Source organism: Drosophila gunungcola, unplaced genomic scaffold, assembly GCF_025200985.1.
Source record: "Drosophila gunungcola strain Sukarami unplaced genomic scaffold, Dgunungcola_SK_2 000051F, whole genome shotgun sequence".
In the NCBI taxonomy this organism is placed as follows: Eukaryota; Metazoa; Arthropoda; class Insecta; order Diptera; family Drosophilidae; genus Drosophila; species Drosophila gunungcola.
Genome location: NW_026453216.1, coordinates 130519 through 647325, shown reverse-complemented (window position 1 = coordinate 647325; position 516807 = coordinate 130519). Strand labels below are relative to the sequence as shown.

The 516807-nt window shown below is 39.1% G+C and overlaps 3 protein-coding genes and 2 long non-coding RNA genes across 6 annotated transcripts; 3 read left to right on the top strand and 2 right to left on the bottom strand.

Annotated features, from left to right (window-relative positions):
* Positions 1-38716: 38716 nt before the first annotated feature.
* LOC128264029 (synaptosomal-associated protein 25) lies at positions 38717-514413 on the bottom strand. 2 transcript variants are annotated; one of them, XM_052999312.1, is made up of 8 exons: positions 514255-514413; positions 472585-472681; positions 442690-442731; positions 388534-388582; positions 226981-227098; positions 146653-146781; positions 107407-107551; positions 38717-38979 (listed from the first exon to the last, which is right to left on the bottom strand). In XM_052999312.1, exons 2-8 carry the CDS (start codon positions 472678-472680, stop codon positions 38917-38919), a joined length of 642 nt encoding a protein of 213 aa, XP_052855272.1. In that variant the 5' UTR covers position 472681; positions 514255-514413; the 3' UTR covers positions 38717-38916. The 2 variants fall into 2 exon arrangements, with proteins under 2 accessions (XP_052855272.1, XP_052855273.1); XM_052999313.1 differs by lacking the exon at positions 388534-388582 and adding an exon at positions 329412-329460.
* LOC128264032 (uncharacterized) lies at positions 70350-71582 on the top strand. Its single transcript, XR_008268640.1, has 3 exons — positions 70350-70651; positions 70930-71001; positions 71143-71582. It is a non-coding gene; the product is annotated as an uncharacterized LOC128264032 (long non-coding RNA).
* Positions 72078-73546, top strand: LOC128264031 (uncharacterized). The gene is made up of 3 exons (XR_008268639.1): positions 72078-72349; positions 72628-72699; positions 72841-73546. It is a non-coding gene; the product is annotated as an uncharacterized LOC128264031 (long non-coding RNA).
* Positions 126416-135671, bottom strand: LOC128264030 (uncharacterized). The gene is made up of 2 exons (XM_052999315.1): positions 135262-135671; positions 126416-126915 (listed from the first exon to the last, which is right to left on the bottom strand). Exons 1-2 carry the CDS (start codon positions 135590-135592, stop codon positions 126710-126712), a joined length of 537 nt encoding a protein of 178 aa, XP_052855275.1. The 5' UTR covers positions 135593-135671; the 3' UTR covers positions 126416-126709.
* On the top strand, positions 165578-166748 carry LOC128264028 (uncharacterized). The gene is made up of 2 exons (XM_052999311.1): positions 165578-165702; positions 165818-166748. The coding sequence occupies exon 2, from the start codon at positions 165894-165896 to the stop codon at positions 166554-166556; it is 663 nt and encodes a 220-aa protein (XP_052855271.1). The 5' UTR covers positions 165578-165702; positions 165818-165893; the 3' UTR covers positions 166557-166748.
* Positions 514414-516807: the final 2394 nt, after the last annotated feature.

Below are 516807 nucleotides of genomic sequence, written 5' to 3'. Positions count from 1 at the left end.
TTGATAATGCACCAGCCACTCAATCCAATTGTTTAGTCTAGAATCTTGGGGTTTTGCTCGCATGGTAATTTTCCATTGGGATCCGAAAGTGTGGGAACGAACTGATAAGTAATTTGATTCGTTCTGGTGTTTAGTCTAAGTTTTTGGTACATTTGCAATTAGTTTCGGCTGATTCGTTTTGGATTTTAGTCTAAGGCTTGGGTACATTTGCAATTAGATATCGGCTGATTCGTTTTGGGGTTTAGTCTAAGGCTTGGGTACATTTGTTAGTATCGGCTGATTTGTGTACTAAGGGTGTATGTGTGGAGGTGTGATAGACATGTGCATAAGGTTATATGGGATATGTCACTCCCCCATACTTTGAATTTGGCCTGTCCTCAGGTGGAAAGGGTGGATAAACATTATATTTTCTTCTATCTTAACTGAGTTTGGTAGATCGTTACAATTTCTGTAACTTTTAGTGTCTCTTCCTTTGGTTTTACATATTTTACAATTAATTTTCTTGGTATGTTCTTAAACTTATAGAATAGATACAATAATATGCTTATGATTGTAATTACAAAAGTAGGTGCTGTTATTATTTGAAATACATTTTATATTTTGTATGTGCTTTTATATTTCTTTTGTTTGGATATATGACAGCGGTTCTAATTTTGTTACATTATTGTTTATATAAATGCTTTGTGTATATTCTAAATGGTATTTGAAAGTATGAATTCATCAAGCTGTACTGAACATTAAGAATTTTAATAAAATTATTACCAAATATAAATTTCTTTATTAATGCAATTTTGATTTAAAAATGTTTTAGGGATATTCCATGTCAATAAAATATTTGGTTCAACAAATAATTTGGAAATTTTTATGTTTTTGGTATATTTACAGCTTGTGGATTCTTGTTTGATTATTCCATTTATACATTCATCGAATACTACTTTTCCTGTTTCTTTATTAAATACTTTTTCTTCATGAAGGTAATACTTATCAAATATATTTTCTGTTAGAATGGTATTATTATCATCTGGATACGGAATTATTTCAAAATTGGTGCTTTTATGATTTCTGTAGGAATGTGGGAAATTATCAAAATTTCATTGTGTCTGTTTTTTAGCCAAGTGGAAGTTTTAATTTTCAACAATTTCTCAGAACTTATTCTTGTTAAATCATCATGTTTTAATAATTTTGGATTAAATATACCAAGTCTCGTCAACTGCATTCCCAACTCAATATCCTCTATGTATTCCGTAAATGTTTGAAATCCCCTTTTTGGTATGCTATCTTCTGATAATTACTTATTTTTCTGCTCTAACTCTTCTTATCATCTTGATCTAATAATATTAATCACAATAATATTAATAATCCTCGTTTGTTACGTTTGGCTAGTTTAATTCCATTTATTTCTCTTTGAGTTTTGCTGCTAAATAACGAATTTGTAAAATGTCATTAAATTCATTTGCTTCTTTTAAAAGACTTTCAAATATTTGCTCAGTTTTGGTATGTTTATGCTTAGATAATGATATTCAATTGGTTGGAATATCTATTGACCCGGTTTTGAATACAAGGTATCCATTTGGGCTTTAATCGGATTTATCTCAATGTTTTGTCCCATTGCCATTTTAGTTATAGTCAATAAATTATCGAGAGAGTGATAATCTTAAACAGATTGTTGTGCACTTTGGTTTCCTTCTGCTTCCCTGGAATTATCGTATTTACTTTTATTAATTTTCTTTTTCTTTTTAAACTTTGATTTATAATGAGTTATTTTCTACCTCTATTAGTTTCTTCAAAATGTTTATCGTCTATTTTCCTCAAACTTCCTGTTTTTTTAATGGGTTGTAGTTTTTCGACTTTACTAATGGTGATTGTCTAAATCTTGTATCTATTTCAAAATCAATGTCGTTTCTCATTTAGCCTGTCAATCCTTTTCGTTTTTCTTTCTTGTGTATTATATCTGGACTTCCTGCATACATGAATATGTCAGCTGGTATTCTATTCGTCGCATTATGTTTAAGTTTGTGATTATAAATGTAAGAATAATTCGAACTTAGTATACTTTGTTTTCTTTGTCTGTTTCGTTTACTATTATTCCTTAATTTTTCGTTTACTGTTTTTATGGAACCTTTCTATATCAGATATACCGTTTATTGCTCGTAGTTACTTGAATTGGTACTCCTTCTGAATTTAAACCAATGTGTAAGGCTACACACATAAATGCTGAATCTTTATCTGCTTTAATTCTTGTGATTTTCCCATTTCATTAAATACCTTATTATAGCTCTTTTAGCTTCTAACCAATCCTTACTTGTGACTTCTATGAGAGTGGCGAACTTGGAGTAAATTCGATACAGGACAAGAATTGTTGTTTTCCTACTATTTAGAAATCTATGACAAATTTTTCTCTTATATTTTGTATTTTTGGTGTAGTTTCGAAAGATAATTCGTGTTCCTATGTTCTGTTTTTGCGATGTTACAGATTTCACATTCATTAATTATGTTTTGTATTAATTTTTGATAGTCAGGGAAATAATATTCGTCTCTAAACCAATTAACTGTTTTTTCTCAGTTCCCGGATGTAATAAGTCTTTATGTCTTTTTTAATATTTTTTCTTTGAATTCTGCATAAGTGAGGATATCTTCTAACTTTTGGGTGCATCTTACTACTTTTGTTAAATGATTTGGATTGATTATTTCTAGATATGCTTGTTGGAATATGAAGAAAATCTGAATCATCATGAAAGTATAATGCACTCTTTTTGTGCACAAATATTCCTTGATGATATCTTTTGCGAAAGGTGTTTGACATGTTTATGTAAGTTATTTTGATTTTTAGTTTATGAAAATAATGTTGTATATCTCTAATTTCTTCATTTCCCTTAATAAATTCGATCTGTCGAGAATAATAGTTGATTGGTCTTTCTGTGATTGCAATGTAATTCTGATTATCTTCATTTGCGCTATGCACCGTTGCATCTATGCTATTTGCAGCTTCTCCTAATAAATTTTCTTCGGGGATGTCTTCGAACATATTTTCTTCTATTTTAACCCTTGATAGTGCGTCGGCAACATAATTTTCTTTTCCTGGTAAATATTTTATCTGATAATCGAATTCATTTAATTTAATCTTCCATCTTGTAGTTTCATATTTGGTTCTTTGATATTGTTTAACCAAACTAAAGGTTTATGATCACTTAGATTTCAAAAGGTCTGCCGTAAAGATATGATCTGAAATATTTCGTGGCCCATACAATTGCTAAAAGTTCCTTTTCTATGTTGAATAATTAATTTCATGTTCATTTAATGTTCGGCTAGCATACATATTGGTTTATGTTTTGTGATAGAACTGCTCCATAGCTATGTTGCTAGCGTCTGTAGTTAAAGAAATGTTTTATCAAAGTCGGGATAAATTAATATGGGGTCAGATGTGATTAAAACTATCATTTTTTCAAATGCATCAATGTATGATTTTTGTTTAGTGTTTATTGTGGCACCTTTTTTCAATTTCATGGTCATGGGTTTAACTACGTTTGCAAAGTTTGGTATAAATTTCCTATAGAATCCACATAGTCCTAAAAATGATTTTATTTCTTTTGGCGTTTTTGGTATAGGAAAATTTATAATTGCACTAATCTTTTTGGGATTTGGTTTTATGCCTGTTGTGGTGACTACATGACCTAGGAATTCTGTTTCTTTTCTCATAAATTCGCATTTATCTAGTTGTAATTTAAATTTGCATTTCGAAGTCTTCCAAATACTTTTCTCAATGATAAAATATATTCTTCCAATGAAGTGGAAAAAATTGTTATATCATCTAAGTAAACTAAACAACCCCTATAAATTAAGTCATCTAGTAAACTGTTCATTCATCTTTGGAAGGTGGCGGGCGCGTTTTTAAGTCTGAATGGCATACGTGTATATTCGTAATGACCATTCTTTGTGGAGAATGCTGTTTTGGCAATTGATTCGGGGTCCATTTGAATTTGATGGAATCCTTTAGCTAAATCAATTGTAGTGAAATATTGACATCTTCCCAATTTATCTAATATTTCATCCATTCTGGGTATTGGGAATTTGTCATTAATTGTTATTTCATTTAAACTTCTGTAGTCTATTACTACTCTGAACTTGGTTTCCCTGAAGCGTCAGCTTTCTTAGGACCATCAGATGGGTGAACAGTAAGGAGATTTCGATTTACGAATTATTCCCTGATCTATCATTTCGTTCATTTGTTTATTGACTTCATCATCGAATGATTGAGGGTACTTATAAGGTTTCTTATAAATAGGGTCTTCATGTTTGGTTTGGATAGAATGTTTGATCGTACTTGTGAAAGTCAGATTTTCACCTTCTTTGTACTGAATGTCATTATATTCAAATAAGACTTTTTTCAAACATTCTTTTTCCTCTTCGTTTAAATGCTCTAATCTAAATTCATTGCATTCCCGAAGTTCGTTTTCAATGGCGAAAGTAAAAGATTGATCCTCAGATGAGGGTGGATTGAGGCATTTTACTGCGGTCTCATCCTCTTCAATCTTTTTCCTTCTTTGGTGATTTGAGATTAAGGCGTTTTACCAGCGGTCTTATCTTTTTCACCTTTCTTTTCTGATGATATAGGATTAAGGCATTTTATTGCGGTCTTATCCTTTTTATCATCGTCACCATACATGACTGTTAATTTATCTTCACCTTAAGTTACTGTTCCATCGTCAAAATTAATTTTAGCTTTACAACCTTTAAGATAATCCCTTCCCATTAGAACATCATAATTGTCTGAGAATTTATGTAAATAGAATTTTTGTTCTACTGGGCAAACTTTACTTGGTTTTATCATAACGACTTTTATTAATTCCATCGATCCGTTTATAGTATAAACTTTAAATTTTCATCGTTACTTCGAGGTTCCCAAAATTTTCCCTCATTATATTAATGGATGAACCCGTGTCAACCATGGCTTTAAGAATTTTGCCCTTTATGATTACTCTAACATAAGGGTGGTATTTTCGGGTTCCGAGGCTGTTTGCTGAAAATTTACATCCATTCTATTTTTTGTACTCTAACTTTCTCTTTGTCTTTTTATCGGGAGCATTCGGATAATGGTTTGATGTTGAAGCTTGGTAATTTAATGAATTTTGGGCTCTACCTTGGGCTAGAGAATTTCTAAATCTTGTTGAATGCGATTTTGGTTTGACGAAGACTGAGCATTGATTGAATTTGTATTGAATTTGAATTTGTATTTGAATTTGAATTTGAATTGAATTTGAGTTTAAATTGAAATGATTATAATTGTTACTGTGTCTTGGTAGAAATTGGCGTTGTGTTTTTGATAGTAGTAATTTTGGTGAGAATTTCCGGAATTCCTACGACTATCATGACGCACAGGTCTATAGCTTTCAAAAGGATCCGCATCCCATGTCCTAACACCATTGCTGTTTCTTTCAAATTATTAATGGTGGAAATATCCCTTTTTGATAAAGCATTATATAATCTGTCGGGAGATTCCTTTCTATGCAATTTCTAATAGTTTTATTCAATCTGCAGTGTAAATTGTTTTGTCTGTGGGGTCTGTTTCTAATTCTAACTTATTAATTATATTTGCAGATTTTTTCTTTAGTTCGTCTACGAACTTACTGATGCTTCCTTTGTAGGTCGTCTGATGGATGATAGCTACGAGGTCTTCATAAGGTCTGTGATCCTTGAATGCTCGGATTAGGGCTGCTTTTGTGGACAACCAATTCATAGTTTTTTCTTCGGAAATGACGGCTTTGGCGGTGTCCACGATGGTCCGTTCGATGGCTCCATAAATTATGTGAACTTGTCGGGCATCCTGAGTTGGATGTAGCTGTAGTAGGTATTCGACACGTCCAATGTAACCACCTAGGTCGGCGGGATTGCCATCAAAGTAGGGCAACTCTTTAATTTGACCAATTAGTTGGTTCAAATGGATCTCCGATAATTGGATTGGGTTTGCCATTCTGGTTTTGTTAAAGTTTCAATATTTCACTTTAAATTATTTATTTAAGCGAGATTGACCGATTTGGATTTTATGTTTTTATGAAGTTTTTCAATATTTCACTTTAAATTTTAGTGGTATTGACCGAATTGGATTTTTCACTGGCTTACGCGACGATTTGCACGTAGAGTCTTTTGCGGATTTCACTTGTGTTTTAAACGATTTCTGATTTATTCGTACTGGTCAGGATATACTAGTTGTGTAGTATAATCCCTAAGACTAGTTTAAACCGACGTTTTAACTTTTTCACTTGAAATCCTACCGACTGCGCCAATTAAATATTCGTACTATAAGTTTTACATAAAAAAAACTTTATTTAATTTTATTTATCAACTAGTACAATTATTATTATTTGGAAGAACACGTCCTAATTGTTTTAGGTCTCAAACTGAACTCGCTTCTTAACTTAAACTTCTTTGACGATCATACCTCGGTTTTGAGCTTTAGAGCTTTCTAAGAGTGGAGTTGGCGTTAATTGAGTGAGTTTTCTAATTGCCCTTTGGATTGTTGAATGATAATGCACCAGCCACTCAATCCAATTGTTTAGTCTAGAATCTTGGGGTTTTGCTCGCATGGTAATTTTCCATTGGGATCCGAAAGTGTGGGAACGAACTGATAACGTAATTTAATTCGTTCTGGATGTTTAGTCTAAGGCTTGGGTACATTTGCAATTAGATATCGGCTGATTCGTTTTGGATGTTTAGTCTAAGGCTTGGGTACATTTGCAATTAGATATCGGCTGATTCGTTTTGGATGTTTAGTCTAAGGCTTGGGTACATTTGCAATTAGATATCGGCTGATTTGGGTACTAAGGGTGTATGTGTGTGTAGGTGTGTGGACATGTGCATAAGAGTTATATGGGACTATGGATATGTCACTATTTCATATATATATATATATATATATTATATATATATATCCCAAATATATCCCAAAAATCTAATTTAAGGAAAGTGCAATGTTAAAATATACATTTAAAATTTAAAATCTTTTCGTTCAGCTCAATTATTTTTAATAATCTTTTTTTATAATTTTTTTTCAGCTTTTATAATTTTTATTAAATAACTAAATATATTTATTTCATTTTATTATTTCAGTCTTATTAAATGTATAGTTTTATTTCAGTTTTTTACTTTATAACATAGCGTAATAACATTTAATAAAAAGTAAACATAATACATTTATAGTGCATTATTACTGTGAGGAATTTCTGTACCACAAAAATAAACGAAACAGTATAAAATTGTTACTACGTCTCAAGGGAAAAAAGTATATATGTAATACAAAATAGTATGAAATTTATACTACGTAGTTTAATATGTACGCTACATAACAGTTACATGGGATGTAATGTAAACTAAAGAGTATGATAAGTAAACTAGGAGTTTTGGTATAAATACATCGAGTGAGTTTAAATATAATAGTCTTGAGTTTAGAATTGATATCCTCGAATGTTTTAGTTCAATACTTTCCAACTCATTAAATTATTACTCATCTGGTTGGGAAATTTTTGGTACCAATAATTTTAAATTCATGTAACAATAGTTGAGTTTCTATGAAATCAATGAAATCAACATCATCAATGAAACAATTGCATACAAATAGGCCACTTCACACAAAGCTCGCATTATTGATCGCTGAAACATTGATGATGGGTTTTTTTAATCAAATGGCATGGCTAGGAACTCGTGTTGGCCATCTGTCGTGACGAATGCCGTGCGTTCAGTCGAGTCTGGAAGTATAGGAACCATATAAAACCCGTTGGTTATATCAAGACTCGTGAAATACTTGCTTCCGCGCAGTCTATCAATTTGGTCTGCAATTAGGGGAAATGCGTATTTTTCTGAGACCGTATTTGCATTCAACTCCCTTAAATCAATGCACAAACGGTCACTTCCATCCATCTTCTTTACCAAGGACTTTGGGCTCGCAAAGGGGGAGCAACTTGGTCGTATGACTGGAAATTCCTGTATCGGCGAGCCTTCTTACAGAACTTCACTCATTTGCTGCCAGATTTGAAGAATTTTTAAGGCACCTCTCGCAAAACTCATCGAATGGTTGCATACATATTGTATGTTGAATTCCAACGAGTCGCAACATCTTACATTGGCTGTGGCAATAACTCCTCGGTTATTAAATACCTGCATCTAGAAAATAATATAATTGCAATGCAACATTTTGTATACTCTTGCCCGCTTTAAAAAAAAATTACTTAAAACGATAATATATTTGCTTTTAATATTTTAAGTGTATATATGTTAAAAACAATGAAGCTCCGAGAATTTTCCGACAAACTCTTCGATTGCTTTTATGGCAGCCATATGATATGGTTGTCCGATTTTTAAAAACTTAAAACGCAAATTACAATATCTTCTTCGGGGTTATAATGTTTTTTACACAAGATACGAAACAAATATTAGATTTCAACATATTAATAGTTAAAAGGATCAATAAAAAATAGAAGTATATGTATCAACTTCTTAAAAGTTTTTAAATTATTAAAATTCCCAATAGCTAACCTGAAAGCGAACGAAATTTAAATTAAATACAAAATAAATAAATAAATTTACTACGTTTTTTTTACCAGTTTAATTAAAATAAATAAATAAAATTTCCTGTATGCTGGCATTCTTAAAAGCTTAACAATTCGTCGAGCTTTATCAATGTAATAGCAGATTATAGATTGAAAAAAATCCTTCACTGCAAGTTGAAGGGTGTGTGATGCTCACCTCAATGACTTTATCGAGTGAATTTGGATATTGGTCAGCAGTCCTTCATCATCGAGATCCTCACCAGCAACTTCTTCGTTGTCTGCATCCACATCTTCGCAGCTGCTGAGAAGTTCTACTGCTTTGACCATGTTCCTTCCCTTGCCCCTCGGAACCTTTGCAGGCGTTTTTAACTTCTTTTTGGCCTATTATCACAAATTCAACACTTTCAAGCATTGGTTTCCACGTGGAATGTTAAAAATTGCGAAGAATATAATTACGCTTTCGGCCCATCTCGTTATGCGATTCACAATGAAAAAATAGTATTAACCGGCGCGGCTTAAGACAAGCGATTGTAAAAAGATAAGAAAAATGCATGAGCGTTAAACACAGCCGAATTCCCGATCTACGTAATCCGGGCTCGGCTTCGGCTCCGGTTCCGAGTAAGTTTTCTTATCTTTAACTTGTCATTGATAAACAAGTCTAATTTACGGGTCAGACCCATTATTTTGTTTTGAGAAAACACATAAATACTAACTTTTTTATTCAGTAAATATCGCAAAAAAGTTTTAAGTATACTTTGATCAATAGTAATAAAAAATTAAAAAAAAAACTTAAATTATTTTTAAAATACATACTGGGAGTAGTTTACGTATCTTTTACAAAAATGTATAAAAAACAAACAAAACAATAGAAATCATTAAAATATTAATTATTTTCAGTGCAGAAAATAAAACTAATAGTCCTCAAGTGTGGTTTTCTGATTCCTAAACCCGGATATGAAACAATTTTGGCGAAAAATCGAACACAGTCGCCGTGACCAACAATTGAGTTTTATTCTGTACGGACATAAAAATCAATGAATTAACCAATTTTCAGTGCAGAAAAAAAATCAATGGTTCTCAGGAGTAGCTTTGTGATGGTTTTACAAGGATTTGAAACAATTTTGTCGAAAAGTTTTAATACAGACGCCGTGACTTAAAATTGAAGTTTATTTTGAGTAATAAATATAAAAATCTTTAATAATCATTATATTTGAGTTATATTTTTTTTATCAAAAATAATAATTATTTTTGAGTTTTATATATATTTTTTTTTATAAAAAATAATAATTGTGCCATAAGTTTTTTAAATTACACAAAAATAATGAGTTTCATTGAAGAAATTAGTAAAAATTTATATATAAACATTACCAAGGGATAAATACACCGAGTGAGGTTAAATTTTATACTCGTGAGTTTAGAATTGCTAAACTCGAAAGATTTGTTTTAATACTATCGAACTTATTAAATTAATACGCATCTTATTGAGAAATTTTTGATATCCAATAGTTTAAAATTCATGTAACAATAGTTCACTGTCTAAAACAATTTTTTTGGGTGTAGTTAACATAAACTTCGTACAACTCTTAATCTCTAGATCAGACGTTGCTGTGATCAACTGGTGACCCGAACGTGAGAAATGCTTAACATTGCAGTGCTTCAGCGGTTTAATACAGTTAACATATGTTTGTGCGTGCTCATGTTTGAACACTGGCTTTACATTCAGGATTTTACTTAAAAAATTAGAGGGAAAGTATGGCTAGTTTTTGGTTACATCTACGAATGCGTATAATTGGTCATAATTAAATCATCAATTTGAAGCCTACGAAAAACTGGTGGAACTTGGTCATTATAATGCAGGCAACCCTCGAGCCTAATGCAAATGCTCTCCGATAGTTTGTTCAAGATCATAAAGTTCAAAAGCATCTTGACATGACTATATAATGCATACCTTAACCGCCTTAAAACAAAGTCCATTCCATGGTCGGTTTTTTTGATGACATCAGCTGCTTAAAGTGGCTTTAGCTGTTTTTAATAGCAGCATAGTAATCAACAAGTCATAGGCTTTTGAAATTATACTACGTTCTAGTGAATCCCAGTGAGTCGGGAGCACTGCTTACGACAATTACATGACGAATTTTGCGATAGTAAAAATAATTAATAATAATTAATAAACAAATTAACTTACTATCGGAACAAAGTATTTTAGTCCACCAATGTGCTACTTGTGGAACCAATTATTTATTAACCCTATCGTTAAGTCCGGAACCGCTTTTAAAACAGCAAAAGTTTTGAGTTTGTTGCTAATATACCTACTTTCGGCATCTATACAGTACCTACAAAATTGGCACACGAGTCGCCAATAATTTTTTTGTTTTAGATTGTTAAGTCCGGAACCGCTTTTAAAACAGCAAAAGTTTTATGTTTGTTGCTAGGATACCTACTCTCGGCAGATGTACAGTACCTACAAAATTGGAACACGAGTCGCCAATAATTTTTTTGTTTTAGATTGTGAACAAAACTTAGCATGTCCTATTGCGAAAACATCTGAAATTTATTGTGTGCCTAAAAAAGCCTGTCACTGATCATATAACCAATAAACACTGACTTGTTCTGCCTTACACACAAGTCAATAGAAACAATCATTGGCACAAATTTTTGATGGAACTCGGTAAGACCCAAATAATAGTCATTAAACAGTGCAGTGCGCCGTTCCTATCCATACGGTCCGATGGTTTAAATTCCGGGATCAAGTTGACAATTCCACTGACCTGATTTTTCGAAGGATTGACGTTTTCGGTGATAGGTTATCAACATAAATAGCCACCAGACATAAACGGAGTACACTTATTTTCATTATACACCGCATTATGTCGTTAAAAGGCATTTTGCTGATTTATACTATTTCCGGTATAAAAAATTAGCATTTAAAGGGTGTCATATGGGGTTGCTTACGTTTTGTGGTGAGTAAGCAAAATCTGCAAATTTCTTTGATGCTGTAAAGAGAACGTTTGTGGTAGGGTTGTTAACTTTTTGCTGTGCCGTAATAAAGTTCAAGTTAACATGTAGCGAATTAACGTGTGATGCAGTGCCATGTTTGACACATAAGTTACGTTTTGCAGGTACATTAGTTTTTTTTTTCATTTATTTTTCTTATATTTTATTGATTGTTAAGACATGAACACGTAAAAATATAAGTATATGAGCAGCCATTTGAGTCAAGCAAAATATTTATACACATATCATGTAAAATGACCTCCTGCGAGCGGTCATAGAATGTCTTTGACTATAACTGATATCAGGCGATTTCTGTTCTGTTTCTCAAGTTAGGGATAAACAAGGCACTTTGCGGGATATATAAAATAAGATAATAATCCCGATTATAAGATTTTATTAGCTCTGTGCATATCAGTTTGTCAATCGATCCAGAGCCATAATTAACGATCTGTTAAATAATCCAAGGGAACAGTTGTTAGCACTGTGAGTGCAGGCTACTTGAGCCTCCTAGTATTATCCCTTAAAATATTTCCCACACTGCACAAAGGACTTGTGCGGGGGTCAAAATATAGCTCTCCCACCCATAGATAAGAATAGAACACGAATCACACTAATGTTATTATTTGGGCGTTCTTTTCATCAGTTAACAAATTTCTGTCGACACTAAAAACCCTTATTAAAATCTGTCCGGGAGAGAATTTTTTTTACTTATGGTCCATATCGATAGTAACAGATGATTTATAAGATAGAACGGTAGAGGTCGTTATAATCCGAACAATGAATTCGAAACGGATCGTGAAAGCCAAAATTAGACTTGCATATTAAAAGGAATATAGGGCGGAATTGTCTAGTAATTCTAAAAGGAACACAAAATTAGACATTACTTAGTAAGGAACTACAGTCAACTTGGTTATTAAAAAGTTTAAATATAAACATAATATTATTGAATGCTCTCCGGTCCTGCAAGCTAGATGCAATTAAGATCATTACAGGCGCACCAGGATTGTAGTTATGCCTATCATCAGCATACATCAGAGTAGTAGACTCAAGTAATGCAGGTGAATCAATAAGAGGAAGAGAAGTGGACCCAGGAAACTACCTTGCGACACTCCGGAGGTTATGAGGACATTTTTGGAGATACAACTGGTAAATTAGACTTTTTGTGTGCGATTGGACAAGTACGTTTCAATTCATTTAAAAAGAGGAATAGAGGTAGCTTTTTTAATAGCAGAAGATGATTAACTGAGTAAAAACCTTTACTAAAATTCTTTAAGACGAAGACGTTAGTTCATGAAAATTTGTTGCTGTGAACCAAGCTGAGATGGGGACATTAATAAGTACCATTGATGATGTAACTGAGAAGTTAATATCAGCTCAAACAAATTAGGTATGGCTCAGAGCTTGGCTATTTTACGAAGTGGCAAAAAAAAGATTCCTTCCATATAAAAGGTAAATAATTTGGTTGGAGAGATAGATAAAACATTTTGGCCAATGGTTTTGACAGAGCTTTTGTGCAGTTTTTTAGAACGCAACTTGGAAATTGATCAAGACCAGCAGAATTTGAAGGTTTTATTAACTTAACGTTTTCATATACCATTTCTTCATTAATGATAAGCATAAAAATAGTTTCTGAGTGCGGCAGAGAAGAAAAGTTGGTTTGAAAAATTACTGAAAATATATTTGCGATATCAGCGTCATTACTTTCTCTATATATATATTTTAAAATCACCTTAAACAACTAGAGGATCTTTAACCCAAAGATAACACTGACTAATAGCTGATAAATGTTGCTTATAAACATAAATGTCAGATCGTGGTGGTATGTTTGAGCAAGAAATGTAAACAAAGGAAATGGTCGGAGACAAACTCAATGTTATTGGCGACGTGAATAGCGATGAGATCGAAGGGAAAAGTAGAATGGACCGCGATAAGGACACCGGCAGCAAGGCGTTTTGACCGGTCACACCGAAATATAAAAGAATTCTTTGTTACGAATTTAACCAAGTATCAGTAAAAGCGGTTGGCGCTCGCATTAAAGCTGCGTACATTTTGATAGTGCATGGTGAACGCCGAAATGAAGTTTTTTGAGCGTGTGAAGGCGGCAATTGGAACTAGTATTTCAGGATTGTTATAATATGGTCAGACCAAATGGAAGGGTGTCAGAAAAGAAGAGATATCTCTCTTTTGCTTAACGTTGAACTTGGTGACAACAAAATTTGATTTTGCAGCATTTAAAGTGTTGCGCAAGTGGGATTTAGCATCATCTGAAGTAGCACCCGGAGTCAAGCGTAAGTTGAAAAAGGTTTCGAGGTGCAACGCCCGTGATGGGCATTGTTGGTACTTAAACTTGTACATTACTGGAAGGTGAAGGTTGGGAATTCATGGACCTTTTGTTCCCGGCTACGGCTATACCAGCAATGGCAATGCAATGACTAGGCGCAGAGTTCAGTTTTTCCTCCAGATACTACTACTACTACTACTTCTTCTTACGTTTAGGTGATACTGATAGAAGTTTAAGGCTTTTAAACCGGGTTTCCATAGCTTTAAACTGAGCTAGAATACCCATAAAGTTTGTATGCAGATCCTGAAACTTTAGATGTGTTTGGCGCATAAATGCTGACATCTCTGCTACCAAAAGTCTGCTCCATGGTAGGGCCTAGAGTAGACCAATGGTATGTTTTAATCGGTCACAAATTTGGGGCCTGATGTGGGCTTTGCATAGAGCCTGGATGAGCGACTTAATCGTAAGGACAGCAAAAAGGGAATGTAATTTTATTATTGACGGTGTATTTGTTGGCACGCAGGAGTACGTAGTAAATGTAATAGAAGGTTGGCAATCTGAAGTTAAGTAAAACAAAATTTAATTTATGTCCCGTAATTGACGTCTAGAGAGACGGCGGGTGACGAGATAGAAATTTACATTTTTAAAACATAGAAAGATACATTTTTATACCTTGCAGAGGGTATTATAATTTCAGTCAGAAGTTTGCAACGCAGTGAAGGAGACATTTCCGACCCTATAAGTATATATATTCTTGATCAGTATCACTAGGCGAGTCGATCTAGCCATGTCCGTCTGTCTGTCTGTCCGTCTGTCCGTCCGTTTCTACGCAAACTAGTCTCTCAGTTTTAAAGCTATCTGAATGAAACTTTCCCAAAAGTTTTCTTTCTATTGCAGGTAGTATATAAGTCGGAACGAGCCAGATCGGACGACTATAGCATATAGCTCCCATAGGAACAATCGAAAAAAAAAATAAAAAAAAAAATTATAACTTTGCTGTTTTTTAATATTTTCTTAGTTATTCGACATATAGTAATGGTTAAATATTTTAGAATAACGGTTTAAATTTCATCAAAATCGGCTATATCATATAGCTCCCATAGAAATAATCAAAATATATAAAATAATTGAGCTTGAAATCATCATAGCTTCAATGTTTTTAAACATATACGCAGGTAAATCATAATTTTAATGTTTTCAAAAAAATTTAATTCTTGCAATAGCTGCAAGGGTATATGAACTTCGGCTTGCCGAAGTTTGCTTCCTTTCTTGTTTTTCATTTAAATATTTTAGTATTTCGGTTGTTCCCATTGGAGCTATATGATATAGTCGTCTTATTTTAATCAAATATAAACCGTAATTCTTAAATAAATTAGGAAACAACAAAGTTATAATTTGTTTCCCCATTTTTGTCCCGTTTTGTTATAAACGTCCGATCCGGCTTGTTCCGACATGTTTCGTGCAGATAGCTTAAAAATTGAGAGACTAGTCTGCATAGAAACGGACAGACAGACGGACACGACTAGGTCCACTCTCCTAGCGATGGTGATCAAGAATGTATATACTATAAATTGTCTGCAAGACCTAAAGCATTTGAGCGCATTATTACTTCTCATTTGCAACATTTGTGCTCCTCACAAATATCACCTTATCAACATAGTTTTGATAATACGGGTGTGACATTACATTGTTCGTCTCATTCATTGAAGCTCAGAGACAAAGACAACTATATGGATACTGCTTGAGATTTTTTTGGTAATAAGTTCACGGTCACACTGCCTTTTTAACGTTAAATTTAAAGTTTATTGTTTTGTTTATTATATTGTGTTTATCCGGATAATTTTAACGCTTAGCAGGTTTCAGTTGTTACCTTTAAATGGTAAACATTTTTTCGTATACATTTAAGACTCGCTTCTTCATTCCGTTTTGTCGTCAACTCCAATCAATGAGCAAATCTGTACTTTTTAGATACAATTTTTCACCTTGATGTATCGGCCCCGGTGGTATTTCATCGACTGGTATTTTTATACCAAAATCCGGTAACTGTTCTGGCAATTTTCTTCATTCATTGCTCATTGGAATCGTCATAGGTTGTCGTGCTCGCACTTACGAAAATTAGCTATGAATGAGGCAAAAAATGTAGTGTCATAGCCCCATAAGCGAAAATCTACTACCACGAACCTACATGAAGTTAAAGGATTTAATAATAAAATTCAGACTTATGTTATATTTACAGTTTTAGTAGGGCTTTTGATTCTGTTAACCATACCTTCTTTTATTTAAATTAGATTAGCTCGGGTTTTCCAGAAATCTTTTAACTTTGATTTCAAGTTATTTGATTGGAAGAACTTTGAGGATTATTTTTAAAAACGCTGTTTCCCTTATGATTGACGTAACATCTGGAGTGCCCCAGGGTAGTCATTTGTGCCCATTGCTATTTACTTTATTCATCAATGATCTTTCTTCTGTCATAACACATTCTCGAGTATTCGAGTATTAATGTATGCTGATAATGTTAAACTTTGTTTGTCCTATAATAATTTGCAATCGGGTTTCGGTTTTCAGTCGGAAATTTGTTTCAGTGATGTCAATCTAAATTTGCCTTAAATGTAACGTAATGCCTTTTTATAGGAGTACGCCTTCATTAATAAGCTATTCTCTTCATAATATGCCACTGGACCGTATATATTTAGGATTTGGGAGTTTTTCTTGACCCAAAATTTAAATTCGACTGTCACATAAAGTACTGTTAGCAAATCTATGAGTGTTCTTGGGTTTATTAAGCGGTGGTCAAAAGAATTTGACGATCCTTATACAACTAAATTATTATTTACTTCCCTTGTCCGTTTTAATTTAGAATATTGAGCTCCCGTTTGGAGTCCCCAAAATCAAGTACACATTGATCGTATTGAGTTGTTAAAAAAATTTTTTTTTTTCGCCCTTCGTGGTTTGAAATGTCTCTACATTATGTTATTTGTGTTTTCCTCGCGAGCTCGATAACTGTCCACGAAGCTAATAGTACTTGGTTTCGTTTGGCGACTTGTTTGTACTGCTTATAGTGCATCAATGTTGAACAATATAATTATTCGAAACAGTCATTAAGAATTCAGATCACGACCGGAAAAAAAGACCGATAATCAGAATCCAATTATAGGATAATTATGCGAGATAATTCCGATACTATATGTACGTAAGAGCGGTCAGAAAACACGTCTGACCGTCAAATCAATCAAATCTCTGGATTGTTAGTCGATTGGAAAAGTTTTGCCCATATGTGCACCGGATTGTTGTTAGCGGGGTATTTTTTTCATGATAGTTGAAATCACACCGTCCTATGGCTGAATGTCGTCTACTATTTTACCTTATAAGTTTCTAATAACATTCCCGCGATTGAATTGTGATAATTTTGTTTTGATTAATAAACTCATTTTCAGCATTTAGTTTTGTGCTTGATATTGCCATGCTTCTTCCTTTATTCTCAGTCCTCCGTCGCCGTTAGAACGGTGAAAGCGGTATTATCGATCTGCCTCTCTCTCTTTCTCTCCAATATTCACTCTGAGGAGTTAAGTAGATGTTGAAACGGTAAAACTTTAACGTAGTTACGTCCCCATAACCTCATATGGACTCAAAATCCAGATTTTCGTTCGACACTGGTAGTGCAGATATAAATTCTGCAGTGCCAATAACGGTCTCATGCGTCGTACTGTGTTTTGAGGCTCGCCCGTGAACTTTTATCACTGGATAATATGGCTCAAGTCAATTTATTATTATTATTTTCTTTTGCTGGGGAAGTATCATGATCTAAGACGGGTATTTTTTGTGAGCCTTTAAGAACTCTGTGCGCCACCAGTCCCTATCTTGGGGTCATATTCATAATGTTGTTGCAGCCAAAAAAAAATAATGAAATACAGACAACCCCGTATTTCAAAGGTGTAGCATGACGATGATGCGGCTGCGGGACTTATTAAACGGAAGCTCATTGCGGGTGGGGCTTTTGCGGTTACCTAAAGACAACACTACCCACTTAACATTATAGAGTCCCTCAATCCATTTAAGCCTTCTCTCAGGCGAAAACGGTAAGGCTCAGTCAAATAATTTACTCTATAGATCTTCAAAAAAAAGCCAGGTGGCGATGATTTTAATGGCCACTTCTTTTCTTAACCCAACTAACCATGTTTCTTGTTACTGTTTTTTTTTGGAAATCCTTCGGAATCAATGCTAAAGAATCTGGACGATCTAGTGGAATTATTTGCTCAAGCAAACCTAACTCTTTGTGTAAGCGATAGTCAGAGCCATGTTTTATCATATTAACACCAAGTAAAGCCTTGTATGGTGAACATCCAATAGATTGGTGTACCGCAGACAGTAAGGCACAGCTTATATGAGTCGGATATCTGTCCCATTTTCCTTGGTATTCACTTGTGTAGACTTCAGATAACCATAACAACGCTATAATCACTTGAGTCACATTGTAAGAAAAATGTATTGTCAAAGTATGGGTTTTGTAAGACTTGGGCAGCAGTCAAGAGTTTTCTTCTAAGACTCCAGGGCTTGATGAGTCCCAGTTCACTTAAAGTTTTTTTACATTTTAAATAGTTAGAAATAAACCTGCGATACCATCCCCAGACTTCTAAGAATCCTCGTACTTACTTTTATTTTTTTGACTGAGCCAGCTTAAAATGCACGATAGTTCAGAGCACGGTCAATGCTGTTACGAATGTTGCTTCTGGAGTTAAGCCAATTTGCCGAAAAGCGTCTTTTAAATCCAATTTGGATACGATATTCGCTTCTGGTAGCCGAGCAAAAATTCCTTCTATACTTTGTTACTGATAGGCATCCTTTTTGGTAACATTGCACAATCTTTCAGAGACAGAGACAAACTTTATTAAGTTTTACTACCAACCTCATACACGAACACCTTTCACTTTCTGCGGGCTCTATAACTCCTTAACGTAACATGCGATCTACTTCATCAAACATTAGATTCTCTACGGCTGGGCATACAAGGTAATATCGTTGCTTAACAACTTTAGCCTCTCCAATATCCATGGTTCGGTTCGGCCAAAAAATTAAATTCAACAATATTTCGTCGCTGGAAATTTTCTGCCGTTTCTTGAGTAGCCCCAGACGTTTCTGCAAATTTAATTGCTTAATTTGCTGCTGCCGCCAAAAGGAAGTAAAAAAGGAAGTTGCAATTATCAAGTCGGCCATCCAGGTATAGAGTGCTAAAAGTTGAAAGTTAATCTGTGGCGTTTTGTCAATTGTGTTTTGGCCCATCTTTCGGTAGATAGTGAGCATTCTTACCAAGAAAAAAAAAATTTGCATGTACAACAACCAAAATTCTGCAATAAAAATAATATATTTTGAACTATGGATTTATAGATGAATCGCTTTGGCCCATAAACAAGCAATTATAATACTCGTCGTCGACCCAATTAGTGCAAACTTAATTCCCCCAATTTTCGTCATAGTGAGCACCAATCTAAGGTATAAATAAAACAGCTGGAAAAAAGTGCAAATTGTGGAAAGTGTAGTTCTCAAAAATAAGCTGCAATAATTTTCGCCGCAGCTTGTCTAAACATTTTCTTGCGATTTTCAGAATTTTCCCGTGCATTTCAGAATTTTCCCGTGCTTTTCAGAATTTTCCCGCGCTTTTCCAATTTTCCCGCGCATTTTATAATTTTTGCGCGCCTTTCGGCATCAGGCTTATATATTCGTTGCCCTTAGTTATCGGTCAGTGTATCATTCTCCGTTAGCATTTGCCTAGAAAGCGCCGCTAGCCGCTGCCGCTATTTCGAGTTATCTTTGGTCGTTTTTGTTCTCGATCGCTGCAGCAGTGCAATTTTCGGTATGCCCAAACGTTTGTTCGTTTTTTCGGTACGCTTAAGCTTGAGCGTTAGCCCCCCTACAGTGCGTGCGTGCGGCATACTACTGTCGCAGGGTTTATATAAAAAATGTAAAAACCCTATTTAGATATTTTTCGCTGTACTACTCTCGGCAATTACCTCCCCTACTGTGTGCGATCGGTAGATTATAATTTAATAAAAATAAATATTTAACACCTCTTCGATACCAACAAAATAAATACAAATAAACGCAATGACAACTAATGATAGCGAAGAGCTAAAGCTAAATTATCAGTAAATCCGGTCGAGCTTGCGTGTCGACTAGAGATTCTAAATACGCACATTGAAAATGCTTCACTTTTGCAAAACCAAATAGAAGTGAAAGATACAAAAGATGTATACCGCGAAGAGTTGGAAGAGAGGGTCGTTATGACAAAGTCATTGCTGATTTCGATTTTAAATAAGTGCAAACAAAATAATATCGAGAAATCCGCGCCGCCAGCAAATCGCCCGCCTCAATGCCGTCTCCCGAGCGGTGCTCTCCCAACTTTTAGCGGAAAACACTGGAGTCAATTAACACAACCCTGCAGAAATTTTGGTCTGTGGAGGACTTGCCGCCCAAGGCTAAGGTCCATACTCCTGAGCAACAACTCTGTCAACAACACTTTGAGAAAAAATACTCAAAGATTGTTCAAATCTGACCCAAATACTCTTGGTTCGGCATACGAAGTTGCGAAACGTAGATTTTTGTCGCTAGAAAGGAAATTGTCAAAGGACCCTTCACTGAAGAAGATGTATCTTGAATTCATTGGGGGAATATGTTTCAATGGGCCACATGTCCACCCATGACAAAATTCCGAATATTCCGCACTATTTCACTAGAGCCACACAGTACTTCAACTAAGTTGAGAGTAGTTTTCGATGCATCGAGCCGTACTTCCGCGCAGGTAGCGTTGAATGACATCCTGATGGTAGGCCCAACTATCCAAAAGGAGCTGTACTCGACTCTGCTTCGGTTTAGATTGCATAAGTTTGCCCTTGCGGTCGACGTCAAAAAGATGTATCGCCAAGTGATGGTGAACGAAGCTGATCGAAACTTCCAGCTCATAGTATGGAGACGAGATCCTTCTGGGTCCCTGAAAATCTTTAAGTTAAACACCGTTACATATGGAACTTCGCCAGCACCCTTACTGGCGATTCGGTGTGCGGCTTGGAGAGATGGCGCAAGAAACTCATCCAAAAGCCGCAAAGGTTATTCAGAATGATTTTTATGTTGACGATTTGTTGACTGGCGCCGGATGCGTTGAGGACCTGCAAAGCCTTCCAGACGAAGTTTCTCAGGTCTTGCAAGAGGCAGGCTTTGAATTCGCAAAGTGTTTTTCAAACTGCCCAGAGTTATCCGCATCTGATAGCGCTGTAATGCCACTTATGGCAGACTCAGATGTAACTAAGACCCTTGGCGTGATTTGGTTACCGGTTAAAGATTACTTTCAATTTCGGTTGGATGACTCTTTCCTGGATCTTCGCGCGACAAAGCGAAATATTTTGTCGGTGACAGCTCGATTTTTCGATCCACTTGGCCTCTTGTGTCCTTTGGTCACAAAGGCAAAGATGTTGTTGCAGGAACTGTGGCTTCGAAAATTGGATTGGGACGAGTCGCTACCGATGCAGTTGCTTACATCGTGGGAGACGTTTAAAGCGACGCTTCTGCAGCTGCCTAAAATTAAGGTATCGCGATTCGTTAACACAGATCCACAAGTCCCGATTCAAATACATGGTTTCGCTGACGCTTCCATGTGAGCGTATGGGGCGTGCATCTACGTTCGGACTCAAACTGCTAAAGGCTTGAAAGTGTCTTTATTGACCGCCAAATCGAAAGTAGCTCCCCTCAAGACGAAAACTTTGCCTCGCCTTGAGCTGTGTGCAGCTCACCTTTTAGCAGATCTCTATAATCGTGTCAGGACGTTGCTAAATTGTCCCATTGAGAATGTTTTTCTGTGGACAGACTCCGAGATCACTTTACACTGGATCAAAACCCATCGCTCGTCGTTGTCGGTTTTTGTTTCGAACCGGGAATCAGAAATTCAGGAGTGGCCGGAGAAAGCAATTTGGAGACATGTTCCCACGAAAGTCAACCCAGCAGATATAGTGTCCCGAGGATGTGACGTAGAGGAGCTTACATCGTCCAATTGGTTCGGTGGGCCTTCGTTCTTGCTTGACTCAGAAAATAACTGACCTGTAAATAAACATTTCGAACTGCAGGCTGATGAATGTCGATGGAGCTACGCAAATCGGCAATAGCTCTCGTAGGCAGCCCAGAGCGAAATTATGTGCTTCAGAAAATAGAGTCGTTTTCGTCGCACCTGAAGCTTCTGAGGGTGTTCGTATAGGTTTTTCGTTTTATTCAAAGATGCAGAAAGGTTTCGAAGCCCTTTGAAAAACGTATGTCGCCAAGAGAACTGGATTTCGCTTTTGAGAAAATTGTCGAAGCTATACAATTTCATGAATTCAGGGACGACATAAGAAAAATTCGGAAAATAAACCGGTGGAAACGAATATTCAAAAGTTAAACCATTTTCTTCAGGAAAATAAATTAGATTGGTGCTCCTCGACATTGCTACGAGTTGGGGGTCGGTTATTGAATGCTCATATCCCGTACGAAGCCAAATTTCCGTTGTTGCTGTCTAAAAGCTCACAGTTCGTTAGATCCTATGTGTCATACCTGCACGTTACGAACTGTCTCGCTGGCCCACGAGCTCTCGTAAGTCGACGAACAGTTCGGTCGTGCATGCGCTGCTTTCGCTTCAAACCGCAACTCTTGACGCAGATTATGGGGAACTTGCCAGCAGATAGACTTCGAGCTCTTCGCCCGTTCAATATTTGTGGCATTGATTTTTTTGGTCCCTTCAACACAACGTATCGTATCCGTGGCAAGCCAAGTCGTACGCGGCCTTGTTCGTCTGTTTTGCGTCCAAAGCGGTTCACATAGAATTAGTGTCTGACCTAACCACTGATGCGTTCTTGTTGGCATTTCAAAGGTTCGTGAGTCGTCGCGGAATTCCGGAAAAGGTGTGGTGCGACAACGCCACCAACTTCGTCGGCGCAGATCGCCACATGAGAGAGTTCCGAGCCCGTCTGGAGGTGCAAGGGGGCTGTATCGAAACATTCGCATCAAAAAAGGGATGCGAGTTTGCGTTCATACCGCCCAGAGCACCGCACTTCGGCGGGCTTTGGGAGGCAGATGTGAAGTCTGCAAAGCACCTGTTCCTTCGGACGTTAGGCCAAGGCCTCTTGACCGCGGCGGAGCTCGGAACTCTGCTCACCAGCGTGGCGGCGAGCTGGCCACCGACTGGCCCTGTTGACAGTTCTGGGCTGAAGGACGTCGTCCCTTCAGAGGGGGCGGTGTTTGCGCACTTGGCGCTTGCATTTGAAATCACTAGTTGTAAGCGAGAGCGGGAGCCAATAAAGCTTTCGTCCGTTCGCTCTTGCGAATTCGCCCCGTCTCTCGCCACCGTAGCATAAGTTAGGTTCTAAGAGAAATTATTGAAATATTAAAGTTTGTGACCAATCGAACGTCATTGTAACCACTCCTTTTCGTCGTCGCTTTCGAAATAGTTTCTTCACAAATAACGCAAAATAAATCGTCTCGAACTACTGCGGTCACAAGTTTTCGCGTTGTTATTACAAAACAGTATTACATTTTCACAGTCAATTTAATATTCCAATAATTTCTCCAAGAACCTAACTTATGCTAAGGTGGCGAGAGACGGGGCGAACGGAAAAAAGCTTTATTGGCTCCCGCTCTCGCCCTACAACTAGTGACTTCAATTTAAATAAAAGCGCCAAGTGCGCAAACACCGCCCCCTCTGAAGCGGCGACGTCCTTCAGCACAGAACGGGCAACAGGGCCAGGGCAACAGGACTGCTCGCCGATACTCCCCGTCCTGCGTCCTGACGCCCGCCACGCGAACCTTGCTATCGGCGTCGGCGTGCACCGCTACCACACGGCCTATTCTCACTGCTGGGGCGGAAGGTTGTCTTCTTCGAGCGCTCCCACGACGATGTTGGGCTCTCCCTGGTGCCACTTGGACAGCTACTGGAGGCTGGAGATGTACTCCCGGGACCATCGCTGCCAAAAACTGTGCCTGAGAAACGAGACACCTCGCCATCGTCGCAAGCAGGTCAGGCTGATCTGGTCCGGGAGCGTCGCTGATGGTGGGGCCAGAAGAGGGCCGCCGATGAGCAGATGACCAGGGGTCGGGTCGCTGCCTGGAGTTGAGCACGGCCTCCACGCTGGTCTTTGCCTATCGTCCGAAAGAACAGGTGCTTTGCAGACTTCACACCTGTCTCCCATAGTCCTCCGAAGTGCGGTGCCCTGGGCGGTATGAACGCAAACTCGCTTCTTTTTTTTAATGCGAATGTTTCGATACCGCCCCCCTGCTCCTCCAGACGGGCTCGGAACTCTCTCATGTGCCGATATGCGCCGACAAAGTTGGTGTCGTTGTCGCACCACCCCTTCTCCGGAATCCCGCGACGATTCACGAACCTTTGAAATGCCAACAAGAACGCATCAGTGGTTAGGTCAGACACTAATTCTATGTGAACCGCTTTGGACGCTAAACAGACGAACAAGGCCACGTACGACTTGTATGTTGGCTTACCACGGATACGATACGTTGTGCTGAAGGGACCACAAAAATCAACGCCTCAAACATTGAACGGGCGGAGAGCTCGAAGTCTATCTGCTGGCAAGTTTCCCATAATCTACGTCACGACCAAACTGTTGGTCGGCAGACTTCTTGAGCATTAACTAGCCATATTTTCTGACGCAGACGACTTACGAAAGCTCGTGGGGCAGCGTGACAATTCGTAACGTGCAGCTGTGATACAGGATCTGACGAACTGTGAGCTTTTAGACAGCAACAACGGGATTTTGGCTTCGTACGGAATAGAAGCATTCAATAACCGACCAATGTCGAGGAACACCAATCTCATTTATTTTCCTGCAGAAAAGGATTTAGCTTTTAAATATTCGTTGCTACCGGTTTATTTTTCCGAGTTTAACCTATGTCGTCCCTGAATTCGTGAAATTGGATACTTTTTTCAAAGGGCTTCGACACCTTTGAATAAAACGGAAAGCCTACATAACACTCTCAGAAGCTTCAGGTGCGACGAAAGGGACTCTATTTTCTGAATCAAATAATTTGGTTCTGGGCTGACAACTAGAGCTAGTGCCGATTTGCGTAGCTCCATCGACACTACATCAGCCGGCAGTTCGAAATATCTATTTACAGGCCAATTATTATCTGAGACTAGCAAGAACGAAGGCCCACCGAACCAAATGGACGTTGTAAGCTCCCCTACGTCACATCTTCGGGACACTCTGTCTGCTGGGTTGACTTTCGTGGGAACGTGTCTCCAAATGGCTTTCTTCGACCACTCTTGAATTTCAGTAAGCCGGTTCGAAACAAAAACCGACAACGATGGGTTTTAATCCAGTATAAAGTGATCTCGGAGTCTGTCCACAGGAAAACATTCTCAATGGGACAATTTAGTAATGGCCTGACACGATTATAGGGATCTGCTAAAAGGTGAGCAGCACACAGCTCAAGGCGAGGCAAAGTTTTCTTCTTGAGGGGAGCTACTTTCGATTTGCCAGTCAATAAAGATATTTGCAAACATTCAGCAGTTTGAGGACGAACGTAGATGCACGCTCCATACGCTCGCATAGAAGCGTCAGCGAAACCTTGTATTTGAATCGGGACTTGCGGATCTGTGTTGACGAGTCGCAATACCTTAAATTTCAGCAGCTGCAGAAGCGTCGCTTTAAACGTCTCCCACGATTTAAGCAACTGCATCGATAGCGACTCGTCCCAATCTAATTTTCGAAGCAACAGTTCCTGTAACAACATCTTTAGCGTTGTAACCAAAGGAAGCAAGTGGCCAAGTGGGTCAAAAAATCGAGCAGTCACCGACAAAATATTTCGCTTTGTCGCGCGAAGATCCAGGAAAGAGTCATCCAACCAAAATTGAAAGTAATCTTTAACCGGTAACCAAACCACGCCAAAGGACTTAATTACGTCTGAGTCTGCCATAAGTGCATACAGCGCTATCAGATGCGGATAACTCTGGGCAGTTTGAAAACCACTTTGCCAATTCAAAACCTGCCTCTTGCAAGACCAGAGAAATTTCGTCTCGAAGACTTTGCAGGTCCTCAACGAATCCGGCGCCAGTCAACAAATCGTCAACATAAAAATCATTCTGACAAACTTTTGCGGCTTTTGGATGAGTTGCTTGTGCCATCTTTCCTAGCAGCATTAAACACCGAATCGCCAAAAAGGGTGCTGGCGAAGTTCCATATGTAACGGTGTTCAACTTAAAGATTTTCAGGGACTCGGAAGGATCTTGACTCCATACTGTGAGCTGGAAGTTTCGGTCAGCTTCGTCCACCATCACTTGGCGATACATCTTTTTGACGTCGGCCACATGAGCAAACTTATGCATTCTAAACCGAAGCAGAGTCGAGTACAGCTCGTCTTGGATAGTTAGGCTGCCATCAAGATGTCATTCTACGCTACCTGCGTAGAAGTACGGCTCGATGCATCGAAAACTACACTCAACTCAGTAAAAGTACTTTGTGGCCGTAGAACGCATCGGTGCGGAATGAAATAGTGCGGAGTAATCGGAATGATGTCGTTGGTGAAGGACATGTGGCCCATTGAAATATATTCCTCCATGAATTCAAGACACATCTTCTTCAGCGAAGGGTCCTTTGACAATTTCCTTTCTAGCAACAAAAATCTACGTTTCGCAACTTCTTATGATGAACCAAGAGTATTTGGGTCAGATTTGAACGGCAAACGAACCGAAAATCTACCGGACGACAATCTTTGAGTATTTTTTTCAAAGTGTTGCTGACAGAGTTGTTTCTCAGGAGTATGGATTTTAGCCTTGGGTGGCAAGTCCTCCACAGACCAAAGTTTCTGGCAGCTGAGATGTAGCATTTTTTCAGCCTTTAAAATGTAAAAAAAAAATGTAAAATATTTTTTGAGCCTTTACATCTCCCTGACACTATCCAGCCGAGAACTGTCTTCTGTAATATGGGGAGTTCAGGCCCCTGCTTTATCTGGCCAATAGATAAAAGTTCAAAGCACGCATCAGCTTATCGGCGCTGATTATCTATTTTTTGGGGCTTGAAGAAGAATGGATCTGCCAACTGAATATTTTCAGGCACCCTCCACCCGCTGGTGTTCACCGCTTGATCCGGATGATAACTGGCTGTTCCCTACTCGCGACTTCACAATCGTGTGTATTTTTTTTGTGGCTTGAGCCTCTGAGCGACCTCAACGGTCACAAAATTTATTTGTGAACCAGAGACGAGCAACGCTCGAGCTAATACAAACTCTAACGCTCACAACAGCAATTGCAAGAATGACTCGATCCGATACAGTCGCATGCAGAACATGCGAAGTGGATGGTGTCTCCTGCATGAGCGTGGACTGAGAAGGGGGTGGCAACGCGAGAATTGTGTTTTGGCCCATCTTTCAACTTTTTGCATTCGTGTAAAAATCGGTAGAAAGTGAGCATTCTAACCCAGAAATAAAAACTTGCATGCACTAACAACCAAAATTCTGCAATAAACATAATATATTTTGAATTATGGATTTATATGTGTGAGCACCAATTTAGGGTATAAGTAAAACACCTGGAAAAAAGTGCACATTGTGAAAAGTGTAGTTCTCAAAAATTAGTTGCAAAAACTTTCGCAGCAGTTTGTCTGAACATTTTCTCGCGCTTTTCAGAATTTTCCTGCGCTTTTTACAATTTTCCCGCGTTTTTCATAATTTTTGCGCGCCTTTCGGCATCAGCTTAGATATTCATTTCCTTTAGATATCGGTCAGTGTATCGTTCTCCGTTAGAATTTCCTAGGAAGAGTAGGATTCGAGATAATTTATTTGCGATTAATAAAACTTGTGCGAAAATGCTACGACAAAAGGGAGTGGATTCCATGGAGTTCAAATGATCACTATCTACCGATTTTTACACGAATGCAAAAAGTTGAAAGATGGCCAAAGCACAATTAACAAAACGCCACAGACTAACTTTCAACTTTTAGCACTCTTTACATGGTTGGCCGACTCGACAATTGCAACTTTCTTTTTTACATCCATGTTCCAGCGGCAGCAGCAAATTAAACAATTAAAGTTGCAGCGGCGGAAGACACGACTTGGGCAACAACCAAAGGAACAGCAGAAAATTTCCAGCGACGAAATTACTTCGGAAGATTACTTGTTAATTTTTTTAGCCGAACCGACACGAATAATTGGCTTTTATGTGTTTGTTGGTAATTGTTATAGTTTTTCACCGAAAAATATTGGTAAACAAATCGCGAACTCTACTGCGATGACGTAGGGTCACCATTAAAAAATTAATTCTAGTTTGTATTAACGAACGCGAAACATGTGTGACTGAAGTAGGATTCGAGATAATTTATTTGCGACAATAGCTTGTGTTACGACGAAAGGGAGTGGTTTCGATGAAGTTGAAATGAACATTAAATTTAATATTCCAATAATTTCTCTAAGAACCTAACTTCTGCTAAGGTGGCGACAGACGGGGCGAATTTGCAAGAGCGAACGGACGAAAGCTTTATTGGCTCCCGCTCTCGCCCTACAACTAGTGACTTCAATTTAAATGAAAGCGCCAAGTGCGCAAACAACAGTTTTCCCACAAATGCCCTTTTTTGTGTATGGCTGCTATCTCTTCTTCACTTAAGGATTCGTATAAACTTTATAAACTTTGTAGGGGGCTGGCTCTCTAAGCATTTAAGGTATAGAACGAGATTCTCCTAATTTTTTAAGAAACTTTTCCCTTCCTTGTACTAACTTTCTCAGATGAGCTATAGGCGACATACCTTCGGAAACTATTTGGTCTTTAACATCTGTAAGTAAGTTAAACTATTTCAACAATCTCACTTTCCTCGAGGTTTACTGTCAGTCTATCTATTAATTTACAAATTGCTTCATAATATACCTAGAACAATCTTGGCTTTTCCAATCAACAATGCATGAATGAATGAATGAATTTTATTTTTCGCTGATGTAACGACCTGATTTCTCAAATATCTCGCTCGCTACGTAAACGTGCGGCTAGCTCAGAGAGGTTGTGGAATCGTTCCACCAAATTTATATTGGGTGATTGCCTTTGACCAAAGATAACGCCAGGGTTGTGTTGGGATCGTTTAGGTTTTATTCGTCTCCTTAAAAATAGCCTTGCGGCTCCTCCGCTACTGCTACTGCTGCTCCTCGTTGCTGTCTTCTGCGGCGTCGCTTCTGACTGACTGGTGACGGCTCCTCCGAGCCTTTGGATCTGTTTTGCCTAGCAGGTAGAACTAGGTTTTGACTCTTTGCCCAGCCATTCTTATCGCAGGCTCCTTAAGATCGGTTTGGATTGTTTTGGTAAGGTGTATCGCCTAGCAGGTAGAACTAGGTTCTGCCTCTTCGCCCAGCCACCTTTATCGCAGACTCTTCGCAAGGACACCCTGAGCTCGACTTAACCACGACCTGGCACCCGTTGGATATTAGCGTTGAAGTCTCAGCCTTGTAGACTTACAGTCGTTCGGCGTCTCGACTTTGCGATTTTGATCCTGGCACTTGATTAGCTTGCTACTGGTCTCGCGTACACGCACTCGCTTTGGTACTTCGGGCTGAGCTGCTGTGATGAAAGTGGTGATTTCCCAGCCCCTGATGTTCGCTCATTCAAATTCCCCGCCAAACTCTTACTCCTCGTGATCCCCATACAGTTCCCCAAATAACTTGACCTTTTCCAAGACTACATACATCACCAGACAGTTCCCCGCTTGGAATATAAAATTCCCGCCCAGACAGTTCCCCGTATTTAAAATCACCATTCCGATTCCCGACGTCTTGCCATTTTACAGAACACGTCTCTGGCGGCGTCTCTGGCGGCGTCTCTGGCGGCGTCGGTGCGCTTCCCCCAAGGGGAACGTCAGTAGCTGGAGAACGGAACCAGAGTCCCGCCTCCACTTCGCTCCTGGCTGTTCCCTGGCGAGCTCCTCCCTCACCTCGCGCTCCACTTGCTCGTTACTGCTGATGTATGTGGCCATCTCGACGATCTTTTTGAAAAAACCTAGGTTTTCGCGCATCCCCGGTTCCGTTACTTACGGCGGCGTGTATCGGTAACGGGACTCGCTCTCCGTGTACACGACTCCCAGGCAATCTGTGCAAGTGCGCGTTAGCCGGTTACGGTGTCTACGGCTTTTTGAACCCTTCCTGTCCCGCTCTCGCTCTTCTGCCCATGTGTGTCTGGAAGTGTGCGCCAACTGTTAATTTCTATACCGCGTATCGGTACCGGTAACGGTGTCTTCGGCGTCTACCTCGGTTTTCGGTTCCGTTACTCGCGGCGGCGTGTACCGGTAACAGGACTCGCTCTCCGTGTAGGCGCCTCCCACGCAATCTGAGCAAGTGCGCGTTAGCCGGTAACGGTCTCTACGGGTTTTTGAACCCTCCCTTTCCCGCTCTTGCTCTCCTGCTTGTGTGTGTCTTAAAGTGTGCGCCAACTGTTAATTTCTATACCGCGTATCGTCCTCCCCCTTTCTTTGGTTAGGGTACAGTGCTCCTCCGATACGACGGACTTGTTGAAACTGCTCCTCCTTGCTTTGCGGTTTTAACTGGCTTATATGTTGTTTTCCTCTCCTTGTCCGAGTTTTCGTGCCGCAGGTTGCAAATAACCGGGGAGTCGAAATTAATTATCATAAACGGACCTTCGTATCTGGGGACCAGTTTCTAGGTGGTGCTCCTTGGCCCAGACCGTGTCTCCGATCTGCGGTCTCCAAGGGCACCTCCGGAGATGGTAGTGGCGCGCCTGATCCTCCGCTGCTTTTTCCATGTTCTGTCTGACCAGCTTGATGATTTCGTTTAGCTTTTTCGCGTTTCCCGACGGGGTCTGAGTTTCCCTTCATGTGCCGGTGGTTTCTCGACAACCTGGGCTCTCTACCCTTCGTGACGAAGGCCGGGGAATACCGTGTAGACTCTGCTGGCCATTTCTCATACCAAGTCCGCTGGTCCTGTCCTGCGAACTGGGCGACCATTGTTTTCACCGCTCTATTGGCGCTCCCTGTAGGATTTTCTTGTGGCGTGTACGGGCTGTAAACTGGTGCCGCACAACCAACTCTGCCAAGAACCGCTTGAACGGCCTGCTTGTGAATTGGACCCCGTTATCGATGATCAAAACCTTTGGCACGCCCTACCATGAGATGATCATTTCCCGGATTGCCTCTTCCAGCGTCTCGGTGGTAGCCCTACGCAGCGGCACTATTTCCGTCCTCTTCGAGAACCGATCTACGAGTTCCCGTGCTTCGACCGAGGAAGCGGCCCAACGAAATCGACGCATACTGTGGCTTAGGGCTCTTCTAGGATCTGGGTGAGTATTTTTCCGGCCGCCTGAAGCTGACTGGGCTAATACCTGAGGCAGCTCTCACAGTTCCGCACATACTTCCTGATGTCGCGGTGCATGCCCGGCCAATGGTACATCGAAGCCACTCTCGCGATTGTCTTTCAGCTGCCCATGTGACCGGCCGTCGGCATATCTTGTTTCTCAGCAATGACTCGCTGCCTTGATCCAATTGGTACGCATAGCTTCAATGCAATCACATCCTCGTTGCCCGCTCTGTGAGGAATGTGCCGGTACAGTCGGTCGGGCTCCACGAAGCAGTGCGGATATTTTTGGGGGGTTCTGGGCTATCTCTCCCCTCATGCTATTCAACCACTTCAGGGCCATGTGATCTATAGCATAACATTCCTCTGATGGATATCGGCCTTTGATGTGGCTTGGGCTGGCGCATCTTTCTTGCTCCATGATCTTTTTCGTTGGACATTATTGTAAATAACCCACTTTTCGTCGCCAGTAATGATCCGCTTCAAAAAAGGATCGTGTTTAATCCGTTGCAGCAGAGAATAGCAGATGCTGATACGCTTAGTTAGGTGAATTTCCTTTAAGTTATGCGGAACCCAAACATCGAGCTTGCTTACTTAGCCAAGTTTCTTCAAATGGTTTTCAACCGTTGTATGCGACACAATGAGCTTCACTGACATCTCCCGCGTTGAATAACGCCGGTTTTCATCCAGCAAAGCCTGAATTTGTTCGTCAAAAACAGCCGATGGTCGACCAGAACGTGGGGCGTCTTTAACTCAAAAGTCTCCAAGCCTGAATTTGGCAAACTAGCGCTGACATTGGCGATCACTCATGGCATCTTTACCATACACTTCGCACAATTTTTCGCGAGCTTCGACCGCTTTTTTCCTTTTCGGAAGTAATAAAGCAAAATATGTCGAAAATGCTCACTTTGGTCCTCTATGTTTAATTTGCTATAGCTTCCACAAATGTTATCGAATAATTACCAAATTTTTGTCGTTAGTACCTAAGACAATACGCTTTAAAACGATACTAAAAAGTGTGACCCTGGTGCTCTATTAGTCGCAAATAAATTAGATTAAAAACGATTACTAAAAAAAACGACATGACTTTCTTGCCAACCCAATATTATCACTTTGAAATGGTATCCCATCAGATACGGCTTTAAATTCTTTATGGCCCACACAATTGCTAAACATTCATTTTCAGTGGCCGAGGTTTCTTTTCGACCCGTTCAGTGTTCGGCTGAAATAGGAGATCACCCGCTAGCCCTGGTCGGAATTTTGAGTGAGAATGGCACCCAACCCATAATCGGTGGCATCGGTCTGCAGCACAAACGGTTTTGTGAAATCCGGGCTTGCCAAAATTGGGTCGGCGACCACCACAGCTGGTGGTCGTCGGTCCATTCCCATTTGACACCCTTTCGGAGAAGGTCCTTCAGCGGATGCACTAGCGTGGCAAAATCTGGCACAAAACGCCGTACCACGATGCCACTCCCAAGTACTGCCGCAGCTCCTTAACAGTTGCCGGTGGTTTTAGCAACGCTATCACCGATACTTTCTCCGGATCAGTCCCCATGCCCTGGTCTGTAATGCGTTGCCGTAAGTATTGAAGTTTCTACCTGAAGAATTTACACTTATCAGCGTTATACCGTTAGGTTACGCATGTGCTCTTCTAGCGTCCACCCTTTAACGATGATATCGTCCTGATACGCGAAGGCGTGCGGCATCATTTCGGGTCCCCTAACCTGGTCCAACACCCGCTGGAATGTTGCTGATGCCGAATGCAAACCAAAACTTTCCATTGGAACAGGTCTTTCCATGACACTGCAAATGCGGTGTACTACCTGCTGACTGCCTCCAACGGTATCTGGCAGTACCCGTCCTTTAAGTCTATGGCTATGTATCCTTCACGGACTTTGCGTTAATTTGCCAGAAATCCACACACATCCCTTATTTCCCGGTCTTCTTCCTTACCATGACTATTGGTGAGCTGTACGGACTTCTTGACGGCTCGATGCGTGGATCGTCTACTTTGGCGTTGATCTCGCCCTCCATTTTTAGATTTTTCGGATAATACCACGGTTTGACCGGCAGATCGTTCTTCATGGTGGTCGTTGCGCGTTTCCCAAACAGCACTCCACCGTTCGGACACCTATTTTCCTGCATCGCCAGCAAAACGTGAGTCGATGATTCCGGCACTTCTTCGCCCAATGGTCTGCGCCCCCGCATCTGCGGCAAATTTTGGCTGGATTCTGAATGAATCCACTGCCATCTGCTGGTGGTCCGTGTCCCTGCGGCGTATGCCTCCGTGGCGCGTCCGTGTCCTCCTTGCACCGACACACCGCACCCTGCTCTGCCCTTGGCCTTGACACTGGGTGGTTTTGCGTTCTTTGCTTTTGGGAATTGTTCTCCAGTTCGAACTTCTTCCGTTGCCCGTCCAGCTCCTCGAACTCATCTGCCAGCGCCATCAGGATGTCCAGGTGCCGACACTCATAGGCCCGGATAAATATTCGGAGGGCCAGCGCGCTGTTCTCCTTGATCCTGTTCAGGACTTCCTTGGCAGACATACCCAGGGGCCGCATCAGCGTCTGCATGTCCGCCATTCCAGCGCTTTTGTGTTGATTTCCCTTGACTTGAAGATGGTTTTGCCAATTGTTCGAAATCCGGTATATGTTAAAGGTTTAAAAGAGCGTTTACGCAAGTATCATTGCTTTAATCAAACAAACTTCCTGAATTACAAATTGTTTTATCATTATAGGATTCACAAGGTTTAATTATTGCAAATAATTGTCTCTCACATTCTAAAAAATTTTCATATTTTATATCATTGATTATTTGGGCTTTTTTTATTGCTTTAATTTTTAAGGTTCTACAATTATCTGATTTAATGATTCTTGATTCGAGAAAATTCCAATAATTCTTCTATGTTAAAAAATAGGTTATTTTCTTTTTTAAAAATTTCATCCACAATTTTGGTTTTTGTGTTCGTATTACGCCCATGTAATTGCGTATATTATGTTGGTTATTTCTTCTTTTATTAATTAAATTTTATATTTTTAAATATTTGCTTTCTGTTTTACGATTTCTTTCGAGCTCTGTGTAATTTTCGACATTGCATTAGTAGCATTAGTAAGTTGGTTTATTTTTCTAACTTCGCCAGAGTTTCTTCATAGCTTTGTAGGTTAAAGATGTGGATGACTTTAAATTTTGCGTCTTGAATAGTTGCTAATCCGGTTTCAAGTGAGATGATTTGTGAATTGGAATAGTCGAGGACTGTAGTTATCCCCAATCATATTTACCAACATGATAATCTGAAAAATATGTTCTATTTTTTTTTTGTATGACTTTTCCGGTTTGTGTTTTAATGGTGGTCGTTTTATTTTCCGCTACTTTCTCGGCTTTGTATCTAGGTGTAAGTTAAGTTCCCAACCTTTTATTTATTTTTACGTGTACAGTTCATCTTCTAACATAATCTTTATGGATGAGTAATTGGGGGTTTTCCGGATTGGTTTGGGTTATGGTAGAAATGCAGATGGAAATTTTGTTTGAAGGCTGATATGGTTGTTGGGGTTTGGGTGGTAGCATGGGTGCCATCCCTAAATACGGAGTTTTTGGTGTCTGGTTATTCCAAGCATTTTGGTTCTCTAGCAGACTGCATAAATGTAGAGCGTGTACTAAGTCATGTGGTTCTTTAATGGCCAGCAATTGTGCCAGGTTTCCATTAGGGCCTCTGACAAAAGTGTCTAAGACTTTTTCCCTGTACATGGCTGTCAGAGATTGTATAGTTTCTTGTGAGGCATCTAAGTTGCCAATTTGGTTCAGAATAAGTGATAGTTGTTGATAAACTGTGTGATAATATTCATCTATAGTATTGTTACCTTGGTTAAGAGCATAGAGTTGATAATCTAAGGTCTTTAGGTCGCGCTAGCTGCCCAATCTAAGGGGGTATTATATGATTCTAGTACTGCGTCCGCTTGACCAGTAATTTTGTTACGGATTGCTAAAAGAATTCCATAATATTTTGGTGAACCAATTCTGTTTTCATAGATTTTGAACACCCTCTCGACACTTTTCCTCCATAACGAATATTCACTTTTGTTTCCTGAAAAGTCTTTATGTGCTCGAACAAAATCTGGTTATTTATCTAACTCACTTTGATTGTGCGTTAATTCTGTTTTAATTGTTTGATCTGTATATTTGGAAAAAATCTTTGTTTGGATTAAGTATTTCCTTTACTAGACTACTGAGATTTGTCCCTAAGACTGCTTTTATTTTTTCCTCAATGTCCCTCTCGGTCATGATTCGGGGGTTTATTTGTGTGGTACTGGCTGATGAGGGTCCGGCAAGACTCGCGAGTCTGTCTGCCAAACCTTGTTCGTTCATTTTGGGTATGGATATATGAGCAGCGAAAGATTAATTTAATTATTTAATTTAGCTTTTTAGAATTCTGAAGTTGTTTTCTAAGAATTAGGGTGTGGGATTTTTTTATTATGGGATTTTTGTAATTATGGTGTGGGGATTTTTATTTTCCCTATATTTAGAGTCTTTTTTACTTCTTAAAATGTGTCTTCTACATTTTATATTTGTGTGAAACTTTTTTGTTTTTTAAATATTTTCCAATTTTATAATTTTTATGTTTTTGTTTTTAATATATCGCTTAAAACTATTCTTAGAGTGGTAACATCATCTCGTGATGACAGGTTCGGCGGACTACGTTTTATCCCACGCTGCAACGATCTCTCCTGAGTTTGAGTTTACTAAGTGGCCTTCTGTGTACCTTAATTCACGTTCGATTGGGCGGAGGTTCGAAACGAAACGTCAGAGTTTGTTTACTTTCTGAACTTCGCGAGACGCGGAACTTGTTATCCTTTCGCGCTTTTAATTAGGTCCCTGTTCGGGCGCCAGTTAAAAGATTGATTATGTTTTTGATATAAAAATAAATCAAACTTCTCTTTATTGAGTTGGATTACAAACTAATTGTTTTTATAGCTACTTAATTGTAATTGGCCAGTGCACTTTAATTATTGTTTTTATTACTTGCACTTAGTTGAGTTCGATCAACTTTGGAAATTGGCTGTTTTGCATTCCCACGATCGCTGACCAAAAGGTGCAAGCTCAGCACACGTGGCTAAGTTTGTTTGAACTTTATTGTGCATTGCCTTGCTGTTAGCTGTGCAATAAATGTTCTCTTCTTCGGTTTAAAAAATTGTATTATTGAGGACATTGCTTTGCTGTTCGTTGTGCAATCGATGCTTACTCTTTTCTTCTGTCTGGGTGTTAATTTCTATATTTCCAGCACGGGAACAATGCTTTAAGCCAATGCCATCAGAAAAAGTATTGCCTCGTAGCTGAAATAAACAATTGAAGCGAAAAGCTCATTGCAAAAAGATAAAGCAGCAAAGTCTCTAGAAAAACTACAAAGAAAAATAATTTTTCGAAAACTGAACTAAAAAAAGGTGCAAAAATATTTCGAAATCTAGACGATGCATCGGGTTTAGTCAATGGAGCTAAGGCCAAGGGCTTTTATGATAGTATATTACGATAGTATATTCGCAAATGGTCAAACAGATGTCGCATTACCTCGCTTAAAAGACCTTTCTGTAAACAAAATCGTTAAGGCCGCTTTTTAAAAAATTTGACAACAAGTGTAAACAAATTAAATGTAATTCTAAGACTATTGTGTTTAGACCAACTATGTATAAAAGTGTGATTAGCATTGAATTTATTTTTAACGACATATTGCGCTTATGTGTAACTTTACTAGCTAGTTATGGGGGTGCAAGCTTTAGCTATTTCTAGCCGACTAACCGCAAAATAAGCTAGATTTTCAAAAATTCGTAGAACAAACTTTTGTAACGACCTGACCTGACAAACAGACACCGAAAAATTTTGATTTTGAGATATTCCAAAACAAAGTATTTATACAAATTAGTCGTAGAGTAAAAAAGTATTGTATTCTTTGAAAATTGTGTAAAAGGTAGAAGGAAGCGTTTCCGACCCTATAAAGTATATATATTCTTGATCAGGATCAACCGAGTCGATCTAGCCATGTCCGTCTGTTTGTCTGTCTTCCTGTCCATCTGTATGAACGTCGAGAACTCGGAAATTATTAAAGCAAGAGATTTGAGATTTGGCATGCAGATTCTATTAATTCCCACGCATCGCAAGTTTATATCAAAACGGAGCCACGCCGACTCTTACGTCCACAATTGGTAAAAGTATATACTATCATTCTGAGACATGTAAGACCGTGGATATTGGACTCTGTATGTGCGATCCGGTCACATTTATCAGTAGACACAAACATTTAAAAATCGAGCTGTTGCTTTCGAAGTTATAGGGCTATTTAACCCTCTGGCGCCGCTCAGCCGCTCCTCTACCGCTGTTTGGCCGCTGCTTAGCCGGTATTCACTGCAGTAAAGAGACATAACGAAAAAATTATTAGCGTTCGTTGGGGGTGCTGTACGCTCTTACCTTCTAGTGTTGGCTGAGCAGTTTGACAGGTGGTGCCACCTGAACTTTGATTGTTTTGTAAGGGGAGTATTTAGTTTGAGTTTCTTATAGTCGGTAAATTCGACTATAGCGTTCTTTCTTTTTTTTTAATAACTTTTGAACGGAGCATCGGAGCATTCAAGCAAATTGGGGGGTTCTATCGCATATTTTCAGCAAAATTCAAACTATGGTAAAAAAATTGAGTATTCTGTCACTTTTCACCGCCTTTGGAATGCAATCCATTTTCTTTTAGTGATCCAAAAAGTTACCACACAGGCATTTAGTGTGTAAGGAAAATTGGGAAGGATAAGGCGAATTGCTAACGAGAACATAGCAATTCTCTTGGATTAATAGTCTACTGTCAGCAAGGGAACCAACGGTTAAAGAACACAACAAATATAGACATTTTATAAGCCGATTATTTATTTCAGTTCACATTATTAATATTTCAACTCAAAATTTGTGTTAAGACTAATTAAAAGGCATTAATAACATTTTCAAGTGAGCAAAAAATGTTAATAAAACCTCATGTTATTATATATATATATATATATATATCTTTTTTACTTTGAAGTTATAGTTTTAATATATTATACAGTTTTGTGCTTCTTATCAATAATAAAAGTTGATATTACATGAATTATGTTCGTACAATTATGTAGCGTATTAGCATTACAATTTTTTATTAAATTTAAATATCTTGTTAATTTAATGTTTAGCTATAAGTTTGTAGCCAAATACTTTTATTGATTATAAAGAATTAATTTTAAATTCAAATTTCATATCATTAATAAGCTACTCAAAGTAATTTTACCACAGTTTCAAATATTCAGAAAATTCGAAACAAGATATTTTCTAACACTTATTATTAATTGGATAAAAATTTGTAGACTAACTAATAACAAATATTACTAACATAAAAACAATGAAAATAAATGTAGTAATAAGCTTTTCCAAAATCAAGTAACAGATAATTCTTCTAAACACTTTTTTGAAAATAAAGTGATAGGTGTTCATCGCTCCATAAATATAAGCTACTCACCAAGGGCAGCTCGGTTGACCAAAATTAAAGAGCAAGCATAAGAAAAACTTTTAAAATTTGGTAAAACCCAAATAAAAAAAATATATAAAAGTGTTCAAAGAAAAGTGTTATTCTTTTAGCAAAAGTTTGTTATCTTATATTTGCACAGCATGAGACAACTGTTTTAACTATAAGAGCACAAAGAGAGTTGAAAACATGAAAAAATATTTTGTTTCGCAGCATACGCTCAAATCAGAATGTTTTTTTTTTCAAATGTTGATGAATATTTTTGTCGTCTTTTAATCTCATTATTTTAGTAGTTGATGGGCTCTTTGATTAGCAACAGCTATTCTCGCTTCATTGGATTCCCCCTGAAAAGAAATGCAAAAGACAATTATTGAAATGCATATACAATTTGCCATGGGTAGACATTTTGTCCACCTTACGTATTGTTGTAATGAAACAGGATTACATTTTTTCATTTTGCAAAATAGATAAACAATTTTATTTATTTTTCGTATACATTTTTTTGGTAGAAATTCTTGCTTGGAAACTTAAAGAAATTTCTTGTATTCCATAGGTACTTCGAATTTACGCGCCACGTTATATCGTCAGTACGGAATGTCAGCTATCATTTAAGCAAATTTTATTTTATAGTTTGTCCCTCATAGTACTTTACTAAGATTAAATTAAGGTTAAGTCAGTGGAAAAGATTACGACTCTCCGCTCCGGGATTGTTACCAATTTTCAATTGTAATCAATGAAATGAGGATGCATAATAACCTCAATTGCTAGTTTGTTTGTTTACTTAAATTTAGAATACAATTAATGATCCCCATAGTCAGATAATATTGTTGTTTATTGAACAATTCAGGAACTATCGAAAGTAAAATAAGTGATCTATTAATAAATGTGTTCATCCATCGAATAGTCAAGTACAATCTATGTGACCAAGTAAGCCAGAAATTGGTCAACGTCCAATCACTTACTCGTTGAATTGTTTGTAACAGGTAAAAAGAAGCGTTTATGACTTTATTAAGTGTATATATCGTTGATCATGATCTATAACCGAGTCGATCTTGAGATGTCCCCCTGACCGTCCTGATTTCGGATATTATAAAAGTTAGGGGTTCGTCATTTGACCTGCAGATTCTGTAACGCCTTTTATTTTTTTGATTTAAAATAAAACTCGAACTCCAATATTTTCGAATAACTAGTTATAAAAAAAATGCATGGAATCCTGATTAAAGTTAAGCTTTCTCTGTCACAACTTGAACATTTTTCAATTGCGATTCAGTGTACGTTTGGAGCTCGCGAATTTAAAAAATATCGGAGTGCAAAATTTGCACAAATAAACAAACATCAGCTTTTTAAGTTAATATCTGGCTTGTCTTTATAAGCCTACAGTTCGAGTTTTATTATAAATCAAAGAAATAAAACTCAAAGAATAAGTTATTTTTTTAGTGCTGAAAATATAACTCAACAAATAATCGTTATTTTTTCAGATTATCCTTCAAGTTTTAAATTATAATTGAAAAATATAAAAATGAAGTCGGCATTTGAAACTTTAATTCATAAGTATTATTCTGGTATAGTTGGATTATTCCGTGATTATGATTTCTTTGTTTAAGAAACAATGGTTGTTCTCGGTCCCTGTTAATTATTTCGCCGTTCTGTAGCTGTTCTGCCGCCAGAAAACTCAATAGATAGGGCCGTGGTGATCGCTGATGTAGAGTGACAGAACAAAAGAATATTTACTGGGGTAGGGGTGCTGCATGGTTTTACATATGCCACAGCATGACTTAGTTGTCGGCTTGCTTTTAGAATAAGAAAAGTCCACATATCGATTACATTGTTTGGATTAACTTATATAATCCTATAATATGAACTTTATCAAAAAACTCTTTAACAAAGAGTTCGAGATCTAGGTAAAATACACAGTTCATGTTTAGTGACTTTTTTGAGTAAGGCTGATAGTTTACGAGAATAATTAACACAATTAACATTGGTTTACAAATTTAAATCGATGAAATTTTTCGGACGTGAAACCTTGATTTTCCGGTACAGATGGAATCCCTAATTTAAAAAATTACTCTCAAAATTTTATGTAGATATGGACAATGGGTATAGAATTCCCGCTGGCAAAAATGTTGTTAAACAAAAATCGCGCAACAGCAGCAAACCGATCAAAAGATTTATTTTCGTATTCCCTAAAGTTATTTGATTCCTTGCACATAATGTTTATAAAATAGAATATAGGGATATGAAAAAAACAGACTGTCTTTATATTTTTGCTTTCTCTGACAAAGTTTTGGCTGTTCACTGGAATAGCAGTTTTTAAATTTCTTCGTCGAAAATATATATATATAGTTTAATTAAGTTGATTATTTTAATTTAAATGGCAATACTCTAAAACGATAGTTAAATTTAAATTTTAATTGGTATAGTATCTCGTTGTTATCTTACTATTTTATGATTTTTTATGCATTTTGTTTTTGCTTTATTGGCCAAGTGTGTACACACCAAAAATTTGTCAATCTTAATTGTTACTTTACTATGTAATACATTTTAAAGTATTTTGTTGTTGGTATTTAATAGCAACGTTACTATTAAAATAGTAAGAAAAACATTTTTATAATCCTTACGAATTTTGTAATTGTTTCTATAGTTTTCTATAGTTTGACAATTTTATACCCTGCGGCAAATTTAAAGGTCTTGAGAGTTATCCGAAATTTTATTACGCAATTAAGTGATCGAGTTTAAAGTAATACTAAATAAAATGTCTGAATGCTTACGATAATATTTCTTATGAAACAAACAGTGAAGAAAAAAAAGAGTAAATTTGTAATATTAAATTTAAATATATATTATTATTCTTTTGTTACTGTAATTGAGATCGCACGATATATGAAGTTATGAAAATTTAAAGTTTTATTAAGGATTATGCATGCTAGTTTTAAACAATACCTGTGTACAAAAATATCTAATTTTAAATGAAGTTCATATCTTTCCCTCTTATATGTAGTAAATAAACAATGATTAAAAGTAAACAATCATATTTTTTAACTCCATGCTGACCCGAGAGCCGTCGTAGAATCAATTATTTAAAGGGGCCTGATGCAGTATTTTATTGGAAGAGCATTGGCCAAGGTAGGGTGGGCTGATAACACCCCATTTACATCTAGGGGCGTGTAATGTGTATCTGTCTGTCTGTTTGTTATGCTATCTCTTTTCCGGCCGATATTGGCTCGTTGCCTGTTTGCACGCGCAACATTTTAATTGTTAAAGATATTCAAGAGCACCCGTAAGCTGCAGCCTCTCAAGAACACCACGACATTCGCTGACGAGTTAGAGCCGGATTTAAACGCGTGCAGGGCTAACAGTTTGCAATACCATCAGGTAACGTTGTTTGTTACATTACAAAGAAGATGAAAAGAGAAATTGCAATTATATATATTATTATTATTTTACTATAGACAAAATGCATTGTTAGCACAAGCTATTGTCCAATATATGAAATCGTGGTGTCATATAAACGTATTGTTTTGATTGTGTGATGGTTGATGGCTGACCTTCTGTCTGTTTTGATGACTAACTTGGCTGTAATTCTTTTCATATTTAATACTCGGTCCACTTTCGTGAGTGCGATAATAATTTAAATATGAAGTCCTGTGTGTCTTAACATAACTGAAACATTTTTTCTTAAAGTAATGATATTGATAAAAATCCATGGAAATTTGTGGCATATATTTTGATTGTTTACACTTTGCTTAAAATGACTGGTTATAAAAAAGTCTTTAATTTAGACTTGCCTAACATAATTGCCAGCATAGCGTAGTGTTACGCTGCTCAACTCTCACGCGGAAGTCTTTGGTTCGAATCTCGCCCACGGCGAGTTAGAGTTAATAGAATTTCCTAATTATCAGCGATTTACTGAATATGAATTATAAAAATAATCGACATTTTCTTCCCTCCTAGCGTTCCAGAGACACCTCCACTTCAAGAACGAAGGGCAAGAACAGTGGTCGACTCACAAGCTATTGACAGCCTCTGTTGCTGCTACTCTGTTTACAATTTAATGGTAATGAAATAATTTTAGAGTCAATATAACATCTTTTGGCGGTCCCAAAATGCAACTTTTTTTTTGTGCAGTTAACTATTTTGTGGAAAAATTACCATTTCATGAAAAAATAGCATTTTTCCTAGGTTTGGACGGTCTTAACCAGGGATTAAGACCAAATTAAATTCCGGTTTCGGTTACAGTTACAACCAATATGACTATTTCGATTTTGGTTTTGGTAAATATTTTTTGTTTCATATAGTTGGTTTTGGCGACCTTTCAAAAGTATATTAATTGTTAGCCGGCTCGAGGTCAGGATGTTGAAAAAAAAAACACAAAATTATTTCAATTTTGGTAATTTTGTCAATATGTTTCGGTTGCACTTCGGCAACCGTCTTCAGGACAACTATAAAATAATTACAACGATTTTAATATTTTTAACAAACAGAAAACAATTTACATTTGACATACATTTAATTTACACGTCTGTTCATCCGTATGTCTGTAGGTGTTTTTATGATATGTAGCATTTCTATGGTGAATCGTTTTTGTTTCGTTTACAATGACGGTACCGTAACCAAAAAAAATCGGTTACCGGTATTCTACCAGTTCAAATAAACTAATTGTTTTTATTTCAAACATTTGTACTTTGTAATTTATGTGTAAAATAATTACATTTGTACATATTTAGTACCTATACGAACTTTATTTTATATGTATTGGAGGGCATGACCGTCACCGTGCAGGAAAATGTAAGCACACGATAATGATGTGATTAGCTTGAGAGTTTATTAGCGACTGACTCGCATCTGAAGTTTTGTCCCTGATACAATACGAGTCTTATTGTAGAGTTACGAGCATGCATTGCTTCGGATGACTAACATTTTCAACACATATCCTCAAAGCAAGCACGTTACAATATTGCTAGTACAAATTCAACAATTTTACAAATTCCTGGTGTTTCTTCTTTGCCAAATTCTTAGTCAATACATCTGCAATCATTGCCTCATTACAAGCATATTTCAAAACAAAACTTAATCTTATCTTATATCTACATGCTTCGTCCTTGCATTATGTACCGTATTCTTTGCTAGCTGCTGAGCGCTTAAGTTATCTCCATACACGACCGTTGGAATATTCGGGTCGCCACAACCAAGTTCGACAATAAGCCGTCTCAAAGCAACTGCCCCTTTACACGCAGTCGACAATGCCATATACTCAGCTTCGGTGCTGCTTAGAGCCACGCTGTGATGCTTTCTCCGATTTCCATGAGATCGCACCGCCGGCCAGGAAGAATCCTGTCACAGCCCCAATCGGCGTCGACATAGCCAACGAACGCTTGTCCTGTCTTTTTATAGTGCAACTTGAAGTTCATCGTAGCCGCTAGGTACCGCATGACATGCATGACTGTGTAGATCCTTGTTTCGCTGAGCTAGTTTTGCAACGGAATGCAAAATATCGGGTCTGGCCGTGAGTGCCAGCCACATCAGCTCACCATCTGCTGATTGATACGCCGTTTCGTCTACTTTAGCACACTTTTCATCTCACGCAACCTGGTATCCTGCGTCCAAAGGAGTAGACGCAGGTCTGCAGCACTGTAGATCATGTCGACGCAACCAATCCCGAATGAATTATGCACAAGAGTGATCTCTCACAGTTCACCCTCCCGTTCCACCTTCATGCCGAGAAGCAGTCGTATTGCGCCTTTGTCAACACATTCGAAAGCCGTCGAAATCGATGTCTTGATATCAACCAAGTCTGATTTGGTTTTGCACGCTATAATGGGATCATCAACGTAAACCAGGATTAAAGCAATATTACCTTCGCCAACTCGCTTATACAAGCACGGCTCATTTTCCAATGGTTGGAAGCCTATGCTTTTCAGAACGCCATCCAGTTTGATGTTCCATTGTCTTCCAGCCTGCTTTAAACCGTGTATAGCCTTTTTCAGCAAGAGCACCTTTTCCGTCTTGCTGCCGTGTTCATAGCGAATACCCGACCATGCAGTACTCCGTGCCCTTAGGTTGGAACTTCCTTTTCTGCACATCTTTGTCTAACGCCACTGCAGTGGAGCCAAAAACTTTGAGTTGAATGACAGATGGCTTCTTACCAGTCCACGTTTCCATTGGCGTCATGTTGGTCAGTGCACTCGTAGGTGACCGATTGCATAGGGACATTTCCACCAACGTCCGGTTTAAGCGATCGGCAACACCGTTTTGCTGCGGAGTGTAGGGGACTGTAAGCGTCCGTACTATCCCATTTGATCTCTGGAAATTATCAAACGCCCGATTCACGTACTCGCGGCCGTAGTCGCTCCGGATGCACACTAGTTTCTTTTCTGTTTGTCGCTCGACCATATTTTTAATCTCCACGAATTTGTTAAATATTTCGTCTTAGCGCATCAAGAAATATATGAACATGTGCCTCGACTTGTCGTCAACAAATGCAAGAAAATATCTCGACCCACCAAGCGATCTTGTTCCAAAGGCCTCTGATCTTTTTTCCGTATCTTGCTCACCATGGCGGTCTGCGTGAAAAATCAGCCTTCTCCAATCCATTCACAAACTTGGTTTTGCTTGGTCCGAACATTTTGTGCCTTAAAAATTCGTCACGTACAAGCGCAGTATGACATTTATTTTGCGATTCGGAAAATAAGTACATGCTGCCGACTTTGTTGACATTTATATGAGAGTAACTGTTTTCCTGCACAACTTTGGCACCGCTTTTACCGAATGTAACTACATAACCATTGGTTGCTACTTGGCTCCCGGACATAAACTTTCTTTTCAATTTTGGGCCATATAGAACATTTCTCAACCTTAATTCACACTCTCCAATTTGCAAGTTCACTTCGCCTTTTCCTTACGCTCTTAACAGGCCATCATCAGCGAGTCCAATCATTTCGGTGTGGTCTACAAACTTCTTAAAAATGTTTCTCTTACGTCACATGTGGCTAGTAGCGCCACTGTCGAGACACCAAGTCTCTTGATCATGAGAACCGCTGTTCAGTGCGCCTAATAGAGAACAGTTCATAGATTTTGTTCGCCCATTACTCTCCACTGCTGGTCGATTACATGTACAGTTTCTCTGTATGTGATCGCGCCACATTTGTAGCACTTTACCGTTGGTTTGCTTTTTCTCGGTCGTTGCCTAGCGACAAACGCTCACTCATTCCGATCTCACTGTGTCTTCTTTCTCCTCCTTCCTATAACTTTATGCACAGATTTTCAAACGCCGGTAAATCGTCACGCGTTTCTATGTCAACAACTAAATTTTCATAGTCTTTTAGGAGACTGGAAAGTAAAATAATTGCTCTCAGCTCTTTATTTAGATCGATATTCACCCTTGCAAGTTGATCTAAGATTTCGACAAACACACTTATGTCGCCGGTCACTGTCTGTCCATCTGCCATCTTGAGATTTAAGAGCTTCTTGTAAAGCGATACCTTGCGGACGGGACCGCTTATCTGATGCACTTCTCTTAGTCTTGACCAGGCCTCAGCGGCTTGTAAACAATGCTTGACATACCCCAACTGTGAGGGCTTTACACTTAAAATAAGCGTCGCCAAGGCCTTTTGATCCATGCCTAGCCAGTTCACGCCTTCTGGAGCAGCTTCTTGTTTTAAACTGCCCTGATGCGACTTCCCACAGTTCAGAGTCCACCAATACACTCCGCACCTGGACGCACCACGAGTCGTAATTCTTCTCGTTCAGTTTCTCAATTCTGTACATTGCACTCATTTTTCCGTTTCGATCTGGGCAGTAAAAACAAAAACGAGCCACCACTCAAACTATAATTTATTTCATGTGCACGTTGGGTTACCTGGCCCATAACCTATTGGAGGGGACGACCGTCACCTTGCAGGAAAAAAAAAGCACTCGATAATGGTGTGATTAACTTGAGAGTTTATAAGCGACTAACTCGCATCTGAAGTTTTGTCCCTGTTACAATACGAGTCTTATTGTACAGTCTTATTGTAATATTACGGCCACTTCGTTTTAAATCTGCGTAAATTCTCAGCGACAACATTACGCTCAAGTGGCCACATGAAGACGACACCAACTCAAGTGGCTGCAATAACCCGGCCGCTGGGCCACAAGAGCTACAGCGGCAGCACCAGCAATAGCGACGGCGGCAGAACCTGCAATAGCGACGGCGGCAGCAGCAGCTAAACAGCGGCAGAGATGCAACAGCAGCGATGCAGCGGCAGCGACGCGACGATGGAGACAGAGCGACAGCGGCAGCGCCAGAACGTCAGCGGCAGAAGAGCAACGGCAGCAACAAGCAAGCGAAAGACGGTTGACCGCCCGCTAGCTGCCTCAGCTCAACAGCCGCCGCCCCTACCACTGCGCTAGATAAAGTGCAGCGCTCACATCCGGAGCGCAACAAGCAGACCAACCAAAACCGCTGCCGTCGGCTACGGTTCTTCCGCGTCTGCCAACGGCATGCTGACGCCGGAGGACCGGAGTTGGTTAATAGGCCAACCCACTAGTATTTATGAGCTCACTTCTGTAACCACAGTAGTACTTTGCGGACCTAATATTAGATGATAAAAATAAACTTATAACGTAATCCGAAAGAAAAGTTGTTGCCCTCTTTAAGAACCAGAAAGAACAAGTGAGCAAGATGCAGCTGATAAACACCACCATGAGATAATATAGGGGAGCTTCGTACCCCCCCGGCCATGACTGGCCTTAACTTATATAAAATTCAACTTTCTCATTAAAACTTAAAAAAGAACATTCCAAATACTGGCCTTTTATTATTAAAACGCGCGCCCAAAGCCAACAACACCTGGTCACATTTATTCGACGAAGTTATCGATTGCCGATAATAAACCGATAAAACCCGATTATCCAAAGCGGGATTATCATCATCGTCCGATCTGGTCACACTAAGCAGCGCCTATATAAGCGGAGACACCGCCCCAGACCAGTCACTTGCGTTCCGACGACTCTCGCGGAAACAACAACTAGGAGGAATACCCGGGTAAGTGTTCTGGTAGTTAGTCTTGGTAGTGGTGGTGGATCCGTAAGAGTTCGGTTTGAAATTCGGCTCTACGACCTGGTGAGAATCACCGACGCCCGGTGTGGTTTAGGAATACGCACCCAGGCCCGGTCGAGATCGCTAAGCCCGGCACGGTTTTCGTAACTCCGGCCCATCTCAGTGAGTTCCTCCCAGAAGTCACATTTCTGGCTTCCGACCCGGAAACGATACGGAATAAAATGGCAGCTCGAAACTAACGATGCCCGGCAGCTCGAAACTAACGATGCCCTACATTCCCACATCCCACGAGAAAATCCAAGTAGTTTATTCCTCTAAAACGACCTAAAACACTAAGAACCCGACGCACTCGAACGACGAGACACGACGACGCCAAGCAGTGCACAATCGGCCCTTCCGAAGCGCCGACACCAAGCAGAGCACCCAGCCACAGCGCACCGTCGACATCAAGCAGTGTATAATCGACCATCCCAACGCGTCAACACCAAGCAGTGTACCCAGCTACCGCGCAACGTCGACAACAAGCAGTACATTCGGCCATCGCACTTCGGCGACGCCAAGCAGTTCCTTGAATCATTGCACAGTGCCAGTAGCAAGCAGTGCAACATACGGCCCTTCCGTAGCGCCAATCCCGCACACCAATCAGTACGATACTCAACGAGGTGCGATATACTCGGCCCTTCCGCAGCGTCGATATCAAGAAGCAGTACCACATTCGGCCCTTCAGCAGCGCCGACTTATCAAGCAGTATCACTCTCGTTATAATTATAGTTAGAAAACGTAGTCTTAATCAATCGTACTATTAAAATATAACCATACACTGTAGCGTTCGATTTCTGTTATTCTTTGGGGAAAGGGAGGTAAACCGATCAAAAGAGGAAATAAATTTCTGTCTCGAACCCTGGCCACGACGAGCTAAACAGGGTCGTTAAATTGGCGCCCGAGCAAATTGAACACAAAAAGACAGTATCCTCAAATAGAAACACAAAAGATCGTTTACCCTCTTCCTCAACACAACACAAAGTAATACAATGGCAGACAAATTAACTCGAGGCTGGATAAGCAATGCCAATAAAGCCCAACTGGAAGCCTATCTAATAGAATTCGAGGTCAAACCAGAAACACTGTGCGAGGACATGCGAAGACAAATGTCAGATTTTATAAAGAACGGCAACCACGGCGAAGAAACTATCAAACGCCTTTTAGAACTGGCTCAGAAACACGCAAGAAGCCCATCACCAGCACCTAACGGAACAGGAAACCAACCGAAAGGCATAAATGGGACAACCGACACAGAGGAACACATCGAGGAAAAACATAAATATCTGCAAGTGCCCAACCCGACGGAGTTTGTCGAAGGAAAACCTGGACCTAAGCCCACAAGGACAGAAGGAAATAAAGTGGCCACGATGGGAGTAATACGAAGTTGGGAAGAATAATACGACGGAACTGGAAACCCGGAAGAGTTCATTAGTAGAACAGAGGAATTAGCAGAGGCATACGGCATAGATATAGATCATGAAGCAGGAGCAATGGTAATACTTCTCAAAGGCTGTGCCTTGGATTGGTATCACACCCACCCAAACCCGATGCCGTCATGGAGCACTTTTCGGAAAGAATTCCTAGAGTATTACAGGCCAACGGATCATGAGGAGAAAGCTATGGAAAGCATAACACATAGACACCAGGGCGAGAACGAGCAAGCGAAGGAATATGCGCTAGAACTCACAGATAAAAACAAAAACTGGAGTGGGTGTACCGAAACAGTCGAGTGGAGTTCAAGCGATATGCTAAACGTGGAGAATGCCAAACCCTAGCGGAATACCTCCGACTAGCCGAGGAATTCGAGGCACAACAACCACATGGGCACACAGCACAGCAGACAACGCAACAAAGACCGGAAACTCGCTTGGGACATCAACCACCAGGAAGTTAATGGAGACCACCAAGGAACCAGTGGAGACCCCAAGAAACACAAACAATACTTAACAGAGGCGTCACAAGATCTTGGGACATGAGCAATAGATGCGGGCGGTGCAAAGCAGTGGGACACACAGCACGCGAATGCAATAACCAACCAAGACTGTTCTGCTGGGTATGCGGACAGGATGGAATACGAACAATTCATTGCTGCCGCAGGAATGAAGCGACGGGAAACGGAAGATGCCCATGGGATCAGAGCGGGCACCCAGGGCACACACCACACCCGCAACATCAATAAAATTCAACGGTCGACGTCTACTAGCACAAGTCATCATAGGCAGCACAAGAATTCGTGGTGCAATTGACACAGGAGCCACACGGAGTTTTATCGGCCAAGAACTAGCCAGCAGAATAGCTAGACATGGAAAAAGAAAACAAGTAATCGAAGCCATAAGACTGGCAGACGGAACAAACAGAACGGTCACAGAGGCACTAGAAGTACCAATACAACTCGGGACACAAACAAAAACAACAACACTATTAGTCCTCGACGAAGTGATCGGAGACCTACTCTTGGGAATAGACTTCTTAGAACAATGCAACGCTACACTAGAATGCGGCGGCATCACAGCGAAAAATAAAAAGAAGAAGAGGAGTCAACGCAGAAGCAAGAAACACAAGAGACACGGCATCGGATCACTAGAAACAGGGGATTTAACAGACGCACAAATCCAAGAGACCCTCAAAAGATAGCTAGAGATGATGAGCCAAATCAAAGGAGTAAGTCACATTGCAAGCCACAAATCTTCATGAAGCACGACCGCCCAATTAAACAGAGGTACTACCCTCGAAACCCAGCAATGCAGTCAATAATATACAAGCAAGTCGACGAACTTATAGCACAGAACCTCATAGAACCCTCACACTTCGCCTACAGTTCGCCAGTGGTAATCGTGGAGAAGAAAAACAAGGAATGGAGGCTTTGCATAGACTATAGGCAACTGAACGAGCACTCTGAGCGAGACGCATACCCAGTACCACGAATGGATCACATTCTCAACCAACTCCGCGAGGCAAAATACATAAGCACACTGGATCTGAAAAGTGGCTACTGGCAGATACCGATGGACGAAGACAGTAAACAGTACACTGCCTTTACGGTACGAGGACGCAGACTGTTTCAGTGGAAAGTAATGCCTTTCGGATTACACACAGCACCAGCGACGTTCCAAAGAGCGCTAGACTCAGTAATCGGACCAGAGATGGAACCATTCGCGTTCGCATACCTGGATGACATAGTGGTAATCGGACGCACGAAATGGGAACACCTCGAGAAGCTACAGGAGGTAATGAGGCGACTTCGCAAGGCAAATCTTAAGATCAACACAGAGAAATGCCACTTCTTTACGGAAGAACTTAAATACCTAGGACACGTAATCAGCGCAAGAGGTATACACACCGATCCAGAAAAGATAGCCGCGATCCTCAACATGCCAAGCCCACAGACAACGAAGCAAGTACACAGCTTCATAGGGGTGGCCTCCTGGTACAGAAGATTCATCCCGAACTTCACTGAACTAGCGCAACCGCTGTACAACCTGGTCAAGAAGGGGACAAAGTTTAAATGGACCGAGGAGACAGAAGAGGCGACCAAAAACCTAAAGAAAGCCCTACGCGAAGCACCGGTCCTGGCTTGTCCGGACTTTGGAAAAACCTTTATTCTTCAGAGGGACGCCAGTAATTACGGACTAGGAGCAGTACTGACCCAAGAGTACGAAAACGGAGAACACGTTATTTCATATGCCAGTCGGAAGCTTACAAAAATAAAACAAAACTACTCGGCTACCGAAAAAGAGTGCCTGGAAATACACTGGGGAATCCAGAAAATGAGGATGTACCTGGAAGGGTACCACTTCGTCGTTATCACGGACCACCAAGCACTTAAATGGCTTAACTCGATCGAGAGCCCTTCAGGACGGATTGCCAGATGGGCATTGGCACTGCAGCCATACTCATTCGAGGTACGCTATCGCAAAGGCAAGCTTAACGTCGTGGCAGACGCATTATCCCGAATGCTCGAGGAAGAAATACACGGAGCTGAAGTAGAAGAGGACGAGTGGATGAAAAAGAAACTTCTTGCAATAGAAAAAGAACCAGAAACATGGCCAGATTATGCATTAATAGAAGGAAAACTATACAGAAATCTACCGTCATGGGCCGCAGACGAGGATACACAACCGTGGAAGCTATGCGTGGCAAAGAACCAAAGAGAACGAGTGCTACGAGAAGACCACAGCGAAACTACAGCAGGCCACCTAGGGGTTAGGAAAACGAAGCATCGGGTCATGGCATCGTACTACTGGCAAGGGATGCACAGAGACATACAACAGTACGTACGTCGCTGTGAAACATGCCAAAGGTACAAGACCTCACAGCAGCAGGCAGCAGGGAAAATGCTAACAGAAATAGCAAAAGCACCCTGGAAACACTCTGCATAGACTTCGTTGGTCCATTACCGATTCTAGTCACGGCAATAACAGTGCTTCTAGAGATGTTCGACAAGTTGTCCAAGTGGGTGGAGCTAGCAGCTGTCAGAAAGGCAACAACAGAAAGTGTATTAAATTTTTTACGGGAACAGATCCTCACACGACATGCTACACCGAAAAAACTCATCTCGGACAACGGGGTACAGTTTACGAGTAATAAGTTTAAGGCACAGTTACAGAAATGGGGAATCGTCCACCAGTTAACAGCGCCATACACCCCGCAGGAGAACCCAGCCGAGAGGGCAAATAGGACAATAAAAACTATGATAGCTCAATTTTTCGGAACCAAACACACACGGTGGGCAATGGCAATGGCCATCAATAGCATCAGGTCAGAATCAACAGGATACAGCCCGGCGTACCCACTATACGGACGGGAAATACGACTACCGGGGAGCCTGTATAACGAAACCACACCTGGATCCGGAATGTTAAAGGAAACGATAGAGGCAAGGTTGAAACGCATGATAGAAACGAGCAAACTAGCACATCGGAACATGGGAAAAGCAGCACAAGACCAAGCCAGATCATACAACCTACGGAGAAGCGGCTGGAGACCCAAAGTAGGAGATCTCGTATGGGAACGACAACACCGTCACAAAAATATATAATTCAACTTCCTCATTAAAACTTACAAAGAACATTCCAAATACTGGCCTTTTATTATTCAAACGCGCGCCCAAAGCCAACAGCACCCGGTCACATTTATTCGACGAAGTTATCGATTGCCGATAATCATCGCCCAATAAAACCCGATTACCCAAAGCGGGATTATCATCATCGTCCGATCTGGTCACACTAAGCAGCGCCTATATAAGCGGAGACACCGCCCCAGACCAGTTACTTGCGTTCCGACGACTCTCGCGGAAACAACAACTAGGAGGAATACCCGGGTAAGTGTTCTGGTAGTTAGTCTTGGTAGTGTTGGTGGATCCGTAAGAGTTCGGTTTGAAATTCGGCTCTACGACCTGGTGAGGATCACCGACGCCCGGTGTGGTTTAGGAATACGCACACAGGCCCGGTCGAGATCGCTGATTCCGGCACGGTTTTCGTAACTCCGGTTTTCGTAACTCTCAGTGAGTTCCTCCCAGAAGTCACATTTCCGGCTTCCGACCCGGAAACGATACGGAATAAAATGGCAGCTCGAAACTAACGATGCCCGGCAGCTCGAAACTAACGATGCCCTACATTCCCACATCCCACGAGAAAATCCAAGTAGTTTATTCCTCTAAAACGACCTAGAACACTAAGAACCCGACGTACTCGAACGACGAGACACGACGACGCCAAGCAGTGCACAATCGGCCCTTCCGAAGCGCCGACACCAAGCAGAGCACCCAGCCACAGCGCATCGTCGACATCAAGCAGTGTATAATCGACCATCCCAACGCGTCAACACCAAGCAGTGTACCCAGCTACCGCGCAACGTCGACAACAAGCAGTACATTCGGCCATCGCACTTCGGCGACGCCAAGCAGTTCCTCGAACCATTGCACAGTGGCAGTAGCAAGCAGTACAACATACGGCTCTTCCGTAGCGCCGATCCCGCACACCAAGCAGTGCGATACTCAACGAGCTGCGATATACTCGGACCTTCCGCAGCGTCGATATCAACAAGCAGTACCACATTCGGCCCTTTAGCAGCACCGACACCACTTAGCAAGCAGTATCACGCTCGATATAATTATAGTTAGAAAACGTAGTCTTAATCAATCGTGCTATTAAAATATAACCATACTCTATAGCGTTCGATTTGTATTATTCTTTGGGGTAAGGGAGGTAAACTGATCAAAAGAGGAAATAAATTTCTGTCTCGAACCCTGGCCACGGCGAGCTATGCCGCCTCCCAAAACAGGGTCGTTACAGTATATTGAACTTTTGCACAATACATATCTACATATGCAATGAAGATCAACATCAACAAGAAATTTTGTCGCGCCAAACTAACACACTCAATATATGTACACAAACTTTAACGCCAAAAATGTGCGTACTCAATATACATACATACATAAGTTATCACACAAAATAATACAATTCCCCAGACAGAAGAAAAGAGTAAGCATCGATTGCACAACAAACAGCATAGCAAGGCCTCAATAATACAATTTTTTTAAACCGAAGAAGAGAACATTTATTGCACAACTAGCACCAAGGCAATGCACAATAAAGTTCAAACGAACTTAGCCACGTGTGCTGAGCTTGCACCTTTTGGTCAGCGAACGTGGGAATGCAGAACAGCCAATTTCCAAAGTTGATCGAACTCAACTAAGTGCAAGCAATAAAAACAATAATTAAAATGCACTGGCCAATTACAATTAAGTCTGGCCAACGGCGACGGCGACCAAGAGCAGCAACCAACAATATAAAAGAAACATCAACAGCGGCAGAGACGGCGGCAGCGATGGAGCGACGCGTAGCTATAAAAAACAAAACAAAACAATAAAGAGAAGTTTGATTTATTTTTATATCAAAATCATAATCAATCTTTTAACTGGCGCCCGAACAGGGACCTAATTAAAAGCGCGATAACAAGTTCCGCGTCTCGCGAAGTTCAGAAAGTAAGCAAGCTCTGACGTTTCGTTTCGAACCTCCGCCAAATCAGTGAGAAGTGAAAAACAAAAATTCCGAGACCCGGAAGTGCAAAAGTACCGTTTAAAAAAAGCCACAAATTGTCACTCCTGAAAAAAAACAGGACTTGTACACGGTGGAATAATCATGCCAAATTTTATCGCAGTGATCCCTTTAGTATCCGTTCCAAGCGAACGTGAATTAAGGTACAGAGAAGGCCACTTAGTAAACTCACACTCAGGAGAGTGTAACGAACCGATTTTCTTTATTATCTGCTCGCTACGAATGTCGTGCGGCTAGCTCAGAAGATGTAAGTGTTCGTCCCACCAAATTTATATGTACGTGACCGCCCCTTTGACCAGTGAAAACACACAGAAAGATTGGGAGTATGCAGTGATCCTTTATTCGCCGACTTGACCCTCGGCCGGGGTGGTGTACTGGTTGTGTAGAATTACGTCCTGCCGTCGTCTCCTTCCTACGTTGAACGCCTCTCTGGATCGTGCCGGCTGCGAAGTGGTGTCTTCCTCGCCGGTTTTGCTTGCGATGTCTTCTGCCACCCTTGGCTCGGCGGGTTTACAGGGACGAGGGATGCGTCACCGTTCCCAGACTAGGGTGAACAGGCACTGTGCTCTCAAGGCGTACGCCTTTCGCAGCCGCAGCCTCCTGTCCCTTGCTCTGTCCCGGCCGGTCGCACCGGACGTCGGCTCAGTTTCTACCTGACGGTTCAGGCGTACGCCGGAAGCCGCCAACGCAGTCCCTGGGTCAAACGCCAGGTTCTAGACGAACGCTTCCGCCCTAACCTCTCTGCCGCAGGCTTAAGAATTCGAAGTGTGGGCTGCTCGCTCGACGCTCGTTTTCGTCGTCCTGGGGTCCTCGTTGTCCTTGTCCGCCTCCAGCTATCTCGACCAGCTCCGCTCCTTGTTGGCGACTCGGTAAGCTGCCGTTCTGGGACTCTAGCGGTGGACCGCTGTGCTCTCAACGCATACGCCTTTCGAGACACCAGCTGAACAAACGCGCGTCCTTCCGGGCTAGTCGCACCAGGACCTTGTACAGTTCCTGCAGGACGATCAGGCATACGCCGGAGTTCGCCAATGCAGTCCTTGTAGGCAGGTAGCTAGTTCTGGACACTTTGCTTCTGAGCCCACGGTTCTTCGTCGAAGGACTCTATTTGTTCACTTTGTCGGACACGCCGGGTGGGATGCCCAGCTCAAATCGCGACAGAAGTTGTAACAAAGCGCCTGGACTTAGCCGTGTGATGCCGTAAGGACCTCAGCTACCTGTGTCTCAATTCGGAGACTTTAGCTCTAAGTCCCGAACGTCTCGACGTAGCGATCTTGTTTCCTTGATGACTCCGCACGGCTTTACTTGCTCCTTCACGATGTTTCACTGGTTACTTGTTCACTTGATGACTGTTACTTGTTGACTTGATAGAAATCGACTGATCCAGCTTCCTGCGCTCGGCCGGTTTATATAGGCCTCCATTTACCGCTAGTTATCGGCGTCTCCTTGCCTCCTGGTCCAAAGTCCACGGTTTTACCGTTCGACCTTTCGTCCTCTGTGCCCGGCACTAATATCAGGGTCCAAAGTCCGGTGCCGTCCCGTTACTTCCTTCTACCCACGGCCCTTCGCCGCTCTCTTGTATTGCTGTCCCTCTCGGACTCTCCTTGGCCTTGTCTGGTGCTCAGTTCACCACTCTCTCTCTCCGCACTACCGTTACTACGGGCGAATTCGCCGCGTAACTGGTAACTGGTAGGCCACTGCTTGCATGCGCTCACTCTGCTTGCTTCTTAACTTGTGGGGAGTTATTCAACTCCTCACATTCTCCCCTTACTTCGGGAATGAAAAAGAGACTCGCTGTTCTCTCTGCCTTGGTACACTCCACATTCTGACATTCTTCCCTCGACGTGTCTTCTCGTACTTGTCCTCGTTCGCCTGTAGTCTTCTAGTCGACTTGCTCCTCCCGACGGTTCCCACGACGCTCACAGCTCCTTCTTGAGTTCCACAGCGCCGATCCTCCTTCCAGATTTTGAATTTCCCGCCCCAGACGTTTCCCCCGTAGACTTTTGAATTCCCGCCCAGACGTTTCCCCCGTAGACTTTTGAATTCCCGCCCAGACGTTTCCCCGATGATTTTTGAATTCCCGATATGTCTTCTCCGTCGGATGGCCACTCTACATCGTGCCGATCGGTCTTCAGTCGTTATCGGTGTTATCGATAGTCTCTCGTGTGACTCTCTGTTGTATGGTCACTCTCCGCCAAATCGATCGGTCTCCAGTTGCTATCGGTTCCGTGACCCAACGGGGTGTTACCACTTAATATATCGATGTTCCACGGTGTGACTCCCTGTGCCGATATTTCCAGTATTTTGTGCCCACCGATCGACACTATCGTCTAGTGCCGATCGGCCGCCATGAATCGAAGTGCCCCCATCCCCTTGTTTATAGTGACTTCGCACAATGCTTTGGTAAGCGCAATTTCCTGTCTATTTCATTTTTACTTATTTTCTTTTTCCCCCAAAGCTTGGCCCAGGATTGCAGAGTTGACCTTTCCTGCCCTTGGGGTGGGGGTCGACGACCCTGCTCGGCTCATCGCTTTCTTGCGTCGTTCTGCATTTAGTTGGCAAGTGGTTTGTTTCCCTGCGACCCCGGTTTTCATGTATATCTCTCATTTCAGATTGCCGGATCATCCGTAGTGCATTTCATGTGTGTGTATTTTACTTCTTTTTTTTTTTTTAATCGTGGCCGTTTATGTGTGTGCGCGTTATTTTCGTGTTTTTCCGGCTTGGCATGCTACGGTAAAGCTCTCGAGCTGTACCGTCTCCCCTCTTTCCTCGGGAAACAAAGATCTGGTCGTGGTCTTCCTCGATTCGTACAGAGTCTGCCGACGCTACGGATTGTTGTTGGCCTGCGGTCTTTTCGGTTTCTTGTCCTGTGCATCACCTTCGCGGCGTATTAACGGATGACTCTGGCTTCATGCCCGACGCAGAATCTGTTTGCCTCGTTGTCTGGGTCACTGTGCCTCCCTGTTTCCTGCGTTCTATATAGACTCTGGTACTTGTGCCCGACGATATAGTCCGCACTTTTTGTCGTCGAATGTTTGTGTGTTCCAGGGGTCTATATAGACTCTGGCTTATGCCTGACGCTATAGGCTGTGCCTTTTGTCGTTGCATGCTTGTGCTACCCTGCGGTCTATATAGACTCTGGCTTATGCCCGACGCTATAGTCCGCACCTTTTGTCGTTGCATGCTCGTGTTATCCTTGCTTGTCTGTACCGAGTCCTTGTGTTTGTTGTTTAAGCTCACTGACGTGGACTGTTCGTTCTTTTTGCGTATCCTTGTGGCGGATTTTACAAATGACTGGTGAGACGAAGTCTATTACCGTGTACGGTCCGTCGTATCTCGGCGCTAGCTTTGCCGCGAAACCCTCGGCTGCCTTTGACAGATGGTGCTCCTTCGCCCAGACTGTGTCCCCTATCGTTGGATTCCATTGCCTCCTTCGTAGATTGTAATGCCTGGCTTGGTCCTGAGCAGCCTTCTCCATGTTCCGGCGCACAATTTCGAAGATCTCCTTCATCTTATTGGCCTTATCTTCAGGCGTTTCCGTCTGCTTTCCCGTGCCGATGGTTTCCCTGTCGTACAGGGCGCTGGGCAGTCGAGGCTCCCGAGCCTGCGTGAGGAAACACGGGGAGTACCCTGTTGACTCCGACGTACTTGAATTTACCGCTAGCATAATCTCCGGCCACTTCTCGTCCCAATTCCTCTGGTTCTGTCCTGCAAACTGCGCTATCATGGTTTTAACTGTCCGGTTTGCTCTTTCCGTCGGATTCTCCTGCGGTGTATATGGTGCCGTGAATTGTTGCTTAATGCCCATTTCGTTGAGGAATTTTTTGAATGCACGGCTGGCAAACTGAACTCCATTGTCCGTTATTACCACCTTCGGAACTCCGAACCTAGCGATGACTCTTTCTCGGAACCCCTTTTGAAGTGATTCTGCCGTTGCTGCTCGCAGTGGCACCAATTCTGTCCATTTTGAGAACCTATCTATCAGAACTAGCAGCATCTGGTTGCCATGCTTCGACCTGGGCAATGGTCCGACAAAGTCTGCACATACCGTTGCCCATGGTTCTTCGGGTATTTGCGTCAGCATTTTCCCGGCTGCCTGCATCTGGTTGGGCTTGTACCTGAGGCACGTCTCGCATTTCCGTACGTGTGCTCGGGCGTCCCTATGCATTCCTGGCCAGTAATATCGAGCCGCCAGCCTTGCGATCGTTTTCCGACTTCCCACGTGTCCAGCAGCTGGTGAGTCGTGATTCTCCTTCAGGACTGTTTCCCTCAGCCCCCGTGGGACACAGAGCTTCCATGCTGCCACGTCTTCGCTGCCTGCTCTGTGCGGGATATGCCTGTACAATGCGCCTCCCTCCATGATGTAGTCCGGAAACTTCTGTGGCTGTTTGTTAATCTTCTCACACATATCCTTGATCCAACTGCATGTTCCCTGCGTGTCCTCCGGAGTTTCTTTAGCTAGCCTAAAGGCTTCTGGTAGAGGCTGTCTTGACAGTGCATCAGCGACCACGTTAAGCTGCCCCTTCCTGTATGATATTTCAAAATCATACTGCTGCAGCTCCAGGGCCCACCTCGCTATTCTTCCTGAGGGACTTTCGATGCTGTTCAACCATTTAAGCGCCATATGGTCCGTCACCACCTTGAAGTGGTATCCTTCCAAGTATGGTTTGAGCTTCCGGATTGCCCACACGATTGCCAGGCATTCCTTTTCGCTGGTTGAGTAGTTCTTTTCCGCGTCATTCAGGGTCCGGCTTCAATATGAAATGACCTTTTCGCCGCTTTCAGTTTCCTGCGTCAGGACTGCCCCTATTCCATAATCGCTTGCGTCCGTCTGCAGTACGAATGGTTTATCGTAATCCGGGCATGCCAGCACAGGATCGGCCACTAGCCTTGCTTCACCTCCTCGAACGCCTGCTGGTGCTCTGGAGTCCATGTCCATTTCGTGCCTTTCCGCAATAGATCGTTTAGTGGTTTTACTATTCGCGCAAAGTCGGGCACGAATCGCCTGTACCACGATGCTACGCCCAAGTATTGGCGCAACTCCCGGATGGTTGTGGGTGGTTCCAGCTCGGCTATGGCTGCTACTTTTTCGGGATCGGTGCCGATTCCTTGGTCCGTAACGCGGTGTCCCAGGTAAAGCAGTTCGCTTTTGAAGAAATGACATTTTTCTGGATTTATCCTCAGGTTGGCCTGTTTAAGGCGTCGGAACACTTCCCTCAGGTTCCTTCTGTGTTCTTCCAGTGTCCGTCCGATCACGATGATGTCGTCTTGGTATGCAAACGCGTGTGGTGACATCTCCGGTCCAATAACCTGATCCAGTGCTCTCTGGAAAGTCGCCGAGGCGGAGTGTAACCCAAATGGCATTACTTTCCACTGGAAAAGCCCCTTTCCTGGCACTGTGAACGCCGTGAATTGCCTGCTATTTTCTTCCAGAGGAATTTGCCAGTATCCGTCTTTCAAATCCAGACTGCTTATGTATCTTGCCTCCCTCAACTGGTCCAATATGTAATTTATCCTTGGCGTCTGATAAGCATCTTTGATGGATTTGGCATTGATCTGTCTAAAGTCGACACAAAGCCTCCACTGACCTGTCTTTTTCTTCACCATGACTATCGGGGAGCTGTACGGGCTTCTCGAGTGTTCTATGCATCCCTTCTCCAGCAACTCGTCGACTTTCGCATTGATTTCCCCTTGAACCTTTGGATTTTTTGGGTAGTATCTCTGTTTGATTGGTTTGTCGTCCTTCATGGTGATTCGGTGTTCGGCTATGTTGGATGTTCCACTCATTGTTCGAAACTCCGCGAGCTCCTGCTCTAGGAATTTTTCAACGTCGCATTCCTCTGAGTTGGTTTGCACCACTGCCACGGACAATTTTTCCTCTAACCACCCGTTGTGCCTTCTTCTTTCTGGGATCACCACTGTATGTCCGGCACACCTTATTTCGGCGCCGACTCCTGTGAGGAAATTCCATCCCAGCACCAGCGAGTCTACCACTCCTGGTAAGATCAACAGGCTCATGGGCAATCGCTTATTGCCGAATTCGATTTCCACCTCGAGCTGCGTGTTTATCCCGCTGCACCTGCCATCTGCCAACCTAACTTGCCTTCTCGTCCTTGTAATCTTTCCATAAGCAGCCAGTGTATCCGCCAGCTCCTCGCTTATAAAGCTCGCTGTTGCTCCGGTGTCGATTGTGGCTTTGTGTGAGGTTCTGCCAATCTGTACCGCTGCGGATAACTGCTGTTCTTCTTCGATTAAATCGCCAGTTAGTTTGGAGAGACAACACCTTGCGACCCCTGCTCGCCTCTCTGTGGCTGGGATCGCAGGCCATTTCCCGATCTCTGGCAGCACTCTACACTCCTCACCCCCACCTTGCCGCAAGTCCAGCAGAAAAGCAGCCTCTGATTTTGGCATCCTCTTGCCCAATGTCCGTGACCGCCACACCGTCTACAGGCTTCGTGTGGGTTCACGATGTGTGTCTGTGACCTGTGGGCTCTTGGAGCTGCGCTGGGTGGTCTCTGATTGGTATTGGGTGGCCTCCATAACGTGCTCTGGTGGTTGTAGCTGTTCGGAGTCCATTGTCTTGGACCGTCAATAGGTGCTTGGTGTCCGCCTTCTTCTTCGCACCTTTTACACGTGACTTGTGGTGCTGTTGTTTTGCTTCGCGAGAATTTGTTTTCTTGAATAAATGCTTCTCGCTCTTTCTCGAGTTCTTCATACTCGTCAGCCAGCACCATTAGAGACTCTAGATCGTCTATCTTATATGTCCTCAGGGAAATCCTCAGGTCAGGCGTGCAGTTTTCCTTTATCTGCTCGAGTGTTTCCTTTGGGGAGTAGCCAAGTGGTCTCATCATGGTCTGCATGTCAACCATATAGTCCTTGAACGACTCTCTAAAGCCCTGTTTCCTTTGTTTGACCTGATCTGCGAGCTTTGTGAAGAAACCCCTTGGCAGGAAATACGTTTGAAAACTGTCGCTGAACTCTCCCCATGTCCTCCAGTGTTTATTGTTTGATATGAACCATTTTAGGGCCTTGCCTTGCAGCAATTCAGGCATGGCTCGGGGAATGAGGTTCAGGTTCAAACCGTATGTGTTTGCTGACCATTCCACTTGTTCCAAAAACTCCAGTGGTTTCTCCGTGCCGTCAAACTTGAACGACCATTCCCTGACTTGCTTCGCGACTTTTGCATAGTCTGGTGCGCTGGGCCTTTGCTGTTCTGTTCTTCTTTCTTGGCTTGGGCCCCTGGATCTTCCTGCCTCCTTCATGCTCTCAACGCCCAGGCTGGCTATGAGCTGTTCAGCGTCTGGGACTTGTAACTTGCCGCTCGAGCTTGGTTTGTCGTACAATTCCTCCAGCTCAGCCCAAATTTCCGCCATTCCTGGGTCGTTTTGTGTCTTCGTAACATACTCTGAAAGGGCCTTTCGCATGTCGTCCGACTTGCCCTCCAGGATAATGCCAAGCTTGGCTGCCACCTTTGGGAAATCCTCTTTCTTGAGGAGATAGATCCAATTTTTCCCCATTTCTGTTTATTGCTGTATTTTCATTGTCAGGACAATCACGTTGGGCGCCAGATGTAACGAACCGATTTTCTTTATTATCTGCTCGCTACGAATGTCGTGCGGCTAGCTCAGAAGATGTAAGTGTTCGTCCCACCAAATTTATATGTACGTGACCGCCCCTTTGACCAGTGAAAACACACAGAAAGATTGGGAGTATGCAGTGATCCTTTATTCGCCGACTTGACCCTCGGCCGGGGTGGTGTACTGGTTGTGTAGAATTACGTCCTGCCGTCGTCTCCTTCCTACGTTGAACGCCTCTCTGGATCGTGCCGGCTGCGAAGTGGTGTCTTCCTCGCCGGTTTTGCTTGCGATGTCTTCTGCCACCCTTGGCTCGGCGGGTTTACAGGGACGAGGGATGCGTCACCGTTCCCAGACTAGGGTGAACAGGCACTGTGCTCTCAAGGCGTACGCCTTTCGCAGCCGCAGCCTCCTGTCCCTTGCTCTGTCCCGGCCGGTCGCACCGGACGTCGGCTCAGTTTCTACCTGACGGTTCAGGCGTACGCCGGAAGCCGCCAACGCAGTCCCTGGGTCAAACGCCAGGTTCTAGACGAACGCTTCCGCCCTAACCTCTCTGCCGCAGGCTTAAGAATTCGAAGTGTGGGCTGCTCGCTCGACGCTCGTTTTCGTCGTCCTGGGGTCCTCGTTGTCCTTGTCCGCCTCCAGCTATCTCGACCAGCTCCGCTCCTTGTTGGCGACTCGGTAAGCTGCCGTTCTGGGACTCTAGCGGTGGACCGCTGTGCTCTCAACGCATACGCCTTTCGAGACACCAGCTGAACAAACGCGCGTCCTTCCGGGCTAGTCGCACCAGGACCTTGTACAGTTCCTGCAGGACGATCAGGCATACGCCGGAGTTCGCCAATGCAGTCCTTGTAGGCAGGTAGCTAGTTCTGGACACTTTGCTTCTGAGCCCACGGTTCTTCGTCGAAGGACTCTATTTGTTCACTTTGTCGGACACGCCGGGTGGGATGCCCAGCTCAAATCGCGACAGAAGTTGTAACAAAGCGCCTGGACTTAGCCGTGTGATGCCGTAAGGACCTCAGCTACCTGTGTCTCAATTCGGAGACTTTAGCTCTAAGTCCCGAACGTCTCGACGTAGCGATCTTGTTTCCTTGATGACTCCGCACGGCTTTACTTGCTCCTTCACGATGTTTCACTGGTTACTTGTTCACTTGATGACTGTTACTTGTTGACTTGATAGAAATCGACTGATCCAGCTTCCTGCGCTCGGCCGGTTTATATAGGCCTCCATTTACCGCTAGTTATCGACGTCTCCTTGCCTCCTGGTCCAAAGTCCACGGTTTTACCGTTCGACCTTTCGTCCTCTGTGCCCGGCACTAATATCAGGGTCCAAAGTCCGGTGCCGTCCCGTTACTTCCTTCTACCCACGGCCCTTCGCCGCTCTCTTGTATTGCTGTCCCTCTCGGACTCTCCTTGGCCTTGTCTGGTGCTCAGTTCACCACTCTCTCTCTCCGCACTACCGTTACTACGGGCGAATTCGCCGCGTAACTGGTAACTGGTAGGCCACTGCTTGCATGCGCTCACTCTGCTTGCTTCTTAACTTGTGGGGAGTTATTCAACTCCTCACAAGAGATATTTGCAGCGTGGGATAAGACTGAATCTGCCGAAAATCCACCCCATAATAAAAAAATCCCACACCCTAATTCTTAGAAAACAGCTTCAGAATTCTGAATAACTAAAATTATAAAATTAAATTAATCTTTCGCTGCTCATATATCCATACCCAAAATGACCGAACAAGGTTTGGCAGACAGACTCGCGAGCCTTGCCGGACCCTCATCAGCCAGTACCACACAAATAAACCCACGTATCATGACCGAGAGGGACATTGAGGAAAAAATAAAAGCAGTCTTAGAGACAAATCTCAGTAGCCTAGTAAAGGAAATAGATTTTTCCAAATATACAGATCAAACAATTAAAAGAGAATTAACGCACAATCTAAGTGAGTTAGATAAATAACCAGACATTGTTCGAACACTTAGAGACTGTTCAGGAAACAAAAGTGAATATTCGTCATGGAGGAAAAGTGTCGAGAGGGTGTTAAAAATCTATGAAAAATAATACCAAAATAGTATGGAATTCTTTTAGCAATCCGTAACAAAATTACTGGTCAAGCGGACGCAGTACTAGAATCATATAATACCCCCTTAGATTGGGCAGCTAGCGCGACCTAAGGACCTTAGATTATCAACTCTATGCTCTTCATTAAGGTAAAAATACTATAGATGAATATTATCAGACAGTTTATCAACAACTATCACTAATTCTGAACCAAATTGGCAGCTTAGATGCCTCACAAGAAACTATACAATATCTGACAGCCATGTACAGGGAAAAAGCCTTAGACACTTTTGTTAGAGGCCTTAATGGAAACCTGACACAATTGCTGGCCATTAAAGAACCACATGACTAAGGACACGCTCTACATTTATGCAGTCTGCTAGCGAACCAAAATGCTAGGAATAACCAGACACCAAAAACTCCGTATTTAGGGATGGCACCCATGCTACCACCCAAACCCCAACAACCATATAAGATGGTTCAAAAAAAATTTCCATCTGCCTCTCTACCATAACCCAAACCAATCTGGAAAACCCCCAATTACTCAAACTAACCAATTAAAATCTTATAGTCAACCTTATGCAAACGAATCCGGTGCAGTAGCGCCCTTATAGCACACCAAAACCTCCGCCACGACCACAACCGAAACCGGTTTCTATGGACGTCGATCAGTCAGTTCGATTGCGCCATATAAATTATATGAACAAACCAGCAAATAATGATTATGCAGGGAAAAGACCTCTCAGCACCGCTAATGTCCCCAATAATAACAAGATGCCAAGACAGTTCCATATTCAACCAGAGACAGAAAGTACCGCGCAGCAAAATTCAGATGAAGCTACATCAAGTTCAGAGTAGTATCTGTTGGTGGAAGAAAATAACGTAAACGAACTTCAGGAGGAATATGTATGGCAAAGCAATACCAAACATAATATGTCAGAACTTTATTTTTTAGAATAAATCGATAAAACCTCACTACCTTACTTTAAAGTAACCACGGGGAACGGCAAAATTCGAAAATTCTTAATCGGCACGGGCTCTAATCAAAATTATATTCAAAATCAATTAGTACCAAATCCAAAGCCAAATGAGAACACTTTTTCAGTTAGTTCAGTCGGTGGTAACAATAAAATAACACAACACGCAATACTTAAGCTCGCTAATATTTCGGATACACCCATTAAATTATTTTTGCTAGACTGAAAACCTTTCATGGTGTTTTGGGCAATGACACAATGAAAAGCCTAGGAGCAATAATAGATGTAAAAAATGATATATTAATTCTCGAAAATAAACGCAAAAATTAAAATTCAACAAATAGCGACACAAGCAGTAAATACAATTGAACCGCAAGTCAGCCATATGACCGAGTCACATAAATCAATAATAAAACTCCTCGTACAAAGTCACAAAATCCTCTTCGCAGATCCCGATTTAAAGTAAGCATAGACAACTAAAGTAGTAGGTGAGATCAGAACTTCATCAGATTCTCCAGTTTACGGAAAACATTACCCATACCCAATATCACCCAAACAGGAGGTAGAAAAACAAATAGCTGAGATGCTAAGAGATCAAGATCACAATATATTGCACCAGTCTGGGTAGTTCCGAAAAAGTCCGGTCAGTCCGTAGAGAAAAAGTACAGATTAGTAATTGATTATAGGAAACTTAATGAAGTTACTATCTCAGATCGGTGTCCCATTCCCGAAATTGGAGAAATTATTGCACAGCTTAGGGACAACAAGTATTTTTTGGTATTAGATCTTAAGAGTGGTTTTCACCAAATACCATTGAAAGATACAGACATAGAAAAACAGCATTCGCGGTAAATGGCGGAAAACACGAATTTACGAAACTCCCATACGGTTTGAAAAATTCCCCATACATAGGGAAAATTTGCTAAGTGTACGTTGATGATATAATAGTCTTTAGCAAAAACGAAGCGGAGCACGGGAAAAATTTGGAAAGAGTATTTTCAACGCTACAAAACAAATATGAGGGTTCAAATAGAGAAATGCCATTTTTCAAAAACGAAGTAGACTTCTTGGGGTACACAATATCAGAAAATGGAGGTAAACGACATAGATAAAATAAAAGCGATTACAAAATTTCCAGTTCCTAACCATTCTTCTAAGAGGCGAAGAAGGCCGCATATCTAAGACCAATTCAAGCAGAACTGCTATTAACTTGAGCAAAGACGCGATTACAGTATGCGAGAAATTAAAAAAATACTCTCGTCTCCAGAGAGCTTACCAATACTTATCCTACCTATTTCGGAAAAGAATTCCAATTGACTTCTGACGTTTCAAATTACGCAAAAGGCGCAGTATTGGTACAAAATCATAGGCCAATAATGTTCATTTCGCACACCCAGTCAAAAACTGGAGAGAACTACGCAACTAACGAAAGAGAGATGCTCGCTATCGTTTGGGCGCTTAAGACATTATCTTTACGGGTATTCAAATGTAATAATATACACGGATCACCAACCCTTAAGTTTTTCGAATTGGGTAAATAACCATAATGCTAAGCTTAAACGCTGGAGAGACCTCATTGGCGAGTATAACTACGAGATCAGGTACAAGCCCGGAGTAGCTAATGTGGTAGCGGACGCGTTGTCCCGGGCCCCCGCGGAAAAAATTTAATCAGCTCCTCAGCATCAGTCCATAGCAGCGAAAGCTCGTCACACAACCTCATATTTTCGGTAGAAGCTCCAATTAACATATTTTAAAACCAATTATTTTGACTGACAGCCGACACAGATTCATATAGTTTCGAAATCCCATTTCCAACATACCACAGACACATAATCAAACAAAAATCTTACGCAGAAGTAAAACTTATAGCAATTTTAACTAGTAGACTTGGCGCTTAGCTTATAAACGGAATCATTACATCCGAAGAGGTAATGGGAAAAATTCAAAACATTTACCCTACCTATTTTAAATCATACAAGTTACAAATGTCCAAGAACAAATTTTAGAGTCAAGAGCATCTGAAGATATTAAAAATCCGTTGAGGGAAATGTTAATTGCTTTCGGTATGCCGAAATGGATAATAATGGACAACGAACGATCATTTGGCTCAGCAGCAATAAAGTTTATGTTAGAAGATGAACTCAAAATATCGCTACTCACCACTGCTCCGTACGCATCGACAAGTAACGGACAAATAGAAAGGTTTCATTCAACCCTATCTGAAATCATGCATTGTGTCAAAAAAGACATCGGGAGCATATCATTTAAGGATTTAATCTTTAAAGCAGTTCAGGAATATAACAAATCGATACATTCTGTAACAAAAGAAAGACCGATAGACATATTTTTCAGAAGCACAGTCTTTAGTTCAACTGAAGACATAGAAAAAAACGAGAAGAAAAAAAAAGAAAATTAAAAATAAACAAACAGCCGAACTCGAATACCACAAGTAAGGAAAAATACTACCAAAACTTTTTAGGCCAGGCGAAACTGTACACTGTAAAAATAGATAAAATGTTAGGAACTAAACTTACACCTAGATACAAAGCCGAGAAAGTAGCGGAAATTAAAAGGACCACCATTAAAACACAAACCGGAAAAATCATACAAAAAAATAATATAAGAACATAATTTTTCAGATTATTTTTACCAACATGCTTGGGGATAACTACAGTCCTCGACTCCAATTCAGAAATAATCTCACTCGAAACCGGATTAGCGGCTAAAACAAGACGGAACATTTAAAATCATCCACACCTTTAACCTGCAAAGCTATGAAGAAACTCTAGCGAAGTTAGAAGAATCATTTTATTCACTCACTTCATCTTATCCATTACACCCATATGAACTAAAACAGATCCAAACGGATTAACTCATACTCCAAACTCAAAAAAGACAAAAAGGGGCAATAGAAGCAATAGGTACTGCATGGAAATGGCTGGCGGGATCACCAGATCACCACGACTATCAGATCTTAGAAGATAAGATAAATGAGCAGCTAGAAACAACAATAGACAAGTAGTAATTAACAGATTAATTAATCAAAAAAATAAACCAACTTACTATTGGTACTAATGCAATGTTGAAAATTAGCCAGAGCTCGGAAGAAATCGTAAATCAGAAAGCAAATATTTTAATGTATAAAATTCAATAAATAAAAGAATAAATAACCAACATAGTATACGCAATAACATGGGCCAAACCTAATACAATAAATCATTTTTAATTACGAACACAGAAACCAAATAGTGGAGGAGATTTTTAAAAAGAAAATAACCTTATTTTTAGCATAGAAGAATTATTGGAATTTGCTCGAATCAATTTAGCCACAAATGGCAAAGACCTTACTTACATTATTAGCCTCCCGACCATTGAATCAGATAATTGTAGAACTTTAAAAATTAAAGCAATAAAAAAAGCCCAAATAATCAATGATAAAAAATATGACAATTTTTTAGAATGTAAGAGACAATTATTTGCAATAATTAAACTTGTAAGTCCTATAATGATAAGACAATTGTAAATCAGAAAATTTGTTAGATTTAAGCAATACTAAGAAATACTACCAGGCAGCATGCTGCTAAACAACTTCAATGGACCAGTCTCACTAGATGAAAAACTTCTACAACTGCATAATACAATATCGTAATTCAACGGTAACAATTGGCGAAACCATCTTCAAGTCAAAGGAAATCAACATAATCGAACCAGAACCTCCGCTATTCCAACTACTGGGAGAAAAAAACTAAGTTAGAGGAAGTTCTCTCACTAAATATGGTCAAGGAACTCAACATTAACAACACAAAAGCGCTGGAAAAATTATGAAGCAAGGCAACCATAGAATCTTCCGTTAGCTACGGATCCGCCATTATCCTACTACTAATTATAATAGGATCAATCACGGAACTCCTACGAAGACGTAGGTCAACGGAAAGTACACAGCTTCCGTGCCAGAAACGCAAGAAAAGCCCACGCATTCCCGACCTGTACTCTACTATGTTGCGACCGAGGACAGTTGCGTTTTAGGAGGAAAGAGTTAACACGCAAATAATACAATTTCCCAGACAGAAGAAAGATTGCACAACAAACAGCAAAGCAATGCCCTCAATAAAGTTCAAACGAACTTAGCAACGTACGCTGAGCTTGCACCTTTTGGTCAGCGATCGTGGGAATCCAGAACAGCCAAATTTCCAAGTTGATCGAACTCAACTAATGCATACAATAAAATTAAGTATGGCCAACGTCGACGGCGACCAACAGTAGCAACAAATTATATGAAAGAACGTCAGCAGAAACATCATCAGCGGCAGACACGGAGGCAGCGTTGGAGCGACGCATAGCTATAAAAAACAATTGTGTACCTAAGTAAATTAGTTCTTAATCCAACTCAATAAAGAGAAGTTTGATTTATTTTTATATCAAAATCATAATCAATCTTTTAACTCATACATACATACATACAGATGAACACCCCAGTCGGAAGTTAGAGAACGCATTCCAATAAAAAGAATGTAAGAAGCTATAAATAAGCATTGTTTATGCATTCTAAAGAGTTTTTGTGAAATCGTCCCTTCTACTATAAGGCATAAAAAAAGCCTTCTTTTGCTTTGTAAACAAAAAGCTGAAACCCGAACTCTGCCGATCGTCCGATATTTTTGAAATCGTGTTTTCCACCGAAAACCTCGCTTACGAAAGAACGCAAAAAAAAGTCTTGTTCGGAATGGACAAAAAAAATAGGGAAACCAATTTAATCTATTTTTCTTAATGAACAGCAGCGGCGTAAGTAAATTCACTTTTTATCTTTAAAAACAATATCTAAACGCTTTGTTATGTTGGTGGTATATGACTTGTTAAACTTTTCCTAAAATTAATTCTGTAAAAAATATTAATATTTAATTTTATTAATAATAATATTTAATTTTTTTTATATTGTATTAGAAAATTATTAATTTGAATCAGTTTTTTATATATTTTAATTTTAGGTAATAATATATACACGATTACATGATTTCTTTTCAAAGCGTGATTTTGTTTTGAATTATTATTTTACATTGCCGGCGCTATAGTTTCCTCCGCCACTGTATTCACAAGGAGTAACCGAACAAAACGGTACTCTAAAAATCAAACGACAAGAAAAAAAGGGAAAATGCAAGAATGCGCGAGGTCTTTTTCGTTTTCTCGCCACTTTCATTTTGATTTTCAATTGAAATATCTGGTGCCTCTGTGATTTGTGAAATTAATATATTCTTTGCGGTTTTAATTTTTAAGTAAGTATAGTGTTGATATAAACAAACTAAATAGGAGTTCCAATACTGTTAATAAAATAACATGAACCAAACAATGGATTAGTTAAAACAATAAGTATGTACCTGTGCCAAAAAAATATCAAATTTATAAACACTTATTAACAGTCTTAAAAACAGTGTACGGTCAAAACAAATGTAAATAAATTTTTCCTTAAACTGTGTGTGGCTGTTAATCAAACAAATAAAAATAATTATTTTTTTCTTTTTCTTTTTTCTTTCTTTCTTTTACTTCTACCTAGGGTGGACTTACATCTACATACAAGTTGTGTTTTTAGGGTGGACCTAAGAACACAAATTAAGTGAACAAAAATGTAAGAAAAATAAACATAATTTTAAACAATTAGACATTACATATTTAAAAACTTTAATAATTTAAATGAAAAAAGATATTTTTCAAAATAAACGAAACTAATATAATTTAAAATAAGGGGAATGTCTACTAATTATAATAGGATCAATCACGGAACTCCTACGAAGACGTAGGTCAACGGAAAGTACACCAGCTTCCGTGCCAGAAACGCAAGAAAAGCCCACGCATTCCCGACCTGTACTCTACTATGTTGCGACCGAGGACAGTTGCGTTTTAGGAGGAAAGAGTTAACACGCAAAATAATACAATTTCCCAGACAGAAGAAAAGATTGCACAACAAACAGCAAAGCAATGCCCTCAATAAAGTTCAAACGAACTTAGCAACGTACGCTGAGCTTGCACCTTTTGGTCAGCGATCGTGGGAATCCAGAACAGCCAATTTCCAAGTTGATCGAACTCAACTAATGCATACAATAAAAATTAAGTATGGCCAACGGCGACGGCGACCAACAGTAGCAACAAATTATATGAAAGAACGTCAGCAGAAACATCATCAGCGGCAGACACGGAGGCAGCGTTGGAGCGACGCATAGCTATAAAAACAATTGTGTAACCTAAGTAAATTAGTTCTTAATCCAACTCAATAAAGAGAAGTTTGTTTTATTTTATATCAAAATCATAATCAATCTTTTAACTCATACATACATACATACAGATGAACACCCCAGTCGGAAGTTAGAGAACGCATTCCAATAAAAATAATGTAAGAAGCTATAAATAAGCATTGTTTATGCATTCTAAAGAGTTTTTGTGAAATCGTCCCTTCTACTATAAGGCATAAAAAAAGCCTTCTTTTGCTTTGTAAACAAAAAGCTGAAACCCGAACGCTGCCGATCGTCCGATATTTTTGAAATCGTGTTTTCCACCGAAAACCTCGCTTACGAAAGAACGCAAAAAAAAGTCTTGTTTCGGAATTAATATTATTAATAATAATATTTAATATATTTTATATTGTATTAGAAAATTATTAATTTGAATCAGTTTTTTATATATTTTAATTTTAGGTAATAATATATACACGATTACATGATTTCTTTTCAAAGCGTGATTTTGTTTTGAATTGTTATTTTACATTGCCGGCGCTATAGTTTCCTCCGCCACTGTATTCACAAGGAGTAACCGAACAAAACGGTACTCTAAAAATCAAACGACAAGAAAAAAAGGGAAAATGCAAGAATGCGCGAGGTCTTTTTCGTTTTCTCGCCACTTGCATTTTGATTTTCAATTGAAATATCTGGTGCCTCTGTGATTTGTGAAATTAATATATTCTTTGCGGTTTTAATTTTTAAGTAAGTATAGTGTTGATATAAGCAAACTAAATAGGAGTTCCAATACTGTTAATAAAATAACATGAACCAAACAATGGATTAGTTAAAACAATAAGTATGTACCTGTGCCAAAAAAATATCAAATTTATAAACACTTATTAACACTCTTAAAAACAGTGTACGGTCAAAACAAATGTAAATAAATTTTTCCTAAAACTGTGTGTGGCTGTTAATCAAACAAATAAAAATAATTATTTTTTTATTTTTCTTTTTTCTCTCTTTCTTTTACTTCTACCTAGGGTGGACTTACATCTACATACAAGTTGTGTTTTTAGGGTGGACCTAAGAACACAAATTAAGTGAACAAAAATGTAAGAAAAATAAACATAATTTTAAACAATTAGACATTACATATTTAAAAACTTTAATAATTTAAATGAAAAAAGATATTTTTCAAAATAAACAAAACTAATATAATTTAAAATAAGGGGAATGTCTACTAATTATAATAGGATCAATCACGGAACTCCTACGAAGACGTAGGTCAACGGAAAGTACACCAGCTTCCGTGCCAGAAACGCAAGAAAAGCCCACGCATTCCCGACCTGTACTCTACTATGTTGCGACCGAGGACAGTTGCGTTTTAGGAAGGAAGAGTTAACACGCAAAATAATACAATTTCCCAGACAGAAGAAAAGATTGCACAACAAACAGCAAAGCAATGCCCTCAATAAAGTTCAAACGAACTTAGCAACGTACGCTGAGCTTGCACCTTTTGGTCAGCGATCGTGGGAATCCAGAACAGCCAAATTTCCAAGTTGATCGAACTCAACTAATGCATACAATAAAAATTAAGTATGGCCAACGGCGACGGCGACCAACAGTAGCAACAAATTATATGAAAGAACGTCAGCAGAAACATCATCAGCGGCAGACACGGAGGCAGCGTTGGAGCGACGCATAGCTATAAAAAACAATTGTGTAACCTAAGTAAATTAGTTCTTAATCCAACTCAATAAAGAGAAGTTTGATTTATTTTTATATCAAAATCATAATCAATCTTTTAACTCATACATACATACAGATGAACACCCCAGTCGGAAGTTAGAGAACGCATTTCAATAAAAATAATGTAAGAAGCTATAAATAAGCATTGTTTATGCATTCTAAAGAGTTTTTGTGAAATCGTCCCTTCTACTATAAGGCATTAAAAAAGCCTTCTTTTGCTTTGTAAACAAAAAGCTGAAACCCGAACGCTGCCGATCGTCCGATATTTTTGAAATCGTGTTTTCCACCGAAAACCTCGCTTACGAAAGAACGCAAAAAAAAGTCTTGTTTCGGAATTAATATTATTAACAATAATATTTAATATATTTTATATTGTATTAGAAAATTATTAATTTGAATCAGTTTTTTATATATTTTAATTTTAGGTAATAATATATACACGATTACATGATTTCTTTTCAAAGCGTGATTTTGTTTTGAATTATTATTTTACATTGCCGGCGCTATAGTTTCCTCCGCCACTGTATTCACAAGGAGTAACCGAACAAAACGGTACTCTAAAAATCAAACGACAAGAAAAAAAGGGAAAATGCAAGAATGCGCGAGGTCTTTTTCGTTTTCTCGCCACTTGCATTTTGATTTTCAATTGAAATATCTGGTGCCTCTGTGATTTGTGAAATTAATATATTCTTTGCGGTTTAATTTTTAAGTAAGTATAGTGTTGATATAAACAAACTAAATAGGAGTTCCAATACTGTTAATAAAATAACATGAACCAAACAATGGATTAGTTAAAACAATAAGTATGTACCTGTGCCAAAAAAATATCAAATTTATATACACTTATTAACAGTCTTAAAAACAGTGTACGGTCAAAACAAATGTAAATAAATTTTTCCTAAAACTGTGTGTGGCTGTTAATCAAACAAATAAAATAATTATTTTTTTCTTTTTTCTCTCTTTCTTTTACTTCTACCTAGGGTGGACTTACATCTACATACAAGTTGTGTTTTTAGGGTGGACCTAAGAACACAAATTAAGTGAACAAAAATGTAAGAAAAATAAACATAATTTTAAACAATTAGACATTACTTATTTAAAAACTTTAATAATTTAAATGAAAAAAGATATTTTTCAAAATAAACAAAACTAATATAATTTAAAATAAGGGGAATGTCGCGGTCGAATATTCACCGTTTAACGAAAAAACAAAAGGAAGAGCTTCATCAATCGGCTGCTCTACTTTTGATACAGAAAATAATTCTGGAAATGAATGCCCAAATTTATGTGAACCCGAATCGGATAAAAGTGCATCAAACTATTCTTTTGAATATGATACCTATGAATCTCCGTGAAAAATGATTAGAATGGTACCATAATAATAATGTTACTAGAGATCAACTTGATGCACTTTTAAATATTTTTGAATTCGGAAAATCTAGATCTTCAGTAGGATATTAAGTCCAAGTTTGATAATGGAGCTTAATAATGACGGTACTAGGGACAGGGAAGGTTTTGCGTCCTACATTCATTTAAATGAAACATTATTCGGTAAGTGTTTTACAAACTTACAATCATATTTTTAAAAAATTACATATTTCCATCTCATTATTATATTTTATATTATATTTTCTCATTATTATATTTTTAGAGTCACAAAGGAGGGACTGCTACCGCTTCACCGACCACATAAAAGACCTTTGACTGGCCTTCACTAGGGCTAAGAACAAAACTTACAAGGCTAAAAGTATAGCAGAAAGGATGAGAGAGGAAAAAAACGACTCGGAGTAATTATAGTAATTATAATTAATTACAATAAATTATAAATTAAACGTTTATAAAAAAAAATTAAATAAATAAAAATTGGAATTGAAAAAAGAAACGGTTCCCAATAGCATTTTTGGGAACGATAATATTTGCATTCTTGGGTAAGACTATTAAAAGGCATGTTTTGGAATCATACTAAATGTGTTCTTGTGGGAGGGATCAATATTTATTCTTTAGATGTGTTACGCAATGCTTGCTTTGGAAGCTATACAGGAAGGTTTTTGAGGAACGTTTCTAAGTTCATTCTAACAGTGCGCTGTAGAATGCTTCCTTCGTAAAGCACAAATGGAAGGGAAAGCCGAGCGTTTCCGAAGTTGAAACTACCTTCCGATGGAACGCATTAAGATTCGTTCTTAGATCGGTTCTAAAAGAAGGCTTGCTTCTTGTCCCGTCTCGAACAAAAAGGAAAGGGAGCTTTCAGGGATCTGGAATGCGTTTTTCGCATGCAAGGAAGCGAAAAAAACACATCCTGGAAGCGTGTTTTTTCCCACTGGGACACATGCATAATAAACGGATTTTTGTACATATGTATGTTTATTTTCCTCGCGTGGTATACTAAAATTCTGATAAGTCTTACGACTTATATTAAAAAAACAACATTTTGTATAACCGGTAAAAATGTTTGGGCTTTGGTAACGGGTATTTGGGTTGCTATTTCTTTCGGTTATTGTTTCGGTTAGGCAAAAACAAATTATTTCGGTTCGGGTTTCGGTTTTGGTTAAAGTTTTAATGCGGTTATACCGGTTGGAAACCCTGGTCTTAACAATTAAATTGTTGGTTTTACATAGTTTTTTTCTGTGCACAAAATCCTTAAAAATGTTCCGCCAAAATGGTAATGTTGAAAATAATCATTTATTTATAAATACAAATTTTTTTTTATAAAAATACATTTTTCCAAAATGTTGTTTTGTTGTTGCATTACATATATGCTCATACTTAAACTTCTGCAAAGTAAACATAAAGTAAAATGGTATTAGGGCCTGTTTTCTCATCTTGATTATTAACTAAAAGTCGATTTTAAACTTGAAACCTTCAACTTTTATAGTGTGTAAGTGAAAATTCCGGCCGGCATAAATAATGCATTAGTGACCGTATATGTGAGTGTGTCTATGCCAAAAGAACCAGTGCGTTCCATAAATTACTTGTTTTGCTAGCAAAAATGAATGTAAGAAGCTATAAAGTAGCTTTGTTGATGTATTTTAAAAATGTTTGGTGAAATGGTCCTTTTATTATAAGGCTTAAATAAGTATTCTTTTGGCAATGTAGCAAAAAATAACTGAAACCTGAACATTGCCGAACGTCCGTTTCTTTTACGATAAATAAATATATACATATACACGAAGCGTGATTTTGTTTTGACTTATTTCTCATTTCGCTGTACTTTACTTTGCACGGCTTCTGTTATCACAAGCAGTAACCGAAAGAACTGTACTCTTAAAAAACAAATGACAAGAACAAAAGCGAAACTGAAAAGAAGCGCGCGATCATTTTCGTTTCCTTGGCATTTCTCTCCACTTGCGTTTTGATTTTCTAGGAGACAATCTTGTGTGCTGTGTGTTATACATTTAGTAATAATCGCTGCCGTTGAAATATTCAAGTAAGTATAGTGTTGTTATGAGGGTTGACCTAAACTGAAAAAATTAAGTTTAATTATTAGACTTTATATTAAAGTTCATATACCCTTAATCAAAAAGAATTTCTAAAAAAATTACAAATTAAAAATGTTAAATTTTTATTAATTTTGTTTTTAAATATTTTTATTGATCCCATGGGACCTATAGGCTATAGTCTTCCGATTTTGATGAAATTTAAACCATAATTCTGAAATATTTAGCCATTACTATATGTCGAAGAACTAATAAAAAAAATTAAGAAACAGCAAAGTTATAATTTTTTTCATTTATATTTCCGATTGTTCTTATGGGAGCTATATTCTATAGTCGTCTGATCCGGCTCGTTCCGACTTATATACTACCTGCAATAGAAAGACAGATTCATGCAGATAGCTTTAGAACTGAGGGACTGGTTTGCGTATAAACTGACGGATCGATCCTTGTGATGATTAAGAATATATACTTTATAGGGTCGGATACGTCTCCTTCACTGCGTTGCAAAATTCTGAATAAAATTATAATACCCTCTGCAAGGGTATACAAAAACAATTAAAACAGAAAAGAAATCAAAATAAATTAATCGATTTTAAAAATAAAATAAATGTTTATTAAAACAAAAATACTAATTTTTTGTCGCACTGTCGTTATTCAAAACTCACCTGGGTGACAATATGCGGAAAAATATTTTCAGGGTGCAATGTCCCATCTTTATAATGGAGCTGTACTTTGGCGGTTCTAGAGACCGAGAAGGTTTTGCCTCGTACTAACACCTAAATGATTCGGTAAGTGTTTAGCAAACTTACAATTATATTTTATTAAAACTACATAATTCCTCCTTTGGGATGTTTTTTTAATCTTCGCTCAAGGAGGTGATCACTTTTCCGATTTTTTAATTTTTTTTTAAGCAAAAATTTTTTAACAAGTTTCTAATTCTTATATTTTCAGAGTCACAAAGATGGTACGGCTGTCGTTTTACCGACAATATAAGGGAGCTTAGGCTGGCATTTACAAGGGAGAAGAACAAGAAGTACAAGGCAAAATTTATGGCAAGGATGTAAACGAAGAAGGCCCGGAATATTAAAATATATATCATAAAATAAATTTGTTAATTAAAATGAATACAAAATTTTGTAACGGTTCCCGATTCTTTTCTTTGGAAACATTCTTTTTACAATCTTGGGTAAGGTTATTAGAAGCCATGTTTTGGAAACACAAAAGAACAAAAGATGACTTGAGAAAGAATGCTTGCTTTTGTGTCCCGTCCAGTGTAAAACGGAAAGCAAACTTTCACTGAAATAGAAGCATTTTTTATATGCAAAAAAAGCGTAAGCGAACTCATTCTAGAATGTGTCCATTTCCGACTGGTTATTCAAACACACATACGGTGAAATTTTTGCCGGCCAGCATAGACACTCACACACACAACAAAAAGAAATTTGAAATTTAAAATACTAAAACATTAACTTGTTTAACTTGCTACTTACAATCATAACATATCATCCACTAACATTTTACTTATTTATAAAGTTTAAAAAACACTATTCACCTTTTCTTGCACTCCACAAAAAACAAGCAATGCGAAAGCCATGTATTCGGGAGTTTGAATTTCGTAACTGTCCTTCACCCTCTTATTGAATTTTTGTCGCCATCTTGCTTGATTCTCTCTTCTCCGACTTGAGAGAACATTCAAAGAGAGAGAGAACTCAGCTGAATGGTAAAAATTAAAATCTTTTGTAAATATCAAATGGACCAGTCGTTATCGAACTTAACTTCACGAATAGTTTTTTGTGTGTAGTCCTTTTTGTCTCCTTTCGCGATGTAATAGCACGGTTGGAGCTTGCCAAAATTTATTTAAACTGGTCAATATCAAAATGGCGTTATGTCCTTTGAATCAGACCAGTCCAAAATGTTCCTGTTTGATAAAACAGGTTCAAAACGTATTTCCGCCGGCCACCAGGCTCTGTGTGCTATCATACGGTCAAGACTGTTAAAAAGTGGCTTTAAAATATATACATAAATATATTGAAAAACGGTATGTTGCCATATGACAGTTTGAATACGCCCTTAAAATGGACAGTTCAATGCATAACATAACATAACATAACATATACAAATGCGATAGTATACAGCGATTGTCTTCAGCTTCTGCTGGTAAAAAAAGCAGTTGCGAAAACAAATGTACACTGTTAGCAGCGGACTGAATAATAAAGAATGCGATTTTCGCGCACTTCGTTATTCCGTATTTCAAATCAATTTAATATCCGAAAGACTCGTTCAGCGGTTATCGTTGCAATTAGTACCAAACAGAACACAATTTCATCATCATAAGACCAGAGCAAGGAAAATAGTATCAAGACCTACCGACTTTCCAGAACACCGAATTATCATTGCTCAAAAATTCCACAAAATTGCCCGATAGTTTCCTCTGCCGAAAAAGCCAAACGTCGCTGGAAAAATTCAAGAAACTGGACAACTTGGAACCAACAAGGAAATAGAGTAAGCCAGAGGAAAGACATTGTGAGAAACATTTTGGGAAAATCTTCAGCATGCACAAGATGGAAGGTTAATAGTCAGATTAACCTTTTGAGAAATCCTTTAGTATGGCAAGTAGGTAAAAATCCAAAGGACCAATTCAATCAAATGATTAAGTTACAACTGAAGAAATAAAATGTTACCGTCCGAAAACTGTGACTTCCACAACGTCAGCCCCATTTATTGCCTTAAAATGCTTAGAACACTTGGTCAATAAAAATTTGAGCATGATAATTTAAAAACCTTGAGAACTATTTGGAGGATGACAATTTGTTTGCAGAGCTCACAAGCATAGCACTCAAACAATAACAAAAAAAAAGTCATGATCAGAGCAAAGATCTTTTTACCGTAAATCTTGATTGGGATACAGAGATTTCAAATTTGGGAGGCCCTCAGACATGACTTGCAATGTTTAAACAAAATCACAATTCCGCGACACGTTTATGATTATAAAAAATATCTCAAAAACAGGAGCAACACATACTTTTGGATGCTTCTGAAAAGTCATTTGAGGCTGTTGCTTATATAACATATATATAACAAGAAAGGAAGCAAACTTCGGCAAGCCGAAGTTTATATACCCTTGCAACTATTGCAAGAATTAAATATTTTTGAAAACATTAAAATTATGATTTACTTGCGTATATGTCTAAAAACATTGAAGCAATGATGATTTGCAGCTCATTATTAGGTAGTTATTTTATATAATTTTATTATTTCTATTGGAGCTATATGATATAGTCGTCCTATTTTGATGAAATTTTAACCGTACTTCTGAAATATTTATCCATTACTATATGTCGAAGAACTTATAGAAAAATTTAAAAACACCAAAGTTATAATTTTTTTTTATTTACTTTTATGATTGTTCCTATGGGAGCTATATGCTATAGTCGTCCGATTTTGATGAAATTTAAACCGTAATTCTGAAATATTTATCCATTACTATATCTCGAAGAACTAAAAAAAAATTAATAAACAGAAAAGCTATAATTTTTTTTCATTTATTTTTATGATTGTTCCTATGGGAGCTATATGCTATAGTCGTCCGATTTTGATGAAATTTAAACCGTAATTCTGAAATATTTAACCATTACTATATCTCGAAGAACTAAAAAAAAAAAATAAAAAACAGAAAAGTTATAATTTTTTTTCATTTATTTTATCCGATTGTTCCTATGGGAGCTATATGCTATAGTCGTCCGATTTTGATAAAATTTAAATCATAATTCTGAAATATTAAACCATAACTAAATGTCGAAGAACTAAAAAAAAAATTAAAAAACAGCAAATTTATAATTTTTTTCATTTATTTTTCCGATTGTTCCTATGGGAGCTATATGCTATAGTCGTCCGATCCGGCTCGCTCCGACTTATATACTACCTGCAATAGAAAGACAACTTTTGGGAAAATTTCATGCAGATAGCTTAAAAACTGAGAGACTAGTTTGCATATAAACGGACGGACAGACGGACAGACGGTAGACGGACGGACAGACGGACATGGCTAGATCGACTCTACTAGTGATGCTGATCAAGAATATATATACTTTATAGGGTCGGAAACGTCTCCTTCACTGCGTTGCAAACTTCTGACTGAAATTATAATACCCTCTGCAAGGGTATAAAAACAGACAAACGACGGTAAGCCTATCGAAAATAGCTTCATTAGAACAAATAAGCCCTTCCACGACTAGAGTTATGTAAGGCTGTGCTAGGTGCAGAGCTTGCTGAAAAGGTAAAAAAGCATCGAATTTCTAAAAAAAAGATATAACATGTTGGCACACGCCAAGTCTGAACGGCGCAGATATACTCTCTAGAACTATACCTATCCTTATACGGACCACTGTTTGTTCATTAATTTGAGGAGCAATGGACAGCTCCAAGGAATATTACTAATTCTTTGAAATTATAATTCACGAGTGTTGAGAAGACTTCGCACTAGCAGGCCCTTTGCCCCTTTTGTCTGCGGCCACCCAGAGACTGGCGAAGTGTGCACCTAGGTAAAATGAAACGTTATTTCTTCGGTGGAACAATATGTTTGAATGGCATCTTGAGTGCTTGGGTCAAACATGAAGGCGACTCTGTTTGCGACAAATGTAGAACATTCTGCGAATCAGAGCAGAAGAATACCTTGTACGATTTTAGCAGTGCTAAACAACCTGCTTTATATGTAGCGATTGCTATTTAACTGGTGCCACTCACGATTTGGCAGTGAGAAGCTGGACATTGCGATTTTCAGACAAGTCGATGGATTGCACATAAATGCAGTCGCCACATCCGTGAATTGAGGCATCGCAAAATGTGTGCAGCTCCATGGTTTACAAATTAGGTTGTAGGCAAAGTCAAGGTAATGACATTGTTGACAATGATTTGAGCGATTCTAAGCACTTAATCCATGCTTATTGAAGAGACTGGGGTACCGATTAATCCCAGGCTAATTTTAGCAGTTAAAGCTCTTGCATGATGTCTAAAAACATTGAAGCAATGATGATTTGCAGCTCATTATTAGGTAGTTATTTTATATAATTTTATTATTTCTATTGGAGCTATATGATATAGTCGTCCTATTTTGATGAAATTTTAACCGTACTTCTGAAATATTTATCCATTACTATATGTCGAAGAACTTATAGAAAAATTTAAAAACACCAAAGTTATAATTTTTTTTTATTTACTTTTATGATTGTTCCTATGGGAGCTATATGCTATAGTCGTCCGATTTTGATGAAATTTAAACCGTAATTCTGAAATATTTATCCATTACTATATCTCGAAGAACTAAAAAAAAATTAATAAACAGAAAAGCTATAATTTTTTTTCATTTATTTTTATGATTGTTCCTATGGGAGCTATATGCTATAGTCGTCCGATTTTGATGAAATTTAAACCGTAATTCTGAAATATTTAACCATTACTATATCTCGAAGAACTAAAAAAAAAAAATAAAAAACAGAAAAGTTATAATTTTTTTTCATTTATTTTATCCGATTGTTCCTATGGGAGCTATATGCTATAGTCGTCCGATTTTGATAAAATTTAAATCATAATTCTGAAATATTAAACCATAACTAAATGTCGAAGAACTAAAAAAAAAATTAAAAAACAGCAAATTTATAATTTTTTTTCATTTATTTTTCCGATTGTTCCTATGGGAGCTATATGCTATAGTCGTCCGATCCGGCTCGCTCCGACTTATATACTACCTGCAATAGAAAGACAACTTTTGGGAAAATTTCATGCAGATAGCTTAAAAACTGAGAGACTAGTTTGCATATAAACGGACGGACAGACGGACAGACGGCAGACGGACGGACAGACGGACATGGCTAGATCGACTCTACTAGTGATGCTGATCAAGAATATATATACTTTATAGGGTCGGAAACGTCTCCTTCACTGCGTTGCAAACTTCTGACTGAAATTATAATACCCTCTGCAAGGGTATAAAAACAGACAAACGACGGTAAGCCTATCGAAAATAGCTTCATTAGAACAAATAAGCCCTTCCACGACTAGAGTTATGTAAGGCTGTGCTAGGTGCAGAGCTTGCTGAAAAGGTAAAAAAGCATCGAATTTCTAAAAAAAAGATATAACATGTTGGCACACGCCAAGTCTGAACGTCGCAGATATACTCTCTAGAACTATACCTATCCTTATACGGACCACTGTTTGTTCATTAATTTGAGGAGCAATGGACAGCTCCAAGGAATATTACTAATTCTTTGAAATTATAATTCACGAGTGTTGAGAAGACTTCGCACTAGCAGGCCCTTTGCCCCTTTTGTCTGCGGCCACCCAGAGACTGGCGAAGTGTGCACCTAGGTAAAATGAAACGTTATTTCTTCGGTGGAACAATATGTTTGAATGGCATCTTGAGTGCTTGGGTCAAACATGAAGGCGACTCTGTTTGCGACAAATGTAGAACATTCTGCGAATCAGAGCAGAAGAATACCTTGTACGATTTTAGCAGTGCTAAACAACCTGCTTTATATGTAGCGATTGCTATTTAACTGGTGCCACTCACGATTTGGCAGTGAGAAGCTGGACATTGCGATTTTCAGACAAGTCGATGGATTGCACATAAATGCAGTCGCCACATCCGTGAATTGAGGCATCGCAAAATGTGTGCAGCTCCATGGTTTACAAATTAGGTTGTAGGCAAAGTCAAGGTAATGACATTGTTGACAATGATTTGAGCGATTCTAAGCACTTAATCCATGCTTATTGAAGAGACTGGGGTACCGATTAATCCCAGGCTAATTTTAGCAGTTAAAGCTCTTGCATGATGTCTAAAAACATTGAAGCAATGATGATTTGCAGCTCATTATTAGGTAGTTATTTTATATAATTTTATTATTTCTATTGGAGCTATATGATATAGTCGTCCTATTTTGATGAAATTTTAACCGTACTTCTGAAATATTTATCCATTACTATATGTCGAAGAACTTATAGAAAAATTTAAAAACACCAAAGTTATAATTTTTTTTTATTTACTTTTATGATTGTTCCTATGGGAGCTATATGCTATAGTCGTCCGATTTTGATGAAATTTAAACCGTAATTCTGAAATATTTATCCATTACTATATCTCGAAGAACTAAAAAAAAAATTAATAAACAGAAAAGCTATAATTTTTTTTCATTTATTTTTATGATTGTTCCTATGGGAGCTATATGCTATAGTCGTCCGATTTTGATGAAATTTAAACCGTAATTCTGAAATATTTAACCATTACTATATCTCGAAGAACTAAAAAAAAAAATAAAAAACAGAAAAGTTATAATTTTTTTTCATTTATTTTATCCGATTGTTCCTATGGGAGCTATATGCTATAGTCGTCCGATTTTGATAAAATTTAAATCATAATTCTGAAATATTAAACCATAACTAAATGTCGAAGAACTAAAAAAAAAATTAAAAAACAGCAAATTTATAATTTTTTTTCATTTATTTTTCCGATTGTTCCTATGGGAGCTATATGCTATAGTCGTCCGATCCGGCTCGCTCCGACTTATATACTACCTGCAATAGAAAGACAACTTTTGGGAAAATTTCATGCAGATAGCTTAAAAACTGAGAGACTAGTTTGCATATAAACGGACGGACAGACGGACAGACGGCAGACGGACGGACAGACGGACATGGCTAGATCGACTCTACTAGTGATGCTGATCAAGAATATATATACTTTATAGGGTCGGAAACGTCTCCTTCACTGCGTTGCAAACTTCTGACTGAAATTATAAATACCCTCTGCAAGGGTATAAAAACAGACAAACGACGGTAAGCCTATCGAAAATAGCTTCATTAGAACAAATAAGCCCTTCCACGACTAGAGTTATGTAAGGCTGTGCTAGGTGCAGAGCTTGCTGAAAAGGTAAAAAAGCATCGAATTTCTAAAAAAAAGATATAACATGTTGGCACACGCCAAGTCTGAACGTCGCAGATATACTCTCTAGAACTATACCTATCCTTATACGGACCACTGTTTGTTCATTAATTTGAGGAGCAATGGACAGCTCCAAGGAATATTACTAATTCTTTGAAATTATAATTCACGAGTGTTGAGAAGACTTCGCACTAGCAGGCCCTTTGCCCCTTTTGTCTGCGGCCACCCAGAGACTGGCGAAGTGTGCACCTAGGTAAAATGAAACGTTATTTCTTCGGTGGAACAATATGTTTGAATGGCATCTTGAGTGCTTGGGTCAAACATGAAGGCGACTCTGTTTGCGACAAATGTAGAACATTCTGCGAATCAGAGCAGAAGAATACCTTGTACGATTTTAGCAGTGCTAAACAACCTGCTTTATATGTAGCGATTGCTATTTAACTGGTGCCACTCACGATTTGGCAGTGAGAAGCTGGACATTGCGATTTTCAGACAAGTCGATGGATTGCACATAAATGCAGTCGCCACATCCGTGAATTGAGGCATCGCAAAATGTGTGCAGCTCCATGGTTTACAAATTAGGTTGTAGGCAAAGTCAGGGTAATGACATTGTTGACAATGATTTGAGCGATTCTAAGCACTTAATCCATGCTTATTGAAGAGACTGGGGTACCGATTAATCCCAGGCTAATTTTAGCAGTTAAAGCTCTTGCATGATGTCTAAAAACATTGAAGCAATGATGATTTGCAGCTCATTATTAGGTAGTTATTTTATATAATTTTATTATTTCTATTGGAGCTATATGATATAGTCGTCCTATTTTGATGAAATTTTAACCGTACTTCTGAAATATTTATCCATTACTATATGTCGAAGAACTTATAGAAAAATTTAAAAACACCAAAGTTATAATTTTTTTTTATTTACTTTTATGATTGTTCCTATGGGAGCTATATGCTATAGTCGTCCGATTTTGATGAAATTTAAACCGTAATTCTGAAATATTTATCCATTACTATATCTCGAAGAACTAAAAAAAAATTAATAAACAGAAAAGCTATAATTTTTTTTCATTTATTTTTATGATTGTTCCTATGGGAGCTATATGCTATAGTCGTCCGATTTTGATGAAATTTAAACCGTAATTCTGAAATATTTAACCATTACTATATCTCGAAGAACTAAAAAAAAAAAATAAAAAACAGAAAAGTTATAATTTTTTTTCATTTATTTTATCCGATTGTTCCTATGGGAGCTACATGCTATAGTCGTCCGATTTTGATAAAATTTAAATCATAATTCTGAAATATTAAACCATAACTAAATGTCGAAGAACTAAAAAAAAAATTAAAAAACAGCAAATTTATAATTTTTTTTCATTTATTTTTCCGATTGTTCCTATGGGAGCTATATGCTATAGTCGTCCGATCCGGCTCGCTCCGACTTATATACTACCTGCAATAGAAAGACAACTTTTGGGAAAATTTCATGCAGATAGCTTAAAAACTGAGAGACTAGTTTGCATATAAACGGACGGACAGACGGACAGACGGCAGAACTACGGACAGACGGACATGGCTAGATCGACTCTACTAGTGATGCTGATCAAGAATATATATACTTTATAGGGTCGGAAACGTCTCCTTCACTGCGTTGCAAACTTCTGACTGAAATTATAATACCCTCTGCAAGGGTATAAAAACAGACAAACGACGGTAAGCCTATCGAAAATAGCTTCATTAGAACAAATAAGCCCTTCCACGACTAGAGTTATGTAAGGCTGTGCTAGGTGCAGAGCTTGCTGAAAAGGTAAAAAAGCATCGAATTTCTAAAAAAAAGATATAACATGTTGGCACACGCCAAGTCTGAACGTCGCAGATATACTCTCTAGAACTATACCTATCCTTATACGGACCACTGTTTGTTCATTAATTTGAGGAGCAATGGACAGCTCCAAGGAATATTACTAATTCTTTGAAATTATAATTCACGAGTGTTGAGAAGACTTCGCACTAGCAGGCCCTTTGCCCCTTTTGTCTGCGGCCACCCAGAGACTGGCGAAGTGTGCACCTAGGTAAAATGAAACGTTATTTCTTCGGTGGAACAATATGTTTGAATGGCATCTTGAGTGCTTGGGTCAAACATGAAGGCGACTCTGTTTGCGACAAATGTAGAACATTCTGCGAATCAGAGCAGAAGAATTCCTTGTACGATTTTAGCAGTGCTAAACAACCTGCTTTATATGTAGCGATTGCTATTTAACTGGTGCCACTCACGATTTGGCAGTGAGAAGCTGGACATTGCGATTTTCAGACAAGTCGATGGATTGCACATAAATGCAGTCGCCACATCCGTGAATTGAGGCATCGCAAAATGTGTGCAGCTCCATGGTTTACAAATTAGGTTGTAGGCAAAGTCAAGGTAATGACATTGTTGACAATGATTTGAGCGATTCTAAGCACTTAATCCATGCTTATTGAAGAGACTGGGGTACCGATTAATCCCAGGCTAATTTTAGCAGTTAAAGCTCTTGCATGATGATTTTCGAAACAATGATGAGAGGGGACAACAATCCTAAGGAATCCAACAAGGATAACGCGGTCGAAAATATGGTCGTTTTAGTTATTGTAAACAGTAACCGTTTGTTGAGGCGCTTGTAATGGCGTCTTCTTTGAGCTTCAAGTTATTGACCGACTCGTCATCCTTTGCGTCGTGTTGCTTGGAATGCCGTTTAACCAAGGGATAATGTCCAAGGCAGAGTATCGCGGGAAATTCTTGCTATATGCTTCACAGATCTGTCAAATTGTTTGCTTCGCAAAGAAAATCATCCACATAAAATGAAGACTTGATTGTTGAGGCACAGGAATCTCCTTAGAATATTAGTCTGCCAATGTTGCAAGCAATGAATTGCCAAGAATGGCGACGAAGCTGTTCGGTATGTCACGGTGTTTAATTCGTAAGTCTGCAACTCTTCGCTGTGTGTACAGATCCTCTTGCACCGTAAGTCCCACAAGCAGTCAATCATTTAGCGAGTTTTGCGATGAAGAAGGCACGAGGTGAGAGCTTAAAGAAGTTAGGTCGACTAAAATCGAATTCTTGAAATTTGATAACCGGAATCGTTTGCCCATTTTTTGCCCGCTTTTGCCTACCAATTAGAAATTTTTCGAAAACCTAAAAGTGGACTTTTTTAATTTTTTTTTTTAATTCACAGGGGAATTGTTTAAATAAAAAAATCGTTTGCCCACTTCTTAAAAATATGTGTCAATTTCCGGCTGACTATATGTGATAAAATGCAAAATTGTAGAGCAAGTTATAATGAAGACAATAGAGACTTAATTAGAGTAGTTGCACATGCTGTGATATTTGTAGTTGATTGCCCAATAATGTCCAATAAATACTTTAATGTGATGCTTGTTTCGACGAATCGAGAAGTGCTCTGCCCGGGAAATAGGTCCCTGAGGCTTCTCGAACTAAAACTCTTACTGTGGCAAGAATGATTTGTTCTTCATGCGAACTTTTAACATGCGAATTAGTTGCAGCAAATTTTGATGCTGGTAATGATGGTAAAAACGATCCCTTTTACATACGTCCGCTTTCAAATTCTCCGCACAGTTTTTCAAGGGCTCATGATAAATCGTGATTTTCAATATATGAAATACATTCGTTTATTTATTCTGAAAAATTCCAACTATCTAGTCAAGTAAGATAGAGGTCAAAAATTCGATCATTGCATCAGTGTGACCATATATACTGTTTAGTTCCCCATTAATTTATTAATTAATTATTTTTGTCCGTATTATTATGAGAAATTTTTCTAGACAACTTATCCATCCTCAATTCGAAGTATGATCAAACATAGTCTGTGTACGAAAAGTTTGCCGCTCAGCTCAGTGAAGAAATCGGACAAGGCTCCTCCCAATCATTTCGTCTGGCTGTTGGCTCCCTTCTATCGATACGGAGGTTTCACAGGCGATTTTCTTCGCTGGTCGACTTTCCGAGACCTTTTCACGGCGATATACCTAGACAAAGTCCCCCTCTTGAAATCTGTTTCACTTAAATGCCAAAACTAGAGGCGAAGTTCAGGCCATACATTTAAATTCACCACTTACGAACGACGGATCCGTTCAACTTGTGATAACCTAACTGAGTATTTCGAAAACAAGAATGTTCACACCAAGTACGCGTTTGTATTTTCTACTAGTGTAGAGCGACCGCTCCAACTCTCTACCCAAGTCTCCGCTCCGCTCTGGAGAGCGCTGGTTAAGTTAAGTACTGGGGTTCACGTCAAGTAGGCGTTTGTATATTCTGACAGTGTAGAGCGACTAGTCTTCATCCGCTGCCCCTACGCTCTTTCGCTCCAACTCTCCTCTCCTACGTTTGAATCTGCTTGATCCTACTGATCCAGTCTAAAGAAGCAACCCTCACCTCAGCAGGTGCTCAAAAACCCTCCAACACTTATTCCAACTTGGTAAGGTTTTCAAATCCAGAGCCTCGTTCTACTTGGTTCGCGATTGATGGTTACATTTTCCGATGACAATGTATATCAGCATTGCTTGAGCCTATAAACAAAAACGATGCATATAAAGCTGGTCTGGGCCAGCAAACGGCGAAGTTGGTTTCCGTCTGGTTTTTCAATTGGGCTCAAATTAAACAACGACTTGATGGCATCTAGAAACGTGAGAGTCAGGTTGTTTTAGCGTTCACTTAGTCGAGCTCGTACGGCATCCAGAGCAGCCCCCTTTAGACAATTCCAAAGATGGTTGAACTTTTCAATGTTCGACAACGCTTACTCACGACCAACGTTTTGATTGAATGACGATATGAAGTTCTTAAAAACTGAACTTTTTCCATCACTCACTGGCAAGACCAACCATGGTAAACTCGAAGACGGTATGCGAAATTGTAGAGCTGGCGATATGAGAGTACTGTTTAACATATCACCGATTTGAGATTGAATGTTTAGTTTAATATTCACAAACGTATCCTCGAATCCGGCCCTCTCACAATCCTGAGTATCTTCGGCTTCGTCTTCTGTCTGCGCACTCAAAACTTCCTTGTAAAAACTTTCTAACATCTCCAATAGCACGATCAGTTCGGCGTTTCCCATCGGTATCCAGGTGTACCGAAATAATCTACTCGATACGTGCAAATGCATATTTTATATTATCACGCCTCCGTTTGTTTGCTGTAACAAGCAATTTGCACGAAACATCAAATTGCGTGTTTTTCACTGCCTCGCATGCAAGCTCAATTCATTGGGTGCCAAAATTTTAGATCAAAGGCCTTTCCTTCATTTAAGATTCTCTAGACTCGGGTGGGCGTATGTCGATTCTTGAAACATGCGAAAGCTAGCGCCGAAAAATGGGCGAAACGACTGGTATGCTAAATTCCACTGTTTATTTTTGATAGAAACATCAAAAGAGCAATGATATTAACAGAGCAAGGAAGTAATTACATTTTGGAATAACATGTTTATGATAGCTTAAATTCAAATAATAGCTGTTGACCGAACGGAAACCTCGTTAAATTCCTGAATCACCAAAGTCGAGACAGTGCTCAACTCTGAACAGTCCCAAATTTAATAAAATGCATGTATTATTGTCAAAAAAGAAAAGTGCCTTTACTATGGCCTATTGGACGGATAATAAAGATCTATCTAGGTCAAGAACTGCAACAGGAATATTTAAAAAACAGTTCGTAAGCTTGCTATGTTATTCCGCCAAGAAGATCCAGGAGAGAAACGCAAGGGGATAATTGAAAAGTTGATCAAAAACCAAAAAGGCAATAAATTGCAAATGAAAGTTAAAAGTAAAATTAAAATCAACGACTCACGCGATCCAGTGCAATAAGTGCAAGTGAACATATAATTACAAGTGCGGTCAAGAACTGGCACTAGAAAAATTCAAAAATCAAACCATAATATTTCCTAAAACGTTTAACAAAGTGAAGGAAAACTGAAAAAAAAATCCTCTTAACAAGTGGAAGAAACCCAAAGAAATCCAAAATCTGCAACCCAAAATCTAAGTGGAAGAAATTCTAAACAAGTGGAAGAAATCCAAAATCTGCAACCCAAAATCTAAAAACTCCTCTTAGCAAGTGGAAGAAACCCAAAAAAATTCCTCCCTTAGAAGACAGTAGCAGCGGCAGCGATAACGGCAGCAGCGGCGACAACAGCAGCGGCAGCCATAGCGAGGAAAAGATATTTAGGCCGAGCAATCAGCGACAAACAGGGTGGAAAAACTATGAACAGAACCAAAGCCAGGGGCGATAAAAAAGAACCCTCAGTTTGTCAGGACCCAAAAGGGATCAACTAATCAGGGCGGTTCTTTTAAACAAAGACCATATAATAGCGCAGGTCCAAACCAACCAGCGCCAGAACCAATGGAGGTCGACACCTCCTCCAAAGGGGGTCGACACGATCCCAACAAAAAATAAACTTCATGCCTGAAGAAAAAACCGACGATGAGGAATATGACTTCGTTGCGCAAGCAAGCACCACGGAGATGGAAGACGAGTTAGCTGTAGAAGACTCCTGCAATTTTTTAGAATAAAATCCCTGCTTCCTTATATTACACGTACGGTAGCAGGAAAAGAAATAAAACTATTAATCGACACAGGCACCTCTAAAAATTACATTACTCCACTGCCGGGGCTGAAAGGCATCGTGGCAGCGGATAAACCCTTCACAGTAAAGTCGATCCATGGCTTTACTAAAATAGATAAAAAATGTCTAGTTTCAGGGTTCAACGTAAAAACACCCTTTTTCATTCTTAACGACCTTAAAGATTTTAACGGCATTATCGGACTCGACATACTTAAACAAGTAAATGCGAAGCTCGATTTTACCAGAAATGTTCTACACATTAGCAAAGGAACTGAAAAGATCCAGTTTGCTAAAGCGGAAAACGTTAACTTCATAAAAATCGATGACGAGGACGTTCCTCTGGCAATTAAAGCCACCTTCGATAAAATGATTGTAAAAAATCATAAAGCTCTCGCTGATCCGGACGAAGCGCTACCTTTCAACATAAACACATTGGCAACGATTAAAGCGGATGGGGAACCGGTATACTCTAAGTCATACTCGCACCCCATGGGTGTAACCGAATTCGTCAATGCAGAGGTTAAACAACTTCTTGCGGACGGCGTAATAAGGCCATCCAAGTCCCCATATAATAACCCTACCTGGGTTGGGGATAAAAAAGGAACTGACCAAAACGGGGTTAAAAAGAGATTGGTTATCGACTTTAGGAAACTAAACCAAAAAAGCGTAGACGATAGATACCCTATCCCTACCATCTCGACAATACTGTCGAATATGGGCGAGTCGAAACTTTTTACGACACTCGACCTCATGTCAGGCTTTTATCAGATAGAGCTGGCAGAAAAGGACAGGGAAAAGACAGCCTTTTCAATAAACAACGGCAAATACGAATTCTGTAGACTGCCAATTGGACTTAAGAATACTTAAGAATGTCCTTCGGGAAGGAATTTCAAAGATATGCTATGTGTATGTCGATGACGTTATAATATTTTCCAAAACAAAAGAGGACCATGTTAGGTACGTGGATTGGGCCTTAACGAAACTCTTAGAGGCGGGCATGAGAGTGTCCCAAGAAAAGTCAAAGTTCTTTAAAAAAAGCGTCGAATACTTGGTATTCATAGTGCCTCAAACATGGCTACGAACTTCACCTGAGAAGATCAAAGCAATAAAACAATTCCCCCCGCCTAGAACGTTATACGAACTCAGATCTTTCCTGGGACTAGCAAGCTATTATAGGTGCTTCATAAAAAACTTCGCGACTATCGCAAGACCATTAACGAATATCCTAAAGGGAGAAAATGGTAAAACTAGCAAATATCAGTCGAGAAAAGTTGACAAAGATATGACCAAGGAACAGAGAGAAAAGTTTGACAGACTGAGAGAGATCTTGGCATCAGAAGACGTTCTGCTTTCCTACCCGGATTTCGAAAAGCCATTTGACTTGACGACTGATGCGTCAGGCTCTGGATTGGGAGCAGTACTAACGCAAGATGGCCGACCCTTCACTATGATATCACGTGCGCTGCGGGACAACGAAAAAAATTATGCAACCAACGAGCGAGAGCTCCTCGCTATAGTTTGGGCACTGAAAAACCTCCGGAATTACTTGTACGGAGTGAAAGGCTTGCAGATCTTTACCGACCACCAGCCACTTACCTTTGCCGTCTCGGACAAAAACCCTAACGCGAAACTAAAACGCTGAAAGGGGATTATCGACAATCACGGCGCAAAATTAGTTTATAAACCTGGCAAAGAAAACCTTGTGGCAGACGCGCTGTCTCGCCAGAACATAATCGTCTTAGAAGACGATATAGAATCAGATGTAGCAACTATACACAGCGAACAGTCAATGACATACACCATAGACACGACGGGCAACCCAGTAAACTGTTTCCGGAAGAAAACAGCTCCTCTGTTGACACATTCATCTTGTTTAAAAGCAAGGTGCGACACGTAATAAAAATTTCTAACCGAGAAAATCAGCTTAACACTTTACAAGATTTAGTTAATGCTGAGGTGGTAAACGCAATATATTGCTCCCTACCGATCTTGGCATTTCTTCAACTTCGACTAGTTGAATTGTTCCCCAGCACGTCATTCAAATATACGAAAAGCTTCGTGCAGGACATAACGGATACAACCGAGCAAAGAGAAATTGTTATAGCAGAACACAACAGGGGTCACCGAGCAGCACAAGAAAATGTAAAGCAAATCTTGAGGGACTATTTTTTCCCTAAAATGCTTCGGTTAGCAACAGAAACAACCTTGAATTGCAAGACCTGTTCAATGGCAAAATACAAACGCGTTCCATCTAAGCAAGTGGTAGCAGAAACACCGATACCTTCTTTTCTGGGAAAATTCTCCACGTCGACATTTTTTCAACAGATAGAACCCTTTTTCTAACTTGCATCGATAAATTTTCAAAATTCGCCACGGTGCAGGCTATCGCATCGAGGGCCATAGTGGACGTAAAATCCCCTATATTACACATAATAAATTTCTTCCCAAAAATCAAAACAATTTATTGTGATAACGAAAGATCGTTCAACTCCGAAAAAATTAAATCAATACTCATGAATCATTTCAATATCACTATTGCCAACGCCCCGCCTCTACATAGCACCTCAAACGATCAAGTAGAAAGGTTTCATAGCACCCTGGCTGAAATAGCCAGATGCTTGAAAATAGAGGGCAACTTAAGCGATACGACCGAACTAATTCTTTTGGCAACCAACAAATACAACAATTCTATCCACTCGGTAACCAACAAAAAACCCATAGAGATTGTTCTCTCAAAGCCCGCGGATTTTGAAAGCAGAATTAGTAAGGGCTCAAGAAAAATCCCTTGACCAGGTAAACAAAGATAGGACCCAAAAGAGCTATCAAGATGGTGAAATTTTTCTTAAAGGCAAACAAACGCACAGGAAACATGCTCGGAAAAAATCATTGGAGCAGACCTGGGGACCACGATCCAAATTGAGGGGAGGGTGGTCCACAAGGATAATCTACGCTAACCATCTTCGCGAGATTACTGAACTCCTTTTTCTATTATTTTTATATTTTTCTAGGTTAGGAAAATTCGTCTTAGTTTTTGTACTTACGACTGTCAAGACGGACGCGACAGTTAAACTTAATGTCTACACGAACGCAGACTACATCCCGATAGAAGACATCGAAATTGTCATCTGGGAGTCCTACGGATAGCTACAACACTCAACGAACGTGACGACTTATGAAGACTACGCCGACCAGACGGAAACAATGACGAAGACGTTTACAGACGATTACAGGACACCTGTCATAATGACGGATCTTACAAATATTCGCGAGTTGGTGACTACCTTAAACATCCACCATAGAGCCGCTAGGACTATTAACTTAATCGGGATAACACTAAAAGTTATTGCCGGCACACCCGACTTTAACGATTGGGAGCAAATAAAATTTAATCAAGAACAATTAATGAGAACAGAAGAAGGACAAACAGAATTAAATATCAAATTTCAGAAACGTCTAAATGAACTCACAAACTCAATGAATCAAATCCATTATTTCGAAACAGATAAAGAAACCCACCTTTTGGAAATTATTCTAGCAAAAAATAGAATTGTAATCACGGATCTAGAAAACATTTTAATGGGCTTAACCCTAGCAAAATTAAACATCGTAAGTCCAGCAATTTTGGATAGTTCCGATATTGGCGAATTCGAGGACAGGCAGCTTATTGACGTTAGTTTGATAGAATTATTAGAGGTATCTAGTATTAGCGTTTTTCAATATTCTGAAATTCTACATTTTCTCATTAAACTCCCTAGCCCTAAATTTATATGTAAGAATATAAAAGTCTATCCAGTTCAGCACCAGAAAAAAATCCTGGACTTTGAAGATGGGAACCTTGTCGCCGAATGCCCAGCGCGAAACCTTAACATCGGTTATTGCAAAACGACTGTCGGCGCCACCTTCTGCAGGGAGCTACAAAATTGCGCACTGCTCCACGCTCCCAGGTCACCTGGATCCAGTTACCATTGTGGATCATGGCACCCTCATCGTGAACAATGCCAACGTGACCATAACCGACAACCAAGGGCGAGAGCAAAAAATATCTAAAAACCTACCTGGTAACCTATTCTGACAAGGTAGCCCTCAACGGAACTTGGTTCGTAAATCAATTGGGAAGTTCAATGAGAAAACCTGCTGTGTCGGCCATGGCCATAGGCCATCTCGGCCCACCAGAACCGGCTGAGTCTCCCATTTCTTCACGAGCTGAGTCTGAGCAATCTCCACCACATCGGGACCCTCAGAGAAGAACATACACTGGGGTCCTTCCTCAGCAACTCCTTTTCCCTACTTGCTACATTCTTTCTGTAATCCACCATTTGGCTCGGCTATCGCTATCTAAGGGCCAGAAGTCACACCAAACCAAGAACTGACAACGATGTGGAACGAGCGGGTCCCCGGGACGTCGACCACTTGAAGGGGGGAGAAGTTAACACAGGCAGTTTCCAAGAGAAGAAATTGCCGAGTTGCAGACCATATCCGTTGGCCTGCACGCGCAGCAAAGAAACCGCTGACCGCGCGTTCCGGGTGCAAATACCCGGAGTCAGACCAGAGCACTCGCGGACCGAGTGATTGCCACGGGCAGGGACAAAACGCTGACCCGGCACCTTGGCGACAGCGATGCAGCCAGGCAAAGGCCTCAAGCTGCAGTTGGATAGGTTCTTTAGTTTAGTCAAAAATTGTACTCCAGAGAATTAACTCTGCATAAAAATACCTATGCCCTTACGGGCTGGGAAATAAATAAAAATATAAAATAAATACTTAACGGTTTTATAATTTATATAAACAGCGTAAAAAGAAATGAGGGATCTATCGACAAATGGATCAAAATAATGACTCAGCAATCTGGTCTTTCTCAAACCTTTTCAATGGAATATCAAATTGACAAATCAATTGTCCATATTGGCGACAAATCTTCAAAGAGCTCAGACAGAGATTTCACACGATCGGTAAAAATTTTCATAATCGGTTTAAGTCCATGGGACACCACGTATTTCGAAAAATTAGATGTCTTTAACGTCCTTTTGAACTTTTTTTAATTGTTTGTTTTAAATTTTTAAGTCTTTGAAGCTCTTGTGTTTTTGAGAAAGACTGTCAGGAACATACTCATTGAAAGACGTGATTTTACGCTATACAAAGTTTCAGTGGCACTTTCCATTTCTATGCAATTGTATACCTTTTTCCAATTGTATTCGGAAATCAAGTAGCTTAGCAAGTCACATGTACGGAAGCATCTCGTTTTAGTTTGAGAAACTTAATGGAAATAGGTATCAGGGCGGCGCATACAATTTATCAACTCCATTGTGGGATGATGTTAGTTGGCGATTATAAACGTTGAAAACAAAGGATCGATCTTCCTGGAAGATTACTGTGGAAGACGAAAATGTCTACCGTGTCGTCCAGAAGCAGTTTAAGAATAATTAAATCCCTGTAGCACCTTTCAATTTAAAAAGGGACTTCATGAGTATACCTAGACTGCCGAAATTACTGCTAGACTTTAAGCCTTGGGGCACAATGCTCGGAATGTATAAAACCCCCCTGGTGTGAATGGCAAGGCGAGCCTAAGTTTATTCTTTGTTGTATCAGAACCATCTGTAAACAGCAAAGACGTTTATGTTATTCGCACAGTTGTTTATCAGGTGGTGACAGTGGAATCACAGCTTCAGAGATAGGGTCCTTTAAGGTGTTTTCAATGTCGAGAATTTGGGCATTCTAAAAATGTTTGCCGACTTTTGCCAAAGGTAGCCAGATGTGCTGGTGGCCATGAAACATTGGACAAGAAGAAGTGCCTGGTCACGAAAGAAGAGAAAATGCGTTTATTGTGGTTCTAACCATAGTGCTTTCTCACGCTGATGTCCTGCCTATTTAGAGACGATTGAGAGAGGGTTCATAACGCTTTGCTTACCTCGTGGCTTCATCTATCCTCAAGACAGCTCTTACCATCGAGTGATTCACCTCTAAATGAATTGTACTTACTAGGCCAGCTGGAACTAGTAACAAGACCTTATTGATTGAGCAGGGCAGGCTGAATATTCAATTGACGAACTGTTGGTATGCCTTGATCAAGTTATGAAGTCGGTGATTGAAAACATTGACATGCTACTTATCTGAGATACACATTTTACCAGCCGTTCTCTTTTTAGCATTTATGGTTATGCTGTGCACTCTGCCAACATTCCTGAAGACCAGCGGATGGTGGTGCTACTGTTATCGCTAAGTCCTGTCTGAGCCCCACAATATCGGAGCCTCCCCTGCTAGCAGTTTCCATTAATTTTGTCATTGGGTTTGGCAGAATTTTTTTGGTGTTGTCTACTAGAGCCTTGCAATAGTGGAATCATAGGGTCCTTTGACTCACATTTAAATAAAAGTTCGAGCTAATCTAGTCAATAATATATAAGGATCGGATGGCATTCGAACCTTATGGTCATGCTGTGCATTCTGCCAACATTCCTGAAGACCAGCGGATGGTGTTGCTGCTGTTATCGCTAAGTCCTGCCTGAGCGCCACAATATCGGAGCCTCGAGTTAATCAAGTCAAAATATTTAAGGTTCGAATAGCTCAGCTCATGTTAAGTTAACATGATCCACTTAATCTGATCTAAAACGAAAAAGCTCATGGGGCTCATGACTCCTATGACTTATGACTCCTGTGGCTCATGACTCCTTTGAGTCCTATGGCTCATGACTTCATTGACTCACAGAACAGATCAGCATTACAGAAGCACATTGAACACGGTTCTCAAAAAAGAAGTGCCCAAAATGTCCGGTTGTGATTAATGACTTCTCCGAAGCACAAACCGCGAATTTTTGGAGCAGGAGGATAATTTTATTTCGCTCCTATAGCAGAAATATTAGTATTTTCTCTTAAGTCGTACCAAAAATCGCGAATTCTTAAGAACAAGAGGATTACTTTGTTTTTTTTTTTTTGCGATGTCCAGCAACGTTGCCATAACAATTATGGGATCGTCTTCGTCCAGAAGAGCTAGAATTCAACACAGCTTTTAGGTTTGCATCTTTAAGTAGTGGTTTTTAAAATAAATACTATACAAAACGTTTAGCAAATTGATTTTTAACTGTCGAAGATAATCCTTTCATTGATTCTATTTACAAAAGCCTGTTAACAGGCTTTCCCTTTAAAGCATAGTGAATGGTCACGGAAACATATCCACCATGTACTACACGTCATGATTATAGCAAGCTCATTTTTGACCTTTGTAAACACTTCTGCATACCCCTGACTTACATTCCTGGATACCGTAGTATGATGTGGAATGGTAGACCTTTCCCTAAGATTAGGTCCGAAACTGGCTCCTAGTTGTATCATGGTATCTGCAAATTTTTCCAGTTCAGTATTTTCAACCACTTCAAAAGGACGACAATTTTCAACTGTCTATTGCGTCACAACTTTAACTAAAAACTCTTTAGTTTCTGACTCAATTTGTACGATATCATTTCTCTTTGAAATGTTTTTACAATTTTGAAAGCTCTTGTGGCGAGTCAAATTAGAAGTGCTTTTGTGAAATTTGAAGCATTCCCCGCAGCTCACAATGTTATCCATGTCATTCCCTTGACTATCCTTTATTATAGCAAAAATTTCCCAATCTTTACTACTTCCGCGATTGTTGGAAAATTCATATTCTCCAGACTGAAGCTTTAACTTGATTGCCTCTTAAACTGCGTCCATGTCGAAAAATTTAAAAAACAAAGGTTTTTCTTAAATAAAATATATATTTTAATCATGCAGGGCTCTACTGTCTACTGTCCTTCTAGGCACCTTCATTCTTGATCAGCTCATGAATATCTGCGCCTGTTTGGCTCTGTAGGTAGTCGCTTAATTATTGGAGGGGATAGCCACCATTGTTTCTTAAGAAGCAGGCGTTCGAGCCCACGGGGAAACAGTCCGATAACAGTTGTTTTCAATTCAAATATGCGTTTAACTTAACCTTTTTTCAAATTTAAGTAAAAACTCCGTTTTTTGATCTGTAAAGGATTAAACCAGTCTACTCACCGGGTATTGATGGTGTTTCAGGCTGTGTGCTTAGATACTGCGCTGAGACACTGTGCAGACCACTAAATAACTCTATTCCTAAAAACTTTTGACTTCCCACCTTCTTGGAAGGAGTCATTTGTTATTTCCCTTTATCAAAAGGGAAATAAATCAAATAAAAGCAATAACAGAGGTTACTCTAAGTTATCCGCTATCTCCACGCTTTTTGTAAACGTTGTTACCCCCCACAGGCAACACAAGTCGATTATGTCCCCAACACGGATTTATAAGTCGCAGGTCTACGGCGACAAAGCTCTTGGAACTTACGTCTTTCGTTATAAATTCAGACTGACGTTGTTTACTCTGATTTTAGTAAAGGGTTTGGTTCCGAAAATCTCTCTCTTCTTGTACGGAATTTAGCTGTTTTAGAGTTTTTAAACGATCGTCTAACATGGATTTTGAGTTATCTGAGTGGTAGGACTCAAGGGGTACTCTTTAAAAGCTCTGGGTATAAAGTATAGTGTTCTTTGTTTTGATTTAATTTAATTATCTTTTATTCAGCTTTTCTTTCGATCGCACCGGCCTTGCTTTTTCTTCGTTCGTGCGTTTTTTTAGAGATGCAAAACACATCGATACTTTTAAAAACCAGAAATAGCACACACAAAATATATATCCAGGGTAACACACACATTAAAATATAACTTAACTATATAGCTTAAAGCTACTTTTCCATGTTAATATTAAGAGTAATTGCTTACTTAGTTTTTATTACTACAATTCGGCCGTCCTGACTATGAGGAACTCCCGAAACTCGTTGACTTATTTCTAGTAACAATGCTACTTTGGCCATATTTATTTATTTTATTAATTTCTTTTTTTTTCTGGCATATATCAGCTTGTACTTTGTCTAAAACTTTGTTTTCATTGGACCTGAATCTCTATTGACTCTTTCTACTTGCCCGTTAGCTTGTGGCGAAGCTGTTGCTATTTTAACATGACTTACATTGTTTTGTTCAACAAACTCCTCAAATTCCTTTGACGTAAAACAGCTGCCTCGATCCGATATTATGTTTTTAGGTCTACTGTACGATCTGAAATAGTTTTGTAACGCTTCTATTGCTTCCTTGGTGTTGTTGGTTGGATATAATCTGGTGAATTTTGTACATGCGTCAATTATTACTAGTATGTGCTTTTTATTCGTTTCCTTGCTATTTATCGGACCATAGTGATCAATATGAATGACTTCAAACGGACTTGTACTTTTCGGAATAGGATGTAAAAAACCCTCAGTTTTACCTGTTTTATTAGAAAATGCTATACACTTTAGGCAGTTCTTTATGTGAATCTCAACTTTCTTTCTTATACCTGGAAACCAATAACTTTTACTAATGAGGTCCGTTACTTTGTCAATTCCTACATGCCCCATTTCGTTATGGTATTTTTACAGAACATTTTATTCCATTGACTGTGGAACACAAAACAGAAGCCTATAGTTACTTTTCTTATACACATACACGACACTATTTCGTAGTTCATAGTGCCCATCGTCTTGATTTAATAAAATTTCTTTAACTCAATTTATATTTTCATCTTTTCCTTGACATATAATTAGATTTTCTTCGAAAGTATTTGTTTCAATTACAAGAAAACTATTACTTCTCTGGCTTAGCAATAATAGAAAAATCTTTAATAAATCTTCTGAAATAAGAGCGTAATCCAATAAAGTTTGAGACCTCGCTGACTTTTGAGGGCACTGGAAAAGACCTAATTGCTTCTAAACCCGTTTCGTTCGCTTTTATCCCATCTCCATTGACTGTATATCCCAAGTAATCAATGGATGATTGCAAGAATTCACATTTATCAAGTCTAAGTTTTAATTTGTTTTCAACTATACGTTTCAGAACATCTTTTAAAATTTCGAAATGCTCATACAAACTCTTCGTCGCTATCATAATGTCATCAAGATAGATCACAACTTTTCCCGGTCGTACCATATCGGCAAATATCTTGTTAATTAATCTTTGGAATGTTGGTGGTGCATTCGTCAAGCCAAACGGCATTCTTAGAAATTCCATGAACACATGATGAAATCCGTTTTTCAAATCAAGTTTCGAAAAGAATTTTTTATTCGCTAACCTTTCCAACAAGTCATCAATTAACGGAATCGGGTAATTATCTTTAAGAGTGACCTTATTAAGGTGACGGTAATCGACTCACATTCTAAGTTCTCCTTTCTTTTTCTTTACAAGAACAATTGACGACACATATTCAGATTCACTGGCTAAATTCTCGTCTAATATTTTTTGAACTTCGGACTTTTCTGCGTAAGACAATCTTCGAGGGGGACACCGAAATGGTTTATCACTTCCAATTGTGATCTTCATAATACACTATATTTAAGGTTCAATCGGGCGATCAGCGTCTTCATAAAAAGTTTTAAACAAACATTTAAACTTATTTCTACTTTCTTGACTCACCTCCTTTCCTATCGTGTAAGTCGCTTTGCCATCGCAAATAACATTTATATTAAGCATGTCTCTATCGAATGAATCCACATTGTCTGGTGTCAGCTTTGTCATCTATATCGGCCTCAACATTAATATTCGTTATAATTTCTAAACATTTCGCTACCTCGGGCTTGTTCGATTTCTCTACTCTTTTCTCTATATCTACCTGTTTCTCTACATTGAAATCTACTTTGTAATTGTTTCTAAGATTGCTCTTTACTTTAGTCTCTACATCTACCTTTGTTTGATAAATCACTTTCGCACTTTTTCACTAAATGTATACCGATTGGATTAAAAGATAATTGGTTAGCATCGTTAACTATTTGTACGAGCTTAAAATTACTTAGATTTAAAAAATCGCGTCCTACTACCATTGAGTACCTTACAGATTCATCAGTTACAACCAGTAGTTCAATCAATACGTTTTTATTTGAACTTTTAATTAGACAAACTGTTTTTCCAATTACATTTAGTTTACTTTCGTTTATTCCGAAGAAGTTATTATTCATCTTGTTCTTATTAATGATTACGTTACTGGAATTTACTGACTTCTTTAGAAATGAGCCGGGGCTTCCCGAATCTATGAGGCACTCTATGGAATAAAATTTATTAGAATTATGTATCGTATTTTTAAAATGAACTCTAAAATGTCTTGCATATTCGTTGCCAGTTTCTTTCTTCTTATACAATAAACACTCTCTAGCCAAGTGTCCAACTTCTCCACAGGCATAGCAAGCTCCATAAGCCCGTACTGGCTTGCGGCATTCCTTAGCAAGATGGCCAAGACTATGGCAGTTAAAGCATTTGATGACCCTCTGTTCCGGGGTCGCAGCGTTTGATGAAGACTTTCCTTGCATCCTATTTTGATGTAGCGGAGCTCTGGGTTTCTCTACATCTTGAAAGGCTTCCAATACATCAGCAGGCACTGCAAAACGTAGTAGTTTCGCTTGGTTTTTAAGTTGTACATTTTGTATGCCATTTATCAAGTACTGCACTAGTTCGTGAACGCTCATAGCGATGTCTTGTGCCAGAGTAAGTTCGTCAAAGTAGTAGATGGCAAACTTCTCACCGAATTGCCACTGGCGGTTTTCAAACTTGCGTCGCATTTCCAGGACGTTATCCTTGGTTCCAAAAATAATTTTTAGTTGTGCCAGAATCAAGTCGATACTCCCAGACAACAGTGAGGTAACAGCCAAAAATTAGCCTTGCCCTTTAAGCGTGTGCATATTAATGGACGCATAACGTCATCACTGACTTTGAACACATCACGAACATTTTTTACCACCAGCAACCATTCGTTTATGTTGCCATCGCCGTTGAATTCTAAGAGTAGCTCTTTCACGGTGTTCAAGTTCATTTCTGGCTTGGAAAGACGGTCCACATTTTCGAAACGTACATTTTGCATCGCCTGTTCCATTCCCGCAGCGTTTCCACCTAATTCGGATAGTATGTTGCTAGCTGGTCTACGTTGAACGCCAAAGGTTAAAGTACTCGATTGAACGCCGACGGTTGAAGCACTTGGTTGAACGCCGAAGGTTGAAGCACTTGGTTGAACGCCGACGGTTGAAGTACTTGGTTGAACGCCGAAGGTTGAAGTACTTGATTGAACGCCGACGGTTGAAGCACTTGGCTGAACGCCGAAGGTTGAAGTACTCGGTTGAACGCCGGTTCCTGGAAGTTGAACGCCGTTTCCTGAACGTTGAACGCCACCACGATTAACTGTCTCGACAAGATCGTTGACGAAAACGTCTTCAACTTCTTCTTCGCTTTGTTCTTCGTTGTTGTTGTTGGCTGCAATAGCGAAAGTCATCTCGCCGTCTTGTTCTTCGTTGTTGTTGTTGGCTGCATTGGCGACATCCATCTCAACACCAATTTCGCCTCCACCTATCGTAGACTCCACCCTTTCGTAGTACAACTCCGGAGCAATTTCAGACGGTAGTACAGCACTTAACTTCGTAATTAGTGCGGCTTTGTTTCCCTTTGTGGACAAGCCAAGTTTTTCACAGAAACTTTTGATTTCCATTAATTTTAGTTCGCCGAGATTAATGCGTGAAGCCATGTTAACAGATATTTTCCTATTCCAATATAACTTGGTTAGGTTCAGTTACCACTTCTGAATTATAGTGTTCTTTGTTCTGCTTTAATTTAATTATCTTTTATTCAGCTTTTCTTTCGATCGCACCGGGCACGCTTTTTCGAATGCCTCGATCTTCTTCGTTCGTGCGTTTTTTAGGGATGCAAAACACATCGATACTTTTACAAACCAGGGATAGCACATACAAAATATATCCAGGGTTACACACACATTAAAATATAACTTAACTATATAACTTAAAACTACCTTTGCCATGTTTATATTAAGAGTAATTGCTTACTTAGTTCCTATTACTACAAAAGTGACCTAAGTTACATAATGAAAAGTATGCTATGCTTGCAACGAAGCGAAATTTCCCTCTGTTTAGAATTACAAACGGATCTTATTGCACGCTGCACCTCCTGCTAGAAGTATTCCTATTCCACCACCAGTACACCAAGACTTCGAAACCAGAAATGACTGCCTTTGCCAGGAAGGGTCATGCACTCCCCTGCGTCTGGAAGAGAGCGAGGCTTACCATTGACATTACAAGATTGAAGGTTGCTGTGTCAGAGCTAAGAAAAGTCCTTAGTCCAGCCAAGTCTGAATTCTTTATGCACAAACTCAGAGCCATTGATCCTATTCAGAATCACGAATTTGCGCTGTGGAAACACACCCGCAAACTAAAAGGTTTTCCCTTAAACGTAAGGATGGCCCAAAGAAATTCCGAGATTGCTAAAGTATTTGGAGATGATCTGGAGAACCGCTTTTCTCCATAGCAACAAGCCAAGAAGTCAAAGCAACGATTTCTAGATAAGGAGTTGGCCGACCTAATGCTGTGCGTGCAAATACTAGACGTCTAGTAAAGCTACCATGGACGCAATTGAGGGCAAGGTAGCAAAGGCTCTGCCAAACTCAGTCATTACGCAGATCTGTCATCTATTTAATGCCTCCTTAAACCTTGGTCTTTTCGTCTGTACCCGATGTGTCCATTCTTCTTTTAAATGAATTTGATTGTTGGGTTTTTCGGTGGAAGATTGCACTGAACATCGACCAAACGCAGCATGCCACACAAGCTCTCCGCAAATGATGGGGCGGACAAGCATTAAGAGACAAGTTAACCTATCTTGTTGTTAACCTAGACCGTCGCCCTTGTTGGAAGGGACAAATTGAACTAAGAACCGTCTGGCTAGACGTCTTGCAACACCATTGAATGACGGAGTCTCCGCAGATGGCACCCGGCGAACCTGTTGATTTTTGGCCGTGATACACTCAGGTGACTTCTATAAAACCAACTGGTGATTGACAAAATATAAAAAAACTATGAACTGCACCAGAAACAGAGTACCTTCTACCCGAATTCTTGGGATCTCTGGCTCACCCGTTCATAACAAACATGAAATCAAGGACCATCCTTGTGAGGCGTGTTTAATATATATGTGCCTTCTGGGCTTATTATAAAAATAAACTCTGTGCATGGTTAGCATAGCACTTGTCCTTTTGGCTGGTTATTCGATTTTCGAACGTACCGCCCAGAAGTTAGACTCAAACGTAACCTGTGTGACACGAAGTGCCCTCCTGCTAGAAAATATTTATTCAATGTAGTCATGTTCCATTCGCGGAAAGGAAAGTGCGCCAACCATTGACGGTTACGGCGGCATATTTTTCGGGCCAATAACCACATACCGCATCAAACAGCCACTCGTTGTGAATGCATTGGCTTCCCCAAAACCACTTGTGTGTTTTCGGAGGCCCAAGTGCGGCAAGTGCTTATTGACGTAACCACCGAGGTGAAAATGAGCTTCATCTAACAACATCTTTTTTTCATAAAAATTCTGATCATTCTCCAAACGATCTTCGGCACATTTCTTTAAACCGCAAACCTTTAATAAATATTTGCCATATTGGCAATGCTGTCAAAGTCGAAACGAATGGGCAACCCTGTAGGTGTACGTAACATGTGTAGGAGGTGGTAGAAGTAGTATGATTCTTTATTTATACAAAACATTGAGGAAGTTTCATTACAAATGTAGAATTAAAATATTTTAAATATATATTTATAGACATTGGAATTAGGATATTAAAAAGGTCTCATCAAAATGTTGTTTTGGTACTCGAGTGCCTGGCTGATGTGGTTGTAGAGTTTCGACTAACATTGCCCGTCTAGCGCGTTGCATACTTCCTGCGCTTTTAACTGAGCCTTTCCAAAATGCAGCATAAGGATCACTCGTATGAAGATTAAAAATTTTCCTGCTTCCTCAAATTGTAATCGGTCACACAGTGTTGCTGGCTGACACATTTGCCATGAAGCTGAGTGGAAGGATATTTCCTCCGGCCATGAAAATGGTGCGGATTTTCTCCTCACTGAAAACGTCGCTGAAGTAATTACTAGCGCCTAGGTCATATTCAAGGTCCGTTTAAGTCAACCGAGTCGCGTTTTTCCTTGATTCCGTTTTGAACTGACTCCTATAGATTTCGTCCATCTTTAAGAGGATAGTTGTCATCTATTGAGGCCATTGTGATCGGTCGCCTAATTGTAATCTTTCTCTATAGGTCTGCGCAAGCGTGTCCGATTTTACGACCCGTTGCTCTCGTTCGTCATGGCATGGAACATGACAGCCTTTGCTCGGTTATGCTAAAAACTTTTTGAATATAACTGTAGTGTAATTCAGCTGTAAGGTATCGCATTCAAGGTATAACATTCTATTCGGGGTAAATCTGGATAGACGATGCCCCAGACCTTTCCGCTGTAGCAAAACATAGACCGCTTTGATGCTCTAAGGAACTTGTACTTGCTATTCGTTGGAACCTCATTTTTAATCAACAGCAATTTCCATGAGCAATTTATAGCCAGTTTTGCGTCTCTTAGTTCTTCCTATAAATAGTGATTGAATCGAGACTCCCAGATATTTATAGGACCTGGCAATTTCTAGCTCACTCGTTTTCTGATAGCCCCAACCAGTGCTTTTTGAAAATCAGAACTTGCTGTCCCTACAACAGTCAGTATTTGTGCAGAGCGCTAATCGTTGTTTCCAGTTCGGGGGGTGAATCCGCTAGTATCACAATATCATCTGCGTGTAACAGCGCCTTAATCGCGAACCCGCCTTTTTGAATGCCGCAAGGAAAAGATTAGAGGGGTAGGTAGACATTCTTGTTTAAAACTAGATTCAGTGGTAGTCCAATAACTGATTCTCGGCCGAATTCACTAGTAGATTTTTGCTCCAAGTTCTGAAAGTTGTGTAGGCCAGATCAACATCTGATCTTGCTCCCGATTGAAACTTTTACATAAAAAAAATGGTTTTCCTGTTTAAGTTGTATTTTTAACTGACTGTTATGTGAGCAGAATAATCCGTCGGTAGAGAAAAAGAGCGTTGCACTAAAACTGAACTTACGACTCCCAGCTGTGTGGGAAAGGTTTAGATAAATCTACATTACAATGCGAAAAAACCAAAACTCCTAGAACTATCAGCAAGCCTTTTTAATATTAATAAGGTATAAATCTCTTTACATTTTTGTTATTAGTTGTTAGCTTACCTTTCGATTAATTCTGTCAATTTGACGGTTTTGGTTTTCCAATTCAGAGCCCATATCCAATGCCATGTTACGGAGATTGCCAATCATTGTGTTTACTTGACCCATATTTTCCTCCATTTCATCCTCTCTAGCATCATTTGTTATTCTAAAAAGATAAATATTTGATAATTAATAATAAATGTTTATATACACCTTTGATTGCATTAATTACAAAAGCGTACTAAAATTGCATGAAACTGTTATCTTTGGGCCGCACAGGCAGTAAGACATTTTCAGTGTTTATATTTAGTTAGGCTCAAGTGAATGCAAATCCGCTACAAGTGCTAAAACTGGTTCCTTGTAGGGTTTTGATTTACATGAAAATGGTGCGGATCTTCTCCTCACTGAAAACTTCGCTGAAGTAATTACTAACGCCTAAGTCATATTCAAGGTCCGTATAAGTCAACCGAGTCGCGTTTTTCCTTAATTCTGTTTTGAACTGACTCCTATAGATTTCGTCCATCTTTAAGAGGACACTTGTCGTCTATTGAGGCCTTTGTGATCGGTCGCCTAACTGTAATCTTTATCTATAGATGTGTAAAGATGTGTTTTAATTACATTATTGATTTCATTTATTTCAAAATTATTGCAATACAAAATTAGTGGGTTCTATTCGGGCAATATATGTATTGTATTTGAAGATTAAAAAATTTAAATCTTAAATTTATTTTTTTTTTATTGAAACATTTTTATTATAAATATGAATTATATTTATATATTTTTTAATTGTTGAGCAACCCGTTAGTCATGGCTATGGCTGATAATTGCCTTCGTATGCATAATTAATGTCTTATTCCTTTAATTCTAACTTGTGGATTTTTAAATATCTAATATATTTTGATAATCGATTTCATGCATATGGCTAAATAATGTCGAGTCGATTTGGTTGCAAACAATCTTTGGGATTTCGTTAACTTCTCCAATGAATGACAAAGCTTCACCGAACTTCTAGCTAAATACTGCTGTAATTCTGGCGTTGCTATGTGTATAAAACCGCATCGATCTGACCAAATTTATATCCTTAGATCCGATGCGTCCCTGTCCGGAATATTAAGTTTTATTTCCTGTTTGTTTTTTTATAGCAATTACATTAAATTTAATTACCTCAATAATACATACGCTTCGTCTCTTTCTACGCTTTTTCTTGAATGTCCGAAAGTAGGCATCGATTACATTCAGTGTGACCGTACGATTTGCAAAATACTAAATACTATTTAAATCGAAAACTATCGACTACTTAAACAAACTATTCAACGTTATTTTTCAAAATTAACTTATTCTCTACAACATCCCCCAGCCGTGAATCTAATGCTTCTAAGATGCACTGGAATTTAGTTTCGCCAGCATACAAGTCGGGCGGCGAAAAGATCCAGAAGCGGTGTGTACAGTAGCTGAGCGAACCTGGCCGTTGCTGCTCTTTATAGTTGAGCTGATCCTTAAAGTTTTCCACTGCGAGCGATGAACGGCACCATCGCATATGATAAAAACGTATCCTACTTCAAGAGGCGGCACGGGCTAAGCCATTTCGTTCGCTTGCATAAATCTGCGAGGTACTCATTGAGCCTTTTACGACAGAATGAGAACACCAGCTGTTGTACGACAGCGCAATCCTTTTTGGTGGGCTGAAAACCTTCATACTGTGGGCTTGGCTTTTGGGTGTAATTAGCAGTACCTAAATGAAACTGATTATACGTAATTGGGTCGTCTGTTGGGCTGTTCAGAGCAATATGCGTGAGTGGTCGAGCATTTACTATATTTCCAGCATTGCACATAAGTCTGTACAACACGTCATCCCTTAGGCTCCTTTATCACAACACGTCTTAATCTTTTTCACCAAGCCTTCCCATCATCATCCTTGGTGTGGGCTAAAAATGACAATTGAACAACCATTCATCGGCAATCTTACAATGATTACTTACAATGATAAGGTTACGAATCGGAGCTAACACCAAAATTAATCGCTGTTTATGCATCATCCCGTCGCCGAATATACCATTAAGACGACGAGCTGTGGACTTCAATTATATCTCGTGATCCTTACAGCTTTATTCTGAGGAGAAACCGTTGATTATTATGGCGTTGTCTGCTTCCCTTAAAGATGTATCATACTCAAGAAAATTGATATTATATATTTATTATATTCTTTTTTCTCCAAAGAATACATTGTGCTGGTCAATCTTGCTTTCGTTCATAGCTTGATGAAACATTTCAGGTTTGTCTGCGCATACACCTATCTTTCTCTGTCAAATTTAATTAGAACTGCGCCTAGAGATTGACATTCATCGGGTCCACTCATAAGATTCGAATTTAAGGATACTCTGCAGACGCGTCGAACACAATCCTTAACTTCCCTGGATTGTTTGGATGAGGAACTCAGAAGTGGGGAAGTACCATTCATTTTTTTTTTTTTTAACATAGCCCTTGTTTTCGTATACTTCCACTAGACTACAATATTTTCCGTAGAACTCTGGATCCAATTTAAATTTTCTTTCCAATGCTAAAAATCGTTGTAAAGCCATTTTCTTACTATCAGGCAGAATAACCTTGTCTGTCTTCCAAAGTAATCCAGTTTCCTATCTTTGTTTTCCTTAATAACGGCTGCCTGCATCTCTTCGTTTCTCGACGCTCAATATGTTGCTTGACAGGGCGTGCGTCCAACTCTGAATTTTTTATATAGTCTTGCACCAGTTTCTCTAATTAATCATCTTCATATATTACAAATAGATTTACTTCTTTTGTAGTAGATTAGTCTGATTCTTCAGAGCCCAACCCAACTTCGTTTTGGCTACTTCGTGTCCAGTCCATCCTGATGATCCTAATTCCTTGGGCACTATCAGGTATACGTTGTCTAGGCCACTTAGTAATTTTGTTTTTATTTTACCTCGACTGGAATTTTTTCATTTTTTCACGCAGCTTGGAAACGTTTACAGTCTGCATGGGTTACGGTTGGTACTCCGATTGTATTATTAATCATTTCACCGCTGCTTCCAGATAATACAACGTTGACCCGGCTTGACAATTCTGTTGTTCTTCTTTCTCCGAACCATTGCAATGTTAAACATTGCCTTGGTTCATGTAATTCTAACGCTTCGGTTAAATTTTCGCTCACAAGCAATACGGCGGAACCTTTGTTCCAAAAAGCGTGGCAGCTCACTACTCTGCCATTGACAGGATTTTTGCGCTCGTTATCTGAGCTGCTAAAAATACTGTGTTTTCCTTGTCATCTGTGGTTTTAACAACATCGTGAAGGAGTTTGTGAAAGCGGTTCTTGCATCCTTCCGAATCGCATTGATGAGGTGTTCTGCAACTTACGCTGCGTTCTCCTTGTCTCCGGCAGTTAAAGCAGAGTCGGGCATCTCTCACGAGCTGCCATTTATGCCATTTCCATCTGGGCAAAAGAGTCACATGAGTCACATCCATGAGTTCCCTTACAGGCGAGGCATTCCTTCCGTGTCCGACTTCGTTAGTGTAAAAGAATCTGCTCCTTGGCTTAAAGGCTGCGTGATCGCCGACCAAGCCAACATCTTGAACATCTTCGGCTAGTCCTTTCGGCCAAAGACTCAAATGTTGGATTGATCTTTCATCTCCTAACGACTTGGATAAACGTGCCCATTCTAATCCATGCTGAACAGGCAACTTGAGAACTAGTTCTTCCATTAAAGTTGGATTTCTCGTTTGTTGTTGAGCGCCAATCGCTTGTAAAAACGCTGCCAAATTTTGCACTTTAATTTTGAAATTAACTAAGACACATTAAACTGAAGGTTTGATTTTCATGAAACTTTGTGGATTTTTGGGTTTACAACAAAAAAAAAAAATTGGTCCGGTTTTGAACATTTTTATTAGCTTCTGATGATTTATTCAGCAATTACTGCTTAAAAATATTTCCTTGTTATAAAAAAAACATATTTTAGGTGACATTTTTTTGTTTTGTTTTTAATTGATGTTGTGAAAGTGTTTTGAACCAGCTACAGATTATTCATAATAAAAGGAACATTGGTTCATTTTAAACGTGATAAAATAAAAGTGACAACATTAAAAAAGATTTGAGTAACACGTGTTTTTCGGAGCGCGCACAGTGATTTCCAATAAAAAAAAATTCCACATCGGATTGGCGACCTCAGTCTGATTTTTGTTGACAGAATTTTTAACCATAGTTGGTGCATCCTTCTTGTTTTCATTTTTGTCTTCGCGCTCCTCAAGAAGGTCCTTAATTACTGAATTATTTGGAATTTCGTTCCAGAAAGTTCGACTTGCTAGAGCGAAACGACAGTACATACATCGCATGCTGAAATGACCTGCAAATTGCCCAATAGTTACAAAATTACTGCACGCAATTACTCAGATATCCAAACAATATTTATAATTTCTTTGGTGCGATCCGCACTTTAGAAGTGTAGTGTTAACGACTGCCTCAATGAGGGCCAGAATGCTCTCCGTTCTCAGCAACGCTCGCAGTGTCAGGCTACCACATCCCTCCAATATTTTTCAGCTTCAAGTTCTTCTGCGCATCTGAAATCGATTCGGCTTGAGGTAGTGGTGGTGGCTGTGTTCCAACTGTTAAGAAGTTTCGATGTCCAAACTATAACCCCCTGAGATCTTTTTAACATGACTTATATTTCTGTAATACGTTTTACCTTCTCCCGATATCTTTTCTACGCTTCCATCTATCTGAATTTCCCCATTACCGGTTTTATCAAAATTTGGAGTTAACTTGTTAGGAAAAAACCCGTTCTTTAGAACTACTTTATCTCCCAGTTGTACATATTTTAATTCCGTGGCTCTTCTAGTTTTGTCTGCCACCTCTTTTCCCTTTTCCTTATTAATAAAATCCCTGTCTCTCTCTTCAGATTCTCCCACTTTCCCTACTATCTCCTGAATATAAGCTCGGAAGGTGGCGAGCCCGTAGTATCATGGGGAGTTACATTGTATATTAATATAAATTTTTGAATCTCATTTTTATAATTTTTATCATTCACATGTGCTATTTTCAACCGCTTTACTAATGACCTGTTCATATTTTCTATCTCGCCATTTGCTTGAGGCCAATGTGGAGGGTTTGTAATGAGGTCAATTCCTTTCGTCGCACAATATTTTTTAAACTCTACACATACATATTGTCTGCCATTGTCTGTTCTTAACTTTTTTGGATACCCCAATCTACTAAACATTTCGGACATCTCTTCAATTTGATCCTATTGATTGTAAAAAATTTTACTTCCATGTATCTAGAAAAGTATTCCATGAGAACTAGCAATTGCTCATTATTTGGCAACGGTCCTAACAAATCAGTGACTACCCATACCCATGGCCTACTCGGAAATGCATGACGTCATATCGGGACTGGATTATCTGGTAAAGATACCAATCACGACAATCCTTGACAAACTTTTCTACATCTCTGTTCATGCTTTCGATCTCAGTCGCAGTAATGAGTTTCTCCACGGTGTCCCTCATGAGCCAGTGTTGCGGGATGATCAAACGGCTTCCTCTTAATAGAATACTACCAATTGTCGACAGCTTTAGGCGAAACGGATAATATGGGCTAGTTGTTGCAAAATTCCAGCAGTCATTGTCCGGGCATGTCATGGCATCTAGTTCTTCCTCGTCTCTTGTACTCATTTCGGAAATCTCGGATATCTTTAAGGATGTAAGAGTAGAAATAGAAATGATATGGAATATGTTTTCCTCTCCACCCCAATCAAATGACTTAGTACTTTAAATGTCACATATTTTCCTTCCCAGACTTATATATCAGCTGGAAACGGTATGCCTGTAGATATAATAACCACCTCTCAATTCTAGCTGGAGGCTTAGAAGTTGGTTTAAAAATCGCTTCCAATGGCTTATGGTCAGTTAGCAACTCGAATTCCAGACCAGATACATAGTATTGAAAGTTTTCCAAGCTCCATACCAATGCCAAACTCTCCTTTTCGGTTTTCGAATATCGTTTCTCAACATCAGAAAAGCTCTTACTTGCAAACGATATCATAAATGGATTATTTTCGACATCAAACTGTATTAAGACAGCTCCAAGCGCTACTGGACTGGCATCAGCTTCCGTTTTTTTCGCTTGACAAAGAAAACTATTTGAATCATGATTATTTCGACCACATCTGCGCACTCTACTTTGGTGTTGTTCCATTTAGCCGTGCGACATGCATCTTATTGACCATAGAGCCTGAGCATCCATTTGATGACATTGATTTCGTCTGCTTGCTCACCTGTTCCTCAATCAGACAAGCAGAAATGACTCCATCCAAGGACTGTTCAGTTGACAGCAACTTTTTCTTCAGCTCAGCCGGTGCCCAAAGACTCAAATGTTGGATTGATCTTTCATCTCCTAACGACTTGGATAAACGTGCCCATTCTAATCCATGCTGAACAGGCAACTTGAGAACTAGTTCTTCCATTAAAGTTGGATTTCTCATTTGTTGTTGAGCGCCAATCGCTTGTAAAAACGCTGCCAAATTTTGCACTTTAATTTTGAAATTAACTAAGACACATTAAACTGAAGGTTTGATTTTCATGAAACTTTGTGGATTTTTGGGTTTACAACAAAAAAAAAAATTGGTCCGGTTTTGAACATTTTTATTAGCTTCTGATGATTTACTCAGCAATTACTGCTTAAAAATATTTCCTTGTTATAAAAAAAACTTAACATATTTTCGGTGACATTTTTTTGTTTTGTTTTTAATTGATGTTGTGAAAGTGTTTTGAACCAGCTACAGATTATTCATAATAAAAGGAACATTGGTTCATTTTAAACGTGATAAAATAAAAGTGACAACATTAAAAAAGATTTGAGTAACACGTGCTTTTCGGAGCGCGCACAGTGATTTCCAATAAAAAAAAATTCCACATCGGATTGGCGACCTCAGTCTGATTTTTGTTGACAGAATTTTTAACCATAGTTGGTGCATCCTCCTTGTTTTCATTTTTGTCTTCGCGCTCCTCAAGAAGGTCCTTAATTACTGAATTATTTGGAATTTCGTTCCAGAAAGTTCGACTTGCTAGAGCGAAACGACAGTACATACATCGCATGCTGAAATGACCTGCAAATTGCCCAATAGTTACAAAATTACTGCACGCAATTACTCAGATATCCAAACAATATTTATAATTTCTTTGGTGCGATCCGCACTTTAGAAGTGTATGTTAACGACTGCCTCAATGAGGGCCAGAATGCTCTCCGTTCTCAGCAACGCTCGCAGTGTCAGGCTACCACATCCCTCCAATATTTTTCAGCTTCAAGTTCTTCTGCGCATCTGAAATCGATTCGGCTTGAGGTAGTGGTGGTGGCTGTGTTCCAACTGTTAAGAAGTTTCGATGTCCAAACTATAACCCCCTGAGATCTTTTTAACATGACTTATATTTCTGTAATACGTTTTACCTTCTCCCGATATCTTTTCTACGCTTCCATCTATCTGAATTTCCCCATTACCGGTTTTATCAAAATTTGGAGTTAACTTGTTAGGAAAAAACACGTTCTTTAGAACTACTTTATCTCCCAGTTGTACATATTTTAATTCCGTGGCTCTTCTAGTTTTGTCTGCCACCTCTTTTCCCTTTTCCTTATTAATAAAATCCCTGTCTCTCTCTTCAGATTCTCCCACTTTCCCTACTATCTCCTGAATATAAGCTCGGAAGGTGGCGATCCCGTAGTATCATGGGGAGTTACATTGTATATTAATATAAATTTTTGAATCTCATTTTTATAATTTTTATCATTCACATGTGCTATTTTCAACCGCTTTACTAATGACCTGTTCATATTTTCTATCTCGCCATTTGCTTGAAGCCAATGTGGAGGGTTTGTAATGAGGTCAATTCCTTTCGTCTCACAATATTTTTTAAACTCTACACATACATATTGTCTGCCATTGTCTGTTCTTAACTTTTTTGGATACCCCAATCTACTAAACATTTCGGACATCTCTTCAATTTGATCCTATTGATTGTAAAAAATTTTACTTCCATGTATCTAGAAAAGTATTCCATGAGAACTAGCAATTGCTCATTATTTGGCAACGGTCCTAACAAATCAGTGACTACCCATACCCATGGCCTACTCGGAAATGCATGACGTCATATCGGGACTGGATTATCTGGTAAAGATACCAATCACGACAATCCTTGACAAACTTTTCTACATCTCTGTTCATGCTTTCGATCTCAGTCGCAGTAATGAGTTTCTCCACGGTGTCCCTCATGAGCCAGTGTTGCGGGATGATCAAACGGCTTCCTCTTAATAGAATACTACCAATTGTCGACAGCTACAGGCGAAACGGATAATATGGGCTAGTTGTTGCAAAATTCCAGCAGTCATTGTCCGGGCATGTCATGGCATCTAGTTCTTCCTCGTCTCTTGTACTCATTTCGATCTCGGATATCTTTAAGGATGTAAGAGTAGAAATAGAAATGATATGGAATATGTTTTCCTCTCCACCCCAATCAAATGACTTAGTACTTTAAATGTCACATATTTTCCTTCCCAGACTTATATATCAGCTGGAAACGGTATGCCTGTAGATATAATAACCACCTCTCAATTCTAGCTGGAGGCTTAGAAGTTGGTTTAAAAATCGCTTCCAATGGCTTATGGTCAGTTAGCAACTCGAATTCCAGACCAGATACATAGTATTGAAATTTTTCCAAGCTCCATACCAATGCCAAACTCTCCTTTTCGGTTTTCGAATATCGTTTCTCAACATCAGAAAAGCTCTTACTTGCAAACGATATCATAAATGGATTATTTTCGACATCAAACTGTATTAAGACAGCTCCAAGCGCTACAGGACTGGCATCAGCTATTTTAATTTCACGTTAAAATATGCCAACTCCGAAACTCGTGAAACTCCAATTTTTAATTTGTTGGTTTTGTTTGTTCTACAGAAGTAGTGGGGACTTACGGGAGCGGCGGTCGGGAGCGGCGGTCGGCAGCGGCGGTCGGCAGCGGCCGTCAGGAGCGGCGGTTAGCTAAGACACCCTGAACCCGTGGTGCTTGTCTAGGATAAGGCGGATTCGCTGCTCCCGTAAGTCCCCACTACTACCCCAAAAACAGAGGAAAACCGAAAAAATTATATGCACCCCTCACCAAAGATAAAAAAAAAAAAAAAAAAAAGTTTGGTATCATTCGAAAGCATTTTTCAAGACCTTTCCAATGGTATACTTGTCACGATTCTTAATTAAAAATTACTCTTTTTGATCAAAACTATCAAAATTATAATTTCACACCTTCGCGCACAAGCAGTCGTGAGGACACACAAGTGGGTGGGGGTTGAGATTAGAGCTCGTGGGTATGCGGGTTCACTTTCTCGTACCCTTTCTTACTTTCACACCTTCGCGCACAAGCAGTCATCAGGACGCACAAGAGGGTTGGGGTTGAGATTAGGGTTCGTGGGTATGCGGGTTCACTTGCTCGTACATTTTCTCAAACGATAAGGATCGGTCCGAACATTTGGCGAGAATATTTAGAAACCAAATAAAACGAGTGAGTTCCATCGGATGTCATGTACACTGATTATGAAATTTGTATGTGAATGCATTTGGAAAAAATTCAACTGATTATAAAACCGTTAAAAACCCCCCGCTCCCGCATATTCCAGCTACTTTCAGCTTAAGGCTTTGGGAAATGTCCATGGTTGCAATGCAACATCTTAAGCAAATGTTGACCCTAACCTAAGGACAAGGTTGATACACCATCAATATTTACCTACAACCTGAACCCTCCTACACCACGTTCACCACCCGATAGCTTGTTATATCCTTATATTGATTTGACCTCTGATATCCATTAGACAGGTGTCTGGGCGGGTTTCTATATTCAAGAACCAATCGGATTGGTTCTAGGAGTAAAACATAGCTGTATGCACTCCCTGTATATGTCAAACTGTTAAGTGAACATTCTAGACTATAAAAATGACACCACTCAAATTGCTCAGGATCAGTTCTTCAAATGCCTCAGTACTGCATACCAATGGATGTAACTGTGCAATTCATTGACTCCGAGGACGAGGTGGAAGTACCCCCTACCCAAGACTCGGATGTAATTATTATTGAAAACACAGATCAGGAGCCTCTGGATGCTTCCGACTCTCAGGATGCGGTTGAGCTGGTCCTACGAGGCGTGTTTGCGCCTGCTACAGTGTCAACCCAAACGGAGCCTATTGGAGCTGACTATGGCTCCCTTGAGTGGAGCGATTTTCCATTGGGGAGGACCACTGAAGAAGTTTTGAATCAACTAATACGGGACGATGAAGACGATGATCAATTTCAATGTGGACAGAGATTTGAATTGGACGAAGTTTTCTCAAACTCTCAAGGCAATACGTTTCCAGATGATGATCACATCTTTGATCAGATCATCGAGTCCAACCCCTCGAACGAATATTTAAAAATGATGGATGACGACGAAGATCACAACCTACTAGACGTTTTATTTGATCTGGGATTGTAATTTCCATGTTGAAAAAAAAATTATAATAAATAAAAAAACTTTTACAAAAATGCAGTTGTTAAAATTGTTTTTTCTTTATTTGATAATTTTCTTGTGCCTTGCGAATGCTTTTTAAGACTGCATCGTGCTTCAACAGGAGATGAGCGTTATAATCATATCGCAACCAGAATGTTTGTACTTTTGGACAGAAATAACAGCAATAATATGACGTTCTTGATTTTTGATAATTAAAGTTATGTAACTTTAAGATATGATTTTTGAGGCCTATGCGTCTAGTAAACGATTTTGTTTCTGGACACATTTTAATTTAAAGAAATATAAACTGAGTTTTCTTTAAAAATGTTGTCTTATATAGGGTCATGGGTACATTTTTTTTGTAACTATTTACTTATTTAAAAAAGAGATAGATATAATAATGTAAACATGAAAGCATTACATAGTTTGAACTATGTTTCGTATATGTTTTCTTATAAAGAGACATAGATATATTTTTTTGTAACTATTTCTTAAAAATAGAGATAGCTATAATAAAGTATATATGAAAATATAGCATAGTTATGTGTTTTAGTTTTATTGTGTTTGTGTATATATGTATGTATAAAAGAGAAAAAAGATATCGGTATATTTTGCATGTTCTGGATAGTATAAAAGACCAAGTAATCTTAGGTAAATCAATTAGTACACAACTGTTAGGTACTAGAGCACATCGAATCAAAACTAGCGCTGTTCAAAAATGGTATGCATATATTGACGATAAATAAATCATAAAGTAATTTTTGTTGATTTCTTAGGACTTCTTAGAGACATTAAACGAATTGAAGCCTGTGATTGGTTATACAAAAATTGAAAATCTATGTATTGGATTCGAGTATAAGATCACTGGATGCAAGTTGAAAAAGACACCATATGGAACCAAAGTAGCTCTTTATTTAACAGACAAGGACAACAAAGATGTTTGGATATTTTTACCTAAAAGTTATGTAAACAAATTTTGTACTAAGACACCTTATAGGAAATTAAATGAGAACGGAATTACTCATATAATATATAAAGGAAAAGATGTAAATAGATATAGTTGTGCGCAAATAGAATTTTTGTCAGTAAATAAGAAAGAGAAATAAATGCATTTTTCCAATATAAAGCCCTGGGTTTCTAAATCCAACATCAGTCTTAAAGCAATCGAAAGAAACGACCACTTCTCCCTTAAAATGTACGCTCAACAAATTGAAGTCTTCTTGATGCAATTTGAAGACATGCTTTTCGAACAACACTTGGAGAGGCTTAAATACCTAAAGGCTACTCTGGAGGATTTGGAGGAAAAGGAGCTAATTCATTCTAAATTTGGATTCCATTACAAACTTTGTCCCTGGAGCGATGATGATGCCACGTCTGGCCCTGACACATGCCAGTGTCATATGCTGCCTGTATTAGAAAAAGAAGCCCTTAGTCTTATGCTTAGATATTATAAGTTAAGCCGACGATTGTATCGAACTGAAACATTTAATAAACTAAATTAATTATCTTTTAAAAACTCGAATTTAATTTTTTAAAATTGGACTTAAACATTTTAAGTATTATTTTGTCATTGTATGAGAAGTCATTTTTCTTGAAATATTTTAAGAAATTTTTAAGTGATTTGTTTTTACTTTTAAAAAGGCCATACAGCATGCAATAGTGACCGCAGGTATTAGAAAAATATCCCTGTAGTTGTTGCTTATTACAAAAGTATTTATAAGCGTTTGATCTTAAAAATGTTACGAATTCTTTTTTCTGGGGATATTGTCCATATGAATCGAAAAATTCTGCTGATCTGCGACTATTAAAATAAAATGCAATCCAATGAGTTCCGGGCTGATCTGAAGTGTCGGTGTTCGCAATAATTAGATCAGGATATTTAAAAATGGTTTTGGGTAGCTGGTCCGACGGAAAAACTCCTTTAAAAATTGATTGTGCCTTGGCATGTTTGGAAAGCAATTGCTGAATTTGTAAAGTATTCATTTTAAAAAAGCGTTCGAATATTTCTATGTTTATCAATATCAATCATGGAATCATATTCACAGTATACCAGACAAGTAACTGCTTCACTTAGGGGTTCTGAAAATCTTCCTTCGATTCGTATAGTGCCTTGTGACATCAAATTTGAGCATACAGTGGAATTTGAATGATCAGTAGTTAGGTCAAAGGCTAATATGAAACTGTTAGTATCAAACATTTCCTTGGTTATTTGTAGACCACGATCATAATGCTTTATTCCAGTCGATCTGAATAGCATATTATAACTTCTAGAGCTTTGAACATTTTCAGCGTTCGAGTAATCAAATTCTAAGGCCTGGGAGGGAACTTGAACTCCGTTAACCATTAGGTTAAAGCGTTGCATTTTAAAATGTTCAAAATGAAATGGATCTAAGCCTCGGTTTCCTGAGTATGAGCGGTTTTTAACCATACTAAAAGCCAAGAAATTGGGTAGTTGCCCAATAACTGCGTTATCTATCGATAGTGTATTGTTGCCTGGATATATTGTAAAAGATTTGACTTCTACTTTACTGAATGGGTATAAAGCATTTTTTGTTTGTAAAACATGATGATGAGCCAATAAAATGCTTGGGTTAACTGTTATATGATTCATAAAGAGTTGTGCTTCTAGTATCTTTAAATTTGATTCAGTTTCATTTTCCATTAAATAAAATGCTGTTTTTTCAATGTTAAAATTAATTCTTAGATCTACATTATTAAGAAGCAGTTTGCTTTGGTTAAAAATATCACCATGAACTTTTCCGAATAATTCGACCTTATTACTATTTTGGAAAATATTTTTCAGAGTTTCATTAGTGGCTGGATAAACGTATTTTCCTGCTGTTAATCTTCCAAAATTCGGGAAATAGCCTTGGGAAGCCAAGTGGCTTTCTGATGCATCACTTCCATACTTTAAAATTGTTTGCAAATAAGCTCTATAATGATAATTATTATCACTCTGCGATACTAATATGTTATTTAAATAAACTGAGGAACTTCTAAATATTGAATGTAAAATATTGTTTACTACACCGACAGCGTTTCCTTCAATGACGTTATTATCATTTTTTTTGAGTTGCACCACAAGCCGTAAATAAACACTTGATAAGTCTCGATATGTTTCACCATTTCCCAAGCAAACAAATTCAATTGAGGAGGCGCCGTCCAAGGATGCAATAGGATTGTATGAGACTTCTTCAGTTCTTAGAATAGAACTTTGCGTAGGGTGTGGTGTAAACAAATCTAGTTCGCTTTTCATACATTCAATATGGTTACTCATTTTACTTTAGAAAAAATATCACTAATATTCAATTTCCTTGATTTTTTTTTTCCTTTTTGATGGTGGTGGGTATGTTTACCTTGTCGTTTAGAAGTTAAATGAGAACGATTTTTTCTCGACCCGCGCTTTTTATTCCTTTTTCCGCTACCATTTTGAGAGCGTGTCATTTTATTTATTGCTTTATTTGAGAGATTTGTTAACGCAATCTTGCTCTGTTCTTGAATAATATTTCTTAAGGGCTTTCGGCCAAATTCATTTATTACTGCTTTACCAGTCTCTGCAGCCTGATTTTTTATAGCAGTTATACCCGAAAGGAAAAGAGGTTTTATATAATTAAAAAGACCGCTAAAAAAATTTCCAATTCCTCGTCCTTGCTGAATAATTCGTGGAGACACATACAGACTGCCAATATTATTTAGTCCGGCACCGCACTGATTCACATAATATTCGTGATAAGATTTCACCATGATGACTATTCTTGTTCTAATTAAACATCATTGGGGTATGTATTATTTATAGGCTTAACCTTCTTTTTTTTCTAAAGTGTAGAGTTACAAAAATCGGAACAGCTGAAGCTTCAAAAGGAACCTTATATCCATTTGAATCAGTAATTAGTATTGAGATTTCGTTTGGAGACCATATATCTAAAGGATAATATTCAATATTTTTAAATTGAATATTTCTTTCTTTTCCATTATAATGCATTACACGAAGACATCGAGGTCTTTTACAACCTACAGACCTTGGTTTGATTATGTCAGTATAAATAAAAATCAATCCATTTTCAGGTATTTTAGATTCAACAGGAACATTTGAGTATCTAAATGTTTCAGCATTTACTAAGCTAACAAATTCAGTTTCTTCAGCTATATTTCTTTCTTTAGTAGTTGTTTTGTAAATGTAATTATTCAGATATATGTCCGTAATGCCTACCTCCCAGTATTCATTCATGTCTTGTGGCATATTTACAATATTTGTAAATGCACATTTTACATTATCAGGAAATACATTCATTGAATCATTACTAAGCAATGTGATCAACAACGCAAATTGAGAGTTAAGCTAAGAAAAATTAAAGCGGTTTCATTACCATTTCAAGATTTAAAATATATAACAGGACGAGAAAAGTTGTCTAGATCGGTTCGAACTAAGCCGGTGCAAATAGGGAAAAACAAAATTAATTGGATATCTTATCAATAACAGAAATTTCAATATAAAGATGTGTTATTCAAATGAGTTGTTTGTCACATTGCTTAGTAATGATTCAATGAATGTATTTCCTGATAATGTAAAATGTGCATTTACAAATATTGTAAATATGCCACAAGACATGAATGAATACTGGGAGGTAGGCATTACGGACATATATCTGAATAATTACATTTACAAAACAACTACTAAAGAAAGAAATATAGCTGAAGAAACTGAATTTGTTAGCTTAGTAAATGCTGAAACATTTAGATACTCAAATGTTCCTGTTGAATCTAAAATACCTGAAAATGGATTGATTTTTATTTATACTGACATAATCAAACCAAGGTCTGTAGGTTGTAAAAGACCTCGATGTCTTCGTGTAATGCATTATAATGGAAAAGAAAGAAATATTCAATTTAAAAATATTGAATATTATCCTTTAGATATATGGTCTCCAAACGAAATCTCAATACTAATTACTGATTCAAATGGATATAAGGTTCCTTTTGAAGCTTCAGCTGTTCCGATTTTTGTAACTCTACACTTTAGAAAAAAAAGAAGGTTAAGCCTATAAATAATACATACCCCAATGATGTTTAATTAGAACAAGAATAGTCATCATGGTGAAATCTTATCACGAATATTATGTGAATCAGTGCGGTGCCGGACTAAATAATATTGGCAGTCTGTATGTGTCTCCACGAATTATTCAGCAAGGACGAGGAATTGGAAATTTTTTTAGCGGTCTTTTTAATTATATAAAACCTCTTTTCCTTTCGGGTATAACTGCTATAAAAATCAGGCTGCAGAGACTGGTAAAGCAGTAATAAATGAATTTGGCCGAAAGCCCTTAAGAAATATTATTCAAGAACAGAGCAAGATTGCGTTAACAAATCTCTCAAATAAAGCAATAAATAAAATGACACGCTCTCAAAATGGTAGCGGAAAAAGGAATAAAAAGCGCGGGTCGAGAAAAAATCGTTCTCATTTAACTTCTAAACGACAAGGTAAACATACCCACCACCATCAAAAAGGAAAAAAAAAATCAAGGAAATTGAATATTAGTGATATTTTTTCTAAAGTAAAATGAGTAACCATATTGAATGTATGAAAAGCGAACTAGATTTGTTTACACCAAAGTTCTATTCTAAGAACTGAAGAAGTCTCATACAATCCTATTGCATCCTTGGACGGCGCCTCCTCAATTGAATTTGTTTGCTTGGGAAATGGTGAAACATATCCGGACTTATCAAGTGTTTATTTACGGCTTGTGGTGCAACTCAAAAAAAATGATAATAACGTCATTGAAGGAAACGCTGTCGGTGTAGTAAACAATATTTTACATTCAATATTTAGAAGTTCCTCAGTTTATTTAAATAACATATTAGTATCGCAGAGTGATAATAATTATCATTATAGAGCTTATTTGCAAACAATTTTAAACTATGGAAGTGATGCATCAGAAAGCCACTTGGCTTCCCAAGGCTATTTCCCGAATTTTGGAAGATTAACAGCAGGAAAATACGTTTATCCAGCCACTAATGAAACTCTGAAAAATATTTTCCAAAATAGTAATAAGGTCGAATTATTCGGAAAAGTTCATGGTGATATTTTTAACCAAAGCAAACTGCTTCTTAATAATGTAGATCTAAGAATTAATTTTAACATTGAAAAAACAGCATTTTATTTAATGGAAAATGAAACTGAATCAAATTTAAAGATACTAGAAGCACAACTCTTTATGAATCATATAACAGTTAACCCAAGCATTTTATTGGCTCATCATCATGTTTTACAAACAAAAAATGCTTTATACCCATTCAGTAAAGTAGAAGTCAAATCTTTTACAATATATCCAGGCAACAATACACTATCGATAGATAACGCAGTTATTGGGCAACTACCCAATTTCTTGGCTTTTAGTATGGTTAAAAACCGCTCATACTCAGGAAACCGAGGCTTAGATCCATTTCATTTTGAACATTTTAAAATGCAACGCTTTAACCTAATGGTTAACGGAGTTCAAGTTCCCTCCCAGGCCTTAGAATTTGATTACTCGAACGCTGAAAATGTTCAAAGCTCTAGAAGTTATAATATGCTATTCAGATCGACTGGAATAAAGCATTATGATCGTGGTCTACAAATAACCAAGGAAATGTTTGATACTAACAGTTTCATATTAGCCTTTGACCTAACTACTGATCATTCAAATTCCACTGTATGCTCAAATTTGATGTCACAAGGCACTATACGAATCGAAGGAAGATTTTCAGAACCCCTAAGTGAAGCAGTTACTTGTCTGGTATACTGTGAATATGATTCCATGATTGATATTGATAAACATAGAAATATTCGAACGCTTTTTTAAAATGAATACTTTACAAATTCAGCAATTGCTTTCCAAACATGCCAAGACACAATCAATTTTTAAAGGAGTTTTTCCGTCGGACCAGCTACCCAAAACCATTTTTAAATATCCTGATCTAATTATTGCGAACACCGACACTTCAGATCAGCCCGGAACTCATTGGATTGCATTTTATTTTAATAGTCGCAGATCAGCAGAATTTTTCGATTCATATGGACAATATCCCCAGAAAAAAGAATTCGTAACATTTTTAAGATCAAACGCTTATAAATACTTTTGTAATAAGCAACAACTACAGGGATATTTTTCTAATACCTGCGGTCACTATTGCATGCTGTATGGCCTTTTTAAAAGTAAAAACAAATCACTTAAAAATTTCTTAAAATATTTCAAGAAAAATGACTTCTCATACAATGACAAAATAATACTTAAAATGTTTAAGTCCAATTTTAAAAAATAAATTCGAGTTTTTAAAAGATAATTAATTTAGTTTATTAAATGTTTCAGTTCGATACAATCGTCGGCTTAACTTATAATATCTAAGCATAAGACTAAGGGCTTCTTTTTCTAATACAGGCAGCATATGACACTGGCATGTGTCAGGGCCAGACGTGGCATCATCATCGCTCCAGGGACAAAGTTTGTAATGGAATCCAAATTTAGAATGAATTAGCTCCTTTTCCTCCAAATCCTCCAGAGTAGCCTTTAGGTATTTAAGCCTCTCCAAGTGTTGTTCGAAAAGCATGTCTTCAAATTGCATCAAGAAGACTTCAATTTGTTGAGCGTACATTTTAAGGGAGAAGTGGTCGTTTCTTTCGATTGCTTTAAGACTGATGTTGGATTTAGAAACCCAGGGCTTTATATTGGAAAAATGCATTTATTTCTCTTTCTTATTTACTGACAAAAATTCTATTTGCGCACAACTATATCTATTTACATCTTTTCCTTTATATATTATATGAGTAATTCCGTTCTCATTTAATTTCCTATAAGGTGTCTTAGTACAAAATTTGTTTACATAACTTTTAGGTAAAATATCCAAACATCTTTGTTGTCCTTGTCTGTTAAATAAAGAGCTACTTTGGTTCCATATGGTGTCTTTTTCAACTTGCATCCAGTGATCTTATACTCGAATCCAATACATAGATTTTCAATTTTTGTATAACCAATCACAGGCTTCAATTCGTTTAATGTCTCTAAGAAGTCCTAAGAAATCAACAAAAATTACTTTATGATTTATTTATCGTCAATATATATGCATACCATTTTTGAACAGCGCTAGTTTTGATTCGATGTGCTCTAGTACCTAACAGTTGTGTACTAATTGATTTACCTAAGATTACTTGGTCTTTTATACTATCCAGAACATGCAAAATATACCGATATCTTTTTTCTCTTTTATACATACATATATACACAAACACAATAAAACTAAAACACATAACTATGCTATATTTTCATATATACTTTATTATAGCTATCTCTATTTTTAAGAAATAGTTACAAAAAAATATAATAATCTATGTCTTTTTATAAGAAACATATACAAAACATAGTTCAAACTACGTAATGCTTTCATGTTTACATTATTATATCTATCTCTTTTTTAAATAAGTAAATAGTTAAATTAAAATGAGGAAGTTCCTTTGTGAGTTGTGTCCAGAAACAAAATCGTTTACTAGACGCATAGGCCTCAAAAATCATATCTTAAAGTTACATAACTTTAATTATCAAAAATCAAGAACGTCATATTATTGCTGTTATTTCTGTCCAAAAGTACAAACATTCTGGTTGCGATATGATTATAACGCTCATCTCCTGTTGAAGCACGATGCAGTCTTAAAAAGCATTCGCAAGGCACAAGAAAATTATCAAATAAAGAAAAAACAATTTTAACAACTGCATTTTTGTAAAAGTTTTTTTATTTATTATAATTTTTTTTTCAACATGGAAATTACAATCCCAGATCAAATAAAACGTCTAGTAGGTTGTGATCTTCGTCGTCATCCATCATTTTTAAATATTCGTTCGAGGGGTTGGACTCGATGATCTGATCAAAGATGTGATCATCATCTGGAAACGTATTGCCTTGAGAGTTTGAGAAAACTTCGTCCAATTCAAATCTCTGTCCACATTGAAATTGATCATCGTCTTCATCGTCTTCATCGTCCCGTATTAGTTGATTCAAAACTTCTTCAGTGGTCCTCCCCAATGGAAAATCGCTCCACTCAAGGGAGCCATAGTCAGCTCCAATAGGCTCCGTTTGGGTTGACACTGTAGCAGGCGCAAACACGCCTCGTAGGACCAGCTCAACCGCATCCTGAGAGTCGGAAGCATCCAGAGGCTCCTGATCTGTGTTTTCAATAATAATTACATCCGAGTCTTGGGTAGGGGGTACTTCCACCTCGTCCTCGGAGTCAATGAATTGCACAGTTACATCCATTGGTATGCAGTACTGAGGCATTTGAAGAACTGATCCTGAGCAATTTGAGTGGTGTCATTTTTATAGTCTAGAATGTTCACTTAACAGTTTGACATATACAGGGAGTGCATACAGCTATGTTTTACTCCTAGAACCAATCCGATTGGTTCTTGAATATAGAAACCCGCCCAGACACCTGTCTAATGGATATCAGAGGTCAAATCAATATAAGGATATAACAAGCTATCGGGTGGTGAACGTGGTGTAGGAGGGTTCAGGTTGTAGGTAAATATTGATGGTGTATCAACCTTGTCCTTAGGTTAGGGTCAACATTTGCTTAAGATGTTGCATTGCAACCATGGACATTTCCCAAAGCCTTAAGCTGAAAGTAGCTGGAATATGCGGGAGCGGGGGGTTTTTAACGGTTTTATAATCAGTTGAATTTTTTCCAAATGCATTCACATACAAATTTCATAATCAGTGTACATGACATCCGATGGAACTCACTCGTTTTATTTGGTTTCTAAATATTCTCGCCAAATGTTCGGACCGATCCTTATCGTTTGAGAAAATGTACGAGCAAGTGAACCCGCATACCCACGAACCCTAATCTCAACCCCAACCCTCTTGTGCGTCCTGATGACTGCTTGTGCGCGAAGGTGTGAAAGTAAGAAAGGGTACGAGAAAGTGAACCCGCATACCCACGAGCTCTAATCTCAACCCCCACCCACTTGTGTGTCCTCACGACTGCTTGTGCGCGAAGGTGTGAAATTATAATTTTGATAGTTTTGATCAAAAAGAGTAATTTTTAATTAATCGTAACAAGTATACCATTGGAAAGGTCTTGAAAAATGCTTTCGAATGATACCAAACTTTTTTTTTTTTTTTTTTTTTTTTTTCTTTGGTGAAAGGTGCATATAATTTTTTTCGGTTTTCCTCTGTTTTTGGGGTAGTAGTGGGGACTTACGGGAGCAGCGAATCCGCCTTATCCTAGACAAGCACCACGGGTTCGGGGTGTCTTAGCTAACCGCCGCTCCTGACGGCCGCTGCCGACCGCCGCTCCCGACCGCCGCTCCCGTAAGTCCCCACTACTTACAGAAATTTCTCATCCGTTTTAAGTAACTTTCTCGACGGTTCTGTTGTATCTGCCAATTCTGGCAAGAACCTTCCCACGTACGTGACAATTACGTCATCTATATAATTTAATGCATTCGGGCATTCCAGCAGTTTTTGAAATATCTCAGGTGCTGAGTTAACACCGCAGAGAAGAAGCTTTTATCTACACAGTCCTTGTGGTGTTATGAACATAGTAATTTCTCATCTATTTGGATGCAATCCCCATTGTTGATACGCACTCTTCAAATCCTTCCGAGAAAAATACTTAGCGTCCTTAAGCTTCGTTAAAACGACTCCAATGCTGGTAATGATTAATTTTCCCGTTAAAATTCTTTATTCGCTTGACGCATATCAATGCACAGCTTTATATTCCCATCACCTTTGAATGCGATAATTATTGCAGAATTCACTTGGTCCGTGTACGGGCTCTTTTATATCTTGAAATAAAGCCGATTCTAGCTCTTATTTTACCTTGTCCTCAATGGCGGCTGGGATGCGTCGCATTGGTTGCTCGAGGACCTCACATGTGGATCAACGACAGACAAATTAGATACTTTATTCCATTTTGGAAAATGTTCCAACTTTTCGACTTTATTTATAGCTATGCCCGACCAAGCAACGATTGCCTACTTTGTAATATCTTTTACATTCCGCTTTTTTCGCTTGACAAAGAAAACTATTTGAATCATGATTATTTCGACCACATCTGCGCACTCTACTTTGGTGTTGTTCCATTTAGCCGTGCGACATGCATCTTATTGACCATAGAGCCTGAGCATCCATTTGATGACATTGATTTCGTCTGCTTGCTCACCTGTTCCTCAATCAGACAAGCAGAAATGACTCCATCCAAGGACTGTTCAGTTGACAGCAACTTTTTCTTCAGCTCAGCCGGTGCCCAAGAATCAATTAGTTTATCCTTAAGACAGATCTCTTCAATTTCTGTTTTGGAAGTACCAAAATTACACTTCCTCACCTGCTGACGCAATCGCATAAGCAACTCGGTGAAACATTCTCATATGTGTTGAATGCGCGCAACCAGACCTTCCATTCGGAGCGCAGAGTGGTTTGTCTATGCTATTGCATAGGAATGGCTCAAGTTCGGCCATTACTTTGTTTATTTTTATTCGATTCTCAATGTAACTTTGCGACCACGCTACTTTGAAAAATAACTTTAGTGTTACAAACTATTACAAAGGCCTCTATAACGCGCCTTTTTTTTGTATTTTCCTTGGCTGTATCGAAACGGCCTCCATTAGGCTGCATTTAAGTGCCCACTCTTTTTATTTTTATACCCTTGCAGAGGGTATTATAATTTCAGTCGGAAGTTTGCAACGCAGTGAAGGAGACGTTTCCGACCCTATAAAGTATATATATTCTTGATCAGCATCACTAGTTGAGTCGATCTAGCCATGTCCGTCTGTCCGTCCGTCTGTCCGTCTGTCTGTCTGTCCGTCCGTTTATATGCAAACTAGTCTCTCAGTTTTAAAGCTATCTGCATGAAACTTTCCCAAAGTTGTCTTTCTATTGCAGGTAGTATATAAGTCGGAACGAGCCGGATCGGACGACTATAGCATATAGCTCCCATAGGAACAATCGGAAAAATAAATGATACAAAATTATAACTTTGCTGTTTTTTAATTTTTTGTTTAGTTCTTCGACATATAGTAATGGTTAAATATTTCAGACTTACAATTTAAATTTCATCAAAATCGGACTTTGCTGTTTTTAATTTTTCTATTAGTTCTTGGACATATAGTAAATTTCCAATTCCTCGTCCTTGCTGAATAATTCGTGGAGACACATACAGACTGCCAATATTATTTAGTCCGGCACCGCACTGATTCACATAATATTCGTGATAAGATTTCACCATGATGACTATTCTTGTTCTAATTAAACATCATTGGGGTATGTATTATTTATAGGCTTAACCTTCTTTTTTTTCTAAAGTGTAGAGTTACAAAAATCGGAACAGCTGAAGCTTCAAAAGGAACCTTATATCCATTTGAATCAGTAATTAGTATTGAGATTTCGTTTGGAGACCATATATCTAAAGGATAATATTCAATATTTTTAAATTGAATATTTCTTTCTTTTCCATTATAATGCATTACACGAAGACATCGAGGTCTTTTACAACCTACAGACCTTGGTTTGATTATGTCAGTATAAATAAAAATCAATCCATAAATGCACATTTTACATTATCAGGAAATACATTCATTGAATCATTACTAAGCAATGTGATCAACAACGCAAATTGAGAGTTAAGCTAAGAAAAATTAAAGCGGTTTCATTACCATTTCAAGATTTAAAATATATAACAGGACGAGAAAAGTTGTCTAGATCGGTTCGAACTAAGCCGGTGCAAATAGGGAAAAACAAAATTAATTGGATATCTTATCAATAACAGAAATTTCAATATAATGATGTGTTATTCAAATGAGTTGTTTGTCACATTGCTTAGTAATGATTCAATGAATGTATTTCCTGATAATGTAAAATGTGCATTTACAAATATTGTAAATATGCCACAAGACATGAATGAATACTGGGAGGTAGGCATTACGGACATATATCTGAATAATTACATTTACAAAACAACTACTAAAGAAAGAAATATAGCTGAAGAAACTGAATTTGTTAGCTTAGTAAATGCTGAAACATTTAGATACTCAAATGTTCCTGTTGAATCTAAAATACCTGAAAGTGGATTGATTTTTATTTATACTGACATAATCAAACCAAGGTCTGTAGGTTGTAAAAGACCTCGATGTCTTCGTGTAATGCATTATAATGGAAAAGAAAGAAATATTCAATTTAAAAATATTGAAATTATCCTTTAGATATATGGTCTCCAAACGAAATCTCAATACTAATTACTGATTCAAATGGATATAAGGTTCCTTTTGAAGCTTCAGCTGTTCCGATTTTTGTAACTCTACACTTTAGAAAAAAAAGAAGGTTAAGCCTATAAATAATACATACCCCAATGATGTTTAATTAGAACAAGAATAGTCATCATGGTGAAATCTTATCACGAATATTATGTGAATCAGTGGCAGTCTGTATGTGTCTCCACGAATTATTCAGCAAGGACGAGGAATTGGAAATTTTTTTAGCGGTCTTTTTAATTATATAAAACCTCTTTTCCTTTCGGGTATAACTGCTATAAAAAATCAGGCTGCAGAGACTGGTAAAGCAGTAATAAATGAATTTGGCCGAAAGCCCTTAAGAAATATTATTCAAGAACAGAGCAAGATTGCGTTAACAAATCTCTCAAATAAAGCAATAAATAAAATGACACGCTCTCAAAATGGTAGCGGAAAAAGGAATAAAAAGCGCGGGTCGAGAAAAAATCGTTCTCATTTAACTTCTAAACGACAAGGTAAACATACCCACCACCATCAAAAAGGAAAAAAAAAATCAAGGAAATTGAATATTAGTGATATTTTTTCTAAAGTAAAATGAGTAACCATATTGAATGTATGAAAAGCGAACTAGATTTGTTTACACCACACCCTACGCAAAGTTCTATTCTAAGAACTGAAGAAGTCTCATACAATCCTATTGCATCCTTGGACGGCGCCTCCTCAATTGAATTTGTTTGCTTGGGAAATGGTGAAACATATCCGGACTTATCAAGTGTTTATTTACGGCTTGTGGTGCAACTCAAAAAAAATGATAATAACGTCATTGAAGGAAACGCTGTCGGTGTAGTAAACAATATTTTACATTCAATATTTAGAAGTTCCTCAGTTTATTTAAATAACATATTAGTATCGCAGAGTGATAATAATTATCATTATAGAGCTTATTTGCAAACAATTTTAAACTATGGAAGTGATGCATCAGAAAGCCACTTGGCTTCCCAAGGCTATTTCCCGAATTTTGGAAGATTAACAGCAGGAAAATACGTTTATCCAGCCACTAATGAAACTCTGAAAAATATTTTCCAAAATAGTAATAAGGTCGAATTATTCGGAAAAGTTCATGGTGATATTTTTAACCAAAGCAAACTGCTTCTTAATAATGTAGATCTAAGAATTAATTTTAACATTGAAAAAAACAGCATTTTATTTAATGGAAAATGAAACTGAATCAAATTTAAAGATACTAGAAGCACAACTCTTTATGAATCATATAACAGTTAACCCAAGCATTTTATTGGCTCATCATCATGTTTTACAAACAAAAAATGCTTTATACCCATTCAGTAAAGTAGAAGTCAAATCTTTTACAATATATCCAGGCAACAATACACTATCGATAGATAACGCAGTTATTGGGCAACTACCCAATTTCTTGGCTTTTAGTATGGTTAAAAACCGCTCATACTCAGGAAACCGAGGCTTAGATCCATTTCATTTTGAACATTTTAAAATGCAACGCTTTAACCTAATGGTTAACGGAGTTCAAGTTCCCTCCCAGGCCTTAGAATTTGATTACTCGAACGCTGAAAATGTTCAAAGCTCTAGAAGTTATAATATGCTATTCAGATCGACTGGAATAAAGCATTATGATCGTGGTCTACAAATAACCAAGGAAATGTTTGATACTAACAGTTTCATATTAGCCTTTGACCTAACTACTGATCATTCAAATTCCACTGTATGCTCAAATTTGATGTCACAAGGCACTATACGAATCGAAGGAAGATTTTCAGAACCCCTAAGTGAAGCAGTTACTTGTCTGGTATACTGTGAATATGATTCCATGATTGATATTGATAAACATAGAAATATTCGAACGCTTTTTTAAAATGAATACTTTACAAATTCAGCAATTGCTTTCCAAACATGCCAAGACACAATCAATTTTTAAAGGAGTTTTTCCGTCGGACCAGCTACCCAAAACCATTTTTAAATATCCTGATCTAATTATTGCGAACACCGACACTTCAGATCAGCCCGGAACTCATTGGATTGCATTTTATTTTAATAGTCGCAGATCAGCAGAATTTTTCGATTCATATGGACAATATCCCCAGAAAAAAGAATTCGTAACATTTTTAAGATCAAACGCTTATAAATACTTTTGTAATAAGCAACAACTACAGGGATATTTTTCTAATACCTGCGGTCACTATTGCATGCTGTATGGCCTTTTTAAAAGTAAAAACAAATCACTTAAAAATTTCTTAAAATATTTCAAGAAAAATGACTTCTCATACAATGACAAAATAATACTTAAAATGTTTAAGTCCAATTTTAAAAAATAAAATTCGAGTTTTTAAAAGATAATTAATTTAGTTTATTAAATGTTTCAGTTCGATACAATCGTCGGCTTAACTTATAATATCTAAGCATAAGACTAAGGGCTTCTTTTTCTAATACAGGCAGCATATGACACTGGCATGTGTCAGGGCCAGACGTGGCATCATCATCGCTCCAGGGACAAAGTTTGTAATGGAATCCAAATTTAGAATGAATTAGCTCCTTTTCCTCCAAATCCTCCAGAGTAGCCTTTAGGTATTTAAGCCTCTCCAAGTGTTGTTCGAAAAGCATGTCTTCAAATTGCATCAAGAAGACTTCACTTTGTTGAGCGTACATTTTAAGGGAGAAGTGGTCGTTTCTTTCGATTGCTTTAAGACTGATGTTGGATTTAGAAACCCAGGGCTTTATATTGGAAAAATGCATTTATTTCTCTTTCTTATTTACTGACAAAAATTCTATTTGCGCACAACTATATCTATTTACATCTTTTCCTTTATATATTATATGAGTAATTCCGTTCTCATTTAATTTCCTATAAGGTGTCTTAGTACAAAATTTGTTTACATAACTTTTAGGTAAAAATATCCAAACATCTTTGTTGTCCTTGTCTGTTAAATAAAGAGCTACTTTGGTTCCATATGGTGTCTTTTTCAACTTGCATCCAGTGATCTTATACTCGAATCCAATACATAGATTTTCAATTTTTGTATAACCAATCACAGGCTTCAATTCGTTTAATGTCTCTAAGAAGTCCTAAGAAATCAACAAAAATTACTTTATGATTTATTTATCGTCAATATATATGCATACCATTTTTGAACAGCGCTAGTTTTGATTCGATGTGCTCTAGTACCTAACAGTTGTGTACTAATTGATTTACCTAAGATTACTTGGTCTTTTATACTATCCAGAACATGCAAAATATACCGATATCTTTTTTCTCTTTTATACATACATATATACACAAACACAATAAAACTAAAACACATAACTATGCTATATTTTCATATATACTTTATTATAGCTATCTCTATTTTTAAGAAATAGTTACAAAAAAATATATAATCTATGTCTCTTTATAAGAAAACATATACAAAACATAGTTCAAACTACGTAATGCTTTCATGTTTACATTATTATATCTATCTCTTTTTTAAATAAGTAAATAGTTACAAAAAAAATGTACCCATGACCCTATATAAGACAACATTTTTAAAGAAAACTCAGTTTATATTTCTTTAAATTAAAATGAGGAAGTTCCTTTGTGAGTTGTGTCCAGAAACAAAATCGTTTACTAGACGCATAGGCCTCAAAAATCATATCTTAAAGTTACATAACTTTAATTATCAAAAATCAAGAACGTCATATTATTGCTGTTATTTCTGTCCAAAAGTACAAACATTCTGGTTGCGATATGATTATAACGCTCATCTCCTGTTGAAGCACGATGCAGTCTTAAAAAGCATTCGCAAGGCACAAGAAAATTATCAAATAAAGAAAAAACAATTTTAACAACTGCATTTTTGTAAAAGTTTTTTTATTTATTATAATTTTTTTTTCAACATGGAAATTACAATCCCAGATCAAATAAAACGTCTAGTAGGTTGTGATCTTCGTCGTCATCCATCATTTTTAAATATTCGTTCGAGGGGTTGGACTCGATGATCTGATCAAAGATGTGATCATCATCTGGAAACGTATTGCCTTGAGAGTTTGAGAAAACTTCGTCCAATTCAAATCTCTGTCCACATTGAAATTGATCATCGTCTTCATCGTCTTCATCGTCCCGTATTAGTTGATTCAAAACTTCTTCAGTGGTCCTCCCCAATGGAAAATCGCTCCACTCAAGGGAGCCATAGTCAGCTCCAATAGGCTCCGTTTGGGTTGACACTGTAGCAGGCGCAAACACGCCTCGTAGGACCAGCTCAACCGCATCCTGAGAGTCGGAAGCATCCAGAGGCTCCTGATCTGTGTTTTCAATAATAATTACATCCGAGTCTTGGGTAGGGGGTACTTCCACCTCGTCCTCGGAGTCAATGAATTGCACAGTTACATCCATTGGTATGCAGTACTGAGGCATTTGAAGAACTGATCCTGAGCAATTTGAGTGGTGTCATTTTTATAGTCTAGAATGTTCACTTAACAGTTTGACATATACAGGGAGTGCATACAGCTATGTTTTACTCCTAGAACCAATCCGATTGGTTCTTGAATATAGAAACCCGCCCAGACACCTGTCTAATGGATATCAGAGGTCAAATCAATATAAGGATATAACAAGCTATCGGGTGGTGAACGTGGTGTAGGAGGGTTCAGGTTGTAGGTAAATATTGATGGTGTATCAACCTTGTCCTTAGGTTAGGGTCAACATTTGCTTAAGATGTTGCATTGCAACCATGGACATTTCCCAAAGCCTTAAGCTGAAAGTAGCTGGAATATGCGGGAGCGGGGGGTTTTTAACGGTTTTATAATCAGTTGAATTTTTTCCAAATGCATTCACATACAAATTTCATAATCAGTGTACATGATATCCGATGGAACTCACTCGTTTTATTTGGTTTCTAAATATTCTCGCCAAATGTTCGGACCGATCCTTATCGTTTGAGAAAATGTACGAGCAAGTGAACCCGCATACCCACGAACCCTAATCTCAACCCCAACCCTCTTGTGCGTCCTGATGACTGCTTGTGCGCGAAGGTGTGAAAGTAAGAAAGGGTACGAGAAAGTGAACCCGCATACCCACGAGCTCTAATCTCAACCCCCACCCACTTGTGTGTCCTCACGACTGCTTGTGCGCGAAGGTGTGAAATTATAATTTTGATAGTTTTGATCAAAAAGAGTAATTTTTAATTAATCGTAACAAGTATACCATTGGAAAGGTCTTGAAAAATGCTTTCGAATGATACCAAACTTTTTTTTTTTTTTTTTTTTTTTTCTTTGGTGAAAGGTGCATATAATTTTTTCGGTTTTCCTCTGTTTTTGGGGTAGTAGTGGGGACTTACGGGAGCAGCGAATCCGCCTTATCCTAGACAAGCACCACGGGTTCGGGGTGTCTTAGCTAACCGCCGCTCCTGACGGCCGCTGCCGACCGCCGCTCCCGACCGCCGCTCCCGTAAGTCCCCACTACTTACAGAAATTTCTCATCCGTTTTAAGTAACTTTCTCGACGGTTCTGTTGTATCTGCCAATTCTGGCAAGAACCTTCCCACGTACGTGACAATTACGTCATCTATATAATTTAATGCATTCGGGCATTCCAGCAGTTTTTGAAATATCTCAGGTGCTGAGTTAACACCGCAGAGAAGAAGCTTTTATCTACACAGTCCTTGTGGTGTTATGAACATAGTAATTTCTCATCTATTTGGATGCAATCCCCATTGTTGATACGCACTCTTCAAATCCTGCCGAGAAAAATACTTAGCGTCCTTAAGCTTCGTTAAAAACGACTCCAATGCTGGTAATGATTAATTTTCCCGTTAAAATTCTTTATTCGCTTGACGCATATCAATGCACAGCTTTATATTCCCATCACCTTTGAATGCGATAATTATTGAGAATTCACTTGGTCCGTGTACGGGCTCTTTTATATCTTGAAATAAAGCCGATTCTAGCTCTTATTTTACCTTGTCCTCAATGGCGGCTGGGATGCGTCGCATTGGTTGCTCGAGGACCTCACATGTGGATCAACGACAGACAAATTAGATACTTTATTCCATTTTGGAAAATGTTCCAACTTTTCGACTTTATTTATAGCTATGCCCGACCAAGCAACGATTGCCTACTTTGTAATATCTTTTACATTCCGCTTTTTTCGCTTGACAAAGAAAACTATTTGAATCATGATTATTTCGACCACATCTGCGCACTCTACTTTGGTGTTGTTCCATTTAGCCGTGCGACATGCATCTTATTGACCATAGAGCCTGAGCATCCATTTGATGACATTGATTTCGTCTGCTTGCTCACCTGTTCCTCAATCAGACAAGCAGAAATGACTCCATCCAAGGACTGTTCAGTTGACAGCAACTTTTTCTTCAGCTCAGCCGGTGCCCAAGAATCAATTAGTTTATCCTTAAGACAGATCTCTTCAATTTCTGTTTTGGAAGTACCAAAATTACACTTCCTCACCTGCTGACGCAATCGCATAAGCAACTCGGTGAAACATTCTCATATGTGTTGAATGCGCGCAACCAGACCTTCCATTCGGAGCGCAGAGTGGTTTGTCTATGCTATTGCATAGGAATGGCTCAAGTTCGGCCATTACTTTGTTTATTTTTATTCGATTCTCAATGTAACTTTGCGACCACGCTACTTTGAAAAATAACTTTAGTGTTACAAACTATTACAAAGGCCTCTATAACGCGCCTTTTTTTTGTATTTTCCTTGGCTGTATCGAAACGGCCTCCATTAGGCTGCATTTAAGTGCCCACTCTTTTTATTTTTATACCCTTGCAGAGGGTATTATAATTTCAGTCGGAAGTTTGCAACGCAGTGAAGGAGACGTTTCCGACCCTATAAAGTATATATATTCTTGATCAGCATCACTAGTTGAGTCGATCTAGCCATGTCCGTCTGTCCGTCCGTCTGTCCGTCTGTCTGTCTGTCCGTCCGTTTATATGCAAACTAGTCTCTCAGTTTTAAAGCTATCTGCATGAAACTTTCCCAAAAGTTGTCTTTCTATTGCAGGTAGTATATAAGTCGGAGCGAGCCGGATCGGACGACTATAGCATATAGCTCCCATAGGAACAATCGGAAAAATAAATGATACAAAATTATAACTTTGCTGTTTTTTAATTTTTGTTTAGTTCTTCGACATATAGTAATGGTTAAATATTTCAGACTTACAATTTAAATTTCATCAAAATCGGACTTTGCTGTTTTTTAATTTTTCTATTAGTTCTTGGACATATAGTAATGGTTAAATATTTCAGAATTACGTTTTAAATTTCATCAAAATCGGACGTCTATATCATATAGCTCCCATAGGAACAATCGAAAAAAAAAATACAAAAAAAATTATAACTTAGCTGTTTTTAAATTTTTCTATTAGTTCTTCGACATATAGTAATGGTTAAATATTTCAGAATTACGGTTTAAATTTCATCAAAATCGGACGACTATATCATATAGCTCCCATAGAAATAATAAAAATATATAAAATAACTATCTAATAATTGAGCTGAAAATCATCATAGCTTCAATGTTTTTAAACATATACGCAAGTAAATCATAATTTAATGTTTTCAAAATTTAATTCTAGCAATAGCTGCAAGGGTATGTGAACTTCGGCCTGCCGAAGTTTGCTTCCTTGCTTGTTTTTTTTATATTCTTTTATATTAATTGTTAGACGGCTCGAGGTCAGGATGTTGAGAAAACACCACAATTTTTTTAATTTTGGTTATTTGTCAATATATTTCGGATGCTCTTCGGCAACCGTCTTCCGGACAACTATAAAATAACAACAACGATTTTAATATTCTTAACAAACAGAAAAAAAATTAAATTTGACATACATTTAATTTACACGTCTGGGTCCGGTGACGTGGGGTTGTTAACTAATTTTTCTTTCCTTAGTAAGTGTCTATATAAATGAGCGCAATAGTCAGTGTTCGTTTTGTAGTTCATCTGTATGTCTGTAGGTGTTCTTATGATATGTAGCATTTCTATGGTGAATCGTTTGGCATAGTGTTGTTCTTGTGAGAAGATACTCGCCTCTTCGAAGTTCAAAGAGTGATTATTCTTGGCACAGTGGGACATGAGTGCTGTTTTTTGCGCGTTCGTATGGTGTGTAGCTTTGAAGTCCGATTTGTGCTGTGCTAGTCTAGTTTTGAGTTTCGATTTTGTTGTTCCTATACATATCATGTTGCATATTTCGTTGTTGTTGCCGTTGAATGGTATTTTATATATCCTCTTTCCGTCCTCTTTGTGGGTTCCGTTCTTCCACGCTCTCTTGGTGGCTTCCGTTCTTCCAAGAACCGTTCTTCCATAGATCCGATGCGACCCCGTTCGCAGTATTATGTTTTATTTCCTGTGTGGGTTTTTATAGCAATTACAGTAAATTCAATGCTCTGTCTCTTTCCACGCTTTTTCTTGAATGATCGAAAGTAAGCAACGATTACATTTAGTGTGACCGTACGAGTCACAAAATACTAAATACTATTGAGATCGAGAACTATAGGCAACTTTTAGCCTGATTCTATTTCCTTAAAGGAATTTTTTAAATATGCCTGATTCCATTGGCGCATTAGCATTATTAGCTAATGCTACTCCGACATGTGAGTGGCACGAACAGCTGATCTGGGTTTGTTTACTTTTGGATTTTGGCAAATCCAAAATAAATTAATTAAAATTAATGAACATGAGTGAGTTTACTAAACTCTGTAATGCTCAGCAGGACATCTATAATGCGACCGAAGCATTTGCCAACTTGGACGACAAGGAAGAGAAGCGTTGTTATGGCGGGTTTGCAATGGAGACCACTACAGTTTCTAAAAAGGGCAAGGATCCCCGTATATGTGGGAGTTATTTTATGCCAGAGATCCAGCAGTAATGCATTGTGGTGCTGCGAGAAGAGTTTGCAGCGTGCGCCCTAGGTATCAGTCATTTTTATAAAAAATAGAATTTATATTCAAAAGACATCAAAAATTGCGCCAACCTTGCATATAGAAAGCAGCTGTTGTAGTGATGGCACGAACAAAATATCGTTAAACATCGGTATTTTCCGGTATTTTTTCTAAAAACGTTCGGGCGAACGCATTTAATAATCGCATATATTTTAAATGCGGCATTTAGCCTTTTGAAATTTACTGTGTAAATAAATGCGCATTAGGCTAAATGCGTTTTAATGCGCCAATGGAATCAGGCTATAATACACACTATTCAATTTTATTTTTTGAAATTACCTTATTCTCTACAACAAGTCTTAGAGAGGTACAATCTAACCTTACTTTGATATTCCTCGTTCAGGTTAATGCTTTATTTATATTTTTGAGTGGCTGCATTGAACTCTAGCATTAGACTGCTTCTGAGTCTTAAAAACCCAACTACTTTTCCTTTCCAGTTCTTGCGTTCAACAATCGAGTTATACCTACAGTTTGATGCCTTTTTTGGTTAGAGAGGCTTAAGCTTACAACTATCATCGTTAGCACTAATCCAAGGTCAACTTCTATCACAAACCCTTTTATTAGATTACCATTATTAAGAGTAAATTCTACCATTTGGTGATATTCATCAATCTCAAAATTATAAACTAAGTTCTGTGAATCTACTTGCACTGTAATCATCCGTTCAGCCAATTTGACTAAAACTGGAATAATTTTATAAAGCACTGAAGCATGGCTACCAAACAAAAGTATCTCGCATATTATTTTTTTATTTACAAACAGTCCTCTACCAGTAAGTTAAGCTTAAACTTTAAAGAACTAAATTCCCTGATTACATACATGTCATTTCTTGAGATTTCAAAGATTTTAATTGATTTTTTTCACAGAATTTTATAATAAAGTAATTGTTATATATATGTTGTCATATGTTTTATTTGACACCTTTTTAAAGATTGTTTTATATTAGTTTTACCCAAGCTTTCCATATACCTAAGATTTTTTTTTAATTTTCTAATTATATTATGTGCAAGGTATAATATATTTTAATAAACCGCATTGGATAACTGTGAATTTCATTTGATCATGTGAATTGACTCAATTTATTGTGTCAATAAGAATCTTTAATAGCCGTGTTGAATCAACATTTAGAAGAAGACGGTAGAATTTTTCGGAAAATATTTGCCTTTTTTACTATTAAAGCTAGATGTTTGTGATTTGAAATGCAGATTCTTATTATTCACAGCGTAAGAATATTTCAAAACGGGCCACGCTCACTCTAACGCCCACAATCTCGTAAGTCTGTCACATCACTCTGAATCCGGGTTGACCTTAGCTTTTGACCTGTGTGTGTGTTTCAGTCATATCTGTCGGTAAACACAAAAATAGAGCTCTTATTTAAATAGTTCTCGAGTTATTAAGACCTCTGATTCCCGGATGCTGTTCGTACGCTGCTCTACCGGGCCTTGGTAATCGCTAATGTAGAGAGCCAGAACGATAGAGCTAATGAAATAATAATAATAAGCCAATACTATATCTGAAAAAAGAAATTCATATGTTTTTCCGATTTTTTCAATGGGAGCTTTATGCTAAAAAAGTCGTGACGATCTCACCTTCAAAATAAAAAAGATCGGTTTTAACAATTTTACAAAATGTACAAAAAAGTAATAAACTAAATAAATAAAAACTAAATAATTTTATAACTATTTTATTGAAACCAATTAGGTTAAGGCGGAGTGGTTTGCAGTTTTAATGACATATATCACTTTTCTGTAGCTTCACTAGCTAAGAATTTAAAGCCGTGCTAAAGTTTCGCTATTTTTAGCGATTTCCCGCTAAATAAGCTTTTTTTTAAATTCGTAGATCAAACATTTTGGTTACTATCTGCCCAACACAATAAAATTTATTGCAGAATTGTAAAACAAGTCCACAAAATATTTTTTTAAAATTGATATACATACTCGAACAGATTTTCATTTTGGGATATATTAAAATAGGGTGTCATTCGACGCGTATTTCCAACAAAATGCTTAAAAAATTGAGTGTTTTATCAAACCGGGCCCAAGAGCTACACTGACAAATATTTTTAGTATGTGACTTTCACAGCCCTTTCTCTTGAACCAATTAATTTTTCTTGGTATGCAATATCCATTCTTTTAGCGATACCTTTCGATTGGTGTATTACTTCTTAGGATCGGACCATCACAGCAGATTTTCAATTCTGCGGCTATATAAAGTGGTCTCCAGTGCACACGCTCTTGTTGCGCATCGTCACTACATGTACTGCCGTCAATAGTGAAAGTCGTCCAATCCGAAAGGTATCGCTAAAAGAATAGGAATTGTATACCAACACTTTAGGATAATTAGTTGGTTCATGAGTAAAGGGCGGCGAAAGTGACATACGTAAAATTTTTTTAAGTGCTGTTGAGCCCGTGTTGGTCATATATTTCAACTTTTTTAACTCAATTGAATTTTTGTTTGAAACCGATCCGATGCTCCGGTCAAAAGATATTAAAAATAAATCTCAAAATGAACATTTTTTAATGTCTCTTTGTCAGTTTCAAAAAATGTTAAGAAGTTTTAAAGTTTTGGAAAAATTCTTTATGTGTTGGACAGGTCGTACAAAAAAAGTTTGTTCCACGACTTTATGAACAGCTAGCTTTTTTTTGGCGGGAAATTGTTAAAAACAGCTAAACTAAATGTTTTTGCATATAAATTGAAATTTAATATTTTTTGAGAACATTTAATTTTTGCTGCAAGGGTGTCTAAACAACGGTCTGCCGAAGTTTGCTTTTTTTTTGTATTTTTTTTTAATTTTTATTTTTTATTTTGCAACGTTGATCCCGAAAGGGTTATTTTATTTAGTTGTGTTATATCTATAAAATAAATAACGCTATTAGCAATTAAAAATTATTACCAGTCTTCTATATAATTATCTTTGGTTGAGCTTTCCTAGCTTAAGCAGATGCGAGTATAAGCCCATTTTAATTTTTAAAATCACGGCACCACGTAAATTCTTCAAGGATTGGGTCGAGAAGGACGTCAGGATCGTTTACAAGAGCAATTCTATCCAAAGAGCAGTCACTTGGAGTATAAGTCACGTATTTCGGGTTGAAACGATTAAAGTAATACCCCTACACTTTGAGCCGTTTAAATTTAGTAGATTATCCCGGCCACAAAGATCTAAGTCACTTTTTAAGATGTGGGTCGGATTCTAATACTTTCTGGCAGAAAATGTTTTTATGCTGCAGACATAATTTAACCTCATCTGAGCACATTAGTACGCGAGAATGTCTTATAACTAAGAGGAAGTGGGCCCTGGCGAATAAACTGGCTTAACACGTTGAAGATCTAATACCAGAGAACTTTCGTTCAAGGTGGGACAGAAAATTAGGTTCATTGAATGAGCTGAGGTAGAGGTAATGAGCTGAGGTAGAATAAGTCGTTTGAAAAAATTGTCGTCTGATCTGTATTTACTGTCGTGTTTTCAAAGGATAGCGAAGATGGATTAGTATTAGATTTACGCTAAGTGCCAACAAATTTATAAAACTGCTCAGGGTCCTGCCAGAACTGCACTCACAACGTCTTAAATAATTTTTAAGACACTGAGCATTAAGAACGGTAAGTCCTGACCGAGCACTTCAAAATCAAGAAACAAAAAATGTTACTAGATAAGCCGGAAACAGCAAAAATGGTTATTTGCTTTATTGCTGGTATTTGCTATTGGTAAGCCCATTTTAATTTTGCTTAAGTTCGGTTCGGGGCTCGGACCTTAACGATTGATATTGTTGCGGCTTAGGACCCGGTTTTTCGATATGCCGGAAAAAATATATTTTTAAAATTAAATAACAAAGCCATTTTTGTTTTCATTGATTTTCGTTAGAATGTCTACCTTTACATTAAGTCTTATAAAATAAATAGATATTTAAACTAGTTTTTTTTACTTTACGTTCACATGGACACATTCCGTATGCAAAAAAAAATCTTTCCAAATCAAAAACACTCTTGTTAGATTAAATCAAAAGAAAGAAGTAAGAGATAAAATATCGTGACCATCGTACTTATATAATTTTGTAACGAAAATTGTTAAGCATTTGAGTAAATACATAAACAATTTAAATGTTCGTCCCGGTTTATAAAAAAATTTAAGCATTCTGTCTACGCTGGTAATTTCTTATGATTTGAACAAACAATTCAAAAAAAAAATAACATATGACAATAGAAAAAAAAATGTAAAAAAGTTAATTTTTAACCGAATCCGGTTCCAGTTTGTTTTCGAAATAAATCGTGGTTCGGTTCGTTAGTTAGTTTTAAAAAAATATCCCCAGACCAAAAACAATCTTGTAAGATTAAATCTATAAATAATCCTAAAAAAATTGTTTTTAAATAAATAATAAATTTCTGCAGCAAATGTTTATGTTTCCTTGCGCATAGCGACTAGCCTATATTTTAAGAAAATTATTTTTGTAATATTTTATAAGGAAGTCCTTTTCAAAAAACATAACATATTTTTCTAAAATGTATGGCAAACAACCATAAAATGAAGTAAAATATTTCGTGCATTTAAAAAAATCTTAGGCACAAGTGCGTTTAAATTAAATTAAATTAAATATTCTCGAAAACATTAAAATTATGATTTGCTTGCGTTTATGCTTAAAAACATTGAAGCTATGACGATTTGCAGCTCAGTTATTCGATAGTTTCTATATAATATCGTTTTCCGATTTTAATAAAATTGAATCCGTAATTCTGAACTGTCAAATTATTAATAAGTCAAAAAAATTTAAAAAAAACATAAAATAAAAAAGTTAAATTAAAAAAATTTTTTTTTAAATTTTTATTGTTCCAATGGGATTTTTATGTATAGTCTTCCGATTTTGATGAAATTTAAATCGTTATTCTGAAATATTTAACCATTTCTTATGTCGAAGAACTAAAAAAAAAATTTAGAAATCAGCAAAGTTATAATTTTATTTTATTTATAATTCCGAAAGTTCCATAGGGAGCTTTATGCTATAGTCGTCCGATCCGGCTCGTTATGACTTATATACTACCTACAATAGAACGACAACTTTTGGGAAAGTTTCATGCAGATAGCTTTAAAACTGAGAGACTAGTGTGCGTAGAAATGGGCGGACAGACGGACGGACAGACGGACATGGTTAGATCGACTCTCCTAGTGATGTTGATCAAGAATATACATACTTTATAGGGTCGGAAAAGTCTCCTTCACTGCACGGCAAACTTCTGACTGAAATTATAATACCCTTGGAAACAAGGGTATAAAAACACAAACTTTAAAAAATAAATAAAACAAGAATGAACTCTATAGTCGAGTTTTCCGAATATTAGATACCCGTTACTCAGCTAAAAAATTTCAAACAAAATATTTCCCCCAAATATATAAAATATTAATCTGTTTACACACACTAGATAAGAGCGTGTAAAGAGCACTGCTTAAGATTGACCAAATCCCAAATCTCTAGTTTTAATTATTTCCGAGATCTCGACGTTCATACGGACGGACCTACGGACAGACAGACGAACATGGCTAGATTGAATTCTCCGTTGATTCTGGTCAAGAACATAAAGACTTTATTGGGTTAGAAACGCTTCTTTCTACCTGTTACACACTTTTCAACGATTGAATTATTCCCTTTTACTCTCCGAGTAACTTTTATAAAACAAGTTTTATTTTGGAAGTCACCACGTCGATGATTTGAACTCTGGGCCTCCAACACTAAAGTTTAGTGTCCGGACGCTTTTACTAGTTAGACCAAATTTACCACATGCACAATTTTGTCAATATAGGATTTTATATAACCTAAGTCGTATTCGCCCCATATTCTAGAAACAAATTTCAACGCTGTTTTTCAAAAGTCAAGGCTGAACATTTTTTGAGTGTGTCCGCTAACGAATACCAAAATGTTCGAAACATAAGTGGTTCAATTATGGAGAAAACGACGTGGTTTGTAGATAATACAGAAAAATAACAATAGAAATTAAAAATAATGGAAAAATATTTACTGAAACCTAATAGTGTATTTTGATCAGGATTATTAGCCGGGCCGATTTAGCCATGTCTGTATGTTTCCCCATATGAAAGTCAAGATGTATTTCATGTCATGTATGTATGTTTGTTGGCTGAGTAATCTTATTATCAGAACTCTTGACTATAGCGTTTTTTCTTATTTTCTCTTACTTTAGTCTTTGCTGGTCTCGTTTTTCTTTTGTTTTCCTTTCTTTCGTCAAAGAAATAGCCATTTTTTGCCGAGGCTAGCCCTCCTTTAAAATTCTTGAAATTTTAAATTTCTTTTTTTCTAAATTTCAGCAAGAAATAAATTAAACTTATTGCGGCTATTCTTCTATATTTTAACTTTATCATACAGAGTACAACTTTTAAAGACTGTTGGGACTTGATGATCGAATTACTGGCACGGAGGAAGGTTCAAAGGGAAAAGATCGCAGCAAAGTGCCTTGCTAGTTATGCGAAAGGTGTTAAACGCGCTGTACCTGGATGTATAAAAGTCTAATAACGTTACCTGCCAATATATCCTGCTTGCGCCATCATTCCATTTCTATCATCCATGACTCTTTGCGGCTGATTATTTACAACTTTTCCATCATCATTACCTTTCCAGGTCCCATCATCTTCTTTGAATGATTGGCTTCTGCAAGGATATAGACATATAATAAGCAAGACATTTAATTTTAAAATCCGGTAAATAGCATGGAAGCAATAAAAAACAAAAATCAATGACATTATAGGTGACAGGGATGCCAACTAATTGAAACAACCTTCTACTTTGAGTTCTGAACTAAAAAACTGTTTTATTGTTTCAAATATTGTTTCATACATTCTTATTCTAGTTTTATCTATGACCTACGCAGAGACCGCATCTGCTTGCCTGAGCGGGAGACTTATCTTTTGTCCCCCGCACAGGAGGTTCACGGTGTGAGACACATCTTATATTAGGCATCTCAAGTGGCCTGCACTTACATATTACTCGTGCTTAGAACTGCACCCATGTCTTGTTTTTAACAGATCGTAAATTATGGCTCTAGAACGATTAACATGACATACCCAGAGCTCATAAAATTGTATACTTTAAGAATATTTGTGTTCTTCTGAACATTCTGCCAAGGGCCGGCAAGATTAGGTGTATTAAACATACAAGGTCAAGTAAAACGTCATCCAATATTTGAACAATAGATGGGTTTAGTAATCTGTATCTCGATATGTATATGTTTGCGCACTTGGCGCGTTTATTGAAGTCACTAGCTGTAGGGCGAGAGCGGGAGCCAATAAAGCTTCCGTCCGTTCGCTCTTGCGAATTCGCCCCGTCTTTCGCCACCTTAGCATAAGTTAGGTTCTAAGAGAAACTATTGGAACATTAAATTAAGTGATCATTAGAACTTCATCGAAACCACTCCCTTCGACGTCGCATTTTCGCACAAGTTTTACACAAGTTATTATCGCAAATAAATTATCCGAATCCCACTGCAGTCACACAAGTTTCGCGTTCGTTAATACAAACTAGTATTAAATTTTCATGGTGACCCCGACCTGATCGCAGTAGAGTTCGCTATTTGTTTACCAATTTTTTTCGGTGAAAAACTATAAAAATTACCAACAAATATACACAAGCAAATTATTCGTGTCGGTTCGGCTAAAAAATTAACAAGTTTAATTTTCCAAAATAAATTTCGTCGCTGGAACTTTTCTACCGTTCCTTTGGTTGTTACCCAAGCCGTTCTTCATCGCCGCTGCAACTTTAATTTTTTAACTTGCTGCTTCAGCAGGAACATGGATTTAAAAAGGAAGTTGCAATTGTCGAGTCGGCCAACCAGGCTTAGGGTGCTAAAAGGTGAAAGTTAATCTGTGGCGTTTCGTAAATTGTGTTTTGGCCCATCTTTCAACTTTTTGCATTCGTGTAAAAATCGGTAGATAGTAAGCATTCTAACCAAGAAATAAAAATTTGCATGTACTAAGAACCAAAATTCAGCAATAAACATAATATATTACGAATTATTTGTGAATCCCTTAGTGAGCACCAATTTAGGGTATAAGTAAAACAGCTGGAAAAAAGTGCGAATTGTGAAAAGTCTAGTTCTCAAAAATTAGCGGCAAAAACTTTCGTCGCAGTTTGTCTGAACATTTTCCCGCGCTTTTCAGAATTTTCCCGCGCTTATTGCAATTTTCCTGCACTCTCCAGAATTTTTCCGGGTCTTTCGGCATCAGGCTTATATATTCGTTACCCTTCGTTATCGGTCAGTGTATTATTATCCGTTAGCATTTGCCTAGGAATAGCCGCTAGCCGCGTACACATACACAAGCACACCGACACCGCGGCCGTTATTTCGAGTTATCTTTGGTTCTTTTCGTTCTCGATCGCTGCAGCAGTGCAATTTTCGGTCTGCTTAAACGTTTGTTCGTTTTTTCGGTATGCTTGGGCTTGAGCGTAAGCTAACCTACACTGCGTGCGTGCGGTATGTTACTGTCGCAGGGTTTATATAAAAAAATATAAAAACCCTATTTAGATATTTTTTGATGTACTTCTCTCTGCACTTAGCTCCCCTACAGTGCGTGCGATCGGAATATTACTCGTTGGGGTTTTTAGATTATTTAACAAATAAATAATATTAATAAAAATAAATATTTAACACATCTTCGATACCAAGAAAATAAATACAAACAAACGTAATGGCAACCAAGGATATTGAAAAGCTTAAACACCAACGAGATTTTTGCATGAAAAGTAATAACCGAACGTATCGCCAGTTCAAAGAAGCTAAATTATCTGTGAATCTGGTTGAGCCTGTCGATTAGAGATTCTAGATACGCACATTGAAAATGCTTCACTTTTGCAAACTAAATAGAAATGAAATTTATAAACGAGGAGAGTGTGAAGTGAAATAGTTGGAAGAGAGGGCCGTATTGACAAAGTCATTGCTGATTTCGATTTTAAATAAGTGCAAACAAAATAATATCGAGAAATCCGCGCCGCCAGCAAATCGCCCGCCTCAATGCCGTCTGCCGAGCGTTGCTCTCCCAACTTTTAGCGGAAAACACTCCGAATTTAAAAATTTATAAGCCTTTTCGAAACTTTCGTTGACAAAGATGACACTTTACACGATATTGAAAAATTCAATCATTTAATTTCGTGTTTAGCTGGAGACGCTTTAGGAACAGTTAGGGCCTTCCAAGTCACTGCGGAAAATTATCCCAAAGCCCTTGCTAGCCTGAAGCGGGTGTACGATAATGATTGTCTTATTTTTTTTGACAACATTTCGACACTTATTAATTTGCAAAAAATTTCCCAGCCTTCAGCTACAGCCTTGAGAACCCTCCTCGACACGGTCACAGCCTTGTATGACTCCTTGCTGTCTATTGAGGATGATAGACGCATTACTAATGCTATTTTAATACATCTGGTAATGAGCAAGGTCGATGCAGGAACTAAAAGAAAATGGGAAGAACAGTTAGATTATACTTCGCTTCCACTTTGGAGCGAATGTGAGGCGGCCCTCAACAGGCGATACCAACACATGGTAGCGGAAGAGGCTTCCAAGCCTAAAACTGTTCAGCAGACCCAATCTAACCCTAAGAAGAATAAAAATAGGAGATTTTCGTTTGTCGCCGCCAGGAACGACTCTGTTCAATACGTATTGCAACTCAGCTGAACATCAGATTGGAAACTGCGCTTCCTTCGCAGACCTGTAATGAGTGGCGAGTTTGTATTAGCTCGAGCGTTGCTCTTCCAACTTTTAGCGGAAAACACTCCGAGTTTAAAAATTTTATAAGCCTTTTCGAAACTTTCGTTGACAAAGATGACACTTTACGCGATATTGAAAAAATCAATCATTTAATTTCGTGTTTAGCTGGAGACGCTTAGGAACAGTTAAGCCTTTCAAGTCACTGCGGAAAATTATCCCAAAGCCCTTGCTAGCCTGAAGCGGGTGTACGATAATGATTGTCTTATTTTTTTTGACAACATTTCGACACTTATTAATTTGCAAAAAATTTCCCAGCCTTCAGCTACAGCCTTGAGAACCCTCATCGACACGGTCACAGCCTTGTATGACTCCTTGCTCGACTCTGTTTCACAAATAAATTTTGTGACCGATGAGCTCGCTCAGAAGCTCAAAACTACAAGAGAGGACGTGTGCAAGCCACAAAAAAACTACACACGATTGTGAAGTGACGAGTAAGGAACAGCCAGCTGTCGTCCGACTTTTGGATCATGAAAAATATTTCTGGTTATCATCCGTATCAAGCGTTAAACACCAACGGGTGGAGGGTGCCTGAAAATATTCAGTTGGCAGAATAATAGATATGCTTATCGGCGCTGATACATTCTTTGAACTTTTATCTATTGACCAGATAAAGCAGTGGCCTGAACTCCCCTTCTTACAAAAGACAGTTCTCGGCTGGATATCGTCAGGGAGGTGTGCCTCTGAAAATAATGTAAAGGCTGGTACATCTCAGCTGTCAAGAAGAAGCATTGGAGTCAATTGACACAGCCCTGCAGAAATTTTGGTCTGTGGAGGAATTGCCGTCCAAGGCTAAAGTCCATTCAAATCTGACCCAAATACTCTTGGTTCATCATACGAAGTTGCGAAACGTAGATTTTTGTCGCTGGAAAGGAAATTTTCAAAGGACCCTTAGCTGAAGAAGATAAGCTTTCCCTTGAGGCCGACGTCAAAAAGATGTATCGCCAAGTGATGGTGGACGAAGCTGACCGAAACTTCCAGCTCATAGTATGGAAACGTGACGCTTCCGAGTCCCTGAAAATCTATATGTTAAACACCGTTATATATGGAACTAACCCAGCACCCTTTTTGGCGATTCGGTGTTTAATGCGGCTAGGAAAGATGGCGCAAGCAACTCATCATCTCAGCAACTGTGGCTTCGAAAATTAGATTGGGACGAGACGTTTAAAGCAACGCTTCTGCAGCTGCCGAAAACTAGAGTAACGCGATTTTTCAACACAGATCCACAAGTTCCGATTCAAATACATGGTTTCGCTGTTGTTTCCATGCGAGCGTATGGAGCGTGCATCTACGTTCGTACTCAAACTGCTGAAGGTTTGAAAGTGTCTTTATTGACCGCCAAATCGAAAGTAACTCCCCCCAAGACGAAAACTTTGCCTCGCCTTGAGCTGTGTGCAGCTAACCTTTTAGCAGATCGTGTCGGCCATTGCTAGATTGTCCCATTGAGAATGTTTTCCTGTGGACAGACTCCGAGATCACTTTACACTGGATCAAAACCCATCCCTCGTCGTTATCGGTTTTTGTTTCGAAACCGGGTTGCAACAATTCAGGAGTGGTCGGAGAAAGCACGTTCCCACGAAAGTCAACCCAGCAGACATAGTATGCCGAGGATGTGACGTAGAGGAGCTTACAACGCCCATTTGGTTCGGTGGGCCTTCGTTCTTGCTAGACTCAGAAAATAATTGGCCTGTAAATAGACATTTCAAACTGCCGGCTGATGTAGTGTCGATGGAGCTGCGCAAATCGGCACTAGCTCTGTAGTCAGCCCAGAGCCAAATTATTTGCTTCAGAAAATAGAGTCCTTTTCGTCGCACCTGAAGCTTCTGAGAGGGTTCGTGTGGGTTTTCCGTTTTATTTAAAGGTGCAGAAAGGTGTCGAAGACCTTTGAAAATCGGCAAGAGAACTGGATTTCGCTTTTGAAAAACTGTTGAAGCAATCCAATTTCACGAATTCAGGGACGAAATAAGTAAAATTCGGAAAAATAAACCGGTAGCAACGAAGATTCAAAACCTAAACCCTATTCTTCAGGAAAAAGTTAGACCCGAACGACTTCACATCATTTATGGAGAGCGAGCAGAACATTACCAAAAAACTAACAAAAACAACCAAAATGAGACAAATAAGGAAACTAGAAAGACTGCAGATGGAACGGAGCAAAGTTCTAACAGACAACAAAAAAACAGCTAATTGGTTTGTAAACAAAACGGACACCGAATTCCCGCCAGCAATAAAATCACTTTTGGCGAAGGGTCCAAAGTTCGCGCTCCAAATGAGAAGAAGAAATTTCCTCTCTTAAAATACATTGCGGACGGAGAGGAAATCCTCAAAACTATTATTGACAAAGAGAAACAAGAAGAGGCGCGAACCCAATACTCTTTGCTTATCAGAGACCACAAAACATCAAACAAAGAAAGTGCATTTGATCGTGCAATACTAGATACAGTGGGACAAACAAGGAGATTTCTTAACGAAAATGACGACATTTTAATATTGACCTCAGACAAAGGTAACAAGACGGTAGCTATGAACAAAGATGACTGCAACCAAAAAATGAAGGACATATTAAAGGATATGAACACATACAGGACATTAAGGAAAGACCCCACCTCTAGACAACAAACAAAAAATAACGAAATAGTGGACAAACTATTAAAAATGGAACTTGTCTCAAGGATCGAAAGAAATAAGTTGACAACCACCACAGCTTTACCACCACGAATATATGGACTACCCAAAATTCATAAAGAAGGAACCCCTCTACGACCAATCTGCTCCTCCATCGGATCACCATCCTATGCACTATGCAAATACATAATTGACATATTAAAAACATAACAATAGACTCCAAATACAACATAAAAAATTCAGAAGAATTCAACGAAAATATCAACAACACATATATTGGCGACGATGAAAGATTAATTTCATTTGACGTAATTTCATTATTTCCGAGTATACCGACAGATCTAGCCCTGGATATAATTAAAAACAAAAGGACAATAATACAAAAACACAGTAAAATACCGCAAACAATATTTATGGACATAATAAAATTTTGTATTCAAGAAATCAGATATTTCAAATTTGAAAACAATTTGTACACACAATTAAAAGGAATGCCTATGGGATCGCCAGCCTCGCCGGTCATTGCAGATATTGTAATGGAAACTCTCCTGGACAACACGTTAGAAAAATTAAGACGACCTCCAAGATTACTGACAAAATACGTAGATGACCTGTTCACAATCATTCAAGAGGATGACAAAAAAACTACACTGACCATGCTCAACTCTTTCACCAATAATATAAAATTTACAATGGAACTAGAAGAAAACGACCAATTACCTTATTTGGACTCAGTGATAATTAGACGTGGAAATTGATTAAAATTAAAATGGTACAAGAAACCAATTGCGTCCGGACGAATCATCAATTTCAACTTCAAACACCCAAAACAAATGATAATAAATACAGCTAGAAGCTGTATACATAGAATGCTCAAAATTTCAGACACGGATTACCACGAAGAGACGACCCAGGAGATAAAATCAATTTTGACAGACAATGATTTCCCAAAACACATAATAAAAACATTATTATCGGAACACAAAACAACAAAACAAAATAGCGTTAAAAACAATAAAAACAAAAAATATATGTCAATTACATACGCGTAGCGAAATCGGAATGCTACGACAAAGAAAACATAAGTATCGCACATAAACCGGACCACACATTAAAATCTATATACAACAGAACAGAATCAAAGATAAATGAAATTGACAAAAAATACGTAATATATAAAATACCGTGCAACGGCAAAAACAACGAAATATGAAACATGATATATATAGGAACAACAAAATCTAAATTCAAAACTAGACTAGCACAACATAAATCGGACTTCAAAGCTAGACATCATACGAGCGCACAAAAAACAGCACTCATGTCCCACTGTGCCAAGAGTAATCACTCACCGAACTTCGAAGAGTCGAGTCCTTTATCACAAGAACAACACTATGCCAAACGATTCACCATAGAAATGCTACATATCATAAAAACACCTACAGACATACGGATGAACTACAAAACGGAAACTATCAAAGACCACAAAACATCAAACAAAGAAAGTGCATTTGATCGTGCAATACTAGAAACAGTGAGACAAACAAGGAGATTTCTTAAAGAAAATGACGACATTTTAATATTGACCTCAGACAAAGGTAACAAGACGGTAGCTATAAACAAAGATGACTACAACCAAAAAATGAAGGACATATTAAAGGATATGAACACATACAAGACATTAAGGAAAGACCCCACCTCTAGACAACAAACAAAAAATAACGAAATAGTGGACAAACTATTAAAAATGGAACTTATCTCAAGGATCGAAAGAAATAAGTTGACAGCCACCACAGCTTTACCACCACGAATATATTGTATTGTTGGGTGTATGTATGTTAGACCTTGTTTTATAACCACAAGAAAAAAATGTACTGTAATGTTATAAGATATATTGTTCTTTATTATATCGTCCGTTTAGATCGGGACTCATTTCTCGAATGCTCACTTAAGACTACCGTTGGCTTGGCTTACAATTCATATAGCTGCACGAGCAGCGCCGCGGCCAACGCTTATGTATCTCAATATATATGTTAATGTATACGTAAGTGTATTTAGGCGGCGCAAGCAGCGGCCGCGCATGAGAGGGAGAGTGTTATGCTCACATGGTAACCGAATGGTCGGCCGCGCATGCAGACATGCCGACTCAGCATTTAGGATGTGCATAACATTGTTGTGTGGGTCGAATTGCTTTGCACTTGAAGTGCTGGGAATATTCGGACATAAACAAATGCTACAATGTTATAGTGATATAAGCGGTACAGTGTGTACCCAATATATGAGCATACTACATCTCCCTCCTTTTGAAAAATAACGTAATCTATGGAGTTATTTTGTTAGTTATTGTGTTAGGTATATATATATATATATGTTTATAAAAATTAGCAAATTAATAAAACTCTTTTTTTTTTGTTATTATTATTATTATTTTTTTTTGTTTAATATAGTAAATATTGGAAAACTTAGTGAAGTTGAAACTTTGAAAATTTATGCGACTATTTCTTATTATTTATTATAAAATGTATTGTATATTTGTATTCCTATATTTTTATTATAGTAAGGTAATAAATTTTTTTTTTTTTTTTTTTTTTTGAAGAGAAAATTTTTGTTATTTTATTTTTTTTTTTTTTTTTTCTTATGAATGGCCATCCTACAAAATCTATTCTATAAAAATTTTTAATCTATCTTTATGAACTGTCTGTGTTTTATTTTTCGCATTTAAAATAGTTATATTATTATTGGATTCTATCTTCTTTACTATATATGGTCCTGAATATTTAAAGTCTAGCTTATGGCCAGTTTCATTTTTTAATAAAACCTGGTCTCCTATTTTTAATTCAAAGTCTAAACTATTTTTGTCGTATCTATCTTTTTGTTTTTGTTTATTAGTTTCTAGCATTATTCTGGCTCTTTTATATGCCTGTTCTAATCTAAATTTAGATTCCTTAGCATAATCTTCTATATTATATAATGGTTCTATTCTATCTATGCTATTGAAATGTTTTGATAAGTTTGGAGTTTTCCCAAAAACTAGTTCATATGGACAATAATTATGTGCCATAGAGGGTGTTGTGTTAAAGCAGTATACGAAGTATTGTAGCCATACATCCCAATCTGTTTTATCAACTGAGATGTATGAGCGTATGAACTCGTTAAGTGTTCTGTGGCTTCGCTCCACTGTTCCGACAGTCTGGTGATGGTGTGCAGTAGAATTTATGTTTTTGATATTTAAATTTTTACATAAATCTTCAATTATTGAATTTTTATATTCCGTTCCCATGTCCGTAATGAACGTCTTCATTGGACCGTACTTCAGAATAAAATCTTCGAATATAGCTTTTGCTATTGTTTTTGCACTTTTATTTTGAATTGGTATTGCTACAAGGTATTTTGTTAAATCGCAGATTAAAGTAACTGCGTATTCATTCCCTTGTTCAGACTTAGGTAGTGGACCGATCGTGTCCACGATTACCCTGTCAAAAGCTGTTTGCGGTGTTTCCGTAATTGTTAATGGGGTCTTCGTATGCGTGATTATTTTCGCTTTTTGACATTTTAGACATTTTCGTACGTACTCTGTAATATATCGAGTCATTCCTTTCCAAAAGTAATGTCTTTTGACCTTGGCCAAGGTTTTAGAAATGCCAGTATGACCTCCTTGAATTGGTTCATCATGGTATGTAGACATAATTGCTTCTTTTTCTTTTTCAGAATTTATTAGGGTCACCGGGCCGAGTAGCGCTACTCTCAATGATTTTAATGTTTTATTGCCCATTTCCTTAAATTATCTATTGAAACGTATTCAAAGATATTTTCCCACGGTGCCACTTTGAGTTGGCTGATTTGATGTATTCCGGCTTGCTTCTCAAGCCTTTGGAAAAACTGACCTAAGTCAAGGACTCCATTGGTATATAAATCGCTAACATCATATCTTGCAGTAACTTTTTTTCCATGTTTTAATAAACATAGCATATTTTTTACATGCAAGGTCACTACTTTACGTACTTCGTCATTGTTTATGACTCCGTATACGTTGGGCTTTGAAGCTTTTTCTATAGATTGCCTAGGCAAGTCTATTTCTTTTTCTCCTGCGCAGGATATCTGTCTACTTTGATTTCTTGTAGTGACTTTATGTATATTTCCGGTTATACTTTGTAGTTCTTTTATGGTTATTCTTGATAACGCATCAGCTACGTAATTGTCTTTTCCCTTTAAATATTCAACTGTGAAGTTATATTCTTCTAATTCTAGCCTCATACGTGTCAGTTTGGAACTTGGGTTAGTCATTGAGAACAAGTATGTTAACGGTCTGTGATCGGTTTTGATAATGAAATGTTTGCCATAAATGTATGGTCGAAAATGTAATATTGCCCAATGTATTGCAGCTAGTTCCTGCTCGGTAGTACACTTATTACTTTCTTCCTTGGTAAAAGCTCTTGATGCATATGCAATGGGGAGTTGGAGTCCGTTATGGTTTTGAGTTAAAACCGCTCCACATGCTTGCTTACTTGCATCAGTAATTATACAAAATTCTTTACTAAAATCTGGATATTGTAGCAAAGTAGGTTCCATAAGTTTTGTTTTTAAATGTTCGAATGCGTTTTGGCATTCAGATGTCCATTCAAAAGGAACATTCTTTTTACATAATCGTGTTATGTGCCGTGAATAATCGGCGAAATTTTTTATGAATCTTCTGTAGTAATTGCAGAATGCTACAAAACGTCTTGCGCTGAGTGGGGCTGGATAATTCAGTATGACGTCATATTTCTTGTCGTTTGGAAGTGTTCCTTTATCTGTGCACTTATGACCTAGAAAAGTCACCTCGTGCATAAAGAATGAAAATTTTTGTGGATGTAACTTTAGGTTGTATTTCCTACATTTCTCAAAAACGTCTGTTAAGTTTTTAAGCATATGTTTTTCGGAGCAACCTATAACTATTAAGTCATCCATATAAAGGAATGCTTGTGAAGGTTCAAGTCCAGAGAATGCAATAGTCATCATTCTCTGAAATGAATTTGGCGCTATTTTTAAGCCAAAGGTAATCGTGTGAATCGATACGAGCCATTGCTCGTTGAAAAGGAAGTTATGTCCCTTGAGCTTTTTTCAAGTTCTATTTGATGAAATCCTGACATTAAATCAAGACATGAAAAGTATTTTGCTCGACCTAGTTGGTCTAAAATATCATCAATTCTAGGGAGTGGAAATTTATCGGACAATAATTTTTTATTAATCTGACGATAGTCAATTACTAATCGCCACTTTTTTTCTTCGGAACCTGGAGCTGATTTTTTAGGGACAAGCAATAATGGGCTATTGTATTCCGATACTGATGGTTCGACTATCCCGTCGGTGATTAGTTTTCCGACTTGCTTTTGAATTTCGTTCACCTGACCATGTGGGCTTCTATAGTTTTTTATGTAAACGGGTTCATCATCTTTCAATCTCAGTTTTTGTAGAAATTATTTGTGCTAATTGGTTCGGATTCTAATCCGAATATGTCATTATATTTTTACATAAATTTGTGAGTTGGGATTTGAATTGTGGGGGAAAATTTTCTGACAATTGGGATAATACAGACTTTTCTCTATTTTCTTTGTTTCCTTCAACTACTTCATAGTTCAATAGTGATTCGAATTTTAAATTGTTTGCACTGACCACTTTATCTTCGCTTGTTGTATTCAGTAGTCTTATGAAGGCATTTTGTGTTGTAGCTATTGTACTTGCTATATAAATTCCTTGCTCAATTTCTTGAGTTGGAATTAATACACTGTCTTCTTTTGAATTTAATTTTATTTTTCTAATGACTTGTGATCTTGCTGGCAGAAGAATTGAGTTATTGCCAGAACTGTATTCTATTGGAACATAAATTGGAAATTTTAAATTGTTTGGTCTTATTATAAGCCAATCTTCAGATGGCTGAAAATCTAATTGACAGTTGTATTTTTTAATAAAATCAATTCCTAAAATGCCATCACAAGGGACGGCTAAGTGTAAGTCTACGATATGAAAATCGTGTGGAATTATGTACTTGGTAGTCTGTATTTCAATTGATGTTAAGCCTTTGGATTTTGTAATTTCCTGGCTTATTCCCCGTATATCTATTATTTTATTATTTTGTACGTTTTGAAATATATCTGAATTTTCTTTTACTATAGAGATTTCGGCACCTGTGTCTACCAAAAAGACAAGTTCTTTTCCAGTAGTCACATGGGTGAATGAGACGAATATATTCTGACTGAGATTAATAGTATGGACCGTTACTTTTTCTACTGTTGAACATTTAAAGGGGTTTCGGAGTTTCCCGAGGTTTCATTGGCTACTCTTACATTGCCTGTATTGTTGTTATTGTAGCCTCCGTTCGAGTTGCCACGGCCCCTTGAGTTTCCTCTGTAGTTGCCGCGAACATTGTTTTGGTTGATATTGTTGTAGTAACCATAATTGTTACCACGACCACGAAAATTTCCTCTATAACTTCCACGTCCGCGGTTTCCGCCGCGCTGTGTATAATTGTTGTAGTAGAGGACCGAATTTGGTTGTCCAGTTGCTTCTGTGCAACTGTTTACGAATTTTGAAACTGCTTCGTTCATTGTGTTGAAGTTGCCGGCTTGCATGATAAGTTTTACCTTATCAATTGTGCAGTTTTTAGTCATTGCTTTTACTGCGTGCTGTGTGGAATAACTTCTTGCTAGTTCTAGTGTTAAGCCGTCTGTTATGTATGCACTTTCTAAAGCCTTCGTCATCTGCTCAATTTCTGATGTATATTGATTAGCAGTTTTATTTCGTTGCTGTAGGTTCATTAGCTTTGCTGACAATACCTCTACAGTTTCGCCTTTGACGTTGCTTTTTAACTTGGCAATGACTTCACCTACCGTTGTTTCGTTTCCAATTAGATTTCTTGCTACGCCCTTTCGTTTTGTCTTTATTATAGAGACGGCTAGACTTTCGTGTTCGCCTTTTATTGACTCTATAATATGCAATGCATCAATGAAACTGGTTAAGTTTTCTGCTTTACCATCGAAAACTGGTATAAGCTTTGATGCAGTGTTAATGAAGTCGATATTAGTTTGCGCCATTTCGAAATTATTGTTCTTAGTTATGTTTGCGCTTGAGTCTGATTCTGAATCTGTTTTATTATCTGCGTTTGATAATAAAACGGCTGGGATAGTAAGATTATTTAAATCTTCTTCCTTAATTTCCGCGTTAAAATTTTCTTGCTCCGTTTGATCTAAACCAGTTCACTCTTCCAATGTTGATTCTTCATCGGTTTCAACTGTTATTGCGGTATTAAGAATGGTAGGTACAGAGATATCCAAATTGAATTTTTCTTTTATCAATATTAGGTTTTCTCTGAGCCTTTGCAAAAATCTTGATACCCTTGACCAATGGTCGTCATTTAATTTTCCACGTTGCCCATGTATTAATATGCGCGCCTCGTTAAAACAATTTACTAGTATTTCTGCGTGTTTTTTTATTGTGCTCCCTTGAATCGGTCTGTTTTGATTAAGGGATTTGTAAGATTTATCGAACTCTGTTTTTATTTTGTTCAATTTCGCATACAAATCGTTCCATTCCATGGCAATATTATCTATGTAATTTTACCATAAGGACCGTGGTTTCACCGAGTATAGAATGGTAATCCACGATCTCTTTTACTGAGACGTATGGCAAAGTATTTAGGATTTGTTTTTTTATTGTAAGCAATTAAAAGGCTAAATTCCAAATTGTACTTTTCCATATAAATATATTCGAACTCAGTGATTGTAATGAAGTTTTTATGGCAATGGAGAATATTTAATGCACGCATTCTAAATTCTGGATCTTTAGTAGTTATTTCCTCAAGACATCTATCCAATTCTATCGTGTTAAATGCCATAATTTAAGCAAAAATAATTAAAAAATTTTTTTTTTTTTTTATATATATAAGGGTATTAAATTGAACACTCTAATCTTTTGAAAAGGAAAATTTTCTTCTCTTTTTTTTTTATATCTTATCTAGATAGTGTGCTCTACTTAAATATTTCTTCTTTAAACATTTATAGTGCAATTTGTATATTTTGGTAATAAAACTTGCACTCAAGATGACAATGATTATTATTAAGAGTAAATGTACCCAATATAGGTCAATATTGTTTGATTCTACTTTATTAATAACGTTAGCAGTGGAGTCCACTGACTTAACGTCTACGATTCCCATTTTGGGTAGATTCACTTCTAATATATCGGTATTATTATAATTAATATGAGAGAATTTATCTATTCTATTGTTATTCATTCATATGAAAAGATTTTATGTGAATATACGTAAATATTTCTGTCTAGCTTTTAAAGTCTGAGGAGCACGCAGAGCAAAAAAAAAAGTGTCATAAAACAAAAATGTAGGAATTTAGTTATTCAAATCTGGTTGATTAAATCTTGTGGCATAATCGCATAAATTTTATTTTATTAATATTGAAAATTGGAAGAAAAAAAATTTGTGTTAATATTCATATAACTGATTTACAATATTTTGCTCTATATAAACCAATATCAGTTATATGTTGTTAGTATATAGCCTAACAGTGGTTAGTATTTTTCGAGCAGCGCTTTCGCGCATCGGCTCGGGTTTAGAAGTTTATAATTAAAGGCAACTTAGGCATTGGCATAAATGCAGCCCTTGTTGCGTTACTTTGCTCGGTTACAAAGTATTCTGTCCAGTTCTTTGATGTTTAGGTCATGCGTTTCCTTCTCCTGTGGAGTTGTTGCTATTTTCTTGTAGTCCTTCAATAATCGTCGCTGTTGCAGGAGTTTTACCCTTTTTCCACTCCTTTTTCTTTTGTGGATGGGTTTGCTGGACTCCTGTCGTGCCCTGTACTCAGCTATTGTGAGGGGGCGAGGTCCATCGTTGGGACACAATTCGAGGGCCTCTTGTAATGTTGGTGCGTCCCTTTGCTCAGCAGGAGCAGGTGCCTCCCACGACGGTGCAGAGGGCGGGCTGCCTTCCGCACTCATATGCTTCCTTCGTTGGTGTAGTCGGCGGTATGCCTACCACACTTCAGTTTCCATCGTTGGTGCAGAAGGATTTGCCATTCCTTCCACACATGTCCTGGTCAATTTCCCTTTTTTTATTTTGTTGATTTTGTTGTTTGTTGTTTGTTGTTGTTTTTTTTTTTTTTTTTTTTTTTTGTAGTTTAGCCCTTTTGGGCTCAGGCGGCGCCGGTGCTGGTCATCGCACAGACTAATTACTGTTTTTATTTTTTATCTGGCTGGAGATTTCGATTGACGATTTTCGAGGGCGGCTCTGAAGAGCCTAATTTTGGACAGCCGAGGATTAGGGATCGGCTTGCATCGTCCACATTGGACGGCCACACTTGTTAAGCACTGGCCCTAATTAGCCAAATTCGCCGATTTACGCATTATGGGGCCAAAATAACGAAAATTACACAGCGCGCAGAGACAAAAATTAAACAGTCTCACTTCCTTCTCGCGCACATGTCACGGTCGCCATGTAATGTTGGGTGTATGTATGTTAGACTTTGTTTTATAACCACAAGAAAAGAATGTACTGTAATGTTATAAGATATATTGTTCTTTATTATATCGTCCGTTTAGATCGGGACTCATTTCTCGAATGCTCACTTAAGACTACCGTTGGCTTGGCTTACAATTCATATAGCTGCACGAGCAGCGCCGCGGCCAACGCTTATGTATCTCAATATATATGTTAATGTATACGTAAGTGTATTTAGGCGGCGCAAGCAGCGGCCGCGCATGAGAGGGAGAGTGTTATGCTCACATGGTAACCGAATGGTCGGCCGCGCATGCAGACATGCCGACTCAGCATTTAGGATGTGCATAACATTGTTGTGTGGGTCGAATTGCTTTGCACTTGAAGTGCTGGGAATATTCGGACATAAACAAATGCTACAATGTTATAGTGATATAAGCGGTACAGTGTGTACCCAATATATGAGCATACTACAATATGGACTACCCAAAATTCATAAAGAAGGAACCCCTCTACGACCAATCTGCTCCTCAATCGGATCACCATCCTATGCACTATGCAAATACATAATTGACATATTAAAAAACATAACAATAGACTCCAAATACAACTTAAACAAGAAAGGAAGCAAACTTCGGCAAGCCGAAGTTCATATACCCTTGCAGCTATTGCTAGAATTAAATTTTTGAAAACATTAAAATTATGATTTACTTGCGTATATGTTTAAAAACATTGAAGCTATGATGATTTTCAGCTCAATTATTAGATAGTTATTTTATATATTTTTATTATTTCTATGGGAGCTATATGATATAGTCGTCCGATTTTGATGAAATTTAAACCGTAATTCTGCAATATTTAACCATTACTATATGTCGAAGAACTAATAGAAAAATTTAAAAACAGCTAAATTATAATTTTTTTTGTATTTTTTTTTTTCGATTGTTCCTATGATATAAACGTCCGATTTTGATGAAATTTAAAACGTAATTCTGAAATATTTAACCATTACTATATGTCGAAGAACTAATAGAAAAATTAAAAAACAGCAAAGTTACAATTTTTTTTTGTATTTTTTTTTCCGATTGTTCCTATGGGAGCTACATGATATAGCCGTCCGATTTTGATAAAGTTTAAATTGTAAGTCTGAAATATTAAACCATTACTATATATCGAAGAACTAAACAAAAAATTAAAAAACAGCAAAGTTATAATTTTTTTTCATTTATTTTTCCGATTGTTCCTATGGGAGCTATATGCTATAGTCGTCCGATTTTAATGAAATTTAAACCGTAAATCGGAATAATTTTATCATTACTATATGTCGAAGAACTAAACAAAAAACTAAAAAACAGCAAAGTTACAATTTTTTTTCATTTATTTTTCCGATTGCTCCTATGGGAGCTATATGCTATAGTCGTCCGATTTTGATGAAATTTAAATTGTAAGTCTGAAATATTTAACCATTACTATATGTCGAAGAACTAAACAAAAAATTAAAAAACAGCAAAGTTATAATTTTTTTCATTTATTTTTCCGATTGTTCCTATTGGAGCTATATGCTATAGTCGTCCGATCCGGCTCGTTCCGACTTATATACTACCTGCAATGAAAGACTTTTGGAAAGTTTCATGCAGATAGCTTTAAAACTGAGAGACTAGTTTGCATATAAACGGACGGACTGACGGACGGACAGACGGACATGGCTAGATCGACTCTACTAGTGATGCTGAACAATAATATATATACTTTATAGAGTCGGAAACGTCTCCTTCACTGCGTTGCAAACTTCTGACTGAAATTATAATACCCTCTGCAAGGGTAAAAAAATTCAGAAGAATTCAAAGAAAATATCAACAACACAAATATTGGCGACGATGAAAGATTAATTTCATTTGACGTAATTTTATTATTTCCGAGTATACCCACAGATCTAGCCCTGGATATAATTAAAAACAAATGGACAATAATACAAAAACACAATATTTATGGACATAATAAAATTTTGTATTCAAGAGAACAGATATTTCAAATTTGAAAACAATTTGTACACACAATTAAAAGGAATGCCTATGGGATCGCCAGCCTCGCCGGTCATTGCAGATATTGAAATGGAAACTCTCCTGGACAACACGTTAGACGACCTCCAAGATTACTGACAAAATACGTAGATGACCTGTTCGCAATCATTCAAGAGGATGACATTAAAACTACACTGACCATGCTCAACTCTTTCACCAATAATATAAAATTTACAATGGAACTAGAAGAAAACGACCAATTACCTTATTTGGACTCAGTGATAATTAGACGTGGAAATCGATTAAAATTAAAATGGTACAAGAAACCAATTGCATCCGGACGAATCATCAATTTCAACTCCAAACACCCAAAACAAATGATAATAAATACAGCTAGAAGCTGTATACATAGAATGCTCAAAATTTCAGACACGGATTACCACGAAGAGACGACCCAGGAGATAAAATCAATGTTGACAGACAATGATTTCCCAAAACACATAATAAAAACATTATTATCGGAACACAAAACAACAAAACAAAATAGCGTTAAAAACAATAAAAACAAAAAATATATGTCAATTACATACGTCCCGGCATTATCCGAACGTGTAGCGAAATCGGAATGCTACGACAAAGAAAACATAAGTATCGCACATAAACCGGACCACACATTAAAATCTATATACAACAGAACAAAATCAAAGATAAATGAAATTGACAAAAAATACGTAATATATAAAATACCGTGCAACGGCAACAACAACGAAATATGCAACATGATACATATATATCATGTATAGGAACAACAAAATCTAAATTAAAAACTAGACTAGCACAACATAAATCGGACTTCAAAGCTAGACATCATACGAGCGCACAAAAACAGCACTCATGTCCCACTGTGCCAAGAGTAATCACTCACCGAACTTCGAAGAGGCGAGTATTTTATCACAAGAACAACACTATGCCAAACGATTCACCATAGAAATGCTACATATCGTAAAAACACCTACAGACATACGGATGAACTACAAAACGGACACTGACAATTGCGCTCATTTATATAGACACTTACTAGGGAAAGAAAAAATTAGTTAACAACTCCACGTCACCGGACGCAGACGTTTAAATTAAATGTATGTCAAATGTAAATTGTTTTCTGTTTGTTAAAATATTAAAATCGTTGTAATTATTTTATAGTTGTCCTGAAGACGGTTGCCGAAGTGCAACCAAAATATATTGACAAAATTACCAAAATTGAAATAATTTTGTGCTTTTTTTCAACATCCTGACCTCGAGCCGGCTAACAATTAATAGAAAATAAATTAGATTGGTGTTACTCGACATTGGGGGTCGGTTATTGAATGCTCCTATCCCGTACAAAGTCAAATTCCTATTAATGCTGTCTAAGAGCTCACAGTTCGTCAGATCTTATGTGTCATACCTGCACGATACGAATTGTCACGCTGGCCCACGAACACTCGTAAGTCGTCTGCACGAGAAAATATGGCCACTTAATGCTCAAGAAGTCTGCCGACGAACAGTTTGGTCGTGCATGCGCTGCAAACCGCAACTCTTGACGCAGATTATTGGGAACTTGCCAGCAGATAGACTTCGAGCTCTCCGCTCGTTCAATATTTGTGGCATTGATTTTTGTGGTCCCTTCAGCACAACGTATCGTATCCGTGGTAAGCCACCGTACAAGTCGTACGTGGCCTTGTTCGTCTGTTTTGCGTCCAAAGCGGTCCACTTAGAATTAGTGTCTGACCTAACCACTGATGCGTTCTTGTTGGCATTTCAAAGGTTCGTGAGTCGTCGCGGGATTCCGGAGAAGGTGTGGTGCGACAACGCCACCAATTGCGTCGGCGCAGATCGCCACATGAGAGAGTTCCGAGCCCGTCTGGAGGAGCAGGGGGGCGGTATCGAAACATTCGCATCAAAAAAAAGATGCGAGTTTGCGTTCATACCGCCCAGAGCACCGCACTTCGGCGGACTATGGGAGGCAGGTGTGAAGTCTGCAAAGCACCTGTTCCTTCGGACGGTAGGCCAAGACCTCTTGACCGCGGAGGAGCTCGGAACTCTGCTCACCACCGTGGAGGCCGTGCTCAACTCCAGGCCCCTCGGCGCTCTAAGCAGCGACCCAAACGACGGCGAGGCCCTGACCCCCGGGCATCTGCTCATCGGCGGCCCTCTTCTGGCCCCACCATCAGCGGCGCTCCCGGACCAGATCAGCCTGACCTGCTTGCGACGATGGCGAGGTGTCTCGTCTCTCAGGCACAGGTTCTGGCAGCGATGGTCCCGGGAGTACATCTCCAGCCTCCAGCAGCGGTCCAAGTGGCACCAGGGGGAGCCCAACCTCGTCGTGGGAGCGCTCGTCGTCGTCGCAGAAGACAATCTTCCGCCCCAGCAGTGGAGGATCGGACGAGTGGTAGCGGTGCACGCCGGCGCCGATAGCAAGGTTCGCGTGGCGGACGTCAGGACGCAGGACGGCGAATATCGGCGAGCTGTCCACCGACTGGCCCTGTTGCCCGTTCTGGGCTGAAGGACGTCGTCCCTTCAGAGGGGGCGGTGTTTGCGCACTCAGCGCTTGTATTTAAATCACTAGTTGTAGGGCGAGAGCGGGAGCCAATAAAGCTTTCGTCTGTTCGCTCTTGCGAATTCGCCCCGTCTCTCGCCACCGTAGCATAAGTTAGGTTCTAAGAGAAATTATTGAAATATAATTGTTAGTGATCCATCGAACATCATCGTAGCCACTCCTTTTCGTCGCGCTTTCGACATAGTTTCACAATTTTTCGCAAATTAAAATCGTCTCGAACTACTGCGTTCACAAAGTTTTCGCGTTGTTAATACAAAATAGTATTAAATTTTTCAGCATGGTTTGCAAAATTCGTATGCCTCACAACTAAGGCTCTCCATATCAAAGCTGTAAGCGATCTAACCACCAAGGCGTTTATCAGCCATCTGATCCTTACTCAGACAACTGCACCACATTCATGGCAGCAGACGCGTACTCGATGAAATGATGATACTGGCTGTGAAACAAAGCAAGAAAACTAGCTAATTTCTTTGTCAACAAATAAATAATGTGGCACTTCATACCGCCTTCTGCGCCACACTTCGGAGGAATATGGGAAACCAGAGTTTGATCTATTAAGTTACACATGAAGCGAATCATGGGATCGACAGCCTTCAAGCAACTGTCAACAGTGTTGATCCAGATTGAAGCTCTACTGAACTCCCGTCCTCTCTGCTCAGCGGGGGACAACACTTTGAATCCGCTTACTCCTGCCCATTTTTTGACTGGGGCTCCCTACACTGCTCTACCGCTTAGAACGACGGACTCAACTGCAAGCAATGCTTCAAGGCTTTTGGCAACGTTGGTATACGGAAGGAGAAGGAGAACTTGAAAGTCAACACCCTGGTCGTAATTAAGGAACCAATTTAACGCCATCAAAATGGATTCTAGGACGTTTAACGCGTGCACACCGGCCAAGACGACAAGGTCCGGGTTGTAACAATTAAAATCGCTCAAGAAATCTTCAAACGTCCAATAAATAAAATGGCAGTCTTGCCCCTTTGGTGAACAACTGTTCAGGGGGGCCGGTATGTTTAGGAACCAGTCACCCTATACGTTTACTTTGTTTATCTTATCTTAAAGGCGCAGTTATCTATTATTGTATTATATCCACACTCACACGAGCATGAAGCGCTGCTTAATTCACATGTATATGTGCTTTGACCAACTGCATTTGCTTAGGCAGAACTTTTCCATTCATCTCAAAACGGTAACACGTTTACGAACTAATTCAGACTATTCTTCTATGACTCTGCCTATTTTTCAATTGATTTTTTCGTGTTTTTAAGGGTTTAACAGCCCAAAATTTTAAAAAAATGTTGTCGAGCTCTTGCAGATAAATGACTTATCCAACCCAATTACTCAGTATGACAATGTTAAAGATGGTAGTACAATTTTTTAAAATGCACCAAGATCGATTGGCCACAACTCGAAATAAAAAATAAAACTTTAAAAGACAGCTGACAAAAAATTTAAAAAAAATCTTATAAAGTCGTATAGAAGTCGTACTCTACCAGAAATTTGTTTTTTTGGCTTGGGATATAAGTTAAGTATATAAACCTTTTTTAATTATGTACCTGTTCATTTTCCTGGCAGGACTAAATTCTCAGACAAACTGTCTTTTATTTTGGAAATTTCACTTTTTAACTAATTAGATTTTAATATGTTAGTATTAAGCCGTGATTGATGTCTATTAATAGGCGCATCACACCCGGCTAAATCTTTTCGCATTTAGTTATAAATATTCAATAGTTTGTTTAATAGACTTCTTGTTTTTAAAATACTATTCTAAAGTCATATTTTCATATGTTAAATTAAACACCTACAAACGTATAACCTATCGGGGAAATAAAAAAATTGCTGAATTTTACCTCCCGAAACAATCCACCCAAAACCGGTTTTTTGACCGAGGAGACCATCTATTTTAACCACTCCACTTTGCAGAATGTGAGCATATAAATTTGTCCCAATACTCAGTTCTGTAATCCCCGGCTTATTAAAGTCGGGGTCAGCTTAATTATAATTCTTCCACCTTGATTTGTCAACATTAACTGTGTGGACTAGAAGATTCCCCATTAACTTTGAAAATACTAGTGCTTCCATTTTTAAAACTTTCTTTTATTGTGCCTTAATTTGCATTTTCCTGTGGAAGACACTACATTGATATCCGTTTGGGATCGAATTTTCGGTAATCTTAAAATTTGCTCAGATTTTTCCGAAATTATTATTGTCAATTAAAGCTCTTAATGTTTTAAAATCTCCATTTAAGGATTTCAATTGAACGCGAGTTGTAGCAAGCAAAGCTTGTTTCGACATCACGCAGGTATAAACCTTTTTCTTTTTTTTTAAATTTTATTATAATTTATGTGAAGCATGCAATGATCGTTATAAACTTTTAAATCACAATTGTGCTCTCTTAACTTTTTCCATTTTTTCTATTGGACTTAAAGCCTTAAATTGACAATTGACAATTGTTAGTACACAATGTTCTTACATTGCATTTTTTTTTTTGCAGGCATTTTATCATGAATTGAGCGAGTCGTTCATAAACGTTGCTCCAAAAATTCAATAACGTCGAATAACGTTTGAATTTCTTTTGATTTTTTAACATGGCTCTATAGTTGCAGAGCTTCTTTAATAAGTTTTCTGATTATTATGTGTCCAAAAACTATATCAACCTCATCGGACAATTGTGCCTTTAATTTTATCATGTGAATTGACTCATTTATTGTGTCAATAAACATTCTTAGTTGCCTAACTAAGTCAACATGTAAAACTTGAAGCTCATGAAGGCGATTCAATTGACCAGAAAAAATTTCCTTTTATTTTCATTCCGCTAAGGTAATTACATATTAAGGAACGACTTAGGTCCACTCTTAAATAAATGAGTTTATTAAATAACTCGTAAAACAGGTGCCAACTTTTGGAATCTCCAAGAATCAATTTTGTGATTTTTATCCCCTACCTTACTTTGCACAATTTCCTTGAGTTTTTTCTTCATATTTTGTCACTGTCGAACTGTCAAACTGATGATTCATTGAACTCTTCGTCATAATTCATATTAGTTACATCAATTTGGTCGATTTTTTTAAGCTCAACTACCTTTTCCCTATAAAATTAGTTAATTGTAGTTAATTGCCGCTCTTGTTGATGTCAAGTTGTTAATTGTTGCCAAAAATGCCGCTTTGGATACGTCCTGATTATTTTCCGATGGCGACGATTTTTATTGACTATAAGCTTAAATTTATTTTTTATAATTTTTTTTTTTGTAATTTCAAAAAATTGATTATAATTTATTTATTTATTTTAATTTTTGAAAGCACTTTTTTGATGTTTCTGGCCTCGAAAACTCCAAAATAGAATTGCATGATGGCAAAATTAATTTTTGTTTGAAACTTGTCGGTTTCTCGACCACCGTTTAACAAAAAATGTTGTATTATTTTTTAAGTTTTTAAAAACAGAATAGATTCTTTTTTATCCAATTTTGAATTTATACTCTGTTTTTTTTTTACCACTGGTGGGAGAAAACAAGAGTTAATTATTTTAAGCAACTTTAAACAAGCGCTTTTACTTTTCAATACTTAGGTCTGACTCTCTTACCAATGGTGGGGGGAAACTGCAGAGTTGTAGAAGAACCGATATGTCGGGGATGCCAACTAAATGAAAAACCTTCTACTTAGAGTTTTTAATTAAAAAGCTGTTATATTGTTTCAAATATTGTTTCCAAGATTCTTATTCTAGTCTTTCCTATGGCTTACGCAGAGACCGCATCTGTTTGCCTGAGCGGGAGAATTATCTTTTGTCCCCCGCACAGGTGTGAGACAGATCTTTAGCGATAATATTAGCCATCTCAAGTGTCCTGCACTAAGAACTGCACCCATGTCTTGTTTTGAGTAACAGATCGTAAATTATGTCTCTAGATCAATTAATATCGGCTAACAAAATCTTATACTTTTTCGTCCGAACAATAGGGTTATATATAGTAATATTTAAAATAGTTTCGTGCAAAGTAATATGCCATTTCCAATCCAAGCCTCAGAAGGCTTACAATCCTTGAGGAATATACCTTTAAACCTAGAAAACTCCTTCGTCTGAAGGGTGACAAAATGTCTCATTAAATCAACACTTAAGTGCTCAGGAACATCAAAGATAATAATAATATTACAAGCCTTTTGAGATGCCAAAAGGTATAAATAATTTCATTAAGAACTGACAACATTTTTTCATACTCTTTTTAAAAAAAATATCTTGCGAAGTTATTGTTAGGAAATATAATTATCCTAAAACTAGTAGCAACTACCAGAAACTTAAATTTCTTGTAATAATAAATGTAATAACGTCGATTTCGTCAGAAATCCTTAATTTCTATTACTTTGACATTACTAATTACTATTTGACATATAATTAAAAAAAAAAATTTGAATTTGAAAAATATCAAAAGAAGTTTAGAACAGTATATTGTCAAATTGAGAAAAGGTATTTTGCACAGACTCGATCCGGTCTATATGTACAGTTTTCAAAAAGTTGAACAATACTATACGATTGAATAGACAAACGAAAGTAGTCTTGTCGGAAAAAAATCTGGTACCTCCACAATCATAACAACAAGTACGAGTGAAAGGGGCTCAGCTTAGAAAAATCGAGCGATTAACCTAAAATGGTGCGAGGGGCTTAAATTTGCCTATTATAATAAAGGAGTTAAAGTTTTTTATCATATTGTTACTTTTAATAACTTTGAGTTTTAAATGAGGAGTTGATTTTTTATGGTTGACAGTCCTTTGTTTATTTCTCAATCCTGAGATATGTATATATTAAACTTAAAATATAACTGTTTGCGCACTTGGCGCTTGTTTATGAAATCACAAGTTGTAAGGCAAGAGCGGGAGCCAATAAAGCTTTCGTCCGTTTGCTTTTGCGAATTCGCCCCGTCTCTCGCCACCGTAGCATAAGTTAGGTTCTAAGAGAAATTATTGAAATATTAAAGTTAATGATCAATCGAACGTCATCGAAGCCACTCCTTTTCGTCGTCGTGCTTTCGAAATAGATTCTTTACAAGTTTCGCAAATTAAAATCGTCTCGAACTACTGCAGTCACAAGTTTTCGCGTTATTAATACAAAATAGTATTAAATTTTCAATAACTTTTTTATAGATAAATTTGCGAGAATCTTCAAAAATTGTATCTGCCATAAGGGCTGTATCGTATATTTCCACAATCTAAAAAAGAATTTCGGTGTCAAGCGAATAGTCGGTTTCCTTATTGAATGATCCGTCCCCCACACACACCGCCGATTTATTTTGATCTGTTTTGGATAGTTCGCTTATCGTGGACTGCGTGCACGGAAGAAACCACCTTCCCCTGTCTATTCTTTTGTCTATATATCTCAATTGAAATTCTACTCTAATCCTACTAAAATATAAAATAAGCGTAGCACCGTTTACAAAGTTAATAGCGATTAAACAAATGTTAACTGGAAGACATGTTGTCAAAATCACCAAGTCGCACAAATGACCTTGAGGGTTACTGATATACAGTTAGAATTTATAAAATTTATTTTATTTATTATTATTATTATTTTATGCACAAGTTAAAAAGCAAGCAGAATAAACGCATGCAAGCAGTCGCCTATCAGTAACCAGTTACGCGGCGAATTGGCCCGTAGTAACGGTAGTGCGGCGAGAGAGAGTTGTACCCTGAGCACCAGACAAGGCCAGAGAGACTGTGAAACAGAGACGGCAATATAAAGGAGCAGCCAAGAGCAGTGTGCATAAGGAAGTAACGGGACGGCACCGGACTTCGGACCCTGATATTGGTGCCGTGCGCAGAGGGCGAAAGGTCGAACGATATAACCGTGGACTTTGGACCTGGAGGCAAGGAGACACCGAGAATAAACGGTAAACAGAAGCCTATATAAGCAGGCCGGACGCTGGAAGCGGGATCAGTCTGTCATCAATCAATCATCGAGCAGTTATCATCAGTGAAAGCTAATACGAGTACCGGCGCGAGTAAAGAACACAGCGAATCAACGTCAGCAAGAAGCAGAGCCGTGCGGAGTCATCAAGAAGCAAGATCGCTACGTCGAGACCTTCGGGACTTAGAGCTGAAGACTCCGAATTGAGACACAGGTAGCTGAGGTCCTTACGGCATCACACGGCTAAGTCCAGGGGCTTTGTCACAACTTCTGTCGCGATTCGAGCTTGGTATCCCACCCGGCGTGTTCAACGGAGTTGAACAAATAGAGTCCTTCGACAAGGAACCGTGGGCTCGGAAGGAAAGTTGTCTAAAACTGGCGAATGCCTGATCGTCATGCAGGAATTGTACAAGGTCCTGGTGCGACTAGCCCGGAAGGACGCGCGTTTGTTCAGCTAGCATCTTGAAAGGCGTATGCGTTAAGAGCACAGCAGTTCACAGAACGAAAGATTTCCAAATCTCCGACAACAAGGAGCGGAGCCGGTCAAAGCAAGGACAACGAGGACACCGAGGACGACGAACGACAAGCGCCGTGCGAGCAGCAGATACGTCGAATTCTAAAGTCTGCGCCAGAGAGGGTAGGGTGGAATCGTTTGTCTAGAACATGGCGTTTGACCCAGGGACTGCGTTGGCTTCCGGCGTACGCTTGAATCATCAGGTAGAAATTGAGCCGACGTCTGGTGCGACCATCCGGGTCAGAGCAAGGGAGAGGTGGCTGTGGCTGCAAAAGGCGTACGCCTTGAGAGCACAGTGCCTTTTCACCCTGGGAACGGTGACGCATCCCTAAGACCTGTTATACCACCGAGCCAAAGGCAGCAAAAGATAGCACGAGCATAGCAGGTGACGGCGACATCACTTCGCAGCAGTCATAACGCAGCGAGCCGTTTAACGTGGGAAGGAACTGACGGCGAAGCATATTACTACACTGTCAATACAAGACCTAAGCCGAAGGTCAAGTCGGCGAATAAAAATCCTTATATACCCTAATCTTTCTGTCTGTTTTCACCGATCAATGGGTGGTCACGTTTAAATAAATTTGGTGGGACGAACACATACATTTTCTGAGCTTAGCGAGCAAATAATCAAGAAAATCAGTTCGTTACAACACACTGAAAATTCTTCCGGTGAATATTTTTGAGTTGCACCCAAATTTAAAAAGGCGTTTTAGAGTTCTTGCACGAACAAGTACAAACTGTAAAGGCCTTTTACTCAAAATGGTGTTTTCAAAGTCGATAACCAACACAAGTCGAAAACGGCTTAACCGATTAGTCTACAAATTTAACATACATAGATAATTTATTTTTTACTAATTAATCCAACATTTTTTTTCGGTTAATTTTTTTTCAATTTTTTTGTTGATTTCTGAAATTTGGAGGATCCAGTCCAAAGATTTAGTGGAAACCGCAAAACGCCTTTTTTGAGAGGAGCTTCCGGAGATAAGCTGTAGATCCTTTCCAAAAAAATATTGTTTCCAATGCTTTGTCTTTAAATAAAGTAAAATATAACATTATATGTGTACAAAATATCAGACAATTTAATTTAACCTCAGAAAAAAAATTTTCATAACTTCGTTTTTTTTCACTTTTTAACTGTATATAACCCCTTACACAGGGTACAAAGAGACAATTTTCATAAAACTAAGTCTGAAAATTGGTATGCTTCTCATAGATGTTGAAAAACTGAACCAAACATTTTCGGAAATTGATGTTCTTGAAGTGATATACAATTCTTGTCAAAAGCCTTTGAATGGTCAAAAAATTGTTTAACAACAACTCACTGTTGTACAAAAAACAATATGTTTTTCGGAAAAACTTAGGTTTTATAAGTGACAACAATTGTGTTATGTTTTTAAGGGGTTATACCAGTGTAACCCACGAAAAATATGCAATTTTTGGATTTATGAAAGTACATAATAATAATGTTTTGAAATTTTTGACACATAATAAGGTACGTTTTAAATTTTAATTTAAGGTTTTTGTTTTACGAAAATATTGAGAAACAACTGACTGCCGAGTCTCCAAAAAAATAGTACCCCAACTAGCTGCTTAAATATATTTTTTTGTCAAAAAACTTTATTTAGCTTATTCCTTTGAAATTACTAGTTATGAAAATACTTTAACGACGTCTCTTTGATTTTTTTAATTTCGAAGTATCCAGTCCAAAGCTATAGTGTTTGCCGAGAAACGCCTTTTTTCGAAGAGCTCCCCGAGACTAGCTGTGGCTCCTTCTCAAACAAATATTTTTTCCATTTCTTAGTCTTACAATACAGTTAAGATATAACATAGTATGTGTACAAATTACAGTTATTATCTATTTTCTCAAAAATTCGCTTTTTTCGGCCTTTTACTGTATATAACCCCTTAAGCCATTAGGGCTTCCGCTTAATGCAGTATACTTTAAACCAAACGAGTCGCGCATAAATAAGTAGTTCCTTTGTGGAATTAAATTTTTCAATAATTTAGAATTGAAAAGCAAAACAAATTGTAACGGTTTTGGTCTTAGATTTCGAAACAAAACTTTTTTCAATGAACAAAGTGTTTATTAAAGAAAAGAAATGGAAATCATTTACTCTGAAACGACGCCCCAAAAATATTAGTTTCGACCCTCGTAAAAGTACAGAAAGTATACAGAATAAAAGCCTCATGAATTTTGCTTTAAATCTAATCGTATCTCTGAATGCATCTCGCGTTTTCAAGTAGCGCTTAAAACAGCCACAAAAGTTAGTTTTTTTATGTCTGAAAGTGTAACAAAGCTCTACGACACGTTTAAGTATTTCGATTGGAGAGAAAGATTTAATTTCTATTATTTTTTTTCTGTCAACAAAATAGAGTATGTCTTTAATTTAAGCAAAATATTGCGGAAATCGTTCGAACACGTTGTGTTATCACCAGGGCTGTGCTCCGGAGTTGGTTCAATCTGAACCGGAGTTATTTAGATTTTGTTTTTAAATCAAACTGAACCAATATCCGGAGCTACGATTTTCTTTCGAAAATGAACCGGAACCTTTTTTTTCTAAATCAATTTTAAAAACATATTGGTCGTTTTACACCGGTTCGGACCTTAACCTGGTTCCAGCATATCGACAAACTTGGAGAGAAACTAATCCTCGTTTCGAATTTTTACCTTGGGCTTGCAACTTCATTCAATACTTTAGCGAAAATTGCGACGACGAAAGGAAGTGGTTTCGATAAAATTCAAATGATCACTAATTTTAATGTTCCAACAATTTCTCTTAAAAGGTGGCGAGAGACGGGGCGAATTCGCAAGAGCGAACGAACGAAAGCATTATTGGCTCCCGCTCTCGCTGTACAACTAATAACTTCAGTTTAAATTCAAATAATAGCGCTAAGTGCGCAAACATCCTGTTCAATTCGTTGGCTCTGCCAATATAACTCCTATTATTTATTTTATTATGTTAAAAGTAAAATGTGAGCAAGAATTGAGCAACACTGCTAACTGTCAGGATCAGAAGTAGTATCCACAATGCCTCAATAGCATCCGTGTGGTTAACTATTTTAACATTAATTCCAACTTTTGCTCTGAGTCGAACCAACCCATTCTGATTTTCATATCATATCAATTTGGGCATGAGTACATAACATTATTAAATGTGTATTTTTGAAATACATTATTACACTTATTTAAACACTTATATTAACTATTCGAGCCCTGATGCTCTTTAAAGTAGATTACAACCTTCCTCTTTAAGATGGTGTTCAAAATCCCTAAACGCATCCATATTAGCCTAGTCTGGCCTACCGAGCACTCGCAGAGAAGAAATATTCATGCAGCTCGTATAAAAAATACATTCATAATCTAATACGAAAAAAAATACCACCAGATCGGAGTTCCTGACTCACTTTCTATCGTTACAAAAAAAAGCTTGGCACAAAATCTATACAGACGGCCAACGACACAACAGCGTTTGCTGTTGTCGACAGCGATTTTAAGACCATTTCTGGAGGAATGCTACCTTCTGACAACTCCCTCTTGACTGCTGAAGCCTTCGCCATATTTCGAGCCTGTCACTTCGCCACCAAACACACTTTACGTTTGGACTTCCTCTATCTGAGCCAATGACCACATCCGACCTCCTAGCATATTGGACCAATCTTAATACCACCAGATCGGAGTTCCTAACTCACTTTTTATCGTTACCAAAAAAAAGGTTGGCACAAATTCATCTCTCTATACAGACGGCCAATGACACAACAGCGTTTGCTGTTGTCGACAGCGGTGGTAAGACATTTTCTGGAGGAATGATACCTTCTGACAACTCCTCTTTACTGTCTTCACCATATTACATGGCTGTCACTTCACCACCAAACACACTGGACACTTTGTTATCTGCTTTGTTAGCTTTTCTTCTATATCTTCGTTATGGAACTGGGGTCACAACGATCCAGAGTCCACCATGTAAGAAATCTGCCTAATGTCTGTCCAATAAAACCTGCTCAAAAAATACCATCTTCTTAGCTGCTGTCTCTTGGAGTGCAGAACCCCTTCAGAATAAAAAAAAACTAAGTTAAAAAATATTTTACCTTCCAAATCTCGAGTCGTTGGCCCTAGAAATTTTGATTGTAATGTACGGAATATATTTAATTGATATTGGGGACTCCAAACGGAAAAGCAATATTAAAAACTACCACGGATAATTAATTATTAATTAATTTAAATACCGCTTTATCTCGAGAGCACTAATGGTCTTGTTATCAGTAGGTGCTATGTAAAATTTTAATTTTGTGTAAGGAGAAACTCCCAAATCGGTAACTTTAGTCCCTATTAAAAAGTCATTGCGTTACATCTAAGTCAATTCAGCTATAAAGTTTAGACTGGCACCATCTTTGCAAACAATCAATATCAGATTGTAAGTCCTTTTTTTCAGTGTTAGGACGAGCTATAGATATAACATTTCTGAGCGTATTATTCAACAGAAGGTCAGTCTTTAGAGATAATAACATTATCTGTTATATTGGGATTTATATATATATAACTTCTATACGTGTGTGGACACTGAACTCCGCCTAAACGGCTAAGCCGATTTGTTTTTTGGGTGTTCAAGTGGATTCGAGGATTGATTATATTTACAAAAAAGCCCGGAAGATGGAGTAGCAGTCGGTATTTAGGTTATTTATCTATACAAAATGTAAATTGCTGAATCGAATTGATTATATTTCATTGAGTTCACTGTCAACACACGTACAGAAGAATTTTTTTATTCGTCGTGAACGATTTGAAAATATTTGTCGACGGACTCGGAACTCACTATTACTCCAGAACTGTTGGTTAAATAGATCGGCAGAAGCCAATGAAAATGTACCAAACCAGGCTGTAATCACACGTGTTAATTAATGTCAAAAGCATCGCAACAAAGACCGGCTTGTCATATCTGGACCTGCAGGAGCAAGTTAGGAGCGCAACCAAGGCATCGTATCCGTGAGCAGAGCGAGAAATAAGATATGCTTATTAAGCAAAGGATGTAAAGGGACTCCGCAACGAGGCAAACGGTATCAGCGTCGGGCCCAGGTCAGAGTCAACCGCTGAAACTACACTTTGCACAATCCGAAGCGCCGGATAACTTTTTACGAAGTGCGCTAGTAACAATAGAAGACGGTATAGCTCGAGAGCTTAACCGTATCAGGCTAGGGCGGAATACACAGAAATGACGCTCATATACATAAACAGTCCCAAGGTAAAAAAATTTAAAACACATTGCAGATTAGAGCAGAGCTTTTATTTAAAAGCGGTCGATGAAATGGGAAAACAGAAGTGAGCGCGAACGGAACGCAAAAGTCTATATGAAATTCAAAGCCTAGAAGGTGAAACTCAACGAGCAACGCTAATCGTCCAAGGAGGATTATGGAGGATACAAGCTGGCTAAGATTCAGAGGCTATCGGGGGAAACATCTTGGGCGAGAACTAAGCAAGAGAAATAGATTCGTCGAGGAAAAGTTGACTTAGAGCAGGAGGAACACAAGGATAACCAGCCAGAAAAAAGGAATTAGTCTTTTTTCGTACTCGATGTAAGGGGAGAAGAGAGCTTCGTATTGCCGTTTACAAACAGAAAATAACGGGATTGCACCTAACTTAGCACTCTGAACAGAGACTACAAAAGTGGAATCATGCCAGAGCACCCAAAGCGAGGTAGATAAACGTCAGGATCATCAACGAGGGAAAGAAAGTGCTCATCCGGAATCAGCCCCAGGCCGATGGTCAAGACGGCAATTAAAGATCCGTACCGTATTCGTACCGTATGCGTAGTGTTGTAGTTGCCGTTGCTGTTTGTTGCTCTCTTGTATGTGCTGCTGTTGCGTCGTTACTGCCGCTGCTATTGTCACAATAAAACAAAACAAAAGCGACAAAAAGAAAAATCATCCAACAGTCGAACGCATTAACTTACCCGACTGCGACTACCGTCAACTTCCGAAAATAGATACCTGACGCAGCCCCGACTTACGCTCATAACTGTAAGCAAAGCAGCAAGAAAAGAAACGAAAAACAGCGACTGTTTCTGCTTTCTTGCATTTTGCATTTGCTTCGACTGCGACTTCTGCTTTTCTGAGACCAGAAGCAGAATCATATTGATCAAACTAAAAATGCCTGGCCAATTTGTATGGTTTTTTCGTCGTGTTTTGTGCTTTATTTCGATATTGTGTGCGCAGGCTCACAATTCGTGTAAACAAAATTTAGTTAAAAAAAAGTCCTTAATGGCAATTTTGTGGTCTGCAATTAGGGGCAATGGGTATTTTTCTGAGACCGTATTTGCATTCAACTCCCTAAAATCAATGCACAAACGGTCACTTCCATCCATCTTCTTTACCAATGACTTTGGGCTCGCAAAGGGGGAGCAACTTGGTCGTATGACTGGAAATTCCTGTATTTTGTCCCTCAGTAGCAATTTTTCAAATTACCCTTAAACAATTGGGTACTTTATAGCTTCTCAGTGGCAATATACGCCGGTTTGAGGGTATCGGCGAGCCTTCTTACAGAACTTTACTCATTTGCTGCCAGATTTGAAGAATTTTTAAGGCACCTCTCGCAAAACTCATCGAATGGTTGCACACATTATATGTTGAATTCCAACGAGTCGCAACATCTTACATTGGCTGTGGCAATAACTCCTCGGTTATTAAATACCTGCATCCAGAAAATAATATAATTGCAATGCAACATTTTGTATACTCTTGACGCTTTAAAAAAAAATTACTTAAAACGATGATATATTTACTTTTAATATTTTAAGTGTATATATGTTAAAAACAATGAAGCTCCGAGAATTTTCCACAAACTCTTCGATTGCTTTTATGGCAGCCATATGATATGGTTGTCCGATTTTTTAAAACGCAAATTACAATATCTTCTTCGGGGTTATAATGTTTTTTACTCAAGATACGAAACAAATATTAGATTTCAACATATTAATAATAAAAAGGATCAATAAAAAAATAAGTATATGTCTCAACTTCTTAAAAGTTTTTAAATTACTAAAAACCCCAATAGCTAACCTCAAAGCGAACGAAATTTAAATTAAATACAAAATAAATAAATAAATTTACTACGTTTTTTTTACCAGTTTAATTAAAATAAATAAATAAAATTTCCTGTATGCTGGCATTCTTAAAAGCCTAACAATTCGTCGAGCTTTATCAATGTAATAGCAGATTACAGATTGAAAAAAATCCTTCACGGCAAGTTTAAGGGTGTGTGATGCTCACCTCAATGACTTTATCGAGTGAATTTGGATATTGGTCAGCAGTCCTTCATCATCGAGATCCTCACCAGCAACTTCTTCGTTGTCTGCATCCTCATCTTCGCAGCTGCTGAGAAGTTCTACTGCTTTGACCATGTTTCTTCCCTTGCCCCTCGGAACCTTTGCAGCGGTCACCAGGTCAATGCAGGCGTTTTTAACTTCTTTTTGGCCTATTATCACAAATTCAACACTTTCAAGCATTGGTTTCCACGTGGAATGTTAAAAATTGCGAAGAATATAATTACGCTTTCGGCCCATCTCGTAATGCGATTCACAATGAAAAAATAGTTTTAACCGGCGCGGCTTAAGACAAGCGATTGTAAAAAGATAAGAAAAATGCATGAGCGTAAAACACAGCCGAATTCCCGATCTTCGTAATCCGGGCTCGGCTTCGGCTCCGGTTCCGAGTAAGTTTTCTTATCTTTAATTTGTCATTGATAAACAAGTCTAATTTACGGGTCAGACCCATTATTTTGTTGTGAGAAAACACATAAATACTAACGTTTTTATTCAGTAAATATCGCAAAATAGTTTTAAGTATTAATAAAAATTAAAAAAAAAAACTTAAATTATTTTTAAAATACATACTGGGAGTAGCTTACGTATCTTTTACAAAAATATATAAAAAACAAACAAAACAATAGAAATCATTAAAATATTAATTATTTTCAGTGCAGAAAATAAAACTAACAGTCCTCAAGTGTGGTTTTCTGATTCCTAAACCCGGATATGAAACAATTTTGGCGAAAAATCGAACACAGTCGCCGTGACCAACAATTGAGTTTTATTCTGTACGGACAAAATATAAATCAATGAATTAAACAATTTTCAGTGCAGTAAAAAAATCAAAGGTTCTCAGGAGTAGCTTTGTGATGGTTTTACAAGGATTTGAAACAATTTTGTCGAAAAATTTTAATACAGACGCCGTGACTTAAAATTGAAGTTTATTTTGAGTAATAAATATAAAAATCTTTAATAATCATTATATTTGAGTTATATTTTTTTTATCAAAAATAATAATTATTTTTGAGTTTTATATATATTTTTTTTTTATAAAAAATAATAATTGTGCCATAAGTTTTTTAAATTACACAAAAATAATGAGTTTCATTGAAGGAATTAGTAAAAATTTATATATAAACATTACCAAGGGATAAATACACCGAGTGAGGTTAAATTTTATACTCGTGAGTTTAGAATTGCTAAACTCGAAAGATTTGTTTTAAAACTACCGAACTTATTAAATTAATACGCATCTTATTGAGAAATTTTTGATATCCAATAGTTTAAAATTCATGTAACAATAGTTCACTGTCTAAAACAATTTTTTTGGGTGTAGTTAACATAAACTTCGTACAACTCTTAATCTCTAGATCAGACGTTGCTGTGATCAACTGGTGACCCGAACGTGAGAAATGCTTAACATTGCAGTGCTTCAGCGGTTTAATACAGTTAACATATGTTTGTGCGTGCTCATGTTTGAACACTGGCTTTACATTCAGGATTTTACTTAAAAAATTAGAGGGCAAGTATGGCTAGTTTTTGGTTACATCTACGAATGCGTATAATTGGTCATAATTAAATCATCAATTTGAAGCCTACGAAAAACTGGTGGAACCTGGTCATTATAATGCAGGCAACCCTCGAGCCTAATGCAAATGCTCTCCGATAGTTTGTTCAAGATCATAAAGTTCAAAAGCATCTTGACATGACTATATAATGCATCACTTAACCGCCTTAAAACAAGGTCCATTCCATGGTCGGTTTTTTTGATGACATCATCTGCTTAAAGTGGCTTTAGCTGCTTTTAATAGCAGCATAGTAATCAACAAGTCATAGGCTTCCGAAATTATACTGCGTTCTAGTGAATCCCAGTGAGTCGGGAGCACTGCTTACGACAATAACATGACGAATTTTGCGATAGTAAAAATAATTAATAATAATTAATAAACAAATTAACTTACTATCGGAACAAAGTATTTTAGTCCACCAATATGCTACTTGTGGAACCAATTATTTATTAACCCTATCGTTAAGTTTAAAACAGCAAAAGTTTTGAGTTTGTTGCTAATATACCTACTTTCGGCATCTGTACAGTACCTACAAAATTGGCACACGAGTCGCCAAAAATTTTTTTTGTTTTAGATTGTGAAGTCCGGAACCGCTTTTAAAACTGCAAAAGTTTTATGTTTGTTGCTAGGATACCTACTCTCGGCAGATGTACAGTACCTACAAAATTGGAACACGAGTCGCCAATAATTTTTTTGTTTTAGATTGTGAACAAAACTTAGCATGCCCTATTGCGAAAACATCTGAAATTTATTGTGTGCCTAAAAAAGCCTGTCACTGATCATATAACCAATCAACACTGACTTGTTCTGCCTTACACACAAGTCAATAGAAACAATCATTGGCACAAATTTTCGATGGAACTCGGTAAGACCCAAATAATAGTCATTAAACAGGGCAGTGCGCCGTTCCTATCCATACGGTCCGATGGTTTAAATTCCGGGATCAAGTTGATATTTCCACTGACCTGATTTTTCGAAGGATTGACGTTTTCGGTGATAGGTTATCTACATAAATTGCCACCAGACATAAACGGAGTACACTGATTTTCATTATACACCGCATTATGTCGTTAAAAGGCATTTTGCTGAATTATACTATTTCCGGTATAAAAAATTAGCATTTTAAGGGTGTCATATGGGGTTGATTTCGTTTTGTGGTGAGTAAGCAAAATCTGCAAATTTCTTTGATGCTGTAAAGAGAACGTTTGTGGTAGGGTTGTTAACTTTTTGCTGTGCCGTAATAAAGTTCAAGTTAACATGTAGCGAATTAACGTGTGATGCAGTGCCATGTTTGACACATAAGTTACGTTTTGCAGGTACTTTAGTTTTTTTTCATTTATTTTTCTTATATTTTATTGATTGTTAAGACATGAACACGTAAAAATATAAGTATATGAGCAGCCATTTGAGTCAAGCAAAATATTTATACATTTAACATGTAAAATGACCTCCTGCGAGCGGTTATAGAATGTCTTTGACTATAACTGATATCAGGCGATTTCTGTTCTGTTTCTCAAGTTAGGCATAAACAAGGCACTTTGCGGGATATATGAAATAAGATAATAATCCCGATTATAAGATTTTATTAGCTCTGTGCATATCAGTTTGTCAATCGATCCAGAGCCATAATTAACGATCTGTTAAATAATCCAAGGGAACAGTTGTTAGCACTGTGAGTGCAGGCTACTTGAGCCTCCTAGTATTATCCCTTAAAATGTTTCCCACACTGCACAAAGGACTTGTGCGGGGTTAAAATATAGCTCTCCCACCCATAGATAAGAATAGAACACTAATCACACTAATGTTATTATTTGGGCGTTCTTTTCATCAGTTAACAAATTTCTGTCGACACTAAAAACCCTTATTAAAATCTGTCCCCCGGGCCGGGAAGGAATTTTTTTTACTTATGGTCCATATCGATAGTAAAAGATGATGAAAAATTAAATACTATTTTGTATTAACAACGCGAAAACTTTGTGAACGCAGTAGTTCGAGACGATTTTAATTTGCGAAAAATTGTGAAACTATGTCGAAAGCGCGACGAAAAGGAGTGGCTACGATGATGTTCGATGGATCACTAACAATTATATTTCAATAATTTCTCTTAGAACCTAGCTTATGCTACGGTGGCGAGAGACGGGGCGAATTCGCAAGAGCGAACAGACGAAAGCTTTATTGGCTCCCGCTCTCGCCCTACAACTAGTGATTTAAATACAAGCGCTGAGTGCGCAAACACCGCCCCCTCTGAAGGGACGACGTCCTTCAGCCCAGAACGGGCAACAGGGCCAGTCGGTGGACAGCTCGCCGATATTCGCCAGTCCTGCGTCCTGACGTCCTCCACGCGAACCTTGCTTTCGGCGCCGGCGTGCACCGCTACCACTCGTCCGATCCTCCACTGCTGGGGCGGAAGATTGTCTTCTGCGACGACGACGAGCGCTCCCACGACGAGGTTGGGCTCCCCCTGGTGCCACTTGGACCGCTGCTGGAGGCTGGAGATGTACTCCCGGGACCATCGCTGCCAGAACCTGTGCCTGAGAGACGAGACACCTCGCCATCGTCGCAAGCAGGTCAGGCTGATCTGGTCCGGGAGCGCCGCTGATGGTGGGGCCAGAAGAGGGCCGCCGATGAGCAGATGCCCGGGGGTCAGGGCCTCGCCGTCGTTCGGGTCGCTGCTTAGAGCGCCGAGGGGCCTGGAGATTGAGCACGGCCTCCACGCTGGTGAGCAGAGTTCCGAGCTCCTCCGCGGTCAAGAGGTCTTGGCCTACCGTCCGAAGGAACAGGTGCTTTGCAGACTTCACACCTGCCTCCCATAGTCCGCCGAAGTGCGGTGCTCTGGGCGGTATGAACGCAAACTCGCGTCCTTTTTTTGATGCGAATGTTTCGATACCGCCCCCCTGCTCCTCCAGACGGGCTCGGAACTCTCTCATGTGGCGATCTGCGCCGACGAAATTGGTGGCGTTGTCGCACCACACCTTTTCCGGAATCCTGCGACGACTCACGAACCTTTGAAATGCCAACAAGAACGCATCAGTGGTTAGGTCAGACACTAATTCTAAGTGGACCGCTTTGGACGCAAAACAGACGAACAAGGCCACGTACGACTTGTACGGTGGCTTACCACGGATACGATACGTTGTGCTGAAGGGACCACAAAAATCAACGCCACAAATATTGAACGGGCGGAGAGCTCGAAGTCTATCTGCTGGCAAGTTTCCCATAATTTGCGTCAAAAGTTGCGGCTTACAGCGAAAGCAGCGCATGCACGACCGAACTGTTCGTCGGCAGACTTCTTGAGCATTAACTAGCCATATTTCCTCGCGCAGACGACTTACGAGAGCTCGTGGGCCAGCGTGACAGTTCGTAACGTGCAGGTATGACACATAGGATCTGACGAACTGTGAGCTTTTAGACAGCAACAACGGGAATTTGGCTTCGTACGGGATAGGAGCATTCAATAACCGACCCCCAACTCGTAGCAATGTCGAGGAGCACCAATCCGATTTATTTTCCTGAAGAAAAGGGTTTAACTTTTGAATATTCGTTGCTACCGGTTTATTCTTCCGAATTTTACTTATGTCGTCCCTGAACTCGTGAAATTGGACAGCTTCGACAATTTTATCAAAAGCGAAATCCAGTTCTCTTGGCGAAATACTTTTTTCAAAGGGCTTCGACACCTTTCTGCACCTTTGAATAAAACGAAAAACCCACACGAAAACTCTCAGAAGCTTCAGGTGCGACGAAAAAGACTCTATTTTCTGAAGCACATAATTTGGCTCTGGGCTGACTACGAGAGCTATTGCCGATTTGCGTAGCTCCATCGACATTACATCAGCCGGCAGTTCGAAATGTTTATTTACAGGCCAATTATTTTCTGAGTCTAGCAAGAACGAAGGCCCACCGAACCAAATGGACGTTGTAAGCTCCTCTACGTCACATCCTCGGGACACTATATCTGCTGGGTTGACTTTCGTGGGAACGTGTCTCCAAATTGCTTTCTCCGACCACTCCTGAATTTCTGCAACCCGGTTCGAAACAAAAACCGACAACGACGAGGGATGGGTTTTAATCCAGTGTAAAGTGATCTCGGAGTCTGTCCACAGGAAAACATTCTCAATGGGAGAATTTAGCAATGGCCTGACACGATTATAGAGATCTGCTAAAAGGTGAGCTGCACACAGCTCAAGGCGAGGCAAAGTTTTCGTCTTGAGGGGAGCTACTTTCGATTTGGCGGTCAATAAAGACACTTTAAAATCTCAGCAGTTTGAGTACGAACGTAGATGATGGAAGTGTCAGCGAAACCATATATTTGAATCGGGACCTGTGGATCTGTGTTGACGAATAGCGATACTTTAATTTTCGGCAGCTGCAGAAGCGTCGCTTTGAACGTCTCCCACGACGTAAGCAACTGCATCGTTAGCGACTCGAAGCCACAGTTCCAGCAAAAAAATCTTTGCATTTGTGACCAAAGGACACAAGAGGCCAAGTGGTTCGAAAAGTCGAGCAGTCAACGACAAAATATTTCGCTTTGTACACGCATTGAACAGAGTCGATCCTGGCAGCGACAAACGAAAAACTCCTATTTCCATTCTTTTAGGGTTAGATTGGGATTGCTGAACAGTTTTGGGCTTGGAAGCCTCTTCCGCTACCATGTGTTGGTATCGCCTGTTGATGGCCGCCTCGCATTCGCTCCAAAGTGGTACCGAAGTTTAATCTAACTGTTCCTCCCATTTTCGTTTAGTTCCTGCATCGACCTTGCTCATTACCAGATGTATTAAAATGGCATTGGTAATGCGTCTATCATCCCCAATAGACAGCAAGGAGTCATACAAGGCTGTGACCGTGTCGATGAGGGTTCTCAAGGCTGTAGCTGAAGGCTGGGAAATTTTTTGCAAATTAAAAAGTGTCGATATGTTGTCAAAAAAAATAAGACAATCATTATCGTACACCCGCTTCAGGCTAGCAAGGGCTTTGGGATAATTTTCCGCAGTGACTTGGAAGGCCCTAACTGTTCCTAAAGCGTCTCCAGCTAAACACGAAATTAAATGATTGAATTTTTCAATATCGTGTAAAGTGTCATCTTTGTCAACGAAAGTTTCGAAAAGGCTTATTAAATTTTTAAATTCGGAGTGTTTTCCGCTAAAAGTTGGGAGAGCAACGCTCGGCAGACGGCATTGAGGCGGGCGATTTGCTGGCGGAGCGGATTTCTCGATATTATTTTGTTTGGACTTATTTAAAATTGGGATCAGCAATGACTTTGTCATTACGGCCCTCTTTTCCAACTCTTCGCGGTATACATCTTTTGTATCTTTCACTTCTATTTGGTTTTGCAAAAGTGAAGCATTTTCAATGTGCGTATTTAGAATCTCTAATCGACACTCAAGCTCGACCGGATTTATAGATAATTTAGCTTCTTTTAAGTGGCGATAAGTTCGGTTAATACTTTTCATGCAAACATCTCGTTGGTGTTTAAGCTCTTCGATATCCTTAGTTGCCATTGCGTTTATTTGTATTTATTTGGTTGGTATCGAAGAGGTGTTAAATATTTATTTTTAATAAATTATTAATTTGTTAAATAAAAAATAAAAAATCAACGAGTAATATACCGATCGCACACGGTGTAAGGGAGCTAAGTGCCGAGAGAATTACAGCGAAAAATCTAAATAGGGTTTTTATATTTTTTATATAAACCCTGCGACAGTATATGCCGCACGCACGCACTTTAGGGGAGTTACCGCTCAAGCTCAAGCGTACCGAAAAAACGAACAAACGTTTAGGCAGACCGAAAATTGCACTGCTGCAGCGATCGAGAACGAAAACGACAAAAGATAACTCGAAATAGCGGCAGCGGTGTCGGTGTGCGTGTGTATGTGTACGCGGCTAGCGGCTCTTCCTATGCAGATGCTAACGGAGAATGATACACTGACCGATAACTAAGGGCAACGAATATATAAGCCTGATGCCAAAATGCGCGCAAAATTATGAAAAGCGCGGAAAATTGGAAAAGCGCGGGAAAATTCTGAAAAGCGCGGGAAATGTTCGGACAAACTGCAGCGAAAGTTATTGCCGCTAATTTTCTGAGAGCTTCAATTTTCACAATTTGCACTTTTTTTCCAGCTATTTTTATTTATACCCTAAACTGGTGCTCACTACGACGAAAGTTGGGGGAATTAAGTTCGCACTAATTGGATCGACGACGAGTATTTTATTACTTGTTCTTTGGCCAAAGCGATTCACATATAATTCGAAATAGATTATGTTTATTGTAGAATTTTGATTGTTAGTACATGCAAATTTTTATTTCTTGGTTAGAATGCTCACTATCTACCTATTTTTACACGAATGCAAAAAGTTGAAAGATGGGCCAAAACACAATTGACAAAACGCCACAGATTAACTTTCAACTTTTGGCACTCTATACCTGGATGGCCGACTTGATAATTGCAACTTCCTTTTTGTCTTCCATTTGGCGGCAGCAGCATTTCTCTTAGAACCTAGCTTATGCTACGGTGGCGAGAGACGGGGCGAATTCGCAAGAGCGAACAGACGAAAGCTATATTTGCTCCCGCTCTCGCCCTACAACAAGTGATTTAAATACAAGCGCTGAGTGCGCAAACAGATGATTTAGAAGATAGAACGGTAGCGGTCGTTATAATCCGAACAATGAATTCGAAACGGATCGTGAGAGCCAAAATTAGACTTGCATATTAAAAGGAATATAGGGCGGAATTGTCTAGTAATTCTAAAAGGAACACAAAATTAGACATTACTTAGTAAGGAACTACAGTCAACTTGGTTATTAAAAATTTTAAATATAAACATAATATTATTGAATGCTCTCCGGTCCTGCAAGCTAGATGCAATTAAGATCATTACAGGCGCACCAGGATTATAGTTATTTGCGAATCCGTACTTTTAATGTGCCTATCATCAGCATACATCAGAGTAGTAGACTCAAGTAATGCAGGTTTATCAATAAGAGGAAGAGAAGTGGACCCAGGTAACTACCTTGCGACACTCCGGAGGTTATGAGGACATATTTGGAGATACAACTGGTAATTAGACTTTTTGTGTGCGATTGGACAAGTACGTTTCAATTCATTTGAAAAGAGGAATAGAGGTAGCTTTTTTATAGCAGAAGATGATTAACTGAGTTAAAAGCATTACTAAAATTATTCAAGACGAAGACGTTAGTTCATGAAAATTTCTTGCTGTGAACCAAGCTGAGATGGGGACATTAATAAGTACCATTGATAATGTAACTGAGAAGTTAATATCAGCTCAAACAAATTAGGTATGGCTCAGAGCTTGGCTATTTTACGAAGTGGCAAAAAAAATATTCCTTCCATATAAAAGGTAAATAATTTAGTTGGAGAGATAGATAAAATATTTTGGCCAATGGTTTTGACAGAGCTTTTGTGCAGTTTTTTAGAACGCAACTTGGAAATTGATCAAGACCAGCAGAATGTGAAGGTTTATTAACTTAACGTTATCAAATACCATTTCTTCATTAATGATAAGCATAAAAATAGTTTCTGAGTGCGGCAGAGAAGAAAAGTTGGTTTAAAAATTACTGAAAATATATTTGCGATATCAGCGTCATTACTTTCTCTATATATATATTTTAAAATCACCTTAAACAACTAGAGGATCTTTAACCCAAAGATAACACTGACTAATTGCTGATAAATGTTGCTTATAAACATAAATGTCAGATCGTGGTGGTATGTTTGAGCAAGAAATGTAAACAAAGGAAATGGTCGGAGACAAACTCAATGTTATTGGCGACGTGAATAGCGATGAGATCGATGGGAAGGGTAGAATGGACCGCGATAAGGACACTGCCAGCAAGGCGTTTAGACTGGTCACACCGATATATAAAAGAATTCTTTGTAACGAATTTAACCAAGTATCAGTAAAAGCGGTTGGCGAAGGCATTAAAGCTGCGTACATTTTGATGGTGTATGGTGAACGCCGAAATTAAGTTTTTTGAGCGTGTGAAGGCGGCAATTGGAACTAGTATTTCAGGATTGTTATAATATGGTCAGACCAAATGGAATGGTGTCAGAAAAGAAGAGATATCTCTCTTTTGCTTAACGTTAAACTTGGTGACAACAAAATTTGATTTTGCAGCATTTAAAGTGTTGCGCAAGTGGGATTTAGCATCATCTGAAGTAGCACCCGGAGTCAAGCGTAAGTTGAAAAAGGTTTCGAGGTGCAACGCCCGTGATGGGCATTGTTGGTACTTAAACTTGTACATTACTGGAAGGTGAAGGTTGGGAATTCATGGACCTTTTGTTCCCGGCTACGGCTATACCAGCAATGGCAATGCAATGACTAGGCGCAGAGTTCAGTTTTTCCTCCAGATACTACTACTACTACTACTTCTTCTTACGTTTAGGTGATACTGATATAAGTTTAAGGCTTTTAAACCGGGTTTCCATAGCTTTAAACTGAGCTAGAATATCCATAAAGTTTGTATGCAGATCCTGAAACTTTAGATGTGTTTGGCGCATAAATGCTGACATCTCTGCTACCAAAAGTCTGCTCCATGGTCAGGCCTAGAGTAGACCAATGATATGTTTTAATCTGTCACAAATTTGGGGCCTGATATGGGCTGTGCATAGAGTCTGGATGAGCGATTTTATCGTAAGGGCAGCAAAAGGGGAATGTAATTTTATTATTGACGGTGCATTTGTTGGCACGCAGGAGTACGTAGTAAATATACTAGAAGGTTGGCAATCTGGAGTTAAGTAAAACAAAATTTAATTTTAGTTCTTCGACATATAGTAATAGTTAAATATTTTAGAATTATGTTTTAAATTTTATCAAAATCGGGCGACTATATCATATAGCTCCCATAGAAATAATAAAAATATATAAAATAACTATCAAATAATTGAGCTTCAAATCATCATAGCTTCAATGTTTTTAAACATATACGCATGTAAATCATATTTTTAATGTTTTCAAAAATATTTAATTCTTGCAATAGCTGCAAGGGTATATCTCGAAGAAAAATAAGGAAACAACAAAGTTATAATTTGTTTCCCCATTTTTGTCCCGTTTTGTCATAAACGTCCGATCCGGCTTGTTCCGACATGTTTCGTGCAGATAGCTTAAAAATTGAGAGACTAGTCTGCATAGAAACGGACAGACAGACGGACACGACTAGGTCCACTCTCCTAGCGATGGTGATCAAGAATGTATATACTATAAATTGTCTGCAAGACCTAAAGCATTTGAGCGCATTATTACTTCTCATTTGCAACATTTGTGCTCCTCACAAATATCACCTTATCAACATAGTTTTGATAATACGGGTGTGACATTACATTGTTCGTCTCATTCATTGAAGCTCAGAGACAGAGACAACTATATGGATACTGCTTGAGATTTTTTTGGTAATAAGTTCACTGTCACACTGCCTTTTTAACGTTAAATTTAAAGTTTATTGTTTTGTTTATTATATTGTGTTTATCCGGCTAATTTTAACGCTTAGAAGGTTTCAGTTGTTACCTTTAAATGGTAAACATTTTTTCGTATACATTTAAGACTCGCTTCTTCATTCCGTTTTGTCGTCAACTCCAATCAATGAGCAAATCTGTACTTTTTAGATACAATTTTTCACCTTGATGTATCGGCCCCGGAGGTATTTCATCGACTGGTATTTTTATACCAAAATCCGGTTCATATTTTTACTATCGGGTAACTGTTCTGACAATTTTCTTCATTCATTGCTCATTGGAGTCGTCATAGGTTGTCGTGCTCGCACTTACGAAAATCTTATAGTTAAAAACAAAAAATTAGCTATGAATGAGGCAAAAAATGTAGTGTCATAGCCCCATAAGCGAAAATCTACTACCACAAACCTACATGTAGTTAAAGGATTTAATAATAAAATGCAGACTTATGTTATATTTACAGTTTTAGTAGGGCTTTGGATTCTGTTAACCATTCTTTTCTTTTATTTAAATTAGATCAGCTCGGGATTTCAAGAAATCTTTTAACTTTGATTTCAAATTATTTGAATGGAAGAACTTTGAGGATTATTTTTAAAAGCGCTGTTTCCCTTATGATTAACGTAACAACTGGAGTGCCCCAAGGTAGTCATTTGTGCCCATTGCTATTTACTTTATTCATCAATGATCTTCCTTCTGTCATAACACATTCTTGAGTATTCGAGAATTAGTGTATGCTGATGATGTTAAACTTTGTTTGTCCTATAATAATTTGCAATCGGGTTTCGGTTTTCAGTCGGAAATTTGTTTCAGTGATGTTGTCAATCTAAATTTGCCTTAAATGTAACGTAATGCCTTTTTATAGGAGTACGCCTTCATTAATAAGCTATTCTCTTCATAATATGCCACTGGACCGTATATATTTAGGATTTAGGAGTTTTTCTTGACCCAAAATTTAAATTCGACTGTCACATAAAGTACTGTTAACAAGTCTATGAGTGTTCTTGGGTTTATTAAGCGGTGGTCAAAAGAATTTGACGATCCTTATACAACTAAATTATTATTTACTTCCCCTGTCCGTTTTAATTTAGAATATTGAGCTCCCGTTTGGAGTCCCCAATATCAAGTACACATTGATCGTATTGAGTTGTTACAAAATTTTTTTTTTTTCGCCCTTCGTGGTTTGAAATGTCTCTACATTATGTTATTTGTGTTTTCCTCGCGAGCTCGATAACTGTCCACTAAGCTAATAGTACTACGTTTCGTTTGGCGACTTGTTTGTACTGCTTATAGTGCATCAATGTTGAACAATATAATTATTCGAAACAATTCAGATCACGACCGGAAAAAAATACCGATAATCAGAATCCAATGATAGGATAATTATGCGAGATAATTCCGATACTATATGTACGTAAGGGCGGTCAGAAAACACGTCTGACCGTCAAATCAATCAAATCTCTGGATTGTTAGTCGATTGGAAAAGTTTTGCCCATATGTGCACCGGATTGTTGTTAGCGGGGTATTTTTTTCATGATAGTTGAAATCACACCGTCCTATGGCTGAACGTCGTCTTCTATTTTACCTTATAAGTTTCTAATAACATTCCCGCGATTCCCCATAACCTCATGTGGACTCAAAATCCAGATTTTCGTTCGACACTGGTAGTGCAGATATAAATTCTGCAGTGCCAATAACGGTCTCATGAGTCGTACTGTGTTTTGAGGCTCGCCCGTGAACTTTTATCACTGGATAATATGGCTCAAGTCAATTTATTATTATTATTTTCTTTTGCTGGGGAAGTATCATGATCTAAGACAGGTATTTTTTGTGAGCCTTTAAGAACTCTGTGCGCCACCAGTGCCTATCTTGGGGTCATATTCATAAATGATGTTGCAGCCAAAAAAAAAATACGGAAATACAGACAGCCCCGTATTTCAAAGGTGTAGCATGACGATGATGCAAGACAACTGTTTGGTAGTTTAGGTACACTCAGCGGCTGCTCATTCCGGGTGGTTGCCTAAAGACAACAATACCCACTTAACATTATAGAGTCCCTCAATCCATTTAAGCCTTCTCTCAGGCGAAAACGGTAAGGCTCAGTCAAATAATTTACTCTATAGATTTAAAAAAAATAAATGCCAGATGGCGATGATTTTAATGGCCACTTCTTTTCTTAACCCACCTAATCATGTTTCTTGTTACTGTTTTTTTTTTTGGAAATCCTTCGGAATCAATGCTAAAGAATCTGGACGATCTAGTGGAATTATTTGCTCAAGCAAACCTAACTCTTTGTGTAAGCGATAGTCAAGCCATGTTTTATCATATTAACACCAGGTAAAGCCTTGTATGGTGAACATCCAATAGATTGGTGCACCGCAGACAGTAAAGCACAGGTCATATGAGTCGGATATCTGTCCCATTTTCCTTGGTATTCACTTGGGTAGACTTCAGATAACCATAACAACGCTATAATCACTTGAGTCACATTGTAAGAAAAATATATTCTCAAAGTGTGGGTTTTGTAAGACTTGGGCAGCAGTCAAGAGTTTTCTTCTAAGACTCCAGGGCTTGATGAGTCCCAGTTCACTTAAAGTTTTTTTACATTTTAAATAGTTAGAAATAAACCTGCGAAACCATCCCCAGACTTCTAAGAATCCTCGTACTTACTTTTATTTTTTTGACTGAGTCAGCTTAAAATGCACGATAGTTCAGAGCACGGTCAATGCTGTTACGAATGTTGCTTCTGGAGTTAAGCCAATTTGCCGAAAAGCGTCTTTTAAATCCAATTTGGATACGATATTCGCTTCTGGTAGCCGAGCAAAAATTCCTTCTATACTTTGTTACTGATAGGCATCCTTTTTGGTAACATTGCACAATCTTTCAGAGACAGAGACAAACTTTATTAAGTTTTACTACCAACCTCATACACGAACACCTTTCACTTTCTGCGGGCTCTATAACTCCTTAACGTAACATGCGATCTACTTCATCAAACATTAGATTCTCTACGGCTGGGCATACAAGGTAATATCGTTGCTTAACAACTTTAGCCTCTCCAATATCCATGGTTCGGTTCGGCCAAAAAATTAAATTCAACAATATTTCGTCGCTGGAAATTTTCTGCCGTTTCTTGAGTAGCCCCAGACGTTTCTGCAAATTTAATTGCTTAATTTGCTGCTGCCGCCAAAAGGAAGTAAAAAAGGAAGTTGCAATTATCAAGTCGGCCATCCAGGTATAGAGTGCTAAAAGTTGAAAGTTAATCTGTGGCGTTTTGTCAATTGTGTTTTGGCCCATCTTTCGGTAGATAGTGAGCATTCTTACCAAGAAAAAAAAAATTTGCATGTACAACAACCAAAATTCTGCAATAAACATAATATATTTTGAACTATGGATTTATAGATGAATCGCTTTGGCCCATAAACAAGCAATTAAAATACTCGTCGTCGACCCAATTAGTGCAAACTTAATTCCCCCAATTTTCGTCGTAGCGAGCACCAATCTAAGGTATAAATAAAACAGCTGGAAAAAAGTGCAAATTGTGGAAAGTGTAGTTCTCAAAAATAAGCTGCAATAATTTTCGCCGCAGCTTGTCTAAACAATTTCTTGCGATTTTCAGTATTTTCCCGTGCATTTCAGAATTTTCCCGTGCTTTTCAGAATTTTCCCGCGCTTTTCCAATTTTCCCGCGCATTTTATAATTTTTGCGCGCCTTTCGGCATCAGGCTTATATATTCGTTGCCCTTAGTTATCGGTCAGTGTATCATTCTCCGTTAGCATTTGCCTAGAAAGCGCCGCTAGCCGCTGCCGCTATTTCGAGTTATCTTTGGTCGTTTTTGTTCTCGATCGCTGCAGCAGTGCAATTTTCGGTCTGCCCAAACGTTTGTTCGTTTTTTCGGTACGCTTAAGCTTGAGCGTTAGCCCCCCTACAGTGCGTGCGTGCGGCATACTACTGTCGCAGGGTTTATATAAAAAATGTAAAAACCCTATTTAGATATTTTTCGCTGTACTACTCTCGGCAATTACCTCCCCTACACTGTGTGCGATCGGTAGATTATAATTTATAAAAATAAATATTTAACACCTCTTCGATACTAACAAAATAAATACAAATAAACGCAATGACAACTAATGATAGCGAAGAGCTAAAGCTAAATTATCAGTAAATCCGGTCGAGCTTGCGTGTCGACTAGAGATTCTAAATACGCACATTGAAAATGCTTCACTTTTGCAAAACCAAATAGAAGTGAAAGATACAAAAGATGTATACCGCGAAGAGTTGGAAAAGAGGGTCGTTATGACAAAGTCATTGCTGATTTCGATTTTAAATAAGTGCAAACAAAATAATATCGAGAAATCCGCGCCGCCAGCAAATCGCCCGCCTCAATGCCGTCTCCCGAGCGGTGCTCTCCCAACTTTTAGCGGAAAACACTGGAGTCAATTAACACAACCCTGCAGAAATTTTGGTCCGTGGAGGACTTGCCGCCCAAGGCTAAGGTCCATACTCCTGAGCAACAACTCTGTCAACAACACTTTGAGAAAAAATACTCAAAGATTGTTCAAATCTGACCCAAATACTCTTGGTTCGGCATACGAAGTTGCGAAACGTAGATTTTTGTCGCTAGAAAGGAAATTGTCAAAGGACCCTTCACTGAAGAAGATGTATCTTGAATTCATTGGGGGAATATGTTTCAATGGGCCACATGTCCACCAATGACAAAATTCCGAATATTCCGCACTATTTCACTACAGCCACACAGTACTTCAACTAAGTTGAGAGTAGTTTTCGATGCATCGAGCCGTACTTCCGCGCAGGTAGCGTTGAATGACATCCTGATGGTAGGCCCAACTATCCAAAAGGAGCTGTACTCGACTCTGCTTCGGTTTAGATTGCATAAGTTTGCCCTTGCGGCCGACGTCAAAAAGATGTATCGCCAAGTGATGGTGAACGAAGCTGATCGAAACTTCCAGCTCATAGTATGGAGACGAGATCCTTCTGAGTCCCTGAAAATCTTTAAGTTAAACACCGTTACATATGGAACTTCGCCAGCACCCTTACTGGCGATTCGGTGTGCGGCTTGGAGAGATGGCGCAAGAAACTCATCCAAAAGCCGCAAAGGTTATTCAGAATGATTTTTATGTTGACGATTTGTTGACTGGCGCCGGATGCGTTGAGGACCTGAAAAGCCTTCCAGACGAAGTTTCTCAGGTCTTGCAAGAGGCAGGCTTTGAATTGGCAAAGTGTTTTTCAAACTGCCCAGAGTTATCCGCATCTGATAGCGCTGTAATGCCACTTATGGCAGACTCAGATGTAACTAAGACCCTTGGCGTGGTTTGGTTACCGGTTAAAGATTACTTTCAATTTCGGTTGGATGACTCTTTCCTGGATCTTCGCGCGACAAAGCGAAATATTTTGTCGGTGACAGCTCGATTTTTCGATCCACTTGGCCTCTTGTTTCCTTTGGTCACAAAGGCAAAGATGTTGTTGCAGGAACTGTGGCTTCGAAAATTGGATTGGGACGAGTCGCTACCGATGCAGTTGCTTACATCGTGGGAGACGTTTAAAGCGACGCTTCTGCAGCTGCCTAAAATTAAGGTATCGCGATTCGTTAAAACAGATCCACAAGTCCCGATTCAAATACATGGTTTCGCTGACGCTTCCATGTGAGCGTATGGGGCGTGCATCTACGTTCGGACTCAAACTGCTAAAGGCTTGAAAGTGTCTTTATTGACCGCCAAATCGAAAGTAGCTCCCCTCAAGAAGAAAACTTTGCCTCGCCTCTAGCTGTATGCAGCTCACCTTTTAGCAGATCTCTATAATCGTGTCAGGACATTGCTAAATTGTCCCATTGAGAATGTTTTTCTGTGGACAGACTCCGAGATCACTTTACACTGTATCAAAACCCATCCCTCGTCGTTGTCGGTTTTTGTTTCGAACCGGGAATCAGAAATTCAGGAGTGGCCGGAGAAAGCAATTTGGAGACATGTTCCCACGAAAGTCAACCCAGCAGATATAGTGTCCCGAGGATGTGACGTAGAGGAGCTTACATCGTCCAATTGGTTCGGTGGGCCTTCGTTCTTGCTTGACTCAGAAAATAACTGACCTGTAAATAAACATTTCGAACTGCAGGCTGATGCAATAGCTCTCGTAGGCAGCCCAGAGCGAAATTATGTGCTTCAGAAAATAGAGTCGTTTTCGTCGCACCTGAAGCTTCTGAGGGTGTTCGTATAGGTTTTTCGTTTTATTCAAAGATGCAGAAAGGTTTCGAAGCCCTTTGAAAAACGTATGTCGCCAAGAGAACTGGATTTCGCTTTTGAGAAAATTGTCGAAGCTATACAATTTCATGAATTCAGGGACGACATAAGAAAAATTCGGAAAATAAACCGGTGGAAACGAATATTCAAAAGTTAAACCATTTTCTTCAGGAAAATAAATTAGATTGGTGCTCCTCGACATTGCTACGAGTTAAGCCAATTTGCCGAAAAGCGTCTTTTAAATCCAATTTGGATACGATATTCGCTTCTGGTAGCCGAGCAAAAATTCCATCTATACTTTGTTACTGATAGGCATCCTTTTTGGTAACATTGCACAATCTTTCAGAGACAGAGACGAACTTTATTAGGTTTTACTACCAACCTCATAGACGAACACCATTCGCTTTCTGCGGGCTCTATAACTTCTTAAAGTAACATGCGATCTACTTCATCAAACATAAGTTTCTCTACGGCTGGGCATACAAGATAATATCGTTGCTTTACAACCTTAGCCTCTCCAATATCCATGTCTTGCTGAATGAGTGATGTGCGGCCTAGACATTGCTTTTGAAAATCCGGGATGATAAATTCTTAACGGCCTTTAATTGGCTAATTTTCATCTCTGATAAAGGAAAATTTTCCGACTCTTCCGATACCGTTTCTTCATTCAGGGAGCTTATAACTCCAGGTTCTAATTAAAACAATATCCAAAAGTCTAGCCATAAGTCAGCCTTTGACTAATGGAAGGGATTAAATACAACTGCATACTCGTTTCTATATCTCTGTTCTTAACAATTTCTATTAGCTGTTTTTACGTGAGTATTTATAATTTTAAATTGTGGATACTGACATCTTCTTTCGGTAATGTGGATCCGTGTTCATCATAATTCAGCAGTGTGACTTCGCTTCTATTATTATACCCTTGCAGAGGGTATTATAATTTCATACAGAAGTTTTCAACGCAGTGTAGGACACATTTCCGACCCTATAAAGTATATATATTCTTGATCAGCATCACTAGGCGAGTCGATCTAGCCATGTCCGTCTGTCCGTCCGTCTGTCTGTCCGTCTGTCCGTCCGTTTTTATGCAAACTAGTCTCTCAATTTTAAAGCTATCTGCATGAAACTTTCCAAAAAGTTGACTTCCTGTTGCAGGTAGTATATAAGTCGGAACGAGCCAGATCGAACGACTATAGCATATAGCTCCCATAGGAACAATCTGAAAATTAAATTTTAAAAATATATAACTTGGCTGTTTTTAAATTTTTTTATAGTTCTTCGACATATAGTAATGGTTAAATATTTCCGACCTACGTAAACAAGCTTGGCATTTGGGCTAATATACAGTTTGAACGCCATATCCATAACGAAATATAAGTCTTTCTCCAAGACATTTGAAAATTTAATACTAGTTTGTATTAACGAACGCGAAACTTGTGAGACTGCAGTCGGATTCGAAATATTTTTTTTGCGAAAATAAATATATGTAAAGTAAAAAATACGACGACGAAAGGGAGTGGTTTCGATGAAGTTCAAATGATCACTCGGCTTGCGCACTTGGCGCTTGTATTTGAAATCACTAGTTGTAGGGCGAGAGCGGGAGCCGATAAAGCTTTCGTCCGTTCGCTCTTGCGAATTCGCCCCGTCTCTCGCCACCGTAGCATAAGTTAGGTTCTAAGAGAAATTATTGAAATATTAAAGTTAGTGATCAATAGAACCTCATTGTAACCACTCATTTTCGTCGTCGTGCTTTCGAAATAGTTTCTTCACAAATTTTTTTTTTTTTTTTTTTTACATATGCATTTTATTTATTGAATCTTCTCTGAATTGAGACTAAAAATAAGTATATAAAATCTTAAATTAAAAAGCTATATCTGACAGTCAAGTTGACTGACGCGGGATGTAAGGGCTCTAATAACTATTGCTGAGCTGGAAGGTCATTTCGTTGCAATCGGGTCCGGTTGGAAACCCTGGCTAAGCCCCTGGCGAGCTGGTTTGGATGAGAAGTTAGCTTGGTGTGGTAGGACGCCTTTTGTTTTGAAATTTCATCTTTTACGGGTAGAATGCCCAGATCTCTGTGGATGTTGTCGTTCCGAACATACCAAGGTGCCCCAGTGATAGTTCTCAGGATTTTTGATTGTGCTCGCTGGATAATGTCGATGTTACTGCTGCTCGCGTTTCCCCACAATTGGGAGCCGTAAGTCAAGACTGGCTTAAGCGTTGAATTGTAGAGCAGAACCTTGAAGTACAGGCAGAGGGGGGAGCGAGCGTTTATGAGCCAATGGAGGTTATTGGATTTAAGTTTTAGATGAATTTTCTTAGCTTCGATATGTCTCCGCCATGTAAGTCTTCTGTCAAGGTGGACGCCAAGGTACGTTACATCGTCAGCTTGTGGAAGTGGCGTGTTATTCAGAGTTAGCGGGGGACACGTTTGTCTGTTAAGAGTAAACGTTATGTGTTTACACTTTTGCGCATTTATTTTTATACGCCAGTCTGATAACCACCTCTCCACTACCACGAGATGATCAGCTAGTTGTGCTGTTGCCTGAATTGGGCATTTGGACCGACTTAAGATCGCGGTATCGTCTGCGAATGTAGAAGTAGTTATCCGCTCGTTCGTGGGAATATCTGCGGTGTAAAGGAGAAATAGAGTTGGACCAAGGGCGCTACCTTGAGGAACTCCAGCCTCTATCGTGTAATCGTCGGATATTGTAGTGTTGCATCTCACGGCGAAGGCTCTGTTGTAAAGGTTCGATTCAATTATCCTGTGAGTGTTTTCCGGTAGTAACGCTCTGATTTTATGCATAAGGCCATCGAGCCAGACTCGGTCGAAAGCCTGCGCAACGTCAAGGAATACCACACTGCAATTCCCGAGACTCGAATGCAGTTCGTATTTCTGTTGTTAATCTGTTAACTTGCTCTATTGTTCCATGGCTTTCTCGAAAGCCAAATTGATGCGCCGGAATAATGTTGTGCTCTTTCAGATATGGGATTATGCGTGTCAAAAGGCATTTTTCGAGCAGTTTTGACAGACACGAGAGTAAACTTATCGGTCTATATGAGGCTGGTATTGTGTGATCTTTTCCTGGCTTTGGGATCATTATGATTACCGACTTTTTCCATTTTTTTGGGAAGTAGCCAAGTCGTGTAATCCCGTTAAATAGTTTACAAATTACCTCAACTGCACAGTTTGGGAGTTCAATTAGCATCTTAGGAGTTATTAGATCACCGCCTGGGGCCTTTTTTGTTTTTAATTGCTCGCTGATGACTTTTGCAACTTCGTTTGTTTGGAACAGAATTGGCGCCGTTTCAGTTCCACCTCGAATTGACGGCGACGGTAGTGTGAATGAATTATTTGCAGGGTTTGGCTGAAAAACATTTCGAAGGTGTAAAGCCAATGTACAGGCTCTGTCTTTGTCGCTTCTGGCCCAGCTGCCTGAAGAGTCTCTTACGGGAATTACTGTTTCGGCCGGCGCACTTAGATTTGGGTGGGCCTCCACAGGGGATGCTTGGTGCTGGTGGGTGAAAGTTTCTCAATGTACTGGCGTTGTGCTTTTTCTTCTTCGTGCCTTAGAGCCCTGGTAAGTCTGCGACCAGCTTCCTTAAGACTATGTTTTGAGGATGGCGATCTGCTGGTTTGCCAAGCACGCCTCAAACGTCTTTTCTCCAAAACAAGCTGTTCGATTTCAAGGTTAGTTTTGTGTTGGTGTGTGTGCCCATCCCTCCCTTGCGGTGTAGAGACTTTGGCTGCTGCGATGAGTACAGACTCCAGTGCATTGGCATAGCAGTCGATGTCCTCCTTGAAGTTGAGCTGTGGAGTTAGTTCGATGTGGGAACTTACGTACTTTTTGAACTTCAGCCAGTTGGTTCGATGCGACGTCAGCCTGCAAGGGTGCTCGATCAATTCCGGGCTTTGAAGAAGAGTTATTAGCACTGGTGAGTGGTCCGATGATAGATCCAAAAGCGATTTTGCAGATATTAGATTGCGAGAAATATTTTTTGTCAGAGCAAAATCAATTAAATCAGGTAGTTTTCTAGGATCTGTTGGCCAGTATGTAGGACTGCCTGGTGAAACGTAGTCCAGTTTGTTGCATGTTTTGATGAGTGCATTATTTAGTTGCCTTCCTTTGGGGGTCACAAGGCGGGATCCCTAGTGTGTGTGCTTGGCGTTGTAATCACCTGCTGCTATGAATCGCTCTCCAAGTGAATTGTAGAAGTCTATGAATTGGTCTTCTGAGACTGTAAAGCGGGGTGGGCAGTAGACAGCGGCAATGGAAAGGTTGCTGGTGCCCAACTGTAATTTTATCGATGTAGCTTGCAGATAATTTTTTGCAAACCGTTGGTGAAAGTGGTGTTTGATACGGTCTCTTATTAAGATGCCGGCTCCGCCATGTGCTTTACCATCTGGATGATCGGTGCCGTAGAACGTGTAGCCTCGTATTTGAAAGTTATATTTGCTGGTGAGATGCGTATCTGCCAGCAACATAACGTCGATGTGATTTTCGTTAAGAAATTGAGTTATTTCTGAACGTTGGCGTTCCACAGAGTTATTCGGAGGCTAGGCATAATTTATTTGGACTGCTGAGCTGCAAGCATTTGTAACAAGATATTTTGGTTTTGCATAAGAGTTTACATGGTGGTTTTCATGAAGGACATAAATTCCATCATATTTTGTTGCAAAGTTATCATCATAGTTTCCATGTTACTTTGTGGCTGTCCCATGGCCTGCTGTATGTTATCAGTTTTCGGCTCTATGTGAGATGTGCCTGATCTTAGAGCACTGGCGTAGGAAATGCTGTTGGTGGTAATTGAAGGGCCAAATGATGACCTGGCTGCTTTTGCGAAGAAAACTTCGGGTGTCGTTCTGGCGTGCCGTTGTCGCTCTTTGCATCCGACTTTTCATCTCCTTGTAGACTGGACAGCCTCTGTAGTTTGCTGTGTGGTTTCCTTGGCAGTTTACACACTTTTTAGTGAGAGAGTCTCCCTTGTTGGCAGGGCAGGGTTCGGAGCCGTGGCAGTTTCCACAAGCTAAACAAACTGACCTGAGGGTGCAGTAAGCCCTGGTGTGTCCGTATTCCTGGCAGTTTGTACATTGCACTGGCCCGTTCCGTTTGTGCGGCTCTTCTACTGTGATCCTACGGTGCAGAAGGTACTGCAACTTGTAGATCGGGTGCACTGCGTTTTTTTTTCAAAGTTCTGCTGTCTGGCTCCAGCTCGACCTTGAAAAGTGGTTGCGGCTTCTTGTTTTTGTTCATAATGTTTATAACATTTTTGGCGCAAAAACCGTTTTCATTTAAAGCCTCTATAATTTCAGAGGGGGTCACATCGGGTTCTATTCCCTTGAGGACAACTTGTAAGCCCTTGCAACTTTTCAGCTGGTACGTGTAGTAATTCTTTTTGGCGTTGTTTAGGTACTTCGACACTGCTCGGAAATCATCTTCGGTTTTGGTTTGAAGTTTGGTTTCGGTTATATTCCCTTTCATAAGCGGAATAACATGAAAGTTATCCTTCCCGACAAGCTCAACTATTTTATTGACTAGGACGTTGGAGATCTTCTCCCGAATAAAGATAGGTGGGGGCTTAAGTTTCTTTGGGACTAATTCTTCGTACTCTGTTTCGGGCTCCGCCAGAATGGAAAATCTATTTTCATTTAATGGCCCGAGATTTTCAGGGCCTTTGTTGGTACGATTTATTTTGGGCCTATTGCCGTCAGATTTTTTCGGGGGGGTTAGCTTGCGCTTGGAAATATTAATATAGCGATCCAAGCCTGTCTGCATGGCCGAACCCGCTTGCGGACTTGTAATTTTTTCTACCGTAGCTTTGTTTTTGCCGTTTGACCCGATTTTTGCACTTGGTTGTGTTGTTGCTTTACCCGCTGTAGAAGAAAAGAGTGGAGTCGTTATTGCATTGTTGGCGACAGAGACCGTTGTAGTTGACGTAGTGGTTGTTTTTGTTGTTGCACAAGGTGGCAGAAGCTCGGTTGGAGTTTTGCATTGCTCACTCCATGGTGTTTGTGCGGTGAAAAGCAGGGCGGGAGAGCAAGAACTAGCTTTCTGGTTTTCGGCGGTCAGTAAACTTGCACTTTCTTGCACTTTCGGTTCTAGAGTATTACTCGTGAACGAAAAATAAGCATTGTTTCGGGCCAAAGAGAGACGACGTTTGTCTTGCTCTCTCTGAATTTTTCACGGGCTTTGTCTTGTTGTTGTTATTTTCACAAATAACGCAAAATAAATCGCCTCGAACTACTGCAGTCACAAGTTTTCGCGTTGTTAATATAAAACAGTATTCAATTTTCATGGTGACCCCGACGTGATAGCAGTAGAGTTCGCGAGTTGTTTTAATTTCTTTCGGTGAAAAACTATAAAAATTACCAACAATACCCAAAACCAATTTATTCGTGTCGGCTCGGAAACAAAATTAAATTCAACAATATTTCGTCGCTGGAAATTTTCTGCCGTTCCTTGAGTAGCCCCAGACGTTTCTGTAAATTTAATTGCTTAATTTGCTGCTGCCGCCAAATGGAAGTAAAAAAGGAATTTGCAATTATCAAGTCGGCCAACCAGGTATAGAGTGCTAAAAGTTGAAAGTTAATCTGTAGCGTTTTGTCAATTGTGTTTTGGCCCATCTTTCAACTTTTTGCATTCGTGTAAAAATCGGTAGATAGTGAGCATTCTAACCAAGAAATAAAAATTTGCATGTACAACAACCAAAATTCTGCAATAAACATAATATATTTTGAATTATGGATTTATAGATGAATCGCTTTGGCCCATAAACAAATAAATAAAATACTCGTCGTCGAACCAATTAGTGCAAACTTAATTCCCCCAATTTTATTCGTAGTGAGCACCAATCTAGGGTATAAATAAAACAGCTGGAAAAAAGTGCAAATTGTGGAAAGTGTAGTTCTCAAAAATAAGCGGCAATAATTTTCGCCGCAGCTTGTCTAAACATTTTCTTGCTCTTTTCCGAATATTGCCGCGGTTTTCCAATTTTCCCGCGCTTTTTATAATTTTTGCGCGACTTTCCGCATCAGGCTTATATATTCGTTGCCCTTAGTTATCGGTTAGTGTATCATTCTCCGTTAGCATTTGCCTAGCCGCTAGCCGCTGCCGCTATTTCGAGTTATCTTTGGTCGTTTTCGTTCTCAATCGCTGCAGCAGTGCAATATTCGGTCTGCCTAAACGTTTGTTCGTTTTTTTCGGTACGCTTAAGCTTGAGCGTTAGCCCCCCTACAGTGCGTGCGTGCGGCATTCTACTGTCGCAGAGTTTATATAAAAAATATTAAAACCCTCTTTAGATATTTTTCGCTGTACTTTTCTCGGCAATTACCTTCCCTACACTGTGTGCGATCGGTATATTACTCGTTGATTTTTTTAATAGATTATTTAACAAATAAATAATTTATTAAAAATAAATATTTAACACCTCTTCGATACCAACAAAATAAATACAAATAAACGCAACGGCAACTAAGGATATCGAAGAGCTTAAACACCAACGAGATGTTTGCATGAAAAGTATTAACCGAACTTATCGCCATTTAAAAGAAGCTAAATATCAGTAAATCCGGTAGAGCTTGCGTTACGCAAATTGAAAATGCTTCACTTTTGCAAAACCAAATAGAAGTGAAAGATACAAAAGATGTATACCGCGAAGAGTTGGAAGAGAGGGCCATAATGATATTGTCATTGCTGATTTCGATTTTAAATAAGTGCAAACAAAATAATATCGAGAAATCCGCTCCGCCAGCAAATCGCCCGCCTCAATGTCGTCTACCGAGCGTTGCTCTCCAAAGTCTGAGAGGAAAACACTCCAAATTTAAAAATTTTATAAGCCTATTCGAAACTTTCGTTGACAAAGATGACACTTTACGCGATATTGAAAAAATCAATCATTTAATTTCGTGTTTAGCTGGAGACGCTTTAGGAACAGTTGAGCCTTTCAAGTCACTGCGGAAAATTATCCCAAAGCCCTTGCTAGCCTGAAGCGGGTGTACGATAATGATTGTCTTATTTTTTTTGACAACCTTTCGACACTTATTAATTTGCAAAAAATTTCCCAGCCTTCAGCTACAGCCTTGAGAACCCTCATCGACACGGTCACAGCCTTGTATGACTCCTTGCTGTCTATTGGGGATGATAGACGCATTACTAATGCTATTTTAATACATCTGGTAATGAGCAAGGTCGATGCAGGAACTAACAGAAAATGGGAAGAACAGTTAGATTATACTTCGCTTCCACTTTGGAGCGAATGTGAGGCGGCCCTCAACTGGCGATACCAACACATGGTAGCGGAAGAGGCGTCCAAGCCCAAAACTGTTCAGCAGACCCAATCTAACCCTATGAAGAATAAAAATAGGAGTTTTTCGTTTGTCGCTGCCAGGATCGACTCTGTTCAATGCGTGTATTGCAACTCAGCTGATCATCAGATTGGAAACTGCGCTTCCTTCGCAGCCCTAACAGTTCAGCAAAGATTCGATTTCGCTAAAAGAGCACCCTTATGCATTAACTGCTTAAGAAAGGTTCACACGGTCAAAAAATGCAAATCGAACAGATGTAGAGTGTGCAAATCCTCACATCACACTTTGCTACACACATATTCCCCAAACACAAATCTCGCGTTGCCACCCCCTTCTCAGCCCACGCTCATGCAGGAGTCTCCATCCACGTCGCATGTTTTGCATGCGAATGCATCGGATCGAGTCATTCTTGCAACTGCTGTTGTGAGCGTCCAAACCAAAAGTGGCGACTTTGTATTAGCTCGAGCGTTGCTCGACTCTGGTTCACAAATAAATTTTGTGACCGATGAGCTCGATCAGAGGCTCAAAATTACAAAAGAGGACGTGTGCATGAGCTTGCGAGGCATTGGTGGAACTAATGCCCAAGCCACAAAAAAAATACACACGATTGTGAAGTCGCGAGTAGGGAACAGCCAGTTGTCGTCCGATTTTTGGATTATGAAAAATATTTCTGGTTATCATCCGGATCAAACGGTGAACACCAGCGGGTAGAGGGTGCCTGAAAATATTCAATTGGCAGATCCATTCTTCTTCAAGCCCCAAAAAATAGAAATGCTTATCGGCGCTGATACGTTCTTTGAACTGTTATCTATTGGCCAGATAAAGCAGGGGCCTGAACTCCCCATCTTACAAAAGACAGTTCTCGGCTGGATAGTGTCAGGGAGATGTGCCTCTGAAAATAATAAAAACGCTGAAAAAAATGGTACATCTCAGCTGCCAGGAGGAAGCGTTGGAGTCAATTGACACAACCCTGCAGAAATTTTGGTCTGTGGAGGACTTGCCGCCCAAGGCTAAAGGTCCATACTCCTGAGCAACAACTCTGTCAACAACACTTTGAGAAAAATACTCAAAGATTGTCGTCCGGTAGATTTTCGTTTCGTTTGCCGTTCAAATCTGACCCAAATACACTTGGTTCGTCATACGAAGTTGGGAAACGTAGATTTTTGTCGCTAGAAAGGAAATTGTCAAAGGACCCTTCGCTGAAGAAGATGTATCTTGAATTCATATTCATAATATGTTTCAATGGGCCACATGTCCTCCACCAATGACAAAATTCCGAATACTCCGCACTATTTCATTCCGCACCAATGCCTTCTACGGACACAAAGTACTTCAACTAAATTGAGAGTAGTTTTCAATGCATCGAGCCGTACTTCTACGCAGGTAGCGTTGAATGACATCGTAATGGTAGGCCCAACTATCCAAGAGGAGCTGTACTCGACTCTGCTTCGGTTTAGATTGCATAAGTTTGTCTTTGCGGCCGACGTCAAAAAGATGTATCGCCAAGTGATGGTGGACGAAGCTGATCGAAACTTCCAGCTCATAGTATGGAGACGAGATCCTTCTGATTCCCTGAAAATCTTTAAGTTTAATACCGTTACATATGGAACTTCGCCAGCACCCTTTTTGGCGATTCGGTGTTTAATGCGGCTAGGAGAGATGGCGCAAACAACTCATCCAAAAGCGGCAAAAGTTATTCAGAATGATTTTTATGTTGACGGTTTGTTGACTGGCGCCGGATGCGTTGAGGACCTTCAAAGCCTTCGAGACGAAGTTTCTCAGGTCTTGCAAGAGGCAGGCTTTGAATTGGCAAAGTGGTTTTCAAACTGCCCAGAGTTATCCGCATATGATAGCGCTGTAATGCCGGTTACCGGTTAAAGATTACTTTCAATTTCGGTTGGATGACTTTTTCCTGGATCTTCGCGCGACAAAGCGAAATATTTTGTCGGTGACTGCTCGATTTTTTGACCCTCTTGGCTACAAAGCTAAAGATGTTGTTACAGGAACTGTGGCTTCGAAAATTAGATTGGGACGAGTCGCTACCGATGCAGTTGCTTAAATCGTGGGAGACGTTTAAAGCGACGCTTCTGCAGCTGCCGAAATTTAAGGTATTGCGACTCGTCAACACAGATCCGCAAGTCCCGATTCAAATACATGGTTTCGCTGACGCTTCCATGCGAGCGTATGAAGCGTGCATCTACGTTCGGACTCAAAGTGTCTTTATTGACCGCCAAATCGAAAGTAGCTCCCCTCAAGACGAAAACTTTGCCTCGCCTTGAGCTGTGTGCAGCTCACCTTTTAGCAGATCTCTATAATCGTGTCAGGACGTTGCTAAATTGTCCCATTGAAAATGTTTTTCTGTGGACAGACTCCGAGATCAATTTACACTGGATCAAAACCCATCGCTCGTCGTTGTCGGTTTTTGTTTCGAACCGGGTTTCAGAAATTTAGGAGTGGAAGGAGAAAGCAATTTGGAGACACGTTCCCACGAAAGTCAACCCAGCAGACATAGTGTCCCGAGGATGAGACGTAGAGGAGCTTACATAGTCCAATTGGTTCGGTGGGCCTTCGTTCTTGCTTGACTCAGAAAATAATTGACCTGTAAATAAAAATTTCGAACTGCAGGCTGGTGTAATGTCGATGGAGCTACGCAAATCGGCAATAGCTCTCGTAGGCAGCCCAGAGCGAAATTATGTGCTTCACAAAATAGAGTCGTTTTCGTCGCACCTGAAGCTTCTGAGAGTGTTCCTGCAGGTTTATCGTTTTATTGAAAGATGCAGAACGGTGTCGAAGCCCTTTGAAAAACGTATTTTGCCAAGAGAACTGGATTTCGCTTTTGAGAAAATTGTCGAAGCTATCCAATTTCACGAATTCAGGGACGACATAAGAAAAACTCGGAAAATAAACCGGTGGCAACGAATATTCAAAAGTTAAACCCTTTTCTTCAGGAAAATAAATTAGATTGGTGTTCCTCGACATTGCTACGAGTTGGGGGTCGGTTATTGAATGCTCCTATCCCGTACGAAGCCAAATTCCCGTTGTTGCTGTTTAAAAGCTCACAGTTCGTCAGATCCTATGTGTCATACCTGCACGTTACGAACTGTCTCGCTGGCCCACGAGCTCTCGTAAGTCGACGAACAGTTCGGTCGTGCATGCGCTGCTTTCGCTGCAAACCGCATCTCTTGACGCAGATTGTGGGGAACTTGCCAGCAGATAGACTTCGAGCTCTACGCCCGTTCAATATTTGTGGCATTGATTTTTGTGGTCCCTTTAACACAACGTATCGTATCCGTGGTAAGGTTCTAAGAGAAATTATTGAAATATTAAAGTTTGTGATCAATCGAACGTCATTGTAACCACTCCTTTTCGTCGTCGTGCTTTCGAAATAGTTTCTTCACAAATAACGCAAAATAAATCGTCTCGAACTACTGCGGTCACAAGTTTTCGCGTTGTTAATACAAAACAGTATTGAATTTTCACACTCAATTTAATATTCCAATAATTTCTTTAAGAATTTAAGAATTTCAATTTAATATTCCAATAATTTCTCTAAGAACCTATCTTATGCTAGGGTGGCGGGAGACGGGGCGAACGGAAGAAAGCTTTATTGGCTCCCGCTCTCGCCCTACAACTAGTAACTTCAATTTAAATAAAAGCGCCAAGTGTGCAAACACCGCCCCCTCTGAAGCGGCGACGTCCACAGAAAGGGCAACAGGGCCAGGGCAACAGGACTGCTCGCCGATACGCCCCGTCCGGACGCCCGCCACGCGAACCTTGTTATCGGCGTCAGCGTGCACCGCTACCACACGGCCTATCCTCCACTGCTGGGGCGGAAGGTTGTCTTCTTCGAGCGCTCCCACGACGATGTTGGGCTCTCCCTGGTGCTACTTGGACAGCTACTGCAGGCTGGAGATGTACTCCCGGGACCATCGCTGCCAAAACCTGTGCCTGAGAAACGGGAGCGCCGCTGATGGTGGGGCCAGAAGAGGGCCGCCGATGAGCAGATGACCAGGGATCGGGTCGCTGCTTAGAGCTCGGAGGGGCCAGGAGTTGAGCACGGCCTCCATGCTGGTGAAGAGAGTTCCGAGCTCCTCCGCGGTCAAGAGGTCTTTGCCTATCGTCCGAAAGAACAGGTGCTTTGCAGACTTCACACCTGTCTCCCATAGTCCTCCGAAGTGCGGTGCCCTGGGCGGTATGAACGCAAACTCGCTTCTTTTTTTTAATGCGAATGTTTCGATACCGCCCCCCTGCTCCTCCAGACGCACCACCCCTTCTCCGGAATCCCGCGACGATTTACGAACCTTTGAAATGCCAACAAGAACGCATCAGTGGTTAGGTCAGACACTAATTCTAAGTGGACCGCTTTGGACGCAAAACAGACGAACAAGGCCACGTACGACTTGTACGGTGGCTTACCACGGATACGATACGTTGTGCTGAAGGGACCACAAAAATCAACGCCACAAATATTGAACGGGCGGAGAGCTCGAAGTCTATCTGCTGGCAAGTTACCCATAATTTGCGTCAAGAGTTGCGGCTTGCAGCGAAAGCAGCAGACTTCTTATGCTCTAACTAGCCATATTTTCTCGCGCAGACGACTTACGAGAGCTCGTGGGCCAGCGTGACAGTTCGTAACGTGCAGGTATGACACATAGGATCTGACGAACTGTGAGCTTTTAGACAGCAACAACGGGATTTTGGCTTCGTACGGGATAGGAGCATTCAATAACCGACTCCAAACTCATAGCAATGTCGAGGAACACCAATCTAATTTATTTTCCTGAAGAAATGGGTTTAGCTTTTAAATATTCGTTGCTACCGGTTTATTTTTCCGAATTTAACCTATGTCGTCCCTGTATTCGTGAAATTGGATATACTTTTTTCAAAGGGCTTCGACATCTTTCTGCACCTTTGAATAAAACGGAAAGCCCACGAAAGGGACTCTATTTACTGAAGCAAACAATTTGGTTCTGGGCTGGCAACTAGAGCTAGTGCCGATTTGCGTAGTTCAATCGACACTACATCAGCCTGCAGTTCGAAATGTTTATTTACTTTAACATTCTCAATGGGACAATTTAGTAATGGCCTGACACGATATAGGCGAGCAGCACACAGCTCAAGGCGAGGCAAAGTATTCGTCTTGAGGGGAGCTACTTTCGATTTGCCAGTCAATAAAGACATTTTCAAACCTTCAGCAGTTTGAATACGAACGTAGATTCACGCTCCATACGCTCGCATGGAAGCGTCAGCGAAATCATGTATTTGAATCGGGACTTGCGGATCTGTGTTGACGAATCCCAATACCTTAAATTTCGGCACCTGCAGAAGCGTCTCTTTAAACGTCTCCCACGATTTAAGCAACTGCATCGGTAGCGACTCGTCCCAATCTAAAACAAAAATTCTGCAATAAACATAATATATTTTGAATTATGGATTTATATGTGAATCGCTTTGGCCCATAAACAAGCAAATAAAATACTCGTCGTCGAACCAATTAGTGCAAACTTAATTCCCCAATTTTCGTCGTAGTTAACACCAATTTAGGGTATAAGTAAAACACCTGGAAAATGTGCAAATTGTGGAAAGTGTAGTTCTCAAAAATAAGCGGCAATAATTTTCGCCGCAGCTTGTCTAAACATTTTCTTGCTCTTTTCAGAATTTTGCCGCGCTTTTCAGAATTTTCCCGTGATTTTCAGAATTTTCCCGCGCTTTTCCAATTTTCCCGCGCTTTTTATAATTTTCGGCATCAGGCTTATATATTCGTTGCCCTTAGTTATCGGTTAGTGTATCATTCTCCGTTAGCATTTGCCTAGAAAGAGTAGGATTCGAGAAACTTGTGCGAAAATGCGACGACGAAAGGGAGTGGAGTTCGATGGAGTTCAAATGATCACCATCTACCGATTTTTGCACGAATGCAAAAACTTGAAAGATGGCCAAAACACAAATCTCGCGTTGCCACCCCCTTCTCAGTCCACGCTCATGCAGGAGACACCATCCACTTCGCATGTTCTGCATGCGACTGTATCGGATCGAGTCATTCTTGCAATTGCTGTTGTGAGCGTTAGAGTTTGTATTAGCTCGAGCGTTGCTCGTCTCTGGTTCACAAATAAATTTTGTGACCGTTGAGCTCGCTCAGAGGCTCAAGCCACAAAAAAAATACACACGATTGTGAAGTCGAGAGTAGGGAACAGCCAGTTATCATCCGGATCAAGCGGTGAACACCAGCGGGTGGAGGGTGCCTGAAAATATTCAGTTGGCAGATCCATTCTTCTTCAAGCCCCAAAAAATTGATACGCTTATCGGCGTTCTTTGAACTTTTATCTATTGGCCGGATAAAGCAGGGGCCTGAACTCCCCATATTACAGAAGACAGTTCTCGGCTGGATAGTGTCAAGGAGATGTAAAGGCTGAAAAAATGTAAAATGTAAAGGCTGAAAAAATGCTACATCTCAGCTGCCAGAAACTTTGGTCTGTGGAGGACTTTCCACCCAAGGCTAAAATCCATACTCCTGAGAAACAACTCTGTCAGCAACATAAATAAAAAAAATACTCAAAGATTGTCGTCCGGTAGATTTTCGGTTCGTTTGCCGTTCAAATCTGACCCAAATACTCTTGGTTCATCATAAGAAACGTAGATTTTTGTTGCTAGAAAGGAAATTGTCAAAGGACCCTTCGCTGAAGAAGATGTGTCTTGAATTCATGGAGGAATATATTTCAATGGGCCACATGTCCTTCACCAACGACATCATTCCGAATACTCCGCACTATTTCATTCCGCACCGATGCGTTCTACGGCCACAAAGTACTTTTACTGAGTGAGTGTAGTTTTCGATGCATCGAGCCGTACTTCTACGCAGGTAGCGTAGAATGACATCTTGATGGCAGCCTAACTATCAAAGACGAGCTGTACTCGACTCTGCTTCGGTTTAGAATGCATAAGTTTGCTCATGTGGCCGACGTCAAAAAGATGTATCGCCAAGTGATGGTGGACGAAGCTGATCGAAACTTCCAGCTCATAGTATGGAGTCAAGATCCTTCCGAGTCCCTGAAAATCTTTAAGTTGAACACCGTTACATATGGAACTTCGCCAGCACCCTTTTTGGCGATTCGGTGTTTAATGCTGCTAGGAAAGATGGCACAAGCCACTCATCCAAAAGCCGCAAAGGTTTGTCAGAATGATTTTTATGTTGACGATTTGTTGTCTGGCACCGGATTCGTTGAGGACCTGCAAAGTCTTCGAGACGAAATTTCTCTGTTCTTGCAAGAGGCAGGTTTTGAATTGGCAAAGTGGTTTTCAAACTGCCCAGAGTTATCCGCATCTGATAGCGCTGTATGCACTTATGGCAGACTCAGACGTAATTAAGTTCTTTGGCGTGGTTTGGTTACCGGCTAAAGATTACTTTCAATTTTGGTTGGATGACTCTTTCCTGGATCTTCGCGCGACAAAGCGAAATATTTTGTCGGTGACTGCTCGATTTTTTGACCCTCTTGGCTACAAAGCTAAAGATGTTGTTACAGGAACTGTGGCTTCGAAAATTAGATTGGGACGAGTCGCTACCGATGCAGTTGCTTAAATCGTGGGAGACGTTTAAAGCGACGCTTCTGCAGCTGCCGAAATTTAAGGTATTGCGACTCGTCAACACAGATCCGCAAGTCCCGATTCAAATACAAGGTTTCGCTGACGCTTCTATGCGAGCGTATGGAGCGTGCATTTACGTTCGTCCTCAAACTGCTGAAGGTTTGCAAATATCTTTATTGACTGGCAAATCGAAAGTAGCTCCCCTCAAGAAGAAAACTTTGCCTCGCCTTGAGCTGTGTGCTGCTCACCCTTTAGCAGATCCCTATAATCGTGTCAGGCCATTACTGAATTGTCCCATTGAGAATGTTTTCCTGTGGACAGACTCCGAGATCACTTTATACTGGATTAAAACCCATCGTTGTCGGTTTTTGTTTCGAACCGGCTTACAGAAATTCAAGAGTGGTCGAAGAAAGCCATTTGGAGACACGTTCCCACGAAAGTCAACCCAGCAGACAGAGTGTCCCGAAGATGTGACGTAGGGGAGCTTACAACGTCCATTTGGTTCGGTGGACCTTCGTTCTTGCTAGTCTCAGAATATAATTGGCCTGTCAATAAATATTTCGAACTGCCGGTTGATGTAGTGTCGATGGAGCTACGCAAATCGGCACTAGCTCTAGTTGTCAGCCCAGAACCAAATTATTTGCTTCAGAAAATAGAGTCCCTTTCGTCGCACCTGAAGCTTCTGAGAGTGTTATGTGGGCTTTCCGTTTTATTCAAAGGTGTCGAAGCCCTTTGAAAAAAGTATCCAATTTCACGAATTCAGGGACGACATAGGTTAAATTCGGAAAAATAAACCGGTAGCAACGAATATTTAAAAGCTAAACCCTTTTCTGCAGGAAAATAAATTAGATTGGTGTTCCTCGACATTGGTCGGTTATTGAATGCTCCTATTCCGTACGAAGCCAAAATCCCGTTGTTGCTGTCTAAAAGCTCACAGTTCGTCAGATCCTGTATGGAAATATGGCTAGTTAATGCTCAAGAAGTCTGCCGACGAACAGTTTGGTCGTGCATGCGCTGCTTTCGCTGCAAGCCGCAACTCTTGACGTAGATAATGGGAAACTTGCCAGCAGATAGACTTCGAGCTCTCCGCCCGTTCAATGTTTGAGGCGTTGATTTTTGTGGTGCCTTCAGCACAACGAATCGTATCCGTGGTAAGCCAACATACAAGTCGTACGTGGCCTTGTTCGTCTGTTTTGCGTCCAAAGCGGTTATCATAGAATTAGTGTCTGACCTAACCACTGATGCGTTCTTGTTGGCATTTCAAAGGTTCGTGAATCGTCGCGGGATTCCGGAGAAGGGGTGGTGCGACAACGACACCAACTTCGTCGGCGCATATCGGCACATGAGAGTGTTCCGAGCCCGTCTGGAGGAGCAGGGGGGCGGTATCGAAACATTCGCATTAAAAAAAAGAAGCGAGTTTGCGTTCATACCGCCTAGGGTACCGCACTTCGGAGGACTATGGGAGGCAGGTGTGAAGTCTGCAAAGCACCTGTTCTTTCGGACGATAGGCAAAGACCTCTTGACCGCGGAGGAGCTCGGAACTCTCTTCACCAGCGTGGAGGCCGTGCTCAACTCCAGGCAGCGACCCGACCCCTGGTCATCTGCTCATCGGCGGCCCTCTTCTGGCCCCACCATCAGCGACGCTCCTGGACCAGATCAACCTGACCTGCTTGCGACGATGGCGAGGTGTCTCGTTTCTCAGGCACAGTTTTTGGCAGCGATGGTCCCGGGAGTACATCTCCAGCCTCCAGTAGCTGTCCAAGTGGCACCAGGAAGAGCCCAACATCGTCGTGGGAGCGCTCGAAGAAGACAACCTTCCGCCCCAGCAGTGAGAATAGGCCGTGTGGTAGCGGTGCACGCCGACGCCGATAGCAAGGTTCGCGTGGCGGGTGTCAGGACGCAGGACGGGGAGTATCGGCGAGCAGTCCTGTTGCCCTGGCCCTGTTGCCCGTTCTGTGCTGAAGGACATCGCCGCTTCAGAGGGGGCGGTGTTTGCGCACTTGGCGCTTTTATTTAAATTGAAGTCACTAGTTGTAGGGCGAGAGCGGGAGCCAATAAAGCTTTTTTCCGTTCGCCCCGTCTCTCGCCACCTTAGCATAAGTTATGTTCTTAGAGAAATTATTGGAACATTAAATTGAAATTCTTAAATTATTAAAGAAATTATTGGAATATTAAATTGAGTGTGAAAATTTAATACTGTTTTGTATTAACAACGCGAAAACTTGTGACCGCAGTAGTTCGAAACGATTTATTTTGCGTTATTTGTGAAGAAACTATTTCGAAAGCACGACGACGAAAAGGAGTGGTTACAATGACGTTCGATTGGTCACAAACTTTAATATTTCAATAATTTCTCTTAGAACCTAACTTATGCTACGGTGGCGAGAGACGGGGCGAATTCGCAAGAGCGAACGGACGAAAGCTTTATTGGCTCCCGCTCTCGCCCTACAAATAGTGATTTCAAATGCAAGCGCCAAGTGCGCAAACACCGCCCCCTCTGAAGGGACGACGTCCTTCAGCCCAGAACTGTCAACAGGGCCAGTCGGTGGACAGCTCGCCGCCATGCTGGTGAAGAGAGTTCCGAGCTCCTCCGCGGTCAAGAGGTCTTTGCCTATCGTCCGAAAGAACAGGTGCTTTTCAGACTTCACACCTGGCTCCCATAGTCCTTCGAAGTGCGGTGCCCTGGGCGGTATGAACGCAAACTCGCTTCTTTTTTTTAATGCGAATGTTTCGATACCGCCCCCCTGCTCCTCCAGAAGGGCTCGGAACTCTCTCATGTGCCGATATGCGCCGACGAAGTTGGTGTCGTTGTCGCACCACCCCTTCTCCGGAATCCCGCGACGATTTACGAACCTTTGAAATGCCAACAAGAAAGCATCAGTGGTTAGGTCAGACACTAATTCTAAGTGGACCGCTTTGGACGCAAAACAGACGAACAAGGCCACGTACGACTTGTACGGTGGCTTACCACGGATACGATACGTTGTGCTGAAGGGACCACAAAAATCAACGCCACAAATATTGAACGGGCGGAGAGCTCGAAGTCTATCTGCTGGCAAGTTACCCATAATTTGCGTCAAGAGTTGCGGCTTGCAGCGAAAGCAGCGCATGCACAACTGAACTGTTCGTCGGCAGACTTCTTATGCTCTAACTAGCCATATTTTCTCGCGCAGACGACTTACGAGAGCTCGTGGGCCAGCGTGACAGTTCGTAACGTGCAGGTATGACACATAGGATCTGACGAACTGTGAGCTTTTAGACAGCAACAACGGGATTTTGGTTCGTACGGGATAGGAGCATTCAATAACCGACCCCAAACTCATAGCAATGTCGAGGAACACCAATCTCAATGGGACAATTTAGTAATGGCCTGACACGATATAGGCGAGCAGCACACAGCTCAAGGCGAGGCAAAGTTTTCGTCTGGAGGGGAGCTACTTTCGATTTGCCAGTCAATAAAGACATTTTCAAACCTTCAGCAGTTTGAATACGAACGTAGATTCACGCTCCATACGCTCGCATGGAAGCGTCAGCGAAATCATGTATTTGAATCGGGACTTGCGGATCTGTGTTGACGAATCCCAATACCTTAAATTTCGGCAGCTGCAGAAGCGTCGCTTTAAACGTCTCCCACGATTTAAGCAACTGCATCGGTAGCGACTCGTCCCAATCTACAACAAAAATTCTGCAATAAACATAATATATTTTGAATTATGGATTTATATGTGAATCGCTTTGGCCCATAAACAAGCAAATAAAATACTCGTCGTCGAACCAATTAGTGCAAACTTAATTCCCCCAATTTTCGTCGTAGTGAACATTAATTTAGGGTATAAGTAAAACACCTGGAAAAAAGTGCAAATTGTGAAAAGTGTAGTTCTCAAAAATTAGTTGCAAAAACTTTCGCAGTAGTTTGTCTGGACGTTTTCTCGCGCTTTTCAGAGTTTTCCTGCGCTTTTTACAATTTTCCCGCGTTTTTCATAATTTTTGCGCGCCTTTCGGCATCAGGCTTAGATATTCATTTCCCTTAGTTATTGGTCAGTGTATCATTCTCCGTTAGCATTTGCCTAGGAAGAGTAGGATTCGAGAAACTTGTGCGAAAATGCGACGACGAAAGGGAGTGGAGTTCGATGGAGTTCAAATGATCACCATCTACCGATTTTTACACGAATGCAAAAAGTTGAAAGATGGCCAAAACACAGACTAACTTTCAACTTTTAGCACTCTTTACATGGTTGGCTGACTCGACAATTGCAACTTTCTTTTTTACATCCATGTTCCAGCGACAGCAGCAAATTAAACAATTAAAGTTGCAGCGGCGGAAGACACGTCTTGGGCAACAGCCAAAGGAACAGCAGAAAATTTCCAGCGACGAAATTTTCTTCGGAAGATTACTTGTTAATTTTTTAGCCGAACCGACACGAATAATTTGCTTTTATGCGTTTGTTGGTAATTGTTATAGTTTTTCACCGAAAAATATTGGCAAGCAAATCGCGAACCCTACTGCGATCACGTAGGGTCATCATTAAAAAATTAATACTAGTTTGTTTTAATGAACGCGAAACTTGAAGACTGAAGTATGATTCGAGATAATTTATTTGCGATAATAACTTGTGTTACGACGAAAGGGATTGGTTTCGATGAAGTTCAAATGAACATTAAATTTAATATTCCAATAATTTCTTTAAGAACCTAACTTCTGCTAAGGTGGCGGCAGACGGGGCGAATTTGCAAGAGCGAACGGACGAAAGCTTTATTGGCTCCCGCTCCCGCCCTACAACTAGTGACTTCAATTTAAATAAAAGCGCCAAGTGCGCAAACAACAGTTTTCCCTCTAATGCCCTTCCTTATCGGAAATCCAGCAAAAAGTTAAAGATTTGTGTAAGGCTGCTTTCTCTTCTTCACTTAAGGATTCGTATAAACTGGCTGGCTCTCTAAGCTTTTAAGGTATAGAACGAGATTCTCCTAATTTCTTAAGAAACTTTTCCCTTCCTTGTACTAACTTTCTCAGATGAGTTATAGGCGACATACTCTCGTAAACTATTTGGTCTTTAACATCTGTAAGTAAGTTAAACTATTTCAACAATTTCACTTTCTTCGAGGTTTACTGTCAGTCTATCTATTGATTTACAAATTGCTTCATAATATACCTAGAACAATCTTTGGCTTTCCCAATCAACAATGCATGATTGAATGAATAAATTTTATTTTTCGCTGATGTAACGACGTGATTTCTCAAACATCTCGCTCGCTACGTAAACGTGCGGCTAGCTCAGAGAGGTTGTGGAATCGTTCCACCAAATTTATATTGGGTGATTGCCTTTGACCAAAGATAACGCCAGGGTTGTGTTGGGATCGTTTAGGTTTTATTCGTCTCCTTAAAAATAGCCTCGCGGCTCCTCCGCTACTGCTACTGCTGCTCCTCGTTGCTGTCTTCTGCGGCGTCGCTCCTGACTGACTGGTGACGGCTCCTCCGAGCCTTTGGATCTGTTTTGCCTAACAGGTAGAACTAGGTTTTGTCTCTTCGCCCAGCCACTCTTATCGCAAGGACTCCCTGAGCTCGATTTAACCACGACCTGGCACCCGTTGGATATTAGCGTTGAAGTCTCAGCCTTGTAGACTTACAGTCGTTCGGCGTCTCGACTTTGCGATTTTGATCCTGGCACTTGATTAGCTTGCTACTGGACTTGCGTACACGCACTCGCTTTGGTACTTCGGGCTGAGCTGCTGTGATGAAAGTGTTGATTTTCCCGCCCCTGAAGTTCGCTCATTCAAATTCCCCGCCAAACTCTTACTCCTCGTGATCCCCATATAATCGCCCAAATAACTTGACCTTTTCCAAGACTACATACATCACCAGACAGTTCCCCGCTTGGAATATAAAATTCCCGCCCAGACAGTTCCCCGTATTTAAAATCACCATTCCGATTCCCGCGCCTCCCACGCAATCTGTGCAAGTGCGCGTTAGCCGGTAACGGTCTCTACGGGTTTTTGAACCCTCCCTTTCCCGCTCTTGCTCTCCTGCTTGTGTGTGTCTTAAAGTGTGCGCCAACTGTTAATTTCTATACCGCGTATCGTCCTCCCCCTTTCTTTGGTTAGGGTACAGTGCTCCTCCGATACGACGGACTTGTTGAAACTGCTCCTCCTTGCTTTGCGGTTTTAACTGGCTTATATGTTGTTTTCCTCTCCTTGTCCCGAGCAAGAGTCGAAATTAATTATCATAAACGGACCTTCGTATCTGGGGGCCAGTTTCTAGGTGGTGCTCCTTGGCCCAGACCGTGTCTCCGATCTGCGGTCTCCAAGGGCACCTCCGGAGATGGTAGTGGCGCGCCTGATCCTCCGCCGCTTTTTCCATGTTCTGTCTGACCAGCTTGATGATTTCGTTTAGCTTTTTCGCGTTTTCCGACGGGGTCTGAGTTTTCCTTCTTGTGCCGGTGGTTTCTCGACAACCTGGGCTCTCTACCCTGCGTGACGAAGGCCGGGGAATACCGTGTAGACTCTGCTGGCCATTTCTCATCCCAAGTCCGCTGGTCCTGTCCTGCGAACTGGGCGACCATTGTTTTCACCGTTCTATTGGCCCTCCCTGTAGGATTTTCTTGTGGCGTGTACGGGGCTGTAAACTGGTGCCGCACAACCAACTCTGCCAAGAACCGCTTGAACGGCCTGCTTGTGAATTGGACCCCGTTATCGATGATCAAAACCTTTGGCACGCCCTACCATGAGATGATCATTTCCCGGATTGCCTCTTCCAGCGTCTCGGTGGTAGCCCTAAGCAGCGGCACTATTTCCGTCCTCTTCGAGAACCGATCTACGAGTTCCCGTGCTTCGACCGAGGAAGCGGCCCAGCGAAATCGGCGCATACTATGGCTTAGGGCTCTTCTAGGATCTGGGTGAGTATTTTTCCGGCCGCCTGAAGCTGACTGGGCTAATACCTGAGGCAGCTCTCACAGTTCCGCACATACTTCCTGATGTCGCGGTGCATGCCCGGCCAATGGTACATCGAGGCCACACTCGCGATTGTCTTTCAGCTGCCCATGTGTCCGGCCGTCGGCATATCGTGTTTCTCAGCAATGACTCGCTGCCTTGATCCGGTTGGTACGCATAGCTTCAATGCGATCACATCCTCGTTGTCCGCTCTGTGAGGAATGTGCCGGTACAGTCGGTCGGGCTCCACGAAACAGTGCGGATATTTTTGAGGGTTCTGGGCTATCTCTCCCCTCATGCTATTCAACCACTTCAGGGCCATGTGATCTATAGCATAACATTCCTCTGATGGATATCGGCCTTTGATGTGGCTTGGGCTGGCTCATCTTTCTTGCTCCATGATCTTTTTCGTTGGACATTATTGTAAATAACCCACTTTTCGTCGCCAGTAATGATCCGCTTCAAAAAAGGATCGTGTTTAATCCGTTGCAGCAGAGAATAGCAGATGCTGATACGCTTAGTTAGGTGAATTTCCTTTAAGTTATGCGGAACCCAAACATCGAGCTTGCTTACGTAGCCAATTTTCTTCAAATGGTTTTCAACCGTTGTATGCGACACAATGAGCTTCACTGACATCTCCCGCTTTGAATAACGCCGGTTTTCATCCAGCAAAGCCTGAATTTGTTCGTCAAAAACGGCCGATGGTCGACCAGAACGTGGGGCGTCTTTAACTCAAAAGTCTCCAGGCCTGAATTTGGCAAACTAGCGCTGACATTGGCGATCACTCATGGCATCTTTACCATACACTTCGCACAATTTTTCGCGAGCTTCGACCGCTTTTTTCCTTTTCGGAAGTAATAAAGCAAAATATGTCGAAAATGCTCACTTTGGTCCTCTATGTTTAATTTGCTATAGCTTTCACAAATGTTATCGAATAATTACCAAATTTTCGTCGTTAGTACCTAAGACAATAAGCTTTACAACGATACTAAAAAGTGTGACCCTGGTGCTCGATTAGTCGTAAATAAATTAGATTAAAAACGATTACTAAAAAAAACGACATGACTTTCTTGCCAACCCAATATTATCATTTTGAAATGGTATCCCATCAGATACGGCTTTAAATTCTTTATGGCCCACACAATTGCTAAACATTCAGTTTCAGTGGCCGAGTGTTCGGCTGGAATAGGAGATCTCCCGCTAGCCCTGGTCGGAATTTTGAGTGAGAATGGCACCCAACCCATCGGTCTGCAGCACAAACGGTTTTGTGAAATCCGGGCCTGCCAAAATTGGGTCGGCGACCACCACAGCTGGTGGTCGTCGGTCCATTCCCATTTGACACCCTTTCGGAGAAGGTCCTTCAGCGGATGCACTAGCATGGCAAAATCTAGCACAAAACGCCGTACCACGATGCCACTCCCAAGTACTGCCGCAGCTCCTTAACAGTTGCCGGTGGTTTTAGCAACGCTATCACCGATACTATCTCCGGATCAGTCCAAATGCCCTGGTCTGTAATGCGTTGCCGTAAGTATTGAAGTTCCTACCCGAAGAATTTACACTTATCAGCGTTATACCGTTGGTTACGCATGTGTTCTTCTAGCGTCCACCCGATGACGATGATATCATTTTGATACGCGAAGGCGTGCGGCATCATTTCGGGTCTCATAACCTGGTCCAACACCCACTGGAATGTTGCTGATGCCGAATACAAACATAAACTTTCCATTGGAACAGGCCTTTCCATGGCACTGAAAATGCGGTGTACTACCTGCTGACTGCCTCCAACGGTATCTGGCAGTACCCGTCCTCTAAGTCGAGGCTGCTAAAGTATTTAGCGTCCCGAAGTTGGTCCAAGATATAGATGATCATCGGCATTGGTTATGTATCCTTCTCGGACTTTGCGTTAATTTGCCAGAAATCCACACACATCCCTTACTTCCCGGTATTCTTCCTCACCATGACTATTGGTGAGCTGTACGGACTTTTTGACGGCTCGATGCGTGGATCGTCTACTTTGGCGTTGATCTCGCCCTCCATTTTTAGATTTTTCGGATAACACAACGGTTTGACCGGCTGATCGTCCTTCATGGTGGTCCTGTGTACTGCCACGCTTGACGTGCCTTGCAGATTTTCCAGGCTCTCCAACTCGGTCTTTGAAAACATGCACATCCTTTCCGAAAATCCCTTCGGGGATTCCACGACTGCTACCGACAGTTTTTCCTCCAGCCAGCTTCGGTGTCTGTCCTTCGCCGGTATCACAACGCTGTGACCTGCGCATTTCACCTCGGCTCCGATTTTAGTGAGCAAGTTTCATCCTAGCACCAGTGCGTCGATTAATCCTGGTAGGATCAGCAGCTCCATTGACACTCTTCTTGTGCCAAGTCCGATTTGAATCTCTAGCTGCGATTTTATGTCTGCGCATCTACCGTCCGCCATCCGTACTTGCCTCTTTGTGGGTCCAACTTTTCCTGTCGCCTGCAGCCTGTTGGCCAACTCTTCGGTGATGAAGCTCGCTGTGGCGCCGGTGTCTACCGTGGCCTTAACATTTGCGTCACCTATGAGCACTGTGGCAGACAGTTGTATTTCTTCCGCCTTAGGTCGCTCATTATTTTCGTTTCCCAAACAGCACTCCACTGTTCGGACACCTATTTTCCCGCATCGCCAGCAAAACGTGAGACGCCGATTCCGGCACTCCTTCGCCCAATGGTCTGCGCCCCCGCATCTGCGGCAAATGTTGGCTGGATTCTGAATGAATCCACTGCGATCGGCTGGTGATCCGTGTCCCTGCGGCGTATGCCTCCGTGGCGCGTCCGTGTCCTCCTTGCACCGACACACCGCACCCCGCTCTGCCCTTGGCCTTGGCACTGGGTGGTTTTGCATTCTTTGCTTTTAGGAATTGTTCTCCAGTTCGAACTTCTTCCGTTGCCCGTCCAGCTCCTCGAACTCATCTGCCAGCGCCATCAGGATGTCCAGGTGCCGACACTCATAGGCCCGGATAAATATTCGGAGGGCCGGGGTGCTGTTCTCCTTGATCCTGTTCAGGACTTCCTTGGCAGACATACCCAAGGGCCGCATCAGCGTCTGCATTCCGCCATGTAGTCCTTAAACTTTTTCCCGTATGTCTGCCTCCGCTGCCTGACCTGGTCCGCTAGCTTCTCCATGTACCCTGAAGGGAGGAAGTAGCCTTGGAAGCTGTAAACAAAATCTCCCCAGTTGTCCCACTGCTGGTTGTTGGCTATAAACAACTTAAGGGCTCTGCCTTGCAGCAGCTCCGGCACAGCTCGTGGGATCTGGTTTATATCTAGACCATATATCATGGCTGACCACTCCACCTGCTCCAGGAAATCCAGTTATTTGAATGCGAACTTCACTGTCGGGCCGGCAAGGTGTTTCGCCTGGCAGGTTTGACCTCTTCGCCCAGCCACCTTTATCGCAGGCTCCCTAAGATCGGTCTAGATTGTTTCGGTAAGGTGTATCGCATAGCAGGTAGAAATAGGTTCTCCCTCTTCGCCCAGCCACCTTTATCGCAGACTCCACGCAAGGACTCCCTGAGCTCGATTTAACCATGGACTAGCAAACGTTGGATGTCAGCGTAATAGACTTACAGTCGTTCGGCGTCTCGATTTTGCGATCTTGATACTGGCACTCGGCACTTGATTTACTTGCTATTGGTCTCGCGTACACGCACCGGCTTTGATTCTCGCACTATTATTTCCGGGTGAGCTTCGCCTGCGCGGCCCTTTTATAGCTTGTGATGGTCCCATTATTCCTCTACTCCAGCTCGCGTGATCGGGTCCAAGGTCCATTGCCGCACCGTTAGTTCACGGTGCGTCCTCTTTGTTGCCCTTGCCGGGTTCAATGTCCACCGTTAGTTTACGGTGTCTCTGTTTTGCCCGGGTCCAAGGTCTGCTGTTCACCGTTTGACCTTGTTGCCCATGACTCCTCCGGCATTCTCGCCTCCTTCAAAATCAAAATTAATACCCAATTTCTACATTATATCTGCAATCCAAGCTAAGATCGCGGTCTCTCTACTTTACTTTCCTGACGGTGAGTATTTTGAGAAACTTTCTTGGTACTAACATGGCACTTTTCTATGTGTTTCTGACATCTGTTCGCTGTTCCTCTACTTTACTTTCCTGACGGTAAGTATTTTGAAAAACTTGCTTGGTACTAACATGGCAATTTTGTATGTGTTTAGATAATTGAAAAACTAGTTGTTGGACCAGAACCTCTTTGTGGTTGTTCAAGTATGTTGGTCTTTCTTGGTCTTCCGCGAGCTTTTGATCTAGCGCTACCTCTACGCATATTTCCTACTCTATTTGTATTCGATTTTCCAGGCTCAAGTTTACCTGATTGGGATTTTGTGCCATTTCAAGATTTAAATCTCTGGTAACTGCTCTAGTTGTAATTCCTGAAGGTCCTTTGACTTGTATTTTTAGTTTGGGTAACAGTATTCAACCATTACTTTTATGTCTCTTATATGAACTACGGCAAAACATGGTTGAAGGCGGTTCTAGATCCAAGACTTGTGATATATATGTTATCATTATGTCATTGAACATGTGTGAGTTTCTGACATTACTTCGCTGCACACGAGACAAATATTTTCTTCTTCATTTGCAGGTACATTTTCAAAACTGACATTTTTTGGAACAAAACTAAACAACATGGGTATCTATCCTTCTTCCTAACATTTTCTTTGAAGATTAGGCTATAACCGGACTGTTGATTTGTAAAAGGAGTTTGGTATTACTAGAATGACTAGAAATTTGATGATATTTACTAACGGATGAACATACCTTTGCTGATATGAAGCATAATTCCTGTTTAATACGTCTTAACAATTTCCTTATATGGAATTACATCATAAAAACAATCAATTTAGTATAAGCAAGAAATTTTTTTTGCAAGAGTAAAAATATAGTGACAATCGTGAACCGATGCTAAGGTCGGATGATTCAAATCCATATAACTTCGAAATCCAGATTACGTATTCCACATAAAACTACTCGACTAAAACAAAATCCTTTCTTTACCAGAAAATAAAAGAGCTAGATTCATAAATCATTATCGAAGTTTGAACTTTATTGACTTATTCGGTTTAAACAGCTTTGTCAAATCCTCATTGAAAATTACATTTCAACAGTTCACTGCCGGTGAGATCTCCATAAAATAATGCCAGTGGGTGGCGATGAGCACTAGTTTTCTTAACCCACCAAACCATGTTTCTTCTTATAAGCCAGAAACCCATTTGTTAGCGACGCTTTGTTGATTTAGTTCCCGCTCCCCATGTCTATAAAACTCTTAGTAACTTATCTCTTAATTCACTCGTATTTTATTCATAATAGCAAGACTAAGTGACAGGATTTTCATTTATTTTAATATTTTTAACTTTTTTTCAAAATGATTCCTTGTTTTATGTACACTAGTATGTCTACTAACATCGCAGATTTCAAACATTATCATTTCTTTGTTTTTCTGTTTACATTTACTTTACAATATTTTAAGCAAAACAAATAATCTCAATTCCCGCAACAACACAAGCTAAAATAAAAGCAATTATGCATGCCAGAAACAAGATGCTGATCGGTACAATGGGCCGGACTTACCGCGGCGGGCTCTTCCCAAGTATTTAAATATGGACGTTATTTAAAACACTTTTCTCTCAAAAACTTTTAGTAAACAAAGGTCTTTTGTCAGGCAAACGTTTATAGCTTTAAGGTCAGAAAATTTCGTAAGCAATTATAGCTCAAGATCTATTTCTTAATAACGTTTATAATTTAATGAGCCTTGAGAAAGGTTTAGTTAAGTTTGGTGCCTGGATAATGGTTTATATCTGGATTGATTGGTATATTTGCTTTATGTTCATCAGGGCGCCACAAGTTTATATGGAAATTGTAAGGTTTCATAGTTTGTGACTCAAACGGATTGTTGTCAAAAATTTTATACTTTTTGACATAACGTATGTCTTAAGTAATTTTTACGTAAGCTTTGAGATCCTCATCATATATAATTTGTTGTTTTTTAAATACATTGCACACCAAAATCTTATTATACCCTTGCAGCGGGTATTATAATTTCAGTCAGAAGTTTGCAACGCAGTGAAGGATACATTTCTGACCCTATAAAGTGTATATATTCTTGATCAGCATCACTAGGAGAGTCGATCTAGCCATGTCCGTCAGTCAAACTGTCCGGCCGTCTGTCCATCCGTTTCTACGAGTCTCTCAGTTTTAAAGCTATCTGCATGGAACTTCCATAAAAGTTTTCATTCTATCGCAGGTAGAATTCAGAATTGCGCTTTTAATTTTGTTAAAATCGGAAAACGATATCATAGCTACCATAGGAACTATTGAATAATTGAGCTGCAAATCATCATACCTTCAATGTTTTTAAACATATACGCAAGTAAATCATGATTTTAATGTTTTCAAGAGTATTTATTTTGGCAACAGCTGCAAGGCTATATGAACTTCGGCTTGCCGAAGTTTGCTTCCTTTAAGCAATTGGCTTCAATTAAAGCCAAAGATTTCTGTGGGACGCAAGTACACAAATGGAAATTATGAATAATAGTATACAAACTTATTGCATGGTAGAACGCAAATGCCGCAACATTTTTCCATTCCGCTTAAATTCTTTTCGGCTTCTCTCATATCAGCATTAATTTGATCCATTCCTTCTTCAATGCGGTCCAGTTGTTCTGAAACAGAAAAATATATTAGTCATAAATTAAGGATTTACACAAGTTTTTTAAATTGTAAGCCGCTGTCTCGAAGAGTAAAAAAGTATACTGTATTTGCTAAAAAGTATGTATGTATGGAAACGTTTCCCATTTCCGTCTGTTTGACTATCTATGACTTCACTGCATGTTTAAATACCGTAGTTCTGCGCGGAATATTAAAACTCCAAACGAAACCTTATGTAATAAGGTTGCTGCCCAGCAACAGCGAAGGTGGCGACAACGCCGAAGGAGCCAAGATCAATTAGGTCAAACTGGTCGGGACCGTCCGATTGACCAGCAAGAAGCCACAGAAATTTGGGATATAAAAGGATCTTTTTTAGACGCCTTCTTTGATGAGATTGGGTGCGCTGCTTATTCCTGCAGGTCCAGACGCATCGATCGACACTATTGTCCAGTGCAATGGACCGCTTATAAATCAAGTCCCTGAGTTGGTCCAGAATGACTTGGTTGGCCTAAGGTGGACACGCAGTCTCCACTGGCCTGTCTCTGGCCACTGGCCTGTCCCTGTAAGGGCTTCTCGAATGATCCAAATCGTCTATTTTTGCGTTTATTACCCCTTGCCGTTATGGGTTTTTTGGGTATTACCTTTGCTTAATCGGCATGTCGTCCTTCATGATGATTCGGTACTTGGCTATGTTGGATGTTCCCCGCATTGTTCGAAATTCCGCGAGCTCGTTACCTTTACCTCTCTGGGATTAGAACTTTGTGTCCAGCACAACTTATGCGAAAAAATTACTTCCTAGCACCAGAGCGGCGGTCACTCCTGGTAGGATCAGCAGGCACATGGGCAATCGATTGTTGCTGATTTCGATATTTACCTCAAGCTGTGTGTTCTGCTGTCTGTATCTACCGTCTGCCAGCTTTCTTGTCGTCTCGTTTTGTAATCCTTTCTTCGCAAGCCAGCATGTCCGCCAGCACATTGCTTCTAAAGCTTGATGTTGCTCCGGTATCGGTCGTGGCTTTGAATGTGCCAGTCTGCAGCTCTTCTTCGATTTGTTGGAGGGACAGCACCGGGCGACACCGGCTAGCTAGCCATATCCCGATCTTTGGCAGCATTCCGTGATTCGGACACCCACATCCAGCTGAAATATAACTGCTGGGTTAGGCAGCCTCGTTCCCAGTGTCCGTTTCCGTAACGTCGTCGCAGCCTTCCTGCGGGTTCGTAAGTTGAGTTTGTGCTCTGAGTGGTGTTTGGTGGTCCAATAAGGGGTTCATTGGCTGCCAATCTTGTATCATATTGGACAGTGTCCACCGGCTTGATTGCAGCTTGTGTGTGGTTTCAGCTGCTTTATTTCGGGAAAATTAGTTTTCAGCTAGGATCATTAGAGTCTCTATAGCTGATTTAGATATATATATGTTCTTGATCAACATCACTCGAAAGTTTGTTCTAGCCATGTCCGTTTGCTATTTCGCGAAAATTTGTTTTCGGCCAGGATCACTAGAGTCCCTAAATCAGCTAGTATATATGTTCTTGATCAACATCACTCTAAAGCTTGTTCTAGCCATGTTCGTCTGTTTTTCTATCCGTTTCTACGCAAGCTTGTCTCTCAGTTTTAAAGTTTTCTGCATAAAACTTTCTTAGAAGTTGTCATTCTATAGCAGGTAGTAAATAAGTTGAAAACGAGACGGGTCCGACGACTGGTCAGACAACTTCCATGGGAAAAAAAAACAAATAGAATAAGCTTCGGCAAGCCGAAGCTTTATACCTTCGCAGTTATTGCAAAAATTAAATATTTTTTGAAACATTCAAAATTTAAATAACATAAGAATATGTTCTCTATATTCGCTCTATTATTAGTTTATTCCTTCGTTATAGTCGACAGGTACACCTCGTTTTGACTTATATACTACATGCAACAGGAAGACAACTTTTGAGAAAGTTTCATGCACTTAGTTTTACAACTGAGAGATTAGTTTGCGTAGAAACAAAACAAACGGATATATCAACTCTCCTAGTGATGCTGATCAGGAATATTGTTATAGGGTCTGAAATGTCTTCTTCGTTGCGTGGTAAACTTCTGACTTAAATTAAAATACCCTCTGAAAGGGTATAAAAACAAATTAAATCATCAAATCGATTGAATATATAAAAAGTTGCTTCCGCAAAACACCACTGCCACTTTTCTTAAAATCTGAAGACATCAAGACGTCACCAAAGCGTTAACAAAATACAACAGGACCGCAACGACAGAGGAGCGGGGACCAACGACGTCATCGGCTACAATTACAAGAATCATTGAAGACGGAAACAAAAGCAGCTAAGTAAAATTTAAAATTCAAATATATAAGCTACCTTTAAAAAATAACGAAATGTTGTCCGCTTAAACAATTGTCCTAGATAGTAGATACTATTATGAATAGAAAGCGAATGCATCAGTAATCATTCGGCATTAGTAACAATTGGAGTAGTCACGTACAAATTATGGATTGAAAAAATAGAATTTTATTGGGAGAACTTTTTTTGGGTCACTAATTAGGAAGAGTTAAACGAATTAGAGTTTGACATTTCGACAATGACTAAGAACATGAATAAAAAAAACTTAAGAAAATTGTGCCAAGTAAGGTAGTTACAAATCATAAAATGGACAATTTGCCAGCGACACCTAAAATTCAGGTACCCACATTCTTTGGAGATTCCAAAGATTGGGACCTGTTTAATGAGATATTCATTAAAGAGCGGAAACTAGTCCTTCCATAAAATTGAATTACCTCAAGAACTCACTTAAGGGAGCAAAATTGTGTTTTTTCACTTATTACTGGGATGGCCGCTTGGGAACTATTTAATAAGCGGTATGAAAATAAGAGAAAAAAATGTTAATGATAATTTTAATCGCATTTCTGAGCTTTCAGTTTTAAATATAGACTCTGTATGCGCACTTGGCGCTTGTATTTTAAATCACTAGTTGTAGGGCGAGAGCGGGAGCCAATAAAGCTTTCGTCCGTTCGCTCTTGCGAATTCGCCCCGTCTCTCGCCACCGTAGCATAAGTTAGGTTCTAAGAGAACCATTGAAATATTAAAGTTAGTGATAAATCGAACGTCATCGTAGCCACTCCTTTTCGTCGTCGCTTTTGAAATAGTTTGTTCACAAGTTTCGCAAATTAAAATCGTCTCGAACTACTGCAGTCACAAGTTTTCGCGTTGTTAATACAAAACAGTATTAAATTTTCATGGTGACCCCGACGTGATAGCAGTAGAGTTCGCGAGTTGTTTTAATTTTTTTCGGTGAAAAACTATAAAAATTACCAACAATACCCAAAATCAATTTATTCGTGTCGGTTCGGACAATAAATTAAATTCAACAATATTTCGTCGCTGGAAATTTTCTGCCGTTCCTTGAGTTGCCCCAGACGTTTCTGCAAATTTAGTTACTTAATTTGCTGCTGCCGCCAAATGGAAGGAAAAAAGGAAGTTTCAATTATCAAGTCGGCCATCCAGGTATAGAGTGCCAAAAGTTGAAAGTTAATCTTTGGCGTTTTGTCAATTGAGGCCCATCTTTCAACTTTTTGCATTCGTGTAAAAATCGGTAGATAGTGAGCATTCTAACCAAGAAATAAAAATTTGCATGTACTAACAACCAAAATTCTGCAATAACATAATATATTTCGAATTATATGTGAATTGCTTTGGCCCATAAACAAGCAAATAAAATACTCGTCGTCGACCCAATTAGTGCGAACTTAATTCCCCCAATTTTCGTCGTAGTGAGTACCAATTTAGCGTATAAATAAAACAGCTGGAAAAAATTGGAAATTGTGAAAAGTGTAGTTCTCAAATATTAGCGGCAAAAACTTTCGCCGCAGTTTGTCTGAACTTTTTCCCGCGCTTTTCAGAATTTTTTTTTGCGCGCATTTCGGCGTCAGGCTTAGATATTCGTTGCACTTAGTTATCGGTCAGTGTATCATTCTCCGTTAGCATTTGCCTAGGAAGAGCCGCTAGCCGCGTACACATACACACGCACACCGACACCGCTGCCGCTATTTCGAGTTATCTATGGTCTTTTTGGTGTGCCTAAACGTTTGTTCGTTATTTCGGTACGCTTGAGCTTGAGCGTTAGCTCCCCTACAGTGCGTGCGTGCGGCATATACTGTCGCAGGGTTTATATAAAAAATATAAAAACCCTATTTAGATATTTTTCGCTGTAATTTTCTTTGCACTTATCTCCCTTACACTGTATGCGATCAATATATTACTCGTTGATTTTTTATTATATTATTTAACAAATAAATAATTTAATAAATATAAAGATTTAACACCTCTTCGATACCAACCAAATAAATACAAATAAACGCAATGGCAACTAAGGATATCGAAGAGCTTAAACACCAGCGAGATGTTTGCATGAAAAGTATTAACCGAACTTATCGCCACTTAAAAGAAGCTAAACTATCAGTAAATCCGGTCGAGCTTGAGTGTCGATTAAAGATTCTAAATACGCACATACGCAAATGCTTCACTTTTGCAAAACCAAATAGAAGTAAAAGATTCAAAAGATGTATACCGCGAAGAGTTGGAAGGGAGGGCCGCAATGACAAAGTCATTGCTGATTTCGATTTTAAATAAGTGCAAACAAAATAATATCGAGAAATCCGCACCGCCAGCAAATCGCCCGCCTCAATGCTGTCTACCGAGCGTTGCTCTCCCAACTTTTAGCGGAAAACACTCCGAATTTAAAAATTTTATAAGCCTTTTCGAAACTTTCGTTGACCAAGATGACACGATATTGAAAAATTCAATCATTTAATTTCGTGTTTAGCTGGAGACGCTTTAGGAACAGTTAGGGCCTTTCAAGTCATTGCGGAAAATTATCCCAAAGCCCTTGCTAGCCTGAAGCGGGTGTACGATAATGATTGTCATATTTTTTTTGACAACATATTGGGGATGATAGACGCATTACTAATGCTATTTTAATACATCTGGTAATGAGCAAGGTCGATGCAGGAACTAAAAGAAAATGGGAAGAACAGTTAGATTATACTTCGCTTCCACTTTGGAGCGAATGTGAGGCGGCCCTCAGGCGGCTGTAACGAACTGATTTTCTTTGTTATCTGCTAATGCTACTAATGTCGTGCGGCTAGCTCAGAAGATGTAAGTGTTCGTCCCACTAAATTTATATATACGTGACCGCCCTGTTGGCCAGTGAAAACGCACAGAAAGGCTGGGAGTATACAGTGATCTTTTATTCGCCGACTTGACCCTCGGCCGGGTGGTGTACTGACAATGTAGAACTATGTTCTGCCGTCGCCTCCTTCCCACGTTGAACGTCTCGCTGGATCGTGCTGACTGCGAAGTGGTGTCTCCCTCGCCGGAAGTGGTGTCTCCATCGCCGGTTTTGCTTGCGGTGTCTTCTGCTGCCCTTGGCTCGGCGGGGTTACAGGGATTAGGGATGCGTCACCGTTCCCAGACTAGGGTGAACAGGCACTGTGCTCTCAAGGCGTACGCCTTTCGCAGCCGCAGCCTCCTGTCCCTTGCTCTGTCCCGGCCGGTCGCACCGGACGTCGGCTCAGTTTCTACCTGACGTTTCTGGCGTACGCCGGAAGCCGCCAACGCAGTCGCTAGGTCAAACGACAGGTTCTAGACGAACGCTTCCACCCTACCCTCTCTGCCGCAGGCTTAAGAATTCGAAGTATACGCTGCTCGCCCGACGCTCGTGTTTCGTCGTCCTGGGGTCCTCGTTGTCCTTGTTCTGCCTCCAGGTATCTCGACCGGCTCTGCTCCTTGTTGGCGACTCGGTAAGCTGCCGTTCTGGGACTATAGCGGTGGACCGCGCGTCCTTCCGGGCTACTCGCACCAGGACCTTGTACAGTATTGCAGGACGATCAGGCATACGGCGGAGTTCGCCAATGCAGTCCTTGTAGGCAGGCAGCGAGTTCTAGACAACTTTCCTTCTGAGCCCACGGTTCTTTGTCGAAGGACTCTATTTGTTCAACTCTGCCGGACGCGCCGGGTGGGATGCCAAGCTCAAATCGCGACAGAAGTTGTGACAAAGCGCTTGGACTTTAGCCGTGTGATGCCGTAAGGGCCTCAGCTACCTGTGTCTCAATTCGGAGACTTTAGCTCTAAGTCCCGAACGTCTCGACGTAGCGATCTTGTTTCCTTGATGACTCCGAACGGCTTTACTTGCTCCTTCACTTTGTTTCACTGGTTACTGGTTACCTTGATGACTGTTACTTGTCGACTTGGTAGAAATCGACTGATCCAGCTTCCTGCGCTCGGCCGGTTTATATAGGCCTCCATTTACCGCTAGTTATCGGCGTCTCCTTGCCTCCTGGTCCAAAGTACACAGTTTTACCGTTCGACCTTTCGCCCTCTGCGTTCAGGGTCCAAAGTCCGGTGCCGTCCCGTTACTTCCTTCTGCCCACGGCCCTTCGCCGCTCTCTTCTATTGCTGTCTCTCTCGGACTCTCCTTGTCCTTGTCTGGTGCTCCGTGCACCACTCTCTCTCTCCGCACTACCGTTACTACAGGCGAATTCGCCGCGTAACTGGTAACTGGAAGGCCACTGCTTGCATGCGCTTACTCTGCTTGCTTCTTAACTTGTGGGGAGTTATTCAACTCTTCACATTCTCTCCTTACTTTGGGAATGAAAAAGGGACTCGCTGTTCTCTCTGCCTTGGTATACTCCACATCCTTCCCTCGACGTGTCTTCTCCTCGAACTTGTCCTCGTTTGCTTGTAGTCTTCTAGTCGACTCGCTCCTCCAGACGGTTCCCACGATGCTCACAGCTCCTTCTTGAGTTCCACAGCGCCAATCCTCCTTCCAGATTTTGAATCTACCGCCCCAGACGTTTTCCTCGTAGACTTTAAATTCCCGCCCCAGACGTTTCCCCCGATGATTTTCTCGATCTCCGTGATTTGTCTTCTCCGTCGGATGGTCACTCTACGTCGTGCCGATCGGTCACCAGTCGTTATCGGTGTTATCGATATTCTCCCGTGTGACTCTCCGCTGTATGGTCACTCTCCGCCCAACCGATCGCTCTCCAATTTTTATCGGTTCCGTGACCTAACGTGGCGTTGCCACCCGATGTTATCGATGTTCCACAGCGTGACTCCTTGTGTCGATATTTCCATTATTTTGTGCCTACCGATCGACACTATCGTCTAGTGCCAATCGGCCGCCATGAATCGAAGTGCTCCCATCCCTTGTTTATAGTGACTTCGCACAATGCTATGGTAAGTGCAATTTCCTATCTATTTCATGTTTACTTATTTTTTTTCTCCCCAAAGCTTGGCCCAGGATTACAGGGTTGACCTTTCCTGCCCTTGGGGCCGGGGTCAATGACCTGCTCGGCTCATCGCTTTCTTGCGTCGTTCTGCATTTAGTTTGCAAATGGTTTGTTTCCCTGCGACCCCGGTTTTCATGTATGTCTCTCATTTCAGATTGCCGGATCATCTGTAGTGCATTTCATGTGTGTGTATTTCCTTCTTTTTTTTTTTTTTATGTGTGTGCGCGTCATTTTCGTGTTTTTCCGGCTTGGCATGCTAATTAATTTAACTACGGCCTTTTATGTGTGTGCGCGTTATTTTCGTGTTTTTCCGGCTTGGCATGCTACGGTAAAGCTCTCGAGCTGTACCGTCTCCCCTCTTTCCTCGGGAAACAAAGATCTGGTTGTGGTCTTCCTTGATTCGTACAGAGTCTGCCGACGCTACGGATTGTTGTTACCCTGCGGTCTTATCGGTTTCTTGTCCTGTGCATCACCTTATATAGTCCGTACTTTTTGTCGTAAAATGCTCGTGTTATCCTGCGGTCTTTATAGACTCTGGCTTATGCCCGACGATATAGTCCGTACTTTTTGTCGTTGCATGCTCGTGTGTTCCTGCGGTCTATATAGACTCTGGTATCTGCCCGACTCTATAGTCCGCTCTTTTTGTCGTTGCGTGCTCGTGTTATCCTGCGGTCTATATAGACTCTGACCTATGCCCGACGTTATAGTCCGCACTTTTTGTCGTTGCATGCTCGTGTTGTCCTTGCTCTACTGTACCGAGTTCTTGTGTTTGTTGCTTAAGATCACTGACGTGGACGGTTCGTTCTTTTTGTGAATCCTTGTGGCGGATTCTACAAATGACTGGTGAGACGAAATCTATTACCGTGTACGGTCCGTCATATCTCGCGCTAGCGTTGCCGCGAATCCCTCGACTGCCTTTGACAAATGGTGCTCCTTCGCCCAGACCGTGTCCCCTATTGTTGGATTCCATTGCCTCCTTCGTAGATTGTAATGCCTGGCTTGGTCCTGAGCAGCTTTCTCCATGTTCCGGCGCACAATTTCAAAGATCTCCTTCATCTTATTGGCCTTATCTTCAGGTGTTTCCGTCTGCTTTCCTGTGCCGATGGTTTCCCTGTCGTACAGGGCGCTGGGCAGTCGAGGCTCCAGAGCCTGCGTGAGGAAACACGGGGAGTAGCCTGTTGATTCCGACGTACTTGAGTTTACCGGTACCATAATCTCCGGCCACTTCTCGTCCCAATTTCTCTGGTTCTGTCCCGCAAACTGCGCTATCATGGTTTTAACTGTTCGGTTTGCTCTTTCCGTTGGATTATCCTGCGGTGTATATGGTGCTGTGAATTGTTGCTTAATGCCCATTTCGTTGAGACATTTTCTGAATGCGCGGCTGGCAAACTGAACTCCATTGTCCGTTATTACCACCTTTGGGGCTCCGAACCTAGCGATGACTCTTTCTCGGAACGCCTTTTGAAATGTTTCTGCCGTTGCTGCTCGCAGTGACACCAACTCTGTCCACTTTGAAAATCTATCTATCTATCTATCAGCACTAGCAGCATCTGGTTGCCAAGTTTCGATCTGGGCAATGGTCCGTCAAAGTCTGCACATACAGTTGCCCATGGTTCTTCGGGTATCTGCGTCAGCATTGTCCCAGCTGCCTGCATCTGGTTCGGCTTGTATTTGAGGCATGTCTTGCATTTCCGTACGTGCGCTCGGGCGTCTGTATGCATTCCTGGCCAGTAATATCGAGCCGCCAGCCTTGCAATCGTTTTCCGACTTCCTACGTGTCCTGGTGAGTCGCGATTCTCCTTCAGGACTGTTTCTCTCAGCCCCCGTGGAACACAGAGCTTCCATGCTGCCACGTCTTCGCTGCCTGCTCTGTGCGGGATATGCCTGAATAATGCGTCTCCCTCCATGAGGTAGTCCGGAAACTTCTGTGGCTGTATGTTAATCTTCTCACACATATCCTTGATCCAGCTGCATGTTCCCTGCGTGTCCTCAGGAGCTTCCTTGGCTAGCCTAAAGGCTTCTGGCAGAGGCTGTCTTGAGAGTGCATCAGCGACCACGTTAAGCTGCCCCTTCCTGTATAATATTTCAAAATCATACTGCTGCAGCTCCAGGGCCCACCTCGCTCTTCTTCCTGAGGGACTTTCGATGCTGTTCAACCATTTAAGCGCCATATGGTCCGTCACCACTTTGAAGTGGTATCCTTCCAAGTATGGTTTGACCTTCCGGATTGCCCACACGATTGCCAGGCATTCCTTTTCGCTGGTTGAATAGTTCTTTTCCGCGCCATTCAGGGTCCGGCTTGAATATGAAATGACCTTTTCGCCGCTTTCAGTTTCCTGCGTCAGGACTGCCCCTATACCATAATCGCTTACGTCCGTCTGCAGTACGAATAGTTTATAGAAATCTGGGCATGCCAGCACAGGATCGGCCACTAGCCTTGACTTCACCTTCTCGAATGCTTGCTGGTGTTCTGCAGTCCATGTCCATTTCGTGCCTTTCCGCAATAGATCATTTAGTGGTTTCACTATTCGCGCAAAGTCGGGCACGAATCGCCCAAGTATTGGCGCAGTTCCCGGATGGCTGTGGGTGGCTCCAGCTCGGCAATGGCTGCTACTTTTTCGGGATCAGTGCCGATTCCTTGGTTCGTAACGCGGTGTCCCAGGTAAAGCAGTTCGCTTCTGAAGAAATGACATTTTTCGGGATTTATCCTCAGGTTTGCCTGTTTAAGGCGTCGGAAAACTTCTCTCAGGTTCCTTCTGAGTTCTTCCAGTGTGCGTCCGATCACGATGATGTCGTCTTGGTATGCAAACGCGTGTGGTGACATCTCCGGTCCAATAACCTGGTCCAGTGCTCTCTGGAAAGTCGCCGAGGCGGAGTGTAAGCCAAATGACATTACTTTCCACTGGAACAGCCCCTTTCCTGGCACTGTGAATGCCGTGAATGGCCTGCTACTTTCTTCCATCTTTCAAATCCAGACTGCTTATGTATGTCGCCTCCCTCAACTGGTCCAATATGTAATTTATCCTTGGCATCGGATAAGCATCTTTGATGGATTTGGCATTGATCTGTCTAAAGCCGACACAAAGCCTCCACTGACCTGTCTTTTTGAACCTTTGGGTTTTTCGGGTAGGATCTCTGTTTGATTGGTTTGTCGTCCTTCATGGTGATTCGAACTGTGAGGAAATTCCATCCTAGCACCAGCGAGTCTACCACTCCTGGTAGGATCAGCAGGCTCATGGGCAATCGCTTGTTGCCGAATTCGATCTCCACCTCGAGCTGTGTGTTTATCCCGCTGCACCTGCCATCTGCCAACCTAACTTTCCTTCTCGTCCTTGTAATCTTTCCATAAGCATCCAGTATATCCGCCAGCTCCTCGCTTATAAAGCTCGCTGTTGCTCCGGTGTCGATTGTGGCTTTGTGAGAGGTTCCGCCAATCTTTACCGCTGCGCATAACTGCTGCTCTTCTTCGATTAATTTGCCAGTTAGTTTGGAGAGACAACACCTTGCGACCCCTGTTCGCCTCTCTGCGGCTGGGATCGCGGGCCATTTCCCGATCTCTGGCAGCACTCTTCACTCCTAACCCCCACATTGCCGCAAGTCCAGCAGAAAAGCAGCCGCTGGTTTTGGCATCCTCTTGCCCAATGTCCGTGACCGCCACACCGTCTACAAGCTTCGTGTGGGTTCACGATGTGTGTCTGTGACCTGTGGGCTCTTGGTGCTGCGCTGGGTGGTCTCTGATTGGTATTGGGTGGCCTCCATAACGTGCTCTGGTGGTTGTAGGTGTTTGGAGTCCATTGGCTTCGTCCGTCGATAGGTGCTTGGTGTCCGCCTTCTTCTTCGCACCTTCTACACGTGACTTGTTGTGGTGCTGTTGCTTTGCTTCGCGAGAATTTGTTTTCTTGAATAAATGCTTCTCGCTCTTTCTCAAGCTCTTCATACTCGTCAGCCAGCACCATTAGAGACTCTAGATCGTCTATCTTATACGTCCTCAGGGAAATCCTCAGGTCAGGCGTGCAGATTTCCTTTATCTGCTCGAGTGTTTCCTTTGGGGAGTAGCCGAGTGGTCTCATCATGGTCTGCATGTCAACCATATAGTCCTTGAACGACTTAAACGATATAAACCATTTAAGGGCCTTGCGTTGCAGCAATTCAGGCATGGCTCGGGGAATGAGGTTCAGGTTTAAACCGTATGTGTTTGCTGACCATTCCACTTGTTCCAGAAACTCCAGTCGTTTCTCCGTGCCGTCAAGCTTGAACGACCATTCCCTGACTTGCTTTGCGACTTTTGCATAGTCTGGTGCGCTAGGCCTTTGCTGTTCTGTTCGTTTTTCTTGGCTTGGGCCCCTGGATCTTCCTGCCTCCTTCATGCTCTCCACGCCCAGGCTAGCTATGAGCTGTTCGGCGTCTGGGACTTGCAACTTGCCGCTTGAGCCTGGTTTGGCGTCCAATTCCTCCAGCTCAGCCCAAATTTCCGCCATTCCTGGGTCGTTTTGTGTCTTCGTAACATACTCTGAAAGAGCTTTTCGCATGTCGTCCGACTTGCCCTCCAGGATGATGCCAAGCTTGGCTGCCACCTTTGGGAAATCCTCTTTCTTGAGGAGATAGATCCAATTTTTCCCCATTTCTGTTTACTGCTGTATTTTCACTGTCAGGACAATCACGTTGGGCGTCAGATGTAATGAACTGATTTTCTTTGTTATCTGCTCGCTACGAATGTCGTGCGGCTAGATCAGAAGATGTAAGTGTTCGTCCCACCAAATTTATATATACGTGACCGCCCTGTTGACCAGTGAAAACGCACAGAAAGACTGAGAGTATACATTGATCTTTTATTCGCCGACTTGACCCTCGGCCGGGTGGTGTACTGACAATGTAGAACTATGTTCTGCCGTCGCCTCCTTCCCACGTTGAACGTCTCGCTGGATCGTGCTGACTGCGAAGTGGTGTCTCCCTCGCCGGAAGTGGTGTCTCCATCGCCGGTTTTGCTTGCGGTGTCTTCTGCTGCCCTTGGCTCGGCGGGGTTACAGGGATTAGGGATGCGTCACCGTTCCCAGACTAGGGTGAACAGGCACTGTGCTCTCAAGGCGTACGCCTCTCGCAGCCGCAGCCTCCTGTCCCTTGCTCTGTCCCGGCCGGTCGCACCGGACGTCGGCTCAGTTTCTACCTGACGTTTCTGGCGTACGCCGGAAGCCGCCAACGCAGACGCTAGGTCAAACGACAGGTTATAGACGAACGCTTCCACCCTACCCTCTCTGCCGCAGGCTTAAGAATTCGAAGTATACGCTGCTCGCCCGACGCTCGTGTTTCGTCGTCCTGGGGTCCTCGTTGTCCTTGTTCTGCCTCCAGGTATCTCGACCGGCTCTGCTCCTTGTTGGCGACTCGGTAAGCTGCCGTTCTGGGACTATAGCGGTGGACCGCGCGTCCTTCCGGGCTACTCGCACCAGGACCTTGTACAGTATTGCAGGACGATTAGGCATACGGCGGAGTTCGCCAATGCAGTCCTTGTAGGCAGGCAGCGAGTTCTAGACAACTTTCCTTCTGAGCCCACGGTTCTTTGTCGAAGGACTCTATTTGTTCAACTCTGCCGGACGCGCCGGGTGGGATGCCAAGCTCAAATCGCGACAGAAGTTGTGACAAAGCGCTTGGACTTTAGCCGTGTGATGCCGTAAGGGCCTCAGCTACCTGTGTCTCAATTCGGAGACTTTAGCTCTAAGTCCCGAACGTCTCGACGTAGCGATCTTGTTTCCTTGATGACTCCGAACGGCTTTACTTGCTCCTTCACTTTGTTTCACTGGTTACTGGTTACCTTGATGACTGTTACTTGTCGACTTGGTAGAAATCGACTGATCCAGCTTCCTGCGCTCGGCCGGTTTATATAGGCCTCCATTTACCGCTAGTTATCGGCGTCTCCTTGCCTCCTGGTCCAAAGTACACAGTTTTACCGTTCGACCTTTCGCCCTCTGCGTTCAGGGTCCAAAGTCCGGTGCCGTCCCGTTACTTCCTTCTGCCCACGGCCCTTCGCCGCTCTCTTCTATTGCTGTCTCTCTCGGACTCTCCTTGTCCTTGTCTGGTGCTCCGTGCACCACTCTCTCTCTCCGCACTACCGTTACTACAGGCGAATTCGCCGCGTAACTGGTAACTGGAAGGCCACTGCTTGCATGCGCTTACTCTGCTTGCTTCTTAACTTGTGGGGAGTTATTCAACTCTTCACATTCTCTCCTTACTTTGGGAATGAAAAAGGGACTCGCTGTTCTCTCTGCCTTGGTATACTCCACATCCTTCCCTCGACGTGTCTTCTCCTCGAACTTGTCCTCGTTTGCTTGTAGTCTTCTAGTCGACTCGCTCCTCCAGACGGTTCCCACGATGCTCACAGCTCCTTCTTGAGTTCCACAGCGCCGATCCTCCTTCCAGATTTTGAATCTACCGCCCCAGACGTTTTCCTCGTAGACTTTAAATTCCCGCCCCAGACGTTTCCCCCGATGATTTTCTCGATCTCCGTGATTTGTCTTCTCCGTCGGATGGTCACTCTACGTCGTGCCGATCGGTCACCAGTCGTTATCGGTGTTATCGATATTCTCCCGTGTGACTCTCCGCTGTATGGTCACTCTCCGCCCAACCGATCGCTCTCCAATTTTTATCGGTTCCGTGACCTAACGTGGCGTTGCCACCCGATGTTATCGATGTTCCACAGCGTGACTCCTTGTGTCGATATTTCCATTATTTTGTGCCTACCGATCGACACTATCGTCTAGTGCCAATCGGCCGCCATGAATCGAAGTGCTCCCATCCCTTGTTTATAGTGACTTCGCACAATGCTATGGTAAGTGCAATTTCCTATCTATTTCATGTTTACTTATTTTTTTTCTCCCCAAAGCTTGGCCCAGGATTACAGGGTTGACCTTTCCTGCCCTTGGGGCCGGGGTCAATGACCTGCTCGGCTCATCGCTTTCTTGCGTCGTTCTGCATTTAGTTTGCAAATGGTTTGTTTCCCTGCGACCCCGGTTTTCATGTATGTCTCTCATTTCAGATTGCCGGATCATCTGTAGTGCATTTCATGTGTGTGTATTTTCCTTCTTTTTTTTTTTTTTTATGTGTGTGCGCGTCATTTTCGTGTTTTTCCGGCTTGGCATGCTAATTAATTTAACTACGGCCGTTTATGTGTGTGCGCGTTATTTTCGTGTTTTTCCGGCTTGGCATGCTACGGTAAAGCTCTCGAGCTGTACCGTCTCCCCTCTTTCCTCGGGAAACAAAGATCTGGTTGTGGTCTTCCTTGATTCGTACAGAGTCTGCCGACGCTACGGATTGTTGTTACCCTGCGGTCTTATCGGTTTCTTGTCCTGTGCATCACCTTATATAGTCCGTACTTTTTGTCGTAAAATGCTCGTGTTATCCTGCGGTCTTTATAGACTCTGGCTTATGCCCGACGATATAGTCCGTACTTTTTGTCGTTGCATGCTCGTGTGTTCCTGCGGTCTATATAGACTCTGGTATCTGCCCGACTCTATAGTCCGCTCTTTTTGTCGTTGCGTGCTCGTGTTATCCTGCGGTCTATATAGACTCTGACCTATGCCCGACGTTATAGTCCGCACTTTTTGTCGTTGCATGCTCGTGTTGTCCTTGCTCTACTGTACCGAGTTCTTGTGTTTGTTGCTTAAGATCACTGACGTGGACGGTTCGTTCTTTTTGTGAATCCTTGTGGCGGATTCTACAAATGACTGGTGAGACGAAATCTATTACCGTGTACGGTCCGTCATATCTCGCGCTAGCGTTGCCGCGAATCCCTCGACTGCCTTTGACAAATGGTGCTCCTTCGCCCAGACCGTGTCCCCTATTGTTGGATTCCATTGCCTCCTTCGTAGATTGTAATGCCTGGCTTGGTCCTGAGCAGCTTTCTCCATGTTCCGGCGCACAATTTCAAAGATCTCCTTCATCTTATTGGCCTTATCTTCAGGTGTTTCCGTCTGCTTTCCTGTGCCGATGGTTTCCCTGTCGTACAGGGCGCTGGGCAGTCGAGGCTCCAGAGCCTGCGTGAGGAAACACGGGGAGTAGCCTGTTGATTCCGACGTACTTGAGTTTACCGGTACCATAATCTCCGGCCACTTCTCGTCCCAATTTGTCTGGTTCTGTCCCGCAAACTGCGCTATCATGGTTTTAACTGTTCGGTTTGCTCTTTCCGTTGGATTATCCTGCGGTGTATATGGTGCTGTGAATTGTTGCTTAATGCCCATTTCGTTGAGACATTTTCTGAATGCGCGGCTGGCAAACTGAACTCCATTGTCCGTTATTACCACCTTTGGGGCTCCGAACCTAGCGATGACTCTTTCTCGGAACGCCTTTTGAAATGTTTCTGCCGTTGCTGCTCGCAGTGACACCAACTCTGTCCACTTTGAAAACCTATCTATCAGCACTAGCAGCATCTGGTTGCCAAGTTTCGATCTGGGCAATGGTCCGACAAAGTCTGCACATACAGTTGCCCATGGTTCTTCGGGTATCTGCGTCAGCATTGTCCCAGCTGCCTGCATCTGGTTCGGCTTGTATTTGAGGCATGTCTTGCATTTCCGTACGTGCGCTCGGGCGTCTGTATGCATTCCTGGCCAGTAATATCGAGCCGCCAGCCTTGCAATCGTTTTCCGACTTCCTACGTGTCCTGGTGAGTCGCGATTCTCCTTCAGGAATGTTTCTCTCAGCCCCCGTGGAACACAGAGCTTCCATGCTGCCACGTCTTCGCTGCCTGCTCTGTGCGGGATATGCCTGAATAATGCGTCTCCCTCCATGAGGTAGTCCGGAAACTTCTGTGGCTGTATGTTAATCTTCTCACACATATCCTTGATCCAGCTGCATGTTCCCTGCGTGTCCTCAGGAGCTTCCTTGGCTAGCCTAAAGGCTTCTGGCAGAGGCTGTCTTGAGAGTGCATCAGCGACCACGTTAAGCTGCCCCTTCCTGTATAATATTTCAAAATCATACTGCTGCAGCTCCAGGGCCCACCTCGCTCTTCTTCCTGAGGGACTTTCGATGCTGTTCAACCATTTAAGCGCCATATGGTCCGTCACCACTTTGAAGTGGTATCCTTCCAAGTATGGTTTGACCTTCCGGATTGCCCACACGATTGCCAGGCATTCCTTTTCGCTGGTTGAATAGTTCTTTTCCGCGCCATTCAGGGTCCGGCTTGAATATGAAATGACCTTTTCGCCGCTTTCAGTTTCCTGCGTCAGGACTGCCCCTATACCATAATCGCTTACGTCCGTCTGCAGTACGAATAGTTTATAGAAATCTGGGCATGCCAGCACAGGATCGGCCACTAGCCTTGACTTCACCTTCTCAAATGCTTGCTGGTGTTCTGCAGTCCATGTCCATTTCGTGCCTTTCCGCAATAGATCATTTAGTGGTTTCACTATTCGCGCAAAGTCGGGCACGAATCGCCTGTACCAAGATGCTACGCCCAAGTATTGGCGCAGTTCCTGGATGGCTGTGGGTGGCTCCAGCTCGGCTATGGCTGCTACTTTTTCGGGATCAGTGCCGATTCCTTGGTTCGTAACGCGGTGTCCCAGGTAAAGCAGTTCGCTTCTGAAGAAATGACATTTTTCGGGATTTATCCTCAGGTTTGCCTGTTTAAGGCGTCGGAAAACTTCTCTCAGGTTCCTTCTGAGTTCTTCCAGTGTGCGTCCGATCACGATGATGTCGTCTTGGTATGCAAACGCGTGTGGTGACATCTCCGGTCCAATAACCTGGTCCAGTGCTCTCTGGAAAGTCGCCGAGGCGGAGTGTAAGCCAAATGACATTACTTTCCACTGGAACAGCCCCTTTCCTGGCACTGTGAATGCCGTGAATGGCCTGCTACTTTCTTCCATCTTTCAAATCCAGACTGCTTGTCGCCTCCCTCAACTGGTCCAATATGTAATTTATCCTTGGCATCGGATAAGCATCTTTGATGGATTTGGCATTGATCTGTCTAAAGCCGACACAAAGCCTCCACTGACCTGTCTTTTTGAACCTTTGGGTTTTTCGGGTAGGATCTCTGTTTGATTGGTTTGTCGTCCTTCATGGTGATTCGGTGCTCGGCTATGTTGGATGTTGCACTCATTGTTCGAAATTCCGCGAACTCCTGCTCTAGAAATTTTTCAACATCGCATTCCTCAGAGGTGGTTTGCACCACTGCCACGGACAATTTTTCCTCTAACCACCCGTTGTGCCTTCTTCTTTCTGGGATCACCACTGCATGTCCGGCACACCTTATTTCAGCGCCGACTCCTGTGAGGAAATTCCATCCTAGCACCAGCGAGTCTACCACTCCTGGTAGGATCAGCAGGCTCATGGGCAATCGCTTGTTGCCGAATTCGATCTCCACCTCGAGCTGTGTGTTTATCCCGCTGCACCTGCCATCTGCCAACCTAACTTTCCTTCTCGTCCTTGTAATCTTTCCATAAGCATCCAGTATATCCGCCAGCTCCTCGCTTATAAAGCTCGCTGTTGCTCCGGTGTCGATTGTGGCTTTGTGAGAGGTTCCGCCAATCTTTACCGCTGCGCATAACTGCTGCTCTTCTTCGATTAATTTGCCAGTTAGTTTGGAGAGACAACACCTTGCGACCCCTGTTCGCCTCTCTGCGGCTGGGATCGCGGGCCATTTCCCGATCTCTGGCAGCACTCTTCACTCCTAACCCCCACATTGCCGCAAGTCCAGCAGAAAAGCAGCCGCTGGTTTTGGCATCCTCTTGCCCAATGTCCGTGACCGCCACACCGTCTACAAGCTTCGTGTGGGTTCACGATGTGTGTCTGTGACCTGTGGGCTCTTGGTGCTGCGCTGGGTGGTCTCTGATTGGTATTGGGTGGCCTCCATAACGTGCTCTGGTGGTTGTAGGTGTTTGGAGTCCATTGGCTTCGTCCGTCGATAGGTGCTTGGTGTCCGCCTTCTTCTTCGCACCTTCTACACGTGACTTGTTGTGGTGCTGTTGCTTTGCTTCGCGAGAATTTGTTTTCTTGAATAAATGCTTCTCGCTCTTTCTCAAGCTCTTCATACTCGTCAGCCAGCACCATTAGAGACTCTAGATCGTCTATCTTATACGTCCTCAGGGAAATCCTCAGGTCAGGCGTGCAGATTTCCTTTATCTGCTCGAGTGTTTCCTTTGGGGAGTAGCCGAGTGGTCTCATCATGGTCTGCATGTCAACCATATAGTCCTTGAACGACTTGAACGATATAAACCATTTAAGGGCCTTGCGTTGCAGCAATTCAGGCATGGCTCGGGGAATGAGGTTCAGGTTTAAACCGTATGTGTTTGCTGACCATTCCACTTGTTCCAGAAACTCCAGTCGTTTCTCCGTGCCGTCAAGCTTGAACGACCATTCCCTGACTTGCTTTGCGACTTTTGCATAGTCTGGTGCGCTAGGCCTTTGCTGTTCTGTTCGTTTTTCTTGGCTTGGGCCCCTGGATCTTCCTGCCTCCTTCATGCTCTCCACGCCCAGGCTAGCTATGAGCTGTTCGGCGTCTGGGACTTGCAACTTGCCGCTTGAGCCTGGTTTGGCGTCCAATTCCTCCAGCTCAGCCCAAATTTCCGCCATTCCTGGGTCGTTTTGTGTCTTCGTAACATACTCTGAAAGAGCTTTTCGGCATGTCGTCCGACTTGCCCTCCAGGATGATGCCAAGCTTGGCTGCCACCTTTGGGAAATCCTCTTTCTTGAGGAGATAGATCCAATTTTTCCCCATTTCTGTTTACTGCTGTATTTTCAATGTCAGGACAATCACGTTGGGCGTCAGATGTAATGAACTGATTTTCTTTGTTATCTGCTCGCTACGAATGTCGTGCGGCTAGATCAGAAGATGTAAGTGTTCGTCCCACCAAATTTATATATACGTGACCGCCCTGTTGACCAGTGAAAACGCACAGAAAGACTGAGAGTATACATTGATCTTTTATTCGCCGACTTGACCCTCGGCCGGGTGGTGTACTGACAATGTAGAACTATGTTCTGCCGTCGCCTCCTTCCCACGTTGAACGTCTCGCTGGATCGTGCTGACTGCGAAGTGGTGTCTCCCTCGCCGGAAGTGGTGTCTCCATCGCCGGTTTTGCTTGCGGTGTCTTCTGCTGCCCTTGGCTCGGCGGGGTTACAGGGATTAGGGATGCGTCACCGTTCCCAGACTAGGGTGAACAGGCACTGTGCTCTCAAGGCGTACGCCTCTCGCAGCCGCAGCCTCCTGTCCCTTGCTCTGTCCCGGCCGGTCGCACCGGACGTCGGCTCAGTTTCTACCTGACGTTTCTGGCGTACGCCGGAAGCCGCCAACGCAGTCGCTGGGTCAAACGACAGGTTCTAGACGAACGCTTCCACCCTACCCTCTCTGCCGCAGGCTTAAGAATTCGAAGTATTACGCTGCTCGCCCGACGCTCGTGTTTCGTCGTCCTGGGGTCCTCGTTGTCCTTGTTCTGCCTCCAGGTATCTCGACCGGCTCTGCTCCTTGTTGGCGACTCGGTAAGCTGCCGTTCTGGGACTATAGCGGTGGACCGCGCGTCCTTCCGGGCTACTCGCACCAGGACCTTGTACAGTATTGCAGGACGATCAGGCATACGGCGGAGTTCGCCAATGCAGTCCTTGTAGGCAGGCAGCGAGTTCTAGACAACTTTCCTTCTGAGCCCACGGTTCTTTGTCGAAGGACTCTATTTGTTCAACTCTGCCGGACGCGCCGGGTGGGATGCCAAGCTCAAATCGCGACAGAAGTTGTGACAAAGCGCTTGGACTTTAGCCGTGTGATGCCGTAAGGGCCTCAGCTACCTGTGTCTCAATTCGGAGACTTTAGCTCTAAGTCCCGAACGTCTCGACGTAGCGATCTTGTTTCCTTGATGACTCCGAACGGCTTTACTTGCTCCTTCACTTTGTTTCACTGGTTACTGGTTACCTTGATGACTGTTACTTGTTGACTTGGTAGAAATCGACTGATCCAGCTTCCTGCGCTCGGCCGGTTTATATAGGCCTCCATTTACCGCTAGTTATCGGCGTCTCCTTGCCTCCTGGTCCAAAGTACACAGTTTTAACGTTCGACCTTTCGCCCTCTGCGCACGGCACCAATATCAAGGTCCAAAGTCCGGTGCCGTCCCGTTACTTCCTTCTGCCCACGGCCCTTCGCCGCCCTCTTGTATTGCTGTCTCTCTCGGACTCTCCTTGCCCTCTCTCTCTCCGCACTACCGTTACTACGGGCGAATTCGCTGCGTAACTGGTAACTGGTAGGCCACTGCTTGCATGCGCTAACTTAACTTGTGGGGAGTTATTCAACTCCTCACAAGGCGATACCAACACATGGTAGCGGAAGAGGATTCCAAGACCAAAACTGTTCAGCAGACTCAATCTAACCCTAAGAAGAATGGAAAAAGGAGTTTTTCGTTTGTCGCTGCCAGGAACAACTCTGTTCAATGCGTGTATTGCAACTCAGCTGAACATCAGATTGAAAACTGCACTCCCATCGCAGCCCTAACAGTTCAAACAAGATTCGATTTCGCTAAAAGAGCATGCTTATGCATTAACTGCTTAAGAAAGGGTAACACGATCAAAAAATGCAAATCGAACAGATGTAGAGTGCGCAATTCCTCACATCACACTTTGCTACACATATATTCCCCAAACACAAATCTCGCGTTGCCACCCCCTTCTCAGCCCACGCTCATGCAGGAGTCTCCATCCACGTCGCATGTTTTGCATGCGAATGCATCGGATCGAGTCATTCTTGCAACTGCTGTTGTGAGCGTCCAAACCAAAAGTGGCGACTTTGTATTAGCTCGAGCGTTGCTCGACTCTGGTTCACAAATAATTTTTGTGACCGATGAGCTCGCTCAGAGGCTCAATATTACAAGAGAGGACGTGTGCATAAGCTTGCGAGGCATTGGTGGAACTAATTGGGCATTAGTCACAAAAAAAATACACACGATTGTGAAGTCGCGAGTAGGGAACAGCCAGTTGTCGTCCGATTTTTGGATTATGAAAAATATTTATGGTTATCATCCGGATCAAGCGGTGATCACCAGCGGGTAGAGGGTGCCTGAAAATATTCAGCTGGCAGATCCATTCTTCTTCAAGCCCCAAAAAATAGATATGCTTATCGGCGCTGATACGTTCTTTGAACTGTTATCTATTGGCCAGATAAAGCAGGGGCCTGAATTCTCCATCTTACAAAAGACAGTTCTCGGCTGGATAGTGTCAGGGAGATGTGCCTCTGAAAATTATAAAAACGCTGAAAAAATGGTACATCTCAGCTGCCAGGAGGAAGCGTTGGAGTCAATTGACACAACCCTGCAGAAATTTTGGTCTGTGGAGGACTTGCCGCCCGAGGCTAAAGTCCACACTCCTGAGCAACAACTCTGCCAACAACACTTTGAGAAAAATACTCAAAGATTGTCGTCCGGTAGATTTTCGGTTCGTTTGCCGTTCAAATCTGACCCAAATACACTTGGTTCGTCATACGAAGTTGGGAAACGTAGATTTTTGTCGTTAGAAAGGAAATTGTCGAAGGACCCTTCGCTGAAGAAGATGTATCTTGAATTCATATTCATAATATGTTTCAATGGGCCGCATGTCCTCCACCAATGACAAAATTCCGATTACTCCGCACTATTTCATTCCGCACCAATGCGTTCTACGGACACAAAGTACTTCAACTAAGTTGAGAGTAGTTTTCAATGCATCAAGCCGTACTTCTACGCAGGTAGCGTTGAATGACATCGTAATGGTAGGCCCAACTATCCAAGAGGAGCTGTACTCGACTCTGCTTCGGTTTAGATTGCATAAGTTTGTCTTTGCGGCCGACGTCAAAAAGATGTATCGCCAAGTGATGGTGGACGAAGCTGATCGAAACTTCCAGCTCATAGTATGGAGACGAGATCCTTCTGATTCCCTGAAAATCTTTAAGTTTAATACCGTTACATATGGAACTTCGCCAGCACCCTTTTTGGCGATTCGGTGTTTAATGCGGCTAGGAGAGATGGCGCAAACAACTCATCCAAAAGCGGCAAAAGTTATTCAGAATGATTTTTATGTTGACGGTTTGTTGACTGGCGCCGGATGCGTTGAGGACCTTCAAAGCCTTCGAGACGAAGTTTCTCAGGTCTTGCAAGAGGCAGGCTTTGAATTGGCAAAGTGGTTTTCAAACTGCCCAGAGTTATCCGCATATGATAGCGCTGTAATGCCGGTTACCGGTTAAAGATTACTTTCAATTTCGGTTGGATGACTTTTTCCTGGATCTTCGCGCGACAAAGCGAAATATTTTGTCGGTGACTGCTCGATTTTTTGACCCTCTTGGCTACAAAGCTAAAGATGTTGTTACAGGAACTGTGGCTTCGAAAATTAGATTGGGACGAGTCGCTACCGATGCAGTCGCTTACAATCGTGGGAGACGTTTAAAGCGACGCTTCTGCAGCTGCCTAAAATTAAGGTATCGCGATTCGTCAACACAGATCCAGCAAGTCCCGATTCAAATACATGGTTTCGCTGACGCTTCCATGCGAGCGTATGAAGCGTGGATCTACGTTTGGACTCAAACTGCTGAAGGTTTGAAAGTGTTTTTATTGACCGACAAATCGAAAATAGCTCCCCTCAAGACGAAAACTTTGCCTTGCCTTGAGCTGTGTGCAGCTCACCTTTAAGCAGATCTCTATAATCGGGTCAGGCCATTGCTAAATTCTCCCATTGAGAATGTTTTCCTGTGGGCAGACTCGTCGTTGTCGGTTTTTGTTTCGAACCGGGTTGCAGAAATTCAGGAGTGGTCTGAGAACGCAGTTTGGAGATACGTTCCAACGAAAGTCAACCCAGCAGACATAGTATCCCGAGGATGTGACGTAGAGGAGCTTACATCGTCCATTTGGTTCGGTGGGCCTTCGTTCTTGCTAGACTCGGATAATAATTGGCCTGTAAATAAACATTTCGAACTGCCAGAGCCAAATTATGTGCTTTAGAAAATTGAGTTATTTTCGTCGCAACTGAAGCTTCTGAGAGTGTTCGTGTGGGTTTTCGTTTTATTCAAAGGTGCAGAAAGGTGTCGGAGCCCTTTAAAAAACGTATTTTGCCAAGAGAACTGGATTTCGCTTTTGAGAAAATTGTCGAAGCTATCTAATTTCACAAATTCAGGGACGACATAAGAAAAATTCGGAAAAATAAACCGGTGGCAACGAATATTCAATAGTTAAACCCTTTTCTTCAGGAGAATGAATTAGATTGGTGCTCCATGACATTGCTACGAGTTGGGGGTCGGTTATTGAATGCTCCAATCCCGTACGAAGCCAAATTTCCGTTGTTGCTGTCTAAAAGCTCACAGTTCGTCAGATCCTATGTGTCATACCTACGAACTGTCACGCTGGCCCACGAGCTCTCGTAAGTCGTCTGCGCGAGGAAATATGGCTAGTCAATGCTCAAGAAGTCTGCCGACGAACAGTTCGGTCGTGCATGCGCTGCTTTCGATGCAAGCCGCAACTTTTGACGCAAATTATGGGTAATTTGCCAGCAGATAGACTTCGAGCTCTCCGCCCGTTCAATATTTGTGGCCTTGTTCGTCTGTTTTGCGTCCAAAGCGGTCCACTTAGAATTAGTGTCTGACCTAACCACTGATGCGTTCTTGTTGGCATTTCAAAGGTTCGTGAATCGTCGCGTGATTCGGGAGAAGGGGTGGAGCGTCAACGCCACCAACTTCGCTGGCGCAGATCGCCACATGAGAGAGTTCCGATCCCGTCTGGAGGAGCAGGATACGAGCTTGCGTTCATAGCGCCCAGAGCTCCGCACTTCGGAGGACTATGCGAGGCAGGTGTGAAGTCTTCAAAGCACCTGTTCCTTCGTACGGTAGGCCAAGACCTCTTGACCGCGGAGGAGCTCGGAACTCTGCTCACCAGCGTGGAGGCAGTGCTCAACTCCAGGCCCCTCGGAGCTCTAAGCAGCGACCCGAACCACGGCGAGGCCCTGACCCCCGGGCATCTGCTCATCGGCGGCCCTCTTCTGGCCCCACCATCAGCGGCGCTTCCGGACCAGATCAGCCTTACGACGATGGCGAGGGTCTCGTCTCTCAGGCACAGGTTTTTGCAGCGATGGTCCCGGGAGTATATCTCCAGCCTCCAGCAGCGGTCCAAGTGGCATCAGGGGGAGCCCAACCTCGTCGTGAGAGCGCTCGTCGTCGTCGCAGAAGACAACCTTCCGCCCCAGCAGTGGAGGATTGGACGAGTGGCAGCGGTGCACGCCGGCGCCGATAGCAAGGTTCGCGTTGCGGACGTCAGGAAGCAGGACGGGGAGTATCGGCGAGCTGTCCACCGACTGGCCGTCCCTTCAGAGGGGCGGTGTTTGCGCACTTGGCGCTTGTATTTTAAATCACTAGTTGTAGGGCGAGAGCGGGAGCCAATAAAGCTTTCGTCCGTTCGCTCTTGCGAATTCGCCCCGTCTCTCGCCACCGTAGCATATGTTAGGTTCTAAGAGAACCATTGAAATATTAAAGTTAGTGATAAATCGAACGTCATCGTAGCCACTCCTTTTCATCGTCGCTTTCGAGATAGTTTGTTCACAAGTTTCGCAAATTAAAATCGTCTCGAACTACTGCAGTCACAAGTTTTCGCGTTGTTAATACAAAACAGTATTAAATTTTCAGACTCAGTAGACAATTAGGAATGTTTATTGACACGATAAATGAGTCAATTAAAGTTAAAGGCACAATTACCCGATCAGATATAGTTGATAAAGCTTTTGCACACATAGTAATACGAATTTTGGGAGCAATGGTTTTGTACGATTAGCTCAATTCAGCATAAAAACATGCTAAAAATAACAACTGTATCATTTTAAAAAGTATGAAACACGACATATTTCGATGTCACAAATTTAAGGCTATAAGTCCAATCGAAAGTATGGAACAAGCTAAGAGAGCACACTTGTGCTTTAAATGTATAAAACACACTTCTCAAAAAATGCAAAAGCGATAATACGAGTTCGGTTTGCAAGAAAACCCATCATTGCATGCTACACATAATTTATAAAAAAAAATAATAAAAAAGAAAAAGCTAACACTTGCATGACGTCGGAACAAACGTCAAATTAAATCCCCAAATTAAGGTTTTAAAACAATAAGAGCTTTAATGGTTAACACACTACAACAATTTCTTAAAAAAATCTGCGCAGATTTTAAAAATACCGAAAATTTAGTTTAGTTGAGTTGGTGGATTTACGTTATGTTCTGGGAACGGATTTGGTAAGTTTCTTATATGTTATCAAAAGTGGCTTTTTTTGAAAAATTTTGCATTTGCGTCTTTTTTTTTTTGTCTATTGTTCTTTCATTTTCTTATTCGAAAGTGTGAGTAAAATAATTAGTATCTATTCCTATTGTACAACTTGCGAAGTGTATTAAAGTATTATTTGAAATTGTATTACTTTGTTGTTACAATTTTGATATAACGTTTTGTTAGTTGCATTAATAATAACTATGGTTTCCTCATCTACTTCTATAATATTAATTTCTACTTTTTTTATCCGTTATCAATTTTTCTTAAAAATGCAGTGTTTGGTTTTTTTTAATTTCTAACAATTTTTTGTTTTTTTTTTACAAGATAACGTTGCATCGGCTAGATATTATAAAAAGCTACAGCAGTTTTTAGAAATAATCTGTTAATGTTTGCAATTGAAATTCTTACAAGCTTCATTGCAAATAAAGTTTAGCAAATAATTTCAATACCTTATGATGAAAATTTACGAATAGATCAGAAATCCGAAGTGGTATTAAATTATAAAAATGTTACCTACATACAAGGTAAGCTTGTAAGAATTGCAAGCATTAACAGATTATTTCTAAAAACTGCTGTAGCTTATTATAATATCTAGCCGATGCAACGTTATCTTGTAAATGGTCTATTTTATTCGATATTAACTTAATTTTTTGCCTGTTGATCGTAATACAAGTTCTAATAGTTTCTATTATTTTCTTACATACTAATTGTGTTCAATTGTTATTATTTTCTATAGTTGGTTTTGGCGACCTTTCCAAAGTATATTAATTGTTAGCCGGCTCGAGGTCAGGATGTTGAAAAAAAACACAAAATTATTTCAATTTTGGTAATTTGTCAATATATTTCGGTTGCTCTTCGGCAAACGTCTTCAGGACAACTATAAAATAATTACAACGATTTTAATATTACTAACAAACAGAAAACAATTTACATTTGACATACATTTAATTTACACGTCTGCGTCCGGTGACGTAAAGTTGTTAACTAATTTTTCTTTCCCTAGTAAGTGTCTATATAAATGAGCGCAATTGTCAGTGTCCGTTTTGTAGTTCATCCGTATGTCTGTAGGTGTTTTTATGATATGTAGCATTTCTATGGTGAATCGTTTGGCATAGTGTTGTTCTTGTGATAAAATACCCGCCTCTTCGAAGTTCGGTGAGTGATTACTCTTGGCACAGTGGGACATGAGTGCTGTTTTTTGCGCGTTCGTATGATGTCTAGCTTTGAAGTCCGATTTATGTTGTGCTAGTCTAGTTTTTAGTTTAGATTTTGTTGTTCCTATATATATCATGTTGTATATTTCGTTGTTGTTGCCGTTGCATCATTAAAATGTGTGTTAATAAAAATTTGTTTATAATAACTCATCAGTTTCCTGCATGTTCTTTTTAACTTTGAAACATGATTTTTTATTTGTTTTCTGTCTTCTTTGTCCATTGAACAACCATTTTGGTCCACTACCTACTGCATTAACTAGTCATCTTCTTTATAGTGTAAGCTTTTCATTAAATGTGTGTAATTTATGTTTTGTTTTAGTCAATTGTGTCTGTTATATATGTTTGGTATCATTTCTTTTCATCGTTATATTGTTTTCTAATGTAGCGAAGGGAACGCCTGATGAAGGTTGACAATTACAGTGTATTCTGGTTTTCTCAATTGGCTTGTCAACCCACTACCAGCTTGTCGATCAATATCTTAACTATTTATTTACCATTTAATTATGCTCCCAGGTCAAAAAAATTTGGAAAAATTTAGAAAAAACCTTTTCTTTAATAATACATAAAATAATTCATATTTAAATACGTTTTTTTAATTTGTTTTCTTAACGCTCCGGAAAAACAATAAGCCACTAAGTCGAAAACGTTCGAATAAATTTATAAAGTTTTAGTTATTTAATTAATTAATATTACGCTCTATCAATAAATGAGTAAGAACGTGGATCAACGCCAAAAACAACAAGACGAAGTCCGTGAAAAAATTCAGAGAGAGCAAGACAAACGTCGTCTCTCTTTGGCCCGTAACAATGCTTATTTCTCGTTCATGAGTAATACCCTAGAACCGAAAGTGCAAGAAAGTGCAAGTTTACTGACCGCCGAAAACCAGAGAGCTAGTTCTTGCTCTCCCGCCCTGCTTTTCACCGCACAAACACCATGGAGTGAGCAATGCAAAACTCCAACCGAGCTTCGGCCACCTAGTGCAACAACAACAGCAACTACTACGTCAACTACAACGGTCTCTGTCACCAACAATGCAATAACGACTCCACTCTCTTCTTCTGCAGCGGGTAAAGCAACAACACAACCAAGTGCGAAAATCGGGTCAAACGGCAAAAACAAAGCTGAAGTTCTTGAACTTCTTCGTGTATCTGGACAAGACACTCATAAAGAGTGACTCATTCCTCCAAAGCTTAGACATTTGCTTCAAATGCTTCATGGCATACTCGCTGAGCTATCCAAAAGCATCAGAGCAGGCTTGGTTCGTTTTGAAATAGACACTGTGTACGACGTAAGAAGTTCACGATTGCAAAACCTCTTCGATTTTTTGGATAAATGTTACCTGTATACTTTACATGCTTTAATCATTTTTAATACCGAACAAGCTAATTTCACATTTAAAATTAAGTCATTTGTTAAGTAGAAGTACTTAAGGCTTTCTTTTCAGCAAAATATATTTAGATTTATAATTTCGAATATAGATGTATAAAAAAAACAAATAAAAGAAAAAAATAATAACAAAAAAAATTTTAGGAATTTGGCATTTTTATTGAAAAAAAACGTTCTCAATAGTCTCGATTTCATATTCTGATATCGAGTATGTTCAGTCTTAAAAAAACAGTTTTGATCTGAGAAAATTTCTTCTTGATTTCAGTAAATCCGTTCTTGGCTCACTAATTGGCACGGAAATACTGAAATCGAGACTGTTGAGAACGGTTTTTTTCTCAGTGTATGCTCCCTTGAAAAATGTTTTGTCTGAAATATCTGTTGACTATCCAGACGTTATTATTTCTAAGGACCTAAATAGCAATGACTTAAGAGAAAGACATCTGCTCGATACAAGTTAATTTACAAACTCCGATACATTTTACCAATACCTGTAATTCTCTTCTTGACCTTTTCTTTGTTAATGTCCCAAGTAAGATTTCATTGTATGACCAAGTCTCTGTACCAGTTTTCTCTAAGCATTACCTTATCTTTCAGACACATTATTTGACCTTTCGAATTTATGGACTTCAAAAATATTAACTACACTGAATAGGAAGTGGAACATTACAATTTTAGTTGGACGTCAATATATATGTCTCCCAATATAGAGCATCAATTTTATATTTTTACCAGCAAAATTGGTTACCTGTATAACAAATGTGTGTTAACAAGACAAAAAACTATCCGTCCAAAGCAAAGTCCCTGGTACCCATAACATTCAAAAAAACATAGCGATTCGTGATTCATATTACAATAAGTGGAAACGATATAAAACCGATTTTTTTTTAAACAATACACTTGGGCGCATGATAATGTTCGGCAGATCATTAGATCTGGAAAGTGTGACTTTTATGGGACCAAATTTCACAATCTAGCAATTAAAAAAACGTGGCGTGATCTTAATAATATTGTAATTGGTAAAAGCACGCAGGTGTTTCCCAACACCTAAAAATTTTAGGAATTTGGCATTTTTATTGAAAAAAAAAACGTTCTCAATAGTCTAGATTTCATATTCTGAAATCGAGTATGTTCAGTCTTAAAAAAACAGTTTTGATCTGAGAAAATTTCTTCTTGATTTCAGTTAATCCGTTCTTGGCTCACTAATTGGCACGGAAATACTGAAATCGAGACTGTTGGCAAAATTTATTAAATTATTGTTACCTTTACTCATTACCCATATTACACACAGCAATTGACCAACGAATGCAATGTCAAGTCAAATGATTTCCTTGCAGCATCTAGATCATTGTCGTAAGGCCGATTTAGTCCGAATTTTTGCAACAATCTCAACATTAAAAAACAATGTTAAATGGTGATTCTAAGATATTAAATCAAGAAGTCTGTCCATATGGTTCCTAACAAAGTTTATCTGACCCAATGACATGACCGTCAGGCCATCGATAAAATCGTGCTAATTTTTCGTCAAAATGGAGATTGAAGTCCATTGAAGAAACCCAAGACACGTTAGGTATTTTGAAATCATTCCTCATCGGAAATAGAAGAGGATACTAATTGAACGGCAAACAGATGTGTTAAATAGAAAGAAGTAGGTGGAATGCAAGAGCACGTTATAAAAATATAAATGTTATTAATATTAATTTTAACTGCAACGAATTCAATGGAATGTGGGTTTTTTTTGCTTAATTTTTTAAAGCAGCTGAATTTGAATTTAAGTATTAGCTGGCCAAAGTGTAGAATCAAGTGCCTTAGAAAAAAAGGAATCAGTGATACAAATTTTGAACTTATGTACAGAAATAGCGTTGTCCGGGAAATGAATTTTCTCACAAAGGAATATCCTCTCATCCTCGGCAGTGGCTTCGGGATTAAGTCTCGTCACGAATGTAGATTTTTGAATTACCCCTCTCAGAGGAATCTTAGAGACCTCAGAAGTCGCATGAGTATTCCTTTGACGGATACTTCCCGGAACACCACTCAAAGGGATATTAGGGACAGGCATGTCGTTGGAGAATGAAACAGCACCAGATGTGCATTTGGATGGCATTATGGCCCTGTAGGTGTTGCTTAATACTGTGCAGAAGCAGCTTTTAAATATCTTTCATATACATGGCAGAAGGCTGATTGGCCTATTTGACGATGGCTGGGCCTTGTCCTTTCCGGATTTGTGATGACAGACTTCTTCCATTCTTGAGGATAATAGCCCCATTTCACCATTTCAATATTACGGTAAGAAAATATACTGCACAGTTCGGCAATTCTATGTATTTGCCCTCTCTTCGTTGCTGCCAGCCTGTTTATGTATGTAAAGGTGATTCACTCTCGATTGGTGGGCATATGCCTGATTAAGCTTTCCACAGTAGATATTGTTTACTGTTTGGAGAGAGACGCTCCATAAAGAATAAAGAATACTTGAGCTCGATTTCTCGCATCTAAAACTTTACGTAGTAGGTTGTTGACTAGTTTTAAACGCTCCTTCGAGGTAGGGGATCTATGAGATTGCCACTCTTGCCGAAGCCTTCTCATATTACAAAGCATATATTTAATAGATTCACGACTTCTGCTGAAAGGTTTATTTAAAACAGTGACACCGACCCTAACAACGATGTCACTGTTTTAAATAAGGGCATTTTGCTGGTAGTTCTTGTAATTAGCAAATTGTTGGTAAGGTTTTACGGATCGGGGGACGTTCATTGGGCACTCCATGGCTCATTTTGTATTTTGCCGCTTGGGCGTAATAATGCTGAAAAAGTGATATAGCTCGCTCCGTGTCCGCTTGCAGTGTTGCAGATTTGTTTAGAGCTGATAACTCATGATGTACGAGAACCGACGCTCGTCTTGTTGCTGTTGCCGATCGTTGCTAATTTTTTTTTTAAATTTGTTATTAGAGCCGGCGCTCTTACACGTTGTCTCTTTTTTTTACTCTATCGTTTAACTATTCAGATTCTTAATTTGCTGATTTATTTGAAACATTTTTCCAAATTACCTATAATGCGAATATTTGTCTTAAGTCATACTATCCTTACTGGTCAAATTGTATTTTTTCCCCGGTAATAACAGAAAGTTCTCTTCTTAGGGATTGTTATCTTAAACGAGGGACTTAAATAAAAAATGGAGACTAATGTTATATATACATATTTTGTTAATCATTTTCTTCCTTTATTTAAATTAGACCATCCGATATAATCTATTCACTTGCATTTCAAGTTATTTAAATGAAAGAACTCAGAGAACTATTTTAAAAAATATTGTCAATTTGATCTATGTAACATCTGGAGTGCCTCATGGCTGTCATTTCGGCCCTTTGCTATTAACTTTATTTATTAATCATCATAACACATTCTAGTTTACAGATTTATGCTGATGATTTTAAACTTTGTTTGTCCTATAATTGTCTGCAGTCGGTTTTCAGTTTACAGTCTGATAATGTGAGTTCGGTGTCAATCTAACTATCTATCTAAATGTTAAATTTAAATTGCATTAAATGTAACGTAATGACTTTTTTTTCTCCTCATAATATGCTACTAGACCGTATATATTCGGTCAACGATACAGGAGCTCTTCTTGACCCAAAATTAAGATTCAGAAAAAATGATAATTTGCTTAATTTACCCACTCTTGTTAATCGTAGAATCATTCTTGGAACTATTTTTATGCGCAATCTTTCACATGACTCCATAGAATTAATAAGCCTCTTAACTTTTTTGGACGTTAGTGCAGTATGATTAGTTCAAAGAAGCGGCCCTTACGAAACCATGCTAAGCTTTTGACGCGCTCTCTTACCGTAAAAACGAGATCGCGAGAGGTGAAAGAAAAGGGACAGTAAAATAACGGACAGACTAATTTAAAATATATACCAAACTAAAAAACCAACTAATTTAACTAATTACGTGTTACATTAGATATGACTAATGCTTTTAAAATTGGTAAAGAGTCAGTAGTAGAAATTTAATGATAATGTCTATATTAGTCATTACATAGTTCTCTATTGATTTGTGCATATCATAGTTTGATCTTCAATGTTTCAAATTAAGAGTAATATGGTTCCTATTGATAAGATACGGCACTGAGAAATGAAGGCGGCCCTGTACTCTCCACATCCTATTAAATAATGTAATACCAAGCATCGTTCTACGGTTGAATAAAGATGGTTAATTAATTAGGGGCAGTCTACTAGAGTAAGATGGTAAGATAAGGCTTGCATTCCAGTTAAGGCACCGTTGAGCGAATAATAAAACGTACTAACGGACGAACTAATGAAATAAGACCTTTATAAATCCAAGCCCTCCCCTGGCTTTATTTACCATGGACGAAATATGGTCATCAACCAAAACAGCTCCGGTCGCGTGTGGACGTGTATTCTTAACGCTCCGCAAAAACAAATAGTTACTCAGTCGAAAACGTCGAAAAAATTTATAAACGCGAGGGTTTGCGATTCGCGATGCTAATTCGCATATCGAATACTTAAGTTTTAATTAATTAATTAATTAATCTTTACGCACTAACAATAAACAAATGAGTAAGAACGTGGATCAGCGCACTCAACGCCAAAAACAACAAGACGAAGCCCGTGAAAAAGCTCAGAGAGAGCAAGACAAACGTCGTCTCTCCCTGGCCCGTAACAATGCTTATTTCTCTTTCACGAGTAATACTCTAGAACCGAAAGTGCAAGTTTACTGACCGCCGAAAACCAGAGAGCTAGTTTTTGCTCTCCCGCCCTACTTTTCCCCGCTCAAACGCCATGGAGTGAGCAATGCAAAACTCCAACCGAGCTTCTGCCACCTAACGTCAACCACAACGGTCTCTGTCGCGGGTAAAGCAACAACACAACTAAGTGCAAAAATCGGGTCAAACGGCAAAAACAAAGCTACTGTAGAAAAAATTACAATTCCGCAAGCGGGTTCGACCATGCAGACAGGCATGGATCGCTATATTAATATTTCCAAGCGCAAGCTAACCCCCCCAAAAAAATCTGACGGCAATATGCCCAAAATAAACCGTACCAACAAAGGCCCTGAAAATCTCGGTCCATTTAATGAAAATAGATTTGCCATTCTGGCGGAGCCTGAAACAGAGTACGAAGAATTAGCCCCAAAGAAAAGCCACCTATCTTTATTCGGGAGAAGATCTCCAACGTCCTAGTCAATAAAATAGTTGAGCTTGTCGGGAAGGATAACTTTCATGTTATTCCGCTTATGAAAGGGAATATAAGCGAAACCAAACTTCAAACCAAAACCGAAGATGATTTCCGAACAGTGTCGAAGTACCTAAACAATGCCAAAAAGAATTACTACACGTACCAGCTGAAAAGTTGCAAGGGCTTAAGAGTTATCCTCAAGGGAATAGAACCCGATGTGACCCCCTCTGAAATTATAGAGGCTTTAAAAGAAAACGGTTTTTGCGCCAAAAATGGTATAAACATTATGAACAAAAACAAGAAGCCGCAACCACTTTTCAAGGTCGAGCTGTAGCCAGACAGCAGAACTTTGAAAAAAAACGCAGTGCACCCGATCTACAAGTTGCAGTACCTTCTGCACCGTAGGATCACAGTAGAAGAGCCGCACAAACGGAACGGGCCAGTGAAATGCACAAACTGCCAGAAATACGGACATACGAGGGCTTACTGCACCCTCAGGTCAGTTTGTGTAGCTTGTGGAAACTGCCACGGCTCCGAACCCTGCCCTGCCAACAAGGGAGACTCTCTCACTAAAAAGTGTGTATACTGCCAAGGAAACCACACAGCAAACTACAGAGACTGTCCAGTCTACAAGGAGATAAAAAGTCGGATGCAAAGAGCGACAACGGCACGTCAGAACATTTACATAAAATCACAAACGACACCCGAAGTTTTCTTTGCAAAAGCAGCCAGGTCATCATTTGGCCCTTAAATTACAACCAACAGCATTTCCTACGCCAGTGCTCTAAGATCAGGCACAGCTCACATAGAGCCGAAAACTGATAACATACAGCAGGCCATGGGACAGCCACAAAGTAACATGGAAACTATGATGATAACTTTGCAACAAAATGTGATGGAAATTATGTCCTTCATGAAAACCACCATGCAAACTCTTATGCAAAACCAAAATATCTTGTTACAAATGCTTGCAGCTCAGCAGTCCAAATAAATTATGCCTAGCCTCCGAATAACTCTGTGGAACGCCATGTTGCTGGCAGAAACGCATCTCACCAGCAAATATAACTTTTAAATACGAGGATACACGTTCTACGGCACCGATCATCCAGATGGTAAAGCACATGGCGGAACCGGCATCTTAATAAGAGACCGTATCGAACACCACTTTCACCAACGGTTTGCAAAAAATTATCTGCAAGCTACATCGATAAAATTACAGTTGGGCACCAGCAACCTTGCCATTGCCGCTGTCTACTGCCCACCCCGCTTTACAGTCTCCGAAGACCAATTCATGGACTTCTACAATTCACTTGGAGAGCGATTCATAGCAGCAGGTGATTACAACGCCAAGCACACACACTAGGGATCCCGCCTTGTGACCCCCAAAGGAAGGCAACTAAATAATGCACTCATCAAAACATGCAACAAACTGGACTACGTTTCACCAGGCAGTCCTACATACTGGCCAACAGATCCTAGAAAACTACCTGATTTAATTGATTTTGCTGTGACAAAAAATATTTCTCGTAATCTAATATCTGCAAAGTCGCTTTTGGATCTATCATCGGACGACTCACCAGTGCTAATAACTCTTCTTCAAAGCCCGGAATTAATCGAGCACCTTTTCAGGCTGACATCGCATCGAACCAACTGGCTGAAGTTCAAAAAGTACGTAAGTTCCCACATCAAACTAACTCCACAGCTCAACTTCAAGGAGGACATCGACTGCTATGCCAATGCACTGGAGTCTGTACTCGTCGCAGCAGCCAAAGTCTCTACACCGCAAGGGAGGGATGGGCACACACACCAACACAAAACTAACCTTGAAATCGAACAGCTTGTTTTGGAGAAAAGACGTTTGAGGCGTGCTTGGCAAACCAGCAGATCGCCATCCTCAAAACATAGTTTTAAGGAAGATGGTCGCAGACTTACCAGGGCTCTAAGGCACGAAGAAGAAAAAGCACAACGCCAGTACATTGAGAAACTTTCCACCAGCACCAAGCATCCCCTGTGGAGGGCCCACCCAAATCTAAGTGCGCCGGCCGAAACAGTAATTCCCGTAAGAGACTCTTCAGGCAGCTGGGCCAGAAGCGACAAAGACAGAGCCTGTACATTGGCTTTACACCTTCGAAATGTTTTTCAGCCAAGCCCTGCAAATAATTCATTCACACTACCGTCGCCGTCGATTCGAGGTGGAACTGAGACGGCGCCAATTCTGTTCCAAACAAACGAAGTTGCAAAAGTCATCAGCGAGCAATTAAAAAAAAAAAGGCCCCAGGCGGTGATCTAATAACTCCTAAGATGCTAATTGAACTCCCAAAATGTGCAGTTGAGGTAATTTGTAAACTCTTTAACGGGATTACACGACTTGGCTACTTCCCAAAATAATTTGAAAAAGTCGGTAATCATAATGATCCCAAAGCCAGGAAAAGATCACACAATACCAGCCTCATATAGACCGTTAAGTTTACTGTCGTGTCTGTCAAAACTGCTCGAAAAATGCCTTTTGACGCGCATAATCCCATATCTGAAAGAGCACAACATTATCCCGGCGCATCAATTTGGCTTTCGAGAAAGCCATGGAACAATAGAGCAAGTCAATAGATTAACAACAGAAATACGAACTGCATTCGAGCCTCGGGAATACTGCAGTGCGGTTTTCCTTGACGTTGCGCAGGCTTTCGACCGAGTCTGGCTCGATGGCCTTATGCATAAAATCAGAATGTTACTGCCCGAAAACACTCACAGGATACTTGAGTCATACCTTTACAACAGAGCCTTCGCCGTGAGATGCAACACTACAATATCCGACTATTACACGATAGAGGCTGGAGTTCCACAAGGTAGCGCCCTTGGTCCAACTCTATTTCTCCTTTACACCGCAGATATTCCCACGAACGAGCGCCTAACTACTTCTACATTCGCAGACGATACCGCGATCTTAAGACGGTCCAAATGCCCAATACAGGCAACAGCACTACTAGCTGATCATCTCGTGGTAGTGGAGAGGTGGTTATCAGACTGGCGTATAAAAATAAATGCGCAAAAGTGTAAACACATAACGTTTACTCTTAACAGACAAACGTGTCCCCCGCTAACTCTGAGTAACACGCCACTTCCACAAGCTGACGATGTAACGTACCTTGGCGTCCACCTTGACAGAAGACTTACATGGCGGAGACATATCGAAGCTAAGAAAATTCATCTAAAACTTAAATCCAATAACCTCCATTAGCTCATAAACGCTCGCTCCCCCCTCTGCCTGGACTTCAAGGTTCTGCTCTACAATTCAACGCTTAAGACAGTCTGGACCCACGGCTCCCAATTGTGGGGAAACGCGAGCAGCAGTAACATCGACATTATCCAGCGAGCCCAATCAAAAATCCTGAGAACTATCACTGGGGCACCTTGGTATGTTCGGAACGACAACATCCACAGAGATCTTGGCATTCTACCTGTAAAAGATGAAATTTCAACACAAAAGGCGTCCTACCACACCAAGCTAACTTCTCATCCAAACCAGCTCGCCAGGGGCCTAGCCAGGGTTTCCAACCGGAACAGTTATTAGAGCCCTTACATCCCGCGTCAGTCAATTTGACTGTCAGACTTTTAATTTAAGATTTTATATACTTATTGTAAGTCTCAATTCAGAGAAGATTCAATAAATATAATGCATATGTAAAAAAAAAAAAAAAAAGTTTATTTTTATCTTGTCCAAAGGATTCAAAAGTTGGGATTCCTCTAAGAGGGATAACTTTTTTACCTTTTTTTTCTATAATCATTTTCGTGATAAACCATATTAAAGCCAAAAATGCTTTGTAAGGCGAACGGCTTGATACATCGAAGAACGCATCGCGGATGAAATACTTGTTAAGTTTTTATCCCATTCGTTCTGATCGTCTCAAAGATAAGAATGGCGGCCAGCAATGAACAATAAACTTTCTCCGCGTCATTATTCTGAGGAGAATATAAAGTTGTAAAGGTATGCTGAATCCCGAACTTTATCAAAAACTCTTCAAACTCATTAGACTTGAATTGAGTTCCATTATCACTTACAATGGTTTTGGGTACCCCGATTTCGGCAAAATTTCGCTGTCCTAGAAAGTCAGTGACTGCAGAGGTTGTAAATTTCTTTAGCGGACATAACCAATGGTACCGACTGAAGTGATCAAGTACAATAAGCAATTCCAAATTACCTCTCTTTCTATGTCAATATACAACTTTTAAAAGGGCCTGGTGGTCGTATTGTCACTTTGGGGGGTTTCGTTTGGTTATACACATCGCACCCTCCAACGTTTTTTCTAATACGAATGCTTTCGCAACCTTTCGATAGTTTTCTGCAGTCCACCGTGTGCAGATATAACACAATCATGTGCTTGACGAATTGCAACGGCTCACAAAGCCTCCGGCACCAAACGCTTCCAACAATCCGAGTCCTTGACTGTAATTTCAGAGGGATGCTCAGTGCGAGTGTAAACGTATTTTTCTACTGTACGTAAATCCGGGAATTTTTCTGTATAGGCCTCAACTACCTCCTTGACCTGGATGTAATCAGTATCAAGAAATGCTGCTGAATCCAAATCAATTTCTGGGCCTAACCATTCGACACTATTAATCTCCGGTTCACAAATCCTAGATAAAGCATTTGAAACTATATGATCTCTTTCTTTACGGTGAGAAATTGTGAACTTGAATGCTTGTAACCGGAATATCCAACGTGCCAACCTTCCTAATACATTCTGCTGCCACATTAGCCATACTAGGCTTGAATGGTTTGTCACTACTTAAAACGGATGTAAATCCGGGAATCATCGAAATTTTTCAAATGCTAAAATCACTACATGGCATTCGCGTTCGTAAAGCTATAGTTTTAAGTTTTTAGATTGCTTCAGGCGACCATTAAAATCATTTATTTGTTTCAAAACGTTTGTAATTGGACACGTAATATTGGAAAAGTCATTAATAAATCGCTTATTCCATACACAAACACCTAAGAAGAATCTAACTTATTTCAAGTTCTTGGCCAGTTGAGCACGCAAGATTTTTATCCGGATCTGTGACTACTTCACCACTACCGATTACATAACCTAGACAATTCCCCTTAGTCTAGTCTGCCAACTAAAGCTGCTAAGTGCGATGCAAAATCTTCGGAGACGATGCATAAATCGTCGAGATAGCCAAACACGCTATGACGTAAGTCCGGAGAGATTAAGTCATCCATAAGACGTGACACCGTCAAAAGAGAATTGCACAGTCCAAAAGGCATGACCGTAAACTGATATAATGCTCTCGCTGGAACGGTAAACGCAGTCAACGGCATCCTCCGTGAGCTTGAACTGCCAATAGGCATCTTTCAGGTCCAATTTCGAAATTTAATTTGCTTTTGGAAGACGAGCAAAGATGCCTTCGTTGCTTTGCAATGGATACGCATCTTTCTTTGTAGCATCCGTGAGTTTTCGGGCGTCTATAAGCGAACTTTATTTGGCTTAACGAATAGGCGCATGGAAGAACTCCAAGCTAATTCAAAAGCCCGCCAGAAATATATACCTAGTATTAATCTCTGAGCTATTGAAGGAGTAATGTATAGTTCAATGTCTTTTTTGCTTATCCTGATATTTAACTTTTACTCTCAGTATTCCCCGAACCCACTTTGCTGTAGCCTGTAGACACAATCATTTGTCTCTTTCTTTTCAACGAACAAAAGTATGTTCGCATCCGAATTGTATTTCGGCGACTTTGTATTTATATTCCTGCGAAAATTCGGTTTCGTTCTAAATTATAGTTTTTAATTTTACTCCATTTTTTGGTTCCCGATCTAATTTACTTTCTAAAGCTTCTTCTCGGCCAAAAATTTTTTCCAAACGTGGCCATTACCCTGACAGTTGCAGCACAACAGAGGAACTGTGCGTATAATAGCTGAAACTTCATTCTCCTCCCCGGCTTCCACAGTCATATTAGGCTCTCTTTTATGTCTACAACCAAATTTCCTTGTATTATCTCTACTTACTCATATTCGGAAAACTTATCCATGAGCTTACAAAAACTGTCACAAAACGTATCGAATGATTCTCACTGCTTTTGTTTACGTGAGCAAATTTGTTCCCGTAATTCAAATTTCGTAAGCAGCACAAAATTCACTCCAAGTAAAAGTTTGAACCCTTTTATGGTATCTTAAGAACCAACTGCTGGCTTTACCTTTTAAAAGTTGATAAATATTCCGACTGATAATTTTTACGCCTCCATTGAAATGTTTTATTGTTAAAATGTTTACTCTATACAGGAGTTCTTCAACTGATAACACCTCGACTGTTCCATCGAATCCAACACCCCATTTTTGTAAAATATATGCAACTTTATGTGCCTCCAATAAATGCGTACTACTAGCTAATATATAACTTAGTTGATCCTGACAAGGATGATAAAATTCGATAGGACAAGATCGTACCACTTTATCCTATAGCTTTCATAGGAACAATCGGAAAAAAAAATTAAAAAGAAATTATAAATTTTTGTTGTTCACTTTTTTTTAAGATTTTTAAGGCTTAGTAATAGTTTAATATTCCCGAGTTTCGGTTTTAATATTATTGAAATCGGACAACTATATCATATAGATTTAATTGATACGACACACAATCGTGAAAATTGGCTCTCCTAAGGAAATAATTAGCTATTATTTTAAAGAAAGGAATATAAAAAGAAAACATAACACAAAAATAACAAACCAACATACGGCAACAAACTACAACACACAGAAGAAGCACGTCTTTTTTTTTTTAATTTAAGTTAGGTTACCTTTTCGTATAATTGCAAGCCGCACGGCACCTAACGGAACTTGAATTAAACATTCTTATATTTCTAAAATGCTTAAGAATATTATACTAAAAGATTTGTTTGTGCCCAAGAATGCCATCACAACTAAAACTCTAACCAAACACAAAAAAGACAAACAAAACATATAATAAACATAATTCTGAAATAATTAAACATTGCTTTATGTCGATGAACTAAACAAAAAATTAAAAAACAGAAAAGTTATTATTTTTTTTCATTTATTTTTCCGATTGTTCCTATGGGAGCTATATGCTATAGTCGTCCGATTTTGATAAAATTTAAATCATAATTCTGAAATATTAAACCATTACTAAATGTCGAAGAACTAAAAAAAATTAAAAAACAGAAAAGTTATTATTTTTTTTCATTTATTTTTCCGATTGTTCCTATGGGAGCTATATGCTATAGTCGTCCGATCCGGCTCGTTCCGACTTATATACTACCTGCAATAGAAAGACAACTTTTGGGAAAGTTTCATGGAGATAGCTTTAAAACTGAGAGACTAGTTTGCGTAGAAACGGACGGACAGACGGACATGGCTAGATCGACTCTACTAATGATGCTGATCAAGAATATATATACTTTATAGGGTCGGAAACGTCTCCTTCACTGCGTTGCAAACTTCTGACTGAAATTATAATACCCTCACACAAATATATATACTTTTTGTTGTAAAATGGAAGTAAATAGCTTTATTAAAATATTAAGCACTTTCATTGCACAAAAACTTGTTTTTAATAAGCTTTAAAATTGTCTAAGGCGCTTTGCTTACTTTGAAATACCCAATAAATATCATGCTCTCTCTTTCGATGCTATTCTTGAAGAGGACAGATAGAGCAAAACAAAGATATGAATAAATTCGAAAAGCAAGACCAATTATAAATCTGAATTGGTACATTTAAAGTCAAAATTTTGACTTTGATTTTTTTATTAATGGCCTATGAATTATTTTGTCTTTGTTGCCTTGTGGGACGACTTCTTCTAGCTGGCGCGTAGGAGTAGGAGTACTTCCTGGTGGATTACCGTTTGCTTGTCGATCAATATCTTAACTATGTATTTACCATTTAAATATGCTCCCAGGTCATAAAAATTTAGATAAATTTAGAAAAAACCTTTTCTTTAATAATACATAAAATAATTCATATTTAAATTTGTTTTTTTGTTTTAGGTTCTTTAACATATTTCAAAACGAGTCTTGCTTAAATTTATTTCTTTTGGGGTAGTCATTTAATTTCATCGTACTATGGTTTTGTTTCCGAAATTACATAGTAGATTTGTATCTCATTACTTATTTAACATGTTTCGCTGTGCATGTGCTTTTTATTAGGGTGTTTCTGTACTAAGTTTTACTTTTAATTCTGTTTTTTATTTACTTTAAAAAGCCAACTTTGTCTAATTGCAGCTAAAGAAAAATCTCCACTTCGGCTTTTATTTGCAGCATTAACTTAACTAGAGCGATATTTGCACTCCAATAAAAGAACATATAAAAGGAAAGTGCAAAAGAAAATATTCAAATGATCGGTGCGAAGCACTGATAAGCGTGTGCATCTCCTTTACACTGCGCAAAATAAAGTAAAGATTGTTTTTGTTTGTTTACGACTTACCCATTGCTCCTCGAAGAAGGCCTTCTTGATGATGCTGGGATGGGTTGATTAGGGGTTTAGGAGAGAAATATAATTCGAAAATTTAATTAACATGTTTTAAATTATTTAGCTATTATTTAACTCTTTTAACTTTTCACAAATTTTTGGTAGTTCTGTAGTTGGAATTAATAGATTTTTTCTTAGTTTGTTTTGCTTTTAACTTTGTTGACAGTATTTCATTTAGTTAGTTCTCTTTCCCACAGAAACAAATTCATTTTTTGCAGTGGGCAATTTTTGGCGGCTTGTTTGTTTTGTTTTTAGTTTCTATTAATCACCTGCTCGCGCATACACACCACTTTGCTAATACGATTAAGGCTAATAGTCTTGATCAAGACTATTTATTCGTGTTTTGGGTTAGCCAGTAATTTTTACCAACCGTAACCAGTGGAGAAATAGCTCAAGTAAACACCTCTTGGCCTTCCTTTCACACGACTGGCCTTGAGTGCAAATTGTATAGCGTCGCGTTACGCTCGTAAGCAGCTCGACTATTTTGGTTAATACGCAGACAGTTTATCTTGTCCAAAGGATTCAAAAGTTGGGATTCCTCTAAGAGGGATAACTTTTTTACCTTTTTTTTCAATAATCATTTTCGTGATAAACCATATTAAAGCCAAAAAATGCTTTGTAAGGCGAACGGCTTGATACATCGAAGAACGCATCGCGGATGAAATACTTGTTAAGTTTTTATCCCATTCGTTCTGATCGTCTCAAAGATAAGAATGGCGGCCAGCAATGAACAATAAACTTTCTCCGCGTCATTATTCTGAGGAGAATATAAAGTTGTAAAGGTATCCTGAATCCCGAACTTTATCAAAAACTCTTCAAACTCATTAGACTTGAATTGAGTTCCATTATCACTTACAATGGTTTTGGGTACCCCGATTTCGGCAAAATTTCGCTGTCCTAGAAAGTCAGTGACTGCAGAGGTTGTAAATTTCTTTAGCGGACATAACCAATGGTACCGACTGAAGTGATCAAGTACAATAAGCAATTCCAAATTACCTCTCTTTCTATGTCAATATACAACTTTTAAAAGGGCCTGGTGGTCGTATTGTCACTTTGGGGGGTTTCGTTTGGTTATACACATCGCACCCTCCAACGTTTTTTCTAATACGAATGCTTTCGCAACCTTTCGATAGTTTTCTGCAGTCCACCGTGTGCAGATATAACACAATCATGTGCTTGACAAATTGCAACGGCTCACAAAGCCTCCGGCACCAACAGCTTCCAACAATCCGAGTCCTTGACTGTAATTTCAGAGGGATGCTCAGTGCGAGTGTAAACGTATTTTTCTACTGTACGTAAATCCGGGAATTTTTCTGTATAGGCCTCAACTACCTCCTTGACCCGGATGTAATCAGTATCAAGAAATGCTGCTGAATCCAAATCAATTTCTGGGCCTAACCATTCGACACTATTAATCTCCGGTTCACAAATCCTAGATAAAGCATTTGAAACTATATGATCTCTTTCTTTACGGTGAGAAATTGTGAACTTGAATGCTTGTAACCGGAATATCCAACGTGCCAACCTTCCTAATACATTCTGATGCCACATTAGCCATACTAGGCTTGAATGGTTTGTCACTACTTCAAACGGATGTAACTCCCGGAATCGTCGAAATTTTTCAAATGCTAAAATCACTACATGGCATTCGCGTTCGTAACGATATAGTTTTAAATTTTTAGATTGCTTCCGGCGACCATTAAAATCATTTATTTGTTTCAAAACGTTTGTAATTGGACACGTAATATTGGAAAAGTAATTTATAAATCGCTTATTCCATACACAAACACCTAAGAAGAATCTAATTTATTTCAAGTTCTTGGCCAGTTGAGCACGCAAGATTTTTATCCGGATCTGTGACTACTTCACCACTACCGATTACATAACCTTACCAAATTCCCCTTAGTCTAGTCTGCCAACTAAAGCTGCTAAGTGCGATGCAAAATCTTCGGAGACGATGCATAAAACGTCGAGATAGCCAAAAACGCTATGACGTAAGTCCGGAGAGATTAAGTCATCCATAAGACGTGACACCGTCAAAAGAGAATTGCACAGTCCAAAAGGCATGACCGTAAACTGATATAATGCTCTCGCTGGAACGGTAAACGCAGTCAACGGCATCCACCGTGAGCTTGAACTGCCAATAGGCATCTTTCAGGTCCAATTTCGAAATTTAATTTGCTTTTGGAAGACGAGCAAAGATGCCTTCGTTGCTTTGCAATGGATACGCATCTTTCTTTCTAGCATCCGTAAGTTTTCGGGCGTCTATTAGCGAACTTTATTTGGCTTAACGAATAGGCGCATGGAAGAACTACAAGCTAATTCAAAAGCCCGCCAGAAATATATACCTATTATTAATCTCTGAGCTATTGAAGGAGTAATGTATAGTTCAATTTCTTTTTTGCTTATCCTGATATTTAACTTATACTCTTAGTATTCCCCGAACCCACTTAGCATTTGCTGTAGCCTGTAGACACAATCATTTGTTTCTTTCTTTTGAACGAACAAAAGTATGTTCGCATCCGAATTGTACTTCGGCGACATTGCATTTATATTCCTGCGAAAATTCGATCTCGTTCTAAATTATAGTTTTTAATTTTACTCCATTTTTTGGTTCCTGATCTAATTTACTTTCTAAGATTGTAACCTTTCCCAAACCTTTACTAAAGCTTCTTCTCGGCCAAAAATTTTTTCCAAACGTGGCCATTACCCTGACAGTTGCAGCACAACAGAGGAACTGTGCGTATAATAGCTGTTCCCGTAATTCCATATTCGATCTACTCTCACGATATTATTCTCGGTAAGCAGCACAAAATTCACTCCAAGAAAAAGTTTGAATCCTTTTATGATATCTCCAGAACCAACTGCTGGCTTTACCTTTTAAAAGTTGATGAATATTCCGACTATTGTAAAGAAAAGAATATAAACAGAAAAGATAACACAAAAATAACAACAAACGACAATACAAACCAACATAGGGCAACAAACTACAACACACAGAAGAAGCACGTCTTTTTTTTTTAAAATTGAAGTTAGGTTACCTTTTCCTATAATTGCAAGCCGCACGGCACCTAACGGAACTTGAATTAAACATTCTTATATTTCTAAAATGCTTAAGAATATTATACTAAAAGATTTGTTTGTGCCCAAGAATGCCATCACAACTAAAACTCTAACCAAACACAAAAAAGACAACCAAAAAAATTCACAATTATGTACTAAACACAATATTGATTTACACAAATCACAAATATGTATACTTTTTGTTGTAAAATGGAAGTAAATAGCTTTATTTAAAATATTAAGCACTTTCATTGCACAAAAACTTGTTTTTAATAAGCTTTAAAAATTGTCTAAGGCGAGCTTCCCTTGCACTTTGCTTACTCTGAAATACCCAATAAATATCATGCTCTCTCTTTCGATGCTATTCTTGAAGAGGACAGATAGAGCAAAACAAAGATATGAATAAATTCGAAAAGCAAGACCAATTATAAATAAGAATTGGTACATTTAAAGTCAAAATTTTGACTTTGATTTTTTTATTAATGGCCTATGGATTATTTTGTCTTTGTTGCCTTGTGGGACGACCTCTTCTAGCTGGCGCGTAGGAGTAGGAGTACTTCCTGGTGGATTACCGTTTGCTTGATTCGATTTTTCAGATTGATCTTCTAACATAATAAGAGCATTGGCTCCTTCGGGTCCTCTTGGTTCAACGGCTTCTAGTTGAGTAGCTAGTGAGTGAGTACGAGGACGAGCTCCTGTTGCAACAACTCTCTTATGTTTATTTGTAGCCGCAGTCTTAGCTTTGGGTGAATGATTCCCGACGACTACCTTCCACTTCTTTAATTGAACTGCAACTAAACAGCTTGGACATTCCGGAACTGTATGGAAAACATGATATCATGAAGTAATAGCACACTGTTGTGTGTTTAAAATAATTTCACTGCAAATTATTCTTGGGTGACATAAATAAAGATAAATATTTTCTGGCTTATCTACAACTATCGGTACTTTTAAAGACTCTTGTATTAAGGTTATTGTAAGTACAAATGATTTTATTAAAAGACATCCACTTTCTAACTCTATTAATCGGAATTCCAAGGATAACAAAACACCCTTGCATTTTCATTATATTCCAGTAGAGGATCTAAGAAGAAAATTATCAAATATTGATCGCTAACAAAACCATTGCTCAAGAAATCTTTTATTATTTTTATTGTGTTCGAGTCAAAAATTTGCTGAATAACAAATCTACCAGAAATCTCGGTCGAAAGTTTTTGAATATTCAAAAACTCGATTTCCAAAGATATATAAACAAACTTTACTTAACTTTTAATAACTGCTGTCGTAAGATATGAAAAGAGATGATAATTAATGTCTGTTGTTACTTTTTCACATTACTGCGGTCAAATAATATCAGCATTCGCTAATGATGGATAGATATCAAGCAGAAAACATACACTTTTTGCTGCGGATAATGACCGCTTCTCCAAGGATTTATTATAGAGTCCCTTATGAAACTGAATCTATACAATGAGTCGATCCTCATTCAAAACTACACAAAAATTAAGGGGAAGAAATAGCAATACGATATTGGCCAAAGGAGTGGTCTTAGATGTTGATTGCCCCACCCATGTTTATTACCCTCCCAACCATAGTCTCCTCTTTAAATAAATGTCTCCGCAGGCCCCAAACGTGACTATGTATTTATCCTAGGCCATCAGAAATTAGAAAAATTTAGAATTTCATTATCAAAAAAACTTCTTTAAAAATACGCAAAATTATTCATAATTCAATTTTTAACTGTTTTTAGATTCCTTAACATATATTCCTAACATGAAAAAAATTCAATATGAGTTTTGGTTTTGTTTCCGAAATTACATAGTAGATTTGTATCTCATTACTTATTTAATATGTTTGCCTATGCATGTGCTTTTTATTGGGGTACTAAGTTTTTTTTAATTACGTTTATCATTTGGTTGGTATTAATTCATTTTAATACCAAGTTTTTCTTTATTTTAATTTAATTGCATGTCTTACAAAAAAACAACTTTGTTTAATTGCAGCAGAATAAAAAACTCTATTTTGGCTTTTGTTTACTTTAGTGTAGACGATTTAAATCTCTTATTTAGAGCATTAACTTAACTAACAAATAAAAGGAAATCGCAAATAAAATATTCAAATGATCTGTGCGAACCACTGATAAGCTTACATTAACGTACATTAACGTAACGTAAGCTTACATTTACACAGCGCAAAACAAAGTTAAGATTGGGTAAATTTAAAGTCAAAATTTTGACTTTGATTTTTTTATTAATGGCCTATGAATTATTTTGTCTTTGTTGCCTTGTGGGACGACTTCTTCTAGCTGGCGCGTAGGAGTAGGAATACTTCCTGGTGGATTACCGTTTGCTTGTCGATCAATATCTTAACTATGTATTTACCATTTAAATATGCTCCCAGGTCATAAAAATTTAGATAAATTTAGAAAAAACCTTTTCTTTAATAATACATAAAATAATTCATATTTAAATTTGTTTTTTTGTTTTAGGTTCTTTAACATATTTCAAAACGAGTCTTGCTTAAATTTATTTCTTTTGGGGTAGTCATTTAATTTCATCGTACTATGGTTTTGTTTCCGAAATTACATAGTAGATTTGTATCTCATTACTTATTTAACATGTTTCGCTGTGCATGTGCTTTTTATTAGGGTGTTTCTGTACTAAGTTTTACTTTTAATTCTGTTTATTATTTACTGGGTTACAATTCGTTTTAATACGTGTTTTTTCTTTATTTTACTTTAATTAACTTTACTTTAAAAAGCCAACTTTGTCTAATTGCAGCTAAAGAAAAATCTCCACTTCGGCTTTTATTTGCAGCATTAACTTAACTAGAGCGATATTTGCACTCCAATAAAAGAACATATAAAAGGAAAGTGCAAAAGAAAATATTCAAATGATCGGTGCGAAGCACTGATAAGCGTGTGCATCTCCTTTACACTGCGCAAAATAAAGTAAAGATTGTTTTTGTTTGTTTACGACTTACCCATTGCTCCTCGAAGAAGGCCTTCTTGATGATGCTGGGATGGGTTGATTAGGGGTTTAGGAGAGAAATATAATTCGAAAATTTAATTAACATGTTTTAAATTATTTAGCTATTATTTAACTCTTTTAACTTTTCACAAATTTTTGGTAGTTCTGTAGTTGGAATTAATAGATTTTTTCTTAGTTGTTTTGCTTTTAACTTTGTTGACAGTATTTCATTTAGTTAGTTCTCTTTCCCACAGAAACAAATTCATTTTTTGCAGTGGGCAATTTTTGGCGGCTTGTTTGTTTTGTTTTTAGTTTCTATTAATCACCTGCTCGCGCATACACACCACTTTGCTAATACGATTAAGGCTAATAGTCTTGATCAAGACTATTTATTCGTGTTTTGGGTTAGCCAGTAATTTTTACCAACCGTAACCAGTGGAGAAATAGCTCAAGTAAACACCTCTTGGCCTTCCTTTCACACGACTGGCCTTGAGTGCAAATTGTATAGCGTCGCGTTACGCTCGTAAGCAGCTCGACTATTTTGGTTAATACGCAGACAGTTTATCTTGTCCAAAGGATTCAAAAGTTGGGATTCCTCTAAGAGGGATAACTTTTTTACCTTTTTTTTCAATAATCATTTTCGTGATAAACCATATTAAAGCCAAAAAATGCTTTGTAAGGCGAACGGCTTGATACATCGAAGAACGCATCGCGGATGAAATACTTGTTAAGTTTTTATCCCATTCGTTCTGATCGTCTCAAAGATAAGAATGGCGGCCAGCAATGAACAATAAACTTTCTCCGCGTCATTATTCTGAGGAGAATATAAAGTTGTAAAGGTATCCTGAATCCCGAACTTTATCAAAAACTCTTCAAACTCATTAGACTTGAATTGAGTTCCATTATCACTTACAATGGTTTTGGGTACCCCGATTTCGGCAAAATTTCGCTGTCCTAGAAAGTCAGTGACTGCAGAGGTTGTAAATTTCTTTAGCGGACATAACCAATGGTACCGACTGAAGTGATCAAGTACAATAAGCAATTCCAAATTACCTCTCTTTCTATGTCAATATACAACTTTTAAAAGGGCCTGGTGGTCGTATTGTCACTTTGGGGGGTTTCGTTTGGTTATACACATCGCACCCTCCAACGTTTTTTCTAATACGAATGCTTTCGCAACCTTTCGATAGTTTTCTGCAGTCCACCGTGTGCAGATATAACACAATCATGTGCTTGACAAATTGCAACGGCTCACAAAGCCTCCGGCACCAACAGCTTCCAACAATCCGAGTCCTTGACTGTAATTTCAGAGGGATGCTCAGTGCGAGTGTAAACGTATTTTTCTACTGTACGTAAATCCGGGAATTTTTCTGTATAGGCCTCAACTACCTCCTTGACCCGGATGTAATCAGTATCAAGAAATGCTGCTGAATCCAAATCAATTTCTGGGCCTAACCATTCGACACTATTAATCTCCGGTTCACAAATCCTAGATAAAGCATTTGAAACTATATGATCTCTTTCTTTACGGTGAGAAATTGTGAACTTGAATGCTTGTAACCGGAATATCCAACGTGCCAACCTTCCTAATACATTCTGATGCCACATTAGCCATACTAGGCTTGAATGGTTTGTCACTACTTCAAACGGATGTAACTCCCGGAATCGTCGAAATTTTTCAAATGCTAAAATCACTACATGGCATTCGCGTTCGTAACGATATAGTTTTAAATTTTTAGATTGCTTCCGGCGACCATTAAAATCATTTATTTGTTTCAAAACGTTTGTAATTGGACACGTAATATTGGAAAAGTAATTTATAAATCGCTTATTCCATACACAAACACCTAAGAAGAATCTAATTTATTTCAAGTTCTTGGCCAGTTGAGCACGCAAGATTTTTATCCGGATCTGTGACTACTTCACCACTACCGATTACATAACCTTACCAAATTCCCCTTAGTCTAGTCTGCCAACTAAAGCTGCTAAGTGCGATGATCTTCGGAGACGATGCATAAAACGTCGAGATAGCCAAAAACGCTATGACGTAAGTCCGGAGAGATTAAGTCATCCATAAGACGTGACACCGTCAAAAGAGAATTGCACAGTCCAAAAGGCATGACCGTAAACTGATATAATGCTCTCGCTGGAACGGTAAACGCAGTCAACGGCATCCACCGTGAGCTTGAACTGCCAATAGGCATCTTTCAGGTCCAATTTCGAAATTTAATTTGCTTTTGGAAGACGAGCAAAGATGCCTTCGTTGCTTTGCAATGGATACGCATCTTTCTTTCTAGCATCCGTAAGTTTTCGGGCGTCTATTAGCGAACTTTATTTGGCTTAACGAATAGGCGCATGGAAGAACTACAAGCTAATTCAAAAGCCCGCCAGAAATATATACCTATTATTAATCTCTGAGCTATTGAAGGAGTAATGTATAGTTCAATTTCTTTTTTGCTTATCCTGATATTTAACTTATACTCTTAGTATTCCCCGAACCCACTTAGCATTTGCTGTAGCCTGTAGACACAATCATTTGTTTCTTTCTTTTGAACGAACAAAAGTATGTTCGCATCCGAATTGTACTTCGGCGACATTGCATTTATATTCCTGCGAAAATTCGATCTCGTTCTAAATTATAGTTTTTAATTTTACTCCATTTTTTGGTTCCTGATCTAATTTACTTTCTAAGATTGTAACCTTTCCCAAACCTTTACTAAAGCTTCTTCTCGGCCAAAAATTTTTTCCAAACGTGGCCATTACCCTGACAGTTGCAGCACAACAGAGGAACTGTGCGTATAATAGCTGTTCCCGTAATTCCATATTCGATCTACTCTCACGATATTATTCTCGGTAAGCAGCACAAAATTCACTCCAAGAAAAAGTTTGAATCCTTTTATGATATCTCCAGAACCAACTGCTGGCTTTACCTTTTAAAAGTGGATGAATATTCCGACTATTGTAAAGAAAAGAATATAAACAGAAAAGATAACACAAAAATAACAACAAACGACAATACAAACCAACATAGGGCAACAAACTACAACACACAGAAGAAGCACGTCTTTTTTTTTTAAAATTGAAGTTAGGTTACCTTTTCCTATAATTGCAAGCCGCACGGCACCTAACGGAACTTGAATTAAACATTCTTATATTTCTAAAATGCTTAAGAATATTATACTAAAAGATTTGTTTGTGCCCAAGAATGCCATCACAACTAAAACTCTAACCAAACACAAAAAAGACAACCAAAAAAAATTCACAATTATGTACTAAACACAATATTGATTTACACAAATCACAAATATGTATACTTTTTGTTGTAAAATGGAAGTAAATAGCTTTATTTAAAATATTAAGCACTTTCATTGCACAAAAACTTGTTTTTAATAAGCTTTAAAAATTGTCTAAGGCGAGCTTCCCTTGCACTTTGCTTACTCTGAAATACCCAATAAATATCATGCTCTCTCTTTCGATGCTATTCTTGAAGAGGACAGATAGAGCAAAACAAAGATATGAATAAATTCGAAAAGCAAGACCAATTATAAATAAGAATTGGTACATTTAAAGTCAAAATTTTGACTTTGATTTTTTTATTAATGGCCTATGGATTATTTTGTCTTTGTTGCCTTGTGGGACGACCTCTTCTAGCTGGCGCGTAGGAGTAGGAGTACTTCCTGGTGGATTACCGTTTGCTTGATTCGATTTTTCAGATTGATCTTCTAACATAATAAGAGCATTGGCTCCTTCGGGTCCTCTTGGTTCAACGGCTTCTAGTTGAGTAGCTAGTGAGTGAGTACGAGGACGAGCTCCTGTTGCAACAACTCTCTTATGTTTATTTGTAGCCGCAGTCTTAGCTTTGGGTGAATGATTCCCGACGACTACCTTCCACTTCTTTAATTGAACTGCAACTAAACAGCTTGGACATTCCGGAACTGTATGGAAAACATGATATCATGAAGTAATAGCACACTGTTGTGTGTTTAAAATAATTTCACTGCAAATTATTCTTGGGTGACATAAATAAAGATAAATATTTTCTGGCTTATCTACAACTATCGGTACTTTTAAAGACTCTTGTATTAAGGTTATTGTAAGTACAAATGATTTTATTAAAAGACATCCACTTTCTAACTCTATTAATCGGAATTCCAAGGATAACAAAACACCCTTGCATTTTCATTATATTCCAGTAGAGGATCTAAGAAGAAAATTATCAAATATTGATCGCTAACAAAACCATTGCTCAAGAAATCTTTTATTATTTTTATTGTGTTCGAGTCAAAAATTTGCTGAATAACAAATCTACCAGAAATCTCGGTCGAAAGTTTTTGAATATTCAAAAACTCGATTTCCAAAGATATATAAACAAACTTTACTTAACTTTTAATAACTGCTGTCGTAAGATATGAAAAGAGATGATAATTAATGTCTGTTGTTACTTTTTCACATTACTGCGGTCAAATAATATCAGCATTCGCTAATGATGGATAGATATCAAGCAGAAAACATACACTTTTTGCTGCGGATAATGACCGCTTCTCCAAGGATTTATTATAGAGTCCCTTATGAAACTGAATCTATACAATGAGTCGATCCTCATTCAAAACTACACAAAAATTAAGGGGAAGAAATAGCAATACGATATTGGCCAAAGGAGTGGTCTTAGATGTTGATTGCCCCACCCATGTTTATTACCCTCCCAACCATAGTCTCCTCTTTAAATAAATGTCTCCGCAGGCCCCAAACGTGACTATGTATTTATCCTAGGCCATCAGAAATTAGAAAAATTTAGAATTTCATTATCAAAAAAACTTCTTTAAAAATACGCAAAATTATTCATAATTCAATTTTTAACTGTTTTTAGATTCCTTAACATATATTCCTAACATGAAAAAAATTCAATATGAGTTTTGGTTTTGTTTCCGAAATTACATAGTAGATTTGTATCTCATTACTTATTTAATATGTTTGCCTATGCATGTGCTTTTTATTGGGGTACTAAGTTTTTTTTTAATTACGTTTATCATTTGGTTGGTATTAATTCATTTTAATACCAAGTTTTTCTTTATTTTAATTTAATTGCATGTCTTACAAAAAAAACAACTTTGTTTAATTGCAGCAGAATAAAAAACTCTATTTTGGCTTTTGTTTACTTTAGTGTAGACGATTTAAATCTCTTATTTAGAGCATTAACTTAACTAACAAATAAAAGGAAATCGCAAATAAAATATTCAAATGATCTGTGCGAACCACTGATAAGCTTACATTAACGTACATTAACGTAACGTAAGCTTACATTTACACAGCGCAAAACAAAGTTAAGATTGGGTACGCACTCGACGACTTTTGTTTTTATTTTTTGTTGTTGTTTGTTTTCGGCTTACCCATTGCTCCTCCAAAAATACCTTCTTGATGATGCTGGATTTGGTTGATTAGGGACTTAGAAGAGAAATATAATTTTTAAACACCCTAGACAGATAAGAAATATCTAACTTTAACATATGGAGCAACACTGTTCTGCTGACGAGCTGTTAAAGTCAGCTAATTGTGTACCATCTGTTTTGTATGAAATTGGCGCGAAAAATTGTGCGACTTTGATCGTTTATTGTGGCAAAAGTTAACGAAAAAGTTAGATGAATAAATATGGAAAACGATTGTCCATGTATGTAAAACTAAAGTTTATCAATGTTTGAGTCGAAACCATAAAGTCGATTAAGGAAAAAGTGAAAATCTTTGTCAATTATTTAAATAAACACTTGCCTAAATGTAATTCAACTCTAGAAAGATTTAAGGGAAAGCACGCAAAATTTATATTTTTTTTTTTTTTACATATGCATTTTATTTATTGAATCTTCTCTGAATTGAGACTAACAATAAGTATATAAAATCTTAAATTAAAAAGCTATATCTGACAGTCAAGTTGACTGACGCGGGATGTAAGGGCTCTAATAACTATTGCTGAGCTGGAAGGTCATTTCGTTGCAATCGGGTCCGGTTGGAAACCCTGGCTAGGCCCCTGGCGAGCTGGTTTGGATGAGAAGTTAGCTTGGTGTGGTAGGACGCCTTTTGTTTTGAAATTTCATCTTTTACGGATAGAATGCCAAGATCTCTGTGGATGTTGTCGTTCCGAACATACCAAGGTGCCCCAGTGATAGTTCTCAGGATTTTTGATTGTGCTCGCTGGTTAATGTCGATGTTACTGCTGCTCGCGTTTCCCCACAATTGGGAGCCGTGGGTCCAGACTGTCTTAATCGTTGAATTGTAGAGCAGAACCTTGAAGTCCAGGCAGAGGGGGGAGCGAGCGTTTATGAGCTAATGGAGGTTATTGGATTTAAGTTTTAGATGAATTTTCTTAGCTTCGATATGTCTCCGCCATGTAAGTCGTCTGTCAAGGTGGACGCCAAGGTACGTTACATCGTCAGCTTCTGGAAGTGGCGTGTTATTCAGAGTTAGCGGGGGACACGTTTGTCTGTTAAGAGTAAACGTTATGTGTTTACACTTTTGCGCATTTATTTTTATACGCCAGTCTGATAACCACCTCTCCACTACCACGAGATGATCAGCTAGTAGTGCTGTTGCCTGTATTGGGCATTTGGACCGTCTTAAGATCGCGGTATCGTCTGCGAATGTAGAAGTAGTTAGGCGCTCGTTCGTGGGAATATCTGCGGTGTAAAGGAGAAATAGAGTTGGACCAAGGGCGCTACCTTGTGGAACTCCAGCCTCTATCGTGTAATAGTCGGATATTGTAGTGTTGCATCTCACGGCGAAGGCTCTGTTGTAAAGGTATGACTCAAGTATCCTGTGAGTGTTTTCCGGCAGTAACATTCTGATTTTATGCATAAGGCCATCGAGCCAGACTCGGTCGAAAGCCTGCGCAACGTCAATGAAAACCGCACTGCAGTATTCCCGAAGCTCAAATGCAGTTCGTATTTCTGTTGTTAATCTATTGACTTGCAGATATGGGATTATGCGCGTCAAAAGGCATTTTTCGAGCAGTTTTGACAGACACGACAGTAAACTTAACGGTCTATATGAGGCTGGTATTGTGTGATCTTTTCCTGGCTTTGGGATCATTATGATTACCGACTTTTTCAAATTATTTTGGGAAGTAGCCAAGTCGTGTAATCCCGTTAAAGAGTTTACAAATTACCTCAACTGCACATTTTGGGAGTTCAATTAGCATCTTAGGAGTTATTAGATCACCGCCTGGGGCCTTTTTTTTTTAATTGCTCGCTGATGACTTTTGCAACTTCGTTTGTTTGGAACAGAATTGGCGCCGTCTCAGTTCCACCTCGAATCGACGGCGACGGTAGTGTGAATGAATTATTTGCAGGGCTTGGCTGAAAAACATTTCGAAGGTGTAAAGCAAATGTACAGTCTCTGTCTTTGTCGCTTCTGGCCCAGCTGCCTGAAGAGTCTCTTACGGGAATTACTGTTTCGGCCGGCGCACTTAGATTTGGGTGGGCCCTCCACAGGGGATGCTTGGTGCTGGTGGAAAGTTTTTCAATGTACTGGCGTTGTGCTTTTTCTTCTTCGTGCCTTAGAGCCCTGGTAAGTCTGCGACCATCTTCCTTAAAACTATGTTTTGAGGATGGCGATCTGCTGGTTTGCCAAGCACGCCTCAAACGTCTTTTCTCCAAAACAAGCTGTTCGATTTCAAGGTTAGTTTTGTGTTGGTGTGTGTGCCCATCCCTCCCTTGCGGTGTAGAGACTTTGGCTGCTGCGACGAGTACAGACTCCAGTGCATTGGCATAGCAGTCGATGTCCTCCTTGAAGTTGAGCTGTGGAGTTAGTTTGATGTGGGAACTTACGTACTTTTTGAACTTCAGCCAGTTGGTTCGATGCGACGTCAGCCTGCAAGGGTGCTCGATTAATTCCGGGCTTTGAAGAAGAGTTATTAGCACTGGTGAGTGGTCCGATGATAGATCCAAAAGCGACTTTGCAGATATTAGATTACGAGAAATATTTTTTGTCAAAGCAAAATCAATTAAATCAGGTAGTTTTCTAGGATCTGTTGGCCAGTATGTAGGACTGCCTGGTGAAACGTAGTCCAGTTTGTTGCATGTTTTGATGAGTGCATTATTTAGTTGCCTTCCTTTGGGGGTCACAAGGTGGGATCCCTAGTGTGTGTGCTTGGCGTTGTAATCACCTGCTGCTATGAATCGCTCTCCAAGTGAATTGTAGAAGTCCATGAATTGGTCTTCGGAGACTGTAAAGCGGGGTGGGCAGTAGACAGCGGCAATGGCAAGGTTGCTGGTGCCCAACTGTAATTTTATCGATGTAGCTTGCAGATAATTTTTTGCAAACCTTTGGTGAAAGTGGTGTTCGATACGGTCTCTTATTAAGATGCCGGTTCCGCCATGTGCTTTACCATCTGGATGATCGGTGCCGTAGAACGTGTATCCTCGTATTTGAAAGTTATATTTGCTGGTGAGATGCGTTTCTGCCAGCAACATAACGTCGATGTGATTTTCGTTCAGAAATTGAGTTATTTCTGAACGTTGGCGTTCCACAGAGTTATTCGGAGGCTAGGCATAATTTATTTGGACTGCTGAGCTGCAAGCATTTGTAACAAGATATTTTGGTTTTGCATAAGAGTTTACATGGTGGTTTTCATGAAGGACATAAATTCCATCATATTTTGTTGCAAAGTTATCATCATAGTTTCCATGTTACTTTGTGGCTGTCCCATGGCCTGCTGTATGTTATCAGTTTTCGGCTCTATGTGAGCTGTGCCTGATCTTAGAGCACTGGCGTAGGAAATGCTGTTGGTGGTAATTTAAGGGCCAAATGATGGAGATCTTCTCCCGAATAAAGATAGGTGGGGGCTTAATTTTCTTTGGGGCTAATTCTTCGTACTCTGTTTCAGGCTCCGCCAGAATGGAAAATCTATTTTCATTAAATGGACCGAGATTTTCAGGGCCTTTGTTGGTACGGTTTATTTTGGGCATATTGCCGTCAGATTTTTTTGGGGGGGTTAGCTTGCGCTTGGAAATATTAATATAGCGATCCATGCCTGTCTGCATGGTCGAACCCGCTGGCGGAATTGTAATTTTTTCTACAGTAGCTTTGTTTTTGCCGTTTGACCCGATTTTTGCACTTGGTTGTGTTGTTGCTTTACCCGCTGCAGAGAGTGGAGTCGTTATTGCATTGTTGGCGACAGAGACCGTTGTAGTTGACGTAGTAGTGGCTGTTGTTGTTGCACTAGGTGGCAGAAACTCGGTTGGAGTTTTGCATTGCTCACTCCATGGTGTTTGTGCGGGGAAAAGTAGGGCGGGAGAGCAAGAACTAGCTCTCTGGTTTTCGCCGGTCAGTAAACTTGCACTTTCTTGCACTTTCGGTTCTAGAGTATTACTCGTGAACGAGAAATAAGCATTGTTTCGGGCCAAAGAGAGACGACGTTTGTCTTGCTCTCTCTGAATTTTTTCATATGTGGCTTGGTAAAAGCTTGTTAATAGAAATCACTGGTCATTATGCATTGGCAAATAAAGTGGGTCGCCCAAAACGCTGGTCCTCGTCTGAAAAGAAAATTGGCCGCGGAACTTTCAGAGGAGAATAACAACTTATCTCCTTTACTTGGCTGTTGTTTTAAAAGCATCCGAGAGTTCTGAGAGCACTAATGAAACAAAAAAGAAGCTTTTTGCGGATAAGCCCAAACAAATGTCAGCTGACGGTGCCCTTGTATTTTTAATGGAAAAGGGATTTACAAAACGTCAGTATATAAGTATACAACGAAATGGAAAAATGCACGGATGTGATATATACCCGGCATATCCGGCCGCACTTAATTCTAAATTAAAACTCAGGCGAAAAGGAATAGAGTATTTTGAAAATAAGGCACTTGTATCATTGCAAAATCTTTTGGATCATACATAATACTGCATTCTTGAATTGCAACACGAGGTCTTAGAAACACTTCCCAACGTGGTACATTTGAAGTTATTTTTTAGCTATGGATATGATGGTTCGTCCGGCCAAACAGAGTTTCCAAATCCACGATAGTCCTTCAATTAACAATTCAGTGTTTGTTACTACAATTGTCCCATTGAAATTTACAAATGAAAAGCAACAAATTATTTGGCTCAATAAGACTCCGCAATCTGTCAAACTTTGCCGCCCATTGAACATTTAATTCATTAAGGAAAGTACCTCTCTTATATTAAAAGAAAATGAAAATTTTGATGCCCAGATTCGCAACACGCAAATATATTTGTATAAATTTAACGAAAAAAAAATATATATATCGAGTATATTGGTCACATGACACTAATAGATGGTAAAGTCTTAAACATATTACCAGGCACCAACTCTTGTCATGCTTGCCCAATCTGTGAAGTAAAGCCAAAACAATTGCTCAACATTGAAGACATAAACTCGAAGGATTTTATGGCTAAGGCACACGCTCTTCAATATGGAATCAGTCCTTTACATGCTTGGATCGAGTTCGAGTTTGTTTTAAAAATCTCATATAGAATTGATCTTAAGAAGTGACATGTCAAGGACAGCGATAAGCCTTAACTAAAAAACGAAAAAGACTTTTACAATTAACAATGATTAAAGAAATGGGCCTAAATGTGGACAAGCCTCTTTCAAATGGCAGTGGAAACTCCAATGACGGCAACACTGCAAGAAGAGCATTTTCCAATGCAGCTTTACTTTCATCAGTTCTTGGTTTTGATTATGATATTTTACAAAGTTTTCATATAATTCTAATAACAATAAACTGCGAGTACGAAATAAACTCTGAAAAATTTAAAGACTTCTGTGCTAAAGATTTTGTTGCATATCACAAAAAATATCCTTGGTATCCGATGTCGCCCTCTGTTCACAAAGTCTTAGTGCATGGCTACCAAATAATAGACACTTGTTCAGTTCCTGTAGGATGCATTGGTGAAAATGCATCAGAGTCCCGAAATAAATTATATAAGAGCGATAGAAGAGGCCACACTAGAAAATGAAGTCGATTAGACAATATTACAGACGTTTTCAATAGATCCATGGATAGTTCTGATCCATTGCTGTCCAGTACATATTTAAAAGATCGACTAAATACAATTAAAAAGCAAACCATACCAGCAGCAGTTATATCTCTACTACAAGCACCACAATTGGAAATTCAATATGAAAATAATGATCCAGATTTTTAACATAACCATTCTTATTTAAAATTTTGTGAAATGTATCTTTACTTTCAAAATGAAGCACTAATAATGGATAGATAATTGTTTTTTTTCATTTAATATAAAGAATATATTAAATAAAAATGTTTAATGGAGCTTTTTTGCATGTCGGCCAGATCGGTTATATGTCAGCTATATGAAATAGTGCCCCAAATCATTTGAAACTTGGTAGGCCATCTTGGGAGTTAAAAATGTATACAAACCCAATTTCAAAGTAATAGCTTGATAAACTAAAAAGTTGGGACAAATCGGCCAGATCGGCAGCTATATGAAATAGTGCCCCAAATATTTATTTAGTTAAATATTTTAAAGTTTTTTATTGTTTCCATGGAGCATTATGTTATAGTCGTCCGATTTTGATGAAGTTAAAACCGTAATTTTTAAATATTTAACTATTACTATTTGTCGAAGAACTAAAAAAAAATTTAAAACAACGAAGTTATAATTTGTTTTATTTATTTTTTCGATTGCTCCTATGGGAGCTCTATGCTATAGTCGTCCGATCCGTCTCGTTCCGACTTATATACTACCTGCAATGGAAAGAGAACTGTTGGGAAAGTTTCATGCAGATAGCTTTAAAACTGAGAGACTAGTTTGCATAGAAACGGACGGGCAGACGGACATGGCTAGATCGACTCTCCTCGTGATGCTGATCAAGAATATATATACTTTATAGGGTCGGAGATGTTTCCTTTACTGCGTTGCAAACTTCTGACTGAAATTATAATACCCTCTGCAAGGGTATAAAAAGCTGCTTTCGCAAAACACCACTGCAGAAAGAGTGGCCTCTTTTCCCAAAATCTGAAAACATCGCTTTGGAGACGTCCTAAGCGTTAACAAAATACAACAACGACAGAGGAGCGAAGACCAAGGACGTCATCGGCTACAAATACAACAATCATCGAAGACGGCAACGAAAGCAGCAGCTGAGTAAAATTTTAAATTCAAAACTATAATATACTTATAAAAAAATTACAAAATAGATAAGTTACATTCAAAAAAATTTTTTTTTAAATATTTTTATTGTTTAGTAGTCCGATTTTAATGAAATTAAAACGGTAATTCTGAATTATTTAATTATTTCTATATGTCGAAGAACTGAAAAAAAATGAAAAAAACAAAGTTATATTTTTTTAAATTTATTTTTCCTATTGTTCCTATGGCAGCTATATGCTATAGTCGTCCGATCCGGCTCGTTGCGACTTATGTTTCATGCAGATATTTTTAAAACTGAGAGACTAGAAACGGATGGACAGACGATCAGACGGATATGGCTAGACCGACCCACCAAGTGTCTCCTTATGACGAAGAGTTAAACGAATTAGACAAGTTTGACATTTCGACAGTGACCAAGTAAGGTAGTTACAAAACGGACCTTTTGCGAGCGACACCTAAAATTCTGTTGTTGCAACTGTTTCTTGATTTTTCATATCTATTAGTGCGTACCCGTCTATTTGTTGGCTCAATATTGGCATCGCTAGCATCTTCTGTTAATTTGTAAGCTCGTTAAATATTCTTTGGGTCAATATTTTTTTAATTTTGCCTGTTAATATTTTGGTACTTCTTTGTGTCTGACTGCCTTACAATTCTTCATAAACCCTTCTTCCCATTTTTCTTCATAGTTTTCATTGTTAATTTTGATCTTTTCTAATATTTTTTTTTTAGCATTTTCAACATTTTCTTTAACTTTTGTCAAATCTTCCTTATTATTTTAAGCTTCGTAGAGCTTGTAAAGTGATATCTGTCATGGTATTCTCACGGCTTTTTGCAATATCTTTTTTTTTTGTCATGCTTGATATTTCTGTTTTAAGAGTTACTCTAAGCTTTTCTGCCAATAATTTATGTAGCCTTTCTATGTCGGAATTTCCCGTGCTTCGATAATTGTAACTCTATTCCTTCTTGCATTAATAATTCCTTCATTCTGAATGAATTAAACTCATTATCAGCTACGATTTTATCTAGCTTTCCTATTTTTGTAAATGATCTTCCAGATTTTCTACTATGGTCATATGGTTTTTGTCATTTAATGAATATGCTGCTGCAAACTTGAAAAATTTGTCAATAACTGTCAGGAATTTTTTTTTTAACAATTTGATATTTATCTGATGGGGTTTGTTTGTTTTGAATTGGTTTTTATAGGTTTATTTAATTTCTTTGCAAAAGTCACATTGGTTACTTACTATTTGCACCAATTTAAATAATTTCGGCTGGTATATTCTATTTTTTAATTGGTTATAGGTTTCCTAAATATTTGAATGCATACTTTATTTTACGTGGTAGAACTACATTTGTTTATCTGTTTCTGTCTCGCATTCAATGTCTTGAGCTCTAATACATTTTATGAATTATATTTGTTTGTAGTTTGCATTTTTATTGTACTTGATTGTATTCGTGATACGGTAAATTCCAATTTTTCCTTTGCTTATATATTTCTTAAAATTTTACCCCATCGTTGAAAAGTTGTGTTTGGCTATAAAAATCATTATTTTACCATTTACTGTTCTGATTTCCTCTGTTTTGCAATCTGTAATGATTATCTGCGTTTTGTACATATTTACTCTTTCTTCTGTTTTTTACAATTCTTTATAAACCCTTCTTCCCTTTTTTATACCCTTGCAGAGGGTATTATAATTTCAGTCAGAACTTTAAAACGCAGTGAAGGAGACGTTTCCGACCCTATAAAGAATATATATGTCGGCGCACACTAAGAGTGTGTGGATGTCGGTATGAGTATATGGGTATACAGTCTTTGGAAAATTCCAGAAGACTAATTTTATCATTATAGTAATATTGCATCAGCCTCTAACGGTGCTTTGTTTGGTTGTCTGCGTGTTGTCGCTTAAGAAGTACCGTTTTAGCGGGGCGACAGCGTTGTGTCGCTGTCGCCGAGTGTGGTTCGGTGGTAAGCACAGAAAGAAGAAGGGAGGACGCTGGTTGTTGCGTTTAGGATTTCGTGCGTGTGAAACCGAAACTCGCTGCGCTATTACAATGTCGGAAAATAATAACAATGCTGCAACATATATATATCCGTCCGTCCGTTTCTACGCAAACCCGTCCCTCAGTTTTAAAGCTATCTGCATGAAATCCAAAAGTTGTCTTTCTATTGCAGGTAGTATATAAGTCGGAACGAGCCGGATCGGACGACTATAGCATATAGCTCCCATAGGAACAATCGAAAAATTAAATAAAAAAAAATTGTAACTTTGCTGCTTATCAATTTTTTTATTTAGTTCTTCGACATTTAGTAATGGTTAAATATTATAGAATATCGTTTTAAATTTCATCAAAATTGGACGACTATAACATAAAGCTCCCATTAAAACAATAAAAATATAAATAAATACAAACAATTTGACTTTTTTGTTGACTAATTAATAATTTGACAGTTCAGAATTACGCTTTTAATTTTATTCAAATCGGAAAACGATATTATATAGCTGCCATAAGAACGATCGAATAATTCAGCTGAAAATCAGCACAGCTTCAATGTTTTTAAACATATACGAAAGTCAATCATAATCTTAATGTTTTCAAGAATATTTAATTTTTGCAAAAGCTGCAAGGGTATATGAACTTCGACTTGCTGAAGTTTTCTTCTTTTCTTGTTTTTCATAGTTTTCATTGTTAATGTTGTTCTTTTCTAATATTTTTTTCTTAGCATTTTCAACGTGTTCCTTAATTTTTGTCAAATCTTCCTTATTATTTTGAGCTTCGTTAGGTGTAAATTTAATTGTGGAGTGATATATGTCATTTTGACAGATATTTTGCAATATCTGTTTTATTTTCATGCTTGATGTTTCTGTTTTAAGAGTTACTCTTAGCTTTTCTGCCAATAATTTATGTAGCCTTTCTATGTCGGAATTTCCCGTGCTTCGATAATTGTAACTCTATTCCTTCTTGCATTAATAATTCCTTCATTCTGAATAAATTAAACTCATTATCAGCTACGATTTTATCTAGCTTTCCTATTTTTGTAAATGATCTTCCAGATTTTCTACTATGGTCATATGGTTTTTGTCATTTAATGAATATGCTGCTGCAAACTTGATAAATTTGTCAATAACATTCAAGAAATGTATATTTTTTAACGTACATATGTCTTAATGTGGACAATTTGATATTTATCTGATGGGGTTTCAGATTTCTTGAATTTGTTTTTATAAGTTTGTTTAATTTCTTTGCAAATGTCACATTGGTTATTTGCTATTTGCACCAATTTTAATAATTTCGGTTTATAGGTTTCCTATATATTTGAATGCATACTTTATTTTACGTGGTATAACTACATTTGTTTAATTGTCTCTGTCTCGCATTCAATGCCTGGAGGTCTAATTGTACATTATATGAATTATATTTGTTTGTCGTTTGCATTTTTATTGTACTTCATTGTATTCGTATGTAGTAGGATAAGTCACTGACTATTATTAGTATTAGTTTTGTATAAATCCATTATGTAATAGAATAATCAGCTGTATTTTTGCCAATCTGGCAACTCTGCAAAATGTTAAATATCGGAACTGATCGCAGCCAACTCCACGTATCTTATGTTAAAAACCGACGCTATGTTAAATTAGGCAATTTCGAACAAGAACTAGAAGTGAAAGTTCAAGTCTCAATAAAGTGTGCTTTGTATGAAACCAGTGTAACAGTTTATACTACTATACGTGATACGATAGTACCGAGTAAATTCAAAATTTTCCTTAGCTTATAAATTATTTAAAAATTTACCCCATCGTTGAAAAGTCGTATTTTGCTATAAAAATCATTCTTTTACCATTTACTGTTTTGATTTCTTCTGTTTTGCAAACTGTAATGATTATCTGCGTTTTGTACTTATTAACTATTTCTTCTTTTAAAAAAAATTATTGTGTAAGGTCTCTTCGGCTGAGTGTATTGTTGCTATTGACGAAATTTTTTCTTCGTCCTCTACGTTTGCTATTATATTTACCTCTGATCTATTGTCGTAACTTTTGTTTCGTACCTCATTTTTCTGTGCGTAGTCATTGTCTTCGAGTCTGCTCAAAAAGTCTGCTACTCTATTTTCCTTCCATTTGTCAAGGTGAAATGTTTTTCCCTTTGTGTTTTCAATGTAAAAATTTATAATTTAATGATCCGTCAATATCTTAAACTTCTAATAATCTAATGTAATTCACCCTCCAAAGGATTGTGAAAAATCCTTTTCGGTAGCCGAATAATTTTTTTCGTGATTATTAAGCGTTCTAGTACCGCACCAATTGCATAAGTCAAAGCGTCCGTCGTAAGTTTAGTTTTTTGTATCAAAGTTGGGGAATCTAAGAATGGGATGTGAACATATCATATGTTACATTTTTTAAAATGCTTTACGTAAGTTGGATCTTTTGTGTTTATTTTTACATTTTTATTTAAAAATTTTGTTGTTGGCTGTGCTAGTTTAGCATAATATTTAAGAATTTTCTATAATAGCCTGTTATACCTAGAAAACTTTTAATTTGCGTGTTGCGTAACAAATGCTGTTTTTTTATAGCTTCCTTCACTAAGATATCATGATAGCTCTTGTCCAAGTCTAGCGTAGTGAAATATTGAGTCGTTCTTGCTAACATGACTCCCTTTTTGAAAAAATTATTCACTATACCGTTGTATAATAACTTCAATATCTGTTGGTTCTTCTTTGTTCAAGAGAAAAAAGTAGCACGGCCATTAAGATCACTTCCACCTTGTGACATAGAAAGTTATGTAGATCTAAAAATGTTTAAGTTACTGCAGTTTATGATAAAGAACGGTTTTATAAAAGTAAGGCGAAAGTAAATTAAATTAAATTAAATTACTTAAAAACGAGGAAAGTCATCAAACCAAGCTGAGTCCAAAATTTAAGGTGCCTTTTGAAATAAAACAGGTTCTAGAGGGCGACAGAGACATTTTAAAGTTCTTAACTACATAGTAAACAAACTTACAAGTGGCTCACGAAGATCTAAGAATTTTACCAGATGAGGAAGTTAATGTGTGTGATGATTATAATAATTTTAATCGTAAAAGTGAAAATATTTAGAATGTTGAAGTTGCTGAAGAAAATCAAGTACCCCAGTAAGAATAGCAAAAAGGTGTAGTACTGCTGGCCAAAAGGAAATGTCAGAGTACTTGGATCGTGTAATGTGAGCTTTGAAATGAAAGTTAAACAAAAAATAATAATAAGAAAAATAAGAAAATAAGATAATGTAAGGAAATGATGAAAAGATAATAATAAGATTCGAAATATTAATGTAAGCACAAGTGCAGATCATGGCGTGTGGTGCATTAGATATGAGAATGGATAAATTAAGTAAGAATTGGTTTAAAAATAAGTTTGTTTTTGTGAGATTGAAAAATAATTCTTGAAGACCTGTTTTGTGTTGTGCCTCTTTGCAGTATCATTGTTTTTTGTCGCTCGTCTTACCGTTAGAACTGGGCTATGTCGGAGAGTTGCCTGTGCGGCGCCACAAAAGTGTGAGGCGACACACAGCTGCCGGGCCAGCTTCTGTGAATTTTTCTTGTCTCTTTTGCGAGGAATCGTTATAGCGTTGTGTCGCTGTCGCCGTGCTTGGTTCGAAGGAACAGTATAGGCGGTTAGAGAAACGAAGAGGCAGTCTTTGTAGATCGACGCCTGCGTTCAGACCGAAACTCATACCGCTCTAATGGAACCCGAACATAATTGGACATATATAAAATGGTGTCCGAGCAAATCTTTAATCTGCTTAAAAGGCAGTCAGATTTAAGCAAAGCCTACCAAAAATTGAGGTGCCCACATTTGACGGTGACGCCAAAGAGTGGAACTTCTTTCTAGAATTGTATGGAGAAGTCGATATAGCCTTGCAGCTATGACTAATTAATAATTTGACAGTTTAGAATAACGCTTAATTAATTTTATTAAAATCTGAAAACGATATATAGCTGCCTTAGGAACTATCGAATAATTGAGCTGCAAAACATCATAGCTTCGATGTTTTTAGACATATACACAAGTAAATGATAATTTTAATGTTTTCAAGCATAATTAATTTTTGCAATAGCTGCAAGACTATATCGACTTCTCTGTTTTTGGGGTAGTAGAGGGGACTTACGGGAGCAGCGAATCCGGCTTATCCTAGACAAGCACCACGGGTTTAGGGTGTCTTAGCTAACCGCCGCACCCGACGACCGCCGCTCCCGAACGCCGGTTAAGTAAGTCCCCTCTACTACCCCAAAAACAGAGGAAAACCGAAAAAAATATATGCACCCCCAAAGTTTGGTATCATTCGAAAGCATTTTTCAAGACCTTTCCAATGTTATACTTGTCACGATTCTTAATTAAAAATTACTCGTTTTGATCAAAACTATCAAAATTATAATTTCACACCTTCGCGCACAAGCAGTCGTGAGGACGCACAAGTGGGTGGGGGTTGAGATTAGAGCTCGTGGGTATGCGGGTTCACTTTCTCGTACCCTTTCTTACTTTCACACCTTCGCGCACAATCAGTCATCAGGACGCACAAGAGGATTGGGGTTGATATTAGGGCTCGTGGGTATGCGTGTTCACTTGCTCGTACATTTTCTCAAACGATAAGGATCGGCCCGAACATTTGGCGAGGATATTTAGAAACCAAATAAAACGAGTGAGTTCCAACGGATATCATGTACACTGATTATGAAATTTGTATGTGAATGCATTTGGAAAAAATTCAACTGATTATAAAACCGTTAAAAACCCGCTCCTGTATATTCCAGCTACTTTCAGCTTAAGGCTTTGGGAAATGTCCATGGTTGCAATGCAACATCTTAAGCAAATGTTGACCTTAACCTAAGGACAAGGTTGATACACCATCAATATTTACCTACAACCTGAACCCTCCTACACCACGTTCACCACCCGATAACTTGTTATCCATCCTTGTATTGATTTGACCTCTGATATCCATTTGACAGGTGTCTGGGCGGGTTTCTATATTCAAGAACCAATAGGATTGGTTCTAGGAGTAAAACATACCTGTATGCACTCCCTGTATATGTCAAACTGTTAAGTGAACATTCTAGACTATAAAAATGACACCACTCAAATTGCTCAGGATCAGTTCTTCAAATGCCTCAGTACTGCATTCTGAAAATATAATTTCATCCGGACCGGTTCGAGATATCGCGTGTACCAATAAGATTTATTTTGTTACGGTTTAAACCCCTAACTGTGAAAAAAATCATTGTTTAAAACAAATTATTATATAAAATATAAAAATATATAATACAATTATCAACAAAACAAAACAATAAAAAAAACCATATCAAAATGGAAGTTATCAGTTGCTTGTGATTTGTGTTCCAACAATATTGAGCTTAGTGAGTTTGAAGCTCATTATGCCAAGTGTTCTATGCTTCGGAATGCCTTCGACGTTTTAATGTCGAATACGAAAAGAAAGAGGTGCGACTTATGTTCTACCCTTGTAAAAAATCATAAATTTGACGCCCACTACCGCAACTGTAAAGGACCGCGAAATGCTTTCAACGTTTTAATGGCTGGAGGGAACCGGAAAGAACATCAAAAGCGATCAATTCATCAACTAGTAAACCGATCTTAAACTCCAGATAATGTCCTAGATGACATACCGGAAATTCCGGCTAATGCTCCAGAGGATCAACCAACAACTTCGGCTAATGCCCTAAAGCGATTGAGAGCGGAGGAGGATAAGGAGAAACATCAGTCCAGTAACCTCAAAAAAGGTCGTATTGAACAAAGAATAGAACTTTTATGTCCTACTTGTGGTGAACAGTATATGTCAACCAGGGAACGTCAACATATGTTGACAGACAAGCATAAAAACGCTTCTACCAGAGAAGTTAAAAATAATGTAAATATTATTTTGCTCACAGCAGAGACTAAGTTTCCTGTCAAATCATATCGAATTGATTGTGCAGTCAAAGAGACTTAAATGAATTTTATCAACAATGTCAAAAAAATATAATTGAAATTATAAGGCATTGTATGATAGAATATCGAGCCATAAAATTTAATTTGAGTGTATATGGTACATATGTAAAACAAAGAGATGACGGAGAGACAGTTAGCACAATAAAGCATTTTAGAACTGCATACAAATCTTTATACATTTATGAAGATATTGTAAATGAGCTGAATTCTGCAATAGAATGTTTACTAACATTGAGCAGTGAATTCCAAGAAAAAGACTCTGGCTGGGCTATTCAAAATTTTGACTATTTTGAAACCACCATTATAAAACTTGAAAATATTCCTGCTAGCGGTTACATACAGGCTCCTAAAAAAATAAGAGCCCGAAATGCGCTTATAAACGTTCAGAATACTGACGTATTTTGTTTTAAGTGGTGCATACTAGCATCCATAGAAAATAAAGCCCATGAGAATGCTAGTTTCTCAACACCACAACAAAGGAAATATTCAAGAGAAAAAATGACAAAACCAAAAAACTACAACATTAACATCAATGATGAAATTATTATATATGACGGAATAACGTTGAATTTTTCGGGAATTATATTTCCAATCGATAAACTTGGTGTACGACACTTGTAGGTGTAGGATACTTTTGTGAAAATTGTCTTCAGTGTTATCACGTTAAAAACACTACTCACAACAAATTTGAATGCGGAAAAGTGGCTTCGTTTTATCCAGAGCCTAACACAAAAACGTCGTTTAAAGGATACCACAAGAAATTATCTCCTCCGGTGGTGATATATGCCGATATTGAGGCTGTTCTGGAAAGTTACAGAACATGCCTAAATTATCCATCATCTTCGTCAACAACAAAAATACAGAAGCATACTGCCTGTGCAGTATCATTTTATGTTGTACACAAATATAATCCTAGTCAAAATGACTTGTGGACATACGACGGTAAATAGAAAAACTATATTACAAATTAATTAACTATTAGATTTTTTTAAATGATTTATTTATTTAAAATTTATCAAAATTTCAGGTGATGATTGCATGCAAAAATTTTGTACAGCTCTGAAACAAAAAACTTCGAGTCTGTACAACATATATTGGTCAACCCCCAAGAAACCGAGTGTCAGCCCCATAGATGTTCGCGCCCAAGAAGGAAATTGCACCGCCTGTGAGATGGAAATGAATGCGGGCGATCTGGATAAATGCTACAACCAATTTACTGGACAATACGTAGGTCCTATTCATAAGAATTGTAAGCCTAAGTACAAGTTAAGTGATCCATTCTTCCCAGTAGTTTTTCATAACTTATCGAAATACGATCTACATTTGTTCATTACAAAACTAGAGGGGGAATTAAGTCCAATACCTTGTAATAAAGAACTATATATAGCACTAACGCAGACAATAAATATTAACAGCACAAATAGATATAAAATTAGATACATAGGTTCAGTTAGATTTTTAAACTCAAGCTTGGAAAAACTAGCGAGCTATATGGAAGACAAAGATTTTAAAATTCTTAGTACAAAATTTGAGGGAGAAAAATTTAAGCAAATGATGAGGAAGAATCTGTTCCCTTATGACTATATAGATAGCACAGAAAAATTTAATGAGACACAACTTCCTAGTATTGATAGGTTTTATAATTCTCTCAGTGACGAAAAATGTAGTTTAGACGATTATAATTTTGCACTAAAAGTTTGGGAATCTTTCAACTGTCAGACCATTAAAGATTATTTAAAACTTTATTTAGAAAGTGATGTTTTAATTTTGGCCGATGTATTTGAAAATTTTAGAATAATTTGTCAACAGATATACAAGTTGGACCCCGTAAATTATGTTACCGCACTATCAATATCATGGGATGCAATGCTTAAATTTACTAATGTAAAATTAGAACTAATAAGCGATGGTGATATGTACAATTTTTTAAAAAGAGCAGTACGAGGTGGGTTAACTCAATGTACTCAGCGTATTTCCATAGCCAATAATAAGTATTTAAAAAGCTTTGATCCCATAAAACCAATAAATTTTCTAAGTTATATCGATGCAAATAATTTATATGGATGGGCTATGAGTCAGCCCTTACCGCTTTCAGGGTTTAAGTTTTTAGACAAAGAGGAAGTAGAATCTTTTGATTATAAAAATATATCTGTTGATGGTAATATAGGATATATGCTAGAAGTTGATCTAGAGTACCCTTCCGATCGACATGACCTACATAACTACCTGCCTTTCTGTCCAGAAAAAAAAGTTCCGCCAGGGGGTAAGCAAGGAAAGTTGATTGCTGACCTAACTGATAAAAGTGAATACATAATTCATTTAAAACAGCTTCAACTTTGCTTAGAACAGGGTTTAATTGTAAAAAAAAATACATAGAGTCTTGTCTTTTACTCAATCATGCTGGCTGAAGCCTTATATTGATTTGAATACAGACCAGAGAAAAATTGCTGAAAATGATTTTGAGAAAAACTTTTTTAAGCTTATGAACAATGCTATTTACGGGAAGACCATGGAAAACGTGGCCAAGCGCCGAAAAGTAGCTTTAGTAAGGCATTACCAATCGCGACAAAATTCACCAGGTTTTAGGCAGCGCATAGCTAGGCATGATTTTCATAGCGTTAAAATATACGACTCAGATTTAGCAGCAATTGAATCAACACCATCAAAAATTATGTATGATAAACCCATATATATAGGAGTAACTGTTTTAGAATTATCAAAGTGGTTAATGTATGAATTTTATTATAACTTTCTATTAATTAAAAGTCCTTCTACGAAAATAATATATATGGATACAGATTCATTTATATTATCTTCTAAAGAAGATTTTTACCAAACTATAAGGGACAATCCCGACCGCTTTGATACCTCTAACTATAAGCTAGAAAACCAATTTAATATAGTTCTGGCTAATAATAAAGAACCTGGAAAAATTAAGGACGAACATGCCGGTAAGATTATGACTTCTTTTGCTGGGCTTAAGGCTAAGGCATACTCTTGTTTAGTTGAGGGAGAAGGAAATGATATAGAATGTATTAAAAAAATTAAAGGTGTAAAAAAATCAGTTATTAAAAAACTAAATCATGAAGATTATATCGAATGTGTTAGACATAAAAAAACATTTTATGGAGCACAGCGAGTTATTCGTAGTAGGTCTCACATTCTTTATACTGAAATTGTAAATAAAATTAGTCTTAACTATAAGGATGATAAGAGATATATTTTAACTGATAATGTAAATACACTAGCCCACGGTCATTTTAAAATATCTCATATATTAAGCAGAGATCAAACTAATAATTAATAATAATAAAAAAATGTGTTCCCATACTTGTACAATACAATAATAAAATGTAAAAAAAATAAAATTCAAATAAAAAATGTAAATAAAGTGAAATCAAATTTATTTTCAGTGTTTTATATGGAATTCCAAAATAAATGTTTAATATGGAATTCCAAAAATAAAAAATAAAAATGTTGTCAAAAATATACCCAATCGTAACAAAGATCTCCATGACTCCGAATCGAACTCAATTTTGTTACCATACTGATTAATTACAAAAACGTACTGCTTATCTGATTTCCTAAATCTAAAAGTACACTTTATTGAAGACATGCGTAGGTGATCAATAATTGAATCCGACATCAAAAAGTCATACTGGTCAAGCTTCAATTAAATATATTCCTTATATGTTAGCAGTTGCATCCATTCGTCTTTATCAAATCCCACGACATTATTTTTACCTTGCTGCATCCAAACCATGGGAGAAAATTTTCTGGAAGTTGACAAGCCACATTTCAACTTTAAGTTATGAACGACATAATATTCGAATCCGAAAATTACGCCATGGTCCTGAGTCTTTCGGGAAGTTTTATTTCGTTTAGTTAGACACATGTCCATTGGGTTAGAGTACTTTATTTAAACTAAAAATTGGTTCTTGTCTTGCGGGTATATAAAGGCGGAAGCCCTTGCAAACTCACTCCCAGTCGATTAAAAAAACTCATTCAATCATGAACACTCCAAGTCGAAATTCAAGCATTATAGTAGATTTTCAATATTTACTCGGAAACAATAAACAAGTTTTTGTTAAGGAACTAGCATTCATGCCGGCTGGAACTGTGACACCTAATTTCTTTCATTTTAAACCGCCGATTAATATCAAAGAATTGGATAATGAGACTCTTAAGCAACAACACATAAATCAGCGAAATATAAATGGATTGGATTGGTCAGCTGGTGATATACCGTATACATGTCTTGAAGATATACTTTCACCACTTAACAAGTATCAAACAGTTATTGTTCGGGGTGAAACAAAGAAAAGCTTTTTAACCAAATATTTATCAACTAACATAATCGATATAGATATTGGAAAAAGTTTAACTGAATTACCCAATTTTTTCACTAATTGTACAATAAAATTAAATAATTTGTTTAAGCTTTTTGTATTCTTAGAAAACTCTAATTATGAAATATATAGTAATGGTGACACATCCGTTTAAGATTTAGTAGAAAATAATTAGTGGACCCAACCTGATCGTTAACTATGGATTCCCTTAAAAAAATTTTTGGAAATGATCCCCGCAAAAAGGGATACATGCAGCTTATATATTGTAATTATTGCGCATCTGATACTCATTTCGAGAAGAACTGCGCCAAGAAACGCGATCAAGAAAAGCATAAAAAAGCTTAGTGTAATAAAAATAAATAATATAATATCCTATTATAAACAAAAAATTAAGTAAAACACTTTTGTATTAATCTTGAATAAAATAATTAAAAAAAAAAAAATATATATATATATATATACCTAAAACTAAAAAATGTTTACACAATTTATACATCCATTCACAATGTTAATTTGCGGGCCCTCTGGATCAGGAAAAACAACATTTTTAGAAAACCTGATTTCCAAGAAGAATGATCTTTTTAATATTTCAATTGATCGAATTATTTGGTGTTATGGGGAGGAAAGTGCTAAACCAAATTTTAGTAATATTGAATACTTTAAAGGAGTTCCTGAAACAATCGAAAACGAAATTAATGAGCCTATTCTGTTGATTCTAGACGACTTGATGATAGGTGCCTTTAACGAAAATGTTTGTGAACTGTTTACGAAAGGATCACATCACCGGAATTTATCAGTTGTTGTGGTTACTCAAAATATATTTCATAAATCATCGCATACCCGTGATATTTCACTAAATACCAAATATATAATAGCTTTTAAAAATCCCCGAGATAAGCTTCAATTTCAATGTTTGGCAAGACAAATTTATCCAGAAAACCCAACAGATTTATTTAGAATATATAAAGAAGTAACAGAGCAACCCCACGGATATTTACTTATTGATCTCACTCAGGGAATTAACGATCTCTTACGGTTTATATCAGACATTTTTAATTCTGAGTATACGGTGTGCTATTCCGACGAAAATGGTTTACAAAAAGAATCTAAATCACTTGAAAGCGAGCAAACATATATTGTATGTGCTCAAAAAGGCTAGCAATAAACTACGAAAGGCAATAATAAACAATAGCGATAGTGAACTGGTAAAAACAATAGTGGAAATAGTTTTGAACACACTACGAGGAAATCATAAGGTTACTAAAACGCATCTAAATTCCCTAAAAAAGTATAAAAGTGCATTGCGCTACCTTTCATGTCCAAAGCGCACATTAAACTCTAAGAGAAAAGTTCTTATTCAAAAAGGTGGATTTTTACCTATTCTACTAAGTTCGTTGCTCTCAGAAATTTTTGGAAAAATTTTAAAAAATGATTAAAAACAAACATAGTTTAAAAAAAGTAATTTTAATGAACCCCCACACCTTTCAAAAATTAATAAACAACTCTCGAGGAAATGAATTGATAAGTACAAAATTTTAACCAATTTTAAATAATAACAAAATAAGTGATTTTGATAAATGGCTTTAAATTAGACAAGAACTGATGCGACACTTGGGTCCCCTGAAAGTGATGATGAAGATTTTAAATCAAACAAAATTCCTAATTCTGTTAACGTTCAACAAAAGTTTAAGTCTGATGTATCACTTCAAAAAAGATAGAGTTCATGGACTTACCTACCGAGAGTGATGGAGAAGATTTTAAATCAACTAAAACACGAAATTTATTATACGTTAAACGAAAAATAAGAGATACTTCGTTTTCAGACGAAAAAGAGGATATCAAAAAACTGGCAGTACCAAAAATAAAGCTAAGTGATCAACAACGCAAATTGAGAGTTAAGCTAAAAAAAATTAAAGCGGTTTCATTACCATTTCAAGATTTAAAATATATAACAGGACGAGAAAAGTTGTCTAAGCCGGTGCAAATAGGGAAAAACAAAATTAATTGGATATCTTATCAATAACAGAAATTTCAATATAAAGATGTGTTATTCAAATGAGTTGTTTGTCACATTGCTTAGTAATGATTCAATGAATGTATTTCCTGATAATGTAAAATGTGCATTTACAAATATTGTAAATATACCACAAGACATGAATGAATACTGGGAGGTAGTCATTACGGACATATATCTGAATAATTACATTTACAAAACAACTACTAAAGAAAAAAATATAGCTGAAGAAACTGAATTTGTTAGCTTAGTAAATGCTGAAACATTTAGATACTCAAATGTTCCTGTTGAATCTAAAATACCTGAAAATGGATTGATTTTTATTTATACTGACATAATCAAACCAAGGTCTGTAGGTTGTAAAAGACCTCGATGTCTTCGTGTAATGCATTATAATGGAAAAGAAAGAAATATTCAATTTAAAAATATTGAATATTATCCTTTAGATATATGGTCTCCAAACCTTGGTCCTCAAGAACTAGTGGGATGGTTCGAAGGGAGGCTTAGCTGAGGCCACCAGGCGGGTCGCAGGTTGCGGATAGCGAACGACCTTCTGGGAAGGTTAGTTGCGAATAAGCGTAAGCAAATAAGCAACCCCGGACAAACAGCGGGTATACTGATGGAGGTATACCGACAAGACGCTTGTTTGGCCGTCTTAACACCGTAGCCTTACACACCCCCTCCCTCACAACTACCTACCTCCATCCTATCCCCCCACATCTCACCTCGGTGCCGGACTAAGGTGTCATTCGACCCGTGCCGATAGTCAGACTGGCTGGGGGCCCGAGTTAACAAATAGCCCAGTCGCAAACGGAGGGTTCAGGCAAGTGGCGACCGTCTGTCCTAAGTCGCCTTACCCGGGTACAGCGGATCTCTGCCCGGGCGGACCACATACTTCTCCGCAGCTCGTGGGACCCCATGAAAAGAAACAAAGCAATAAAAATCCCGCAGGATATCCCTGCAACCGGTGTCGCAAGACACTTTGAGGAAAGATCCCTCGAAGGCGACAGACCCCAGGCGGCAGCGCACCCGCCTAGGACTACACCAGCAGCCCAGACATTCCCAGCCAGGGAGCGTGGGGTGCCAGCAGGAGCTACCCTGCCAGCACGCCCACCTCTCGCATCTGATAGGCCAACCTCTATCAGGCAGCTGAAGAAGCAGGACGCTCTTCCAGCCCTGGGACAGCCCGGAGGACTGGACGACCCCAACAGGCGTGGCCTGCCAGGGTCAAAGGTAAAGTGGTACCTGAGGTACCTCATGCAGGGCATGACACCGGAGGAGGCCTTGAAGAAGGCAAAGGAGCCGAGGGAGCAGCCGGCATTGGGGACAGCACCGGTTGGTAAACGGCTGAACACCAGCCGCACACCACCAACGGACACCCCCAAAAGGTCTAGGCACGGCCCAGGGGCTAGTGAGACGTCCTCACGGGTCCCTGAGCAAGAGGGGCCTAGCACATCAGCAGCAGCGGCAGAAAAGGCAAAAGTGCGGGCCAGGAAGATACCTTCCCAGCCCCATCAAAACCAGAAGCCGACAACCGCTGGAGGAAGACCCTCTAGCTCGGCACCGCCGGTCATCGGACCCCGTCCGACTTACGCGGAGGCTGCCAAGGAAGCCACCCTCATCAGGGTGGCTATACTCCCGGAGGGTTTCCCGGCGGCCAGCCTGACCGCAAAGGAACTATCCGGGCTCCAGGAGTCGGTCATGGACGAGATGTCAGCGTGGAGCGGTCCCGTCGTGTTCAGGGGAATCCACTTCAGGGTGGGTTACCTGATTATCGACTGCCTGGATGAAGGCTCAGCTGAGTGGCTCAAGATTGCCGTACCTCAGCTGCGGACGTGGAAGGGAGTACCCCTAGAAACCCGCACGGGAGCAGACATCCCGGCAGCATACAACGCCACGTTGTTCTGCCCGAGGAGCTCCGACCGGACCAATGAGGAAATATTGGCCTTCATTGGTTTCCAAAACCGGGTCGAGACGGACGCCTGGAAGGTCATCTCCAGGAAGAACGACGGAGCTGGTGCACTCCTGGTCGTAGGGATGGACCAGACCGGAAGGGATGAGATAGTGGAGCGTGACCACAAACTCAACTTCCGGTTTGGCCACGTCACCGTGAGCGGTCTGAAAAAGACCAAGAGAGCTCCGGAAGAGACGCCCAATGACGGCACATGCAAGGCTGTCGAGGATACCCTCGAACAACCGAATGTGGAGCCGAAGTCACAGAGTGGTGAACAGGATGAACAATCCATCACCAGCATGGACATTTGGGACGACCAAGGGGATGGACACCCTATGTCATTTCAGGAGCTGGCCCAGGAGCTCCTCCTGGACGAAAGCTGCGAAGAAGCCGAGGTTACCGTGATAGCCGGTGGTGGAGAGACTTGCTCTCTCTCTTCACCAGACCTCACGGAGCATCAAACCTCGGAGTGATGGCTGCAACATGCAGCACTCGGCTAGCCCAGGTAAACATCCATCGGGCCAAAGCAGCATCTGCTGTCTTGGCGAGGATGTTCACCTCCCAACACCTCGGGCTAGCCCTTGTACAGGAGCCATGGTGGCACCATGGCATAAAAGGCCTGTACACGAAGGACACTAAGGTAATATGCGATCCAGGAGGATCACCTCCCAGATCATGCATCGTTATAAGGAAAGATATCAATTATAGTATCTTTTCAGAGTTCATGAGCAGAGACTGCGTCGCCGTAACCATCAACGGCACAGAAGCTGCACCGAAACTAGCAGTGGCCTTCGCCTACTTTGCCGGGGAGGAGGCCTGTCCACCGCCAGGAATACCCGGGCTAGTAGACCACTGCCGGACGAACAAGATCCCCCTCATCATAGGATGTGATGCCAACGCACATCACGTGATCTGGGGTAGCACGGATGTCAACAACAGAGGTGAGCAATTACTAGAATTTATTTTAAACAATAACCTAGAGATCTGTAATGTCGGCGCCAGGCCGACATTTGTTACTAGGGTACGAGAAGAGGTGCTAGACATAACTCTAGTAACCAATTCTTTTAAACACCACATTAAGAACTGGCATGTGTCACCAGAAGCATCAATGTCAGACCACAGGACAATTTTGTTTGAAGTCGCCTTCAAAACAAAAAGATGTAACCCTAAAAGAAACCCCAGAAAAACAAACTGGGACAAATTCAGGTCAACTCTAGAGCTCAATCTTTCCAACGCACCGTCAGGATACCCTAGACATCCCTTGGAATTAGACAGAGCGGTAGACAACCTGGGCCACAAGATAGTAAATGCCTTTGAAGACAGTTGTCCTCTAGGTAGACAGAGGCGGGAAACAGACGCACCATGGTGGAATGCTAGTCTCTAACGACTACGAGTAACCACTCGGAAGCTTTTCAACAAACCAAAAACTGATAGAAACTGGGAACTATACAGGCAAAGCCTGACGCTCTACAACAAAGAGATCAGGAAGGCCAAACGGAAAAACTATAGGAACTTCTGTGAGGCAATAAGTAACGTCAACGAGGGCGCGAGACTGCAAAAAGCAATGGCTAAAAGTGCAGCGGATAGTAATTTAGCCCTGAGGAAAGGGAATAACACCTTCACCTCCACGGATCGGGAGAAATTAGAATTGCTATTTGACACGCATTTCCCGGGGAATACTCCCACTATGGGAAACGCAAGGCGTGATCAACATAGAACCCCTAGGACAGTAGCCAGTGACTGAGCAACAGCCAAATCTATAGTTACGCCCGAGAAACTCAAATGGGCTATTGGAACCTTCCAACCATTTAAATCACCGGGATTAGACATGATCTCTCCAGCTTTCTTACAGCATTGGCAGGAACTACTCCTAACCCGCCTAAGAAGACTAATGGTGAGCAGCCTAGCCCTTGGGTATATCCCAAGTACATGGTGCAGCGCTAGGGTGGTCTTCATCCCCAAGATCGGGAAGAAAGACATCACCAGCCCAAAGTCCTTCAGACCTATCAGCTTAACTTCGTTTTGTCTTAAAACGCTGGAAAAACTGGTAGACTACAATATCAGAAGAACAGCTCTCAGAGACTGTCCGCTGCAAAACACACAGCATGCATACAGAGCAGGCCGTTCAACAGACACTGCACTTTATCAACTATGTCGCGCCCTAGAAGGGGCAATTGACAGCAAAGAAATAGCTATCTGTGCCTTTCTAGACATTGAGGGAGCCTTCGACAACACATCACATGATGCAGTTCGAGCTGCCCTGTCCAGAAGGAACGTAGACATTATGTATTTGTATTTGTATTTATTATAAAATTTCATCCTAACGCTACAAGTTTGGAACTTATAAGTTAATGCGCTAGTCACTACGAGTTTGCAAATATTTAATTGTTACATTATACTTAAAACTAATTTTCATAAAAACTAACCTAAGTCGCCATTACTACGAGCAAATGGATTGGTAACCTACTTGAATCCAGGCAAGCAATATGTACACTGGGTTCGGATAGAGTGACAATTGCAACCAGCAAAGGCTGCCCGCAAGAAGGAGTACTGTCCCCTTTGCTATGAAGTCTGCTAGTAGATGACCTTCTCAGCAAACTTGCTGGAAAAGGAATCCAATGTCAAGGATACGCCGATGACATCGTGATAATCGCCAGAGGCAAATTTGAAGCGACACTCTGCGACATCGTCCAACTCGGACTAAAGACAACGCTAGACTGGTGTAGGGAGGTTGGACTCAACTTAAATCCTGCTAAGACAGTCATCGTTCCCTTCACAAGGAAGTACAAACTACAGAGAATGAGACAAATCTCACTGCTAGGAACTCCTATAGAAACTAGCCGAGAGGTTAAATATCTAGGAATCACCTTGGATAGTAAGCTAAACTTCGCTTCCCATGTCCAAAAAACATTGGAAAGTGTTACAGAGCACTCTATACCTGTCGGAAAATTGCTGGGAAATCCTGGGGAACCAGGCCTCAGATAATACGATGGCTGTACTTAATGATCGTGAGACCAATCCTCACTTACGGAGCACTTGCATGGGGCAAACGAGCTAAGCTCACCAGCATGCAAAACCAGTTAGGAAAACTACAAAGACTTGCCTGCGTATGCATGACAGGGGCAATGAGGACCTGTCCTACAACTGCCTTAGAATTTCTGATGGAGCTAACACCACTCCACTGTGTGATTGAAACCCAACGCAAAGCTACACTCCTGCGAATAAGCACTGAGGGCACATGTAGTGGTTGTATTCTAATTAACAGGGATGCGACTAATCTGTTAGGTGCCCCTAATACTCCACCCTAGGGATGAAATGACAGCCGAACTAATCTTCGAGCAGAACTTCACAGCACACCTAGGCAATAAGAAAGATTGGACCACACTGTCTGAAGTGCATCCGATGGCTAAACACACCATTGCATGGTACACAGATGGATCCCTGACACAACAAGGCACGGGCCTTGGAGTGGTAGGGCCTCGCATAAAATACCACGAATCCCTTGGCCAATACACCAGCATATTCCAGGCTGAGGTATGTGCCATTGGACGTTGTGCAGAGCTCAACATACAGCGTGGATACAAGGAAAAGGACATATCGATCCTTTCGGACAGCCGAGCAGCAATTACTGCTTTACATAGCAACAAAATCACCTCGAAGCTAGTTCTAGAGGTGAAGAGTAAGCTAAATATACTGGGCAGCCGAAACAGGCTGGCCCTCAGATGGATTCCGGGACATAAGGATATATCCGGAAATGAACTTGCCGATAAAATGGCAAAACTAGGAGCCGAACAGCCCCTGGTAGGCCCAGAGCCCTACTGTGGCATAGGGAGGCACACTATAAAAGAATATCTTAGGAAAGCGGAAGGCGCCATGAGACAAGAACACTGGAGAAATACCCCAGGTCTAAGGCAAGCCAAAACTCAAATAAATAACTATAACAAGAAGAGGTTCAAGGAACTTATTCAACTGGGGAAAAACTCACTTAGGATCGTTACCGGATTACTAACCGGGCACTGTAGACTGAAAAGTCACCTAGGTAAGATGGGAATAACCAGCAGTGGAACTTTGCAGATTCTGCGACATAGAGGACGAAACCTCTAGACACATCATTGCAGACTGTCCGGCGTTAGCAAGCATAAGATGTAAAATCTTAGGAACCAGAACTCTTACACCTGAGCTCCTAGTAAGAATCAACCCACTAAAACTCCTCGACTTTATTCGAGGAAGTGGGTTGATATCTGAGCTGTAGGCTCTGAATGGGGGTACAATAGATCTTATAGGTCGCGGTACACTGGACACCCCGATATTAATAATAATAATAATAATGGTCTCCAAACGAAATCTCAATACTAATTACTGATTCAAATGAATATAAGGTTCCTTTTGAAACTTCAGCTGTTCCGATTTTTGTAACTCTACACTTTAGAAAAAAAAGAAGGTTAAACCTAAAAATAATACATACCCCAATGATGTTTAATTAGAACAAGAATAGTCATCATGGTGAAATCTTATCACGAATATTATGTGAATCAGTGCGGTGCCGGACTAAACAATATTGGCAGTCTGTATGTGTCTCCACGAATTATTCAGCAAGGACGAGGAATTGGAAATTTTTTTAGCGGTCTTTTTAATTATATAAAACCTCTTTTCCTTTCGGGTATAACTGCTATAAAAAATCAGGCTGCAGAGACTGGTAAAGCAGTAATAAATGAATTTGGCCGAAAGCCTTTAAGAAATATTATTCAAGAACAGAGCAAGATTGCGTTAACATATCTCTCAAATAAAGCAATAAATAAAATGACACGCTCTCAAAATGGTAGCGGAAAAAGGAATAAAAAGCGCGGGTCGAAAAAAAAATCGTTATCATTTAACTTCTAAACGACAAGGTAAACATACCCACCACCATCAAAAAGAAAAACAAAAATCAAGGGAATTGAATATTAGTGATATTTTTTCTAAAGTAAAATGAGTAACCATATTGAATGTATGAAAAGCGAACTAGATTTGTTTACACCACACCCTACGCAAAGTTCTATTCTAAGAACTGAAGAAGTCTCATACAATCCTATTGCATCCTTGGACGGCGCCTCCTCAATTGAATTTGTTTGCTTGGGAAATGGTGAAACATATCGAGACTTATCAAGTGTTTATTTACGGCTTGTGGTGCAACTCAAAAAAAATGATAATAACGTCATTGAAGGAAACGCTGTCGGTGTAGTAAACAATATTTTACATTCAATATTAAAAAGTTCCTCAGTTTATTTAAATAACATATTAGTATCGCAGAGTGATAATAATTATCATTATAGAGCTTATTTGCAAACAATTTTAAACTATGGAAGTGATGCATCAGAAAGCCACTTGGCTTCCCAAGGCTATTTCCCGAATTTTGGAAGATTAACAGCAGGAATATACGTTTATCCAGCCACTAATGAAACTCTGAAAAATATTTTCCAAAATAGTAATAAGGTCGAATTATTCGGAAAAGTTCATGGTGATATTTTTAACCACAGCAAACTGCTTCTTAATAATGTAGATCTAAGAATTAATTTTAACATTGAAAAAACAGCATTTTATTTAATGGAAAATGAAACTGAATCAAATTTAAAGATACTAGAAGCACAACTCTTTATGAATCATATAACAGTTAACCCAAGCATTTTATTGGCTCATCATCATGTTTTACAAACAAAAAATGCTTTATACCCATTCAGTAAAGTTGAAGTCAAATCTTTTACAATATATCCAGGCAACAATACACTATCGATAGATAACGCAGTTATTGGGCAACTACCCAATTTCTTGGCTTTTAGTATGGTTAAAAACCGCTCATACTCAGGAAACCGAGGCTTAGATCCATTTCATTTTGAACATTTTAAAATGCAACGCTTTAACCTAATGGTTAACGGAGTTCAAGTTCCCTCCCAGGCCTTAGAATTTGATTACTCGAACGCTGAAAATGTTCAAAGCTCTAGAATAAAGCATTATGATCGTGGTCCACAAATAACCAAGGAAATGTTTGATACTAACAGTTTCATATTAGCCTTTGACCTAACTACTGATCATTCAAATTCCACTGTATGCTCAAATTTGATGTCACAAGGCACTATACGAATCGAAGGAAGATTTTCAGAACCCCTAAGTGAAGCAGTTACTTGTCTGGTATACTGTGAATATGATTCCATGATTGATATTGATAAACATAGAAATATTCGAACGCTTTTTTAAAATGAATACTTTACAAATTCAACAATTGCTTTCCAAACATGCCAAAACACAATCAATTTTTATAGGAGTTTTTCCGTCGGACCAGCTACCCAAAACCATTTTTAAATATCCTGCTCTAATTGCTGCGAACACCGACACTTCAGATCAGCCCGGAACTCATTGGATTGCAATTTATTTTAATAGTCGCAGATCAGCAGAATTTTTCGATTCATATGGACAATATCTCCAAAAAAAGAATTCGTAACATTTTTAAAATCAAACGCTTATAAATACTTTTGTAATAAGCAACAACTACAGGGATATTTTTCTAATACCTGCGGTCACTATTGCATGCTGTATGGCCTTTTTAAAAGTAAAAACAAATCACTTAAAAATTTCTTAAAATATTTCAAGAAAAATGACTTCTCATACAATGACAAAATAATACTTAAAATGTTTAAGTCCAATTTTAAGAAATAAATTCGAGTTTTTAAAAGATAATTAATTTACTTTATTAAATGTTTCAGTTCGATACAATCGTCGGCTTAACTTATAATATCTAAGCATAAGACTAAGGGCTTCTTTTTCTAATACAGGCAGCATATGACACTGGCATGTGTCAGGGCCAGACGTGGCATCATCATCGCTCCAGGGACAAAGTTTGTAATGGAATCCAAATTTAGAATGAATTAGCTCCTTTTCCTCCAAATCCTTCAGAGTAGCCTTTAGGTATTTAAGCCTCTCCAAGTGTTGTTCGAAAAGCATGTCTTCAAATTGCATCAAGAAGACTTCAATTTGTTGAGCGTACATTTTAAGGGAGAAGTGGTCGTTTCCTTCGATTGCTTTAAGACTGATGTTGGATTTAGAAACCCAGGGCTTTATATTGGAAAAATGCATTTATTTCTCTTTCTTATTTACTGACAAAAATTCTATTTGCGCACAACTATATCTATTTACATCTTTTCCTTTATATATTATATGAGTAATTCCGTTCTCATTTAATTTCCTATAAGGTGTCTTAGTACAAAATTTGTTTACATAACTTTTAGGTAAAAATATCCAAACATCTTTGTTGTCCTTGTCTATTAAATAAAGAGCTACTTTGGTTCCATATGGTGTCTTTTTCAACTTGCATCCAGTGATCTTATACTCGAATCCAATACATAGATTTTCAATTTTTGTATAACCAATCACAGGCTTCAATTCGTTCAATGTCTCTAAGAAGTCCTAAGAAATCAACAAAAATTACTTTATGATTTATTTATCGTCAATATATATGCATACCATTTTTGAACAGCGCTAGTTATGATTCGATGTGCTCTAGTACCTAACAGTTGTGTACTAATTGATTTACCTAAGATTACTTGGTCTTTTATACTATCCAGAACATGAAAAATATACCGATATCTTTTTTCTCTTTTATACATACATATATACACAAACACAATAAAACTAAAACACATAACTATCCTATATTTTCATATATACTTTATTATAGCTATCTCTATCTTTAAGAAATAGTTACAAAAAACATATACGAAACATAGTTCAAACTATGTAATGCTTTCATGTTTACATTATTATATCTATCTCTTTTTTAAATAAGTAAATAGTTACAAAAAAAATGTACCCATGACCCTATATAAGACAACATTTTTAAAGAAAACTCAGTTTATATTTTTTAAATTAAAATGAGGAAGTTCCTTTATGAGTTGTGTCCAGAAACAAAATCGTTTACTAGACGCATAGGCCTCAAAAATCATATCTTAAAGTTACATAACTTTAATTATCAAAAATCAAGAACGTCATATTATTGCTGTTATTTCTGTCCAAAAATACAAAAATTCTGGTTGCGATATGATTATAACGCTCATCTCCTGTTGAAGCACGATGCAGTCTTAAAAAGCATTCGCAAGGCACAAGAAAATTATCAAATAAAGTAAAAACAATTTTAACAACTGCATTTTTGTAAAAGGTTTTTTATTTATTATAATTTTTTTTTTTCAACATGGAAATTACAATTCCAGATCAAATAAAACGTCTAGTAGGTTGTGATCTTCGTCGTCATCCATCATTTTTAAATATTCGTTCGAGGGCTTGGACTCGATGATCTGATCAAAGATGTAATCATCATCTGGAAACGTATTGCCTTGAGAGTTTGAGAAAGCTTCGTCCAATTCAAATCTCTGTCCACATTGAAATTTATCATCGTCTTCATCGTCCCGTATTAGTTGATTCACAACTTCTTCAGTGGTCCTCCCCAATGGAAAATCGCTCCACTCAAGGGAGCCATAGTCAGCTCCAACAGGCTCCGTTTGGGTTGACACTGTAGCAGGCGCAAACACGCCTCGTAGGAACAGCTCAACCGCATCCTGAGAGTCGGAAGCATCCAGAGGCTCCTGATCTGTGTTTTCAATAATAATTACATCCGAGTCTTGGGTAGGGGGTACTTCCACCTCGTCCTCGGAGTCAATGAATTGCACAGTTACATCCATTGGTATGCAGTACTGAGGCATTTGAAGAACTGATCCTGAGCAATTTGAGTGGTGTCATTTTTATAGTCTAGAATGTTCACTTAACAGTTTGACATATACAGGGAGTGCATACAGGTATGTTTTACTCCTAGAACCAATCCTATTGGTTCTTGAATATAGAAACCCGCCCAGACACCTGTCAAATGGATATCAGAGGTCAAATCAATACAAGGATGGATAACAAGTTATCGGGTGGTGAACGTGGTGTAGGAGGGTTCAGGTTGTAGGTAAATATTGATGGTGTATCAACCTTGTCCTTAGGTTAGGGTCAACATTTGCTTAAGATGTTGCATTGCAACCATGGACATTTCCCAAAGCCTTAAGCTGAAAGTATGGGTATGCGGGTTCACTTTCTCGTACCCTTTCTTACTTTCACACCGTCGCGCACAAACAGTCATCAGGACGCACAAGAGGATTGGGGTTGATATTAGGGCTCGTGGGTATGCGTGTTCACTTGCTCGTACATTTTCTCAAACGATAAGGATCGGTCCGAACATTTGGCGAGAATATTTAGAAACCAAATAAAACGAGTGAGTTCCATCGGATATCATGTACACTGATTATGAAATTTGTATGTGAATGCATTTGGAAAAAATTCAACTGATTATAAAACCGTTAAAAACCCGCTCCTGTATATTCCAGCTACTACTTGTGTTTGAAATGTCTAAGACATTCTTGTAAAAAGATATGTAAAAGCGATAAAACGTGTCCGGTTTGCAAGAAAAACCATCGACAATGGTTCACAAAGCACATTCATTTCGGAAAAATCTGCGCATATTTAAAGATTACCGAAAATTGGAATGCCTTCCACAGTGAAATGCAAATCAAGGACAATGTGAAAGCTTTACAATAAAAAATAAAAATTACCAGAAAGTTTATATTGACAAACCATGAAGGAGGAATTATAATTTGTCTGAACCCGACTTTAATAAGCCGGGGAATGTAGATCTGATTATTGGGAAAGATTTACATGCTCACATTCTGCAGAATGGAGTGGTTAAAGTAAATGGCTTCCTTGGTGACGAAAAATGGCACGTTCAAAGAAGAAATTCCCTTACTGAATAATTCTTTTTTTAGCTTTAAGAAAAGCAGCAATTTTATTCCAAAAAGAAATATCTTCTTGAAGAAGGCTGTAGGCGATCTGCAGTCGAGATAGAAATTGTTTGCTTTTCTCTTGTGAGGAGTCTTAAAACTCCCCACAAATTCCGAGGCAGGAGAGCTGCATAGCAACAGCGAAGGAGGCGAGAATGCCGGAGTAGTCAAGGGCAACAAGGTCAAACGGTAAACAACGGACCTTGGACCCGGGCAAAGCGGAGACACCGTGGACTAACGGTATCACGCTGGACATTGGACCCTCACACGGCAAGGGCAACAGGGTCGAACGGTAAAATGGCGGACTTCGGACCCGCACAAAGAGGACGCACCGTGAACTAACGGTGCGGCAGTGGACCGATCACGCGAGCTGGAAAAGGGAAATAACGGGACCATCACAGGCTATAAAAGGCGGCGCAAGCGCAGCACAGAGGAGTAATAGTGCGAGAATCAAAGCGAGTGCGTGTACGCGAGACCAGTAGCAAGTTAATCAAGTGCCGAGGACCAGGATCAAGATCGCAAAGTCGAGACGCCGACCGACTGAGAGTCTACAAGGCTGAGGCTTCAACGCTGAGATCCAACGGGTGCTAGGTCGTGGTTAAATCGAGCTCAGGGAGTCCTTGCGTGGAGCCTGCGACAAAGGTGGCTAGGCGAAAAGGCTGAACCTCGTTCTACCGGCTAGGCGAAACACCTTGCCGGTCCCGACAGTGAGGTTCGCATAACATCCAGAGTCTCGAAGGAGCCGTCACGAGTCAGATATCAGCAAGCAGTCGACGACGAGGAGCGACGCCACGAAGGACAGCGACGAGGAGCGACGCCGCAGAGGACGACGACGAGGAGCAGCAGCAGCTGAAGAGCCGCGAGGCTTGTAGAAGGAGACGAATAATGTCAGTTACGAGCCCAACAGAACTCTGGCGTTATTCTTTGGTCAAAGGCAATCACCCAATATAAATTTGGTGGAACGAACCCATAACCTCTCTGAGCTAGCCGCCCGTTAACGTAGCGAGCGAGAATACATAGAAATCAGGTCGTTACATCTGGCGCCCATGAGTGATTGCCCGGACCAAGAGAACAAAAGATCAAAGATGGGAAAGTCCTGGATTTATAATCTCAGGAAGGAGGACTTCGCCGAGGGGAGCAATGTTCTGGGAATAGAACTCGAGGGATCGGTAGAGGCGATGAGGAAGACCCTGGCAGAGACGGTTGACCGCATAACAGAAGACCCGGTAGTGGCAGAGTTAGTGGCAGGTCTGGAGGTCAAATTCCGGAAGCTGCCGATGCCAAAATTCAAACTAACAGCCGCAGATGCCGAAGGCCTTATAGCAAGCCTGGATATTCAGAGCATGGCAAGCGACGGCAGGCAGCGAGAAGGCGAGAGGAAAGAAAGCGTACGGCCACATCCGCAGGACTACGCCAAGGTGGCCAAGCAAGTCCGAGAGTGCCGTATGACGGCAACGACAAGCCACTGGAGTTCCTGGATCAGGTGGAGTGGTCAGCCGTGACATATGGTCTGGATATAAACCAGATCCCACGAGCAATGCCGGAGCTGCTGCAGGGCAGAGCCCTAAAGTGGTTCATAGCCAACAACAGGCAGTGGGACAACTGGGGGGACTTCATATTCAGCTTCCAAGGATATTTCCTTCCTCGAGGCTACATGGAGAAGCTAGCGGACCAGGTCAGGCAGCGGAGGCAGACATACGGGGAAAAATTTAAAGATTACATGGTGGACATGCAGACGATGATGCGGCCCTTGGGAATGTCTGCCAAAGAAGTCCTGAACAGGATAAAGGAGAACAGCACGCCGGCCCTCCGAATGTTTATCCGGCCGTACGAGTGTCGGCACCTAGACACCCTGATGGCGCTGGCAGACGAGTTCGAGGAGCTGGAGGAGCAACGGGAGAAGTTTGAAATGGAAAACCATTCCCAGATTACACAGAACCGCCCAGTGCCAAGGAAACAAAATCATCGAGAGTTTTATCAAGAAAAATATAACAATTATACCTACAAAAATATCTTACCAAATAACTCTTGCGATAATTCTTCCCTTGATGGAATATAGCGTTTTCCAAAATTTGTACTTTTGGCCATGTTTAATCTGGCAATCATTTTTGTCTTAATTTGGTTATCGGCTTCGTCATCAAAAAGTGATAGAATGACTGTCTCTTCACATAAATACCACAAGTGCTGGCTAAATTTGTTTAAAGAAGCTTTAGAGATGGTTGGTTTTCATACTCTTTTAACGCCTTCAAGAAGCATATATTTCTCATTCTAAGGTCTGTTCCAAAATAGCACAAGCTCCATTGAAACTACCAGTATTCGATGCACTTCAATATTTGTAGCTTATTGTGTAGGTTCCAGTCAAACAAAGTAGTTGAGATTGCTTTGGCCTGATCTTTTCCAGAAGAACTCTCAAGTTTTGGTACTGCAAGAAGCTATTTTCTACCATCAATTGAAGCAATGATTGGAAAGCGTTCTTCTTTTGAACTTCGAACATACAATACGGGTAATAGTTTCATCCCAATGGATTGTGACGATGTCAGGAATATTGTATTGAAATTCAATTTTAACTGCTTCTGCCCTTGATTTTCTAGTCTCAGTACGAATTCGCTGAATCGATGATTTGTTGATAGGAAAATCGTCGCTGCTCATATCAAGCGCTTCTGCTACCGCCTGAAGAATGTATACGGAGTCTTTTATACCCAACTGGCATTGATCTAAAGCTGCGACAAGTTTAGGTGTGATGAGATTCTTTTTTCAGAGCAAGCAACGTCAAGCAAAACCAGTTCAGGATTTATAAGTTCTTCCTCCGATTCTTCCGAATGCTGTAAGTTGCTTGGTATTGAAGTAGATGCAAAAGCCAATAGCTCTATTGGCTTCACATGTCTTTCCTCTTCTTTCAATCGTCTTTACCTAGCTCTTTCTTCTTTCTCCGTCAATTTTTTGTCTACACCTGATAAATATCTTGGTCGTCCTGGTTCTCTTTGTTTATTCAAAAATAGAGGCATCAAGACATCAGCATGTGCAATATCAAATAAGATATCAAGGCTTATTTTAAAATTCTTTTCTCGGACCATGAAAGTGGCTAGAGTTTCTTTACAATTTTTTTGCAGCCCTCTCCAAGCATAGTAGAAATCAATAAGTTTCTTCACGCAGGTAGGTAATGCCCTTGTGGGAATTCTTGCTTTTTCCCAAAATATTAAACACTCCCTAGTCACAAGATTTGCACTTTCACTGAGAGATAGATTGACTTGCCGAATATTATAAACCTAAATAAAACATCTTTACTCAACAAACAATGGTGCACCAATAACACCAAAACTTACGAATGTAACCAAGCCAACATGTACGGACAAGCTTAAATTGCAAGTCGGCACGGGTTTTCTTGCATGCAACGGGCTAATATTTTTTCCTAGAACATATTGGGTTAATATGAAAGTTTTAAGAGTTTTAAGGTATGCATAAAAATATATCGAACATGAAAAATAAGGGACACCCTAATCAGGGTATATAAGTGATATCATAAATATACCGAAATTGGAAGATTATCAAAAGAGTTAGCACATTAAAAAGAAACGGATATAGAATTGAAGGGATTAAATGTGCATCACATATCTGGTCATACTTTTTTAATTATATGTATGTTGATCGTTGTAATTTTGATTATATATGCAATACGAAAATGTAACAGAAACATAACTTTTGGAGGCCATTCACAAATGCAGAATGCTCAAACATGAACAAACATATAAGTATATGAGCTGAACATAGCAGTCACTTGAGTCAAGCAAAATATATATTCAAATAACATGAAGAACGACCTCCTCCGAACGGTCTCAGAATGTCATTGACTACAAGTGCTATAAGAGTAGTTGTGATCTCCCTTATCGCACTTCAGAATGTTTTCCCAAGTTAAGGATAAACAAGACTTTCCGTCGGTTATTAGAAATAAGACAATAATACCAAATACAAGATTTAATGAGCTCTGAGCATGTCACTTTGTCAATCGATCCAGAGCCACAATTTACGATCTGTAACTCAAACAATGCAAGGGAAAACTTGTTAGCACTTGTAATTTGTAAGTGCAGGTCACTTGAGCCTCTAAATATTATCACTTAAAATGATTCTAACGCTGCTTAAAGGACTTGTGCGGTCCCTGCTTGGGGTATAGGTAAGAACAGAATACGAATCACACAATTGTTACATCCTAAGAAACTTTATGAAATAATACAGTTTGAAATTATAACTCAGCAAATGAAGAAGTTTTATTAATTGGTCGTTTTTCCATTGACATTCGCCGTCATTTTGTTCCTTGCTTTTTTCTATTTTGCTATCTTTTACAGCTGTTCTCATATCTGCGTAACATCACTATTTTTAAGTATTGCTTCTAGTTCTCTTTCTCTACTTTGTACCTTGTATCATTTCTTTGTCATTCTTATGATAAACTATTAATTCATCAGTTTAATATTTTATGTTCTGTATTTCCGTAGCTAGTTCGCTAACCGTTAACAAAGGGTCGCAGATTCTTCGGTATATGCGGTGTCGCTCGGTGTTTGGTCCGTACCCCAATTTGAGAGTTACCTTAGTCAGCTCCCATTTGTGTGTATAGAAAACAAAACTTTTTTTAACAGTGCTTAGGTTTTGACTTGCTGATCTTTCTAGACAGAATTTTTTACTAATTTTTAAGCGAGTTTTCAATGCTGTTGACTTCACCGGAATTTTCGGCCTCAATTTTCCTAACCGCTACAGTGTTCTTCTGGCGTGAAAATTTCCACCTCCCTGTTACAGCGTGGAAATCGTATAGACCTTATATGGAGGGCTAATGGGGCATTTTGTTCTCGTGGGTCGGAGTTTTTGGAGTGTTTCTTTTGAGTCTGTTCTATTGTGATGCGCACGACATGGCAGAAAGAGTGGCCTATTTTCTCAAAATCTGAAAACATCAAGACGTCACCAAAGCGTTAACAAAATACAACAGGACCGCAACGACAGAGGAGCGAAGACCAACGACGTCATCGGCTACAAATACAACAAAAAAACAAACTTCGGCAAGCCCTTGCAGCTATTTCAAAAATTAAATATTCTTGAAAACAATAATATTATGATTTACTTTAGTATATGTTTAAAAGCATTAAAGCTATGATGATTTGCAGTTCAATTATTCGATAGTTCCTATGACTATACAATATCGTTTTCCGATGTTAGAAGTATTAAAAGCGTAATTCTGAGCTGTCAAATTATTAAAGAATTTTAAAATTAAAAAAAAATGTTCTTATAATTTTTTTTATTTTTTCCATGGGAGCTATATGATATAATCGTCCGGGTTTGATGAAAGTTAAACCTGTAATTTTGAAATTTTTAACCAATTCTATATGCCGTAGAACTAAAATAAATTAAAAAACAACAAAGTTATATTTTTTATTTATTTATTTTTCGAGTGTTCCGAGTGGCTCGAAGTAAGTAATATTCATACTCTCCGAAATTCTTTAGACCTATAAGTCTGTCCTTGATCTTACTCAAATCCCTAGAAAAAATAAAACACACCCACATCAGAACAACAGTAAGCCCAAAACTCTTCTCAAACGCCAAAACTGCACTACTCACACTAGTATCCCAGATAGAAAACCGTTTCCACCACAAAGAATACCGCTTGGCAGCTTTTTTAGACACAGAAGGAGCCTTCAATAACGTCACTCCAGAAGCAATAGCACGAGCACTAACGAGGCTAGAAGTTGAAGCATCCCTGTTGAGTATTATTCATGCTTACCAGCACACCTCAACTATGGGACTGGCCCAGGCTACTAGAGCAGTTAGCAGAGGACCTCCTCAAGGAGGAGACTTCTCTCCTGTACTTTGGGTCACAGCAACCACCTACTTCAAATCCTAGCAAGAGGGGGCTCCATGGTGATAGCATATGCGGACGACAATCCCAATTCAAAGTAAATACCTAGAAACACTCAGTAATCTCATGGGAACATCTTTGTCATCACTCTGCGGGTGGGCACCCAGATAAAACGGAGCCGACTATTCATAAATAAGTACAAGGTTCCAGAACTAGACCCATCCATTCTAAGCCATACTCGCCTATCCTTAAGTGAAAAAGGCAATACCTTGGCTTAATACTGGACAGGAAACTGATCTGGACAGAAAAGATAGCAGACAATAGGAATAGTCAAACCAATTCTTCAGTATGGGATAGTTGTTTGGTGGAACTCCCTAGACAAAAAAAAGAACAATTTAGTCAAACTACATAAAATCCAAAGAAGCGCCGAACTCTGCTTAGGACGACCCCCACTGATGCTTAAGATATCATTATAAACCTTGATCCCCTGGACCGGCTTTACAGAGGTCACGCGGCGGCAACCGCACTGAGACTGCGCGAAGCGAGGGCCTGGGTATCAGGACCAAAGGGACACTCTAACTTCCGAAGGACTTTTACCAACTTACCCAGCACAACTGATTACTTTCCCCCATTCTAACACTTCTCTAAACTATACAAGGTTTTCAACCCGTCACGTTAAGATTGGGAAAATCTCCCACACCAATTGGAGAATGCCATAAACATCTGTACGGGCGGGTCTACCTGACCACTGCAGCGTATTCTAGGCGGAGGTCATGGCAATGCAAGACGCCATGACTAACTTGGACCCAACACTTCTTCATAACATAGACATTTACCTATTCTCAGATAGTCAAGCAGCCCTTGCTTCTTTCAAAACCACCTCAGCAACCATCTCTGAGTGCGGCAAACCTCTTTCCGAGACCAACCAACTCACAATCCACCTCATTTGGGTGCCTGGTCACCTCATTTGGGTGCCTGGTCACCGCGACATTGAGGGCAATTGCATAGCTGACGAGCTAGTAAGGGACAACCGCCGATATCCTTTCCGAGAAGGCCACGGTGGGCATGCCCATTACCACTTGAAAGCTGATCTTGAATCAAACCGTTACAGTAAAAAACAAAGCTAACTTGGCCCACAGTAACGCCAAAAGAACAAAGGCACTCATACAGTGCACCAGGAACGACATATCTATCCTAATCGGTTAAGACATTGCCTAATAAGCAACCATGCGCGAAAGCTTAGATCCCAACACCACATCTTCTGCCGTAGCTGCAAGCAAATCGACGAAGTGGACACCATAGAACACTTCCTGTGACTGTGCCCTGCGCACAGCCGTAAAAGATTCATCCCAATGGATTGTGACGATGTCAGGAATATTGTATTGAAATTCAATTTTATCTGCTTCTGCCCTTGATTTTCTAGTCTCAGTACGAATTCGCTGAATCGATGATTTGTTGATAGGAAAATCGTCGCTGCTCATATCAAGCGCTTCTGCTACCGCCTGAAGAATGTATACGGAGTCTTTTATACCCAACTGGCATTGATCTAAAGCTGCGACAAGTTTAGGTGTGATGAGATTCTTTTTTCAGAGCAAGCAACGTCAAGCAAAACCAGTTCAGGATTTATAAGTTCTTCCTCCGATTCTTCCGAATGCTGTAAGTTGCTTGGTATTGAAGTAGATGCAAAAGCCAATAGCTCTATTGGCTTCACATGTCTTTCCTCTTCTTTCAATCGTTTTTACCTAGCTCTTTCTTCTTTCTCCGTCAATTTTTTGTCTACACCTGATAAATATCTTGGTCGTCCTGGTTCTCTTTGTTTATTCAAAAATAGAGGCATCAAGACATCAGCATGTGCAATATCAAATAAGATATCAAGGCTTAAATTCTTTTCTCGGACCTTGAAAGTGGCTAGAGTTTCTTTACAATTTTTTTGCAGCCCTCTCCAAGCATAGTAGAAATCAATAAGTTTCTTCAAGCAGGAAGGTAATGCCCTTGTGGGAATTCTTGCTTTTTCCCAATATATTAAACACTCCCTAGTCACAAGATTTGCACTTTCACTGAGAGATAGCTTGACTTGCCGAATATTATAAACCTAAATAAAACGGAGAGAACCCTGCTATTTGATGGTAACTTTACACCAGTGAATTGATGACTAGGTAACCCGATAGCAAAAATAATTTCTTTTTCACTTCGTAATGTCACTGACATCTTTACTCAACAAACAATGGTGCACCAATAACACCAAAACTTACGAATGAAATAACATAACAGCACGGGTTATTATGAAAGTTTTAAGAAGGTATGCATAAAAATATATCGAACATGAAAAATAAGGGACAGGGGAATCAGGGTGTATAAGTGATATCATGGATACACCGAAATTGGAAGATTATCAAAAGAGTTAGCACATTAAAAAGAAACGGATATAGAATTGAAGGGATTAAATGTGCATCACATATCTGGTCATACTTTTTTAATTATGTGTATGTTGATCGTTGTAATTTTGATTATATATGCAATACGTAAATGTAACAGAAACATAACTTTTGGAGGCCATTCACAAAATTATTAAGTATTAAAGCGTAATTGTTAAACAAACGAAATGATTGTATATCGTTAAATTTCGTTTTTTTTATTACAATTTTAAAAACTATACTCGTAATCTTGCTGGCAATTGGCAGAATGCTCAAACATGAACAAACATATAAGTATATGAGCTGAACATAGCAGTCACTTGAGTCAAGCAAATTATATATTCAAATAACATGTAAAACGACCTCCTGCGAACTGTCACAGAAAGTCATTGACTACAAGTGCTATAAGAGTAGTTGTGATCTCCCTTATCGCACTTCAGAATGTTTTCCCAAGTTAAGGATAAACAAGACTTTCCGTCGGTTATAAGAAATATGACAATAATACCAAATACAAGATTTAATGAGCTCTGAGCATGTCACTTTGTCAATCGATCCAGAGCCACAATTTAGGATCTGTAACTCAAACAATGCAAGGGAACACTTGTTAGCACTTGTAATTTGTAAGTGCAGGTCACTTGAGCCTCTAAATATTATCACTTAAAATGTTTCTTACGCTGCTTAAAGGACTTGTGCGGTCCCTGCTTGGGGTATAGGTAAGAACAGAATACGAATCACACAATTGTTACATCCTAAGAAACTTTATGAAATAATACAGTTTGAAATTATAACTCAGCAAATGAAGAAGTTTTATTAATTGGTCGTTTTTCCATTGACATTCGCCGTCATTTTGTTCCTTGCTTTTTTCTATTTTGCTATATTTTACAGCTGTTCTCATATCTGCGTAACATCATTATTTTTAAGTATTGCTTCTAGTTCTCTTTCTTTACTTTGTACCTTGTATCATTTCTTTGTCATTCTTATGATAAACTATTAATTCATCAGTTTATTATTTTATGTTCTGTATTTCCGTAGCTAGTTCGCTGACCGTTAACAAACGGTCGCAGATTCTTCGGTAAAACAAAACTTTTTTTAACAGTGCTTAGGTTTTGACTTGCTGATTTTTCTAGACAGAATTTTTTTACTAATTTTAAGCGAGTTTTCAATGCTGTTGACTTCACCGGAATTTTCGGCCTCAATTTTCCTAACCGCTACAGTGTTCTTCTGGCGTGAAAATTTCCACCTCCCTGTTACAGCGTGGAAATCGTATAGACCTTATATGGAGGGCTAATGGGGCATTTTGTTCTCGTGGGTCGGAGTTTTTGGAGTGTTTCTTTTGAGTCTGTTCTATTGTGATGCGCACGACAGAGCAGAAAGAGTGGCCTATTTTCTCAAAATCTAAAAACATCAAGACGTCACCAAAGCGTTAACAAAATACAACAGGACCGCAACGACAGAGGAGCGAAGACCAACGACGTCATCGGCTACAAATACAACAAAAAAGCAAACTTCGGCAAGCCCTTGCAGCTATTTCAAAAATTAAATATTCTTGAAAACATTAATATTATGATTTACTTTAGTATATGTTTAAAACATTAAAGCTATGATGATTTGCAGCTCAATTATTCGATAGTTCCTATGACAACTATACGATATCGTTTTCCGATGTTAGAAGTATTAAAAGCGTAATTCTGAGCTGTCAAATTATTAAAGAATTTTAAAAATAAAAAAAAATGTTCTTATAATTTTTTTATTTTTTCCATGGGAGCTATATGATATAATCGTCCGGGTTTGATGAAAGTTAAACCGTAATTTTCGTAGAACTAAAATAAATTAAAAAAACAACAAAGTTATATTTTTTATTTATTTATTTTTCGAGTGTTCCGAGTGGCTCGAAGTAAGTAATCTTCATCCTCTCCGAAAGTCTTTAGACCTATAAGTCTGTCCTTGATCTTACTCAAATCCCTAGAAAGAATAAAACACACCCACATCAGAACAACAGTAAGCCCAAAACTCTTCTCAAACGCCAAAACTGCACTACTCACACTAGTATCCCAGATAGAAAACCGTTTCCACCACAAAGAATACCGCTTGGCAGCTTTTTTAGACACAGAAGGAGCCTTCAATAACGTCACTCCAGAAGCAATAGCACGAGCACTAACGAGGCTAGAAGTTGAAGCATCCCTGTTGAGTATTATTCATGCTTACCAGCAGACCTCAACTATGGGACTGGCCCAGGCTACTAGAGCAGTTAGCAGAGGTACTCCTCAAGGAGGAGACTTCTCTCCTGTACTTTGGGTCACAGTAACCACCTACTTCAAATCCTAGCAAGGGGGACTTCATGGTGATAGCATATGCGGACGACAATCCTAATTCAAAGTAAATACCTAGTAACACTCAGTAATCTCATGGGAACATCTTTGTCATCACAAGCGCCGAACTCTGCTTAGGACGACCCCCACTGATGCTTAAGATATCATTATAAACAGAGGTCAGAGGCTTGACAGAGGTGGGGGACGACCCCCACTGATGCTTAAGATATCATTATAAACAGAGGTCAGAGGCTTGACAGAGGTCACGCGGCGGCAACCGCACTGAGACTGCGCGAAGCGAGGGCCTGGGTATCAGGACCAAAGGGACACTCTAACTTCCTAAGGAGTTTTACCAACTTACCCAACACAACTGAGGTCATGGCAATACAAGACGCCATGACTCACTTGGACCCAACACTTCTTCATAACATAGACATTTACCTATTCTCAGATAGTCAAGCAGCCCTTGCTTCTTTCAAAACCACCTCAACAACCATCTCTGAGTGCGGCAAACCTCTTTCCGAGACCAACCAACTCACAATCCACCTCATTTGGGTGCCTGGTCACCGCGACATTGAAGGCAATTGCATAGCTGACGAGCTAGTAAGGGACAACCGCCGATATCCTTTCCGAGAAGGCCACGGTGGGCATGCCCATTACCACTTGAAAGCTGATTTTGAAATAAACCGTTACAGTAAAAAACAAAGCTAACTTGGCCCACAGTAAAACCAAAAGAACAAAGGCACTCATACAGTGCACCAGGAACGACATATCTATCCTAATCGGTTAAGACATTGCCTAATAAGCAACCATGCGCGAAAACTTAGATCCCAACACCACATCTTCTGCCGTAGCTGCAAGCAAATCGACGAAGTGGACACCATAGAACACTTCCTGTGACTGTGCCCTGCGCACAGCCGTAAAAGATTCCCACACCTTGCTAGCTATACCTTGCCCAACCTTCCGGCTAAATCTTACGGCTAAATTGGCCAATATTTCACGATTCTTGCAACATACCAGGTAGTTTGAGAAGACAAACTTGTAACGAACTTAGGGACTGACCTCCGAGATTGTATCACAAAGGGCCCATACGGCCTAGGTGTGGTCATACCTAACCTAACCTTACATAACCTAATGAACAAAAAAGAAGTAGAATAGAATTAGAAATTTCAATAGTTAGAAAATTATTATTAATGTTATTATTATAGTTTTTAATATTGTTTTATTCCTATTGAAAATTTAATACTAATACGCGAAACTTGTGTAACTGCAGTAGGATTCGGCTGATTTATTTGCGATAATAACTTGTGTTAAGCTTGTGAGAAAATGTGACGACGAAAATGAGTGGTTTCGATGGAGTTCAAATGGTCACTTATTTTATTATTCCAATAATTTCTCTTAGAACCTAACTTATGCTAAAGTGGCGAGAGACGGGGTGAATGCGCAAGAGCGAACGGACGAAAGCTTTATTGGCTCCCGCTCTCGCCCTACAGCTAGTGACTTCAATTTAAATAAACGCGCCAAGTGCGCAAACACCTATATATGATTTTTATACCCTTGCAGAGGGTATTATAATTTCAGTCAGAAGTTTGCAACGCAGTGAAGGAGACATCTCCGACCCTATAAAGTATATATATTCTTGATCAGCATCACTAGGAGAGTCGATCTAGCCATGTCCGTCTGTCCGTCTGTCCGTCCGTCTGTCCGTCTGTACGTCTGTCCGTCCGTTTCTACGCAAACTAGTCTCTCAGTTTTAAAACTATCTGCATGAAACTTTCCCAAAAGTTGTCTTTCTATTGCAGGTAGTATATAAGTCGGAACGAGCCGGATCGGACGACTATAGCATATAGCTCCCATAGGAACAATCGGAAAAATAAATGAAAAAAATTATAACTTTGCTGTTTTTTAATTTTTTGTTTAGTTCTTCGAGATATAGTAATGGATTAATATTTCAGAATTACTTTTTAAATTTCATCAAAATCGGACGACTATAGCATATAGCTCCCATAGGAACAATCGGAAAAATAAATGAAAAAAATTATAACTTTTCTGTTTTTTAATTTTTGTTTTAGTTCTTCGAGATATAGTAATGGTTAAATATTTCAGAATTACGGTTTAAATTTCATCAAAATCGGACGACTATTGCATATAGCTCCCATAGGAACAATCATAAAAATAAATGAAAAAAATTATAGCTTTTCTGTTTTTTAATTTTTTTTAGTTCTTTGAGTTATAGTAATGGATAAATATTTCAGAATTACGGTTTAAATTTCATCAAAATCGGACGACTATAGCATATAGCTCCCATAGGAAAAATCATAAAAGTAAATAAAAAAAAATTATAACTTTGGTGTTTTTAAATTTTTCTATAAATTCTTCGACATATAGTAATGGATAAATATTTCAGAATTACGGTTAAAATTTCATCAAAATAGGACGACTATATCATATAGCTCCCATAGAAATAATAAAAATATATAAAATAACTATCTAATAATTGAGCTGCAAATCATCATAGTCTCAATGTTTTTAAACATATACGCAAGTAAATCATAATTTAAATGTTTTCAAAAGTATTTAATTAATGCAATAGCTGCAAGGGTATATGAACTTCGGCTTGCCGAAGTTTGCTTTACTTCTGGTTTTTTATGTTTTTGTTATTTTTTTTGCTTTTGCTTAAAGAATATATGTACCTTGTTTTTAATTAATTACTATGTATGATTTTAATACTTTGAGGTAGTTTGTTCCACAGCAAAATTGGGTTTATAAAAAATTGTCTTTTTTTTGCAAAATGGCTGGATAAATGTGACGGTTCCATAGAAGTTCTAATTTTGTGCATGTAAACTGGAGTCTGTAGATTAATCCATTGACTTAAATTTAAGCCGAGAATCGTTTTAAACAAATATGATACATGGTTCAATCGACGAAGTCTAAACACGTATCTGACGATAGCATTACAACAACTATTTTTTCCATATCTTATGAATCTTCGTTTTTGCGTTCACTATGCACTTGCTTTTAATAACAGAGAGAACAATATTACCAACAGAGATACAATCATTCAATTGGGACAACGGTTTGCTACGATAAAATTGGACGTCATCAGCGTATAATTGGACGACACAGTTAGACAAAACTCAGCAAACTAAATCTGGAAATATTAGCCGCCGATACTACCGCTTGCAATATTACCAGAAATATAAGATTGAAGTAGTTTTACTGCAGAGCCTGTGAAATTAAAGATGTTTTTTAATTTTGTGGTCAAGATTTAATTGTTGACAGTGTCAAATGCCTTGCTGTGGTCCAGCAAGGTCCGAAAAGTTGCTATCGAGTTTTTGACGTATATCTTTGACAATGTCTGTTATCGCACTCAAGCCACTGGTTTTTTTTCTGAATCCTGATTGTTTCTGACAATGTAGTGAATTATTTTCTACAAAAGTTTTAGATAGAAAAGGAATGTCATAAAAAACGTATTGAATATATATGATTGTAAAAGAAATTAAATTAATTTTTGATTTAAGCCATCTAGTCCATCAGCATTAGATTTAACTTTTAAAATACACTGCAATACATCACATTGGTTAATACACTCAAAACCAAAACATTATCACAGGTTCTAAAGGTTTTCAGATACTTCTTAAATTTAGCTTCAGGTACATTAATTCACTCGCGATTTTTGTTTCTTCTCAACACCTATAGTTGAAAGCTCATTCCAAACTTGTATAGAAGAAACTAAACTGTTAAATTTTCTACAAAAGTTTTAGCTAGAATAGGAATGTCATAAAAAACGTATTGCATATATATGTAAAAGAAATGTTATTAATTTTGGGTTTAAGCCATCTAGTCCATCAGCATTAGATTTAACTTTTAAAATACACTGCAATACATCACATTGGTTAATACACTCAAACCCAAAACATTATCACAGGTTCTAAAGGTATTCAGATACTTCTTAAATTTAGTTTCAGGTAGATTAATTTATTCGCGATTTTTGTTTCTTCTCAACACCTATAGTTGAAAGCTCATTCCAAACTTGTATAGAAGAAACTAAACTGTTAAATTTTAGCTGACCTCGTCGTTCTTCTGATCTAACTCTCCTGTACTCCAAGTGAAAGGCATCAGTTTTGTAGCGTTCCATTTTTTTATACGCTGTGTCTCGAATCATGTTCCTTATATCTTGACTGAACCAAGGATTCTGTCTAGGCTTAGATATCTTTTTTTTGACAGACACACATTTATCAAACATATACAAAATATAATTGTTACGAAGAGCTTACTGGTAATCCACATACGGAAAACTATTAATAATTGACCAGTCACACGTATTGTGCTGTAGTTCCAGTTGTTCTTAATTTATAATAATATAATCTCTAAACGTATAGGACTTAACATTAAACAAAAAATAAATATCATACTTCAGGAATATAAGGATCATGTTTAGAAAAAGCCGGTACAGGTATTTGGTCGTATATCAATCCTATGAGAATCGTTTACAAAAAAAGTAGTGCTGCTTTCTTTTGAAGGCGTTATTTTTACCAGTCATTTGCCATCGTGCGAAAGTTAAACGATTGCTTTCTCTTTCTAGCGCTTGTCTCTGAAAAATGTATCGTCCTCGGTAGAGTTGATGTGATCAGTTTCTGTTTTGCTTAAAGGTTTCGGGGAGTTGAAAGAGAAAGGGTCCCGACACTCGAGCTGGCCTCTTTTGAGGACGTAACTTGTACCAGTCGTTTGTCAAACGTGCGAAAGAAAACGGTTTCTATCTATGAAAAATGTTTCGTCCTCGGCAAAGCTGACGGGACCACCTTGTATAGTTGCACCATGGGCCACGCATCAGCGAGTAAAGACAGCGTTACGAGTTTTAAGCTTCTATAAAAGCATCGCCTCTTTAAAGATAAGGTAGTATTCTCTTAAGAGCAGCTCGTTTACGTTAACCGCTGCCGTTGAGTCGAAGCCCATAATGCGTAAGCTTAGTTGCTGTTTTGTCTCGTGCCGGAAAGCCCTACGGAGCGCAACAACGCAATTTCTTCTCGGGCATTATCAAACTTGACCAAAATAGTCGGGTCAACTGTAGAATTCTGTGTCTTCCGTTCTCGGTATATATCGCGGATTGTGGGCCGCGCTGGAAGGTTTTCACCTTCCACGTAAGGTACTCCGTGCATACGTAACTTTCTTACGTAGCTTACCATGTGTTGAGCGGCCAATTTGATCTCCACTCCTCCCACTCTGTCCCGCAGTGCTCGTAGCTCTCCAGCTACCGCTTCTCTATGGGTGCCCAGGTCGGCCACTTCGAGCTCCAGTATGCTGGCCCGTTCCACTACGCGTTTGACTTTATCGGAGATGGAGATTTGCAGAACCAGTTAAGGTATGTGTGTGTTGCACTGCTCTGTATGGCGCTAATTGTTTGGTTCGGTCGAACTAATACTGTCCCAGCAATTAAACTTGCACTTTATAGTTGTTAAAAGACGAAAAAGTTAAGATGTTCGATCTTCAGTGACAAGAACAGATGTTAAACTTTAAAACAAACACATATGTGCTTTTAATTTACTGTGTCTGCTTGACTCGATGTTTGTTTGACTGAAATGAGTTTTTTAAGCCAAATCTTAAGTGCAATTTGAAGATTAAAGGGAATATTTCGATTCTAAGCTTTTCTCAAAATTAAATTTTCACTCTAAAATTTATAATATTTTTCCATAAAACTCGTACTTGTAAAAAAATCTTACCTCCTTGCTCATCCAACATAACAATGCTTCGCATTCCAACTTCCGCGCTCTAGACAAAAATATATTTGCATTTTTATATTATTAGATCAGACTTAGTGTAGTAAAGAGTATGATAAATAATGATTTAGAATATTATTGTTTATATTTATTTCACAAATAATTAATTTTTCATACATATAATACCAAAAAAAAACATTTACGATTCTGTTTCAAAACGGAGCCAGCACTCCGTTAACCGCATTCGGACCTTATTTAGGTATTTAATGCTCACCAGGGAGTTTGATTTGCTGTTTTCATAAATAATTATTGACACCCAAACACCGGAAGAATATGACCGTATGTTTAAAGTTGATCAAGTTTAGATATCTTTCAAGCCGTTTGCCCAGTCATAAATGTTTGTTAAATCTTTATGTACATTCATGTACACAGTCGCAGAAGATTTACCGTAATTTAATCGACCCAAACAGACAAAGGCCGGTCAGAGCGTGAGAACCAAAATATGCTGCATTAACATTTTTAGGTCGTACCGTCGCCTTATGCTAAGTGTTTGCTCACTTACGTTTACCTATCTCTTTTTATGTACACCATTTTTTGTCGCGTAGATCTTGTTATTCTTAAATCTAACATTATTTAAAAGAGTGCTCATTTTTAACCTACAACAATTGCCGAAGTAAGCGACGAAATATTTTAAAACCCTAATAGGAGTACAGTCCCATAACACTCTAAATATATTCCCATTACTTAACGTATCCACAATATACCCTATACTACCCTAGAATTATACACCCTTGTAACAAGAGCCCAAAATCGAAGGCCAACGAAAAATCCCCAAATGTCAGTCCTAGCTTATCACCCAAAACTGTACACTAAACAACTCACCCCAATTGTCACGTTCACACATAAACTCCTATATTAATCCAAAGACATTTTAAAGTCGTAAAATCTAAGAGCGCACTTGTATCCAAGAGTCAAGAGTCAATAAAAGTTTCTCAGAACAATTCTTCAACTCACTCAAATCCCGAAAAGCTCGAGACCGAGGCTTGATCGTCAACAGAATCAGATCAGCAAGTTAAGTTCAGTTTGAGTCCTCAATCTAATAGGTCGGTGTTCTTCATTAATAAGTAAAAACTCTGTAACCATCAGTTGAATAAAATAATAATATATTTTTTTATATAATCGGAGTTGCAAACTTATAATTATAAATATCCTTGCAACTATTGCTAAAATAATATATTTTTAAAAAAACAGAATTTTAATTTGTACGCGTATATGTTTAATAACATTGAAGCTTTGATGATTTTTCGATGAATTATTCGATCCCATTACAGCCATATGATATCTTTTTCCGGTTTTTATTAAAATTAAAAACAGCAATCGTTATCGAATCGAATAGACGCACTTTTGTGAAGCTCTGCTTTAACACCGAAAAATACCTTAAACAGGGCTTAAAAAAAAAACAAAAACTGCTTACTACAGCATCATAAATAAGAGTACAACACATAAAAATTCATTTTCTCCGGAATAAATCGGTTCTAAGCTACAAAAATCGCTTCCTAGTAAATCCACAATTTTAAGTGCAACAACAAATCATTAAAGAAACAGTGCATAACATAACACAAGGGCACAGAGGCAAAACACTCAACACATCAAAACACTCAATCGAAAAACTCTCGTCACCAACACAACACACACTCAAAGAAGAATAAAAACAAAACAAAATATGGTTTTGCCAGAGGGAAAACGCTTGAAAGAAACCTCTGGCTCTAAGCGCGGGCGCCCCTCTGACGCTGCCAATGACACTGCCTTACCAATGCTTATCGCGGCAATGAATAGCCGTTTCGATGAACAAGCCCAGCTGATCAAGTCTACCATCCGTGAGGTCGAGGAGAGGTTGCTTGAGATAGTCTTGGGTGTCACCGCGGAGATGAAGCAGATGGCCGATCGCATGTTGCAGCTGGAGCAGGAGGTTTAGGAGCTGCGCTCCCTGTAATCCCAAATTGGCACGGCGCAAGGTAAGCTTGACGCACAGCGTGCCGAAAGCGAGGCGTGCGCAGTGCGTATGCATGGCGTTCCTTTTGTGGAAGGAGAGAAACTAAGGCCGCTGTTTAACAAGCTCTATTTTGCGACAAACCTTGTTCCGCCTCCGAGAATCCGCGACATTTTTAGGGTCCGAAAATCGCATAATTTACTGGTAGACCCGCCGATTCTGATGAAATTGGAAACTACGAGGGAAAAAGTTTCACTTCTTCGCGCACTGGCTGATTTCCGACGAACAACAAAACAGCAAATGAGCATACACCTGTTGGGCTTTGACTCGCCGGCCGCTCTCTTCGTTAATGAGCAGCTCACGAGAGATAATTTCCTTATTTTTAAAGAAGCCATGAGTTTGAAGAAGCAGAAATCTCTTTATGCTGTTTTTACGCGCCGTGGGATTGTGCACGTGAAGTGCAGTGGGAGAGAGGACATTTACGTTATCCAGCAGCTTGATGAGTTCTCAGCGATTGCGGCTGCTGAGTCTGCTCTCCCCCTCTCTGGATCCAGCGCACTGGTTGCCAAACTTTCCCCTCGTGCTGCCTAAAATAACTTTCGTAAATAACATCTCTTATGCAGCTGACCTCTTTATTTTTATAGTTTTTAAGAGTAATTTAGGTTTTCTAGTGGTCATCTGTTTTCGTTCAAATCTAGTTGTTCCTTCTCAATTCATATGTGCGATTCCCAATTTACCTTATACCCCACTATTAATGCAGTTCAATACAAATAATGCAACAGCGAGCAGTCTGCTGAGAATTCTGTGTAAACAGAAAGTTGGTCTGAAGATTGTCCACATAAATGCTCAAACCTTGGTCAGAAAAATGGATGAGTTTAGGGAACTATTTGTAGGATAAAATGTTGATGTAGGTTGTGTTTCAGAAACATGGTTTGTAAGTGGCTACAGTGACGTCCCTTTTGAATGTGATGGCTACGTGTTGCATAGGTCCGACAGATTAAGACACGCAGGTGGTGTAGCGATTTTTGTAAACAACAACGAAGCTTATTAAATCAAACCCGATCGAAGGTAGAGTTGAATATTTGTTTGTGGAAGTCGTAGATCCTAGTTTCAAGTCACAAATGTTTATCTGTTGTATTTATAGACCCCAACGATCGACCGAAAATACTGATCTCTTAGAGTCCGTATCAGATATATCTGTGGCGTACGAAAACGTAATCCTGGCTGAAGATCTTAACAGCAACATGATCAGAGAACAAAGTGTACAAAATGACTTTAACTCTCTTGGCCTAAACTTGGTAAACTGCCAACTAGCTCTTTGTTAGATGTGTTCTGTAACGACCTGATTTCTATGTATTCTCGCTACATTAACGGGCGGCTAGCTCAAATTTATGTTGGGTGATTGCCTTTGACCAAAGAATAACGCCAGAGTTCTGTTGGGCTCGTAACTGTCTTTATTTGTCTCCTTCTACAAGCCTCGCGGCTCTTCAGCTGCTGCTGCTCCTCGTCGTCGTCCTCTGCGGCGTCGCTCCTCGTCGCTGTCCCTCGTGGCGTCGCTCCTCGCCGTCGACTGCTTGCTGGTATCTGACTCGTGACGGCACCTTCGAGACTCTGGATGTTATGCGAACCTCACTGTCGGGACCGGCAAGGTGTTTCGCCTAGCAGGTAGAACGAGGTTCTGCCTTTTCACCTAGCCACCTTTATCGCAGGCTCCCTAAGTCGGTCCGGATTGTGTCGGCAAGGTGTATCGCCTAGCAGGTTGAACTAGGTTCGACCTCTTCGCCCAGCCATCTTTATCGCAGACTCCACGCAAGGACTCCCTGAGCTCGATTTAACCACGACCTAGCTCCCGTTGGATCTCAGCGTTGAAGCCTCAAGCCTTGTAGACTCTCAGTCGTTCGCACTCGCTTTGATTCCACTATTACCCCTTGGTTTGCTGCGCTTGCGCCGCCTTTTATAGCCTGTGATGGTCGCGTGATCGAGTCCAAGGTCCACTGCCGCACCGTTAGTTCACGGTGCGTCCTCTTTGTGCGGGTCCGAAGTTTGCTAATTTACCGTTCGACCCTGTTGCCATTGCCGTGTGAGGGTCCAATGTCCAGCGTGGTACCGTTAATCCACGGTGTCTCCGCTTTGCCCGGGTCCAAGGTCCGTTGTTTACCGTTTGACCTTGTTGCCCTTGACTCCTCCGGCATTCTCGCCTCCTTCGCTGTTGCTATGCAGCTCTCCTGCCTCGAAATTTGTGGGGAGTTTTAAGACTCCTCACAGTTCTTTGTTATTGAACCGTCAAAAATCCTTCTCTATTACCAGTTGTGTGCGCCAGCGATCTCTAAACTTGACTTGATGTTTATGACAAATGGACTATAAATCAATCAATTTCAACAACCTACTAACTGAATCTGACAATTATGACTGGACAGACAGGAACAACTTCTATTATTTAACTCCAACATTCGACGGTTATTTGAAGACTGTGTTCCATTAAGAACAAAAACACAAAAAACCTGCCGTACAGCCATGGTTTAATTTGGAAATTAAAAAACAAATTCACCTGCGGGATATTGCCTACAAACGCTGGAAAAGGTATAAAATTAAAGACTGCACATCATTTTTAAACATCTGAGAAACTTAGTACACAAACTCGATCTCTTCCTCCAAACGTAGATTTTACAATAATAAATTTGCCAATGCAGAGACTCCTGGTCAAGTTTGGAAGGATTTGAGAAGCCTGGGCATAGGAAAACAAAATGCTAGGCTAAATCGGACCTTGATGTAGACGCCCTTAATAAGAAATTTTCAGAGGTTCCTTCCGACATTCTTACACATAATTTGTACCTGAACTCAACAACATCCTGAGATATTATTTTTAGCTTTATGTGTGTACGTCCATGTGATGTCCTTGAATGTATACTTAAAGTAAAATCAAATGCAGAAGGTCTAGATAATGTTAGCCACAAATTTATAAAAATGTTGCTCCCAAAACTAATTTGCTATATTACCCATATTTTTAATACAGTTTTTACCACGGCAAAGTTTCCTAATTGCTGGAAAATTGCTAGAATTCAAAAAATGAATTTAGACCAATTTCCATCTTGCCTTTCCTTGCAAAGTCTTTTAGCAGTTAGTTGCCCTGCAGATGCAAACTCACCTGGAGAACAATAATCTTCTAAGTTGCAAGCAATCAGGTTTCAAAAAGCACAGAAGTTGTACAACTGTCATTTTAAAGATATCCGAAGACATTCGCCAAAAAATCGATGACAGTAACCCTCCTAACACTTCTTGACTTTAGCAAAGCATTCGCACACTGTACAATTTATCTTCAAGTGCTATAAACCTCATCCGAACATATCTCACAAACAGGGTGCAGGCCGTCGTCTCCGGGTCGCAAAAATCTTCATTTCTGCCTCTCACACAAGGAGTCCCACAAGGCTCAGTTTTATGTCCACAGCTTTTCTCGTTATATGTAAATGATCTCCCTGCAGATGCAGATGATGTCCAGTTATATGTTAGCCGTCCCCTGAGTCAAATTAGTGAGTGTATTAGAATTAGCAACAATGAAATTAAACATATAAATGATTGGGCTGATGCGAACGGGTTAAGACTCAATCCATCCAAATCAAAATGCATTCTAATTCATAAAAAATCAATTGACTTTAGCTGTCTTCCAAAGATAGAAGCAAAAAATGTTGAAATAGAATTTGTTAAAGGAGGAATAAAATTTAATTCCACCTTAACGTGGGATGACCATGTGAACAAAGCCACAGGAAAAGCATATAGCATGCTCAGACAGCTTTCCTTATCCAGAAACCTTATTCCACAGAATATCAGGATGCTTGTAGCGTAAACCTGCATAAATTCAGCTTTTTTATACGGTATTGAAGTATTTGGTTCCTGTGAGAGTAAGTTGTCTTCAACTCAATTGCGCTATATGTTTTTAATTTAAGCCAAAGGGAGCACATAACATGTTACTCAAATAAAATTTTTAAGCTAAAAACCCTCTTATTTCTGCATTAACTCCTGACTAAAAAGAGCCGCTGTACCTAATTAACCATGTGCAACTGGCTTCGTCTGCTAGAACAAACAACATTGTCTGCAAAGGATTAAAATTGGCGATGACGGAAAAAAACTTTTTCATACAGGCTGTTCGCTATTGATATAACCTCCCAAACAATATTAAAAGTATAAGAAATGAAACGCACTTTAAAAACGAACTTATAAACTATTTAAAGGGCACAATCTAATTCGTATTCTTATTTTTATTTTAATTTATTATTTTTAATGTTAATCTCATTTTGTTTCAATTTCAATTCATTTCTTTATGTTACTCAAGTCCCCAAAACCTATTTAATGTATTAATCTGTAAATGATAAAATGAGTATTGTTATTGTAACGTAATGTAATGTAATTGTACTTCTAGTATTTAAGTTTTATTGTACGAATCTTAAAGTATTTAAGTTTTAATGTAACAACCACAAAGTGACCGATGAATCTGAAAATACTTAGTCTTATATCGTCGGGATACCAAAACAAATAAACTAAATTAAATTAAAATTCTGAATTGTTAAACCATTAGAAAACCATAGAAAAATAACAAAAAATTCGAGAAGACAATCTCTAATTTGTTTTTCATACATTTTTTTATATTTCGACAGTTTCTAAACTTATAACTGTGTAACTTATAACCACATTGCTCCGATCGGTAAGATATCTATTCCAGAATTTCGTGCTAATTTGGTGCTAATTACGGCCCAAAACCGGGAATTAGGTGCTCGACGGGAAACCCTTTTTTAAAAACTTCGAAAATTAGCTCTACTCCGGGCTACACCCCGCCCTGTATAACTCTATTCCTTTTCCGTCTGTGACGAGTTTTATTTTGGAAAACACTATTAATTCTCCTATGCTTAAAAATATATTGTTTTCTTGTTATAAAACTATTTCTATAGCAGGGACATAAATTACTGGAAATATGAAAAAGTTTAGTGTGTTTGATTTTTCCCAAGTAGTTGCGTATAAAATATTAGAATTTTCTTAGAATTTAGAACACAATATATTTGCTTTTAAAAAAAAAATAATTTCTTCCGAGCTCTGGGAAAGTTCTAATTTTGCAATTATATCATTACTAAATTGATAATGTCGTTTACTAGGCGATTAACTAAACATATTCTATTGTTATTTTCTAGTTGCTCATTAATCTTACTTTCCAAGACATCGTAATAGATGATCCTTCTAAACATTTTCAAGCCGTACATATGCTTAATTTGCTGTCCTTGATGTTTTTGTGTTCCGAGTCTACGTAAACAAGAAAAAAAGCAAACTTCGGCAAGCCGAAGTTCATATACCCTTGCAGCTATTTCAAAAATTAAATAAATAAATAAATTAAACATTAATATTATGATTTACTTGCGTATATGTTTAAAAGCATTGAAGCTATGATGATTTGTAGCTCAATTATTCGATAGTCCCTATGACAGCTATACGAGCTCGTTTTCCGATTTTAATAGAATTAAAAGCGTAATTATGAACTGTCAAATTATTAATAGGTCAAAAACATTTTTTTTTTAATTACAAAATAGAACAGCTACATTTTTAGAAAAGTTTGTTTTAAATATTTTTGTTGATTTCATGGAAGCTATATGATATAGTTGTCTTAATTTGATATATTTAACCATTCTTCTGAAATATTTAACCATTACTATATTTCGAGGATCTAAAAAAAATTCGAAAACAGCAAAGTTATAATTTTTTTTCGGATTGCTCCTTTGGGAGTTATATACTATAGTTGTCCGATCCGTCTCGTTTCGACTTATGCAATAGAAAGACAACTTTGGGAAAGTTACATGCAGATAGCTTTAAAACTGAGAGACTAGAAACGGACATACAGACGGATGGACATGGCTAGACCGACTCTCCTAGTGATGCTGATCAAGAATATATATTCTTTAACGGGTCGGAAATGTTTCCTACACTGCGTAGCAAACTTCTAATGAAATTATATTATTCTCTTCAAGGGTATAAAAACAATAATCCGATTTTCTCCACAACATATGAGTTTGCTGGGGGACTTAGTGAATCTTAGCGCATCTGCTAGGTACTCCTGGTTTGTATTTAATTACGTGGTTGTATTTGCCAAAAAGGTCTCTTAAGGGGGTATTCTAGTCTCAAAATCTGAAAAAATCGAAACTTTTTTCTTAAAAGTCTAGACTTTCAAAAATATGATCCTTAAAAGATTTTTCAAAATTCGAAATATTTTAAGAGATACAGCCGATTTTTTTTGACGTGGCGTCCAAGGCATTATAAAGGTTTTGAAAACTTTAAAAGCGGTAGCCACAATATCTCAAGTTCTAATTAGCCGATTTACTTAAAATTTGGCATAAATATTCTTTAAATATCTCTCTATCAAATTAATAAAAATTTAAAATTTAAAATATTTTCTATAATCTGTGAAAAAATTGACCTTTTTTTGAGTAGCCGCCATTCAATGAAAAATTTTTTTTTCAGTTTTGCTGCTTCATGACATAGCGACTTTCGTACCAATTAAAAATCTGTCATTGTTTCATTTTTCAGATGACGACAAGGGTAGAAACAATGTACTCTTTTTAGTTAAATAAACAAATTATGATAAAACGGATACTGCAAATATGAAGTAATTTTTTTATGAATTCTTAAAAATACCTCAAAATTCGAGCCTCTAGACTATAGAATACCCCCTTAGGCTTTAATTTTGCGCTATAGCTATTGACTTTTAAGGCATGGTTTCCGAGGCCAAAAAACAGATGTTTGCGTTTTTTTTTTTCTAATTTCTGAGTGAAAATAAATATTCAAGTTTTTTACACGGTAAATGCCTATGTTTTAAGATTATTCAGGATTTACTATTTATCCCGTTCATCGGCCGGTTGGATTCTCTTAAAACAAGAAAGAAAGCAAACTTCGGCAAGCCGAAGTTCATATACCCTTGCAGCTATTGCATGAATTAAATACTTTTGAAAACATTTAAATTATGATTTACTTGAGTATATGCTGAAATACATTGAAACTATGATGATTTGCAGCTCAATTATTAGATAGTTATTTTATATATTTTTATTATTTATATGGGAGCTATATGCTATAGACGTCCGATTTTGATAAAATTTATACCATAATTCTGAAATAAACATTGCTATATGTCGAACAACTAAACAAAAAATTAAAAAACAGCAAAGTTATCATTTTTTTTCATTTATTTTTCCGATTGTTCCTATGGGAGCTATATGCTATAGTTGTCCGATTTTGATGAAATTAAAACCGTAATTCTGAAATATTAAACCATTACTATTTCTCGAAGAACTAAACAAAAAATTAAAAAACAGCAAAGTTATAATTTTTTTTCATTTATTTTTCCGATTGTTCCTATGGGAGCTATATGCTATAGTCGTCCGATTTTGATGAAATTTAAACCGTAAATCGAAAATATTTTACCAATACTATTTGTCGAAGAACTAAACAAAAAATTAAAAAACAGCAAAGTTATAATTTTTTTTCATTTATTTTTCCGATTGTTCCTATGGGAGCTATATGCTATAGTCGTCCGTTCTGGCTTGTTCCGACTTATATATTACCTGCATTAGAAAGACAACTTTTGGAAAAGTTTTATTCAGATAGCTTTAAAACTGAGAGACTAGTTTGCATATAAACGGACGGACAAACGGACAGACGGACAGACGGACGGACAGACGGACGGACAGACGGACATGGCTAGATCGACTCTACTAGTGATGCTGATCAAGAATATATATACTTTATAGGGTCGGAAACGTCTCCTTCACTGCGTTGCAAACTTCTGACTGAAATTATAATACCCTCTGCAAGGGTATAAAAAGGAACGTCTGGCAGTGCGAAAAGCCTGGACTCATAGTGATATTAAGAAATAAAATTAAATTTATTTATTTATTATGTTAGTTTATTGTTCGGATGAACGAAATTAAATTAAAAAATATGCGATTTTTGAATTTTTGGCGCTACAAGATTTATTGCGTTGATCACAAAAGCTTCAAAAATAAAAACGAAAGTGGAATACATAAGTATTAACAATATAAGATATTACAATTTTGGTAAAGGTTTACAACCCTTATTTGTCAGTAACGGCCCTATGACCATATTTAGAGATAGACTAAATGTAAATAGAATTTGAATGCGCGCTCAACTTTAGAGGCGACGAAGCACTATAAGAAGGGGACGATAACATGTGTTGTCGTCAGTGAGACAAAGGAAAAAAAGGTTAACGCTAAAACGTACGTTCGGTGGTGAAATAGTCAGTCGCACGTGGCGCAGTTGACTTTTCAAGTTGGTTGATATAACGCGCACTGGGACTCGCTCCACTAGTTTGGCTTGTAATAATGGATGAGAACGATATTTCCACAACAGCACGCCTGAGCGACATCCGAGACTCTTCTTCGATATCAGAAGTGGGATATAGCCCTCGGCCTACAATTCTTCAGGAGCAGTTTTGTGATTTGTTAGAACAGCAAAAGCAAAACTTCCTAGAACTTGCAAAAGCGTTGCAGTCTTCGTCAGGCGAGCCCCTGCGCAGTGGTGAAATAGTGTTGCCGAAGTTTAACTCGGACATAGCTAGAGCTGATGATTTGCAATGGTGCGCTACTGTGCATATTAGTTAAGGCGAGAAACCATTGCAAGGCTTAACCAAAGTCTTTGAAAGGAAGTGCGTCACATTGGTTTTCGCAGGTCTGCTACGCTGGCATCACTTGGAAGCAATTTAGGCAATTACTTGAGCAACGGTTCGACAATTCAGAGAGACCGGCCGCGACTACCCAGAATTAGCTAAACGCTCAACCAAATGCTGATGAGAGGAGCCCAGTTCAAAGTGTGCAACGTTTTCAGGAAAATCATATCATACTTGCGGCATCCTTGGGCACAAAAAGGCAGAATGTAAAATTAGAAAGCAGTCTTTCACTAGAGAGAAACGTCAACCAGATCAGGGGAGGTCACAGCGTACTAAAACCGACGTAACGAGCTACCGTTGTCATGAGCCTGAGCAGATTTCAACTCAATGCCCCAAGAACGCTGCTGGAGGAAACTCTGGAACTCGCAAGCATAAGAGAATTGAGTTATGAACAGTGGAGGAGCCGAAAACGATCATGATGCAACGCGGTGAGAAGTTTCCAATCACTTTTGATTCTGGAGCAGAGTGCTCTTTGGTTAAAGAGTCTACATCACATAAACTAACTGGGAAGATATCTCACAGTGTCGTAGTTAAAGATAAAACAATTAACATTTGTGCTGTTTCAGACATTGAATATAACTTTGATTAAGTAGAAACCGATTTGTATGGCGAAGAAAAAAATCAATTAATACAGTTGCTAAAAAAAAATACTCAAGTGACCCGACAGAGACAGTTCCAAGGCGTTCATATCGATTCAGTTCCAGCGAAAGGAAAATATTAAGAGCAAAAATTGAAGGATTAATTAATCATAAAGTAATCAGACCTAACTGTTCCCCTTATGCCAGTCCCGCACTGTTGGTAAAAAAAAAAATGAATCTGCTAGACGTTGCGCAGATTATCGTGAACTTTCATTACCATTAATATTTTATCAGATTGCTAGATTCCGGGGAGCCAAGTATTTCACTTTTTTAGACATGGCGTGCGGATATCATCAAGTGCCGGTTCATGCCGACTCAATTGAATGCACTGCTTTTGTGATATCCGACGGTCAGTTTGAGTATTTGGCGATTCCGTTTGGTTAAACAAATGCTCCTTCGGCATTTCAAAGAGCAGTGATGAAATCATCATGCGAGCTAGCATATTCATTTGTGATTGTGTACATGGATTATATCATGATTGTAGCATCCACTAAGGAAGAAGCATTTGAAAGACTGGAAACTGTATTAAAGATTTTAATAGTAGCTTGTTTTTAATGTAGAAAAATGTTCCTTCTTGAGAGAAATTGTGCAGTATTTGGGGTACGAACTACAGGCTGGTGAGATCCGTCCCAATATGCGTAAGGTTTCATTACGTCAATTTATAGGATAAGCTTCATATTTTCGCCAGTTCGTTTCAGGCTTTTCTGAGGCTATGAAGCCTCTGTATTCTCTCACATTTGAGAAAACTAATTTTGTTTGAAAAAGTGAGCATGAGGTTATCCGTAAGCACATTATTAAAATTCTCACTAGCAAAACAGTTTTGACAATATTTGATCCAACATATCCTATAGAGTTGCATACGGCGCAATACTCTTGCATTGCAAGCAAACCGTATGTGGTCGAGTACTTGAGCAAAGCTAAAAGCCCTTTTGAGTTAAGATACACATCGTACGAGTTGGAAACACTTTCTGTTGTCAATGCTGTTAAGTATTAAGTAGAAAGTTTATTATTTTTACTGAACAAAAATTGAATTATCATCTAGAGTATACCGTTGGTGGCCCTTTCTACAGTCATTTGAGTTTGATATAGGTAACGATAAGGAAAGCGCATGGCACATGTAGATTTTCAAGAAATCCGGTGAATGAAAAGTGTAGTCAAATGCAAAATAAGGTTGCTGAGAAGCGTGTGGAACTGATGAGCATCACCGAAAGCTGGATTCAAGCAGAAAAGCAGCGTGATCAGGACATTTTGAATACAATTAAAAAACTGAATGAAGGCGAACTTTCTGAAGATTAAGTTACAACTTATGCGATGAGGGCCAACGTGTTATACCTAAAGATTCAAAGAAACTGCAAAACTCGTTGCCTACCAGTTATACCCAGATCAGGTGATCTATTATTAATCAAGTTCATGAGTCTATTCTGCACTTAGGCTGGGAAAAGACACTCCACAAAATGTATTAATGTTCATACATTGGTTCGCAGGAATTTCAAAGTACGTTCGAAAATTTGTAGGAAATTGTATAACTTGCAAAGAGACAAAATCGGCATCGGGAAAAATTCAAGCGGAATTACACTCAATCCCAAAAGTCAGTATACCGAGGCACACGTTGCTTATAAACATCACAGGAAACCAGATTGATGGCTTTACAAAATATGTTTACCTGCATCACACTTTCAAATTAGATGCAAACAGTTGCATTGATGCTCAAATCGTCCATGGCATTGTTCGGCGTACCTAATCGTCTAGTGGCTGATCAGGGCAGATGTTTTACCGGATATAAATTTGAGCAAGCGGTGCTAGTCGCGCCAATGGATAGGTCGAATGAGTACAATATCCATCATGTTTGTCGTTGTCCGAAATGTCTTCCGCTATCTGTGTGCACCGCTTAATTCTATATAGATGGGTATTGGAAAAGAATTTTGTGTAGGCAGATTGTATTTTACTGAAAATAGCATCCGATGTGTAAATGGCTGTAAGTCTATTGGGACGTACGAATTTTTTTTAGAATTTCAATGATTTTGTCTTCTATAAAAATGGTTCCTTTATTACTCTTCGTAATTTATTTCTGTGTGGTACAATATTTATAAACAGAGATGTTTTGCTTTCTTGTAAAATAATTTGCATGTTAGATTCGTTCAATAATTTTTTAAATATGGGTAGGTCGCCATTTCAGTCCTTCTCTGCCGAGTGTAAGGAGCTACCGTCTGTGGCTGCGACAGAAGAAGTTGCTCAAGCGTATGTTTCTAGGCTGATACGACTTGGTATTGCTCTTGCCCTTCTTGTAATGGATTTAATAAGAGAATTCCTCGAGCTTAAGTCTCCACCTTACGGGCTTAGAATTAGGTTATTTTAAACTCATTAACTAAGTTAAAGGCTTATGATCGGTTACAATTGTGAATTGCCTACAGTAGAGGTAGGGCCGAACATATCTGTCCGCCCATACTATTGCTTAAAGTTCTTTCTCGATTGTTAAATAGTTGGTTTCACTTTGAGAGAGTGTTCGGCTAGCAAAGCAGATTGGCTTATCGCTTCAGTTATTACCATGATATAATACCGCACCAAGAGCAAAATTGCTTGCGTCTGTGGTCAGTATGAATTTTTTCTGAAAATCTGCGTAGATTAAAATGGGGTCATTGCAAATTAATTATTTGCAGTCTTCGAAAGATTTAATAAATTCATTTGTGTGTGAAACTTTGGCCGTCATTCGTTTCGTTATCTTAGCGAGATCTTTTATAAATTTCCTATAGTAACTAACGAGACCTATGATTGATTTTACTTACTTTCGGAATTGGGAACATTTTAATTGCCTAAACTTTATCAAGGTCTCTGGTGTCACTATGTGACCAAAGAATGCTATTTTTTTTAAAGAAAATAAGATTAATCCAATTGTATTTTAAGATTAGACTGTTTTACTTTTAAAAATATTTTCTAATTTAACAGTGTGTTCTTCTAAAGAAATTGAGAACACAATTATGTCGTCTTGGTAACTAGACAGGTGTTTACGATAAAGTGGTTTTAATACTATGCTTTACCGTATTGGTAAATGATAAATTTTGTTCCTTCTGATACAAAATAGAGTTATTTTTTTTTACGAATCTTTAAAAGAGCTTTCTTCTCAGAGGACAGATTTTGGATGTTGATTTAATTAGAGACGTCATTCTTCGAGTTGGAATGATTTTCATTTAATTGGAGATTATATACTTCGATATAGTTATTTTCTGAATAGGGTTGAAACGAAAGGATTTTTTCGTAAAATTTTTTGAATGGGATCCATTGAAAAATTGCAGACTTCAATCATTGCTTTATATTTGGTTGATTTATAGAGACCTTCAGAAATCTGTAGGTTTTCTGATATTCTTATTGTGTCACATTTTCCAGGTCTGCCGGTATTGTTATTATTATCTTTGATAACTTTTCGATGTCATTAACTGAGATGGTGTTATCTATTTTAGTAAGAATTGGGGAAGTTGCCGTTGGAGTAGTCAGACTAAAATTTAAAAGGTTGATTTTGGCACCTCGCTGTTTAAGTAGGTCAATTCCTATAATTCTATCGAAGTTGTTATGAAATTCAAAAGCGAGACAATTGCATTTACGTTTAACTTCAAATTTTTTCGAACCAGGCGAATCTGGCTTTAGTGTTTATTTTTTCTGTTTTGCTAAATAACCCTGAAACTGTTAAAGGGGGACATTTAAAAGTGTGACCTGTATCCACAAATTTTGGGTCTATGATCAAGGCCATTGGCCCTGCGTCTATAAGGAGCTTAAGAGGTTTGCCAAAAAGTGAAGCAATAAGAATATACGGTAGGTCACAACCTGTTCTTTTTTGGGGAGAATTTTAACTGTTGATTAGGGGGCTTGTGGGTCCTGGTAGGCTGCTACCCGAAAATTTGATGTACCGTCAATGTTTGTTAGTTCTGTTTTATTATCGGCATGGGTTTTAGTGTAATGACTTTCTAAGGCCTTGTAGGGCTTAAAGGCCCTGGAGCTCGGGGTCGATTTTATTTCTGCTGCTGTAGGATTATTTTGGGTTGTACTGCGATAAAATGATGATGGGTTTTAGCTGATTGATCGGTTTTGATAATTCCTACTGTATTGGTTATTATTTAAAACTGTTACTACGGTATCGATTATTGAAAGGGTTGTATCTTTGTGTATGATTATTTTGGTAACCATAAGTAGTGTTATAGTCTGATTCCATTGCCGCATTAGTGGACTTTTTAAATGTGCCTGATTCCATTGGTGCATTAGCATTTAGCTAATGCTACTCCGATATGTGAGTGGCACGAACAGCTGATCAAAAGGAAATGAATTAAAAATCATGAATATGAGCAAATTAATGGATATCTTTAGTGCTCAGCAGGTCATCCAAAATGATATCGAGGCATTATCCAACTTGGGCGACAAGAAAGGGAAGCTGATGGTGTTTTTTGACGGGTTTGCAATGCAGACCATCACAGTTTCTAAAATAGGCAAGGATCCCCGTATAAGTTGGAGTTATTTCCTGCCAGAGATCCAGCAGTAATGCATTGTGGTACTTCGAGCAGAGTGCGCTCTTGTTTTCAGTCATTTTTATACAAAATAGATTTTATATTCGAAAGCAATCCAAAATTGCGCCAGCCTTGCATATAGAAAACAGCTGTTGTAGTAGTGGGACGAACAAAAAATCGTTAAACATCGGTATTTTCCGGTATTTTTTCTAAAAACGTTCGTGGCGAATGGTTTTTAATCGCATTTAATTATCGCATTTATTTTAAATGCGGCATTAAGCCTTATGGAATTCACTGTGTAAATAAATGCGCATTAGGCCAAATGCGTTTTAATGCACCAATGAAATCAGGCTATAAGATCGTACATTAGGTGTATTTTAACTTTGTCACCTATCTTCCCCGTTTTTTTTGTCCTTATCTCATGTCATCTCTATTGCAAGCCATGAAGGCTTCGCCTAAGTTCTGGGGCTTCATAGCCCTTACAATTGATCCTATGGGATCGTTAAGGCCTGTTAAGAATCTGTACAGACATAGTTGAGTAAAACAAAACTCCTTTTGTACAGTGTCGCACTAGGGTCAGATTTTGTTGTAGGCGAGGTACCCATCTAGTTTTGATTATAATTCCATCATTTGTTTATGAAATTCTTTAAACGTCAGTCTACCTTGTCTTAAATTCCCTAATGTGGATATGAGAGTTGATTCTTTACATTTTAAGCACTTCGTCAGCTTCACCTATAATTTTATTTCTATTGGCTTTGAGGAAGATGCTGCCCAAAGGAGTCTGATCAGGCTCTCGCAAAAGAAGGAGAACGTCTTCCACATCAGTTACGAAATGGGAAAGCATATCGGGAATGTCTGCAATTCTGTAATTGGTTCTGGGATTCTCATTTGGTTAAACAAGTTTATCAAGGGCGGTTAAGTGGGGTTTATGTTAAGCGAACTTCAAGCTGGGGTCCTGGGGGTATATTTAAGTTTGAGTTTGCCGTTGTTATTCCTTCCTCGTTATGTTTTTTTGTGCTAACTTGCCTGTCTGTTCCTTTTCTATGAGGTAGAAATCTATGTTTGGACATAGGATTTGATGAAATTTTTTATTTTATAAAAATTTCCTTAATAATAATATGGATTTCTGTTAGTGTGCTTGTAAAGACCACGATCTCCCACTGAATGGAAAACACTTTATATCAACTGATAATTATATTCTTTATTGGCCATCCGCTCTGGTCGGTGACTCTGGAACTAAGGCGTTGCCAACGGATTGGCAAAGTACCAGCCAAACCTACTGTGGAGATAGGGAGAGAACATTGCTCTTCTCCTTAGCGTCGCTCTCTGCTATTACAGATCGCCACATCCCTTCCTTTTTCTTTAGACGGAGTCTCAGGTCCTCGTTTGGTATATGCTGCTTACTAGACATCGAATCCTCCTGTCCCGTTAAAGCATAGAATTTTGAGACATCCTGTGAGCTTAAAGTCTCTGGTTTTGACTGTAAAGATATTGAAGTTGAATGAAAGGAGTCGGCGTCGACGTCGACCGGATTTGTCGACATAGACGATTTAGTCTCTACTATCTTTTTTAAATGACCAAAGTTTCTGGTGTACGTCTTACCACCCCCGAGTATCTGGACAACATTTCCCTCTCGCTTAGTAACCTCAATTTGTGTGGGAATACTACGTTCTTTAAAAGTAATTTGTCGCCAATTCGAATATCCAAGTTTCCCGATGCCCTCTTTTACCACATCTTCCGCACTCCATACCCATACCGTGCTGTATAATTTTGTTAGTGCTGCTTGAGGTATGCGGCCATAGACTGCGTATGTTTGTTTACTTGCTCGTCAATGCAACATGTTTTTACGACCTCCTCTAAAGTTTGCTCACTTTCAAGCAATTTCTTCTTTAAGTCTAATGGGGCCCAGACATCAATAATGTTATCGATTAAACAGATCTCTTCGAATTGTCTCTTAGTCTCACCAAATGAACACTTAGTGATTTGTTGGCGTAATCTGAGTAAAAACTCCGTAAAACCTTCTCCCTCCACCGGTGTCATCGATCGAACGCGGTGCCTTTCGAACGAGGAATTTCACAGCGGTGAAAAATACTCATTTAGTTTGCTTACCAAAGGAGTAAACACGTCATTTTTAGCCTTGTCGTCGTATGGTATCAAGGCGCCGGGAATGCTATTCACAAGGGCCTGAAGCTGAGGTCCACCCAAGTGAAGGAGTTTATTCTTCTTTTATACACATTTGTGATCTTCTCCGTGTCCACATATATAGTAAATGCGCGCAGCCACATTTCCCATTACGTACGCCATAGCGCCTTGTCCATCGCCTGGCATAGAAAAGGTTTCATCTCCGTCATATTTTTTCCTGAAATTAAAACATAAATCTCTAAATAGTCCTTCAACATCGGGCTTTTCTGTATTCTCTTTCCTAGCTCTTATTCCATTAGGAACAAATAACTTAAGGCTTTTACTTCCTGTCCTTGATCTCATTCCATTTGGAATAGACTCTTTTATTTTTTTTTTTTAGCTTGGGCTCATTCCATTTGGAATTCCTTGATCTCATTCCATTTGGAATAGACTCTTTTATTATTTTTTTTTAACCTCATTCCATTTGGAATAGACTCTTTTATTTATTTTTTTTGATCTCATTCCATTTGGAATAGACTCTCTCTCTTTTTTTTATTTCTTTAATCCTTCCATTTGGCAAGGGTTTTTCCACTCTGGTAATGCTGTGTGCCTGTGTCTTCTTCTTCTTCTTTTTTTTACTTACATTTCTTTTGCACACTTAAAGTTTGCTGATTTAATCGATTCGATTATCTTTTTCTTGCAAAAAGGTTAGCACAAACTTAATCTCCGGTTTTATCCTCGTCGCCAGTGTAAAGACCACGATCTCCCACTGAATGAAAAACACTTTATATGAACTGATAATTATATTCTTTATTGGCCATCCGCTCTGGTCGGTGACTCTGAAACTAATAAAAAGGCGTTGCCAACGGATTGGCAAAGTACCAGCCAAACCTACTGTGGAGATAGGGAGAGAACATTACTCTTCTCCTTAGCGCCGATCTCTGCTGGTACAGATCGCCACAGTACTTAAACTTCCTTTTTTTATTATTATTTTCTTTTATCTAGTTGGTTTTGGCGACCTTTCCAAAGTATATTAATTGTTAGCCGGCTCGAGGACAGGATGTTGAAAAAAGAACACAATTTTTTTAATTTTGGTTATTTGTCAATATATTTCGGATGCTCTTCGGCAACCGTCTTCAGGACAAATATAAAGTAATAACAACGATTTTAATATTCTTAACAAACAGAAATCAATTTACAATTGAGATACATTTAATTTACACGTCTGCGTCCGGTGACGTGGAGTTGTTAACTAATTTTTCTTTCCCTAGTAAGTGTCTATATAAATGAGCGCAATTGTCAGTGTCCGTTTTGTAGTTCATCCGTATGTCTGTAGGTGGCATAGTGTTGTTCTTGTGATAAGATACTCGCCTCTTCGAAGTTCGGAGAGTGATTGTTCTTGGCACAGTGGTGCTGTTTTTTGCGCGCTCGTATGGTGTTTAGCTTTGAAGTCCGATTTATGCTGTGCTAGTCTGGTCTTTAGTTTCGATTTTGTTGTTCCTATATATATCTTTTTGAATATTTCGTTGTTGTTGCCGTTGCACGGTCAATTTTGATTTTTTGTCAATTTTGATTTTGACTATATCTTTTATTTTGTTCTGTTGTATATACATTTTAAGCTTAAAAATTAAACAAAAATTAAACTTATAAAACACTTTGTTTGATAACTTTGAAGCACCAAAATAAAAATATATATATAATTTTAAAACGAATGCACTTTTTTGTCTTGGTTTAAATATTAATAAAAAAAACGTCGAAATTTCGGACCTCACAGTGGCCGCGAGTTAAGGTTTGTGACGACCCACCGTCACAAATATATAAAATTCAACGTTCACATTAAAGCTTAAGAAGAACATTCCAAATACTGGCCTTTTATTATTCAAACCCATCTCAGTGAGTTCCTACCAGAAGTCACGTTTTCGGCTTCCGACCCGGAAACGATACGGAATGTAACGGCAGTACGAACCTAACGATGCCCGGCAGCTCGAAACTAACGATGCCCCACATTCCCACATCCCACTAGAAAATCCAAGTAGTTCGTTCCTCTAAAACGACCCAGAACACTACGAACCCGACGTACTCGAACGACGAGACACGACGACGCCAAGCAGTGTACAATCGGCCCTTCCGAAGCGCCGACACCAAGCAGTGCACCCAGGCATAGCGCATCGTCGACACCAAGCAGAGCATAATCGGCCATCCCGAAGCGCCAACACCAAGCAGTGTACCCAACCACCGCACAACGTCGACAACAAGCAGTACACTCAGTCATCACACATCGGCAACGCCAAGAAGTTCCCCGAACCATTGCGCAGTGCCCGCAACAAGCAGTGCAACATATGGCCATTCCGTAGCGCCGATCCCGCACACAAAGCAGTGCGATACTCAACGAGCTGCGACATACTCGGCCCTTCCGCAGCGTCGATAACAACCAGCAGTACCACATTCGGTCCTTCGGCGGCGCCGACTTATCAAGCAGTATCACTCTCGTTATAATTATAGTTAGAAAACGTAGTCTTAACCAATCGTACTATTAAAATACAACAATACTCTGTAGCGTTCGATTTGTGTTATTCTTTGGGGAAAGGGAGGTAAACCGATCAAAGGAGGAAATAAATTTCTGTCTCGAACCCTGGCCACGGCGAGCTATACCGCCTCCCAAAACAGGGCAAATTGAACACAAAAAGACAGTATTCTCAAAAAGAAACACCAAAGATTGTTTATCCTCTTCCTCAACACAACACAAAATAAGACAATGGCAGACAAATTAACTCGAGGCTAGATAAGCAATGCCAATAAAGCCCAACTGGAAGCCTATCTAATAGAATTCGAGGTCAAACCAGAAACACTGTGCGAGGACATGCGAAGACAAATGTCAGATTTTATAAAGAACGGCAACCGCGCGAGGGAACTATCGAACGCCTTTTAGAACTGGCTAAGAAACACGCAAAAAGCCCATCACCAGCACCTAACGGAACAGGAAACCAACCGAAAGGCATTAGTGGGACAACCGACACAGGGGAACACATCGATGAAAAACATAAATACCTGCAAGTGCCGAACTCGACGGAGTTTGTCGAAGAAAAACCTAAGCCCACAAGGACAGAAGGAAATAAAGTGGCCACGATGGGAGTAATATGAAGTTGGGGAGAAGAATACGACGGAACTGGAAGCCCGGAAGAGTTTATTAGTAGAACAGAGGAATTAGAAGAGGCATACGGCATAGATCTAGATCATACAGCAGGAGCAATGGTAATACTTCTCAGAAGCTGTGCCTTGGATTGGTGGCACACCCACCCAAACCCGATGCCGTCATGAAGCACCTTCCGGAAAGAGTTCCTAAATATTACAGGCCAGCGGATCATGAGGAGAATGCTATGGAAAGCATCACACATAGACACCAGGGCGAGAACGAGCCAGCGAAGGAATATGCGTTAGAACTCAGGAAAATCATGCGATTCACTACGCTCACATAAGGAAAAAAACTGGAGTGGGTGTACCGAAACAGTCGAGTGGAGTTCAAGCGATATTCTAAACGTGGAGAATGCCCAACCCTAGCGGAATACCTCCGACTAGCCGAGGAATTCGAGGCACTACAACCACATGGGCACAGCAGACAACGCAACAAACACCGGAAACTCGCTTGAGACACCAACCACCAGTAAGTTACTGGAGACCACCAAGGAACCAGTGGATACCTCAAGAAACACAACCAATACTTAACAGAGGCATCACAAGATCTTGGGACATGAACAATAGATGCTCGCGGTGCAAAGCAGTGGGACACATAGCACGTGGATGCAATAACCAACCAAGACTGTTTTGCTGGGTATGCGGACAGGATGGAATACGAACAAGAATCTTGGTGCAATTGACACAGGAGCCACACGGAGTTTTATCGGCCAAGAACTAGCCAGCAGATTAGCCAGACATGGGCAAAGAAAACAAGTAATTGAAGCCATAAGACTTGCAGACGGAACAAACAGAACGGTCACAGAGGCACTAGAAGTACCAATACAACTCGGGACACAAACAAACACAACAACACTATCAGTCCTCGACGAAGTGATCGGAGACCTACTCTTGGGAATAGACTTCTTAGAACAATGCAACGCGACACTAGAATGCGGAAACATCACAGCGAAAATTAAAAAGAAGAAGAGGAGCCAACGCAGAAGCAAGAAAAACAAGAGACACGGCATCGATTCACTAGAAACAGAGGATTTATCAGACGCACAGATCCAAGAGACCCTCAAAAGAGTGCTAGAGATGATGAGCCAATTCAAAGGAGTAAGTCACATTGCAAGCCACAAAATCTTCATGAAGCACGACCGCCCAATTAAACAGAGGTACTACCCTCGAAACCCAGCAATGCTGTCAATTATAAACAAACAAGTCGACGAACTCATAGCACAGAACCTCATAGAACCCTCACACTCCGCCTACAGTGGTAATCGTGGAGAAGAAAAACAAGGAATGGAGGCTTTGCATAGACTACAGGCAACTGAACGAGCACTCTGAGCGAGACGCATACCCAGTACCACGAATGGATCACATTCTCAACCAACTCCGCGAGGCAAAATACATCAGCACACTGGATCTAAAAAGTGGCTACTGGCAGATACCGATGGTGCTACAGTAAGCAGTACACTGCCTTTACGGTACCAGGACGCGGACTGTTTCAGTGGAAAGTAATGCCCTTCGGATTACACACAGCACCAGCGACGTTCCAAAGAGCGCTAGACTCAGTCATCGGACCAGAGATGGAACCATTCGCGTTCGCATACCTGGATGACATAGTGGTAATCGGACGCACGAAATGGGAACACCTCGAGAAGCTACAGGAGGTAATGAGGCGACTCCGCAAGGCAAATCTTAAGATCAACACAGAGAAATGCCACTTCTTTAAGGAAGAACCTAAATACCTAGGACACGTAATCAGCGCAAGAGGTATTCACACCGTTCCAGAAAAGATAGCCGCGATCCTCAACATGCCAAGCCCACAGACAACGAAGCAAGCTACACAGCTTCCTAGGGGTGGCCTCCTGGTACAGAAGATTCATCCCGAACTTCACTGAACAAAGTTCAAATGGACCGAGGAGACAGAAGAGGCGACCAAAAACCTAAAGAAAGCCCTAACCGAAGCACCGTTCCGGGCTTGTCCGGATTTAGGAAAAACCTTTATACTTCAGACGGACGCCAGTAATTACGGACTTGGAGCAGTACTGACCCAAGAGTACGAAAACGGAAAACACGTTATTTCATATGCCAGTCGGAAGCTTACAAAAACAGAACAAAACTACTCGGCTACCGAAAAAGAGTGCCTGGCAATACACTGGGGCATCCAGAAAATGAGGATGTACCTGGAAGGATACCACTTCGTCGTTATCACGGACCACCAAGCACTTAAATGGCTTAACTCGATCGAGAGCCCTTCAGAACGGATTGCCAGATGGGCATTGGCAATGCAGCCATACTCATTCGAGATACCCTATCGCAAAGGCAAGCTTAACGTCGTGGCAGAAGCATTATCCCGAATGCTCGAGGAAGAAATACATGGAGCCGAAGTAGAGGAGGACGAGTGGATAAAACAGAAACTCCTTGCAATAGAAAAAGAACCAGAAACATGGTCAGATTACGCATTAATAGAAGGAAAACTATACAGACACCTACCGTCATGGGCCGCAGACGAGGATACACAACCGTGGAAGCTATGCGTGGCGAAGAACCAAAGAGAACGAGTGCTACGAGAAAACCACAGCGAAGCTACAGCAGGCCACCTAGGGGTTAGAAAAACGAAGCATCGGGTCATGGCATCGTACTACTGGCAAGGGATGCACAGAGACATACAACAGTACGTACGTCGCTGTGATACATGCCAACGGTACAAGACCTCACAGCAGCAGGCAGCAGGGAAAATGCTAACTGAAATAGCAAAAGCACCCTGGGAAACACTCTGCATAGACTTCGTTTGTCCACTACCGAGGTCTAGTCACGTGGGTGGTGCTAGCAGCCGCCAAAAAAGCAACAACAGAAATTGTATTAAAAGTTTACGGGAACAGATCCTCACACGATATGGTACACCGAAAAATAAGTTACGAGTAATAAGTTTAAGGCACAACCCACCGTCACAAATATATAAAATTCAACGTTCACATTAAAGCTTAAAAAGTACATTCCAAATACTGGCCTTTTATTACTCAAACGCTCACCCAAAGCCAACAGCACCCGGTCACACTTATTCGTCGAAGTTATCGATTGCCGATAATCATCGCCCAATTAAACCCGATTACCCAAAGCGGGACTATCATCATTGTCCGATCTGGTCACACTAATCAGCGCCTATATAAGCGGAGACACCGCCCCGGACCAGTCACGTTCCGACGACTCTCGCGGAAACAACAACTAGGAGGAATACCCGGGTAAGTGTTTGGTAGTTAGTCTTGGTAGTGGTGGTGGATCCGTAAAAGTTCGGTTTGAATTCGGCTCTGCGACCTGGTGAGGATCACCGACGCCCGGTGTGGTTTTGGAATATGCGACCCAGGCCTGGTCGTGATCGCTGAGCCCGGCACGGTTTTCGTAACTCCGGCCCATCTCAGTGAGTTCCTACCAGAAGTCACGTTTCCGGCTTCCGACCCGGAAGCGATACGGAATGAAACGACAGATCGAAACTAACGATGCCCGGCAGCTCGAAACTAACGATGCCCCACATTCCCACATCCCTAAAGAAGATCCAAGTAGTTCGTTCCTCTAACGACTCAGAACACTACAAACCCGACGTACTCGAACGACGAGACACGACGACGCCAAGCAGTGTACAATCGGCCCTTTCGAAGTGCCGACACCAAGCAGTGCACCCAGGCACAGCGCATCGTCGACACCAAGCAGTGCATAATCGGCCATCCCGAAGCGCCAACACCAAGCAGTGTACCCACCGCACCGCACAACGTCGACAACAAGCAGTACTCTCAGTCATCACACATCGGCAACGGCAAGCAGTTTCTCGAACCATTGCGAAGTGCCCACAACAAGCAGTGCAACATACGGCCCTTCCGTAGCGTCGATCCCGCACACAAAGCAGTGCGATACTCAACGAGATGCGATATACTCGGCCCCTCCGCAGCGTCGATATCAACAAGCAGTACCACATTCGGTCCTTCAGCAGCGCCGACTTATCAAGCAGTATCACTCTCGTTATAATTATAGTTAGAAAACGTAGTCTAAATCAATCGTACTATTAAAATATAACCATACTCTGTAGCGTTCGATTTGTGTTATTCTTTGGGGAAAGGGAGGTAAACCGATCAAAGGAGGAAATACATTTTTGTCTCGAACGCTGGCCACGGCGAGCTATACCGCCTCCCAAAACAGGGTCGTTACAGGTTCGATGAAGATAAAACACGTATTGTTTGTAGTTGCGATTTCAGATTGATTTTATAATTTTATATTGTCTTAAAAAAGACCTAAGCTGTGTCGCAGCACAGCAACTAAAATTATTTGGAGACTTACAAGTTGCCGAATCAATCACTCAGTTGTCATTCTTTTCGACGCAGCGGCTGGCTTGCATCCACCAAGAGCATCCGTCCGATGCAGTATAGCAGTGTCAGCTAGTAGTTGGCGTTGACGCTGCCGGTCAATGCTCGTGTAGCGGTGTCAGCTTGTTTTTGGTGTTTCGTTGATGGTCAATGCTCCCGGAAGCTCAGTACGAAATGGAGCTACCCAGGGGCGGATTCATGACAATGGGCTTACTGTTTTTGAAAGAGTTCGTGATAAAAAAGTTATTGAAATAGGTTTTTATTTTAAAACTCTACCTATACCATAACTTGACGTATCGGTGGTTAGTTGAAATTTGTTTCGGAAATCCGTGTAAGATGAAATCCCGCAACCGGAACTTGTATAATTTCGCGGACTTTTACAAGGTCCCTAATCGAACGGCAATTAAAGTACATTTTTATTACAAAACATGTATGTTGATTATATAGACCTTTAATAAAGTCTGATTTCTTTGATGGTTAAAAATCAATGATTATAGATACGCGGCGGTCCACCGCTGTCGTTCTCTGTTGTTATTGGTCGCTGACGCTGATATCGCTGATGTCACTGTTGCATTCTTGAAAATAATTCGCTGTTGCAAATTGGACTTTATCATTGTTGGTATATGCACTGGCTGATGATGTTCTATCACCGATGGAAATTGGGGGTTGTAGGTTTCAACAATCGTTAGCAGAAAAAATGCCAACAATATAAGTACGGAAATATATTAAAATATATGTAATACATTTAGATATATTTTTTTTTTCTAGGATTATATTTTATTTGTGTTTATTTTAAATTCTAATATTTTTGTTTTGTGTGTGTGTTTTATTTATGTCATGGCATATTCGTTCTTATAAGTATATTATGTAATAACAAGAGAGAACGCTATAGTCGAGTTTTCTTACTATTAGATACCTGTTACTCAGCCAACAAACTTCAATCTAGATATTCCCCCTACAAAACAATCGAAGTTCACGTTCGCCAACTGTCGAACTGCATAGCCAACACTAGAAGATAAAAGCGTGCAGCATTTTGAGAAATTTATGTGTCTACCGATAGATATGACCGAAATACACACACATAAACGAACACCTACTTTCTAGCAGGTCTCAGAGTACCAGTACATACTTTCACGATTTGTGGGCGTTATAGTGGGCGTGGCTCCGTTTTGATAAATTTACGCTGCCAAGGAACTACTAGAATCTGCATGCCAAGTCCCAAATCTCTAGCTTTTATAGTTACCGAGATCTCGACGTTCATACAGACGGACAGACAGACGGACATGCTGGATGCTGTCAACAACTTACGCTCCCAAGATCCTTTCCAGGTACTGTTAATGGCCGTTATAGAGTCTCTAAGTAACTCTAAGCTAACTTTAAAGTAACTCCCAGGTATTTAAACTTCAAGACCTCTTTAACCTCCATTCCCTTAACGGTCCACCTGAATGTTTGGGACCTGCGACCTATGCTTTCTTTGACCACAAAGACTTTCGTTTTGTCTACATTTATCTGTAGGTTCCAAAGGGCGTAAAACTCTAAAAGTTTGCTAAGCATTGGAGCATAGCCGGTGTCTTTGCAAGTAAAGCCATATCGTCCGCGTACGTTAAAGCCTTTATTCTGCTGCCATGCACGTCGATGCCGCCGGGCAAAACAAAAAAAAAACAGTCGCATCGTCTATTTAAAAATTGAATAGCAGAGGAATAAGAAGGCTTCCCTGTTTGACATCTGTATTGTTTGAATAGCACTTGGAGAGGTGACGACCATTCCAAGCCGCAAATGAGATTTCCAAGTAGATTCGGGCTATTGCATGAAAAAGAACCGAAAAGACTCCCAATGTGCAATTTTATCAAAAGACTATGTAAACTTTAAAATTTGCTTAAATTTTTGTTTTTTTTAGGAATGCAAGTTATTTTAATTGTCTGCTATGAAGGTCGGAGACCCTACTCCAACGGTCCTCTTTGGCCTTCACTCGTTGTTCCGTTTTTAATAATATGTGCTGCGATTTGTGCTTTTCATAGGCCATAAGTATTTATGAAAATTGATGTTTTTGTGCTTTTGAGAGTGAGTAAGCTAAGAAGTGTGTCCTAAAACTGTTCCATACCCTCGCAGAGGGTATTATAATTTCAGTCAGAAGTTTGCAACGCAGTAAAGGAGACATCTCCGACCCTATGAAATATATTTATTCTTGATCAGCATAACTGGGAGAGTCGATCTAGCCATGTCCGTCTGTCCGTCCGTCCGTTTCTACGCAAACTAGTCTCTCAGTTTTAAAGTTATCTGCATGAAACTTTCCCAAAGGTTTCTTCCTTTTGCAGGTTGTACAGGTCAGAGTGGTTTCCCATAGAAACAAACAAAAAAGTAAATGAAACAAAAATTATATCCTTGCTGTTTTTAACTTTTTGTTTAGTTCTTCAAAACATTGTAATGGTTAAGTATTTCAGAATATATTTAAGTTTCATTAATATCGGACGACTATATCATATAGCTCCCATGGAAACCATCGGAATACAAAAATAGGTAAATTAAAAATAAAAATTAAAATTCTCTATTTTTTTAAATTCTTTTGGAAATAGTAATCGTTGAATAGTTGAGATTTACGATATTGATTTAATTAAAATCCGCAAGCGATATTATATAGCTACAATAGGAACGATCAAATAATTGAGCTGAAAATCATCATATTTCAGAGTTTTTAAACGTATACGCATATAAATCGAAATTTAAGTGTATTCAAGAATATTTAAATTTTGCAAATACTGCCTGGTATATAATCTTCGGCTTTCCGAAGTTTGCTTCCTCTCTTGTTTTAAGTAGAACTCTTTTTTAATGTTTATAGAACAAAAAAAAATTAAGTTTTAATTTTTTAGTAGAATGCATGTCGGAAACAATGGTTGGAGGAAGACACGGTACGATCAAAGGATTGTCCGAATCTTTCTAGACCAATCCCATAGGCACAGAAAAACAGTTGTGAATTGGAATATGTTTTCCGCAAAGCTGATCCAAAGATGATAAAGCGCCAAATAACTGCTCGCTTAAGATTTGATGAGCAGTATATATTTTGGTCAGAAGAGTTAAGTAAAGTTATATTTTCGAACGAAGAAAAATGTAGACGGTGATGACTCCTGCCAAAAGTATTGGCAAGATTAAAGACGGCAACTCTGCCATAAACGCAACCACAGTGGCAGATCATAAATGGTTTGGGCAGTATTTGTGTATGCTGGGAAGACTTTTCTAAAACAAAAAAGGTTTCCAATAGTTTTTTACATTTTTATTCAATATGCACATATTATTTTTTTTTTTTGTAAATATGTATTCCATATATTGTTGTTGGTTTTAGCGACCTTGTATTTTTGAATACATAAATCGAAGTTAAAAACTCGAGGTCATAGTTGGTAATATATTTTTAAAACACAACACAACAGTTTTTGTCGTTAAAGCTTCTGGTGTGAGTGAAAGTTAAATGCATTGGCTATCTGAAATCGACTTGCTTTCTGATGTATAGGCTTGGTTATAAATCTGAGCCTAAGAGAAGATTTCGCCGTTAAGCCGCTGTACCCAGAGATAGCTGATGAGACTGCGGTGACGTGCAGACGAAACTAGCGCTAGTCCTATCTGAGTCCCTAGGGAGTGCTCGTTTGATGAAAGTTATCAAAAAGTTGTGTTGTGTTACCAACTATGACCTCGAGCTTTTAACTTCGATTTATGTATATAAAAATACAAGGTCGCTAAAACCAACAACAATATCGAAAAGGGAGTTGACTTTTGTGTCAAGCTGACCGGTTGTGTTTATTCCCGTATTAATTAAAAATTGTGTACAAATTTGGTTTCTTTTTGTGTTATCTCGGTTTTCTGAACTTAAAAACATAACTTTCGCCGGCCTTGCCGGCTGCTTGCCTTTATCTTTATTTTTATTTTATTTTTGTTCTTATTACCCGTTCAATGTCAGATGCTTATATCATGTCCGGCAAAAATATCTTTCAATTTCATGATCTATAAGCTCCGGTCGCGTGTGGACGTGTATTCTTAACGCTCCGGAAAAGCAAATAGTTACTCAGTCGAAAACGTCGAAAAAATTTATAAACGCGAGGTTTTGCGATTCGAAATGCTAATTCGCATATCGTAAACTAAAGTTTTAATTAATAAATTAACTAATCTTTACACACTAACAATAAACAAATGAGTAAGAACGTGGATCAGTGCACTCAACGCCAAAAACAACAAGACGAAGCCCGTGAAAAAGCCCAGAGAGAGCAAGACAAACGTCGTCTCTCCTTGGCCCGTAACAATGTTTATTTCTCTTTCACGAGTAATACTCTAGAACCGAAAGTGCAAGAAAGTGCAAGTTTACTGACCGCCGAAAACCAGAGAGATAGTTCTTGATCTCCCGCCCTACTTTTCACCGCACAAACGCCATGGAGTGAGCAATGCAAAACTCCAACCGAGCTTCTGCCACCTAGTGCAACAACAACAGTAACTACTACGTCAACCACAACGGTCTCTGTGGCGGGTAAAGCAACTACACAACTAAGTGCAAAAATCGGGTCAAACGGCAAAAACAAAGCTACGGTAGGTGAATTGACAATTCTGCAAGCGGGTTCGGCCAGCAGACAGGCATGGATCGCTAAATTAATATTTCCAAGCGCAAGCTAACACCCCCAAAAAAATCGGACGGCAGTATATCCAAAATATACCGTACCAACAAAGGCCCTGAAAATCTGGGTCCATCAAATGAAAATAGATTTTCCATTCTGGCGGAGCCTGAAACAGAGTACGAAGAATTAGCCCCAAAAAAACTTAAGCCACCTCCTATCTTTGTTCGGGATAAGATCTCTAACGTCCTAGTCAATAAAATAGTTGAGCTTGTCGGAAAAGATAACTTTCATGTCATTCCGCTTATGAAAGGGAATATAAGCGAAACCAAACTTCAAACCAAAACAGAAGAAGATTTCCGAGCAGTGTCGAAGTACTTAAACGATGTCAAAAAGAATTTCTACACGTACCAGCTGAAAAGTTGCAAAGGCTTACAAGTTGTGCTCTTGGGAATAGAACACGATGTGACCCCCTCCGAAATTATAGAGGCTTTAAAAGAAAACGGTTTTTACGCAAAAAATGTTATAAATATTATAAACAAAAACAAGAAGCCGCAACCACTTTTCAAGGTCGAGCTGGAGCCAGACACCATAACTTTGAAAAAGAAAGTTTGTGTATCTTGTGGAAACTCTTACGGCTCCGAACCCTGCCCTGCCAGCATGGAAGACTCTCTCACTAAAAAATGTGTAAACTGCCAAGGAAACCACACAGCAAACTACAGAGGCTGCCCAGTTTACAAGGAGATGAAAAGTCGTATGCAACGAGCGACAACGGCACGCCAGAACATCTTCATGAAATCACAAACGACACCGGAAGTTTTCTTCGCAAAAGCAGCCAGGTCATCAATTGGGCCCTCAATTGCCACCAACGGCATTTCCTACGCCAGTGCTCTAAGATCAGGCACAGCTCACATAGAGCCGAAAATCGATAACATACAGCAGGCCATGGGGCAGCCACAAAGTAACGTCGAAACTATGATGATAACTTTGCAACAAAATATGATGGAATTTATGTCCTTCATGAAAACCACCATGCAAACTCTAATGCAAAACCAAAATATCTTGTTACAAATGCTTGCAGCTCAGCAGTCCAAATAAATTATGCCTAGCCTTCAAATAACTCTGTGGAACGCCAACGGTATTTCACGGCATATACCTGAAATAACTGAATTTCTGAACGAAAATCACATCGACGTTATGTTGCTGGCAGAAACGCATCTCACCAGCAAATATAACTTTCAAATACGGGGATACACGTTCTACGGCACCGATCATCCAGATGGTAAGGCACATGGCGGAACCGGCATTTTAATAAGAGACCGCATCAAACACCACTTTCACCAACGGCTTGCAAAAAATTATCTGCAAGCTACATCGATAAAATTACAACTGTCTACTGCCCACCCCGCTTTACAGTCTCCGAAGACCAATTCATGGACTTCTACAATTCACTTGGAGAGCAATTTATAGCAGCAGGTGATTACAACGCCAAGCACACACACTGGGGATCCCGCCTTGTGACCCCCAAGGAAGGCAACTATATAACGCACTCATCAAAACATGCAACAAACTGGACTACGTTTCACCAGACATACTGGCCTACAGATCCTAGGAAACTACCTGATTTAATTGATTTTGCTGTGACAAAAAACATTCCTCGCAATCTAATATCTGCAAAATCGCTTTTGGATCTATCATCGGACCACTCACCAGTGCTAATAACTTTTCTTCAAAACCTGGAACTAATCGAGCCTCCTGGCAGGCTGACGTCGCATCGAACCAACTGGCTGAAGTTCCAAAAGTACGTTAGTTCCCACATTGAACTAACTCCTCAGCTCAACATCAAGGAGGACATCGACTGCTATGCCGATGCACTGGAGTCTGTACTCGTCGCAGCAGCCAAAGTCTCTACACCGCAAGGGAGTGATGGGCACACACACCAGCACAAGACTAGCCTTGACATCGAACAACTTGTTTTGGAGAAAAGACGTTTGAGGCGTGCTTGGCAAACCAGCAGATCGCCATCCTCAAAACATAGCCTTAAGCTGGTCGCGGACTTAGCAGGGCTCTAAGGCACGAAGAAGAAAAAGCACAACGCCAGTACATTGAGAAACTTTCAACCGCCAGCACCAAGCATCCCTTGTGGAGGGCTCGCCCAAATTTAAGTGCGCTGGCCGAAACAGTAACTCCCATAAGAGACTCTTCAGGCATCTGGGCCAAAAACGACAAAGACAGAGCTTGTACATTTGCTTTACACATTCGAAATGTTTTTTAGCCAAACCCTGCAAATAACTCATTCACACTACCGTCGCCGTCAATTCAAATTGGAACTGAGACGGCGCCAATTCTGTTTCAACCAAACGGAGTTGCAAAAGTCATCAGCGAGCAATTAAAAACAAAAAAGGCCCCAGGAGGTGTTCTAATAACTCCTAAGATGCTCATTGAACTCCCAAACTGTGCAGTTGAGGTAATTTGTAAATTCTTTAGCGGAATTACACGACTTGGCTACTTCCCAAAAAAATGGAAAAAGTCGGTAATCATAATGATCCCAAAGCCAGGAAGAGATCACACAATACCAGCTTCATACAGACATAAGTTTACTCTCGTGTCTGTCAAAACTGCTCGAAAAATGCCTTCTGACGCGCATAATCCCACATCTGAAAGAGCACAACGTTATTCCGGCACATCAATTTGGCTTTCGAGAACGCCATGGAACAATAGAGCAAGTCAATAGATTAACAACAAAAATACGAACTGCATTCGAGCTTCGGGAATACTGCAGTGCGGTTTTCCTTGACGTTGCGCAGGCTTTCGACTGAGTCTGGCTCGATGGCCTTATGCATAAAACCAGAATGTTACTGCCGGAAAACACTCACAGGATACTTGAGTCATACCTTTACAACAGAGCCTTCGCCGTGAGATGCAACACTACAATATCCGACTATTACACGATAGAGGCTGGAGTTCCACAAGGTTGCGTCCTTGGCCCAACTCTATTTCTCCTGTACACCGCAGATATTCCCACGAACGAGCGGCTAACTACTTTTACATTCGCAAATAATACCGCGATCATAAGTCGGTCAAAATGCCCAATACAGGCAACAGCACTACTAGCTGATCATCTCGTTTTAGTGGAGAGGTGGTTATCAGATTGGCGTATAAAAATAAATGCGCAAAAGTGTAAACACACACACACTCTTAACAGACAAACGTGTCCCCCGCTAACTCTGAGGAACACGCCACTTCCACAAGCTGACGATGTAACGTACCTTGGCGTCCACCCAGACAGGAGACTCACATGGCGGAGACATATCGAAGCTAAGAAAATTCATCTAAAACTAAAATCCAATTGCCTTCATTGGCTCATTAACGCTCGCTCCCCCTCTGCCTAGACTTCAAGGTCCTGTTCTACAATTCAACGCTTAAGCCAGTCTGGACTTACGGCTCACAATTGTGGGAAAACGCGAGCAGCAGTAACATCCATAGTATCCAGCGAGCACAACCAAAAATCCTGAGAACTATCACTGGGGCACCTTGGTATGTTCGGAACGACAACATTGACAGAGATCTTGGCATTCTACCCGTAAAAGATGAAATATAGAAACAAAAAGCGTCCTACCACACCAAACTAACTTCTCATCCAAACCAGCTCGCCAGGGGCCTAGCCAGGGTTTCCAACCGGACCCGATTACAACGAAATGACCTTCCAGCTCAGCAATAGTTATTAGAGCCCTTTCATCTCGCGTCAGTCATCTTGACTGTCAGATATAGTTTTAATTTAAGATTTTGTATACTTATTGTTAGTCTCAATTCAGAGAAGATTCAATAAATAAAATGCATATGTAAACAAAAAAAAAAAATAAATAAATTTCAAGCCATCTCTGGAAATACTTGTTATAAAAGCAATATTGACCCCGTAGTGAGTAAGCATTCGGAGTTTGCCTCAAATCATCAGACCACCGGTCAATAAAGACGAAGTTGTCAACAAAAATCGTCAACAAAGCCTTTAGGAATGCCAAGGCGATTTCCTTTGATGCCAATAGGTGCCTTGCTGACATCTCGGAGAGTTTAACCTACGAAGATCAAGACTTTGATGATCCTTTTGAACTTGTTACCTGCTCATCTTCATTTTTGAATCTGTTAAATATTGAATCTTTTCCGTCTATAAACCTTTTTACTCCCAATTGGATTAGTAAGAATGCTGCTGATAAAGAGCGTCTGACCCAGGTAAATAACCTCTGGACGTCAGCGGTGGAAGTAAGACTTGGCTTATAAAGTCTGTTAGTAATCAAGAACGTCCTTAAGTATCCTCATCTGCTACGATTTCCCAACAGTCTCCTTTAAATGAAGGAGAGTCTACTTACTCAGGGAAGAACAATAGCTTTGCTATTCTATCTGACGATGACTGGGAAACAATGGCTATTGATCCTATCAAGCCTTGGGGCACAATCCTCGTAATGTATACAACCCCCCTGGTGAGAATTGCAAGGCGAACCGGTATATATTCCTTGTTCATTTGGAACCAGCGAGAAACAAGAAAGTAGTTTTTGATATTCGCACAGTAGATTACTAGGCGGTGATGTCAAGGATTTGGGCATTCTAAAAATTTTTGCTCACTTTTGCCAAAGTGTGCCAGATATGCTGGTGACCATGAGACGAAGGACAATGATAAGTGTCTGGCCACGAAAGAAGATGTTTAAATTCATTAACTGTGGCTCTAATCATAGTGCTGAAACGTAGGCCCAATACCTCTGTGGATCGCAGACCGATTCAAAAGCTTGTCATCAAACCAGCTTTGCCCCCGGCTTATAATGCTTGGTTTGCCTCGCGACCTGCTATATCCTCAAGTCAGCCCTTGTCAGTGGGTGATTTGCGCTAAAATGTATTGCCCCCGCTAAGCCAGCCAAACCTTGAAACTTCTCAACAAACTGCGCAGGACAGGCTTCTGGAATTTATTGTGAAAATAGGGAAGCTGCAAGAGGATGCTGCGGTGGCTCAAGCGGCTGCAATTGACAAACTATTGGTACGCTTTGATTAAATGATGTCGATGATGACGACGACGTTGCAAATGCTACAGAGCGTGATGTTTAATCACGCCACCCTGCTGGGGTCGACGCGTTGCGATTACTAATTACGGGCTAAATATCGTAATTTGGAACTTGGAAATTTAGTTAGCAAATCTCTGGAGGTTGAGCATCTTCTCCAGAAACGTAACATTGACATTTTACTTATTTCGGAGACACATTTTATCAGCCGTTCTTTTTTCCGTATTTATGGATATGCTGTATACTCCGCAAACCACCTTGATGATCGGAATCGTGGTGGTGCTGCGGTTATCGTTAAGTCCTCCCTCGACTATCACCTGAGTGCCACAATATCTGAGTGCCACAAACAGAAGCCATAAATTTGGTCACTGGGTTTGGCAGAATTTGGTTCGGTGCTGTCTACTGTCCTCCTGGTCACCATCATTCTTGGTCAGCTCATGCGCCTGTTTGGCTCTGTGGGTAATCGCTTCCTTATTGGAGGGGATTGGAAAGCCCAACACAGTTTCTGGGGACGCAGGCGTTCGTGCACTAGAAAAACACTCTATTGTCGATTGTTTCTATTTCAAGTATGCTGAAGTATTGAAAATTATTTGGAAAATCGCTTCCCTTAAACGTAAAGATGGCACTTGGGCCCACATCGATTCGGAGATTGGTGAAGTATTGCAGATGATTTGGAAAATCGCTTCACTCCATTTGACTTTGCAACAAGCCAAGAAGTCTTTTGGCCCTTTTCTTGATGTGCGTCCAGTAGACGAGTGTGATCATATTAGGCTATTAGTTTCCACTAAGGCTCCTGGCATAGACGCGATTGTCGAAAAGGTAGCAAAGGCTCTGCCTAGCTCAGTCATTACGCAGCTCAGCCAACTCTTTAATGCCTCCCGATACCTTGGTCATTTTCCAGCCCCTTGGAAACGTGCTCTAGTCACAATGGTACCAAAAAAAGGGAAAGATCCGTGATTCCCAGATTCTTATCGGCCGATAAGTCTCCTATCCACCTTTTTTCAGGATTTTTGAGCGGATATTGCTTGCTATGCTCTTAGCTATACCTTCGTTTGATGAAGCACTTCCAGACCACCAGTTTGGCTTTCGTTGTCGCCATTGTGCTGTTGAGCAAGTGCACAGAGTAGTAAATCATGTACTGGGTGCTTTGGAAGATCGCAAATACTGCTCAGCTGTCTTTCTTGATGTTTAACAGGCCTTTGACAGGGTTTGGCACGAAGGTCTCCTTTACAAGCTAATTCCACTTCTGCCTGAGGGTTTATGGAAGCTTATCGTGTCATTCTTGGATAAAAGGGTGTTTGGTGTCGAAATCCGTGGAAATCGTTCTGGACTACGCCCAATTCGTGCTGGGGTCCCGCAAGGAAGCGACCTTGGGCCGGTCCTGTATACAGTTTATACGTTGGATCTTCCAAACCCAGTTGTGCGCGCTACTATCCTGGTCCATATGCAGATGACACTGCATTTCTTGCAGTTGGTAGTACCCCATCGTCTGCCTCGCGGCGTGTCCAGACATTCTTAAATTAATTCGAATGTTCGGCTTCTCGGTGGAACATTGCACTGAACAAAACGCAGCACGCCACATTTGCTCTCCGCCCTGGCCGTTCGCGTAGCCTCTACCTGATGGGAATAGGCTTAAGCATAAAGACAAGGTGACCTATCTTGGTGTAACATTGAACCGTCGCCTTTGTTGGAAAGGACAAATTGACCGCGCGTGTGGCTCAGACAGAATGGACTGGCTTCTTTGACTAGGTAGCGGTCTAACCCTTCAGGGTAAGTTGCGACTCTTCAGGCCATTGTCCTCCCGACCTTAAATTGGTGAATAACATGGTGGGGCACAGCCTGTGATTCATCTCTTAAATGGGTACAAACGTGCATATCAAAGGCGCTTAGGAGGATACTGGGTGTGAAATGGCACCATCATGTGTTGTTTTAGGACAAGGGAGTGCCGACGGTTACGGAGACAATTTGTAGCTTTTCAAATTGATACAGAGATCGCTTGCTGGATCACACGAACCGTCTGGCTAGACGGCTTGCGACACCATTGGGTTGACGACGTCTCCGCAGACGGCAACCACCCACCCACCCAAACTTCGGCAAGTCGAAGTTCATATACCCTTGCAGCTATTGCAAAAATTAAATACTTTTGAAAACATTAAAATTATGATTTACTTGCGTATATGTTTAAAAACATTGAAGCTATGATGATTTGCAGCTCAATTATTATACAGTTATTTTATATATTTTTCTTATTTCTATGGGAGCTATATGATATAGTCGTCCGATTTTGTTGTAATTTAAACCGTTATTCTAAAATATTTAACCATTACTATATGTCGAAGAACTACAAAAAAAATAAAATACAGCAAAGTTATAATTGTTTTTGTATTTTTTTCCGATTGTTCCTATGGGAGCTATATTATAAAGTCGTCCGATTTTGATGAAATTTAAACCGTAATTCTGAATTATTTAACTATTACTATATGTCGAAGAAATAAAAAAAAATTAAAAAACAGCAAAGTTATAATTTTTTTTGTATTTTTTTGCGATTGTTCCTATAGGAGCTATATGATATAATCGTCCGATTTTGATGAAATTTAAACCGTAATTCTGAAATATTTAACCATTACTATATATCGAAGAACTAAAAAAAAATTAACAAGAAAGGAAGCAAACTTCGGCAAGCCGAAGTTCACATACCCTTGCAGCTATTGCAAGAATTAAATATTTTTGAAAACATTAAAATTATGATTTACTTGCGTATATGTTTAAAAACATTGAAGCTATGATGATTTGCAGCTAAATTATTAGATAGTTATTTTATATATTTTTATTATTTCTATGGGAGCTGTATGATATAGTCGTCCGATTTAACCATTACTATATGTCGAAGAACAAAAAAAAATTAAAAAAAAGCAAAGCTATAATTTTTTTGCATTTTTTTTACCGATTTTTCCTATGGAAGCTATATGATATAGTCGTCCGATTTTTATGAAATTTAAAACGTAATTCTGAATTATTTAACCATTACTATATGTCGAAGAACTACAAAAAAAAAATAAAAAAACAGCAAAGTTATAATTTTTTTTGTATTTTTTTTCCGATTGTTTCTATGGGAGCTATATGATATAGTCGTCCGATTTTGATGAAATTTAAACCGTAATTCTGAATTATTTAACTATTACTATATGTCGAAGAACTAAAAAAAAATTAAAAAACAGCAAAGTTATAATTTTTTTTAATTTTTTTTCTTCGATTGTTCTTATGGGAGCTATATGCTAAGTCGTCCGTTCTGGCTCGTTCCGATTTATATACTACCTGCAATAGAAAGACAACTTTTGGGAAAGTTTCATTCAGATAGCTTTAAAACTGAGAGACTAGTTTGCGTAGAAACGGACAGACAGACGGACAGACGGACATGGCTAGATCGACTCTCCTAGTGATGCTGATAAGGAATATATATACTTTATAGGGTCGGAGATGTCTCCTTCACTGCGTTGCAAACTTCTGACTTAAATTATAATACCCTCTGCAAGGGTATAAAAATCAAAAGGGGAATTTCACGCCCAACACTGGTCGCATATTGTAAATGCATATATTTTCCGAATTTACATTCGAGCCTATATCGGAAAGCCGATCGCTTTTAAATAGCCAATGCATTTAACTTTCTCACACGTAAGAAGCTTTAACGGCAAAAACTGCATCTAAGCTCAAGAACCAGAACTGTATGGCAATCGCCAAAAATTGCCAAGCTTCTGATCTGAGCCTAAGAAAAGTTTTCGCCGTTCAACCCCCGTGCCCAAAGATAGCTGATGGGACTGCGGTGACGTGCAGACGAAACTAGCGCTTGTCCTATCTGAGTCCGGGGTTCACTCCCTAGAGAGTGCTCGTGTGATGAAAGTAGTCAAAAGTTGTGTTATAAAGATTTATAACCAACTATGACCTCGAGTGTTTAACTTCGATTTATGTATTTAATAATGTTTTTAATTTGTTTTTCTTAAGTAATATCAATGCACATATACTTTTTGACCCGAGGTGTGTACCATAACTTGGTTCACTAAATCCTAATATATGCCGTAGCTTAAGAATATTGTCATATATTTAAATTAAGTCACATATTTAGATCTCTCGTGACATAAGGCATAATTGCGTTTGTGTTTTTTTTATTCCAACTAGAAGAAGAGTGATATAATCATTGGTGCAATGCGTTGGAGTAGTGGAATTTACTAAATATAGTCCAAGTAACTCCATTACATTACAACTGAAGTCCCCCAGAATCCACACCTCTTGATACTGTATTGATAAAACAGAAAACAATCAAGCAAAAATATATTAGATTGCAATACCCAAATAAGATTTAAGTTTTTGGTTGATCGAGGCCCCCTGCATGGTATTTGACAGTTTTATGGAAAAATAATTCACCTTACAGCACAAAACTGCTCGAAGTAATGATAGAACTAGGGGTAATTGAATAAGCCCCTTCAACAACGTGGACATCTCGAAAAGTAATAGTAAAGCCCGAAAAAGTAAAAGCCACGATAAGTAAAAGACGTAGCTTTAGAATATACTTATCCGATTTCAAATTTGAAAGGCATACTCAGGAGACTTCCCCCGGTTCATTGTATTTCAAAGCGAGAAAGAACACTGTAGTCGAGTTTCCCGACTATTAGATACCCGTTACTCAGCCAAAAAATTGAAGCTCAGTATTCCTCCTACAAAGTTTAGGTGGCGCCATCTGTTCAACTGCATAGACAACACTAGAAGGTAAGTGAGTGCAGCACCGTTGCGCTACGTAGGCATGTCTTAAACCTGCATGAAACTGCATACAGTTTCCGAGATCTCGACGTTCATACAGACGAACAGGCGGACAGACAGACGGACATGGCTAGATCGACTCGGCTGTTGATCCTGATGATTAATATATATACTTTATATGGTCGAAAACGATTCCTTCTACCTTTTACAAACTTTTCAAAGAAAACAATACACCCTTTAACTCGACGAGTAGCGGGTATAATAGATTTAAAGGACGCCATCTGGTAAACTTGCCTGTATCATTTGACCCCAGAACACCTCGTCCGAGATCATACGGTCTCCAGCGCTGTCGGGTTTCGCCCATGAATTCGTCCCTGTCGCGGTCAAACCGTGGACAGGTGACGATGATGTGCTCCGCCGTTTCCTCAATACTGCATTGCGGGCAGATTCATCGTCGTGGCCATCGTCGTAGGTAGCTCCCAAAGCAACCATGCCCGCAGAGTATCTGGGTCAGCCAAAATACACTTTTTGATGTCTGGTATGACTCGATGGGTCCAGCGTCCCTTGGTTGATTGCTGCCAACGAGTTTGCCACGCATCTAGGCTTTTTCCTCTTGCCTTTGCCTTAATTTCCCGCCTCTGTGAGGGAGTGCACTGCCTTCCCAGATTGGCGATCTTTTCGTGGATCTCCTTAGCCTCGACTGCCAACAAATCGATGGGGATCATTCCCGAGATAACTAGAGCTGCGTCATCGGATACTGTGCGGAATCCGGAGCAGACTCTCAGAGCACAGAGTCTATAGGTAGATTCGAGATCCTTCCTGTACGACTGCGTTTCGACTGCGTCGGCCCATATTGGGGCAGCATACAACATTGTCGACCGAGTAACCGATTGAAGAAGTAGTCTGCGCCCTTTTTTTGGACCCCTTGTGTTCAGCATTATTCTTGATAGTGCTCTAGCGACGTTTGCGGCCTTCTTGTTTGCTTCCGCGAGGTGTTCCCTGAAGGACAGTCTTGTGTCTATCATGACTCCCAGGTGCTGTCTGTACTTCCTTACGGCTGGATATGAGCACTGCCTTAGTTTTGTGGTGCGCTATATTGAGCCTTACCGCTAAGAGCCACTCCTCGATGATTGCCACTGCATCATTTCCAAGACGCCCGGCGTCTTGTAGTGTTTTGGCCACAATAACGATGGCTATATCGTCCGCAAAGCCTATCATCTTCGATCTTACTGGTAACGCCAGCCTTAAAACGCCGTCATACAAGGCGTTTTTGATGTCCAGGGTCACAACTAGGCAGTTCTCCTTGCTGCCTCCCCGCCATCTCGTTCCTTCTATCGCCTTCGATGCAGTGCCCATAAGTGCAGAGATCGCGTCAATGGTTGATTTCTGAAGCCGAACTGCATGGGTGACAGATCCCCGGATGCTGAGATTGCCGCTTGCAGTCTGTGACTGATGCTTCGTTCCAGTGCCTTGCCTGCGTGGTCAATCCGGCATATTGGCTTTGAGCGAAGCGCTTTGACCCGTGAAGCATCCACTTGGTGGCCTGTTGCCGCAGATACGACTGCTGCTACCTCCTCTTTGGTGGACAGGTCGTTTAGGTCGGGTATTTCCAAGTGGATTTCCTCCGGCTTATTTTCTATGCACGTTGAAATAAGTCCGTCTATCAGATTTCCCAAATCGAGCACTAGCTCGATGGGGGCCTTCTGGCACTTTGATTTTTTTGCCTGCTGCTCAGGGTTTGAAGGGCTCATTGCGTCCCTGCCCCTTTTTGGCGTCTCGCTTTCGCCAGCCCGCTCAAATGGGAACATGTCCCCCGCCAAAACCGGCGGCGCTGATGTTGGGGGCGTTCGACCAAACTTGGGTCGCTTGACGAACGCCTGGAGGCAGCCGATTTCCGCCGTGGCGTCCATCGGAAGGCCTCGTTGTTGCGCCTCTTCCCGCTAACCCTGCCTTCGACTCCTCAATTGGTAATACGAATCGGTATTGATTCGCCTTGACGGGAGGGGTTTTTTTTTTTGTTTCTTTTTCTGCGAGACTAATCGAAGGCGCTGCAGGTGCTTCCAAATGGCAGCACTGACCCAATGGCAGCACTGACCCAATGGCAGCACTGGCCGCGATCAGCTGGGTTCTGCTCGGAGTTTCTCAGCACTATCAGCTGATTTGCTTCGATTGTTTGCTGGTTTGGGAAAGCAGGAAAGGAAAAACAATCGACGGTGGAGAAACAACACAAATAGGTTTGTTGTGGAATGCGCGGGATTTCCCCCCTGGCCCTGTCTCCTCCGTCCAGCAGAGGGGTGCTTGGGGTGCGATAAAAAAAGCGCCTTTTCCACAAGGGGTGTTTGCGGCTGTGGCTTAGTGGATCTTACCCTGTGCTGGTTGCGTAAGTTGTCAGATCGCGAAGAATTCACAGCTTTCCTTATTTGCAGCTGGAATTTTGAAGCTGGACAAAATTTCCGGAAGAGCTGGTTTGCAAAACGTTCGCGCACTTTCCACTTTCAACCGTAGATTGAATCAGTCACTGTGTGTGGTAGACCGACCCACTGGTTATACTACATACACACATGCATTTGAATTTCAATTTAAACCAGGGAGGAAGAAAATTAAAAAAAAAACATTTTTCACATGTAGCACTAGGCTATGTTCGCAACCCAAGAATGAACGGCAAAAACAAAGACTGTTTCGTCAACTTTGAATTGACATGTTAGGAAAAATCAAAACAGTCAAAAAACATTTTAAGAGATGGCTTCGAATCTTATTATCTTATTTTATTTTTATTATTATTTATTTGTTATACCCTTGCAGAAAGTATTATAATTTCAGTCAGAAGTTTGCAACGCATTGAAGGAGACATCTCCGACCCTACAAAGTATATATATTCTTGATCAGCATCACTAGGCGAGTCGATCTAGCCATGTCCGTCTGTCCGTCTGTCCGTCCGTTTCTACGCAAACTAGTCTCTCAGTTTTAAAGCTAGCTGCATGAAACTTTCCCAAAAGTTGTCTTTCTATTGCAGGTAGTATATAAGTCGGAACGAGCCGGATCGGACGACTATAGCATTTAGCTCCCATAGGAATAATCGGAAAAATAAATGAAAAAAAATTATAACTTTTCTGTTTTTTTAATTTTTTTTTAGTTCTTCGAGATATAGTAATGGTTAAATATTTTAGAATTACGGTTTAAATTTCATCAAAATCGGATGACTATAGCATATAGCTCCCATAGGAACAATCATAAAAATAAATAAAAAAAAATATAATTTTGGTTTTATTAAATTTTTCTATTAGTTCTTCGACATATAGTAATGGTTAAATATTTCAGAATAACGGTTTAAATTTCATCGGTCGACTATATCATATAGCTCCATAGAAATAATAAAATAATATAAAACAAGAAAGGAAGCAAACTTCGGCAAGCCGAAGTTCACATACCCTTGCAGCTATTGCAAGAATTAAATATTTTTGAAAACATTAAAATTATGATTTACTTGCGTATATGTTTTAAAACATTGAAGCTATGATGATTTGCAGCTCAATTATTAGATAGTTATTTTATATATTTTTATTATTTCTATGGTAGCTGTATGATATAGTCGTCCGATTTTTTTGAAATTTAAACCGTAATTCTGAATTATTTAACCATTACTATATGTCGAAAAACTAAAAAAAAAAATAAAAAACAGCAAAGTTATAATTTTTTTTGTATTATTTTTCCGATTGTTCCTATGGGAGCTATATGATATAGTCGTCCGATTTTGATGAAATTTAAACCGTAATTCTATTTTATTTAACCATTACTATATGTCGAAGAACTAAAACAAAAATTAAAAAACAGCAAAGTTATAAATTTTTTTATTTATTTTTTCGATTGTTCTTATGGGAGCTATATGCTATAGTCGTCCGTTCTGGCTCGTTCCGACTTATATACTACCTGCATTAGAAAGACAACTTTTGGAAAAGTTTCATTCAGATAGCTTTAAAACTGAGAGACTAGTTTGCGTAGAAACGGACGGACAGACGGACAGACTGACAGACGGACAGACGGACATGGCTAGATCGACTCGCCTAGTCATACTGATCAAGAATATATATACTGTATAGGGTCGGAAATGTCTCCTTCACTGCATTGCAAACTTCTGACTGAAATTATAATACCGTCAGCAAGGGTATAATAACTATCTAATACTTGAGCTGCAAATCATCATTGCTTCAATGTTTTTAGACATATACGCAAGTAAATCATATTTTTTAATGTTTTCAAAAGTATTTAATTCTTCAATAGCTGCAAGGGTGTATAAACTTCGGCTTGCCGAAGTTTGCTTCCTTTCTTGTTTTTATATTATATTATTATTTTATATTATATCCCAAAATAATATGTCAGCCTAAACTTAGCTGAGCACATTCGGACACGTGCCTGTTTTTAAGACTTGGAAAAATTTATGTCAATAGCTTATACACTGCGCGAAATATCATGACCGATTGGACTGATTTATAAGAGCTATAGCATATAGGCGTCTATCTGTACGCCCTTTTACTCTGATCAAGATATACATAAAACAAGAAAGAAAGCAAACTTCGGCAAGCCAAAGTTCATATACCCTTGCAGCTATTGCAAGAATTAAACATTTTTGATAACATAAAAATTATGATTTACTTGCTTATATGTTAAAAAACATTGAAGCTATGATGATTTGTAGCTCAATAATTAGATAGTTAATTAACATATTTTTATTATTTCTATGGGAGCTATATGATATAGTCGTCCCTCTGCAAGGGTATAAAATAGGATTTGGAAAGATTCATGTCAATAGCTTATATACTGCTCGAAATATCCCGAAAAGTATAAAAATTTAAGCGATAAGCATTGCAAACTTATAAATTTAAAAGAAGTACACCGAGACGCTTCACCCAGCTTTATTTAAAATACTATAAAAAGTTTTACAGCTATTGAATTTTCTGAGATTGCCTTAAAAAAGGTATGATCAGCCCCATTTAAAAAAGGTGTAGACCGGTCCCACCGAGTGCCTCAGTACAGTATCTGCTTAGAACAGATGACGACAAGGGTAAACTGAGAAACTTGTTTTTCAAAAGGCTTTTTGTACATTAAACAGTGTTATCTTATCTTATTATTGACTATGTACAGCCAGCTACAGTTAAGAAACATAAAAACTACAACATGTAGACCGAATAAATTTATGCTTCTACTACGCCAGCCGTTCTGGCGCAACACGACGAGTCAGGAGATGATTGTGCCTATCGGAACTAGTCCCTTACATAACTTGAACGCGTGGCGGTAGTCTTGACCAAAAAACGATTCCGCTTATTCCTTGAGCGTCAAGAATTTAAGGTAGTGACGGACTTCGCCAGTTAATGCTGGCTAATGAACTAAGGGGCTATACCAGTGTAATTTTTTATTTTAATAATGCTTTTTTTTTATTAATCCATAGTTTACAATTTTAACAAGAAAGGAAACAAGCTTCGGAAAGACGAAGTTCATATACATTTGCAGCTATTGCAATAATGAAATATTCTTGAAAGCAATTAAGCTTTGACATATATGTTTAATAACATTGAATCAATGATGATTCTTAGCTCAATTATGTAATTTTTATAATTTTTGTTTTCTTAGTATGGTGGTTGTTTTAATGGAAGCTTTATGTTAATGTTTATGTTAAATTCAAACAGAACTTGGTCAAGAGACCCAACCGAAACCTAAACCCCCACAAATTTACATTAGGGAGAAAAACTCGAACGCCCTGGTCAACAAAATTGTTGCGATGGTCGGGGTAGGAAATTTTCATGTTGTTCCACTTACTAAAGGGAATATTCACGAAACCAAACTTTAGACCAACTCTGAAGAATATTTCTGAATTGTGTCCAAATACCTTGAGGAAGCTTAGAAAAACTACTACACGTACCAACTAAAAAGCAGCAAGGGCTTGTAAGTTGTATTAAAAGGAATCGAGCCCAATGTAGCCGCTAATGAAGTTATCGATGCCCTCAAAGAAAACGGTTTATCTGCAAAGAACGTTAGTAACATCATTAAAAAGAACAAAAAGCCGCAACCACTCTTCAAGGTAGAGCTAAAGCCAGATAGCAGAGTCTTGAATAAAAAAGAAGTGCATCTTATCTATAACCTGCAATACCTATTGCACCGGAGAATTACGGTGGAAGAGCCACATAAATGGAACGGACCAGTGCACACTGGAATCAATGATGGTTACCATGCAACGAAGTATGATGGGATTTATGTCCTTCATGAAAACGACCATGCAAACACTGGTGCAAAACCAGAACATTGTGTTACAGTTGCTTGCAAATAATTGATGGCAAATCTACGGATAACCATGTGGAACGCTAATGGCGTTTCCCGGCACAAACCTGAAATAACACAGTTCCAATGTAAATCATATAGACACCTCACAAGCAAATACAAGTTCCAAATAAGAGGCTAAACTTTCTACCGCACAGATCATCCAGATGGTAAAGTCTACGGCGGAACCGGCATCCTAATTAGGGAACGCAACAAGCGCCATTTTCACCAAAGGTTTGCAACAAACTATTTGCAGGCCACGTCTATCATAGTGCAGCCAGGTAACGCAAAAAAGGCGACTGCGACGTGCTTGGCAAACCAACAGATCGCCATCCTCAAAACAACGTCTTAAAGAAGCCACACGCACACTAAACCGAGCCCTGAAGAAAGACGCTGAAAACATACAATCACGGTACTTCGAAAAACTTTCGACAACCCATACAAAATATCCTCTGTGGAGGGCTCACCCAGACCTGAGCTCTCCAATCGAAACAGTCACTCCGATAAGAAATTTATCAGGTAGCTGGGCCCGCAGCGACGAAGATAGAGCCGAAACTTTTCTCCGAAAAGTCTCCCAGCCGAACTCAGCCACTGGTCCATTTGTGTTACCACAAATCGAAAGTCATAGGGGAACTGAAACCGAAAAAGGCCCCGGGCGGTGACCTTATAACCCCAAGATGATAATTGAACTTCCAAACTCTGCTGTCGAGGTTATTTGTAAGCTCTTCTATGGGATAATACGTCTCAGCTACTATCCTTGAAAATTGATCAAATCTACAATCATAATGATACCGAAACCCGGAAAAGACCACACAATTAGTTTATTATCGTGTCTGTCTAAACTGTTGGTAAAATGCCTTTTAACACGCATAATACCATATCTGAAAGCACACATGTCATCCCGGCACATCAATTTCGCTTCGGTCAAAGCCATGGAACATTCGAACAAGTTAACAGAATAAAACCAGAAATTTGCACAGCCTTCGAGCATCGGTAATTCTGCAGCGCAATATTCCTGGATGTATCTCAAGCTTTCGATCCAATCTGGCTCGATGGCCTCATGTATAAAATCAAAACAAACTACCTACATACAATTATAAGCTATTTGAGTCGTATCTGTACAACAGAGTCTTCGCAGTAAGGTGCAACACAACAACATCTGACGACTACACAATCGAAACATTCGTCCTATATACAGCGGATATTCCTACGAATGAGCAGCCAACAACATCTACGTTCGCTGACGACACTGCAATCTTAAGTCGCTCTAAAAACCCAAGCCGAGCAACAACACAACTAGCCAATCACCTCATCATAGTAGAGAGGTTGCTATCTGACTGGCGTATCCAAATAAATTAACAAAAATCTCGGCGTTCAGCTAGACAGACGACTAACCTGGAGAAGACACATCGAATGCAAGAAACTACATTTAAAACTAAAAGCCAGCAGCTTCCACTGGATCTTAAACGCTCGGTCGCCCCTGCGTGTGGAATACAAGGTTCTACTTTACAATTCCACTCTCAAGCTCATCACTCTCAGCAGCAATATAGACATTATACAGCGCGCACAATAAAAAATCCTGAGAACTATCACTGGGGCACCATGGTATTTTAGCAGTCAAAATATCCACAGGGACGTCGGCATTCTTGCAGTAAAAGATGAAATAGACAAACAAAATGAGACCTGCAATGAAAAACTCTCTGTGCACCCAATCATTTCGGGTTTCCAGCAGAACCCGCCTACAACGCAACAGCCTCCCAACCCGGCAATAACTCTCAGGGCCCCAGAACTCAGTCATACGACTTTTGGTTAGGTTATTATCATAAGATTTGATACAGTTATTGTTAGTATCCGAAAGGAAAAATTCAATAAATAAATAAAAAAGCAATTAAAAAAAAAAACTATGGGAGCTTAAGCTATAATCCTCAGATAGTGGGAAATTCTATACAGATAGCTTTAAAACTGAGAGACTAGTTTGCGTAGAAATGACAGACGGACATGACTAGATCGACTTCCTAGTGATGCTCAATAAGAATATATATAGTTTATAGACTCGAAAATGTCTTCTTCACTGCGTTGCACTATTGGGCAAACGATTAATTTTTGTGGCATTAATTAATAACTTAAAAAAGCGAAGAAATTGTCTCGGGTTTTGTTTAAGGCTATGATACAGAAAGCAAGGTTTAAAAAAAATATGTTTATTTTTGTATTCAGAAGGTTATGTTAAAAAAATACACGTTTGAAAAAAAATGCCGTAGTCTTACCTTTTTATTAGGATATAATAGGTTTTTTCTTTTGGGAGAATTAATTTTCAAAGAAAAATCAGTAATTGTATTGACAAAAAGTTTAAAAAACTCTGTAATAAAGAAATCTGTAATTTCGTTTTAATTAATTTGGGACATAAAGCTAACATTTTCAAAATATAGGCAAGGTCGGGCTGAGCGCGCTTTCGAGCAGCTGCACTTGCAGCTTGAATTAGTAATCTAACATCTAGCATTGATGCTAGATCTGCCGCTTCGTTTCTTTAAGTTCCATATTTTTTAGATAGAAAGGACAGTATAGGCCGTCCAACCGCTCTTAATGTTTTATGTTTAACATTTAAATGCGAGCTAAAGCAAGAGAATGCCTATGGTTGAAAAGATTTAGGTTTCTTTTGCACTTTTCCCACTTCTGTGTTATATTTTAGCGTAGGCTTTGACTTTTTTTAACCAAAATTTCCTCATCTTGCTTGAAACAAGGTCCACGTATTGACGCTTTAATAAATTCGATAATGGCAATCTACTTTGTCGCCTCTGCTTCCCATATGTTAAGCAATTCGGAGTTTGCAAATTTGAAGTAAGAAGTTTAATTTCGGAAAAAGTGCGCAAAAGAGCACTTTTATACTAACAGAATAGAAAAGTAATTGAATAATCTACAACATGTAACAAGTTTAAAATTTTGAAAATGCTTGAATCACTTTGTAGCTCTATTTAAAAATAATAAATCACTACAATCCTTTAGTTTTTTTGGGGTTATACATACCTTACACAAGATTACACGGACAATATCAATATCAATATCAATATCTATAATTCACATTTGCAAACACATATTACAAACCACTATTTTTTGACTGCATGCCAAAAAATTGCACTGAAATTAGTTTTTTTTATTTTTTTGCCGAAAAATGTGTTCGGTGGCCCCATAGTGCGTTGCAAGCTTCTTACTGAATTTATAATACCATCTGCAGTGGTATAAAAACATATTTTAAAAGGGTCATCAAAAAGGAATTTTTTAAACTGCTAACATCATAACTCGACTACAAGTATACCGATCGTTTTCAATTTAATCATCGTAAAAAATTGTACATTTGGCAGATTTTAAAAAACATTTGTACACCGGATCGCATTTTAATAGAACATCGCTAAGACAGTGAAAATACAACCACAGTGGAATTTCGAAGTGTTTAGAGCGCATTCGTAGCAACTTAAGCTGGCTAAATATGTTATGGTGAACGTCGAGAGGCTTACTGTCGTCGATGGACCGGCATTTAATTAGTGAGTACGGCATAGCCGAATTGGTAAAAGGCCACACCTTTGTATAATTAATTCGAGGAAAAACGGTTGAAGAGAATACTGAAAATTCTTGCGGTAAATCCGCCTAATAATAAACAATACATAAAACTCTTGCATCGTCTCAAAGAAATATTTTTAAACAGTAGTAAAAGAACTATTTTTAAACAGTTGTAGGCAATGCTTTAGCCAGCATAAATTTTTTTTTTCAATTTAAAGTATTAAGTACTCTAATTAAACATTATTAAACTACTAGATACCCGTTACTAGATAACCGTTCGTCAGCCAACAAACTTCAAACTAAGTATTCCCCATACAAAACAAACTAAGTTTAGGTGGCGCCATCTGTCGAACAGCATAGACAACACTAGAAGCTAGGTGCGCGCAGCACCCCCAAACCCCGCTTACAGTTCATTCGTTTTGTCTCTCTACTGCAGCGATTACCGGCAAGCAGCGCCCGAACAGCGCAGAAGGGCGGCAAAGGCGCGTCAGAGCAGACGACTCCAAAACCACATAATGTCTAAGTTATTAGCCCGATTTTGAAAATTAGTTTATGTCTACCGATAGATATACACATACACAGAGTCCAACTTCTAGGATTTTACATATATTAGAGTGACAGTACACACTTCTTTTGTGGGCGTAAGAGTGGACGTGGCTCCGTTTTGAAATAAACTTGCGCTGTCTAAGAAATACTTTAATTTGCATACCAAGTCCCAATTTTTTCAACTTCTTCGAAGGCAGCTTCAACGTTGCAGCGAGATGCTGATCGGTGGCAGCAGTGAAATGCTGAAAAAGACACTCTGTCGCGAAATGAAAAACTTTGGGTGAGCTTCGGTAAATATTGCGGACCGGCCGGGCGTTTATTCAGCTCGTTGACAATTTGAGAGCTTAAAAACTTAAAACTAGAGCGCATTAGGCGCTGAGTGCATCATGGAACTCCCCAAGAGCGGCAGAGTTCATTGGAAGTCAAGAGCGGCGGAAAGCTCACTGGGAAGTTGTAAGCGGCGGAGAGCGGGTATCCGGGAGCGCAATATTGCAGCATCTTTGGATTGTTCCGCTGCCTAAACAGATACAAAAATCAGTGCCACTTTCTTTGTTCCATCACTTATAAACCGCCGAACCGAATTTGATGAAACTTTTCGTAAGATATTTGTCTTAGTTTAAGGATGGTTAAAAGCCATACATTGTCCTGTTCGCACTCCACTTACGCAGACACATACACGATAACTCTAGCTATCGAACCGTTTGACCAATCTTACCTAAATCTTTCACATTTACACCACGAAGGTCCGAAAATGTTCAGAGCATGGTTTGTATTGACTGTTGTCAAGCCCCCGCATCCACCCTTGCATTAATCGTATGAAAGACTTCACGTTGTGTTAAATGTGACAGATCGAAGAAAAAACAAATGTGAACAAATTTTCAATTTCTTTATAAAGTGATAGTGTTTTTATAAATACCCGCACGTCCAAAACTGAACATATGTCGACGTTCTCGAAATGCTCCGGAAGTCTTGTAACAAAGAATATCACAAAGTGCAGTGCGACGTTACATCATAGATTAAAGAAGGTCATGCAAAAAATACAGCAAGGCCTTCACGAATACGACGTCGTGTTTTGGAAGATATTTTCTGAGCTGCATTTGGTTACGACCATCCTATTGAATTTAATGTGCATGGATATTTTGGAATGGGTAATGGTACACGGCAATAAGGAAGATGATTGAAGCAACTCTAATCAATGACAAAGCGAAAGGCGAAAATATGCTTATAGCACGTATTCAAATGATTCCTACAGACATGCCATTCAAGTTCAAGCGCCTGCAATTTACAGTGCGTTTATCGTTTGCATGACTTTAAACAAGGCACAAGGAAGGCATAGAATCCTCATAAACCGCATATACTTTGTCAAAAATATCTTGGTCGATTCTCATCCTCAATTCATAATACTATTAAATTGTATATTTACGAACTGCGCAGCGAAGAGAGCAGGGCTGTCTAGTTAGAGAATAAAATCACATTCCGAATTTAACGAAAGATTCACCATCGTGATTTCAAACTAAAAACAACGAATAAGTAAAATAAATCTTTTCAAAAAGAAACTTATTTCACGGAGCGAAAGGAATAAAATCGTCACCACAATAGCACTGTCACCACGGATATATGGACTATCAAAAATCCACAAAGAGGGATTCCTTTAAGACCCGTATGTTCAACGATTGTATCATTATCATACGGAATTTGCAAATTTATTATAAACATATTGAAGAACCTAACGACGGACTCAACCTACAATAATAAAAACTCAGTAGAAAAATTCGATGTAGTCTCACAATGCACCAGCATACCAAAAGGATATAATAGAAGAACACACAAATATTCCTAGAAAAACATTTATGGCATTGTCAATTTCTGCATACAAGACAACAAATATTTTAAATTCAATTACGATGTATATACAAAATTAAAAGGAACGCCGCAAAGTACGTTGATTACTCGCTGTAGTGAAAATATTATCGGAACGCCTTAAGAATTCAGAATGTTACAAAAAGGAAAATGTAAAATTAGCACCTACGCAAAACACTACAAAACGAAATCCAAAATACAAATGTCCGGTAATGCAAACGAAAATTACAAATTTTAAAGCATATATCTATGTAGGGACATGTTAGTCTAAACTAAAAACTCGATTATCGCAGCACAAATCAGACTTTAAATTGAGGCACCAAGTCAGCACTTACTCAAGTGAATAAGTTCCGTTACTATTTTCCGTCGTGATTTTAATCCTTCATATAAATAGTTGGCCTATACCCTTTCCACGTTTTAAAAGACTTATCTCTAAGCTATTAAAGCATTTTTAATGGTGCTATGGTGCACCGCTGTTTATTTTGTTTTATTACTCTGGTTTCTAAGGGAACGCAGGTTTTATATAGATGCAGTACGTTGTTTTGGAGACACTCAATTTGCTCATCGACAGAAACAAGAGCAGACTGATTACATTTTTAGAATAAATTGCAACACCTCCTGTTCAGGTACTACTCAAGTAACTGTGAGTGTATTCGGGCAATATCTTTCCGATTTTTGGGATAAACCCATCAGGCCAGACTCGGTCGAAATCCTGTGGGACAAAAAGTGCGTTGCACGGCAGAATTTCCGATATTCAATTGATTTGATATTCTGTTGAGTTGTTATATTTTTTTGGAAAATCAAGTCACCGCCTAGAGACTTTGTATACCCTTCCAGAGGGTATTATAATTTCAGTCAGAAGTTTGAAACACAGTGAAAGAGACATTAAGTATATATATTCTGATCAGCATCACTAGGAGAGTCGATCTAGCCATGTCTGTCTGTCCGTCCATCTGTTCGTTTCTAAGCAAACTAGTCTCTCAGTTTGAAACGAAACTTTCCCAAAAGTTGTTTTTCTGTGGCAGGTAGTATTTAAGTATATATATATATACGAGCCGGGTCCTATGGAAACAATATAAAGTACATATATTCTTAATCAGCGTATGTCCGTCCGTTTCCACTAGTTTCTCAGTTTTAAAGCTATCTGCATAAAACTTTCCCAAAAGTTGTATTCCTGTTGCAGGTAGTTTATTAGTCGGAACGAGCCGGATCTGAGGACGCATGTAGCTCCCATAGGAACAATCGGAAAACTAAACAAAAAAAAAATATAGCTTTGCTGTTTTTTTATTTTTTTTAGTTCTTCAAGATAAATATTTCAGAATTACGGTTTACATTTTATCAAAATCAGACGACTATGTCATGTAGCTCCCATTGGAACAATCAAAATATTAAAACAAAAAACTAATTAATTAATAAATAAATGAATAAATTAATTTTATTCAATCCGGAAGACCCTTTCATATAGCTGTCACTAAAAATCATCATAGTTTGAATGTTCTTAAACATACACCCACAGAAAATATTTAAACGGAACATTGTTTTTCAAAATTCAAACTTACTTAAAATAAACTTAAAACATGATAATGTAACATATTTAATTGGTCTATCCAATGGAAAAATTTTAGACTTAAACGTTTTTTTAATTTAATTTTTGCAATAGCTGCAAGGGTATATGAACTTCGGCTTGCCGAAGTGACAGAACTGGAGATAATAAATAAAATTTACATAAAAAAATTTAAAAATAAGTAAATAAAGACTAAAAATAAATGGTACAATAATCAAACTGCACCGCAACATCAAAGTTTGATCCCTGAAGGAATTGTCAATTTAATTATGTGAGCCAGTGTTACATTACCTCCCTAGACAACCGTAGAACGATGCTTCGTCTTTGCTTAAATGGTTAAGATTATTCGTAGTGAGATTGATAGCCCCGATTTGGTGATTTTGCTGTGCCAAGTAAATGAATTAGAAATTGCATTCACCCAGTTTTAAATCATTGTAGCTCTAATAATGATTTGCATACGTCAAACGTCCAAAGAACTAGTGAGATGGTTCTGAGGGCACCAAGCGAACTGCCATATAAGGTCAGCTGTGTTCCATAAGACAAAGACCTCTGTAATAAACAGCACCGAACAGCCAGTGGGTATCTGTCGCTGCTTAGCTGCAGTACCGACGATGCGAATAGCCGCATCTAAATAGTTGCTCTACACAATACCTTTCCCATTACACACAACCTAACCCAACCTAACCCACACAGCATCTTACCCCGGGCCGGATTAAGGTGTAAGCCGGACCGTGCCGAGAGTCAGCCTGGCTGAGGGCACGGGTTAAAAACTAGCTCAGTCTCTAAGGGTGGGCTCAGGAAGATGGCGACCCTTTGTTTTATTTTTCGTTTGGACATTTCCTATTCTCCGCACCTATTCTCGTTGGACCTATTATGGAAGCAACACAAAATAAGAATAATATGGAGTTCGCCACTCCAAAGAACACGATACTCAGCGAGCGTTGGCTCCACCTGCTCTGGCACCAGCTCGGGGATTTTCCCGAAAAGGCCCCATCCCAAACTAGGGATGATAGGTGGCAGACAGTCGGTTGCCACCCGCAGTGGTTACATTGAAGACCGTCGGGCAACCGATATTTCAGGGCAACCGATATTTACCTATGTGATCCCATAAAAGGAGCAAGATTGCCAACCCCTCAGCCGAATGACTGAAGAAGGTGGAATGGGCCTAAAGGATCCAAAGTCCACCCAGCCCTATCATTTGCGGACATTACGCGAGACAGCGTCCTGCTTGGACTTGTGGACCAGGGAAACCCCGGAGGCCGGATCCCAAGGAACAAGTGGGAAGAAGTAAAGGGGCAGCCAGCCGTCATTTGTATTTGTATGGTGTTTCGGCCGAGCTTATATTTGGCTGCAGAGATGCAATCCCCAACTTCTCACGCATGACTGGAAGGTCGTAAGGGTGAAGCCGTATGAGCACGAAGTCGGTTTCCCCAATAGAAGTGCAATTCGCATCAATGTTTATAAAGGAGACCCGAGCTAGAAGGAGACCCGATCGTCAACACAGCAGAGCAGGTATTTGCCGTTGAGATCGAAGCTCCCATAGAGGATGAGCCGGATAACGGCTATTCCACCGACGCTTCTATACGCGAAGAGACGCAAGCGATGACGCCGGCAGACGAAGCTGAGGAGGACCTCAGCAGGAGCGAGTAAGCTGTCCAACACTGTAAGGCCGCATCTGCTGCACTATTGCTTTGCTTGGTTGACAGCGGATCAGACATAGTCCTAGTAAAGGAACCTTGGGTTGTAGGAGGCAAGGTTTCTGGACTAGTCACAACGTAATAGAAATTAATACTTTGCCCTAAAGGAGTTAAACTTCGTACGTCCATTTTAGCAGACGAGCTAGTCAGAGGACTGGTCAAAGCCCTACAAGCAACAACAGGGCTGAGTCTTTCCAAATCATACCCATCTCTGCCTACTCCTAGGCACCCATTTAACGGTAGGTATACCGGCACCACGTCTGCATGTCCAAAAAATTATGCCGGTTCAGGCATCGATCTGAACACGCTTCTATCCGAACGCAACATAAAATGGGCCATAATCAACTTCAAACATTTCAAATCACCAGGAACTGATCATCAAAAACATAAAAAACTGACTAGCAACAATTTTCCGAAATATTTTGGCGATAGGCACACTACGGTCAGCATGGAGGGAAACCAAATTGGTCTTTATAACCAAAGCAGACAAAGCCTCACACAGATCAGCTAAGGATTTCAGACCGACAAGTCGAAATTACTTCCCTCTTAAAAGTTTTGAGCGGTTGATTGGACTGCATACAAGAACAATCATCGACCTAAAACAAATATCGGCCGCATAGCTTGTATACTCAAAAGGAAAATCCACTGAATTAGCTCTACACGCTGTATTCAGCCTAATCCAAAAGTTTCATTTTCACTGGTTGCATTCCTAGACATAGAAGGCGCTGACCCCTCGCTGACCTAGGTGTTGAGAAACATCGCAGTCAATAAACTGCTATGTAAATAAGGTTAAGGCATATGCGGACGATGTAGTCGTCATCTTCACGGGCAACGACGCGCTAAACGCTATGTTGAGCATTCCTAGTCTGGACTAAGCCGGCATGAAACGGGCTAAAATAGCGGCGGTTAGTTTGAGAGACACTGGGCAATGGAAATCCCAAGCATATGGTCCTGCCAGACTTCTCCAAGAAGGCAAATCAATACCCATTAAAACGGACCTGTGCAAACCAATAGAATTTGATAACACCCCCTTTGAAATCCTACTCCCAAGTAGAGAAAACTGTGAGCAGGGTCAGTCGGGGCCCACAGATGCAGTTAGCATCTACACTGACGGCTCAAAACTAGATGACCACGTCGGCGGAGGTCAAAGAAGATGGATTAACATAATCAGCGATAGCCAAGCGGCTATTAGGTCTATCTACGCGACCAACAAAAACTTTCATACAATATCAAACACTGCTTAGTGGTTTCACATGCCAGCAGACTGGGCGCACTCCAAAAGGATTTCTGCGGAAGCTGCATGGACGAGGAAGAAGATGACGGGAACAGAACAGGAACAACTGTTCTTTTCCTGTCCGGCCCTATGCAGATTAAGATCAATCCACCTAGGAAATCCCTTCATGAATAATCTCTCAGAACTTTCATTTAAGCAACCTGCATCTATGCTAAATCAGCTGCAACGGAGCAGCAGACGTTTTGTCATTTATATTTCACCAACACAAAATTAAGTCCCACTTTTTTTCACTATACCTTTTCCTATAAATTGCGTCTATCCTCTCACAAACTGTGCTGTACGCCCCTCGGGCGGTTCCGTGGGTGGTTTTGCGTAAGACTCAATTTAAAACATAAAGTGGCTAGCGAAACTAGAAATTTCGCATGATTTGTTCTTAAAAAATAGATTATACTTTGAGTTAAGGGCTAGTATACATTTTTGAGTCATACTAAGCGCTTTTTCGATAAAAAGCTATAGCACGCTATGTGTTTTTGGTTTTAAAGCAAGATTGTAGGTATTACATAGTCAAAAAAAAAAGACGAGCCACATTTTTTTTGGAAAAAAAATTATCTGGCGCCCCTGAAGCGCAGTAATTCACACCTTGCCACAATTTGTAAGAATTTTTGCACATTTCTTACGTTTTCTACATATTTTACCCACGTGTTTAACAAAATCACTAGGCTATTTGACGATGCACAGCTATTCAGATTAGTTGTTATCGGATGGAGGATGTGCTCGGTGGAAATCGAACTTTCACATTTATCAAAAATCCCAACCATTTCAAATGGAAAGACGGCATTGCTTTGGTTTTTAAACGCTTGAGATTGATATTTTTTTTTGATGATTGCGAAAATTTCAATGGGCAGATATTCGTTTCTGCTTAAGCTAGAAAGGCTATTCAAAGACGACTTTTTAATCGAAAACGGAACTAATACTGGCTGTCCATCCTTAATACTAATAATCAAACACAAAAAAACGAATTTCTAAAATTCAAAATTACGCAAATATCTGAGCTGGAGGAACATTTACCATAATAAAATGTGACTAAGTAAACAGAACTACAGAATATACTGCTTATAATATTTTGAAAAAAAAATTGCAAAAGATAAAAGGTTTAAAAACCTTTTTAATGTTCAATAAAAGTAAAGTTACACATTTTTAACTTTTTTAAAAAGCATCCAAAATCAATAGGCATGGACAAAAAATTAAATATTTTTTTAGACGATAAAGGAATCAAATTTCGGCAAGAAAAGTTTATATAACTTGCACCTATTGCAAAAGTTAAATATTCTTTAAGACATCAAAATTTTGATTTATATGCGTATATATTTAAAAACGGACAGACGGACAGTTTGACAGACGGACGGACAGACGGACATGGCTAGATCGACTCTCCTAGTGATGATATTCAAGAATATATATACTTTATAGGGTCGGATTTGTCTACTTAACTGCGTTGCAAATTTCTGACTGAAATTATAATATTCTCTGCAAGGATATAAATAAAAGTCTAGCTTCACCTTTAAAATAATAATTTTATAAAGTCTATCATCTTAAAAGGATACAGATTTGAAAACTATTGTAATTTGTACTTTTATATTTACATAAATATTACCTTACCTTTTTATTATAATTTTATATTAACTTCACTTTTCACTGTATTTCACCGATTTCACTGATTTTTCAACCTTATAACAGTTATTTGCGGACCGTGTTTTGTACACACATTATGTTATATTTTAACTATATCTCGGTGACCACTATATGTTTGGTCTGGATCCTCCGAAATTAGAAAATCAAAGAGACGTCGTTAAAGTTTGGTCCAATCTACATAGTTTGTATCCGAAGGAACAAGCAAAATAATGTTTTTTGACAAAATGGCGGCTTCCCAAATAAAAAAATTGATTTTTGAGATAATTTTCGGCTTTAAATTGCTTATAAAAAATATATTTATCGAAAAAAATCTTTAATTAATACTTAAAAAAAATATATATAAAGCTCATTTTAAAATTTGAGACTAATCGCTTTAGCCGTTTTCGTGTAATGTTGGTATGTTGGACTTTGAAAACACCATTTTGAGAAAAAACGCGTTTAAAGCTTGTTCTTCTACTTGCAAGAACTCTGAACGCCTTTTAAAATTTGGGTGTAGCTTTGAATATATTCACCGGAACGATATGAAATTTTCAGTGTGTATTCTTAGATATATGCACCTTAACAAAATGAAATAAAAAAACAAATACATTTTTTTAATTATAACAACAACAACCCTTTAAAAAAAGAATAAATATTAGTCCATCTCAGACAACGTGCTACCGCAAAGTCCCATTGAGACCCAACGAAAAATTTTATTTTGTATGAGATGTCTCACATATGTATAGTATAATTCTTTGTAAAATGCACATGTATGTTAATAACTGTGATATATTGTTCTGTTAGTACTGGACTCACCTCCTTGATCATCAAGGGCTACAAGTGTACGTATCCCTGCTTCCTTGCTCTGGTGTGCAGCAAATTGAAATGTAAATAATTTTTAAAAGTGTATAAGTATTGTGTTATTATTGTTCATATGTAAACAAAGAAAGCAAACTTCGGCAAACCGAAGTTCATATACCCTTCCAGCTATTTCAAAAATTAAATATTTCTGAAAACATTTTTAATGAAGCTATGATGATTTGCAGCTCAATTATTCGATAGTTCCTATGGCAGCTATATGATATCGTTTTACGATTTTAATAAAATTAAAAGCGTAATTCTGAACTGTCAAATTATTATAAGGTAAACAAAATTTTTTTTAAATTACAAAATAGAAAAGTTACATTAAAAAAAAAAATTGTTTTTTTTATATTTATTGTTTCTTCTTAGAGCTATATGAAAAAGTCCGATTTTGAATTTTAAACCGTATTTCTGAAATATTTAACCATTACTATATGTTGAAGAACTAAAAAAATTTTAAAAACAGCAAAGTTATAATTTTTTTATTTTTTGCCCGATTCTTCCTATGGGAGCTATATGCTTTAGTCTTTCGATCCGACTTATGTGTTATCTGCAATAAAAAGACAAGTTTTGGGATAGTTTCATGTAGATAGCTTTAAAACTGAGAGACTAGTGTGCATAGAAACGGACGGACAGACGGACGCACAGAAGGACGCACAGACGGACAGACGGACATGGCTAGATCGACTCGCCTAGTCATACTGATCAAGAATATATATACTTTATAGGGTCGGAAATGACTCTTTCACTGCGTTGCAAACTTCTGACTGAAATTATAATTTTTTCTGCAAGGGTATAAAAACAGGAAGGAAAGCAAGCATCGGCAAGCCGAAGCTTAATACCGTTGCAGCAAATGGTTTATGCTGATATTACTATAAGATAATTCAAATTCCAATTCTAACTCTTATTACACTAGTTTACAAATTGAAAAAAAAAACCCAAGCCAAAAAAAAAAATTTTTTTTAAGTTTTTGTCAGCTGACTTTTTATGTTTTATTTTATATCTCGAGTTGCGGCCAACCGATCTTGGTGAATTTAGCAAAATTTTACTACCAATAGATCAATTTTTAACATTGTCATTCTGAGTTATTGGATTGGATAGGTCATTTGTCTGCAACAGCTCGACAAACACAAACTTTTTGACTCTGCAACAGCTCGACAAACACAAACTTTTTGAAAAACTTTAAACAACTGTAAAACGGCTGCTATACCCTTAAAAACTCAAAAAAATCCATTGAAAAATCCATATAAATTCATACTTATTGTTGGTATTCGACTTAATCGGACAAGCTAATCATGCCAGAAATTCATTGAAAATTCGATTTCTGGTGGATTTTTGAAGTTAGGCGTTTTAGTTTTTTTCGGCCGTTAAGCACAATTTTAGAACAACATCTTAGTAGGCTTATGACCTGTAAACTGTAAAGAGTGTTGTCATAATATATATTTTGTATATTCGAAAAGTTCAATTACGATTTAGAAAAAGCACTTAAGAGTGAGGAGATAATATCATAAAATAAGGGGAATTTTAGGACAATGTATAAAAGTTAATATTTTTCATACAAATTTTCTTTGGACAGGGTCTTAAGGATTATCACAAAAACATGTACATATGAGATAGGTACAAAATTTTCTATAAGTTGCTAAAACCACAACTCAGTCTTAAATTAAACCATTTTAAATTAATAAAAGTCGAATGCACCGTTAGATATAGTGTTTATTATATAAAATGTTGTACGTTTTATTTAGGCTTTGTTTTTGCCTATTAAAGTTGCTATTGGTTTCTCAAACGATAAATTTTTAAACCATGTTTTTTTTTTTGGAAATGGCAGCTATTATTTTTTCTAAGCCTAAAAAAAAGAAGCTCACTGCTTAAAAAATAATAACGACTTTATATTTACCTTGATCAAAAAGTTCCCGACTTTTATTAATAAATACTTATTTAAAATACAAAGTTATTCATCAAAATCAATATTGTCCCCTTCAAAGTACTCCCCATCGACTGCAACGCACTTATGACAGCGCTTGATCCGATCCTCAAAACACTTTTTAAAGTCAGCTCGCGGTATGGCCATCAGAGCCATCTTCGATTTTTCCATGTTCTCAAATCGGCGGCTGTAACGCGTTCCGCGGAGCGATTTTTTAAGTCGACTGAACAGGTAAAAGTCGCAGGGAGCCAAATCCGGTGGTTGTTGGATGGTATTGGTGCTGTTTTTAGCCAAATGGTCGCGCGTTATCGTGGTGTAAAATCCATGAGTATGGAGTGTGTGTCATACTCATAAGCCCACGTCTCGTCTCCCGTAATGATGCGTTTGATGAATGCTGGGTCGGATTCAGCCTTGGAAATCATGTCTTTGGCGACCTCAACGCGATGCATTTTTTGTATGAAAATGGCACCAACTTTGCAGCGACGCGTCTGAAACCCAAATCATTAGCCATAATATCTTGAACGGTTCCAAAAGCAATGTCCAACTCATCTGCCATCTCTCTAATAGTCAATTTGCGGTTTATGGCCATCCAGTCTTTGATTTTGCCGATGTTTTCGTCCGTTGTCGAAGTGGATGGCCTGCCAGAACGGTCATCATCGTTGATGGAATTACGGCCACTTTTGAACCGTCCATTACACTCGCGAACTATTGTTAGTTGCAAAGCATTGTCACCGAAACACTTCTCTAACATGTTGTTTTCTATCCATTTTTTAAAATCAAAAAATCGAAAAAAACGCTCAAAGGTTAATGTAAACAAGACAACGTAACTTGGACAAATGTCAATCGATGACGCTGAAAATTGGCGGGAAAATAAACAACAGTTCTACCAATCTGGGGAAAAATAAATTATTGAAATCATTTGACTGGGAGCGCCACACGGTGGCAAAGTCGGGAACTTTTTGATCAAGGGAGTATACCTCGTTTTTTGATGGATTAACACATACTTACACAACTAAAGTCTGTTTAGCTTTTTTAATATTAAATTCAGCTTCTTTTTCTATCCGGCAGCTGCCAACACTGCCTACATCTAACAGTCCTTTGAGCGGTAAGCCTACTTAGATGTTGTTCAAATTTTGTGCTTACCGGCCGAAAAAAACTAAAACGCCTAACTTTAAAAATCCAACAAAAATCGAATTCCAATGAATTTCTGGCATGATTAGCTTGTAGCAACAATAATTTATATAGATTTTTATGACTTATCCAATCCAATTACTCAGTATGACAATGTTAAAGATTGATCTATTGGTAGATTGATCAAGACCAAGATTGATAGGCCACAACTCGAGATATGAATTAAAACTTGATAAGACAGCTGACAAAGTTTGTTGTGCTCTTTTTATTTTTTTTTGTAGTCTGTATTGGTAACAGTTGCAGCTTGCTGTTAGCCCTCGATAACAACTGTTACCTATCGATAAACCATATTGGTAGTGAGAGATGAAGGAACCAATACGAAAACTCTAGTTGTGTTTATTTTTATTTACACATTACTTTTACTTATATTATTTAATTAAGAATTGGTGTCAAACAAACATCTTTGCAATTGTAGGTTCAAACCTAGGCAAGACTGTTTGAAAATTGTCCCGAGTTACTTGCGAATATGATTTAGGACGAAAAAGTTAGGTCGGTTTTCCTGTTCATTTTCTAATGTCATCCTATTACTGTTATTCCAACTTATATAGGACGAATACTGTTGGCAACGTTACATTAATACAGTTTTAAATCTCATAGACTAGTTTACTTAGAAACGGGCTGATGGCTTGATCAACTCAGCGGTTTTTTCCGATCATTAATATTTATACTTATATATATATCCTTTATAGAATCAAAAATGAATTACGTTGCAAGCCTGACTGAAGAGGTTCAAGGAACTTATTCAACTAGGGAAAAATTCACTTAGGATCGTTACCGGATTACTAACCGGGCACTGTAGACTGAAAGTCACCTAGGTAAGATGGGAATAACCAGCAGTAGAACTTGCAGATTCTGCGACATAGAGGACGAAACCTCTAAACACATCATCGCAGGCTGTCCGGCATTAGCAAGTATAAGATGTAAAATCTTAGGAACCAGAACTCTTACACCTGAGCTCCTAGGAAGAATCAACCCATTAAAACTCATCGACTTTATTCGAGGAAGTGGGTTGATATCTGAGCTGTAGGCTCTGAATGGGGGTACAATAGATCTTACAGGTCGCGGTACACTGAACACCCTGATATTAATAATAATAATAATAAGCCTGACTTAAATTATAATAATTTCTGCAAGGGTATATAACAATTTTTTAATTTAAAGGTAACATATGTAAGTAAATTATTTTTTTGAACAGGGAATATTTAAAAAAACATTGAACTCAATGTTAAGCTTTTAGTTAAATATATGTGTGACCTACGCCTAATAATGGTTTAATATGTTTTTCCTTTAGCCGAATGGTATCCTCAGCCGATCATACAAGATCGGAGTATAATATAATGTTATGTTGTTGTTGTTATTTGCACATAAAAAGTATATCCCTACCTTTGGGCGCAACATCCTGACAGCTTTACCATTGAAAAAATGCTTATATTATGTTTTGGATAGCTCATAATTATTACTACTAATAGAACAAAAACTAGTGAAATCTTACCGGTAAATTCTGAAAAATAAGCAATAATACAAAAAAAACTTCGGGAGCGACAAAAACAGAACCGCAATTAAAAAAACATTAGAAAAACAGAAAAGTCTGTAAGCCGGATAACGTTTATCTTTTTTCTCAGTATGCCTAAAGGGTGTACGGAACCTACTTTTATGAACAAAAAACTTGTTTATCCAGGGGTGAAACAGAATTCACTTCAGCTTCAATTCTCATTTTCCGCTGATTCGAAATCGCTGAAATACGCTGAAATCGTTGATACCTGGTATATCATACCTTCTGCAAAAGTTTTTAAATGTAAGTGAATATGAAACATGATAAGTAAATTAAATTAATGTTTTAACAAAACCTTGATGAAATCGCGAGCTTAATTCTCTTTAACCTAACCCTCATTTAAATAAGTGTATATGAAGCATGTTAAGTTAATATAATTAATGTTTTAAAAAAACCTTGACGAAATCGTGAGCTTAATTCTCCAAGAACGTACCAATCAGCGGACACTCCAGTTGTCCTATTTCGCTTGGAACAAAAAAAGAACAGGGTTTTTAATAAAAAACACATCAGGACTTGGGGATGTTTCACCCTTCCCAGACTAGGGCGAACAGGAATTGTAACCTCCTGTCCTTTGCTCTGTCAAGGCCGGTCGCACCCGACTATCAGACTCACGAGTTATGGTTGGAATTGAACAGCTAAGTTAACATTGGGACTTGTGTTTGCTATAATTACGATTTCTCAGTTGAAGTTTCGGAATCAGAACGATTTTTATTACTCAGCTTTGGTATATAAATCTCGGCTGCACGAACATCTCTTCTAGTGTATAACACAATGTTTATAAATCTAACTATGTGAATATGTATATGTGTGCGTGTGTAATTGGGTCTTGGTGTCTTGGCTGCTGGCTGCTGATCTTGCACTTTCGTGGTGGGGTTGGAGCCACTAGCAAAACGATACATCCTGCTGTTTGGTGATGCTGATAAATACTTGGACTCTTCCAGTTGACGTGATCCCTAGCCATATATATGTATATATGAGGTGCGATGAATTTGATTTTTCGACGTTTATAATATTTTAAAAATTGTTTACACGTGAATCACAATTTGGACACTATGTGTCCAATAGTACAATTTTGGAGTTTAATTAGTTTAATTTAAAATAATTTCGCAAGACGCGTTTCAATTTCGTGTTTTTTCCGGACAGCTTCAGTTTTGGTTCAGTTCAATTACGCTCCGCCTCCAGGTTTAGAATAACAAGTTTTCAAACAGTTCGGCGAAAAATGTTGTTAGCTGTTTTTACTTTAACATACCGAATGGCTGCAATGAGTTTAATGACTCGTCCTCGTTGCCATTTCACCCTAGGTAAAGATTCATCCAGTAAACAACCAGGATATCCAGTTTGATTATCACAGTTTTCTCATGCCATTTACTACGAAAAAGTAGATGGGGTAAGAAATTCTGTTGGCGGGTAAGAATTTTAAATATTTTCTGCTAAGTGCAAAGCGCAATGACATCGTTGGGGGATTTCTTTAGAAGAAGTTTTAAGACTTTCTTTAAATTTTCTGACGTGAAGTTTCATAAATTTAAGTAATCATTTTGAATAGTCTGTCACTTGCAGAAAGCTTTTTTGAACACCAATGAAGTACGTACAGTTTTCAATTCTCATTACCAATGGCATACCACGTATTTTTACAAAATTTCGCAAGCAGATAATGAAGTCGTCTGTTGATAAGCATTCAACTAATTTCAGATGTGTTGCTCGGATCGTAAGGGACGTAAATATCCCTGCCCAGCGTTTTTCTCGACGACGCCCAATGGTTAAACTTATTGGTCCAAAGAGATCCACGCCGCAACATGAAAATGGTTTGAAATAAGGCTTTAAGCGATCGATTAGATGTTGACCCATTAGAGGTGCAATTAGATGACTTCGATCAATAATGCAAGTGTTGCATTTCCGTTGTACACGCTTGTCCAGTACATTTGTCGATAGCCTGACATGGAAATTTAGAAATGAAAATGTATGATTCCTCGGTAGTATAATTGGACGTCGTGCACTCAAAGGCAGGCAATTCGCTTCCTGCTATACTTATACTTCCTGCTTTACTTAATAATCCATCTATTTCCATGTACTGCGAAGTTTGTAAACGGAACTAGTTTTCATTAAAGGATCATTTCAGAATTTCCAGTGTAGGATAGTCTTTGAATCACTCCAAAAATAGTGCAGGATATGTTTAAATCGAGATGTTCCTCCAAAAGTTTTTTTAAGCGTATTCCAAAAACGGAGCTTGTAGTTTTAGGCGCGGAATGGGGAGTAGTCTATAGATGCAAGTCGAGTCTTTTTCGTTACAAAAGTTATGTCAGCATTGTTTTGGTTGCTGATGCGAAGATATGAACAGGCAGCGAATGCACTTTGACTTGCATCGACGAATAAATGCAACTTTTTCCTGATGTACTTTTTTAAATTCGGTGAATAACACCGTGGCGTTTCGAATGTTGGCATGTCTTTTAGTGCTCTCCACCAGTTATTCCACTCCAGTCTTAATTTATTTGGCAAAATTTGGTCCCATCCCATTCTTTGGCTTCAAGTTTTTTGTATTAGAATCTTTGCATACTCGTAATGTCGGCTATGAATCCTAAACGGTCATAAAGCGACATAACAAAACCAAACATTTCTATCTTGGTTGGAATTCTTTAGCGTTGCATCTTCACTTTGAGTGGTGATGTCCAATAAGATTTTTGTTGCTCGTGTGTCATCTGCAGACTCTAGTAGCAAAAAATCATCCGTTGCTATTTTTTATTTTTGTTGTCTTTTTCTTTTTTTTTATTCATAATTGTATTTTAGTATCACCCTTGCAATATTGTTAAAGAAAAACTGAAAACAAATCGTATTATTGTAAATAAAAATTAAAATTTAAAATTCATTTTATTGTCAATTTATATTTTGCAAAAAAATAGTTGACAAACTGTATGTTTTGGCGTCTCATTTGATTTTCACAACTGCTTTGTATGTGTATCTTTGTATGTGTTGAGGTCACCATGGCTTTTTTTGTCTATCTATGTTTGTGATTGCGTCACATTCGATTTTTAGCACGGCGAACTGTTTCTATGTTTCTGTCTATGTATGTGTTGGCATCACATTTGATTTTCTCCACGGCTTTTTATAGCGATCTATGTTTCTGTCTATGTATGTGTTGGCGTTACATTTGATTTGCCCGTGCTTACAATTGAAAACCCGTTTGATTGACTCGAAATTAAAAACTGTAAGGTTTCGAATAACAAAACACAATTTTCAACTTAATTATACCTCTGGTGATACTTTTTAGAAATTTTTAAGGGGTTCAAAACAATATCAATATCAAATAATAAAATCGTTATCGAATCGAATAGACGCACTTTTGTGAAGCTACGCTTTAACACCGAAAAAACCTTAAACACGGCTTATAAAAACTAAAAACTGCTTAATGCAGCAGCATAAATAAGAGTAAAACACATAAAAATTCATTTTTCCCGGAATAGATCGGATTTAAGCTATAAAAATCGCTTCCTAATAAATCCACAATTTTAAGTGCAACAACAAATCATTAAAGAAACAATGCATAACATACCACAAGAGCACAGAGACAAAACACTCAACACATCAAAACACTCAATCGAAAAACTCTCGTCACCAACACAACACCAGCTCAATGAAGAATAAAAGCAGGAGGTTGAGGAGCTGCGCTCCCTAAAATCCCAAATTGGCACGGTGCAAAGTAAGCTTGACGCACAGCGTGCCGAAAGCGAGGCGTGCGCAGTGCGTATGCATGGCGTTTCTTTTGTGGAAGGAGAGAAACTAAGGCCGCTGTGTACCAAGCTCTGCTTTGCGACAAACCCTGTTCCGGCGAGAGATAATTTCCATATATTTAAAGGAACAACTTCTATTATTTAACTCCACCATTCGACGGTTATGTGAACACTGTGTTCCATTAAGAGCGAAAACACAAAGACCTGCCGTACAGCCATGGTTTAATTTGGAAATTAAAAAACAAATTCACCTGCGGGATATTGCCTACAAACGCTGGAAAAGGTATAAAACTGAAAGCCTGCACATCATTTTTAAACAACTGAGAAACTTAGTCACAAACTCGATCTCTTCCTCCAAGCTTAGATTTTACAATAATAAATTTGCCAATGCAGAGACTCCTGGTCAAGTTTGGAAGGATTTGAGAAGCCTGGGCATAGGAAAACAAAATGCTATGGCTAAATCGGACCTTGATGTAGACGCCCTTAATAAGAAATTCTCAGAGATTCCTTCCGTCATTCTTTCACATATTTAGCAGAAATCTCTTTATGCTGTTTTTACGCGCCGTGGGATTGTGCACGTGAAGTGCAGTGGGAGAGAGGACATTTACATTATCCAGCAGCTTGATGAGTTCTCAGCGATTGCGGCTGCTGAGTCTGCTCTCCCCCTCTCTGGATCCAGCGCACTGGTTGCCAAACTTTCCCCTCGTGCTGCCCAAAATAACTTTCGTAAATAACATCTCTTATGCAGCTGACCTCTTTATTTTTATAGTTTTTAAGAGTAATTTAGGTTTTCTAGTGGTCATCTGTTTTCGTTCAAATCTAGTTGTTCCTTCTCAATTCATATGTGCGATTCCCAATTTACCTTATACCCCACTATTAATGCAGTTCAATACAAATAATGCAACAGCGAGCAGTCTGCTGAGAATTCTGTGTAAACAGAAAGTTGGTCTGAAGATTGTCCACATAAATGCTCAAACCTTGGTCAGAAAAATGGATGAGTTTAGGGAACTATTTGTAGGATAAAATGTTGATGTAGGTTGTGTTATAGAAACATGGTTTGTAAGTGGCTACAGTGACGTCCCTTTTGAATGTGATGGCTACGTGTTGCATAGGTCCGACAGATTAAGACACGCAGGTGGTGTAGCGATTTTTGTAAACAACAACGAAGCTTATTAAATCAAACCCGATCGAAGGTAGAGTTGAATATTTGTTTGTGGAAGTCGTAGATCCTAGTTTCAAGTCACAAATGTTTATCTGTTGTATTTATAGACCCCAACGATCGACCGAAAATACTGATCTCTTAGAGTCCGTATCAGATATATCTGTGGCGTACGAAAACGTAATCCTGGCTGAAGATCTTAACAGCAACATGATCAGAGAACAAAGTGTACAAAATGACTTTAACTCTCTTGGCCTAAACTTGGTAAACTGCCAACTAGCTCTTTGTTAGATGTGTTCTGTAACGACCTGATTTCTATGTATTCTCGCTACATTAACGGGCGGCTAGCTCAAATTTATGTTGGGTGATTGCCTTTGACCAAAGAATAACGCCAGAGTTCTGTTGGGCTCGTAACTGTCTTTATTTGTCTCCTTCTACAAGCCTCGCGGCTCTTCAGCTGCTGCTGCTCCTCGTCGTCGTCCTCTGCGGCGTCGCTCCTCGTCGCTGTCCCTCGTGGCGTCGCTCCTCGCCGTCGACTGCTTGCTGGTATCTGACTCGTGACGGCACCTTCGAGACTCTGGATGTTATGCGAACCTCACTGTCGGGACCGGCAAGGTGTTTCGCCTAGCAGGTAGAACGAGGTTCTGCCTTTTCACCTAGCCACCTTTATCGCAGGCTCCCTAAGTCGGTCCGGATTGTGTCGGCAAGGTGTATCGCCTAGCAGGTTGAACTAGGTTCGACCTCTTCGCCCAGCCATCTTTATCGCAGACTCCACGCAAGGACTCCCTGAGCTCGATTTAACCACGACCTAGCTCCCGTTGGATCTCAGCGTTGAAGCCTCAGCCTTGTAGACTCTCAGTCGTTCGCACTCGCTTTGATTCCACTATTACCCCTTGGTTTGCTGCGCTTGCGCCGCCTTTTATAGCCTGTGATGGTCGCGTGATCGAGTCCAAGGTCCACTGCCGCACCGTTAGTTCACGGTGCGTCCTCTTTGTGCGGGTCCGAAGTTTGCTAATTTACCGTTCGACCCTGTTGCCCTTGCCGTGTGAGGGTCCAATGTCCAGCGTGGTACCGTTAAAAATCCTTCTCTATTACCAGTTGTGTGCGCCAGCGATCTCTAAACTTGACTTGATGTTTATGACAAATGGACTATAAATCAATCAATTTCAACAACCTACTAACTGAATCTGACAATTATGACTGGACAGACAGGAACAACTTCTATTATTTAACTCCAACATTCGACGGTTATTTGAAGACTGTGTTCCATTAAGAACAAAAACACAAAAACCTGCCGTACAGCCATGGTTTAATTTGGAAATTAAAAAACAAATTCACCTGCGGGATATTGCCTACAAACGCTGGAAAAGGTATAATACTGAAAGACTTTACATAATATTTAAACAACTGAGAAACTTAGTCACAAACTCGATCTCTTCCTCCAAGCTTAGATTTTACAATAATAAATTTGCCAATGCAGAGACTCCTGGTCAAGTTTGGAAGGATTTGAGAAGCCTGGGCATAGGAAAACAAAATGCTATGGCTAAACCGGACCTTGATGTAGACGCCCTTAATAAGAAATTTTCAGGGATTCCTTCCGTCATTCCTACACATAATTTGTACCTGAACTCAACAACATCCTTTGATATTATTTTTAGCTTTATGTGTAAATTATGTTTGTCCTCTGCGTTGTGTCCAGCGAAGACTCCCGTGTCCGCCGGTATGGCTAGTAGGATGACTTAAGTTTCCTCTTCCTTGATGTGTCCAGCGACGGCTTTTATATCCGCTGCAGTTGCCAGTAGGAAGATTATGGTGGAAAGTAACTGTACCTTCTATTGCTGGCCTTGGGCTCAGTCAATAAATAAAAGATATAACAATTAACGGCAAGTGCCGGAGTAGTGATATTTATTAAGCGACTTATTGGTTGAGCGCTGCATTCAAAACTGATTACAAATATTCTGCTAAAGCTAAACCTAAACTCGCATCACGCTACAATGTCATGGTCGGCAAGCCGACTCAGCATAAGCGTAACAATAACAAGAAACTCTTGCGACATAACAAAAGTCTCCGGTTGCTGCCGCTGACCATTGCAGCTATAGCGCGCTGATACAAAGTGTTTAGCTCCGCAATTGCGAGAGTTTATTAAACTTATGAATTATCTTATATCTTACAAAGTGTTTAGCTCCGCAGTTGCGAGAGTTTATTAAACTTATGAGTTATCTTATAACTACTCCCCCCTCAAGTCCGTTACCGTCCTCGGTCACGTTAAACCTGCTGATAGCTTCTTTGTGCTTCTCGGGAGTCTCGCCTTCTCCTTAACACTTGGAAAAGGAAAAGTGAACCAGTGAGGATAACGCTGAATCCTATTCCAACTCCGAACCAATATTTGGGTGGCCATGACGATGTTATCTCATCTTTGAATCTTTGTATGGTCATTAGGTTTTGAATATTCAACCTATGAAGGAGTGGCATGCTCAAAACCGGGTCGTGGCCTACAATGTTCAGTAGTGGAGACCCCGCGATGCCTGGCGCCTTGTTTAGGACCTCACGTATGTTAACATATTTGGTCCCGTTGACGGTTGCCTGATGCTCAAACGTGATGAGATGCGTGCCGTTTGTTGAAATCTCTGGTCCGCCGTCTGTGCTAACCTTTGCTGCACTTTCGTTGATAATTATTACGCCATCGTCCACCTGGGTGATCGGTTCTAAATGGCTGGGCTGCGTATGGCACATAGCTGTGTCTCCGGCGTGAAGTGCCCGCGCACAGGTGTCGTGTGTCGCCCTTTTGCAAAAGGTGGAATAGGTCGTTGCAGTGCACTCGGTTACTGCTAGGATATCTCCATCGCATTCGGCTACTATGTCATCGTGAAGCTTTAATATTGTGTGATGGTGTGACACGGGGAAGACGGTGATTTTTTTGCAGATGGACTTAACTCTAGGGTATGCTATTAGGATATGGATGATATTTTCGGACTGGAGGACCTTAATAGTCGATGCTTCCACCAGACTAACTATTGGTGTGTCTATTGTATGTTCTACCAAAAACCTCAAATCATTGTTGTCGAAAATAGTTGGATTCACTATGTTTGATTTGGCCAAAGTAACTGTTAACATTAAATTTTGAATTTCTGTTATTAGCATTCTATTTCTGGCCAGAAGGGCCTCGTATAAGTGAGGAGTGTCAACTAAATTCTGTTGTTTGCTTTTAATAATTTGATTGATGGTATCAGTTAGGTTGTTAATTTGTTTCTGGGTTTCAGAGTTTATTAGAATTTGTCTGTTATTTGAGTCGACTAGTTGGGATTCTGTTACTTTTATTCGTTCGAGGTCTGAGGCGTCAGGGGTGCCTGCGATCACTTTGAGAGCTGTCCCCAGAAAATCTAGGCTTCTAGCTATCCTATGGTGTATTTTTAAAACGGACAGAAGACTCTTAATGTGGTCTGTATCGACCTCTAACAGCTTTCTCATATGTGATTGTGGGAAATGTTCGGACAATTTTTCGGTGCTCTCTGTAATTGCTACAAAATCGGACAAGTTGCTTGTGTGTTTTAAGTAATCCCTCTGCTCCCATACTAACGCGTCCCCGTCTATTATGGGAATGTAGTTAGAGTGCGAGTAATCGGTAATCCGAGCGTTCACTGATATTATCATGAGCAGGATTGTGCTAATCATCCTGTAAGACAAGGAAAACAAAATGAGAAAAAATATTGTGCAACTTACTCTATTACTAATCTAATCTTTGTGCGTGACAATGTTGTCCTTATGGACCACCCGCCCCTTTACAAGAACAGACGTTCCTAGGTCTGCTTGTATCTTTTCTTCTGAGCATAAGGGGGACAACTTGTTTCCAAGCCTTTTGTTGTTTTTTATGTATATTTTCTCACCTACCTCGAATACCCTATTCTGTCTGTTAGGATTACATCTTTCGATATTGTCTTCCTGGGCTTTCGTTATTTTTTCTTTAACGATTCGCCTGATATCGTCAGATTCCGAATGTAAGACCTCTATAGGTTTTCTACCGGTGATTGAGTGGAGTGTTCTATTATATTCCACCGTTGCCCTCATTATTAATTCAGTTGTGTCGTCGGCTTTTTTGTCTAATTTCAGACATCTCGCGATTTCGGTTAAGGTGCTGTGAAAACGCTCCACTTGACCATTTGAACTGCTGTGGAGTGGGGGTGCATTTACGACATCTATATTGTAGTTGTTTTTTAGAAGCGATGTTATTGTTTCAGACTTGAAAGTTGGCTCGTTGTCGCAATAAATGGTTCTAATGTTTGGGAATAAGTTTATCAGCTGTAATATAGGGGCTTTTACGTCGACTATTGTTCGGGATATTATTGGCTGAACTACGGCGAATTTTGAGAACTTGTCGATGCAAGTTAGAAACTGTTTTTTATCTGTGTTAAATACGTCGATATGGAGCATTTCCCCGGAGTGGGATGGAATTGGTGTTATTCCAAGTTCTTGCTTTTTGGGGTGCCTATCGTACTTTGCTTGTATGCATACCTTGCAATTAGCGACGATTTCATTGGCTAGCTTGTTCATTTTGGGAAAATAGTAATCGCGAAGGACTTGCTTAGTATTTTCTTGAGCAGCTCTGTGCGCACGATTGTGTTCAGCTGTGATAATCTCTCTTTGTTCGTTTTTGTCAGAGATGTCGGCTACTAAATTCTTACAATGCCAAAATTTTGCTGTGGGGAAATTTAACACGACTTTGTGTTGAAAACTGGCCAGTGTCGGTAAGTCGCAGTGAATTGCATTTACGACATTTGGGTTAATTACCTCCTTAAGCGTCTCAAAAAGGTTACTTTTATCAGTGAAATTTATTAAGTGGCGAGTTTTGCTGCCGAAAAGTATAAAGTTGCGCTTTAATGGGAAACGTGCTTCTTCTAGGACTATTTGGTTCCTGAAACAATTTAAAGGTTTGTCCGTCGTTTCAATTGTGTAGGTCAGGGAAATTTCGCTGTGAATGGTGGCTGCATCTGAGTGGGGCTCATCTTGCAATGCGTTTACGTTTTGTCGTGATAGGGCATCAGCCACGAAATTTTCTTTACCTGGCTTATAGAACATTTTTGCATCATGTTCGTCAATGTAAGCCTTCCATCTTTTAATCTTTGCGTTTGTATTTTTTTCAGATACCGCAAAGGTTAAAGGCTGGTGGTCGGTAAATATTTTTATCTCCTTGGTGCCGTACAAGAAGTTTTGTAGCTTGCCAAGTGCCCACACAATTGCCAGTAACTCACGTTCGTTTGTGGCGTAATTCAACTCGCACTGTTTTAAAGTTCGCGAGATCATTGTAATGGGTCGACCCCCTTGGGACAAAACAGCTCCTTATGCCATTTGCGGAGGCATCGGTAGTAAGGTCGAACGGCTGCTTAAAATCGGGATACATGAGGATGACATCTTCTGATGCTAAAATCTTCCTTAATCGTTCAAATGCATCGCGTTGTGAATCGCTAAATTCGATTGCCACCTTACGGGACCTGTGTTTACTAACCGTTCCGTTTTCCCCTTTCAGGATGTCTGTCAAGGGCCTAGCGATTGCGGCAAAATCCTTTACGAATCTTCTGTAGTAGCTTGCTAACCCTAGAAATGATCTGAGACTGTACAAATTTTTCGGTTCGGGGTATTCCTGTATGGTTTTTACCTTCTCGGGGTCAGTTTTTGCTCCACCTTTGGTAACTATAAAACCTAGGAATTCGACGCTTTCCCTAAAGAATTTGGTTTTTTTCCTGGGACACCCTCATGTCGCATCGCTTAAGCACTTTAGTACTGTCTCGATGTGCCGAACATGGTCAGCTTCGTTCTCAGAGAAAATTATTACGTCATCAACATAGACGTAACAAATTTTCCCAATTTGTTCTCTAAGAACGTCATCTATGGTTCTCTGAAAAATGCTTCCGGCATTTTTAAGGCCGAAGGGTAGGCGACAGAACTCATATTTCCCGCCGTTTACTGAAAACGAGGTTTCTCTCGGTCTTGTTCCGCTAGGAAAATCTGGTGGTACCCTGATTTTAGATCAAGGGTAGTGAAAAATTTTGCCTTCCCTAGGTTCGCTAGAATCATGGGAATACAAGGCATTGGGTAGCGATCTGGAATAGTTTTTTCGTTCAATTTCCTAAAATCGATTACCAAACGTTTGTTCTTGTTGCCGTTGGCGTCGGTTCCCTTTTTGTCAACTACCCAAGTTGGGCTGTTGTATGGGGACCTTGATGGTCTAATTATGCCATCCTTTAACAACTGTTTTATTTCGTTGTTTACAAAATCTGCCACACCCATAGGGTGTGGGTACAACCTTGAATACACCGGTTCGTTGTCTTCCGTACGAATAGTGGCGACGACAGAAGTGTTAAAGGGTAGTGCCTCGTTAGAGGTCGAAAATACCTTTAGTTTTCCTAATATCATCTTTTTAAATTCCTTTTTGATGGAATTTGGCACCACTATGTCATTTACATCTGTGAAGTTCACGCTGTCACAGTTGTAGTACTGAAGCTTTTCCGATTTATTCTGGTATTCTAGAGTGCTATTGTTTAAGTTCAATGTCACTCCTGCCTCTGTTAAGAGGTCGAAGCCTATGATGGCATCAAACGTACTAAGCGTGTCTAGTAAGAAAAATTGTGAAATTTTTTGAAAAATTGACATTAAACATTTGTTTTTGATTTCACTGGAGCCGTGTATTGAGCTCACAGTGAAAGGCCTGTCGACTGGAATTACGTTTTTTAGCTCCTTTACGGGCTTTACGTAATTCTTCGCCGCCCCAGTGTCTATTAGGATTTTTAATTTTCTCCCAGCCAGCTGCCGTTCAATGACGGGTAGCCGGGACCTCCCACTAAAAAATTTAATGAATCGTTGTCATATGTTGAGTCGCTGTCGTCATTTATGTTCTCGACTGCGCTTTCGGCTGCATCTTTATAGTCCTCATCTAGGTCGGCCTGGGCACCTTGGACTACATTGTTGACTCGCTGCCGTCTCTGACCTGTAACTCGCTCTGACGAATTTTGCCGCTTCCTAGCTGGTGGACCATTGTTTGTTTGCTGTCTCTCAAAATTGGTGAGCTGCCTGAATCTCGAGGACGAATCTATCTCCATTGGTTCAGGAGCCTGGCCCTGGTCTCTTTTTCTCTGTTCAAAATAAGTGTTGTTATTTTGCCGCTTGGTAAAATGGGGGTTTTTGTCGAAGCTACGGTCGTCCCTATTGTTTTTTTCCTGCTTGGGGTGACCGCGGGACCTGATGGCCCCCATTGCATGGGATTTCTCTTCTAGAGCCTTGGCATACGAACTCGAGAACATGCTTCTTTCGATGCTAGACTCTGCCTCTTTCGCTAGGGCTAGCGCAGACGGCAGGTCTTTTGGCTGAGCTGGGAAAACAATTGCCTTTAATGATTTTTTTAGGCCCGAAATAAATGCGTGCAGCGCATCTGCCCTGATTTCTTTGTTCATTAGGTCAGCGCCTTCTTGGTCGTGTGACATAATGATTTTATTAGTTACCAGCGTTAATTTCTTTTCGACTTCGTCATAATAGTCCATTAGACTTGAGTCGCCTTGCCTAACCATCTCAAGCGCTTGCCGCAGAGTGCGCAATGATGTGCGATCTGCGTATGTGCAATCTAGTCTTGCTATAATTGCATCGAAATTCAGCACTGTGTTGTGTGAGACTAGCAGTGCCCGTGCGGGCCCTTTGAGTTTGTTTCTAATAATAGTGACGGCTTGATAATGTGAATTGCTGCCGTTATACGGCCTGAAAAGCTCATATGCGTCATTGGCAGACTGTCGCCATGCCACGTACTCGTCTTGGGTTCCATTAAAATCTGGTATTGATTTTATAATGTCCAAGGGAACGTCGCATCTGATTTCTGGGTTTACAGAAATCCTTTCATATACGTTGATCTGAGGGGTGTCGACACGCAAATTGCTAAGCTGATTCTCGACCGCTTGAACGCGCGCTTGAAAATTTATTTCCTGACGTGCTAACGCTGCGTTAACGGCAGCTGTTACTAAAGCTTGAACCTGTTGTGCGTCCATGTCTGTTTCTAAAAGGCACTGTTGGCTATCACTGTCGTGGTCGGAAATATTAAAACCTTGGTTAGAATTCCAACTGTCTTCACTGTCGTACTCTGTTTTAACCTCTCTATAGTCCTTTGACCAACTCATCAATCAATCATTAAAAACCTTCTCACTTATTTGTTTGGTATTCCGATTATTTTTAAATCGGTTATGCAAATTATGTTTGTATTATTTCGGCACAGTTTTTATAGGTCAAATCAAACACTTTAATTTTTTATTTAAATTTTTGGATTTGATGTTTTTTTTATAGAACTTACATGTTACATTCCATGTGTGCGTGAGTTCTTAATTAAGTTGAGCGCCAATTATGTTTGTCCTCTGCGTTGTGTCCAGCGAAGACTCCCGTGTCCGCCGGTATGGCTAGTAGGATGACTTAAGTTTCCTCTTCCTTGATGTGTCCAGCGACGGCTTTTATATCCGCTGCAGTTGCCAGTAGGAAGATTATGGTGGAAAGTAACTGTACCTTCTATTGCTGGCCTTGGGCTCAGTCAATAAATAAAAGATATAACAATTAACGGCAAGTGCCGGAGTAGTGATATTTATTAAGCGACTTATTGGTTGAGCGCTGCATTCAAAACTGATTACAAATATTCTGCTAAAGCTAAACCTAAACTCGCATCACGCTACAATGTCATGGTCGGCAAGCCGACTCAGCATAAGCGTAACAATAACAAGAAACTCTTGCGACATAACAAAAGTCTCCGGTTGCTGCCGCTGACCATTGCAGCTATAGCGCGCTGATACAAAGTGTTTAGCTCCGCAATTGCGAGAGTTTATTAAACTTATGAATTATCTTATATCTTACAAAGTGTTTAGCTCCGCAGTTGCGAGAGTTTATTAAACTTATGAGTTATCTTATAACTTGTATACGTCCATGTGATGTCCTTGAATGTATACTTAAAGTAAAATAAAATGCAGAAAGTCTAGATAATGTTAGCCCCAAATTTATAAAAATGTTGCTTCCAAAACTAATTTGTTATATTACACATATTTTTAATACCATTTTTACCATTTTTCCTGATTGCTGAAAAATTGGTAAAATTTTGCCCGTCCCGAAATCAAAAAATGGATTTAGACCAATTTCTTTCTTTCCTTTCCTTGCATAGTCTTTTGAGCAATTAGTTGCCCTGCAGATGCAAACTCACCTAGAGAACAATAATCTTCTAAGTTGCAAGCAATCAGGTTTCAAAAAGCACAGAATTTGTAAAACTGCCATTTTAAAGATATCTGAAAACATACTCCAAAAAAGCGATGACAGCAAAGTATCCCTCCTAACCCTTCTCGACTTTAGCAAAGCTCGATAAACCACGAAATACTCTGCACAAAGATTCGCACACTGTACAATTTCTCTTGAAGTGCAATAAACTTCAACCGAACATATCTCACAAACAGGGTGCAGCCCGTCGTCTCCGGGTCGCAAAAATCTTCATTTCTGCCTCTCACACAAGGAGTCCCACAAGGCTCAGTTTTAGGTCCACTGCTTTTCTCGTTATATGTAAATGATCTCCCTAAATGTATTTCTGTTTGTGATGTGTACCTATATGCAGATGATGTCCAGTTATATGTTAGCCGTCCCCTAAGTCAAATTAGTGAGTGTATTAGAATTACCAACAATGAAATTAAACAAATAAATGATTGGGCTGATGCGAACGGGTTAAGACTTAATCCATCCAAATCAAAATGCATTCTAATTCATAAAAAATCAATTGACTTTAGCTGTCTTCCAAAGATGGAAGCAAATAATGTTGAAATAGAATTTGTTAAAGGAGGAATAAAATTTAATTCCACCTTAACGTGGGATGACCATGTGAACGAACAAAGCCACAGGAAAAGCATATAGCATGCTCAGGCAGCTTTCCTTATCCAGAAACCTTATTCCACAGAATATCAGGATGCTTGTAGCGAAAACCTGCATAATTCCAACGTTTTTTTACGGTATTGAAGTATTTGGATCCTGCGAGGCCATAAGCATGCGAAGACTAAAAGTTGCCTTCAACTACTATGTTTTTAATTTAAACCGCAGGGAGCACATAACATGTTACTCAAATAAAATTTTTGAGCTAAGCTTTGAGTCATGGATTAAGTTAAAAACCCTCTTATTTATGCATAAACTCCTGACTAAAAAGAGCCGCAGTACTTAATTGAACATGTGCAACTGGCTTCGTCTGCTAGAACAAACAACATTGTCTGCAAAAGATTAAAATTGGCGATGACGGAAAAACACTTTTTCATACAGGCTGTTCGCTATTGGAATAACCTCCCAAACAATATTAAAAGAATAAGAAATGAAGCGCACTTTAAAAACGAACTTAAAAACTATTTAAAGGGCACAAGCTAATTCTTCTTCTTATTCTTATTTTAATTTTAATTTATTTTTAAATTTAATTTATTATTTTTAATGTTAATCTAATTTTTTTTTTCAATTTCAATTAATTTCTTTATGTTACTCAAGTCACCAAAACCTATTTAATGTATTAATCTGTAAATGATAAAATGAATATTGTTATTGTAACGTAATGTATGTAATTGTACTTCTAGTATTTAAGTTTTATTGTACGAATCTTAAATTATTTAAATTTTAATATAACAACCACAAAGTGACCGATGAATCTGAAAATACTTAGTCTTATATCGTCGGGATACCAAAACAAATAAACTAAATTAAATTAAAATTCTGAATTATTAAACCATTAGAAAACCATAGAAAAAGAACAAAAATTCGAGAAGAACACAAACCAAAATAAATAAAGACACTCTTTAATTTGTTTTTCATACATTTTTATTATATTTTGACAGTTTCTAAACTTATAACTGTATAACTTATAACCACATTGCTCCGATCGGTAAGATATCTATTCCAGAATTTGGTGCTAATTTGGTGCTAATTACGGCCCAAAACCGGGAATTAGGTGCACGACGGGAAACCGTTTTTTTAAAACTTCGAAAATTAGGGGTGTAGCTCGACTCCGGGCTATACCCCGCCCTTTATAACTCTGTTCCTGGTGGATTAATATAATTTAGTTTGCTAGTTTGGTGCTCCTTATATCCAAAAACACAAGTTTTGAACTGAACAGGAAATGTTTTTTTTTTAATTTCGAAAATACGCATTCTATAACATTGCTTTTGGAGTAGCACATAATTTTGTGCCAATTTGATGCTCCTTGAATCCCAAAACTCAAATTTGGTGCCCAACGGGAACATATTTTTATACCCTTGCAGAGGGTATTATAATTTCAGTCAGAAGTTTGCAACGCAGTGAAGGAGACGTTTCCGACCCTATAAAGTATATATATTCTTGATCAGCATCACTAGTAGAGTCGATCTAGCCATGTCCGTCTGTCCGTCCGTCTGTCCGTCTGTCCGTCCGTTTATATGCAAACTAGTCTCTCAGTTTTAAAGCTATCTGCATGAAACTTTCCCAAAAGTTGTCTTTCTATTGCAGGTAGTATATAAGTCGGAACGAGCCGGATCGGACGACTATAGCATATAGCTCCCATAGGAACAATCGGAAAAATAAATGAAAAAAATTATAACTTTGCTGTTTTTTTAATTTTTTGTTTAGTTCTTCGACATATAGTAATGGTAAAATATTTCCGATTTACGGTTTAAATTTCATCAAAATCGGACGACTATAGCATATAGCTCCCATAGGAACAATCGGAAAATAAATGAAAAAAAAATTATAACTTTGCTGTTTCTTAATTTTTTGTTTAGTGCTTCGACATATAGCAATGTTTAATTATTTCAGAATTATGGTATAAATTTTATCAAAATCGGACGTCTATAGCATATAGCTCCCATAGAAATAATAAAAATATATATAATATTATTATATATATATATAATATATATATATAAAAATATATAAATATATATTCAATGTTTTTTTTTAGCACATACTCAAGTAAATCATAATTTAAATGTTTTCAAAAGTATTTAATTAATGCAATAGCTGCAAGGGTATATGAATTTCGGCTTGCCGAAGTTTGCTTTCCTTCTTGTTTTTTTTTAAATATCAAAAATGCGGGGTGTAGCTCGACTATTTGGCTTGTAGGTGGGCGACTTGTAGCTTTAGAAGTTTTTGGTCCAGCGAGAAAAGTCTGTTCCAGTCGTTCAGCATTAAAAGACCTGACAGCATTTCTTTAAAATCCGCAATGTGTTAATTGTTGATAACTTTATATTCTGGTTCTTAAAGGATTAAGAGAGCATTTACGCAAGTGTCTGTTGTTTAAGTCTTACCATTTTTCTGGACTACAAATTGTCCTATTATTGTGGGACTCGCAAGTTTTTTTTATTTCGAATAGTTTGTTCCACATTCCAAGAAATTTTCGTATTTAATATCGTTTATTACTGTTGTTTTTTAGGGCTTTGACCATGTTCTACAATGGTATGTGCTTATGGTTTGGAGGCTTATAATATAAGTGAGTTCTTTTCCGTCTGTGACGAGTTTTATAAAATATTAGAATTTTCTTCGAATTTAGAACACAATATATTTGCTTTTAAAAAAATAATTTCTTCCGAGCTCTGGGAAAGTTCTAATTTTGCAATTATATCATTACTAAATTGATAATGTCGTTTACTAGGCGATTAACTAAACATATTATATTGTTATTTTCTAGTTGCTCATTAATCTTACTTTCCAAGACATCGTAATAGATGATCCTTCTAAACATATTCAAGCCGTACATATGCTTAATTTGCTGTCCTTGATGTTTTGTGTTCCGAGTCTACGTAAACAAGAAAAAAAGCAAACTTCGGCAAGCCGAAGTTCATATACCTTGCAGCTATTTCAAAAATTAAATAAATAAATAAATTAAACATTAATATTATGATTTACTTGCGTATATGTTTAAAAGCATTAAAGCTATGATGATTTGTAGCTCAATTATTCGATAGTCCCTATGACAGCTATACGAGCTCGTTTTCCGATTTTAATAAAATTAAAAGCGTAATTATGAACTGTCAAACTATTAATAAGTCAAAAACATTTTTTTTTTTTAATTACAAAATAGAACAGCTACATTTTTAAAAAACGTTTGTTTTAAATATGTTTGTTGATTTCATGGAAGTTATATGATATAGTGGTCTTATTTTGAAATATTTAACCATTCTTCTGAAATATTTAACCATTACTACATTTCGAAGATCTAAAAAAAATTCTAAAACAGAAAAGTTCTAATTTTTTTTCCGATTGTTCCTTTGGGAGTTATATACTATAGTTGTCCGATCCGTCTCGTTTCGACAAAGACAAAGACAACTTTGGGAAAGTTACATGCAGATAGCTTTAAAACTGATAGACTAATTTGCGTAGAAACGGACGTACAGACGGACGGACAGACGGACATGGCTAGACCGACTCTCCTAGTGATGCTGATCACGAATATATATACTTTAACGGGTCGGAAATGTTTCCTTCACTGCGTAGCAAACTTCTAATGAAATTATATTACTCTCTGCAAGGGTATAAAACAATAATCAGATTTTCTTCACAACATATTAGATTGCTGGGGGACTTAGTGAATCTTAGCGCATCTCCTAAGTAGTCTAAAAATTGGAAAAAATCGAACATTTTTCTTAAAAGTCTAGACTTTCAAAAATATGATCCTTAAAAGATTTTTCAAAATTCGAAATATTTTAGGAGACTCAGCTTTTTTTTTGACGTGGCGTCCAAGGCATTATAAAGGTTTCCAAAACTTTAAACGCGGTTGCCACAATATCTCAAGTTTTAATCAGCCGATTTACTTAAAATTTGTCATAAATATTCTTTAAATATCTCTCTATTGAATTAATAAAAATTTAAAATTTAAAATATTTCTATAATCAGTGAAAAAATTGACCTTTTTTTATTGAGAAGCCGCCATTCAATGAAACAATTTTTTTTTTAGTTTAGCTGCTTCAAATCTGTCATTGTTTCATTTTTCAGATGACGACAAAGGTAGAAACAATGTACTCTTTTTAGTGATATAATATTAGGTGATTTTTTATGAATTGTTAAAAATAGCTCAAAGTTAGGCTTTAATATTGCGCTATGGCTATTGACTTTTAAGGCATGGTTTCCGAGGCCAAAAAACAGATGTTTGCGTTTTTTTCTAATTTCTGAGTGAATATAAATATTCAAGTTTTTTACACGGTAAATGCCAGTGTTTTAAGATTATTCAGGATTTACTATTAATCCTGTTCAACGGCCGGTTGGATTCTCTTAAAAATAGGAACGTCTGGCAGTGCGTAAAGCCTGGACTCATAGTGATATTAAGAAATAAAATTAAATTTATTTATTTATTATGTTAGTTTATTGTGCGGATGAACGAAATCTGTGGAGATGTTTAATTTATGCTTTTTATCTATATCTCTAGTTTGTTGTTTATTGTATTGTTAAGGTATATCAACACAATTTATTTGTATAGATGAATCGTCCATTTAGCTATTGTTGCATTCATCGATCTAAGTTCGTCTTCACACCCTTGCTTTTATTTCTTTACTTGCATCTTGTCTCCCCTTGGTTTTTCCTCTCTAATGTCCAGAAGGCCTTTTCGACTGCGTCAGTTAGTTGGGAGTGATTTCTATATATACGTCATCCAGATTTTTCTATAATCAACAGCGAAACCCAATACATTTTTCAAAAATAACGAGAAACTAATATTTTCTTTTGTATGAAAACCACGTCAGCCACTCCAACCAGCGATAAATAAAAAATCTTGCCGATTTACCGATACAAAACCATGCCAACTAAACGGTTCTATCGATTTTGCATCCATTTATTTCATTTCTACTTTCATCAATAAAATTTGCCGTACAATTATTGCGAAAAGTACCATCAATTTTGCTTGTACCAAAGGTTGCTACTCTCTTAACAACTCCTTGCAAAATGAAGATATCTTTCGGAGTACATACAAGTCCTGATTTTGAATACATAACCTAGAAACGGACGGACAGATGGACATGGCTAGATCGACTTTCCTAGTGATGCTGATCAAGAATATATATTCTTTATATGGTCGGAGATGTCCCCTTCACTGCGTTGCAAACATCTGACTGAAATTATAATACCCTCTGCAGGGGTAATAATAACAATAAAAAATTAAATTGAAACTATATTTTCGACAATTGTGTGGGTCCATCTAAATAAAAAAAAATATGTTGTCAAACTATTTTTATTAATAGTAATCACTGGCTTGATAGTAGTGGAAATGGGTGTAATACCCACCACCACTATAACGACTTATGACGAGGTAACGAATACCCAAAATTGTTTGGATTTGACCAAAACGTTGTGGTTATAATACGTTTAATATACTCTTCGGCGTCTTCTTGCACAGGATACTTAAAGTGAAGGAATAACAAAGAATGAGAATACTAAGATGTGGTGAAAACTAAAACGTATTGACCAGATGTTCTTAAATATAGAGTTGCCTGATTTTGATTTTGAATGTGAGGTGAACATCAAGTTTGAACGCACCCTATTCATTCGTTGTGTTTGTTTTTGCTTAATCCATTGCGCTTCGTTTGCATATATTCTATAATAACATCGCCACTTCTATGTTTCTCATGGTACAATGATGGAATATGAAACCTTTAACCGGTTGCTGGTTCATTATATGCGACGTTAAAAGTCGGCGAGTGCAGACGTGTATTTATTTCTCTTGTGGTCCGGAACACAATCGTAGGAAAAAAAATCGATATAAAATAAAAACAAGAAAGAAAGCAAACTTCGGCAAACCAAAGTTCTTATACCCTTGCACCTATTGCAAGAATTAAATACTTTTGAAAACATTAAAATTATGATTTACTTGTTGAAAAACATTGAAGCTATGATGATTTGCAGCTCAATTATTAGATAGATATTTTATATATTTTTATTATTTCTATGGGAGCTATGTGATTTAGTCGTCCGATTTTGATGAAATTTAAACCGTAATTCTGAAATAATTACACAATACTATATGTCGAAGAACTTAAAAAAAAAGAAAAACAGCAAAGTTATATTTTTTTTATTTATTTTTCCAATTGTTCCTATGGAAGCTATATGCTATAGTCGTCCGATCCGACTCGTTCCGACTTATATACTACCTGCAATAGAAAGACAACTTTTAAGAAAGTTTCATGCAGATAGCTTTAAAACTGAGAGACTAGTTTGAGTAGAAACGGACGGACAGACGGACGGAAAGACGGACGGACAGACGGACACGGCTAGATCGACTCTGCTAGTGATGCTGATCAAGAATATATATACTTTATAGGCGGAAATGTCTCCTTCACTGCCTTGCAAACTTCTGACTGAAATTATAATACCCTCTGCAAGTGTATAATAAACGGCGATAAGACGCTTTGTGCGATGAAAAGTGTTTTAACTAGTGCTTGTAATACTAAAATACAAATAAAAGCAAAAAAAAAACAAACAAATAAGGTGTTAAACCCAAGCGAAGTTTGTGCGCAGCGCCAACGAGTAATACATACGACTCTTTCGTATATACAGCCGAAGCAGCAACAACAAAAGCTTCTGTAGAAGTCGATCTGCCTCGACAGTTAACCCCAACACCGGCCAACGAACTCAAGCCGAATCTCACCGAAAGGACGAGCTCTCTTTCTCCGTCTATGTCAGCAACGGTGCAGAGCGGGGTAAGCGATAAATGCGATTCCCCTTTTCCTTGCCTTGCCTCGCCCCGATTGCCCAGGCATGTGGCCACGGTTACCAGCAATGTGACGTCATTAGCAAGTGTAAATGCAATGACAACAACAACATCAGTTTCGTCTGTATGCCCAATAAAGTCGATCGTTCTAAATGCTATGCCAGCGGATCTACCAACTGCAGCTAGCGCAGCACCGTCAAACGCTCCAAATAAAAAATAAGGTTCCAGCACTGAAACCAATATAAGACTCGTCTGAACAATCAACAACACCCAACAATAACAAATGAACAATAATAACAAATAAATACAAGCAAAAGACCAAAGTTTTTATATGTAATTGGAAACCACTGCTAGAAGCGCCACCGTCAAACATCGCGAGTGCCGTTTTCACTCTTCTCTTTCTTGTAATTCGTATCTCAATAAAGCGAATACCTTTTCTTTTCTGTTTGTGAAAAGTAAGCAACATTGCCCAATTCCAAGGAATGTCAATTAACATAATTTTTTTTTTATATAAATTAATTCAACAATTTATCAATAATTTTAAGTGAATTTGCACTGATAAATATACATATATATATGCATATGTGTATAATTCGTTTTCCAAGCCCAGAATACCACAATGAGAGCTCTCGTCGATGGAAAGAAAAAGGGGTAAGTGAGTTGCGTTCGACTATATATATAAACCTCATACATTAAATTGAAAGTCATGTAGTATCCATATAATTATTTTTTTATAAATATACTCAAAATATTATTCTTAAATTTATTTTCATTCTTAACAGATTTATTGCACGTTAATACATATATTATATACACCGATTAGAATATTTCTCAATTTAATTAATTTACACTTATATTTGTCAATTAAATGTGCACCTTTTTAAATGAAAAATCTTTTCAATAAATTATAATGTGAAGCAGAACTCAATATTGTCTTGGTAAACGTCTATAAAAGGGGGAGCTGGCGCAAATGGAAAAACTCGGGTCAAAAACAATGACGTAACTTTTGACTGACGACATTGCATTGCAGTGGCCGGTAGCGATCCATTGGCATACGGAACGTATAAAGGGGCAGGGTAAAACAGCCACACGCTGCAGATCGAAATTCGGTCAAGTGCTCTAGCTAGCTACTTAAGAAGGTTGTGGGCAGCGAAGACAAATGACAAAACGAACTGAACGAGTTCTATATTTTTCCTAAAGCACGATCAATTTATTTTCGTTATGTAGAGGAGGGAGTGGTTTCCGAAGAACCCATCCGGTCCGGCGAGCTGAGCCGGCCCCCATCCGGCAACTCCCTCGGCCCAAGTCCTTTGGACTGGGCACTAATACACCGACTTAACAGAATTGGCGCCTAACGGAGGATTATTCGCATCCTTAGAACTAGGATATTTTTTTAACATCTGAAGTTTTTTTTTGTTTTACGTATTAAATGTTATGATTTCAAAATCTGAATACCGGATGTAGGGTATATCTGAAAAATTACATGCCAGACATAATTTCAATTTCCGATTCAATTTTTCTGAACAAAGATCAAAAATAGTTTGTGTCAACACCTAAAATTCCTATTCGCAATACCTGCGAGTGTGTGCCGTGGTCCGAGGTAAGTAGTTGTGCAAATTCCAAACCGAATCCCATTAACGATTTAAATAAAGCATTCGCCTAACACTTGTCAGTGCAGGCACAGACAGTTGTCAGTTCGGTTCGACCAACCAACCGATTAGTACTTACCCCGTGCACCGGTTGGCCATCGACGATATCTATGCCGCCACTGAGCGCGAACATAATAAGCCAAAACATTTTTATCTTTCTATCTCCGCAGACCCACTGACAGACCAAGACTGAAAACGGCGAACGGAGAACGGAGAACAGCGACAGTCAGAATTGAGAAGGCCGCTCAATCGGAACTTTGTCTCAGACAAATCGGAACTTTGACTTCATGACTCTTCAATATCTAGTAAAATCATTTGTTTTTGTTTAAATGTAATGGGCTTTAATTAAAAATTGTATAGTCCTTATGTGATATTATCAAATCACGTGCAAGACCGACTTAGCATTTTTAGGGAACAAACTTTTTTTTTTGTCTTTTGGGTTTTCTCGGACCGACGCTATCCGCTCGGATCAGGCTAGGACCAGGTCACTCGAGGGGTTTGAGTCCAGAGGAACCCGATTGACCAAGATAGGGGAGAGGGCGAACATACCAGATCCGTACAAGCCGACGCAATCCGTTCGAAGCAGGCAAGAATCAGGTCGCTTTAGAGGTTCGAGTCTGTTCAGATTCCACCAATACAAGGTCGGGAGGACTGAATCTATCTCTCTGGCCGGCGATATCCCTTTGTACTTGGCATGAACCAGGTTGATCGAGAGGTTCGAGTCCAGAGAGAGTTGTCTTTCTATTGCAGGTAGTATATAAGTCGGAACGAGCCGGATCGGACGACAATAGCATATAGCTCCCATAGAAAAATACAAAAAAAAAATAACTTTGCTGTTTTTTATTTTTTTGTTTAGTTCTTCGACATATAGCAATGTTTAAATATTTCAGAATTACGGTTTAAATTTCACCAAAATTGGACGACTATATCATATAGCTCCCATAGAAATAATAAAAATATATTAAATAACTATGTAATAATTGATCTTCAAATTATCATAGCTTTAATATTTTTAAAGATATACGCAAGTAAATCATAATTTTAATGTTTACAAAAATATTTAATTATTGCAAAAGCTGCAAGGGTATATGAACTTCAGCTTGCCGAAGTTTGCTTTCTTTCTTGTTTTATAATTGTCAAATAAAACTGTTGTTGTAAGCAAAAAGAACCAAGCAGCATAAAAAGTGAACGAACACACACATAAATTTGTCCAGTCTTTTTGAGTCGCGTCTTGGCTTTGTCGTCTTTATCGTCGTCATTCAAATTGGTAATTTGAAGATTTACCTCAATTATTATACCCTTGCAGAGGGTTTTATAATTTCAGTCAGAAGTTTGCAACGCAGTGAAGGAGACACCTCCGACCCTATAAAGTATATATATTCTTGATCAGCATCACTAGGCGAGTCGATCTAGCCATGTCCGTCTGTCCGTCCGTGTGTCCGTCCGTTTCTACGCAAAGTAGTCTCTCAGTTTTTAAGCTATCTGCATGAAACTTTCCCAAAAATTGTTTTTCCATTATATGAGTCGGTATATGAGTCGGAACGCGCCGGATCGGACGACTATAGCATATAGCTCCCATAGGAACAATCGAAAAAATAAATAAAAAAAATTATAACTTTGCCGTTTTTAAATTTTTCTATTAATTCTTCGACAAATAATAATCGTTAAATATTTCAGAATTACGGTTTAAATTTCATCAAAATCGGACAACCATAGGAACAATCGGAAAAAATACAAAAAAAATTATAACTTTGCTGTTTTAAATTTTTCTATTAGTTCTTCGACATATAGTAATGGTTAAATATTTCAGAATTACGGTTTAAATTTCATCAAAATCGGAAAATGGAAATAATAAAAATATAATTATATATATATAAAATAACTATCTAATAATTGAGCTGCAAATCATCATAGCTTCAATGTTTTTAAACACATACGCAAGTAAATCATAATTTTAATGTTTTCAAAAATGTTTAATTCTTGCAATAGCTGCAAGGGTATATGAACTTTGGCTTGCCGAAGCTTGCTTCCTTTCTTGTTTTTAATATTTATATTTTTCTGATTTAACAAAAAGTGGGGCAGGCGTGTGCCACTATCATGGTTGATTGGTATTTAATTACTTCGGCACGAGCCAAAACCATGAAATAAGAAGATAGGTCAGTAAATGGCAGGGAAGAGGAAGAAGGTAACGTTGACAATACCACCTACTAGGACTGCAAGGGCTTCAACCTTAGCCGCAAACAGTGACAGCTAGCGATCAACAGGCACAGGAAAGACAACAGTGGGTCAGCTTTTGCAGCACGCTAGATAATTTAGAAAGCCTGGCAGATTACCAGAGTTCCACCATGGAGAAGTCGCCAGGAGCTGTAAAGGGTGAAAACTACTACTTAGGACCGCCACAAGAAAGGTCCAGCGTGTTACCTCATACAGTCAGAAAGCAGACTGGAGCAAATGATGTCTGCGCTGATCATGCAAGGCAACGAGTTAAAGGCTAAAGTCGCAACCCAGATTACAGAATTAAATACCCAAATAATTAATCTACAAACAAAAATAGCAGAAATAAGTGAATTACAATCAGGTAATTCACAAACATCCGGAGACCCGCCTGCACAGAACAGCACTACTCCGGCGGCACCTTCCAGCCGCAATGAGAGTCAACTTAATACCGAGTCAGCACCGCCGCCAGGACTTAATTCTCTGGACCAGCATAATCTGAATGACTCGGGCAGACGGAAGAGCAAGAGTGCATGGAATATCATGCCGACCAACAGAGAACCGTAACATTAGATTGGACAAGTAGAATTTTAAATTTGATGGGACCAGCCGTGGGATGTCAATAGTAGATCGAGTAGATCGCATGAAAGCACTGTATGGGTATACCGATGAACAGGTATTCCGAGAATTTCACTGTTTACTCCCTGGATCCGCCAGCAAGTGGTATTGGCAAATGGTCGAAGACAAAGCAGACTCGAGCAATGACCAGAGCCTTTTCGACATCTGAGAACGACTATGTCACCATAAAAGAATTAATGGAACGACGACAGGAATATAACGAGAGTTTGGAGGATTATATATCTGCAATTTTGCACAATTTGCAGTTTAAGCTAAGAAATAAAATTCCAGAATCCAACCTTGTGGAGATATTGAAGGAGAACATAAATTCTTAAATGGGAGCCTTTATGTTGACGTCAAGCATATCTACACTAGCCGAGCTTAAAAAAGAAAGAATACGTGTCGTAAAGAATACGTGTTGAAGGAAAAGAGGTCGCGCCGCGGCTTGTTAACGAGATCATAAATGAATCGGAAGAAGAAGATGAAGACGACAACGGCCGACCCCGGCAAGAAAAAAGCTAAATTTTTTATATATATTCAAATAAATAATATCAAACAAAACAAAAAAATATATATATATATAAACATACGTTTTTATCTGACCTTTTTCTTTATTTTGAGGGCAAATTAATGTTAACAATTAGTGACTAGCGCATTAACTTATAAGTTCCAAACTTGTAGCGTTTGTATACAATAGCCCAGCTATCTCATATAATAGAGCGTGAGACACCTAAATCCCAGGGTTTGGGTCGAGGCCACATGCTAGGGCAATAACATCATAATTACAATCGCTCCCCGTAGTTTTTTTTTGCGAGTGCATTCCATGCTGAATCAGCGTGTTACATGAGCGGGCTAAAGCTGGGTAAGGAATTAAAAAAAAATAAATAAATAACCAGAGACAAACGACACTGTGAAGTGAAGGTGGCGAAACACCGAAATTGGCCATGCATTAACCAGCAACGAATTGGTCAGAGTAAGCAATTCACAAGAACATACAGCAGGCAATGGGTGTGAGCAGCAATTAATACGAAACTTATCGGAATACAGAAGTTGTCCATGCTGTACCTAATTACCCGGAAGCAATACCACCTGTATAAGAGGTACTCCCACCTTACGATCGAGAAGACAGTCCAAGATAATTGAGAATCGGGAGTCGATACAGAAACGACCGCGGAACCGCATTAAGTTTACTACCGGCGAAAACAGTAATCGCGGAGGACCTATCCGAGTGATCTAATTTGTATGTACAAATTCATCAAGTAGTGCACTACTTATTTGTAGAAATTGGATACCAAAAAAATGCTGATTAACTGCTAATTGGGTGTATAAGTTAGCACGGTTTCCCAGCAAAACGGAAGTTCCCACGCTGATCATGCATAATTGAATAAAATAATGCAAGGCCAGCGACATCTGCGGACGTTGCACAACGACGTTGCCAAAATCTCAAGCTTCGGTCAGAGCAATCAGCGGGCAATGCACTCCGATGCAACGGCCGCTACCCAACAGTCAAATAAAAGGGCACAAGTTCGGAAACTTTTTCTTAGAAAAAATTAAATACAAAAGGAACAAAATTCGTTGTGTTAAAACTTAATGAGCGTTAGATAGATAGAAGACTTGTTAGACAGATTTTAAAATCTAAACACCTCGGAAAGTTCACAACAAAATAGTTCAAACATGGCATTGACCAATGAACATTTAAAATCCATTATAGAAGGCGCAGTTGCGAGCGCACTCGCCGCGCAGCAAAAGAGCATTGAGCAAAAATTACAAGATGTTCAGAAGCGATTAGGTGGTGTAAATATCGGTAGTAGAAGCATATAGGGATGCCGAAATCATAATAGGTAGCGTTAGATATTATGAAGTCCCTGGCGCACTTTGAGGGAAAGAATGAGACATACGTCTCTTGGAGGAAAGCGGCGCATACCGCCTATAAAGTATTCGAAAAATATGATGGTAATACCAAACACTACCAAGCTTTAGGCATTCTCCGAAACAAAATAAAAGGCTCAGCCGATTTGGTTCTTTCGTCGTTCGACACGCTGTTATGGGAGCAGGCTAAGGCGGGGTAAAGAATAACAACAACAAAAATAACAAATAAAATAATCAGATACAGAAGACACTGTGGAGTGCAGGTGTCGAAACACCGAAATTGGCCAATACAGTAACCAGCAACGAATTGGTCAGAATAAGCAATTCACAAGAACATACAGCAGGCAATGGGTGTGAGCAGCAATTAATACGAAACTTAACAGAATCCAGAAGTGAGCCATTAAGCCAGAAAACGGGGAAATGCTGTACCTAAGTGGGAACACTTAGATGACCCGGAAGCAATACCACCGGTATAAAAGATCCCCCACCTTAGCATCGAGAAGACAATTCAAGATAATTGAGAATCGGGAGTCGATACAGAAACGACCGCGGAACCGCATTACGTTCACTACCGGCGAAAACAGTAATCGCGAAGGACCTATCCGAGTGATCTAATTTGGAACCCAATAGAAACCCACTATTTATATATCATGGGATCTACAACCTCGAAGGCATCCGACAACACGGCAGACGTGGTGAACAACGTCGAAATTGTAGATTACAAGGAGGACATCACTAAAGTCTACAATGTTTGGTTCCTCATTACTGGACTTATTATATTGCTTCTGAATTTCCTCCGAATGTTCAAGCGATCTGTGCAGATTCGTCGGGACCACGGACACGAACTGGGGAAATTCTAGCTGTCACTAACAATTCTTTTTTCTGTTTGTGAAAAATGACCAACATTGCCCAATACCAAGAAATGTCAAATAACATAATTTTTTTTTATATAAATTAATTAAACAATTTATTAATAATGTGAATTTTCACTGATATATATATATATTAATGCCTAAGTGTATAATTAATTTTCCAAGCCCAGAATACCACAATAAGAGCTCTCGTAGATGGAAGTAAAAAGGGGTAAGAGAGTAGCGTTCGACTTACTGTCAAGTGTCCTTTTATTAAAAAAAAAATATATATAAATAATATATATATACATATATATATTATATATATATATATATATTTATATATATTTGTATATGTATATATACCTAGATCTATGTGCAATTTAAACATTTATATATATAAACCTCATTTTTAAGTGAAAAATCAATAAATTATAATGTGCGGCAGAACTCAATATTGTCTTGGTAAACGTTTATAAAAGGGGGAGCTGGCGCAAATGCAAAAATTCGGTTCAAGAACAATGACGTAACTTTTGACTGACGACATTGCATTGCTGTGGCCGGCAGCGATCCATCGGCATACGGAACGTATGAAGGGGCAGGGTAAACCAGCCACACGCTGCCGATTGAAATTCGGTCAAGCGCTCGAGCTAGTTACTTGAGAAGCTTGTGGGCAGTGGCGACAAATGACAAAACGAACTGAACGGGTTCTTCCTTTTTTCTAAGACACCCGACGTAACACTGCCAGCTAAAAAATAGTAAAGGTCAACAAGTGGTCATAAAATGAAGCACTGCTGAAGTCGAACAAGCACTAAAAGATATTGATTTTACAGTAAAAACCGTTTCAAATATACGTAGCCAAAACAAACGACCGCAATCTCTCTTTAAAGTGTTTTTTTTAACAGACAAATTGCCAGGAATGCGGTCACACCAAATCTTACTGCATACTCCGTTCTGTATGCTTGCGGAGGGCATACCACTGCTAAGTGTGAATTAAAATACGTGCCATATAGCGTGTGGTAACTGCGGAGGAGACCACACAGTAAACTTCAGAGGCTGTCCAGTATACACGGAATAAAAAAGTCGGTTCAACCACAGAGTTTCAACAGCACGATCTCACCGCACACCATTGATACCCTTCAAATCCACACCTGAAGTTTTCTTTTCGTCAGCAGCCCGCTTTCAGTCGGCAGTTCCTCTATAACTAAAAACGTAAGCTTTGTAAGCGTTTTTAAATCGGATCATGCGAGCCCTGCTTACAACCTGCAGAGCACACAGAAAATAAAATGGAAACAATGATACTTCGATTGCAAAAAAATAATGGATGAGTTCATTGCTTTTATGCGAACGACCACGCAAAGTATGTTGACAAATCAAAATATTTTGATTCAGATGCTCCAAATAATCAGTGGCAATTTTATCGACTACTTCATCTCACTAGGCAAATACTTTATAGCAGCAGGAGACTATAACGAAAGGTAGACACTGTGTTACGCAATTATAAAACGTAGCAATAAACTTGACTGAGTTTCCCCTGGTTCGCCTACACACTGGCCTAGTGACACCTAAAACTGCCAGACTGGATTGACTTCGCAGTTACAAAAACATCCCAAACAATCAGATTAGCGCCAGCTCTCTCTCGGATCTATTATCAGACCACTCGCCTCCACTCTTTGGCCTAAACTAACAGCAAGTTAGTAATGACAACCCCGTCATGGTAACGTCTAACAGCACAAACTGACTCAAATAAAAAAAATACGTAAATTCGCACATTGAACTTACACCACAGCTAACCGGCGAAGATGACATCAACAGAAGCGTAAGAACGCTAGAGGCAGTTTTGACTTCAGCGGCTCGAATCGCAACACCACAGCGGCAAAATATAACTCATATCATTAAGCACACGAATGCAGAAATAAAGCAGCTGGTTCCTGCAAAGCATCGTACCCGGCGCAAATGGAAATTACTGTGATCGCCATCTGCAAAGCAAAAGTTGCAAGAAACTTCACGTCGACTCACCAAGGCACTACGACAAGAAGAAAGCATAACCCAACAGGGCTATATAGAGAACCTATCTCCATCCAGCTCAAAATTTTCACTATGGAAAGCTTACTCAACACTGAGACCTCCAACAGTAACGTTTACGCCAATAAGGACCCCTGCAGGTTGCTGGGTCCGAAGCGACAAAGACAGAGCCGATTCGCTGCCCACCTTCAAAATGTGTTCCAGCCAAATCCAGGAACAAACGTGCGTAATATAAGATTGCAAACAGAAGGTGACTTTCTTATTGCTGGACCAATTGTATTTCGACCATGCGAAGTCATAAAAATTATAAAAGAACAGCTACAACCGGGAAAATCTCAAGGCTGCGATCTAATAACTCCAAAAACGCTTATTGAACTCCCACTATGCGCCGTTGGTACCATATGTCAGCTGTTCAACGCGATGACAAGACTGGATTGCTTCCCAAAAAGGTGGAAAAATCATCATAATTATAAAGGTCAATCATCATAATGATACCAAAACCTGGAAAGACCACACGCTCACCTCCTCATACAGACCAATCAGTTTACTTTCGTGCCTATCAAAACTCTTTCAAAAATGCCTTCTAACCCGTATCATACCATACTTCATAGACATAATAGTATTCGGCTTTCGCGAAAAACATCGAACAGGTGAACATCAGAAATTCGAAGTGCATTTGAAAATAGGGAATACTGTTCTGCGGTATTTTTGAACGGCTTGACGGCCCAATGCATAAAATAAAAATATTGCTCCCTAATAACACACATAAACTCTTGAAGTCATATCTTTACAACAGGATATTCGTTGTGAGATTCAATACTTCCAAGTCACCTGAACATAACATCGAAGCTAGAGTTCCTCAAGGCAGCGTTCCAGGGCCAACTTTATACCTTATATACACTTCTGATATCACTACGAGCAGACAACTGACTATGTCTACTTTCGCCGACGACTCTGCGTTCCTCAGCCGATCTAAATGTCTACAACAAGCATCAGCGCAACCCATCTAGATGCAGTACAAAATTGGCTCTGAGACTGTCGTATAAAATTAAATGAACAATCAACACCGTGCTTCCTCAGTCAGATGAAGAAACGTTTCTTGGCGTACATCTCGACGGACGGCTTACCTGGCGCACGCATATTGAAGCTAAAAGAACTCACCTAAGGCAAACTGTCTGCGTTGGCTTCCCTCTCAGTCTGTACTACAAGGTCCTTCTCTACAACTCCGTTTTGACACAAAACTGGACTTATGGCTCCCAGTTGTGGGGGAGAGACAGCATCGTAGAAATCGTACAGAGAGCCCAAACCACCTCGATGGAGCACTAACGTTGCTATTTAGCCGTTCCCGCCGTCGTCGTAACGAATGTCCCATCCAGCGACAATTATTAGAATACTTTTTCCTTTTTCCGACGTAAACCTAGCTACAGGTCTCAAGAAATCCGCTTCTGGCTTCTGTGTGTAGCCCTTCGCTCCTCAACATGCCTTTTTCCTGCCAGATTTGCTGTCGTCATATTTCGTTTGGAAAACCATTCTGTTTCCAATTACCTTGCGATTTGAAACTTGTCTTCGTTAGCTTTTCCCCTTTAAATTGTTTGCGTTCAGGTCATTATGTTCCTCGCGATCTGTTTTTGTTTTACGTGTTTGTGATTCCTTTACAATTTTTACTAGCAGTATATCTGGGCTGGATAATTCATCTCGTGTCTCATTCGCACATCGGAATGTCTCGTGTAATTCCGGCAAACTATATAACAGGAGAACCGCAAGACAATCATGGCCAATGGCTACTCCGGTTTCTATCAGTTTATTTACTGCATCAAAGAAATCATTTAAATGAACACGGGCATCGCTTCCTTCCCTAATGAGACAATGCTACACGTTTTAGCAAACTAACTTTACGCACAGGCCCTGTCCTCTTCATCTTCAGGGCAGACTTTCATACCATTAACCAATTGCCATAAATCGTTCTTCACAAGAATAGCACGCATCTGCAGTTTCCAGGTGTCATAGTTGTCTGCGTTTAGCGGCTAAATTCTGTTGAAATTACTTGCCATTTTCCATAGCTTATAAATCTCCATTTTGAACTTAACTCATGGCCTGTTGGGATTTGACCAACAAAACAGATGCAGGTGACCAGAAATATAAGCCCAGGAATGCGTTGTGGTGATAACACGTTTAATATACGAGGTGTGTTCAAAAAGTAAGGTGACTTTTCAAATTTAGCGGGCAACATATTTTCGATTATAGATTTTTTTGTTATATTTTTGTTATGTTGGTACACTCTTCCCTAACATCTGTACCAAGTTTCAAGTGAATCCCCCGAGCAGACAACTGACTATGTCTACTTTCGCCGACGACTCTGCGTTCCTCAGCCGATCTAAATGTCTACAACAAGCATCAGCGCAACCCATCTAGATGCAGTACAGAATTGGCTCTCAGACTGTCGTATAAAATTAAATGAACAAAAATGTAAACACGTAACCTTTTCCTTAAATAGAAAAATGTCCCTAACCTTACACTAATCAACACCGTGCTTCCTCAGTCAGATGAAGAAACGTTTCTTGGCGTACATCTCGACGGACGGCTTACCTGGCGCACGCATATTGAAGCTAAAAGAACTCACCTAAGGCAAACTGTCTGCGTTGGCTTCCCTCTCAGTCTGTACTACAAGGTCCTTCTCTACAACTCCGTTTTGACACCAAACTGGACTTATGGCTCCCAGTTGTGGGGGAGAGACAGCATCGTAGAAATCGTACAGAGAGCCCAAACCACCCCGATGGAGCACTAACGTTGCTATTTAGCCGTTCCCGCCGTCGTCGTAACGAATGTCCCATCCAGCGACAATTATTAGAATACTTTTTCCTTAAGCTCACCATTCCGGTACACCGTAACTACGTCCATTTGATGAATCTTCATGTCATACAGAGAGTGCTGCCAAAAGTCGGACCGACGTAAACCTAGCTACAGGTCTCAAGAAATCCGCTTCTGGCTTCTGTGTGTAGCCCTTCGCTCCTCAACATGCATTTTTCCTGCCAGATTTGCTGTCGTCATATTTCGTTTGGAAAACCATCCTGTTTCCAATTACCTTGCGATTTGAAACTTGTCTTCGTTAGCTTTTCCCCTTTAAATTGTTTGCGTTCAGGTCACTATGTTCCTCGCGATCTGTTTTTGTTTTACGTGTTTGTGATTCCTTTACAATTTTTACTAGCAGTATATCTGGGCTGGATAATTCATCTCGTGTCTCATTCGCACATCGGAATGTCTCGTGTAATTCCGGCAAACTATATAACAGGAGAACCGCAAGACAATCATGGCCAATGGCTACTCCGGTTTCTATCAGTTTATTTACTGCATCAAAGAAATCATTTAAATGAACACGGGCATCGCTTCCTTCCCTAATGAGACAATGCTACACGTTTTAGCAAACTAACTTTACGGACAGGCACTGTCCTCTTCATCTTCAGGGCAGACTTTCATACCATTAACCAATTGCCATAAATCGTTCTTCACAATAGCACGCATCTGCAGTTTCCAGGTGTCATAGTTGTCTGCGTTTAGCGGCTAAATTCTGTTGAAATTACATGCCATTTTCCATAGCTTATAAATCTCCATTTTGAACTTAACTCATGGCCTGTTGGGATTTGACCAACAAAACAGATGCAGGTGACCAGAAATATAAGCCCAAGAATGCGTTGTGGTGATAACACGTTTAATATACGAGGTGTGTTCAAAAAGTAAGGTGACTTTTCAAATTTCGCGGGCAACATATTTTCGATTATAGATTTTTTTGTTGTATTTTTGTTATGTTGGTACATTCTTCCCTAACATCTGTACCAAGTTTCAAGTGAATCCCCTTTTTTGTTTGGTTGTGAGAGGCGTGAAGGTTACAAGTTGTTTTGCGTGCTCGGCGATTTTTTGCTATCAAAAAATATGGATGAAAGGATTTGCATCAAATTTTGTGTAAAAAATAAAATTAAGTGTTCCCGAAACACTTGAAATGTTGACAGTGGCATACGGTGAAAATGTTCTGAGTAAAAAAAATGTTTACAAATGGCAAAAATTTTTCCAAGATGGCCGGGAAGATGCCAATGACGAATCTCGCTCTGGTCGCCCAAGCACGTCAACAACTGATGAAAACGTTCAGGCAGTGAAGAAAATTTTTTTGGAAAATCGTCGAATCACTATCAGAGAAGTTGCTGATGATGTTGTTATATCGCTTGGATCGTGACATGAAATTTTTTCAAACGTTTTGGGCATGAGACGTGTGTCGGCGAAGTTTGTTCCGAATTTGCTGAATTTTGACCAAAGGAACCGCCGCATGAGCATCGCTAAAGAGCTGTTGATGGACGTCAACGACGACCCAGACTTACTCAAAAGGGTCATAACTGATATGATATCGAAACCAAAGCCGAATCGTCCCAATGAAAGAGCCCAGGTGAGCCAAGACCGAAAAAAGCAAAAAATCGCCGAGCACGCAAAACAACTTGTAACCTTCACGCCTCTCATAACCAAACAAAAAGGGGGATTCACTTGAAACTTGGTAGAGATGTTAGGGAAGAGTGTGCCAACATAATAAAACAAAAAAATCGATAATCGAAAATATGTTGCCCGCGAAATTTAAAAAGTCACCTTTTTGAAAACACCTCGTACGTCTTTAAGGAAAGAAAAAGTGTACAAGTTAACTAAGTTAACCGGGCGATGGCAATGACCCATCGCCCGAAAGCTGTGTCAGCAGTTTGGCCGGAAGCTCGTGCATAGCCGGCAAGCACTGCCCATTGGAGTGGCCGCTGTGAGTCTCTTTTTTTGTTAGCTTTAAGTTCAGTTCTGTTTTGAATTTACTGAAATAAAGAGCTGCTGCTCTCAAATTTTACTCCGGCCTTCGTCGTTATCATTTATCAATACGCTTACTGCGCTTAGGGCCAGGAGCATAGGAGGACAGTTATTTTCTCAACGTAAACCTTTATTGGCAACACAGTGGTACTCCACTGTACCCCTTTCGGAGACTACGTGGATCGTAGGCGGCACCCCATTCCTGGCTTCCACCACCTACCACCCTTACTGAAGATACACTGCCATTCAGTGGCACCCGTTCACCAAGACATCGAGACCGGAATATAATTAATTTACATAAGAATGAGAATACTAAGATGTGGTGAAAACTAAAACGTGGTGGCCAGATGTTCTTAAAGATAAAATTTCCTGGTTGTTTCTTTGAACTCAACTGACGTGAACATCAAGTTTGAATAAAAACATTATTCTCCCAAACAACGATATTTTAGATATTCAACTGAAACTGTATCTCTACAAGAACATTTCGCTGCTGAATATCCAAAATATGAATGAGTTAGAGGTAAGAATAACAACAACAGTCACAGAAACATCCTTAAAACGTTTTTTTGTATCAAATAATTTTAGTTCAGACAACATCAACTCCAGAAGAAAAAACTACAAATACTACTAGTACTACAGTAATAATAATAGTAATAATAATAATACTACTACTACTACTACTACTACTACTACTACTACTTCTACTACAGAAGCAACAAGTACTACAGAAGCAATAACAAATACGAATTCTACAGAAGTGAAAACAGCACCAGAAAATCTGTCAATTTTTGAAGAGTATGATGACTTGTTACCCTATAAGTCGTTACCATACTCAGTAAATGATGATGATGATATAAGTCATAATGAAGAACAAATTCTCAACAAAACAGAAAAGCGATGCATTGATAAAATTGCATAAATTCAAAACTGATTTAGTGCAAAGGGGAATCGGGAAACCTGTGCAGAAATAGACGCGGAGTTTTTTTATTATCCAAGACTAGTGGGAACATCTTGATTTAACAGTGGTTACCATACTCAGTAAATGATGATGATGATATAAGTCATAATGAAGAACAAATTCTCAACAAAACAGAAAAGCGATGCATTGATAAAATTGCATAAATTCAAAACTGATTTAGTGCAAAGGGGAATCGGGAAACCTGTGCAGAAATAGACGCGGAGTTTTTTTATTATCCAAGACTAGTGGGAACATCTTGATTTAACAGTGGTGAAATCTGACGGACAGAGACTGTGTTTGTTGGAATGTATTGAGTTGTTAAACCGTAACATATTTATAATGAATTAGGTGTTTTCAAAACACTTATTTTTTCAGAAGGGAGTCAAATTTAATGCAAATACAACTTCAAACAAAAACAAAGGTAAGTTTAATTAGGATAGTAATTATTAATATTTAATTTTATTAATTCGTTTTTCTCTCTCTCTCACTTCAGTTGAATATTTTTTTTTGGCTCCGTAAACCTACTCTAATGGGCTTATGACACTACATTGTTGGCCACATTCATTGCTCATTTTTTGTTTTAACAATACGATTTTAAGCAAGTGCGAGCAAGAGAACCTATGACGATTCCAATGAGCAATAAATGAGGAAAATTGTCAGAACCGATACCCGATAGTAAAAAATATGCACCTGGTTTTGGTATAAAATACCGGGGCCACCGGGTCCGATACATCAATGAGCAAAATTGTATTAAAAATGTACAATTTTGCTCATTTAATGGAGTGGACGACAAAACGAAATGAAAAAGCGAGGCTTAAATGTATACGAAATATTTTTACCATTAAAAGGTAACAACTGAAAACCTTGAAAAGTTAAAATTAGCGGGATAAACAAAATATAATAAATTAAACCATAAAGTTTGAATTTAACGTTAAAAAGACAGTGTGACCGTGATCTTAAAACCAAAAAAATTTCAAGCAGTATCCATATCGGTGTCTCTGTCTCTGAGCTTCTATGAATTCGTTAATGAATTCGGCGAACAATATAATTTCATACCCGTATTAAGATTTAATCACGACATTTAGTATTAATTTAATTATTAGGTATCGATGTAACCGTGTATTGGATGTTCTTATCGATATTCATTAAGCTCATTGTTGCATCTCTAAACAAGAACATCGAAAGAAACAAAGAATAGCTTGTGAAATAAACGCCGACTTGGAAACGACGTGATTGAGTTTTGGATTTATAGCCTACACACCAGGAGCAAGGATTGCATCCAGGATTGCGGCAAATCTTTAAGGGTCTAACGTTGTTTTACCAATGTTAGTTCTAACAATAATTCTAGTTTTAATACTACTAACTTTGTTCAAGTGTATCACCAAAAAATATATATTAATTTAAGCAATAGCAGTGATGTAATTAATGACTTTAATCCTTATGAAGAAGAGTTGGGACTCTATCTAAAAACAGTTAGGAACAACAAAAAAAAGAAGACGATAAAGATGATGAAAAAGATGAACCTGAAGCTGAAATGGAATAACATGAATTGGAACTGTGGAATTATCTAGATAGGCAACGGGTACAAAAACAAGCAAATAAAATTACTCACCCAATATATAAACAAATGCTCAAACAGAACCCAAACACACGCAAATATTGTATTTAATTCACATTTTATTTTGAAATATAATTTTTATACATTTAAAACTCATATGTTAAACCAAAAAAAAATAATATATACAAACTCTGAAATTGGTCTGCCCTCAGCTCATCGTTAAAAACACCTAACACCGCATTATTACATATATAAAAATCATATAATTTAGCTCTTTTTTTAAAATATCCAGATGAATCAAATTTTAATTGTATATCATCCCAAATATCTCTATAAAAGTCATTCGTTTTAATTGTATGCATCAAGGAATCTGTATCCATGTAATATAATCTTATATTATCTTGAAACTTTGGTTGCATATACTGATAATAAAAATTATACATGTTCAACTTTGATAACTCTAATACTGTAAACCCTAGATAAATGGGCTTATCGTATAGATATTTGATTCCTCTCATTTGAATAGTATTAAAATCATTCATTAGTTTTGTGGGACTTTGAAAATTAAATTTTGAAATTAATAGTCGACCTCATAGTTTTTACGGCCAGCGACTTTAGTCTGTGGAGGTTCCCAATTAAAAAATATTTGTATATCGACACGTTTCTCGATATTTTCCATATTTTTGACGTAAACTGCATTATTTAATAATCTTTTTTAAACGAGTTTTTAGCGTTTTGACGATAACGGGTGTTAAGGTCGAAATGCGTTTTGAGACAAGGTTTTATGCTCAACCTGTAGCCCTCTATGAAATTTTTTAAGCTGCATCCCAATAGGCAAACTTTGTTGTAAATTTTTATAACTAATAGTACAATTTAATTTTTAATTTCAATCAATTTTCCTTCTTTTTCACTATTACTAGCTAGCTTATTTGCTGGAAAAAACGGTAGAAGTCCACATCTGAAATATGTCCGTAACCACCATCGCACAGTGTGGGAAAATCAAAATTTAGCGGGATTTAATTGTTTCGATATTTATTTGAATGAAATACATTATTTTTAAACTTAATCGTTGGTTCTTATCAATTTCATTTATTTTTTTTTTATTTGAAATACAAAATTATTATATTGGAATTATATAGAAAAATATAATTTAACCCAAAATAACTAAGACAAAAAAAAAAAAAAAAAGATTTTTTAGAAAAGCCTTTAACTCTTTTTTAGAGACTTCAGAAAATTTAACTAAAAGATGAAAATTCCAAAAAAAATCGCAAACCGCATCCAATCGCTTGTTCTTATCACTTTCAATCCAAATATCATAAATTTTTTTTTTCGTTTGTTGGGTCGACATTTTGAAAAATACAAAAAAATATATGGGTGCTGCAAAAATACGCACGATATTTCAACTGAATGTAATAGCCAGCACTGCAATCTACTTATTCTGAAACCTTCGAGCTCAAACTTTAATAAGAAACTAAATTTTTCTCCTTTAAAACTTACTTTCTTTTGATTTTTTTACTTTATATCTAGTGCGACGACTAGAAAAATAGTTTATATAATAATAATTATAATTATAATTATATACATTGAATAAAGTATTAAAAAAAAAATTATTTGGACGAATTTGGTTAAAGTTGAAAAATTTACTTTTGTACAGCGATGCATCGCTTGGAATATTTTCTACTGCTAAATTTTCAACGTCTATCGGAGACAACCACTAAACCCTTGGTAAGGTAAAGGTTGAGACATTGCCCAACAAAAAAATTGTTTGAATCTAAATAAATTTATATAGTTTGCTTATGAAATTAGTACATGTCGTAATATATTATTATATTATTATTATTATTATTATTATTATTATTATTATTATTATTATTATTATTATTATATATTATTATATTATAATTATTATTATTATTATTATTATTATTATTATTATTATTATTATTATTATTATTATTATTATTATTACTATTATTATTATTATTATTATTATTATTATTATTATTATTATTATTATTATTATTATTATATAATTTAGGACTTACATCAATATTTTTACGTCCAAGTATACACTCGAAATCTGAATACACTGAATAATGTGACAAAACCCTTACCGTCCATTATGCAGTCTTCTTTAAAAGAAAATAAAACAAATAATGTAACATAATAAGTTAAAGTAGGTCTATAAAGACAAAAATTCATAACTTAAAAAAATTGTATAACCACGTGTTGTGACCAAATCCTTCTCCATCCAGGAAGAGTATTTTTACATGCGTCGGCTTTTTAACTCCAGAATGATAAAGACGTCCAAATAAATCTTTCAGCACTTATATCAACTTTATATGTGTAGCATACACATAAGGCTTCTTGATATCTTTGTTTAAGCCGAAAACACGGTCCATTTAAAACAGTATGAGTCTCTGTTATTTTGAATATTAACTATTGCATTATTCTTAGCAATCTTGGGTGGTGAAGGAATAAATGAAGAGCCAGAAAGCGGTTTATATTGATTGAATTTCATTTCCAATCGAATTATGCGAACTAGGGTCCACCCGCTATCCTTTTCCTGAAACTCAACCATTTTCTTTTATATTTGGACTCATTCCAAATGTGTTTGGTGAACACATTATTTAAATCTGCATTATGTGCTACAACTTCCATTTTGCTTTGGAACTGTTTGATGTCCATTTTCATCCTCTTTCACAAGCTAGATTCCGCAAATAGCTTAAAATTAACTTTGTCGCAAATAAAGCTTTAAAGTACATTATATAAATGGGTTTTTAAAGCCTCTCCTGCTTCGAAGGATCTCTTCCGGGTATCTTAATTCCTCTCCTTCATTTACGTTCATAACCATCCGAAATTTAATTGATTCTTTCATCTAGCGGTTCGATAGCATTCCGCTTGTAGTCCTCGGTGATGACATGGTGATTCACTCACACCGGGATCAATCGACAACAAGACTCACATTATTTTGGCGCTTGGTTATTCATATTTGTTTTTTTATTTTTGCAACAGTTTGTAATGTAATAAATTTGTAGTTTGTTTATATTGTAATTAATTTGTAGTTTGTTTAATTCACTTTAAAGTTATAATTGAATTGTTTTCACAGAGGCGTTGATTAAAACACTTTTCTAGTTTCGAAACTAGTAACGAGTTTTTCAATAGGAGCGCTTCAACTTTTTTTTTGAACAAAACAGAAACGGTTTGACTTTTCAACTAACATAAACATTTAATTATGAAACTCGAATTCTTTCGCATGACCACCGCGTGCACGTTTTACGAAGTCGAATCGTTGAACCCAATTTTCAACCACTTTTTCGCATAAATCGGTCGAAAACGTAGACTCAAATATTGCCACTAGACGGTCAATTGTCGAACGGGCTGGCTTGTTAAATGGACCGTAAAATGGCCGTAATGCTCTTAAAGTAGCAGCAACAGAACGATTATTTTGATAAAAAATTTGCAATTTGCAATCGCTGTTCAAGTGTGTAGCGTTCCATGATGAAATGTATACTAATGTAGTTTCATATGTCAAGAGAACAAGGAAAAACATGGCGTCGTTCGCCGTCCCTATCGGGAAAAATTTGAAGCGCACCTATTGAAAAACCCTTTAAAAGGAGTAGTTCACTTTAGGAAAATTTTAACAGACTATTCTCATTAAAAAGAGATTTTACTTTTAATAAAACTTTGAGGCTAGATGATTAGTATGAACTTTAAAATAGTTTCTGTAATAAACAAACTTTTTAATTGGTTTATGACAAGATTTTCTTAAATTTAAGTTAAGAAATTGGAGTTGCAACATTTTCATTGGTTGAATCCATCGAATAGTTGATAGGACGAGAGGGTTGGTTGTGGAAGAAAGCATGATCCTTAATATAAAGAACGTGATCAGTGCACAGCAACCAAGCTGTTGACTACTCGGTTTCTAAAAAACTGTGGCATTAGTCTAACTGAAATGTTGAAAAAAGTTCATTTCGTGGGAAGGGAGGGTTGGCGGTGGAAGAAAGCGTGATCCTCAATATGAAGAGGGGATAAAGTGAGTAGTATCTAGGAAGAAAATTCAATTCGATTCGAAGGTTCTTGGGATTCTAAAAATCAGCAGCAACAACAACAGAGTTAAACAACAAAACAGCAGCGCTAAAAATCAAAACAACAGCGTTAAATAGCAAAACAAAAGCGCTAAACAATAAACAACAGCGTTAAACAACAATAAAAACCAAAAACATAATGGTTTGTGATAAAATAAAAGGATTCCTCAAAGCATTTGGAGTGCTACTCTCCAATAAAAATAACCTCATTGAGGAAGCGCAAAACGGTATATGGCACACATATACTATCATGTGCTGGGCCGACGAAAGAGGGACCGGATACGTGCCATAATATAAATAAATATAAATATTTGTACATTTAATCAAAATAATAAAATAAAAACATTTTTATATTTAAATTTGTGTGCATTTATTGGAATTGGGGGTGGGATACGATGGAACAAACACACTTTCTAAATCTAAGTAACGGTCACCCGTCACACCCCAGTAACTTCTCCCTCGTGAACCTTTCTTGTCAATTCGTTTTCACTCCCCTCGTTTGATCCCGTAAACCTTATTGTCAACTTCTAAATACGATCCCTCGCGTTTTCTAAATCTAAGTAACCCCAGTAACTTCTCCCCGTGAACCTTCTCGTCAACCACCTAATTAGGAACCCTCCTCTCATTTTCCCCTCGTTTCAGCCCATTTTCTTAATCAGTTAACGGATAAAATTTCTTAAGCAATTACACACGGCAATAAAGTCCAGATTAAAGTACCCTTAGGAAAAATTACTTAGACAAATGCTACAAACAATCAATCCGAAAAATTCGCGACTGTTTCAAGGACAAAAGCGATTGGGTATCAGTGGACGAAACTACAGACTCACAAGGGCGGTATGTCGCGAATTTGACTGGAGGAACATTGAGCGAAAATTAACCTTTTTATTGCCATGTAAACAACTGCAAGAAGTAGTTAATGCAACTGTTTCTCGATTTGCCAACGATAGCATTCGCATATTGTGGCCACGCGGGAATGAGTCAGAAGTCTGGTTGCTCCTGACCGTTGCTACGGCTTACAAGATTATAGCCTTTTCGAAATGTAATGGTTTTTCTTCCCAAATTTTATTGAAATAAATTGTTTGGCACACGGTTTAAACTTAATAGCGAAGAAAGTTTTTTTAATTGCTTTGCTATTTATTTATTGAATCTTTTCCTTTCGGATACTAACAACAATTTTATCAAATCTTATGTCAATAGTCTGCTGGAAACCCGAGTCAAGCCTCTTGCGAGATGATTTGTATGCACATATAGTTTTTCATTGCAGGTCTCTTTTTGTTTGTCTATTTTATCTTTTACTGGCATACAATGTATGATGTCTACATTGCTGGTGCTCGGGTTCCCCCATAGCTGGGAATCCAGATAGGGTTGAGAGTGGAATTATAAAGCAGGACTTTTTATTCCAGACGCAGGGGCGACCGAGCGTTTAAGATCCAGTGAAAGCTGCTGGCATTTAGTTATACTGTTCAGAGTAAACGTAACGTTTTTGCAATTTTGTTCCTTTATTTGAATACGCCGGTCAGATAGCAACCTCTCTACTACGATGAGGTGATTGGCTAGTTGTGTTGTTGCTCGGTTTGGGTTCCTACAGCGACTTAAGATTGCAGTGTCGTCAGCGAACGTATATGTTGTTAGCTGCTCATTCGTAGGAACATCCGCTGTATATAGGACGGATGTTTCGATAATGTAGTCGTCAGATGTTGTTGTGTTGCACCGTCGCTCATTGAGCTTTTTTTAGCGTGGCACTATACTAAAAGCATTATGCAGTTGTTTGAATCATATCTTTTCGCTTATTTTTTTTTATATTTTTTTTGTTTGTATACCAGATGGGGAACATGGTTAAAGTCAGCATTACTTTATGCGGACAACAAGGACGGAATTACAGAGGTGAAACAACCATAGTCAACGATTTTTTTTTTTTAAACTTTGCTTTATTGAATTTTTTCTGATTTTGAGACTAACAATAAGTTTATGAGTCTTAACATTAAAATTTAACTAATAGTATACTAAGACTGTATTCTGGTTGAGCGTCCCCCAAGTCCGTCGCTGGGTGGGTAAGTTATTGCGACGGAGATGTGATTGGTTGCTCAACCTTGTTTTAAATTCGCCAATCTGATTCAATCCATTTTTCAACATCGACCAGATGAAGAGCTAGCTGCTCAATTGCTTGCATCGGGCATATTGGGCGGCTAAGAATAGCTGTTTCATCAGCAAACGTAGATGATGTTAGTCGTGTGCTTGTCGGACATCCCGACTGTGTAGAGGACGTATAATGTTGGCCTTGAGGAACTCCAGCACCTCACACGAAATTTTCTGGCCTAGGGGAGCATTGTCTTGATCTTGTACATTAGACCTTCTAGCCAAACTCTATCAATTGCTTGCAGTACATCAGCCTCGTTTTTCGAACGCTTTCCGAATTTCTGATATTATCCGGTTGACCTGCTCAAATGTCTGGTGCTATTCACGAAACCCAAATTTATGTGATGTGATTCCTTCCTGGATTCTTAGGTATGTGTTTATCCGAGTCTATAAGCGTTTTTTAATAAGTTTAGTTTAGAGTTTGTAGGTCTATACGACGTGGGGATTTTGTGGTATTTTCCCGGCTTTGCTATCATTATTATAGTTGGCTTTTTCTATCTCACTGGAAAGGGGCCAAGTTTTGCGATGTCATTAAAAAGCTGCATTCGAGTCTCGGGAATACTGCAGTGCGGTATTCCTTGACGTTGCGCAGGCTTTCGACCGAGTCTGGCTCGATGGCCTTATGCATAAAATCAGAGCGTTACTACCGGAAAACACTCACAGGATACTTGAATCGTACCTTTACAACAGAGCCTTCGCCGTGAGATGCAACACTACAATATCCGACGATTACACGATAGAGGCTGGAGTTCCTCAAGGTAGCGCCCTTGGTCCAACTCTATTTCTCCTTTACACCGCAGATATTCCCACGAACGAGCGGATAACTACTTCTACATTCGCAGACGATACCGCGATCTTAAGACGGTCCAAATGCCCAATACAGGCAACAGCACTACTAGCTGATCATCTCGTGGTAGTGGAGAGGTGGTTATCAGACTGGCGTATAAAAATAAATGCGCAAAAGTGTAAACACATAACGTTTACTCTTAACAGACAAACGTGTCCCCCGCTAACTCTGAATAACACGCCACTTCCACAAGCTGACGATGTAACGTACCTTGGCGTCCACCTTGACAGAAGACTTACATGGCGGAGATATATCGAAGCTAAGAAAATTCATTTAAAACTAAAATCCAATAACCTCCATTGGCTCATAAACGCTCGCTCCCCCCTCTGCCTGGACTTCAAGGTTCTGCACTTCAATTCAACGTTTAAGCCAGTCTGGACTTACGGCTCACAATTGTGGGGAAACGCGACCAGCAGTAACATCGACATTATCCAGCGAGCACAATCAAAAATCCTGAGAACTATCACTGGGGCACCTTGGTATGTTCGGAACGACAACATCCACAGAGATCTTGGCATTCTACCCGTAAAAGATGAAATATCAAAACAAAAAGCGTCCTACCACACCAAACTAACTTCTCATCCAAACCAGCTCGCCAGGGTCCTAGCCAGAGCTTCCGACCGGACCCGATTGCAACGAAATGACCTTCCAGCTCAGCAATAGTTATTAGAGCCCTTACATCCCGCGTCAGTCAACTTGACTGTCAGATATAGCTTTTTAATTTAAGATTTTATATACTTATTGTTAGTCTCAATTCAGAGAAGATTCAATAAATAAAATGCATATGTAAAAAAAAAAAAAATATAAATTTTGCGTGCTTTCCCTTAAATCTTTCTAGAGTTGAATTACATTTAGGCAAGTGTTTATTTAAATAATTGACAAAGATTTTCACTTTTTCCTTAATCGACTTTATGGTTTCGACTCAAACATTGATAAACTTTAGTTTTACATACATGGACAATCGTTTTCCATATTTATTCATCTAACTTTTTCGTTAACTTTTGCCACAATAAACGATCAAAGTCGCACAATTTTTCGCGCCAATTTCATACAAAACAGATGGTACACAATTAGCTGACTTTAACAGCTCGTCAGCAGAACAGTGTTGCTCCATATGTTAAAGTTAGATATTTCTTATCTGTCTAGGGTGTTTAAAAATTATATTTCTTTCTAAGTCCCTAATCAATAAATAAAATGCATATGTAAAAAAAAAAAATTAAAAAGCTGGGTGATAGGCAAACGGTGCAATATGGGAGCTCAGTGACCATATTGGGGGTTATGAGGTCGCAGGACGGCGATTCTTTTTTCGGATTCAGCTGATTTTTAATGATTTCACGATTTCGTTTAGGCGAATCTCAATTGGCTCATTTTGAAGCTGAGGCTCATATGGTAAAGTCGGCAAAGTCAATGCACTAGTGGCAGGATTTTGTTAGAAGACATTTTTTAGGTGGTTGGCAAACGTGCTGGTTCTGTCTGCACCGCTGCGCGCCCAGCCGCCTGTGGGATTTCTAATGCTTCACAGATTCTTTCGGTGAGCTTAGAATTGGGTGAGCTCTCCATAGTGAGTGTTTTGTACTAGATGCTGACAATTGCTCTATGTAGCGGCGCTTGAAAAATGGTGCTTTTGACTGTAAAGATTTAAAGAGTTGACGTGAGGCATGTCTTAAGCTTTGCCTAGCAGATGGAGTGGCTTTTCGAGGACGAACTGTTCAATTTGTAGATTTGTCTTGTTTTGGTTGTATTGTGTGTTTGTAGTTTGAGGTGTTGAAACTCGAGCTGCAGAGACAAGTACAGACACCAGTGTATTAACAAAGCTGTAACGTTGGCTTCATCGTTTAGATGAGGACTTAGCACAATGTGTGAGCTTATATATTTCCTGTACTTAACCCAATTGGTTTTCTGTGAAGTCAATTTAAACGATTGTTTTAATGTTCCTGGATGTCGGAGTAAAAAAAAAGGACAGGCGAGTGATCAGATAAATAATCTTTGGCGTTCATAAGATTTTCAGGAATATTTTTGGTAATTGCAAAGTCTTTTCAATCGGATAGTTTTTTTTGGGTTTACCGGCCTGTACTTTGGTCTGCCAGAAAAAAACATAGTCGAGCTTGTTCTTAGCTTTTATATAAGGTCAAGTCAGAAGTTATCCATTATTTGTACATGAAATTCAAAGCTTTTTTTTATTAGAATTTTTTTTTTAGAATTAACCGATTTGTTTTAAATTTATTTCGATTTATTTTTCTTCTTTTTTTCTACTTCTAACCAGTCGGTTTTCACAATCCTCTCTTGTAGCTTATTTTTTACTATCCAAATCGGTCGACATTGAGAGGAAAAGGTGGTAGTCACTTGGTGCGATGTCCGTTAAGGTGGATGCAAAAGAACCTCCCATACAAGCGCTCGGAGCTTTTGGCAAGTCGCTATTGATGTTTGTGGTCTAGCGTTGTCCGGCACATTATGATTATATATTATTAGTTTTTTTTTTGTTAGGAAATGCATTTTAAGCTTGCTAACAAATTTTGCCGGTCTCTAATTACTGCCATCACCGAGGGATGCCCTGCACTTGCTTTGACTGCATGAGGAACCAGATTCAAAGATCCGAACGCAGAGCCTGATGTGTTTGTGCAAAAATTGAAAGCTAGAGTTGTAGACAAAAATTATATATTAATTGTCTTGTGCTGAAAAATTGCGCCTCGCTTTCAATTCTTGGCACATACGTATCTATATAGTAGAGCTAGATTTGCATGCGTTAAACATATTTAAATATTGCACACACATATACATATACACGATATACATTTCAAAAAAATATTTTACCAATTTATATATTTTTTTAAATATATATAAAACACAACCTTAAAAGCCTATTAAGAAGTATTCGTATATTGGAAGAACGGCTAGTTTCAAGGTCGGTTGCGATTTAAGCGCAAGAATTGCAATGTAGGCTTGGTGTTTTAAATTGATAATGCAAATCAATTGCAAGAATGTATAGAGGAGATAGATCCAAGCGATACGTTTGGAGTCGAGTTGAAAGAATTAACAATAGTAGCCAAGGCAAAAATTATGTCGCTTGTAATGGCCGTGAAGCCGAAGCTCGACGCTTAGCCTCGTTATCCCCAACTGGTGCTCGACTTCCGAATTTAGTAGCAAGTATTCGAAGTTTAAAAATTTAGTCAGCCTTTTTGAAACAATCACTTAATTTCATGTATCTATGGAGAAGTATCAAGGTATAGCAAGTCATCGACAACAATGAAAAGGCCATGATCAGTCCTTAAAAGTGTACGAAGTGTAGTCTTCCTAAAATTTCACAGCAGTCCGCAGCGTCCCTTCGAAACCTTATCGATACCGTTTTATCGATTTCCGATTCTTTGTTTATTGTTGAGTTGATAACATTTTATTAATTTTCTTGTTTTATGCAACTCTTGGCTGAGCTATAATTTATAAAAACTGACAAATACACATACATCCGTGGTAGGTGTTATCTTTTATTCTACTGAAACATTAGCGTTCATTTTTCACAATTATTTGTTTTTGCGCACAGGAAATGGTTCTAAGGAAGTAAGCCTTGTGCTGTGATATAATTCCAACATGTGTACACTACTATTTTTACACTCATTTTCATAATTGATCTGAATTTAAGGTTTTGTATGTAATTTTTTACGCAGCTAGCAGTTGTCAGCTTGCAGTTTGAGTTTTATAGGTGGTGTTTAAAAGATAAATAAAAGTACGGTGAACGGTAAAAAAATGACAAATGTGACGTCGAAGAATAATAGTGGATCAGACACCTACATTACAAATTTTTACAACACAATACTTAACATTTGTTAAGTCATTATACAACTCGGTTTAAAAAATAATAACCAATTAATAAATTCTAGTTGTCGAGATCATTTGTAAATACAATTTAAAAGTTTTTATATTAAATAATATATGAAACATTATCCATAATGGCCTTTACCATTTGGAGGTGCTTTGTCTCTATGAAAAAATCTTTTTTGAAGGTTTGAGTTGCGATAAGTTTTGGGGTTTCCCGGTTAATATAATGAGCGGCATAAGAATCAGGAAATCACTTCCTATATGATCCCCTGTAACTTTTCTTTTAAATATATCCACGTATAGAAGTGGATAGGATGTATTGTAAGTAAATTTAAAAAGTAAAAATAAAACAACTTAGTGTTATAATGACGTTACATTAAAATACGTTTCTGATAAATTTCCGCTGTTTTGATTTCTTACCTCCTCGCAGAGGGCAAGCATACGTCGCGTACTTTCCAGGGACTGAAATGAAGAAAACATTTCTTAATAATTTTATAGTACTTTTTAAAGGAGATAGTGAAGAATGTTGTATTCAATTTTCCCAATCATTTAACCATTAGTTTTATTTTTAAAGGTATCCGTTTTTCTTAAAACTGTGTTACAGAACATAGCTTAGGGGTTCAATATATTTTTTGGCAAGCAACAACAAACAAGTTGCCCAACAAAACCAAGCAAGAGCTGGTTACGCGCGTTCTTTTTAAGGATTATGGGCAACTATCGAGTTAACATAATATAGAGACATTTACAAAAAAACTAAAACTAGGTACGGTGCAAATATGTTCAAAATGTTGTTTTCATAAAAGGGATCAGTTTTAAAATACAAATTTGATTATATATATTATTATAACTATTACAAGGAACACGAAAGGGTTCATGCAGGCCAAAATTTGAGGTACATCTTGGCAAATTAAGAGGGTGGTATTAGCGGGTTGGTCTAAAGGGCGCATCCTATAGAGTCAATAACACCTCTGACAAGATTGTGCATAAAAATAGTTCCAAGCAAGATTGTACGATTACCGAGAGTTGCTAAATTAAGTTATATTAATCTACCTAACGTTTTGAACCCAGTTCAAACCACGATGGGCGAAAAGAAGAAATTTTTTTTGTACCGACTCAATACGACCGATGTGTACTTGACATTGGGGACACAATATTCTAAATTAGGACGGAAAAGGGAAGTAGATAATAATTAAGTTGTATTAGGATCGTCAAATCCTTTCGACCATCGCTTAATAAACCCAAGAACGCTCATACCCTTGTTAACAGTAGACGTCACATAGTTTTTTTTTTATTGCTTTGCTATTTATTTATTGATTCTTTTCCTTTCGGATACTAACAATAAGTGTACCAAATCTTAAGGTAATACAACTAACAATCGTATGACTGAGTTGCGTTGCGATCTGGTTCTGCTGGAAACCCGAGCTAAGCCTATTGCGAATTGATTTGGATGGACACACAGGTTTTCATTGTAGGTCGCTTTTTGTTTGTCTATTTCATCTTTTACTACAAGAATGCCGAGGTCCCTGTGGATGTTTTTGGTTGCGAAAATACCATGGTGCTCCAGTGATAGTTCTCAGGATTTTTGATTGTGTGCGCTGTATGATATCTATATTGCTGCTGCTCGCGTTCCCCATAGCTGGGAGTCCAGATGGGGTTGAGAGTGGAATTGTAAGGCAGGACCTTGTATTCCAGACGCAGGGGCGAGCGAGAGTTTAAGATCCAGTGGAAGCTGCTGGCATTTAGTTTTAAATGTAGTTTCCTGTCTGTCGTCTGTCTAGCTGAGTGTTGAGATACGTTACTTCGTTGATTTGGGGAATCTGCCTACTATTCAATGATAGTGGAGGGAATGTTTGCCTGTTCAGAGTAAACGTAATGTGTTTGCTTTTGTTCATTTATTTGGTTAGCCATTTCTCTACTACTAGGAGGTGATTGGCTAGTTGTGTTGTTGCTCAGTTCGGGCTCCTAGATGTTGATGCTGTTAGCTGCTCATTCGTAGTCAACCGTCGCATGCGGTTTTTCAACTCCTTGCAGACCACACAGCCTCTGTAGCTAGCCGTGTGGTTCCCTCCGCAGTTCCACATTTCTTCTTTTGGAAGTCTTCCTTGTTGGCTGGGTAGTTTGGGGAATTGTGAAAGACCCCACAAACTACACAGACTGATCGCAGTGAGCAGTATGTCCTGGTGGGTCCATACTCCTGACAGTTTGCGCATTGCACTTGTCCGTTCCTTTTCTGTGGTTCTTCCACCGTAATTCTCCGGTGCAATAGGTATTGCAGGTTATAGATAAGATGCACTTCTTTTTTATTCAAGACTCTGCTATCTGGCTTCAGCTCTACCTTGAAGAGTGGTTGCGGCTTTTTGTTTTTTTAATGATGTTACTAACGTTCTTTGCAGATAAACCGTTTTCTTTGAGGGCATCGATAACTTCATTAGCGGATACATCGGACTGAATTCATTTTAATACAACTTGAAAGCCCTTGCTGCTTTTTAATTGGAACGTGTAGTAGTTTGTCTTTACTTCTTCAAAGTATTTGGACACAACTCGGAAATGTTCTTCAGATTTGGTCTGAAGTTTGGTTTCGTGAATATTCCCTTTAGTAACCGGAACAACATGAAAGTTTCGGTCCCCGACCAGCGCAACAATTTTTTTGACCAGGGCGTTCGAGCTTTTTTCCCTAATGTGATTTAATGGGAGTTTAGGTTTCGGTTGAGTCTTTTGACCCAGTTCTGGTTGAATTTCAGCTAGGAGGGCAAATCTGTTGTGTTGTCGTTCAATCACCTCTACTACTATGAGGTGATTGGCTAGTTGTGTTGTTGCTCAGTTTGGGCTCCTAGATGTTGATGTTGTTAGCTGCTCATTCGTAGGAACATCAGCTGTATATAGGATGAACAGAGTAGGTCAAAGTGCGCTTCCGTGCGGGACTCCATCTTCGATAATGTCAGAGATTCGACTCATGTAGCTTATGAGTGTATATAAGTACGTTTGTTTTGATTTTATACATGAGCCCATCGAGCCAGACTCGATCGAAAGCTTGAGATACATGAAGGAATATTGCGCTGCAGTATTCCCGATGCTCGATTCTGTGCGAATTTCTGATTTTATTCTGTTAACTTGTTCGATTGTACCATGGCTTTGACGGAAGCGAAATTGATGTGCCGGGATTACATTGTGTGCTACCATATATGGAATACTGCGTGTTAAAATGCATTTTTCCAAGAGTTTAGACAGAAACAATAATAAACTAATTGGTCTGTAGGACGACGAAATTTTGTGGTCTTTTCTGGGTTTCGGTATCATTATGATTCCATTTTTTTTTCCATTTCCTAGGATATTAGCCGAGACGTATTATCGCATAGAAAAGTTTACAAATAACCTCGGCAGCAGAGTTTGGAAGTTCAATTATCATATTTGGGGTTATAAGTTCACCGCCCAGGGCCTTTTTCGGTTTCAGTTCCCCTGTGACTTTCGCGATCTCCATTGGCTGAAACAGTGTTGGTATGAAATTTGTTTTAGATTCGGTTTGTGGTAACACAAATGGACCACTGGCTGAGTTCGTCTAAAAGACTTTTCGCAGATGTGAAGCTAAAGTTTCGGCTCTATCTCCGTCGCTGCGGGCCCAGCTTTCTGATGAATTTTTTATCGGAGTGACTGTTTCGATTGGAGAGCTCAGGTTTGGGTGAGCCCTCCACAGAGGATATTTTGTATTGGTTGGCGAAAGTTTTTTAAAGCACCGTAGCTGTGCGTTTTCAGAGTCTTTCTTCAGGGCTTGGTTTAGTGATTGTGTGGCTTCATTAAGACGTTGTTTTGAAGATGCCAATCCGTTGGTTTGCCAACCACGTCGCAGTCGCCTCTTTTCCAGTACAAGCTGTTCAATTTGTAGATTTGTTTTAAAATGGTTGGTTTGCACGTCCTTCCCTTTTGGTGTTCAAATAGTGGCTGCTGCCACGAGTATAACTTTAAGAGCATCGGTAGAACAGCGATGTCCGCTTCGATGTTGAGATGCATTTAATTGGAACGTGTAGTAGTTTGTCTTTACTTCTTCAAGGTATTTGGACACAACTCGGAAATGTTCTTCAGATTTGGTCTGAAGTTTGGTTTCGTGAATATTCCCTTTAGTAACCGGAACAACATGAAAGTTTCGGTCCCCGACCAGCGCAACAATTTTTTTGACCAGGGCGTTCGAGCTTTTCTCCCTAATGTGATTTAATGGGAGTTTAGGTTTCGGTTGAGTCTTTTGACCCAGTTCTGGTTGAATTTCAGCTAGGAGGGCAAATCTGTTGAGTTGTTGTTCAATCACCTCTACTACTATGAGGTGATTGGCTAGTTGTGTTGTTGCTCAGTTTGGGCTCCTAGATGTTGATGTTGTTAGCTGCTCATTCGTAGGAACATCAGCTGTATATAGGATGAACAGAGTAGGTCAAAGTGCGCTTCCGTGCGGGACTCCATCTTCGATAATGTCAGATGTTGTTGTGTATCACCGTACTGCGAAGACTCTGTTGTAGAGATTCGACTCATGTAGCTTATGAGTGTATATAAGTACGTTTGTTTTGATTTTATACATGAGCCCATCGAGCCAGACTCGATCGAAAGCTTGAGATATATGAAGGAATATTGCGCTGCAGTATTCCCGATGCTCGATTCTGTGCGAATTTCTGATTTTATTCTGTTAACTTGTTCGATTGTACCATGGCTTTGACGGAAGCGAAATTGATGTGCCGGGATTACATTGTGTGCTACCATATATGGAATTATGCGTGTTAAAATGCATTTTTCCAAGAGTTTAGACAGAAACAATAATAAACTAATTGGTCTGTAGGACGACGAAATTTTGTGGTCTTTTCTGGGTTTCGGTATCATTATGATTCCATTTTTTTTTCCATTTCCTAGGATATTAGCCGAGACGTATTATCGCATAGAAAAGTTTACAAATAACCTCGGCAGCAGAGTTTGGAAGTTCAATTATCATATTTGGGGTTATAAGTTCACCGCCCAGGGCCTTTTTCGGTTTCAGTTCCCCTGTGACTTTCGCGATCTCCTTTGGCTGAAACAGTGTTGGTATGAAATTTGTTTTAGATTCGGTTTGTGGTAACACAAATGGACCACTGGCTGAGTTCGTCTAAAAGACTTTTCGCAGATGTGAAGCTAAAGTTTCGGCTCTATCTCCGTCGCTGCGGGCCCAGCTTCCTGATGAATTTTTTATCGGAGTGACTGTTTCGATTGGAGAGCTCAGGTTTGGGTGAACCCTCCACAGAGGATATTTTGTATTGGTTGGCGAAAGTTTTTCAAAGCACCGTAGCTGTGCGTTTTCAGAGTCTTTCTTCAGGGCTTGGTTTAGTGATTGTGTGGCTTCATTAAGACGTTGTTTTGAAGATGCCAATCCGTTGGTTTGCCAACCACGTCGCAGTCGCCTCTTTTCCAGTACAAGCTGTTCAATTTGTAGATTTGTTTTAAAATGGTTGGTTTGCACGTCCTTCCCTTTTGGTGTTCAAATAGTATGACTTTAAGAGCATCGGTAGAACAGCGATGTCCGCTTCGATGTTGAGCTGCATACTTTTTATATTTTAGTTCTGTGCGATGTCAGTCTGTGGGGGTGGTCTGTGGTTTCTTGGCTTTAAAGAAGCACTGGCGAATGGTCAGATGAAAGGTCTGAAAGCTCTCTGGCGCTTATTATAATACGTGGAATATTTTTCGTCACCGCAAAATATATTAAGTCATGGATTTTTCTGGGGTCTGCTGGCCAGTATGTGGGGCTACCAGGGGAAACATAGTCCCGTTTGTTGCTCAGTTATATGATTGCACTTTACAATTTTCTTTCTTTGTGAGTCACCAGTGCGTATTTTTAGCATTATAGTCTCCTGCTGCTATGAAGCGATCTCTTAGTAAGTTGTAGAAAGGTTTCCGTTACCTGGCTGCACTATGATAGACGTGGCCATACCATCTGGATGATCTATGCGGTAGAAGGTGTAGCCTCTTATTTGGAAATCGATTTGCTTGTGAGGTGTCGATATGATTTACATTTAGGAACTGTGATATTTCAAGTTTGTGCCGGGAAACGCCATTAGCGTTCCACATGGTTATTCGTAGATTTGCCATCAATTATTTGCAAGCAACTGTAACACAATGTTCTGGTTTTGCACCAGTGTTTGCATGGTCGTTTTCATGAAGGATATAAATTCCATCATACATATGGTAACCATCATTGATTCCAGTGTGCTTTGTGACTGTCCTGGGACCTGATGAAGGTTTCCTAGAATAGACTGAATTGATCGTTCCGTTCCTGATCGAAGGGCATCGGCGTATGAGAAGCCTTTCTGGGTATTAAGCTGACCAAATGAGGATCTTGCAGCCGTGCCGAAAAAATCTTCCGGCGTCGTTTTTGAGTAAGTGTACAAGTTTTGAGGATTTGATGGCGCGTGGTTCTCAACCGTCGCATGCGGTTTTTCAACTCCTTGCAGACCACACAGCCTCTGTAGCTAGCCGTGTGATTTCCTCCGCAGTTCTTGGAGGTCTTCCTTGTTGGCTGGGTAGTTTGGGGAATTGTGAAAGGCCCCACAAACTACACAGACTGATCGCAGTGAGCAGTATGTCCTGGTGCTCTGGTCCGTTCCTTTTCTGTGGCTCTTCCACCGTAATTCGCCGGTGCAATTTGTAAGCTCTTGGTGCTTTTTAATTGGATCATGTAGTAGTTTGTCTTTGCTTCTTCAAGGTATTTGGACACAACTCGGAAATGTTCTTCAGATTTGGTTTGAAGTTTGGTTTCGTGAATATTCCCTTTACTAACTGGAACAACACGCAAATTTCCGTCCCCGACCAGCGCAACAATTTTGTTGACCAGGGCGTTCGAGCTTTTCTCCCTAATGTGAATTAATGGGAGTTTAGCTTTCGGTTGGGTCTCTTGACCCAGTTCTGGTTGCATTTCAGCTAGGAGGGCAAATTTGTTGTCGCTAGATCTGCCGGGTAATTCGTTATCTCTTGGGACACGGTTTATTTTTGGTTTTTTACCAACCCTGGTGTTTACACTGACAACTTCACGCCGTAGAAAAAGATGTAAGAGTAAGTAGAGGGGCTATCGACCGTCAGTCGGCCCGAGATACACTTGGTAGACGTTTTTTGCACTTCGCTATCGCGTGTTGATATATACGAGAAGTACTCGTCTCTTCGGATCGCTGAGCTTCGACGCTCTTTATTTGGTTCGTCGCTCGTTGAGCTTTTTTTATCGTGGCACTATAATAAAATAATTATGCACTTGTTTTAATCATATCATTGATTTTTTTAAGTTGAATAACTATTTAGTTCTGTTTTAGCGTTTTTTTTTGCATATTTTGTATTTTTCTTTTTTTTTTTGGTTGTATATTTTTCATTTGTCTTTAAAAAAATTCACTTTCTTCAACTTTTACCGGAGCTTCAGCTGCGCTTATATCATGTGACAGTCGAATTTTAATTTAGAGTCAAGATTAACTCCGAAATCGTAGACCGAATATATACACTCCAGTGACATATTAAGAAGAGAATACCTCATAAATAAAGGCGTACCCCTATAAAAATATATTGTAACCTTTTTATGGGCATATGACACAACATTGTTGACCTCATTCATAGCTGATTTATTTTTTTTAACTATACAATTTTACGTAAGTGCGAGCAAGACAAACGTATGACGTTTCCAATTAGCAATGAATAAAGAAAATTGACGGAACCCGATACCCAATAGTAAAAGTACTACGCGGAACAAACAATAAAATTTTAATTTAACGTTAAAAAGGCAGTGTGCCTCAAGCAGTATCTATATAGTTGCCTCTGTCTCTGAGCTTCAATGAATCCGTTAATGAATGAAGCGACCAATGCAGTGTCATACCCGAATTAGGAACGGCAGAATGTCAGTAACTTAGATTAAATGATTAAATTTTGTATAGCTCTACAGGGCTACTTCGGATAAGAGTGATTTAATACTAGGTGTCTACGCCTATACTAAAGTATATCGGTAATCTCGATTAATTTATTAATAAATTTAATAGTTAATATATAAATAAATTTATTTAATTGAACTAAAATATTTTCATTCCCCTATATATAAAGTTGAAAATGCAGTGTATCTGTGCTCGAAACTTTCATTCTTTTTCTTTTGCAGGAAACTGTATACATTTTATTGTGTGTTCATACGTAGATAATTTCCATTATTTTAAATTATTAAAACCATGCTAAAGTATCACCCTCTATTGTAAAGTTAATATTATGATTCACGTTTTCCATATTAACAAAAGCACCACAGGCTCTTTGTGTTTTTTGTTATTGCAACTGCAGTTTTGTAACTCCCTTTTCGCTGTTCGCGCTTCGTCTCTAGCCGTTGCGGGAGAGTGAGTGTAACGCTATTCTCTTTACAAACTGCACGCCTGCATTTTTTGGGGTCGGTCAATTTTTGTATGTCGCCTCAATCCTCAAGCGACTTCTGATGATGTTAAAAACTTGTCCCATAAACTTTGTGCCCAAGTCGATTTTATTAGCGTTTCTAAATTCAATTTAAACAAAAACGAGATATCACTTTTTTTAAAACTCTACTCCCAGACCACTTTATTTTTAAAAGCATTAGATCTTACAATATGGCTGCCATCTCTTGCAGCCTGTTGGGTAAGCTAAGTAGATTTTTTTCTAATAGCAACTCTTTAGATGTCGATATTATTGCTTTGACTGAAACCTGGCTCGATCATACTGTCCACGACCAAGAAATATTTATGAATAAATTTGTCATTTATAAATCTACTTACTCGAGGCGGAGGCTATATGATTGCCGTTTTGAATTCTTCTGCATCTGAGCTACTCCCCTATGATAACAGTCATAGCCTCGAGTTTATTGCAATATAAATTTTAATTAACGAAGTTAAAATATTTATTACCTTCTCATATACTTCCCCTTACTCTGATTCTGCAGTCTACAATCATCTTCATTCAGCCATTTCTGCAGTTTCCAACGCAGTTAGTGATGGAGACCAACGACTAGTTTTGGGTGATTTCAATTTATCCCCCCTTTCATGGGTTGCCAGTGCTGACTTTAACATTTTATTTTCAGAAAATCAACACGACTTCATCGATGGTTTGGCTGAACTATCTGTGGGTCAGGTCAACCACGTTACTTATTATAGAGACCGAATTTTCGACCTAACGTTTGTTAGCGATGTTTCACTAACAAATGTTGTAGGAACCACTCCAGTTTCTACACCTCAAGATAGGTATCATTCTACTCTATGCATTAGCGTCGATATCGATGTTTTAATTCTGACTCAAGCTGCCTCGTAACTGCGAAGTGTTTTCGGAAAACCGACTTTCTTGGCTTAAAATTTACCTGAGTCGTATAGACTGGTCAGTTTTACAGACATTTACCAATCTGGACGAGGCAGTTCTCTACTTTAACGAATCAGTGTACTCGGCTATCAGGCTATAAACCAATCAGTGTTATGCGGATTGCATTGCTTACTGTAGGGAGAATATTAGAAACAACCCTAAAGAATTTTTTTCGTTCGATAACACAAAATGAAACTCGAGCCTCTATCCTTCTACTTTTTATTTACATAATCAAACTAAATCCTCTGATATTAAAATCTGGTATCTAATGGCCACATTTTCTCAATCTACATATTCTGAAATTTCCTAAATCATCTACCATATCCTTATCACTTATCTCACGCTAACAATATTATTTTGAAGTTTATGATGTTCTGTAAGGCCTGTTGAAAATTTACCTATCTTTCACTGTAGGCCTCGATAAAGTCCCAAGCTGCATACTTGAGCGCTGCTCTGAAGCTCTCTGTATCGCAATCCCATATCTTTTCAATCTTTTTTTGCTATTATCTTACTTTCCAAATTGTTGGGAGAAATCTTTTTTAACCCCTCTTCATAAAAAAAGGTCTAGGTCGAACATTGAAAATTGTCGTGGCATTGCCAAGCCATCAGCTATCCCCAATCTCATAGAAAGATTAGTTATTTGTCAGCTCCAGTATATGTGTAGGTGTTTAAAAAATCGATCCGCTTCTACTTATCTTGTAGAATTTTCGTCTTTAATTCATAGGCGTTTAATTCATAAGGTTTTTGACTCAGCAAATCACACACTACTGCTTCAGAAACTTTTCATACTCGGTTTTCCTCCTTACTCCAAAAAGTTTTATTTAAAAACGAATTGTCCAATACGGTGAAAGTTACTTCTGGAGTCCCGCAAGGCAGTCACCTAGGACCAGTATTATTTGTCTTGTATCTTAATGACCTTTCTCAGGTTCTCTGCTATTGCACAACTTGAATGTACGCTGACAATGTTAAAATTTGTTTGCCCTTTTCTGATTTGAGCTCGCATCTCTCCCTTCAGTCAGATCTTAACCAATTTCAGGCGTGGGTCTGGAACAGCCTTTTATTACTTAATCATTCTAAATGCAAGTCCATGTCATTCTATCGAACTTCTGTCCATCCTATTTCATATATTCTTGAAAACTCGTCTTTGGAGCAACTTACTAATGTAAATGATCTTGGTTACTATTTGATGACAAATTATGTTTATAAAGCGCATGGAGTCCTAGCTTTTATTAAAAGATGGGCTAAAGAGTTTGATGATCCATATACAACTAATGCACTGTATGTTAGCTTAGTTCGCCCAATTCTTGAATTTTTTTTATATTTTCACTGCGACATCTTAACTGGGACCCGCATAGGCAAATACCGCCCTACTTATCAAGATTAAACCTAATTGGCGTACACACTTTAAAGCACCGAAGAATATTGTCTGTTGACGAATGGTCATTGAAATTTTCTGCTACCAAAACAATAGTATTAACACAACCCGCCACTCGTATCAAGTCATCAAATTGGTCAATCCCTGACGGAATAGATTTGGCTGACCCATTTTTTTTTTTCAAACCACAATAAATTGACATTTTACTAAGCACCCAGGAATTCTTTAAACTACTCACTGGGGGAAAATTATCACTAGGGACTGGGCTGCCATGCCTACTTAACACTTCACTTCGCTGATAATTCACAATCTAGAGCAAAAGCCAATGCTCTAATGTGCAACTTTTCGCAGTCCCAACAGCTGAATGAAAATCTTAAAAGGTTTTGGGAAATTAAATCTTTACCAAAACCTTCTCAAAATCAATACAAAATTGAAGAGGAAGAATGTAATCGTCACTTCTGTGAAAAACTCAGTTTTTAAAGTTTCACTTCCTTTCTTAAAATTTACCCAACAATTGGGAAATTCATTTAAAATTGTCAAGCAACGATTTTGGCAAATAAAGCGTCGTTTACAACGATAACTTGATCAGTAACAAATGTTTTGTGATTTTATGCAAGAATATATTGATCTGGGACACATGCAGCCTGTGGAAAATTTCGACTCAAATCAGGCACACTATGTAATGTAGCATCACGCTGTACTGCGTCCAGACAGCTCAACAACAAAGTGGCGTGTAGTCGTCGCCAGGCTTATCATTAAATAATATCATCTTAACTCTGCTGTCATTTAGATTGTATAAACATGCTCTAACAGCTGATAAAACCAAAATGTATCGGCAATTTGTTGTGGATCCTCAAGATCGCAAGTTTCAGTTAATTTGATGGAGAGACAATATTTCCGCTCCGTATAAATTATTTCAGTTGAGCACTGCCACATATGGGCTTGCTTGTGCACCGTTCCTCGCCATAAGAAGCTTGCATTTCGTAACGGAGCAATATAGAAAAGAATTTTTTGTTTGATCCGAAGTTATATCGAAAGAGACGTGTGTCGATGACCTAAAATTGAAAATTGATCAAGTCACTGGAATTTTGTCTCGCGCTGGATTAGAGCTAGATAAATGGAATTTTAGCAAGTTGGATGATAATATCAAAGAACATCGATTTAAGTTAGACAGAAAAGATATCATAAAAACCTTAGGAATGTCGTTGAGACCCCAATGGACTTGAATTTTGGTTTCGGTTTAATTTGCCAGAAACTAACGCTTTGACAAAAAAGGAATATTGTCTCAATTATTGTACGCTTGTATAACATACTTGGCTTGTGAGGACCAGTGGTTATACGGTGTAAAATATTTGTTCAAGAGCTGTGGATGAGTCATCTGGATTGGGACAAGTCATCGTTGGCAATCTATTTATCCTGACTTGCACAATTTAAACCATATCGCCATACCCCGATATCTTGGATTATCCCCGAAGCATGATTGCGAAATACATGGATTCGCAGATGCTTCCCAGAGTGCATATGGTTCCTTAGTAGTAGTTTTCTGGGCAGCCTCCAGAATCGTCATGCACTGGCTTACTATGCACTCTTTCCAATTAATTTGCTTTGTAGCTAATCTCAGGATCTCAGGAATTTAAACAGAATCATCGAACATTTCTTGGCGTCATGTGCAAGGAAAAGAAAATCCTGCTGACATCTTATCACGTGGATGCAAGGCCAACGAACTTCAAAATACAAGTTGGTTCACAGGACCAGTCTTTCTCAATTTGGAAGAACATCTCTGTCTGAAGTCGTTGGATAACATCGAAATCAACGAAGCGGATTTGGAGAAAAGAAAAGCGTCATCGTTTAAATGCACCGGATCTGAAGAAAGCATCCTCGACCAAATTCTGAACCGGATCTCTTCGTATCATCGTGTTCATCGAGTCACAGCTTACATTTTGCAAGCGTTTAACAAGATTTAAAAAGCAAAAAACTAAGCGTGTCGCAATCAGTTGCCCTGCCAGCAACTGAGTTGCAGCATTCGCTTTTTTTTATGTTTAAAGTAGGGTAAAGTCCTCAACCCAGATCTTTAAAGGCTGACACCCTTTCTGTCGGAATCAGCTATCAGAAGTCGCACGGTGACACTCATTAGTGTCTAGAAAATGCGCAAATACCAGTAGAAGCCAAGTACCCGCTCTTACTGCCACTGAATTTCTTCACCAAACTAACGCAGGGCAAACGGCTCTAATTGGACTCTAACGCTTCCAAGTATGGATCATTAACTCCCGTCGACTGGCCAGCAAAGTGGTACGCAACTTCCTGCAGACCATTAGTATCAATCTTTCGGCTAATAATTTTATTCCCTGTTTAAAGCGCTTTATCGGGCGGAGAAGTTTACCAAGTCGGATATTCTGCGACAACACAACCAAACTTTGTTGGAATCTGCACTCAATTAGTGGAATTTAAGATGCAACTCTTCAGCCAGAAAGCGTTGAAAGACCTACACCGATTCCAATGGAGTAGAATTCAGCTTCATTTCACCCCGCGCACCACATTTTGGCGGCCTGTGGGAGGCGGCTGTAAAATTCATAAAGCTTTTTATTGGTCAAGAACACTGAACACTCGCATGTGACGTACGAGGAACACCAAACTGTCCAAAATTGCGCCTCTGTCAGAAGATCCCAACGATGGAGAAGCCCTCACGCGGAGTATGTTCTTAATTATATTGTATGCTAAACTATCACCCTCTTTTATAAAGTATAATTTATGATCCGCATTGAAAACGATAAATCATAAGCTTTCTTGTAATGTGTAACCGAACTACATGCATAGCCGAAGTATTCTTACTTCTAGTCTCTTTGAAATTGAGTGAGCAAATCGCTCGAATTTTTTATTCAACAGCGGAGTCACGGTCCAATTCTGGACCTGAGTTAAATTCCAGGGGCTGTAATCTTTCTACATTTAACACAGATATGTTCGACGGTAATTATTTGGATTGGCCAACCTTCCGCGACCTGTTCACGTCTATTTATGTCGATTATTCCAGGTTGAGTAAAGTTAAAAAAAGATTTTACCTAATGCTAAAGCCAGTCCTTAGCCTATAGCCATTGCTGCCAAGTCTCAACTCATGAGGGGCATTTAATGAACGTTTTGAAAACAAACGCTTTCTCGTCTACTGCAAGTCAAAATTCATTTAATATGTCAACGATATGTTCGGGTCAGGTATTGCTTTAAAGGACTGCCAGTTGGTCACTCTTTGTTCGCCAAACTTTCCAAAAGTTTCTCTTTTACTATAGGAGCAGTAATTAAGTTAGAAATCTGAAATTTCCACTTGGAAAGGGATGAACACTTTCTTCTAAGAAAGAAAAGGAAAGATGGAGGAGGTCAGACCGAATGCTTCTGTTCCTCTTTACTCCAATTCCCAAAGGAGTGAATTCAGTTTGCTCGCTTTACCCAGATGTCTCAACCAGAACCAGAAACGTACTTTTAATCAAATCTATTGTGTTTAAATTGCTTCGTTAGAGGTCATTATCTATGTGAGTGCAACAGTAATCAAAATTCTTTACTTGCAAAGGACTCGAATTACGATACATAAAGACATTTTTAATAACCACGGCAGCTCTGCACAGGGTCAAATACCTAGGCAAGAAGCAGCCCCTATACAGTCCACTTCTGTCCACTTTGTCTCATATCAAATAGGAGTCTTTTTAGGCGGAGCCATTGTACGGGTTTGTCATTTTAAAGAAAATTTCCAATCCCGGGGCCTTAAAGATTCAGGCTCAGAAGGCACTTTCTTTGGCAAGGACTCACAAACCGAATTAAACTTCCATTTCAAACTGTTATAACCAAAGTTACACCCCCTCATTAAGCCAGTTCCAGGTGATACTACTGTTCAAGTCTTGCCACAGTTGGCTGGAAGTCTTCCAAAAGCACAATCGATCGCAGTATATTTTAAAAGAATACAATTAACTGATCCTGTCTTTTTCCAGCCTTCGCAAAATGACTTGTGAATATTCTTCCGCCAGTGCCTTTTTCATGTTTTTTCTGAGCCTTTGTCATTACTGAACCAAGAAACGATTATGTGGTGTCACTACTCTTCCAAAAAGCGGAGCGAATTAATCTGGGGCAGTTTTTGAGTCGCACAGTTCATATGAAATAAAAATTGCTTAAAAAAGATCCTGCTCTAAAAAAATATTTAGGACTCGGTAATCACAGAACACCTATATCTTGGCCATATGAAGCAGGTGTCCTCAAACATGGACAGCACTAATTTCTATTGCCCCACCACGATAGGAACAAAACCAAAGTCTTTATTGGGTTGTGTGCTGTGTGAAACTTAACTCACTTTTACACAAGTAAAAAATTAACAGGTAGTAGTTTACAAAAAGGAAGGTCCTCAAAAAATTGGACAGTGTGGCCGTCTATGTGTCTTGTATGAGTCTCCCACTAGCGGGTCGGCCAAGAATCCAGTTTTCAGATGAATGTAGTCTTCTTCTGCATATAGGTCTGGCTAGTGTCAGGGCAAGTCTATTTATATGTGAAAGAAGTTTTGACATGTAACGGGAGACTGTGTTAGTAATAGATGTACATGCAGAATTAATTTTGAGGTCTCGAAAGATGGTCGTATGGTGGTATGGGGCGTGCACCATGTGTCTAAAAATGTTTGCTTGGCAAGACTCAATAAGTTTTATGGAAGTGTAACAGACAGTGCCCCAAAAGTGTATGCCCCACGAAAAAGTATGAGTTTTTACAGCCTTTAAAATCCGTGTTTTGGCTGTTAAGAAGAGCCAACTGCCTGGGCGAAGGAGCCAGCTCATCTTCTTGGGTTTCTGACGGGTAGCAGAACAATCCGCCATTATATGTGCTTGTTGGGTACGCCGTCCAGAACGAGGAAGAAAGAATGGGCTTAAGCTTATAGAGTAAGCCGAAATGCCAAAAACGATCAAAGGCTTGTTTCACGTCTAGAAATGCTCCGCAGCAAAACTTTTTCGTCTTAAAGACTTTCAGAACATGATTTACCACACGATGCATATGTTGAGCAGCATCATGCAGACTCCCAAAACAAACAGGTGATCAGGGATTGTGTCATGGAAAGCTTCAAAACATAGAGTTCGTTTGAGGAGAATGTGCTCGAAGTTCTTGGAGAAGGTCGGTAGAAGGCTTATAGGCCGGAAAAGGTTTTTTAGGGATCGTGACAACATTAGAATGATTCCATTGCTTTGGATAATATGAAAGAACAATTATAGCTTTAAAGATGCGCGTTAGGAAGGAAATATCAGCCACCGGAAGCGCTTTAGCCACTGTTGTGAAATAAATCTCCCCCTTTTTTGCTGATATTTATTAAAAGTCATTGAAATCACTAGTTTTATGCACATCATTGTAATCCCTAGATTTATGTACATCATTGTATTGTTGTTTTTAACATCGCGAAATTCAAACGGAGTCAACCATTTTATCTTTCAAGAGCTTCGATCAGCCCTGAGTTCAGCTGGTTCAAGCCTTCATAAAAAGAGACCTTCTCGAGTCAGTCCCCAAAAGGCATTTCCTATCGGCCGACTTTCTCGAGATAGAGGAAGTCAGCACTTCGAAAACGAATGCAACAATTGATGAAATATATATTTCGATGCGTTTGAAGTAGAATTAAAGCCTATTTTTTTAAAACGAGAATTCTTGTCCTAGGTTGCGAATCTTTTCGATCCAGTCGGTTGGCATTCCCAAATTATAGTTTAAGCAAAAATTCTAACGCAGTCATTTGTTAAAATTAGTTGGGAAAGTTTTTTCCTGCAGAAGTGCGTTAAAGGCGGCCGGGTTTCAACCAGGCGCAACGGTGAAATTCATAGTTTTTGCGATGTTTTCCAAAGGGCTATGGCAGCTATACACTTTAGTATTCATATTTTACTGTAGCGAATACACACTGTACCAAACCAATTGAATAAAAATGAAATTTGAAGTGTCGAAACGAAGCAAATCAAGAAAACCTCAGTTCAGCCCATCCATATTCTGCAATACCTTCTGCATCGCAAAATATTTTTGAGAAACCACACAGAGCTCGGTTCAGTGCTCAAATAGTCAATTATTCGTTCACACAAAGATCTATGTTACCCTGCGATCAGTTTGCATTGCATGTGGAGACCTACACGCCGCAGAATCCTGCAAATCCAATAAGAATGATGCAACAGTAAGGAAATTCGGCAACTGGTAAGATAACCATAGGGGTAAGATAATTATAGAGGATGCCCGATATACAAGACCTTAAACTAACGTTTGTCTTTCCGGAATATAAATAATAGCCTCATGATTTCCAACACCACCCCAATGGTCTCATCTGCCAATATTCTTCAGTACCCTCCCTCGCCAATGCTTTTTAATAGCACAGTATATAGCCTGGAAGCACTAACTTTATCTCAATATCAATATCAATTGAGCAATTAGTCAGAAAAGCGAGCAGGTCCCCATCTAACACAAAAAACTTAAACCTGCTACACGAAAGATTTCTAGAATGTTGAGGCAAGAGAAGCGCAGGCCCAAGAAACTTATATTTACAAATATATTACACAAAATTTCCGCTCTGAAAAGCTCTTGGTCTAACAGCGATGCACAAAAAAGCCAACGTTTTTGCAAAACCCCTTCACAACGTTTTTAAACCAAATGCAGCAGGACTAAACCAAGGCGAGCACACCAAAGATGTCTCATTGTACAACTCTGAAATCTCCAAGGTCATCAAGGAACATCTTGGGCCAAATAAATATCCTGGGCTTGACAATATTGGTCATAAAATGATAACACAGCATTGCCCAATAGATTACTTCAGATATATTTTGAATAACATAACGAAGTTGGGTCACTTTCCACAACAATGGAAAAAATATATTATTTATTATTATTTCCGAAGCCATGAAAAGATAAACTATTGGTTCACCATAAAGACCGCTAAGCCTTTTCTCATGCCGTTCCAATTAGAAAAACTAATTCTTCAACATCTTCCCGGATCCCCAGTTTCGACTTAAAGAAAAGGATGGTACCATTGAGCAAGTAAATTGAATCACCCCCAAAATCCGAACTGCTGTGTTCGAAACAAAAAGTAATATTTTGGTTTTATGCTAGACGTCTCCAAGGCATTTACTAGAGTATGGTTTAAAGGTCTAATCTATAAGACTAGGCTTCTACTTCCGCAAAAAAGATGGTTGAATCGTTTCTTTTGAGCCGAGTCTTCATGGTGAGGAAAAAAGTTGATTAATCAAAGCTATCATCTATCAGTCGCTCACAATGTTCAATTAAGGCAACATCATTACTAGCTTCTCATCTACCCCAATTGGAAAAATTATTATCTATTTGCCGCATAAAAAAGAACGAGCACAAATTAAAACATATTACCTTCACCCTTAAAAAAATTGTCCACAATTATCACTCAATAACGTTGTTGACGCCAAAAATTACATTTTAGTTCTTGAATACCTTATTTCCCATGTTTTAAGTCTAGTATTTTAGTATATTAAGTCTAGTACTCAGATCGATGAACAGTTTTGCCAGCGATAAAACTTTGTTCTTTCTATTGGGACCGAAGTTTTCAAAGTTCGTCCGAGTTCGTGTGTTTCAATCATACTAGCAATCAGCTGGGCTTTTTGACAAACAAATTAATTTGAGAAATCAAAATCGAAGATGTTGAATATACCCAACGCCAGAGTTAAATTTTGTATTGGAATAAAAGCAGGTAAGCGGCGTTTTCGTGTTTTTCTCGTTTTCCTTCCATTTCGCATGCACTTTCAAATCCGCCAACACCAAAGATTAAATTTTTGTATTTTTTTCGCCTGGACCTGACAAACATTCATCGAGAGTTCATCCCAGACGTCTGGCAACGCTCTGCACATTTATAGTATTTTTTCCGTCGATCTGGGTACCGACGTGCAAAAAAGCACTGTTGAAAAGTGTTCGCTGGATATTTGCCTCTCGCTCTGTCTCATAGGCAGCTTAAGTTGAAAATCTATCGAGAAATGAGATATCGTTTCAGAGCCGATTTCATGGAATGTTGGAATTGAAGAGGCAAAAAAAAGGGCTGAACATTTTGTAAGCGCTGTGAAACTGTGAATTTATAATACAAGTTATAATAATGAACTCAAAATATAAAAAATAACGGACTAGGAATAATTTGGCGCGCTCTAGGAAATCGTCAGCATCTTTCCTTTATATTGCCATTAAAAATCACACAATAACGTTAGAGTGGGAGTTGCTCCGTTTTGAAATAAACTTGCGCTGCGTGGGAACTACTAGAATCTGCATGCCGAGTTTGGCTTTCCGAGTTCTCGACGTTCATAAAGACGGAGATGGCTTGATACTCGGTTAATAATGATCAAGAATATATCTACTTTATATTGTCGGAAACTCTTCCCTCTACCTGTAACATACTTTTCAACGAATACGATATACCCTTTTTTTTCTACGGGTAACGGTTATAAAAACAGCAAATTTATAGTTTTTTTCCGACTGTTCCAATGGGAACTTTATGCTATAGTCCTCCGAACTGAGTCGTTCGGACTTATATACTACCCGCAACAGAAATACATAAAAAATAAATAAATACAATATTTACATGCAGATAGCTTTAAAACTGAGAGGTTTGTTTGCGAAGAAACGAAACCACGATCAGACAGACGACGGAGAAACAGACTGACAGACGGACAGACGAACATGGCTAGATGGACTCTCCTAGTGATGCTGATCAAGAATATATATACTTTAGGGGGTCGGATATATCTACCTCACTGAGTTGCAAACTTCTGACTGATTTCGGATTTTTGCGGCGTCTCTAGGAGTTCGAACGGAAGGTCATCAAATGACATATTATGTAATGTAGAACGATTTGTGAGGAGTTATCCTAAATTGACGTTTTTACCGATACGTTTTCTTGGCTGATATCCAAACGCTGTACCGATGCATAGGCATGCATCCAGACGATTCTTAATACCAGAGAGTTTGGTGAGTTGGTGGCGTAACATGAAAGGAGAGTTAAAAGAGTTCTGTTTCACGACAGCAAAGTTCGAAACAGTATTCGCTCCATACACTGCTATTTGAGTGATCCACCAGATTGCTCAGGGAACGCATTAGCTATCCCCTAGCAGAAAGTGTATTACAGTGGGAGATTTAAGGGGATGTTTGGCTTAGACTTGCAGCCAAACAACGACGTCTTTGGATTTAAAATTAAATTTACAATCAATCTCATATTTTCTAAGAGGTTTTCTATCTACAGTGGCAGGCCTCTTCTACCCATTGGGGTGGAAACTGTGGACGTTCAGATAGACAGAGTAAAACAGGCGAGTGGTAAGATGACAGTTCCGCCAGGGTTTCAACATGTATCAGTCTGGACGGCACTCTCCTAGTTACAGCAAAATCTATAATGTCTGGTTTTTTGTTCGGATCTGCTGACCAGTATGTGGGAGTACCTGGTGAAACAAAATCTAGCTTTTTACCGGCTTTGACAATAGCGCTGTATAATTTGCGTCCTTTGGGGTTAATAAGACGAGAGCCCCAGTAGTGGTTTTTTAGCATTATACTCACCGGCAGCTATAAAACAGTTACCCAATGAGTTGTAAAAGCCTAAAAATTCATTCTCTGAAATATTAAAACGTAAGGGACAATACACAGCCAAATAGGGTGACTGGACCGCTGGTTATGTTTATTCGAAGGGATGTGGCCTGTATGTGGTTGTAAGCAAACGCCTCCAGAGGGTGACGCCTAATGCGCTGTTTGATAAGGATTCCGGTGCCTCCGTGAGCTTTGCCGTCAGGGTGGTTGCTCGCATAGAAGATGTAGCCAGTGAGATAGAAATGGTTTATATTGGTTAGGTGCGTCTCTGAGAGGAGCATGATATCGATGTCCTGGGTGTTTAAGAACTGAAGAAGTTCAAGTCTGTGCTGCGGAGCACCGTTAGCGTTCCAAAAGCATATTCTTAAGGGATCCATTTAAGTCGACTTTTATTTGATTAGAAATCCCATAAGGTTGTTCTGGTTTCGCACTAGTTCCTGGAGGGTACCTTGCATTGAAAGCATGAAGTTCGTGAGTGTAGCTAAGGTAGCTTCGATGCTGTTTTGTATTTGTGGAGTGTAAGTCTGGTTTTGTTGGTTTTAAGGGTGAGTTGGTCTTTGCGCGTTTTGCTCTGGAAGCGGAGTATATTTTGGTTTTGGTATAGGCGTGTGGGGCTGTAATGCTTCGGGCTGAGCGGTTCTTGTAGGCGACAATCCAGGGTATCGAAGTGCAGCCGCTAAAGTAACTCCAGGAGTAATTTGCGAAGGAATGTAAAACTTTGGCTGAGCAACCTGTTGGGCGGAGGCTGGTTTGGTTGAGCCGACTCTTGATCTCTTTATAGACGGGGCATCCGGTGTAATTAGCAGTGTGGTTTTCACCACAGTTGCTACATTTTCTCAAAGCTGGGTCTTCTTTGTTACCCGTGAAAGCTTTTATACAGTGCAGGTCGCCACAGGCAACACAGACTGGTCGCAAAGTGCAATAATATTTTGAGTGCCCAAACTCTTGGCATTTTGTACACTGTACCTCTTTTTAAAATAGTTGCCCGGGCCGTTTCGTTTATGCGGCTCCTCTACGGTTATTCTGCGATGGAGTAGGTATTGCAGTTTGTATATGAGGTGCAATGCGTTTTTCTTCAGAGTAGTCGCGTCTGGTTTGAGTTCAATCTTGAATAGTGGCTGAGGAATTTTTGCCCTGTTGGTTATGTTCATTACGTTTTTAACGTCAAAACCATTTTCTTTAAGTCCTTCAGCTATATCAGCTGCCGGGACGATTGACTCGATACCCTTTATTACAACTTGAAGTCCTTTGCTACTTTTGACTTTGTGGGTGTAATAATTACACACTCACTACCCAGGAAGTTTATTACAGAGCGGTAGTTGGCTTCATTGGTGATCTGGAGCTTGGTTTCAGATATATTACCTCTTTTTAAAATAGTAATATAAAAGTTATTTTGCCCAATTTTTTGCTTAAGTTTATTAATTAGATCTGAACAATTTTGATCTCTAATGTACATACAATTGCCTTACAATTTTACTGGCTTGGGGTGGTTGACCCTCATATTTTTCGAGCTCGCCAAGCATGGAAAATTTGTTTCCAGAAGTTGCCTTAGTGGTTTTTTTGAAGTTTTCGTGAGATTAGGCAAATTTGCTTCTTTAGCTTTTTGCGGACTAAGTTTTCTTTTTATTTGTACATACCGATCGATCCCAGTCTGTACAAGCATAGATTGTGAGAGCTCTGCAGCAGAAGCTAGTTTTCCTCGCGATGCCTAAATCGGCCAAATCGGCCGATGTTGAAGTTGTTGTTGTTGTAGTCGATATGACAGTTGTTATTGAGGGCACCGTATTAGTGAGCGCACAAGCTGATGTAGTCGGTGCGGCTATAGGTGGAAGGGGGGAAGGGCATTGCGAACTCCATGCCAGAGTTGGAGCAGCGCAGCTTAAGTTGGTAAATAGTGCTGGCGAAAGAAACCGAGCTCTCTCAGTAGCGGGCGGGGACATTGCACTTGTTGTTGTGTTATTTACTGTCTACGATGAGACAATTGCTAAGTATGCAGTATATTTCGAAGACGAAGACAGTTGAAGCGAAGACAGTCGAACGCGCGTCTTGCTGTTGTTGTTGTTGACTTTGACTCACTGGGTTGCTGTTGGAACTTTACAATAACGTACCCGAAGGCATTGTTATTTAGTTTAATTAATTTAAATCTTTGTATTTGTTATTCGATTTGTTAGAGAAGAGAGCCCTAGTTGTTTGGCATTGCTGCCAGCGTCTTTTCGCTATTTATGGTTTGTTTTTATTTTTAAATAAGTTAGTTTTCCTGTTCACTCGGCGGAGCGATTGGAAACACGTCTACCTCGGGTGACTACTTGAGTTAATACTGCTTCACTTCTCGGACCTCTTTTTCCAAAACGCTCATTTGAATACCCTGCATGGAGGGGTGCAACTAGCTCGGGCGATCGTTCAACAACAGTTCTAGATTATCAATAGAATGCATGCTGTTAAAAGAATGATTCGCCACTATGTAAATTGATTTCAGCATCGTCCTTCACCTTCTCGACAGTTAATGGGAAATCGACCTTATCAACGTGTTAACGCTTTTGAAGAGCCTTTGAAGCTACCGGCGTGAATTACACATGTCGTTTCGAAGTTAAAGCGTTACATTCAATGGCATTTCAACCCTTCGCAGGACTAAGGGAAGCTAATGTCGAAGCGGTTAAGATTCATCTTCATCGCTCTTTCAAGGGAACCCCATTGACGTGCGATAATCTTTTAACCATCCTAGTCCAAATATAGGCATGTCTCAATTCCCGACCCATATACTTATTAACTGCCGACCTCAACGATCTACAAGCTCTGACTACAGCACACTTCCCTATAGGAGACTCCTTGCAAGCGCTTCCAAACCCCAGTGCCCAGGACAAGTCGCTCAACGCACAGTTGATTAAGGGACAACGCTGGAGCTTAAATTAGTTGTCACTCAGACTCGCCCCAAATGGAGAATGGAGGAGAACAACTTACATCGTAATTGTTTGAGACAACAGGACAGGGTCAACCAATTGGAAGTTAGGTCTTATAGTTGATCTGCACCAGGTGACGGAAATAGAGTTCGAGTGGCAACCAGTAAGACTTCTGCTGGTTCCTATAAAAGGTCGGTATCTAAGATCTGCAGATTACCCATCGCAGACTATATGAAAAGAACTTCTATCAAGGGCACAGATAGTTAAACAAGCATTTTGATCTCATAGATTCCGATCCTTACTGCAGACACCCTTGTTTCACTCTATACAATCGTTTTATACCAAATAAACTCACTGGTATTACTTGAACACATCAACAACAGAAAAGTCAACTGAGCATTGACTCCCGAAAACCTTCGGCGCAATCACAACAAGGTCCGAGTAATTAATATTTTTGATTGGTCTTTAAATACAACAATTTAAAGGTTCGATCGCTGACACCTCAATAAAAATATATTATATTTTATTTCCGCCCTCTTTCTCATACTTTTTAACTAACCTATAACACAGTTTCTTCGAAAAGAATATAGCTACTAGCACAGCGGGCACATAAGGAGAACAATAAATGCTTCGTCTCCTGCCGTAACTGTGTTCATCGCAGGTAGTGCGACTATACTCTCATCGCGAGGCAACCCTGGGTCGTGAGTGGCCTTACTGTGGCTTTGGGGCGAAGTCCCGGTCGACCTTTATGAAGCCCCAACAACCCTCAGGCCCACCGCACCTGCTTGGTCGAGCAGGTAAAACCCTAAAAAATTACTGAAAGCGTCGAGGAAGAGCCGCGGACACCCAGCCAATGCGGTACGGTTCCGACAAGATCGGAGGTGGTTGCTAGGACCAGCACCCCACACAGCAACCACAACAAAAGCGGAACCCAGCCAGGTACTAGCAAGCTTACAGGGAACATCGGCAAGGAGCAGGGGTATCGCATGCACAGCGGAAGGCGAGAGTCAGTCGGGCGCGCATTATTATGGTCAAGATTGTCAAGAATAAGGCGAAGGCAAGACCGACCAAAGAGACGCGGGACAAAAGACGTGGTACCTTGAAGAGATCGCGGTATTCGATGAATACCTAAAACACGGGATCGGAGGCCCCCCAAATAGAGCGCTTCAAAGCGAGCTAGGACGTTCACAGAAGATGGCGTAAGTTCAGCAAGAGACAGTCTAGCGAATCACTGGTGGATGACCTTCACGGTGACGTACGCCTGCTTTCCGGGATGTGGGAGGCGATTGAGGTCAAGATGACCGACCTGTTAGCCGAAAGGCTAGCATCCTTGCCTGGTCAGCCATGTTTAGGGGGCACTGTGTTGTCAAGTGTGATGACTCCGTTCCCTTGACCTTCCTGGCGAGGTGCCTTGCCAAGATCACGAATGCATGGGAGGACCTCAGTATTAGGCTCGTCCACTCCAGAGAAACTCCAAGGAGACCACGACTTGTAGTGGAGTATAGAACATCAGGTCATATGCTTAGTTGCGCCACCCAGCGGGCGGTATCGGCTGTAAATGGCAACCTTATGAGTGAGAGATTAATCGTCAATAGGTAGGACCGCAATACCGTTAAAGTTTTTAGAGATAACCCACCTCTAAACTCGGCTGTAACCCATCTTGTAACACCCACACTCGAAAACCACATGATTTCTTCTTAATCCTGAGCGGTTGTATAGCTGGCATAAGTGCAGCGAATATACAACCTGAAGTAAAAAAGATTGGGGCCGATCAAGACCTTCGCAGCTTCCCACTGCACACATTTTTGCGCAGCATATGGTGTTACAGTGGCAAATTTTGGCCAAAACGGTGAATTACCACACCCTCACGGGTAAGTCTTAACCTATAACCGGTGCAAGTGAATTTGCCCTCATTCAAACGTTTTACTTGTCATAGAGGTCGGCATTCTTACATGCCCTTTTGTCGCCGAGTACCTCTGCTGCGGTGCCAGAAGAGGCGAACATATTGTATCAGCAAAAATTTCCCAAGAGGGCAGTTCAGTTCCTATTAGCCTTCATATAAATCCCGATGTAGCGAGGACAAGGAAACCTAATCAGGAAGTCCACATAGCCAGCACCAACAGCATACCGCAATAGTTTACAGTGCATTTTGTTTTTGGTGTCATACGTCTGTCGAATTAATTAAAATGCATAGCCAAAAGTGTTTCTAAATCCGTCTGCGCGCTGCCAATCAACAGCTATGGCCTACAGCAAATAAATCCCAGTATTTCCCAAAGTGAAGTGTCTTAAGCTAAGCCAGAATAGTGCCCAAAAATAAACGCAAAGCAAAATTCAATTACAAAAATAAACGCAAAACTAAATGCATATATAAAAGTAAACGAAAAAATGCATGTGTAAAAGTAACAGCAAACCTAATTTTAAACACAAAAATAAAAGCAAAACCAGATGCTTACGCAAATAAGAAATAATAAAAATATATAAAATATCTATCTAGTAATTGAGCTGCAAATCATCATAGCTTCAATGTTTTTAACATATACGCAAGTAAATCATAATTTTAATGTTTTCAAAAGTATTTAAGTCTTGCAATAGCTGCAAGGGTATATGAACTTCGGCTTGCCGAAGTTTGCTTTCTTTCTTGTTTTTAATGTATTGCCTCTTTCAATATAATATAGTTTTCTTTCTTGTTCGTTGGCGTAGACAGGTGCGGTAGGGTTGAATCCTAGCTTACGCTCGGGCGGATAAGGTGCTATAGAACGCAGCAAGGACACCTTTTAACCCGTGTTTTCCATCTGCATCTACATTTGAAGGATGAGTGCTACGAGCCCGAAAACTGTTCTTAATTTTAAGAAGCTTTTAGACGTTGAGTGAAAAGCACATTGTGTTGAAATGGGTTCAATGTTTTTCGCCTCCACATAGGAGACGCCGTGAGTCCACAGTTCACAAGCTGTATCAGACATATGACCTAAGGAGAGGTAACCTTCCATAAATTCTAAGTACATTTTCTTCAACTCAGGGTCTCGAGACAATCTTTCTTCAAGCGACAAAAACCACCGTTTTGCAACTTCAAATGAATTGCCTAACTTATTTGAGTCAGATTTAATCGGCAGCTTTACTTCAAACCGACCTGGTGGCAATATATGAAATGTTTTTCGGTAATGTTCTTCACATTACTTATGCTCAGGTGACAATATTTTTATTGGAGATGGTATTATCTCCAGTGACCAAAACTTCTGGAGTGTGGGATCAATCGATACTAAAGGCTCTTCGCTGCAATTTCTGCTTTAATCACCATATTTATTCTTTGTGGCTTTTAGAAATATGGGTCTGCTAAAAGTAGTTTGTTTGGAATTCTTCAGTCATCCACGTTCACAGACTGGTCAGTATGATACCCTGAGATCGATTTTAAAATCCAAAAATCGAATGAGATCACACTTTCATTCATTCGAAACTTCACCACCGTGTGCATTTTCTTCTTAAATTGTGAATTGGATTACCCAATACCAAGGTAGTTAATACACGACTCCTCTCTACGGATCTGTAAACGGTGAGCAAGGACCTCAGTTATAAAATTAGATTGAACCCAGAGTCAAGTATCCCAACGATCAGATAAGAGTTACCGAATTTTAAAAGCTAGAATTGTGCCTAATCTTGTGGTGGTAAGCTGTTGATCCTGTTCATTTGGCAAAAGGTTAGCTATTGCTCCCTAAAAGAAAGTTTCTGTTTGCTGCCAGTATTTACACAATAACCGCGCGTGGCGTGCAGCCAGGGCTTGCGTTACAAAGATCAGAACGCTCTGCCAGAGCGATCATTCTGCGTGCAGGAATCAGAAGCAGTCAGTTGCGTTACCGTTTTCGATCTTCATACAACAGGAGTAGTCGCCGCATACATTCAAAGGCAGTATCATGCCACCCTCTGCTGCTGGCAGAATGCATCACAAAATTTCGCGACTGCACCCGCGTTCTCGCCGATGCTTCGAGAAGTGTTTGGATTGGTAGAGACACGCTCATGCTCGCGTAATAAAATTGATGAGTAGCTTAGATTTGTGTTCTTTTTTTTTACAAAGTTAAGAACCCTTACTTATAAACCCATTCGATTAATATTAACGTGTGAAACTTGTTGTGTATTTTTGACATTGTATTTTTTATGTCCCTATCCAAATTTATAACCCTCTACAGCAACACTTCAACAGTCATCAGGCATGAAAACATCGTTGGATTGTGCGTAAGTACGGCATAAACGTAAACATTTAAATGACATTTAAAATATTATTTTTGTGAGTCTGCACACTCTTTTTAATACTCCTTATATAGTACTTGTACATTTAACTCAACCGGTCTAAGAGACGTTGCTTTTGAACAAGAAATCCATTTAAATACATATACCCAAATATAAATATCTATATAGTTTTCCATATACTCTACTTTTAAGTGAGAATTAAATACATCATGTAGTCCCGTACGACCATCGTCAAAGTAAGTAAAATTTCTTTCTCTTTTTCTTTGTAACCTGCCATAAATATAATCTCATACAAATAGAGCAGTTCAAAAGCAGATCATAGCGCTAGGAAATTTAAAACTTAAGCCACATGAACCTAAATTTCGTTTTTGCTGAAGTAAGTGAAGTTTAAAATAAATTAATTCGTAATCTTTTGAGGGCACTTTCGGGTATGTGGCGCAGTTATAACTGAATGGAATCTAATTAGATTTCACAGGTAAGATGGGTGTAGAATGAGGCTAATATCATCTTGGCCACAATTTTCGATAGGTGCACTGTTTTGTCCGATTTTAGTTATCTTTTGCTATCGTTTCTCTGTCTACTAATGTTATTTCCTTAACAGATCTTGTTCTCTCCTAACATAAACCCACCACCAATCTCCCTAAGCATGCCGGTTAAATATGTAAAAAGAGCGTGTTAGGAAGGATGACGCTCGAGTGAGTTCGTTACAATTTCAATATTCATTAACAAAAATTCAACAAAAAATTCCAATGAGCCAACACTGACAGTGCTAGCAACTTTATTATAAAGCCTGATTCCATTGCCGCATTAGTGGACTTTTTAAGTGTGCCTGATTCCATTGGCGCATTTAAAATTTACCTAATGCTACTGCGACATGTGAATGTCACTAACAGCTGATCTGGGTTAGTTTACTTTTTAATTTTTGGGGCGAATAGTTTTTAATCGGATTTGTTTGTCGCATTTATTTTAAGTATTTTTAAGTAAGGCATTTAGCCTTATGGAATTTCCTGTGCAAATGCGTTTTAATACGCCAATGGAATTAGCAGCAAAACAATTTATAAATCCCTTTGATGCTGCTGTTTTTTTGCTCGCGTTTATCGCTAACCCTTCATTGTTTGATCCGTTTTTACCAAACTATGAATACCTGCTGTGCAGTGGCTTTTGTTTTAATAACAAAATCACTCCACAGCTGCCCACAATTTACACACAGAGAAAATTCTGACGTTCAGAAATTGAGAATTTGAAGTCTCAACGTGAGGATATACTCATTTTGAGTACTGATTTTGCCCAAAAACTCACATTAAGAATATTTGTACTCATTTTAAGAAAATATACTTAAACTGTGGATATATTCTGAATTTGAGATAAAATCTGCTAATTATGATTCAAAATGTACTCAAAATCCGCGGTCTTGCGGTCTGAGATGTCCGGACCAGAAAGCCAACACCAAAGGTTTTGAGGTTCCGAGTTCTCTTCGAGTTGGGTAAGTCTTTTTTTTTTTGTTTTTCGTTGTATTTGTTTTTATATTTTAATGCAAATATTTAGCTTAAATTAGGAATTGCCTTTTAAAATAAAATAGTTGAGCGGCTTTAGCTTACTGTGAAGTTAGAGCGTGCGTGGACGAGTAAATAAGGCTTATATCTAGAGTGCGAGAGGTTCCGGGTTCAATTCTCAGTCGAGGCATGTGCTTTTCATAAAAATATGATTTCATTTAACACGTAAATTAATAATATAACATAATGTAAAACAAGCAAAAAAGTTGAAAGAAAATGTTAGTTACATTTTTAGCCGATTTATTTTGGTAGATTCTCATTTTGAGTTTTTTTATTCTTGAAAATTTGTTCTCAAACTGAGTAAAATGGTCTCAAAGTGAGAATTTTTGCTCTTGGATTTTTTTTGAGTACTAATATTCTCAGATTGAGTGCAAATACTTGATTAATTTTCTCTGTGCAGTTGGCTCAGATCGAATGTTAGCTTGGACTGGATGTGCCCGAGCTGCCGGCATATCAAAATAGATAGGAAGGCGTTTAAAGGCAAACTTATGTAGAGCTCAAGCCATTAATAGTTGGATCCAGACAACGGAACCCCATACTAAAACTGTTAAGTAATTTTATAAAAAAAAGTGTACCTTTATCTTGACTAATACGCTTTCAATTTCCAGACCTGTTCCAAACAGAACTGCAACCTGATTTTTGGGAATATACCTTTAAATCCATAATTCTGACTGTTACATAAGCTACCTTCAAGACTACAAAAACGAATTTCGCAGCAATCCAAATTACTCTACTCCCTTGTAAACTCAAAGCGCAAATCCAACATGTTTCCACCATCAAATTGTACATTTATTTACATATTTTTTACAATCCACTCATTTTTTGAATTGCCCGATTACAGTTATCCCTACCAGTTGCCCCATAGTAACTCTATTTTAGTCCTTTGCTTGGTTCTATGTCCACGAACAATCTTTTCGGAGGTGATATTAATTCCATAGAATTGGTGAGACTAATAAAATGTTTAATTTAGCCTTTATCCCTGTTCTTAAATCTACAATTTCAATGGTTCTTATGGTTGTCAAATTTTAATAAAACTAAGAAGTACTATAAAGAAACTAACGGACAGAGAAACACTTCTTTAGCAACATGTTGTTAATCAAGAATATAAATACTTAATATGGTCGACCATATATCCTTCCTTGCTTTGCAATCTTACAACTGAAATTATATTTCTTTCTGCAAGGGTATTCAAATTATTCTAAAAGTGTTTGCTTTTGAATGCTTTGTGTGACCCCTTAGGCTCATTCCTTTGAAATACTTATAACAAAAATGGGTGGTCGATAGGTTGGGTTTAATTTGTTGACCACTGCAAAAATTGCTTTTTAAGTCTGTTTTGGTATATATTGGAACTAACCTCATCAGCTACTCCTTGCGCATTTATTTGTAGCTCCTCCAGCTCGGTTTTAGGGACCTGAGGAGCGGTCATTTCTTCTGAGGGGTCCGATGGCATTCTAAAAAAATAATAATGAAAAAATTGATTGAAGATAAAATAAATAGAGCTCACATTTGTTTCCAAAAGGTATTAAAAATATTATGAACACGTTTAATTTATTGTATAAAAATATGTCGGGCTTTCCTTCCTAACGCTTTAACTCCAGAGCACACTAACCGATTTCCACGGTTTTGCATTCGTTGGAAAGGGCTCGGGCTCGTGAGGTTTATAGCAAAAAAATAGCAATTCAGGAAAAATTTCAACAGAAAAGCGGGAAAATATTATTTTTTTATACAGCGCCATCTCTAATACACAGCATTTACTACAAACTAACTAATTTTAAGTAGATGACGCCGGTGTGTAATACATTGTTTGACAGCAACTCATTGTTCTCTGCTCAGTTAATTTCATGTGACAAGGTATTGTGTTCACTCTAAAATTGTAAAAAAAAATTTTTTTTAATTTATTCGTTTCCTAACATTTTAATTTGATGAAACCATCAAAACAATCACGTGCATGTCCAAATTTTTATTCAATTTCAACAGCAGGCATTTCAGGATAAATTCACCATTCTGTCCATAGTCCAAAATGCATTGAGTGCACAATGGCATACAGGAAATCACTTGAAGCGCTTAACTTCACACTGAAGAATCTTCGGCGAAATAACAACATCTTTGGCGGCTTGACGATATTATTGGCAGGCGATTTCAGGCAGACGTTTCCAGTAATTCCCCGTGGAACGCCTGCAGATAAATTGAATGCTTGCCAGAAGGCATCACCTTTACGGAATAACGTAAAACATTACTGCTAACCACTTATATGAGAGTTTAACTGCAAAATGGTCAAAGTGCTGCACAATGTTCCAAACAATTGTTAGCTGTTAGAAATAGAAAAGTTCCAGTTTATGCGAGATCTGGATTAATTACTCCTACCAACGACTTTTTCGGATTTGTCTACTCTCAATTAGCTCTTATTGAAAATGTTTTCCCAAACATTAGTGAGAATTATCAGAATTATAATTGGTTAAGTCAACGAGCAATTCTTCCCGCAAAGACTCATGATGTACACGCCCCGAATTTCACCATTCAATCAAAAATTGCTGGCGATTTGGTGACATACGAATCCGTTGATTCCATAACAAATTCCGATGATGTAGTAAATTATCCAACGGAGCTTTTGAACTCTCTGGAGTTACCAGGATTTTTACCACATAACTTGCAAAGTCTAAGTATGTACAGTTATTATGATATTGCGTTATTTGAATCCACCGCTACTTTGCAACGGTACTCGACTTTCGGTAAAAAGACATGCCGAATTTGATTGAGGCAACCATTATTAAGGAAAAGTACGCAGGTGAAAAGTTATGTGTTCCTCAAATACCAATGATTCCGACTGATCTTCCGTTTGACTTCAAATGATTGCAATTTCCAGTTCGCCTGCGTTCACAATGACAATTACCAAGTCGCAAGGCAAATCGCTTAGTGTTTGCGGAATAAACTTAGAAAATCATTGTTTTTCGCATGGTCAGTTATATGTTGCCTGTTCACGAGTTGGGAAACCATTAGCTTTGTTTTTTGTTAACGCCAGACCAAAAAATCAAAAATGTGGTTTACCAAAAAGCACTTCAATGAAATGGATAATTGGCAGACAGTATTTACTTTGGATTCACTTTCATTTACCTACAGAAGCTCAACTAAAAACACTTCAATTTTGTAATCGAAATCAATTCATTACTGTTGTGTAATGAAATAAAATTTTCCTTTTTCAATATAAATCAAAAAAATTCTATTAACTTTAAAAAACGTTCTGGGCCGCTTTTTTGTCCCACTGTCAAAGCCCTAGCCAGCAATCTGTTTAAAAAAGTTAAAGACCATATAACAAGTTCGTAAAAGCAAAACAATTTTCTCGCCGTTTGTAATTTATGAACTGTAAGTGCCAACTTAGCTGTAAAATGCCTTATATTCTTCTTGATCTGGCTTCTGAAATTAGCTGTCATGGTTTCAAGCTCTAACTTAATGGCTCGATACAACTAAAAAATCTTAGCAGGCCATCTTATGTCCGAGAAATTTTTAATGTGATAAGAGGATCTCTTGAGTTTTAAGAATTGTTGATTATTGAAAGCGCAAAGCTTTTTTTTGGAGTAAATGGTTGGAAGACGATTTCCAGATATACAGTAAGTGTATTTGCCCTATTTTCGTTGCTGCATGCTCACTCTCTCCTGTGTGTGTATATAAAAGTCGTTCACTCTCAATTGCTGGACAAATCTAAGCCAGGCATTTGTAGATTTCCACAGTGGCTATCGTTTGTTGGATATTTGACCTTGATTTCTCTCATATTCTAGTGCTTTTAGTAGCAGGTAGTTGAGTATTGTTAACCGGTCTTTTGAGGCAGGTGATGTGTAGGCTTCCCACATTTTTCGAGCCCATTTCTTGTTTTGTATCAGATCCTCAATATGCCTAAAAGCATGACAGATGTCGGAAGTTGGATGATCAAAGAGGTGATGTAAGATCGGCCAATGATCCTATTAAATATCTGTTAAGTGTTCCATGCGAAAATGAGTCGAGCTACTTCTTAGGACCTCTGGGGCAGTAGGAGAAATAATGTCAAGCTTGTTTCGTTGTGCTATTGTAGAGTTGTATAGCTGTCTTCCTTTTGGGATGGTGCGTCTAGATCGTCAGTTGGTGTGCTCTGCATTAAAGTCACCAGCTGTTATAAAGCAGTCACCTAATAGGCCAAAGAATGTTGTAAATTTTGCTTGGAACATGGAAAAGCACGATGGGAAGTAATCAGCGGCTATGTTAAATTAAATTTTTGTTTGCGCAATTTGAGCCTTTAATTTGAATCTATCTAAAAACCCAGAGTTCTTAATTTAAAAAAGAAAGAACGAATTCACTAAAATACAAAAAGGATATAAGACCCATCAACCAAATCCAAATTTTAAACAGTGTTCAAAATCTGGCTACACTAAAATGTACTGTAGTATCCAGTATTACTTTGGTGTATAAACATAAGCACAAAGTCATGCATAACTCAAGTAGTCGAAATACGAGCAATTAAGTGTGCCTCGGACGACATATGTGCAAGTGTCAGCATATTCCCAAGGCCTGACCATACATACAATCGATGCATTTATAAACATCTCTGTAGAGACTGGCGAGCCAGAAGGTAACCAAGTTTTCTAGATAATTAAGGCTTTAAGAACTGCGGGCTCAAGAAACTTATGTTCAAAAATTATTACCTACAAAACGATTTCAGCTGAAACACCGTTGCAAGATCAAGATGGCTCTTAAGCTAACAACGATGCAGAAAAAACCAACGTTTTTGCAAAACACACAACGTTTTCAAACCGAATGCACCTGAAGGCACGTTTACGTTACCTGCACTAAACCGAGGCGAGCACTCAGGTGTCTCATTCTTTAACTCGAAAATCTCCAAGGTCATCAAGAAACATCTTAAGTTAAATAAATATCCTAGGCTTGACAGGATCGCACAGCTCCTATGTTGCGCAACAGAAAACATTTTAATTCCATAACGAAGTTGAGTCACTTTCCACAGAAATGGGAAAAATTTATTATAACTATGTTTCCGAAGGAAAAAGATAAAACTCTTGTTTTGTCACAAAGACCTATAACCCTTTTCTTATGACTATCCAAGGTCTTAATTCTTCAAAGTCGGATTATAAATTTGGATTTAGAGAAATGCATGGTACCATTAAACAAGTCAATACACAGGGTGTACTATCCTGTTATCATTCTAGATTAAGCTCCTACTTCCGCAAAACGTACACAAGGTGCTTGAATCGTATCATTTAAATCGAGTCTTCGTGATGGCACGCAAAAGTTGCTTAACTAAAGAGGTTGACATCGCGACAGGCTTCCCCAAGGAAGCGTCCTCGGACCCAGTCCTTACACATCTGATATACTAGTACCCACAAACCAGCGAAAAATGACATCCACGTTCGCCGTGGACAGAGCTATCTTAGGTCGCTCAAAATAACACTTAAGGCATCATCATCACTTGCTTCTCACCTACCCAGTTTGGAAAAACGGTTATCTCATTGGCGCATAAATGTGAACGAGAAAAAATCCAAAGATATTACCCTTATCCTTAACAAAAAAAATTGTCCACTTTTGTTACTTAAGGTCAGAAAAATCCTCGACTGAACCCTCCCCAAGGTTGCCGGCTGGGCAACGGACAACGTACTGCCTCGAGACAGCCAGTGAGATGTCTAGCTAAGTACCTTTTATGCGAGGAAACCATGGTTTTAGGTGCTTGGCAGATAAGCATAAAATGCTCTTGGTCCCCAAATAAAATAAAAAAGATCATGACGGAGGTCCCTAAATATCAAACACGGGCTGGGATGTCAGCCCACCACCGGCGGGCACGGGGAGGAGCAATCCTCTCTGCGTGTCGCCAGCGGTCACACCTCTGTACTGGCTAGGTTAACCCAGGACGGACGCATGGCTACAGAGCCTATAAAGACGCCTCACCCCACGGCTCGTAGACAGAACCGGGTTCCACAACTGGAATCTGAAACCAGGAGCCGGGAGGACGTCGGTCTCGTTACAAGAGACGAGACATTGACCCAGGCCGTTGCCTCAATGCCTAGCGGAGGGACTCCAGGGACATTGGCAAGGAGGACAAGGCAGGACCCATATCTGGGCACAATACCACAATGGATCAGACGGCCAAGTCCATCGACAAACCGAATTTCAAGCAGGTAAACCCAACGTCCAATGTCTTCAAGGACATCGGGGGAGTTAACTATGACACTCGTAGGACCACAGCCTCAGGCTTCCAAGGGCAGACCAAGGCCACAAGCCACTAAAGTTAAATGGAAGAATGCGCCCTTTTAACCTAGGCAACAAAACAAACGTGGAAACCGAAAATCTCCAACATGGCCTTGGTTAAGGATCCCACGGGAAAGAGAATATCTTCCAACCCATCGGGAACTGGCCGGAAGGGCTAAAAGGCTTTGGTAGGATGACTCAACAAAGTTGTTCACCACCAAAAAGAGCAGGCTTGAAGAAATTTATGCATGCTTGGGCCCCAATGAGGTGGCCATTGTCGACCTGAGCAACCCTGAGAGAAAACTCACGGACGAGCACAGGCTCATTCTGGAGGCCTTCATTTTAAATTCCGTCCAAGCCGCCATCACTGACCTGGACATTCCGTTTATCCCAATCTTTGAGGCCTTAAAGTGGTACAAAGGAGCCAAAGCCGTTGCATGTGCCAACGGGGAAACACTCAGTTTTCTTAAAGGCTTAATCAGCGGAGCCGGCGTGCTTTGGGCTGGGTCGAGGATCTAAGTTGTACCGCTGGACCAGATTCCTGAGAGGACGATCATGATTACCCCCTTCAACAATAGAGGATTTCAAAATACAGGACCTGATCAAACTACAGAACAAGGACCTCGGCACAGGTGACTGGACCCTCTGCAGGGGACTTGCGCCTGACAAAGGCAATGGCAAGGATATCTGGATCAGCATCGGTTCAGACTCCTTGCAAACGCTTTTAAGTAAGCAATGCTCCCTGCGGTTTTAGATGGACCGCCTTTGGGATCAAATTCCGAACCGTGCCAGGCCCGTCGAACAGCCTAAGAATGGTACAGATTTGCGGTCTGCGTGATCGTAGCTACCTTCCATTCGTCCCTAGGATGGCAGGTAAGCCAAGGACTAAATGTTTTTTTCTCTCCTCCTTTTAGCTCACCGGTCATGACTAGGGGAAACCATACAACTTTCCGCAATAGAAACCTTGAAGAGGATATTGATATAACCTCTCGGATCACTACAGGATACTTTTCAACATCGTCTGGCAAGCACTAGAGCAAAACCATACAGGAACCCCAAAAAGACAAACTGGCCCAAATTCTCAGAGAAAGTCTGTAAAGCACATCCCGCTGCCCCCGAGGAAGCCACCCCCAACGTAGACACACTCGAAAAATCTGTAAGCCTAGTCAACCGGTCTCTACAGAACGCCAAAATCCAGCGCTAATGCGTGGTGGACACCGGCTCTAAGACAGTGTAGGACGGATACAAGAAGGCTCTTCAACAAGGCTAATACGACTAACCTGCTTGAGGACTGGGATGAATACAGTCGCAGTTTTAATGCTTTCAAGAGCACCTGCAGGAAAGCAAAACGAGAATTCTGGCATACATTTTGTGAGGATCTGGCAAGCACCACAGAAGTCGCAAGACTTCGTCGGGTTCTGTCCAAGGATCCAGTCACACTGGGCCTCCTTCGTAACCTGGACGGCAATTATACAGAGTTCAGTCAGGAAAACCTGACCTCACTTTCCCGGATGAACAGATGTGGACGAAAATCAAAGCGGCTCGCACGTTGAGATCACAGGCCACATGCACTCGAGAGGTGTAGAGCTACTAGACGAGATCATCACAAAGGAAAATATTGTGTGGCAATAAAGTCGTTCAAGCCCTTAAAATTAGCGGGACCGGGCGACATCATTCCTGGAATGCTCCGAGGGGCTACCAAAGAACTCGTTCCCTGGCTGTCCATGATTTTCAAGTGGTGACTTCTCCTGGGATACATTCCCAAAAGGTGCTGAGGCTGGTCTTCATCCCCAAGTCTGGTAAGATAGACCACTGCTCACCAAACGACTATAAGCCCATAAGTCTATCATCCTTTTCACTGAAAACCTTAGATCTTAGATCTGAACCTAAGGACCAGCACCAACCCTCACAAGCAGCGCACAGTACGCCAACATCAAGGGTAGGTCAGTTGACACAGCACGAGACCAAAGAGTTTGCGATGGTAGCATTCCTCGACGACAAGGCAGGCTTTAAAAATATTCTAATCGAATCGGTAACGGAATCCCTATACATAATCGACTCACCTCTGATGATCACCAGGTGGCTGGGCTCCTTGCTCAGACGCCGTCTGATTAATTCAACTCTCAAAACATCCAGAGTCAGGAAAAGGGTCACACGGGGCACACCTAAGGGCGGTGTCATCTCCCTACTCTTGTGGAACCTTGCCCTGAACGACTTCCTGATTAAGCTTCGACACACGGCAGACGACTTACTTCTTTTGATAAAGGGGAGGTTTCTCTCCACAGTCAGCGAGCTGATAGAGTCCTTATTAGATCTCACACTCAGCTGGACGGACGCACACGGTCTGGGGGTCACCCCGCTTAAGACCGAACTCGTGCTGTTCACAGGGAAGTACAAGATACATAAGTTCAATCCTTCAAGCCGGGGGGTATACAGCTCAAGCTTTCCAAGGAAGCAAAGTATATAGGGGTTGTGCTAGACGCAAAACTCTCCTGAAAAAAGGACACTGAACATTTGCAAAAGAACTTTCGGACGGAGATGGGGACTGCAACCGTACATCATTTACTGGTTGTACACATCAGTCGTCCGTCCCATTCTTACATATGGATCGCTTGTATGGTGGGATGCGGCCATCAGCAAAACCCATCTGGCAAATCTCAGCCTGACTGGGAATTACCGGATCACTAAGATCCACGCCGTGCCCTACGAATTTTACACCGATTGACACATTCCTTAAGCAAACCGAAGCAAGGAACGCGTTGCGACTAGACGCACTTGCAAATTTTTAAGCCAAGGACTACTGCTCACGGATCAATACTCCAAGTTATGGGGTGCCGAACCGTGCCAGGAGAATGTGACTATCGCCCTCCGGAAGCTAGCTGGAATAGGAAATACAGGACATCGATTCCGAAATTTTAACGGACGGATCGTAAACAGAGGAAGGGACAGGGGCCAGAGTCTTCATAGACGATCTGGCAAGCTGCCAAGCTGATCGCGAGCTGGGAGCTCCCTCCCAGTGCAGTGGCCATATTCGTAGACAACCAGGCGGCAATCAAAGCTTTACAAGCGCATACTACTCACAGAGTTGGAACGCCTTCAGCACACCCAACTAATGCTCAAATGGGTGCACGGCCATTGTGGCATAACGGACAACGAACGAGCAGATGAGTGGGCCAGACAGGGATCAGCCACTACAGGACTCACTCGCTGCAGTAGAGAGCAAGGTGAGGAAGATATTTACCACAAAGCCACTGGAGTCACCCCTCCGACTGCGACATCTCCAAGGCTATCTGGCCGGATCTCAATTTAAAAAGGAACACCGAACTCCTACACTTTAACAAGAAAAGGATTCGGACCTTAACAGGAGTAGTAACGGGGCACTGTGGCATAAGCTAAATGGCCGCTAGGTACAAAGTCCCATACCACGCCTTCTGCAGAAGCTGCGGAGATGAGGAGAAACCAGAAACCATGGAGCACCTCCTGTGCACATGCCCGGCATGTTTTCTCGGAGTCTACTCCATCGATGACTTGGGCTGTGAATCAGGGGTCAGTCTCTTAAATCTCGCTCACTCCTCAGCAAGCAGTTAGACCGGGACCGGGACAATGGGCCAGTAGGCCTCCGTGTGCTCTCGTCGTAGCAGACGAGCCACCCGCTCAACCTAATAACGTATTGATACCATCTACAAATCAAGTCACATATCTCGGAAGACACCTAGATATGCGTTTCTCTTGAAGAAAGCATATAGAAGCGAAGCGCTAGCAATTAAACATTAGTCCCAACAACTGCATTGACAACTACGGTTAGAGAACAAGAATATGCTATGCAACACTTTTATAAAGCCTGTTTGGAAATATGCTGTGAACTATGGGGTAATACAAGTATCAGCAACACAGAGCTGATTAAAAGAGCACAGTCAAAAGAGCTTAAACTTAAATATCCCGTTAGTAAAATAAGAAATTTCAACCCACTAAAACCAGTTAGCATATGCTCTCTGTGAAATAAGAACGCAAAACCGCCTAAAAAGAAATGACTAACCAGCCCGGTAACTAACAAGGACATTAAATGGCCTTTTTAATGGAAATCAATTTAATTTATGAGATATTATTCAATAAACAAATAAGATAATGTTGAAAAAAGATTAATTGGCAATTTTTTGCAGTGTAAAGAGAGAGCAGGAGCCAATATAGCTTTCGTCCACTGACGCGACTTTACCCCGTCTGTCGCTTAGCAAAAGCATAGGCTCTAAAAAAGTTTGTTTGAAAATTAATGTTAGCGATCCATCGAACTTCCCTGCATTCACTCCCTTAGGTCTAATTTTTTCGGTATTTTCTCGCTTAAAAAAGCAACTGCATAATTAATTTATAATTAATACAAAATAGAAATTCTTCTCATTGTGGCCTCAACGTGATTCTTAGAAGAGCTCGTGAGATTTTTTCTAGTTTTTTTTGGTGAAAAACTAATTTAAATATATTTTACCAAACACATCCGCACCATTTTTAGCGTCGGTTCGGCAAACAAAGAAGAACAACGAACAAATTTGCAGTTATGAATTTCAGCGATGGAATTTTTGCCGGCACTCTTCTTAGCTGCGGCTGCAACCTCTGAACCGCTGAAGGAACGGAAAGTCCATGAAGGCGCTTAGGGAAGTTCATCTAGGATCCGCCAACCAGGTAGAGAGTGCTTAAAATTTAATGTTATTCTGTGGTGTATCGTAAATTGTGTGGGTTTGGCTGAAAAACATTTCGAAGGTGTAAAGCAAATGTACAGGCTCTGTCTTTGTCGCTTCTGGCCCAGCTGCCTGAAGAGTCTCTTACGTGAATTACTGTTTCGGCCGGCGCACTTAGATTTGGGTGGGCCCTCCACAGGGGATGCTTGGTGCTGGTGGGTGAAAGTTTCTCAATGTACTGGCGTTGTGCTTTTTCTTCTTCGTGCCTTAGAGCCCTGGTAAGTCTGCGACCATCTTCCTTAAAACTATGTTTTGAGGATGGCGATCTGCTGGTTTGCCAAGCACGCCTCAAACGTCTTTTCTCCAAAACAAGCTGTTCGATTTCAAGGTTAGTTTTGTGTTGGTGTGTGTGCCCATCCCTCCCTTGCGGTGTAGAGACTTTGGCTGCTGCGAGGAGTGCAGACTCCAGTGCATTGGCATAGCAGTCGATGTCCTCCTTGAAGTTGAGCTGTGGAGTTAGTTCGATGTGGGAACTTATTAGAAGTTATTAGCACTGGTGAGTGGTCCGATGATAGATCCAAAAGCGATTTTGCAGATATTAGATTGCGAGAAATATTTTTTGTCAGAGCAAAATCAATTAAATCAGGTAGTTTTCTAGGATCTGTTGGCCAGTATGTAGGACTGCCTGGTGAAACGTAGTCCAGTTTGTTGCTTGTTTTGATGAGTGCATTATATAGTTGCCTTTCTTTGGGGGTCACAAGGCGTGATCCCCAGTGTGTGTGCTTGGCGTTGTAATCACCTGCTGCTATGAATCGCTCTCCAAGTGAATTGTAGAAGTCCATGATTTGGTCTTCGGAGACTGTAAAGCGGGGTGGGCAGTAGACAGCGGCAATGGCAAGGTTGCTGGTGCCCAACTGTAATTTTATCGATGTAGCTTGCAGATAATTTTTTGCAAACCGTTGGTGAAAGTGGTGTTTGATACGGTCTCTTATTAAGATGCCGGCTCCGCCATGAGCTTTACCATCTGGCTGATCGGTGCCGTAGAACGTGTATCCTCGTATTTGAAAGTTTTATTTGCTGGTGAGATGCGTTTCAGCAACATAACGTCGATGTGATTTTCGTTCAGAAATTGAGTTATTTCAGGTATATGCCGTGAAACACCGTTGGCGTTCCACAGAGTTATTCGGAGGCTAGGCATAATTTATTTGGACTGCTGAGCTGCAAGCATTTGTAACAAGATATTTTAATTTTGCATAAGAGTTTGCATTGTGGTTTTCATGAAGAACATAAATTCCATCATATTTTGTTGCAAAGTTATCATCATAGTTTCCATGTTACTTTATGGCTGTCCCATGGCCTGCTGTATGTTATCAGTTTTCGGCTCTATGTGAGCTGTGCCTGATCTTAGAGCACTGGCGTAGGAAATGCTGTTGGTGGTAATTGAAGGGCCAAATGATGACCTGGCTGCTTTTGCGAAGAAAACTTCGGGTGTCGTTTGTGATTTCATGTAAATGTTCTGACGTGCCGTTGTCGCTCTTTGCATCCGACTTTTCATCTCCTTGTAGACTGGACAGCCTCTGAAGTTTGCTGTGTGGTTTCCTTGGCAGTTTACACACTTTTTAGTGAGAGAGTCTCCCTTGTTGGCAGGGCAGGGTTCGGAGCCGTGGCAGTTTCCACAAGCTACACAAACAGACCTGAGGGTGCAGTATGCCCTGGTATGTCCGTATTCCTGGCAGTTTGTGCATTGCACTGGCCCGTTCCGTTTGTGCGGCTCTTCTACTGTGATCCTACGGTGCAGAAGGTAATGCAACTTGTAGATCGGGTGCACTGCGTTTTTTTTCAAAGTTCTGCTGTCTGGCTCCAGCTCGACCTTGAAAAGTGGTTGCGGCTTCTTGTTTTTGTTCATAATGTTTATAACATTTTTGGCGCAAAAACCGTTATCTTTTAAGCCTCTATAATTTCAGAGGGGGTCACATCGGGTTCTATTCCCTTTTTGGCATCGTTTAGGTACTTCGACACTGCTCGGAAATCATCTTCGGTTTTGGTTTGAAGTTTGGTTTCGCTTATATTCCCTTTCATAAGCGGAATAACATGAAAGTTATCCTTCCCGACAAGCTCAACTATTTTATTGAATAGGTCGTTGGAGATCTTCTCCCGAATAAAGATAGGTGGGGGCTTAATTTTTTTTGGGGTTATTCTTCGTACTCTGTTTCAGGCTCCGCCAGAATGGAAAATCTATTTTCATTTAATGGCCCGAGATTTTCAGGGCCTTTGTTGGTACGGTTTATTTCGGGCATATTGCCGTAAATTTTTTTTGGGGGGGTTAGCTTGCGCTTGGAAATATTAATATAGCATTTCATGTCTGTCTCCATGGCCGAACCCGCTTGCGGAATTGTAATTTTTTCTATCGTAGCTTTGTTTTTGCCGTTTGACCCGATTTTTGCACTTGGTTGTGTTGTTGCTTTACCAGCTGCAGAAGAAGAAAGTGGAGGCGTTATTGCATTGTTGGTGACAGAGACCGTTGTAGTTGACGTAGTAGTTGCTGTTGTTGTTGCACTAGGTGGCAGAAACTCGGTTGGAGTTTTGCATTGCTCACTCCATGGTGTTTGAGCGGTGAAAAGCAGGGCGGGAGAGCAAGAACTAGCTCTCTGGTTTTCGGCGGTCAGTAAACTTGCACTTTCTTGCACTTTGGGTTCTAGAGTAATAAGCATTGTTACGGGCCAAAGAGAGACGACGTTTGTCTTGCTCTCTCTGAACTTTTTCACGGGCTTCGTCTTGTTGTTTTTGGCGTTGAGTGCGCTGATCCACGTTCTTACTCATTTATTGATAGAGCGTAATATAAATTAATTAATTAACTTAAACTTTAGTTTACGATATGCGAATTAGCATCGCGAATCGCAAAACCTCGCGTTTATAAATTTTTTCGAACGTTTTCGACTAAGTGGCTTATTGTTTTTCCGGAGCGTTAAGAAAACACGTCTACACGCGACCGAAGTTGACTTGATCGTAGCCAGTGGAGTGAATTGACAGAAGCTTGCAGAAAATTTTGTCTGTTGAGGACGTTTCGCAACCTGGCCAATCGCTAGAAAAGAAACTGTCAAAGAACCCTTTTCTAAAAAATATATGTGCCTATTTTTTCAGCTCAAGGATAAATATGTTTCTATGTAGTTCATTATTATGTATGTGTTTTATGTATTTGCATTAGTATGTAAGTATTTTAATAGTTTAATTTGGAAAAAGTTTTCCAATAATTAATTTTTTGTATTTTTAACAAATATTAGATTTCTTCAAGTTTAAATATTTATGGTTTATTTATTTATTTATAATGTATTCTATAGTATTACATAAGTTAACACCCAAAATAATACAAATTCCCCGACAGAAGAAAAGATTAATCATTGATTGCACAACAAACAGCAATGCAATGCCCTCAAGAAAGTTCACACAAACTTAGCCACGTGCGCTGAGCTTGCACTTTTTAGTCAGCGATCGTGGGAATGCAGAACAGCCAATTAAAATGCACCGGCCAATTACAGTTATGTTTGGCCAACGGCGACGGTGACCAAGAGCAGCAACCAATTATATCAAAGAACTTCACCAGAAACAGCAATAGGGGCAGGGACGGTGGCAGCGATCGAGCGACGCTTAGCTATAATCAATATTTGTTTAACTTAAGTAAATTAGTTCTTAATCCAACTCAATAAATAATAAAAAAAATCCTAATCAATCTTTTAACTGGCGCCCGAAAAGGGACCTGATTAAGATCGCGAAAGGATAACGGGTTCCGCGTCTCGCCAAGTTCGGAAAGTAAAATAATCTGACGTTTCATTTCGAACCTCCGGCATATCAGTGAGAAGTGGAAAAATACCGAGACCCGGAAGTGCAAAAGTGCCGTTTAAAAAACGTGTCAAATTGTCACTCCTGAAAAAAACAAGTACTTGTGCCCAGAGGAATAATCAGGCCAAATTTTATCGCCGTGATCCCTTTAGTATCCGTTCGAAGGGAACGTGAATTAAGGTACAGAGAAGGCCCCTTAGTGAGCTCACACTCAGGAGAGATATTTGCAGCGTGGGGATAAAACGGAATCCGCCGAAACTGTCATCACGAGAGCACGCCGATATATGTTACTACAGTAAGAATAGTTTTAAGCAGTCTATTAATAACAAAACCATATTTAAAATTGAAAAATATTCAAAGATCAACAAAATGTTTTACTAGACACACCGAAAACTATCCACGGTATTTTGGGCAAAGACACAATGAAAATCACCATATAATACATATACAGCATTTGAGAAACTTAAAAATACTCTCGTCTCCAGGGAAGTAACCCTATTCAGATTTCAGAAAATAGTTCCAGCATACTACTGACGCTTCAAGTTACGCAATAGACGCAGTATTGGAACAAAATCATAGGCCAATAACGTTCATTTCGCGCACCCTGTCCAAAACTGTTGCGTAGTTATCACGCAACTAACGAAAGAGAGATGATCTCTATCGTTTTGGCCGTCCAAACTTTAAGACATTATCTTTACGGTCACCAACCCTTGAGTTTTTCGAATACGTTAAGCTTAAACGCTGGAGAGACCTCATTGGCGAATATTAGATTAGGTAAAAGCCCGGAGTAGCTCACACGGAAATTAATTCAATCAGTTCGTCAGCATCAGTCCATAGCGACTAAAGCTCGTCACACAACCTCATATTTTTGGTAGAAGCTCCAATTAACGTATTTAAAAACCAGTTATTATTTCTAACTGCCGATACAGATTCCTATAGTTTCGAAATCCCATTCCCAGCATACCATACCATACTGCGAAGACTCTGTTGTACAGATACGAGTCAAGTAGCTTATGAGTGTATGTAGGCAAGTTTGTTTTGATTTTATACATGAGGCCAACGAGCCAGACTCGATCGAAAGCTTGAGATACATCAAGGAATATTACGCTGCAGTATTCCCGATGCTCGAAGTCTGTGCGAATTTCTGATTTTGTTCTGTTTACTTGTTCGGTTGTTCCATGGCTTTGACGGAAGCCAAATTGATGTTCCGAGATGACATTGTGCGCTTCCAAATATGGTATTATGCGTGTTTAAAGGAATTTTTCCAACAGGTTAGACAGACACGATAATAAACTAATTGGTCTGTAGGACGGCGAAATTGTGAGCTCTTTTCCGGGTTTCGGTATCATTATTATAGTAGATATTTTCCATATTCTAGGATAGTAGTAGATAGTATTATCCCATTGAAGAGTTTACAAATAACCTCGATAGCAGTGTTTGGAAGTTCAATTATCATTTTTGGGGTTATAAGGTAATCGCCCGAGGGCTTTTTCGGCTTCAGTATTGGTATGGAATTAGTTTCAGATTCGGTTTATTCGGTGAGTTCGGCTGGAAGACTTTTCGGAGATGCAAAGCAAAAGTTTCGGCACTATCTTCGTCGCTGCGGGCCCAGCTACCTGATGAATTTTTTATCGGAGTGACTGTTTCGATTGGAGAGCTCAGGTTTGGGTGAGCCCTCCACAGAGGATATTTTGTATTGGTTGGCGAAAGTTTTTCGAAGCACCGTAGTTGTGCGTTTTCAGAGTCTTTCTTTAGGGCTTGGTTTAGTGATTGTGTGGCTTCCTTAAGACGTTGTTTTGAAGATGGCGATCCGTTGGTTTGCCAACCCCGTCGCAGTCGCCTCTTTTCCAGTACAAGCTGTTCAATTTGTAGATTTGTTTTAAAATGGTTGGTTTGCACGTCCTTCCCTTTTGGTGTTCAAATAGTGGCTTGCATAATTTTTATATTTTGGCCAGTTGGTTCTGTGTGATGTCAGCCTGTGGGGGTGGTCTGTGGCTTCTTGGCCAGATGAAAGGTCTGAAAGCTCTCTGGCGCCTATTACAATACGTGGAATATTTTGTCACCATAAAATATATTAATTCATGGATTTTTCTGGGGTCTGCTGGCCAGTATGTGGGGCTACCAGGGGAAACATAGTCCAGTTTGTTGCTCAGTTATATGATTGCACTTTACAATTTTCTTCCTTTGTGAGTCACCAGTGCGTATTTTTAGCATTATAGTCTCCTGCAGCTATGAAGCGATCTCTGAGTAAGTTGTAAAAGTCGATGAATTGTCCTACAGAGATTGTATAGCGAGGCGGGCCATACCACGGATGATCTATGCTGTAGAAGGTGTAGCCTCTTATTTGGAAGTTGTATTTGCTTGTGAGGTGCGTCCCTACCAATAAAATAATTTTGATATGATTTACATTCAGGAACTGTGTTATTTTATGATACAAATTCCCAGACAGAAGATAAGAGTAAGCATTGATTGCACAACAGACAACAACACAATGCCCTAATAAAGTTCAAAAGAACTTAGCCACGTGAGCTGAGCTTGGACCTTTTGGTTAGCGTTCGTGGGAATGCAGAACAGCCAATTTCCAAAGTTGATGGAACTCAACTAAGTGCATCCAAAAAAACAATATTTAAAATGCACCGGCCAATTACAATTCAGTTTGGCCAACGGCAACGGCGACTAAGAGCAGCAACCAATAATATGAAATAACGTCAGCAGGAACAGCAACAGCGGCAGAGACTGTGGCAGCGATCGAGCGACGCGTACCTATGATCAACAGTTGCTTAACTTAAGTAAAATTTTTTTGTTAATCCAAATCAATACAGCGAAGATTGATTTAATTTTTATAAACAAATCCTAATCAACCTTTTAACTCATGTACTGTCGTCCATTGTGATATTCTAACAAGTCTCAGAATGGCATTAAAGACTTTCGCGATTTGTGGGAGTTAGAGTGGGCGTGGCCACGTTTAGAATACAACTTGAGCTTCGTAAGAATTACTAGAATGAATCTCAAATTCCAAACCTTTAGCTTTTATAGTTACGTTTCGCAACCTGGCCAATCGCTAGAAAAGAAACTGTCAAAGAACCCTTTTCTAAAAAATATATGTGCCTATTTTTTCAGCTCAAGGATAAATATGTTTCTATGTAGTTCATTATTATGTATGTGTTTTATGTATTTGCATTAGTATGTATGTATTTTAATAGTTTAATTTGGAAAAAGTTTTCCAATAATTAATTTTTTGTATTTTTAACAAATATTAGATTTCTTCAAGTTTAAATATTTATGGTTTATTTATTTATTTATAATGTATTCTATAGTATTACATAAGTTAACACCCAAAATAATACAAAATTCCCCGACAGAAGAAAAGATTAATCATTGATTGCACAACAACAGCAATGCAATGCCCTCAAGAAAGTTCACACAAACTTAGCCACGTGCGCTGAGCTTGCACTTTTTAGTCAGCGATCGTGGGAATGCAGAACAGCCAATTAAAATGCACCGGCCAATTACAGTTATGTTTGGCCAACGGCGACGGTGACCAAGAGCAGCAACCAATTATATCAAAGAACTTCACCAGAAACAGCAATAGGGGCAGGGACGGTGGCAGCGATCGAGCGACGCTTAGCTATAATCAATATTTGTTTAACTTAAGTAAATTAGTTCTTAATCCAACTCAATAAAATAATAAAAAAAATCCTAATCAATCTTTTAACTGGCGCCCGAAAAGGGACCTGATTAAGATCGCGAAAGGATAACGGGTTCCGCGTCTCGCCAAGTTCGGAAAGTAAAATAATCTGACGTTTCATTTCGAACCTCCGGCATATCAGTGAGAAGTGGAAAAATACCGAGACCCGGAAGTGCAAAAGTGCCGTTTAAAAAACGTGTCAAATTGTCACTCCTGAAAAAAACAAGACTTGTGCCCAGAGGAATAATCAGGCCAAATTTTATCGCCGTGATCCCTTTAGTATCCGTTCGAAGGGAACGTGAATTAAGGTACAGAGAAGGCCCCTTAGTGAGCTCACACTCAGGAGAGATATTTGCAGCGTGGGATAAAACGGAATCCGCCGAAACTGTCATCACGAGAGCACGCCGATATATGTTACTACAGTAAGAATAGTTTTAAGCAGTCTATTAATAACAAAACCATATTTAAAATTGAAAAATATTCAAAGATCAACAAAATGTTTTACTAGACACACCGAAAACTATCCACGGTATTTTGGGCAAAGACACAATGAAAATCACCATATAATACATATACAGCATTTGAGAAACTTAAAAATACTCTCGTCTCCAGGGAAGTAACCCTATTCAGATTTCAGAAAATAGTTCCAGCATACTACTGACGCTTCAAGTTACGCAATAGACGCAGTATTGGAACAAAATCATAGGCCAATAACGTTCATTTCGCGCACCCTGTCCAAAACTGTTGCGTAGTTATCACGCAACTAACGAAAGAGAGATGATCTCTATCGTTTTGGCCGTCCAAACTTTAAGACATTATCTTTACGGTCACCAACCCTTGAGTTTTTCGAATACGTTAAGCTTAAACGCTGGAGAGACCTCATTGGCGAATATTAGATTAGGTAAAAGCCCGGAGTAGCTCACACGGAAATTAATTCAATCAGTTCGTCAGCATCAGTCCATAGCGACTAAAGCTCGTCACACAACCTCATATTTTTGGTAGAAGCTCCAATTAACGTATTTAAAAACCAGTTATTATTTCTAACTGCCGATACAGATTCCTATAGTTTCGAAATCCCATTCCCAGCATACCATACCATACTGCGAAGACTCTGTTGTACAGATACGAGTCAAGTAGCTTATGAGTGTATGTAGGCAAGTTTGTTTTGATTTTATACATGAGGCCAACGAGCCAGACTCGATCGAAAGCTTGAGATACATCAAGGAATATTACGCTGCAGTATTCCCGATGCTCGAAGTCTGTGCGAATTTCTGATTTTGTTCTGTTTACTTGTTCGGTTGTTCCATGGCTTTGACGGAAGCCAAATTGATGTTCCGAGATGACATTGTGCGCTTCCAAATATGGTATTATGCGTGTTTAAAGGAATTTTCCAACAGGTTAGACAGACACGATAATAAACTAATTGGTCTGTAGGACGGCGAAATTGTGAGCTCTTTTCCGGGTTTCGGTATCATTATTATAGTAGATATTTTCCATATTCTAGGATAGTAGTAGATAGTATTATCCCATTGAAGAGTTTACAAATAACCTCGATAGCAGTGTTTGGAAGTTCAATTATCATTTTTGGGGTTATAAGGTAATCGCCCGAGGGCTTTTTCGGCTTCAGTATTGGTATGGAATTAGTTTCAGATTCGGTTTATTCGGTGAGTTCGGCTGGAAGACTTTTCGGAGATGCAAAGCAAAAGTTTCGGCACTATCTTCGTCGCTGCGGGCCCAGCTACCTGATGAATTTTTTATCGGAGTGACTGTTTCGATTGGAGAGCTCAGGTTTGGGTGAGCCCTCCACAGAGGATATTTTGTATTGGTTGGCGAAAGTTTTTCGAAGCACCGTAGTTGTGCGTTTTCAGAGTCTTTCTTTAGGGCTTGGTTTAGTGATTGTGGGGCTTCCTTAAGACGTTGTTTTGAAGATGGCGATCCGTTGGTTTGCCAACCCCGTCGCAGTCGCCTCTTTTCCAGTACAAGCTGTTCAATTTGTAGATTTGTTTTAAAATGGTTGGTTTGCACGTCCTTCCCTTTTGGTGTTCAAATAGTGGCTTGCATAATTTTTATATTTTGGCCAGTTGGTTCTGTGTGATGTCAGCCTGTGGGGGTGGTCTGTGGCTTCTTGGCCAGATGAAAGGTCTGAAAGCTCTCTGGCGCCTATTACAATACGTGGAATATTTTGTCACCATAAAATATATTAATTCATGGATTTTTCTGGGGTCTGCTAGCCAGTATGTGGGGCTACCAGGGGAAACATAGTCCAGTTTGTTGCTCAGTTATATGATTGCACTTTACAATTTTCTTCCTTTGTGAGTCACCAGTGCGTATTTTTAGCATTATAGTCTCCTGCAGCTATGAAGCGATCTCTGAGTAAGTTGTAAAAGTCGATGAATTGTCCTACAGAGATTGTATAGCGAGGCGGGCCATACCACGGATGATCTATGCTGTAGAAGGTGTAGCCTCTTATTTGGAAGTTGTATTTGCTTGTGAGGTGCGTCCCTACCAATAAAATAATTTTGATATGATTTACATTCGACTGTGTTATTTTATGATACAAATTCCCAGACAGAAGATAAGAGTAAGCATTGATTGCACAACAGACAACAACACAATGCCCTAATAAAGTTCAAAAGAACTTAGCCACGTGAGCTGAGCTTGGACCTTTTGGTTAGCGTTCGTGGGAATGCAGAACAGCCAATTTCCAAAGTTGATGGAACTCAACTAAGTGCATACAATAAAACAATATTTAAAATGCACCGGCCAATTACAATTCAGTTTGGCCAACGGCAACGGCGACTAAGAGCAGCAACCAATAATATGAAATAACGTCAGCAGGAACAGCAACAGCGGCAGAGACTGTGGCAGCGATCGAGCGACGCGTACCTATGATCAACAGTTGCTTAACTTAAGTAAAATTTTTTTGTTAATCCAAATCAATACAGCGAAGATTGATTTAATTTTTTATAAACAAATCCTAATCAACCTTTTAACTCATGTACTGTCGTCCATTGTGATATTCTAACAAGTCTCAGAATGGCATTAAAGACTTTCGCGATTTGTGGGAGTTAGAGTGGGCGTGGCCACGTTTAGAATACAACTTGAGCTTCGTAAGAATTACTAGAATGAATCTCAAATTCCAAACCTTTAGCTTTTATAGTTACCTAGACCATGTTGTGTTTTCGTTGGCTAAATCTTTTATGGACTACTTTGATCGGTTAGTTTTGACAAAATTGATTGTTGTTGTATGCCAGCAAAGATCAGTTCCGTTTCATGTGAGCTCTTTAAATTCAAAAACTTAAATTCATTGATAATGCTAATTGTTAAGCTGAATTCCTAATGTACTTAAGATGTATTTTTTTCTTATCCTACATATGGTCTTGATCAAGCCTCTTCTCAAGAAGAACTACTTTTTGTGAGCACTTGTTACACTTATTACAAGAATCTCACGGAATTGTTACTGAGAGACCGATTCGCTGATTCTGTTGAGCCGAACACTCGTACCCCAAAACCAGCGACCGAAACGAAGAAGAGTTTTACTCAGACAGAGATTGTTGGAGGAGATCTATTGTTATAATTATATTTTCTGAATTTGAATTTAACGTAACTGAAATTACGTAGCAACCACACACGGTTGCATTTAACTTTTTACCAACACTGCACCACGCATAACATTCTGCGCAGCTCACTTTGCTTTTATCAATTACGCTAACAACAACAACATAACAACTAGAAGATTGAATAAACCACATGTATTGCGCAAATACAGCGAAATAACATCAAAACATAACACGAGATTCAGAGAATTATCGATTGTCCCATGGTTGACGGAAAGTAGCCAGTTAGCTGCTACATTAATGCCGACCGAGACAGGTCGAGGAACATGGAGAAGTATTTGTTCGTCATTCGAGCGTCATTTGTTTGAATTAGTCTCTAATCATTAATTATGTGCACGTTATGGAAGCAGTTTTATGCGAATAAGATAAAATAGCTTTCAGCTCGAGTGGAGTACTCGCACCAACATAAAGGTGGTACTGCCATCGACATCAACACGGACACTGGGCTCACCCTAACCTGAAACCCAGCGTGGGAAGTTTGGTGAAAACAGTTGGCCACAAGCGGTGAAGCTAAACAGCTCGAGTGGAGTACTCGCACCATATCATCATCACACGCAAACGCATTTGTAAACATCAAATCGGAAGTATACATTCTCGATCATATTAAAGAAAATCCTGTTTACTCGGCGTTACCGAGCTTATCGTAATAAAACACATATTTTGGTCGGTCACGGAAATATTAGGCACGGGGATAGAAAAAGAACCTAATTTAACTGCCGGCGAGGGAAAACTAACACATCTTAGATTACAATAAAGCACCATCGAACGCTATATAGAAAACAAACATAGCAAAGTAATAGCTAATGGAGTCAATGAAGAAATTGCAGTTCTTGAGTGTAGGCTGCAAGTTCTAGAAACGCATTATCGACAGTTGTGTCAGATTCAAACTCAAATTGAATCTCTAAGGTATACTGATAACAATCGGGCAGAAATAGATGAACGTTTCATAGCAGCTAGAGTTAGTATCATATCACTAATCCAGTCAAGACAACGTCAAGGCCCTGCAGATCAAAGCATCTTCGTAACAAAGTTGGCTGGATCCCACCATACCAGGGTGCGAAAGCAGAAGCTTCCCAGCTTTGATGGCAAATACTCTTAGTTTAAGCGGTTCATCACTTCATTCAATCATTAAGTTCACAATGACTCTTCCCTCGCGCAAATGGATAAGTTTAATTATTTACTAGGCTGCTTATTTGGGCTAGCGCTTGAAGTAGTTCAGGCATTTCAGATTTGATTATTTATTTATTCGCCAAAACAATGTTTACTGGCTACATCTATTTAGTAAAATATCCATAATCCCACACAACTCTTATGCACATGTCCTCACGCCCACACACACATACATCATTAGTATCCCAAACAGCCAATATCTAATTGTTAATGTACCCAAGCCTTAGACTACTATTATGTATATGACACACATAAGACCAGCTCTCTTCTTTCCGAGAACCCTTAACATCGCATGGCTATTTGATCGATTTGCATTTATGTTTATGTTATTGCTTTCACCCATTTTAAATTATTTAGTTAAAAGATCGCAGTCTATAAATATTTATGACATAAAGACACACCACACCAAGAAACAAATTAAAATTAATGCCTTTGATTCTAATCCTAAATAAATATACTAAAATTACTGATAATTTCTCAAAAATGGAATATAAATATAAGAGCATCTTAGGTGCGAAATGAATTATCATTTAAAGTCCCAGAACTAGCAGCTTCCAGAGCAGCTAATTCATCGGGCGTGTAAATCTTCATTCGATCCAGTTCGCCCAGACCTTGCACGCTAATCGCCTCCCCTCCCTCTCTCTCCTTTACGAAGATATCTCCACGGCGAGAGAAAACAGCTGTTAGGCGCTTCTTCCTCTTGAGATGCATCGCCCGCTGGAAGATTTCATATTTTGTTTTGGTCAGCTGTTCGTTTATATATTTAAACGCTGGCGAGTCTAGGGCCATGAGCTTTAAGCTCAGTTGCGTTTTGTTTTCTTTTCGGTATGCCCCGATGGCACGCAGCAGTGTCGCCTTATCGTGCTCGTGATCCATTTTAATAATTATAATTGGATCCACTACTGTACGGGTCGATTTTCGCGGTCGTATTCGAAAAATCGAACGTACTTTAGGCGGCGGGGTCAGTTTAAGAGAGAAGCACAGTGCGTGAAAAATTGCTTTCACATTTTCCCCCTGGACTTGTGGGACCCCATGCCAACGCAAGTCACAGGCCACTTCAGACGCCGCCTGTCTGCAACGCACACCCACTTTGCCTTCAACTCTCCAACGCTCTGATCCTGGCAGTTTTGGAACAGTTTCGCCTCCAGCTCCTGGACCCGCTGCCTCAACATTCCATCTCTCTCACCTCGCTCTTCAATTGAGTGACTCTTAGTGAAAGTTGTTGTAGTCAGCCGCTATTAACTTAAATTTTTCCTCCAGAGTGCCGGTTATACGTTCCTCGCCATCACGGATCTCCCCTGTAAGGCTTTCCTTTAGCTCGGAAAATCTGAGGTCGATCGTGTGAAGTAATTGAACGTCGGAGTCACGGGCTCCCTTCAGATCGGAGTGAGTTTCCTTCCTGAGTTGCTTTGCTGTTAATGACATATTTGTGTTGGTGACGAGAGTTTTTCGGTTGAGTGTTTTAATGTGTTGAGTGCTTTGCCTCTGTGTTCTTGTGTTATGCGTTGCACTGTTTCTTTAATGGTTTGTTGTTGCACTGAAAATTGTGGATTTATTAAGAAACCGATTTATTCCGGGCAAAAAGAAGTTTTATGTGTTTTACTCTTATTTATGCTGCTGCCATAAGCAGTTTTTAATTTTATAAGCCGAATTTAAGGTGTTTTTTGGTGTTTAAAGCGGAGCTTCACAAAAGTGCGTTTATTTCTCACTCCCGTTTCTTACATATACACGAATGACATTTGGCCCTAAAAACGCCCCCGCGTTTTTGAACAACTTATTAGAAAATTTAATCTATAATGATTGTTTGGTATATCTAGATGATATTATAATATTCTCCACCTAATTGAAAGAACACATTTTATCATTGAAAAATGTATTTAAAAATTTACGTGATGTTAATTAAAAATTGCAACTAGACAAATGTAAATTTATGAGAAAAGAAACACAAATTTTAGGCCACATAGTAACTACAACAGGTATTAAACCGAATCCAAACAAGAAAGGAAGCAAACTTTGGCAACCCGAAGTTCATATACCCTTGCAGCTATTGCAAAATTTAAATATTTGTTTAAACATTAAAATTATGATTTACTTTCGTATATGTCTAAAAACATTGAAGCTATGACGATTTGCAGCTCAATTATTAGATAGTTATGTTATATATATTTTTATTATTTCTATGGGAGCTATATGATATAGTCGTCCGATTTAAATGAATTTTAAACCCTAACTCTGAAATATTTAACCACTACTACATGTCGAAGAACTAAAAAAAAAATTGAAAAACAGCAAAGTTATAATTGTTTTTTTGTATTTTTTTTCCCGATTGCTTACATGGAAGCCAAATGATATAGTCGTCCGATTTTGATGAAATTTAAAACGTAATTCTGAAATATTTAACCATTACTATATGTCGAAGACCTAATAGAAAAATTAAAAAACAGCAAAGTTATAATTTTTTTTGTATTTTTTTGCGATTGATCCTATAGGAGCTATATGATATAGTCGTCCGATTTTGATGAAATTTAAACCGTAATTCTGAAATATTTAAACATTACTATTTGTCGAAGAAGTAATAGAAAAATTTAAAAAACAGCAAAGTTATACTTTTTTTTAATAAATTTTTTTGATTGTTCCTATGGGAGCTATATGCTATAGTCGTCCGATCCGGCTCGTTCCGACTTATATACTACCTGCAAAAAGACAACTTTTGGGAAAGTTTCATGCAGATAGCTTTAAAACTGAGAGACTAGTTTGCGTAGAAGAGGACGGACGGACAGACGGACAGACGGACATGGCTAAATCGACTCGCCTAGTGATGCTGATCAAGAATATATATACTTTATAGGGTCGGAGATGTCTCCTACACTGCGTTGCACACTTCTGACTGAAATTATAATACCCTCTGCAAGGGTATAAAAAGATTAGTGCCATAATAAATTTCCCAATACCAAAAACATCAAAAGAAATTATATCCTTTCTAGGATTGTGTGGATTTTATCGGACTTTGCACATTTTGTAAAACCAATGACAATGAAATTAAAGAAAGGTGCCATAATTAATACTAAAGACAAACCCTACATAGAAGCATTTGAAAAAAAGAAAATTTTATGTACTTCAGACCCAGTTTTAATTTATCACGACTTTAACAAAACATTTTCTCTAACAACGGACGCAAGCAACATAGGAGCAGTATTGTCACAAAATCATAAGCCAATCTGTTGTGCGTAACTATGGAAATAGAACTTTTAGCAATCGTATGGGCCACCACCAGACTGCACAAAGCAATGGCTAAAAGTGTAACGGATAGTAATTTAGCCCTGAGGAAAGGGAATAACACCATCACCTCCACGGATAGGGAGAAATTGGAATTGCTATTTGACACGCATTTCCCGGGTAGTACTCCCACTACGGGAAACATAATGCGTGATCAACATAGAACCCCTAGGACAGTAGCTAGTGACTGGGCAGCAGCCAAGTCTATAGTTACGCCCGAGAAACTCAAATGGGCTATTGGAACCTTCCAACCATTTAAATCACCGGTATTAGACATGCTCTCTCCAGCTTTCTTACAGCAGGGGCAGGAACTACTCCTAACCCGCCTAAGAAGACTAGCACTTGGGTACATCCCAAGTGCAGGGTGCAGCGCTAGGGTGGTCTTCATCCCCAAGATCGGGAAGAAAGACATCACCATCCCAAAGTCCTTCAGCTAACACCACTCCACTTTGTAATTGAAATTCAACGCAAAGCTACACTCCTGAGAGTAAGCACTGAGGGCACAGGTAGTGGTTGCATTCTAAATAACAGGGTTGCGACTTATCTGTTAGGTGAGGTGCCCCTAATACTCCACCCTAGGAATGAAATGAATTAATCTTCGAGCAGAACTTCACAGCACACCTAGGCAATAAGAAAGATTGGACCACATTGTCTGAAGTGCACCCTATGGCTAAACACACCATAGCATGGTACACAGATGTAATATATAAAGGAATACCTTAGGAAAGAGGAAGGCGCCATGAGGCAAGTACACTGGAGGAATACCCCAGGCCTAGGGCAAGCCAAAACTCAAATAAACAACTACAACAAGAAGAGGTTCAAGAAACTTATTCAACTAGGGAAAAATTCACTTAGGATCGTTACCGGATTACTAACCGGGCACTGTAGACTGAAAAGTCACCTAGGTAAGATGGGAATAACCAGCAGTAGAACTTGCAGATTCTGCGACATAGAGGACGAAACCTCTAAACACATCATCGCAGGCTGTCCGGCATTAGCAAGTATAAGATGTAAAATCTTAGGAACCAGAAGTCTTACACCTGAGCTCCTAGTAAGAATCAACGCACTAAAACTCCTCGACTTTATTCGAGGAAGTGGGTTGATATCTAAGCTGTAGGCTCTGAATGGGGGTACAATAGATCTTACAGGTCGCGGTACACTAAACACCCCGATACTAATAAAAATAATAATGGGCCACCAAATATTTTAGATCATATTTAATCGATAGATCTTTTGAAATATTAAGCGATCATAAACCTTTAGTTTGGTTGAATACCATAAAAGAACCAAATCTGAAGCTACAACGATGGAAAATAAAATTAAACCAGGAAAAGAAAATTATGTAGCGGATTTTTATTATCCAGGACCAAAAAAAAAGAAAATATGTTTACAGATGATATTGAGGAAAAGATATCAGAAAAAACAGCCAGAAGTACAAAGGCAACAGCCCACAGAGCTCAAGAAGATAATCAGAACTACATTTCTTTAACTGAGAGACCATTTAATTATTTTTCCCGACAAATCAAGTTAATTAAAGGAGATGAGGATAAAACAGAAACAACGCTTTATTTTCACAAATTAAAAATTCAAACTATTTATGAAGAAATGACTGAAACTTTAGCAAAAGAAATAATTAAAGAATACTAATTTACTAAAAAGAGTGCAATATATTTCCATAACGATTCAGACTTCCTTATATTTCAAAAAGCTTATGAGAAAGTTATAAAAGCAAATCACTTGACGAAATTAGTAAGATGTACGGCAAAACTTGAAGACATACTGACATATTCTGACTTTAAAGACAAAATGTTGAAAAGACATAAAGAACTATTACATCCAGGAATCGAAAAAACTACTAAATGTTTAAGAGAAAAATATTATTTCCCCGACTATCAAAAATTAATTCAGAATATAATAAATGAATGTGAAACTTGCAACATTGCTAAAACGGAACATAGAAATACCAAATTGACATTTGAACTTTCTCCAGAAATTCAAAATATAAGAGTGAAATTTGTCATGGATTTTTATATGGTGGGTAAGCAACAATTTTTTTATCATGCATCGACGTATATTCAAAGCTATCATGAAAGTATTTAACGAAATGGGAAAACCACAGAAAATCAAAGCAGATAAAGATTCAGCATTTATGTGTGTAGCTTTACACAATTGGATAAATTCAGAAGGAGTACATATTCAAATTACAACAAGTAAAAACGGTATATCAGACGTGAAAAGATTTCATAAAATGGTTAATGAGAAATTGAGAATTATAGGAAGTGAACCAGACATTGAAAATATGCATACTAAATTTGAGTTAATTTTGTACATTTATAATCATAAAACAAAACATAATACTACAAATCAAATACCAGCAAACATATTTATGTATGCAGGAACTTCTGATTATGACACACAAGAAAAAAATAAATAGAATTAAAAAATTAAATGAAAAACGTCATGATTATGAAATAGATACAAAATATAGACCATTAGTAAAGTCAAAAACTACTAATCAGTTTAAGAAGACAGGAACCTTAAGAAAAATAGACGAAAATCATTTTGAAGAAACAAATAGGGGAAGAAGATTATTCATTATAAATCAAAATTCAAAATGAAGAAGAAAATCAATAAAAGTAAATATGGTGATAATTCCAGGCAAGCAGAAGACAATGAACGGACTCAACAACAACTCAATGAAAACAATTATTTTCTGCATAATATTAACAACTATTATTCCACTAACAATCAGTCAGAGCATCGAAATAAATCCCATTAATTATGAATATCATTATCTAAGTGTAAACGTAACACAAACTGAACAAACCTTCGAGAGTCTTTTGAAAGAAGCTAATGAATTTAGATATATAATACAAATCCGATATCAAGTAGAAATACTTAAAAGAGAAATCAATGGAATTATTTTAGCAAAACGCAGTAAGAGAGGTTTATTCAATATTATTGGATCAGTTTATAAATACCTATTCGGAACATTAGACCAAGATGATAAAGATGAGATGAAAGAAAAAATTAAATTAGTAGTCACTAGTGCTCAAAACACCTATTTAAACATGTTTATCGATGTCATAAATAATGGAATTGAGTTAATCAATAAATTAAAAGCAGACGGAGAAAGTCAGCGTTTTAATATTTAATTTACTACACTTTACAGAATATGTAGAAGATATTGAATTGGGGATGCAGCTGACAAATTTAGGTGTATTCAATCCTAGATTATTAAAACATGATTATTTGAAGAACGTGAACCCTGAGAAATTGTTAAAAAATCAAAACCTCCACTTGGCTTAAAACAGACACAAATGAAATTTTGATTCATTCCCATTTTCTTTCAGAGATAGTAATATCTCCCGTTTTTTAAATTATTCCTTATCCCGATGAAAATAATAATATTTTAATAGAAAATACATATATTCAACAAATATTTCTTAAATGACAATAAAGTATTTAACAAAGAAACAAAAAAAATTGTATTTGACGAATGTATAAATGGAATAATAAAGAAAGAAAATACTGAATGAAAACATACCAAACATATAAAAATTTTCAAGTTAATGATGTTGAACCAAATATTTTATTGACATGGAATATCCCCAAAACATTATTAAATCAAAATTGTATTAATAAAGAAATTTTTATAGTTGGAAATAACCTTGTTAAAATCCTTAATTGTTGAGTACAATTAGATGAACTCACTATTTCAAATACAATGTTAGATTACACACAGAGTTTTTTCGTAATAATAACGTAACAAAGTTAAAACCATAATCTTATATTCAAACAAAGGAAATAATAGAATCACGCACAAAATATTATAATGTATTCCAAATAATCACTTTAACTTTTGTAATCATCATTATAAGCATTTTGTTGTCCATATTGTATAAATTTAAGATCATACCAAGGAATCAAAGGAAGAAACACAAAAAAGTCAGAAATTGTAAACGATCTACCAAACCAAATTATGTCCAACCCTATTCACCTGAGAACAGGCCAAATTCAATGAATGTGGGAGTGACATATCCATAATCCCACATAACTCTTATGCACATGTCCTCACGCCCACACACACAGTACGCCAATCAGCCAATATCAAATTTACCCAAGCCTTAGACTTAACATCCAGAACGAATTAAATAACATTATCAGTTCGTTCCCACACTTTCGGACCCTCAATCGAAAAATACCATGCGAACGAATCCTTAAGATTCTAGACAAAACAATCGGATTGAGTAGCTGGTGCGTTATCAATCAACAATCCAAAGGGCAATTAGAAAACTCACTTATTTAAAGCCAACTCCACTCATAGAAAGCTCTAAAGCTCAAACCCGAGGTATGATCGTCAAATAAGTTTAAGTTAAGAAGCGAGTTCAGTTTGAGACATTTCTTAAGACAGTCAGTGTTCTTCCAAATAAAAAATATTGTAACCAGTTTAATATATAAATTAAATAAAGTTTTTTTTATATTAAACTTATGGTTCGGAAATTTAATTATATATATCTTAAAACTAAACATAACAAGCTAAAAAATATTAAACTTAAGAATAACGCACAAATTGCTTGTTGGAACTGAAGTCGAACCGCATGCTAGGTGGTAAAGCATTATATAATTATAGAGCCCGACAAATAGGCTCATTAAGGGCGTATTTAGTCCTACAGTGCTTTATAAAAAATCTTTTGCTAGAATAAGATGGCAAAGGGTCAGCAAAATTAATTGAAGAAAGAGCAAATTTGAGATTTTTTTTTGGAATGCGCTCAATTCTATTAACGTGCGAAGAAGCCGTAGTGTGTAAGTTTAAAATAAATGCATATTATTTTGCTAACAAATCCAAACATAGCATAGGCTTTGGGTATAATATAGTTAAGGTGCTCAGCAAAAATTTACCATCAAACAAGACCCCAAGGTCTAAAGACTCACTTCGGAACATAACTATCTAAAGGCTAAAGAGCGGTTGAAGTCAAGGTACGACAACGACATGCTCATATTTCTGGGCTGCATCTTTAGTTTATTCGCGCTTCGAACTCTAGCGAATCCCGATACTTCACAATTACAGCATCTCGTCGACAAAGCTTCAGACATTCGCAGCTCTCTACTGTCATTGGGGAGTGCATCACGTGATTTTATGAAAGGTTGAAATTTTCTCAAAATCTTGGTATGCAATCCTTTAGTTTTAGCGATTAGGATAAGGATTAGGGTTAACACAGTAGAATTTCGATTCTGCGGCTATATATACTAGTCTTCTATGCACACGGTCTTGGTGCGCATCGTCACTACATGTACTGTCGGTCATAATGATATACAGATTTTAGTAAGGGGTTTGGCTCTGCAAATCATTATTTTTTTTATAATACCCTTGCAGAGGGCATTATAATTTCAGTCAGAAGTTTGCAACGCAGTGAAGGAGACATTTCCGACCCTATAAAGTATATATATTCTTGATCAGCATCACTAGGAGAGTCGATCTAGCCATGTACGTCTGTACGTCTGTCCGTCTGTCCTTCTGGCCGTTTGTCCGTCTAGTCTCTCAGTTTTAAATACATTTTTAAATTTAATTGTTCTATTTTGTAATTTTTTTAAAAATTATTTTTGGTTTATTAATATTTTGACAGTTCAGAATTACGCTTTTAATTCTTTAAAATCGGAAAACGATATCGTATAGCTGTCATAGGAACTATCGATTATAGGGCTGCAAATTATCATAGCTTCAATGCTTTTAAACATATACGCAAGTAAATCATAATCTAAAAACTTTCAAGAATATTTTATTTTTGAAAGAGCTGCAAGGGTATACGAACTTTGGCTTGCCGAAGTTTGCTTTCTACTTCTTTAAATTAGAACAGCTAGGGTTTTTTGTTTTTTTCCAAAATGATAATGTTGTTGTTGTCATTGTCATTGTCCACAGCCGGCACCAAAAGAAGTTGCTGCTCATTTCCACGTTGCGTGATATTGCTATTTACTTTATTCATTCATGATCTTTCTTAATCATACCACATTCTCGTGTACTATTGTATACTGATGATGTTAAACTTTGTTTGTCTTATAATAATTTGATTTCGGACAGCATATATTCAGTCAACGATTTAGGAGTTATTTTTGACCCAAAATTAAAATAAAATATTAACAAGGCCACGAGTGTTATTAAGCGATGGTCAAAAGAATTTTATGATCGTTACATAACTAAATTATTATTCATCTCCCTTGTCCGCCCTAATTCGATTTAATAATTTTAATTTAGAGTCCCCAATATAAACTTTAAATTGATCGTCGGTACAAAAAAATTCGTGTTTGAACTGGGATCAAAATTTAAAGTTGCCGTCTTACACTAGTATATTACTTTTAACATAAAATTTCAGTAAGTTAGTTTAGTGCGAAGGCGGAAGCACTATAAAGCACTCTTTGCGATTCACAAAGCTAGTTTCTAAGTACATATATTTAATAAAAACTCGTAAGAAATCATTTCGATCGTTTGCACGTAGTTCTCTTTCGTTTCGTTTGCCCACATATAAGTTCACGTCATGAAGCCGTTTTTCGTTTTTTTTTAATTCGAAAATAAAAAAAAATTTTTCATTGCCCCCATGTGAAATAAATAAAGGGCAAACATTTTTTTGGTGACGGTGGCACATAACAATACAAGTTAACTTCTTTGCAAACAAATTTGCAAAAACATATATCATATTATATTATATATTTTAGTTGCCCGTGGCGTGTATGGAATTTATTTTTTGTAACAAACAAAAAGCGTTAATTTTAATATAAGTAATGTTAACAAACTCAAACGGAAGTGTTTTCTATCGTTTCACATTTAATTTAAAACACAGATTATACATTATTATTATTATGATTAACGTTCTTAGAAAACACCAAATGGGTCTTAAAGTATGTCATATCAACATTCAAGGTTTCAGAAAGAAACTTGACGAATTTATAAAAATGTTTGTACTTAGTCGAAGTCATTTGTGTTTCAGAAACATGGTTTGTCCCGGGTGTCTCTGATCTTGCTGTTGAATGTTCTGGACACAATTTGTCTCGATCTGATTGAGATGGCCATGGAGGGGGAGCTGCAATTTATATTCATAAAAGACTGAATACAAAATTTATTTGTAGCCAAAAAGATGGCAGTGCTATTGAAAGTTCATCAAAAATCCCAATTTGTTGCCTCTACAGATTAAATGGAACTGTTCCCCACTCTGATAAAATAGACTTATTGGCAAACTTATGTCTACAATATACTATTATCATACTAGCAGGGGACCTAAACTGCAGCATGTAAATCGAGCATCACCGCTCCGATAACTTGACAGCCCTAAAACTGCTACTCCAGTCACGCGACTCCTTTTTCGAGCACTACTGAAACATACTTCTATATAATCAAATTCCAATTCCGGTATTCTCAAAACATGACCTCATATTTGTAACATATTGCAATGAAAGTAACCAGATGTACGGTAACCCTTTCGATGTTCGGAGAAAATGACAACGTCGTAGCATGTTGACCTTAAGGAATAAAGGCATTAAAGAAAATAACCACTGGTGTTTTCGTATTGGAGTTGAGTGGGAGATGGGCAGTAGATCGTTACAATATAATATAGACATCCAGTATACTGACATTTCCTTAGAATATAGGGACTTAAAGTAATTTATCAACTGAGTTTTACACACATGATTGGAACTCAATCTCTTTTATTACTACTGTCGACATTAAGCTTCACAAATTTCAATTTAATGTTGCCCAAATTTATAATAATTTAGTTCCCTTACGCAAAAAGTCCTTTAGCCCTAACCAACAACACTGGTTTGATGGTAGAACTACAAATATCATTAAGATGAGAAACCTGATATACAAAAAATGTTAGTGATATAGAACAAATGATTTATATATATATAAATTTAAGGAAATTACGTACGAAAGTCTATACATCAATAAACATAAAACATTAAGCCAAAAGTATACGATACAGTTCAAAAATCAATGAAGCAACAAATAAGTAAAAAACCTGGTCAGTCTTGAAAAACCTTGGAATATGTAAGAAACCATTTTTGTTCCAGCATCTTTGTCCCAGTACCTGATAAGGTCTTTAACTCGTTAACTACTTTACCCTACTGTGATAATAGATTTAGCTTTAGCTGTGTAAAACAATGTGATGTCCTTGAAGCAATACTAAAAGTAAAATCAAGCGCCACAAATCAATCCAAAATGTATAAAGATTATACTGCCACTTATTAAACATATTTTTAACTCTGCCATTTTTTTCTACCTGCCCTGAGCTGTGGAAAATGACAAAAATAATACCAATACCCAACGGAATGAATCAATATAGGCCTATAGCAATTCTTCCCTATCTCTCAAAAGCTTTTGAGCAAATATTGGCATACCAGATACAATTATTTCTTCAAAAAAATTCTAATGTTTAATTTTCAATCTGGGTTTCGTGCCTACAAAAGCTTCTCAACAGCCATAATAAAGATCTCTGATGACCCGCCTTGCCTTTATTAGTCCGATTAAACTCAATTGGTGAAACTGATGCTTCATTTGCCAAGTTTTTGCAAACTACCTATATTGCGGATTCTTGTCTAAACTCAATTTACCCTTACTATTTAAACAGGTAAAATTGTATTTTTCCCCGATAATAAAAGAAAGTTCTCTTAAAAGGGATTTGGAGACCACAACACCAACATATTTTCCAGGTCCGGGCTACCTGGGTGCGTGCTGAAGCATTGTGTCTCAACTATTTATAAACCGATTCCTAAAATGTTTCAATGGCTTACCTCGACAGCAGTATTTCAAACTCTCTGAAAAGATTTTTATATTTGATAATTCCACTAAATTGCACCCAAAGCATTTGAGCGCATTACACTTGTGGTCTTGGCTAATATCACCTGCTATTTGCAGATATTATCGAAGACAACAAGGGTGTAACAGTCGCAAATTACCCTTTTTTCGCAGACAGTAAAATCTGAATAAAACCGGTCTATCGGCGGATTGTTGAAGTTCATAGCTTGATAAATTCGAGAATTTTCCATCTTTAAAATAAATTTTTTAAAAAATTAATTTTTGTTGTCGGAACTTCAGATATGGCAATGTATTCAAACTTTGTCGAGCTTTATGGTCTATATTCGGAAACCTATACTTATAACATGTATGGGAAAGTTAAAGAAATTTCTAGTGAAATAAGCTATCGGTGAGATAGTATCAATCCGGGCATCGCCGATCTCAGCTGGGGTTGACCTTTCCCCTTCTTCGCAAATCAATTACCGAAGAATCACAAAAAAAAGAACACATTAAGTCAAGTACTCCCAAAAAACCCGAAACAAAGTCGAAGGAACAGCTGAAGACATAGCGAGCGTTGGCTCCATCTGCGCTGGCACCAGCTCGGGGGCTTTCTTGAAAGGACCAATCCCTAACCAGGGATGATAGGTAGCAGACAGTCGACCGCCAGTACATCTGCAAATTGTGCGTCAGCGCCAACACCCGCGTGGCTTGAATCACTAGCGGTTTAGTTCTTGCGGCTGTTATTTTCCTTTTTTCCTCTTCGCCAATTATGTTATGTTTAGGTTGGGTTCTTATTTCTGTTTATTTGTGCTTGATGCTCAACACAGTTTCCAGAAGTTATCTGTACAAGAATGTACTCTTTTATTATAGGGCTTAAAACTGTTCAGTCAATTCGGTGGCGATTTATTTTTGTAAAACAATGTAACAATGGCTCTAGAAGAGCTTCAATAAATTTTAGTGGAACACTCTCAATTCGAAAACGAAGGTGACCACAAGTTTTGTTCTCGTCTGTCCAAATTATCATTAATTGCCGTGTCGGCAAGATTTTAAACTACTGCACTGATTGTTTTAAAATTTTGAACTCTGTATCTATACATTTGCAATGAGGTAACGCGGTTGCTTTTTTAAAACTGCATTCAGTATAAAATTTTGTATTTAACGAGCAAAGTTAGTCAATTAGTCACTTATGTTTTGTATTTCAGCTGTTTAGAATACAATGAACTTCCACTTCTAAATTGTTTTTTTAATTATGCATTTAATATTAGTTAAAAACTTTAAAGTGTCTTATTTAACAATATATTTTCAACCACACACATACTAACACCCCATATATACACCTTAAAGATTGTTCTCCAACAATGGTTTGAAAGCTTTATTAAAATTTAACTGCATATTTCTCAAAAGTGTGATTTTGCGGTTAATCATATTTGTTGACTTAAAAATTCAAATGATTTCTAGTGACCCAACATAATTTAAATTGGTTCCTTTTTTCAACAAATGCATTTTTTTGGTTAAATCTCAGAAAATTGAGTATGCGCATTAGCTGTATGTGTTAAAATCAAAATAAAGAACCTAGTGCTCTTATAATTTTGTATAATAAATTTTTGTACCCTTGCAGAGGGTATTATATTTTCAGTCAGAAGTTTGCAACGCAATGAAGGAGACATTTCCGACCCTATAAAGTCTATGTATTCTTGATCAGCGTCACTAGGCGAGTCGATCTAGCAATGTCCGTCTGTCCGTCCGTCTGTCGGTCTGTCCGTCCGTTTCTACGCAAACTAGTCCCTCAGTTTTAAAGCTATCTGCATGAAACTTCCTTAAAAGTTCTCTTTCTATTGCAGGTAGTATATAAGTCGGAACGAGCTGGATCGGGAGCAAATAGCTCCCATAGGAACTATTGGAAATACAATTGGCACGGTATCGCATACCGAACTATCGATAGTAAAGTCTAATGTAACTTCTCTAACGATCGTACTGTTCTTCCTTCTTCTGTCCACCGCTATCGCCAACGAATGTGTAAAGCTTAATCTGTATCAATTATCTCTGTAATAAAACTATTATACTCAAGCTAAATTACAACAGGTTATGGGCCCAGCACCCTTCCACTGCGCCAGAAAATAGTTAGCAGAAGATATTGAACAACGAGTGAGATTAAATGGCAAATTTTAATTTGTGGTGAAATTGCCAACGCGCACATACGCACACATACACATGTGCAAAAATTTAAGACTTCTGGGATTGAGACTGAAGGCGTCAAATTGGTGATAGAGAGAAGAAAAGTGTTCGTTGCTTGTGTAGCTTCGTGAACTAGTTGCTTGTGTAGCAAAAACCAAAAAGGAAGAGTATTCGTTGCTTGTGTAGCTTCGTGAACCAATTGCTTGTGTAGCAAAACTAAAAGGAAGAGTATTCGTTGCTTGTGTAGCTTCGTGAACCAGTTGCTTGTGTAGCTCCGTGAACCAGTTGCTTGTGTAGCTTCGTGAACCAGTTGCTTGTGTAGCTTCGTGAACCAGTTGCTTGTGTTGCTTCGTGAACCAGTTGCTTGTGTAGCAAAACTAAACGGAAATTATAAAGAAAAATGAGTATTGCTAGTATACGCATAGAGCCCTTGGGCAAGGATAATTTCGACACATGGAAAATACAAATGCAGGCCCTGTTAGTCAAGAACGACTCGTGGAAATATGTGAACGGGACTCTTTTAAAACCCGAAACAAATTTCACGCAGTGGATAAACGAAGATGCAAAGGCTAAGTCCGATCTCATTTTGGCCATGTCAACATCGGAACTAAGGCATACAAGAAACTGTGAAACTTCAAACGATGTATGGAAGAAGCTGCATAGCACTTACCAGTCAACGGGACCAGCCCGTAAAGCCGCACTGTTGAAATCACTGATCCTATTAAAAATGAATGCAGGCGGAGACATGAGAAGCCACATAGATATGTTTTCCGATTTAGTAGACAAAATAAACGAAGTTGATCTCATGAATATTGACGATCTGTTAACAATTTTGCTACTGTACAGTATCCCTGAGGAATATGAACAGTTTCGAATCGCGATTGAAACGCAGGAAAACTTAATCTCAACGGAGGCACTTAAAATAAAGTTATTAGACGAATACGAGGCGAGAAACAGAAATCAAAGCGAGTCGACGCCCGGAGCATTATTGGCACACAAGAAGTATAATAACAGCAATCCGCAAGAATCAGGCACTAATAAAAAGTTTAAGTTTAGATGTTACAAAAAGTCGGTCACCGTGCAGCTGAGTGCAGGTCGAAGCCAATAAAGAACCAGAATGATAGCATGTACGTCAACGCAGCTCATCATACAAGCAGTGATTGCAGTAGCTGGTGTCTAGACTCTGGAGCAACGTCACACATGTGCTCACAACAAAATATGTTCGTAAATCTTGAGCCTGCAGAAGGCCCGAAACTCAAACTGGCAAATGATGAGGCTACAGACATAAAAGGATATGGATCCGTGCAGTTCTCGCCAAACAAAAAGTTCACCGCCAGCCTGAAGAACACGCTCTATGTGCCGGACTTAAGGACCAATCTCTTGTCGGTCTCGAAAATATGTGATCACGGCTTCAATATTATTTTCAAGAAGGAGAAAGCTGAAATAATTAGAGCTACAGGAGGAGAAATAGTGTTCACCGTTCCTCGCAAATTGGACTAATACCAGTTAGAAGAAAAACTCGAATGCAGCCAGATCACTGCAGGTAAGCAAAACAGCATCCAAGAATGGCATGAACGTTTCGGCCATCTTAATGAGCCGGACCTAAAAGAACTAATAAGAAAAGGTAACGTACAAGGAGCCAAAGTCGACCTCAAGGAGACTCTTCCAATTTGCGAAGTATGTATCAAGGGGAAGCAGTCCCAAAAGCCGTTCCCAGTATCAAATTCAAGAGCAGGAGACGTACTAGAACTAATCCACAGCGACGTATGCGGTCCCATGCGTACCAATAGCCACGGCGGCAGCCGCTACTTTTTGACATTCATCGATGATTTCTCAAAATGGTGCGAGCTCTACACGATCAAAAGAAAGTCTGAGGTGTTCCAGAAATTTAAGGAATTCCAAAACTATGTCGAACGCCGAACTGGAAAGAAGATAATAACTATCCGGTCAGCTAACGGTACAGAATACACTAATAATGAGTTCAAAAGTTATCTTGCAGCCCAGGGAATAAAGCACGAGTATTCCGTAGAATATACTCCTCAACAAAATGGTACAGCCGAACGTAAGAACAGGACCCTTGTTGAAATGGCTCGCTGCCTGATGTTGCAGGCCGCACTTCCTTCGAGCTACTGGGCTGAAGCAGTAAACACGGCAAATTACATAAGAAACAGATGTCCTTCAAGGAGCCTATGTGGAGAAACGCCTTTTAAGCTGTGGAACAATCGCGTCCCAATTGTAAGGCATATGCAAAAATTTGGTCAAATTGCATATTCACTGGACAAACGATCGAAAAGCAAGTTCAGCCCAAAATCCAAAAAATGCGTATTCGTTGGATACTGCACCGATGCCAAAGCTTATAGGCTGTACGATGTGAAAAATCAAATGTTAATCAAAAGCCGAGACGTCGTTTTCACAAATCTGTTTGGGCACGAGTATAAGTTCGAAGAGTTCATTGAACCTCAGATCGATGTCAACATTGAGCCGGTAGCAGAAAATCAACCAGAAAATGACCAAGATGACAACGAAAGCATCCAACCAGAAGATCCTGAGTCAGAGGAAAATGAGCCAGACGATAGACAGCCAGTAAAACGTGGTCGTGGAAGGCCAAGGAAGCAGTTAACAGGTAAACCAGGAAGACCCAGATTAATTTACAATCAAATACTTGCAGACCAGATCGACACAGTTTGAGTCCGACCAGGAAGATGTTTTCTACGAAGCTACCTCACTTGCAACGAACCCAAAGGAACTAACTGCAAGCGCAGCACTCAAAGGTACAAACGCCATCGAATGGAAGGAGGCATTTATAAACGAGTACAAGTCATTAAAAATGAACAATACCTGGGAAGTTGTTGATCGCCAGGAAAACCAAAGGGTTATCGAAACGAAATGGGTGCTTCGAACAAAATATTTACCTGACGGAAGGGTAAATTGCCGTAAAGCTCGCCTGGTTGCTAAAGGATTCACCCAACGCGAAGGCATTGACTACGATGAGACCTACTCCCCAGTGTCCAGAATGAGCTCGATTCGAATTGTAATAGCTCTAGCTGCAGAACTCGGACTGGATCTTCATCAATTTGACTTCGACAGCGCCTATTTGAATGGAGAAATTGAGGAAGAACTTTACATCAGCGTTCCACCTGAATTCCAAGAAATCTTGACTGCTAAAGAGAAAGAAATGTATGGACCTAAAAAGGTGTGCAAGCTAAAAAAGGCTCTATATGGCCTAAAGCAAAGTGGACGTCAGTGGTACAAAAAGCTAGATAGTAAGCTCAAAGAACTGAACCTTAAGCCACTCGCCGCCGACAAATGCGTGTACCTGAAGAACGAACAAAACGGAATCCTGATCGTATCGCTTTACGTAGATGACCTCATAATTGCGACCAATAACACCCAAATGCTTTTAAAGTTGAAGCGCGAATTATCCAGCAAGTTCCAGATGAAAGATTTGGGTAAACTAGCGTATTGCTTGGGCATCGAGTTTAAACAAAACAAAGACAAAACAGAGTTTACCATGGGTCAGCCAAAATATGTTGCAGATATTCTCAAACGGTTCAATATGGAGAATTGTAAGCCCGTAAATACACCGATCAACACGAATGAAAAATTGTCAACTGAAATGTGTCCAAAAACCGAAAACGAGAAAGAAGAAGTTTCCAGCGTGCCGTATCAGAGTTTAATAGGAGCCCTAATGTGGTTGGCAGTATCAACACGTCCTGATATTGCATTTGCAGTGAGTGCCTTGAGTCAATACAATACAAACTTTGGAAAACAACATTGGATTGCTGCGAAACGGGTATTACGTTACCTAAAAGGTACTCAGGACTATTGCCTGGTTTACAAACGAAGTGGCAAAGACCTTGTAGGCTACGCCGATGCTGACTGGGCCGCCAACATTGATGATCGCAGATCTTTTTCAGGTTTTGCTTTTAAGTTTGCAGGTGCAGCAATATCCTGGGAATGCCGGAAGCAACGGACGGTTGCATTGTCGAGCACAGAAGCAGAGTATATGGCTCTGTCCGACTCCTCAAAGGAAGCTGTTCATCTCAGAAGCTTTCTACAAGAAATTTTGGGCCAACTGAGGACGACCATTATCTACAACGACAATCAAGGAGCTGGCCAACTTACACGCAACCCCGTGTTCCACAAACGCACCAAGCATGTTGACATCCGTCACCATTTCATCCGAGAGCTGGTTGAAGAAGGAACTATTTCAGTAAACTACATTCCAACGACCGAGATGCCAGCAGACATATTAACAAAGGGACTCAGCGCTTCAAAACACAATACCTGCAAGACAGCCTTGGGTATGCGTCTAGTCGATCAACGCCTTACCAATTGAGGGGAAGTATTGGAAATACAATTGGCACGGTATCGCATACCGAACTATCGATAGTAAAGTCTAATGTAACTTCTCTAACGATCGTACTGTTCTTCCTTCTTCTGTCCACCGCTATCGCCAACGAATGTGTAAAGCTTAATCTGTATCAATTATCTCTGTAATAAAACTATTATACTCAAGCTAAATTACAACAGGAACAATCAAAAAAATAAATTTAAAAAAATTATAACTTTGCTGTTTTTTAATTTTTTTTTATTTCTTCGACAGAAAGTAATGGTTAAATATTTCAGAATTACGGTTTAAATTTCATCAAAATCGGACGACTATATCATATAGCTTCCATAGGAACAATCGGAAAAAAATACAAACAAATTATAACTTTGCTGTTTTTAATTTTTTTTTTGTAGTTCTTCGACATATAGTAATGGTTAAATATTTTAGAATAACGGTTTAAATTTCATCAAAATCGGACGACTATATCATATAGCTACCATAAAAACAATGAAATATAAAATAACTATTTAATTATTGAGCTGCAAATCATCATAGCTTCAATGTTTTTAAACATATACTCAAGTAAATCATAATTTTAATGTTTTTAAAAATGTTTAGTTCTTGCAAACTTATAGCTGCAAGGGTATATGACCTTCGGCATGCCGACATTTGCTTTCTTTCTTGAAAAAAATATATTTCAAAAAAAATTTGGTATGTCATTTCTTAACAATAAACTAAATTTGATGTATAAAAGGTTTTCTTTGTATTTATTTAGCAGTTCATTTAGTCTAGGATGGGGTTTCCCTTACATATACCGATAATATGTTTTTTACAGTGTTGATGTACAAACTTTGCATAAGCCTGCCACAATTAAAAGTCAAATAAATGGCTATTTTGTATGTAGTAATTGCGTTGTATTAAGTACATGGTTGTGTTAAAGCTGATCAAAATAGGTATATGTATTTAAGTCAAGCAAAAAGTAATGACGAGCCTGACTATGTTGTTAATATAGCTCCACTAAAAATATTTTTATTAAATCAGTTAAATAGCGATTTTTCATGGAGTTATAGTGATCAAATACAAGCTCTGCTCGACCTTGTGCAGAGTGGAAAATTGTCATATTAAAACTGCGAAAGAAATTTTAAAATGTTGCAAAAATTTTTCGCTTTTACTACTTAAATGTAGCAGTTTTTGTTTTTTTTTCTTCGACTTTTTCGAAAATAAACGGTTTAATGTATTATATCAAAGTACCTGTCTTTAAGAACGATTTTCTAGTTGTTTAAAAATAAGTAAGAATAACTCAATTATAGTATCTATTTATACAGAAGTTCACAAAACGGTACAAATACAAGTCGCCAAGTTGAAAACAATTCATTAAAATCAGTTATTTCATTAATGGTTCTAAAAGCATATGCGCGCGCAGGGTCTATACGAAAACTGTGTTCATGTATTAAGATTGGAATTTAATGTTAAATTCAGTCTAAGCCAACAAAAAAGTATAATGCTTAAGCTCGTAAACAAAGTGTTTTTTTACTCTTATTTTGAGTTAGCTACCATTTTCCAACTGATTTTAATTAGGTCCCCAGAGCTTATAAAACTATAGCACAAATGAACGAAAAAGCTTTGCAGCACTATAGTTCTTTTATAATAACTTTTTCTAAAAATTAAATTTTCGAAAAGAATTTAAGATCATGATAGCTACATTTAATATTTTTAAGCTGCACTGCCTAACTACCGAAAAAAATCGAATTTCTCAAAAAAAAAACAAACAAATTTAAACAAATCGGTAATTTTTATACCTCTGCAGAGTCTATTATAATTTTCGTCAGAAGTTTGTAACGCAGTGAAAGAGACGTTTCCGACCCCATAAAGTATATATTCTTGATCAGGATCAAAAGAGGGGTCGATATAGCCATGTCCGTCTGTCCTTCTGACCGTCTGTCTGTTTCAATACCGTTTTGCGACCTCAGTTGAAAAGCTAGCGATCTGAAACTTTCACATTCGTGTTATCAAGTTTGAAAAGCGCCCCGGTCGGACGTATATATCCTATAGCTTCCATTGGAACAATCGGATATAGCTTGGACGAATTGAAAATATTTGCATCTATTCAAATCGTATTTTTTTAAGCATACCATGATCAGGGTAAAAGGGCGTACCAATCAGTCGTATATTTCCCATAGCTCCCATAGGAATAATAGGGTGAAATCGGTACAAATTTGATGTTTTTCAAGATATTTCGAGAAGTGTATGAGCTATTGACATCAATTTTTCCAAGTCTTATTTATTTATGCATACCTTTATCAGGATAAAAGCGCTTGCCGGTCGGACGTCTTTATCTTATAGCTTCCATAGGAATAATTTTTACACTTTTATTATTTTTCTCGCTTCTTTTGCAATTTTAGCCAATTCGGCAAAGTCTCCAAGGGTATTAAGACTTCAGCTAGCCGAAGTTAGCTTCTGACCTCTTTAATTCAAAAATTACCCCTCAATAGTAAGCGTCAAGCAAAACGAGAACCAAAGACAACTTTGGCAAGTCAAAGTTTTAAGAGTTAGCTTCTAAAAAATAAAAACGATTAAATAAGGAATAAAAACGAGATTTACACATATTTCTTAGAAAGCAACCAAATTTATCAAAATGTATCGTATAGTCATGCTGATCAAGAATATACAGTAGGGTGTCCCTTGTTTTTCAGTTCGAAATATTTTTCCGTATACCTTTTTAAAACTTTCATAATAACCCTTTATGTTTTAGAAAAAATATTAGGTATTAGTTGTATGCAAGAGAACCCGTGCCAAATTGCAACTGGTGCAAAATTATTTCCGTCTTATTTTATAATATTCGGCCAGTCATGTTGACACTCAGTGAAAGTGCAAATCTTGTGACTAGTGAGTGTTTAATATTTTGGAAAAAAGCTAGAATTCGCACAAAGGCATTTCCTAACGGTTTCAAGAAACTTATTAAATTATCTCATGTTTGGAGACCAAGAAAAAAATTTAAAATAGACCATGATAAGGTAATAAAAATGGAGAAGACAAACTTTTTTTAGTAAACAAAGAGAACAAGGTCGACTGGGATGTTTAGCTGGTGTAGACAACCAATTGACGGAGAAAGAAGATGCCAGTTAACTATAAGAGACTCCGTATACATTCTTCAGGCGGTAGAAAATGGCTTGATATGAGCAGGGTTGATTTTCCTATTAACAAATCGTCGAGTCAGCGAATTCTAACTAAGCCTAGAAAATCAAGGGCAGGATCATCTTAAATTGAATTTCAAAACAATGTATCTGACATCGTCACAATGCAACTGCTTCAAATACTGGTCGTTTCAACGGAGCTTGTGCTATTTTCGAAGATAAAGCAAATAACAATAACCGCTGGTTAAATTGTGCGAAGTGTTTTTGGGAGGAGATACACAATACACAATACCCCCAAGCTAAAAATACAAGTTTCTAGTAGAATACCACTAAAAAAATTTCTTTGGGACAGTTATTTTTAAGATTTTTTAATGTTTTATTTCAGCTGTCTTTTCAAGTATTATTTTAAATCTCGAGTTGTGGCCAACTGATCTAAATGCAACGTTTTATTTATTTTGAAAAAACCGCTTGGCTTTGTTTTTGCCTATTAAAGTTGTTATTGGTTTCGCGAACGATAGATGTTTATAGCATGTTTTTTTTTTAGAAATGGCTAAGAAGCTAAGTGCTATATTTATGTTATATTTACCTTGCTCTTTGATGAATTAATATATACTTAAACAACTAAAGTGTTTTTAGCTTTTTGAGTATTAAATTCAGCTTCTTTTGATAT

What these genes read in the sequence shown, in the direction of transcription:
- LOC128264030 (XM_052999315.1), bottom strand. Translation starts at nt 135,592, where the DNA reads ATGCCTCAGTACTGCATACCAATGGATGTAACTGTGCAATTCATTGAC. An exon ending in AGACGATGATCAATTTCAAT is followed by an intron (nt 126,916 to 135,261) that starts GTGGACAGAGAT and finishes GGGACGATGAAG; the next exon opens with ACGATGAAGACGATGATCAA.
- LOC128264028 (XM_052999311.1), top strand. Translation starts at nt 165,894, where the DNA reads ATGAGAGAGTTCCGAGCCCGTCTGGAGGAGCAGGGGGGCGGTATCGAA.
- LOC128264029 (XM_052999312.1), bottom strand. Translation starts at nt 472,680, where the DNA reads ATGCCATCGGACCCCTCAGAAGAAATGACCGCTCCTCAGGTCCCTAAA. An exon ending in CGCAAGGAGTAGCTGATGAG is followed by an intron (nt 442,732 to 472,584) that starts GTTAGTTCCAAT and finishes TCTTCATTTCAG; the next exon opens with TCCCTGGAAAGTACGCGACG. An exon ending in TGCTTGCCCTCTGCGAGGAG is followed by an intron (nt 388,583 to 442,689) that starts GTAAGAAATCAA and finishes GCTGCACACCAG; the next exon opens with AGCAAGGAAGCAGGGATACG.